The 576716-nt window shown below is 36.3% G+C and overlaps 1 protein-coding gene and 1 pseudogene across 9 annotated transcripts; one reads left to right on the forward strand and one right to left on the reverse strand.

The window, feature by feature from the left end:
- Positions 1 to 37143: 37143 nt before the first annotated feature.
- On the reverse strand, positions 37144 to 450267 carry PCDH7 (protocadherin 7). 9 transcript variants are annotated; one of them, XM_041751750.1, is made up of 4 exons: positions 446913 to 450267; positions 258636 to 258744; positions 191985 to 192011; positions 37144 to 41476 (listed from the first exon to the last, which is right to left on the reverse strand). In XM_041751750.1, the coding sequence occupies exons 1-4, from the start codon at positions 450138 to 450140 to the stop codon at positions 41100 to 41102; spliced, it is 3741 nt and encodes a 1246-aa protein (XP_041607684.1). In that variant the 5' UTR covers positions 450141 to 450267; the 3' UTR covers positions 37144 to 41099. The 9 variants fall into 9 exon arrangements, with proteins under 9 accessions (XP_041607684.1, XP_041607685.1, XP_041607683.1 ...); XM_041751752.1 differs by lacking the exon at positions 191985 to 192011 and adding an exon at positions 230269 to 230364 and having other exon boundaries at positions 41356 to 41476; positions 258528 to 258744; XM_041751755.1 differs by lacking the exons at positions 37144 to 41476; positions 191985 to 192011 and adding exons at positions 224818 to 225513; positions 230269 to 230364 and having other exon boundaries at positions 258552 to 258744.
- Positions 365548 to 366296, forward strand: LOC121489146 (annotated as a pseudogene).
- Positions 450268 to 576716: the final 126449 nt, after the last annotated feature.

Here is a 576716-nt window from a genome sequence, read left to right on the forward strand (position 1 = left end):
TCGTAGCTCTTGGGTATGAGTTGAAAAATTTTAAAAAGCCACTAGACAGTGGAATGTACTAGACTGTTGGCCTGACTATAAAGTCTAGTACTATCTCTTTGTTTCCTTTTCTCTTTGAAAAGTTCTGGCTCAAAGCCACAACCAATTCTTTTGCCTCCTGCCTCCAGACCAGCTGACTAGCTGGCACCACACCCTTAGGAGCAAGGAATTCTTCCCTTTGTAGGGTTTAGCTGTCATTGCTCAGGCATTTCATGCAGTGTGATAACTTCTCTACTTCCCATAAATATAATCTACTTTTAGAAGAATTGTACTTACTATGTTTGAGTTGGTGACAACCGTATGACATTATATGCTGAGATTTCAAAATCCAAGAAATGATTTTTGAAAACACATACCATGTAATCAAGTGGGAACACTAGGATACATTAAAATATATCACAGATGATTTTATTGTAAAATTTCTAAATCTTATAACTCATTTCCTGTCCTATACAAATTCTATTTTATTTTTTTAAGTTTATTTTTATTTTATTTTTTTTCAAATTCAATTTTAATAGCATTTCCAAGGTCTATTTATAATAAAGTACCTCTTCATTAATGTTTGTTTCTAGTAGCTATAAACTAGAGACTTCTGTTTCTTGAGTTTATATTTCAAAGCAATTTTAGAACTGCAGGCTTATTTTGTTTTCTACTTTGTTAATTGGCTGCAAGTTTCAAGTATCGAAGTGAATAAAAAATAGAGTGATGACACTTCTATGCATCTGTTCTTTGACATATATTTAAAGCATGCAAATTAATTTTATTAGGAAGGCATGCATGATAACATTAGCATTTTTCATATAAACTAATTTTTCACAGCTCTGTGAATTTCCTTTTTTTTAATTAAATATTTCTTTATTTTTTTTAGTGAGAAAGTACACATCTGGTGGGGAATGGCAGAGGGAAAAAATCCCAGGTGGACTCCTTGCTGACTGTGGAGCCCAACATAGAGCTCAGTCTCACGGCCCTGAGATCATGACCTGAGCTGAAATCAAGACTTAGATGCTTAACTGACTGAGCACCAGGCATCCCAATTCTATGAAATTTCTATAAAAAATGTCTCTGAAACCAAATTAACTAATATAGAACCAATCAAATTCTACAAATTAAAGGACTCACACACACACACACACATATATATATATATATATATATATTCAAAAATTTGCAAAATTAGTGAAACTTATTTTTCTGAAAAAAAAAAAAAAAAAAAAAAAGGGAAAACAAAGAAGAGGCACAGGGTACCAGCCAGGAAAAGAAAATACTTTAGTAGAAGACAGGATAACTTCCTTGAAATTTTTGAAAAGCTATACTGTGGAGGGATCTTTTATTTTGAAGGCCAAAGAGTAGACCAAGGACTATTAAATAAAAATCAGAGGAAAATTGATTATATTTAATTATGTGGGCTTTCAATAAGAGTTGCTGAGCAATCATTGCCTTGTGAGGTTGTAAGGATCCTATCAGGGCCAATATCCTGAGACTTACTGACAGACTGCCATCGCATTGAGGGTTATAGTGAACAAAGCCAGCTATATGCCAAAAACAACCCAAAAAACACTGGCCACATAAGAAGTTGGATTTGACATTCATCCCAAAATTACATCTGCTGTTTATTAAATTCTTCTCCCATCTAGCCTGGAATCCTCCTTTTTAGTAATCTCTTAAAAAAAAAAAAAAAAGGAATATAAGAGCATTGTTTCCAAAAGTCCTCATGAAAATAAACTTAAGTAACCTAGGTATGCCCTTCTAGGCCTATTCCATTATCATATTAGAATGTGCTAAGTTATCAGAACAACTTGTTAGACATAGATAAAGGTGATTTTTAATGAAGATGCTGCTGAATAATAGCAGCAGCAAACGCTGGGAGTAAGAAGGTAAAACCCCTGGATGAGAATACAAACCTGGAGAGAGATTGTTAACAGAAAGAGTAGAAATTGGCTTAAAGGTATATAAACATTCCCATTTGGCTATTATACCCGGACATCAGAAGAGTCCTAACTCCCACATGAATTCATTTTTTTATCAAAGTATGTTAAGCCCTTAGGTTGTGCCAGATGCTCTTCCAGGCTCTGAGAAAAGTGCAGTGAACATAGTAGGAAAAGATTCAGCCCAAGAGGTGTTTATAGTCTACCAGGAATTCCTAAAAATATAATCTAAAGTGTAACAGTGAGGTGTTATCTGGAAAATCCAAATAAAAACTATCTCATCGAACTCTTGCAAAAGATAAAACCAAAATTATGTAAATACTTGAAGTGTCCCATCTGGCTTTACAAGGGACCTAGGAAGACAGATGATAAATTCTCAATGTTAAACTATATTGATTGATCTTAGAAAATAGTTTTTGGGGACGCCTGGATGGCTTAGTGGTTGAGTATCTGCCTTCGGCTCAGGGTGTGATCCTGGAGTCCAGGGATGGGGTCCCACATCGGGCTCCCTGCAGGGAGCCTGCTTCTCCCTCGGCCTGTGTCTCTGCCTCTCTCTCTCTCTGGGTGTCTCTCATAATGAATAAATAAAAACTTAAAAAAAAAAGAAAAGAAAATAGTTTCTAGAACAACATTCATCAACTTTAATTTTATGACAACTCTTGTTTATATTTCTGTACTATTTGAAGAGATAATTTATTTAAAAAGTTAATAAACCAAAAAAATATGTAAAGTAATAAGTATAGAATGGAAAGTATCTCTCAGTTCTGCCCTGTATCCCATTTACTGGCTCTCCCCCCTAAAAGTACAGTGACCATTATTATTAACCATTCTTGTCTTTATGCAGGTAAATATTAGTATGAGATTCTCTATTTTTATGCAAAAGATACAGTAATATGCATGCTATTCTGTACTTAGTTTTTTTCCCTCCACATAATATCTCTCAACAATCTTTCTATATTGGTACAGAGAGAACTTTCTCATTTATTTGTTATAGCTGCATAGCGTTCCGTTCTGTGGATGAACCATAGTCCCCTCTTGATAGACATCTATTTTATTTTCCATCATTTGTCATGTCAAATTATCTCTAATAAATGACATTTCCATGCATAATTTCTGTACTGCAAAGATATTTGTAGAATGCATTCTCAGAATTGTTTGATTAAAGTGGAAATATACAGGCAGTTTTAATTTTGCTAATATGACCTCCTCAAAGGTTGTAGCATTTATCCTCCTACCCTTAGTGTATGAAAGTTATCTCCTTATTTAGCAGATTATATTGATACACTTTTGGATTTTTGCCAGTATATAGGATAAAAATGTTATCTAGGTATAGATTTAGTTTGGGATCTTACATGGTCAAAACTGTTTTGAGAAGTCTTTATTCTGGAAAGACAGTATGGCTATAGACAATGTCTTGGCTCAAAGTTTTTTCCCTTTGGTTTCATGGAAGCTGCTTCTCTGACTTCAGTGGTTGAACGTTGTTCTAGGGAAATAAGGTTAACTTTCACTTTCTCCCTTTGAAGAGATTCTGCCTTTAAATCCCTTTGTTTTATTCTGAAGCATCTTGATGCTGACCCTTCCTGGTGAATTTTTGTTCACTCTTGACCTAATAATATAGTATTTTATATCTTGACTATATAGTCTTTAGGTTTTATTTAATTTTTCTTGACGTATTGTTTCGCCTTCAAATATACTTTTATACTTTAAATATTCTTTTATTTTTTTTTAAGATTTTATTTATGTGTTTCAGAGAAAGAGAGAATGGTAGGGTGAGGGGCAGAGGCAGAGGGAGAAGCAGACTCCCCACTGAGCAAGGAGTTCAACAGGGGGCTCCATCCCAGGACCCCGGGATCATGGCCTGAGTTGAAGGCAGATGCTTACCCGACTGAGCCACTCAGGCACCCCTTCCATACTCTTTTAATGAAATATTTTTTATGGTTTTCTTCTTTGGGTACCACACACATGCTTATGTTGGACCTTCTATGTGCACCTTCAGTAATTCTTTTTTCTCTCTTACTGCTTTTCCTGTATCTATTATTTTTATCTGTATTTTAATTGTTCTTTATGTTTCAAATCCTTCTGCATTTTCTTTCAGTAATGATGTTATTTATTCCTTCTCCTTCATTTCTATTCCAGCACTTTGGTTTCATCTCATTCTGTTACCTAGCATCACTTTCCTGAGACTTTTCATCTCTGCTGCTTGGTTTTTCCTTCTATAAGAGATGATGAAAGAAGCTACATTCTTTTCTTAAAAATTCTTAGAATAATGTTAGTTTATAATTTTCATCTGCGTTCTTAAAATAATAAATTTTGGCTGTTCTTGTTCTGTCTCTTTAAAAATTCTGCACCTTTTTGTTCTAACTGCTTATTATATCTTTGCTTTGATGCCGTACTTGTTACTTTTCTTATCACCCTTCACCGTATGGGTCGCCTTTCCCTAAGTTTCCTTTTCAGAAGAATTCCATGAAGTGTATGGAAAGTAGGACACCAGGGTCACCTTGCAGGCTTCATAAAACAAAGCTTTTTCTCCCGCCGCCTCCCCCGTTTGTGAAGGAATCAAGTTGCAAATGCAACTTTGTTAAACTTTGTGTAGCTCTGCATCCTCTCTTCCTATTATTTAGCACCCAGAGGTTTTTCCTGTTGGCCCTTCTCACCCCAATTTCCACATCTCTTTTGTCTACAAAAGATCCAGGGTTTTCACTTCATGATGATGCCCTTGCCTTCAGGAAGTGTGTTTTACTGGTCCTGTCTGAGATCTGTCACCAATTGGTCTATTTTCCACTGTATTTTTTTTTTTTAAGTTCACTTTACTTCTAGTTCAGGGTTGTTTTTTTTCCCCCCTTCAGTTCCTTTTTTTTTTTTTTGCCCTATTTTAGGTGTTTTTAGTGGGTATTGCTCTTATTTTACAGCCTGTGAATTATATCTTTCTTCTAGTTTTTCTTAAAATATTTTTTCTGATCTTTTGAGTTCCTGGAAGGAAAGGAAATAGATCATAATTTACGCAGCTACACTGTTTCTGGTGGTTATTTAATTTAAAAAAGAAATAACTCTGGAACATTGGGATGGGGGAAGAAATGGATATCGTCTATTGGGTCTCAATTCTTCAATGGTAGTAAGCACTGATTCAGACTTGAAAAGATTCAAACTTCTTTTTATATCTTTGTTATAACCAAATACAGAGGAAGGTTGTCCTTGTGGAATTAAAAGCTTTTTGACAACGAGACAGTAAATGAAAAACCTATGATTTTCCTCAACAGTATTTCTTTTCTTTACCACCATGAAATAGACATATGCTATGAAAGCCAACGTTAGCAAGTTTAATTGTTGATACTTTTAACTTGATTGCAATGTAGTTTGAAAACTCATGCAACTTGAAATTAAGCTTTCAACAAGATTCCACCATCCTCCTTCTTTTTTCTGTTTCACTAATTGCACCTGCAATCAACCAATTGCTTGCTCAAGAGGTTAATTAGTTACACCTGCATTTTTGCACCTGCAATTTTGGTGACCTTTTGAGGTTAATACTCATGCCTTTATTCACATTTCTAACTTCTAAGCTAACCAATAGTGGATTTTTTGCTTTAACTGTTCAAAGACATTTTTTTTGCTTCCAAGGTAAATTTGGAGACAAGCAATAGATAGCTGACAATGATTTAATCAGAAAAGTTGTGTTCTTTTTATTGCTAAATAAATAAATAATGACATTTTCCAAGGAAAGAGTACTTACAAATAAACAAAAGAAACTTAGAGATCAATTTTTAGGTGTTAGACACAACTATTATGTGAAAAGAATGCTATTTTTCCAAAAAATAGCATAACTCATAAATGTTATAAATTGTCTGTTTTTTTGTCTTCACACGTGTCATGGAAGGTTCAAAAGTTACATTGCAAAGATGCTCTTTATGCAGGCTGAATGGTCACCTCCATAAGAGAAATTAATTATTGGGGCTCCTGGACCCTTGAGATTTTCATCTTTTGCCAAGTGATGTCTAAGTTCAAGTCCTGGTAATTTGAAATGAAGTCAAACAGACAAACCACTTAACCTGAGATGAAAATTAATGGTTGGAAATGAATTACTTCCTTAAATATTTAATTACTTATAGATATAAAAGTCAGTGGTCAGGATCAAAGGTAAACTTTTGACATACTATTGCTCAGCAGGGTCTTTCATGACTAAAATCTTTGATTTATTTTTAGGAAATATTTATAAGAAAGTAAATTTGAAAAAAATAAACAAACGGCACATCTAGTTTGTTCTGAGAATACTTGAATCTTATGGTCTCTGTTCTATCTCAATTGTTTTTTTTCAAATGTGCTATTTAATAGATGCTAAGATGCCATCAGCACAAATCTAAGAAAACTATTAGCTTGTTGAAACCTTGAGAACTTTAGAAATAATAAACCAGCCCAAACCAACCAAATGTGTTGTCAATTGTGAGGCCGGATAGATTTGTTTGCACATTTCCTGTGTCTGTTACTCTCATTTATGAAGATGAATTTGCAAAAGAGACAGGGGAAGATAGATTTATTACATATTCTATTATCCTTCCTCTTTCAGGATTTGCTGGGTCTAAGGCCCTTGACCAAGAATTGTGTTTATTAAATTATACTTGGGTGGTTTACTATTGTTCAAGCTGAAGGAGCTCATAAGAAATCACCCCTGAGAAATGCAGTGATGTGTTTACTGAAAGGATGTTAGTGAAACCATGATTCACTGGGTTATACATTATCCTTTTTACCAGAACCTTGGGGAAATGCCTCTGGACTTTTCCAGAGTAGTTTGGTTTCCTGTGAATCAGAAGTTCATTTCTGTCTCATGGATACTATGAATGTCTTGACTTGATATATTTTCCTTTTCCTGTTCAATGCCAAGAAGCTTAAAGCCAACATAATGATCAACCTTTAAGAGATTAGTATGTTTGACATGTCTTTTATGTATTCATCATCTTCTGCATGTATTTTCTCTTTGCTCTTTATTTTCCTTATTTATTTATGAAAAGTGGAGGGATATAAGTTACCTTAAGAAACCAGATATGTATTCAAAGCTGAATGTACAAAGCCTTTATCTCCAACAAAACCTCACTTTAGAAGAAACTTTGATTAAGGAAGTATTAACTGTAATTTATTAGCACTCTAATATTTTCTCACAGTTTCTAAGATTTTTAGAGCCAAATGAAAAAAATAGGGAAATTTAGGAAATTAGTGTGAAGAGAGATGATATTTCCTCATGCTTCCTCCTGTAGAGTTAAATTGTGTGCTGTGTGTTGTATGTATGTGCATGTGTGTCAGTGCATAGATAGTCCTATATGACAGGCATAATAATTCCTCACACACCACTTCTATGCTAACAGAACCATAACTTTTTGTCAAAGATTTACTTATTTTAGAGAGAGAGAGAGAGGGAGTGTGCAGGGAAGAGGGACAAAGGAAGAGGGAAAAAGAGAGAATCTCAAGTAGACTCCCCATTGAATGTGGAGCCTGCCTTGGGGCTAGATCACAGGCTCATGAGATTATGACCTGAGCCAAAGCCAAGACTCAGAAGTTTAACTGACTGAGCTACCCAGGCACCTCAGAGTCTTGATTTTCTTAAGGTATCAGGAGAAATCCCTTGATCTCAGAGAAAGTGGGCCTGAAACCTCTTGTTAGGGAGTGGTTACTATCCATTCTCATGAAAGGGGTGAAGGAAAAATCTGGTAAGGGTCTTTATACAAAAGTAATTTCACAAAGAGGAAAACAGCATGAGAAGTTGTATTACTGCCCTGACTTGTACTCTTCTTAAGAATTAGGTCTTGGGATCCCTGGGTGGCGCAGCGGTTTGGCGCCTGCCTTTGGCCCAGGGCGCGATCCTGGAGACCCGGGATCGAATCCCACGTCGGGCTCCCGGTGCATGGAGCCTGCTTCTCCCTCTGCCTATGTCTCTGCTTCTCTCTCTCTCACTGTGTGCCTAAAATTAAAAAAAAAAAAAAAAAAAAAAAAAGAATTAGGTCTTGATATCTGGAGCTGCAACATCCTTCTTGTAACCATGAAGGAACAAACTTAGAATTAAGCAACCAAAATTCTAAGGATCATAGAGTAGAAAGAAGGAAAAATCCTAGCTTCTTTTTGTTGTTGTTGTTGTTCTTTTTGATACAACTAAATAGTTGAACCAGAACTATCAACTTTTCACCTCCAAATTTGTTGCATAGAAGAAAAGGATATTTTTAGTGATACTTTACTTTTTGAAAATGTTACTTGCAATTGGATGTGATCCTGATGATATAGTCTTAGAAGACAAAGGTTAGGAAATGTTTTTAAGCCTAGCCATTTCTCCTAGTGATTGATAACAGAAAGAAGGATTATCTCCTCTATGGTCACAGTGCTGAAGTTTATTAAAACTTCCTGTACAGTTTGTAGTCTGACAACTTTCTTTCTACGCTTTTATTGTTATCTGTCACAGAATGTATCTGATTATCAGAAAAGTCAAACCAATAGGTATTTTTACTTTCCTATGTTTACTTTTAATCTTCTGAATTATATATACATATGTTATATATATATATATATATATATATATATATATAAGTTTTAGCAGTTAGTAATGAACCACATTGATTATTTTTCCAAAATTGATTTTTTATTGGAATATAACTGACATACAATATCCTATTAGTTTCAGGTGTGCATCAGAGTGGTTCAATATTTTTATACAATAAGAAATGATCCCCATGATAAGTCTCATTACCCATGTGCCCCCAAATTAATATTTTGGATGTGGATATACTTTGTGTTTTGAGGTAGACTTGCCCAATTTAAATTTGCTTGAAATGTACAATGAGAGGCCATTTTTCATTTAACACACATTACAGTTTAATGCTTCCAAAAGAAAAACTGGCACTTATTACAGTAATTCTGGATTAGAAATGAAATGGTATATACAGAAATAAGAAAAGGAAAATCTATAGAGAATTTCTCTACAGAAATGAAACAAAGTAAATTTATGAAATCCAGGAATAGTACAAACAGTGAAACCTATTAGTGGAAAGAGTATGAAATAAAATGTAGAACTGTGAACAAGAATATGACATTAAGTAATGAAACAAAAAAGAAATCAGAGAAGTGATATCCCATATATAATATTTAGAAAACATTGATCATTTATCTAACATTGTGCAAAAAAACCTTGCATTTAGAATTACATTTAACACTTGAAACCACCCTACTAACTTAGTTATATTTTTATCACCATTTTACAAGCAGGAAAACAGCCCTGGGGCAATACAGTAATTTACAATTACACAGCTACCAATCAAAGTAAGGAATGACTCATGTCTTAACATAATTATAAAGTCTATACATCCAATAATATTGTAGTCCCTTTTAGTAAATGTATTAGTACAGCAAGGTATATTCCCATATAGATCACATCTGCATTTTTATCTAACACACATTTGTATATTCATCTATGCCCCAAAATCTATTCCTCTACTAATGCTTTAGAGATTTTAGGACTAAAGTCAAATGTTATAATTTGACTATTTATGCAATACAAAATTTTACCATTGTACATATCAGCCAAACTGTTTCCAGCAACCATTTTCATTTCTGCTCCTCAATTAATGTTAATCACAGTGATTATGCTAATCTAGGTTGTATACAGTATACAAGAAATAACAAGGAGAACCATTTTAGACTAAACAGCCAAAACAAGATCCACAGTAGACACAAATACTTTAATTGTAAATAATTTGAATTAGGTCATATGCTGAATAAACAGGAAACTTATTTAAATATTGAAGAACAAACAGAATTTTCTATTTAGAATGGTACATCATAGTATTTATCTCTTGATATTTTTGCTTTCACATTATTTCTGTTCTTTATGTACTTTCACATTATTCTGATAAGCAAGCTAAGAAACAGTGATAACAGTTTTGTCTAAGTTGACAATTCAGGTTGATTTCTACCAATGATAATGTCTGGCTCTTCGTTATGTATCATAACACAGGATGATGGTACACACCACACACATAACCTTTGGGGTGCTAAAATGCCCCTCTACCAGTTCTTGGTAGCAAAGGCAGCTGTGAAAAAAACTGGAGTCTGAGGAAAATGTGTTTCCCTATTATATACACACATCAAAATATTCTCTCATGCTTAGAGCCAATTGGAAAAAGTTAATGAAACTTCTCTAACAAAAAATGTCAGTATGTATTACAGCTTATATTATCCAATCTGTTCCCACACCATTGTCAACCTTCATAACCCGTCCAGCTGAAACATAATATGTACAGAGACCAGGAACTTTAGGCTGATTATAAAGGAGAGTTTCCTTGCACAATAATGTAGTGTAGCAAAACAAATGCCATTTTTTTCCTAAAATTTTGATAATTTATACATTATGGACCTTTGCAGTAACATTGACTTAATACTTTGCTTTAAAATAGTATTCTGTTGGGACGCCTGGGTGGCTCAGCAGTTGGGTGTGCCTGCCTTCGGTTCAGGCCGTGATCCCAGGGTCAGGGATCGAGTCCTGCATCAGGCTTCCTGCGGGGAGCCTACTTCTTCCTCAGCCTGTGTCTCTGCCTCTCTCTCTCAGTCTGTGTCTCTCATGAACAAATAAATGAATCTTTAAAAAAATAGTATTCTATTATAAAATATAAATATATAAATTATGTATAATATTATTAAAATATTATATAAATACATTAATATGCAAGTATATATGTATATAAATTAATATATATTTTGTAAATCCAAATTATATAAAATATAAGTATTTTATATTTATAGATTTGTAAAGTATGAAAATTTAATATACACATATACTATAAATGATAAATTGTGGTCATATTTATGTGTTACATATTATATCTGTAATACATAAATGTTATTTTTGTAATTGACAAATATCTTGGGGCTCCTTAAACCTTGTGCCTGAAGTAAGTGTCCCACTCACTTCAACTACTCCCAGTCCTACTATGAATTTGTTCTAATTTTATATGTCAAGATTCATATAAAAGTTCAAGCATGCCCAATGGACATTCTCTATAAAACAGATTTAAGGAGACATTGTGGTCTTTCCTTTGGAGAATTGCAGAAGAAAAAAATCATAACAAGGAATAATCTGTGCTAAGGGTTTTCTTAGAAGGAATAGGAAGGGGGGGGTGAAATTGCCCTATTTTCATGAGTGTAGGAACAGCATGAAGATGAAGACATCAACCTATTTCATACCATACCTCCTTGTTTCTAAAAAGCTAAGATTTTTTTTTAATGTATAAAGTAGGGGAGATTTGGGTACCAGAGAGTGAAGATTTAAGTAAATGTATTAGAACTATTACATCCAAATATGTGGTGTCTTCAAAATGGTCATCATATTTATTGACTAATTCCAGTGAAGTGCCATAAGCATTTTGTAATTTATTCCTGTGACTTGCTCTCAGAAGTGCATTATGAGCCATAGGGATGAAGCAGTCTTGTTAATTTAGAGGCACAACACATTTTGTCTTAAAATAATTTTGCCAATTTAAGTGCCTAACACTTACACGAGATGAATTTCTACTATTACTAGAAACCAAATCTACTTGCTAAGAATGGCCACCTGCCAAGATTAATTGAATTTAAATGATTTGAGCAAGCTTCAAAAGATATTCCAAAAAAAGAAATTAGAAAATATCTTAATATATATGGATTTTAAAATAAGAAAACAAGTGCTAGTTTGCTAGTTCACACTTATTTATAAATAGATTTGCCAAAACTAAGTTGAATTATTTTATCATCATACCTTGTACATTACTTATAGTCGATATCCTTCAACAGACTTTAGATTAGTAGTTATGGTGATTTTCTACGGTAAAATCATTGAGTCAAACAAAGACATATACATATATAAAATCAATAATACCCTTGAAAATATACATTCCCTCTTGTTAAATTCAAATCCGTGTGAAGTTGAAGGTACATCTTCCATCTTATTCCTTAGAAAAAAATGTGGTTTCTTCAAGTTGAACACTAAGTGAAGTAGTTGGATTATATTCAGGGACCATATTTTCAAAAATGCATATATCTAAATACTAGAAACCTACTCAGTATGGTGATTAGTTCACACTGTGAAACATATGTGGGAACCAAGGCCAAATAATGGAAAAGTGACTTTCCATTCTAGCTCTTCATGGTAATTCTGGATTTTTGTTTATTGGGTCACCTGTTGGGGAAAATACCATGCACCTTTTAAAAGTATTTTTTTTTTCTATCTCTTGTGTGTTTTTATGTGTGTGTGTGTGTTCAATATATAGTTTAATTTTCTAAGTAAAATGCAATTATAATTGCATTCAATTAAATATATTTAATTGAAGACTGATGTTTCTTTTAGAGGTACCTGATAATTATACCAGAAATTATTCGTTTTTAAAGAATAGAAATGGTTATTTTGTTTGAATGGTCATTTTTATTTAAAATGTTCTAGATAATCCTAATGGGAGAAAAATAAATTTTAGCTAGAGTTAGTCATTTGTATGTTAGAAAACGTTGATTAAAACACTTGGTGTAGGGCAGCCCAGGTGGCTCAGCGGTTTAGTGCCTGCCTTTAGCCCAGGGTGTGATCCTGGAGACTCGGGATCGAGTCCCACATCAGGATCCCTGCGTGGAGCCTGCTTCTCCCTCTGCCTGTGTCTCTGCCTCTCTCTCTATCTCTCATGAATAAATAAATAAAATCGTAAAACAAACAAACAAAAAAACACTTGATCTACCCACAAATTTGATAACCTACATAAAATGGACAAACTTCTTAAAAAATACAATTTGCAAAAGAAGATATAGACAATTTAAATAGGTCTATACCTATTAAAGAAATTGAATCAACAATTGATAACCTATCAAGACAGAAAGAACAAGGCCAAATGGTTTCACTCCTGAATACCCCCAAACATTAAAGGATGAAATTTAACCAATTCTCTACAATTTATTTCAGAGGATAAAAGCAGAAAGCATACTTCCTAACTTATTCTGGGGCCAACATTACCCTAGTACCAAAACCAGACAAGAAAAGAAAACTATAGACCAATATCTCTCATGAACATAGATGCAAAATCTTCAATAAAATATTAACAAATTGAATCTAATGATGTATAAAAGAGAATTATAAAGTATGGCAGGGTAGAATGTATGCCAGGCAGGTACACAAAGCTTGCCCAGCATTCAAAATCAGTTCATGTTATCTCGCACATCAACAACTTAAAAAGAAAAATTGCATGATCAAAGCATTATAATAGTTAATTTCATTAAAAATAAACATACAATATACTATATATACATATTAAAAAATCCTTAAAAGTCCTTCGTAAATAATTTGCTATAGTACAAGAAAAACACATGTATGTGTGATTTCTAACCCATCAGAAATCTCACTGAATATGTGGAGTGGACCCTCATTGTAGATAGCATATAATCCCAGGTATACTAACACTAAAACACAAAATGAAGTCAGGAGATTCAGCATGCATTTCACCTTACCAAATTATTTTCTCCCTGATATTTTTACTTGTTTTTTTTTTTCTTCCATTCTTCCTTTCCATACACATTTGTCTTGTGCAACATTTTATGAAGCTGAATCCAGAACTGAAGAGCTACAATTTATTAGTAATTGTTGATTATTTTAATGGTAGACAAAGACCTATGTCTTCCAAAAGCTCCTGTTCTGACTATCCACTTTGGCAAGTTTGACACTGTTTACCACTTGTATTTAAAAATAAAGGCAATTATTCAAGGTTCAGGGACTCTGTCAGCTTATCAGTCAATTAAGCACTAGGAAGTTCCTTACTCAGCACACACTCACAGGGCACTGTGAGGACAGAAAAAGGTATTGATGATAGTCTCTATTTTCAGTTGCTTTTAGTATTTCTCATGTAATACAGTCATTTCTGACCTTCGGTTTCCCCAAATTCTAGTACTTATAAATGCTTTTATTTCCAACTCCAAATGCTTAGAATTGCTTGTATAATCTGGCCAAAGTCTGACTCATTGGACTGGTCCCCAGAAATCAAGTCTGTACCTGAGGACTTGCCCTCTGGGGCAGGCAGATGATTCAAGATAAACCAATTAAAAGTCCTTTCTCTGGGATTTAGAATTGAGAATCCAGTCTCAGCTGGAGTTTGTCTCTTGAACAGAAGACACGATGAGCCACAATGTTCCCTATGGACTAAGCAGCAGGAAAAGGCTGATCAACCAGGAGTGTAGGGAAAGAAGGAACCATATGCCTAGGAAGACACAGGAAAAGGAGAGAAGAGAGGTTAAGTGAGGGAGAGACAGGGAGCAGGAGAAAGAATTTCCCAGTTCCAGAAGGCCCTAGTTTTCTTTTGCAGTACCTGCACTGCCTTCCCTTGAGTTCCAAAAAACACACCCATGACCTTAGAAAATTCTCCTTTGTGGCTTGATCTAGCTCAAGTATGTTTTTACTATTTGCAACAAAAATATTCTAACTTATGTAAACAGCCACGCTTGGGTTTCTAGTTCTTATCAAGTAGGTGGATGTGTCCAAAATATAGAAAACTCTTAAGTAAATGATTAAAAACATGTGACTGCCCGTATACCAGCTCTCATCAATATCCAGATATGTCTGGTTTAAGAGACACATTCCAGTTCATAACCCCTGGTGAGCGTGGCACATTCTCCAGCTGATGCTGTGTTAGAGATATCAGGGTCAGCAGGTTTCTTGGGGGCAGTAGATATGCCAAGTGATTTTTATAAGACTCAAGATTATTGGTCTGTTTATATGCATTTCTTGAACTTTTTTGGCCCTCCGGGGTATGTCTAATATAATAAATCAAAAACAATCCCTTGCTCCATGAACAGAATTGGGAGAATGTCTTTTATTAAATTCCAATCCTGGGTGAGCTAAGAAAAAAACTTCAGATCAAAATTAAAAGCTGAATAAGTTTCATAAGCTTTGTTATTAGCTATTTTATCAATTGGAAATCTGAAAAATGCTGCATTCCTGACATACCCCATGCACATCTGGTCTCTTGCAATCAGAGAGATCGACAGTAGTGTTAAGATATTTTGAAGGATGCCTGACAAAAAGGCAAAGTTAAAATGACGTCTCGTTGCTTAACCTAAGTAGCTAAATCTAGAAAGGAAAATAAAATCCCTTTAGGAAATGCCACACAGTTGAAGGCAGAGCACTTCAAAAGTCTTGAGGAAAGGATAGAAGTTTTTAATATAGAGGTTGATTGAAAATGTAAGAACTCATAAGTGTTTCTCAGAAGGGTAAGGATGAAGAAATTTATACAGAAATCATTTCTCATCAGGGTAGAGGCTTAGTGAATTGAGCACTGGCTCACCTTGGAGATTCCAGCCACTGGTTTGAAACTATTGTTTGGCCTGTTTGGCCTGTATGGTGACTTCATCTCAGAAGAAGTATTATCAGGAGAGGAAAGAACATTGTGCTTCACCAACATTAGGAGGAAGGAGATTGGATTCTGAAGCCTAGTGATGGCTTTAACTTACCCCCTGTGAAAGAATCAGGAGCGGTAGGTAAAGAAGCAGTATTCCATGAAGTTTTTAATCTCTGTTAATTTTGTGTTATTACCTACCTTTTCCTCATGTGAAGATCGGTGGCCTCTTCAAAGAAAAACGTCTGCATGGCTGTGTTCACTATGGGTGCTGTGGGTAGAGAGGCTGAATTCCACAATGAGGGAATTCAGCTGAGAAGTCACAAGTCCTTGTGACTAGATGGGAAGAATTAAGCTTTAAGACCAGTGCTGTTTAGTCAAGACTGAGATTGTTCTGGGTTTTGGAGTAAGGCCGTCGTCACTCAGGTCTTCTGCTGGTCACTTTCTGGTTGTGACCAGAAAAAAAATTTTTTTTTTCTCAAGATATCTATTAACATTATTGCTAATACACCCTTTACCTACACTCACACATTTAATGACTGCAAATTTTTGAAGAACAAGAATTACATTGATCTTGTTCATCTTTCTATCTCTTGCATCTAGCGTTGCCTGGGACAATTTTAGTATATGTGCTGCCAAAGCGAGCACTGCCTGGGACATGGTGAAACACAAGAGACACTTGTTATGAGTTAATAATGAAAACATACATTACTTGAAATAGAAAGTCTTAAAATTTTTGGAAAAATGATGGACACATGAGTGTCAACTCAACTCCTCTATACCCCCAAGGGCATTGCGTTCCTCATCAATGATGATTTCTTTAACTCTTCCTCTATTTACCATAACTTCAGATCTCTTGCTTTTCATTCAATATACTCAAAATAATGTACCTTTGCAATAGCCTCCTGGTATTTCCTTTCTCTATATAATATGCTATCAGTCCTTAAGTTGTTTAATATAAGAAAGCTATTTCGGGGGACATGTAATATTCCTTTATGTGAACTAGAAAACCCTACAAAAAGAAGGAAATAAAAAAAATATTATCTACTGACCTTGTAGCCTACTTAAAATTTACTTCAATTTAAGGGACTCCATGAAACATAAAAGCTGTGTTTTTCAGCTCCATGTGGATATACTGCACTACATGAAATATTTGGCTTAGTTCAGTGTCTGAATCCAAAAATATCTCCTTATGTTATGGCTGCTGCTATCTCTTACAAAGTTAGCTGAACCACAGAGATAAGAATGTTCTCATGTTTCACATTAGACGGGCACATCACATATACATACACATGGGGGGATGAAAGGAGAGAAGAGCAGACAAAAACAGAGGCTTTCCTAACATGGAGCACAAAAGCAAGTCTAATCATAAATATTCTGCTGTTGACCTTAGAACAGAGGGACCCAGTCACAGGATCCTACAGAAATTTAACCAGTGCTAATTAAATTGATTTATCCCTGTAAAACCTAAAAAGGAAAAACAAAACAAAACAAAAAGAAAGAAAGAAGGAAATTGTCTCCATCAAATATCCAAGTTGAAACTAAATATATTAATATTTTTGGCCTCTTTAATCATTAAAAGAAATCAGGTATTTCACTTTGTAGAATATCTCCAGTTCTATTAGAAAATACGTTTGGGAAACTCAGTTTTTGAGGGCATCAAGAGATAATATATGAAAGACCCTGTGTAAAAGCAAAATGGCTTAATTTGATCTTATCCTGATTCTATCCAGTTAGAGACCCTTCCTATTGCATCTAATTGCCTCAGCTATTAGGGAGGGCTTGTGTACTCTTAGGAGTAATCCTATAGAACATTAAAAAGCCCCTAAAATCAGATAGGTTTCATTTATTTACAACTCAAGGGGCTGGTAAAAACATGCAACAACCTGTGGTTCTACCTGGGAAAGTAACTCAGGAAAGGGACCAGAGGATATCTGGGAAATTCTCCTCTGTTATCAATAAATCCTTATTCTGTAACTAAGAGAAATTAAGACAACACAATTTAGTTCAAGAATTTGAATTAAATAGCTCTATTTGCATGCATAATATATTGGACGATTTAAGGTGGCAAAAGATTAAGGAAGGGGAAGATATGTAAATACAATGAGCTTACAATTTCATCCTCGTAAAATAATTCTTAAATCCCTAATGCATGCCAATCTATAAAATCCTGCACAAATTCTTACTTGTTGCAAAATGTTCCACAGTGGTTACTTATAGAATTGTACTCTGACAACAGGTTAGGTATCAATTTTAAGAGGAACCAAACACCTACTTCTATCATGCCAACAAGATAAATATTCACAGAGGGGCTATGCACAGGCAGGATGCCCTCCTGGGGCAGGAAGAGAAAAAAAAAAAAAACAAAAAAAACAACCACTTACTTCTAGGAAGGTAAATCTTGTAAGGCAGATACATGTATCCAATCATCAAAATGTGATGTGATAAATATTGTAACGAAAATATGTAGACTATACTATAGGAACTTGATGAAAGAGTAACTGATTCTTCACCATCAAGGCTAGTTTCAGACAGGTGTCTCTTGAAATAGGCCATGAAAAGAAGAAAGATGTCTTCTAAAAGTAGTTTTGTAAAACGCATAATGCTTATTCCCGGAGGATGTCCGGAGATTGTTTAGGCCCACCAAATCATATTCCCCCCATTCCTGGTATCTAGGGAAATTCATTCATTCATTTGATATCATTGACGTATAATAGAGACTGGAGGCTAAGCCAATGGCAATAAAATAAAATAGAAAGAAGACAAAGGGAAAAAAAATGATTGAAGAGCCAAGATGATAAAATGACAATAACTACCATTTTTTAGGAGGGGAGGGGCAGAGGGAGAGAGAGAATCTCAAGCAGGCTCCATGTTGAGCATGGAGCTGGGCGTGGGGTTTGAAGTCACAACACTGAGATCATGACCTGAGCAGAAATCAAGAGTTAGACTCTTACTGACTGAGCCACCCAGATGCCCCAATAATAACTATCATTTAATGAGCACTCATTTGATATCCGATGCCTGTTTCGATTCTTTATAACCCGCACTGCAGCCGCAAAGTGGATATAATCTGTGTTTTGTGCAGATTATAAAAGTGACTTTTCAATGGGTTACATAACTTGTCTCAGGCCTCCCTGCCAGTGAGCAGAAGAGCTGAAGAGCTAAGCTTCAGAACTGTTTCTCACCTCCCATCACTACCCTCATGTAGAAGACAGTGTCTGCTGTGCTGCTGTATCATCCATGCTTTAACTTCCATGTAGGAACACCGAGGATTATGAGCCATATCATAGCAAAATTTAGTAGCTGAGTGCAATGAAAAATATGTGAAAACCCAACAGTTTGGATATGTTAAGGTCTTTTTGAAAAAGGCAGGATCTACAGGGTCTAATTTCTTTTTTTTTTTTTAATTGTTATTTATTTATGATAGTCACAGAGAGAGAGAGAGAGAGAGAGAGAGGCAGAGACACAGGCAGAGGGAGAAGCAGGCTCCATGCACCGGGAGCCTGATGTGGGATTCGATCCCTGGTCTCCAGGATCGCGCCCTGGGCCAAAGGCAAGCGCCAAACCACTGCGCCACCCAGGGATCCCAGGGTCTAATTTCTTATGGTTAAAGATCTTTTCTTCTGTCCCCATGCTCTAATTTTATAGTTAAACATAGCGACAGAAAAGAAAGGATCAGATATATACCAGTGGTATGACAGGATGCAGTTCCTCATTTCATCTCATATAAAACACACGCACACACACACACACACACACACACACACACACACACACACACACACACACACACACAGTTACACTTTTACACTGAGTTTGAAAGGCTAGATAGAGAAGTGGGCTCTAATTCAGGGCATCAGCATAAACCCAGAAACTCTTCCTTTGTCATGTCAGAAAACTGCACTACACTTAACAAGTTGTGGCTTAACTTCATTACTTTCATACACTTCATTAGTTTCGAGAAATTTAAGGGGAAATAATCTGTGCATATGTTATAGTTCTATGGAAAAGATCTCAATCTCTTGAGCTGAAAAATCTATTCATAAGATTTTACTGCCCTTATATTTAATGAAGAAAAAAAATCAAATTACTTTTATTTTCTGAGGGGAAAAATCTCAGATGATGTATTTGGATACCTAATTAAAATGCTTATGTACCTTGCCTAATTAAAACTAGACACTTGTTCAAAATAACAGGACATCTAATGCATCTATTTATAAATAACTCAGATGAAATGACTGGAAGCCAAAAGAAACAGAGTAACTGAACTCTGTTCATGTATTAACCTTCAAGATCCTCCACCCACTGCTTTTTCACAGGAAAACTGTGTAAAACAAGCCCTGTCCTGAGTAAGCCTTTAAAAGGATCTGCACTGGTGGCATAACAAAAAGGAAAACTATCTATAGCTGAGTTTGATTTTTTTTTTCCCCCAGAGTGTTGTGACCACAACCCAGAACTACATCAGTCATGATGGGATTAGAGGATTTTTTTTTTAATACCTGAAAGATCTCATGAATGCAAAATGGACCCAAAGAGCCTGTTTTTTCTCTATTTGCTTAAATATCTTTAATCATAGAAAGAGCCTCTATCTTAGGAGACAGAAACTACTTGTAAAAACCCTGAACAAATCTTGGATGAGCATCTGAGATAGGCTATAACGTTTCTAAATAGTTCAACGAATGGGATAAGATAATGGAATTTTGCCTGGAATATGTAAAAACTCAAACTTGGTTTTATGACTCTTAACAAGAACTTTACTGGAACCTCAGTCAAAATCCATTAAATTGCAATCTGCTGTATTCATTGTCTTTATATACTCTCATGTTTATCTCTTCAGTTTTTTTTTAATATTAGGAGTTATAATTTTATGGCCAGTCTAAAAAGAGATAAATCATTGCATTTAACTGCAATAATTGTGTATGTCTCCCATGGAAAAGATAGATGTCTATAGATGTTTGTCAGAGAAGTGCTTTCTTTACAAGATAATAGGACAAAGTTTAGAGTAGAGAAGTAATTTTGTGATTTGTTCCTTCTAAAACAGGCCAAAATTTCTGAACACATTCACATTGAAAAACTTCAAGACCATTCCTTTGGATGAAGATTATATTAAAGAATAGACTATTAAGAACATTTCCTATAATGCTCTCTGTAAATTAGTTAAAAATCTGTCTACCTTTCTCCTACCTTTCCTCTCTTCCTCCCTCCCTTTCTGTCTGTCTTTCTTCCTTTCTTCAACACGTGTTCTTGGGCATTAACTATATTCCATGAGTTTGGTTAGTTCCTGGTGACATAATACTAAATAATGCATACATACTATCTGTACTCTGGGAACTTAAAATCTATTTGAGGAGACTGTCCATTTTGTTGGTCCTAATGGCCAATTTAATCCATCTTGGAGACTACAAAAATAAAAATCGCACCTTCCCTCTTTAAGTTGCTGAGGGTTTCAGTTAGTAAGTGAGCATCATTTATAATAAACTTTAACTCCATTTATAAATAATGAAATCATCTCTACTTCATCTCAAATGTTGTTTATTCACCAATAGTAAGACCTCAGGTCTCCCTCAAGGTTTTCTTTAGGATTCAGGGGGGGGAAAAAAGCATTGCAACCTCTGAAAGAGCATAGCAGCCATTTAATTAGTTTAACTTTGCTTCAGATTTGCTTATGTATAAGTGAGGTCCTTAGAGTTCCAAAGTTGACCATCTGACACATTTCTGAGATCTGAATACTCATATTGATTGACTTGGGTTTATTTTTGCAAACTCTGTATCTTGAATTTTTATTAATCTCAGCTTTGAAGTTTGAGCTATATCAATTATAAACAAACACATATAGAAGTTATAATTCACAGAAATTCAGTGGTGGTGTTAAGTAGGCCAAGAACGGTGCTCATAGAATCTCCAGAATTATTTAAAACTTCTTGCAAAGATGCAATTCCACAAAGCTGTGCACTCTGTTCCCCTGGGACACCTTCTGAAGTTGGCTTCTCCCTGGCTTCTGAAGTCCTACTAGATTATTCAAGACAGTGGGACATCTCTGATTTATAGAAGACATTTTCTGAAGGAGTTATTCATCCAGAGCATTAGAAAGTCTCTATTCCATTTTCTAGAGGGGTATGTACAAATAGTCAACTCTTCTTCTACATCTGAAGGGCTGGAGTAAATGTGGCTTCATTTGTCAAGGAGGAGGTTGAAACAGTGGTGATAGGTACAGACTCTAGAAGCCATGGCCTTATTTTGAATTCGCAATTCACTGTTGGGTGACCTTGGGCAACTTGCTGAAACTTTCTATATCTTGGTTGCTCACCTGAAAAGATGATAATTAATTTTCTCATAGAGTTGTTTTCAGGATTAAATAAATTAAAATTATTAAAACTCTTGAAATAGAGTCAGACTTACAGTAAGTTATATGTATATGTGTATGCATGTATATGTGTGGACATATGTATACACTAAATTACTTTATGCTAATTTGAAAATTAGCTGTCATCGAACAGAGGGATCCAGGAATAATTAAATGATCACATGTCTAAACTTCAACTTTCTTTTATTACAGACACACCTGCTTAATGAATGGAAGCATTAAGAAAAACCAAGCTGAATATAATAATCAAAGCAATGTGGTAATGGCACAAAAATAGATGCATAGATCAATGGAACAGAATAGAGCCTAGAAATAAACCAAACATAGTTAGTTAATATATACAGAAGAGGGAATAATATAAATAGGGAAAAGAAAGTCTCTTCTGATACTGGAAAAACTGGACAGCTATATGTAAAAGAATAAAACTGGGCCACTTTCTTACACCACACACAAGAAATAAACTCAAAATAAAGACCTAAATGTGAGAGCCGAAACCATAAAACTCCTAGAAGAAAACATAGGTAGTAGCCTTTTGGACACTGGCCTCTGCCACATTTGGGAAACAGAAAAAGATAAACTATTAGGACTACACTAAAGTAAAAAGCTTCTGCACAGTGAAGAAAACAATCAACAAAATGAAAAGGCAATCTATTGAGTGGAATGAGATATTTGTAAAAGACACATCTAATAAGGGATTAATATCCAAAATATGTGAAGAACTTATACAACTCAACACCAAAATAAAACAAATAATTTGATTACAAATAGGCAGAGGGAAAAAAATGGGCAGAGTCCCTGAATAAACATTTTTTCCAAAGAAGCCATATAAAGTGGCCAACAGACACATGAAAAGATGTTCAAAATCAGTAATTAATTATCAGAGAAATGCACATCAAAACTGCAATGACATATCACCTTACACCTGCCAGAATGACTAGAAACAAAAAGACAAGAAATAGCAAGTGTTGATGAAGATGTGGAGAAAAAGGAACCCTCATGAACTGTTGGTGGGAATGTAAATCAGTGCACCTACTGTGGAAAACAGTATGGAGTTTCATCAGAGTGTTAAAAATAGAAGTATCCTATGGTACAGTAATTCCACCACTGGATATTTACCCAGAGAAAACCAAAACACTAATTCAAAAAGATATATGCACCCTTATGTTTTTCTCAGCATTATTTACTTAATAGCCAAGATTTGGAAGCCACCTATGTGTCCATTGTTGGATGAATGGATAAAGGTGTGGTGTAGACATGCAATGGAATATTGCTCAGCCATAAAAAAGAATGAAATCTTGTCATTTGCAACAACATGGATAGACCAAAAGGCAATTTTGCTAAGTGAAAAAGTCAGGCAGAAAATGACAAATACCTTGTGATTTCACTTGCATGTGAAATTTAAAAACTAAAATAAATGAGCAAATAGAAAAGTAGAAACAGACCCATAAATGCAGAGAGCAAAACTGATGGTTGCCAGAGGGAGGAGGGTGAGAGGATGGAGAAAATAGGTGAAGGGAAGTAGGAGATTCAGGCTTCCAGTTACAGAATGAATAGAACAGTGAAAAAGCCATTAAAAACTTTCCTTTGCAGATTATTTATTGTATTGGCAGTAAGAGACAGTATTCACCACTTATCTCTTTCTGGAAAAATATTTTGAGGGTAATAATTATGTCTGTATTTTTTTTCCCCAAAATGCAGATCAGAGGTGTGTTATTCTCTTAGGTATTATCCTAGTTAGCTCTAGGTGGAGGGAATCTCTTCAAGTGTGATCTCTTTACTGACCACTCTTATGACATAGGAGCAGTTGAGCAAAATTCACAAAAAATTCAAGAAGACCACTGGTGGTTTTTGTATAAAATAAGGATTTATCTCTATTTCTGCCCCAGCTCAGAGATATAAGTGAAATTATCATCTCTAAATGTAAATTTATTAAGAGAAAAGAGTAGATTAAAAAAGAGTAGATCTATGTGGTCTTTTTATATGTTTGTGAGCAATATTGGCTTCCCCCACCCTCAATAACTTGCTACAATTTCAAATTATTTCAGGGGATAGTTTTTTACTAGAATCTATTAATGGATTTACTATATATATCAGACAGTCATAGCTATATGATTTTTGTAATACAGTCTGTTGGTGCTAAAGTGATCAAAAGTGAACAAAATATCCTTCTGACTATGGGATGCCTGAGTGGCACAGTTGGTTGTGCCTCCAACTCTTGGTTTCAGCTGGGGTTGTTGGTCCCAGAGTCATGAGATGTGTCTGGATGTGCCTACTTAGGATTCTATCTCCCTTTCCCTTTGCCCCTCCCCTCTGCACTCTCTCTCTCTCAAATAAATGAATAAATCTTAAAAAATAATATCCTTCTGACTTCAAATTGTTACATTTGTTGCCTAGATGTATGGTTGGTTGTCCTTCGATTTACCTGTATTTACTGCACACAGATTCCTTTTATCACCTAAAAACTCTTAGTTTCTTCATCAAATAAGAAAAGATAACAACATGTGAAAGAAAGTACAATTTCTTCTCATTGTAACTCTGTTGGTACACCCACTGACTCGAAGGACTACAGAGAGAAGAAAACAGCTTTTTTTAACGGGTAGTAAAATAGTTCTGAATGTCCTTGATTTACTGTGTTTAACATGTGTCATTTAAATTGTTGGACCTATCACTCTCTACTGAATTTATCTTGATAAATAAATAAATAAATAAATGCATAAATAAACAAACAAATAAATAAATAAGGAAGATGTTATAAAAATATCAGGGATATATTATCTATACAAAATTATCGCCAGTACAGACAGATTTTTAACTTCAAGCATCATTGGTAGCAATTGATTCATTTTAATCTCTATGGCAGTATGAAGTTGCCTATTAAAATATATTTCCAAAACTATTTGAGGAAAAATTTAATATAAATCGTTCTGGAGTCTAAATTTTCACACATACAATCTCTTATTTTTGTTGTTGTTGTTGTCAGTTACTAAGGTTGCCTAGAACATTCAAGGCCAAGTTAAAAGTATGTACTACTGAGAACTGTGTCTTTTTAACCTGCCTTGGGCAAGGGAAGAAGAAAGGAGGAAATGAAGGAAGGGAATAGAGGGTGAGGGGAAACAGGGAAGAGTGGAAGGAAGGGAGGGAGGAGCAAAAGAAGGAAAGAAAGGAGGGAGAGATATCAGAATGGAGGGGAGGAGGGAAGTAGGAAGGCAAGGAAGAAAGACAAAGGATGTAGAGGGGTCAAGAGTGAGTGTGGAGATCCAGGGAGGTACAAGACAGAGAGACAGAGAGAGAGAGAGAGATGGGGCGGGGGATTCCTAGGAATTTTTTTTAAAAATACTCATAGGAAATTGACCCTGTTCAGAACAAGAATAAGCTTCTGCATTCTTTTGCTCTTAAATGGTGTACTGAATTAGGAAAAAGATACCTTTATGTTTACACATAAAAATTTTACATTATCGTGTACCGTGGGAGATACCACAAAACATGTGTTTCTCAATAGTCAACATTCTGGCCTGGAATTTGGTCAGATTAAAGAGCGAATGAACCTCTAGAGCAGAGTTTTCAACCAGGCACAATTTTGACCCCCCCCTACTAGGGTGTGGGGTGGGGACATTTTGCAATGTTTAGAAACATTTTTTATTAAATGACTGAGGAGGAGGTGCCCTTGGTGTCTAGTGAGTGGAAGCCAGGGATCCTCCTAAATACCCCATAATACCCAGCCTCTCACAACACAAATTCATCTGGGCCGAAGTGTAAATAGTGTCACTGTTGAAAAATTTTGCTTAGAAAAAAAACGCTCGCTGTGCCCTCACAGTGAGTGCTCAGTTAAGGAAAATTCTCTGCACAAGACACAATTATTGAAGCAGATCTGAAAGTTCTCATTGGAAGGTGGGGCAGTGGTTAAGCATATAGAAGTGTGGACCTTGGGGTCATCCAGATGTGGTTTGGGAGTCCTACGTCCTTTAGGTCAAATAATTTAACTTGACCAAGACTCAGTCTCCCCATCTGAAAATGGAGATCATAAAAGCTAATTTTTCTATTTGCTTAGATATAATTGCGGGTTGATATTACACTCAGAGTCTAGAACATGCATAGTTGATAAATTACCATGGCTTGTATTATTGTTGTCGTTATTATTCTGAAAGCATGAAATTAAACATACATTAAGAAATTTCTAGGCTTTCCACCAGTAAACTGACCTCCAAGTTAACTAAAATCACATCACTTCATGAAAAGGAAATCTAAGCAAATTCATTTTTCATCACAACACAAGGACTTGCCATTAGCTCACTCCTTTCTAGTTCTTCACATATCTAGAGACTTCTACTGTTCCACTAACACATGTTCTTCTTTATTATAAGCTTCATAGTCATTACCTACATTAAAAAGCATATTATAGCTAAGCATCCAGGGGGCTATTTATCTTGAACAATTGTTCAACACTGCTGTGCCATATTACGTATGTAGACATTGAGATGCATAAACACAGTAAAAGAGCAATCAGAGTGTGGGTGTGTGTTTGCGGTCTTCTAATTGTTATGTGCAAAACTTAGAACATAGGATGTCTGGGTGGCTCAGTGGTTGAGCATCTACCTTTGACTCAGGTTTGTGATCCTGGGTCCTGGAATCAGATCCTGCATCAGGCTCACTGCAAGGAGCCTGCTTTTCCCTCAGCCTATGTCTCTGCCTCTCTCTGTGTGTCTCCCACGGATAAATAAATAAAATATTTAAAAAATAAAAATTAATAGATAAATTAGAACATCTAATTCAGTGCTGATTCTAAGGAAACCTATTATGATCCACTTTTTTTTTTTTTGGCTCTTTGCATTACTACAGATCATAGTACCTTTTCCTGAACAATGAATAAAGATACCTATTAATCAGCAATCAGTCACTCAAAATTAGTGCATTAGTGAATGTTGAGACTGTTGAAATATGCTGAATGATTTAGCAGATGTGCTCTGTTACTTCCAAGAATATGATTCCATAACGACATGTAATGTCAGTCTTGAAAACCGTTAGTATTGGAACATGATTTTTCCTATTAAAGAGAGGCCTCTAAAGCAAAGACAAGACATTAAGGTGTTTTACAAATCTTGGGAGTCTTGGGATTTTATCAATCTGAGTAGTCTTAAGTGGCACTATTCTCTCAGCGTTTGTATAACAGGAAATCCGAGGAAGATGCAGAAAAACCACTAAATTCTCTCTATTTCCATCTTCATTTCTATCCCCATTCCTGTCTCTATACAGCAAGATCCACGGGATGGGGGTGTAAATAAATGCAAGAAGCAAAGATTCCAACAAGGAAGTGAAAAAAAGAAATCCTTGTGGGTTTTTATTTATTAATTATTTCTTTAAAGCTCCTTTGGATTCAAGAAAGAAAATGGGCAAATGTCTCTTATCCATAGATCAATTTGTTCTTCTGCCATGAGGAAGAGTGGGATGTGGGACAAGAAGCCAGGAGTATTTTTATGAAACTCTCTTCTGTAGGAAATGACGAATGAAGAAATGTTCTTTATCTCTCAAATTAGAGTTTCAAGGAACAGGGAGATGATTTTGAGCTGGATAATCAGAAAAAGTGGTAAGGAACCTAAGCTTGATCTACACATTGTACCATGTGCAGGATTTGGACAGGGTTTGGGGTAGAACACCTTTGGGGATTGGGAAAAATGACCTAGAGACTGATATAAGGCAAGTTGGGGAATATTGAATACACCTAACTGGGGCACACAGTGGCTGTGAGGAGTTAGGGGCAGATACAACTGGAAAGGTAGAAAGATAAAACGGCATGAATAGAACACTGAGAACACACATCCATTTTCTGTGTTTTCAAGTATTTGATTTTCTCTTTATGTCATTAAGCACATACTGCAGGGGTTTGAATTAAAATGTTCAATAAAAGGCAGATGGTAGGTAAACTCTTCAGGGCTCTTTAGAAACAACTCCATGGTGCTCTAGGATGCAGACGTGATGGAATAATCCTTAGGGCACCAAAATGGGAATCAATAAATCCAAACCACTTTCTCTCCTTGGGTCCTCCTCTGAATCGGGAAGAGGGTCCAAACTGGCTCCCAAAGGAATCACCTACCCAGTATGTGGCCACAAGAAAATGGGGAACCTTAACTACAGACAACTGGCAAAGGGGAACTGGGGTATTTAAATAAAATTCGATAGAAGGAATGTTTGATTGATGAAAACAGTAGGTAGCTGCCATTGTTGATGTATCAAAATAATGTGAAAGAAAGATTAAATCCTATACAGGATGGGTGTAAAAAAATGGAAGTCAGAAGTAGGGCACTTGCAAGACTGCTGCAGTGTGGGAGTAGGGACTCCTGTTCCTCCCAATTGTGCTCTGGGAATACCGAACGCTTGCAGGTACAATCTCTGATTTCTCGGTTTCCCTCCCTTTAGCCTTTAGCATTGCTATTTCCTATGCTCAGAATATTTATTTTCTTCTTATTGCCTGTTTAACTACTCTCAATATTTCCATGTTAACCTTTATAAACCTTCTTTATCAGCCTCCCCAGGTGCCCCAGCCAGACTTTTTTTTTTTTTTTTTAAATGTCCTAAGAACCATATGCATTATTCTCCTGTGGTATTTGTAATTACATTTAGTATTACCAGTGTTAACAGGTAACATTCTTCTTGAATTCATGGGGCATATCTTATTAGACTCTATATCTTCAGTATCAAGCATAGCGGCAAATATTTCATTTCATATATATATATATGTTGAAATAGATTTATTATATCTGATATGATGCCTGTAGCCTCTTCCTCCCACTAAAAGCAACAGATTTAAAGATTTCTTGTAGTTAGGTTATCACATTTTGTTCCATTTCACCTGGGCTCAACAGATTGCCGCAGGATGACCTTAAAGAAGCCAGTAAGATGACCAGCAGCCTATGAACATAACCATTTTGCCCGATTCAGTCAGACCATAACAGAACTGAGACTGAAGAATGTCAATTGAGGGGCACCTGGGCAGCTCAGTGGCTGAGCACCTCTGCCTTTGGCTCAGGTCATGACCCTGGGTCCTGAAATGGAGTCCTACATCAGGATCCCCCCAGGGCCCTGCTTCTCCCTCTGCCTATGTCTCTGCCTCTCTCTGTGTGTCTGTCATGAATAAATAAAACCTTTTAAAAAAAGAATGTCATTTGAATTCAATTCATGTTTAAATACCCACATGGGGCTAGTGGCTCTCATATTGAACAGACCATGTCTGATAAGTACAACTCTTGGTCGCAACAGCAGGAACGGCAGTGGAGGCAGAGATGGGCCAAGTCACAGCTGTGGCCAGGAAGAGATGAAGAGATTCATGGCAGTTAGGAGGTGAAGAGAGTACTGACACTGGATGGGATAATGAATGACCATTCAGCTCCCTGAGAGGTAGTGCTTCGGCTGCTGAGTTAGATCCAGAACTTTTTTCTCATAATTACTGCAAAAACCTTCAAATGTCTCAGTTCTTTGAAACATAAGGGCAAAATTATTTAATCATTAAATATTCTGTATTTTTATTTTTGTTTTTGTTTTCCAGGAAGGGAGACAAAGAGCAACCTTTGAGGATTCATCCCCTTTTTTTTTTTTTTTTTTTTTTTTTTTTTTTTTTTTTTAGAATTTATATTTTATTTCCAAGGTTCATTATTTAATGACTTATTTTATCCTTGTGTTTACATGAGGAGATGAAACACACCCTAGAGGATCACAGTTTTTAAAAGGCAAACATTGCTTTCCCCAAGGAGATACACACAAGCTTTACTGAGAATAGAATGCTACTTAAAGCACCCAGAAACCTCTTTTTATAAAGGACATTTTCCTCCTGGCAGTTTTACATTCAGGAATAAATTCAAAGTTAGTGGTATATGATCACTACATTTTCATTTTTGAGCTGTCGATCCTTTTCTGTTCAGAAGTCCTAGCCTCTAAGCTGAAAAACTGAAACACAATTATAGCTTCATTAATGAAAAAGTAATAAAATGAAGTCATTTCCAGTGGTGTACAAATTAAAGTTTTAGGCGACAGTAGTTAACTGGGAGAGCATACTATTTGAAGATGTGATATAACAAACACTGGTGTACCATTCTTAATATTATTACTCTCTACCTTTCACTCACCACTCCCAAACACCCACTAAACCACTCCTTTTCTATTTCCCCATTCTGAAATTCTTTCAATTCCTCAAATCTTTATACTCTCTCAGATCTTCTGGCTTGTAGACACAATTATCTTTGCCTGAAAACTTCATCTTCATTCCTAAACTTGGATGCCCCTTTGAGCAGCTATTCTAAGATAGATGCCCCACAAGTTATCCTAAACAACTTCAATTTTCTTATTGTCAAATATACCAAGTACCAAGTTCTGTATGATTCTTATTACCACAATGTATTTTTCCTCTGACTGCCTCCGACCCATATTATATAACTCTATAAGAGAAGAGATCATTCATATCTTGATCACCACTATACCCCAAATATCTGGCATTGTGTTTGATATGCCTCATTTAATTCTAGTAAGTTAATAAATTACATCTGCATTTCCTGGAGGAAATGCATAATGTTTAACAGTATAGGGGAAAAAGATACATGAGTAATTTTTTTGCAAGAATATGATACATTTTCAGAAATCCTGTTCTGAATTAAATTATCATTATGTGTTTGAAAATAAGGAAAAACAACTTTGAGAGTCATAATGGCAATGATTTTTTCTTTTTTTTTTTTGACAATTTATTTATTTATTTTAGAGGGTGAGGGGCAGAGGGAGAGGAAAAGAGAAACTTAAGCAGACTCTACACAGAGCACGAAATCCGATGTGGGGCTCCCATCTCATGACCCTGAGTTCATGACCGGAGCCAAAACCAAGAGTCAGATGCTTAACCAACTGCACCACCCAGGTGCCCCTGCAATGTTCATTTTACTAGATGACTTTTCCATAAGTTTGTTTGCCTGCACAACTAGAAAAGACTGAGAAGTGGTATCACATCTTTGAGAAGCTATGATTGAAATCCACTTGGGACACCCGGGTGGCTCAGCGGTTGAACATCTACCTTCAGCCCAGAACGTGGTCCTGGAGCCTGCTTCTCTCTCTTCCAGTCTCTGTCTCTCTCTCTCTCTCTCTGTCTCTCTCTCTCCCTCTTTGTGTGTGTCTCTCATGAATAAATAAAATAAAATCTTTAAAAAAATGAAATATACTTTCTGATTTGAATCTTAGCCTGGATGTTATACTGTGCCTGAGATGGTTGTAACCAACTTACTGGTTAAAATTGAATCAAATATAGCCAAAAAACAAATAAATAAATTTAAAGCTAATGGGAACATGTAGACATTCCAAGACTGAAGCTGACCATGACATGAGTGAAATAAATGTGTCCCATCTGATTCCTCTGTGCTGGTTTCTTTAAATCTGTGTGGATGGAGTGATACCTCTGGGTGGTTTTTTGTTTGTTTGTTTTTTTGTTTGGTTGGGTTTTTTTTTTTTTTTCCCATGGTGCTGCAGAGATCAAAGTCTTTTATTTATGAGTCTGATGGAAACAAGCAATGCAAATGCCATTTCCAAATTACTTCTAGTAATTTGGCTCCAACTCGCTATCATTTTTTACATATTTGTAACACAGGTTGAAACTACACCTCAGTATATCCTTCTGTTTACGGATCTTCCTGCCTTTCCCAAAGAGTTAAAATATAAATTGGTGCCTTCATCTCCAGTGAAACACCAAAGCGATGTATGATTCTTTGTCAGTATTGGATCTGATTACAATAGAGTGAAGATTATTTTTCCACCTGTGACACTGTCGTTATAATCGTCTGACTTACATTTATAGTCAAGTGGGAGTGTTTCTCTGATGACTTAGAGCCTTTAAACCTGAGGATAACAAAATGCTGGCTGTGAAGTACATATAAATCCTCAGCAGAGAGAAAAATCAAATCATCTGTTTTACTATTTGTTTTCATCTAATAAAAGATGAAGAAAAACAGAAAAAAGTGAGTCTAGAGCATGCCAGGCAATTTAAAGAAAGATGTCAACAGGCAGTGTACTAAACATCTCTCTATGCATCCCAGTAATTGACATAGCAGGAGCATAGCTTAAGTACTACAAAAAAAAAAAAAAAAGACTCGCTGAAGGATGAGTTTCTTTGACTAAGAGCTATATCAGGACTCCTGTTCACCCTCTTTACCAATAACTTCTATAGCCTTGAAACAAATTTTCCAATACAGCAGCATTCTCAACTGCTCTTTTTATTTCTCAAATCATGTATGGACTGATAGATAGTACCTGTCCATTTTGACGGAGAACTTTCTTTTCTCCAGTTGTGTTCCCAGATTATTTTAGTCAGTAAGAATGTCCATTGTTTCTTACAGTAGACATAGACTTTTATAGTAAAGCTTTTTCAATAGCTTCATTTCCAGAGTTTTAACAAAATCAGCTACCCCTGACAACTTTATAGTCAAAATTTGTCAACATTCGCAGTTGGAAGCTTCAGAGACAGTCATATTGGAGAATCCATACTGAAATAATCTAATTTACATACTGAAGAACCCATCCATGTTTTCTATGCTGATTAAACACTAAATTATAGGTTCACCATTGTTGTCTTTTTCTTTTTGCATGGTTATGTATTACTTTCTTCAAAATATATATTTCACATCTAATTTACAGGTTTAGCAGAGTTTATATTTAGTCTTTACATGGAGATTATTCCTTTGCATTAGTTTGGTAAGAACAAATTCTGAAGATATGTAGCATATCGTATATTTTACTGGAATAGGAAATAGCTAATGTCAAATGTTACACTGGAATAGTAATCTAACTTTTTCTTTAAAATACAGTTTTCTTTGGGGGCAGATAAAAAGTGTCCAATCTTTAAATCATTTAAAATTAAATTGTTTCTTTTATTACTCTTAAATTTGCCCACCGCCCATAATTTTAGAATACTTCAAAATGTTCGCTTTTTTAGTATATGTGCTGCCGAAGCGAGCACTCAAAAAGTTCACTTTTTTATATTGTTAAGGTAAGACCTGGTCAAGTATACAATTTGGAAAACATAAAAGAGAACAAAAAGCTACTCCACTTCAAGAATTCCATTACATTTGTCACAGTATTTCTGTTTATTTTAATATAAAACTTTATACTATTTTTTGCTGAACATAATATAGTGAGCTTTTATCTGTGGCACTTAAGTGGAGATATGCTTAAAGCTTTTGATCCAATGGAAAAAAGGCAAATCTCCTACTGAGAACTTCCAGAGTAAGACACACTTTTTAATTTTTTATGAAGTGGATGATGATTATTCCTGAAATGAGAAGATTATGAACTCTTTTCAGGTTGCCTGAGGACTTTATGCACATCCACCTGCATCTCTTACAAAGTCTGCTTTTTGTGATCTCGGGATGAGATTTTTATATTGCTGGTCAATGGACAGAAATGACCCTGAAAATTAGGGTAACCACATAATCTAAAGTGAGGGTGATTATTAGTGACTTTACTGGACAAAGACATGAACGAGTGCTGCCCTGGTCAAACGAGGACATAATTAATTAAGGAATAAGAAGAGAAATTTTGGTGATGGATTCTCAAAAATTAATATCAATTGAAGAGGTTTTTTGTATATATTAGGGTAGGAAAACTATAATTCACTGGTCATATCCAGCCCATCATTTGCTTTTGTATATCTCCTCAGTTAAGGATAATATTTATGCATTTAAATGATTAAACTAAAAAACTGGAAATGTGTTTTCTTTCTCATCATATAAATACATACATGATATCTGATTTTACTTCTTAAATTGCAAAACCTAAAATATTTCTTTTCTCTTAGAAATATTCCCTTTTCTCTTTGGAGAAAAAGTTTGCCAACCTTTGTATAGGTTTATACTTCTAGTCTAACCATTCATGTTGTTTAATACTTTGCTTCCTATCCAAATCTCTGATTTGGCATTTTTCACAACAGAGTAAGATATCAACCACTGTAAAGAAAAAGAAAAAAGATCCCTTTGAACTCCAGAGAATATAATTGTCCCCACAACACATGGATAAATACTGACTTACAAAGTAAACATATTATTAAATTCAGCTTCAGCTAAGAATTATCACTGAAAACTATTTATGCTAAAGATAATTTAGACTCATTTGGTAAAACTCAAATCTTTAAAAATTATCATAGAATACCTGGATCTCTAAAACTCTACCGTCTGTCAGTGAATCACAAACTCCATTTTAAGAAATACTAATCTATCATATTCCAGCGGTACTGTATGGTCTGGAAAAAACATTCAAATAATTGTTTCTCTCTTAAAGGCAGTTGTTAAAACTAAGAAGACCTCGCCGTCTTATTTTATTTTCTTATTTTTTTCTAGGTTTTCCCCCTCTTCTTTTCCATAAAGGTATTATGAAATGGTTTAAATACGCAGTCAAATTTTTATAACAATCCATAAAACTGCAATAAAAATGTCCTTTATAATATTCTATAAAACACACTTAGAAAAAAAAAAACCCTGATATTATCCAATCAAGTTACTACTAATTTTACTAAGTCTGGGATATTGTAATGTACTTTCAATTAAATTACCAAAATAAAACATCTTGTTTTTATATCTATCTTTAGATTGCTTATTCAGGTGCTTCTTTAGTGAACTCTTTTTTTTTTTTTTTTTAATTAGGTGCATTGATTAACATTTTTATTTTTCAAAGCCCGTATTAATCTCTAAGATTATATCTGACATTTATTTGTTGACCTCATGTATCTTTCTTATGACCTTTCTCGTAATGGATCATTTGAATCATAACTTTTAATGGAAAAAATAAAACTGAACGTCACGAGTAAACTATAATTTTTGTTTACCATCATCTGAGAGTTTGGGGGCAAATTTTACATTTATTAACAATTAAGCATCTTCTACATATTCCCACAGGGGTTTCAATAAATAGGCAAAATTATATCAGTGTGGGTCACACATATTAAATTCAACCAACGAATAAAATTTCCATTTAACAACCGCACAACAGGAAAAAATAAAGTTAGTGTTAAAAAAGAACATAAATGTTTAGTATTCCACATTTTATATTCATATCCTTTCCTCACTCCCTGCAGCTTGGAAAATTTATATTATCTTTGTTAATCACCTTCCTCCATGCAGTTTATAAACAAGTATTAGAGTAGGGATAAAGATAAGAGAAAATAAACAAAGGTAAGTTCAGTCCCTATTCACTCTGCCTTCTAAGAGCTCAAGTAGTGTTATTGTAAATTTCCATTAAAATAAAGCTGATTGGGTTTCAAATCCTCTAGTCTTTGGTTGGCTACCTAACATCCTACCACCTCCAGAGAATATTAGGTTTACTTTCAAAAGGGGAAAAACACAGAGCAAATAACTTAAAGTACAGCAAAAAACTTTGAGATGGGGACACACAAAAAAGTTTAAATGTAAAAACAGAAAAAGGACAAGACAAAAACTCAGTAAATGAATTTCTTTGTGAAATCAGCTTGCTAAAATCAACGTAAATTTGGAAATTCTGTAATTATCTAATCAATATTGATAGTGTTGACTGTCAATTGTAGTCATTCAAATTCCCACACCTAAACTGTTTGTCCAGCTAATGCCCAATCAGAACCTCAAGGCCTGATAGATTAGACCAGGGGTTTTCAGCAGGAAGAAATTAGGTTGTTCTGTTTGCAAGATTTACATTTGCTGTCAGAAATCCCATACAAATTACAATTCCTGCCAGGGTATGTTGTGCAATGTCAAGTGAAGATAATTACCTGCCAATCTGCATAATTAGTACCCCCATCCCCCAAATTCCCACTTACGGATGCCTATTTTATTCAGGTAAATGAGGAGAATTCTTTCCCTTGTCACTCTGCTAAATCATGCAAAATGTTTTGATTGGTACATTAGCTAGCAGGGGAAAAGTGTGAATATTGGCAGAACTTTGTGTTCAGTTTTTATTCAATCTGAGAACAATTCAATAAAAGTAAAATCCTTCATACATGGCTCATCTAATAGTTTTTTTCACCTTCTATTGCAAGTATTACGGGAATTTTGTGATGAAACTTATAAAACATTTGTAAACCATAATGTGTGCTATAAATGTAAGGTACTGTTGTGCTAAGTCAAGCTTCTAAGTAACTCGATGAAATTCTTCCAACGAATCAGAATTGGTAGAATAATGAGACCTAAGTCTTGGAAGCAATGCGTGCAACTTTTGTTGGCCTGCTTCCTGTCTACCTTCTTTCTAAATGTATCACTGTGTTTTTACATGTTTGAGGTTTTTAAAAGAATATATTTTTAACCTAAGAATGCAATTTTAGGGTAGAGATAAATATATATTTGTCAAATCTAAATAGAAAATTTAAAACAAGAATACATAGTGACTTCATCTTATGTACTGTTCCACTGACTTAAGTACTGATGTTTGGTTCTCACCATTAGAAATGCAGAAAGCCAAATCAATGCACATATCATTTATTCACCTCATTACAACTTGCAGCAGACTTTCTCACCATAATTCACTCTTAATTCCTTCTTCAGAGAAGGAAGGCTGCCAGCCACAATCAATTTACAAAGATATCTTTAAGAAAGAATATGCCATTCTATATAAAGTATGTTGGATTTTCATCCAAGAGAGAGGAAAAAACAGAGAAACTTCCATGCAAGGATCTTCAGAATGCCTATTTTCCCACATAGGTAGGTGTTAGCAGTGCTGTTGGGAGATGAGGCAAAAATTCCACGGAATCTATTAGTACATGTAGAAAGTATTTTCTTTCTCTTTTAAGTCTCTGAGTTGTATAAAAGAAGATAATTGACCTGTTTGAATAGATAACATTAAATAAATAAAGAAGATGGCCATTACAATTACGGATATAATCTGATAACAAAGAGTAAGCAGATATATATTGGTTGATGGAAAAATATAAAAAGTGAAGAAAGTTTAGCTAATGAAAAATATGAGTATGATAAAAACTCTATTTTTTGTTTCAAACTTTTTCTCTACATCTCACATGATATAAGGCTTTTTTATGTCTCTAATATTTCTGTATTCAGCACTATTTTAGATTAAAAACAAACACTTTCTTAACAGAGATACATTTTGACTTAAATTAGTTTTGCCTGAAATGTGAAATTTCTCTAGATAACACATGAATAAATCAATCTTTATATTAACGATGAGAAGTTCTTCTACTGCCCACTTAACATGTAAAAGTCAGCTAGGTAACTGTCTTAGGAATTATTTTGGTGAAACTGAAGAATCCAAGTTCTATTTTGTTAAAAAGCAAAGCAAGACGACAGCTATGCACGGTGTCCTCTAAATCAACAATTGCTGCAGCATTATCTTCTCTACTCCATCTTAATTTAGCAGAAATCAAAGGATTTTAAATCAAACTGGTACATGCATCCATTCACTTCTCGTCCAATCAAAACTGAATTACCTGTCAACAGAGAAGTACGCTTACAAGTGTGAAACCATTTGACCATGTTATATTTTAATTTGCAGAGACAAAAATGACAAGCAATTTATTTACATAAAACTGTACAAAAGCAAATTAAATTATGTAAAGTATTTCATAAATAGTTGGACGAGTGTTTAATACATTTCGCCATGTTTAGCATAGTTGCGTGCATAGTGACTCATAATAAACGATGATAAATTGTTCTCTGCTTCACTATCAACATCCAAGTAGCAGAACAATAGTCAATGATTAACATTACAAACAGATCGTACCACATTGAATGCAAGTGCTTAAAATGTAGGAAAAGTTGTCTGAAAGTAAACCCTAGGTAGCTAAAAGAATGAGGCCTTCCTCCAGATGTTGTATCTACCTCTGCCTCAATCACAACTGACCAGCTTTAGAATATTCTTGATCATCTCCACTGCCCCCCCCCCCAAGGACACATTGCATATTTATCATGGATACAATAAAACTAAAACTACTTGGGTCTTCAGGTTTCTCAGGCCTGTGTTTAGGATGGCTTGATTCTTGGCGGTTTCTTCTGGTCTGTGTGCTATTTTATTTTCCTATAAGAGAGCTTCCTAGGGTAGCCTTTCAGCCAGACATCTTCAGTACCATCTTAGTTTCTCTTCCCATAAAAATAATGCCTCCCTTGTTTTCTGAAACTCAGGCAGCAGGCCAGTCAGAAACCATACAGAAGTGATATCTGGAGGTTCTGAATGAGCATTAGATTTTAGACTGAAGCTACAGACATACACATAAATTTTAATACACATAAATTTATATAGTTACTCATTAATTTATAAATGTGTCCTAATGTATAATGCATGCAAAGTTCACTTGAGAGTCTTGTGTACAGAAAACAAATATGGTTTATATACTGTACAACCAAAATGAAACAGCAGCTAAAGGAAAAAGAACGAAGAAGAAAGAATAGAAATTCGAAATCAATATTTGACCTTGCAAAATGGACTGATTTCACCCCTGATAATCTCTCTCTGTGCTACTATTACAATAAATGCTTTAGCCTTCTAGTCAGAATTCAACAGCCCATGTTAATGCCTTAGTTTTGTTTTATGAATGAACGATATTTAAGACTGGTCCATTATCTGAGTTTGTCAGAAGGCAAATTTTTAATATATTATTTATTATCTTCAGAAAATAAACATGGATAAATATACAGGATCAAAAAAGTTGGGAATAGCCCATTTTCCCTCATTGTCCAAACCCAACAACCGTTTTTTTTTTACCATAACAACAGGTATAAAAGGCACAGTTGCTTGTTTTGCATTCACTCATTTATTTTTTTTTTTTGTTTCTTTTTATTGATTTTTTTCAAAAGCACTCTATATATGGAGTGGCACCAGATTTAGCCTATTCAAAATAAAAGTCATACAAACACAAAATATATTTCTGTGTCATGCCAGCTCATTATATAATAAACATGTTATGAGAGCTAATTCTACTAGAATTACTGAGAATACTTACAGTACACTGAATTTTATTCTTTCACACCCATTTTAGTTCTAAAGAGAGGCTCACGAGTTAAATGACAATGACATGGCTGTCTTGAATGTGGTGCAAACGTCATTGGGGAATGTGGATCCAATTAATCCGAAGGTCCAGTATGACCCGTATTAGCTTTCTAGACAACGGAAGGGTTTTAAGATAGAGTGAAATGAGCTATCTAATGGTTTCAAGTGTCTCATGAAAGAAAGAAAAAAAATGCATTAAAAAAGTTTGTTGAACACCTGTGTTATGCAATTGAGTATTTGCTTTGTAACGTGCAAGAAAAAATATGTATACATTTCATAAGTATCTTTAGAAGCATTTTGTCTTAATAGGTACTTACAGATTATACAAGGCAGAACTGCTTTAATGCAGTTTCCTAACAAAGTACTAGAATTGCATCTTTCCATCGTGTAAATAACAATCAAACATAACCATGTTCAATTATTGATATTTTAGTCCAATGTTTTCGTTTCAATTACATATCTTCTTTCATCCTAACTATTCTACGTAAACTAACATCAAAATGAAAACTCCATTTAAGAAAGAGCAGAAGGAAATGACCCCGAAAGAGTAGCCCACCAAACAGAGAAGTGGTTTTCAAAGATAAACATTTTGTTGACCTACAGTGAGTTTACAACCTCTGGTCCAGGCTGCTTCACCTTATAGTCTAAGAAACTCTGTAAAGAATAAAACTATCCAAAGCTACATTATTTCTACAGTTTGCTAGAGAGCCATCAGGCTATGTCTTAACCAGGTTGCAAACATTCAGTGTTGGGAACATTTGCTCTTTTCCCCTGTTATCCCCTATTCTGTCCCTGGATTGTCACTTTTGTCTGAATGTCCCAGCTCAGTTTCCAATTATGTAAAATCATCCTGTATAGAACAAATGACCCAAGATCTGCATATTCTGGTTTTTTTTTTACACTGAAAAAACTGCATATTTTCCCACTTTGAGATGTACATACAAGGAGACATATCACTACCCAGAACTCATTTCTTTCATGTTCCATCTGGATTTGTTTTTGACATATTAAATAATGTTCAAAATCACATAGGTGACTGATCAATTAGGATGTCACCTTGTTTCAATGTTGTGAGTCTTGAAGTAGTGCTATATTGCACAGCATTCAGAATTAATGCACTTGTGTTATACAGAAGGGTGCGTTAGACACATAAATACAATTGGTAATTTGAAATGTAAATCATAAGACCAGCAAGCAAAACCTGAATTCTAAGATGATAATAGTGACCGTAACTTAAAAGACGGTATGCCAACATACACTTCTTTCCCTACGTTCCCACAAATATGATTTTTACGAGTAGAATCTTCCCTGATAATATTTTTTTGAAACTAAACTTGAACCTCAACTAATTGCCTACTATAATACCAAAAATACATCACTTTAGTTCTTCATTTTCTGAGCTTTCAAAGAAAATCCATTTTAAAAGAGAATGCAGGTTTTCGGGTATAGATACAATGTAAAATAAGCTAGTGTTTGTGTATTTCTGTGTGTGCGTGGGTTCAGTTGCTTCTGTTACTTAATGGATTTCCACGTCAAGACCAAATTTGCTTCATGATTTCCCTGATCTGCGGTGTGATCTTTGGCCTTTTAATGACACAATTGTTCCAGTTAGTTGGTAACAGCGGTGCTGTTCTGAAAATATATATATATAATTTTTACAAGTTATAATTTGCGTAATTGATACATGTGGTCAAGATTTTGTGTATACTAAGAATATTGGATGAATGTATGGGATTGAAGTTGATACCCCTGACTTGAAAAGAACAATGTATGCCAATTTGGGACAGCAATCTCCAACTGGGTATTGTCCAGCTGGCAGTCTTTGCTAGAATATTAAAGCTGTGAGAGTCTCAATATTCTTCTTATAGAGTCCCCCTTAATAAGAACTGTACCTTTACAGGGACTCTATCATTTTGGGGGGAGATTGCCTTTCATGGTGATTAATCCTATTCTGATGGTATATCTGAAATACATTTACCTGATCTGGCTTTTTTTGGAGGGAGGTTTGTGGGTTTTTTTAACCAGCCGGATGGCATTCGAAAGAAATCAAAGTGACTAAATCATGCTTCAGCTTAGGGATAATGAGAGTGTGTTGTGTTCTGCTAATCAGGCTTGTTACCATGAAAGAAACTTGCAACCATCTTTTTTTTTTTTTTTTTTTTCTCCTTGGAAGGGGATGGGGAAGAGGGATAGCGGGTGTCGGGAATAATCAGTGAGGGGGTTCAACATGCAAGTAACAAGGATGGTTTCTACATTGTACATTACAATCAGGCTAACAGTATCACTAAAGGCCTGATCTGGAGGCAGAAGTGGCAGGCAAAGCTTTGTCTCTTTGGTAGCCCCCTCTTTTGATTAACCGGTTTTTCTTTGTAAGGTTTTTTGCCCCTTATTCTCCTCATACATGAAAAGAACTTTGCTGTTCTTCTTTATAGCCTACAGGTAAACTTCTCTTCTAGTGAGAGTATTGACAGGAGATGGCTTGTATTCCCCCGTTTTGGTAAGGGGAATATCCTCAGGGTTGGCTTCCTCATTTTTGCTGAAACTAGCTGCACTGAAGGTCTCATAGGACGAGGTCAACTTTTTGTTCAGGAGGTTTCTGTTGCGGTCACCCATGATGGCAGCCTCGCCATTGGCCAGCTTTTCCTGGCTTCCTCGTTCATCAACAGGCATGAAAGTGGAGAGTTTGGGCTGGCTCTTCTTCCTCTCTGGAGAAGTGCGGACCGGCATCCAGCAGGAGTCTGAGTGGCCGTATTCATCACACTCACGGGTACACTTCCCAGTCAGGGCTACATCTGGAAGAGGTCTTGAATCTGAAATTCAAGGAGAAGGAGATGTTAAAGTTGGACATTCTGCAACAGGCTGTCCTGATTTCTCTGAAATTGGAAGGAGGGGATACATATACATACATATATAGATATATATGTATAATATAAAATGTATCATATTATTTTCCTTTTATCAACACCCCAAAGTTCATCATGCCCATAGAACTTTTTCTTATTTCATATCCTCTAAAGATAAGGTTTTGCGAAAACATCAAATATTGTGGAAAGAGAGGAATGAACAAATGAATACACTTAAGCATGTAGAAGACAGGTACATATGCATTTGTTACAGGACAGGGACGTGTGTCTAGCCTCAAGTAGAAATAAAGCACATATGTATATTTGTCTGGGTATAAATTTTTCCACATGCATAAGAAAAGTTATTAAATCCAAATAGATAATTTTCTGTATTTATAAATTATCCCAGAAATCGTGTACTTTTGCCAATTGGATTCCTTCCTGCTTATACATTATTCATGGAATGCAAATATGCAAAACCTTATATTTAAAATACATTCTAAAACATCAGGGTGACTCAGAAGTAAAATCTAAATTGACAGCACGTCATTTGGTAAAAAAGTAAAAAAAGCAAAGTACAAATAGGTTATGGGCGTGAACATACTAGCAATATCATCACGTACCCCACCCTAGCCCACACCCACCTCCCACCCACATGTCAAATGACCTAATATGTGCTGTAGAATAATCCCTTAAATGTTCGCATAGAAATATACTTGCCAACATGTTTGCTGAGTAGGAATATTATGTGAAATGCAATGTATTGGGTAAATGCAGTCAAGCTCCTGAAGTTTTGATGAAATAGCATGTAGTCCTAATTAATGTTGGTGCCTAGTGGAATGGGAAATATCTTCTGTTACTATGAAGCTAAGTCATATTTAGAGAGTGCTTAGGAATCAGGATAACAGATGGAAATTAAGAATTACCTGTATATGTAAGTAAAATCGTTAATATGCATCTGTCTTTGGAGAAGAGGTATGTATTTTCTTGCTACTACAATTTTTTTTTAACAGACTTTGTTTTTATTTGAAAAAGAGAGAGAGAGAATAACCTCTGGGGTTTTATTTAATATGTTTTGTAGTTTATTTTATTGCCAAACAGAAGAACATAATATAACTGTGCTCCAATTTACATCGTATGGCATATATATATATATATAAATATATATATTTATAAGGCTTTGGATGTAAAAGACTGACAAATTTTAACCTCTGTAAATAAAGTCACAATGATGTAATCAGTGAGATTTGTCTATACATAATCCTGGGTAGATTTGGATTAAAATACAAGAAGGGGTTATTTAAATTATCCCCCAAATATTTATACACTCTGCTTTTGTCTTAACACACCTTCCTTTGTACTTTAACATAACATTCCTATTTTGGTTATCATTTGTATAGACTATTTCAGGAGTTTTTCTCTACCAAATCTCCTAAATTAAGGCAGTCCAACGCATACCATTTTTTCCTGCCGTGATGGATAACTGAAATATTGATATTTGTCAGCCCATTGATTTTTGAACCACCATGGCCTGAGATTTGTATGCAGTGAGCGGAGAGTACAGTGAGGAAATGCCAGTGTACTTCATAGGAAATCTAGAATGACTTCTTTTTCCCAAAGGTAAAATGCAAAGATAATTATTTATTGTAGTGCACGTGTTGTGCTGCTATCTGACTTCTAAGTGGGAAGACCTTATCTATTTTATCATCAAAAGAAAAAAGACACTTTTTATTCATTTTTTATGCCAAATTCCCTTTGTGTTTTCCAACACATATATTTTAGATGCATTTAAAAAATCAAACTATTGGCAGATTTTATGAATGATTTTTGTAATCTGGTTAGTTTAAACGAGCAGAATGTGAGTTCTTTTGGGAATATTTTCTATCTTGGGATACTCACTTATCTGAAGCTGACCTAAATGCCTTGAATGGGAAAAACCCTTATAGAAATGCAAAGTGCAAGATCAGACCTATCTTACTCCAAATATTCCTTTTTTTCTTTTTTCCATTGCTTTAACAAGTTCAAACTTTTTTTTTTTTTTTTTCTCATGTGATAGTGCCTATCAAAGACACAAAGAAATAATCAGGGCTAAAGGTATCAAAATAGGAAAGATCCCTTTGAATGAGGTTGTCATTCCCTGCAGAAATGATCCAGAATGTTCTCCAATCATCTGAGTTTACTCAAGGCTCACACAATGTGTCAGTTCACTTACACAGTGACTTACAAATTCCCTGATTTTCAGGGATTAATTTGTGTTTCCAGTTTCAAATGTGTAGCATTTTGTCTTTCCTTTGTTTGAGATGCATCTAGAGACAGCTCAGAGAACTATGTGATATGCAAACAACTCTTCTTACCTGTTGTTTTACTTATGTACCTGAACTCTGTGTAGCTCATGAGAAATTATATTTCTTTAGATTGACTCAATTTCTCATCAGCTAGAAGTGAGAGACTCTTCAATTTCTTCCCTCAGCCCTTACTTCATAGTCTAGATTATCTCCTGCTAAAATCGGTTTCCTCTTACTGCTTTTAACAAAAGACAACTTGTCTTCTCTGCCATCAGCTACATGTTGGCTGCCACATCTCTATCCAAGAAGCATGACTTTTAATAAGGATCTCCCATCATATCCAAAGTCAAACACTTGATTGGGGACCACAGTGGAAGTTGACAAGCCTAATTGGCTTAGACATGTTGCAGTGTTTGTCATCAGATTTAGAAAATAATCAAGAAAGGCTATAAGAGATTCATCACGAGCAATCAAAACTTCCAATCTTGATGACTCAAATGAATCCTCAAAAGAAATGCCAATGATTAACAAATGCAATTTGTATTATGATGCAATTTATTAAGGAAAGGCATGAGTGGAATAGTATTTTTCTGTGTTCTAAATTTTCTTATTTTAATTATGCAAGTCTATTTTTTTGAACACAAAAGTTATAAAGGGTCTTAAAGAATCATCAAAGACACTACTTTCTCCCTTTCATAAAAAAACAAACAAACAAACAAAAACAACAACAAAAAAACCCTCTTAATATGTCTTATTTGGTGGAATTATAGAGCTATTCCAGACCCTGGGATCAACTAGTAAACCTTCGTAGTCTTTCAGTCTTTCACTGAAGATATGGTCTTGATATCAAAGAACATTATTTCATGCTTTAGTTTAGTACTATTTCTTTAAATTTGGACCTGAGTGAAGAAGATTTACTCAATGCCTCTTGTCAGCTGGCATTGAGTAAATCAATAAAAAGTAAAATACTCTATATCAAAATATGGTGGTGTTCTCTATCAGCATTGTCCACAATAAAATCAGTTCCTTTGAGCCCTCCTGCACATCTCCCTGCTTAATCACATCACAGCTTGAGAAGACTGGATGTAGAAATGGCATTCATTAGACCCTATGGCTCCTTTAGCATTACCTGGAGAGTTCTAGTTTTGCTATTTACTAGTCCCATTACATCTGTTTGGAGAGTAAAGTCTTTTCTTATACATAGAGTTAATTTCCTTTTGAAAAAACAGTCTTAAGACATCATAATGGCAAACAATTTTAGAACAATTTATATAACGAGAAAGTACTTTCCCACACTCATTGCTTTTACTTATCATCTCAGCCAAAGAGAAAGGAGGATGGCAGCCATGGGGGGTCCAGCCTGTGGGAGAGCTGAGGCCAAAGAGTAAGTGTTTTGACTTTCACTTTAGTGTTTCTCACAACACTACAGTGCTCCTTCTTAAAATGTAACAGCTGAGTGGTTAGAGGTCAATTACTGCTACCCAAGGCCATAAGAAAGAGTAGAATTACCAAAGGAAGAAAAAAAAAAGTGTCTGAGCAGCACAGTGGATAGATGCTGCCAAAATCACAAATTTTTACCACTTAATGCCAGCAATGGTGTAACCTCCTTACATTTTCTAACGCGGAGGAAATGATAACAGATTCAAGAATTCCAGCTCTTTCTCTGAAAAGTGTTATTTGTCCTAACTGGGCTCTGTGGATGAGTTGGTTGCAGAAGATGCTGGTGCAGTAACTTCAACAAGAGGTGACAGACAGACAACATGTGAAATCATCAGAAGTAACAAGGAAAGCTTAGGTTTATGCAGGCATTTCATGTCTCCAGAAGCTGTCCTATACATTTCAGAAACCGTTACAGACATCTTTATTACAGAGGAGAACTGAATGGTTAAGACTTTTGAAACGACAGCTCTGCACCAGGAAGGATTCTCACATGCTGAGTTACCCATTCTGCTGGAATCCTGGACACCCACTCTACTCCAGGCCCGTGCCTGGGGGCTGAAGATGCAAGGTTATTTTCATCCCTTAAGAGAAGGCTTGAAAATGTTGCATTTAGTTTTAAAATATTTCCAATGAGTTTTTTTTAAAGCTCAGATATTTCATGCTATATGCATAGTTTGCATATTTGTTTAACATACGAATTACTTTATTCTCTGGTCATGTGATAAATGAGTAATTGGTCAATGTGTAGATGGTCACACAATTTGTTCTTTACATGCAAGCAATGGGATTTTTTTTTTAAGATTTCATTTATTTATTCATGAGAGACACAGAAAGAGAGAGAAGCAGAGACATAGGGAGAAGCAGGCTCCGTGCAAGGAGCCTGATGTGAGACTCAATCCCAGACCCTGGGATCACACCCTGAGCCAAAGGCAAACACTCAACTGCTGAGCCACCCAGGCATCTCAAGCAATAGGATATTTTTAACATTACTTGAGAAAATTCTACAGTGAAAAATTGTGTTATTCTCTCCTTTTGGAGAGAAAAAAAAAACACATACAGGTACCTTGTGCTTTTCCTTCTTTTTAAAGTGTCTTCTCTTTGCATGTCTGGACTTTCTGTAATATGAAGATTTATTTTCCAAAAGGCAAGCCTAAATTATGGTGTAATTGGTGGACAATGATAAAGGGTTTACAAAAGGATTAACAAGAAAAAAAGAAAGACAATTGGTAATGGTTTTCCAACAAATATCTTAACTTTACCTTTACTTTCTTAATTCAAATGAAAATATCTTTTTTACTCAAGTGATTAAAGTGCTTTATTTTAAAATAGCTGTCAGAAAATGTTTTACTTTTGCTTTATCTAATAGAACTAAGAGCAAATAATTAAATAAACCTTTTACTGGAAAATTGTTACTGAAGCAAATAAAGACTGGTGTAAGGAGATGAAATCCAAAAGGTGTTTTAGACTTTTTTTTTTTTTAATGTAAATAACCTAAAGACCCCTGCCTTTTTGCCTGTTTGGGGAAGTTGGGAAAACTAGAAAGGCAAGCACATAACAGATAATAGAGAAGGTAGGAATCACTGACGCAAACAAGCAGTTTGCAATCCTTTAAGTATTTGATTACTCTTTGGAAGATGGGAAGATTTATAGTTATGTGTCACCCAGGGCTCCAGCAAAGGGCTTAAGATTTCTAAAATCACTTGACCCAACTAAATAGAAGAGGATATAAGAATGGCACATGCACCCAGCCTTAATTTGAGTCTTACCAATGCCACTCCTAAGCAAGTCCTGATGAGACAGTGACTCTGTGAAAAGACAGGAGATTTGAGGTCTCAACGTTGCTGAGTGTGATTCTGGGTACATCTATGACTTTGGATATAATTTCTCTGAGCCTCAAGATCCTCCTATATGAGATAACAATCCCTACTCCCTTATACGTCATACGGAAGTAAGGATTACATTGTAAGGGATAAAAGAATTAATATATAAATAATACTTATTATGATGTGCTATAGATGTTCGGTAAACAGTAGGCCCTAGCCCCTGAAGATATTTAAGGAGGTAGATATACATATTTATTTTACCCCTGAAGTCTTCTATAAGTGAAATGTGTATTATTTGGGAAATAAGCTCAAGAGCTAGGCTTCTTGGTTTCAAACCCTAATTTTGTCACTTTAGTGGGTATGTAATTGTGAATGAGTTACATGATTGATTTAAATTACCTCATCTGTATAAGAGGTATGAGAATAAATTAGCTTCTTAGGATTATTGTAAGGATTAAGTGTGTTAATGCAGGTAAAGTATTTGTAAAGATTCTAGACACACAATAGCCCTCAATAAATATTAGCTACTTCAGGTATGCCATTCCCCACCCACAATTGGGTCATCAAAAAAGCTTTGAAAACCAAAGTGGTTTTTTTTTTTTCCATGAATTTATATCCCTGGCATTCAATACAAAACTGCTCATCATCTTTATCTGATGTAGCGTAAATATTTATGTTTTACTGTAGAAGTAGCGTGTTTAATCAAGGGCACCTCAAAATCTTAGATTTTTAAAACAATGTATGATACATGCATGATATTGCCTTTTTTAACATATGGAGGACTAGGAATTTTGAGACAGATTTGGCTAAAAGGTTTTCAGATAAGTTATTATGGAATTAATACTGAACATCAGCCAAAATGGTGTGAATTCTGAGTTCCTTTTCAGTAGTACTAACAGCTTTATGCCGACAGACTGCAGTATCCCAGAGTTACCATTTACTTAGGAAAATACACAGGTTGTTATATCATGTATATTCAATGCCAGGTACTTATTTATTAATACTTTTTTAGTGAAGATGCACTGAGGGGGGCACTTGACAGGATGAGCACTGGGTGTGATTCTGTATGTTGGCAAATTGAACACCAGTAAAAAATAAATTTATTATTAAAAAAAAAGGGAAGATGTAATAAAAATGCGTCATTATGGTTGTTCAAAACTAAAGAGGAAATGCTCTATTATTTGCAGTTATCTTTACAACCTGAACAGATCAGCCTCACAATGAATTGTTTTCTTTTGAAAGAGATTTACTCCCAAAATACTGGTTGTGAGCTTGCTACCTTGCTTTGCTTCCATGGGTCACAAAATAAGAAAGACCTCCATTTTTAAGATAAGCCAAAAATTAGCAATAAACTAATCTAAGACTAAGAGGTTAAAATCAAGAAAAACAACAAATAATAGGGTAAACATATAAAAGTCAGCATACCCTTCATACATCGGAAATGAAACAAAAAGTCATTCAGCAAATGAGCTCTGCAGATTTCATGATGTATGCACATGATTGTGTCAATTTGTGATTCAAGACCAGAAATTCCTCCAATCTCCTTATCCACACTCCTTTGAAATGTGACATCACTGTTCCTATGTGATGTAGATTCCATCTCTGTTCCTCTTGATGATTAGAATGTGACAGAAGTAATAATGAGCTATTTCCACACCAGGTTTCAAGAAGTCTAGCAACTTTCTTTGCATTTGTCCTTGGAACTTGGCCATCTCTACCCCAAGAGAAACCACAATCTAGCTTCTTTGAAGATGAAATTTGAAAAACAAAACAAAACAAAACAAAAAACTGGCTGTCTCAGCAGAACCTATCCCCAGGTAAGCTCTATTAATTCTCCAGGCAAATGCAGCCTCATGAGCAGGAGAACCTCACAGCCAATCCGCAGAAATGTGAGCCAATCCAAAGAAATAAATCTTTGTTGTTTGAAGCACCAAAATTAGGTTTATTTGTTTGTTTTTGTTTCTCTGTGGGGGGAGAGAGTTCGTCAATGCAATGATGAATCTCTGAGATAATGATCATAGATTTATTATATTATCTGCTGTAAGTAGCATGAAATCTGGGAATAATATACGTTACTTCCTTTATGTTTTCTTATCATGACTAACCAACTGACCAATATTGCTGAAAGTATAACTCTGCCAAAGAACATTTTCAGAGATGTAAGCACATTTAATTAACAAGTTCAAGCTGAGGGCTACCATAGAAAGCTCTGGGAATTTTGGGTCTGCAATTACAGGATTTCACTGCATTTTATACCTAGGAGTGTTCCAGTTTAAGCTGGCATGCCAAGACAATATTAAAATGTTTAAACATGTTTGAAAGCATCAGCAACTTTTCCCCGTATTAGGCTAAACTCAGTTAAACAGCGATTGAATGTAGCTCAAGAAGCATTTACTGCCCTGCGGCTTAGACCACTGTCATTCTGAATGTGGCATTATCATCTACGGTGAAGACTGTGCATGCCATGTTTCAAGCAGTCTTGCTGAATCAACTCAAACATGAATCTGCTGGTTGGCCCATGAAAACCGCACTACAGCAGAAAAATGTATGGTGACTGCTTCGGAGTGATCAATTTATGCACATCAGAGATGTGGTTTCACTTTGATTTCTCTCTTCACACGTGAAAATTGGAGGTGGTGGAGGTTAAGGGAGTGTTAGGGAGCAGAGTGGAAAGACAGGAAGGAAAAGGCTGGAAATGAGATGTCCCAATATTGATCAAAAGAGTTCATAAAACCCAGGAAAAGATTGAGGGCATTTATTTCACAAAGTAGCAATTGATTATTCCACTAAAACCCAATTTTAGTTTTTCAGCCATTTATTGCTTATCTTCCACTGCAAAAATCCTATGTTTCATAATTTTTCTTCTAGTCTCTTGGATTTTCGTATATTAGAAATTATTTACTTTGGGTGTCATAGGCTTCAATAATCAGATGAAAACTAGGAATATTACCTCCTTCCATAAATGTAGAAATGTACCCCCCAGAATTGCATAAAGTTTCAGTGAGGTTCAAGATACTTGAGTTAGAGTCACAGTCTACTGCCAGCCTCCTGGTGGGTGGGAGAGAGAGGATCTATTTTTATACTTGACCTTTTTCCCCCTTTGAGTTCAGCCAAGAGTTGAGATATATTTAATAATGTGACATGCGTCTTCAAAAAATAAAAATTATATACAGTTAATAAATTACCATTCCAACCTGACAGAAACATTTAAAACAAAAACAAATTATGAAACATTTAGAAATAAGGAAAATAATTGAGGTTTGATGATGTTAATACGTTAATATTTTAGGTTGGTTGTGAAAATGTTCAAATCTAAAAGCCCCAATAATTTATAAGGCTTTATATAAAGAGTAATGTTTGGGGCTGGATTTAAGTGATTGCTGATCACCGGTTGGAAAATGTGTCCTTTCCTAAAATCTTTATCCAAAGTCTGCTTCCAATCGGTTTCTTGGATTGCCAGCCACCAGATCCTCATTCACTTACCGGAAGATGGGAAGTGAATTCTTATTATGAAAATTTATACAAAAGCAATAATGATCCAGATGAGTTTTCTTTTTTTTTTTTTAAGTTAATGAAATATGTAGCCACTTTATATTGGTTTTATTGTAAAGTGTGACATGAGTAACATGAGAAAGAGTTGCAAGCATCAACTTAGAGTCATTTTCCATTTTCTGGTCTGAAGTCTTCGGTTTTCATAATTAACCATAAAGTTGTAGAATCTGGTACGTTTGAGTGGCTTAGTGGTTGAGCATCTGCTGTCGACTCAGGGCATGATCCCGGGGTCCTGGGATGGGTCCCACATCAGGCTCCCTGCAGAGAGCCTGCTTCTCCCTCTGCCTATGTCTCTGCCTCTCTGTGTCTCTCATGAATAAATAAATAAAAAATATATATATTTAAGTTGTAGAGGATATTCTACAATAAATATTAATACTGTCTTTAGGAATGTATTTTTATTCTAAAAATAGTACATAAAGCTCTAGTAACTATTCAAATATCACCCTTGGATTGTGTTCTTAAAGGCAGTGTTCATTTTATCTTTGCTTCCCCACATAATTCTATATAAATAAAGAAATTTAAAAAAAAAAAGAAAATCGAAAAAGTCCACTAAGGGATATAATTTTCTCAAACTTTCATCCAACATGAACCACAACAAGCATTTTTTGTAAGTAAGTGAGAAATTAACAAATAATTCCTGTAATAAGGAGCTGGTACTAAATATTTACATACTTAATGCAAGTATGGTATATATTAAAACAAATTAACTCAGTATGTGGTAATGTCTTAAGTTAGAAGAGCATCACGATAGTGGCTATAATGAAATAGAAGATATTTCTGAGTATTTTTTTTGTCTTATTTTTTTGAGAAGTCTAAAATAAACTATATTAAAGCTCAAATCATGTATGAAGTAAAACTATAATGTAATGTGATTACTTTTGGCACAGGGGCAAATTGTAGCAATTTAGATTTACTGAAGCAATATAATTAATTTTTTTAATGTGGCACAAAACCATAGTACCCATGCATTTTTCTTCCTCAATGTAGTAACCTTGAGGAACTATGCAATTATTCTAATGATATGGCCATTTCCAAATATATTCTCAAACTCTGTGCTTAGGATTACCTATTGAAATATTTCACAAGTCAGACAGAAAAGCTCGTCCTATTGGAAGTACTTCTGTAATAACAGCTCTGTTGTAACAGAATCTCATTAGTTACTGTGCTTTGGGACAAAGATCAAAAGGTCCTTCTTTGTGTTCCTTACTAAGGAAGTTTTCACAAAAAAACTTTGTTTCCACGTACTATTGAGAGATGAGGTTCTGAAAGCTTTTAGCAGGAGCTGAAAAACCATTTATGGGGAGAGTTTTAAAACAGCTGGAATGCTGGCTCCTTACTCTCTGGTCAATAAGTTGATCAGTTGAAACTAAATTTGGCAATCACAATTAGGACCAAAAGAGGGTTGAACAGCCTGAAAGTGCAGAGCAGGTAAATAAAAGGCAAGAGGAGGAAGAAAATGTTCTCTGATGATTAGCAAACAGGACTCAAGAGCAGGGAATCAATGGAGTAACACTAGATCAGTTTGCTTCATTGATTTTTGCTGCTCATTGAAATGTTTTCCTTTATTTACTTCCTCTTTCTTGGAGAGTGGCAAAGTCTCACTGTTGAACCTCCCCTGGAGCCTGTGATTGGCAGAAAGGCAAGCCCAGGAGAGCCTCTCCTATCTGCACTATAGCTTTGAATCCACTATGCGCGGATTCAGAGGCACTTCTAATGCTCGGTGTGACACTGAAAGAGCCACCCTGCATAGCTTTCTGTGGTGGCAGAGCAAAGGCTCCCTCCAAAAACTCTACATCATAATCCCCATGTTATCATAATAACGTGAACACATTAGCTTACAGGAGGGTAGGGGAATTAAGGTTTCAGATGGCTTTGAGGTTGCCAATATTTTAAACAGGGGGATTTTAGGATACAAACCAAGGAATGTGAGCAAGCTTTAGAACCTTGAAAAGGCAAGGCAACAGATTCTCCCTCCAGCCTCTAGAAAGAAATGTGACCCTCTTGAGACTGATTTTAGCTCATGAAGACCCACTGTCAAACCTCTGACCTACAGAACTGTAAGAGGATATTTTTTTTGTTTTTCTAAGACACTCAATTTGTAGTACCTGGTTACAGTTTTAAGAAGAACTTAATACACACTCCCACCTATTTTTCTGGCTAGAGTAAGGACAGGGTAGGATTCATGTATTTGACCCTTTCCAGCCGTATCTCACCCACAAAAGGAAATAGAATGGAAGATTTTTGATTTGCAAAGTTTTTGCTGACTCATGTTTACCTAAATTTTGAGCATCTGCTCAACAAAATCCCATTTCTTCTTTGTCCAGGAAAGTACTAACAACTCACTTTTTTTGAATGATCACTTCCTCTTGCTCCATCCCACAGTGCTAGCTGTCTCTGGGATCATTACCTGAGAGACACTTTAAGTCATTCTATATTTGGGTGGTGTGATTCCCAAAAACAGAAAGACAGAAAGGGAGAGACAGAGGGGCGGGGAGAGAGAGAGCACTTGGCATAACATCTAAGAAGGAGAGGCAGGTACTAGGGCACAACCCTAAAAAGGGTTTCGTCAGATTTATGGAGCTTTTGTGACTTCCTGACATTTATTACTTGAGTGTCATTTTTGTGCTTGGTTTTGTGTTTGTGTAGCCTGCTTCACTCCTAGTGGGTCTAATAAACATGTCTAATAAAAAAAAATCTTTACCATTATTTTAAGCACAGTAAGTACAGTAACAAGTCTCTCCCTAGTTGAAAACCCTCTTCTGTAAATTTCAGTATACATTTCCAATTCCACGTTTTTGTGTTGTTGTTGTTGTTATTGTTGTTGTTTTTCCACAGAAGGCCCTTCAGATCTGGATCCTGTCTACCTCTTGTCCTTAATCTCTTTCCATTCTTATTTGCTCCCATTTGCCACTTCAACAGACCTAATGGAGTTGCCAATTCCAGAAAGCCTCTTGCTTCTCCATGTGTTCATGATATTAATGATATTAATGTGTTGTGTCTTCTATTAATCCTTGCCTTGTCACCCATCTACCCTAAACTAAACCATTCAAAATACAGTTCCAATATGTCTCCTTTGAGATTTCTTCTAACTAGCCTAATTGTGATTTCTCTTGATTTCTTCTCAAGGTAATTGGCCAATCAGAAAAGGTGAAGGGATTTTTCTTTATTTGATATTTGCAGATCTGAATAGACTTCTCTACTATTCACTCTCCTTATCCCCTTTTAGGGCCTGTTTCTCCAGCTGAGATTTGTTTTCTAACAGAGCATTGTAGTTAATTGAAATAATCCATGGATATATTTTTATAGAACAAAATGGAGGCTTCATGCTCAATCTGGGGCAGGCTGGTGGGTTCGGTGGTGGCAGTAGTAGGTGCAAAGACTGAGTCTAATGGGAAAATCCTTTTTTTTTTTTTAATGGGAAAATCCTATACTTACTGGTCACAAGGCTCCATATGAAAGAATTTGTTAAGCTTCTTTGCTAATGGATAGTGGCTATTTTAGAGTACTTTAGTGCTGCCAGGACCTCTGGCTGGCAGTTATACAAATCTTTCAATAATAAACTTGGAAAATAAAATTTATGCTTGGCTTATACACAACTTATATCATAAATGACTATTTTCAAAACAAGGAGTCATGACTCCTTGTTTGAATGGTATTCTCCGTGATAGCAAAACTGAAAAGCAGAAGGTTCTCTTCTGTTATTCTTGTAATGTGGGTGTATTTTAATAAGAACAATTGTAGGCAGTGTGCCAACCTATTTTAGTTCAACAAATTTTATTTGCCATTTGGTAGCAGGCTGATGGGTACATTTTAAGAAGGTAAGATCATAGGGAATTAAGACAAGTACTTTTCTAACTGAACACCATGATTCACTAGTTTGTGCTTGAACCCATCCAGGGAGTTATAATCCGTTTACATCATGCTCACATTAGTCTGTGAAGATTTTGTTACAGCTTTTTATATGAGTATAGATATTTATATGTATATACTCAGTCCTATAAAAAGTGGGATTTTTATTTTAGATCACACTGGAAATGATCGTAAGTCTATAATTTAAATCTATCACATGGAAGTGTGTGTATTCTTGCCTATTCCTGAGTAAGCTAGATATTATATGATCTCTAATACAAAATACAATTTTAATGTGCACGCAATGTCATGTGAATTTTAAATTGTGCTTTTAACTGTTGTTTCAAATGATACTTCAGAAAAGTTTTACCCTTATTAAAACGGAATTCAGATGATTCAAAAAATAGGAGTTATTCACATCCTCAATAACCACTTCAAGAAATCTACTGTAAATACAGTTTCTTACCTTGAGACGTTCTGAATTTACAGTTAATTCCCTAGATTCCAATTTTCCAGAATTATGTGTAATTGTGATGAGCTTTCTCATAATTCACTTAAATCCTTTGATAGACTTTGATTTATTTCAATCAGCAAAATGGCAACAGACCCTTTCGAAAAGGAGGACTTAATGTGACTTCTTAAAGTCATATCGACATTAAGATGTAGGACACATTTAAGCTGTCTAATTGTACTGCTGGTCTAATGCCTAAGAATTAATCTGTCACAATGTCAAATTACATACATTTAGGCTTTTTTTTTTTTTTTTTTACTAAAATGTGTCTGCACTTAACAAACTCCTAGTGTAAAAAATTCATGAGTGCAATTAGAATGTCATGTCTTCTGCAGATGACTTAAGAAAAGCATGAATCAGAGCTTAACAGTCCAACATAATTTCATAGTTAATCGTGGTGAAATTATGGTACTGCAACAACTCAAAGGCAATACAGTGAGATTAGCAGACAGTGACGATCAGCTATTTATCCCCACCATCTGCTGTGCATGCTTGTTACTTAAGTCTTTTTCCCCCAATGTTTTCAGTTTTGACTTTGCCAGCAGTGGGCATCACATAGGAAAACAGGTTTCATGGTGCAAACAGATTTTCCCATGTGTTCAATGAATTAGCTTCACTGGCTGTTCTGCAGCTCTCGGGCAGAGAAGGCTGGCTGGAGGGAATTAATTTTAGAAAGCTTTTGTGTACTGGCCAGTGTCTTGTACAACTCAAATGAATATTTCTCTATAAGAAACAAAAAAGATAAAACTACAAGTATTGGAACAATGAAAATCATCACTCTAACATGTGCTTTGGGAGCTTCCTTTAAATGATGTACTTAAAATTTATGTGTACAGTATTAACCATTTCATTATATTCTGTAAGTACTTAAGTGAATCATGTGATGGGAATCTTGCTAATTTGTCAGCCTTCTCTGTTCTGCAAATAAGCCAAGGATTAGTGGAACTAGGGCTTGTTATGGTAGGACAGAGGAACTCAGTGACAATTCTAGGAAGGAGAGAAAATAGGAGATGGACTCTACAGAACAAGGCTGGTGTGAAGGTTACAGGTCCCACTAGTGGGGTTACGTAACGTGCAAAAGTATATTCATTCATGCAAAATATTTTGATATTTTGTGCACTATTCTAAAACCGTCCATCTATTAATTCATCCTCTTCTCACAGCAGCCCTGTGGGAAAGGTTGTATATTACTCTATGTTACAGGTGAGGTAACTGAGGCACGGGGAAGTTAAATGAGTTACCCAAGAGTCTGCATCTAGTGAGTGATAGAATGAGGTTGCAAACCCAGGCAGTCCGACCCCAGAGCTGTGCTCTCACTCACTGTACCATATTATCCCTAAATAATAACACCCAGACACCCATGTCATGTGCTAGGAAAAGAAATCATCTTTGTCGAAGCTGAATTAAAGCAGAAAAGCACTCTCTGTACAGAAGAAAGTTAGAAAAAATAGTGTCCCTGAATGTCAGATATAGCCAGAATCTCAACAGTCTTACCCTGATATAAGGGGGGCATTTTTAGTTTAGACAGGTAGAGAGGTGAAAACTCAAAAAGCATGTGTGGGTGGCAGTTCCAGGGCCAGAATGACATCGGATAGAATGTGTTCCCTTGGGGTTTTCTCTCTCAGTTGATCTTCGAGATGAAGAGTTTTGTGTCCAAGTCAAAATAAGGAGACTAAATTACGGTGTTGGAAAAAGCCTCAAACTTCTATTATTAAAACCATATTCAGCTAAGAAAAAGTTTCATCTTCATAATACAGGTCTATTTTGAATTCTGCATGATAGAAGAACACCTCAATTATGAGGTTTCAGATCATTGTCATTCCAGAGACAGTAAAACCATGTTTGGAAACCACAGTGTGCTGGGATGAACTTCTGAGAACGGGAGATGCAGAACCACTCCTTGGTGAATTGAATGTGAGAAGTCGAAATAAATGCTTTCACAACAGAAAAAAAAGAAGTGTGGACAGTTATTCTGGCAGGCAAAGCACCAAAGAGTTTATGTAGGATGTATTAATCACAATTGGGTTGGTTAAATTGGGAGAGAAATACTGACTGTTGATTTCTTAAGAGAAAATGAACACAAGGTCATACTTGAAGTATACTTATCCAAGTTGATTCCCTGTATTAATCAGGGAATCATAGTGATTAATATCCAAATTTTTAGCTTATTGGGGAATATATAGCTGCAACCCGTGACGCTGAGATTTAATCTCTAGAAATGGGGAAAAGCTGTGTAAATTAGAAGATAATGCAAATGCAGTAAAAAGAGTGGTAACTTATATACCTTGTACTTTTTTATAATTGTATCTTGGAGATTAAAAAACAAGGAATCACGCACTGTGTAAACCTTTATTTTCACTCTTTGAAGACCTTTACTTTCACTTCTCTTCATTGGATATAATCAATGAATCAGACTGATTAACACACTGGGATCTGAGCAAAGGAAGTCTGATTTGAGTCCACATTCTCTCATTTACCCATAGTGTAACCTTGAGCAAGTTACTTAACTCTGAGTCTATTTTATTGGGTTGTTTTGATAATTAAATTTTCTAATGCATGTTAAGTGCTTGGTGTAATGATCTATATATAGAAGCACTTGATATATTTTTCTACCGTTACTGCTACTATTGACCTAACTGCTATTCCAGTTTCTTTTCCACACATACATTTGAATGATAGAATATTGATTCTAAATTATTGAAAATTATTATTTTTACTCAATATCCTCTCTGCTTGGCATAAATTTAAAAAGTCAAAATCTTAAACATTTTTAGAATATTTACCAATTAAGTACAGAAAAACAAGTTTTCACGCATAAATAGTTACAGATTCATGTCTTTGCATCATAGGTTATAGTGCCAAATACATATCTTAAAACAAAGCCCCAATAAATTTAAAATTATTTAAATTAATGAGTATTAAAATGCATACTACAAGAAGCTCAGAAGAAGAAATGCAAAGTAATTTAATTTCAAAGATTAGGTGTACCTAAGTTAATGATTTTTCTGACAGCATTGTATTTTATAATTACTAGCTGTTCAAAGTTAACTGAAACTTAATCTATTGTGACTCGCAGGTATATAATAATAAAGGCTATAAATAATAATTAGTACTCTGTCATTTACTTAACTAGGTATAATCTCTCATTTCCCCTAAAGAAACAATTTTCACATAATAACTGTTTTGTACAAAATCACATTTTTTTTTACTGCTTAAATTCTATTTTTTTCTATGGGGACATAAGAAAATGGTAAAATTGAGAAATTTAAAAAGTGTATACTTTCAACACAGTGTAATATCTAGCCCATTACTTGGGTGGCTTTATAAGCATTAAAAATAATTTAATCTCAAGGATCTTTAAACAGATTAGAAAGTATAAAAGGTGCAGAATTCCAGTTAATGTGCATTAAATTATCTTCAAAAAGAGGGGGAAAAAGTTAAGAAACGGCTTTCTGCTTTGCATGTTAACTAGCCTAAATAATGCAGAGCTTAAGTGCAAAAGCAAGAGAATTTAAAAGGGAAAACAAATATCTTGAGACAACTTGTCTTTTAAAGTAACTGTCAAGGAGAACTTGCCTCTCTGAATAAAAGTGAGCAATGACTTAAGGGATTCATTTATCCTTTAGGGTGTATTAAGGAGTGTCATTTAACTATTAAAAATGTTGTCCAGTCAAAATAAGGACTAATTATCTGCTCATGATATGCCTATATGGCTTCCAAAGGACACACGGGGATTTGGTATGATTAAATGCATTTCAAATTGCAGTCAGGTTGAGGATTCAGAATAAGTTGATCTGAGAAGTATGACTAGTCATACATTATTCATGAATATGGGAAACTAGTAAAATAAAATATTCTGCTTATGGTGTGTCCAGATAGTTAGGGCTAAATATTTCAAAATAGCATCAGACTGGATTTATCTTCTCTGAATTAAAAACAAAACAAAACAAAAACAAAATCTTTTGAGTAATTAGAGAATCAGATGCAATAATGATCATATTGAATATTTAACCCCAGGGCTACCAACCAGGAGAAGTACTATAAACTTTTTCCTGCTGGGAAAGATATAATTAAATCTGCTATCTTGTGGATAACTAAAGAGATCCCCCCCTTTTTTTTTCTTCTACAAAATAGAAGCACGTAGAGGTGAATCACCAAGCAAGCCACTATCACTATGCTAGATTAGATTATTTTAAACTAAGTTGGAGTAACTTAAAACAAAAGAGTTCTTATGAGAGATATGTTTTTATCCCTCCCCTGACATTGTTGCAAAGTATTCAATGGCATTCCTATTTGGAGTTTGGGAGTGTTTTTCTTTCTATATAAAAAACTAATAACAAATACAAATTCTCCATTAGTAATTATATTTCCATGACTGTATTGAAAAGATATAGGGACATAAAAAGTCTATGAGATAAATTATTTCAAATGGCTAAGCATCCACAGAATATTAATTATATTGCTGCTTGTTGCAAACTGAGATATCAGTATTATATAAATTATTCTTAAATCAATTATTTAAAAAAAATAAACAATCTTTAACATGATAGCCCTTCTAATTTGTTCCTTTACAATTAAGGAAACAAATTATAGTCATGGATACTTCTCCTCCACTCTTCCTTCCTTCCTAGTGCTATTCTGTTTAATTTTTTTTTTTTTTTTTTTTTTTTGCCTGCTAGTTCCTATACACTGCCTTCTCTGCTCAAAATTTATCTTTCTGGGACTCCAGGATCATGCTTTGGGCCAAAAGGAGGCGCTCAACCACTGAGCCACCCAGGTGTCCCTCAAAATTTGACTTAAATGAACATTTTATTCAACCTGAATTGAGTTTGGTTAAAGATGCTTTTTTTTTTTTTCCTTATAGCACCTGGATGTGAAAATAAGGACAAAGGACATAACAACCCAAAAGAGGTCTCTTTGCTTTAATACGGTCTTGTGAATAGTGACCATGTGCTGATTATACTTGGCATACCAATGTTCATTAAGATAAATAGCTAAGCTGTTATTATGAATGACAGGCATTTATCCATGCAGTGGCAAGGATAGCTGTGGACGCACAGAAGGCCATATTAAGCGTAAGCTACCAACATAATAGGAATTGATTTATTAGTGCCTGGCATAATTTAGGGCATCTTTCTTACTGAGTGAGAAGAGAAAAGAGCAAGTGTCACTGTGTCCATTTCCCAGATGTTAAAAGTAAGAAACAACTGCTAAGGGATTTGTCAGAAGAAAAAAAAAAAATCTAGAAAGTGAAAGAGGTATAAAGAATTGACTAAGCTAGTAAACATACCTGCTTTCTTATCACTCATTCTATGAGTGTATACAAGCTAATTGACACACTGAAAAAAATAAACATGACTCTGTGCCTCAAATTCTTAGGTAGATGCAATAAGAAGTTTTCAATATATATGTGCTTGAGAAAGGAAAGAAGGTAAGAGTAAGGGAAGAAAGGCTGAGTCCTCATTTTGTCATCTATTTTCTCTATTCCCACCTTTATACCTAACTAGTTTTCAGTGAACATATGGTAACTACAACATAGAGACTGAAAAAATACGAAGAAAGAAAAAAACAAAAAAAGACTGAAAAAAAGAAAAATGGTGGAAAAGTTAGGGAAGAAAAAGCAGAAGTGATAAAAAATGAAGGTACACATGGAACGAGGCGAGAGGGAGGAAGGTGGGAGAGTAAAGGGGAAGGAAAGAAAGGATGGAAAGAAAAGGAGAAAAGAATATGAGGTAAGGAGGAAGGAAATGGAAGGCAAAAAAAACAGGAAAAATAAAAGAGAAACATAATGAGTCTCAGCTTGATGTGTGACTTGTGGAAGAATTTATATTTACATTAACATGATACAGATTTTCAGCTCTGTTTTGAGATTAGGGTGAGGATTCATTATCAATATTGACTCTCACTGGTCATTGATTTATGACAAATTAATCTCGATTAGAGCCACAAGAAGCTCCGTTAGAGCCAGAACTCCCCTTCCTTCCTATGTGCCCGGGCAGGCTGGAACATAAGGCTGAAATACAATTTAAAAAATGACTCTACAGGATATTAGCACATCGGCATGAAAAATAACAGAGAATGAATGAGTTGATCAATCATTTCCTATTATGAACAAAGAAAATGTACAAAAGCCTATGAAATGAATCTAAAGCTGGTACATGGTAGACAAGTTAATAAAAAACTATGGCCCAGCAAGAAACAAAAACACCGTATTATGAGAAAAAAAAAGTGTAGATCAATGATGCAGAACAGTGGAACATTTTGTATTACCTACTCTTACCTTCAAAAAGATTTTAGTATGACTCTAACCTTTCAAAAAAGAAGAGTAAGCTAACGGGAACTGTTAAATATGTAGAGAGATTTGCATTTTTTTTCTTTCATTTCTGTTTGATTCTTAAAGATCCAATCTAGAATTTTCTGGATGTTTTAACTATTTTGTTTTTTTGTTTTGTTTTTACTATGGTATAGAACATACACGTTAAGTTCTGTTTAATTTTAGTGTTTTAAATATTTTAAGTAAATATCACTATTGATAAGAAGGTCCTCACTCTCTTTATCTTTAGTTCTTGTTCATTTGTACCATCAGTACCCAAATTATGGCTTTCATTTAAGGGCAGAACCACCCAAAACAGATTTTAAATTGGACACTACTCAGGTTGATGATATCCTGTTCTTTTTTTTTTTTTTAAACTAACCATTAAACCTGCTTTCAACTAAAATCCTTTTTAAACTAGAAATATGATGGATTAGCTTCCCAGGAAGGAAAAACTTCCAAATGACTTGGCTAGGCAGAGGCATATATTTTAGAACAACATTAAAAAATGTTATTTGAGAATTGTTTAATGTTCCAAAAGAAGTACAACTAATGACCTAAAATTAGTAGAGAATTTAGAATGTTCCCAGTGGCTGATTTCAATTCCCTTTCAAAGTAAATCTGAGTGCTATAATGACAGCAGAGCTCTTATCATAATTTACACAAGCTTTGCTACTTTCTTGCAATGCTGGACATGGATTTAAAAAAGAATGATGGGTTTGTATAAGTTTTTGAGGGGTCATCTGACATAAAGGCAGGATTTTACAGTAATTTATTCAACAAATAGTCAGTTGGTATTCCCTACCAATGGATTGTGGGGTTAATTTAAACATGGATCCTGTCTTTAGGGTACAGAGCATCTAAAAAAGGGAGACAAGTACATAAGCAACTTTAATCTTTTTAGAAAGCCATGACTTCCATAAAAGAAATACAATAAGTTATGTGAAATGTAAAGGAAGAATAAAATTTAGCTTTCGTCATTGAGCCTGTCATTAGAAATGGCAATGCTGGTTCACAAAGTCCCTACGCACTCTTCCCATCAGAGGCTGACCTCTACTTCCACATCCTTCCAAATATCATTACCCAGTATTGGATGAAAGATGAAACCTTTTTTCCATCCCTGAATATGGTGAAAGGGAATTTATTTCTTGTAAATTTCAGCCAATTATCTCCATCTGTCATTCTATTCTATAGAGAAACAGATATAGCTTCATCCAAACTGGAAAATTTGTGTTTTTAGCAATATTATAATGATGCTAATATACTTGCAGGAAAAAAAATACCATATTGGCTTGATAAATAACCTTCCTAGAAAATCACTTGGCACATTTTAGGTACATGATGAACAGTTGTGGGATACGTGAATTACTGGATACTAAAATATTAACTATGTCTCAGCATCATAATACTTATTGCTCTATTAAATGCTTCAAATATGTACAGGAATCTTGAATGTTTTTCATGAAAAGCTCAGAGCCTTTAATGGAGCTAGAGGAAATGGAGCTAGAGCTCAATCCAGCACCAGTTGGTGAACTGAGTTGGAATCTATGGCAGCATGTGAGAGTCTAACCCAGGTTAGTTCATTTACTGAATTTTTACTCAAGACAGACTCCAAAGTACCTTTAACTTTTTTCTAGTTGGCTAAAAATTAAAACACAATTTAGAAAACATGAGATACAATTTACAGATTTTCAGTCAGAATGCGGTATAATTTATGGTGTCATTGATGCTTACACTTACCTCGGTTTACATATTTTACAATTGTATTAAGGCTCACTCTCCCCCCCCCCCCTTTTATCCTACATAGCCTCCTCTCTTCAACTTTCATTTGAAACTTTACTGAGAGAAAAGAGTAGATTTATCTACTCTGGGCAAGATTTATCCAGGGATGACAAAGTCATCAAGAACGGAGTTTCTAAAGCAGCCTCATAAGTGACTTGAGCAAACCATGGTGCCGATGCCATGGACAATGCTACATTAGGGTTTAAGACACAAACTATGTCCACCCCAGTTTTCTCACATGTGGAGTGATGACATCAATACAGCCTAGCTAAAGCTTTCGGTACATTGGCAGGCTTTCATGATAAGTTTCTATGAAAAAAAAAAAAAGAAAGAAACACAAGATGCTCATAAAAGTAGTGTTTTGACGAACAAGGGATAGTGGAAAGGGAGGTGGACGGGGGGTTGGGGTGACTGGGTGATGGTTACTGAGGGGGACACTTGATGGGATGAGCACTGAGTGATATGCTATATGTTGGCAAATTGAACTCCATTAAAAAAAAAAAAAAACAGTAGTGTTTTGGTTACTTCCTATAACAGCCAGGAAAGCCTATAAACAGTGTTTATGGACCTTTCTATAACCAAACCCACTTTTGATAAACCAAAGATGTCTCATGCTTTTCCACAGAATTACTACTATAAGGGTGTCAAATACAATAATGCCTGCAGGGTTTCAAAAAACATGGGAAGATGCAAGAGATTTTGAGCACAAGACGGACTGTCCCAGGGTCTGAGGCACTTACTTACAAGAGGGGTTAGACATCTTAAGATCATTCCAGTTTCCTCCACTGACCAGGCCTGGTCTTATAAAAACCTTTTGAAACTGCATTTAGAGAGGGATTTTTATATATTCTGCTTCCAGGAATAAGAGAATGAAGAGTTGTCACATCATTCTTTTTTTCTAGGTTCTTTGTAAATAAAAGTATTTGGGGGAAGAGAAAGCGAGAGAAGCCATTAAACTATACCTAAGGCATTTGGATACAATGGAGGTATTTCTTATGCATTTTGCAAGAAAAAGAATAAATGTGAATTCAATAGTGATAACAGACTGAATTCTCTGAGCTGGCAAAATGTATATTTTAAACTGATTTTCTGTTGTGTGAGATCCAATTACTTTTGTTAAACTGCTTTAAAATCCAATATCACTTCCTCCTATCCATGATGATTAGAAGGAAGGAAAGCACAGAATATGTATTTTTCAAGAATTCTTCTCCTAGTTATTCAAGTCATAATAAAGAATCCATTATATTATACCGGTGTAATTATTTAGAGTAAAATGTAAGAAAAACAAGAATCCTACAGTTTTTCAGACAGTGAATGAATGTAGCTTATACAACATAAACATTTAAAAACAAAACTCATGAGATGATCACCCTAGCCTTAGAAAATTAAGAAACGAGCAGAAAATAACAAATTCATACTAAAGCCCAGCATGTATTTCAAAAACAAAACTGGGAAGTTATCATGTCAATCATCTTACCAAACTGCTTTTTCTTTCTCAGCTGAATATCTTAAGGGAAATAAAGATTATCCCTAATAATAATAATACAGCAAAAATTCAGAGGATTGATAACACTACTTAGCACACTTTAAAAAATCATTTCCTACCCCCCAAAATCACCAAAATATACTGTTTGTTCATAAGCTTCTTTGAGTTCTTTGTTCAATAGATTCAATTCTGTTAAATTCAAACTAAACATGACAACTTAATTTGTGATGTGCTATTTATTTTGTACTATCTTACGCCGTGTATGGTGTGTCTCCTGTTTGTAGATTTTCAGTAAGTGAAAGTGGAGGAGGGAAAGAAAGGGGTCAGAACGGACAGCAAAACTGAATCAGTGCATCCCATGCCAATGAACTAATGAAAAACCGCACTGTTCTTACAGTGGCAATAATGAATATAAATAGACAAAGGGCGTTGAATAGCTACTGGGAAAAAAAGAATGAAGCATCCATTTCAAGAAAGAACCTTTTTCTGCCATCACAGATAGCTTTGTGGACTGGCTAAATTAGGATGCCATATAACCATTTCATGCTTTAAGAGAAGTCTTTGAAAGACAGCTCTCACATATTTTTTTTATGTAAAGAATCTGATTTAATAATAGGAATTTTGCTTGTTGTCACAGTCGTACATGTTCAAGTCTCTCTTTCTCTCTGTCTCCCCTTCCTTCTGACCCTCCCTCCTTTCTCCCTGTTTCTTCCTTTCTGATTTTAGTAAGGAGTGAGTGTGTGTGGTGTGCATGTGTATGTGCATGTGTGTATGTTTGAGGTGGCTGAGTTAGAGATGAACGCTGCCAAAATAAATCCACTACTTTTATGCTTTCATTGTGAAATTTCATGGGAGGCCTCAAAACAAGCCCAATTTTGTACTATCAGAAGAGTATTTTGAGCCCAGATTGTGGATGATATATAGGCCAATATCTGTATTATGATAATTTTACCTAGAAGGCAGTGTCTCAATAGATTCTGGACACTTTAACTTAGAGCAATAGACTGATTTATTATTTACCCACAGATGCCTCACAAATATGTAATAATTCATCAGTTAAATGTCAACAGTAGTAGTATGTTTGTAATTATATTACGTGATTTCTGTTGACTAGGAATATTTCCAGTTGAAAAATGAAGACAGAATAATATGAAAACCATTTCAATGATAGGTGTATGTACTAAAAAATGTCTAACTTGAAACTTTTTAAATTTTCGATAAGTTAAGTGACAACAAAATAAGAATATGGCAGATCGTGACTAAGAGTTATTTTGTGATTTTGCAAAATGTCTCATAGTCATGTAGTCAAAACTCAATACATAAAATATCCTGTTTTATTTCTGAAGACATATTAAAAATAATTCTTGAAACCATGCAAATGAAAATAAACTTATTAAAAATTTATTAATATGTGACACATTGTACAATTTTGGATTTGCTTCTGCAGTATAATACTATAAATGGATAATTTACAGGATCAGCAATACAAGATGCTAAATGCTTAGCTCCCTCTTGTTAAAAAAAAAAAAAATAAGTTAATTTATGTAGAAGAGGAGGAAAAAATGTGTGACATAGTCCTTGGGATGAGGATTTATTCTGGCTAAGTAAAGTTTTTAAGACATAATATGCAAGCATCACTACAATTAAAATATAACAAAATATATTTAACCTTAATAATACAAATAATCTGATTGTCTTTTAACAGAAAGTCAACTGAAAAGATTCCTTCAGCTTGCCACTTGACTTTGCTGATGTACAATTGATTCACTCTGAAGAAGGAATATATAGAGAGAGTTATCAAATATTCCATATAAAAATAGAACTTCTAGAATTTATTTATATCAGAAATATCAGACAACAGACTTGCTAATGAAATGCCGGACAAAAAAAGCAGTCATAATTTGAAAAAAAGTGATTTATGACAACTCAAAAATTTTCTAAAAAACAATTTCTGAATGCAGACAAAAGAAGGTCAATTTTAATACTAAATAGCATTTTTGCTCACAATGCTAGACCTGTTTGCTTAAAAAAGAAGAAAAAAGGGAGTATAAAGGAAAACCTGAAAAAAAATAAATCCGCTTTCATCTAAACAGGATCTGAGCAATTATACTGAAATTCATGTAGTGTAAAGAATAGCAGTCCTAGACAGTAAATCTGACTATTATCCCAAATAGCATAATTATCTTCTCTCTACTAAATACTCTATGATCTTTTCAAAAGGATGGGCAGAGGGACTAATTCTCTGTAGTTATGCAAATCCCGCCTAGAAAGAACACTATCGATAATAGCCATAGGTCAGTTTATTTCAAGATAATATACCAGGTGCCCACATTGTCAAAATACCTGCATTATAATTCCAATCCAGTTGCTGTTTTTAATTATGAAGCTCTTCTCAACAGGAAACAATCCCACAGAGAACTGAAACAATTTATTTTAAATACTGTAAACAACAGAGAGGCTCTGCTTCATGGATTTGAGATTCCTGTTCACCCTGAGAGCTCACAGCATGTTATACCAACTGAACATACAATATTGATAAAGATAGATTCTCATTTCAAAATGTTTTGCCTCATGAAAGACCTTAAGTAGCGACTGAAATGGCTCTTATTCTTACTAGTAATTACAAATATCATATTTTTCTTTGCTGTCCTAATAATAGTTTTCATGGAAATACAAACCATTGTATCAATCAAATACATCATAATACATACATAACACATCAATCCTACCTCTTTGGTACATGAAGTCCAAGGAAAATATTTGGATAAGAAAGAACGTAGAACACAAGCCTTCAAAACTGTGAATAACTAATTTTTAGAATAACGAAACGTCTCTTAAGTTTCCCATACGACATACAAGCAACAAAACCTTATCTGCTTAAGGAAAGACAGGTAAGGTCATCAAACCTAATCGGTTTAGTCAACTGAGGGAAGTTTTCCATTGTTTCTTGCAGGTTAGTATATGAAAAGGCAGACAAATTGGATTTAAAGAAACTGCAGAAAAATAAAGATCACAGTTAATTAGCATTTATCCCCATTCTGACTTCTAGAATTTACAAGAACAATAGTCATACAATGCTGATTGCCAGTCATGGTTTTAAATGTTTCATTATTAACCCATTTAATTTTTTATCCTCATTTTAGGGATGAGTCCCTACAAGGTTAAGTCACTTGCCCAGATAAGCTGTTCTAGCAAACGCCCAAGCCCACGTTTGTACTCAGTCTATCTTCTGAGTGTATGGTGTACAAAGAATAAAGTTGAAGGCGATAGGGCATAGGAGAAAAATATATAAAAATCCTTGCCCTTTGCAGGAATGACATGATAGTGGCACAATTCTGAACTAATTATAAGGGACATTAAGTTTGGGAAGTGTCTTATCGTCCACTACTTGCTCCCAGAGTGTCTACAACACAGAATTGCTTATTGTTGTTAGAATATATCATGTTTTACATTTCTGTGCCTCCTGGAGGAGTTATTGTGATTCTTGTTTGTTTATTTTATAATAGGTGGAGACCATGTCCACACATGAAAATTTGGAATAAATACCCACATTACTTAAAATAGTAAATTACTAGAAAATATACTGAAAATTACAACGTGTGCATTTGTTCATATCTAAGGTATGTTGAGAATATTTGTTTGTAACTTGTAAGAATAAGTTAATATTTTAGAATAAATATAAACCATATATTTTTGGGATTGAATATGAAATCACAAATATACTAAAACTAAACCTCAACCACAGTAGAGTAGAGCAAAAGAGATTCTATGATATCTGTAATGCAAGTCTCGATATGGAATTCTGTCCATAAATGTAGAGTTAAATTTAACAATGATTTTAAGCATACAATGGCAACATTTCCTATATTAATGTAAAGACCCTTAGATAAAAATTGTTTTTGGTGTTCTAAGCTTTAGGGTTTGTTTTCTCATATCCAAAGACATGAACTACTTAGTCAAAAGAAAAAAAAAATCCTTCAACAATATCTGTTGCGGTATACATGTGGTGAAAAGCTACTTTTAAGTCTTTCAGCTTAATCAGCAAATCTCATTTTATGCCTAATGGAACTTCACATCTTGTAGATTTCATGATTGAACAAATAAAACCTTTGCAGATGCTTTTCAGGAAAAGATGAGAAAGTGTAAGGGTTGCCAACAAGTCATTAACACAATCCAAAACTTGTAAGAAAGTATCAGACATATGATTAGCCTTTTCTTCTCTTTCCACTAAACAACCTAACTTAATAAACACATCTATACTCCATATTTCTCGTTCAAATTTCCAGACATGGTAAACTTCAATGGCAGTAAAGAGTCACTAATTGAAGTTAATCTTGGTCACACATAAATGTCTGGCACCAGTTTTCTTGGCAAGAAAATACTAAATAATTAACAACAAACGACTGGTTTCATAAGTGGTTATTTGCAAGGGGAGGCAGTATATTGTGGATTGTGTGAGTGTTTTCACTTTAGAGCCATGAGTCTGTATTGGAATGTTGGAATCATAGTTCTGTCAATAAGATTTGTGGCCTTGGAATATTTTTAATATTTTGCCTCAGTTTCCTCAGCTGCAAGTTGTACTAAAAATAATACCTAGCTCCCACGGTTGCTGTGAATATTAAACAAAATAAATAATACACAGAACAAAGAGCAAGCCCAGGCAGCCAGGCATGTTTTATATATTCAGAAAACAATGCAATTCTGACACTATCCTCTGATATTATATCTATACTCTTCATTTCTAATTAATAATATTGATCCTTTAGCTGGACATACCTTTCGGCACCAGTAAGGTTATCTTGAAGATAAAAATTTTAGAATGGCTATCAGTGAGTATGAGGTAAGAGTGTAATGGAATCTGTCTGATTTATAGAGAATTGGATTTATGAATCTATCACTTACATTAACAGTATCAGGTAAAGCACTGAATGTTCCTACCAATGGCCATATCTGTGTGAATGGCAAAGTACTCATATCTAAATTTAGTAACACATATTTAAGAAAAAAATACATGTCTTCCATGGTTTAAACTATGGAAATATCAATTTGGTTAGGATTTTCAGAGATAAGTCCCTGAAATTGTTCTACTTGAGAAGCACACAAGAGTAAACATGTATTTTTCCTGCTCTCTGCATTTAAAACAAATAAAATCTGTTCAGGATAAAAACTGCCAATAAAGCTCATATGTGTCAAACCCAAGCTAACATCATACTGAATGGTGAAAAAAATGAACACTTTCCCTCTAACATCAGGAATAATACAAGGGCGTCCACTCTCACCACTTTAATTCAGCACAGTCCTAATGGCCATAGCCATAGCAATCAGACAAGAAAAAGAAATAAAAGACATCCAAACTGGTATGGAGGAAGTAAAACTGTCTCTATTTGCAGTTGATGTAAAATTATATAGAGAAACTGCTAAAGATTCCATCAAAAAACAATTAGAATTAATAAATGAACTCAGTAAAGTTAGAAGATACAAAATCAGTATAGATATCTTTTGCATTTCTTTTTTTAAAAGATTTTATTTATTTATTCATGAGAGACACAGAGAGGTAGACACCGACAGAGGGAAAAGCAGGCTTCCCACAAGGAGCCCAATGCGGGACTCGATCCTGGGACTCTGGGATCACACCCTGAGCTGAAGACAGATGTGCAACCACTGAGACACCAGCCATCCCATCTTTTGCATTTCTATACACTAATAATAAACTAGCAAAAAGAGAAATTAAGAAAACAATCCCATTTATAACTGTACCATAAAGAATAAAATATGTAGGAGTAAACTTAACCGAGGAGGTAAAAGACCTATACTCTGAAAACTATAAAACACTGATGAAAGAATTGAAGACGCCACAAACAAATGAAAAGATATTCCATGCTCATGAGTTGGAAGATTTACTATGGCTAAAATGTGCAATTACCCAAAGCAATCCACAGTCAATGCAATTTCTACCAAAATACCAATGGCATTTTTCAAAGAACTAGAATATATAATCCTAAAATTGGTATGGAATCACAAAAGACGCTGTAATAGCCAAAGCAATATTGGGAAAGAGTAACAAAGCTAGAGGTATCACAATTCCAGATTTTAAAGTGTAATACAAAGCTATAGAAATCAAAACAGCATGGTACTGGCACAAAAATAGACACATAGATCAGTGGAACAGGATAGGGAGCTCAAAATTAAATCCACGCCTATATAGTTAATCTATGACAGCAATGACAAAAAGAGGCAAGAATATCCAATGGGGAATAAAGAGTCTTTTCAATAAATAGTATTGGGAAAATTGGGCAGGTATATGCCAAAAAAAACAAAACTGGACCACTTTCTTACATCATATACAAAAACAAACTCAAAGTAGATTAAAGACTTAAATACGGGACCTGAAACCATAAAATTCCTAAGAGAAAATGGAGGTAGTATCTCTTGGACATTGCCTTAGCAATGTATTTATAGATAAGTATCCCCAGGTAAAGGAAACAGACCATGAGCGACTCCTAACTTTGGGAAACAAACAAAGGGTTGCAGAAGGAGAGGGGGGCGGGGGAGATGGCACAATAACTTGTACACTTTTGGTGGGAATCTAAGTTGGTAGAGGCACTCAGAAACTAAATGGGTGTCATACTACATGTTGGCAAATTGAATTTAAATAAAATGTATATTAAAAACACCCACAGTGGGATATCACCTTATACCTGTCAGAATGTCTAGTATCAAAAAAAGACAAGAACAAGTATGGATGAAGATGTGGAGAAAAGGGAACCCTATACACTGGGAATGCAAACTGGTTCAACCCACTGTGGACAAAAGTATGGAGACTCCTCAAAATATTAAAAAATAGAAGCGTCATATTATCCAGTTATTCTGTTATTGGATATTTACCCAAACAAAACAAAACGAAATGAAACACTAATTCAAAAAGATGCAGGCATCCTTATGTTTACTGCAGCATTATTTACAATAGTCTAGATGTGGAAGCAACCTAAGCATCCACTTATACATGAATGGATAAAGAAGAAGTGATAAATATGTAATTAATATATATGTTAATATATATTAATATTACTCAACTATAAGTAAGAACTAGATTTTACCATTTGTAACAACATGGATGGACCTGAAGGGGATTATGCTAAGTGATAGAAGTCAGATAAGGAAAGACAAATACCACGTGATTTCACTTGTATATGGAATCTAAATACTCACAACAACAAATGAACAAACAAAAAACCAGAAAGAAAGCCATAAATACAGAGATCAAAATGGTGATTGCCAGAGAATAGGGGAGTGGCAAACGGGCAAAAATGGGTGAAGGGTATTACAAATACAGGTTTCTAGTTATGGAATGAACAAGCCATAGCATAAAAGATACAACATGGGAAATATAGTCAATGATATTGTAACAGCATTGTATGGTGACAGATGGTAGCTACTCTTGTGACCACAGTATAATGCACAGAGTTATGGAATCAGGATGCTGTGCACCTAAAGTTAATGTATGTAACACTGTGTGTCAAATATACTTCAATTTAACAAAATGACAAGGGACAACAAGTGCTGGTAGGTATGTGAAGAAAAGAGAACTCTTGTACACTGTTGGTGGGAATCTAAGTTGGTAGAGGCACTCTGAAACTAAGTGGATGTGCCTCAAAAAATTAAAAATATGGTCCGACAATTCCATTTCTGGATATATGTCCAAAGGAAATGAAATCACTAACTCAAAGCCACAACTGCCGCCTATGTTCATCGCAGCCTTATTTTCAGTAGACAAGACATGGAAATAACCTAAGTTTCTATCCACAGATGAATGAGTAAGGTAATTATGATATATATACATGTGGAATGCTCAGCCATTAAAAAAAAGAAGGGAATTACTGCCGTTTGCAACAACATAGATGGAAGTTAAAGGCGTTATACTAAGTGAAATAAATCAGACAGAGAAAGACAAATACTATACAATCTCATTTGTATGTGGAATCTAAAAAAAAAATAATAATGATGAACTCATAAAAACAGAGCAAATTGGTTGTCAGAGAAGAGAGAGTGGGAAGTGGAGGAAATGGGTGAAGATGGTCAAAAGGTACAAACTTCCAGGGAGTGACTGACTTGCTTTCAGCTCAGGTCCTGATCTAAGGATCATAAGATCGAGCCCAGCATCAGGCTCTGTGCTCCACATGGAGTCTCCTTGGAATTCTCTCTCCCTCTCCCTCTGTCCCTATGCCCTGCACACACACACGCACGCACACACACACACACACACACACACACACACTCTCTCTCTCTCAAATAAATAAATAAATCTTTAAAAAATGGTACAAGCTTCTAGTTATAAGGTTAATAAGTTATAGGGATGTAATGTACATCATAGCGACTATAGTTTGTAATACCATATTGTACATTTGAAACTTGTTTAAAAAGTAGATATTAAAAGAAAAATATATATATATATAACTGTGCAAAGTGAGGGATATTAGCTAAACTTACTGCAGTAATAATTTCATATTACATATATATCAAATGATTGTATTATATGCCTTAAACATATTCAATGTTATGTATCAATTATATCTCAATTATATTGGAAAAATGCTAATTATAGAAGTACTATATAGAATTATAGCAATGAAATACATTTAAATCTAGAGGTAGGAAGGAGCTAATAATATTCATTACAGTATTTTTACCTTTAAATAAATAAATAAATTTCCATCTTGTAAAATTTTAACAAATTTGATCTTATGTCCTTGATAAATTTGCCAGTTTTGTGGCCCATTATTTCTTGCTTTTTTTTTGGTTTGTTTGTTTGTTTGTTTGTTTTATGTGGAAAAAAGAATTGAAACTGACAATCCTATATCAATAAAAGTGGTCAAAGAGATTCCTAAAGCAGATTTATCAATGATTCTTTTTGTATGGTCTTCATGTGAAATTGCTAAAGTAGCCATGACTTTCTGCCCTCCTGGGTACCCATCCCTATTTTGCAATGTGCAACTTCTCCCATCACATTGTGGTCTACTTCCCCACACTTTAAATCAGGTCTGACCTTGGAACTTGCTGTAGTCAATGAAACAGGGTGGGAGCAACCCTGCAACATGGCCAATCTTGAGTGTTCCTGCTCTTGTTGTATTTCTGCCATGCCATGAAAATAAGCCTGAGCTAGTCTATTGGGATAGAGTTGCCCTGTTGTCCTAGCAGAGAAAAATGGAAGATTCCAGCCGAGGTCAGCAAAGCAACCCCCAGGCAGCCCACAGTGGACCACAGGAGCAGACTGAGCCCCACCAATGACATCTCACCATGGCCCAACTGCTGATAAATGCTGATTAACTTAAGCTACCCAAGTCTTGGGTTGGTTTGTCATTTAACAACGACAATGACAGACTGTCAGCATCTTCTCTCCACACTTTATTCTTTCTCATTATGTGACTAATGCATAGAATGCTCAGCATGCAATTGTGAGGAAAGTGAATGAATCAATCGATATTTACTAAGACATTCTATCTACAATTTATTGCACAGTTACTTTGTGCCAGAAATATTTCAAACATTTTACATGAATTATCTTAGTTAATTTCCTGCCCAGTAAAAATAGCAATCGTGAGCCCTTTTCTGGCTATGAGGTTGGTGCTTATGCAATCACAAAAATAGGGTTTGTCTCTCGTGAAATTTTTACTGAGGATGGTGGACCTCTATTGGCATAAACACTGAATCACTGAATTAGCAGTTAACTTAGTTAAGAGGATTATTCAATGACTTGGCACCCTTTCCCCCCTCTCTCTTTCATATAATTAGAGAGTGTATTTTTTACTGGATGCCTTATGTTACAGTCTTCTGTGGTAGTAGCTCTATGTTTAGAACATCGGTATATATCCACTTAATTCTACATTTTTCTCATTAGTAACTTTTTTCAGAAGTCTCCAATACCATGGATTTAATATGTAAAAAGAAAAGTTTAGTTTTTAGCAGGATAGAACATAGAAGTAGAGTGAATATTTACTGACTTCATACTATAAATATGACTGTGATCTCTTCTAGGCTTTGAGATTAAGATAATTTTAAAATATGTTTTCCTTTGGCTGACATCAGTAATATAGAAATTTCCCTTTCTGTAGTTTTATTTGGAAATATATATTTATGTTAGACTTTTACCTTAAATGCTGGTTCATTTTGCTAGCATAAAAACTAGTGATTTTTTTTTTGGTTGTCCCATAAGTGAATTTAATAGCAGCTGCTAATATAAATTCTTTGTTAAGCTCTTCCATGCAAAGGCATTTTACATATATTTAATTATAAATACATACAAAATTCCTATGAGAAAGGTAATTTCATGCCCATTTTAAGGAATATAAATTTCTTATTCAAGTTAACATAAGAAAAAAAGCCTAGAAAGTCTTTAATTTTACTGACTTCAAAGACTATATTTTTCCCACTGGATTATAAACTACTTTTAGTTCTCCCCATTAAGAACTGTGAACTTTTAAAAATATATATTGATATGGAATCTATTACCCCAAAGCCCAGAGTAAAACTGAAGCAAAGAAAAAGATTAGAAACTCTAGTCTCAGATGCCTAGCTCAGTGGTACCTGACTCAGAGGAATATTATACTGACATCTCTTATCATTTTGACTGATGTCCTGTTTCTGTCTCAGAAGAAAAGAACATTTTCCTTCCCCTGTCATCTGTGCAAGCTAAAGCAGGCAGGAGATTGCTTTTGACTCATTCTAATTATCAAAACTGCTTTCTCACTCTCATTACATGGCTTTGGTCTCTCTGCTGAACTACATTGCTTCAGCGATTTTGTATGCCAGTTAATGGGCCTTCTATCACATATACTTGTATCGCTCTTCCCCGATTCATTGTGAAATATTAAAAAAAGTGCAAATGCAAAATGCATCTCTACTGCCATTTAGCCTTCAATTTACATTCTATCACCCATGTATTCATGTCATTACTTGTATACTTTAGTGCTTCATTATAAAAAATTGTCTGGGTAATTTTATCAGATATAGATATAGTTATAGATATAGATACTGCTTTGAGAATATATATAGATTATCAGTAGGGTTAAGTTTTACAAAGAGGGATATTATAGAAGAACAATTTGCAAACTAAAAAGAGAAAAGGAATATAGAAAATAAGAAACGATATTAGTTTTCTGTACTATACATAGTTATCTTAAGCGAATAACTATACAAAAGTTATGAGAAATTACAACTACAAGTAGGATGAAGAAGTTGAAGGAGTAAGAAAACCATAATGGATTACTAAGGAGAGGCTGGGATGTTTCATCCTGAATTAAACATCTTAATCTATTGCCTAATGTCAAGGATGAAATCCATACTCTATCATAAATGCCACTGCATGCCACTTCTGAAAAGCAAATACTATTCTAAGCGGGTCCTATTTCTGAATTAGTAGGATAAGTCTGCGTGAGGTCGCTTAAACAAGAATGTGGCCATTCTACCCACTATCTTTTCTTCTTCTATTGCAAATAATTTCATGATAACGGATGTGAAATAAATAGTCACACTCTGGCTTTCTGGGACCAGGAAGTATGGTTAATAATGTTAAATAGGAAGTATTATAGCATTCATATTTTAGCCCAAAGGCAGATCCACTTTTAGCCCAGATCTCAATCAGGAAGTGATTCTTCTGTCTAAAGTAGCAGAGTATAAAACCATTTTTTCATCACCAGAGGACACAGGGAAGTCTCACTTCATCAAACTCAGAAGGCTCCATGCATACAGCAAGAGAAGCTCTCTATTCCATGCGTGATATGTACCTGGTGGCTAGCATACTGCAGAGACTAAAGAAAGACAAGCAGATCCTTCACAGAAGCACTAGAAAGATCCTGTGTTTTCAGGGAATTTTTGCACAGTCACTGATAAAAATGTCGAACATTTCTGCAAATAATGTTAAGGGTTCGACTCCAGAAGGCCACTTCCCAGCACAGAACAAGATCAGAGAAGGTGGGAAGAGGAGGGACATGAGACAACCTCAGGAAAACAAGGATTCCACGCTGGACTGGCACATGGTGGGTTGCCTTAAGCAAATGTGGTGAAGTTTTGTGTTTGTTTGTTTTGACTAGTTTCCATCCTAACATAAAATTAACATAATACTTCCACCACATATCATTAGAAGTACTAAAAATCTACATTCCAGGCTTGGGCTTAAATCCATAGAATGAACTCTGTAATTCTCTATTAATAATCTTTAGAGCACCGAGTTTAATACACACTAACACACACACACACACTAATAGGTAGTGTTATCAAAAGAATTCTGGAATAGCGAACCCCTCCCCTTTTCCTTTTTCATCACAATTAAGGTTGCTGCTCCCCAGAGTGACTAGAGTAAGTTTCTAGAAGAAGCACCTCCAGAGAATATAGTCCTAACAGGAATATTCCTGCCAGGGAGTTTCTCACTCTTTTACTTAACAGTTCTCATGCATATTTGAGTGGTTTCTAGGAAGTTCTCTTGTTATATCTCTGACTTATACCCAGGCAGATTTTAACATAGCCATCCTTGATTTTATGACTCACCCATATGCATTATTTTAAATATAATATTTTATTATAGTCATTCATATGAGCCAGATTTAAAACCTAAGTTGTTGTTGTAAACCTCATAAAGTAATTGTTATAAGACTGGGTTATTAGCTTTATATGAAAAGTGCTATTTATACATAAAGTGATACATGAATTACAATGATTATTCAGTTAGAGCACCTAGTGCAATTCAAAGCTAGGTTTCCCATTGGACTCTGCCCACGAGCAACTTCACTTCCCATCCCACTTTGTATATGAAAGTGGACATTGTTCCTTGGGCCAAAATGAAACTCTTTCCCATTTTATTAAGTACCACAAACTGCTATCTTTGAAATATCTACAAACTGCCCTAGATCTCTCAAGGTACACTGGTTTCTTTATATTAAGGAGCTTGTCTCACCTTCTCACCACCTCCCCCTGCCAAATTTCGCCAACCCAGCTCTGCATACAACTCTGACTTCCCTTTAGGTTGGCGCAATTCTTGTTTGAGCTGGCACTAATCGATCAATACGCTCATACTTCAGCTGTTCAAGCAGCAGCTAACCAGGCAGCCACAACAAACACAATCCTGGCAGCTCCTAATGTGTGTCTCTGCCTGTAATTCAGATGCTGTTTGCAAAGAGTTTACATGTAGACCACGTCGCTCTTAGAAAGCTCAGTGCTAGGATTTTCAACAGAAAGCTTATTAGGCACACAGTCCTGCAAATTAAATCATTATAAGTAGTTGCTCAAAATAGTTTGGGAAGACAGAGTGCATGGTAATGTATTTTTACACATAAAGACTAACATTTTCTCGGACAAGACCAATGCTATAGCAAATGATAACATTCTGGCAAGAAGCATTGAACATTGATTCAATTAAGTAGTATATCATTTACCTATAAGAACAAACTGATTTCTTCCCAATTTAAATCACGGAAGTTGAGGACATAAGAGGTGTGTATGAGACAAATAGATTTTTCCCCCACTTGTTATAAATGTTTTTTGGTGGAAAATATAATTTAGTGCAATTAAAAATGAATGCATCATCTGTAAACCTCATGTACAGTTCATTTTGTAGAATGAGAACGCTCTTTGGGCATATTCAATACACAGTCACTACTCCAGGTCCTGTGGTGGTAGACGTATAAGTAGAATTTGATGTTTGCACTGGAAGAGCTTATAATATACCAGATAACACGAATATTGAGAAACTGTAAAAGCACAAGGCACTATACTATAGGAGCCATATCTGAGGGAGGTTTTTCACCTAAAGAGTTGACATTTAATCTGGATTTCGAAATGATCCGCTTTTACCTACTAAGGAGTGGGTGAGGGGTGATGAAAGCACTCCAGTAAATGGAGCAGCACAAGTTAACGCACGCAGGCATGAAATGATATCTTGTATTTGAGGTCCTTAACGTGGTCCAGATGGATCGTTCAGATTATAGGAAGGAATAAGTTCAGAAGGGAATGTAGTCAAGGTTCTTTAGTTCTATGCTAGTGCTATCCCCAATGCTTCTAAGTCACTAATGTTTCTAAATATGTAGCATGTGGTATGATGAAATAGATTTTGGGAAGAACATTCTTACTTACTTTAGGGAAGAAGAGGTTGGAACAGCTAAGAGGAAACCCTAGTAATTCAGGTAAGAGAGTTTTGGCAGCACAGCTGGAAAGGAACAGGAGATTGGAAAAACATTTTTGATGATAGAAATTGGAAACATAGAGAGTAAAGTAGAATAAAGAGTCAAAGAAGACTTTAAATCAAACAGTTTTTTTGAAAGTAAAGGAATGGTGGGGTGCCACGGTGGCTCAGTGGGTTAAGGGTTAAGTGGCTGACTTTTGATTTCGGCTCAGGTCATGATTTCAGGGTCCTGGGATCAAGCCCTGCGTGGGGCTCTGAGCTCAGCAGGCAGTCTGCTTGAGGCTTCTCTCTCTGTCCCTCTCCCTCTGCCCCTCGCCCCCTCAAATTAATAAATACATCTTTTTTAAAAAGTGAAAGAATGGAAAAAAAAAGTGAAAGAATGGTAATATGTTAATGGTTTAACTGGTACAGAATTGAAAGGACTATACAACATTTTCTCCAAAATAAAAAATAATAATATTTACCATTATCTAAATTTTCTAATTATAGAAACATTACAAAAAATATGAGAAAATAGATGTGTAAAATAACATTATATTTCTCAAGTGATGTAATTATCAAAAGGTAAAGGTCATTGATCTGGCAATTAGTCATATGCCTCATAAGGAAACCTTTATTATAGCTAATATTAAATATCTCACCATGAAGATAGTACTGGGGACTTTTTTTTTCTGTCTGCCACATGATGATACAAATATAAGCATCAAATTAAAAAATAAACTTATCCCCAAACATTAACAAACCTCCAGTGATTATACATTATCCAAATTAAATCAGATTTTTATTAGATAATTCTATGTACTACATAATGGATAAAAAGTCTGTATTATTGAATGTGAATAATCTAGATCTCATGATAACTAAATTATGTCTCTAAAAAGTAGATTGCCATTATTACTTCCAATATTTAAAATCCAATAAAGTCACAGGAAAATGAAAATCATATGCTCAAATTATGTATAAAGATACACACATGTGGCTTTGCGTGTGATACCAGACTATCACTCTAATATCCTTTTCACAAGCCCTTTTCAGTTTGCTTTTGATTACAAAAGCTTTTCCTCATTATTCCACTTTCAGAGTCAATCTTCAACATCCCGAATGCTGATGCTCCCAGGAATGTCGCCTTTTCCTGTTAATCTCCATAGCCCCAGAGAGGCTAGCAAAATAAAGCCTTTCATTTCTACGTTTTGCACTTGACTTGGCTTAGACTGATACCAGGTGACATTATTACTTTGGGTTTCAGATGTTGTTTAGGAAAGAGGAGAGTAAACTAAAGGATAAAATTATCGGGATCCCTGGGTGGCGCAGCGGTTTGGCGCCTGCCTTTGGCCCAGGGCGCGATCCTGGAGACCCGGGATCGAATCCCACGGCGGGCTCCCGGTGCATGGAGCCTGCTTCTCCCTCTGCCTATGTCTCTGCCTCTCTCTCTCTCTGTGACTATCATAAATAAAAATTAAAAAAAAAAAAAAAGGATAAAATTATCATTTCAAAGTGGCTACATTTGGGGGCCACCATACCTACCAGTTTTCATTTAAAGTAACGACTCTTAAGGATGGTGACTATTGCTAGAATTCTCATCGTCTTATTACATTTTTAAATAATTCTCTGTGACTGGCAGATATGAAAACATTAATAGGGCTTGAGAAACGCTCCACAGGGGTAATATTTAAGATATTAGGGTCAGAGCCAAGAGAAGTTTCTCATGCATAAAGAGATGAGTTTGTTACTACAAAGTATTCCTACCATGTCCTTTCATTTGTAATGGAGAATTATGGTTGGTTCATCCATATTTTACTGGGCGAGCGTACAGATGCAATGTGCACACACAGGGACCATCTCATATATCTTTGAATCGTTCAATATGCTTTGCAGTGCCTTGCATTTATAAAAAGTATGCTCGATGCATTTATGTAATATGCTCAGTTTTTAAATATTTCACTTGAAGGAGAGATTTAAAGGTCAATGCTTATTCTGCTAAGATTGGACTTTTCATACTTAGAAATAATACCCCAACATGCAGAAATTTAACACTCACATATCGTTAGGAATCTAAATGATAACAAAGAGTAGTAGGATTTCCAGAACACCTAAACATATAAGGTTTAAGGCACTTGCACTTCAGCAGACTTGACAGTTGTTAACTGCTTTTCCCATGCATGCTTATTACAAAGAGGAAAGAAAAATGGGTTTAGTTGTGCCACACACACATACACACACACACACACACGCTTCCCCCAAATCTTCTCACTAAAATGCATGAATACCTGAATTATACTTACAAGTATAATTTAAAGTGATGCCTAGAATAAGTTCTCTGAAAAATCTTTTTTTATTAAAAATATCATTTTAGATATAGCAGTTCAAAACCCAGTACATAATTAAATACATATGATGGATTTTACTGAGTGCTTAATGCATGTAAAATTTCCTTTGACAATTCAAATTTAAACTCACTTTAGTTCTTATAAATCTTGCAAGAGTATAATTGACTTAACATTTTTTTTTCCAAAACAGCTAATACATTACTTTCATTTCTATCTGGATTTTCATACAAATGAGAAGGAGAAATGGGAAAAAAAAAAAAAAGCTACCTGCTAATAATCAACAGAGAAGCAGCTTGGGAAAACCAAATGCATTTTTTTCTCCTCTCCTGTGCAGTCTTTTGTACAAGGTTTTGGTGATTTTGAATATGATTCATTACAACCAACACAGTAAATAGGGTAAAATTAATTTTAGAGTTGCAAATATTCTGATAGGAATCTGCAGAGAGAACGCTTCAGGCAGAAATTAACAATTTTTCTCTGGAGATTATGAAACCAATTTTCCACATGCCAAAGATATAAGTAAATGCATGTGCAGAACTATCTAGATAAAAGACTGTTTTTCTGTAACTTTAAGTACAAACAATTTATATTAGGCCATGTTCTATTTCCCTGACTCATCCACTCACAACTTGTACTGAAATGGAAAAAGCAGGGAAGAGGGAACCAGAGGATGAGACCCATTTCTGTTGCTTCTCCAGAAACTTGAATTAGCCAGTGTTATTTCTCTACAGCTCGAAGTCTCTCCAACGCATGGATAAAGTAGATTATCCCTAAAGTATCCAGGAGCTCGAAAAGTCTGCTTCTGGCTTCCAGTGCTAACCATATGAGAAAGCACCAGTCTCTTGCCTGATGATAACCTGTTTTCTATCAGGATTTTCCCCAGTAGCTATACTTCAGAAACCAAGAGTGAATGTATCACATACTCAAGTAAAAGAATCATATGATAGCACATTTCATCTGGGATTGATTAGCTCATCTCAGTCCTACTGAAGTTCTTTGCCTACAGAAATGCTTAGCCTTTTATTTACATTTTTGTTTGATAACTGACATAACTCACCTCCCACTCCTGCTCTCCAAACCTGTTTCAGCCCACTCGTCTCCTTACTGCACCCTGTAGATCAGCCGCACCATTCTTCTTTGACAAACTATCCATCAAAACCTACTGTCGACCCTCAGTTACAATTTTTATCTTCTCCTTGGGGCCTTTTTTTGAACTAAAGAAATCTGAGCTATTACTTGATCAAACTTCAAGCTGTAATATGTATGAATTTGTGTGCATTTGTAGGGCAGTTGTGGTGGTATTAGGGTATCTCCACAGCATAGCAGTGAGAACCATAGTCAGCCATCCTCCTTTCTTCCTTTTTTCCTTCCTTCTTTCCTTCCTTCCTTCCTTCTTTCTTTCCTTCCTTCCTTCCTTCCTTCCTTCCTTCCTTCCTTCCTTCCTCTCTCCTTTTCTTCCTTCCTTCCTCTTCTTCCTTCCTATTCTTCCTTCCTTCCTCCCTTTGTTTCGTCCAGCATTTACCTTGGTCTTACCATGATATAGGTACAGGATTAAACACTATTAGTGTAAAGATGAATCCATCACATTCCCTTCCCACAAGAAGGGACAGGTACATGTCGAAATAATTACGATACGTTACTACAAATGCTAACAGAGACATGGGCCAAGTAACCTTTTTATATTTGGGGTTATCAGTCAGTTTGGTGAGTGAAAGCATGAATTTAGGAAGGTAAAAACAAAACAAAACAAAAACCAAAGCAAACACCTGTCTACCCTACTCACTAGCTGTTCAGTGTCAAAGAAGTTTCTTAGCTTCTTAGGTGCTCATCTTCTCCACAGGTGAAATGTGGAAAATAATATTCTCCTCCTCAGCCTTTAGTAAGAGCCAAACAGATCTTGAGGGCAAAGCCTCTTATCCGTTATCATTAATTAACCCTAAGACATATCTTGCATGTACTGGATACCTAATAAATACTTGAACACTTTACTACTTAGGATACATATATGTCTTTGCAAGTTTCCTTGACATTTTTCTGAGTGTGTGATCTGCCCATCTGACCAAGGCAAACAGCGTTAGGCAGATTCCCTCTGCAGACACATGCTGCCTGAATAAAGGAAATCTGCTTCACCCAGAAGGCAGGCTGAGTTCAACTCAGACTCACAATACAGGGAAATAGTAATTTCACCTTTGCCTCTCTCAGGCTGCATAACTAATGTAATATCTATGCCATGTAATGGAGTAGTCCAGCATTATCAAGACAATGCCCACGGCAAATGAAATAGTTACCTCTCTGTCTGGATTAGGGACAGAATTGTGTTCTCCTCTAATTGATATATTGCAGCCCTAACCTCCAACATGACTGCACTTAGAGGTGCTTCCTTTAAGGAGATCATTAAAGTTAAGTGAGTCATAAGAGTAGGGTCTAATCAATCAGGCTGATATCCTTCTAAGAAGAGAAAGAGCCAGCAGGAGTGTAGTGCACATGCCCAGACAGAGGCCGCGTGAGGACGCAGGGATAAGGCAGCCGTCTGCAAGCCAGAGAAAGAGGCCTCAGGAGAAGCCAAATCTTCGTACAGCTTGATCTGGGACTTCCAGCCTCCAGAACTGGGAGAAAACAAATTACTGTTGTAAAAGCCACTCGGTCTGTGGTATTTTGTGATGGTGGCCACAGCCAACTAATACAGTCTGTCTTAAAATACGTACCAGATATGTTTCACGCTAATCTATTCTATTTTAGAGGCAGGTCAGACTGCTAGAACCCAGGTTAACTTTCCTGATAACCAAAGCAAGAAAGAGAACCAACATTTGCATGCCACCTACCTGTGAGGTAAGTTTGCAATAATCATAAAGCTAACGTGACCAAACTGATGTGCACAAGGGAAGCGGTCCGGTATCAGACCTCCCTGCTGTGACCACAGCACCCTTGCTCCTACCAGTTCCTGCAAGGTAAGCTTTGTGGGTCTGGAAAAACTGGTCAACCTCTTTGAGTCCTTGCAGACTAAGAGTAAAAGTGCTTTCACCGTGGAGTTATTAGGAAGATGAGGAATAATGTATATAAGCTGGTAAACACGAGGTGCTCAATATAGGATAATGATTATTATGTGGTGTTTTCTAAATGCTGAGTCAAGTGGTGCTACAAATACGTTTCACAAAAATAGCCTATGATTAAGCCTGACTTTTTCCAATGGTCAGCTATGAGAGCTAGAAACTGAAACACCCCCAGAGATGATAATAGAGTTTAAATGTGGGAACAGGAAAGCTAACTGGTGTCCCTAGCCTGCCCAAGCAGTGGGCAGTGACATCACTGTGTAGGGGAATCAGCAGCTGCTGGAGGATAAATCCAAGATCTTGATTCATTTTTATTTCCCCTGCGTAAATGGGCAAAGAAGCAAGCCTAGGGTTACCTAGAGAGAAGTTTATGAAGAATTTGGGGTTACAGTTCTACTCTCAAATACATCCCTTAAGGATAATCCATGGCCTGGAAGACTTTTCCTAGAAAATCATTCATTTGAATTAAAAATTACATTATCTTAAAATATAAATTTCCTTAGTTGGAGAAAATAATGGTGCCCTATACCTTCAGTAGAGAATTTTGCCCCAGTTTAAAAGAAATCTATTTCATTATTAAGAAAAAAGCAAGTACTTATAGTTAACATTTGAAAAGGGGAAAAATATACATATAAAGGTCACAGGACCTTTGAACAAGGCCAGCAGTTTTCTTCTTATACTTTTATTATACTTCCTGGATTTATCGGGTAGATAACAACTTGAACATAAGTTCATTAAGCCTCACTAGGGAAATTATAGGGAAAAAAAAGACCAGTTACATATTTTTGGAGAAAAAGAAACACTCATAGCCACACAATCAGCTCCTATGCATTACTTGAGAAAATAAGTTTGTTTTTAGTTCTTTAAAGATAGAAATATTTCACTGTGTGATAGTATAAAAACTGGCAGGCACATATCATCCATATGACATAGTTTAGTGGATGGCAGGATAAGAGACTTGGGAAAATTTGCTTTATCTAAAACAAAAGCTACATCATAGTGGTATAAAATTCTTTCCATTCCCTTTTCTCTCTCTAATGGAAAAGCACATTCATAGACACGTTGACCAAAAAACCAACTGATAGAAAAAAATTAATGTATTTAGTTTTTTATTAATATTTTCACAGTGATCAATTGTACACTTGAGAGAAAGAGTATACTTATTTTTCGGGGGGGGGGGATGGGAGTAGAAGTTGTTTATTTCTTCTAGGGCACAATAAACTCAATAACAAAATTTATGACCCAAAGAGAGCAAGAACCATAGAATCTACTCATCTGGATTGCTCATTTCCTCACACTGACAAATGTCTAATGTTTGAGGCAAACAACACGTCTCTGGTTGTGTTTTACATTGAGAAAAGGTTTTCCTTGTCCATATGTCATTTTATGCTTGAAAGCATGAGATTTGATTCCTCCTACACCATCACCTAAACTTTTGCCATGAAATGATCTGTTTTTCAATTCTAGATATAGATTTAACTCACCCTCCTGAGGCTGTAAATCCCACAGGTTGATTATATGCTACAAAAAGAAATTCTAAATCTGCTACCCTTTAATTTAATTGAGTGTGTCTACTATTACCCTGCATTTTGGGACAAGGTGAAAAGGAGGTTCTTCTCTGGGTCCTTTTTATATTTCTCAATTACTTCCTAATTTTTTTTCCTCCAGAGGAAGTGATCCAACTTTCTATTTTCATGTAAGCTTGATCACACTCCCTTCTATATTTGAAAGGTGACTCAAATCTTAGAAAAAGGTAAATGTAAAATATATTTCCTTGAACATTTAAACTAAATACATTCCAAATAGCAGAAATAATTCTATCTGCCTGTCCCAAACTTCTCATAGCAGGAGATCAATTTTATACAATGCAAATAACTGAGAGGACCTAGAGAGCATCTTTTGCATGATTGGCCTTTGTTGCATGCTATGTATATATTATTAGGTAAGTTATGTAATGTAATATTTAAATACTTATTAGGGGCTTGAAATGTTAGGCAGGTTATTTCCATACAATAGTTTTCTATTTATCCTGGGTCACCAGCACCATGTAAAATGGAGCATCCAATGACGGGAGCACCATAGGAAGACTGCTTCAAGCTTAATGAGGTAAGAATGTAAAATATCCTGCTTAAAGCTAACAAAGCAGCAATATATTGATAAATGGTCAAGTATGAGACAATCATTCTATAATAATTATTAGAAAAACTACCAAACAGAGGAAGGTTACAAATTAAGAGAAAATTTCCTAAGCACTACAGTAGTGTACGGAGTTTCTTATTTTTTTTCTACTTTAATGCATATTTTCCCCTTGCACAATTTCTGTGGATGGGTTCACTCCCAAGCCTCAACCCACCAGTACTTGGCTCACTGTCAAGATGAGACTTTTTTTTTTTTTTTACCTTTGGAAGATATTTTGATATTTTTGATATTTGTAGCAAATACTTATTTTTTGATGATTTTAATAAATATTTACACTGAAGTCAACCTTTAAAAAAATCAGAATGAATGATTTCTTATAATGCCCCATCGCAATACAGGCCTAGACAAAAGACACCAACCGAAGTTATTTTGGAAGACAGAACAAATACAGATAGAAGAAGTATAGAACAAGATGAGCTACTCCCATCCTTTTTGGTTCCTATCCTTAATCATCCTCAGATTCAATACTCTAGGGTTAAGGTGAGGGTGGCAGGGAGGGACTCACTAGACCAAAGAAATGTAATTTAAGCTCGGTACAAAATCTACCATGGGACTAATCCTTATAACCATAATTAATAGCCTAAGATAAAAAGAAAGAAAATGGCATCGGGGGATATTTAAAGCTAAAGCTTCAACCATAAAAATACCTGCCTATTAGCTCTATAATTCAGTTCTTTATTATATCTCTGGCTTTCATACAGGTCAAGGTCTTTCTTGTGTCCGAAAATACCTAACTACTGGATTTGATTTTTCACCTCAAAGCTACATCTTCACTTGAAAGTTTACTAGTTTGGCTCTTACTATTTAAGCTCAAGGATCCTGTTTCTTCAAATCATAAAGGAACTATATGGCAAATTGACATTTGATGCTAACTCTGAGTAACTTGTCCCCGAAGCACAATGTTTTTGGTAAAATTGATCATAAAACTTAACTTGAATTTTTGGAGGATTTAAAGGAAAATGTGCATTGGTGGCAGACAATGTTTTGGAGGAGCCGGCCTTCAGCTGAACCATGCATTTGTTGTTGTTGTTTGTGTGTTCCTTATCAGTGGTATTTGGATGAAAGGCAGGAATTTCGCTAATGCTCTCTGCAGTTCCATTTGCCTCTAACAGACTCTGTGAAACTGCTCCCAGTCCCACTGCTGGTTGTGGCTTGCTGATTTGCTTCTGTTTATCAGAAATGCTTTCTGTTATCTCAGTATGACCTGTTTGTGATTCTTCAGTGTAAAGTAAAACATTTCTTACCAAGGAAAATGCACATTTTTCCTCATAATCCGTGGTGAAGATTTTTCAGTCTTTAAGACATGACTTGCCGATTTTGTAGCCTTTCATTGATTTGTTTTAACATGTACTTACATAATAGCTGGCAAAACGATGGTCATGCAGCCATCTCTCTTTTTAATGCAAAATCTAAATGGACTGGTTCAGCTCTGTTTCAGGATGCCTGGGATGTTTCTATGCTACAGATCATTGCAGATATCTGCACAGGTTCAAATATTTGGTACTGCAGATCAAATTAGCTTTGATGACTTTATTTACCAAGAGATTTTCTACAGAGTGGACCTATCCTCTCATTTTCTCTTTGGCAATGGTAATTTACCAATGGTTTTCACGTTCATTATTTCACTCAACCATTCTTAAAGCATTAAAGAGGCAGATATTATTATCACTATTTTGAGAATGCGGAAATTGTGCAGGTGGAAGTTACAGGATGTCCCCCCTCAAGGGGTGGCAAATATAAGCCTCAAATTCACATCTTCTAAAGACACACCCACCACAAGTGGGGGAAAAAAGAATGGAAGTGGGAAATTCATTTACAATCCCAGTTATTAGGTGCAGATAAACCCAAATGACTAATAAAGATTTATAAACACCTTCTATATGGTCTTGAGATCTTTTGTTTACAATAGGATTTTAATGTTAAAATTAAATCCCATTTAATCTTCACAACCTCGGAAGGAGGGAGGGAGGGACTCTTTGGCTCACACTGTGGCCTTTCAGAGTCTCAGAAGTGTAACTCATCCAAAATCACACAGTTATTAACTTGGTTATAGGAGGAACCAGAGATGAATCACAGTGTAGTGGCTGTATCTGCAGTGATGCTTTTAAGAAAAGCTTATGTTTGAAATTTGCAGTTAAATGATTTCTCTTCCAACTAGTATACAGATAGAAATTTCACTACACCTTGCAATTTCATCTTTATAACTTCCAAAGGAATCTGTAGGAGACAAAAAGTTTTGCCATGTGTCTCAGGAAAATCCTAGCTCTGTAGAGTAATGTACCATCTCAAGAGATGAGCTCGGTGATGGATGCTTTTAAGGAACACAAAGAATTAGGACAAGCCTGAAATCATTTTCTCCAGACCAAATTTCACTGAGCATCTGTTTTGTTTTGTGTTTTTAACAAAAGTGATACAAATAGTACTCCATGTCTTTTGACTATTACTCAGAGTAAGAGGGAAGCAAGCAGTGCCACAAGGACACCTTCATAAATGTAATTAAATGAATACAATGAAAATAGATCTTCCTGATTTTTTTGGTTGTCACAAAGCTCTTATTCTAAGAGGTGCAGAATAATTCCTTGATGTTTATAGCAAAAGACCATTCCATCCTGGCTGAAAATCAGGGAAGTAAGAATTCTGTGGGAAGTAAGAATACAGCACCCAAGTGCCTGTCACTGGGCCACAAATTCCCCACTGTACATTATCCCTTGGCAGAATGACACAGAAGAAACCACACTTAAAAGATGGGTGGGACAGCCTACTTCAAAGCTCTGAAATGGAGATGTGTGTCTGCACACACACACACACACACACACACACACACACACATTTGCACAAGAGAAGGACCAAATACTTTTCCCCCTATAAAGACAAAATTAGGCAGTGAAACTGAATGAGCCACTGATGGAAAGTGGAAGTTGCTTCCACACATTTCCATTCCTATTTGGTCACAGAAATAGAAAAAAAAATAGTTTGAGTGGGAATCTGTTTGGGACATCATCTGTGTGGACGTCTGGACTCCTGGAGAGGTATGGAAAGGTCAGTGGAATTGGCATTAAGGAATCTGGTTCCTCTCTTGGTCTCTAGTTTACTCAACTCATTTATAAAATGAACCATGCACAATCAGAGGCTCCTAAATTGTGTCTATGGGTTGCCTGGCTTAATGGAAATTCCTGGAAAGGTATGCAGAATTGTACAAAACCGTGATTCTAGGCAAACATGTACTTTTCCAATGAAAAGGTCTTTACCCAGGGTAATATTCACAGAGTGTCTCATAACTCAAATCAGTTAAGAACCACTAAACTAGATGATCTGTTAGGGCCCTTTTAACAATGTTGTTCTCTGATTTGAATACAACAAATGGTTTCAAAGAAGTGTAACCAAATGTTTCTGGAAAACAGAAATGTTACCACTGCTGATAGATTAGAACCTGATTCAAAACATACCTCGTTTGCAGCTTTTTCTAATCCACTTTTTTCTTTCTTCAATGTCTCTCCCTATGAAATTCTTCTAGTTTCATTTATTATTTCATCTTCCTATCTAACAAAGATGAAGATCTGACATTTGCCTTTTTATATTTATTTGGAAAAGGATAATCTCATTTCTTAGAGATACAGAAATATGTATATTTTAGAGTGTGTATCTACGGAAAATATTTGTACATCACTTTTTTTTTTATTCATAAAGAAACCTTATTGCACATCAACATTGTACCAAGCATTCTAAGAACATGGAATTAGGCAGTTTCTCATAATGTGAAGTATGCAGAAAATTTGAACACGTGCATGGGGAAAGAATAGTAACTCCATCAGGCAAGAGATTACTGAAACGACCACCGGAATGGAAATCATAGTACTTCAGATTGAGCCTGATTATAATTTCACAATTCAACCATTATAAATACTTCTAATTTTTCATTTCCTTTAATCATGCAAGCATTTAGCTACACTCTTTAATTATATACATCCAGAATCTCACTCTCTGTGTTGCTAAATTGTGAAATTCTTCTTGAGTTAAGTGGAAACTTTATTCACAAATGTGTAAGTGGAACTTTATATATATAATATATAATAAATATATATAATATATTATATATATTATATAATTATAATTATATATTATGTTTTTGGTTCAGTAAACCTTCCTCAAAATGATTGTGAGAATAAATGGGAGTTTAACCAGGATATAAAGTTATCTTTTTCATCAAACTCATTGTTATCTTTTCATTTTAGTAATATTTATTTTTTTAATGTTTTTAAAGATTTTATTTATTTATTCATGAGAGACAGAGAGAGAGAGAGAGAGAGACAGAGAGAGAGAGGCAGAGACACAGGCAGAGGGAGAAGCAGGCCCCATGTAGGGAGCCCGACGTGGGACTCAGTCCTGGGTCTTCAGGATCAGGCCCTGGGCTGAAGGTGGCACTAAACCGCTGAGCCACCCAGGCTGCCCTCATTTTAGCAATATTTAACTCTAGGATTCATTCAAAATACAGACCATCAACCAATTACTGATTAATAAAAGCTTGAAAAATCACTGTGAAGCTACATGTTAAATAGAATGACAATAATCTATTTTCATATCCTTAATCTCAATAAGCTGAATTTAAGTTATTTTTAATTTAAAAAACATTTTCTGTAACTATTTTTCTATTTTTTTTTCTGTATAATCCAAAATAGTTGAAATCCATAAACATATATATGAAGGACATTTAGAGATTTGAAATTATTTTCAGGTAAGCAATAAGCTAAATAATGTACATTTTAAATGTACTTTAAATTATGCATTTGATATCTCCATTGGTATTCTTAATATGTTTGATGCAACTATTGGTGAGTGTAGGGATTTAATTATTTCCCACAGGTGGGTCATAACCCATCAGCAAACTCAGAAAGTTGCCTTCAGACTTTGGTGACAGGATATAATAACGGCATGTCCAGATTTTTTTCTAGAAAATAAGAGTTTAAAAAAATGAAAACTAGAAATGAATGTTGAAAATTACCAATCATAATCTCATTGAATATTTTCAATATTCAATTTTGAATTGAATTGATATTAAGTGATAAACTCTAATAATGCTACTTGTCAAGTGTATTTTAAAAGATTTTTTTTAACTGAACGAACTTTGGATTTTTAAACATTTTGATATATCATGAGCTTTGCGGAGGCATAAAAGTAGATCTAGATAACACTTCTCAGAGATAGTCTCAAAAGGAGACATGGAGCTAATTTTGTATTTAAGCATTCATCAATGGATTCAGAACAGAAAATAAGAAAGAATGGATGTGCAAATAGAATGTTTCTCATCAATTTGTCAGCCTCAAAGACTAAAAAATAACCTCATATACCAATGTAGATGTTCTAGAGGGAAAAAAAATCTTATCTTTCTTGGCAGCCTTAGAGTATATATCCACTTTAGGGTAACTGCAAATATTCTTCCTGTTTGAATTACTTTTTTAGAATTTGTTAGCATTTAGATTAAAGACAGCTTTCAGGAATCCTTCCTCGCCCTCCCCCATAAAGGCTTTCAGAACAATGCGTACATTTAATGCTTGCACACATCAAGGACCCTCCTCTTGTTAGGCACATTTGGCATAAGTTCAAGGACGTGAATAAACTGTGAACTGGCAGGTTCCTCCTCAGGGCTGGTTCTTGGCCTGCACTTGGCATTTAGCCACTCAAATCAAAGGAGAGAAAGGGTGATGACTCGTGGTTTGCATATGTACATGACATCTGAGTCAGGTGTTTTTTAATCACATCTTTAGGGGTAATTATTAGGTCAAATTACACTTGACAAGCAGCTCTAAAATCTTACTAAGTTATCTCAGGCCTGCAAAAGAAAATTAGCTCACTTTACTCAACAAAAAAATGCATGAAAGCTAAAATGCTGAGCTCATTAACATAGCCGCTTTTAGGATCTTCCCTTATTGTGAGACCCTGATAGTTAGTTGATGGTTCTCTGAAATATAATGTTACTTCTCCATTAGCTAAAATTACTATTCAAAGAGCATCATTAAGTAGAATTATGGGGAAAAATGAAAATCGTTATAGGGAGCTTCTGTAAATTGCTTTAAAGAGATCCTCAAGTAAGAAAACATATCCAAATATGTCACTATTCTAAATTTAACCTTAATATTTCCATACTGGGAGTTGAAGAATGTGAAAACACAGTTATGATTTAAGCTGTTTTTTGATATTTCATACGCAGCATTCAATACAGCACCTAGCAGTACAGAGATTAATTTGTAATCTTACTCAACTTCACACAACAGTAATGCCAAGAAAGGGAAAAAAAAAAAAGAAAAAAATTTCTTGGCATTTCATATTTTGGTAAAGTAGCCAAAAAATCCTTAAATTGTTTAAATAGCAGGGTGGCCTTTAAAAGACATATATATTTTTTCTGTATTTATTACAAATTATTTTTCTGTTCCTAAGATACATTATATTGTGTTCCATATAAAGTATACCATTCTTACAGTTTAAACTATAAAAATAGTATTTTGAGGACATGGTCCAATTATAATTACTAGCATAATTTTGCCAACTTTTGCCAACAACATGATGTCACTACAGTGTGGTCATTTTCCGTGTAAGAGGTGATGAATGACCAGGAACTCATTTATCTAAAGCAAACAAGTGGTACCCTTAGCTGTTTTCTGGCTGAGTCAGAATTACAAGATAACGTATCTGAAATAGTTCCAAAACGTAGTGCAAATGCACCATATTAGGAAGTAAAGATAGAATACTTAAAGTGTAAGATATTTGGGGGTGTTACACATGATAGTGTATCATGTAACTAAAATAGGTAGTGGAGCAAAAAGCCATATTTTAATATTATCATTGAAAACATTTAGGGTTCTGGAAGCTTTCCCTACACCTTACTTGGTAGGTGAAAAGAATTATGACTACTTATTTTCAAAAGTTGACATTTCATAAGTCGATCACATTGAAAAGATGTCAGACATGGGTACAGAGATTCTAAGGGAGCAGATGTGCTTTTTTGTTACCCTCTTTAACAAATATGCCTTTTAAAGGATTCAGCAATAAGGTTTTAAGTCAAATTGCAATGTAAGATGTTCTTTTCATTGCTAATTTGGGGAATTATCCCTGATAGCCCCGACTCATGTCTTTTTTTTAACTAGCAATGGTTGAAATTATAAAGATCATCAAATAATGACTCCTTCAAGAAACATAAAAAGAGAGAGAAGATATAAATGTTAAACACGAAACAAAATTTATGGCATGTATAATATATAAAGGAAGGCTCGGGGAAAATCAAGAATAAGTCCCTCAATATTCTTTAAGTGGTTGTTTTTTTTAATCTGAATTCACCTAAATAACCCGGCTGATCTGGGGTTGCTTGTGATCCATTAACAGAGAGGCACTAACAGGAATTCTTAAAGTCATAGGCATCTCTCAAAATTATGAAGCGTATGTGCTTTTCTGTTAGATCTCTCTACATAAATAATAACCAGGCACTGCCCCAATAGATATTCTGTCCAAGTATGAAGACAAACAACCTCATTATAAATATATGGTCTGCTATGGACCTAAAAATAATACATTTCATATACACTACACATTATAAGGATACCACGGCTTTTTGATAGGTGGTTAGGAGCACAGCATCTGAAGAAAGAGGGATGGGTTCAAATCAATTTACTAACTGAGCAACTTCGGCATTTTGCCTAGAACTTCTGCCTCAGTTTCCTTACAGAAACAGTTGGGATCCTAACTGTATCCACTTCTTAGAATTGTTATGAGAATTAAATGAGTTTATACATATTAAAGTGCTAAAAGGGGAGTTTTTATTAGATCACCCACCATCCGAGTTCCTCCATCGACTAATCATTGAGCACCTGCTATATGTTAATAATCATTGTCGCTTAATAGCAATCGATGATGCTCCAGGAAACTGAAGGGAAATACAGAAAAAAAAAGCATATAATCGTTTGAATGAAAAAAAAAAAGTGATAAGAAATTCGTAATTAATCAACATTGTAGTCTCTTTCACATTGATTTTTAACTTTTTTTAATAGGTCTAGTTAAAGGAATCAGGGTCCTTTCATTAACATCTGTACATCCACTGTTCTTTCTCCTGCCATGGTTTCTATCTGCTGTTCTCTTCCACTTCTCACTAGCATAGGTCATTCCACATCAACAGTTATCTATCTCTAGATGCCAGGTCACTTCCCTAACAGAGATGGGGGCTCATTCTAGCAAGGGAAAGTTTTATAGATAGGTAGATAGATAGATGATAGATAGATAGATAGATAGATAGATAGATAGATGATAGATAGATAGATGATAGAGAGATAGATATGAGTCTTTTTTCCCTAAGAGTACCAGATTCAAATATAAGGCATAGAATTGTGTCTGAATTTTACCCTAAGGACAACTATCATTCATTGATCTTTTTTTTTAATATAAATCCTCCCATTGAATATTACGCAGCCACCATTCCATTATCTTTATACAGCATAATGAGTGACAGGGAGCACAATGAATTCTGAGTGAATAAAGGTGCAGACACCACATATGGCAAAAAGATTTTGATCTAGCCATGGCTAGTAGTTGACATACTGATTTAGAAATTATTTGAACAGGGTGACTACCTGCCGTACATTTATTTACTACCAGCATCACAAACCCTGCCATATAATTAATCACGCTCTGCACTAGCAGTAAGGAAGTCTGCTCCCCACAATGCAGTGAACAGTTATTTGCTTCTCTCACACTTGGCGTTTCTGCAACCCTATTGTGATTTTGTTTCCAGAAAGACTTCTGTCCCTGCTGTTTGGGGAAATGTATCTATAATGTCTTGATCCAAGAATTTCATATTCAACAGATGGTATTCTTGGCTATATGTTCATTGTGCTTTCTCTGAGCAGAGCTGAGGGCTTAATATTGCTTGTTTTCTGCCAATCATCTCTTAGCCTACAAATGAATTTTGATCAAATCTGTATTATTCCTTGTGCTTTAGCTCTGATCCTTCTGGAATTCTGATCTCTAGCGTGAACTAGGAAGATAGCATTCTTATTATTATAAGAATGTATTATTCTATGGTCCTGTCTTAAAAAATATGCTCAATATTATAGGTTTTATAGGCACAGATAAAAATATATGTTTACTTACAGAGACAGAAACATATACACATAAATATACACATGAATAGTCCTACAAGGACTATTTTTTTCTGAAAGTTAAATGTTCTCAACACTATTTTTCTATATGCAAACAATACTATATATATATATATATATATATATATATATATATCTATATATATATATATCTTCAATCTTGAAAACCAAAGCAAGATGCTTATTACGCATGGCAATGTATTTAGGATTAAGCATCCCTTTTTTAACCTACAAATCCCTGTGAGTATGGACAATATGTCTGTATATATAATGGCAGGAAGTAGAGACCTACACATATACACACTGAAGGAGAAAACAGACTTCTTAAAAATACCTGTGGGAGATCATCATCTGAAAAGTCTTTTGAAATGTTCCAGGTCAAGAATTTTTTTTTTTTTTTTTGCAGCAATTTTAATTTACTTACTTAGAACCAATAAAAGCAATTCTCCTCTGCATTCTTCCTTCATACCTCTGGATGTTAAAAGACGAATGAATGGCAGGAGAAAATGATGGGCACAGTATAGGCTTTGCAGAAAGCAGAAACTCAAACTTCATTCATTTTTCTGCCTCATCTAACAAGCTTCCACAAGGCTACAACAGAAAGATTCTATTTTTCCAAACAAAGCAAAGCCAAGAGTGAACTGGATTAACTGATTCAAAAGCCTTCAGTTTCCTGATGCTTTCCTAGCTGGCAAAATCCACTATTTTTCTTTTCAACTTACTTTTTTTTTTTTTTAAACTTTCTGGCATTCTTTAAAGAATATCTTCCTGTTAGGCATTAAATCTGCTATCAGCAGATTTGACATGGTCATCTGAAGACAAAAGCCTGTGATTTCTTAGTGAAGTGGGAAAGATGAAAAACAGAATCAGACAGGTAGGCTTGTCACAATACATTTTTGATTTTATAATCAATTTCAGCAGTTGCCAAGTCAAGATATTACATTAATGCTCGTAGCCATCAATTGTATAATTAGAAAAGTTGATGAAAATGCCCTACACTTGTTTACAGGAAACCCAATGATTGCGTTCAACCACAATGCTAACTTCTCTATTAACACAGCTCAATGATAATACATTTAACTAATTTCACATCTCAGGCTATTGATGCAGGGAAATTAAATTCCTGTCCCTGTAAATGGATCTATCATATTATTTCTCAACTTTCAAATATTTCCCTGCAATCTGCCTACATATTCATTATTGGAAACCAAATGGAGGCCCTTTTTCTCATTAGTATTTTATGTACCTCTGATATAGGCAGCTCAGCTTCAGTCTACTCATGTCAGAGAGTGTAGTGGTATTTCTTAATAGCCTGAATCAAAACTATGCATGAAACCTTTAGATAAAGTTCCTGGATAATTTTATTCTTTGAGTATAATAAATATAATGAATAGAGTAAATGGCAAAACTATTGGTTCAGAGCACAGTATATGTAATAAATGATTATGGATTTTTCACATGTACTGTTATTTGATTTCCACCTACAATTTTTAAAGAAAAATATTCATGACATTAGATATTTCCTGTTTATTATTTCAGCATCTCTGAATAAGGCTGGGGAAGACAATGCTACAAGCAAAAGATGCCACATCAATTCCCTCTGTATTACTTAATAAATTAAAGGCAGTCACAGTTTGACACAGCTGACTTCTTTGATGAGGTCAAGGACTTAGAGATTGTGCCCCGCCCTGCCCCACTGCTGAGAAATGAGCATATTGAAGACAGGTTGGAGTGCTCTTAGAGACACTGCAGTCTCTCTCCTTAATCCTGCTGGAACATTTACAACATCGCGGGATGTCTCCTTTGAATGTCAAGATTAAGAACGTAATCCTTTAAAATTTGGCTCAGACACACACAAAAGTAAAGTTAGGTCCTTCAATTTTTAAAAAGGCTGGCAAAAAGATACTCTATAGGTAACTTTCAAGGAAAAGAGGATTTTGGAAGCAAAACAATTCAAGTGGTGTGTCAGAAAGGTAAAAATGACTTAATTTAAATCGTCTTTCTGAAAATTGATTATAACAAGTTATATAGATCATATCTACATTGTGCAAAAGATGTCACAAGGTGAAGAATAGTTTCTAAATACCAATCATATGTTCTATCGAAACTAAACTAAAACTAAATTCTGCTACTGCAAGATGTGTTACAAGACTTGTATATTTACTGTTTTAAAGGCTCTCATCAGTATCTACCAAACATTCAGACACTCACACTTTCAGTTCCAGGTTTAATTCCATCTAAAAATTAGTAAATATCTGAATTATGTTAGGTATGGCTGGACAAATCCTTATTTTACCATATTTCACGTATATAATCAGAATAAAACCTATGTTTTATAGTTGGGGAAAAATAATTGTAATGTATAGTGTTTCTTTTTTTTTTATGTATAGTGTTTCATATGCACTTTTAGTATCTGGTTCTCCCCTTAGGCTAGTTTTAATCATGGTTACGACTTAGAGTTTTGATAATATTGATTTGTTAGCACAGGAAATTTGTTCTAAGCTTGGACTTTGTTTAGTCTAGAAATAATGTGAATTATTTAAGACTTGCATCTCAAGTCCAAGACGTTCAAAGATAGTTCAGTTAGTTTTACCTACTACTCTGTATCTATTCTCCCAGTTTCCATAAATTCACTCTTAATTAAAATAAAAGGAAAGTAAAAAGTGAGTTTTTAAGTTTTTTTTTTAAGAGATTTGTTACAAAGCTATCTGATTGTTCTGAACCCCCCTTTTTTTAATAAGAAGTTGGGGAATGGGAAAAATGAACCTTGGTAACATTCTTGAGATAAACTCACATAATCTCAGCTATCTTGGCCAAAAATCATATACGGAAACTCAAAATAATAATGTTGCAATATTGAAAGAGACAGAAATATGAGCCATTGTAGAGGTGTATCACTGGCACTTTTAGTGAGGTTCTAAGCAAAAGAAACCTAAGGGCCATATTAAGAAACTATCGTATTATAATGCTTCCAAATCTTTCACATTTCCACTTATAAAATAGCATATAAAATATCAAAATATGTAAATATACATAAGGGCTTCTTCATATAATTAAGTGATCAAGTGATCAAATAATATGAGTTTTAGTAGTACATTTTCAACTCACTAATGACTTCTCACACTAATTTTCTTTTATTTATAATTAAAATATAATGGGTATTGTCAGTTTTAAGTAATCATGAAATTCTGATAGTTTCATCATATTACCTATATTAGTATTTTTAAAAATCAAATTAATTAGTCAAAGATGGGCCAGAGATGAAATACTCTAGTTAAACACAACTTTCTAAGCACGTTAAAAAATATCTATAGATTTTTGGGAAAGAAAGGGAGAGTCAGGTGACACTTTACAACTTGAACATTTAACAGTATTCTTTAAAGTAAATGGGTCTTTATCCAGTTATATATAAATGTTTCCAAATAATTATAGGATTTTTGGAAGGCACTATAAAGTGCAAGGAAGGACAAGGCACTTCTTACACAATGCTTACTCTTAAAACTTTCTTATAGGATATTTTCTTTGTATTCTATTCTTTTTCCTCATCCTTTTGTATTCCTTTAATAATCATTCCTTTTTCTGGCAACGTGTGACATCCTCTCTTCTATTTCTAGGTTCACTCTTTTTTTAAAGTATTTTATTTTATTTACTTAGAGAGAGCACAGAGTGAGAGAGAGAACACAAGCAGAGGTGAGGGGCAAAGGGACAAACAGACTCCTTGCTGAGCATTGAGCCCAATGTGGGGCTTGATCTCAGGACCCTGAGATCATGACCTAAGCCAAAGGCAGACACTTAAAGGCACCTAGGTGCCCTGGGTTCACTCATTTTAGCTGCAGTAGAATATTACATTGTATGAATCCACCCAAATGCACTAATCTAGATTATTTATTTATTTATTTTAATTTTTTAGAGAGAAGGAGAACACAAGTGAGGTGGAAGGCAGGGGCAGAGGGAGAGGGAGAGGAAGAGATACAATCCCAAGCAGGCTCCCTAGTGAGCATAGAGCCCACCACGGGGCTCAGTCTCAGGGCCCCGAGATCATCACCTGAGCCAAAATCAAGAGTCCCACGCTTAACCGACTGAGCTACCCAGGTGCCCCAAATGTACTGATCTACGTTTCTGATAATGGACATTTGAGTTATTTCCAAAGTTGTAGTTCACATTCCTGGGCATATCTCAATGCGTTAATGCCTCGGAGATTTTCCAAGGTCTATCTAGGATAAGAATTAGTGTGTGGTAGGCTATGGATATCTTGAATTTTACTATCTATTGTCAAGTTTTTCTCTAATGCGATTCTATAAAATTGTACTCCAAACTGTTATTTGTCAAACAAATAGTATTTCTCCACATCTTCATCGTGCTCATGGTATTACCTACATATTAGCCTTCTTTGGATTTTGATCGTTGTGAAATAGTATTTGAATATAGTTTCAATCAGCCTTGACTTGATCACTAGTGAGACAGAGTCTCTTTCCACATTTTTTGGCCATTTAAATATCTTCTCACATCAACTGCTATTTTGTCTAGTTTTAACAGTTGATTTATACATCTCAGTTTTGCACACATATTTTCTCATCCTCTGTGGCATTCTTTTTTCACTCAGCTTATTGAGAAATTTAATTGTATAGAAATTTCTAATATTAATGAAGTCAAATTTATTAGAAACTCTCTTTGCAGTTTGTGCTTTTAGTGTCTTGTTTGAAAATAAAATTGTCATTCTGAGGTCATGTTTTCCATTGTAAGCTATAAGTTTTTCAGGTTTGTCTTTAAATGCAGGTCTTTAATGTACTCAGAATCTATTTTGTGACTTCTCTGAGGTAGAGTTCTATCAAACACTCCCACCCCCAATTTTCCTAGGATCATTTATTAGAGTCAGTAGATCATTATTATCCACTGACATCTAATATAGACATACATCAAAGATCTTGAAGATTCGATTCCAGGACACGGCAATAGAGCGAGTCAAATGCATTTTTTTTGGTTTCTCAGTGCATACAAAAGTTATATTTACACTGCACTGCAATCTATTAACTGTGCAATAGCTTTGTGGCTAAAAAACTCCCCCATATGTATACCTCAGTTAGAAGAAATACTTTATTGCTAAAGAATGGCTAACCATCATTTGAGCTTTCACAGAGTCATCTTCTTGCCTTGATGTTGATGGCTGCTGACTGTTCAGGGGGGTGGCTGCTAAAGGTTGGGGTGGCTGTGGCAAGTTCTTAGAGTAGCACAACTATGAAATCTGTCGTATCAATTGATCCTTCCTTTCATGAAAGCTATCTCTGTAGCATACTGCTTGATGCTGTTTGCTAGCATTTCACCCACAGTGGAACTTTTTTCATAATTGGAGTCAGTCCTCTCTAACCTTATCCCTGCTTTATCAACTAAGTTTATATAATACTTTACATCTTTTTTTGTCATTTCCACAGTCTTCACAACATCTTCGTCAGGTGTAGATTCATTTCAAGAAACTATTTTCTTTGTTCATCCATAAGAAGGAACTCCTCCTCATCCTTTCAAGCTTTATCATGAGATGGCAGCAATTCAGTCACTCCTATCTTCAGGCTCCACTTCTCATTCTAGTTGTTTTGATGTTTCCACAACATCTGTAGTTACTTCCTCCACTGGCATTTTGAGCCCCTCAAAGTCATCCATGAGGGCTGGAATCACCTTCTTCCAAACTCCTGTGAATGTCACTACTTTGGCCTCTTTCCCTGAAACATGAATGTTCTTAATGGCATCTAACATGGTGAATTATTTCCAGAGGTTTTCAATTCACCTTGCCCGGATCCATCTGATGAATCACTATCTATAGCACCCATATGAAACATATTTCTGAAATAAAAAGAGTTGAAAGTTAAAATGACTCCATGATCCATGGGTTTCAGAATGGATATTTTGTTAGCACATGAACATGAAAACAATAATCCTGTTGTACATCTCCATCAGAGCTCTTCGATGACCAGATACACCGTCAGTGAGCAGTCATATTTTGAAAGGAATCTATTTTTTTTTCCTGGGGAGTAGTTTTCAACAGTGAACTTAAAATATTCAGCAAACTATGTTGTAACCATGTGCTGTCATCTAGGCTTACAGAGCATAGGTAGAGTGGGTTTAGCATCATTCTTAAGGGCCTAGGATTTTCATAATAGTAGATGAACACTGGCTTCAGCTGAAGGTCACCAGCTGCATTAGCCCCTGACAAAAGAGCCAGACTGTCCTTTGAAGTTTTGGCTTCTTTCTAACTATGAAAGTCCTAGATGGTATCTTCTTCCAAAGTATGGCTGGTTTGTCTACATTGAGAATCTGTTACCCGTTACAGCCACCTTAATGAATTATCTTAGTGAGGTCTTCTGCAGCTTCTGCATAAACACTTTTTACTTCATCTTGCACTTTTATGTTATGAGATAAAACCTATGTTTTAGGTCTCTTTCCTAAACCCCATGAACCAACTTCTGCTAACTGCAAACTTTTATCTGAGCTTCCTCACCTCTCTCAGCCTTCACAGAACTGAAGAGAGTTAGGGCTTTGCTCTGGATTAGGTTTTGGTTTAAAAGAATGTTGTGGCTAGTTTGATCTTCTATCCAGACTTCTAGAGCTTTCTCTATACAGCAATGTCTGTTTTGCTTTGGTATCATTTGTGTGTTCACTAGAGTAGCGCTTTTAATTTCTTTCAAGAAATTTTCCTTTGCATTTATAATTTGGTGAATTGTTTGACACAGAAGGCCGACCTTTCAGCCTGTCTTGGCTTTTGATGGGCCTTCCTCATGGAGCTTAATCATTTCTAGTTTTTGATTGAAAATGAGTAATTTTTGACTCTTCCTTTCACTTGAACACTTAGAGGCATTATAAGATTATTATTTTTTCTTAAAGATTTTTTTTTTATTTATTCATTTGAGAGAGACAGAGTGAGCAAGAGCATGAGCAGGGGGGAGGGTCAGAGGGAGGAGGAGAAACAGACTCCCCGCTGAGCAGGTGCCCAATGTAGGGCTTAATCCAAGGACCTGAGCTGAAGATAGAGGCTTAAACAACTGAACCACTCATGTGCCCTGAGTCATTGTAAGATTATTAATTGGCCTACTTTCAATACTGTTGTGTCTCAGGGAATAGGGAGGCCTCAGGAGAGGGAAAGGGACTAAGGAATGGCCAGTTGGTGGAGCAGTCTGCTCCACCACACACATCATACATACAATATATACACAAATACACACGTTTATTGATTAAGTTTGCCGTTTTATATCTGAGTGCTTCCTCTGATCACCATATTTGTTTTTAAAATTTATGCTGGCAAGTCTTGGGGACTGGATTGTCAAATTATCTGACACATACATTCAAGTGTTTTATTGCTTTATATTAAAAAAAAAATCCTTCGAGAAGAATTGTCTTGAGCATGGCAGATGTTCAAAGTTGAATCTATTGTAGCATCTTTCATTAATTCCACATTAGCTCTCTTGCTGGGTCCCAGTCTTTCTACAACTACTATGATATAAGTGACACATCCTTTCTTTCCCATTTCTACATCTGGCCTTAGCTACTAGCTTTCCAGGGTAGTACAGATTCTTACTGTAATATTCCATCATTTGGACCCTTGTTGAACAGAAGTAAAAACAGACACAAGCCAGCTCTCTTTTCCTTATACTTCGCATCTAATTCTTGGGATTATTTATGTCTTTAACCTAAAAAACTTTGGGATGCAGGTTGATCCTAAATCAGCCACCTCATTTTAATTCTTCCATCAAAGCAGCTTGTTGGCTCTTCTCTCTTGTTCTGCAAATTTCTGTCTAGGACTCAGCCAGTGGACAACATGCCTTCTACGTATCAGGGTCATAATATCAAATTCTCCAAATAGGATCATTAAAGACTTTCTTTTGGGGCTTCTCAGCATATAGAATGTGCTTTCCTTATCAATTCCACTTTAGAGGGTAGATAAGAAGCCCATATGTTATCAGGTCTCACCAGAGCTAGCTTGTAACAAGTCTGTACCATACCACAATTCTCTTTCAAACCTTTTTCATAAACATGTCATGGCAAAGGATATTCATAGACAGGCAATAAATCATTTTGAATGTTTCCTTTGAAAATTTGTAATTGATTTGTCTACTGCTGTCTTTGGTATCTGATATCTGTTGTCTCTGCAACTCATTCAAATCTTATAATTTAACATTTTTTCCCAAAAGTCTTGCATAATGGCATTACATTTATATGTATGTAAGTGCAATATATATATATATGTCACCAGATTAGTATATATAGATATAGATATAGATATAGATATAGATAGATAACATTTTAATCATTACATTTTCTTTTACTTTTGCACAAATAGTGACCTCTAACAAGATTTATTGAAGCAGTGATAATGAGCATTTTTGCCCACTTTCAAATTTTAAAAGAATTCTTTCAATGTTTCAGCACCAAATATAATATTTCATAAGGATTAAGGAAATTCCTTTTTATTCCTAGTTTGACAAAATTTTGTTTGACATAAATGAGAGATGTTTCATCATGTCTTGATATGATCATTATTTTCTCCTCCTTTAATCTCTTAATGTGACTAATTACATTAATAGACAATCGGTGTAATAATGTTACATACTAGATCACCCTTAATGTTTTAGATCATCATAAAGTAGTATCTCTAGTATTAACTGTGTTGAAATGCTGATAAAGTGCAATTTTGGCTTTTTCCTTTGGCATATAAATAGTTTGAGAAAATAAGAATAAAATGTATCTTATTTGTTTGCATAAAGCATCGGACTCTATATAAATATAAAGATATATAAGCCAATTTAGGTGTGAAAACATTCATGCTAGCAATATATTTTAGGTAGTACCACTGCTTCAAATTAATTTCTTATTTGTGTTCTAAGAAAGTGGAAAGAAACAAGTTTCTATCTTTAAGATTTTCCTTTAGAAAATCTTTCTTTATGAAAGAAGCATTTTTAAAGGTATTTCTTATTTATACTAATAGGCCACAAAAAGCAATTAAATAAAATATGAATTAAAACAGTCCTTTTTGATAAAGGGTGCTACCACCAAAAGTTAACATATTGTATCCTGGATGTAGGATTAATTGACATAATTTATTACATAGTGAGACAGTTGGTAACATGAACTTGTTGATGAGTACGCCAGAGGTGATCCCTCAGACATACTGTGTCACAACAGATACCTTCATTCCACTCCATTCTAAAAGCTTTAAAAACAGCATGGTTTTCAGGCTTCAGCTTACACAGGGACAAGCACAATAACTGCCTTAGTAGACTAAAATATATATGCCAAATATTATTTCCTGCATTTAACCTTATGGAGATTTTAGAGATACAAATATTCCTATGAGGTCAAAACACACATTGGAACACACACACTTAATTTCACACCTGTGCAACTAAGCCAGGGCTTGCTGGAGTATGTGGCAACCCTTTGAGTTTAAACCTCTTTGCATTTTGCTCCTGGGATACATGGAGGTGAATCGAAAAAAAAAAAAAATCATGAAAAAGTGGAGTTGTGAAGCTGAAGCTCATTAAAAGAATAGCTAAAGACAGAAAGAAAAGAAGGAGGGAATGGAGGAAGGAAACTTTGGATATAAAAAGCTATTGACAAGTAATATTCCTCATTGAATTTAATGTAGTTACAGATGCCTCTGCTCCTGAGACACAACAGGGCCCAAATCGAGACAGTCAGACACTGACTTTTGCTCACTGTTGTGAAAGAGCGGCCGTTACCTAAAGAGAAACAGAGTTGGCCACCTGCCCTGAAGTTCTCCAGCCATAATCCAGATCTCCGGTTCACAAGCTCAGAGCCTGGCTCAATTACCTATGAATCTTTAATGCAATATGCATAGCTCAGATATAAAGAATCCAAATCTTCATTTAGGTTATACATGTTTTCCTTTAATTTGTGAGGGAAGATGCTATCAAGGCAGAAATGAAGACTCTGTGAGACTAAGAGACATACACGCCCAGAGTCCAAGCTGGCCAGGTAGCAGAACAAGCTGTGTGATCTCAGCTACTTTCTCCTTTTATTTACTCTTAATCTCTAGCTATTTCTAACCTAGCACACTGCTGATCTATAAACAGCACTATATCATCGCTATAATTAGTATCACCCCATGTAAAAGGAGCATTTCCAGGCAAATGCAAAGGTCTTATGCATGATTATAGAACAGAACTGAGTAAATCAAACTAAAGCAACAAGAATAATAAAAGCTTGTTGATGACAACATATTGTTACAAGGGGATGTACATAACAAATACGATGCCATCACTTTTATCCACATCTGTCTCTGTTTGTGAGAAAGGGCGAGGTCCGAACAGTCATATAATTTCTTTTATGCAGGCTCCCTTTCAAAGTCTTTTTTGGTAGAGCCTTAATAAGTAGTCTGAAGAAGAGAAGGACATGGTTGATTACATGCTAGAGCAGGAGGAGAAGAAGAAAGGCTACTAATGTTTCCTCCTAATTCCTATTAATTTTCGTGGTACAAATGATGAGCAATGTACCGGTAGGAATAAATCTCATATGTAGTAGAGTGGCATGGCTAGGCCGTTCAAATGAAACTTTTTACCAAACAACCTTTGCACACTATATAAAGGACTGAGGTATAAATTGTTATTTTTAGCCAAACCAAAAAACACTGTACTCATTGTCATTAATATCATCTTTGAAAATAGTGATCTAAGTATATGGGAATGCCATATGTCCATTCATTTAACCGAACACCTACTGTCCTAGCCCCTCAGAAAACAGTCATGAGCTAGATGGACAAGTTACTTTTGTCATAGTTTGCAATCTAGAGTGTATGTTGGAGAGGGGACATGGGAGGAGTGGGTGTTAGAATAAATGTAAATAAATGTATAAATAAGGAGATAAATGGAAAGGTTTCGAATAATAGGGGTGATGTCGTTGAGGATGGCTAAGGCTTTGGAGTTGGGGACTGTAGCTAATTTAGAATAGATGGCCAGGGTGGTGGTCTTTGGGCTGGGATCTTAAAGACAAAATAGTCATGTGCATCTTTGGAAAAAGAATTGGGCAGTAGAAATGGCAAGTGCAAAGAGCCTGGGGTGCTGAGCTTGATGTATTAGAGGAATACACAGAAAGGTAAGTTGGCTGGAATACGAAGAGCCCAGGAGAGAGTAAAAGAAAATGAAATCAGTTTGCAGGGTACTTAGTTATCTATAAAACATAGCTAGGTATTTAGATATCTTTCTCAAAGATATAGATTAGAAATTTGGTACAAAGAATTTGAAAATACATTGAAAAGGATTTCAATTTAAATATATTTAAATGTATATATAAATTTATATATAAATATATATTTACATATATATTTACATAAACCAAATACTATATTTTGTTCTATAAGATAATATATGCAAACAGTGAGACAGTCCCTCCACGTAAGCACTGTATTTCATTGATAAGTATTGAGTTTGATATGAAGTGGGACAGAGGTCAGAGAAACTATTATTTTATTATGTATAGCAGATGTGCTTCCTTTTTGATTCCTATATTCAGAGAGCTTATCTTTCATCTGGCCATTGAATTGCTTAGGACTTTTAATGAGTTATTATCTTTTCAGGTACTCTGTTCTTGAAATTAAGAGGCTCATTTCAGACTGAGTAAATAGTGATGAAGCAGTTGGGCTCACAGGATAGCAGATGAATACTTCAATTCTTTCTAATGATTGACACATTATAAACTTGACCTAAGATATCAGTATAATGTAGAAGGTACTAGATGTCAGTGGTCTGGTTCACAGTTACGCTGTGTTTTGTTTGTCTGTGTATGCTATAAATCAGCACTCACTGGTAGTGATAAAATTCAGCTAAGGTCTTACACTTCTCTACTCAAATTCTTGTAAAGACTGTAGGGCTATGGAATAAAGTCCAATCCCTTAAGCACAGCACTCAAGCCTTCCATCTGGACCAATTATGCCCTTCTATACTTGCTTTCATTTACAAATATTTACTCTATCTGCTTTGTCAATTCATCTTACACTCCCTATCCACCCTAATATTTACATACCCTTCAGGATCCAGGCCAAATGTCGGCTTCTCTATCAAATTTTTCCTAATTCTCTCAAGTAGATTTAGTTGATGCATGCGTTTTACTCCTACTATACTCTGTGAAGGTTCCAATTGAAGAATTTATGACATTTTCTTGTAATTGTCTGTTTTTATTTCCATACCTCACAATAAAGAATTATTACCTCTTGGACAGGCATTACATTTTAGTCACTTTTTTCTGCTTTTTAAGTTTTTATTTAAATTCCAGTTAGTTAACATACAGGTTAATATTAGTTTGAGGTGTACAACTTAACGCTTCAACACTTACACACAATACCTGGTGCTCATCACAAGTGCCTTTAATCCCCATCATCCATTGAACCTCTAACCCCACTCCTCCAATCTCATAACCATCAACTTCTCGATAGTTAAGATCTGTTTCTTGGTTTGCCTCTCTTTCGCCCTCCATAATTAAAATAAAAAGCTTTTGCACAGTGAAGGAAACAACCAACAAAACTAAAAGGCAACTTACAGAAGATATTTGTAAATGACATATCTGATAAATGGTTAGTATCCAAAATACATGAAGAAATTATAAAACTCAACACCCAAAAAATAAATAATCCATATAAAAAGTGGCAGATGACATGAACAGATATTTCTCCAAAGACATACACATGGCCAAAGACCCACGATAAAATGCTCAACGTCACTCATCATCAGGGAAATAAATATCAAAACTACAATGAGATACTACATCATACCTGTCAGGATGGCTAAAATCAACAACTCAGGAAACAACAGATGTTGGCAAAGATGTGGAGAAAGAGGAACAAGTAAGAGGTTACACTGTTGGTGGGAATGAAAACTGGTGCCACCACCCTGGAAAACAGTGTGGAGTTTCCTCAAAAAGTTAAAACTAGAACCACCCTACAACCCAGCAATTGCACTACCAGGTATTTATCCAAAGGATGCAAACATAAAGATTCAAAGGAGCGTGTACACCCTGATATTCATAGCAGTATTATCAATAATAACCAAATTATGGAAAGAGCCCAAGTGTCCATCAACTGATGAATGGATAAAGAAGATATGGCATACATATAATGGAATATTACTCAGCCAGCAAAAAAAAAAAATCTTGCCATTTGCAACAACGGGGATGGAGCTAGAGTGTATTATGCTAAGCTAAATAAGTCAGTCACAGAAAGACAAATATCATGATTTCACTCATATGTGAAATTTAAGAAACAAAGCAAATGTTCACTTTTTTTCTGAATTTATTGTTAGTGCTATGCCAGTGACCAACTCATTGTAGAAACTCAATGACTTAAATGGATGACTGAAGGAATGGATGGAATGCTTGTCAGCTTATATTTGATTCAACCCCCTAATGTGTAGCATGATTAAGGTAAAACTACTCCCTTAAATGGCTTCAGATTTCTAGCCTTTGTGGTCTTCACTCAATGCTGTTCCCTTTTTCTTTCTTTTTTTTTTTTTTTTGTTTTTTTTTTTGTTTTTTTGGTTTTGGTTTTGGTTTTCTTTTTAGATTTTATTTATGTATTCATGAGAGACACAGAGAGAGAGAGGCTGAGACATAGGCAGAGGGAGAAGCAGGCTCCCTGAGGGGGATCCTGATGTGGGACTCGATCCCAGGACCCCAGGATCATGACCAGAGCCAAAGGCAGACTCTCAACCATGAGCCACCCAGGTGCCCCATCCTGTTCCCTTTTCTTATAGTTGCCTCCTTCCACTAACAACACTTCCTGTTAAGTCTTACACATTTTCGGGATCCCTGGGTGGTGCAGCGGTTTAGCACCTGTCTTTGGCCCAGGGTGCGATCCTGGAGACCCGGGATTGAATCCCACGTCGGGCTCCTGGGGCATGGAGCCTGCTTCTCCCTCTGCCTATGTCTCTGCCTCTCTCTCTTTCTCTCTGTGTCTGTGTGTGTGTGTGTGTGTGTATGTGTGACTATCATAAATAAATTTAAAAAAATGTCTTACACATTTTCCAAAACCCTTCTGCAATGGTTACTCCTCCACAAAGCCTCTCCTGGCTCCTAATCCAAGTGCCATCCCTCCCTCCTCTGTATTCCTTCACACATTGTGGGCACTTCCTTTGTTTTTTATCTTTTTCTACATTGTTCTGTTTACGTTAGACCCTTGTTCTTTGTGCACAAGTATGTATGCTTGCATGCAATTATAAGCTTTTCAAATGAGCTCATATGTGATGTTCTTTATGCCACGGTCTTGCATGCATAGGAGTACATATCTTAGGCAGTGCAACAGCAAAACTCAGCAAAGAATAACTGATGTAGTAATATATTTTACCGTGTCTGCATTTTTTTCCAAATAGGTTTCACATCTTATTTCTGCCAGCAAAAACCTTCACTGATTTGGGATTTTATTTGTCTAAAGGATTTCCTAGAATTCTATACCAGTTTTTGTTGTTGTTGTTGTTTTTTAATCTAGAGGTGTGCTAATGTGCCTCCATATGTGTGTTTTTGGTTGTTCCAATACTGTCTTCCAAAGAAAAGTAGCTTTGTTACATTTCTAAACTTAGAAGAACCAAGATAGTAAAAGTGAGTCACAGCTCTGACACTAGTTTAGAACGAAAAGTAGTTATTTATATGAGCTAATCTAAAAGTAATAACAACCAAAGAAAGTGTTCTCCCTCTTTTTGGAATACACAGGACTGAAGATATCCTATTATGGGCATCCACTATTAATTACAGAATTTCTTTTACACGCAGGAAACCATCTTTCTACATTCTGTATTATTTTGTGTTTTAAAAGAGCAAAGAGAAAAAAAAAACAGTTCACTTAATATGACAATTCTAAGTGAAAGGTGAGGGATTTATGCCTGGGAAGATAATGGAAGTATGTTCTCACAAAATCAGAGCAAAGACTCTGCAGATGAACCAAGGTGGGTGGGATAAATGCAATGAATTGAGCCCTCGCTGCAGACTTACCCCATTATTTTAGCACTAATGAATTGATTTGTCAAACATCAAAAGCCGAAAGAATAGAACTGAAATTTATCCACATTTGCTAAAACCTTCAAATCTTTTCTGTAATTCCAAAGTGTCATTCTGATAGGGCGCTCTAGGGAAAGATGTATTCAGCACTATGCAGTTCATACACGCTGCCTCCCAGAAAAACACACCATATATCCTACCAGTAATTTTTTTTCCTGGTGAATAACTGATTTTCTTTCATATGCACACAAATAATCTTGTTTGTAAATAAACAGTCACATAGGTACACAGTAAGCACAGAAGAATGTAAAACGTAGCTTCAGAGAGCTGATGAATTTTCAGCTTTGGGGAGAATAATGGCCTCACAGTGAATTAATGCTATGCATTTTCTCTATATATTTTTCCTCCACCACAGACATTTAAAAAAGAATCTGTTAAAGACTATTCTACCTGTGAATGAGTTTTGAATTACCTTTGCTTCTGTCAAAGCCCATTTATCAACCTGACAGTGTGAGTCTCTAAAAGCAAATAAGGGCAAGAAGGGGCCCTGCACTCTTGCCTTGGCAGAATGAAGCTTCTTTTCCACAAGGGAAAGGCATCCTAGAGACAGCTGTAGTATTTTATACAAACTCAGCAAAACAGTACATATGTCTTTTTTGGGGAGCACTCTATATAAATTGTGTCTGATATGATTCTGATATGATTCCAACCTTGCAGTAGTGCATTAACAAATACATGGATTTGTGCATCTCCACGAATCTAGCACACTCAGTTTTAAAATGCAAAGGTCAGAAGAAAAACAAAACTTACTCTGTTTTCTACTTGGTAACTTCTGATTACGATCATCAGAGTATATTTGACATTTTTATGTATGGTCTCATAGTTTTTATAGAGAAACTCAAAATGACGTGATTTGGTATTATTCAAGAAATATTTTTTACAGGCTACAGTGATTTTAAAATTCTGATCAGGTCCATGGAGGCCTACGTTTAACACAATGGTCATTTCGTTAATACAAAATGGTTTGCTTGAGCAAATGCCTACATATAAACATTCAACATCTCCACACAGATGTCTGTATTTTATTAGCCAATGTCCTTGAGAACATATCTATGTAACTCGAGCAACTCCCTTTTCACTAATGGAGTGGAACGTTGTAGAGAGAATTCTATTAAACAAAAAGTCAGTCTTATTATTGGATCTTGCTGGATCAATGATGCTAAAAACATTACCCAACCAGTTTGAAAAGTATTCATCGTCAGATGTCTGCCTAAATAATTATGGCCATTTTGTTTAAATGAAATAACTCAAAAATTATACTGTTAAGTGATTTTGTGTGTTGGCCAATCGATAAATCATACTACAGGTCAAGTGAACTCTGGAGAACCCAGAGGGGGAATTGGTGGTAGATAAAAAGCATTCATTCTCACACATGCGTGCGTATTTCCCACTTTTCTTAGAAGTCACTTTGTATCATTTCGGTCTTCAATGGAAAGGAAAATTCACTTTAGGCTTGGGCTACTTTTACCTTTTTAAATTAAAATCTGACTAGATCAGTTTCAGACGGAAAACCAGATCAGTTACCTTAAGTATTCCAATGATAGAGTCAGAGTATTGGGGCCAGGGAAGACTACTCCGTAATGTTTCAGTTTCAGGTGGCCAAACCTCAGAAATTCAGCTCAGAGCTGATTTGTTGAGAGAACTGCCCACTGAAAATAAACTAAAATCGAGGAAATTTTATATTAATTCATATTCTTAGAAAATACACAAAATGCTTGAAGGGGATCAAAAGTTATAAACCTCTCATTATAAATTAAATAAGGTATAGGAATATAATATGCAGCATGGTAATATAATTAATAACACTGTATTGCATATTTGCAAGATGCTAAGAGAGTAGATCTTAAAAGTTCTCACCACAAGGAAACTAAATGTAACTCTATCTATGTGGTGATGGAGGTTAACTAGCGTCATTGTGGTCATCATTTTGCAATATATACAAACCCCTAATCACTATGTTCTACTCCTGAAACTAATATAATATGTCATTTATACAACAAAAAAACAAAGGAAAGAAAGAAGAAACAATGACAGAAGAACAAATACACCCTCCCAAAAAAATAGCTAATGCTATCTCATTGACAGATATAAAGAGATAACATGAATATAACCTTGACAAAAATATTAGAGGAGCCCCTGGTGGCTCAGTCAGTTGAGTGTCTGACTCTTGATTTCAGCTCAGGTCATGATCTCAGGGTCCTGAGATCAAGACCTGAGTCATACTCCATGCTCAGCAGGGAGTCTGCTTCTCCCTCTACCCCTCTTCTTGCTCTCTCTCCCTTAAACAAATCTTTAAACAAAATTAGAAAACAAAACAAAACAAAACAAAACAAAACAAAACATGTTCACTTGACAGATGGCCCAATAAGAAAAATATCCTTGCCTTTTTATTCACATAAAGTTTTCAAGTTTAAGGAGACTTTAGTATAGATAAGGAGACTTTAGTATAATAACATCTAAATTTTATTGTCACTTGCTTGGCAAACAATGGAAAAACAAGAGGTTATTCTATAAGAATTCAAATCTTTATAGTATCATTTTTAAGGAAATATATTGCAACATTATTTTTGCTTTCCTTAAACATTTTTTTATGATACATATAAATGATGCACATTTCTTCTGAGATTTCTCTGCTAATTTTTTGCTTTAAAAAAAAATCTTTTAAATTATCACTGAGAATGTCCTAAATTCTATGTGAAGGGAAGGTGTTTTCACAAAGAAACCTGAGGCAGGAGGTACCATGGAGACTTGCTTATTTCAGCAAAGTTAATGAATTGGGAGAAGTTTTGAACCTCAGGTTGAACTAAAGGAAGCGAGTCCGCCACCGTTCAGTATTTCTGAATCAGAAGGGCCTCTTCTGCAACAATTGGCAGAGGGCTGCCTTATGGTTAAAGCAAATTCCTTTTTTTTAGAAGTTCCCATTTATCCCTAAAAATAAAGACCGAGGAGGAAATAGTAGAGTATTTTCAAGGCATTTCTGTTGTCTGTGAGTTCAGCCTTCAGTGCAGACATAACAGCTATTTCGATTTGTAAAAATGCACACATACTAAGAAGTTACACGTACTTAAAAGAGGTCATCTTTTCTGTTGCCCCAACATTTCTAGGACTAAGTCAAGGAAGTATCTGGAACCATACTTAAAAACAAATGTTATTCACTGAATTATAGGCCTTATGTCTGTTCTGGAAATAGTAGCATGGCCAGTGTAATTACAGCTTCTATGAGTCATGGAGGCTGCTCTAGGCACTGTTCGTCCTATTTATACTCTAGCCCCAGGACAAATATTCAAAAGTTAAGGAAATGATGACAAAGAACTATGTCAGGTAGAGTTCAATGGCCACAACCTCTTTTCTTGTAGCTCCAACGAAACTTAAGTGTCCCAACAGATAGGTTAGGGAGACATCCTGTCTCCCTGGAAGCCCTCAGTAGTTATGAGGGGACATGCAGATAGGTCACAGATTCGTTTGAGGTATGACCTTGCTGGGCTATTATAGAGAATTGGATCCTACTGAAAAATTTGGCCATAGCAATTTTCTCTACAGCAAAATAATTCACTTCACAAGAGAAGTGTCAGATTATTGAATTCTTTGTGCTGAAATGTGCAGTGTACAAGGGTGTATATATTGGACCCTACAAGCAAAATACAGTTCCTATACATTCTGTCTGCCTTCAGCTTATAAGTCATCTTGCTGTGTGGAAATTTTTATACACCAACAATGTATTAGTTCAATGTCACTTAATATTTTTCTCTTTTCTCTTCAGTTAATAGAATCAAAGGAAAGAAAGAAGACCAAAATTACGAGCCTTGTAGTTTCAAAAATAGGAAAAAAAAAATCAAGTCCCATTTGCCCATAAGACAAAACTAGCAATACATTTGGAATGTCCTGTCTCCATATTCAGTCTCTCTGTACGTAAGTATATGTGGCCTGTATCAAATGTACGCTCATGGAAAGAAAAGACTATTATTAAAACTGTCATGAACAATTAGATCATTAAAGAGTGGATAACAAATACTGAACAGCTTCTTTTGGTATAAGAGAGATTGTGAGGCTTAAAATATTCTTTCTTTCAGAATGGAAGGGTATTTTTGCTGTTCTCATTATTTCATTGTATGTGTTATTTATTTGTAACAATTTAATATCTTTTGCTGTGGACAATCTTCTATTATATCTTAGAATGAACGTATCAAGATTCCCCACAGATCTTAAAAGGAAGAAGCCTGTTTGTTCTATTGAATTTTTCTAAAAAGGCATTGTAAGCCCATCAAAGAATTATTAACCTGGTGAAATAACGAAAGCTTAGCAAACATTATTTTATTCCGCACTCATTTCATATGCTTATATTTCTTTCTGGTTCCCTGATCATATTTCATTAGTGGTCCGGTCATTATTTTTCTCTCACTCTCTACATCCCTTTAGCCAATATTTATGGACACTATGCAAAGTACGGGAATATCTGCAATAAGTCAATGGTGGCACAAACTAACAACTATTCTCAGTTTTCCGAGAAAGAAATTGAGTCTCAACAATCTAAAGTCTTTCCTCACGAGGCAGGTATACAACAGAGCCCAGACTGAAATCCTGGTTCTTCTCATTCCAATTACAGACATTGTATCCCAGGGATGACATTTCTCCAAATTAGACTTTGAGAGTCCAGTCTGTTGAACTGAAATAGAACTTAGAGATCACAGGAAAAATCATTCCCAAATCTTGTTGTGCATCTAAATCGCTGTGCAGTAAGTAAAACCCCACAGGTTCTTGGGCACTGGTCCTAAATTCAGATTCCTCTGGAGTGGGGTGGACCTGTGGTGTTTATGGCATTTTGAACATGCTTCACTGAGGAATCCATGCACAGTGGATTTGCAAAGCATGAATGTCCCCTAGGTCTTTATTTAGAGATGAGATGACTGACACTAGTGACTGTGATGATGAGAGGGAAAAAGCCCAGGCTTCTGACCCTCATATCAATCCTTTTACTCCATCACGGGCAGCAACTAGTTCTTGTGCGTAGTGACTGTCCCTGGGGTTTGCAGAATTGTGATTTTATTTCTCTTGTGTTGCCTTTAGTTATTTTTCTTTAGGAAATTGTGAATGAAGTTAAGGCATTTGTTGGGAGATACCTGCCTAAAATTGTTCATACAACACTGTGCTTTTGCTATCATTATTTTTGTTAAAGGAAATGGACCGATTGAACCTTTGTAAAAAAAAATAAATAATACCACAGATGGTACTCTCCATATGGGAAAGCATATTTGGGTTGTTAAGAAGTGTGTCAGTGGCCTGACCAGAACATATTAAACCCCATTTAAAATCAAATTTCAAGTCAAAGCACCTTGAAAGAACAATTGCAGAGTGAAATTCCAAAGGGGGAGTGCACAAAACAGGCTAATAGAGTCCATTAGAAGGTGTTTGAGACACTGTTACATTTTGAGAGTGTTCCTTTGGTGAGTGAGAATGGCTAATAATGATACCCGAGCTAATTTCCCACTTGAATTCTCAGTTTGTTTATATGCCTGTATTAAATATGAAGAGAAAAATTAAAGGAATGTGAATTTTCTGAATGCTTTTTAGTGTCTGGGCAGAGAAAAATCAGACTGTAACTCTTTGGTGGGGGGGTGATAGTTTATGAGTACATTCATCTCTTCATGGAATAGATCATTAATACTACATTATAGGACTCTTCATATTAAAAAAAAATATTTAAGCCAGACTAGCTCTAAGCCCTTCCTTTAACATGGAAGAAATGGAGCATTTCCTTCTAATTATTTGCAGGTATCATCTCCTAAATTAGATAGTGAATCTTAAGGAAAAATAGCCCCATGTCACATTGCACTGTAGTATCACAGCCCCTCAAGTGGTGAATTACTTGAATGAGATGTGAATATTCACTGAGCGAACAATACGGCTGTTCGGCCCCTGGATATTGGTCAGTAGTTAGCATGGTTTTTCTGAGAATGGAGGAAACACTCACATAGGAGATAGAACTCTCGGGAGCCCTATCTTCCTCACCATATATGGTGAATCTCCCAGTTCCACCTCCTATCATCAGTGGAACTCTGTTCTTAACTCTGATATTGTATCGCACAATCAAAAGTGTCTGACATAAAGTAATTTTTGTTTTTCCAGTTCCAAAAGATTCCACAGCCATAGGAGATTTCTGTTAATAGCATGATGAACCCTAGTGGGTAATAATAACTGTTAATTCCACCTTGATAGAAGACTTTTCCATTTTCTTAAGAGTTCAAAAGCTAAAGAAGCAGAAGCAAAGAAAATAAGGCAAATTGCATGCGATTACAAGGACAGATCTTCAGTGACTTACTACTCTGTATCTGCTGATTCGTTTAATAATCATTTGTCACATCCCTATTGTATGCATGGTCTTGCTTCCAACGCCACATATGTTCTAGAGGCCCAACCAACATCCTGCACGTCACATTGCCTCTCCCGCTGCCCGCGACATGCTTTGTAATTGGAGAAGCATTAATTTTACCCTGAATGTGATCTCTTAGCAACAGGTAAGTGAAGGAAAAGAAAGTTGAAAATTGCAACCCTGACTCCAAACTACAAAGTGAAGACAATTTTCTGTAAAGTCCATTTAATTTAAAATCTCTTTTCTGCCTCTCAGACAGCCTTACCACTAAGCACTGCTATTAAAGTGCTGCTCATTCCACCTCACCAAGAATTGCTCTCCTGGTTGTTACAATGACTCAGAGCCAAGTACACTACACTGAACTGCCACATGGATCTTATATTTATTGGCAATATGCAGGGGGAAGGATGAGACTAAGTCAAATGTCTAGTGTTCTTGCATTGCTAGAGGAAAATAATAACACACCAGGTTTACACAACGTCCCTCAAAGAGGTGTCCTACTTCCTCGCAAAAGCACCCTGGGGTGATAAAATACATTACCGCACTATTTGACAAATGAAATTCTAAATTAAAAATCTTTAACGACCACAGTCAAAATCAAAGTAAGTCAACTTGAGAACTGTAATCAAAAGGTAATTATCTTAATTAATGTCAGTGTGAGTCATTCACAATAGACAAGGAGGAAAAAAAAAAGCTATGAAATAATATGTAAACTGAGCTTCTAATCGTGTTCATATCATTGGTGTCTATGAGACTACAGGGACATGTGCCAATGTTACAAGTTGGTATCTCTGTGTGATTGGAGGGAAGGTGACTTTTTTGTTTTTGTTTTCGTTTTTTTTTAATTTTTTTTTTTGGAAGGTGGCTTTTTGAACATACGTTTCCAAATTGTCCATATTAAATATGTAATTCTATTGTAATAAAGTAAGAAGGAATGAACAATCATAGAAGACGGGCTTGTCTTAGATGTGGAAAAGGGGCAGAAACACAATTTCATCTGATTTTCTTCTATTGATGACTTACATGTCTTGGTACATCACATCCTAACTTTTCATTTTGAAAATAGTACTAATACTTATTACATGGCCCAAAACATACTGTTGGGCCTTTTTTACCAGCTGCTTGATACATAGTATACTGTAGTCATCACATTAAAAACAAAACCAAAGAAAGACACCTTAAACTGTTTTGATCTTTCAATACATTTTTATAGACTTCGTGCCAGAACAACATCAAGCTTGATAGTAATATACACTTTTCAATTGGAACTGGGTTGAATCTCTTCTCCAGTTACTACCAGCTATTTGATTTGGGGCAAATTCCTAAGAGATTCAGTTTCTTCATATATAAAATTTAGACATTTATTTACAAAAGAAACCTATACTCCCTGAGTTGTCATGATGTATAAAAGAGACAACATACGGGAACTGCTTAGTTCACTATCCAACTTATATCCAATGAACTTATATGTTCATGTAGATATCATTATACTCTCTAGAGTGGGACAATCAATTTAAATAATGAACGTAGTACTTTGAATATCTAGTCTTTTGTCATGAAGGAGAAAACATCATTCTTTAAAATCAATTATCCATCATTTGAATATAAGCATTGCCCTTACTTTGTGCTCTTTTAGCAGTTACTTACCCTGAGAATCAGTTTGCTCAACTATGAAGTTGAAAAAAAATACCTATTTCATTTGAATAGTTTTGGAATAATAATAATAATGCTAATAACTACCATTATATATTGAGTCCTAATGATGTGTTAGGCCCTAGATTAAACACTGTACACATAGTAGCATATTCAGTTCTTGAAAAATCTTTGCAAATTATTTTGAGGAATAAATCCCTAGGGGTTAAATATAGAAGAACCACATGAATCTAGTGGAGTAATTGGCTGGTATAAGAAAACAAGAAATATTATGTACCTACTTGAATTATACTATCTTCTAAATATCTAAATGAGCCTTTTGAAAGAAAAGATATACATATATACTTCCTGCCATTACAGTAATCTACAGGGTCCACAGCTGTGATAAATGTTTTGAATAAGTGAATACATTCACAAGTGAGAGAACTAATGAGTGAATAATAATATGTTTAGTGGTATCTGAATTTTCAGTTAGCTTTAAGATTTGTAGGCTCACCAAGGTCTTTCTTTTTAAAATTGCATTTTTTAAAAGATTTTTTTTTATTTATTCATGAGAGACACACACAGAGAGAGGCAGAGACATAGGCAGAAGGAGATGCAGCCTCCACGCAAGGAGCCCAATGCGGGACCCAAGCCCGAGATTTCAGGATCACGCCCTGGTCAGAAGGCAGGTGCCAAACCACTGAGTCACCGAGGTGTCCCTAAAATGGCATTTTAATCTTTGTTCTCTCAGTTTCATGTTAGACATCCATTAAGGATTAACTCAACAAATATACACATATATAATTATACACATACACATACTCTCTATATGAATATACCATACAGGGTATATAAGTTATATGCAGTCTCAAATTTTATGCAAAAATAACAACCACAAAACTTGATGGTTACTTTAATGTTGTATGAAAGCATGATTTTTTTAAAAAAATTTTTGCTTAAAGCCTCCCTGGCACTTCATACTGATCAAAAGTGCTCACACACACAGACACACACACACAAACACACACACATATCAGGTTTCACGGGACATACACATAGAAACACAAAATTACATTTTGTATGGCCCTGTGGCATTTTGACAAAATGGTCCTGAAAAGAATATGAAGAAAGAGCATGAGAAGAGGATCATGAATGTAGAAAGAAATTGTTTTTATTGATTTTCATTGGCAGTACAGTTCATAACATGAGGACTAAATTTATGAAATCAGTTGATTTGTCAGTGAGAAGCAGGCTACCTTTACGACTCAAAAGTTTGGCTCTCATATCCTTGTGATTATTAATTTCTGACTCTCAGGCCTGTTTCTGATGTCCAAGTGATAAGAACCAGGATAAAATAACGGATACTAGGTATTTTAAATGAACAAGAAAACTATTATTTTTTAGAAACATCCTGTACCAAGATCTTAGAATCTATATTGGTTCTTTTATATATTATTTAATTTCTTTCCCATACAATGCTACCCTGTTACAACAATAAAAATTTGACTTGGAAACACAGAGATAAAATGTAATATCCTTAGTGCATTCAGATTTATCCTATTGTTCTAGGATGCACTCCATTTTTTTTAAATGTTGGAAATTATACAGTTATAATAGATGGTTATCACACTGCCATTGGCTTTTGGTTTTCTGATAACTTTACAAAAGCCAAATTTCAGATACCATCTTTAATATAACAAATAAGAGTAACACACAAACTATATGAGAATCTGAAACAATTTGTAAGGATTGTTTCTTTGGATGTTAAACAGTTGCAGAATCCACTGTTACTCTCCCTTGTGTATGGTTCTATTTCCATTTGCTTTCTGACACATTATTAAATGCAATCATAAAGCAGAGTGTTTCCTGGAGCAGAAGAGAAGCAGAGGGAAATTATGTTACTCAGAATATCCTAAATTCAATAAACAAACTCTCTGTGTATATGCACAACCAATTTAACCATGTTGACTCAATTGGTCAATCAATTCTAATTTAAAGCAAAGGTCAGCTCAGTCAAACCAGCAATCAATTCAAAGAAAATCAGTAAAAACTTTCACTTTCAATTTGTGTGCTTTGACTATTACAGGTGATGCAATTACTTACTGTACAAAAGAAGAAAAAAAAAACCACTCTAATTATGTAATACTGAGTTTTAAGGTTAGTGAGTTTTAGATTTGTTTTGTAAAAGATTCTTTTTACTCCTTTTTGTCTCAGGAGATATAGATATATAGATATGTACATATATTTAATATCACTGCAGTATTATATATATATTATTTTACTGCAAAAGAAAAAAATAATTCAAGTGCAAGGAGACATACTGACCTTTGAGAAAAATCTGGATAAGTTTTATAATGAAAGAAAACAAGTATGGTTTTATATTTTCTGATCTCAGATTTTATATTTTCTAATAGTTACAGTCTCAGACAAAGAAAGATAAGATCTATTAGGGAAAAAAATAACCCTCTAACAGAAAATAAAACCTATAATCTTTGGATTTTTGCATCATCATATCACTGTCTGAATACCATTTACATTATATGATTTAAAAAAAACAAATAAGCAAGTAAAAAAATTCATTACATGAAATTTATATGATTTTAAAAAATCATCAAATAAGCAAGTAAAAAAAATTCATATTGGTCAGAGACAAACCTAATGCACCTGTTACCACCAGGTAGCTTCTGCTAAAATAGATTTATAATAAAATCACAAATATGCAATCTATGGGACACAACAAATACATAAAACACAAACTTGCAAGATAACATGAAAACTGTAACTTAATGCCTTCTTGGAAACTATGCATGTTTTAAAAATTTACATTCCATAGAAATCAACCTGACAATAAATGGATGTCAGTGAAGAGCACAGGCATGTTCTTTCAAAGAAGTTTGTACTGTGACATGGTTACTGCCTGGACTTACGTCTGGACAGAAATCAAGATTTCCTCTTTTTTTTTTTTTTTTTTCTAAGTAGGATCCATGTTATGCATGGAGCCCAACATGGAACTTGAACTCACCACCCTAAGATCGACACCTAAGTTGAGATCAAGAGTCAGATGTTTAACTGAGCAACCCAGGTGCCACCCCCTCCCCCAAGATTTCCTCTTTTAAGTGCCATACACTTGAGCGAGGCATTTAACAGCCTGTCTTGTTTTCTTGAGAATATGAAAACTTTCCCTAAATTTGTAGTGATCTTTAAGCAAAAATAATGTGTGCCATGTGCTTATTTCAGAGAATGTTTTAAAATTGTCATTCAATAAAGGATAGCTATTATCGTTAATGGGACATTATGTAAGTTAAATAAATCAACAGTTTATTAACATGAAGGAGAGCTCTTGTTCTTCTAAGAAAACCATAATGAAAAATTACTAATTAAAAAATTATAATCAGATTATAAAACGAAATTACACATTAGCCTTCAAATATGCTGAAATTGAATATTTTTAGGTTTTGGAGATGGTATGAAATGCTTGGCCCTTGGGGAGTTTTTAAAACTTAAGGCATATGGAGAGTATTAAAAATATGCTAAGAATTAGCCTAAGTAGATGGCAAAGACTTGGTAAAACAAGCTCTGGCATATATCCAATAACAAATCATAAAAACTGTCCTCTCAAGGGACTTTAATTAAATGTTTGGCCACTAAGGGCTATCCAAACAATATGGCATTACACAAGACAAAACCATTTAAGAACCTAATGGTACTGAGAGTTCTTTGGAGATTCAAGAAGTAGGGGTTTCTTTGAAAATTAAATGCTAGCAAAAGTATAATTAAGTGACCTTAAATAAATTAACTCTCTGTGGGTGGGCTCTTGGTTATTTAAATGTTAGGGGAAATAATTTATTATCATAGGAAAATATCTAGTCCCATAACCAAGTTTGGAGCCTGTGCATCCACAAAAAAACATCTACATTTTATCTCTAAATCTGAGCAAAGGCAAACTGAACTTGCTAGCAGATAGAGTGGATTTATTCTTGACAGAATTTAGCCTAACCAGTATAAACCCTTAAGGACTCCTTTGAAAAAATAAAAAAAAAAAGATTGTATTTGTTTATTCATGAGAGACACAGAGAAAGAGGCAGAGACACAGGCAGAGGGAGAAGCAGGCTCCCTCAGAGGGGAGGGAGGGCCTGATGCAGGACTCCATTCCAGGATCCTGGGATTACGACATGAGCCCAAGGCAGATGCTCAACTACTGAGCCACCCAGGTGCCCCTTAAGTACTCCTTTTAATGGAAATTAACACAATCCCTACATTTTTTGGTCCCATATGCCTGACCACATGCATGTGCTGTTATGATCACAGAAAGGCAAGCTGATTGTTGCATTCATTATGCCTGAATAATTGTGTAGTTACCTAAGTTTTTTTTGCCTTGCAATTCCTCAATCTCTTCAATTTGTAGAAGAAACCTAGTACAAATGATCTCAAAAGTTATATTCAGCTCAATATATTATACATGTAGGGAAATACTAGCTTACATAGTAAATATGCAGAATGATGTTCATGTAAATCCATGAGGATTATGTTATTTATTGTATATTCAAAACTACTGAACTTGTATCATTTTTGGAACAAATAAAACATGGAAATGACATGGAGCTCAATCCTTAGAAGTAAAAATTTTTAAATAAGTTATAATGGAGATTATAAATAAATATGACAAGTATTTTCCTTTTATACAATTCTACAATCATGTTCTTAATGAGTGTCAAAATAAAGTAGAAGGACTATATCCAAAATGATTTTTAAACAATAATAATTTCACAATGCTGTTAGAAATGTTATTAGGTAAAAAACTGTTCCATTTATATTGTTTTAAGAACAGACTACTTAAGTTTTGAAAGTCATATGGATGCTAATTGTGCTCAAGGACTCATGGGACATTTCTTCTCAGATTGAAGATTTCCATCAAAATTGATTGCCGTTTCAAGTTAATTCAAATATATATATAACTGTAGACTTCTAAAATAAAAATGAAAGCAAGCAAATGCGAAAATGGTCTTAAAGAATAATGGTATGATATGTAAAGTCAAGACAAACATCTCAATTTTCAAGAGTAAATTCTGAGAGAGAAATTTGAAATGTTTCCTAATCATTGCACTCCTCTGTGTAAGAGAAGTTGTTTCACTTTCTATTGATTCTTGTACCAGGGCCTATGTTATTTGCCCAATAAAAATGGAACAAAAGTTCTCAGTCTGCAGCCAGTTACATGTGGCAGTGAGTATCAGGCCACAAATAGCTTCACAATTCTGTGCATCACTGCCTCTGTTGATTCTTCTACTTGGATTTGCTTATTCTATTGTCCCCCCTTGGAATGACTGTATCTAGACTCCTCTACTCAAAGACTCTATCATTATCTGAAGCACATTTGTCTACATGAGAGAGTATTTATTAGGTTTGCCACTAGATTGCCAGCACAGTTGGTGCGAAAGGCTGCCAGGCAATTAACTTCATTCAGTAATTTTCAAAAATATGACCTAGATTATAAGAAGGTCTTTTACCTCCTTAATTAAAGCACTTGTCAGATTATATTTATTGTCCTCAGGAAGGTCATTAAAATAAAAGCAATAACAATTTATAAAATCATCTTTGTAACTAAATGTCATATATCATTTACTTCTCAGGTAAAGGCATTCTGCTTAATGAGACGATGGTTATCCATTTGCATATTGGATTTATAAGTTTTTGGTTAAAATTTGTTTTGAAGGACTGGCACAGGTAAACGAATATCTAGCAAAGAAATTAATATTACTTACACAACCATCAACACTATTTGGGATGAACTCCAAAGAACCTGACTGTGGGGAATATTCTATTAAACAGAATAGATTGAAACAAATACAGTAATAACTCTTTAAGTGAAAATTACATAATTTCTTGCTGCAGGTATATGTCTCTTATGGAATTAATTTGTGGAAGTTTTTCTGTCTTTTTTTTTGTCGTTTTCTTTTTCTGCGTGTGTGTGTGGGGAGGGGTGGGTGGAGGGGATTTCTGCTGTGTCACAGCAAGCTAAAATTTCCTCTAGTGCTCCTATACAAAAATGTTCAGTGCTGCAAATTCTTGTTTCATGACAGATTCTTGTTTGTAATCTTACTGCCTTCTGTTATCAAAATTCATTTATTTAGGTATTTAAATCCTAATAATTTCCTGTGAGTATTTACTAGATTTCTCTCTTCTTTAACTCCTTTCATCCTTTCTATGATTCTTAGGGGTATTTAGAAAATTTAATTTTCGGGGGTGCATCTCACTTCTGAGAGCATAAGGACCCTTCCAATGGTGTTCATAGACTTCACCATTCTGATTGTATTTGTGTTTTCAGTAGGTACTGAGTAGGTACTTCCTAAAAAAAAGAAGAAAAAAAAAAGAATGGATGGAGAAATAACTGGTTGCAGTGTTGGATATATATATATATATATATATATACACACAAGTGAATTTACTAATGTGACTTTTTCGTACAAGAATTCTTCTAAACCAAGCAAAATTTTTAAATGGTGGATTTTTTCTGATTGTTTTAGTTTTCTTTTAGAGTATGTGTTGTTACTTTGGTGGTTGAATTCAGTGACAGCATTGAATTTCCACAGAGCAAACAGGCCTGTGGACTTCACATCAGAGGTGAAGGTGTATCATCAGAGCTGAACTCACAGACTCATCAGCAAAGTTTTATTTGCTGATGTATTTATCACCAATACAGAGGACCTAATATTTGTTTATGAGTAGAAATTCATGCAATTAACCCCTGAATGCCTGGGCGCTCTCTGAAACAGTACTGTTAAAAATGACAACGTTTACTCACATTTGGCTGTGCTTTTATAAATGGGCTTAACCAGACCCAACCTCAATATTAAATAACATTTTTGTAAATACTAAATTTTTCAAAAATAAGCAAATTCTTAATATATAAATAGTTAAATTGGGATATTTTTTGATGAACACTTATTTATAAGGTTCATCTCATTTGGATTTTTGGTTAATGGACAGAAAGTTAAAAAATGTCACGGATATAGAATAGAAACCCTAACGTCTGTAAAGATGAAGATGACATCTAAAATCTGCATGAAATACGTGTCTCCTCTTTCCACTTGAGCTCAGGTATATTCCAAGTGGGTGAATTATCTCCAAATGGAGTCACAGTGATCACTAACATGAAAAATTAAGTGGAAATCTAACTTTGTTTTATAAACAAGACACAACAAAAACATTGGATATCCTCTTCATCTCAAATTCATCTACCTTAAAAATAATGTGAAATTTGCAACTGAGTAAACACATATTTTTGACTCACTATTTCATTAGTTCATTTAGAGGATGCATTCTTATCCTCAAAGAAAAAACACTAGTGACTATAACTTAGTTCTAAAATGTGAAAATTATATTACAATGCTCTGCCAATAATTTGTCTAGTGTTTCCTCTTTAACAAAGGTAAGGAGGTGCCTCTTGTGAGAGTACTTAAAGAAAATTATATTTATATTATATTCTTAACATTGTAAGGCTCAACTCTAGGACTTGATATGAATCCCGATGTTTACTGAGGTGAATGAAATAGTTGCCATTTGAGATTTTTAAGAATGTGCTACTGTTCAAAGCCATTGCAGTCCATAATTAGATCTTTAAAAACCTATCATCAGCCAAAGATTTTTTTTCAGCCTCAAAATATACAGCTCTATAGAAGACATCTTAAAAATAAGTATTTGTAAATTTTGAGTTTAGTATGTCAATTAGAATATACTAATTTCTCTGAAATTAAAAAAAAAAACTTAACAAAGAAAATGCTTTATGCACCTGAAAAATATTGTGTCTAAAAACAAAGCTAACACTCTTTTTTTTTGTGTGTGGGAGGAAGGTATAAAAACAATATTTCACTTGAAGAAGAATCACACAAAGGAAGAAATTTAAAATATCAGTTAAAGAGAAAAGTAGCAAAAATGTGAATTCAAAATTAGTGGGTTGCTATGTCAAATCCATATTTGCTACTATGAAATATGTGTTTTGTTATTCATATGTTTCCATGCATCTAGGGACAAAACATGTAGAGATACTTCCATATTTAATAGTAAGAAAAATAGCCAATATAAGATACTGATAGAAGTAAAATTATGGCAGGTTTATAGAAACATTTGATAAATACCTTACACTCCACATTTTAAAAAATAAGATAAAAATGTTAAATAATAAACATAACAAAATATTCAAATGAATTGCAGATGTAAAGAGAAATCTGCAAATAAATTAGCTTAATTGGATCAACAAAAAGGCACTGAGGGACATATCAGTCCAGATGCACCCATCTGGCACCTTTCACCATTCTGCTTTGCTGATATAATGGCAACTAAATAGAATCTTTAGTCTTGCTGATCTAATGGCATTCAAATTATTTCCTTTATGTCAATCAAGCTTCGTTTTTCTGTTATTTTCTTATCTCCTTACACAGAACAGTGGCACTGAACATTTTAAAAATATATTCGAAGCACTGGACCTCGATATTTATAAAGCAAAGCAGCTCCTTACAAAGTTGATTTAAACTTTGGTTTAAACTAGAAGTCTCTCTCACTTTTTCAAATTTCTACCCATTACAAGAGGTCAGTCTGTATCACCTTGCTTCTTGTAACTTCAGCTGTAAGATTATTAACCATCAACACTTTTTTGGACATATTAACCTGAACATGTTTATCTTCACTCCTCATAGATGTTAAATTGACTCTGGCTATTTTCATTTTGCATGTTGCTCCCAAGAAATTGTGTTTTGATTGTTGGATCAAAAGCTGTTCTAGTGTTCTTTCGGCTCCAGGTGAAGATTTTATTATCAGTACCGCTGAAAGTAATGTCAAATAACGAGTACATTTTAATTGGACAACCTATTATTTTTTAAAATACATTTCATTTAATGGCTCAGAGGGGGACCAACAAAATTATAAAATATATCTACCAACTCTTAGGGAATGAAATTCATTTGTAGGGACGGAACATGCTTACATGGCAGTGGGACAGTCATAGTCGGTAGGTGACAAACAGCAAGTAAGTGTTAACCTACAAAGGGCCATTAAATTAAAATAAAAAGAGAGTGCAGTGGCATGAGGAAAGCAGGGAAATACCTCCAGAAGGTTAAGAAATCAAACTGGGTTTTGACATATACAAAGGATCCAAGTCTGTAGTGTCGAGAGGATGGTGTAGGATGGGGAAACATCAGGAACAAATGCAATTAAGCAAAAGAAGAGTTATGACTGGAGGACAGGTTAGAGTTTGGAAAGATAGGCTGGGAGAGTCCGAAGGACTACATACACGATGGGGATTGCACAGCACCAATGAGTGAAGGACTTCGGTAAGGAGTTGCTCTGTGAAAATGGCAATTGGTATGCTGAATTGGGGAACTGAGAGGAGGGGGTTGTAGGGAGGCTGCCTGGGGGACTCTGAAAGAATACATGTGGTCATCGGGCATTGAAGGGCATGAGATAAAACAGAGTGTGTGGCTTCCTTTTGGCTTTTATCAAACGTATCTAGTTTTTAGAATCTACAAAGAAAACCATAAATTGCCAATAGAAAAAGTTTCTTAACTGTTGCAAAGCAAGGGATCTGACAAATGATTTAAAAAAAAAAAAAAAAGCTATTAAAGCTCTCCTAAAAATGTAACTCAATTCCTGAGGAATAGATAACAATCAAAACATAGTATTTGACTACTTAAAAGGAAAAAAAAAAACTTTGAGGTAGAAGAGGAGAAAAATCATTACATATAAATAATTATGAAATATTTATCTTTATTCTTAAGGGACATGGTTTGATGATATTATTTTCATTTTTTTTCTTTTCCTTTAGAAGAGCCTGAAACTGAGTCTAATACAAGGGATCGCTATGATAAGCCACACAGTCAGTTGCTAGCATCATCAGAAGCTCATCATATTCAACAATGTTTACAGTGTGATGGTAACAAAGGCCCCTTTGTAATTGCATTACATATAGATTTTTCAGAATCACTCCGGGCTTGTTATGGTTTTCTGATTCCTAGTTACCTAATATATATTTTTGTTTCTTGAAGAGCCTTTTATATCTGGCAGGGTGACTTGAGGCAAAGAATAGAATATTGGGACTCTGTCCTTCAGGAAAAAAATATATGTAATATAAGTATTTTATTAACAAAATGGTTTTTAGATTGAATTCATTGCATTATTATCTACTATCTCTCAATAAAGGCAAAAAAAAAAAACCCACAAACAAACAAGAAACTCATCTACATTGCAAACTCCAAGACAAGAGTCTATGAAATTCTTGATGTTCAATAGTACAGTGATTCATTCCTTTGTGTAGTTCTGAAATGTTTAGTGGTGAGGATGATATTGCTACTCAAAGGTCGATGCTACTGAGCGTAGAAGGAATTCTGTATCAGTTTAACAAAAACTCAAAACCTTGGTCCTGGGATCAGGGCAAGGAAAAGACACTGTTGATCAAGCTAAGGTTGATAAGGGACTGGCATGAGGACACTTTCCCTCCTACACCAATTCAACACTTCTCTAGTGTCTTAAACACAAAACTGGCAGTTGTGTTCAGTACCAAGGCACAAAATCCCATTAACCTCCTACTAGTATATAAAACAATAACCTTCACACTTATATACTTGTTGAACTAACAGTCATCTCTTTATAGGAAACCATAGAAAACGGTGTACTAGGATACCACTGATCAGCCAATTAATGTCATAATAGTAAAATACAAGCATCGCAGAACTAGAGGTCATTGGTTTTCTGCTGAAAATATATCAAATGATTGAAATTTCATGGCTCCTGTCCCCCTCATCGCCCCCCCTCACTCCAGACACAGACCAATACTGTAGTTTTATAACAATCAGATCTGCTCCTACTTAGGACAATAAGTAAGATTTTTCTTTAGAGGATTGTGTACACGATGAGGTGTCAACTCAAGGCTGCTATTTTTGTGCAGTGAAGGTTTAAGTTCTGCTGCTATGCAGGAAAAACATGTGATTTAGTGCTGTTTCATTGTACTTGTTAAGAATTAAATTTAAAACAAAGGCCATTATCTCCAGGCTTTAATATCTAGATTAAGAAATAGAATCACATTCTGGTATAATTCTGGGATGGCAACTTAACAATATGAGAAAAAATAGGAAAGAAGACCACATATAAAATTCAGGGATTATTGCATGCTGGCTAAAAATTAGATCACTCATCTCTCACTTCAATATGCTCCAGCAAGGCACTCATATAGCTTTGGGACTCTGTCTTCAATACATATGGTTCATTCATTAATTCATCATATGTTGATTGTTGAACCCTCAAGTGACAAACTCCTGGAGTACAGGAATTGGGGATGCACAGATGCATAAGACACAATCTCTGTCTTCAAGAAACTCACAGCTCAGGTGGAGAGACAGTCATGTAAACAAATCATTATAATAGAGTGAGACGTGCTGACAGATGCTTGTACAATAGGTCTGTGATGATAGACAAGGCACATTTGCTTGGGGACTCAAGAAGCCTGAAACAGAATAGTGGAGAGTGAGCAATATTTTGAAGAAAGAATTAAGAGTTTCCAAGGCCAGGTTCAATAAAAATCAATGAAAGAAAATGATAAATAGTTAGATGAACTAAGTGACCAAGGTTCAGGTGCGAGTCACAAAAAAATATCCAGCCTGAAATATAATAATCGGGTGAATAATAAAGGAAGGGGACGTGAAGGCAAAAGACTTGGCCATAAATGCAGGATGGTGAAGTGGCCCTGGAAAATTTATATAGCCCCATTTTCATTTTCTAACATGTAGATTAAATATTTGGATGCACAGGGTTCCTGAGGAAAGTATATGAATCTGTTCTGTGAGTTCTGAAGCACCTTACATATGTTATTTACCTAATTAGACTCAATTTTGTCTAGTGAGTGTTAGAAGCCATGGTCACTTAATTATGAAGATGTGCTTCTTAGAAACAGCAAGGCCAAGAGGCAAATTTCACAATTCTCTTTTAACATAAGTATTATTTCAGTAAAACATGAGGGTCACAAAGTAACGTCTCTTCATATTATGTTATTGCCATTAATACTTGTGAAGCTAATTAATTCTTGAACAAGAGCAATTCAGGATAAAGCGTGGATCACGTTTAGGAGATATCATTTACAACCAAGTAGCACCTGAACAGATTATCATCCCTGCAATCTAATTTGGTACATATATTTTTCTTTTTCCCGGACTTTTATTTTATTTATGATCTTATGCCTTTGTAAGCACAATTATTATATCATGTGAAAATTATTTTTTTTATGCTTACTCCTACCCATATACAGTCAGTATAACAAATAATAACATTGTAGTCTACCTGACAGAGAGCAAGAGTGACAAAATCAACACCCAATTCCAAAATAGAATATTTCTAGAAGATATTTCTTGAAACTGATGCACAATGAATCTGACACAAACCCAGCATTTGGCAAGAGCCTGCCTGAGGGTCTCCATCTTCCTGAAACATCTCCATCTTCCTGAAACATACTTTTCTCTGTCTCCATCTTCCTGAAACATACTCTTGAAGCCACATCGGAGACTGAACAAGAGAACTTCAAAAGAATATGTTGAGCACCTAGTGTCACAGCCAGAGGTGGTCCCTCACGGTAAGTATGGATTTATCGACCAACGTAGTAGGGATTTGTTGTGTTTTTGCTGCCGGCAACCACTTCCCCTATTTTTAGGATGAATACACTATTGCCTGTCAGATTTTAGCCCATGCTGTTTCTGTGGGGTTAGTTCCATTCCGAGTTCTTAGGTAGACACCGGACTCAGGCCTAAACCACCCAGAAGAATATCACTTTCTGCCATGCATGTGAGGGGTTCAGGTAGGTCCATGCGGCCCTGTTGGGGACAGTGGGACTGTGCTGGAAGGCTACAGTTACTATGTTTGCAGAATGAAATGATTTGTCTGAGGATGGAAACAGAGACCAAGAGATGGACAGTCAAGGAGGGCCCTAGTGACCACATTTGACCATATATATCCAGTTGAGCAAGGTCAAATTCCAAACTTTTCAGATACATAAGATGATGAACTTCCATGCGACTGAAGCTAATTTGGGTCAGTTTTCTGTCACTTACAACTCAATTAACAGGTACACTCAATATTGACAATTTAGGTTCTAACCCTGTTACAAGCAAGAACAACAAAATACATTTTATTTATTTATTTATTTTTCTTGACGGTACCTTCCCTGGCTACCCTGAATTGTCTGAGGCCCTCTTGTGTCTCCACAGCTGGCTCCTCCCAACTCCAAGCCCATTCAAAGGCCATCTCCAAACTGCTTCATCCTGTGCTCACAACGAGTGATGCTTATCCATAACTGAATGGTCTTTCATGTGACCTGACTCAGAGTTACTCATTTTTCCTTTTAGTTTGCTTGCCTTGAAGCCCCTTTCAAGTGGCAATAAAAAAAATATGCTTTTAAATTATACCCACGCCTGCTTTTCCATTTCTAGTTTAAAGATGTATTATAGCATGACCTCATTGTTGTCTCTCCTCTCACTAGTATTTTTGTTCTCAAAGGGTATTTTGTCTTTTTACCTCGTGGAGCTCTGTTAGGACAACATTCCGGTATGGTGTTTTTTACTAGATCTTTTGGAAGAAAAGCTTATAATGAGTTAAGTGCATTTCCTTTGTTGGGTGTCAACAGCAGTCTTACTTAAGGAATTAAGCTTATCCTTGTTTCTCTTTCTCAATGGCACCAGTGGGATGCTTTCTGCTGAAAAACTGAGTCTCTGGCATATGAAAACATCAACTATTTGTAGTAAAAGCTTGAGGCTTCTGACGATGTTTGCGGGCATCCCATATAAGCTCACTGGGTTGGAATTAACAGGTCTTTTCCTTACATAAGTGAACAGAAAGTCTACAAAGTAATTCTCTGCTAATCAGAGAAAATTAGTCTTGGATTCTACTGACATGGAAAGATTCTAACTGGCATCAAGCCTAAGGACTAGTAATAATTGTATTACTATGGATTAGAAAGTCTCACTATGTATATTCCTTCAGAAGATGTAATCTTTATTAAAAATAGAATAACTGAGTTATACCCAATATTGTAATACTTTGATTATCAGCATGCTTTTGGACTTGATAAATATACACTTTCCTAACTGGAGACTCAGCTGTAGTTAAAAAGACCAGAAACATTTTCCATTAATACCCCAATTTTCAAAACTCCTGAGATATTCTTATTCTTTTACCTGTCATTTAATGGTGTTTAGTAATTAGCAATAGTTTTGTTATACAGCTATTTATTTAAAAATGTGTTTATTAAGCACCCATTACTACCACTAATCTTGAACTGAATAGTATAAATATAATTATGTGAAAGGGAAAGATGGGGTCCCATTCCTATGGAACACATATTTCCAGAAATGCTCACACAGATAATTGCCTAAAGTTTAGAGGAGTTCAAATACTATGCAACTATATTTATTATTGTTAAAATACACAAGCAAGTCACAAATCACCTATGCTGATGAAACTTTAAAAATGTTAATTGGAGTAGTTTAAATATTTTACAGTTTTGTCAACAAACTTGGGTGGGAGGAATTCATCTGAATGGTTTTTGACTGAGATAGAGTAAGTGGTGTTTCCCACATCAGGCATGATGGTATAGTCCTAATCAAGCATGAAGTAAAGAACCCAAAGCATCAGAGTAAATCATTAAAGAGGGATGGCTAGAAGCAGGAAAAAGAAACAAAGTCTTATTTACTCTTCCTTCATAGTGCTGACAATCCCTGACTCTAGAAAACCTGGAAAAAACCCACAAAACAAATATGGGGTTGTGGTGCTACTTCTTTGCAAGCAAGATTTGCTTCAAATATAAACTAACATGTACAATATGGGCCAGAATGAAAACCCTATATATTAAAAGATATTCAAGTGAAATAAAATAATACATCAATATGTAATATAGAAATATATAATAAAATAATTAAAATAAGTGAAGAAGTCACTACACATATTAAATTGAACAGACTTGCTATTGAATGGGAACCTATCACTTGTCTAAGAAAGTCTCTGGGGTTAGTTCTGAGTGCAGAAATAAGTACCAGCCTTAAGGAAAAAAATGATCAAAATGAATGAAGTGTAGGTAAAGACATCTGACACATTTGCCTTTACAAATATGAGACATTCAATTAAATACAACTAGTTTAGAACTTGATAAAGCAACGTTGTTTTCCAAATGTAGAAATGATGAACTCATAAAAGAGGCTCTGAAATCAATCAGCCATCCAATCAATCAATACATTAACTGAGCAGTCTCGCTCCTCAATTGTAGGGCACTTCTCTTTCGATATAGATGAGGGCATTTTAAGAAGTGAATTTCCAGAAGGGAGAAATGACAATTGTTTGAACTCCTTTGGAGAAATAGAAATTAGATAATTGGGGAAAGGCAGAGACAGTGTCTTCTATGACAGTGAGCATTTGTCCAAAAGATGCAGCTGTATATGCCCCACGATTTATAATCCCAAAACTAAAAAAAGAAAAAAAGTGTAAGCGATGACCAAGGTTTGAGAGCACTGGTTTGCACTTTGAAGTTTATAAATTGGCAATCATGTTCTAGGATAGTGAACAGATGCAGGGGATTGGCTTATGAATATTTGCCCTCAACAACAGCTGAAGAGAAACTCACATGAAGTTATTCATTAGTTTAACCTTCAAGAACATTTCGAGTCCATTTCATCTGGTTTTTAAAACTGCTGTAATGTAGTATTTGTATAATCAGAGAAAAAAAAGTTTCAACAATTTGAAGATTAAGCATTTTTTTAAATTTTAAGTGTATCAGCTAACTCTAAACCATTAAAATCTGACTATCCACATTCTGTCAAAACCTAATATAAACAAGCATTATTGTGTACAGAAAGTTATAGCAGCAACTGTAATCCTTTCATTCTTTTTTATCTCTTTTTATCAATTATTAAATAAACAATCCATGTCTGTGCTTATAAATGTATGTTGGATTTATAATGTATGAATTTATAGCTATTTCTGTGCAAAACTAAAACTTATGTTAGAATTTTCTCCCTATTATATACCATTTGTAAAGGAAATACTGTATTGTGATGGATAGAATTTAAACATAAATAATTTCAAAATGTTTAATATTTTATGTTTTGGAATACATAATTCCCAAGGGTTTGGTTTGCTTCTTAAATAACTACATCTAAGTCATTTTAGAACAAAATCTCCACAAAACTGTGTGTGTATGTACATATATATGCAGTTATATATACATCATATATATAGTATATACATAGTATACATGTGTATATACTTTTAGAAATGTCTTCAAAACTTGAGAATATTTTAAGTCTATGCCTAAGTAATTAAAAGCAGTGTATAATAGTTTGAAAAAATAATCAGCCATTTCAGTATTGAGACTAACGACACTTTACACAAATCACAAGCTTGATGATTTGAGTCATGGTAAGGGCAATGGAGAACCTTTTAAAATATATGATATTGATGAAATTAGCTTAATAAAGTAAAAATATAACTCATATAATCCTCATAACAACCCAAAGAGGAGTCATTTGACTATATTCACATTCTCTAAATAGTGGTGCTACTATTTAAACACAAGAAGTCTGATTCCAGAATCTAGCATGGCATGTGTACACATGTTACGGAAAGTAAAATCGTTTACAAGCTACATCCTAATAGAAAAGTAGGAAAAAAATCAATGTTAAGTGGGAATGTTTCAAAAGTACCTTATGAAACAGGCCTACACTGGACTGTTTATTCTAGTAAACCCTCAAATTTCATAAACAGAACTTAACTACCTAACTCATAACAATTTCACAAATAAAATAGAAAAGGTACACAGAATATGCTTTTTGATTAGTTGATAGTTAACATTTAAATAGTCTTCACTATCTTGATAGGTTGAACGATCTACAAAATGTCACCAATAAAAAGCCAGTCAAAAGTTTCTAACTTACTGATACACAAGTTTGCCAATGATATGTAATAATGGATAGACTGGGGTGACTATAGGCGGAAGGATCGTGTCTGATGTATAGAATTCAACATTGCATTTTAGATAGAAATAGATTAAAATCACTCTTCAAGTATTGCAAGGGGTCTTATCAATAAAAGATACACATTATAAACTATATAAAACAGGTGATAGTGCCCTCTTGAGGACACTACTGAAATCTGACACCGGCTACCTATTCAAGAAGTCTCCAAGTAAATCGACATTCTTTTCTATATCATGGAATTGCTGCCTTTTGTTCTTTCAATTTTAAGATTATACAGCACAATGAAAGAACTGCTCACACTGGTTCTTCAAACTTTTCATCAAAAGCCAGACTTTGTAACACTCACTATCAAATTTAATGCATGGGTACAGATGGTATAGTTTTCATTTCCATAACTATAGGAAAGGTACATTGGAATAATTGAACATACAGAGAGCAGTATGTCTCAGTACTGAGGATTTCAACCAAAAATGTTTTATCAAATATCCACGCTAAAAATGTTAGCAAATCAGGGACTGTATGCAACTAAAGATTCCAAATATGTTACTTGTATTTGCCTGTGATTCTGTTTATCATGCTATGATTTCTAACAGGAAGAAGGTAACAGCCAGTGTGAATGTTTTGTGAAACTCTTAGTTATTTGGTCTAGATCTTCTATGCTTCCTACATAGGAAGTGAGTGTACCGCGGCTCTCCATATTGTTGCCTGGACACACACACACACACACACACACACACACACACACACAATACAGTTCCTCCCTAAATCTGATATCATAGAAGGTTTACAATCAAAATACAAATACAAATGAAATAACTTTGGAGTAATCTAAAAAAAAAACTGCAAAGAAAAAAGAGAAAACAAAAAATAAAAAGCAGTCTCAGTTGTATCAGAAATACAGGGATTTAGAGATTCCACTGGGGGGGAAAGTATCAGAAATTAAGAAGCAGGGAAAGAAACTCTAAAATTCAAGTGGATCTTCTTTCTTAAAGTCACCGCAATTCCTATGTGTCACCTGTTCTAGAACAATTTCATAAAATGCGTGCAAATTACATGTCATTCATTTGTAAACTGGCTGACTTCCTGAAAAATCTAGATCTTCACCCAGATTTCTTCTAGGCCATGGAAGAGATATGAAAGAGGTGAAAGCTAAAACAATATGCTTGGGAGGAACTCATTCTCCAAACCTCGGTAGTTGGGCATCAAACCTGAGGCAAAGAAGCTAAAGGCCAAAAAGCCACTGTGTTTTCTCTGTTCATTGAATTTCAATGCTGGAAAATTGCTCCAAGCTCATTAAAAAAAGCCAATTTATTATCTTAGAGATTCTTTTTATTATCATGTCTTAAAACAGCAAATTATATTGCTAGGAACACTAACATATTTTTATGGTTTCAACACTTAGTATTAGGAATTACTCAATAGTTCACAAATATGGTAGTACTTAATTATCTTGGGTTTAATAAATGATTATTATATTTTAAAATCCAGATAAAATACATAAAATTGAGAGTCTATGGCCCCCTAGCCTAAGGAAACATAAAAATATCAAACAACAAAATATGAAACAAGTATCTTGTTAGGTTTTTTTTATTTATTTATATGTTTGGGCTGCTACTAATTAAATTAAGAAAACAAATGAGAAGAGAGGAAACATGATATATTTTTGCCACATACTTCCTATTTTTATAGAAATGTGGGATGTGAGATTAATAATATATTGATTTTTAAAAATGCAGTGTTTAAATATTGGTCAGTAGAATTATACCTTTTGGCTTTTCTCTGCACTGCCTTGAACAAAAATTCTGGAATCCTGAGAACACCAGATCTTCTGCACAACCTGCTAATTTCTTGCCACTCCTAAAATATGGAATCTGTTCTAGTCCATGAATCTTCTCATTATTTTGTCTCAATGACAGGCACTACTATTATTATTTACTTACTTACCTATTTATTTCTTTATTTAAGTAGGCAGATATTGTCTATTAACGAACATGCAACTTTCAGGCCTGGGTTTCAATAGAAACTGCATCTTCTTTCCTTCCCCTGATCAGTAGACATCCTGAAAGAAATGTAAACTCCATCCCACAATCTCCATCTTCTCATGTCTCATACAATTTTAAGCTCCTTACCCTTTGACCTTTGCCTTATCATTGCCAGAGTTGTTCCCTTGAAGGTTTACAAGGATCTACTTTATAAATTCAATAGTTGTTCGAGTCTCATCCCCTCTTAATCTCTTGAAAATATTGAAAGAGATGAAAAATCCTTGGCCTTCATGACATCATAGTTTCCTGATTTTCCTTCTTTGAGTGTTCCTCTTGCGCCAGCGCCCATCTCCACCCACCTCACACATGCTCTAAGCTTAATTCTTCTCTGTAATATTTCTTCTGTTCTCTATAACCATCATTTTAGCAATGCTATAGCTTCAAACACTGCTGCCATGAAGAGGGCTTGCATATCTATATTTCTAAGGTATCTTTTGAAATTTTTAAAAAGATTTTTTAAATTAATTAATTAATTAATTAATTAATTTGACACAGAGAGAAAGCATGAGCTGGAGTAGGAGCAGAAAGAGGGAGAAGGAGAGGCACACTTCCCGCTGAGCAGGGAGCCTGACCTGGGGCTCCATCCCAGGACCCTAAGATCACCACCTAAGCCAAAGGCAGATGGCTTAAGAGATGGCTGAACCACCCAGGTGCCCCTCTAAAGGTATCTTTGTCTAAGATTTTAATTCATTATTCCCCATCCTTTCCCTATTCTCCTGATGATCTGTCTCTGCTTACAACATGCACCATACATGTTGTTACATGTTACAACATACCTCAAATATTATATCAAAAATTAAATACATCAAATGCTTCCATAAATCAGCCCTCTATTTCCTGTTCTTGAAATGTTTTAAAGGCCATCAAAACACCAAGAATTTTCTTGGAAATTTCCCTTTAATTTGTCATTCTCAGATGAGCTATCCTATTTTGTCCATGATATGTTTTTTACTACCTATCTCATATGTAATTTCCTCTTACCTTGTTATTGTTTCATAGTCTTCCCGCGTTCTTCCAGAAATATTATAATACTTTCTAAATAGCCTTCCTTCTTTTAAATTTTTTTTTTAATTTTTTATTTATTTATGATAGTCACAGAGAGAGAGAGAGAGAGAGAGAGAGAGGCAGAGACACAGGCGGAGGGAGAAGCAGGCTCCATGCACCGGGAGCCTGATGTGGGATTCGATCCCGGGTCTCCAGGATCGCTCCCTGGGCCAAAGGCAGGCGCCAGACCGCTGCGCCACCCAGGGATCCCAATAGCCTTCCTTCTTATGTTTTTCTTCACTCCACTCTATTTCGTCTATTATGGGTGTCAGATTAGTCTTTCTAAAGCTAAGAAATGTACAACAACCTGCTATTGCATATAAGTTAAAGTCCAGTTGTCTTTAAGCTGACATACAAGATCTTGTATAATCGGCCCCATTTTACATTTTCAATATTTTGTATGTCCTGCGATCATGCAAGATGTAATATCCGTTGACACAAGTTCAGTGTTTTCCTTTCACCTTTGTTCATCTCTCCAAGCTTCCCCTGGCTATTCTAATGCCCTTCTCAATGTTCACCTATCCTAATTCTGTTTTTTGTCTTGTTTTGTTTTTTTTCCTGCAGGTGAATGCCACTCATGCTATGAGAACATGTTTAATTCCTGCCGTAAAAGACAATGCAAGTTACTCACACTACTTTAAGCATTGCACAGTAAGTTTTTTCTGTGCATGTTTTGTTGAAAGCAATCTCATTTTTCTGTTATCCATAACTGCATATTATCCGTGCTTTTCTTATGGCAGTTATTACACTTTGTTGAGCATCACATTTATTTTTCTGTGGTTTTCTCTCCCGATAGAATAAAATCCTTGAACTTAACATCCATATATTCTCTTTCTTCAATGCTTAGTGTAATGCTCCAAAGAAAATAGACTTGGAATTAATTTTACAAGTCTCTACTTATTTGAAACAAACTGCATAAACTACTCATAAATATGATACACACATACATATATGTGTATATATTTGTGCACCTATATTTACATACATATGACGGTTTTCATGAATTACCGCAACACTGTTCATTGAAAAAGTCAAATATGCTTCATGTCAGTGGAATTAACAGTCTTCAATGCAATATACAAAGATTGAAAGGAAATTAGACACTTCTGTTGGAAAAAAGACCTATTACTCTTACTCTAAGAATTTAATGATTACCAGGGAAAGCATTGCTAGGCTTTGCATTCTTCTGTTCCTACTTAAAAACAAAGAGAGAAAATGACAATTACTCAAAAATACATGAGTAGAAAAGAAGCCTTGCAACTCTTACACATATTCAAATGCTATGAAGAACTGAACACTCTACCTTTCTACATTACTGAGAGAAACCTGCACACTTAGCTGGTGGAAACTTCCGAGCCCTAACTCACTAAACAGTCTGTTGATCAGAAATGCTAGTGTCTAGTTGCAGTGAAAATGCTGCCTGGATACGCATGATCACCTTTTGGATTAACTTTCCTATACTCCCCTTGCTACCATTTGTCCCACACAACTCTTGAAGGAAAAAAATAAGGACTTCCACAAACAGAAAGCTTTTATAGTCTTGGTTTATTTTTATGCCCCAGGGATGGCATTTATTTATTCTTTAGAAATATTAAAATATGCATTTATAAAGCAGAATTACCTTTCAAGAAATAGCTCAAATCACTCCTTGGCATTTCTACATCTTCTTCAACATGAAGAACCACATTGCTTGGGTTAAAAAGCTACAGAAGCAAATTGGAACTGCTTGTCGAGGGGAAATTTTCCTGCCCTAGTGAAAATGCGAGTAACTAACAAAGCAATGCCAACTGAAGCAATGGTCCTCTTGGGGGCAATTCTCTTCTTTGCAGGACTGTTCCATGCAAGGGCCTGACTGACTGGACTTTAACTTATATGCTATGCTATATTTCTTCTGGGATATTCCTAGAATCACATGGCTTCCAGTACTCAAGACTCCATGAATTGATTTTCACTAGTGAGGTTAAAAATTGTAGCTGTGATAATTAGCAGTGACTGGATTTCAACATGTTAAACAAGGAGCTTGCTCTCAAAATGCCCTGAGTAAGAGAAAGTGACGTGAAGAAAAATAAAGTACTGGCATCTGAATGCTAAGTCAATGTTCTGCTAGAATATTTTCATCACTCCTAAAGCACACCCAGAAGAATAACCAAACAAACCATAGTAAACTTAGCTAGATAGTCCCACGCACTAAGTAATCCCCTTGTGAAGAAACACATTTCAGAAGCAAATGTTTATTGCATCTTCTTTCAGCAGCATTTGATTTTAGAATTTCATCCTACCAGTCATATAAATGGATGAGCAAACACAAAACAAATTCCCCACAGAGTTGTTGTTCCTAACTTGTTTAGCATTATGGAACTTCAAACGTTTAATCATGGATATTGTAACATTAGCCCTGTTAAATGGAAGTCCATACTACCAAAAATCTCTTGAGGTTTTCCTTTCTCAGAAAAGTTGAGATATTCTTTCCAACCTCACTCCTTATCCCATGTGCTTTTCTGGTCCAGGGATATATTCATATCACACATGTTATCCAAATGATGACTCGGGAAAAATGCTTTTCCTTACTAAGTGGTATATAATTTAGTTTCTCTTCATTTGACTTTTCTTTTTTTTTTAAGATTTTATTCATTTATTCAGGAGAGACACAGAAAGAGAGGCAGAGACATAGGCAGAGGGAAAAGCAGGCTCCCTGCAGGGAGCCTGATGTGAGACTCGATCCCAGGACCAGGGATCACGACCTGAGCCAAAGGCAGACACTCAACCACTGAACCACCCAGGTGCCACTGACTTTTCTTTTCCAAACCAAAAAAAATATATATATACAGGAAGCTATTTATCTGGGCAATTTGTGTTTTTAATGACAGTAGTTTAACCTAAGTGATTCAGATTATGAGAATATTACCAAATTTTGAGGACGATAGAGCATGAGATGATAAAGACCTACCTAATGAATTGCTGAATGGCTACACTTTTGCCTTGTTTTGGTTTGGCCTACTTAACTCAAGAAACATTTCAGTTTTGGATTAAAGGGGTATATGCTCTGTGCACTCAAGGAAAGCACTTGGTCATTTTTTCAATTAATTCAATATACCAAAGTGATTTGAACTAAAGTGATTTAAATAAAGATACAGGTACAAATTTTAAGTGAATATATTTTTATAGCAAAAGGCAATTAAAAAGCATTCTTTCTTTTTATGAATGCCATACACAATTTCTTTAGTGAAAAAAAAAAAAAACAGTTTACATAAGTATGCTTCCATTTACCCAAAGTTCCACAACAGGAGAACAGATACAACTTGTAGATGGTAATAAAACTTACAATAGTGACTGCTAAGATTGGTGAGAGACCTGTGGAGAGGGATGGAGGGGAGACTGCAAAGAGGCCGTAAAAAACTCCCTGAGGTGATAGAAATATTCTATATCTTGATTGACTGGTGGTTATATGGTATATGTATTTGTCAAAACTCACCAAGACATACAATAAAAAAAATTTGTGCATTTCATTGTATGTTATGCAAATTACAACTTAATAAACCTGATATATTTTTAAAAAATCCAACCCTGGCCATTTGCTGTCCTGATACTGAAGGCAAAAACCATATAATACTAGAACCCTTTTGGAAGCTCTGCATATATCTAAGCCAGTAATTTTTAAACTGAGTGCAGATTCTAGGTTAGAGGATCATGACCTTAGTCTGCAACCACTCACAGACCTGTCTGTTGGCTCCTGCATTAATGTATGTACCTATCCTGCTTTGAGGATAATCATCCGACTGTTGCTTCTAATTTACTTTCTTTGCTTAAAAGGAAATGTGGCTGAATTTTCTTTTTCTTTCTTTCTTTCTTTCTTTCTTTCTTTCTTTCTTTCTTTCTTTTTCTTTTTTGTTAGGAAGTATGCTTACATACAAACACACACACACACACACACACACACACACCCCAATCAGCAAAACATGTAGAAAAAAAATAAGCTTTTCAATTACTCTTCTAACAAAGTTAGATTGCACAGAGTCAAGGACTTCTTTTATGTTGTCTCAGAAATAAGACTAAGGATGAGAATGTGGAAGGCAAAGAGGAGGTAAATTTGAATCTGTCGAGAAGAGACATCAGAGCTATAAACTGTGGACAACAGATTATCCTCCTTCAAGACATGTCCCCTCTTCCCACGGGGGAAGAGCCTTCAACTGGCCCTCAGACTTTAAAGGCTATAATGCTCACAACTAGAGAAAGTTGTGACAAACTCTCAAATATCCTCATAGTTTCACAAAATATAGTGACCTCTAAAAAACTGAAGACAAATGCCAAATTGACTTTATGATTTTGCTGCTTCAAACCACACTGAGTACAAGAGCTAGTATCTGCTGATCTTTAGGGTCACTGATCCACAGGGAAATGTTATCAAGGTTTTGAGGTAATACTACTCTTGAAAGTTAATATGTGTTTTGCTCTTATGAGCAGGTGCTGTTCTAAGTACTTGGTATGTAGTATCTAATATTTTTCTTTGCAAAAACTGTACGTAGTAGTTTACTCTGATCATTCGTAAATAACACACAAGGAGTATGCAACTCAGAGACATTAAGTAGTTTATCCCCGGTTTAACAGGAGATCTGTGGTGGAGCTGGGATTTTAAAATGTATGGGCCCTGAATACTGTGTAAGAGTATACACAGGGACATTGTTAGTTATAGCAAAAAAGTGGAATAATTCTAACGTCCGTCAATAGAAAAGTTGATAAATTCTCACATAGGCCTTCAATGATACATGACCTACAACTGAAAATCAGTGAACCACAGCTAGCTACCCTTAACAACATGGATTAATATCATAAAAAAAATTTCTGAAAAAAAAAATTTCTGGTGTGTAAATCAAGTCATAAAAGAATATGTAAAGTATGATAACATCCATATGCAATTCACACTTGGAAAATGTAAAACAACGTTTATGGAGGTAACTTAAAATTATAATGAAAAATATGAAATCTATAAATATAATCTTTTTCCATATTGTAATTTCTTATTCCATCCCAAATAGCCCCTCGGCTAGCTTGTGTTCATTTCGCTTATATGTAAGACTTTCATCACTAAGAAAGAAATGATATTTGTTATTTTCATCTCTTATTTTATGATTCAAAGAGTATATTTTAATGAATGCTTAGGAATGAGTATCATAAGTGATAATTACAGTAAAATTTTAACAAACTATCAGAAATTAAGCATGTGGGACAATGTTTAAAAATGGTATGTGCCAAGTTCCTTTGCTAGTGTCAAAGCCTGAGATAGAATGATTTAGTAGACATCAGTTTGCTCTAAATTTTCCCCCAGGGTCAAGTAGTTTAGTTAAATCCTTGAGAACTCCTTTCTTTTCCATATCTTATAATTTACTCTCTAAAGCTAGATCTCTGCTTTGACCATATTTCCAGAATTGCAGGTCCAAGGCTTGCTCTCAGAAGTCTTGGCCTGGGCCCCAACCATCTGCTGCCAGACATGACTGAATCCATTTACTTGCTTCCGCAAATTCTGAATATTGCTTGTTGCCATCTACTTCTGCGAATGAAATCTGATCATCAGCTAAGAAACACATGTCACCCATCATCTACCTGTTTAAGCCACTGTCTCCTTTTATCAATACACTATCATGATATTATAGTTCATCTGAGTTTCTACCATTGAAAACAAAATCTACACTGCAAATGCGGGGCATATAGCAGAGAAATGGTGGGAAAAGTGACAACTGCCTAAATATTCTCTGAAGAGCACTCTTCAACATTTCTTCTAGAAAAGAAGCAATAAGCAAGAGAAAATTATTGCATTCCATATGAGAAGGTAGAAATATTCCCAACTAATGACAGCTCTAGGTAGTTTTTTAAGAGCATTTCTTCAGTCATTTAATTAACCAGCATTTAGAGACTCTTGAATGTTTTAATCATTAAAAGTTCTGTGATGAGTAACACTAGGCCCATTCTCTCAAGGTGCTCATTAATAATTACATGAGAGGAATAACGTGGAACTTGGGTAGAACTGCCATGAAAGGATGAACACAGCACAGTGAAGACCTGGGGAGATCCCTTCCAGGAGAGTTGCTGATATCTAAGCTGAATCATGAATAATATCAACAGTGGCAATAAAACTTGCAAATAATTGCTAACTAGTATTTGCCAATAATTAAATCAAATAATTTTTAAATATGATTTGATTTAATTCCCAAGTGATTGTTAGGTTGCATTGTTATTCCCAATATGCAGGTGAAGAAAGTGAGTTTCAGAGAGATCAAGTAAGAGTTTTCAGGGATGGAGAACACGGTTTGGGATGGCTCAGAGAAGGAATTTGCAACAAGGAAGAAAATGGCGCCAAGATAATTAAGGACTAACTAAAGTTAATTCAAAATGAGAGGGATGACGTAGGGGATGAGAGGTAAAGATGGCAATGAGTACGGAATTTTAAAAGTCTAATTTTGAGTTGCTACGGCAGGCGAGTGTTTTGCATGTAATTCATTACAGAGAAATATTTTTAATGAAAGAATGAGTATTACATAGTTTGCTTCCTAACTCAATTTTCTTCTTTATAATTTAACAAATTTAATATATATTAAAATGTTAGTTTCAAAGTCTTTTGGAGATGGAATCTACTACTATTGTTACACTTTAAGTACTATGATTTCTTGCTTCTAAGTTAAGTGAAAAAGACCAAATGCTATGGAGGAAAATACTGATTAAGGGGTCATTTCAATTAAAACCATAATATCACACTGCACATATTGATGCCAAAGATACTTGTAATACCTTATAAATAGTCCATCTTAGTACTTCCTAAGGCTTTTGCTCAACTTCAAGGAATGAAAAAAGCATATCAATCCAGATAGCACTTTCCCTCGCAGCAAAAAATTCAAACGCAAAAGTCCACTTAACAACTTTTATGTATGTATGCCAAGGAAACACTTATCACTATCATAAACATTTCACTAAATATGCCAAAAATAATTACACACAAATATTTTAAGATCATCTGTATGCCCCCCCAAAATGCTTCCACACCCTCAAGGAAATTTTAAGAAAATACATCTCAAGATAATAAGCTGCTTCTCATTTTCCTCTATTAAATGATTAGGTGATGTCAGATACTGGTCACTTAGTCCCTTAATTACAAGGCAGCATCACCATTTGGGGAATTCTAGTCTAATGTCATGCTCACCTAAAAGTAATTTGCATGGCAGCTGCTCTTTGGCTCTGTGGATGACATCAGCCACTGCAGAAACGGGGCGGGGGGGGCGTGTCATTATGAAGCATAGATGTTCTCTGAGGTCATAGTGAATTGATGCTACGGAATAAGCTAAGGACAAGCACATCTCTTACTGGAAGGGATGCGATCACCATGTTTTCTGCCACAGGAGACACAGATTCCTAAAGAACCTCATCGATCACTTAAGGAAAAGTGACCTGAATTCTAATTTTCTTCTCCAAGTATCTGCTTTGAAATATCAGAAAAGCTGTTGATTCTCTATGGCCCAGGCTCCCTGTCTGAGTTGAGGATACAATCTCCCACATTGCAAGGGTGTAATTAATTAAGGTGTAAGCATTTTCCAACCTGTGGATGAAGGTAACAGGTGCAAATTACCATTTGAAAGAGTGATTCATGTCACCAAGACTAAATGCTGACTAGGGAGGCTTAAATCAACCCTATTTGAAGTTCTATTATTTTTTAAATGCTGACAGAGAATTCACACTTACATACTGCATTGCACAGATAAGATATGCTCCCTGCCCTCTGGGTCTGCCATTTCAGTGAAACAGATGGCGAGATTACAGGATGAATGTGGAAGCAATGGGCAGGGAAATGACGATAGATTTTTACAACCCTAAAAAAGTTCGGGAATAGCATTACCAGTAGGTAAATGAGACTTAGATAATGGCAATTTCTAAATTCAGATGTTTATCTGCATTTTTGAAAAGGCACTGAGCAGCAAGGCTTCAGTCGCCCTCATTCTAAAATGTATTTTTAAAATAGACATCATCGCTCATGAGGATATTTAGAATAAAATGTGAAAGTCAAATACCTAAATGTTTTAATGCACACAATTGTCGTTTACATCATAACCGCTGTTAACATATATTACTAATGGTGAGTAATTATTTCCCTTCTTAATTAAGTAACTCTGTTTCATCCCTGAGGTTGATTATGAGGGGAGGTAATTTTCTGGGAAGAGATGCATTTTAATGCAGTACCTTTGAAGTCCAGGTGTCCAATCTGGTGTGAAAAAGGGAAGGAGTAGGACGAGAAAGAGAAGGCATGGAGCATTATGGTAAATTGGGACAACTGAAGAAAAAGAAAGGAATTCCCTTAAACTGTAAAGATGTCCTTTACAAAAAAGGAAGGCATATTCAATAGGCTTCTAAGGGGAAGGCTTGAAAACCCAATTGAAGTAGAACAGAGACTTAAAAGTCACACTTTGAGGAGGGAAAAATTGATTAGGATGAGGACTACCAGGGCAATAGAGTGGAGTTGGGTTTTTGCTGGATGAGATAAACCTAGACAGGTTTTAATATAAAAGAAACAGAGCTACAGAAAAGCTAGCAGCTGGATATGAGAGTGGCTATAAAAGAGGAGGTGAGAGCTCTAGGAAGCATAGACTGTGGGAACAAAGGATTGGATAAAAAAAAGTTGCAAAACATAAAGGGCCGAAATTAATGCCTATGATTGTTAAATTGACGATGCACATGAGGGGGGATAGATGAATCAAAGGAACTGTAAAAAGTTTAAGATCTCATATAGAGTTTTTGAAGCAGATGTAGATTCCAGTAGTATAACACGATGAAATTCAAGGGAGCATCCACAGCAAATTCTACAGCAAAAATAATCCACTCTGCTGTGTCTCCCACTCCATGGTCCTTTTTTACTCTATTTCTATTTATTTTTATTATTTTTATTTTTTTTTTAATTTTTATTTACTTATGATAGTCACAGAGAGAGAGAAAGGGGCAGAGACACAGGCAGAGGGAGAAACAGGCTCCATGCACCGGGAGCCCGATGTGGGACTCGATCCCGGGTCTCCAGGATCGCGCCCCGGGCCAAAGGCAGGCGCCAAACCGCTGCGCCACCCAGGGATCCCCTCTTTCTATTTTTTAAATAAAACATGCTGAAACAGGGGCAGCCCAGGTGGCTCAGTGGTTTGGTGCCACCTTCAGCCCAGGGCCTGATCCTGGAGATCTGGGATCGAGTCCCACGTCAGGCTCCCTGCATGGAGCCTGCTTCTCCCTCTGCCTGTGTCTCTGCCTCTCTCTCTCTTTCTCTATCTCTCTCCATTTTTTTCATGAATAAATAAATAAAATCTTTAAAAAAATAAATAAGCATAAACATGCTGAAACATTACTTGTATTAGCAGAGTAAAGAGTCTCCAATCTTAGTATTTTTTTCTCAGCACTGTTGTAAAGGACATAACTATGAGCAATATTTCATAGCTCTATTATTAGGTTGCTTCACATGGTCTGATAGATCTATTAGTGATGCATGTTGTTTGAGTTATCATCATCTGAGGCCCATCACCAATATACTCAGTTACAAACACATTTCTGTTGGCTTTCCACAGCATCAAGTTGAAAAATAACTAAGTGAAAAGGGGACTAATGAAACTTCAATATCATTATTTTGCATTTAATGTTTACACTTTGCATTTTTGGGAAACTGTCTTTTGAAAAAAAAAAAAAAACAGATAACATCACTTTAAATTATTTATTCTGTAAACATTTCTGAATGTCTATGAACACTAGCTATTAAATTAACCATGCTTCCTATCTTCCAGAGAAGACAAGAGAGAGGAATTTCAAAGGAAAATAATAAATACTATTATGCAAATAAATATCTAAAAAGGCACAATCTTGTTGATAGGAAGCATATAATCTATTTGTTATTTATTACTGTCTATTGTTTTATTACTGTCTATTATGTAGAGTCTGAGATAAAACATTTTATCATTTTTTAACATTTTATTATTTTTAACACTTACTAATTTTATGGAAAAATTTAGATCTTTCAATCTCATTTAAAAAGTAGATTGTTTCAACATTTAAATTTTAGTTTTAAAATAATTTATTTTGATTTAATATGTATAAAGATAAATGTTCAAAATGACATGTATTATTTCCTAAATCTCATCATACTTATATATTGATAAAAGTCATTTTGTTTTTTGAGAGAGAATATGGGCCATATGAGAACTTTCTAGATATATGATATTATATATAATATACACATGCATAATTCTATAATTAGAGGCCAAGCCTTTTAAGAAGACTGTACATCTGATAAAAAGTTTCTCTGATCTTCAGAGACTGTTTATCATAATTTGACACATAAAGATAATCATGAACAAATAATTTTACTAAGGCGGATATGGTAAACCTTTTTTTTTTAAGTTAATTGGAAATGAAACAAGTAACTATACATTTTATCTTGTTTCTTTTTGAGATTGAGCAACAAAACTAGTTAGCCCTGTATAGATACTACACACTACTTATGTATAATTAAAATAATCATGAAAATGTCATAAAAAACAATTAAATATTTAAGAGAAGAAAGTCATGCCACAATCATGAAAGTCTTAAGTTAGATTTCTAGTATGTATCTGAGGAAACAATCTCTCCTTCGTAAATAATTTTGAAGGCAACTGGCACATAATATCAGTATTTTTCCAAGGAGGTATTTGACCATGTTTCCAAATGCCTTGTTAATTCTTTACACTAAGAAAGGAAGAAATATTTGAAAATAATGAAGTCTATTGAATATTGGAAATCATATTTTAGAAATAATGACAGATAATCTTGTGCATTCTATCAGGTGTGAAACATTTTCATTAGTGGTGCTGGAAGACCAAGAACTAAGAAATTGAAATGCTTTAATCTGACATCAAGGTTGTTCACATCTGGTAGTAAGGAACCTTCTCGGACTTCACTTACCTTAAACTATACATACAGTCTACACTTCAGGCAAACTAGACCACTTGTGATGTCCCAAAGTTCCTAGTCCTACTACCTGGGATGTTCTTTATCCCAGGTTTCTCAATCTCAGGATATTAAGAATTTGGACCTGGTCATTTTTTCTGGTTGGGGGGCTGTCTCATGAATGATAGGATGTTTAGTAGCGTTCTTGACCTCTACTCATTAAATACCATGTGCAATACTCCCAGTTGTCACACACATAAATGTCTCTAGACCTTGCCAAATATTCCTTATGAGAGGGGAGAATGTGGGTCAAAACTGCCTCCTGGTAGTAATCACTGCTTAATCCCTTGGTACATACTTATTAAATCTTAACCATCCTTCTCCTTCCAGACCAAGATCAAATATGGTTTTCCCATCCTCCTTATACTACCTCCCACTTGTACCTTATTCTAACTATCCCATTCTGCCTTATGTTACAAGTATTTATGTACAAATCTTATCTACATCATTAGAACAAAATCTGGTTGAATGTTGGGATCACACATTTTCTTCCTTGGTACCTCCTAGGAAGCGATTTCAGAATAAGGCCCTATACCTCGTAACTGCTGAAAAATTGTTGAGCATTTATTCTATAGCAGTCAATATTATTATCACCAAAATATTCTGAGCCTCTATGTCACTGTCTGTACCCTAATGTTTTTTAATTTTTTAATTTTCTTTAGCAAAGCAAAGAAGTTTATTAAGCAGAGATACAGAGAAAGCTCTTAGAAGTAAGAGGAGTCCCGACAGGGTTGCATCTGAGGGCTTTTATAGGAAACTGACCAGGGAATGTACGTACCATAGATTTTGAAAAAGCAGAACATTACTAATATTAACCAATCTGAAGAATGGTACAGGGACATTCTATTCCTTTTTTTTTTTCTTAAAACTGGAGAGTAAGTCATTGCTGTTGAATTCAGTAATGGTCTTGTTGTCTTTTCTCTCTGCAGATAAAGTTCATTACTAAACAAATTAGCTTTTCAATTACTGCTGCTAAGCCATAAGTAATTGGAATTCACTGAAACTTTCATAGTCTTTTTTTTCCAGTTGTTCTTTTCTAAGCACCAACAATTTAAAATAAGATGAAATTATGCTGCTCATGATTAAATATATATATATGAATAAAAAATGAAACATGGCTTTTAGCCTGAAGACAAATAATTTGGATAACAAACTTCATTTTCTTTTCTTTCTCTCTTTTTCCTTTTCTTTCTAAGTCTGTGGTTAAGCCTGGTTAGTGCTTGGATAGATTTCTTAAATACAGAACTTTGGCTTATGATAGGTCATAGAGCAGATAACTCATGCCTTGCTCTATTATTTGTGAAGAAACAACATCCTAGGACTAAGATCTAGGTAATTGCTGAAATCAGGTTAAAGGGGGAAGACAGAGAATGAATGAAGTTTTGAATCAAATGGAAATTGAAAGGTTAGGTAAGTCTTTTTTAAAACAAATGAAGGAACCAGAAGAGGGATGTTTTCAGCCCCCTCCCTCTATGGACATTGACACAGGTGAAGGATGAGTGGTTTCCAGGTTCTCCAGCCCCAGGTGAGAGCCCCAAGGAAGACAAAGCAATTTGAGCAAACAATGAAGGATTGCTGGTAAAATACAAGTCTGGGGTTTTACAGAACAAGTGAGTACAATCAGCAATCTTGCCATTAACTACCCACCTCACACATGCCCAAGGAAGACAGTTTATCCTCATAGTCACAGCCACTGATACTAAATTTCAGTTTGCCACTCACATTGGGTCTTTGGGGAAGCTGATTCATTCATGACTAGACAACAAAGCCTTTTTTTTTTTTTTTTCAAGAGTTAGTATAACCTACCCCTGGTATAGTAGTTACCTTTGTATTGTATTGTTTTGTTTCAAAACTACTTTCTTATTAGTCTTTGTTTATCTTTCTTTATTCTCTTAAACTACCTGGATACCAAAATCTGCTTACACCAAGATATGACTCCGAGGCACTAAGTTCTTGTACTTGAATCCAAGCCCAGTTCTTATCTGCTATCAGACCTATCTGCCTTCCTGGGGTTTCCAAGTTTTGCCTAGGTTCCCCATACCAGCATTGTACTGAATTATTGGAATTCTGAACCACGTCATATGGAACATAATAGAAATTAAGAGTGGCAGATCTTATGTGCAAACCCAAATATACCTGAATTCAAAGTTCTCTATAAACTTCCTTGCTATAGCTAGGAACCAAGTCTTGTAATACTAAGAGCCTTGTAATACCCAAGGGCTGCTATGTTCTCCCAATAATGCTGGAGTTGTGTCCCCTCAAGACCCCCAACTATGCTTGCTGATATCAAGACTTCACACAGCACCCGGATCCACCCTAGTCAAAGGAACTTCCTGTAGATTCCATCGGCTCCCATCTGTGGGGATTTCACCAGATGTCTGGGTGTCTAGGACACTGCTGACCCTGTTTTCATATTTAAGACACACAATCTTCAGAAGACTACCATTTTTACTTTATGATCAGTTAATCATATGTTAATTAAAATAGGCATAGCATTTCTACACCAAAAAAACTGACTTGCATGCTTTTACTTTTGGTAAAGTTGTTTTTTCCTGGTCACCAAAACACCAGTGATTAAAAGCAAAATGAATTAGCTAGGCCTTCAAAATCAAAGATATATTTAATATTTGCTACATTTCAGAGGGTAGAAGATAAAATTTTGTAATCATCTATGAAAATTACTGCCACCTGTACCAAATTACAACATTTCTGCAGACTTGCTTAATTAGCTGTTCTGGGCATAGTCAATTATCAAAATAAATCAAAGCCACACAACCAGTTTGGGGTTGCTTCTGATCACCAGTGTAGTTATGTTTTGTGACATAAGGATTTTTTCTATTTTTTCCACACCCATTACACTTCCCAAATCTTCAGATTATTCTTGAATAAGCTGTCTTAGCTTCTTTTTTGCAGGATTAGCGCATTTCTCAATTTTATTTATCTCATGTGTTTTCTATTATGAAGAACTGTAGTTGAAGTAAGGCTAAAATTAAAACATGCCAGTTAGACAACTCTATTATTAATCCTAAATTTGGGGTAATTATGAAATGAAATATTTATCTTCCTCTCTTCTTATTTAAAAGAAATTTTCACATTTAAATAATCAAATTTGAGTGTGATGTACTGCAAGAGCACTGAAACAAAGAAACAAACAGGGTTTTTAAAGACTCTCCTTAAACTCTTTTACTACAAGAATGTCTCTATGTATAACACTACGTATGATATCAAATTTTTATGTGTCCTAATATACTCGCCATGTTAGTGGACATTATGTTAACCTACTCAAAGTCAATATCCTACAATATAAATAATTTGGCTGGACAAAGAATACTATCTAGAGTACTTCTCTTATACTTCAAAAGAAAAAAATTAAATCAATGCTAAAAGGAATAAAAGATATAAAAGATTATGGCCATTAATATATCACCCAAATATAAAAAGAGTCACTATACCTAAAATTCAATTGGATAATTTAATTTCCACAGGAAATTCAAGCATTTCTTCGGTTAAATTGAATCAAGGTAATGAAACACCAATAAAGAATAATCAGGATTGATACAAGCAAGTTTGGTAACAATGCAAAAAGTTGTAATGGAGCTTATAGTCAGAGCCATGGTCACCTTAATAATACATTTTAATGAATGGAAATACATATATATATATTGTGAGAAGGTCCCAAAGATGCTCAACTGGCAATAAAGGATTAATTTAGTTACTTCAAGACTCAGCAGAGAGGCTATGAGCATTGAATCTGGAAAATATAATTGAACCTTAAGGGTCAGCAAAGCTAGGGCTGGGTGTCGTATGGCAAATCATGCAAGTTCTGTGTGACTTGGGTCGAGGATTGCAGCACCATAATCACATTAGCTTCGCCTTTTTAAAAAAGCTTAGAGATTAGCTGCTTACTCTCACTTTTATTTAATATTCAGTAATTTGAAGCTCTTGTGAGAAGGCCATCAGGCAGACTACTTTTATTAATTAACTAAATTGCAAATCAGCCCAAACCAATCAGCTCTGTGGCATCACTGAACACTGAATGTATTTTTTTTTTTTTAACACCGTGGATGTGCAACATCAGGCCAAGAAGCGAGAACACAAATCCACAGGTGAAATAAACACACTTATAGTGAATGTATATACATATGTGTATTTATATATACATATACATTCATATATATTTATATTTATAAATGTAAACCTAGGGGATTTTTCAGAATTTTTAAGAAGAATAATATAGAATACAGTAAAGAATAGTGTAGGATACTATATCAACACCCAAGTAACCAAGGTGTTTGATGGAATTCAAAGCAAAATTTTCTTCACACAGAATATAATGCCTATTTATGAGAAGGTCCCAAAGATGCTCAACTGGCAATAAAGGATTAATTTAGTTACTTCAAGACTCAGCAGAGAGGCTATGAGCATTGAATCTGGAAAATATAATTGAACCTTAAGGGTCAGCAAAGCTAGGGCTGGGTGTCGTATGGCAAATCATGCAAGTTCTGTGTGACTTGGGTCGAGGATTGCAGCACCATAATCACATTAGCTTCGCCTTTTTAAAAAAGCTTAGAGATTAGCTGCTTACTCTCACTTTTATTTAATATTCAGTAATTTGAAGCTCTTGTGAGAAGGCCATCAGGCAGATTACTTTTATTAATTAACTAAATTGCAAATCAGCCCAAACCAATCAGCTCTGTGGCATCACTGAATGTATTTTTTTTTTTAACACCGTGGATGTGCAACATCAGGCCAAGACAAGAAGCGAGAACACAAATCCACAGGTGTGTGTGTGTGTTTGTTATGTGTGCATGTATGTGTTTTTACTTCTCCCCCCCTCCCCGCCCTCAAAAAAGAAGCCAAATAATGCAACATATTTTCCCGGTGGAAATAAGAGGTGTTACGAGTATCAGCAATGTGTAGAGACTTTTTAATTCTGTGGGATGCCAAGGTAGCAGAATGTTGTGTCCCAAAGAAAGAAAATGAGGCAGGCAGCACGGCACGTATGCTAATACATATTTGCTCACAGACACATGCACTTAGAGCTTTAAAGGGAATACATAAAAATTATGCTGCAGACAATGTCTTTATACGAATTTATCATAGCATCTGTCAGTTCCATAATATGTTCATAAAACGAGGAACACGTGTCTTAACAGCATGCTCACTTTGGTGTGCCCACCGCGGTTATCTCGACTTCTCTTGCTGCTAAGCCTGGCTGTTGGCTTTCAGATCATAGCCTGAGGAATTCTTGTTCCTGCACTTTCACATCAAAATGAGAAGTTTAAATTTAAATATATCACGGGTACGACTTGAACAAAGTAGAGGAGGATACAACTGTACTTGGAAAGCAAATTCCAACAAAATGGCTAGGATTAGGAGCAAGAAGACTCTCCCACAGGACCGGGCATAAAGGGAAATAGCAAATATTTTGGTATAGCCAAGTCAATGACACCTCAGTGCTACTTGGATTTTCAATAATGTCAGTGTAAGACACGTCACATAACAGTGCTTGATAGACTACTTCATATATACTATTGCCTTTAACTGTATGAATGTCTAGAAACCTTTATACATTCACAAGAGGTTGTCTAAGAATATTGTAGCTCACCTGTTAAACACCATTATTTTTTTGGAGTGTATGGCGTGAAAACTTTTAGCATGCTTCCCAAAGATTTTAGCAGATGAAAGATTTGGGGAATATTCAGATTTTCAGTGGTGCCACAGAATATATTGTTGTTTTACTTAAAGACTGGACTTCCAAAATCCAACTATAATTAAAATTCACTGGGTTTACAATCTATGAAATTATGGGGAAACTGTATCTTAATTTATCTGGGAAAGAATGACTTAAAAATACATATTTGGGGCTGTATATTATAGCAGGAATAGAGACATTTAGATATTTTCTATTACATAGTAGGCGAATGAAAACATTTCTCCCTCATTCATCTGCTAACGTGCTAATCTAATAATTAGGAAATAAGTCCTCCACTACCAAAACAATCTTATAGATTTGCTTGGTATTAAAGAACAATACAACACTAAATCCTAGCTAAATGGGATCAAAACATTTCAGCTGAATGACAAGCAAACAAAAATTCCTCCAAATCCTTATACTCTTTGCCAGCGTCGAGATTTCTTCCAACTCTTTTTTTTAATAAAAGATTTTATTTATTTATTCATGAGAGACACAGAGGTAGAGAGAGAGAGACAGAGACAGAGACAGAGATAGAGAGGCAGAGACACAGGCAGAGGGAGAAGCAGGCTCCATGCAGGGAGCCCAATGAGGGACTCGATCCTGGGACTCCAGGATCGCAGGACTCCAGGATCATGCCCTGGGTCTAAGGCAGGCGCTAAACCGCTGAGCCACACAGGGATCCCCACTTCTAACTCTTACTAGAACTGCATTGAGAAACAAGTCACCCTCCTAGTGCTGTTTGCACGCTAATAGCCATTTCATTTAGCTTCTCATGGCTGAATGTTAAGGGCAGATGCTATGCAAGATGTTAAATGCAATGTGTCCTGTATGTGAGGCATTTTCTCTGAAAATTCTGTGAAATTTATGTTACACTCTTTCCTTGGATACCTCTTGACAGAAAAATGGTCTCAAATTGTGTATTTCATTAAACTGCCCTCCCCAAAGGACAAGATACTACCAGCATCATAAATAATTTTTTAGCAAAATTATTTATTATATAACAAGATCTATAATCACAGAAAGCCAAAGTACCTACTAGAATTTTCTTAATAATTATTGAGTAAAAGCACATATCCTTCCTCTGAGTAATATTGCTTTGGTGGAAAAAAAATATTACTTTGATGGATAGTTTCAAGGCCTAAATGCTTTAAGAGAGTCCAGAAAGTAAGAAATATATGTGATAAGATGGAAAGAATACAAATATTTTACTCACATAGGTTTGGATTCTGGTACTGACTCTGATATTTACTGGTGTCCTGATCTTGGGTTATAAGGTTCTCCTAAGCCTCAGATTCTGTTTCTTAAACAAGAATAACATGAATAATTATAAAAACTATAATTTATTGAGGAGAACCTAATATGTTTCAGCACTATATTCAGTGCTGTGCACAATAGACTCGAGTTTTTTCAATAAGCCTGTTAAATAGGTATTAGTATCCTATGTTTTTAAACAGATGTTGAAACTGAAGCTAAGAGGGAAAAGGAAACTAAAATATAAACAATATCTACCTAGCAGGTTTTTTCAAATATTAAAGGAAATTATGTTTTTTATTCAATGACTGGTAGTGCCCCCTCCTCCAAAAAAGTACATGCCCTTCAAATATTACTTTCCACAGTTCTCCACACCCCTCCAATTTTCTGCAGTTTATCTCTCCTAAAACATAGAACTTTCCTCTTCAACTGACCACCCATCCACACTGCAGAAATTATCTTTTCAAAGTGGTAATGGTCTTCTTACTGACAAGCATCAATCCATGCTCTGTCCAAATGGACACCAAGGTCTACAAAGCTACTGACAGGGCTTCTCTTAAAGCCATGCCTCATTTCATTCTGTGACCTTGATTTCTAAGACATTATCCTTGCTGGGTTTAGAACTCTCTGCCTTTTATATGTCTCTGAGCATTTCTTCTGTACCCGCCTCCTGCTAAATCCCATGTACGATTCCTAAGAGTTTTGCTTTGGATTCAGTCTTTTGTTACTGTAATCTAAGCCAGAGAAAACCTGTAGCATATATTTCACACATGGCCATTCTTCTGTAATTCCAAAAAAAAAAAAGGAGGGGGGGAGGGCAGGAAGGCAGGAAGGCAGGAAGGCAGGAAGGAAGGATGGAAGGAAGGAAGGAAGGAAAAAAAGAGTCTTGTGAAAGTAGGCAAGCAATAGAATGTGAAATTACTCCAGAACGCCTTTGTCCTTATATTGTTTTGGTTTGTTTCCTGCACACATACATATTATTTCGCTTACTCCAAGCAGCAGACCTGCAAATTAGGAATTCTGCTCAGTTTTATTTAAGAGTAATTTTAGGCTGAGAAAAAGAAATGTCGAAATATACGGTTAATTTATGATAGAGCTGGCATTTGATCCTGATCTGTCCCCTAAACTCTTATTCTTCTTGCCAATTCTCTTAGAAGCGGGAAGGTGAGATGTCAGGATAAGAATAGAGACGATGAAACATACACTATGTGCAGGAGCCTCATCTGAGTTCCATGGTCTGGTTTTACAATGGTCAGAGCATTTTGGACCATGGCCAGCTTCCATGCAATCAGTGACTCTGGCCTTGCGCAATAATCAAGTCTAAACGTGAGAGTCCGAGACTCTACTACTTCTGACTGCAACAGCCTGATCAGTTCATTCTCTCCTGTTAGACATTGATCTCACCACCCAACCCGCTGTCTCCTTAAATTTGTACGTGTTATGCTAACATTTCCTAAATTTTGTTCCAATGTCTGTTGCCAAACTCTCTACTTTCTGATTTGCATTTGCTTTGCCTTACTGACTCAAGCCCTTTGTTCTAAGCAAAGATGTTGGACATTATTTTCCTGATCATCTTACATTCATTTCCTTGTCACTTCAAACTTATATTTTCTCTCAAATGTTTTTTTTTCCCTTTATCTTCCCATCCTTTTATTTCTTTTTAAATCTTTTTAAAACTTAATTAATTGAAACTTAATTAAAACTTTTTAAATCTTAATTGATTCTCTTCATTCTCCTTATCATATTCATCATGTCTACTTTGCACCACACCTTATGGTGCTTATATGTTATTTCTACTACTTTTGAAAGGCAAGGTCCACGTTTGACCCGTATTGTATTTCTCTCAAGGCCTAACGTGATAGCTTATGCCTAAGTTTGCAGGCAATACTCACCAAATATATAGATAAATTAAGTATTTACATGTCACTTTCTGAAAAAAATTAAGCTTATGAATGGAAGAGAATTTAAAAATTCCACTTCTCAAACTGACAAACTATAGATCTATTTAAAGATTAAATATTTGGATTGCGATCACTTTAAACATCCAGGTGGTCTACCTTTGATCCAAGAGTGTGTTTTTATGAAATAAACACATAAGAAACATACAAAATATTCAGTCATGCATTATTCTTAATGTATTCTTCTACTTTCCCACCATGCTTCAGAAAATGTTTTGCTTCATTACCTAAATAGATTTAATTATACAGTAAGCAAAATTATGTACAATAAAACTAAACACTAGGAATTTTAGAGCTTATAGTGTGAATTTTCAAAGTCATTACGTACTCTACCATTAGAAATAATCAGACATCAACTGTGCAAAATCACAAAATCTCTGCAGTGCCAAGAATACCTTTATCAGTAAACCTAGGAGTTATTTTCCACGCAGAACATGTAAGACTTGTAAAAATTATTATTAATACCCAAAATGCACCTGAAACAATCAGTTGTAAGCAGAGTCTGTCACTACAGAAAATCAAAGACTCGTTGCTATTAACTATTAAGAAACCTTCCCAATTTAAACACTGGCTTCATAAAAGGTAATTCAGAGGAAATGTTCTGTAATTCACATCTTTATATAAAAATAATTATCCCCCAAACATCAATCAAACAAAATAAAATGTGCGAGATTCCTAATCCAAGAACCATGCACTTTATAATTTTAAAACAACTAGAGATATACTTCATAAAAATTAAAAATGTTTATTTTGTGTTTATTTCCTTTCAAAAAGTAAATAACTTTCTCAAAGAATTTTCTTTTGTGATAGCAACTAATTAGATGCTCACCCAACCCAACCATTTTTTTTTTCCTCTTCCAGGGCTGCAGACTAGATCATATGTCCCCACTTCCCTTGAAATCAGGCATGGGCATATGGTTGACTGCTTAACGAGATGGGGGGCCTAGAGATGTGTGCCATTTCCAGTTCTGACCCATTTTAAAAAAAAAAGGCAAGGGTGCTGCTTCTCTTCTCTTTCCTTATCTCCTTGAGGAATAAAAAAAAGGACTAAGATCTTCAGGGAGGCTGGAACTACGTGATGGAAAGAGCCTGGGTCTCTAAACCCACTGAAAAGCCACTCCCAGAATATCAGCAATTATTATGTAAACAAAGAATCAATGTCTATTGGGTTAAATCCCTAAATAGTGGGACTGTTTAATACAACAGTTAATCTATGTTGACCACTAAAACTTCAGAAATGCTTTTCAAAGGCATGCAGGTTTGTTATTTGATGAGGATTTTTTCCCTAGTCCATTCTGATTATAGATAATTCCCTGAAGAATGTCTGAAAGGGGAATGGGCAAATTACAGGTTTTTGTTTGAGCTGCAATGGATCTAGTATATGTTAGTCGTGCATTTCCCTAGAGGCTGCATGAGTCCACTTAGGAAAACAATTCAAAGTGTCTTAATGAATTACAAGGAATGACATCTAATTCTCTGGGCCTTGTGCCATTGGACCCCTTGCTCATGCCCAATACTTGTCACACAAAACTGGCAAATTTACATCGAGATTTTGTTTTTCTTTTGCCATGCATGGTTTTATCAGTACAGCTTGATTAAATGTGTGTGAGATGTTTGTTGTTCCCTGCATTTCTCAGAATCATTTTCTATTGAGTTAATTTATTATTAAATGTAGCCTTTCTAGATAAATGTTTTCGAAGAACGCAAATACCATCCTTGAATCCTACCATTCAGAAGGCAAGATAAAGGAAAGGAGGAGGGGGAGGAGGAAAAAACCCAATCAATTTGGATGAGAATATTTGCACACTATCAGTGGGTAAAAATCAATGTGAATCCTAGTCAAACATAGATTTCACAGTGGGAAAATATACAGCCCGCATTGCTCAAACAAATGGTTAGCGCTGCTGTGAACGACTGTAATGAGGCCCAGATTACATCTGTATTTTAAAGCGGACAGAGTCCTACTGTTAATTCACTAAACCAAGACTGCTGGGGTCTTACAGGTGGTGCCACTTTATAGCCGATAGAAAATGTAGCTTCTGATTCCACACCTCCTCTGCAAACCTGAAGTATTTCTCGGCCCTTTCATTGCTTTCTTTGTTCTAAAAGGTAGCCCTGGAAGCTGGAGAGAGAGCTCAAGGGCCATGGCCAGCTGCAGTGCCTCCCAAGTTCACTGTTAAATGATGAGATGGAGCTTGATTTCCCATAGCACCTTTGGAAGCTACTTTAATATCCATAGATAGTGTAGTTCCCGAATGAGAGGATCCGCAAATAAGAGATTTCATTCATTCTGATGTGTGTTTGGACCCTCTGAGGAATGTCACTGTTGATGCTCACATTTGGTCAGTTTTTGCCACGTTGAAATAACGATGTAGATTCAGAATTAACTTACTTCTTGTTTGTGTTTTTGGGATGCACAGAACCAATGAGGCTTTGGGAGCCTACTTATATCGTTTTTACATGTAGACAACATATATCATTCTTTTCATTCTTTTCATTCTTTTTCTTTTCTTTTTCTTTTTTTTTTTTTAAGAGAGAAAGAGAGGTTATGTGGAGGGGCAGACGGAGGGGAACAGAGAATTTTAAGGAGGCTCCATACCTAGTGGAGCCTGATTTGGGGCTTGATCTGAAGACACTGAGATCATTACCTGAACCAAAATCAAAAATTAGACTCTTAACTGACTGAGCCACCCAGGTACCCCAACTTTTACCTTTCTTCTTTTTATGTTTTTTTAAATATTTGTTTATTTTTTAAAGTTTTATTTAAGTAATATTTACACCTCACATGGGTAAATATTTACACCTCACATGACCCTGAGATCAAGAGCCTCCTGCTCTTCCGACCAGGCCAGCCAGACACCCCACCTTTCTTTTTAAGTCAGCACCAAGCTGGAGGTGCCTGGGTGGCTCAGTTGATGAGTATGGACTTTTGATTTCAGCTCAGGTCATGATCTCAGGGTCCTGACACTGGGCCTCACTGGACTCTGGGCTCAGTGGGGAGTCTGCTTGAGATTTTCTCTCTCCCTCTACACCCCCCACACTAAAATAAATAAATAAAGCTTTAAAAAATTAATTATCTCTTATTTTAATAATACGTTATATCATATTGTTTACCAAACTGTCATCAAGATGAACAATACTTTTCTGGTTATAAATACAATCTGTTCTCACTATTGAAATGTCAAACACCACCGAAAGTGTTTTCAAAAGTGAAAATTATCAGAAATCTAACTCCCCATAGAGGTCCTATTAAACTTTAGGTAAATAGCCTTCCAGAACTCCTCCTGCCATTACCTTAGTTTAACTTTTCTCCTGCTGCACATCCACCTTCATTTTTCCTTCTCTGGTCAGGAGCTCAAGCTCCCTGTTCCTAGCATACCATGTGCTATTCTTCTAGGCACTTATCAAAATTTTACTCTTAAGTTAATTTGTGTTGTGTATGTGTGAGAAATATATGTTCTTCTGGTTAACTCTGGGCTCCACAAAAGCAGAAGCCCTCATTTATCTTCTGGTACAGAACACATTGTCCACTTTTTCCCAAATTTTTATTTAAATTCTAGTTAGTTAACACACAGTGTAATATTGTTTTCAGGAGTAAAATTTAGTGATTCATCACTTAGGTGTAAGACCCGGTGCTCATCACAAGTTCCCTCCTTAATTTCCATCACTCATTTAGCCCATCCCGACCCACTTCTCTCCATCAACTCTGTTTTCAAAGCATATTATTTGTTACAAAGTAGAATACAATAAATATTTTAATGATTAAATTAATGAAGTATAATTAGTTGTCCTTTTAAAATTGTTTAAAATTTCTTATGTCAATAAATACAACTCAGCAAAATTTAAGATTGCATATTTCATTTGTGGACATATTGTGATCTATTTAACAATGCTCTCACATAGACATTGATTTCTTTATTTTTTTTTTTTCAGTTACTAACAACTGGAAACCAGTATATATATTCTTGAGCACTTATCTCCTTCTTAAGATAAATGACTCAAACTGGAATGCTGTATTAATATTCATACATACCTACCTGTGATACATATTTTTGAACTATCCCATTAAAGGTTGTGTAGATTTATACATTCTCACCAACTATAAATGAAAGTGCCTATATCTCTTCAGTCCTGATGTAACTGGAAACTATACCTATTTTTGCACCTTTGTTATTTATGTGGGAGAAAAATCCAGATTTACAGATATTCAGTTATATTCCTATACTCTGCAGCATTTTCTGAGTTTGTGTGTGCATGTGTGCACATGCATGTATGTGTGTGTGCTTGCAGATTACTTTAGCTTCAAAATATATCCTGGTCTTTTCACGAACTGGATAGGAGATATAAGAAAATCGTGGAGAAGCAAGTTGCAAAAACAAATTCATAAGGAAACAACTGCCTCAATTTGTGTCAGGTAACATATGTGAGCTACTATAAGTTTCAGTGAATTTAGAGCCATTATGTAAGACTCCTGGCTGGCTGCCGATATTGGGTCAAATTTCTAATTTCACCAAAATACACCTAACTTATCAATACTTTAGCTCAAAGGTTATAGAAATGTAGAGAACAATGGGCACAGTTTCAAGATTTTACTTTGGTATCAGTGAGATTGCAAATGAGTAAAACAACAGAGGAGAAGGCTACATGTCATCTCTAGGTCCTGAAATGAAAGATGCTAGGTCGGGTCATGGTATGGAGACAGGTGCATGACAGTGAAGCTGTTGTTGAAAAGTACTAGAGGAAAAGCTGGTAGTAAGGAAGAAAAAAATGTTGAGAAGAATGAAAAATGTTATCTTGAACAAACTTAGTTCACCTATACTTGTGATTTGCTCTAGGTTCAGTGACCTTTGTTTTCTAATCGGAATATTTTTTTCACAAATTACATTGGTGAGTATTTTCCTTTTATTGATTCAGCTGAACTAAAAATAAACTGAGATGACTGATGATACAAGAAGAAACCCAAGTCAGGCTAAATATATCAGAATTCTGCAGAAGAAAATTTTCATTATCCTGTCAATCACCACATGCTGATAATCTTCTTTTCCAGCCTTTTCACCAAGTTAATTAAGATTTCCAAATATTCATAAATGCCAAAGGTTTAAAAAATAAAGTTCCATGCTTTGATGTTACAAATCTGGGAATTATTAAAACTGTCTAATTTCTAATTAAAACAAGGCTAAAACTGGCTTAACTTACTTAGGTAAATGAAAAGTTGTATTGCTGTAACCTTATTGGGTAGAAACGTCATTGTATTTATTTTGGGTAAGAAATAAAGTCTCTTATAATAGTAATTACACTTTTGAACTGCCACCATTACAAGCTTCTTATATAGAGATCAACATTGTACCTATATTCAAGGACAGAATCAAAGTGAATTCAACGCTAGAAGAATTTTTATTCCCACTTTGATCTAAGTATTATTTTATATCTTTCTGTTTTATATTGTTTTCATCACAGCAACTAAACCAAAAAGCCACACTCCATGTGTTGTACAATTGTTGGATGGTGATGGTGGTGGTGGTGGTGGTGGTGATGATGAATGTGCATACTGTTGCATTTTGATGAAATATTTTTTTTGTGTGTATGTGTGTGTGTGAGTTCATACTTAGGGTGTCAGGTGACATGCATTACATAGACCTCCCTCATGTATAATTGAGTCTATCAATTAACTGATCTATGTGTATCCATATATATTTATTACATATGTGTCATATATTTATTTATATTATATATTTATATATATTTTATAAATAATTATATTTGTTAAATGTATCTGTATACCATAAGCTTCAGGAAACCAAAGATACTCTACTTAATTTCTCCTATTCAGAATACCTTCATTCAGTCAGTAGGTGATTCTAAGTGCCCACAATGCAGCAGGTACTGGTAACGGTTTATATGTTCCCATACATACCTGTGTATAGAGTGAGCACAGCTAATAAAGTCCAGGCCCTCATTGAGCTTACATTATAGCCCTTACAATTCCATGCACAAAACACATTTAAATAATTTAAAAATAATAACAATCACAGTTCAATTTTTCATTAGCCACATAAATAATCTCTCCTGTTAAATATAATTCAAAAGATAGAATTAAAAGTAGAATTTTGGAAGATAGCAACATCTAGAAAATGCCTAGAAGGAGTAGGTGCATAATAATACTTTCCTGGGTAGTTTTTACACTGTGTTCACCAGCCAGCCCTGCTTTCTTACACCTAAGTCCAGATTTCTAATCACTTTTATTAAGTGGACTTTCACATTAAGTAAAAGTGATAAGCCATACACAGTATAGAAGAGCTCAGTGTTGTAAACCAAAGGAAATTAACACACACACATACACACACACACAGTCCCACATATCACAAAATAAGCCTAATACTCAACTATTGCCTTGAAACACTGTACGGAGATAGTATATGTAAGAGTTTTTTTCATCTAAATTATCCCATAGATTGATTCCAAGGTTCTTAAATTTAATTTGACATACGGAGACAACAAAATAATAATTTCCTCAACAAATCCTCCCTATCTTATTATACACTACTCATAAAAGCTGCTCACTTCTCACTGAAGTCACTGCACTGTATGGATCCAAGGGTGCCTCTAGCCTATATAAATAGCATCCCTTGGAGTTGTTTAATGAACAACCTAGAGGTGAACCACAGACTCAAATGATGCCCCTTCTCTTGGGGCCCAGTTCAGTAGTGGTACTCTCTCAGCAGCGGCTGTCTTTTCAGTTACTTGTTTTGCAAGCTCCTATAGTAGATCATATGCTTATAAAAATACCAGCAGTCAATTTATAGAAAGTATTATTTTAAAACACCCAAAAGAATGTTTCAAAACCCACTTATTCGAATCACTCTCTCTATGAAGTGGTTTTAAAAACCCATATTATCTTTGCAGTCTAATATGTGTAGATATAGCATTACCAATTATAGATATACACATACATATATTTTCATTCGGTCATTTGGGAATTTAACATGTTTTGCACATTAACTTGAACTTGTAAGAAAAACTTGAACATTGGCCTCTACTAGGTTTTGCTTTAATATCCTTGGAAATTTAAAAACCACTTCATTACATTTTTGTAATAATTGGTTGGAATTGGCAGGTGGAATGCTAGCCTGGAGTAGTTTAATTGCACAAAATATAATGGATTACGTTACACCCACCATTCCAGGTCCATTCTTTCTGCTGCCATAAGCTTTGTATCTTGGTAACCATAATCACACCACAGAATTAACCTGGAGAAATTAATGACTGCATATATGAACATAATTAATAGATTTTATTGTAAAATAAATGTAAATTATATTTTGACATTTTATTTTATTTTATTTATTTATTTATTTAGATTTTGACATTTTATGTTTTAACTGAAATCTGTTCTTACACATGTGATCCATAATTCAATTAAGTATTTCTAAAGATCTTCCTATGGATAAGAAATTATGTGAGGTAGCTTTAGAAGGGCAAAGATGAAACCATCACAGTCACTACTTTTAAGGATTTATACTACCGTGAAAAGGCCTAGTTTTACAAAAAACTCATATATTAATAGTTTTACTCTACTAGAAAAGAATGTGTTAGGTGATATAAGGCAGACATAGGTGAAGGCTTACGTGGGAGTTGAGAGACAGATTCCAGGCAGTGTAAGATTTTAGAAGAATTAATGGAATAGGTGAAATTTGTACGGGGTCTTAATGGATGCCCACGGATTTTCTATGTCAAGTTTGAAAAATATATTGTCATATGTATATTTTCATGGCAATTCTTGATTGATAAGGACAAAGTATTGCATGGTTTGTGTTGTGCATTTGTGTTTGACAGACATATCATTTATTATGTCAATAAAATCTCCAAAACAGACTGGAAATCATCACCTGGGCATTCAGAGTACACTTCTCTAAGATTGTATTATACAACTGTCATGGATTTGGCATTTCATCATAAAGTGCAGATGTGAATCCAGAATAGCCAGATTGTATTTGTTTGCACAATAAAGCAACTGGTAGTTTGCTGACTTTATGCGTTCTGATTTTCTGGCATTAAAAGATAGGACATGAAGTGGAGCTGTTGCTGTTCTGAGGAAGAACAGATAGGAAACCTAAAAGAACTTTCTCAAGACCCATCTGGAGAGTCAGCCATCAATGTGTATTCAGGTACAAAAATGGTGTCAAGGTACCAGCATCAATGACATGGCAAAATGCATCTTTATTGGAAAGGAACTGAGTCAAATTTTGAAATATATATTTATTTATCTTTTCCATTCATTCAATAAATATTGTTTGTCTTAAATAGGCCATGCAGGACAATTTATCTCCTCTCATTAGCCTACATGCTAGTAGTGGACTCATAAAAAATACATAAATAAACAAATATTTACCAGGTAGTGATATATTCTTTATAGAAAGTTAAAATAGGGTAACAGAATGGAAAATGAATCAGAGCCAGAGAGGCCTTTTTATAGTGATGTTTACTCACCAACTAAATATCTCTGTTTTGTCTATCACGTAACTTACCTGTGAGATCACCTAAGGAAAGTATATGACTATGTTTTTAAGAAATGTTACGCTTCTCAAGTTTTACAAACTTTCTGAGCATCATCAGGAAGTAATAGAACAAAATGTATTCTCATTTAATAATTTGGCCATATATTTTTTTTAGATTTTATTTACTTATTTAGTTTAGAAAGAGAGAGAGTGTGTGCAGGGAGAGAAGCACAGGGAGGGAAAAGAATCCCATGCAGACTCCATGCTGAGCTCAGAGCCCAACGTGGGGCTCCATCCCATCACCCTGAGATCATGCCTGGAGCCAAAACCAAGAGTCAGACCCTTAACCGCCTCGGCCACCCAGGCACCCCTGGCCATAAATTTTTAAAGATAAAATGAATGTAGAATTGCAAAAGAAATGTGTGATTCTTCCGCTAGTTTACTGCTGTTATGTCTTCCTTTCCCTTTCCTCCTCTCTCCGAAGGCCAGCAACTGCCTACCTCTCCCCTCTCCTCCTCACTTCTCTTCTATTGTCTTTTTGTACATTCTTCTTTTTCTTGGTTTTTCCTCTCTAAATATCTCACTAGGCATAATTCAAGCTGCTTATACTAGATTTGATATAAAACCACAAAAATTCAAAATACATTCATATAAGCCTTTTTGGGAATTGGTACAGAGATGATTTCATTTGCCTTCTGAAAAAGAACCAAGTATATATCACTATTAATGTCCCTTTTTATGATACACAAGTTAAATGTCTCTATATGTATTTTACTAATATATAATAGTGGCATCCCAAACATTTTTTAATTATGCTTTTTTATTCCTTTTTTTTTCCTGCTCTTTTCCCCTGGCTAGATTTTTGCTCTAAAATTTAAATAGGCCACTTCCTCTTTTCTACAGCAATGCACATTTTTGCGTCAATCAGGATTTTAAATGAATTTAAACTATATTATGTGGTTTAGTACTGAAAACAAACTTACCATCCCCCATATCATAATTAAAATAACCATTTTTTAGACTTTTTCATACGTTTTCTTTGCTCTATTATTCCTTTGCAAATATTGGCTTAGAATCCTGAGATAATTAGTTGCAAATCATAACCTAAACTGGAAAAATTCAGAAAACAAGCTATTTCGCTTAAAAGAGGTCATAAGTAACATGAGTACAGAAGTAACAATGAAATTTCGTGATAGGGATACTTTTTAAAATCTCATTTATTCTATATGCAAATTATAAAATTCCAGAATTATTCTTTTTCTTCAGGATAGGGTCCTCCCTTAACATATATCCATGGTAATCATAAAACATGTAATAGACATATAAAATGTATGTGACATATTAGTCATAATAGCTTTTTGTGTATATTTTAGTTTATTTTCCCAGTGAAAGATCATGATATATATATATGTGTGTGTGTGTGTGTGTGTGTATCTATATATAAACATATCTCTCACAAAGAACAAAGTCTAACAAGAGACTGTTATCCAGCTCTTAGTCTACTTTTTGAAACTTCAAATGAGAACTTTGAATTTAATACTGTAAACTACAGTTTCTACCAAGACTGTCAGGTGATGGTCAAATGTTGTGAATTCACTTCAGGCATGAATACAGTATAGGCTATTCTTAGTAAATGCTTATATAATTAAAGTATTTAACTAAAGGGCCAGAAAGTTATCATAAAAATGATACTTCCTTTCTTTTAATTCAAATGATATTATCATTGGAAAATGGACCTCAAGAAATCATTATATAGAAGGTATACTTCTCTCAAGAATTTAGGAAACATGTTGTATTTTTTCCAGATATGATTTGCAAATTTCCTTGACTAGCAGAGTCTCAAAGATTAATTTTAAGAAAATGAATCATGTCTATAATTTTGAAATGTGGTAGTTATTTGAAAGCTAATTACTTATAAAGTTGAGAGTTGACTAAAATGTGCTTGATTATTCATTTTTCTAAAATTTCAAATAATCCATTTATGCCCTATTCTCTTCTGTGGTTCTCATTTCATGGTTCCCACCTCCATCTGCTATAGAGTTTCTGATTTAAAATGTAATTCAACATTAGAAAATGCCTTTGTTGAGCAGAAGGGAGAGGAGAGCAAAGAAGAAGAGGAGGAAAAGAAATGGTCTTAAGGCCTAGGACTCTATTAAAAGTGTCAGTTATTAGTTTGTAATTCAAGATACTTTACCAGACACTTTCATTCTTGGAAAGGAGCCAAATATCAGGAATAAAAGATCCCTGTTGAATTTTACAAACAGACCAAGTTCCAAGAATAGTGTCCATACTTCAATTGACGTACTGAATGAAAAAGCAATTTGATACAATTTCTTATAAAAGCCCAGTTCTTTAATACATTCTTATAAAATGGATTAATGCATTTTTTATCTTCCTATTTGATTTCTTTGATGGATAATCTATCAATATATTCCACACCTGCCTCAAAACCATGACCTTATGGTTGCCCTTGTCAATTGAACCTACTACTTGCTCTTTACCTTGACTTATTTTGACCACAATGGTTAACAGAAAGATATGATGTATTTTACAAGAACCCACAAAAAGATAATAGGCTTGGTATTTGTGCAGCTCCAAGAGAGGAAAGAAGTCAGCTGTTTAGATAGAGAGAAAAAAAATTTCCATATATTTAATGGGGAAAGAGAAAGAAATTGGTATTTATTTTCTCTCATGTCTGTGTAATATGTTTATTTCCACATTGCTCTAAAGGTTAGAATTATCATCTTAATCTTTTTATTTATTTAAATATAGTTGAGAAAAATGAGGCTTAAAATTCTCAAATTATTTTCTCCCATTTTTCTTATTTTTCTTGTCAATGAAAGTCTCATTAAACATGCTTCTAAGCTACACTGTTTTGAAACTATTACATCTATTTAAAGCATGTGACAAAAGTTGAAAACGAGATGGTTAGGATACAGACAAATTTTCTTCCAGATTGCTTTACATTTAAAGAAATACAAATATGTTTTTAATGTAAAAGTACAAGCTCTTAGAGCCCTTCTAAAAATGTGCCTTTAACTTCTTACTCACTGTGTCAAACAGTAGAGATAATCAAGTTCAAGTTGATTCTTACTGATGAACCTCCCATAGCCTTACAGATTACAATTTATTTAGACCTGTTGCAATCATTAAGTAAAATGTTGACTTAATTTACTTATTTTAATTTTAAAAAGTAGAGAAGAAAACTGTAAATATGTACAGAAAGCACAAAACATGTAAATAAATTAAAAACTCCATTAGGTCCGGACAAAAGGGAGTTTGCACAAATATGTTCTTTACATTTAAATCTTTGATTTCCTGAAGTTTCTAATGCTTAATACAGTCCCATTGTAGAAATGCCAGTTTGAGAAGTCAGGAAAAATGCTTATAGGGTGCTCATCCAGGCATGAATTTCAAAACCCTCACAGCTTTATAAATGTGAATTTTGCTTTCAATACATTTTTCTCAATACAATAAGGAGGACAATATTCCAAGTTTGAGGTTTATACCACAAGGCATTTTTGAATTTTGCAGGCAAAAAAAGTCTTATGGTTTAGTAGGGAACTCATCTCCCCCCACCCCACCCCCCTTTCTAGCATATAATTCAAAAGTGGCAAAGCTAGCTTTATCTAAGCTCCTAAAAATATTCACCTGTGGCCTTATGTCAATAAAGAAGTTTTACCTCCTAAGAATTGCTCTCTGGAGTTTTACTGGGAAATTCATCTTTACCTCAGCAGTCAATGAATATCAACTATTCAGCTCTGTCTTTACCATCTGCAGCAATACAATTCGGGCAAAACTAAAGGTGGGGTTTGTTTCAGGTCAGAGAAAAATTTTATGGCTAGTTATTAGGGAAGTCAGCCAAATCAAATTATCTGAAAATATCCTAATACATATTTGCTATGTAGACCAGGAGTGGAGATGGTAAATATACATAGATGTAGGAAATGACTTCCTTATAACAATGTAATTAATTCAAATTAATGACTAACCTCCAATTCTCAGGATATATCTAATGTAGTGATAGGAATTTTGCTCAATTAGAAGTTGCTGAACTTACTATCACATTGATAGTGATTTCTGCTATGGCTCAAGTCAGGTCTTGTGCAGAAATTGTTTTCTTTATACTAACAAAGAAACATAATGTGTGTGTGTGTGTGTGTGTGTGTGAGTGTGTGTGTTTGCATGTGTGTGAAACTTTAATCTTCATATGAATCAATTACTTGCTTTCAACAAAAATAAAAATATTTCTCTGACTTTGCACACAGCTGCTTCACTATTTTCACTAATTGAAGTGAGGTTTTCCAATATCAAAAAGTGGAAGCAACTAGAATAAATACCTAAGAGAAATGTTGTCTTGCTAAAATGTGGTATGTTTGACAATTCATTGCTTAAGTTGATCTGCCATTTTAAATCTATAAGATATTAGACATTACCCTACATTTCAATGTTAACACTATTTTGTATTTAATTGCACAGAATCGGTGTTATAGAAAATTGGATTCCTTTTCAATGACTCTCACTTATATGTCAATGATTTTCCGAAATACCTCTTTATTTTGATTATTAAAGCACCAAGATTGAACTGTGTCATTGCTATAGAATGATTTAGTATCTTATTTGATGGAATGTAAAGTGTGGCACAGTAGGTAATGGTCAGGAGACTTAGCTAAAATTATATAACTCTCCAAATTTGAGAATGTGAGTGGAAAGAAGTTAAGTGCTGAAGTTGAAAATAGAAGAAATACAAACTATATTAGCTTAAGGGAAACTTTTTCCTTAAAATTACTTTTGGAAAGGATTTCCCTTAATGAAAACTTCACTGTAGAGCTGTAGAAAATAAAGAGGATGGACAAACTAGCATGGGAAACCATGGATGTAGGACTGAGTAATAAAACACTGTCCATTCAGTCGTAGGAAATAGGACAAATAGGTTAAATTGGATCTTCAAAGGATATTTTATAGTTGTTATTCTTTAAGAGGAAATCCTGTAAATTAACAAGAGAAAGTCCGGAAGGGAAAGAAACACTAGCATTCATTTAAAAACTGTACTACTTTTATTTTCACCATATTGCCCTGGAAATCTAGCTTACGACATAAGAAAATGCACCCTGAGGGTTAATTCATGGATTTATAATATAAACATTTGGACATGATTTGTGAGAATGTGATTTTTAAAAGTAAATCATTTGAGTTAACCAAGTTAAAATCAGGCTACGTTTTATGAAACATGATGTCATTTCCTAAATTAATCACTTGAGTTCCATATTCTTCCCCAAAAGCTAAAATTCAAATTGCTTTCTTTTCATAAGTAACACACTGACCAGAACAAAACAAAAGAACCAACTAATGAATACATCTCAAAGTCTGAAAAAAAACAATAGTGTGAAGAAAATGTTAGCACCTCTCTGGAATTTGATTTCATTTTTTTTTCATAATTCATTTGACTAATGCACCTTTTTCTGCTCTCCAGCTGCTGTGCAGAGTGTCTGCCTTCTGTCTTAATATCTCATCATCTGCCATCTCCCACAGGTAATTTTCTTACTGTTTCTGTTTATTGTCAACTTTTCATGACATTCCCCCTCCCCAGCCCCATAACTCCCACCCCATGTCACACCACAGTGATGAAGCTCTGTGCCAAAGTTGTAACAGGAAAGTTCCTTTTACAACGAGGTTTCAAGGTAAAGCATGTTCAGGCAGTAAAAGAAAAGAAAGCTGATTCTGTAATTCACTTTTCAGAGAAGCTTCAAGGGTAATCATGATGTGGTTGCCTTTGAGTCCTGAGGTCATATACTAAAGCTATTACAAATGATTTAATAAATACATATTTAATTATTGAATCACTTTAAGTGCACTATTTAATTTCCTTACCACAGATGGCATGCAATTACGAGATTTACTCAGGTTTCTCTGAGTAATTTCCATTAGCATACATTTTCACTCTCTTCCTTTTTCCCTGAAGTTGAAAAACTCTTCAGACAATTATCCTAAAGTGTGCCCAAATATTAAAAAGTAGAAACAAGACAACAGCAAAAGCACATAAAACCGTATCCTCTAGAAACTGCATGAAAACACAAGAAATACTGCATCACGTTTCTAGGAAAAATAAGAAAATTAAAACTGGGCTTAAGTTTTTACAGCTGCACACTAAAGTTGTACCATGTATTCTTTTATACTGTGATAATTTTTACAGTGCAGACATTGACAAAAGCCTGCTTCTTCACCAAATTTTCGGGAGGAAAATGAAGGAAGGGCAGAATTAAGAGAAATCTCCAAAATCATAGTCAGCCATGCAATAATCCTTGCTAATATTGAATAATGGCACGTATTGCTTCTGCACTATCAGGCAGTCTGCCTTATTAGCATCAGTTAACTAACTTTCCACAAAAGCTCACAAGAATGTTACATCGATTATCTCCATTTTACAGATAGGAAATTGAGATACAGATAGAGTAAGGAGTCTTCCAAGTTCCTTATCTTGGAACCAAGGAGAATGATTTTGTCCAAGAGGACCCTACACCCAGCTCTGTGAGCACTGGGTTCTACTAGTCCCCACGTCTAAGCTGATATTTCGGATTTCCCCAAGCTAATTTCTGGTAGCTTTCCCCTAGGTGATGAGTAGAACCTATTTATTACATTTGCTTAAAAAAAATCCATGAGCAATAATAGATTATTAAAGTAGTTCTGTGTTATTGGATTTTTTAATAAAGATTTTACTTATTTATTCATGAGAGACACAGAGAGAGAAAGGTAGAGACACAGGCAGAGGGAGAAGCAGGCTCCAAGCAGGGAGCCCAGCCCAATGCGGAGCTCGATCCGGGACTCCAGGATCACACCCTGAGCCGAAGGCAGGTGTTAAACCGCTGAGCCACCCAGGGATCCGCTGGATGTTTCTACCAATTCTTTAAGGTTTTGTTACTGATAAATAAATCAGATTAACATCGTGAAAGTGAATGTAACTTTGAAGCTTTCCTCACCTCTATTTGGATCTTAATCACAATTAAAATAAAAGAAGTTAAACTGAGACTGTGCCTAAACAGAGACATCTTTTGCCCAGAGCTACCAGCAGCCTCAGTAAAGGTTTGTTGTCCAGTTGCCATAGCTTCCTTCAACTGTGGTCTTCCATATGAACCCACCTTCATCATCAATTCTTTTTTCTTTATAAAATTAGGTTACTCAGTTCTTTTGTATTTGTCCTTGAGAGATTTTTTTAGCATCAAATATCTTTAGAAAATGGGCACAAAATACATGAATATATGAAAGCAAAATGTGTTACCACTAAACTTTATAGGGCCTATTATCTTATCAATTTTATTTTATTATTTTATGTATTACATTTTCTAGAGAGGAAGAGAGAGGGGGAGGGAGGGGCACAGTGAGAGGGAGAGTAGAGCCTACACAGGGCTCTATCTCATGACCTTGAAATCACGACCTGAGCCAAAATCAAGAGTTGGTCACTTAAACCACCTGATCCATCCAAGTGCCCCTATCTTATTGATTTCAATCCTAAAATGCACAACTGATCCTTCTCAACCAATTAATGATACATCATGACTCCAAAATACATGATAATCCCTAAAAATAATAGGCAACATGTATTAAATGCTTTGTGCTGCACACTGATACCTAAGTATTACACACGCTATCTCATTTAATCCTCATGACAACTACTTGAGATAGGTTTCACTGTTTTGCAGATGAAGGATGAGGCTCCCAGTGAACTTGACCAAGGTCGCAATGCTAGTAAGTGATGAAGTTTCACTGAAGCCCAGGAAATTAGATTCCAGCTCGATCTGTTAACCTTAACTCTATACAAAGGCCATCCAGTAAGAAGGTTCTGCAGTGATGAATGCTACAAAATTTGTGGCTAGTGTGACTGAGGAAATGAATTTTTAATTGCATTTAATTAATTCATAAATAATAGCAGTATGTGGGCTCGTGTTTACCACATTGAACAGTGCCGTGACACCGTTTGCTGTTTTGTTTTACACAAATACATACATTGGGCCCGTTTTTGCTTCTACTAGTAAAATGGTTAAAGTTCTGCATCTGATTCTCGACAAAACAATGTTAACATAGTGGGGAAAATCTTATGTCCTTGAAATCATGTCATGCTGATAACCTTACAGAGTATGTTCCTAGTGTGGAAATCCTTAAAAATCATTGCTTCCCTAGCTTAACTTTTTTTTTTTTTCCATGTAAAACTTATTTGGAACCTGTTTTTTTCCCTTCCAAAGCTTATCCCTCCTTGAAGAAAGGGCAGTGATGCAGTAGTGGAGGCAGGTCCCTTACGCATTTGCAGAAAGACAGCTACCGCTCCCCTGCAAAAGTGGGAGCCTGTGGCACCTCCATTCCTGTGCATTTCCTTCCTTCCACCTTACTTCCCCTGTTAAACCCTGTGACAAGGGAGAGGTTCATAGCAAAGAAATGCAAAAGAGTGTGGCTTCCAGCTTCCCAAAACTTCTCATTATAAATAGTCCAAGCAACACTTAGTTCCTCATTAGAAAAAAAAAAAAACAAAAAAAAAAACAACAACAACAACTTCAACAACAGATAAAACAACTAAAATCTGCAGAGCAATTTTATCCAGTACTCTTAAAAGACCATCAGAAAGCCAAGAAACCCTGCAAACAGTAGGCCAAATATGATTAACTAAACTCTTCTTTGAGGTGGAAGTCACACTCAGAAATTTGAGTTGCCCAGTTTTCACAGAAATACTTCCACATGGTGAAGTTAGCAATAAAGGTTTAAGAGGGTTTTGTTTAGTCTTGCTTTTTGTTGTTTCACTTTGACCCCTCCTTACACTAGGTCATCCTGTGTGCTCTGAAGCTAGACTATCTGGTTTTTATTATTTCAACCATTTAGCTGAGTGACCTTGACAAAGTAATTAATCACTTGGAGCTTGTTTCTTCTTTAAAATACAAAAGATACAATTCCTAACTCATAAAATTGCTAAGAATATTGAGTTAATAGGAGGTACATCCAACAGAGCCTGACATATAGTAAATGCTCATCAAACATTGGATATTGCTATGGCTTTTATTATTCTTATTAGTCTCACTCCTTGTTTTATACCATCTATACTCCATACTCTAGTAAATAAAGGATACTCTGCCTTGCATTGGGAATTAGCTACCATGGGCAAGTATGATTTCTTGCAGCATTTCTATTTTAGGCCAGAGTTCTGCCATTTATTATTTACTTACATACTGTACAACTTAGTATAATGTAGCACATAGACTATAACCACCAATTATATACAGAGTAAAATTAAATGTGTACAATGTGCCTTTTTTTATAGATGGGAAAGATTTTCCCCAGCCATTAGATAATAGGAAATGTGGTCTTGGTAGTTCTGAAGTAAAGCTTTAAGGCTAAAAAGAAATTCTTCATTCAAAACCTTCGCAAGGTTTTTATATCCACGCTTCTGGGTCTCAAATGAGTTTGAGGAGAATAGTATTTGCCTATACAACCCAAAATTCTAGTGCTGGATCTGAAAGAAAGAAAAAAAGGAAGAAAGAAAGAGAGAGAAGAGGGAGGGAAGACAAGAAGAAAGAAATAAACTATTTCGATGAATGTTACCTTAAAGTGAAGGAACTGGTTTAATATAGTTTATGGACAGTAAAAAAAAAAAAAAGAAAAGAAAAAAGAAATGGTTAGAAGTTGAAATTTCTAAATAAAAACATTTAACATTTTTTGTGGTGAAATGTTTATTTATAGTGTGGAAGCTTCTTTCAGGTGTCATTATCGCCCTAGACAGAAAAGTTTCTTAGTGAGGCAGATAATACTATTTAAGATTCACTTTGTACCTATTCATTGTCCTTAAAAGTAAAATCTTTCAGCTGGAAAGGCTGCAAAGAAAAAGAACCTAAAAGTAACACATTTAAATGAAAGTCTGCTTCTGGCAGGGAGGTTAGGAGGTGATCAAGAGGCTTAATACACATAAATACTCGGGAGGTATTGTTAAAGACATTTTAAACAAGTATGACTTATTTCTTCTTTAGAACTATGACTTTTTAAAAATGCTACATGCAAATGAATAATGTGAAAATAGTTATTACTTTAAAAGGGGTACATTTATTATGAAGGTGTTATAGTCTAAGATAAAGTCTTCTACTCAGAGCTTAAGTTTAAACTAATTAAAATATATAAATTACTTTTCTTGTGACCTCAAGGAGAGAGACAACAGGCTGGCAGCAGCTCGAGCTGTGGTCTCAGCAGGAGAATTATGATTATAAATGGAGCAGAGCTTCACATATTACAGGAATGCACATGTCAAAATATTTGGGGCTACAACTAAAGACAGAATCAATATAACAGACACGAGCATCATTCACCCCCTTGATTTTTCTATTAAGTTGAGCTGAGAATACCTCAAAGAATAATTATTTCATGCCAAAATTGCAGTAAAATTTGCATTAATTAGTAGAACATTGTTTCATTTAAAGAAATATTCTACTTTAATGAAATTTTGTTATTGGCTTAGTATATTTTCCAGTTTTCTTGGATTATATCTCTATTTCTATTCCAGTCATGCATCAGAATTTTTTTTTTTTACCATAATTGCAAATCTTGGCCTCTATCCTCAAGACCCATCTAAATAAAGCTTATAACTCTAGCAAGCTTATTTATACCAATTTACTTTAAAAAACAGGTCTAAGTTAAATATTGGAGTACTTTCAAAGGTGCAGTGAAATCTCTGGGCTTTTCAATGATATTCAATGGTGCACATTGTTTCTAGTAGGTACAATGTGACTGATTTGGAACTGTGTGAATAGGTCCCACAGGTGAAATGTACACTGCCCGAAAGCTTATCATCTTATTGTCTTGAGAGGTTAAATAACCCCAGAATTAAATTTTGACCCAAATCATGTGTATTCTTTTTGCCTGTATAGATCAAGTAAAGACTATCTCATTTATTTTTCAGTTAGCATTTTAAAAATATGTGCATTTATCAGTATGTTGATTATTCTCTATTAGATGAAAAGCCAAATGAACAGAATTTGCAGGGGTGGGGGAGGAGTGGTTTGCTAAGGTTGTTGACAGCAGCAAAGCAGCTTGCTCTACATATTTGAAGAAGTTATATTCTATCATACTGGCTCAGTGTACTTGATTTTTTTTTTTAGAAGTTTATAATTAGTTTAAGTAGTACAATCCAAACAATGCTTTTGTTGTTTTATTGTTGTGTACAGTTGGTTAATTGGATTTCAATATTATACTTGTTAAGAAAATAATTACTCTGTTGACCAGAGAAGCAGGGGTAAATACTTCTGTTCCCAACATCAAATATGAACATATTACTAGATTTTTCCCTTCACTTATGTAACTATTCTCAAGAATAAAAATAACAACAAGAAGAAGTTGTTCCAAATAGCTTCTCTATAATCAGAAGACTCCCTCTTTCTTCACTTCGTAATTTAATTGATGTGGGAGACAAAGGCAAAAGAAAAATTGAATTTCCTTACTACCTTCATTGACAAGTCCTTGAAACAGGCAGAGTGACATTCGTCTAGGGACTCAACTGCCTGGATGTTGACACTTTGCTAAGAGCTAAAGGCAGTCTTAGCCAGACCCCTCCAGGATCCTGAGATCTACTTTAAATATATAGAAATTAAATATATAGAAATTCCTTTGGAAGCTCCCTTTATCTCTACCAGCTTCCACCTCCAAATACTTGTTAGGAATCATCCTCAAAGCAGAAGGCCCACTGATAAACATCTGAAGGGCCTCAGGACTGAGAGTTTACTAAATAAAAATAAATGAACTTTCCTAACAATAGTTAGCCCCCTCAGGGTCCTAGAAACCTTGTTTCCAAAATACCTTGGAGGTTTGTTCTGGCCCTAACCCCCTTCCAACTTGCAAGTATATAACTGGCCACTCCTCCTGACCCCAGGGCAGCTCTTTCTGCTCTTGGGCTCTGTCCCGAGCTTTAATAACACCACCTTTTTGCACCCAAGATGTCTCAAGGACGGGGGTTATGCTATATGTTGGCAAACTGAACTCCAATAAAAAATATACAAAACAAAACAAACAAAAAAACAACCAAAAGCAAACTCTTAAAAAAAAAAAAAAAAAGGAATTCTTTCTTGGCTGTTGGCTTTGAACCCTAGCATCTAGCCTACATCATTAATGAATGTGTTAGTAGGAGTGCTTTTTAACTTCCTTTTAAAATGTAAATCCAGGGGGAATCCCTGGATGGTTCAGCGGTTCAGCACCTGCCTGTGGCCCAGGGCCTGATCCTGGAGACCTGGGATAAAGTCCCACGTTGGGCTCCCTGCATGGAGCCTGCTTCTCCCTCTGCCTGAGTCTCTGCCTTTCTCTATCATGAACGAATAAATAAGTAAAATCTTAAAAAAAAAATTTTTTTTAAATAAAATAAAATGTAAATCCATACTGGTAAATGTGTGTGCCAACTGTGTTTGATTAAATAAAAGTGTATGAATCCCTATATATTTGAAAAGTATATATATGGATGATTGTCAAGCATATCAGTTATGTACCTACATAAAAACATCATAAAATTAACAAAATTTGAGGTCCAATTCAGTGAAAGCACTCCTTAAGTATGAGTGTAATTATACATTGACTATATGTGATGGTGTGTGTGTGTGTGGTGTCTATGGGTATATATGCACACACACACACACACACATATACAAATGCTCTTATTAATCTCATTATGTACATACAAGTGTGTGTTTAATGTTTTATCATGAGAAAATTAAACTAACACTTAAATCAGTTTTAGGGACGACTGGGTGGCTCAGTGGTTGAGCATCTGCCTTTGGCTCAGGGTGTGATCCCGGGGTCCCGGGATGAGTCCCTCATCCGGCTCCTTGCGTGGAGCCTGCTTCTACCTCTGCCTCTCTCGCTGTCTCTCATGAATAAATAAATAAAATCTTTAAAAAAATAAGAAACCCGTTTTAAAATATATTCTAAAGAAAATATCAGAGCTTGTATTTATAAATACACAATATTTATATTATTATTTTGTTTTTATAATCAAAATATATTATCTGGCTTTGTCTAATTTAACATTTTTTAATGAGAGCATATGAGTCAAGCTGTGGGACTTTTTTTTTTAACCCAAGGATTTTTTTTCCCCCCACAGGCCTCTTTTATAAGTGGTTTTATATCTAGCCAACTTGTCTTTACCATAAACCTTGAAAATAGCAGCTTAGGGCAGCCCTGGTGGCTCAGTGGTTTAGCTCTGCCTTCAGCCCAGGGCCTGATCCTGGAGACCTGGGATCGAGTCCAATGTCGGGCTCCCTGCATGGAGCCTGCTTCACCCTCTGCCTGTGTCTCTGCCTCTCTCTCTCTCTCTCTCTCTCTCTCTCTCTCTCTCTTCTGTGTGTGTGTGTGTGTTTGTGTCTTTCATGAATAAATAAATGAAATCTTAAAAGAAAAGAAAATAGTAGCTTATATTGGGTTTACAAAATTATTAGACACATGTTTTAATCATCAATGTGCTTTTGTTCACACTACCACTGTCCACAGTTCTAGCTTCATCTAATTAATATATTTTCTGGTTTCACCATATTCAAGAAAGTGTATATATGTGTATACATAGACTCCACAAAACCTCAAATACACCATCACAATATAAAGATTGGTCAAGACTGAAGACAACATTAGCACCTCCATCTCGTTACCATTTTGCTAGGTAGAAGAAGAATCATCTTTTAAAAATACACCATTTTCTTGTTTCAAATTCAATTTTACTGGATTTTATGTAGATGGACCTTGTGCTGTTTCTTTTTCCTTTATTTTGTGTCACATGTTTTTCTGGGAAGATGGAAAGTGGAAGGCAAAGAGAATGGAAGGACAGAAGGGAATGAAAGTAAGCTGGAAAGTACTAGAAGAAAGCAATGAATGGCTGTATATTGCCATCTCATCGACCGTACACTTATTTTAGCCTTTCCTCTTTCCCAGCAAAAAACAAATCACATAATTAAGTCCCATATAAGGTTAGACAAGTTGAAGTCTTCAGAAAATAGTTTTCCAGGATCCTAGATATTTTAACTGCCTATGTTGGTAAAATATAAAAATCAACTGGTTGTGTTTAAGATAGAAGATGTTAGGGGCATTGTGAGTGAAGGCAAATTCACCTAGATATGAACCAGATACCTATCTATATTTGAGGACCCTCTTAGAGAATACCTTTGTTCCAAATTGAGAACCGTTTTTCAGGATGAAAAATACATTCTTCTAGACTGAATACCTACTAGCGTTTATTTTCTAAATGTTAAAGTTGACATCAAAAGTCTACTGCTGTCTTCTGTAATTCCATAAAATCTTTGCCCACTTCAGCCTTCTCAATTGCAAAGTTAGTCCAGATGGAACCATGAAATTTTTGCAGCAAGTTCTACAGCACATAATTTTGTTCAATAAAGTTATTATGCCACACACAGCTGTATACTGCCATATAAATGAGCACATGTGCAATCGAATTCTTGTATTATAAGTTTTATAAGACTAAAATTGAGATTATACAGCCATACACAATAATTTATTTGAAACATCAACATGTGCGTTGCTCTAGGGTTACACAAATGGTGCCATTCCTTTTCCAAGAGAAAGCGTTTGTCATTTAATATTCAGTATTAACACAAATGTTTTCCTCAGAATTATAATCTAAATTAGGTGCTTTAAAATGCATCAATATATCATTAACTTCTTACTTTAACATATTAGATCTATAGAAGAATCAATTCTCCCTAACAATGGTGAGAGAACCTAATCACTCTCTAAATTTACTTTTAATTAGCATCATCTGCATTAATTGGTGTAGCTGATAGCAAAACATTACAGTGCATTGCTATTTTATATTTGAAATGTAATACATCTTTTGGTCTCATGTCTCTCCAAAAGAACCTTAGCCATTTTTTTCTGCAATCCCTTAGTAAATATTTTCAGATGTATTGCTCAAGAATTTTCTTTAGGAAAATAACTATGTGAGGCTATATTAAGGATGCACTATTCAAATACGTTTCTGAGTAACTATTTGGTGTTGAGTTCCTGTGAATGTTTGAGAATATCCTAAAAAAAAAAAATATTTATCTCGCTCCTCCACCCTTTTCTTTGAAATTCACCGACTCTTGACTAAATTTTGGGGTGATGCAAGGGCATGGTATGTAATTGCCAAGGAAGAAGAAAGGAATCTACCATTTATTAAATGTCTGCTACGCCAGTGACTGAGTTGGTTTTCCACACATTATGTTTTCACAGTATGAAAGACAGTCAATATTTCCTTATTGTTCTGATGGGAGGAAAAATGAAATAAATACATACATACATACATACTTAGAGCTCTGAGAAGTTTAGTGTCTTTCTGAAGGTAACATAGCTAGTGTTCACGTTCACATCCAGCTAGTGTTATAGATGTTCTAGGTCATAACCATAGTTCAGGTCCTCTGACCCCAGGTCCGAGACTCTTTCCTCTACACCATTCTGATGGTGTTCCAGCCTCTATCCAGCCATTCTTTGGAGAGGAAAACTATAAACAATTAATAACAAGCTTTCCTATCCAGTGAAAGACCAAAAATTGGCCTAATCAAGATCAATTCCTGGCATTTGACCAGAGACCCATAATTTTGTGGGGAGAATAACAGCTTCTTTAAAAATTAAATATTTTCTTCTTTTTTTTTAAATTAAATATTTTCAAAACTACTTTTTTTGGCCTAATCTGACTTTCTTTTCGTATATCATTTCTCATTTAATGATACCACTCTCCATCTAGTTGCCTATAAGAAAAATTTTAGCTGTTCCTCATTCCTCCATCTTCCTTATCCTCAAATCCAATCAATTCCTCAATTCTGGGGGTTCAACTCTGGAAATATATATTTAAGGCAGCTCTTTTCAAATATTAATGTGCTTTGGATTCCCTGGGGAACTTGTTAAAACATAAGTTGCTGGAGGTAATAGATATGTTTAGTACCTTGTTTGTGGTGATGGTATCACAGGTATATTCATATGTCCAAACTTAGTAAGATGGATACATTGAACATATACAATTCTTCGCATATCCATTTATGACTAAAAAATAAGTTGCTGGACCCCACATCAGAAGTTAGATTCAATAAGGTCTGGGATGATTCCCCAGGCATTTGGCGTTTTTGGCAAGTTGCCAGGTAATGGCTATTCTGGTCTGAGAGCCACATGTTGAGAACATGCAATGTTCTAGGGCATCCTTTCACTCCTGTCCACAGTATCACATCATACTCTCATCATATCTTGGCCAGACAACCACAAAAAACAATCATCACCTTTCCCATCCCCGTCTCCTATCCATCTTGTACAACTTTACTACATAAAACCACTAATCTGATAAGTCTAGCCAACTAATTTACATCTCTTGAATCTCTCCAATGGTACATCACTGCCCAGAAAGCAAGACGATCACGTTCATTTCATAGTTTTCATCTACCATGCTCTTCTGTTTTTCTAGGATGTTGCCCTTGCGTAAAATGCTCACCTTAATCTCATTCCTACTTACCTTTCATATTCTCTGAGGACTATATCCAGACTCCCTTGGCAAAGTTCATAATGCCCTACACTGATTTCCTACTGTGCTTAGTACTAGTTCAATTGAATCATACTGTGTTTAATGATCACTTTGGTCCCTTTAAGGATTTTTTTTTTATGTACCTCATCTTCCACTAAAAAAAAAAAAATTAAATTTCTTTGGGTACTTTATGATTACTTCTGTCTCCCATTCCCCAATAAAAGTTAGGAGAAAAAACAGATCATTTGTTTGGCCTGCTGACTTTCCTTTATTAAGTGTTCTTTAAAAATGTCTTGATTACAAATATATCATTCAGCATACATTATCACCTCCAACACTCTATGTTAATGCAGAACTGTACTGAGGAAAGAGTTCAACATTATCTGCATGATTTTAGAAAAACAACTTGTGTAGGCATGTGTCTCTGAGGCGCAAATATCTAAATCAATAGACAGTTATTTTTGTGTAATTTAAGTCACTGTCTTTTAATATATACAGATTTTGTCTTGATCAGTGCTTCAAGATTTGGCCTGTCTACACCCTCAGTTTTAAGATTTTTACCTGATATATGAATGTGTCAAATTTACTGCCATCCACATTTATACTTTACACCATATAGGCAAAGTCTGAACTCTCAGTCTATCAAAACACATCTCCTATACTAAATGCATTTTTAACCTAATGAAAGCTTCATCCAACCAGGGCTTGAAATTATTATGGACTAAATTTATAGCAAAAATAATTTCCTTCCATATCACAACTTATTACTAATATTACTTTTATAATTTTAATAATGTTTATAAAATTATAAAAAGAATGGTATAAGTTACAGAAAACTGTAAAATAAATTTATTTTGTCTTCCTCGATCATTTAATTTTATTATATCTATCTTTAGCTGGTACATTTTCCAATAAAAGTTACCTGCATGGAAATAATATAAAGCTTTCAAAAATAAGGTTTCTGAAAAACTGCTCTTTCAATTGCTCTGGTTTGAAGAAAAAAAAAAAAAGGGAAGAAAGAAAATGCCCAGCATGTGTTTATATCATGTTTAAAGTTCACTAGTTTTATTGTTATATGTCTGTGGCAATTAGCAGCCATTTTACCTTTGTCCAATACATAGTGTAAATCAAGGTTTTCTAAGTCCAGTTAAACCATTTTCATCAAAAAAAAAAAAAAAAAAAACACCATTTTCATCATCGAAAAGAGGAAAAAAATTTACGTATTTCAATTCACAGTGTATCTTAAAAGATGGGTTTGATTTAAAACTCCAAATCATTACCTTTGGAAAAGTCTTTGAGTTGTTTCATGTAAATACACAAACAGCCAAATTCTAACTCCTAACCACTACGCTCATCTCTTATCTTAAAATCGAGATGTGTTACTTCCCGATATTACAAAAGCAATGGTGAGAACAATGTCTAATCAATTATATTTACAACTAAGACAGAATCTTTCTGGTTTCTGACAAAGTGAAAAGGTGTTACCAAACCTCTGCTATGTTTTTAGTTTCTGGAGCTGCTCTTCAACTAACAGTGGCATGGCCCAAGATCATCTCAAAAGGTCTGAGCAGGTGTGTTAAGCTAACGAAGTCTCTTGGAGAGGCAGAGAATCGCCTTTCCTCTTTCCTTTATTTGGTTTTGTTTCAGAGCCTTTTCTTTTTCATGAAAGTTATCGTCTTTCTATCCATGCTGGAAAAAAAAAAAAAAAGGACAGGAACTGAATGCCTTTCTTCTCGTATGGCTGCTGTGTTAGTTAGGAACATAGCAAATGATTCCAAATTCTGAGGAGATGTTCCCTAATTATAACCAGCAAATTAAAATGAACAACTCAGTTTTCCTATGTCATTGTACACTGGCCTTTGGCTAAGACTGTTTGGGTGAGGTGACAACTGTATGAAGTTTTTAGGAGACTTAAGTGATAGGAAAATGTAGTACTAAGAGGAAAACAAAGGGGGGGATCTAAGGAAATACATTGATTTGTGCGTGTGTACACACAGGCATGTGTATGTGAAATGGAGAAGACAAAGATAAACAGGAAGGTAGATAGATTTTTGCATATTTATATATTTCTTTAAATACAAATATATGTATACATACACATTGTGGTAGGCAGACTAACCAGGTCTAAGTCTAGGAATCTGTGAGTACTTCAGGTTAATGGCAAGAGGAGGATTAAAATAGCAGATCACTTGACTTTAAGATGGGGAGATTATCCTGGATTATCCAGATGAACCCAATGTAATAATAATAGTGTCTTTTAAAGTGGAAGAAAAATGCAGAGGAAGAATTAAAGGATGACAGCCTTAGAAGTATTTGGCAACATTGCTTTGAAGATGGAGGAAGGGGCCCTTGGCGGAAGAATGTGGGGAGTGGCCTCTAGCAGCTGGAAAAGGCAAGAAAAAGGCTTCTACCTTAGGGTTTCCAAAAGGCATACAACTTTGCTGATACTTTGATTTTAGCCCAGTGAGATCCATTTTGGGCTTCTGAACTCCAGGACTGTAAGATAATACATTTCTTTTGTTTTAAGACATTAAGTTTGTAGTAAAATCTGTTAAAGCAGCAATACTAAATTGGACATACGCATATGTACACTTGCCTCATTGTTTACTCATTCTTTTGTGATTAAGGATAAACACTGAATTGATGTTGACCAACACAGATCACCCATAAAAGCCACAAACATAATTTAAAATTTTCTTGTAGCAAATTAAAAAAAAAATAAGGGGAAATAAGTAAGATTAATACTAATGTGTTTTATTCAACCCAATATATCCAAAATATTATTATATCAATATGTAATCATGATTGGATTATTAATGAGATATTTTACATTCTTTTTATTTCTACTAGGTGTTTTGAATCTGAAATGTGTGTTATATTCATATCACATCTGAATTTGAACTGGCCACATTATCAATTGCTCAGTTGTCAAAATTGGCTAATAGCTGCTGTATTGGACAGCACAGATCTATATAGAGAGATGTTTTAGCTTTCTGAAGCCAATTTTGGTGATGGTTTTGAATATATCAATATAATTAAAACTACAATTTTAATAATGTATCTGTTATTAATAAAAGATAGTGACTTTTTATATGTTTCAAAGTGCATGCACTTTGACTTTTGTCCAAACATTGACAAAATGCTAACAGGACCATCTCAAGCTATGAATTATTTTCAAATAACTAAGTAGGAATTTATGGTATGCATTTAGGTGAGCATGCTGGAAAGCAGATCTTTGAGTTTCATTCAAATTTGTTTTTTTATCACTTATCTTTTCCAATTTGAATTTCTGTTTACCTACTCTAGTTTCACTCTTAAAAGCTAGAAATCACATTTTTGTGGCACAAAATAAACTAAAATAAGATGAACTTGCTTCTTTATATCTACTTCTGAATGGCCGTTTACTCATATCACAGCCTTGCTGCCACAGAGCTGTCATGGGTCATGGTGTCTATTCAGAGAGACGAAGGCAAAATACCCAGAGTACTCCAGGTGAAAACAAAGATACTTCATCCTCTCCCATGGCTGCTAATTCCACAGATTCCGAATCTTATAATGTGGGATAATTTACATAAAGACAAAATGCATAGTTTATTCTTAGTGAGACTTTAGACATTTTACAAAAAAAAATAGTAATTATAGATTATGAGAATTGATAATCCTTCTGAGGAATTTTATTTCAATGGAAGCAGGTATGAGGATTTTCCCCATTTTGCTTGTTTTTCTAAATAGTGCTGATACTTCTACCAGCATTTTATTTTATTTTTTTATTTTATTTTATTTTATTTTATTATTTTATTTTTTAAGATTTTATTTATTTATTCATGAGAGACACACACAGAGAGAGAGAGGTGCAGATACAGGCAGAGGGAGAAGCAGGCTCCCCCGAGGGAACCGGATGTGGGACTCCCGGACCCCAGGATCAGGCCCTGAACTGAAGGTAGTCGCTCAACCCCTGAGCCACTCAGGCGTCCCTCTACCAGCATTTTAAATAATTCTACAAATAAATAAATAAATAAATAAATAAATAAATAAATAATTCTACTAGTATTTGAAAATATCAGCCAGGCAATGCAATCTTTTTCACTGCCTATGTATACATTCTATCCAAATAACTAGCAGCCTAGCATTTTTTTTCACCTTTTCTAGTTTCCGTATTTAAAAATTTGGGGGGATGTTATAAGCTGTGAACATACACCCACACAGACACACCCTCTTCTAAACATTTGGTGGGCAGTACAGCTGGTTTTTTACTTCAAGTTTATCCTAATCTTTTATTTAATTTGCAATGAACTAAATCTTCCAACCTTAGACTTTTTTTTCTAAGCATCATCACTATTTGACAAAACCCTTAAATCGAAGGTGCTCTTCAAAACTCTTAAAATATTTTCTTTTCTGTAAACATATATTAAAATAAACTCCTACATGGGTTTTTGGTTTGGTTTGGTTTAGTTTTCTTGGACCTGGCTTTAATTTGCTTTTCTTATAAAGCTGTAATAATATCTAAGCATGTATCTGATCCCCAAATACGGACATGCTGTTTTTTGACAATCGTCTAATACATGTGTTAGGAACAGGTTTACCCTATAATTAAGAAAGTATTACACTTTATGAATGAGGTCATTCATCATCATTATCAGTCTCCATAGTATTTCGCTATTTTGATGCTTCTCTATATATTTCTCTATATATTTTAATTCAGTCTAGATTATGGATTCATTGGACACTGAGCACCACAACTCACTTTGGAAATGCAAAACATCACAACCTGATTTCGAAGTATATGAACACCTTATTTCTTAGATTTACTTAAAAAAATGTCAAGTAGTTTCTATCCATGGGAAATGTGGAAACTCGGGTCAGAAGAAGCATATGCTGGCCTGTATCTCAGCTCCCCCATCTTTACACACAGAGGAAGTGAGCAGAAGTGAACATCTTAGAAAGCTCTGAATCGCTGTTGGACACCCGGGGATTGTTTGTTCAAAAAGGAGTGAGACAATTGCCCTCACTGGGCATTGACATTAATGACAGTAGTTAGAGGAGTGGGAATGAAGTACATATTATATGTGTTTTAGGGTTAGTCATTTTTTCTTTTTTCTGTTCCAGTGGAAATGGTCACATCCTTTCCTTTCAGCTGATGTGACTTGTAAGATCACAGTTTGAAGCCCTCTCATATCACAAGGACTGTTCCCTAAGTTTGGCTATAATAAAGAAATTGGTCCCATCTGAAAGCCAACGGGGTACATTGCTCAACAATTTTACTACTAAAAGTAAAAACTAGAAGCTCAAGAGGAAGCATCATTGTATTAAATTCATTTCTCCTTCTTCGGGACAATTCTTTAAATACTTGAAAATAGTATCATTTTCCCCAAACCGTACAAGATTGTTATACTGAAGCAGCCTTTAAGATCACCCTGTATCTTTGTGTAGGCTGTGGAGAAGGAAATGCTAAAACCTACTGGCACTGATTTTAGCTGGGTTAGGAATTTTTAGCCACCTAAAAAAATTTTCCTTTTGAGGACATGTTGTACTCATGACCCTTTATATAGCATTCAGAATGAGACCAGCTGACATGCTGACATTTACTAAATAAACACAACACTCCATGCTATTACTAGCTCATTTAATCTCCACCACAATTCTACAACGTATAAAGCATTATTATCTCTAGTGATAAAGAAATGGAGGAATTAAAAAGCATATTCACCCAAAGTCACTCAACTGGTCAGAGAACTAGAACTTGGTCCCATGTCTGACTCCAAAGCCATGGTCTTAATCCTCATACCAGAGAAATGTTAAGGACAGTTTCATGGCTAATATCAAAAAAATCCTTTATAAATTTTTTATCAAAATTCCACTAAGAGAGAAAAGTTGTAGATACATATAATTACACACTTCTACATGTATATAATCCTAATTTGAAAGATGTATTTTAATTATGTTCGCTGAAGGAGGAGATTAAACATGCAGAAACCAATATAAGTCATCTGGAATCAACAGAAGGAGCACTGAATCTCCAAAAGAATTATGACCAGTTTTATTCTTTGGGGTTGATTTCAAATTCACTAAATTTGAAACATTTAATATTTCCCTTTTAAAGTAAGATAAGAGGGATCCCTGGGTGGCGCAGCGGTTTGGCACCTGCCTTTGGCCCAGGGCGCGATCCTGGAGACCCGGGATCGAATCCCACATCGGGCTCCCGGTGCATGGAGCCTGCTTCTCCCTCTGCCTGTGTCTCTGCCTCTCTCTCTCTCTCTGTGACTATCATAAAAAAAAAAAAAAAAAAAAAAAAAAAAAAAAAATTTAAAAAAAAAAGGAAAAAAATAAAGTAAGATAAGAATGTATCTAAATCCATACGAATATGGCATCCGCCGGCCAAATGTGGCTATTTAAATTTAAAGTAAGATAGAATAAAACTTCTATTTATTTTTATTTTTTTAATATTTTATTTATTTATTCATGAGACACAGAGAGAGAGAGGCAGAGACACAGGCAGGCTCCATGCAGGAGCCCGATGTGGGACTTGATCCTGGGACTCCAGGACCACGCCCTGGGCCAAAGGCAGGTACTAAACTGCTGAGCCATCCAGGGATCCCCAGAATAAAACTTTTAAATATTAGTTCTTCAGTCATACAAGTGCTGATCCAATTGGAACAAAGAACTAAGAAAGTAATGCTTTTATCAAGGATGCTCTACCCTATGTCTCTCCCCCATGCACAGTCTCTGTCCTCCTACCCCCTCTCACAGCTACGCCCTTTGGAAGAAGATAAACTGTTTGTCATTTTCACATTATCTTTAACAGGATCCAGTCGACAAGTTGTCTGTTCAAATGAAGATAAAGGCTGGCCAAATAGGAACTGACATTAAGACTTAAGGGTGAGCACTGGGGCTCTTTTAACATCAGCCAATGGCATATTTCAGGAGACATCATTGAGAGCACATATTTCATTGGTGACTTGAGTGCTTCCAGATTACATGGGAAGAGGAAGAGTTTCAAAACAGACAGCTTTTTGAAAAGCATGACATCTGAACTGAAAGAAATACTGTGAGGTAAGAACAAGATGCAGAGATGAACAAAGCAATGAGAATTTACATCTATAAAATCTTTTTGTAAAGTGAGGTAAATAGGATGGCTTCTTTCCTTATTCTACTCAATCCCAATTTTTATTATACATGTAAAGAATTTTAGATAATTATTTTATACCCATTATGAAAACAAGAGGACGGGATTATCATACTTAACAATTTCTATAAATGAGTTATAAAGGAGTTTGCATTTTTAAAATGGGAGGTTGAGCAAGATGGTAATTTAGATTGTGAACCCATTAAGCAGGAGTAGGCTCATGTTATGCTTTGTCCCATTTTTAGGAGTTGAAAGTGGTTTCAGTGATAAAGACTGGTATCAGTGGCATCATTATTTTAAATAGCATTAATGATTTTGATAATCACAATAACATTCATCAACTCTAATAAGGGCTTTGGAGTTTGCAAGTGGTTTGCTTAAGTCTATTTAATATCTACTTAATAAGGCTTTTATGCAAGATGTTTGACTTAAATTCTTTAAAAACATTGTATAGTATATTTAAAAAATTGAAAAATAAATTTCAAAAAAAGATTTTGTGTCTATTTCAAAAGAAAAAGAAAATTGGTTATTTGGAGGTATGGGTTAGAATGTGTGAGAATTCTTTCTTTCTTTCTTTCTTTCTTTCTTTCTTTCTTTCTTTCTTTCTTTCTTTCTCTTTCTTTCTTTCTTCACATGGAAGTTAAGAATATTTATGGCAAAACCACAGCACGCTGGAAGAAATTATCTGCTATTAAGGTTTTTATGTTAAAAACATTTCTACAGTATGTTTGTGTGTGTGTGTGTGTGTGTGTATAAACATTTCCCTACTACTTTGAGGTTATCATTGTATAATTTTTCCTCCCTCATACACAAGTTGTGAATTTCCACAAGTGCGGAATAATGCCTAATGCTTGATATTTTTTAATTGACTACATTTCATGAAAATTCTATTATGATGATAAACAGAAAGAGCCAAACAACATTCAATATTTAATCCTTTATATAATTAACTTTGTTTATGATCTGTTAGCCTATTAACCTCTATCCATCAACATTAATATAATACCTGCATTGTATGTTCATATACTACATACACTATTGAGAAACAAAAAAAATCACATAGCATGTGTATGCATTCTAAAATATTTCTCTAGTCATATCTTGAAGAAAAATTTGTGATGATTACATAAGGTAATGATTGTTCCGTTATCTCTCAATCTCTCTTTTTATATTCAATCTTTTTTGTTTTTATATTGGCAAGTTGATTGGTAGTGTATTGGAAATATACAACATTTGCCTCATTCAATTATTAAGTAGTCCTCTATTTCCTTGGTCACAAATGTCTAACTCAGTGATTGAGTGGCCTCCAAAACATTGCCAGAGGGTAGGCATGAGGAGAGGTTGGAACTGACATATGTGCTGTGCATTGCCTGTATAAGTACTGCCCATTCTTTTAGTACCTGCAGTTCCTTGGAATGGTGCGGCACCTGGAAAAGGTTAATGAGCATAGAGACTTTCAGGCATAATGCAAATTACAGACAGACACTACACAGACATCGATATACAGACAAGCAACATGCACGCTGCAGGCACACTACAGGTGGCAGATATTACTGCAGCTCTAGCATTGGCATATCTTACAGAAAAATATATTATCTATTTTTTTTCCACCTTAGTGAGATACCATTTTCAAGTACTATTTTTAAAAGAGGGAGAAAATTGTTTTTCAACAGTTTTTAGGTATCCTAGTATATATTTAGCTTGCATTGCAACCAGATATTTATATTACCCTTTTTGTTACAAGTCATTAGAAATCTCCTCAACTTTATTAAATAGATAAATAGATCAATCAATCAATCAATCAATCCTAGTTCGTTTTTTCTAAAATAATTCTTTTTAAAGAAAGCCTGATTCATTTCCATCCAAAAAGTATTGAATGCACATTTCAGGCACATTGTCTCCACTATTTTAGATAAACATCTTTACTGCTAAAAATAAATCATGATCTAAATCATCTGCAATAAATATTTTAAATAGATGCAAACTCTCTGAGTTATTAAAAAGTAAATGAGGACTTTTTGATGAAATCAAATTTAAAGAAAAAATCAAGTTGTCAAGTTTTCTAAAAATCCTAAATTACTTGCCTTCAAAATTGCATTCATTGCTCTATGAGAATCATCAAGCATTAATGTACATGCATTAATACTACCATCATTGCAGAGGGCCTGCAGAGAAAGAGTTCTTCCATTCCCAGTTTCATTTTTTAAACAATATCTTGCTATTTTTGTAGCACTCAACACTAATACAGAAGTAATCAAATTAGAATTAGAGATTCATGTTGCAAACTTCAATTTGTATTGCTACAACATCAAAGTAAAAATATTTGCATATCAAAAAGTAAAAGAGGTGGGATTTAAGTTAATTTAGGGTCTTAAACGAAATTAAGTAGGCCTTGATGGTAAATTAAATGATAAATAGTTCACAAATATCAAAATTAAATATATTTATATTTTAAAAAAAATCTCAAGGCCTATGTACTAAATGCTAATGAAAAATGAATATCAGAAAAAGAATGGAATATGACAGTGCATATGGAAAATGTTGGGTTTCTCATATTCTGAGAATTGTTTAAATTTAATTCAGACTATAGTGTTTACAGCTATTTATAACCGAGAGTATGTAGGTGATAACTCAGAGTATGTAGGTGATAATTCTATATCTATCTATCTATTTTCTATCTAGCGCATAGTATTTGGAGCCTAATTATTCTCAATATTTCACCATGTGGGGACATATAATGGCTTTGAAATACTTGTGGGGATAAACATGCCAAATTAATGTGATTTCCAAAAAAAGGATTCCTCCTTTTATCACAGAGATTTTCATGAAATTTCCATCTGCTTGTCACAATGACTAAGGTTTTCATATTCCCTACTTGTGTGGTAATTCATATGGCCAAATTGGGAGAAACACAAAATTTTTATGAATGGATATTTTTGTGCAGTTCATGTCTATGTGCTTTCTAAGGAATAACATGTTTTCAAAGCTGCAAATCTGTCCTTTAAAATAATTCACATTCATGCTTTCTTTTAGCTCAGTCTCATCTTGACAGTGATTTAGTGAATGACCATCACTTGTAATATAATGCCTTCCCTAGAAATTAAATATTCCTTAATGTATCTAGGGGGCATTATGCTCTTTCTTCCCTGGCATACACTCCTAAATTACCCTAATATGTATGAGAAGCATTTTCTAGGTCATTAGTAAATAACTGTGCACTGATATTTTACTTTGTTGTTTCATATTCTAATATTTAAACTAAAACATATTCCTATGGTACTACTTTGAGATATATCTAAAAAATAAAATAACTAGATGTATTCAGATATATTTTATTTTTTAATATTATCTGTGTATTTGGAAAAGAAAGAAAATGCTATTTTATGAGCCATTCTCGTGGTTTTAAACTATGTAACATATAATTTGAGAAATGCTAATGACAAAATTTCCCAGAGATACTATAAATAGTATCCATAACATTTTATAGCTACTAAATGAGGTTCATGGAGCTAATTTGACATCTATAATTGGAAACATTTGAGGTACTAGCCAGGTGTTCTTACAGAAAAGAAATATCAGAAATAAGTAAACAAGAAAAAGAAAGGATTTTCAAGTGGAAACTTGGGACAAAATAGATACAGTTTATCACCTTCTTCTAACTTCCAGTTTTCAAGTGCTCTGTAAGTTATTAAATAATATTCAGATGGATAAGAGGGCAAAATAATGAGTATTACTTTCACTTATTAATGAAATAATATTATCCTTTGATTAAGTTTTGTTACTATTGCTGTTGTTTTTTGTTTGTTTGCTTGCTTTTCCCAGTGAGTTGGAAAAGGGGAAGATATGGGGGTTTGGCAGAACATTAATTAGTTTTCTCCATGACAAAATCAGAAAGGAATGGACTGAAGGAGTCAATCTCTCTAATCTACAACCTATGAGACTAATTTCCATGTAGGTGTGAAATATCACGACGTATTGTGGAATTTTAAGCCCAAAGACAAAGATATTCTCAAATGCATTCTGACTATATTAGAATAATTTTAAATTTTAGATAATAAAAATTAAATTGTTCAAGGATCACCTTTGTCATTGCTCAACCATTTCTTCATAATGATATAAAATTATTTATTTGTTTGTTTTTTGACAGGAGGCAAGTGAGTAAGGATTGTCTATACATTTCTCACAGCTTTTGATTTGATTTTAATATAACAGTGATATTTGTTTGCATGCTTTACCTAAGACCCTCATGGCTACCAGCCATTTTTATGGGAGATAATAATAATTCTATTCTCAGGAATATGAAGACAATTGTTTAAAAAAAGACCAAAATTGACCTTTTGGGAAGACAGGACAGAGATATGCATATTAATGTAATCAGTAGCTGTCACTTAGAAGACAAGGAAAAATCCACTGCAGGCCAAACAAAACTGAAACTTAGATGTCTACAACTCAATAGAAATTATTAATAATAGAAGGGAAATTTCAGCTTTTAAAGAACTCAATATATGAATTAAATTTTCCTTGTTTTTAGAAAGATTAAAAATACCCATCTCAAATCTCTTGACTATTCCAAGCAGAAATTATGAAGTTTTTCAAGATGATTCTCACATAAGACTAAGCTTTGGTTTAAAAGGTTACAATAATTAGTACATTCTTGGATGATGAAGTTTTGCATTGAAAACCATTGTAGTTTATCACAGGATAGAAAAATGGTAGTACATTCATTGGTTATTTAAAAAACTAAATAGACTAGAAGAAATAAAAATAAGATGACAAGGTAATGGACTATTTAAGATTAGATAGCTCAAACTTTCCTTTTGCAAAGGAAATGAAAGCCATAATAGTTAATGCTTTGCTCAGGGCCACACATCCTACAGCAGAGCCAGGAATCAATCACAGTTTTACTAATTCCAAGAATAGGGAATTATGCTTATTTTGATACGAGAATCAGTAAGCTGAAGGAAAATCAACTGAGAATGGGTGATGGTCTATTCTGTGGTAGGAACTATGGTACAATGCATTTCCAAGAAATAGAAGATTCAAGACCAAATCTAGAGTTCCTAATCCAGTACATGTTGTTACAACAGCAGGGGTAGGAAAACACTCCAATGGCAAAGATTCTTAGATGTTTATAGGAGAGAAATGAAGGCCAACCTTTAACCACTTCAGAGATTTTTCTGTTTCAGTGTAGTCTGTAGTTACAACACCAGACTCTACATTAAAACTAACTTCTGCATATTGATCCCTTCCCCTCAGCTCAACTTTACCTCCCTCAGAGTCATGCAGTTCTTTTGTGTATTTTATATACTATTATCAATTAATGTATTTGAACTTAGGGTGTGTTTTACTGATTCCCTTAATCCTCGAGCTCTGTAAACAATGAACATAATTATTTTCTTCAAGTCCAACAATCTCAGCACCATAGATACTAGTGCAAGATCATTACTTGCTACCGTAAGAAGCCTCTGTATAGGCAGTCTCATGAATTTATTACAGAGCAAGTGGAATACTTTTTGTTAAATCCACGCAAAGACTTTCTTCCACTCAGTGGTGTGGGGCACCATGACAGCACTGAATATCAACAGACAAACGGAAATATACTGTTACAATGCTATTATTAGTATTTATAACAGCTCTAGTGCTCTTGATAAATGAAGCCACATTAATTAGTTTCAAGATCTTATTCTCACTTTGGCATATCCACTAGCACTTCTGAACATGCAATTAAAATATTTCAAAATGTCACTTATGTTTCCATTCTACAAGAAATGCATACTGATTATGGCCACTTGATTGGACTAGGTCAGATATATACATTTAGAAGTAAAAATACGTTAACAGTTTAGTGGTTAAGAAATCTCACCTACATTGCTTGCAATAAAAAAAAAAGAAACTGATGAGAAATAAAACTATCGATGATCATCCAAATGTACAATGACAATATTTTTCTGAATAGAAAATGTTTCCTGTTATGCAATTTGTCTAAAGGTTTCATCCTGGTAAGTTTGCTTTCCTTTTATTTTGGAAAATGTAAAATCAGTGAGGAGTTTTGACGACAATCAGTGACAATGGACAGTTTTTGACATTCCATAAGTTAAATTACCTCTTTAGGAGACAAACAGTATAGTTGATTTGAAGGTTTGATGGTAGCCCATGTACTGGCTTTAGAATTATCACTGACCCTTAAATATTTGGAGATTATTTTTCATCTTTGTCCAGTGAATACCAAACATATCTTAGTTCATAGAAAGCATAGTTTAAAATAAAACTGTTACTTTTTTTCCCTTTTCCATTGAAAATAAAACTAAATTATAGATTAGACAGATGAAGAGAGAGATGAAAATATACATGCATGCATACAGATATCTGTGTGTCTATAAGAACTGTTGTAATCTTTTTTTTCTAAGTTATCTGGCCAGTGTAAGTCCAACTTGACTTCTTGGGTAGAAGTAGTCAGAAATGAAAGTAAAGCTACAAAAGGGGCACCTGCAGCTACCTTCCTGATCCTAGCAAGAGGCAAAAGATGTCTGGATTAAGTGTAGAGGCAGGAATGTTCTAGGTGCTTATCAGGATTAGACTCAAGTGTTTGTCCAATCCTGGAGTTGTGAAAGACTGGAGAAGAGGTGACAGTAGGGGAAGAGCAGGTGAGGGGAAGTTACTGTTAAATGTGAGTGAGGTCAGTAAAGTTGCTGGAAAAAAAAACACAACCCAGAAATGCCGACACCCTCCATGGCATCTTACACATTACGTAGAGCATGTCTTACACATTAGGCAAAGGATTAGGAGCCATTTTGCTAATTAATTTGAAGAGGAGAACATTTGAAAAGCAATTCTGGAATTAGAAGTCTGAGTAGTAATGAGAGCTTCCACAGGAAGATCAAATCAAACCTCAGGGTCAGGCCTGAATGGGACCAGGGTTCTGCCTCAGCTGGATGAGAAAGTACCAAACACCCTCCTAACAGGAAACACCAGAGCGTTCGTGGACCCACCAGGAAAAGTGACATGAAGGAGACATATGAGCAGAAATGGGGAGAGAAGTTGGAGGTGGGGAGCTTGCTGGAAAAGCTTGTGAAGATTTCTAAGGAGAGGTGTTCATGAAAGGGAGGAAAGTGGAGAATGACTCGACCTGCCTCTCCAATTTTTCCTCCGCACACTCCCCTTTGCTCTGATGCCCCTGCATTTCTCTGTTTGTGCACCAGCAATAGAAAGAGAACAGAGCCTGGCCCACAAAGGTGAATGCTACTCTAAAGTGCAAAAGATATGAATTCTGACTATCTCTATGCTGGGTATAAAATGAATGAGAGTTAACATTTAAAAAAAAGAAAACCTCAGTGACATAGAGCACAAAGCATTTTCCATATCAGATCGGCATTGGCATCAGAAGTCTTCACAGAAAGGATCAAGGTTAAGAAGGGTGAAGACTGAATCCTTTATTATTCTTGGATGCTGTATTATAATACATAAACTGATATATTCTATTAATTTAAAAGAGGATCTTTGAGGAGCTTGTACTTTATTCAGTGATAGAAGACGGGCTTTTTATTGTCTAAAATTGATTTGATTTCTAATAAAATATTTGCTTCAACCTTGGGCAGCAAGGCAGCAGATAGTTCAATGTGAGACAGTAATATTATGAAAAATTGTGGTACTTTTTCATGCAGCTCAAAGCCTCCCATGTTATCCATCAAATTCATTTCCCTTGTAACTAAATCTGTCATAAATCTAGGCATCCAAAAATGAAATATGTTTCCTAACAATAATCTACTGTCAATAAACTTAATAAAGCCTTCAAATGATACACCACTTTCGGGGGGTTTTAAAATGCTTCTCAAATAAATTATTGATCTTGGAAGTTGAAGATGATAGTAATAATAATCTACAAATAGGAAGATGAGGTACGGGGAGGATTAATTTGTTCTAGCCATTGGAATTCTACTTTTCTTTTAATTTTTCGTAATTATAAACAAACAAAATCATAGGTAAATGCACATTCTCTTAGAATTTTTATTTAGTCTACACAAAATTAACCAAAATTGATTCCATTTTTAAACAAAATTAAGAATTGTTGAAAAACTTGAAGTAAATTTTAGGAATGAAAAAAAAAGCAGTTTTAACTACAATTATGAATTTTTCCCCCTCACTCAACAATGAATGAATCGACTTGTATCTGGGTGACTATGGTACCCCATTCTTTTCTTTACAAGCCTTGTGTTTTTTCTCTTCAGAATCCATTGAAGAAAATACAATATTAATATTGAAATTAGGAATAAATCTTAATGTTCATGTTTGGCTTCTTTTACATCTGTCACTATCTATTGCCTAGACTAAATTTTGTGAGGCATGGAAAGAAATCCCATGTTTGTCCCTAGTAGCTAAATATATTCTTCTCAGGGAAAAAAAAAAAAAGAAGAGTAAAAAACTATGCGTTATATGCATTATAAAATCTCAGTTTTAATAATGATCTTGTGAGTTTCAGATTAGCATGTTTGAATTATTAGTCTGATACTTAGGAAAATATGTATTTTGTTACCATAAGGCTCTAGTGTAAATAGTCATGTTGAATACTTTTAACCTACTGTTATTTTACGTGAGGCTCATAAAGTGTTAAGTGAATATTAACATCCCATATTATCTTAAAGCCAGATGCATCTTTAGCCTCTATATGAGGAAACAAAGAAATCAGAAGGACCCTTATTTTTAAAAACAAGTAACACTATTGATCTAATAGTCCAAACACAGGAGGTACAGTTGTTACAACTGTTAACATCACTGTGGCAACAATTATCTTTTATAGCAATGTTCCAACATGTTCTCAGGGTGGGGGCCATTATGCCATATCAGGGTATAGGAAAATGAACATCATCGGACTGAGGGTTGTGACTAAAAACTTGCTAGAGGGTAACAGGAGAAGCAGTTTGTGTGGAAAGAACATTCACTACTGAAAAGCGTGGTCCAACACGTACTAAAGAACATAATTCATTGTGTGCATGCTTATGATCAGATACTGGGAGAGATACAAAGGTAATAAAATAGTACCTGACTTCGAGGGCCTTTCCATCTAATTGGACACGAAGTGAGGAGGAGGCAAAAATATTAGGCAATGAGACTAAAATCAAGGCTGGAACTCCAGATCATATGATACTGCCTGCCATACGGTATGTGCCAGGAGAGTATTGTTTGAGAGTGAACAAAGTCTATGGTAAGATTTGGAACAGAACACATTTTTCTATTATCTAAATAGAAATTTATATTTTGTATTTTGATTACGTTAAAATACAAAACTCAAACCATTTTTGACCTCTGATTGTGATAGCCAACCAGCACTGAAGTTTGTGACATTGGTCTTCTCATGATCAATTCTCATTTTTAACATTTTCTTATTTGGCAATAGTATTAAACAAATTATCAGTCAAAGATTCAGCTTTCAGGTCAAGCCAACATACTTTTTAAGGGATCCTTCATTCCATCTATTTGATGATGCACTGATCTTTCCTCATCCATAAAAACTAAAGAGTCCCAAATATTAAACATAATTTGTTTTGTGGTTTTGCTTAATAATGAAATCATTTTAATTAATATCTGGAGATATTTTCTCTTGCTATATTTAAGACTGGCTTTTCATCCCTTTATTTAATTTCCATGAAAGCTGAGTCTTTATTATTTACCAAAAAGTGAACAAAATAGCTTGAATTTTTGGCAATCATTCACATGTCATATATTAATTATTGATGTATTTTGTTACAGACATTGCTAAAGCAAAAGAAGTATATGGACATTTACTAAATGCTAGATATTATTGCATAATGTGATTGGTACTTTTAACCCTCACAACTTTGAACATGTTATTATTCCAATTTTTTTGCAGATAATGAAATCAAAGCTCAGAAAGATTAAATAACTTGCCTGCGGTCACATAGCTAAGATTTGAACATAGGTAACTTTGAACCAAATCATTTCTCACTAAATCACAGCACTTTTTTTAAATTTTTTTTTTAATTTTTATTTATTTATGATAGTCACATAGAGAGAGAGAGAGAGAGAGGCAGAGACACAGGCAGGGGGAGAAGCAGGCTCCATGCACCGGGAGCCCGATGTGGGATTCGATCCCGGGTCTCCAGGATCGTGCCCTGGGCCAAAGGCAGGCGCTAAACCACTGCACCACCCAGGGATCCCAATCACAGCACTTTTCAATACAAGAATATTTTATTTTTATTTCAAAAATTGTGTTTGCTTATTTATTTATTTATTTCACAAAGAAAGAGAGAGAGAAAGAACAAGAAGGGGGAGCAGCAGGCAGAGGGAGAAGCAGGGTCCCTGCTGAGCAGAGGGCCAGACCTGACCCAAAGCTTGATCCCAGGACACTGGGATCATGACCTGAGCTGAAGCCAGACACTTAACCAACTGAGCCACCCAGGACCCCTCAATACAAGAATATTGTCATAAATAAAAATGTTTACATTCTTCTGACAGTGCAGTTGTATCAACTGTCAAACCCAGTGCTAAGGTTCTACTATTGAGGCTTGAAATACTTCTTACCATATAATGTGGTATGGAAACAATATTTGGAAAATAATCAGGGATCTATAGACATTCATTTCATTTTACAGATGAGAAAATTCAGGCTCAGAAAGGGGAAGTCTGTTGCTCAAGGTCACAAGTATTCTGGAGGCTGAGCCAGAGTTGAAAACCAGTTCTCCTGGGTACTAATAGCTGTTGATAAATTTAAAATACAGTTTCTTATGCATTCATAGGATAAGAAAGTCAGAACCTGTGAACTCAGATTTTTCAAAGAATATCCCTACTATATATATATATATATATGAATTGGGCCATATATGTAACATTTAGTTCAGTGCAGCATTATAAATGACCTTTGGATGATGCTCATAAAATACAGCCAATCAGCAACAGAAATTCAGAGTATCCAAGAGAAATAATGAGCTAGAAATTTTTGTTTTTACATGAAGATAAGGGGCACGTGCATGTCTCCATCAGTATATGTGCAATGGTCACCACCATATTATTTAAGTACCAAATAATACACATTTCAAAATGGTTAATATGGGTCTTTAAGAGGGAAAAGACAATTGTTCAAAGTTCTTAACACATTGAAAGCATCTGATTGATAACTTGCCAGCAATACTGACAGGATCAGGGAAGGAGGAGAAAACCAGAAGTTAGGCTTCATGATAAAGAGTCACAGGCCTCCGTGAAACCTCCCTGCCTCTCACTGTAATGAGGAAAAGACAGAATGAGTAAGTGGAATCCTGAAGTGGAATTCAGATAGAGACATTCTGAGAACAACACAGTGCTGGCAGTTTTGCATTTGGTGGTATTTCTTATCTCTTATACTACTCCCATATTCCAAAGCTGGCTGAAACTCAAGTCATAATTTCCAAACACACGCACTCCACCCAGATACGGGAGGCAAGGAGAGAGAGGAAGAAGAAAAATGTTGTCTCCAGAAGAAAGTCTTCCTTTGTTAGATGAGACTGGTCCTACCCTGACTTCAAAACACCTAACTGGGGACGCTACAGATGGCAGTGGGCCAGCCAAATGACCTGGGGAACGAGGTAGGGGGACAGGAGAGAATGAGAAGAGGGGCAAAGAAGATTTAGGACAAATACAAAGGTGACAAGGAGAAAGGAACCTAGTGTTAAAGAATCTGGATGCTAGTTCTAACTTCTACAGATACAAAAACTGATCTCAGTATTGCTAGGACTTTTTTTCATATCTGTGTATATTGGAGGCTCTTAAAGGAAAATAGTGGTGCCTGCTTACTTACCAATATCATCTGTTTCATGAGGTGGAGGTCTTTAAACTTAAATTTATCCAGATAAAAGTAAAATAACCACACATTTTCATTGGCAATGAAAACTGACAAACACAGCGTGTATTTAAATAACTTGCTATTACTTATGAAACAAAATTTAATAAATTGACTTAGTTTAGCAGTTACTCAGTTTCCAGGTGAGCTATTAATGATCTTTAATGAAATAAAACAATTCTTGAAGATCAAGCTCTAGAATTGCTTTTCTCTACTTAACAATGGCTTTTGTTGTAATTCTAAGAACAAGATTAGATATTGGCTATAGGACTTTGTCAAAGGCAACCAAACATTTTCCCATGGAGTTGTATTTACTGGCTTTCCCTTAGACATTTTATATTAAAAGTAGATATCAGCCCTCCTGGAGGTGTTACAAATCAGTGTGTGATTTAAGAGATTGATTTTTGGAAATGTTAGATATTAAGCCCAGTGATATTGCTATTGCATTTGTTAACCAGGGAAATCCTAATTGCCAGGAGATGGGCACTTATGAATAAACATATTATGAGGGTCATAATTTTTTTCAAAGTAGGATAAACGCTCACCTGAGCAGGTAGGGATTGACCAAGGGTTTGAAAGACTAATGGAAATGCTGCAGGGGTGGTGGGGGTGTGTGGCCAGAGACCATAGGACTGCCTGGGAAGCACGGAAGTTCCTATCTGATTTAAATACACTCAATGACGTGTAGGATGGGGCAGCTTTAACATTTATAGACAATAAGCATTGATAAATTTTAAAATAATTGCAGTTTCAGGCAGGTCAAAGGGCATTTTTCACGATTGTGACATGAAAAGCAAATCAATTCTAAGGTGCTATCAGAGTATGAAGTGTTCAGTAGCTAAACATGAATGAATGAACGAGACAAATCGGGAAAACTAGGATCATCTTCTTCTGTAAAATACATGTAGCTTAAAAACATAAAACAAAGAAGCACAGGTAATATTATCACCTCCAAGGAATGTCTGCTGCTGATCGCGTGGACAGTTAGTAGACTTCCTGGGCTATAGAAAAACGCTGAGAGTATCAGGCGGGGGTTTGCACGAGTAAAAGTATTCTTAGACCACAATGATTCCCAACCACTACCACTACCTGTAAAGGGAGGGCCTGTATTTTTATTAGTAATCACGGAGAAAAAGGATTTGAGTGATTTTGAATATGCAGTAATTACTCATTTTTTTTTTTAGAGCATGCCAAAGGGATACGTCCTCTCTGGGAATCTTCTTCAGGGCTGTTTTATAAGCCAATCTAGGAGTGGTTTGAGGCAGTCAGTGTTTTAAGTGAACTTTAAGCCTTCTCCAGTTCCTGGTGGGAGGACACACACATACACATACCAGGGGGGAAAAGAGAGAGAAAGAGAGAGAGAGAGAGAGAGAGAGAGAGAGAGAGAGAGAGGCAGGCAGGAGTCAGGTAGGGGAGGGAGGGTGAATGAAAGGGAGAAAAACCAGAATGGATTTGAAAAGTGCTCCTTTGTCTCTCCACTTCTCCGAGGATTGTTCTGCTCCTTGAAATCTCTCTGCTGACAGTCAGGCTGGCTGACAGCTCCAAAATCAGACAGTCACAGGCTGCAGAAGTGGAGTGCAGCTGCCTCCTTGCCCTGGTGATTCTTCCTGGAGAGATAGCATCTCTGTGCTGAACTTAAGCTATTAAGAGCAAGAAAGACTGGGAGAGAAATAGAAGCCGACTAAATACAGGGACTCTTTCTTGTGTAGCTGTTACTAATTCCTTCCAGTTTCCTGTCCTCCACCTGCTTCCCACCCCAACAGCTCTGCCTCCAAAATAGCCCCCATAAAATATCATTAAAAAGGAGTGATACTCCAGCATTTTTTACAGGTTTGCTTACATTAAATGCAGCCCCACTACAGAGACTTCTGAGTGGGCCTCTCCTTTCCAAAGGAGGTTGTAAAATACTAACTCACATGCTTAATTTGCCTTGGCACTCCTGGATATTTTGGTTAATTATCAGAAATTAGCTTGAGGGAAAGATTAATCTTTTTACTTAGCCAACACACAACTGGTCGTTTCTAGTTAGGCCAGCCCCTTGACGGCTTCCACTACTTCCTAGCATGATCAAGGAAAATGGGAAGCTTACGAGGTGAAAGCATCTGTGAGCCAATTTAGTTCATTAGGTATCTAACTTTGGCTGTGAAATAAAGACAGCTCAAATTAAAAAAAAAAATCTTTCATATTTAGTGAGAAAGTATTAAGCTTTAACAGAGAATTTCTGTTTTGTTTTCCTCCCCAGCTGACCCGACGTTATATTTCTGGTGACCAGAAGAGAGGAGGCCACATTTAAAAAACAAAGAAAGAAAGGAAGAGTGCCAGGATCAGATTTCTTCCACAGACACCTGAACTTAGGACTTGGCTGGAGAAACAAGAAGGTATGTAGGAGCATTTTTTCTTCAAAGCGATTGTCCAGGACACTTGGGTTAAGTGACAGGAGTATCTGCCACAGGTTTGGACCTTCCACCCCCATAGATACTCCTTGTCATTGCTGGTAGGCTAGAGATCGAACAAGCCTTGCTTTATCTAAAAGTCAGATGGAAAAAGCAACGTTTTCCAGCAAATTTCAGGTGATATTTATTACTTTTTTTTTTTTTCTTAGAGGGAAAGTAACTCAACCTATTTGGGTAATTTTGCCAAGGCAAAATGGAGAGTTATTTTAATAGAAATTACTAAAATCTCCACCCTCAAGTACAAACTAGATACAAGGGGATATGAACTAAGCTTTAAGAAAAAGAGGGAGAAAAAGAGAGAGAGAGAGAGAAGGGGGAGGAAGAATGGGAGAGCTGACCTCCAGTACCAGAGGGGTCATGGTAAATCTTGTTCGGTGCAGTTTGTTCACACTTACATCCTTTACCCACTACCCTGCTGCCATTACCACCACCAGCCTCCCATTTAGTACATTCAATTTTTTGTCTCCCTCCTCAAGTCTCAATTATGATTTATTTTTCTTGTGGCACGCAACAAAAACAATCTGCCTAAACTTCCAATACGATAGTGTTCTCTTCAAGAACTGCAGGCAGTCCTTCATCAGGCTCAAAAGTAATCCTCTTGCTGTCCTGTGAAGGGGTCTAGGTTTTAATCGAAACACATTTATCCAAACCCATCTCCCCAAATACTACTCTCTCCAAACCAATCTGCCCCCTTGTTCTCCAATATATCAGAGCATTTCCCAAACTCCGCTTAGACTCACTCTTTGAGTCCCTTCCATTTAACCTTTCACCTATCCAACATCCTAGCCAGGCTGTTTCTGGCATTTCCCACCATCTCTCCCTACACTTGCCATCCTTTTTAATTTTTGTCTCTATCATATACTTGGTCACTTAAGAGCAGATTTACTAGGAGTTTCATTTGTGGCCAACAATATGCCCCCATATATTCTAGGGAATTTGTTGCTGGGTGTCTTATTTTCTCAATCGTGTCATCTTTTGAGAGGTCATCAAAGATTTCAACCATTTCCTCACATCTTGTAGTCACACCGAATATTGATTTCTCCTCTAGCATGTGTTCAAGAAATATTTGTAAGAATGAAACTATCTACACTAGGAGGAAATAAACACGATGGCACACAAGGTGGTGAGAGGTACATTTTAGAATTAGTTCATTTGAAGAGGAGTATGAGTTTATGCTGTCAAGTGAGTCCAACTCTGTGGGGTGGGGTGGGGTGGGGTGGAGCACAGATGAGATAGACGAGGCCTGATTGTACCTAAGTAATTATATGTCATGCTAGGTGGTATAAAGCTTTGGGTGTGGGATGATGTGGGTGAGGCCAGTGATTTTATGAGCAAAATAAGATCTGTGAAGTGTAACAGAGTTTTAGAGATAATTTGTGCTGTAGAAGGCAACTACATTAAAAATAGGCTGGGCATTATAATAGTTTGGATTAGCTCATTCTTTGTAAGAGTCATATGCTCATTGGAAGATCTGTTGAATGTGTTCCTGACTTTAAACTTTGGAAAGGACTTGAATAGGTCACACTAAACTTTATTTTCTAGATGACAGGTGGCCTCCCGATGTTTACCTCTTACAGTCACCATCTTAACTGTGGGAGAGACTTAGAATGGAAATAGCCTCGAGGGCTGGGGAAACAAACTTACACACAAAGTATTAAAAAACCAAATAAAACCAATACAAGCGTACCTTGTTTTCCTGGGTTTCTCTTTATTGCATTTCACAGGTACTGTATCTTTTACAAACTGAGGGTTTGTGGCAACTCTGCATTAAGCAAGTTTATTGGAGCCATTTTTTTCCAACAGCATTGCTCACTTCATGTCTCTGGGCACATTTTGGTAATTCTTGCAGTATTTCAAAGTTTTACATTATTATTAAAATTGTTATGGTGATCTGGGATCAATGATCTTTGATGTTACTATGATAATTTTTTGGGCACCATGAACCATGTCCATGTAAGATGGGGAAAGTAGGCAATAGATGGGTATGTTCTGACAGATAGACTGTTTCCCTATCCTCCTCCTTCTCCTCAGGCTGCGCTATTGCCCCAAGATGCAGCAATATGGAAATGAGGCCAGTTAATAAGTCTAGGATTGACTTCTAAGGATTCAAGTGAAAGGAAGATGGTCACACATCTCTCACTTTCAATCAAAAGCTAGAAATGATTAAGCTTACTAAGGGAGACTTGTCAAGGGCCAAAACAGGTTGCAAGCTAGGCCTCTTGCCCCAGTTAACCGAGTTGTGAATGCAAAGGAAGAGCTTTTAAAGGAAATTAAAAGTGCCACTCCAGTGAACACACAAATGATAAGAAAGCAAAACAGCCTTCTTGCTGATACCGAGAAAATCTGAGTGGTCTGGAGGGATCAAACCAGACACAACAGCTCCCTAAACCAAAGCCTAATCCAGAGCAAGGCCCTGACTCTCTGCAATTCTGTGAAGGCCGAGAAAGGTGAAGAAGCTGCGGAAGAAAAGTCTGAAACTAGCAGAGGTCGGTTCATGAGATTTAAGAAAAGAAGCCGTCTCTAGCATAGAAGAGGGCAAAGTGAAACAGCGGGTGCTGATATAGAAACTGCAGAAGATCTAGCCAGGATCATTCACTAAGGCGGCTGCACTAAACAGCAGATTTTCAATGTAGATGAAACAACCATCTACTGGAAGAAGATTTCATCTAGGATTTACATAGCTAGAGCAGAGAAGTTAATGCCTGGCCTCAAGACAGGCTGGCCCTCCTGTTAGGGGCTAATGCAGCCGGTGACTTTATGTTGAAGGCAATGCTCATTTACCATCCTGAAAATCTTTGAGCCCTTGAGAATGATGTTAAATCTACCGGGCCTGTGCTCCATAAATAGAACAACAAAGCCTGCTGACAACACATTTGCTTATTAGCATGGTTTACTGAATATTTTAGGCCCACTATGGAGATGTACTGCTCAGAAAAAAAAAAAAAATTAAAAAAAAGGAAAGAAAGAAAGAAAGAAAGAAAGAAAGAAAGAAAGAAAGAGAAAAGAAAAGAAAAGAAAAGAAAAGAAAAGAAAAGAAAAGAAAAGAAAAGAAAAAAAGAGAAGGAAGGAAGGAAGAAGAAAGAGAAAGAAAGAAAGAAAGAAAAAAAAGAAAAAAAGAAGAAAGAAAGAAAGAAAGAAAGAATATTTCTTTTTATTTTTTAATTTTTATTTATTTATGATAGTCACACAGAGAGAGAGGCAGAGACACAGGCAGAGGGAGAAGCAGGCTCCATGCACCAGGAGCCTGACGTGGGATTCGATCCTGAGTCTCCAGGATCGCGCCCAGGGCCAAAGGCAGGCGCCAAACCGCTGCGCCACCCAGGGATCCCGAAAGAAATAATATTTCTTTGAAAATATTACTACTCCTTGACAATGCATCTGGTCACCTATAAGCTCTAATGGAAATGGATGACATTAACATTGTTTTTGTGCCCACTAACACAAAATCCATTCTATAGCACATGGGTCTAGGAATAAATTTGAGTTCTCAGTCTTATTATTTAAGAAATACATTTTGTAGCTATAGCTGTTGCAGGCAGTGATCCCTCCAATGGATCTGGGCAAGGTAAATTGAAAAGTTTCTGGAAAGGATTCACTGTTTTAGATGCCATTAGTGACAAAACATGAGAGACTCCTAACTCTGGGAAATGAACAAGGGGTAGTAGAAGGGGAGGAAGGCAGGGAGGATGGGGTGATTGGGTGACAGGCACTGAGGGGGGCGCTTGATGGGATGAGCACTGGGTGTTATACTGTATGTTGGCAAATTGAACTCCAATAAAAAATATATATAAAAATATATTTAAAAAAAAGAAGAAAAAAGAATATTCATGATTCATGGGAGGAGATCAAAATATCAACATTAATAGAAGTTTGGGGGAAGGTGATTCCAACCCTCATGGATGACGTTGAGGAGTTCAAGACATCAGGAAGGAGCTGTAGTGGAAACAGCAGGAGAATAGGAGTGAGACGTAGGGCCTGAAGATGGGCCTGGATTGCTGTTGCCTCATGATAAAACTTGAACGGATGAGATGCTGTTGCTTATGGAGGAGCAAAGAAAGTTGCTCTGAGATAGAATCCATTGTCATTTCAGACAACAGAGGATTTAGAACATCACACAAGCTTAGTTGAGAAAGCAGGGACGGGGTTTGAGAGGACTGACTCCAGTTATGAAAAAAAATGCTGCTGGGGGTGAAATGCTATCAGAAGCATCCCGTGCTCCATGGAAATTTTTCCTAAAAGGAAGAGTCGAATGACACGACAGATTTCAGTGTTGTCTTACTTTCAGAACTGGCCACAGCCACCCCAAGCTTCAGCAGCCGCCACCCTCATCAGTCAGCAGCAGCCATCAACATCTAAGAGCCTCCAAGAACCTCCACCAGCAAAAAGGATTATGACTTGCTGAAAGCTCAACAAATGGCTAGTATTTTTTAATGATAAAGAATTTTTTAAATTGAGATATGCACATTGTTTTTAGACATAATGCTATTATGCACCGAAGAGACTATAATAGAGTATAAACATACATTTTTATGTGCCAGGAAACCAAAAAAGTTCATTCAACTTGCTTTATCGCAGGGGTTTAGAACCCCACCCACAATCTCTCAGGCATGCCTGTAAAGTTAAAAGCTATCTGTACCAAGTCAGCGAACTGACTCATATCAAAAGAAACGCTATGTTAAATTGCCTTAATAGCCCACAAGTTTTAGCAACCACAAATGAAATATTGGTATTCAGATAAAGGAAAAATTAGAACACTTTTCATTTCCATAATAAGAATTCTAACAATTACACAGAGAATTATTTTAGTTATAAAGAGATCTTTCTTTTATCCTAAAAAAGTGATATGAGAAACATGCATTATCACAGAGACTAGGGCTTCTTAGATTTTCCATAAACGTTAAGCAAATTATAAGTAAAGTCATTTCAATATTTTACTAGCCAGATGAACTTTGTAGCTTACTATTTTAATCACTATTGACTTTTAATGGGGAACTAATGGGTCATGGGGCTGCTGCCAGGCCATCATTAAAAGGAGATATTGACCTAAAATGTACCACTTACTGGGCATCTTGGTCAAAAATATTTAAAAAAACACTGACAAGGATGCTTGTTTCAGCAAAGAGAAAGAGACAGACGGAGAGAGATGGGGGGCAGGGAGGAAGAGAGAGACAGGGACAGATATTCTGATTCAAAATTCGGGGGGCCCAGGGATCTACAATATTAATGAGGTGATTCTGATGCAGATGGCCTGAGGACTACATTAAAAAAAAAAAACTGATCAAATTTACAGGAGTTACCAATAAAGCTGGAATTACTGAGTCACAATTACCTGGGATATTTTAGAGAAATAATCCTGCCTAAACTTGATTTACATAAACACACAGCAGGTGTTTATTTTCTTATTGCTTTGCTGCCAGAATTTGCAGAGTAATTGGAGCCTTGGTTTCAGTCTACTTGGGATGTTGTTTTGTTTTGTTTCCCAGATTAAGAGACCTGAATATCACCTCTGCTTGTCCTTTCTTAAGGCTTCTCTGACTATATATGCATTTAGTTCATACAAAAAAAGTTAAGAAACTCAGAAGCAAACTTTCTTTAAGAGCTATCACCCTTCAACCCACACAGTTGCACCGTCTAAATCAGCTCTAGCTGGGGATTCTTTTGAGTATTTCGAATAATGTGGATCTGATAACTTAAAAAGTAGATAATTCTATATTTGGATAACCTGAATAATCCTAATGAGGAGCATGTAATATTTCTTCCCAGGACTTCACCTACCAAACTACAGGACCACTGACCTTAGAGCTAGAAATGTCATTTGTGTTTGAACCTACTCTACATTTTACATATGAGGAACCTGAAGCTTAGGGAGATGTGATGACTTTCACTACTTCACAAAACAGTATCTAAAAACCTGGACTCTTAATACTTCATGCTACAATGACACCCTTTTATATAGTGCTCTGTAGCTATAGGAAATATAATAAATCCCTCCTCCACTTGACAAATCTAGTTAATGGTTAGAAATATGTTTTGTAAAGCAGTGCTGAGAGCCTGGGATACATAGAAGTAGTAAAGAAAACAATGCTTTCTCCTCAGCTTCTAAAATGCAAGGGGGGGGATGTCTAGCACTTGGGGTACCTGGGTGGCTCAGCGTTTGAGCGTCTGCCTTCAGCTCAGGTCGTGATCCTGGTGACCCGGGATCGAATCCCGCATCAGGTTCCCCACAGGGAGCCTGCTTCTCCCTCTGCCTGTGTCTCTACCTCTCTCTTGTGTCTCTCATGAATAAATAAATAAAATCTAAAAATAAATAAATAAATAAAAAAGTCTGGTACTTAAAAGGTATCATTCAACTCATGGGAAGTATTATTTGTGCCAGGAAAAAAGCGAAACTACCACTTTGTCACACTTCTGTGCTGCATAATTTACAGTAAAATGCCTGGGGCGTAATAAATCTATTTCCAAATTGTTATTTTTAAAAACCCTATTTATACAACACTTACTATGTGCCAGGTACTGCATGAAAGACATGTGTGCGACTCAGGAGCAGGGAAAGCGCAGACTCTGTGGTCTGACCACCCGGGGTGAAAATATTTGGCAGGTGAAGGAGGCAAAGTGAATAGGCCTACAATAAAACCACATATTTCAGAGTTTTTAGCTACAGGTATTTCTTCTGCCTGTCTCTGTCTCTCCCCTCTCCTACTCTGACCTTCCCACCTCTCCCATCTTTCTTCCCAAGCAGTCTTGACTTCATGAGACTCAACATAAATTCAGCAAATGCTCTTAAAGATGAGGCTTAGGAAATGGCTTGCGAATATGGACGAGCTTCTAGATCCCTGCATTTTTTCAATGTGTCAGTCTTCACTGAAGACTCTAGGTAGAGGAACCCACGCCACTTCCTTGGGGTTTGTCAACATATTTCCTAAATTGCTTTCTCCAAGTTTCCTTTGGATACTGAAGGATTCTCAGTACAGGAATTTACACTCCTCTGGGGAACCTCTGAGGGGAAAAAGTGAAACAAAACTAAACTTTCTTATCTAAGAATTGGGGGAGCTGCAGTACAGCTTCAAGGACAGAAGCACGAATGGCATGTCTGAAAGTGTCCAGGGACTCTTTATGCATTGCATGGGGCGACATTCAAAATATTTAACAAACTGGTAAAGCAAGGGCACGGGGCATTCAGAATGGACACTGGCTGTAAATAACCAGCAAGTCTATGCTCTGCATTCTGACCTAAAACAGCCCTGTCTGTGGGGCTGAAATGACTCTTTGTTTCTGGCACAGTGCTTTAAACAAAACAGGCTCTCAGTAAATATTCCTTGACCGAGATGCATACCAAATGTTATAAAGAGAAGGGGAGATTATCATTTTTATGCAGGATCCTGGAGCTGTTACATAAGTTCCTGGGAAGAGATAATATTTGTGGACATTAATGTATGAATAGGAATTGTCCAGAAAGAACCAGAGAAACACTGTAACAGGGCAAAGGAAACACAGAGGTATGCAGGCACACACAGGCTTGAGAAACTTGGAGTTGTCTTGTGACACCATAGACTATTACGTGCCATTTTTGGTTTTACCACATTTAATGAGAATTATTTTAACCCAGGTGACATACTTGTTCACACAGAGGCATAAATATTAATAATTTTAGGCAATTCTTACGAAAGCTCAATGTAACGTCACTGGTGAGTGAACTTCTAGCCTTTCAAAATCCCTGATTAAAAAAAATAATAATGATTCTTTGTGGAAAAAAAGTATACATAAATATGTGAATAGAATATTCAGGGTGAGAAGTATGGGGCCTAAAGGTTATTTTAGGAGATTAAAATATGAAAGAAGCAAAAAGATGATGCTTATGTGTTTCCTCATCAAAAAGTCTACAAACCCATTGCTTTTTTACTGCCATAATCTCCTTTCTATACATTTATGATCACATCTTTTTCCTAATAACATTTTTTATGTTTTCTTCCCACTGAATCCTGAATTTGCACAGGACAAGGACTCTATAATATTTTGTTTTTGTTTTTGTTTTCCTGGAGGCTAAGTGATTCTTGGAACCCAACGTCCACTCAAAAAATTTTGCAAAACAAAGTCAAAGAGGAACAGTAAAGACTGTAAAGAGAATAATGTTCTTTTTGTCTTATATTTGTTTTTTAAAGTCATATTTTTTAAAAAAAGATATTTATTTAACAGATGGAGAAAGAGAGAATACAAGCAGAGGGTGCAGCAGGCAGAAGGAGAGGGAGAAGGAGGCTTTCCACCATGCAGGGAGCCCAATGCGGGGCTCAATCCCAGGACACTGGGACCATGACCTGAGCCGAAAGCAACTGCCCAAGTGACTGAGCCACCCAGGCACCCCTTTAAAGACATATTTTTTAAAAAGAATCAAGGAAATGCATGTATTCCTCAAGTGTATATTGGGACTTTTTAGGATCTTCTAACTATTAGAAAGTGATGTGAATGAAGGAGACAGGGTATCTTCTCCCAAGGTTTTCAGTCTAATGCAAGAGTCAGACGCACAGACCAAAGCCCATCTGAGGTGTGATCTGGGCTTTGCAGGATGTTTAAAATGCAGCTGTGCGGTTCACTTCATTGGTTCTAGGACAAAAGTCTGCAACAATGGGTTTTCAGTGGGGATACTCCTATAAATTAGACACTGAATGTTTGAACTCAGAGGATACTGATGCCTCATTTATTAAATTCTTTGATTCTTGGGTTTGGGAAATGCTACTCAAAGCATTTGGCTCTGAAGGCTAATATTAATTAATTAATTTATTTATTTTTAATGTATTTATTTTTAATGTCATTGTTAAACGGTTCAGGTTGAGTGTGTGTGTGCGTGTGTGTGTGTGTGGAGAGAGAGAGATAGAAATAGAAGAATATTTAAGAATACTGCTAGGATCTTATGAGCTTCTTTAGGAATAGCTGTTTTCTACAGTTGAAAGTACTTTGGTTTATACAATTGTCTGTATTTTCTGCCAATCACAGCCTGTGTAGTTTTCTTGGTAAAGCATAAACTATAATTTTAAAAACAGAGAAAACAAAGTCAGAAAGACTGTCCATTGAAGAGAATAATATAAACTATAAGAATTGCTAGATTATAAATGTGCAGGAAATTATATTTGGCCCAATTTTTGAAAATATCTATTGCCAGCTATTAGGCTCTTTTATGATTGGTTTTGAAAGTACAGTCTGAAATTACAATTCAAACAAAACCAAAAAAGCAAGAGGATAAAAATCAATTGCGTTTATGGCTTAGACATATTTTTTTTTCTTTTTGTAATGTCAGTCATTGGTTTCTCTTGCAGTTTGACATTCTTCTCACTCACAGCCCTTATGTGGATTTAAAACCACTTTAAAATTATTATAATTTTTTATGATAATTTTTTTTACTTTAAATACGTACACTATTGGCTAATTTAAAAATACACAGCACATAGAAAAATGTCAAATTTGAAACGAGGTGGATTTTACAAGTCTTTAGTCCAATTCTGTAATTTCACAATATGGAGATTGAGGGATAGAGAGGCTGATTTATTGCCTCGTTTATTTCCTAAGAAGGATTAGAATGAAGATTCTTAGTTCCCATTTTGGTGCTCTTCCTACTAAATTACGTTCTTCCACAGGAATAATAGGATTCTGTCCTGAAAGCAATTTTGATAACCTGGACTTTTATTTCAGCTTTAACATGATCTCCAAGTACCCTTTGCTCCCTATTTGCAACAGGGTCAAGTCTCAACATAGGGTACCTCGCCTTCTTTTTCAACTACTAATGACACGAGGCCTTTGGGAGAAGGTTGATGGGGATTCTATGTGTGATTTCTCCTACTTTTCCTTGAGAGTTGGAGGCAAAACAAAACCCAAACCAAAAAACCTGCTTATTCAACCCTATCCCATTCCCCTCAAAAAAAAGAAAAAAAATTAATAAACAAAAGACCGAACCAAACCTTTACTATCCAACTTAAAGAGGTCTTCAAGTTTTCCTGTCCTTTGAGAGTGTTTCCTCTACGTTTGAGGGCTAGCATGAAAACAATCATGGAACTCTTTATGGATATGAAATCCTATCACAAAAACAATGACATTTATCCCCAGTGGGTAACTAGGGAACTCAAAAAAGTTGCATTTTTGTCCTAAACACCATTATAAAATGGAAAGGATGTAACATGCTTGTACTCCAGTAGAGATACTGAAGCACATGTGACTCAAAGTTCAAATGGTATAACTTCCATATAAATTCTGACAGTGTAATTCCGGCTCTGCAATAATATATGCTGATTGAGAACAGTGCTTTACAATTACTTAGCAAGTATCTTCCAAGCTCTGACATCTCGCCAGCAACAGTCAGGGATCTGCAATGAAAATCCTTTGATTAAACCAGCTCCTGCTTTGGAAAGCCTGATGAGTTATAGTGTTGATGGTCAGAAACTGTGTACACGGTTAACACGGCCAGATTATCCACCTAAATCATCTGTGTACACCACAAAATAATTCTTGAAAGACCCCCGGGGGGGAAAAATGCATTTTTACTCCACACTGATACTTTGGGTGAAAATGGTCATCCTGTCTGGATATTGCTTGAAGATTATCCACAATAATTTGGTCGTGGCTGCTTCTGAATTTAGGATAAGATTATTTTTTTTCTCTTTTTAAAAATTTTCTTCTTGAAGTTCCACAAAACTTCAAAGATTATTTTGTTTTTGATGGAAGGATACAGTTGAAAGAACACAAAAGGGCAAAATATTTAACATGACTAGCTCCAACTGGCAAGTTCTGCACTTTCTTCTTTTTAATTTTCTTTCAGGGCTGGTGTAGAATGAGGAAGAAACCTAATATGCATATGAAGATTCACCAGCGTGAGGTAACATTGCTCAGGAGGGAGAAATGCTTAGAATTTTGAAGATCTTTGGTTTTGCATGATTGGTGCAAGGTGATTTGATATCTTATGTGATCTACAGAGGTAATAGCTTCAGGTAAAAGGAGAGGATTGATAAAATACTCTAGTCAAACACATTCAAAATAAAACTATTTTGGTGACAGTCATTTGTCGTACTTCAAAAAGGCTAGAAAAATGAACTTTCATGTTTTTTTTTTCCTCAAAATTAGCCATTGATTTTAAAGATGTCAAATTATGGAACTACGGATTGCTGAATTAATTCCCATATCTGTGTGCTTTGGTGGATCCAAATTACTTATTGTTTTCCACCGTGAGTCAGGATAGTCAAACATAAATTTACATTGCAGAAACTACCTATTGTATTTCATTATTCTACATATACTCATATATAAATAAAATATAAATGTCTGTACCTTACAGACCACCTACTAAATATACCACACAAGGATTGCAAATTATATTAGAATACCAGCCAAGGGAAACTAAGAGTTGTTGAATTTAAAATAGCTGAATATAAAAAAACTAAAAAAAAAAAAAAAAAAATAGCTGAATATAAAAAAACTAAAAAAAAAAAAAAAAAAATAGCTGAATATAAGCTAATTAACATATATTCCTTTCTTATAGATTCTAGAGAATGACTCTAGTCCTTTGTGTGGAAAAGGCATGGCATAAATATGAATATAAAAACAAGCACTTGAGCAAAAGTTAGAGCAGTAACTGAGTATCTCTCAATTTCCCTGAAAGGGAATTTTAGGCAATGGGATGGAAAGGGCCCCTTTACTCTCCATCACTGGGAATCACATTAAGAAACAAACAAAAGAGAAAACAAACCCTTCGCAGCACTTCATTGAAAATGTGGAAAAGGGAAAGGCCTTCCTAGTTACTGCCTAAATTGCTGGAGTTAGTAGACATGGGGGTAGAACAATGACATTTTAGTCTATGATAGTCTGGGGCTCCTAGTACTGCCACGTTTGTTGTGCAAAGCTGAAACTGCCTATCTTCTACTGTTATTTCTGCTTACCCCAGGGGGGTAGGGGAAAGAAAGTACATTTGAGGTTCTTCTATGCAAATTTATGAAAAATGAAATGCAGTAAGTCCCCAAATAAATATAACTACTGCCACTGAAGGAGCTTAATATGCTCTGTCGTTTCTTCTATGGCAAACTAACACTGAATGGGATGTTCCCCAAAGAAAATGAAGTCTGAAGTACAGGGTAGACTGTGCTTTACACCGTTATTGGGAGAAGATAATGTGTAGACAATTTAATGTTAGTTGAAAATGGACTATTTCTTATAAAGCCAGAATACAGGCATTTGCTGAAGATCCACCAAGGGACCAAGATAAGACACATGTGTTTGAGATGGAAAGGTAATATGTTTGTGTCTAATATATTTCTGAAATTGTCCTGCTGTGGTTCATCCATGTAAAAATATGGCCCCTCTGATACTGTCACAATCCATAAGACTCAGAGTGATCTTCTGAATTAAGTTTGGTTTGCAGAGTTGAGAAAGGTTTTCATTCATGTCAAAATTTCCGTAGGCCTAAAAAAATTACTTTGGAAATGTGAAGAAGGGGTACCTTGCTTGGTTGTGCGGTTTCTTTTTTTACTCTTTTCTGGCATTTCAGTCATATTTGGCAAGTATCCTAAATTCTAAAATGCACTATCTATATCATTTTACCATCTATGAACTCTGAAAAATGCAGGAATAACCAGCCAATCCATTTGAAGAAATAGAAAAAAAGGGGGAGGGGGCGGAAGGGAAATAATATAAGCAACAGAGTGAATCCTATGAATTCAATCTAGCACGTAGCACAGATTAGGCAAAAAGAAAGTGTTTTATTCTTGTTAGATGTATTTAATTACCAAAATTTTTGAAAAGGCATATCATTGTAACAATGCAAATGTATTACTTGGTCTTAAACAATCACCAAGAACTGGGAGACCATATTCACAATTTAGGGATCTCAAAGAGTGATAGGTAGCATATATATGAAAAGCGACAAAATTATATTATCCAGGAAAAGAAACTCAGCAAAATTAGAAAGGCATAGGAAATCTCCAATGACTTTTTAGCCTCAAAGCATATGCTTAGTCACATATGGCATGATATTTTATACTCGGAAGGCTTTTTTTTTTGGTTGACCAGATTTAAACCAAAAGCCAGAAGAATCTGTTAGTGAGCCCCTATCAGATCTTCTTGATAATAGCTGCCATTAGCCAAGGTTTGAGTTTCATGTGCTGGTTTCATAGTGGGCCAATGGCTTACCTCCCCTGTGTTTCTCACCCTGCCAACAGCTATAATAACATCCTACTTCCCCACTTCCCATGACTGACAAATACCTGAAATGTAAGTGGTAAGAGGACTTTGTTGATTAGAACACTATTGATGATACAACTTGGTCTGCAAGCTTATGACCTGCGCAGTGGAAGTCCAGCTGAGTGGCTATTCCTTAAGCAGAGACAATGCACAAGTGGAATAGCTACTGAGAGAAATACTAACATGAAGTCAAAACTCTCAATGCAATCTCAAGTCTCTTACTCCCATTTACACAGAATGACTTAACCGAACACCTTCCTACCTCAGTTGGAAACATACATGCATGAGTGCACAAACATGTGCACACACATATACAGCTTGTAGATCTTTAAGAACTCGAAGGCCAATAATTTAAGAAAACAGTGACTTCGGCTGTACAACCTGAACAAGTCTAGCTGATGTCCCTTGTCACACACCTCTGGTGCCGTCATTAACCCAATATCATAAATTTCCCCATCATTTCGCGCACTTTTTCAAATTCTATCAGTTAGAGAGACATCTGTTTACTAAATATTTTTTTTAAACTGCAAATATCTCTATTCCAGTATCCTAAGAGTCTTTCATATACAAGAAGGGATTCAGCTCCAATAATTTGTTTCCTCCAAGAGCAACTCGAGTTGTTCATAAACCAATGTGCATTTGTCCAACTGAATTCTGTTGTTTCTGGCACCACATAAATGTGTGTGCTGACTGAGGAAAGGAAGACGCAAATTACCAACCCTGGAAAACAGATTACGTTGTGGGTACAGAGGTGAGTGAGGGAGATTAGTTAGGTCAGAGAAACCGCTTTAAAGCCATTGAGACAAATTTTGAAACAACACCCTCTGGGCATGTTCTATTTGACCAAAGTAGCAGCAGACATCGTATATACATCCTCTAGGACAGGTGAGTTGGTTTGGTTCTTTTTGCAGTAGAAAGATGACAGTAAAAACAATGAGATAGTAGCAGGTAAGGATACTAAAACATAAGTTTTATAGAAGTGCAATACTTATCAGTATCAGTTGACAAAACTCTTATGTGGCGAGCAATCAACATGATTACATTTTCAAATTAAGAACAAGACATTGGAAAAAAAAAAGAACAAGACATTGGGGGAAACGGGGGTGTTTTTGGTAGACTCAGCTATGTTTCAATCATCATGTAACTATGACTAGTTGTCAATATTTTACATTTAAATTATTTTTGAATAAGAATATGAATGAAAACATCAATTTAAAAGTGTTAAGAATATAGTGAATATTTTATAAAGGATCTCATAAAAGACCTAATATGTGACTATTCATTTGGCAAAAGAAGATCAGTTGAAAGATAAAACAGCCCACCTAGAAGACCTATAAGCCCATATATTTTCATTTTAATGTCAAATCACAGCTACACGTTCTTTTTTCCTGTGGAATCAACTCTAATTTTAAAAATTCTATATTTAAAAGGGGCTCTAATTCAGTTTACTCAGATAAATACATTTTAAACATAAATTTTATTTCCCTTTTCTTCAACTCAGTAGAGACAGTTTTGGTTTTATTTACAGTCCAACTGTGATTTTCTCACTTTATATTGTATAAAATCATGTGACTATATCTGCAGTCGCCTTAGCAGCCAAAGTTGATTTGCATCAATAACATCCAGTAAATCCAAAGACAGAAAATGAGATGAAAGAAAGATAAATGACATTTTAATTAACTGCTATCAGAGAATTAACAGTTCTCACCTAATTTTCAGTCTCACATTTACATTTTTTTCTATTTATCATATTTGCAAATTATTTGTACCCCAACATTTTTCACACTTGATTTATTTTCTTTTATCCAGAAATAAGCAATCACATGTGTAAGGATTGCTCCTGTAACATTTAGCATGAAATTCATCCTGTGGTTTCTTCGCCAGATCTTTTCTGTAACTATTGTGTAAGAATTCTCCAAAAAAAAGGTGGCCACGTGAAAGGGGTTCCACCTATTGTTAGCAGTAGAAGTAATGTTACAGGGCAGCGTTTTGCTGATTCATAAACTGCTGGCTTACAGGTGTGAATAGTGCCTAGTTACGTGACCTGGCCACAGCTAATTCTCATTTTCCAATTCATTCTAAAAGCATTTCTCAAATGCATCAAATAGAGATTCATTTTTTAATTGAAAAATATTCTATTATATGCATTTTCTATGCCCTCTCCACTTGGATGCAACCTCTCCAAATTGCACTGGGGGACTGACTCTTTTATATATCAGTAGGAAATCAGTAGAAATATATCTCTCCTTCCTTCCATCCTTTCTCTTCTCCCTCCCTCCATCCCTCCCTCCCTTCTTTTCTTCCTTCCTTCCTTCATTCCTTTCTTCCTCCTTTCCTCCTTCCTTCCCTCTCTTCCTCTCTTCTTTTCCCTTCTGTCCATCCCTCCCTCTCGTTCCCCTTCTATCCCTCCCTCCTTCCCTCACTCTCTTTCAAGCCATCTATAATGCCCTACATGAGCTATTGGGAACTTAATGTATATCGCTATGTTATCATTTCACAGGTGAGGAAACAGAACATGGAGTAGTTAGACTGTCTATCAAAATTTAATAGATGACAATTCAATGCAAGTGTTTCACTCTGTCAGCCAATTTACTCATAAAGTCTATGTCTCCCTTCACTTAGGATTTATGCTAAATAAAGTGGAAACTCTTAATTATTTAAAGTAAAAGAGATAAATGACCACTTAAAAAATAGATAAAGGTACACATTTTTAGCACCGTAAACTATTTCAGATAAAAAACAACTTCCATTTGTAGCTTCTCCAAGAGTTTCACTGTCAACAAAGTAAATCCTTAGGTGCCAGGGTCCTAAGCATTAGAGTAACCCACAAACACTTGAAAATTGATTTAATGCCACTAGAGTTCTGGAACAGTAAATATATTTTTTCCCTTATAAATACATTATTCATACAACTACAGGACACATGCTTTCATGACAGAGTAAACTCTGTAACACTTAGCAGTAGTAATTTGTGTTTTTTCTTTTCCCAAAAATGCTCTGGCAATGAGTAGTTACAAGGTTTATTCTATTTTTTTAAAAATGTAACTCATACAATAAGACAGAATAATTTATATCTCTGACATTTGGACTGTACGAGAGCCCTGAAAATAGTTCATCATTTTAATTACGAATGGTGCTGTATATATCACATATTTCCTTAGAGAAAACCACTTTGAAATCTCACAGTTATTTATAACAAATCCTTGGTATATAAAAAAAAGAATCCCATATTACAAAAACGCTCACTTTAGTGCCCCTCAATTTATGAGTAAAATTCAAAAAACATAGTCATTCTCATTACTGAATCTCATGAACAAACTGCAATTGGAGGTAAAAGCAGAATGTATATGAAGGCATCATCGCAATGCCCGAATAAATGACATCTTTGGAAAATGTGATATTTATACCACATTGTAGATGATTCATTACTTTCTTATACTTTCTGAACCACCTAATTTTACTAATCTAATGCTTTGAGCTTCACACTCTTGAAACAGTATGCAGGCTTTTTTATCCCCTAAAAAAAAGCAAACAAACGTTTAAATAATTGATATCTTTTTGAAGTAGTGTTCACTCTGAAGGATTACATTAAAATAAAATGGTGAGTATATATAACTTTGTTTGGAAAGATATATTATTACATACCTAGTAAAATACTTTCATGGTTTATCTGTTCATTATACTTTTTCTTTCTTAAAAATGTATTCTTAAATTAGTAATAAAATAATTAATTGCCTTCTTTGGCCAGTCATTATTTTAGAGATAGTGATGATTTATTATACAAAAGTATTGATATACTTTTTCTTGATTAAATGATATAAACATAATTCTCTCTTAAAAAAACAGAGAAAAATGCTATAGTCATTAAAAGTACTATGATAGCTCATAATCATTTATTCAATTGTAAATGATTTCACTTCCAGATGGAACTAGTTTATTTTGTTAAAATATTATTAGAACTTTAAAATGCTTGGCCAAAATTAAATATATTTTTTTTCTCTCATAACTTATAACAAACTCTTCTGAAAACTGAATCAGGCTTGTTAAATGGAATATTACTCAGCCATAAAAAACAAAATGGGATCTTAACCATTTGCAATGACATGGACAGAGCTAGAGAGTATTATGCTAAGCGAAACAGGTCAGTCAGAGACAGACAAATACAATATGATTTCAGTCATCTGTAGAATTGAAGAAACAAAACAACTGAGCCGGGGTGTGGGGGGAAGAGACGCAATCCAAGAAACAGACTCTTAACTACAGAAATCAAGCTGATGGTTACCAGAGGGGAGGTGGGTGGGGGGATGAGTGAAATAGGTGATGAGGATTAAGGAGGGGACGTGTTGTGATGAGCACCAGGTGCAGTAGGGATGTGCTGAATCACTATGTTGCAAGCCTGAAACTAATACTACACTGTATCTTAACTAATTAAAATTTAAATTTTAAAAAAATAAAAGAGGCTTGTTAAAAGGAGGCTTTTGTATATAAAATACATTTCACTTTCTAAATTTTCATTATTTTTAAATCCAAAATAATGAATTGTAGCTTTAAATATCCATGGTTGTATTTCTTTTTTGATATATAGTACCTTGATACCACTATTAAGGCAACGTGGATGGTCATAAATAGAGTCCATGTATTTTATATATATTCGATATGTTGTTATGTTTACATAACACTCACATATCCAAGACATATATTCTGGAAATGTGAAAAAGAACCTTTCTGCCCAGTGAACCATAAAGCCGTTGAAGAAGGATCTGTGGGCAGGTCTGACAGGGTACTAGAAATTTCCTTCCTCCTTCACTTAGGATTTGTTCCACGCACATGTAGTTTGTGCTGCTGAATCTTAATCTACCTCCTCCTCTCCTTACTTTCTTATAAAAATATCTTCTACCTATCACAGTTCAGCATATGTTTTTAGTATCTGAGGCATAACCACAATTTTTTCTAAGTTCAATTGTTGGAAAACATAACCAAATGATTTGATTCTTGCTTCTTTTCTCACTCCTACTGAAGCCAAAAATATTTGGATATTCTCCTCTAACCTAATGCAATCCAGCAGAGTTTGCAGTAAAGCAAATTAGTATGTTATCTGAAAGTTACTTTTCTGTTGATTTCTGTGATAAAATTAGACTTCAGTCTTTCAGAAGAAAATGTCTTCTACATATACTGGAAGATACTATGCAAAACCTTTTAAATTCACATATTTAAAGATTTATAATGTATGCCTTTTTGATAACCAGCTCAGAAATAAGGAGAAAAGTCACTGATAGTATGGTGACTTGTTGGGAAAAACTTTAAAATAAATAATCTAGGGTCTGATCCTGGAGACCCTGGATCGAGTCCCGTGTCGGGCTCCCTGCGTGGAGCCTGCTTCTCCCTCTGCCTATGTCTCTGCATCTCTCTCGCTCTCTCTCTCTCTTCTGTGTGTGTCTCTCATGAATAAATAAATAAAATCTTAAAAAATAAAAATAAAATAAAATATCTAAAACACCTTTGTAAAGCCATCAGACCTCCCAATCTCATTTTCTTGTTCTTGTTATAAATACAGAAATCAGGGATCCCTGGGTGGCTCAGTGGTTTAACGCCTGCCTCTGGCCCAGGGCATGATCCTGGAGTCCCAGTATCGATTCCTACATCAGGCTCCCCACATGGAGCCTGCTTGTCCCTCTGCCTGTGTCTCTGTCTCTCTTTCTCTCTGTCTCAATGTGTCTCTCTTGAATAAATAAATGAAATCTTAAAAAAATACAAAAATAGTAAAACTAGCATAATGATTACATTCTTAATTATCTCACAAGATTGGCATGATTTAAAAATTAGATCTACATTTTTTTGTTGTTTTAAAAATATTCATTCGCATTTTCTGTATTACTTGAACACACTGATTTATCATGGTGCTAGCTATGCTCAACAATGATCACAAAAAATTAAATCCTGTGCAATTTGCATATGGTGTGTAAGAATATCCCCCCGTCCCGTCAATTAGCTAATATCCCATTACAATCAGCTAATGTGGCTGTGTTAACAATTCTCTTTATAATCAGATGTTGTATTTATTTAATTGATGCCTGTTGTCCTGATTAGAGTGGACAGGCAAGCTTAAATAACGATAGTTGAATTTGGTTAATGCTTATGATCGGAAATCTTTGCTAACTTGCTCTGCTTTATTGACTATAAACTCTGGGGATGTTGCATATTGTGGTGTCTCCAGCCACAATATTGTGGTGATAAGATCATATTATGCAGCTCCTGACTTTAAGTTGGAATATATTTTTGACTGGGTTCACTTCTGGCAAAAGTTGTTAGTCGATTACAAAGAATGTTTGTCATGTCAAGCTTTACAAAAGGATGCCAACTTCCATGCCCCTCCAGGAACACAGCAGGCTACACTACCTAGTGTTTTTCTGTTTCTTATAAATAAAATTGTGTGTTTGCTTTCCTATTTCATCCTGCTGATTCAAGATAAGTAGTGCATCTAAGGACACAAAAGAAAGTGTCAACTCACTAAGATCTATACTTTTAAGCAAGCTACTGCAATAAATTTGGTTGCCTCCATACTGGAATTCAGGAAATCTGGATCACAGCTCTCTCACTAACTGAATGACCTTGAAAAGTTACTTAGTTTTGGATTTCAAAATGAGGAATTTTCAGAGTCTCTTCCAGATAAAATAATTTATGATTCTATGTGAATGCTTTATGTTCCACACCTTAATAAATTGAAAACAACAAATCATGAGATTACTTTTGCAAGCTGTCTTTATTACAATTTTTATTATAGCCAGTTACATTGCAATAAGGAAATAGCATCCACAATAACGATAGAAGGTAGAGTCTCTGGATACAAAAGAAGTGATGGTTCCACAAATAAAAATTAGTGACTTTCTCTCCAGAATACTAGCACTGGTAAGATAAAAGCACTTCTCTAGGACACTACGGGCATTGGCTGAAATTACAATGAGTTGTGCTGAAAATTCTCAATCATCAACTCCAGTGAAATCTTTGAGACTTATGTTACTAAGTTCCAGGACAAAGTTATCAGTATTATTACGTCTGATGATTATCATGTAATCACAGACCATTAGCATTGGAATTCATTTTGTCTAACTTGCTATCTTATGAATGAGTTCCTTTAATAATGGTTTTGAGAGGTTAAACATGCGACCTAAGCTTCAACATGCTTAGTGATACGATTTCAGAACATGGACTATTCTATGGAGCGGATTTTATTATTTCATAAGGTAATAAATTTCATCCTTATATGGAAGCAATTTTCTCCCATTGAAGCCTACTGGCATTCTTTCCACCCTCAAAAATCACAAAGGTTGAGTTCAATCCTTTGTCTCTTTTTTGCATTAAAGTCCTTCAATGATCTCAAGTGGTGGTCCTCTCTTCAACCTGTCTTCCTTAGAGCACCAAACATTTTCTTGGATTCATCTATTTTTAAAAACACAATTATCAGAATCCTTCTCAAGAGAAAGCTCCAGAAAGAAAAATGAGTCAGGATATGTTAACCTTAAATATTACATCCCTGATTTAACTTGGTCATTGTATTTTACAGATGAGCAAATTATATCTTTGGGAGGTGATATATAGTTTATTGGCAAATCTAGAACAAAACTCTAATTTCTAAAAATTCCTTGTCTCCCATATTCTGTAGAAAGTTGGAACTTACTTTAAAAACAAGCTAGTCAAATTCCTCATTTTAGTGAAGTACATGAGGTCTTGAGAGGTTAAGTGATTAATTCGAATATCCTGCATTTCACTCTCCTCTTTCTAAAATACTAGAAGACAGAGTGAAAGATATTAAATTGGACATGTTGCACATAGAATACAATCTTCAATAGCAGCGATAGACAAAGCCGATAGAGGTTTTCTGTTCTTGAGAATATTGCTTAAGAATCTTACATATAATCAAATAACCCAAGGATATTGCTTTGGGAATTGAATCTAAGAAAAGCAGAATGAAGGGCATATATTCATACAATTTACAAAGCAACATTTAGTATTAAAGAGAAAGACTTTATATGTAGGCACCGGAGCTTCTGAGAATATAAAGTCAAACATTATAATTACCATATGGAAAATGCTCATTAAGATTATATAGGTTCATAATATATGAAGCACATCTGAAAATGGAAATCTTGGGTAGGGTCAGGGAAAAGCCATGTGGCATAAAAAATATTCTCTGCCAGCAAATTAATTAAATTTCCAGGTTCTAGTAAAGGCCATATATTCTGTGTAGGCACTCACTGAAAGTCAGATGTGCAGGGCCTCTGAGAGACTGCCATAATCTACTCATAAATAGAACTCACCAAGGAACATTGACAGCAGTTTGGCATTAAGGAACACTACATAAATGAAAAATTTACTTTGCAGTAACTTTTATTAGGGAAAGTCCATATCTGACAGGGAGTCCTTTATACATCTTTCAATCTTATTTTGTTCTACTTTGACCTCTGTGTAACCTATTGTTACATGTTAGCACATGTTATTAGTCAATAAAATCAACAATTTTATTGAGAAAATAAAATAGTTTCTGCTTTGTTTTGATTTTGTTTTGTTTGTCTTTTACCTCCACTGATCCACTTATATTATTATCCACTTAGGTATTTTTTCGTGTGTGGGGGCCAAATTTATTAGAATGCTGAACAGGTTTCTCAGGTTTTCTATCTCAGGCATCAACCAATATATATTCAATTAAGAATAAAAAGACTGAAAATTCTTTTACCTTCATCAAATGTTATTTTTCAAATATTAATTCATTTTCCTATCTTTTTTCCAGCCCTCTTTATACATAGTGGTGTTTATTTTATTTTCATACAATACTATACACTATCCAAAACATGCCTTTATTAATGTAAAAATTCAGGTCAAAGCCATATGGTGTTTTAAACTGCACCTCTCTCTCTCTCTCTCTCTCTCTCTCTCTCTCTCTCTCTTTTTTTTTTTACTGAAAGTATTTAGATGGATTTTCTAGGCTCTTCAAATTGACCAAATATGAGAATCTAAACTGTGGATGCCCATCCTGAATTCCTTGTTTTATAAAAAAAAGAAAAAAAGAAAAAGAAGAAGAAGAAAAGTATTTGCACTAAATGAATGCTGAAAGGATTTGCAACCAAACAACGTAGAGCAATTAGACGAACTGGGGCTTTAATTTAGGAAATAATATATAAAGAGACACTATATATGTAGACACTCTGAGGACCTGTCTGAATTTATGTCTTGGAAATACTTTCATTTGGAAAAAGACTATAACTTATTATGTGTTTTCCCAAGGAGGAAATCCAGGATAAATGGATTCAAGTTACAGGAAGACAGACTTTGACTGAAAATAAGAAAAAGCTGAGAAGTTAAAGATGTCCCAAGATAGAGTGAGCTACCTCTGGATTTTGTGTCACTGGAATTATTAAAGCAGAGATGAGTGATCTTTACAATGGTGTTAAGGGATGCATGCACAATCTAAGGCTAGACTGGTTGACCATAATCTCTCTTAAACGCCCATGACTAATTCAGCAAACACTTATTCTATGTTCTAGGCACTCCACATTAAAAGAAAAAAAAAAGATAGGAACAATATTCACAGAACTAATAGATCGATATTAATTCCATGATTATCTTGTTAGAAAGTATGGTGAGGAAGGATATTTTGACTTGTATTCTAATTTTCCATCAATCTTTGACTCAACTGTATTCTCCAGGCACAATCTTTTTAGTTCTAAATACTCCAAGCTAAGGCTGAAACCCTTATCTTGCTCCCAAAAGCACTAGAAAAAAGTGCTATAAATATACAGTGTTCCCAAATCAATGTATCTTAACTTGCTCTTTTTCTTTCCAGCACTTTTACTTCAAAGGATTTTCTAAGGATGAAGGAAATACAAATTCATAAATAAAGGTCATTTTCTCTTCCTGCATTGATTTTGTTTTCCCTCCAGTTTGATTTCATAGTTTTTAAAGTTCTCTCAATGTCTGTGGTTTTCAATGATATGTGTTCTTCAATTTTTTATTGCATTTAAATTTTTTCATTTTTCCAGAATCTTGTGGTTTATTTTTTCTCAAAATTTTTTTCCTTCATGATTAATCCTCTTAATCTCATCTATATTTTAAACTTTACTCTTTTTTTCCTTTACTTTTCTGGTAAACTGATAAGGTGCTTTCATTTCCCTATAATGTAAAATAGAATTTTTCTGGTTACCTTTCCAAAAAATCTTAGAATGTGTTGGTTGATTTTTTTTCTTTCCATATGAGATACAAGTATATCTACACTTCTTACTTCTAGATTTGGTAAATTTTATAACATTTAAATTAGCTTTTTCCTGCCTTTGCAATTGTTTAATATTACTTGGTTTTTAATTATAGGTCCCAAATTTGGAATAAAATAATGAATTACGTCGCATAATATATTTCTTACAATCCATTGTGAGTAATCTGTGAGGCTAACAATGGTCAAGAGGCACATACTAAGGGAAATAAAAACAGAGTTGAGGGGAGTATGGATGAGGGGAAGCATCCATATGCAGGTAAAAAAAGCTGACTTTTATAAACATTCACTCATTTGTCCAATATTTAGTGAGTAACAAACACTGTGGACACAGAAGAGTTTAGAAAAGATAAGATGAAATCATTGCCCTCTAGTAACTCAAGAGTCAAGCGTGAATTAGAGTCGCAGCTTTGCATGGCAGGAATCGGGAGAAATTACAGAAGGTACATCCCACTTCTGTCAATTCTGAGTGATCCTGACCACATTCGACTTCTTCAAGCCTCATTTTTTTTTTCCAATAGATATGGACAATGATAATAACATCTAACTCTATGTTCCTTTGTGTAGATAAATTAAGAAAATGGAGATTAAACTCATTAACATGATGCCTGACACACATTAAACTCTCAGCCCATGTCTGATATTACTGTTGTGAATTTTCCAAACAGACCTGGGAAAAAGGCCCTCCAGATGGAGAGACCCAGTTATGCAAAGGCCTGTGGACGTGAAAGACAACACCATGTATAGAAATAGGATTATGAAGGGCAACCAATGACTTCAGAGCTTTATCCAAAAAGAGACTATACATTCTTGAATGAAGATTAATGGCTCAGCCTTCAGTGGCGAAGGGTCTCATTGGTAAAAAGTGCTCGTAAATAAAAATGGTTTGTTTTGTTTACTGACACAAACAAGTCTTAATTATGCTACCACTTTAAAGAACATCACAAATAATGGTGCCACAAATGCACACCTAGAGACACCCTTACTATCTTAGAGCGTGTGCCAATAATTTTCCTAGCCCAAAGGTAATGTTCTAGTCACATGTCTCAAAAATCTGAGAGAGTCACAAAGGTGTAACGCAGAACCTGACACATCCCCAAAACAAGCCCCTGCAGGAGCTAGAAGGACCAGTTCTTCTAGTGAAAAAGGAAATCAAGAAAGTGGGTGTTTCCCTGTGATGAATAAGTGTTTATGTTTTATAGGTTATGACTCTGCTGGAGTTTGAGCCCTGAGGGACCTAGCTCCTTTCAAACTACAGCAACCTGAACAGAGGTAATTGTGAGACTCCTAGAGGAAACCGTTGCCTTCATCTCCTTCAAATGCCACCAGCTAGGTTGACAATTTTTTTTTTTTTTTCAGAAAGTGATTAGAATACATTTGGCTCTCACATCTGAATGACATGGCTTTGTGGGGCTTTTAGACTTATTTGATCTGGCTTATATCTCATTTTCTATAAGCAAATGAGTAAGCATCATTCATGTGCATGCGATTTTGCGCAATGCCTTCAAAAATCCAAATGTGATAATAATTGAATTCTGAGTTAAAATTCACACAACACTCATTTTGTACTTTTTAAAGGTACGTTATCTAACAATTGTTTGTAGAAGGTTCAAAGTAGCATACACATACCAGTTCCTTTTATTTCCTAGATAATCAGTTGAGGAAACTGCGTAACACCTTTCTCTGAAAACTGTATCATCAATTCTGCTGTAGTCTTTACATTAAAAAAAAAAATTCTAGCTGTGCAGGGAATTCTGAAATGCGTAGTATGCCGAAATGGGTAAAGATATATATACTCAAGTTGAATAAATCCTCCACATCGATAGACCCTGTGTAGTGTATAAATGTGTCTTCTGAATGTCAAAGAGTCAGACTCTTAATGAAGAGTGCAGAAGAGGGGCAGCGGTACTGCTTCATGAGAACCACCATACCTGTTGATTAATGGAGAGGCCTTAACAGCACTCTTCTTCCATGCGTCTTGCCATGAGGAAAGGGGAGGAAGGGAAAGGTAGTGATGGCAGCAACACCTGGGGAAGGGAGACGGGGAAAGATGTGAAGGGAAAATCAGCAGCCCCTACACAATGGTGACCATCCATAGATCTGGCCAATAAAACAATTTCCAAAAACCCTGAGCTCGGTTTCTTTCTTGCCTTTTTAAAAAAATCCAGATGCATTTCAAACATAATTTATGCAAATTAGGTGTTTCCGAAGTTGTCAATACAAACATTCTTACAACAAGAATCATCCAAGTCTAGGGACACAGGGAGCTGCTACACATAATAAGCTACTATCTTGGGGCACCTGAGTGGCTCAGTGGTTGAGCATCTGCCTTTGGCTCAGGCCATGACCCCAGGGTCCTGGAATCGAGTCCTACATCAGGTTCCCTGCAGGGAGCCTGCTTCTCCCTCTTCCTATGTCTCTGCCTCTCTCTCTGTGTCTCTCATGAATATATAAATTTTAAAAAATCATAAAAATGAGCTACTATCTTATTCTCATTGGGATATACAGGTGTACGTATAGATTTTTTTTAACAATATATTTAAGAAAATACTATGTAGGATAAACAATACTAAATATATATGTATTTTGCCCCCCTCCACAACAGGATTATTACCATTTTCTCGTTCTTTCTCTACCTCCTTGCTATATAACTGGCTCACGATACACTATTCCTTTTTATATTCTCTTAAGGGTATGTAGCTCTGATATCAAAACAACTTTCACTTGGTAAGTTAATAAAAAAGAATTAAATGTAATAGATTTATAAAGAGATCAAAGTAATCAAACTTGCAAAAAAGCTCATGTTCTAATTATATGTTCCCAAGACATGATTTAATCTAGATTATATGTAAATTCTGAAGAGTGAATATATAGAAATGTATAAAAAGAAACAGAATGAAAATGTTTAATAGTTGATAACAGTATATGATCTGAATCTTATTAATGATCAACTGCTTTAATAATATCAATATATGAGAGGATAGCACACCTAAATACCAAACACTGCTACCTGATTTTGCTCTTAGTATATATTTTTGAAGAAATTTTTAGCTTTGTATATTTAGATTTAGATATAAATTACATAGGAAAAATGATGGTTTGCACTACCTAGAGAAGCTTATAAAGCTTATAAAAGTGGAAATAAACTTAAAATATATATGTATATTTTATGAGGAAAAGAAGAGGTATTCCACTGTTTGGGGGATGCTGATAACAGGGGAGACTGTGTGTGTAAGGGCAAGGGTATAAGGGGAATCTCTGTATCTTTCTCTCAATTTTGTGAGCCAAACTCCTTTAAAAATTAAGTCTTAATAAAAAATAGTAAATAAAAAAATAAATATTGGAAAATATTTAAAAATAAGTTGGAATTAATTTTTAAAACATCTGACCCCTCATGCAATATGTTTCTCAGTGTATTATTTATGGACAGGCTGGGACATTCTTGAATTTTTGTTTAAAGACAGGGATTTTTGTGAATACATGTTTGCATTCTGAATGTGATTCTACCCTTTAATCCTGATGTTTAGGAATGCAGCTATCACAACGATCTTTGGGGTTAGAAGCATGATAATCCTTTTGGTCTTGTCTTAATCTTGTTTAGACAAGATGTCTCAAATTTTTCCAATTTCTCAATTCCTCTGGTCTTTGACACACTGCTTACTATTATCCATCATCTCTGTTTAAAATAACATGACCCACCTAATGCTTAGGCAACAGTATTAGTCAGCCCTTGAGAAATTTAGAAACTAATTGGTTATCATAAGAGATTAGGATCAAAGAATTCTAAAGGCATATGAAGTCTAGGCCTGTTGAAATAAAAAGAAAGGCAATTCAAAGTAGAAAACTTAATTTTTATCTGATACGATTAAACGTGATATTTTATAGCTTTTTATTTTTTATTTTGTATTTAATATTTAAAATATTATTACACATAATATTTTAAAATTTAAATCCCCCTTTAAAATTAAAACCTACATATTCCAGTAATATCAAAGTAAAAAAAAAATAAACCTAATTATTCCTATATTTAAATATTCCTGAGTATTTTGGGATCAATATTTTGTCTTTGGAAGAATCACATGTGGGAATTTTGCAAGACAGAAGGATAAAGATCTACATGCTCTTAATTTGGGACAAGATTCTTGCATCCAGCATGAAATACAGTATTTTTTTTCTTTTTTGTATATGGCTCCCCAATATCCTAAGGATTTTACATATAGTAAATTATTCCTTTGACCTTAAGAAGGGTAGATTGTTATGATATTTGAATATCATACATATATTTGAAAATACTATATTGTGGGAGAAAAAAAATAACCAAATGTATACTTATGAAAAACTTTGGAAAATAAATACACATGCATAAGACACAGAAAAATACTAATAATACAATTTATCAAGATGTAACAAGTAATATAAAATGATTTTATAAATAGCTGAGTTTGTAAATAACTGAAACAGAATAGTCATCAAAAAGATTAAATTAGAATTTTAAAGAGCCATGAATTCATGGAGTGGAGAACAGAACTTTATGGATTAAGAAATATGAAATTAGGACATATTTTTCCTTCAGATGTGAATGGTAAAGGCCAGGATAATAAAATGGCCCCTGGTACTACAGGGGTATATGGTAGGAATCTGCTTATGGACAATGATGTGAGCTAGATTTTCACCTGGATAAAAAAGGGGGGGATATAATACATGAAAATGAAAAGTGGATAGATTATTGTTGAACAGCATTGACATTAAAGAGTTTGTAATGAATTTGGTTTTCCAAAAGGATAGGAATTCTCTGTCATGTAGATGAAAGGACAATGACATCCTAAAGAAAACTACTGGTCTACCCGTTGTAAAGTCAGACTCTTCTAATTTCTATTTTTGGAAAAATGCATAATCAAGGTAAAGCTGATATGAAGCTACAGATACTAAAGGTTGTGTGATTGAGTGAAGTAAGCACAGACCACCCAACGTTGAACTGTCACACAGAAAAATAAGGCTCAAGGCTTGCTTCATTTCCCAAGAGATTACAATCTTTCGGTGGGGAACCAAAGGAGGGGTCATACACTGTAGTGCTTGGAAGTTACAGGAGAAGAGATGAGGGGAGCAGTCTTTGACAAGACTAAGCTTCTTCTCAACGACTGAGAAGGATATGGGTACAAGAAGAAAAGAAGCAGTTTGCAGAAAGGGAAGCTGATGCAACCTATGCAGGTTGGTGGCAAAGAGGCCATGGAAGGCTGGCAGGTCTGAAGTGAGTCCAACCAGAACAGATTGTGCGGTGGAAGGAACAGTAGAAGACAGCTGGGTGTGTTGAGGAGACACATCAAACAATATAAAGAGAATGATTAGGCCATGATACTGCTGTTCTCTACTTATTTAATGTCTTAAGCCTTTCTCAAATCCCAGTGTGCCTGGTACAAGGACATAGGAGAAAAGGCTATTGCCACATTGCATAAACATTCCTGATAATAGTACTGCTTTCGTTAGCCTATTTGTAAGGTCCATCTTAGAAGCAAATTTTCTCTAACAATTAGAAGACATATTTTAACTCTGAGTCTGGCTCTAAAGCTTCCCAATGTCTCTCACACTCATACCTAGGGCCTTGCTGAAGATGAGCCATCCAGCCTCGTCCTCTGAGGAAGCCTTGCTCCAGGCAATGAGATGGGTCTGATTTTCTTTCATCCTCCTTCTTGCTAAGAGTGGCTAAGCAACGATCAAAAAGGGGCATTTTAATAGTCACGATATTAGCGTCCATAGTGTGGAAGGGAAAGGCTGGAGTGTAGAGAGGTTAACCTGGCTATGCTAAGTCTTGAGTGACAGGATTAAAATCTGCCCTGGTGGCCATGGAAAGAGGTGGAACCTGGGAACTTTTACAGAGAAAGGAAGCCTATGTGTTCTTACAGCACTCGTGAAACTGCACCACTGCAAATATGACATCGCCCAATGCACTTTTTAAGTATACGATAAACAACCATATAAGCCCTGAATGAAGTTATTAGTCAAACTTAACTATTGAGACCACAAGGAAGGAAAAACCAGAAAACATGAAGGGGAAAAATGTTACTGTGTAGGTATCACCTGAAGCTTTTTTTTTTTTTTTAAATCAGTAAAAATAATAAGTGATCTAAGATAAAAGAATAGTTGTTAATCCTTTATTCAGCTCTCATTAGTAAGTGCTAATGATGTGTTTCTAGAATCCTGCATTATATTTTGTACTCCTAAGATTTAAAGGCATAGACTGTATAGCTTCGTGGCAATCAAAATCACCTAAGTAAAAATGTTTACTATTACTAGCATCTAGCTTTGGTAAAATGATTGTACAATGAAAAAATCAGGAAATAGCATAGAAAATTTTAAGTGCAAACCTTAGCTACTAATACTGAAGTACATTTTATTTTATTTTATTTTTCTGAAGTACATTTTAAATGAGTCTGATATATATGCATTTAAAGTAGGGTATATTAATGCTAGCATATGATGTGTAAGTTTTCTTAACGCTAGAGTAAAAAGATGAAATATCCTTTTTTAAATTTTTAAATGAAGATGCTCATCAATTTATTCAATATTACACTCTACTTTCTACAGATTAACTATGACAATTAGAATTTTGCTATATACAGATCTGGAGTTGTGATACACTTTTTGACAATTTTATTAAAATTTCAATATTTAGTTGAATTAAAAACATTTTATAGAGCTTCTAGCAAATCTATAATATTTTGCTTATTTTCAAATTTCTAATGTTTTACAGATCTGCTGTCTCTAAAACTGTATAGTAGCTATAATAGTAGGATACAGTCTGTCCTTTAGACAAGGTAATAGCCTCTGAATACCTGGTTAATTGTTGATTAATGCATTGAATAATGTTCACTTACAATTTTAATTTTAATTAATACATTATTTCATTCCATTGATATAACCAATATTCAGTTTACTTTTTACTTAAAATATATTTTAATGTGGATTCTGTTCATTCTCTTCTTGACTTGTAATTGCTTGGTCAATTTATAAAATTATAGAAAGACTAAGTCCTCATGCAAGACATTTATAGCCTCTTCAACTGAAGGTTATTATATCAATTTGATAATTCAATTTTGCTCATCACATATTTCATGAGTGTTCAATCTGTGCCACTCACTGATTTAGTCAGTGGAACTTAAACATTGAGTTTCAGGACTTCTTTAAACTCTGAAAAACAGAGGACTCAAAGTGTTTTTTGTCTTTATGTGAAGTATATCATCATTGATTCTCATCATATACAAAATCTAAATTAAGATACTTGAAAAATAATTAATTGTAAATATATTGCAAAGTACCCATAAGAAGTTGACATAAATAAAATATTTTTATGAAAAAATATTACATTTTTTAAAACCAAAAAATCCTCCATAAGAATGACACTGCGATATATGTTAATACAGATGTGTGATACAGAATTGAGCTAAGGATGAGAGCATCAGCAAGGCCTCACAGAAGAGGTCATAGTTGCAGTCAACTTTAAAGAAAAAAAATTGGTCCCTAGTTAAGTGATGCAGATGAAAGAGATTAAGACCATTTCAGTGAAAGAAGGGCACGGCTAGACACAGCAGGTTGTAATAGAAAAAACACACTGCTTTTGTTTGACAGATTTTCTTCAAACTCTATCTCAGCTACTTGCTGGCTGTGTGACTTTGAGCAAATCACCTAATATCTGTGATGAATCGAAATTTGCTCTCCTGTGAACTAATAAAATCTATGTATTAGGAATGTTCTAAGAATTAAAAGATGTATTTTCACGTGTGGCAGTTAAGTAGCACACTAAATAATATACCATTTTTTGTTGTGTATTTAAGGATAGTGAATTGGTTACCATGCAGAGAATATAGAATACAGTGAGGTGAGGGAGAGAGGATAGAAGTTTTAAACAAGAGTGAAAGGGGCAGCAATGAAGTAGAACCGTTACACAGGTTCAAGGTGGACATAAATGACTTTTTTAAAAACCCAGAAATACAGTGATACAAATATAATTACCTTGAAAACTTCAAAGAGAACCACTTTTCATGCAGACCTTTTCAAACCCATCAAAAATCTTAATTTCCCCCCAGTCTTCCTAGCCTCTCCTGGGGGTGGGGGTGGAGGGATGAGGGAAGGGGGGAAGTAAAACAAACTGAAATTTTAGAAGAAAAACCCATATTCCAGCATCTTCATAAATATAGAACGAAATATGTAAAGAATAACATAGATGATAGAAAATTTACATAAAACAGAAATTTAACCAGAAATTTTATCTATGGCTTATAGAGGTGTCCTTGACCTGAATTTTATAGTTGTCTTTGACATCAGATTTCAATTATATTTTAGTAATAAATGAATGAATATATAAATAAAAATATAGTTAATCCCATGTGAGAAATGTATTAAGAATTTGAACTAGCAATTGTGATGTTCTCAACTTTCAGATGATAATTAGCAGATTCATAAAGTCCACTAATTAATGTCAATTTATCTAGAAAATACTTTAATTGAGTGTGGTATGTAAAGAATATTACAATTTTTCCCTGTCTTAGGTGTATACTATCCAGATGCTATCTTTGATGTTCAAGATGGCTACAAAAGAACAATTTCTCAACTACAAAATACAGATTTCTGTTGATACACCTTAGTTCTATCAACTAGGACAGAAAGGAGAAAAAATATACTTGGAGAAGTATGGTTTTGAAATAAAGAATATACTCTTCACAAGACGCAGATTTAGGTCTTTTTTTTTTTAAGATTTTATTTATTTATTCATGAGAGACAGAGAGAGAGAGAAAGAGAGAGAATGAGGCAAAGACACAGGCAGAGGGAGAAGCAGGCTCCATGCAGGGAGCCCGATGTGGGACTTGATCCCAGGACTCCAGGATCAGGCCCGGGACAGAAGGCGGTGCTAAACCGCTGAGCTACCGGGCTGCCCAAGGCCCAGGTTTAGAACTTTATGAAAAATAATAAATATCCTATCTCATGTATAAATACTACCTGTAGTACACACCAATGATCAGTAAGAATAATATGAATTTTAGGTGAGGAGTTTTGTAATACTTTACAAAGACTTTATGATTATCCTGTCTCTTTTTAGATATGGTATGCTTTATACTACTCATTTTGGTTGATTTCTTCAGCACCACAGTTCAGTCCAGATCTTTATCAGAAGAACGAGGAAAGAAAAAGCATAGAATCCAAGGTAATAATGGAAATCATGGGTAGACCTTGGCTCAGAAAATATTAATATATTCTTTAATTAATTTGGTGAATGTTTACTGAACATCTACTCTTCCAGGCACTGCACTAGTAGCCTGAGATACAATAAACATGAAAACATGGTCTTTGTCGTCCTGTAGCATAAAGTCTAGATGGTAAGATATTTACTAAATGAATCAGGAAAGAAAGAAAGAAAGAAAGAAAGAAAGAAAGAAAGAAAGAAGAAAGAAAGAAAGAAAGAAAGAAAGAAAGAAAGAAGAAAGAAAAAGAAAGAAAGAAAGAAAGAAGAAAGAAAAAGAAAGAAAGAAAGAAAGTCCTCTATTCTACTCGATGCATATATAAATAATTCTAGAGCTTATTTTCAAGAGAATTTTGTAGCAAAAATCACATATCATAAAAATTAGACAATGTTCCTTATAACCTCTCAAATCCTAACTTTGTAAATATAATAAAGCTCTGTATCCAAATTGGCAGGTACCTAACTCCACCTAGCTCTCATCATCTAAGACCTATAAATGACCGTCCTGATAGCTGAAATTAAATAATAGATGATAATTTTTTACCCTCATTTCCTGGTATCACGTTTGTGTGCCTTATATAAGGGGTTGATATTACAACTTTCAGTGATAACTAGAGTATAAAAATGTCCCTACTTAACCATCCTTCCCTACAGCATGATTTGCTAATAATTTACTCCTTGAAATTTTTTTTTCTTTACAACTCATTTTTGCTATTTCTCCCCTTTTAGTACCAACTACTATATTGTAACCTGGCCAAGTCAAGCAATAGTTGTCAATTCTGAGTGAATTTGGCCACATAAATGTAATAATCTACTAACAATCAGGAAACACGGGATGCCTAAGTGGCTTAGTGGTTGAGCATCTGCCTTTGGCTCAGGTCATGATCCCAGGGTCCCAGGATCAAGTCCCACATCGGGCTCCCTGCATGGAGCCTGCTTCTCCCTCTACCTGTGTCTCTGCCTCATTCTCTGTGTGTTGCTCATGAATAAATAATTAAATCTTAAAAAAAAATCGGGGAACATTTTCTGTCAAAAACCTTTCAGTCTTGAATAAAATTAGCAGAAACTATGCAAAGCCATTTTGAGTTTACTAATATGAACATGAAAAAAACGGATGATTTCCTTTGGAAAGTTGAAATAACTCCACTCTGTAGTGTTATTTATAATTTTGAACCTCAAGGAATGATGATTCATAGATATGTAGAATGGAAGGAAAATAAAACAGTCTGTTCACCCAATCCTTTATTCGAAATACTTGCATACGGTTCCTAATGTATTTTAATTTATTTTTAAAACACAAGTTGTTCTTTGACTATGAAACATCTCAGACGCTTGCAAAAGCCTTCTTTCTTTTTTTGTGGTATTTTCTTTTCAACACATTCATGTACAAAGAGAATTCAGTTAATACATAAGAACACCCTTTTTTTTTTAATACTGTCATTTAAATGACAGGATGTAAAATGTCAACTATGGATAATGCTATTCCCTCAAAGCATATATCTTGTTCCATTATATATGGGTGAATTCATAATGTTTTAGTTCAAACCTATAAAATATGGTATACTCTTGAGAAATCTGACAGATGATAAAACTGCATGAGCAGTACATGTGCACATGTTTTCATACTTCTGCAAATTTATGGATTTCTTTTTATTTCAATCAGCTCTCTGAATTGGTTGACTAGGATCAAATTCAATAAACAGCATATGGGCCTGCTAATTATTGTGAAGAACCTGTTCTTTCTTCCTCACCTCCAACTTATATGCTCTTTTATATGTCAGTTAAGTAATACATTTCCTGGATGGGACGGGGACTTGACGGGGACTTGAAAATAAACCATATACCACATGGATTTTATTGTAAAAAGCATAGCTATGTTTATTTTAAGCATATTGCATAAAAAGAAACAAAATATTTATTGTGGTGTACTGTATTTGTATATAATGCACAAAATATGCTTTTGTATTTTGCTGTTGTATATTTTTTTCTGTTTATAAAAATACAATTTTATAAAATCTTATGTTGTGTGGCTAAATCTTTTTGGGTCTTTCAAATACTCCATTAATATATCAATTAATGGGGGTTCATTTTAAGAATCATGAAATCACTTCTTTGAAAGTTAAAATGTTACTGGCCAAATACACTAAACTTCTCAACAGAGTTTCACTCAAAATCAATTCAGAAAATGTGATGATAAAAACTTTTTAAAAGTTTAAGACGAAACAAAATATAGTCTTAGAAATGTGGACTAAAACTTTTAAAGTAATTCCTAGGAGATGAAGAAAGAAGTTAAAGATATTTCGCTGTGACAAATGTACTTCCAGAGCACTGGTTATAGCCCTGAGTCCCTCTTGGCCTACAGGCCAATATTCTTCATTCTGGGGTAATCATTGGTCTCAAATTCTAGGCTTGTGCTCATCAACCTTCGTCCATTTTTCCTCTCACATAAATCCAATTAACTTCCTACTCTTGGGTGACCCTTCTACTCCTTGCCAATAAAAGAAACAGGTAAGGGAATACAGTACATCAAAAGAGAGGAACATATGAATGTTACATTCTGTGGGAAAGCAAGTATTTCCAAAATAAGTGCATATTCTAAATTTTCCTACATCAAATTTAGATTTGCAAAGTCAGGCCGTGCATGATTAGAAATGCTGAAGGCATACCTCTATAGTGGTTCATGCTTTTGAGATTTCAAATTACAACACCATCCCATTTTTACAAGGCATTACTAGAATATTCTCCGATGTGTATATTAGATTTCTTTATAGAGACAGTCATGTTCCTACAAGCCATAAATTTAATAAATCACCAGATATATAACTTTCATTCTCACATTTACATTACCAAGTATTTTATGGAGCAATTTTCTTAGTCATAGCAGTGAGACTGTTCAATAATATAAATAAATAAATAAATATGATTTCAACATAAAACCCTTAACTCCTAAAGAAAATAACTATGCTGGAATCTCACAAGAATACAATTCACTACTCAAGAGAACTCCATTATCAGTAGGATCTATCTTGGATTGCCTCCATGAAGGTTTATTACGAGTAGTATCAGAAGGACGTTATTTTAACAAGCACTGCAGAAGCCAAGGACAGTTAGGGCTGGCTTCTACTGCAGAGAGAAAGAGCATGAAAAGCCTAATATGCCATAATGCTGAAATTGTTATTATAAATAACTGGTACATTTACATCATATTTCCATACATTTTCAACAGAAACTTGAAATACAAATTCCGTCAGCTCCAGTTAGTCTCAGGCACAGTTTCTTGTTGAGACCTGTTGCTCAGTGTTAGCGGTGCCAGGCCTACGTGCTCTTTTAGGCTTATAAAGAAAACCGGGCCTTTAGGTATAAAGGATAGTTTGAAATGATGAAATATTTGAGCAATCCAGTGAAAAAACCTTGAAGCAACATTTGAGAATACCCTAAATTAGCATACAGCTATTTTAATTCAACCAGTGCAATCCATAAATTCCTATTGTGAAAACATAGATATATACCTTATTCTTGAGAGGAGAAAAGCAGTAGAAGGCATTAGAAAACCATAGGCATAAGTTAACCTTACAGTCTTTTTGTTGGTTATTTTTTTAAATATTTTATCTATTTATTTATGAGAGACAGAGAGAGAGTGAGAGAGAGAAAGAGAGAGAGAGAATGAGAGAGGCAGAGACACAGGCAGAGGGAGAAGCAGGCCCCATGCAGGGAGTCCAATGCGGAACTCGATCCCAGGACTCTAGGATCACGCCCTGGGATGAGGGCAGGCACTAAACCGCTGAGCCACCCAGGGATCCCCTTTTTGTTGGCATATTATTTAAAGAATTATATTATATTCCAGGTTGGCATGTTAAGCAGTGAGAGAAAATGATCCAAACTGTAAAAGAATAAGTACTACACACTTTCTGTTTGCAATTTAATAAAATTTACTTTAATAGAGAAAATATTACTCATTTTAAAATACAAAATCTCAATAGGTTAAGAGTTTACAACTAGTGAAAGCATTGACTTTAAAAGAACATTTCTAAAATAACATCTTCCCAAAGGCATAATTTATTATTTAAATGATCTCCAATATATGCTTTAGCCTTCTCAGCCCCGCATATCAAGGATAATCCGTGCATATGCATGAGTGTGTACGTGTGTCTGTGTATCTGTTTCCCAAGCGAGGAATCCTGAGATTTCCTAAAGTCTGCTTATAAATTTCACAATGAGCATCTAAAATATACAGTAACTGGGAAGTCAAATTCTCCACATGTGGAGCCATTAAGTAAAATATTTGTTCTCAAAATTGTTTAGGAAGGCACATGAGGGAGAAGGTAGTTCATGAAGCTCAATCAATAAGGAGACTAGCTAAATGAAGTGCAAAAAATATTATAATGGATCCTTTTGCTCTTTGAAATCAATGATAGTAACCTGCGTTTAGAAAGAATGTGTGTCTGACCAATAACACGCAGCAATATTTCTTGAGCTGCTCAAATGAAAAAAGCTCAGAGGCAGGCATCTCTCCATGTAGCCATATTACATTTCTGTTCTTTTTTTCCCCTATCGAGGCAAGAGAACTGCCTTAACCACTTCAGAAATGTCACGGCTTCTTCCCCCATAGAAGGAAATGAAGGCCATGGTACTGATGCTAAAACATATATGATCATTAAGATGAGCAGCAGGGGCAGCTGGGGCCTCTCAGTTCCTTAATGACTAGGTCAATTATTAGGGAACTATATATGCCATGACTTCTCAGTGAAAATAGATAATTTTACTTAATCCCACATTGAAATAGGCACCATCTTTTATGCCTAGATATTCCTAAGTTCATGAAGTGACTCCATATGTCAAATTAAGAATTTATACTCTATTTTAGTATAAAAAACAAATTACAATATTGTAAATGCTAGCACCAATGGAGTCCTTAACCTACCTTTGTAAACCATCTCTTCTCGCTACTATTGAGAGATTTAACAAGGTGTAATACTTGAGTAAGAGGAACTTGGAAATTCTTTCTTGCAGATGATATATATGCCCTTTAACTTGATATGCCAGTGATTTCAAAATTCCCTTCCAATTTATCTTAATTTGTTACTGTATCTAAGAAACTTTCTTATTCTTTTTTTTTTTTGAAACTTTCTTATTCTTAAACAAGTTTAATCAAGTTCAATAATTTAGAGCAACAGATAAGCATATTTAAGATTAATACTCCCTATGGAGGCCAGGGGCTTGTGTTGCAGTTAAAAATATGTGTGCCCAGGTCTTGAAAGAGCTAGGATACTTTCTAATTTGATTATATAATATACAAATCATATTTAACACAAACTAATAGTTCAGAAGGTAGCAATATGGGTATGAAAGTATTTTTTCCTGTATTTATTCTGCAAAAAGGACATAAAAAAAAAAAACCTCTGAGAGTTTATGCATTTAGTGTAAGATTTTAGCTTATTTTGAAATTTCCAACATTACTAAGACAATAATAAAAAGTATTAAACTGTTTAAACATCTTTTTTAGTGCTTACTTTATTGAATGGTTTGCATAATTAAAAAGTTAATTGCTTGGGACGCCTGGGTGGCTCAGTGGTTGAGCGTCTGACTTTGGCTCAGGGTGTGATCCCGGGGTCCTGGGATCGAGTCCCATATCGGGCTCCCTGCATAAAGCCTGCTTCTCCCTTTGCCTGTGTCTCTGCCTCTATCTATCTGTGTCTCTCATGAATAAATAAATAAAATCTTTTAAAAAAAAGTTAATTTGCTTGTTTCTACAATCTTTGGAAGTCATGAGATCAACTCCAGAAGCAGGCTGCTGATGCTGTATTTTCGTGTACATATGCAGTAGTCCATCAAATGAAACAACTTTCCTACCTTGGCAGAGGCTGCAATGAAGGTGTGTGTGTGTGTGTGTGTGTGCACATTCATGTGTATGTGTGTGAGTAGAACAAACTACCAATGAGATACAAGCATAAGGAACAAAATTATCAAGTTCAACCAGTGAATAGAGCACCTCACATTAATCCTTACCCTATTTTGAATACTGTATTTCTTTAAGCAGCTCATGTTATTGAGTCTATCATTCTGTTATTCTGAAGAGAAAAAAAACAATCTATTAGCCTTTATCTGACTTTTGTGATATAAAAACTTGACTATTTCACCATTTCACAGGTCTCAATATTTATGTCAAACCATGATTTAGAGTGGGTTTTAATGATATATGATGTTGCTTTGCCAAAATTACAAAAGAAATGCATTGTGTTTTATAAGTCACACAAATAAAGAGAGAGATTCTCTTAATGTCCCTGAAAAATGGGTAAGGAATGGCTTTCTGCCTGCCTTAGATAATAACACATGATCAATGATTTGCTCAACACTACATGATAAATTAATGCTTCTATTAAATATAAAACTAATTTTCTACCTAAAGGTGTTTTTGAAATAGAAATAGTTATCATAGCTGCAACAGGTCTCAGGAACTTTGAATGCCATCATGCAAAGATAGCCCTGTGGAGCTAAGAGCAAAAAGCAAGAATGATAAATAATGCAAGCTCCTATGTATTGAACATCTAATGTTATCAGTTATTAACCATAATTTTACATACCTTTTTCCCAGTCTCATCATCTATAGAATACAGATAATATTACCTTCCTCAGTGATTCTACAAAGCAAATATGTAGAATCCTCAGGTTAGCACTAATGTACCATAAAAGTATTAGTTTATTATTTCAATTTTCCTTACCCTTTTTATCATATTTTAGATACTTAATAAGGATATTGTTAAATCATTCCAATAAGCCTTAATGTAGGTGTAACACCCACTTTATGGTAGATTGTTCTTTTCTGGTGTGTCTCGCTTTGTGTGTTTATGTGCAAGAGGGACTGAATAAGTCTGTAATTCAATTGTCTCTGACATTAGAGATACTTCATGATGACTTCCCTTTAAAATCCTTTCAGCCCTTTATGCCTGAATTGTATTGTAATCGGGGTGTTTTGTACTATACTCTGAAAATGATCTCAAATACTCCATTAAAGTTGATTTCTACATTTATAAATATATTTGGCTTAATTAGCAGCTTAAGTGAAGAAGTGAATAAGTGTTATGAATCGGTGCCTAATTAGCAGAATCTATCCATACTCTGATTGGCGATCATCTTTACAAGGCTTTTCTTCCTGCCATGAATATTTGAGAGTCGTCTGTAATCTCAGAGTTTTGAGAACTGTTCTGCTGCTGGGCACTGAATGATCTTTAATAATTATTTGATGAATATCTCTGTGAGTTACTGGTTTCTGTCATTTACTACCCTTTCACAATAAATCCAGGAAAATATATGCAGGCCTCTTAAAGACAGAAGCCATTTAGCTGCAGAAAATAAATTTGAAACTCTTCCTAAGTTTCCTTTGTCTATGGTTTTCACAGAACCATATTATAAATATTGTCATTTATTGACAGTACATAGAGAACCGTGTGCTCTTAAACTTAAAAACCGATACGGATTTCAAAAAGGGCCAGGAAACAACTTACCTTTGGGGCAAAATATGTGAACATTTTTGTAGGAAGAAAACAATTATGTACTTAGTAAATATTATGAAGATTGCAAGTTTGACATTGAAAAGGAAAAGCTGTAGAACCAGAAAAAAACTGTAGAGTATACATAAACAAGTGAATATAGTAAATCGGTAACTTGATATAACTTTATTAAATTCTAACTACCTAAAAATAAATGTTCATGCGTAACTGTACAATGACCCTTTAAGAAAAGCAGGAGAGTAATTATTATAATTCTTGTTCCCATTTTATCAGTGAGTGAGATATATGTGTATTGATCCAGGTTTCCTCCCTGAAAATGTGGTGGAGCTTGAACAAAGACTCAAATTTCTGGCATCTATCTCTGTAAATATATACATACCTATATTATATACACATATATAAAAATTACATATAATATTGACATATGTATTACTATTTATGATTATTTTTTATTTATGATAGTAACACAGAGAGAGAGAGGCAGAACTATTTATGATTATTATGCATTACATATTATAACATAGAAGAATTAAGTTAGATATAGCAAGGACATTTTAAAATTGAGAAGTGATAAGACAGACTTTTCTTTTTTTTTTTAATTTTTTATTTATTTATGATAGTCACAGAGAGAGAGAGAGAGAGAGAGAGAGGCAGAGACACAGGCAGAGGGAGAAGCAGGCTCCATGCACCGGGAACCCGACGTGGGATTCGATCCCGGGTCTCCAGGATCGTGCCCCGGGCCAAAGGCAGGCGCTAAACCGCTGCGCCACCCAGGGATCCCAAGACAGACTTTTCTAAAAGCTATCCCAAAAGGAATACAAAAACTTGGTAGTCTGAAATGACTCAACTATAATGACTTTCGGTAGAGAAAATGAATCACTTGACCCTCGAAATGTCATGGATGAGGTACTACAATGGAGAAAATGAGCATGGGATGGTGAAGTTGAGAAAGGCAAAAGAAGTAAAGTTATTAGAATGCATAAAATAATAATAATAAAAAAGAAACCTCAGAGTCAATCTGTAGGACAGTACTTTAATCCTCCTTCAGGAGTGAAATGTCAGAGAAACTCAGAACTTTTCATTTGGGTAAAGAAGAGTAATGTATTTTTCCTAATATTTTCAAAAACATAAAAGAAAAAAGCAAAGGCTAAGTAATCAAGTCAAAAGTCCTGTACTTTGTGCTCTGAAATAAAATGTAGTTACTTAAGAAAAACACACATGGGGACCTCTAAACCCATGGACAATTGATAAAACTAATTTAATAGCTACTTGATCCTGGGGACATAGGTAATACTCAGACATGGGCTACAAAAGAAAAGCATGTGGGTTCGATTTCACAAAAGAGGATAAAAACAGTCTGGGGCTGAAATAGGCAGGAATTAGATTTTAGATCTTCATTATTCTGGGAGAAAGAGACGAACCAATGTTGTCCAGGAGACTAGAAGTGCCTCTCAAAATTGAATTCTCAAAGAACTAGTGAAGGCTGAACACAATTGATCACACCGAATAAAAGGGAGGAAGCTTAAGGCAAAGAGCTCTGATAAAATATGGTTCTGTGTGAACATGTTGCTCCCAATCACCTATTTAAAGATGATGTATGGTTAACATTGCTCTGACCAAAGTAAAGGGAAAAAATAAGGATTGGTCCCTAAAACTCAATTTCCGCCAAGTAGCTGTATAATTGAAGATTGAATTTATTGTAGGTGAGAATCATCTGAGAAACTATGAGTATAGAAATAACAATGTTAAATGTTAAAAATTACGTATCAGTCTGGGAAATGTTTTTGTTACACGTTTTTCAGTGTCAAGTATCAGGCATGCAAGAGTAACAGCAAGTAACAGTCCAGGTAAACAATAGACCTGATGACTAATTGATTGAACATTTAGTAATGCAAAGACATCTTATAGAATGGACCAGAAGCCAGGAGGGGAATGGAGTCTAGCTATATAAACATGCTTAAAGTTGATATTGGAAAAACAAGTTACATATTCTAAGAAAAGATATGCAAAATCCTTAAGAGATGACCTTAAAGAGAAGAGAAAACAAGCAACTAAAACAACAAACACAAGTTAGGGGCACAGGATCTTAATTGGTGCCCAGTCTTAAAAGATGCTCTGAATCTAGGGAGCCAAAACAATCTCTTTTTTATATGATCCATCATTCAATGGTGGATGTGTTTCAGCAGACTTCATCTGGCCTCAGTGGATCTGGATGAAGAAGTCCCTCTTCTATCCTCACCAGGTAATCTTTTAAGAGGTATGCTATTTGCCTTGGGTCTTTTTAGGGAGAAGAAGCAGGAATTTTCCTTTTTTTGAATGGGATACTCTCCTGCTCAAAATTTAAGAAACTAATGCTCAAGTTCGAAATGGGTATCCTGCAATATTATTGAGAACGGATCTTGTCTCTGTACAATCAGGTGCACTGATAAATTTTTGATTTTTTTTTTTTTTTGAGGAAAAAAAAAAGTTCCAGGTACCACCTAGAGTCTACCTGGTAACCAGACAGGTAGCCTTCTCTTGGCACATTCTACATCTACATTTCCATATACTCTATGCAAAGCTTCAGGACAATGGAGAGTGCACATGCCAGCCCCCCGCCCAAAAAAAAGGATATTTCTAGAGATATCTGGTAAACCAAATAAATATATTGTGTGATTAAATATTTTTAATATTTTTATTTGGAAATTATTATGCAGCAACTGGTTAGATTATCTTGGGTTGGAAGACAAGTTTTATTAATAAAGTCTTATTTATAATTCCTACGAAGCAACAATGAACACAGAGAAAGGAGAATAAATTTGTCATTGACTGCTGACCTTCTTAGATAAAAACAATGTCAAAAGTGACATCTGCCTGGCAAATCATTATTAGTAAGTCTTCGCACATAATATATTTGGAGACATTTCTTCCCTTGCATGGTGTACCAGCTGTGGTCAGCATCTTTGACATTGAATTTCTGTGGTATTTTTCACATACAAAATAAACTGGATTTAGACAGTCCTTGTACTATGTTGTTTGAATTTATGTGTCAAGCAAATTCTATTTTCATTATTTTCTGTTTTGAAGCATATTTATTTGCACAGTAGTACCAACAATTGATAGCACTCTTACAGTGTCAGGAGTCCTGTAATCACAAAATAAAAATTTTTGATGACCAGGAAAATGTGATCAATTACCAGATCTCAACAAAAGTGACACTAGTCAGATACTTTAAATTTCAAGCCAGTGAGATGGACAAATGATGGCCTTGTACAAAGTAAAATGTAAAAGACTTATTACAGGTCAAAGCTCATTTAAAAGAGTAATTAGGGACGCCTGGGTGGCTCAGTGGTTGAGCGCCTGCCTTCAACCCAGGGCGTGATCCTGGAGAAGTGGGATCGAGTCCCACCTCGGGCTCCCTGCATGGAGCCTGCTTCTCCCTCTGCCTGTGCCTCTACCTCTCTCTGTGTGTGTCTCTCATGAATAAGTAAATACAATCTTAAAAAAAAAGAGTAATTAATAAATCACTCAAGGAGATATAGCAAAAGCTATTACACAAATTTCAGACTTGGCAGGACTTTCAGTAAATTTTCAGTAAATAAAATAATAATTCTGAACAATGGGAGCATAATGATTAGAAATTCATTAAGGGACATCTGTGTGGCTCATTTGGTTGAGCATCTTATTCTTAGCTTCAGCTCAGGTCATGATCTCAGGGTCCTGTAATTGAGCCCCACATTAGGCTCCTTGCTCAGCACAGAGTCTTCTTGAGGGTTCTCTCCCTGTCCTCTCCCTCTACTCTCTTTCACTGTCTCTCAAAAAATAAATAAGTTTTTTAAAAAAATTCATTAAGATTGTTCTCGAGGGATACAACCATGCCCCTCCTTTGATAATGACATTATAAGGGCTTGTTTGATCTGAAAAAGTCTTTTCAAGTGTGTTTTTTTACACTATATTTACTGGTATTCAGCTTTCTCAGTTGCTTACTTCTACTGAATCTCTATCAGAAACATTGGATCCTTAGACCACGAAACTAAATTCAATTTTTTTTTGGATACTTCTGTGTAGGGATTATTCCAGTTATATCATGCTATGGTGAACAAGTCAAAGGCTCTGTCCTCAAACAGCTTACAGCATCATAGGAGAGAAGAATGTAAAAAGCAGTATATCTTTCAGTTGGGTCTTCTGGGTTGTTATTGTCATTTTTTCCCCCTTATCAAGATCTGCATGATCATGTGTCTGCATCACTGGACATTTGATACCCACTACTTTCCTAATTCTAAATTTCCCATCACCCTGCCACATTATGTTTTTGCTTTTAAAAAATATCATTCTCAGGCACCTTCACTGTAATTTAATTCTCTGTGTTCTTTTATTTTTTTTTTTTTTCAGATTCAGTTTTGGGAATCTTCTCTTCTTAGTGGCATAGGCTTCATTGCTAATCTCACTATTCCCAAGATTCCATAATCACTAGGGTGCTAATAGCTTTTAAAGCTGTATTTCCACTATTTGTGTATACTCCCCAGTTTCAGATGTCCATTTTCAATGGCCTGTAGATATTGTCTGAATTTTTCAAAGGTATTTTAAACTCCACATATCTTAATCAGATTCATTTTCCTGGAAATGTGCTATTCTTTCAGTTTTTCCCAAGTTGACAAAATAGTACCATTATTTCCACACCCTCTCAGATTGGTCTCCTTGGCATCACTCACTAGTCTCTATAACTTTATCCGTAGTTCCCTTATCAAATCCTTACTTACCCATCCTTCAAAGCCTGGTTGTGGTTTTTCATATCCCCAATTCATCATCCTGTGGTTCTGGTAGCTTTTAACCTTTCCATAGAGCCTTTACTTTTAAATATCTAAATATCTGTACACATCATTCTTCATCATGATATCCAAATGCTTAAGAGGCAGAAAAGATGTTTCATTCACCTTTGGATCCTTCATGGGAATTTGCACAGAGTAAATGCTCAACAAAAGGTTATTGAACTCAATGAATTCTCATAGTAGTCCGAATTTCCTGTTCATTGTATAAAGTTTTCAGCTATGACTGCTATGACCTTTTGCTACAAATGCTGGGTTGGTGAAATGCAGCCTCATACTGAATAAAAACAATGGGCATAATTCAAGTCTAGGCACTATGGCTCATAGGAATGTAACCTCAGAGAAGCACACCACTCTCAGATCATATGTGGGTCCCCTGATTACCTCATCAGCATAGATGGTAAGCATTGTAGAGCAGAAATACTTTTTTTTAGAAATAAAATTTTAAAAAATATATCTTACAATAGAAATTAATGAGTAGATAGTTTTTAAGCAGCAAGATACTCTTCTACCATCTTTTATTACCAAAACATTTTCTAGCACTCATCACAATTTCGTCTGAACACCCATGATAAGAAATTCAGGTTTTTTTCAAGATTATCATATTTAAGTAGTTGAAAATCTATCTAAAGGAAGCAATTAAATTTGCATGTCTATCAAACATATTCTCATTTTGTAATAAACTTATAATTCTACTTCCCAGAAAGTAATGAGAAGGTAGGCAAAATAATGAGAATAATGTCAAAAAAAACCCACAAAATCAACCTGCATAAATTAAGTAAAAATTTACCAGAAATGAGATTTAAAAACAAAGCAACCTACTGTCTATATTTCAGCTAGGAATGTGAGATAAAGAAAAATATCCATGAACTTAACTTGAATCTTAAAATAGAAATCACAAAAACAATTTGCAACCACAACACAAGGAATGCATTAGTTTTTTCTTTAAAGCATAGGAATGCATTAGTTTTGCAAAAATAAAACTCATCTACTCCAATCTCCTGTAATCTAGTCTAATCATCTACTTAATGTAAGTAATATAATTGGTCTTCTGAAAAGAAATAACAATAACTTCAAAAGATTATTTATAGGCCCATATTAAGTTTGAAAGGCCTTATTTAAAACACACGTATTTTTATTAATTATCCATATTTATAAGCAGAGAGAGAACAGAGACATAAAATTAATCTGTTCTATAGTTTCAGCCTGCATTTAGTGTGCACTGCCAATTTCATCGCTGATAAATTGTAGAGATTTTGAAGTAATTATGTTTAGCAACAACAACCACCAAAGGAAGATAAAAGAAAAAAAAAACAATTAGTTGATAAGAAAATTTAAACAAATAATTTCACTTTATTTAGCTTAACATGAAGCCTGGTCAATTTCATAATTATTTTTAAGCGATGTAGAGAATGTGTCAGTAGAGTAAGAGCATATGATGCAGACGCCATTTCAAGGCCTTCTTTCAGTGCAAGATATTATTTATAATGGAAAAATTTCAGTAAGTGCCTTTAAAATCATTTCATCTGTATAATTTTCCTCTCCCTTTTCTGTACTTCACACTGCTCTAAACTTTTCAAGTGAGTTTTCTCCTTTTCACATTATAATAAATGTGTTGAAATCAAGGTTGTATCTCCTCAACATAAGGACTTGCACCATCAGGGCAGAGGCTCTTCCTCATTCACTTCAACTTCCTCAGAGAGCCTCAATCATATTTTATTTTCAACACATGTTTGTTGAACCAAATGAATAACTGCAGATTTGTCAATATATAATTACCACATTAGACAAGAGCCAGGAATAATATTATTCCACCTTCCTTTACTTAAGATGAAAGAAAGAAGAAAGAAAGAAAGAAAGAAAGAAAGAAAGAAAGAAAGAAAGAAAGAGAGAAGAAAGAAAGAAAGAAAGAAAGAAAGAAAGAAAGAAAGAAAGAAAGAAAGAAAGAAAGAAAGAAAGAAAGAAAAACCCCTGCAGTAGAAGAGGTAACAGTAGAGAGTGTTTTATCCTCGAAGAGGAATATTGCAGTAAAACAGTTTCTCAATAAGTGGACTAACCTCTGACGCTGAGTGCTAACTAAACTTTAAGAGATGAGTTCTAGTGTTTCTTTACCACATAAAAGATGGTTAAGAGTGTTGTCATATTTCAGCAACACTAAATTTTTTAGACATATCTCTAGAAAAACCTCAAGAAGGAGTGGAAGTATCTAGAGTCTATTGGCAAAAAAAGAATGCAAAAAATATGGAGATAATACCCTAACTAAATAAGGAGCTAACCATAGAATGCATTATCTTACAAGTGTGCTGAAATTCAGATAAGCAAATGATTTGAGAGTCTGGAGGCAACAAAGCCACTAACTGACCCCGCAAGTCACTTTGAGATTTGATGAGAGCTCATTCTGTCCTCAAATGTCATAAGGGTTCAGCAAAATGATCTAGTTTTAAAGGACCAAATTAGAATAAAAGGGTAATATGGCCACACATTTTATCAGTGTTAATTATTAATACTGAGATTAAAAAAGAAAGGGCTGAGGGTTCGGTAAGCATACTAATTGGAGACTTTTTCAGCTTGTTTTCCCTGTCAGTGTGAATATTTTACAGTGATTCAAAGGGAAATATATACCTGAAGAGTATGCATTCAACTAGAACCCTGAGTATAAATATAAAAACATTAAAAAAGTGAGAAAAGAATATAGGAAGGTTAATGGTGTCTCCCCACCTTGAATGACAAAGAGCACAAAGTGTAGGGTTGATTTGATGCCAGAGGATAGACTCTTCTTTTCCCTTCAGTTTAGATCCTCGATATATTTAAACATATTTGTTCCTGGGTGCTAACCCATGATGCCACCCAAAAAGGAGAAATTGACTAATTGGTATCCAAAGTGAGAATACAGTTCCTACGGCTAATTTTGGAATGGCTACCTTTCTGAGACTAAACACTTTTATGATGTTTTCATCACTGTTACTAGGTTATGTCAAATCTACCTGGAGTTAAAGACAAAATTACTTATCATTACTAGTTGAGTATAGTAAATAATTCTATCATCAATTAATATGGTGAAATTATTACTACTCGTTCTTTATCTATAAATCGTTAGGTGCTATTATTTCATTTAGTTGCTTCCCCAATGATATGCGTTAGTAAAAGTGGGGCTAAGAGAGGTCAGAAAGTTGTGCTGCTAGTAAGAAGAATAACCAGGAATCAAACCAACGTTGTTTGGATTTCAAAGCCTGCTTTTTAAACCACTATGCTCTGTCCACAATACTGCCTCTTCTGTAGGATAGTATCTTTTTTTTTTTTTTTTTTGGATTCTTTTAGAGTGTTCTGCTCGTGGACTGGAAGACTGCTACAGCTCACATTCTGACTGGAGACAAGCGCTCTAATTACTATCTACCTCTAATCCCCATGAAGAAACAGAAGTGAGGAAAGCCCTCTGGAAGTGGGGACACGTGGCCTTGGGAATGCTTAGGAAGCACAAGGCCATTTCACAGTTGGCTAGAAAAGTAGAAAATGGAGTCCATATGCCATGCTGAAAAGCAGAACCATAGAAATGAATCCTTTTCAGAGTATGTTAGTCTCTTCCGGGAGAAATTTTAAAAAAAAAGGCATTTGCAGGGCACTTGTCCTGAGGTATTACACTTATACCGTGAACAAGTGTTTGAGCATCTTTGGAAAGATGAAAGACACAATCTTGCTGCCTAATTCAATCTAAATGCCAACAGTACAAACCCATAATGACTAATGGCAGGACCTTAAAAGTGACTGTTAGAAATTGGGTAGGTGGGAGGAAAGTAGAGAGAGAGCACCCTCTATCCCACACAAAATTTGAGTTTAGACTCCATTCTCATTACTCTTGGTCATATAAAAATGGTGCTTCATTTCCAATTGATATTTCAATTATATTTTTATTTCTGAAAGCAATGTGAAAAGTCTATGGCAGAGACAAAAATGGGTTCATGATGGACTATACCATGTTTTAACCCTCAAAAAAAAAAGCGTACTCTAAGCACTATTGAATGTAGAATGAGAAAAATGAATAAAATGAATAAAACAATGATCAAGCCTAACACATAATTCTGAAAATGTACGAACTGGGGGCTCAGAAATATGAGTGTATAAAAATCAAAATTATCTTTTAAATGTCTGAGAAAGTCAAGAGACATAAAATTAACTAGGCATTTAGAGTGGCCAATTTTTTTACTTCATTTAACTTTTTAAAATTTGCCTTACAGATCAACTACAGTTTTCCAATTTTAATTTATTTCTATATTATACCATTTGGAAGTTTATGTAGAGGAAAATATAAACTGTTTTCTACCCTTTGTTCATTTTTACTGTGGCCAAAGTTTACTCTGTCAAACAAGAAATTAAATATGCTTATTCTATTGTGAGATCACTTAATTACAATTAATGTTTTTGAAAGGCATTACACCCAGGGCCAGATCAAATCTATAGATTGCTCATGGTGTGACTTGAAGGGGGCTCCAAAACTATCTCCCACATGGCTTGCTGGGTGCTAAACGTTTTCCCCACCTCACCAGAAATCACACAACTTCATTCAGTCCACTTTTTATGTCATACATGCATTATTTACTACTCAAGTGTACATATGTTTTGTGGATTGCAAGGAATGCCTAGAATTAATAATAATGCCTAGAATTAATGTGTGCACATTGACACATATTATCAAATTCATTCGCTATCTCATTAATAGACCCAAAGTTCTCTTTCTGATTTGGAGAGTAGAATATATAGGAAAAATTGGATATAAAGAGAAAATCACTGATTGTTGGATCTGAATAAAAATTTTAGTTAAGAGCATTAACTGCCTTATAGATGATTAGAAGCAGATCCAGAAGGAGTAAGTGACCTATCCAATCCCAAAGGCAAAATTGGGATTGAAGGGCAAGTGGGCTGTTTCTTATATTTGAGTTGTTAAACACTATATATGGTTACATGATACATAGCAAAGCCAAACTGGACTTGCAAAGGTAATTCAGGAGGTGACTGAGAAGAATAAGTAGACTATGGCATGAACTCAAAGGCCAAGATAAACAATGACGATAGAACTAAAGAAACTGTTAAATACCACTCCAAGAAAAAATCTGAAGACAACTGCATGATGTAGACAAGGGCAAGTTCTTGCATAGTCAATTTATGCCCTTAATGTGATGATGGTGTTAAGCTTAATATTTGGTTTTTAACCTGAATTATAAATTCATTGCAGTAGGTTTCAATAATTTTAACATTTTCATTATCAAATATTTTATCATTACTCAACTTCCTACCATGAACAAGTGGTTTAAAATATCTCTTTGGGCCAGGTTATGATCTCAGAGCTGTGAGATTGAGCCCTACATCAGGCTCCATGCATAGCATGGATCCTGCTTAAAATTCTATCTTTCCCTCTCCCTGTGCCCCTCTCTCTATAATAAATAATAAAATAAAATATCTAATCCCATTAGGTGTATCTTATTGAAATAATAAATAACCAATTTCCCCAATCTTATCAAAGAATCAACACAAAATCATAATATTGATAAGAATTAATGAAGAACAAAGAAAAAATATTAGTGATCTTTTTCATGAATAAATGTTTGATTCATAAAAAAATTCTTAAAATATTTTTTTAATGAGATCATTTCCATTACTGCTTTCCAGAGACCCATGGATGTAAGTACCCAGATCTGAAATTATGAAAATGGTGGGACTCATTCCAACAATTAGATTCAAGTTTCATGAAATTATGTTGATTCTTACAATGTATTCTTTTTCCTAAATTAATAAGAGAATAAAACATCATTCATCATCTGGCAGTAAGGTGGGCTGGAATGTAGGATAAGGCTGATTATAAAGCTTATTAATCCACAGGCCCTCGTTATGGACTTGTGTTTATTATGCTCAAGCATAGGAAGCAAATAAAGCTTTTGTAAAACATAAGTGCATTTCACTGCTTATCTACTTAAATTTTCCTTTTAGTTATTTTAGTTATTTTTAGTTACTTCTGTACTACAGAGTCTGTGACAACTTATTTTTATCATTAGCTGTTCTAACGTATACCTAGGTAGCATTGTGACATTGGGATGTTATATTATTGTACTGAAAATTACCTTCTAAACTTTACAATGGAAGTTAATCCAAAAATCAGTTATAACTGCATTGTTTCACACAGGTTAAAATTCAAAGAAAATATTTGAGGTAATAATAATTAGGAACTAGTACAGCATCCAAAATGGTATTTTCATGGAAAATCCAATACAAATCCTGATTAAAACCTAACCAAGCAAAACGCTGCAGATTACCTGGATTCCAATTAAATGTGACAAATGAATACTTGACAAGTTTCAATTCCAATTCTATTTATGTCAGAATGATCCATTAATATTGAAGATGAAATTACCAGAATTCAAGCAATACAATTGTACTTTATGGCTAGATAGTAGTCTGAAAACTTGGACCCAACAAAACTTATTCAAATGTCAATTGCTACATTTGGATCACCCAAAGTGAATCACATCCCCTTCTGTCATTACCTATAGATTAGGGCTAACATGAATCACAGCCAGCAGATGACAAATGATTATATAAAACTGAATTTCAAGTGTCAGTCACATACAAAATCAGAAAAATCAGTTCTATTATAATAGTCTTTGCTGTTGACAAGACTGAAAACATGATTATCAAAAATAACTAAAAGCCTTATTTGGGAAATGTTTCTCAGTAAACTTTCTAATTTCCTAATGAGCTCACCTATTAAGTTTACCATGTATGTTTTCCTAAAAAGTAACCAATATGCATTTGTCATATATAATTATATTTATAACTCATCATTTCTGAGTTATTTTAAAAGTGCTGAATCCCCTCTAACTCAAAAAAAAAACCAAAAAAATAACATTAAAATGTGATTATAATGCCAATGATACAAAGTCCTTTCTGTTAATATAGCTGACAACCAAAAATAAAGCCTTCATTATATTTTACATTGTTTATTGTGAGACAAATACTTTTTAAAAACACAAATAAAATCATATTATATCATCAAAAGGTATAGGAATGTCTTTAAATTAGATCAATCTTGCCTTCCTAGGGGTGTGTGTGTGTATGTGTGTGTGTGTGTGTGTGTGTGTGTGTGTAATATTATTATACTATTTTAACTTTTACTTTGGGGCAAAGAATTTCAAACATATTTGCTTTAGAAATATATTCATGACCAATGCAATTCATTCCAAATTTTTCAATAGATACTAAAAAACTTAATTCTTAAAAACCACATCAAACTCCCATCCACATATGCATACACCACCATACACACAAATAAGCATGCCTTTATAGCCATAGGGCAAAATGCCATTTGAACTCTGGATTATTAATTAATAGGGATTTCAATCATCAGACCCTGATATCACATCCTCTCACCCAGATAACAATGTGGAAAAATAATTATTTAACATGATTTAGTTTAGCCATAATTTCACTTGAGGTCATTTATAATATATTACTCTCTAAGGTTGGATTTTAATATTCATAGGTAAACTTCAAGAAAAAAAATCAAACTTTTCCTGCATTAATATGCTCTATTTGCATACCATCACTAAAGAAACTGTATATAACAGAACGGTAGAATGTCTTATTTCATTTAAGGGACAGGACAGTGAAAGACAAATCCATTTCGAGTTTTCACTAGAGATAAAATGTGTGAAATTCTCCTTCCTATACAACTGAGTCTCTTTTTATACTTGAGAAAATAATGATAAAATTAGTATGAACTTTACCATTCCATTATTTCACACAAACCTACTCCTCAGGCATTTCCTTATAACCTGAAATCCAAAAAACACATCATTTAATTGTTTAGGGGATCATAAACAAATGTGAAAAGATTTATAAATACTGTTTGCAGTCTAACTTTATAACTTAAAAGGAAGTGTACAGGAGGCCAATTGTTGTGGTCCTCATGAGAATCATTTCACAACAGGATAAGAACATAAGTACTAAAATTGGCTTTCTTCTCTTCCCCTTGCACAAAAATGAGGGGGAAAAAATCACAACATATACTTAAATGAGAGGGGAGTTATAATGGTATTTACAATATATTTTTGGAGAGTAAGATAACACTGTTCTCCTCGTTTGACTCCATTTCAGCTATACTCAAAAGGAGAAGTTCGTAATGCTTTGATAAATACCTAGGAAAAGAAAGAGCTGGGTGTGCTTACTGCCATTCCCTTTCACTAAGGCTGGACAATCGCAGTGGAAGAAATAGTTGCATGACAAAAATGAACAGAAGAAACCAATAACACAAGACCTTTCTCAGTTGCTGTTGTTTAGGTATTATGAATTAATTTAGGGTTTTGTTGTTGTTGTTTTGTTTTGTTTTTCATAGCAGGTACTACTCTGATTTATTGGGCAATGTGTTTATTTCTGGTCAGGCTGTTTTAAAATGATGGTGCAAGTTTGGTGAATTTTATCTCTATAGTTATGTTCCTTTAGTTGGCATTTCTGTCCTTTAGCAACTATTTATTTATTTATTTTAGATGAAATTGTTTTAGTGTCAGCTGTTTTATTCGGGTTTTAGACGGACCCTCGCGAGTCTACTCCTGATGGCTTGCTAGCGTGATTCTGTGTGTGGATGCTGTGTTTGCCCCTACCATTTTCCATATGCTCTGCCTCACCAACACTGCCATCCGGCGTGGTCCTCTCATAGTTGTCCTCTGGGAGTGGAAGGGCACCCAGCCTTGGCCCTGATGAGCTCTTACTGCTTGGTGTCTCTGACTCCTCCAGCCCGCTGTCATAGCAACTCTGCAGTGACCCCTGATGTGGGTCCTGAGGCTGACTCACAACAGAAAACGTCACTCTACGAAATGGCTGCAAAAGAAAAGATTCTGAATGTCACTAAAATATAAGACTGTAAACGATCTTATCAAAAAAAACACATCAATTACATACAGTATCAAGGACTACTGACGACTAATACAATACCAAATGCTTAGAGGATGCTGAAAGCGAGGCAGTTAACTGCATTATCTGTGGCAAGGCCTGGAACTGTGATTTCAGTATGGAAAAAACCCAAAAATTCCCCCTCTGAGACAGAGATAAGAAAACAGCAATTTCCACTCAAACACCCATTGAAGCCAATGTTAGTACCATATATTCAACCATTTTCTATCCTGTAGTCTTCGCTTCAAATAGACTCTCTGAAACAAGTGTCACTGATTTCAGGAGGCAGTAAATATGGATGTCATCTTTGTTAAGAATTCATTTTTTAAAGACTTGAGCTTTAAAAACTTTGCATGCGATAATGGTGTTCAAACGAATGTCCTTACAGTTGACTTAAGCTATTAAAGGTACAACTGATAAATAGGAATGTGGATGCAGTGCTAGGAAACAGGAATATATTTCTTACTTTATTCATATGAAAAATATTACCCCTTGACCTTGAAATTGAAAGGGTGGTATTAAAATAACAGATAAAAGTTGCTTTCACCAGGGAGTAGAAAATAAACCAAAAAGCATACTTGTATGCATTTACTATGACTGTTAATATTCAAAAACAAAAAGTTATATAATGTACTGTCTTTAAGTTCTATCTTCAAACTGTTGCCTATTCTTAACCAGTTGGGTTTCACAAATTGCTGTGATACTGAAGTTGGCTGCACTGAAGATTTACTATGTATGGAATTTACAGATTATTGCAGCTACAGAATAAATTAAATAAATTGAAAACTTTAGACTCACTAAGGGAACCAATGTCATGCATTGATCGTGCTACATGCGTAGTTTTTGGGGGGAAAATACAAAAAGATTCTGCAATATTTGTCTGAGACTTTTCTTGGTGATAATTATATCCATTAAAAACACTTGGATGATTCGAAAATGCCATATGTATTTTTTAAATCTATAATTCAGATTGGTTCTTTTAAATATAAGGCATAAAACTAATGTTGCCAGAAAATAGTGAGAAAGCTAAAATAGTGCATTTTTATAACTTGAATACTAATGGTACAAATTACTAGTCGTAACTGGGACCAGTCTGTTTTTTAAAGTGTTAAGGATATTCTACACAGGTAGGCTATTAAAGGGAAAGCTAAGAAGATTTATGGAATCTTCCCCAAATTTATAAACTGGTGTTGCTAGAGAAATACACGCTTCTGCAAATCTTCCTTTTATTTTGTTTCAGAAGACTGGTCAGGGATAATGTCCACTTTTGGGATTTCTACTCAGTACCTTACCCTCCATGTACTTATTTGGCGTGTACAGTCTTTATAAAATCTTATCACTTATTCTAGTTCAAAATCAAACTTCTAAAACCACTGAATCATTGTAAAAGGAAAATATTTAAAGCATATTCTCTTCTTTATAATGTTTCACTGAATTGGAGGTGCAAATAGTATACACATCATGGTCCCAAATTTACTGGAGGTAAATTCTAGAAACGTTACTGTTATTTCACTTATAATTCTCACATTTCTTTACAATAGTATGATGTTTCATACATAGATAAGGAAGTATAGAAATCAGTTTGTGTTTACAATGCTTTATCTTATGTGCATATATTTTTATTTTTTTCCTATTTATCACTCCCAGCATATTATCTGGATTTCTTCAGTTTCACCTCAGAAACAAGGCTGCTGATAGTTTTCCTAAAACCACATTGTTCTGCCCAAAGAAGAGACTCAGTAAATACCTTTGAACAATGAGCTTTAAATAACAATGCTGAATCTAGGAAAGAACTCCAATGGTCATTCAGACATATCACTTCAAGACATAGCAATGGGTTAATATATATATGAACATATTCTTTATATATACATATACAAAGAAAGAGACAGAAAGCAGGGTCACATGCTGTCCTTGATTCTACGTCAATGATTCTCAAATCTTTTAGAATCAGTCTTTATTAACCGAAGAGGAAAGATCAAAAGGAAGACAGAAATACATAATTTGTACTAATAAATTGACAAAGGAAAGTATATAAGAAATTATGAGAAATGTTCTGATATAAAAATAGAAAAGAGGGTGATGTTTAGGTGAAAGTAGTAAACTTAGAATCAATAGTCAAATGCTGGTTCCACCAGAAGTTGTCATAGGACAGCACAGAGGTGATTCATCCATTGGAAGGTCATCGTCGTTAATCTTAGAATCTCTAAAATCTGGAGAATAATTCTATGAGATTCCAGTAAAGAATGTAAAAGATCGATTTGTCAATTTAGGGGGAATTGGAGCAAGTGGGGACAGACTACTATTTTTTTTCAGACTACTAATTTTTAAAGCATGACATAAGAGAGAAGTAGGATTGCAGTTAAAAGAAAGAGATCTGCATAAAGAGTTCTACTTATTTATGCTTATTTGTATCTTTCTTCATTGTTACTGAAAACATTTGCTTTAAGATAAATATTTGAAGACACAAGCAAAAAGCCTCATAACATAAGGTGCAGTGGGAATGAATGAAATCAGAGAAGATAAGTAAGAATTAAGAGAGAAATTAAAAATAAAATTATAAAGGTAAGGTAAACAGTAAAAAGTTGAGTGATTACATGCATGGTGGGTGTGTGTGGGTGTGTGTGTGTGTGTGTGTGTCTGTGTGTAATGAGAAAAAAATGGTATGTTAGAAATAATAGAAAAAGGAAAGGATTTTATTCCAAACCACCCTCTAGATTTCCTCTCGGTTGACCTCAGAGAAGTTAGCTGACCTTTGGTTCTTGTGCCGTAGGCTCAAGGTCTGTAAAATGGAGCTAATAATACTTGCCCCTCACTAACTTAAAGTCTCTGAGAAATAATGAGATAGTTTATAAAAAGAGCCTTAAGCTCCCTCAAAGACATATACTATAAAAGGTATCATACCTCAGGCCACAGCTATATAACTAGAGCGATATGTCCCATTATGTTTTTTTTTTTCTTATGTTTGTGGTTTTTGTTGTCATCATTGTTGTTTTTAATAGAGAGCTGGCTCAGTAATTCACAAAGTTTCTAAATGGAATTTTTAAAATCCGCATGAAATTTCAGATCTAAATCTGTTAATGAGGTGCTTTGATTGTTCTACATGCAAGTTATTTGTAAAGCAAATATGTGCATACAGTGACGTCAATTTTTCAAAAAGCATTTGAATGTAATCATCTGTTGGGCATGACTATCTCTACAGTCACTTATTTTGTAATGTCATTTATCAACAGTGTTTTGTCCCCATTATGAAACAGAGGAGAGTTTCACTTGGAGACACACCCCACTATAGGGACTTCTCAGATATTTTAGAGGTTGTTACAAATATATTCAAAGGTAGCTTCAAATAATATACAATTCCTGGGGCATTAAATGTATCTTCACTGTCATCCTAATCTCCAGCGTACAGAAGTACATTCGAATTGGCTTCTGTATGTTGACAAATTGAACACCAATAAAAAATAAATTTATTAAAATAAATTCCTACAAATAAATAAGTAAATAAATAAATAAATAATAAATTCCTACAGACTTAGGGATGCCTGGGTGGCTCAGTGGTTGAGCACCCGCAGAGCATGATCCTAGAGTCCTGGGATCGAGTCTCACATCGGGCTTCCCTCATGGAGCCTGCTTCTCCCTCTGCCTGTGTCTCTGCCTCTCTCTCTGTGTCTCTCATGAATAAATAAATAAAATCTTAAAAAAAAAAAAGTCCTACAGACTTAGAATAAGCACTCTCCATTCTTGTATAATTGTATTCATCTTATTTTCTGAAAATTTGGAGGTCACATGGGAAATAGGCAGAAGTGTTGATGGGGAGTCTTCTATCTTCTATTTGTCTGCTGAGGAGATCCCAAGATGGGTGCCCCTTTTCTTCTCTCCCCTATTCATTGGAAATGCTCCTGAGCTTCTGTTTTAAGAGATGGATGAGTGCAGTGAACATTTCTACATGAAACTAATCTCACAGACTGGAAAAGACAAACACAGCAAATAAGTGTTTAAGTTGGGTGCTGTGGGGTACACAATGCAGTATATTCAATCAATGCATTTGCTCACTAAGATTTTTGACACTTTTTTTTCCCCCGGAACATGTGAACAGAGGTAAAAACTGATAGATCAGTACATTTAGGATTAGGAGAAAGATAGCCTGGTGGATGAGGAAGGGAGCTAGACTATATCTTAGTTACAGAATAAGGCTTATTATGTAATGACATTATGAGTAAAGGATTCACGAAGGGAAAATGTGGTGAGGGTTTGATTCATTATTCTTTTTTATAAAATTGCATCTCTTTAATTGATAGTGCAAATTACCAAACAGTAAACTTAAATCTAGGCAGTCTAACAGGTTTACAGGTCACACAAGATGTTATCACAATTTCTATTTCAAATATGAACTACCAGCAGATTTCATCCTGCTCATATTCAGAGGGTTCCAAGGAGGTCAAGTCAATACATGTCACATTCATAAGAGAGAGGACTGAAGCAATTTTCTAAAAGAAAAAAAAAATTATCTAGAAAGCATATGTCAAATTTTACCATAAGTATAACTGCCTCATTTTTATTTTATCTTGCAGGATCATTATTTTTTGTTTAATTTTAAAGACCTATAAAATCACATCTTTTTGAAGGTATTGACATAAGAACATGCACTATTTATAACCTGAAACTTGGAGAAAATTAATTTTGAAACTAATGAATATGCCATTCTGTTTTCAGAATATAATCATTGCCAAATATATATGATATCACTAGGTGCAACCTATAAAAAAAAAATCTTCATGAGGAAGTCCATTGATAGTTTCTAAGAAAAACAATAGAGACCACATGCATATTCACAAATATATGGGCAGTAACAAAACTTTTATTTTTATTCATTGTTTTAAAGATTTTATTTACTTATTCATGAGAGACACAGAGAGAGGGATACATGCAGAGGGAGAAGCAGGCTCCGGATGAGAGCCCGGGATCACGACCTGTACCAAAGGCAGATGCTCACACTGAGCCACCCAGGTGCCCTGTTTTTATTCATTCTTGTTAGATTGATTAAAACGGTGACTACCACGCCAGAAAAAAAAGCATATATTACGTCCCACAATCAGGCATATTTGAAACTCTTTGCCTTCTACCTGCAAAATCTTCCAAGTTACAACCCACACAATTAAAACTTACTGTTTTCTTTGATCAGAAGGTGAGCTTCAGGATAATCCCATCATAGACTCTACTTACAGTAAAAGGGAAAACACAGCATTGGGCTAAGAGTGCAGAAAGTTTCCCCTTGCAGTTCATTTCTTATAACCTAGTGACACCACATTTGTGAGGATTTTATTTGCAAGAGGAAAGGACCCTACAGAAAGATGCCAGTGCAAAGAACTTCAGGTTAAATGTCTTTCATTATTGAATACTGCTCTGTGTCTTACAGACAACTTTATTGAGAACTTTGAATCTGCACCTTCCTTTTTAGCTTCAATAGCTTCTTCATAAATCGCCTCCTTATCTGGAACTCACATACAGCTGTCTCCGTCACATCAATTATTTCTGAATGGGCTGAAAAGGCTTTTTTATTTTTTCCAATTCACTTAGTTACGTCCATCAAACAGACTTCTAATGACTCTCTTTGTCAGTCATAAAGCCCTGAAACAGTCATGCAGCAGAACATTGCAGCATTCACGAGAAACACTACATTTTCTTTTTAAAGAGGACCTATCTAAGACTGTGAGCTCTTCTTTTGCACGGGCACAGGTAGTTGATTAATCTGCAAACATTTTCAACTGACGTCAGTGGCTACCGTGCAAACATATCTAGGATTCCAAAGCACTTAAGACGGAGCATGTCTGGCAGGACCTTCAAACAAACTTTAATCGGGTCTTTTAAACTTTTTAGGGCATCTTCTTTTGCTCACATCTCCATATTTTTCCATACTTCAAACAGTTCTCCTTTCTTTCAAGTCAATAGCAGATGAAAGGATATTAAAAAGAAACATGTTGAAACGTTTGGACTGGTTAATTAAGACACTCATTTGGGGAAAGAGAAGGTAACTAACTGTATTTATTTCTTTTGACTGCATGCAATTTCATGTTGGACATTATTGTGTATATTTGTTCCATAGAAAACTAAAAATGCAGATGATACTTGGTAGTTCTTAGTCCAGTAGATTACAGAATATTTAATGTCACACAAAAAAACAATGGTTATCAAACGGTACCCAAACATCAGCCACAATGTACTAGAACAGTGCTATTGATTTTACTTATGCTGTCACTTCTCCTCATGCTATCCTTATGTGGGTCCTATTGTATTGTGATTTGGGGAATGAGAAAAATATTGAATTTCAGTATTTATTGCAAGACCTACTCTAGCCTTAAATATAAATGGGTCTCCTATCCGCCCCCCCCCATAATGAAAAACATCAGCAAACAGAAGAGCCAGAGCCTAAAATTCTTAGTAAATGTATGCAAACCTTCTTTTTTCTAAAACTCTGAAAATAGATATTATGCTCTAAAACACAAATTGTGGGTCCCCCATACTGCAGACACACTTGATTGACCTATCTTTTGTTCTGTTTGCTGCCTTCTATTATACTTAGCCCAGAATTAACAAACTTTTTTTCTGTAAAGGGCCAGAAAGTAAATATTTTAGGCTTTGTAGGTCATAGGTCTCTGCCACAACTACCCAACTCCGCTGTTGTAGTGCAAAAAGAGCCACTGAAGATACATGCATTAATGCGGATGGCCGTGTTCCAATAATACTTTACTTATGGAAACGGAAATTTGAATTTCATATAATTTCCCACTCTGCGAAATGTTCCTTTTAAATTTTTTTTCAACCATCTAAAAATGTAAAACATTAAATGTAAAAAATACAACTTTGCTGTTGTAGAAACATTTTTAAACGTCATTGTAGAGTTTTCAACTAGTGTGTAAAGGCTTCACGAACACTGTTTACCCATTATACCTCTGTTTCAATGACAGTGCCTTGAAAACAGTTTATATTTGATTGTCATTTATGAACACGCTTTGATATTTCTTGTCCTTTTTGGAAATAACTGAACTGGGGAATCAGGAGAACTGGATTCAAGTACTGGCTCTGATAGTAAGTGTGAAATCTTGGGAAAAGACTCATCTTTCAGCTTTTGCATCTTCAACCTTCAAATGAAGAAGTACCACAGATGATATTTAATATCTTTTCTAGTTCTTTAATTCTCGGAAACTGTAAGAAGATAGGTGTATTGGATCAGTGAATTAATGGCTGAAATCAGTGATTTTAAAACAGACTCTGCTCACCCATTAAGGAATTCCTTAGAACACTGCAGGCAAATACTAATGCATATTGGAACGCATTTACTCATCGAATAAAGATCATGAACAAAAATACGCATAATAATCAAACATTTTAGTCAATTACCTTAATGAAAAGCTACAAAGATGGTTTGGTTCCCTCAGGCTTACCATTTTTGTGAAAAGTAGAAACATTCATTTGAAATGTCAGCTCCATGACATATGTTTTGGCCTAATTCTTCCCTATCCTCTGAAACCACCTCTTTTGTGATTCCTTCTTCACTGAACCACATAAAAATGATGAGTTCCAGGGCGCCTCAGTGGCTCAGTCATTTGAGAGTCCAACTCTTGATTGAGGCTCAGGGCATGATCCCAGGGTCCTGAGATTGAGCCCCAGGTGGGGCTCTGGGCTCAGTGAGGAATCTGCTTCTGTCCCTTTACCTCTCCCCCTGCCCCTCCTCTTGTTGGTTGGGCGCACATTCTCTCTCTCACTTCCTCTCTATAAAACAAATAAATAAATCTTTAAAAAAATGTTGCATTCCTACCATGTGCTAAATAAAGGCTGAGAGATCTCGCTCATCTCTCAAAATGTATAATTCAGATGGCAGAGGTTAGCAAGGTTGGTACGAAATAGGATGGTGAAGGCATGCTGGGCCCTGATTGGATTACACCTCCCACTTCATTTGAGACCCTACCTAGACCCTTGTAAGTTCCTATGTTTACACTCACAGAGAAGCAGGAAATCAGAGGGAGTCCTAGTTAGGAAAAGAGAATATTGACAAGCAACTAATGAGAAAAATACTGTCTTCACAATGACATTCAATCCAACAAAGACTTATTAAGCACTTGCTTTGTGCCTACCACTGTGCTGAAAAATCTACATGCTGCAAATTTCAGGCATTAAGCTCAGTTGGGTAAGTGTAGATTAATCACGCAAAAGCACTCAGAATACAAGAAAAAAAGGTTTCTTTTTTTTTCTTTTTCTTTTTCTTTTCCTTTGCTATTGTGATAATCATCAAAAGCTCAGCTCACATGCCGCTCAGTTGCTTTGCATGACTACTCTACACACCCATGGAGTTCCAGAAGCAGCTGAATGAGGTCGATAAACCTATGTCTTAGACTACGCAGCTGGAGTTAGTCTGTAGCAGTTCAAGGGAGCAAGGCTGAAGAACCAAGTGGAACTGCAGGAAAACCGCCCAGGTTTCCACCTACTAAAACACCACAAAATGAACAAATAGACAACAATAACAAAAATGAAAAATAGCCTTTCAAAAGCTACCTCCTAAAATACACAGAAGCTTAGAAGTGCAGATAGAAGCCTGCCTCACATGCACCTGACTCAGTTCTGAGCACCCGGCTTCAGTTTCCTGGGCTGAAGTGAAGGAAAATGAATTGTGCATTTTCTGATGCACTCAAACAGATGCTCCGGATTCTTGTCTCCTTTTTCTTTTCCATCTTAGACATTTCATCCAAACTGCACCTGGCAAATCGGGTTGGGAAACTCTATACATTTAACAACATTTACTTTTTCCTTTTCTACAGAATGAATTTTTGGGTCCTAACGTAGTTTTCCTTGGTCTGGATGGATTAGAAAGTCTGACAGGAAACAAGACAGACAAATGGAGTAAGGCTCTGAAATGTTACTTAAACATTTAATTATTAAACTGAGTTGAGACCTGACGCTTGAGCCAGAATAGTCTGCTCCACAGGTTAACCTTCTGCTACCTGGGTAAACCCATTTTCTCTGCCTTTCCTGCCAGCTTACTTGTTTTATCTTGATTTATCTGCACTTTGTTAAAAAAACAAACCATCTGTGTCCATAAGGAAAAAAAGTATTCAATGGCCAGTACATGGTAAATTTTATTCCTCAGTACAAGTCAAATGATTACAGAAAAATCAGTGGAAGTGGGTGTGGTGGGCAAAAAAATAGACCCTAATGGACCCTAATCCCTGGAACCTGTGAAGAGGTGACCTGATGTGGAAAGGGGTATTTAAAATTGTAGATAGAATTAAGGTTGCTAATCAACTGACTTTAAAATTAGGAGATTATATTGGATTACTTGGTGGGCCCAATGTAATCTCAAGGATTCTTAAAACATAGACAGGAAAGGCCGGAAAGGAGATCAACAATTCAGTGGGGAACTGTCCTCTCCTTTGACAGCTCTGAAAAGAGAGGAAGGGGCTACAGGCCAAGTCATACAGGTGGCCTCTAGAAGCTATTAATAAAGCAAAGAAGGGAAAAGATTGATTTTCAGTGTCTCCAGAATAAACACTACCTACCAACACCCTGATTTCTAGCCCAAGGAGAACCATTTTGGATCTCTGACCTGAAAAGCTATAAGATAACAAATTAGTACAGTTTCAAGCCACTAAATTTTAGGCTATTTGTCACAGCAGCAATAGGAAACTTAGAGAGTTAACCATGACCCTGACATATGGAGAAGTAGAAGTGAAGCATCAGGGCCTCAGGTTTACATTTATGAAAGAGGTTAGACTCATAAGTCAAATGTACATCGGTGTTCTATTCCTGGATCACCCCACCTATAGGACCACTGAGAATTAGCATGTCATTCTAATAATTATACTTATTTTATAAAACACTCAAATACACTATGTTGCATATTTTATGTTGAGAGGGCTCAGTAAGGGTAAACATGATAAAATTATCTTAACCCTATTTTCACATTTATCATTCTTGGATTACAGTGAAAATACCAATACCAATACCAAACCAACAAATCAAAAAATGAAACAGACTAACTCCCTGTCCACTTAGACATTTGGGGGAAAACCACTTCAAAGGATGATCTCTCTATTTTAAAGATGCAATGAAGATCCAATTTCATCTCCTATGTGTAATAGATTTTGTACCATAGAGTGTGCTCATAAAGGATAATGGTGAATGAGCCCAAAATTGTGAATAGACCAAAGATTTAGGAGCAGATAGAGGCACTAAAGAAATCCATGATCTTGGAAGAAATAAATGCTTCCCACCATACTAACATGAGAAAATAAATCTGATAATGGACATCTTGATTTTCAAGAAATCACCTTAATCTACAAGGGAAGAGTTAATAAATCCTAATTGGTGCCAAATTGCAGTTACCATATTTGTAGACGTTGCCTCTTGTCTGCTATCTTCTTTCTTATTTCCTCTTTGTTTTGTGTTTGTATATTAAAGAAACTTTTTTAGGAGGTTGAATTCTTTGTATAACAACTTAAGCTTTTCGGAGGAAAGGAAAGAAATGAATTCACCAGATAAGTAATAAGTTAGCATGTTGGCATTTCATGACTCCTTAGGGGAAATGAAGATACTCACAACCTGACCCTAACAGAAAGCTTCAAAAGTAATTCTTATGTAGTATGACAGGTTTTCAGAGACACTAGCAGGAATTTAATTTTTAGGCATAATTTGAGAATGTAACCTAGATTGTCCAATATTCACCATATATAATTTTAATGTTACCTGCCACAAAAACAACTTATTTCATTTACTGCTTTCTTGAGAAAATATGACTTAATTCTTAATCTTAGGGATAAGGGGCATTTTTAAGTATGAGTGAAAAACCAGCAAGTTCACAAGACAATAATGGTATAGCCCAATCATATTTTATTACTACTACTGTTTGACTTTCTAAGCATTTTTACATTTCATATTTGGGAGGTACTTGTTGAGCTATATCAAAATTAAAATGTTTTTATTGCTTTTTTTTTAACCTTACAATTTTTTCAAATCTCTGGCTCTTTTCCTCTCACAGAGGTTTATATACATTGCCATTTTGTACACATTGCTTCAATGATTTCTTAATTTTCACTTTAGAAGTGCAAAAATGATTGCATTTTGGGCACCCACAGTTTGTAAAATACATTATGGTATATTAAAGTGTTCAACACACCAATGCTTCTGCTCCTTGGATCTCATTATATGCATTCTATGTATTAAGAAATAACAATAATGAGCTATGTAATTAAGTTAACCCATATCCGGGGAGAAGCAATACAGTTTTGGCACCTCTCTTTCTCTCTCTCATTTCAGTTTTTTAATGACCACTACTTATATGAGAAGACTGTGAATTCACTAGGGATGGCATGTGTTATCTTTGCCCAGTTTGACAGAGAACCCTGAAGTAAAACACAACTGAGCAAGAGACTTACACATTGCAACAATTGATCAATAGAAAGAGAAACCCTTCTAGGGGGTAATCAGTAAGTAGTAGCAGTCATTTTCTTCAATAAATTGAAAGAAGGCAAAGCCTCCTTAATGATTTAGTTGATAAAGTAAGTGTACTTAAAATGCATAGTGATTGGAACTGAGGCACCTGGGTGGCCTCAGTCAGTTGAGCATCTGATTCATAGTTTCAGCTAAGGTCATGATCTCATGCATCATGGGATCAAGCCCTGTGTCAGGCTCCATACTCAGTGGGGGAGTCTGCTTGAAGATTCTCTCTCTTCCTTGCCCCCTACCCCTCCTCAACCTGCTCTCTCAAGTGAACACACACATACACACTGTCTGTCTCTCTAAAATAAACAAATCTTTAAAAAGATGCATAGTGATATTCTCTAACACTCATTAATTGCTTACTATGTGCCCATTAAAAGCTTACTTAATTGTCACAATAGCACTGTGGATTAAATGAGGAAACCAATGCCCCTGGAAGTAATTTGCTCCTAGTCGCACAGGTGCTAAGTGATCCACAGATTGTTTCTTACTCACCAAGCAATAGTTTGGCCTTGATGGAATCCGGAGAAGTTAATAAACAGACAATGAGACTTCTGCATATATTGACCAGAGCACTGGTATAACTAAACATAATCTAGCGCAGATAAGCTAATTTTTTTTAAAGATTTTATTTACTTATTCATGAGAGACACAGAGAGAGAGAGAGGCAGAGACACAGGCAGAGGGAGAAGCAGGCTCCATGCAGGGAGCCTGACGTGGGACTCGATTCCAGGACTGTGGGATTACTCCCTGAGCTGAGAGCAGATGCTCAACCGCTGAGTCACCCAGGTGTCCCCAGATGAGCTAATTTAAAAGTAAACCTGGACTACACAAAAAATAAATCCTCAACAGAATAAAATCAATTATTTCAGCCACTTCTGATCTTGGTTTTTCACAGGTTCCTTAGGCTCAATAATTAGACATTCAGATTTGAACCCCATTGGACATCCTCTGTAGTTCATCACTGCTTTTAAGCCACTTCTAAAGCAAAAGATACATACTTCACCTTTCACCATGTCGGATTAAGTCTATTTTTTTTTTAAGTAAAATAAACTCCTTCCTTGCCCTACACAGGTCAACTGTCCCCTTCTCTTGCTGCATATTTGAATTCTCTGGGAAATTTAAAGAATTTATGCTTGAACTACATCCCAAAATTATTTTGTGATAGAGCTCGGTATCTATGTCAGCAGGGTTGACAATTCACTCTGATCCTAAAATATAATGGGAAATCATCCTACTTTCCATCTGCTTTGGCTGCCAGGAATCTCAGTACTCAGTTACCATATATTTATAAGTTTAAGTAGGATAGGTATATTTTCTTATTCACTCTATGTGGTTTCTGAGGTGCTCATTCTATTTTAATAATCTCATTACATGTTTTATCATAAAATATCTCAACCTACATTTTGCAAATGATTATAGAAAAACTTAAAATGAGTTATTTATCATTCACTTTGGCAGCTTTGGAGAAAAATGGCTTGGGTGTTATTTTCTTTAGCACTATATTATATTTTAGAGAAAGTAATTTGTAATTAAAATCAGCCATACTTGTGGTTTTATGCAGAAAAAAATTGACTAATAGAGTTTTATTTATTAGTTAGTATGGGAATGACCAATATGCCATTAGAGACACAGGAAAATTCATCTTTATGAAGTTTTCTAACACTTATCATGAGATATATAAGACTTATTTTGCTCCTCAATTACCAATTAGTCTTGTATGACTGGTGATAGCTCTATTTTTCATCATCATGTTCAAATGTATATTGCTATCCATGACTTTATTTCCATATGATTATATATTAATTCTTTCTTTAGCACTAGGAAATCCTGAGACATGATGCCATCACTAGGCAGCATTATGAAGTCTTCCTAAAACCATGTCTTCACGGCTTTTTCCTTTTTTAAGCATTTCTTATGCCATTTTTTTCACTTTCTTTTTCTCCCATGTAGCTTAAGTCATTCTGCTGATATACTGCATCAATAATCTAGGACAAATCTCTGTTCTGTGATTTCCAAGATTTCCATGCACTAATTTGTGAATATCTATGGAAATAATAACTAGAATATTTATATTGCCTTATAGATAGTATGTTGTTCCCCTCAGATAACACAATGTCTTAATCTAATTTAAATACTTGATGCCTGAAGAAAAATCTTTCATTAGTGGTATATATTTCAAGAATTGTGTAGATTAGGGTTGGGAGAATTTGAGGAGGTAGATGGAACTCCTCAAATCATAATTATTTCACCTATTCTTTGTTCAACTGAAAATAGCACTGGAACGGGAGTTGATACCTAAACCTTCTTATTTCAATAGCAATTCGGAAGTGTTTCTTAGATCTCTACTTTGCTCACACTGGCTTTACCATTCATAAGCTCTATGATATAAAGCAAGATCCTTAATTCCCCTGAGTCTGGTTCCTAATTCCCAGTGTGGGAGAAACCTGGGAATACTTATACCAGAGGATACCCAAGAGATTTAAGTTAGGCAATCTAGTGAGTTCTACTCTTTGTGTGCATGGCAATCTCTTAGGAAACTGTTCAGTACTCAAAACCTGCTGCCCCACAACCAGAGAATCTGGTCATTTGGGTAAACAACCAAACAAACAAAAACCTAGATAATTGTGACACACACCAAGTTTTGAGAATCACTGCTATAAATCATGTAAAACACTCATCCCATTATTTGTCTTATCAGTATTACAGTTGCTATCAACATCATCATTATTACAGCTAACACCGAGATGCTCCTAACAGCGAGCAAAAGAGGCAGTCAGGGCCACCCATTACCAGGAAATTTAGTTATGGCAAAAACCGATACCAAGAACTGCAGTCATTGACTGCTCCCTCATCCCCCTCCCCACCAACACACATACATACAAATGTATGTGGTGAGGAGCTGATGAAAGACAGCAGGGTACAGTGGCATAGCCAAATGGGTTTTAGTCTAGAAAGATTCTGGAGAAAGTTAGAGAGACAGATGTCAAAGGATGTAGTCAACAGCAGAGGCAAGTCCAAAACAGAACCTCTTGGAAATGACCTGATGACTGAGCCTTGTCCTGGAGGACACACTATTGCTTCCTACAGGCTGAAAGGCCTAACTGAAAGCAATGGCAGATGAGAGAGATCCTACCTCACATAGGGCAGGATCAGATGGGATTTGCTTTACAAGAAGGACCTACATATTGTCATCTAAGGAACTGAGGATCATAAAGGCATGGGGAATTAAGCAAGGAGTGATTACTTTTTTAAATTTTTTTATTATTTATGATAGTCACACACACACACAGAGAGAGAGAGGCAGAGACAGAAGCAGGCTGCATGCACCGGGAGCCTGACATGGGATTCGATTCCAGGTCTCCAGGATCGCGCCCTGGGCCAAAGGCAGGTGCTAAACCGCTGCGCCACCCAGGGATCCCAAGGAGTGATTATTTAAACAAAAACAATAAAAAAAAATTACATCTGTACAAAATACACATGCCAGGAAAGTCAAAGTAAAAATACTTTTTATACTGTAAAACCTGACATGCTGTAATGTCTCAAAGACTTCTCTTTAATAAAGTGAATTTGGCTATATTCAAAGTGGGTAAGGCAGGAATGTCTGAGAATTTGCATGGTTTTAGATAGCCATTTTCAAAATCTATAGTGTAAGAAAACCCTGGAGTAGTGGCTTTCAAAGTTTTTGTTTTTGTTTTTGTTTTTTGATCATTACCAATAGTAAGAAATACATTTCACATTCTTATCCTGTACACACACACACACACACACACACAAAGAGAAGTATCATATGATATTTTCCTTTACTTCATGCAGTGCACTTTGACATATATATATAATATATGTACATAAGTATATATATATGTGTATGTATATAGCCATATTCCAGCTCATTCCATTCTCTAATTTAAAAATACTGGTTAAGATCCACTAAATTAACTCTATGACCCATTTCTGGGTCTTTTTTTTTAAGATTTTATTTATTTACTCATGAGAGACAGAGAGGGAGAGAGAGAGAGAGAGGCACAGGCACAGGAAGAAGCAGGCTCCACACAGGGAGCCTGACTTAGGACTCGATCCCAGGTCTCCAGGATCAGGCTCCAGGCTGAAGGCGGCGCTAAACCGCTGAGCCACCGGGGCTTCCCCCATTTCTGGGTCTTTACTACAGTGTAAGAAAAAGTGGAATTTGTTAAAAATGGAGATTTCAGCCCCAGCTCCGTCTCAAATTAGACATTTAACAGTCCTGGGGTAGGAGTCAGGAATGTGCATTTTATAAGCGTCTCAGGTGATTCTGATTTCTAGAAATACTGTGACCTATAGAGTCGAAAACTGCATTCAGTTTAAGCTGATTTCAAAGGTGATTTCACCTTTGCCTGAAGACTTCCATCTTCCTGTTCCTATACGCTTCTCCTCTACCATAAAACAGAACTGGAGCCAACCTTAGACCTAACTGAACCCCATACCTCGCACCATCTTTAACAGATGAATAAACTGAGCCCCAGAGAGAAGTCTTGGATATAATGTACAACCCTTTTCAGAATCCACTAGTTTTTAAATTCTTTCAGAGATCTCGATAATACACTAAACAAAACAAAAGCAAAACCAAAATCTTCTCAACTGCAATTTATGATCTACATCATGCAGAGTTTCCCTGGAGGCTACTTCTATGGGTAGCAAATAAAAACATGTTAAACCAATTTGACCAAACTGTACTTTTAATGTATATTTATCTCACCACAAATTGGGAAACTTAACTTCTCCATTTTCTTATTAAAGTTCAACTACAAATGTACCTTTGGGGGAAAGAAAGAGCATTTCCAGTGTACTCTGGAGTAGTATCAAGTAAAGGAAAGGATTATAGGGCTGGAGAGGTGATTGTACCACAAGTTGTAAAGACATTTCCTATTACTGCCAAAGAAGCACATATATTGAACTAATTGGCTAAAATTTGAAACAATTTCTCAAATAAAACTACAAGCAATTTTGCTACCATTCACATATCACTACAGAAAAGTAAATACAATCCATTTTATTTGTGTACAATGTTGATATTTATGACTTTAGAGGGACAAACAGCTAATATGTGTTTTAATCAGTTTAGCTTGCCTGATTATATATACTCTCTATCATCAAGAACAAAATTATGAACTCACATAGCTTCTGTTAAGGAATTTAGGAAAATAGGGGTTTATCCGTCTATTGAAAGTCTGTAATTGATAGAAATATACCCAACTAATATCTAAATCAAATAACTTTGAATGGTCTTATTAAAACATTCAGATTAAGCAGTTATTTTATATGAATAATTAAAGGAGATCATTATGTAGCTGAAGAAACATTTTACACTGGGAGTTCTTTAGAATCCCTTAAAATTGCCACAAAATTTGGCATAGAGAAAATATTTATTAAATCATGGTCATGATTTAGTACGCTGCACCACAAAATATTTTTGAATGAAGTAACAAGTGAGAAAAATGATTTTTCAACCTCATATCTTCTAGCACTTTAAATATTTGAAATATCTATTAAAAAGGAGTTTGTAAGGCAACTTAGTGGCGCAAACAAAAGGACTGGTAGAGAGCAGAAGTGGGAAGTGTTTGCCTACTGTTCAAAAGCATGCCGCTGTCCATGTAGGGTCAAAGATATGTGTAAACTGCAATAATTCACGTTTGCTTTAAAAGGTAGGATCCAAATTCAGTATAATGACACCTAATTATCTATTACTACAAGATCTAGTAAATATTTTGAAGAAATAAAACTTTATTTAAAACTTCTTTATCAAATTCTTCACTTCTTCATTAAAATTTTCCACACAATTAGTCTGAATTAGTGTGATTTTGCTATACCTAATTTGTTAAATTGCTATCTAAATCATTCATCTGTAAGACTTGAAAAAATATCATTCTTTGTTCCAGTGATAACATTTGTACTACACATTCAAAGTACAAGATAATTCATAACATTTATAAAAATGGAATTTTGTTATTTTTATTATCATGGTGTGTTTTAAAGCCCAAGAGGAAAAAAAAAAAAAACATTTATAGAAATAAGCACACTGAGAGGTCAGCATTGGAAGAGCTGTCCAGATCAACAAACACAATTAAGCTGCATTGGAATAAATAAAAATTTCAACAAACAGTATTTTATTTTTTGTTTAGTTTCCAATTTCACAGTAGGAATTTAGTGCTTGTTCAAACCCATATAACTTAATTGTAAATTAAATGCTCTCTAGACATATCAAATTTGCAGTCTAAAATGCAAATATAATCGGATTTAGCCAGAAACTTTTTATGATATAGTGAAAGGAGAAAAATGTCATTAGGATATTTAGAGTTATGTCATGGAGTTCGGAAAGAAATAATAACCCTTGAAATTCCTTATCACTTATGGATTATAAAGCATTCTTGTTTACAAGATTGGATGGGACCCTTTGAATATCTTTCACACTGAGCCAGAGTTCCATGTCGGATCCCTTATGGCAAAAATAAAGCCTTATAGGGTTTTGAATTCATGATATATTCATTGCACAAAGCAGGCATCTTCATTGCCCATCTCCCTTCATGTGCTCAGTTTCACTCTGTCATTTAGATGTGTTTGTCATATAAACTCAATCTGAGGAAAGTGACATCTAATAAGGTGCCAAAGCCAGTCCTTAGGGCGACTAGTATCAGTTTTCTTACATCTTTCTTTCTTTCTTTTTTTCCTTCCTTCCTTCCTTCCTTCCTTCCTTCCTTCCTTCCTTCCTTTTTCTTTCTTTCTTTCTTTCTTTCTTTCTTTCTTTCTTTCTTTCTTTCTTTTTTTTTTTGTGAGTGGAGTGGGGATTGTATTTTCCAAGGTAGTCTGGGGTGGTCTGCAAGGTAGCAGGACAGAAAATGACTTCCTCAAATTTTTGCCAGTGGCTATTTAAAAAAGAAGTGCGGGATCCCTGGGTGGCGCAGCGGTTTGGCGCCTGCCTTTGGCCCAGGGCGCGATCCTGGAGACCCGGGATCGAATCCCACATCAGGCTCCCGGTGCATGGAGCCTGCTTCTCCCTCTGCCTGTGTCTCTGCCTCTCTCTCTTTCTCTCTGTATGACTATCATAAATAAATAAAATTAAAAAAAAAAGAAGAAGTGCTGTTTGCCTCCTCTTGGAAGCATAATAACCAGGGAAGGATCACATTCGCAATGTGAAAGTAGGTGGGAAACTGGTTGAGATGGACACTATTGTGAAATCCAGATATACTATACCACACCTTGGAAATGCATCCTGTGTTCTTATAGCCAAACTATTTCAAAGCACTATACTGATATTTAAAATAACACTTGCATTTTCTGATTACTTTACAGAGGGTGCATAAGTATTTCTATTGCTCTCCATAGCTGAGATCATGTTATGGATACTACAAATCAATGCGAAAGAAGGTACAGTAAAATACTGAAACATACACCTGATTATGTAATATATGTCCTCCTGAATAGACTAAAAGATTCTCCAGAAAAGATTTGTCTTCTTTTGTATCCTCTACCACCATTGGCACAGTTAATACTCATTGTTTTTGCTGAAATGTTCATGTTCATATTGAAAATCTGTTTAAACTTAAAAATATATATTGATTTAAAAAAAAATATATATATATATATTGATTTAAAATTCAGTAGAGAGGATATATATCACCCCTTAGTATAAGAAGACAAAATTGATGCATGACATAATACTATGATAAAAATAAAATAACAATATAATAAAAATAAGTATAATTTATTTAGCACCTAAAAACTTGCTAAGTATAATGCTAGAAGTTAAAAAAAATGCTAGAAGTTTTACATATGTCACTTCGTTTATTTCTCACAAGAACCATATGGCATATGAATTATTACCTCCATTTTAGAGGATGAATCTGAGTTTCAGAGAGGTTGGATAATCTTCTAAAACTGAAGCTGAAAGGGGCAGGGTCAAAATGCAAGGATAGGTTCTGGATCATTCCACCTTTGGAGCTAGTCTCTAATCTGGCAGTAGTTATGTGTCCATATAAAAAAAAATCTGTACTTTTTTATCAAATATTGCTAGTGACCAATGCCCACATTAGCAGATCGTATACCTGGATTAAATAATAAGATTATACCCTCAAAACACAGGATCTTCTTTTCCCAAAGGCAACTGGTCTCTAGGTCATGGCCTTGACCTCACTAATATCACATTCTAATCAATTAAGTTTCTCTGGGAAGTTGAAATTTCAGGGAGTCTGATAATATTATTCACTGGTGCCTACTTTGCCGCAGACATTGCAAAGATTTTCTCCTGACAACTCCGCACCTGATAAGACTTTAATCTAGCAGAATTTTTCTTCGAGGTAAGAGTTACTCCAGGGTGCTGTTTTCTGCTTTGAGGGCATTCCAAAGCCTGGCTAAACTGGCTGCAAAGTAAACTTCAAACATCCTGCACTTCTGCTGGAATGATACTTTAGAATGTTGAGGCTCATTTTCCTGAAGGAATAATTTCTTTAAAACAAAATAAAATAGCCCAGGCAGTTAATAATTCATTATCAAGACTCAAAGACTCTAGGATCCAATTCTCCCAGGGAGCTTACAGATGTCTGCTCAGTACCTTTCACTGTCACATAGAGGAATATGACTGGCTCTAGCCATCAGTGGCCCTCTTCTACCATATTTATTACCCAAATCTTTAGTTACAATGACCTAAAATTTACCACTTCCTGGACACTTAATCTAGTACAATCAGCCATGGTGACACAAGCAGGTATATGTAAGCAGTAGAGTCCATTTTTCATACGGAAGTTAATTTTGCCTCTTTCTCTGCAATGAGGAATAATACATGGAGGACCAATTAGTGGAATAAATAGTACATTTTATTGCAAATGAAATTCATCTATGGTTTTAATCCACAAATGGGATTATCATTTCTGGAAGCATGGTGGCATTTCTTTGCTAGATATTCATACTCAGCTAAATGAGCCTTATCTCCAGGAGATGAACCTTCCAGATCACACATACAGCAAATCACATTTCTGCAGGGTATTAGCTCACATATCTGCAAACCTGATATGTGCTAAACTGCTAACTTTAAAACCAAAAATGGAAGTAGCCCTAAGTGAGTCAAGAATTTGGAAGATAAATACTGCTGCCTCCATTGCAATCTCCTGAACGCTAATACTTGATAGTACTTTGAAATTTAATAGTGACTCAAGTAACTTTAATATATGTGTGTATATATATAAATATCACTCCAAATATATACATACACACACACACACACACACACACACACACACACACCCATCAGGACAAATAAATGCCAATTCCTACATGCTTAATTTAGGTTAGATTTTTTTTTGGGGGGGGTGGGAACATATTTATTAAATTATCACATACTTTGGAAAACAGCAACAATAGCAGCTAGGAAAATATAAAATTATTTTTTAGACAAAAGTATTGTCTATTCCTTTTGTCATGGAAAACAATCTAGCTGAAACTTTCAATTTTAGGACTATATAGGATGTAACATAGAACATACAGAATGTGGAGTGCTGTGTGGCTCAGTTGATAAGTGTCTGACCCTGGATTTGGGCTCAGGTCATAATCTCAGGGTCATGAGATCAAACCCAGCTTCAGGCTCCATGCTGAGCACAGAGTCTGCTTGAAATTCTCTCTCTCTCTCTTCCCCCCACTTGCACATGCTCTTTCTCTTTCTCATAAATAAATAAATAAATAAATAAATAAATAAATAAATAATAAATAAAAAATAAATAAATAGATCTTTTTAAAAACAACATCCAGAACGTAATAAAATATAATTTTGTATAAGGAACATATAAAATGTATTCAGAAAAAATGACTCTACAGTACACATATAACATTTTATTTTATTTTTTATGTTTTATTTATGATAGTCACAGAGAGAGAGAGAGAGAGAGGCAGAGACACAGGCAGAGGGAGAAGCAGGCTCCATGCACCGGGAGCCCGACGTGGGATTCGATCCCGGGTCTCCAGGATCGCGCCCCCGGCCAAAGGCAGGCGCCAAACCGCTGCGCCACCCAGGGATCCCCCACATATAACATTTTAAACAATGATAATCACACTTCAATAGAATAGTCAGATTTGATGAGTAGGAAGCAACCAAATGGCACAGAGTGATTATATGTGGGAAGAAATGTGTGTTGTTGTTTTTTTTAAATCGTGGCAAAAAGAAATGGCTGAGGTAAAAAAAAAATAGCAAATCGATGGGAGAGGTCAGTAATACTGTTTAACTGACATTTGTTCTGTGTCCTAATCTATGAAAGGGCCTATCAGATATGTTTCCTCCATTTTGGGAAACAGGATACAATCATTAAATAAACAAACAAACAGACAAGTTCTGTGTTATTTCATTTCCTACACGCATATTCAATATGAAGAAAAAAAAACATCTGAATAACATACTAGGATGTGATTATTCATCTCACAAAATAGATTCTTCATTTACCACTGATTCACTGTTTAAATTCATCAGAAAAAAATTACTGATGAATATATACTTCAATATATAATTTCTTAAAATATTTAATTCCCCACAAATCTATGCAGTACAATTTATTGCATAAAAAAAGCTCCACTTCAGAATTCTGCTTAGAGTGACTATTTTTCTCTGTTAGCATTATTTGATTTGGTTTCTAATTCACTGTGAAACATTCCAATAAGTTTTAATACCTTCTCAATTAATTGGGGAATAGCTGGATATGGGATCACTCTTTTGAATTTTCTTCTCTTTTCAGGTACACTGCATCAATATGCAGTTCAGGGAGCCTGTCCTTCCACATAGTCCATTTTACAACCAACAGTTAATAATTTCTGTATTTTGCCTAATAAGATGTTTTAGGTTAATACCAAATAAAAAGCCATTAACTTCTTCAACATTCACACTTGTTTAACAGAACCTCTCTCTTTTCCCTATGTAATTCCATGTTAAGGGCAAGTCAGTCCATGTAAATTCTTGGGAAAATTTTCCCCTGAACAAATCGACTGAAGGTCTGAGAGTTCACATAGGTACAAAATAATAAAATCACCCCCAGAGTTTTTCTGAAGTAATTTATGTGCAGGAAACTGGAAAGTGCAGTTTAATTCTTAATAAAAATTTGCCACTATAAACTGGAAGTGGGGGGGAGGCAGGTACGCAGTCCACCAGCTGGTTACATGTAAGTAGTTAAGAGTTTCATATTAATCAGTAAGTGACCTTTGGTCATCTTTCCTCCTTTGTAAAGTTTGTTGCTGCTGCAGTTATTTTAATCAGTTAAAGTTTAAAAAACAGTGGATTTGGATCAGACACTCTGGTGCTTTCACTCACAGGGAGTCATCATTTCTTCATTATGGAGGAGAGAAAGTCTACAGATGCCAAGGGCCTAACCAATCATTCACTTAATCCACATGTAACTCGGTGTTCTAATTATATAAATTATTCCACATATTTATCTGCAGTAAATGGCTCTCTGACTTAGGTCAAAAGCAGGCTTAATATTTCTACACCACAATGCATATTGAAAAATGAAAGACTGAAATTACAGCACCAGAATCCAGATCCTTTCAGAGAAAAGCAAGCAACACTCTCAGTCCATTTAGTAAAGAGCCTGCTCCTGTTTCCTGAGTGGCTCAAAACGGTCATCATGCGTCCAAAATGTAATCAATGTGTTCTCCTAGCCCTGGTAAGATGGAGATAATTGTTTACTATATCATGAGATTAAACTAACTTAGCAACCCAATTAACGATTGTAATAACTAGAGAGGGGTTAATAGAGGATCCAAAATGACAGTTGGAAAAAAAAAAAAAATGACAGTTGGTAATTATAGGCCTCTCTCTCATTTAAACAGAACTAGAGAAAGTGATTAAAAAAAAAATGCAGGCAGAGGATGTACCAAGTATGGACACAAAGAGAGCTTTCATTTTTCATCAAGCATTTGTGGAGCAGCCACTGTGAGCCTATGCCTAATCTTGAGGAACTTTCTATCTATGTTGCCTCAGTGTGATGAGTAACATGGAGGCTTCCACCTAACTGGCTTGCTACAATAATTGTAAAAAAAAATGTTGCCTCTTTTAGGGGCATTAGTGACTTCACTTGGCTATTACTAACACAATATTGATAGTCATTTATTAAATAAGGTAAATATAAGGTTTTAAATCTATCCTTAGAAATGATATGATTTTGAAAAGAGTGTTTGTACCATGCACTTCTACATAAACATGTTGCGCATGCCATTTTTCCAAGAAATCTATCAGATTATTGATTCCTTTTTCCCTCTGACCTTGAAAAACCATTAAGATAAACTAGTGACTTGAACTCCATTAATGTGCATCAAAACAGATTATCTCTTTTAGAAGATTCTCAAATGTACAGGAATAGAGTTGATCATGTATTTAGGGCTAAGTGTTCAAAATATTTGATTTTCAGCAGTCAGTATTGACTACACAATGATTAAGAAAAATAACAAATGGTGAAATCTAATGCAATTCTATGTTTTAGCAGACACATAAAACAAAGTGCATTATAAATCATGTGGTAGTCTGAGTATTTATGTTGAGCATGCAATTAAAATGAAAGTATGTTAAGTGTGTAGGACATTTTTTTCTATCACCTCAGCTTCAGAATTCTTCAAATTAAATGAGTATGAATTGCATTAAATGAAAATCAGACACATTTGGCATATAAATTATAGCTCTCTTTGACAGTGATTTTTATTTTGTGTGTTTTAAAGGATATCCCTATAAATACTGGTCAGTGGCAAATTTTACTCTAAAGTTTTTATTTCTAAAAGTCTGCCAACAATGTCTCCTTAGTTTATGGTTTAAATCACCACGAGCAAATGCTGCACATATAATATAGCAAAAACATGTAATATTTTCTTTGATGTCTATATTAATACTCAAGCTGCCTTAATCATTCTTCTATATTCTATACACAGCTCCATTACTGTACTTATTCATTGTCTTGCAATTATTTATTCATCATTTATCTGCCCACTATGACTTTTCATTTAGTAAAATTAGGGCCGTTTTTTTTTTTTTCTGCTGCTGAACAAGCACAAAACAGATATTCCATTTTCTTTGTAGTATAACATTATGAAGTTTATTAAAATGTCTTTAAGTCTCTTCTATTGAGCATCGTTAAGAAAGTTCTCTTAGTATTTTTAGTATTTTAGATTCCAAAAATTTTGTAACTTGGTCTAAAATCAACTTGCCATAGTTTATTCACGGTATTTTTCCTTTGTAAAGAAACCAGTAGTGAAATATATTGCCTTTATTTTTCCCAAACCAACTTTACTTTATTTTATCAAATACCTGGCTACTTTCAAACTACCCTGTGTTTCATTAAAGTGTTGTCCCTTTTAAATTTATTAAGTCAAGTCAATTTAAGATGAAACTAAAACCCTAATATTCTCAAACTTGTTTTACTATGGATAATTTCAAACATTGTAAAACTATTATACAATTTACAACAAAATTGTATAATATGTTCCCATGCATACACTGGCCAGTCCCTACAAGTGTCATCTCAAGAGCACGCCTGCCCTAATCTCTCTTCTGTACACTTCTCTCACTCGCAACGACTGGAAGCAACTCTCAGATATTTCATTTCATCCATATTTTACTACTAGTATCTATAAAATATGCACTATTTTAACCAAACCACAACACCATTATCACTCTTTAATAATTAACAATAATTTCTTAATATCATCAAATTTCCAGTCCGTGTTCACATGTCCAATTGTGTCATATATGTAATAATTTGTTCTATGTTTTTTAAGTAGAACCTAAATAAATTCCATATGTGATAACATGAGAATTGATTGCTATTTCTCTTTCAATTATAGGTTTTCTATCTCTATTTTTCATCCCGCCACCTATTTTTTGAAGAGAAACATATCTATCTATTATCTATCTATCTATTTATCATCTATTTATCTATCTATTGGTTAGTTGTTGTATTACCTCATAGTCCAGATTTTGCTAATTGCTTCTCATGGTCAAGTACAACATTTACCTCTACTCTATGGATATATAGGCTTATCAGATCATGTGCATGTTTTATAACATTACTTAAGAGGAAGTATCTACAAAATTTCCAATGTTTGAATTTTTAAATTGTGGAGAATCCATTACATAAGTCCATTTAGAAACATTCCTTTTTGCTTCTATTATGAAAATAAGATGAGTGCTACACGAATGTAGATTTATAAATTTTATTGAATGCAAGTTAATTTTTCTACACATTCTGGCATACCAAAACGTTCATATGCAAGACTGAATCTGCACCCAAAGTGTTGAAAATGAAATTAACAAAATTATTTAGACCAAATCATAGTAACATTTAAAAATTTTTATGGTGATAAAAAAGTTCCTAAAAATGGACGGAACGTCTCTTATGTATTTCAAGAAGTACTACGGCAAGACGTGGTGTACTTTAGATAATGAATATGTATCTCACTTTTTCTATAGCCTTCAACTACATTTGGCACTTGACAATGTGGTTCATTATGTGAGGGGCAGGACAATAGCCATTTATTGAAAGCCTACTGTATTCTACTGTTCTGGACTCTGAGAATATAAAGATGAACTTGAGAAGTATTCAGTATAGTATGAAAAGAAATATAAACACTATGAATGATTGCTGCAGACCTACTTCGAAGTACCTCAGCTTCGAAGATTCAGGTTGAAGAGAAACGATGGTTATTTCAAGAAACCTGATATTCTTGCTATCAATAGAGGATTATTATTTAATCATAACTACCTTATCATATTACTGCCTTATATGCCAAGAATAAGATTTTAAACTATTCATGGCTCTTAAATCTGATACACACATATACACACACACACCTCAAAAGAGGATAAAATTCCTTGAAAGAGACAAGAGACAGAGGAAATAATAACACTTACATATGGCTTATTGTGATCTATGTGTTATTACAAGTGTTTTGCCCCTATTAACTCATCTAATTTACTGAACACAATACATATCATGATACAAATTACTGTATATAAGAAAACTCAGTTTCAGCAGCTTGTCTGACGTCTCACACTGATAAGAGACACATTTTGGCAATGTGACTGCAGAGTCTGTGTTTCAACCACTATGGCACACTGCCCCTTAATCACACCACGTAAGTGAGAAACAAAAAAGAAACAACTAAACGTGTCATCTGGACTGGAGTCAGGTTGGCTGGATTCTGGCTCTGTGACCTTGTGCAATATACTTCATGTCTCCTTCTGTCTGTAAAATGTGAATGTTGACAGTACTTGCCTCACACAAATTCTGTAAGGATTTACAAAAATGGTGTGTATAGTATTTGGCAAGTAGTGAGGTGTTCAAAAATGCTAGCTATCATATTTATCATTTTATGCCCAAACATAGGTTATGGTATTTAGAATTTGTTTCGAAAGAAAGCAGCCACCGTATGTCTCATATAATTTTAAAATAAATAGAAAATGAAGTATGCACAGGGAAATATTTCTTCTCCTTCCTTCCATAGGAATAAAAAGTTATAAAAGGAGAGAGGAAATGGTAAAGAAAACCAATTTGTCAAGAGAGAACAAAGTGGGGCTTTTGAGTGGCTCAGTCTGTTAAGTGTCTAATTCCTGATCTCAGCTCAGGTCTTGATCTCAGGGTTGTGAGTTCCAGCCCTATGTTGGGCTCCACCCTAGGTGTGGAGACTACTTTAAAAAATTATTAAAAAAAAAAGGACAGTGTATAGAATATTGGTGCCTTTCACTTTAAACTTACAACAAAAGTGTTCTCGCTCCCACATTGTACTCAGGAAAACGGAGTCTTGTTGATTATTCAAAATCACCAGTCAGTAAATGGCAAAACCAGGCAGATCTGAAACTATATCCCTGATATCACAGCTTTTATTCTCTCACTACACCAGTACTTTTCATACTATAGGTCACAAGTTAGAGAATCATAAAATCATTTTAACAGATTGCAGCCAGGATTTAAAAAAAAAAAAAAAAGAAGACAGGAGAAAACATTAGTGCGCATCACATGAAGTAAAAGCAAATGCTATTTGATGGAAGTGTTGAACTCATGTGCATGTGTATATCCATGGGTCGACTGAGTTGCCATGGAAATTGCATTTCTCAATGTCTGCAGCATTCAAAAAATTTAGAAACACATAGTATCATGTCCCATTCCTCATGTTGATAACAGTCAAACAGATATTGGTTGGTGCCCAAACTTCTGAGGTCACGATCCTATAATTGCTTAAACCTGTACAATTTCTGAAAGTATCTCAAGAAAAAGAAGAAAAAAAATCAAAATATGTACAGATAGGTGCACATGCAGGCGTATAGATAGTGCATAGCTTTCTGCTCTGCCTCCCATTCTCAGGAAGTATGAGGAAAATTTGGCTTGATGGGTTATACAGTCACTAACAAGCTGAGTGGGTTGATACATCTATTAAATTTTATGTTCCTTGAGTTTTTCCTCTATAAAAAAGAAGGTAACAATTCCTTCTTTCTAATTACCTCCGTGGGACTCTGAGCTATTTAGGCAAAAGTCAGCGCAGTGATTTAGAGAAACAGTCAAGGGAGAGGTATGAGTGTATGCGTGTGTGCATGTGTGTGTGTCTGCGCGCACACACAGGCTTAATAGGAAGACACCAATGCTGACAAGAAGAATGGCAAAGTGTATGATAACAAGCCAAAGTTTCTGTCACACTGAAGGGAGAAATCACAGCTTCTTGAGATCGTGAGATATCCCTTCATCTGGCTAGACTTGTGGACAGCAAGAGTCACTGGTAATAAACTGGAAAATCTGTATGTTGGTAAATTGAACACCAATAAAAAATAAATTTAATAAAAAAAAGAAAATACGAACTGCTTGTGAAATGAGGTGGTCCCCACAGGTGTGGAAAAATATTGGTTGCCAGCTGAGAGCATTGCCTGCTAACCTCTGGCATGGGTTCACTCCTCAGTAATTGCAGCTCTTGGAAGGCAGTGACTTCCGTAAGCAAAAGTTTTGCTTCGTCTTTATCTTCTTTCAACTCTTCAAAGACTAAGCATGCAATGAAAGATTGATTTCCCCACATGACTAAAGCTCAGAGAGGGTAGATTCACCAAGTGCATATTTTATTTATTTTACCAACTGCTACAAAGAAAAATGGTTTCTAGCTAAAATCCTCTAAAGCAATGGAGAATAAGCATTCCCAGCATTGTTGGCCTCAAATTTCAGCCTCCAGAGTAACTAAGGTCTCCATTTGGTGGCCTCTAAGTCTATCCTTCTGCTTTTTGGCCAGTTATGTTCCTAGTGTTAAAAAGTTTTTATCAGGGGAACCTGAGTAGGTATAGTTAAGTGTCTGACTTTTGCTCAGACCATGATCCTGGGGTCCTGGGAAAGAGCCTGGTGTCAGGCTTCCTGCTCTCTTTCTGCTCATTCCTCTCCCTCTCCCCGCTCCTGCCCTTTGTGCTCACTCTCTCTCAAATAAATAAAAAAATATATTTTTTAAAAAAATTATGTTACTTTATACATGATCCATATTTATATCTCAGCCTTGTTAAAATAAAAAAAAGTAAAAAAAAGATGAGGGAAAACCACAATAACTTTAGATTCAAGAAAATGTGCAAAAACCCAATCCCATCAATTAAGGACTATTTCTAAAGAGTTTCAAACACACTGCTAAAAAAAAAAAAAAAATGTGAAGGTGAAAAGTACAAGTCACATAAATGAAGATTCAATTTTAGCCAGTTTTAACTTAATATGAGAACAGCAGATGGTGTGACTTATTGAAAGTACTTTTCAATTTTCTGGGCAAAGCAATTTCTTAAATGAAAGGGCTCCTTTAGGCACACAAAAATCTCTTTCCAAAGCTGTTAAGAGACCTAACTGCAGTCACAAAGCTAGAAATGGTGGCAAAAGACAACTAGAACTCAGAGAAATTGCCTCCTAATTTGGGTGAGGGTTAACACAAATCCTTCAATGATCTGTGGTTGTTGTAAAACGTGTATGTTTATTTCCACCCATGGGTGGAAAGTTGTTCTTTTGACTTGCCCCACAGCCATCCTTTTTGTTCTGGTACAAGACCTCGACCACTCCTTTCCTACTCTCTGGGCCTGCGGTAATGCTGCCCTGATCCCCGTAGCCCCCCCCCCAGGATGTACAGCAGCACCTGTCCATCTTTCCTTCCCATCCCCTTTGCCACAGTGATTAGTCTAGTTTGAGGAAACGTCCTGCTAATCCATACTGATCTTGCTCAAATAAATTGATCCAGAGAAGGTATGTGATCTGCGTTGGTTCAATGAAAGCTAATCTGATGGTCTAGGAGTTGAGAAGATATAAACCTGGGTTTATGGAAACCACCACGGAAGAGAGATGGAGAGGCCAACACGGAGAAGAGGAGGAGAACAGAGAAAGGTGCCACGTCTTATGGGTATTGTCTGTGTCCCCACATCCAGCCAACCTGTGGCAAGACGGCCTCCAGACTTTCATTTAGGTTTGCCAGTCAATTCAACGAGGTACCCTCTGTGTTTGCTTCATACTATTCTGCTTCTCCCTCTTCGGACTGTTGTTATTCTGTCTTTCCCTTTGTTACTCAAAGATTAAACTATTTGCTTGCATCTTTGCTAAAAAGGATTGGTTAGCCTATGAGGCTTCAGGGAACTTAAGGAAATAAGTAGGGCAATAAAGGAAAAATACAGAAACAAACTTCTCATGAGATAAAAGAACTCCTGCTCTTGTGTTTGTTTTGTTTTGTTTGCTTCAAGTTGTATGACACAAAGCAAATGATACCTCAGTGGATACAGAACTTTATTAGGAATTCAATGTAGAGGTGTTTATATTGAACTATGCTAATACCGATTTCACTGTTTTTCCATGAATCACAGCTATGATACCTCTGTGTCTCATAACAGTTACACAAATTCCACATATGGCTTTAAAACTCTACATGAAGATTTGGTTAGTTAGACTATTTTAATTAAGCTGTTTGTATGAAAAGTCCTTTGCAATATTAACTTTCTATAGAGCACTGAAAAGCTGTTTTTTTTTTCCTACATAGTTGTCTTTTTCTGTACTATGGATGACAACAATTTACACATTAGACACCCTTATAGTGAACCACGTATAGACCATCTTTTTTTCACTGACTCTTTTAGCATAGTTAGTTGAAACCTCAGCTTTTTTTAACTAGTCCTAGGTATTACATTTTGCCAAGAGTTTAAAATTAATCCTAAAGGGCATTTGAATATTCCATCAGTCAATTTAATATATTAAGAGTGGGGGTTCCCAACTTTAGGTTTTGAAATGGAAATTATTAATCAGGCTTCTGGAATATGTTAACCACTGAAGTCGTATGAAAAATATTTCAGAACTGTATGCCTGGTCATCCCTCCTCCTCCCTGCCCCAACGCCAACACCCCACCCCCCCACCCCGCATGCCGGCCTAGGGAAAGATCCTAGCATTTTTTAAACTCTCAAGGTCTATAATAAAAAAAAAAAGAAAGAAAGAAAGAAAAGAAAGAAAGAAAGAAAGGTTATTAAATAGGAATAAGCAGAGGAATTTTGATCTTTAAAGAGAAAATCAAGGGGAAAAGTAGGCTACAGTTTTCAAGATTTCCATTTTCTAGTTATCTTGTGGAAAACCAGCTTTAGTATAATGTCAGTATCTGCAGGTGGCAGGGTTATGAATATGTAAAATTCACCATGACATAATCTGCTCAATATTGCATATCATCATGGCAATAATTGCTTTATTGTTCAGTGGTCAGGGTCCCTGCCAGGAAGCATAATCCAAATGAGAATTAAATGCAAGAAGCATATCTCCATGATATCACAATTAAGCTCAGTATAGATAGACCCGAAACTTCGAGACCAATTTATAAACTTTCAAGGATATTGGCACATAAATGGTAAGAATCCAGTACTTGAGGATGAAATTTTGCAAAAATACACTAGTATGACTTATGTGATTATAGTTCTAAACTTTAAAATTAGCTTATATAAAGATTTTCTTCTTCATGGGCATTCATGTATGCTAATCCTGGAAAATAATCCCTCTTGGTGTTTTTATGTCTTGAAATCAGGGTCAGATCACTGATTCAAGTCATTTATTGAAGAACAAAAGGAAAAAAAAAAACAGGATGGGAGGAAAGAAGGAAGGAAGGGAGAGACGGACAGAGGAAGGGAGAAAGGAAGAGAGGGTGGGGAGGGACAGGGAGGAAGAAGGAGTTGTGGAGACAAGGAGGAATAATGGAAGAGAGTGTATTTTATATTAACCACAAATTTTCAGAGAAACTCCCATCTCTTCTAAGCTTAGCTGTTTTACTTTTGCTCCCTTCTCTAATTGTCTTATAATATTTAATATACTTTACTGATTATTGTTAAAGGATATACGTTTGCTAATTTTGCCCACCTAGCTATGGTGAGTTAGGACCCTGGTGACAAGGCCACTGAAACCAAAACCAAAACCAAACCAAACCAAAACAAAAAAGTCGCTTAAAATAGACAAAAAATCTATTTGTTTTATATCAAATTCTAGAGGTAAGTGATCCAAGCTGGTAGCTTAACTCTGGTTCAGCTGGTCACTGGGTGCCCAGATTCTCCTACCACACCGTCCAAAAGCTTGATTTGTGCCAGGGCCACTGGCTGTCCTTCAATATCCATTCTAGTCTCTTCTTCGACACAGGAATACAGTGAAAGGTCAGAAAGACCTCATTTCCCAACCTCCCTTGCAGGTATGTAAAATCATTTGATTAATTTATGGGCAATGGCACATTTGTAGATGGGATACAAGATCATCAGATCATGCTTCTAAAGGACCAGAGGTACCCTCCCTTGCCTTTTACTCTCTTACCCCTGGCTGAGATAAAAACATCATAAAGAGCCATGAGATCCACAGCAACCCAATATAGGCGAGGAAGCATCAAAACAGGAGCCCACTGCCTACCACCATAGAATCAAGCAATCGTACCAGTATATTGTGTTTTTCTGTGAGAGAGAAAGAACATTCTACTTTGATTTAAGCAGACATTATTTGGGCATGTGCCACAACAAATAAGCCTATATCCTGTTGCATCAATATAGTATTTGCTGCCCTTCCTCACACTGTCTTCCTTCTAATGCGAGAGCGTACTTCGGAGCTCCAGTGATCCCTTTTATTCATGTTAGATTGTCTCTGCTATCAGTAAAATAAATTAAAGCACCTTAGACATTTAGAATTTCCATTTCCAAATAAATAATTGTCTCCAAAATTTTACTTATCTAATCAACCGAATTTCTGTATCCAGGCAAGAATTAGCAGTGACGTATTTCCATCCCCATGTATTGATTCCAGGGTAAATTGTCTTGAAGAGAGAAATTTTGCCTAAAGCTGTACGTACTGAATTTTCTACCAAATTCCACGTAGCAACCAGCATAAAAATAAGAAGAATGAAATCTTTAAAAAATGGATTATGAGAAAGGGAATAGGATACCAATATTAAAGCAATATTCCTGAGCGCTAGTGTCCAAGATTTACATTATGTGTGTGGAGCTACAATAGTGGACAGAGGGCAGGGCCTGAAGAGACAGAGACCACTGATCTGTCTTCATCATTGGCTTGAGGCCTAGTTTCTTTCAGGTCAAGCCTTATTTTATTTTATTCTAGTTTAGTTTTATTAAGCACAAGCATTGTTGCCTTAGGCATATTTTTCTTTGATACCTACAACTTCCTCTTCTTACCACTCATTTCTCACTAATCAATACACAATGAGGTGCCAGAGTAATTTCCTTTTTATAAGACTCTTACCACTTCCTGACACTTTTCACATTTCTTCCCTAATTATTTTCTGATTTTGACACAAGATAGAGAGTTCTTGTCCTCGCTAACAGGCATTTGCTCTCCACACATTGGTCCAACCTCTTCTGCTCAGCACTGGCCTGTCAAGCTTTTCTTTTCTTCTTTTTTTTTTTTCTTTTTTCCTCTTGCTTTTATTCCTGTCCCCCTCCTAAAACTATATGCTATAGTCTGTGTCCTCACAAAACACTTCTTAGACCTTTCAAATATCCCTCAATCATTACTAAGGAGACTTTATGAAGGAAAGAAACTGAAAACAAGAAAACATTTATATCTGTCAGGGGTGGTGCAGAATATATTACAAAATATGCATCACGTGTAAATGACGTACATCTACCTTACGTTTTGCAAGTAAATATCTGTTCTCTGGGGTCTGAAGTATTTTTAAACTAAAGGTCTTAACAAATGTACCTTAAAATTTGCATGTAATATTATAATGCAAATGTATAGTATTATAACAAATTATCCTTCCAAGTGTGTTAAGCATAATGGGCACGTCTACACTATTATCAGCTACACAGTCTGTAATATATTTTGGATCTTAAATATCAAAAAAGTAATAATAAGAACAGTTGTTTTGACTCCTCACATCCTATGTACATTAAGCACCAAATAAGTATACATTTAATATACTACACACTTGGCATATGTTTACTGCAAATTTGCCTATAAATCATTTCCATTTTATTTTATTTTTTAAAGATTTTACTTATTTATTCACGAGAGACACACACAGAGAGAGAGGCAGAGACACAGGCAGAGGGAGAAGCAGGCCCCATGCAGGGAGCCCGATGTGGGACTCGATCCCGGGTCTCCAGGATAAGGCCCTGGGCCGAAGGCAGTGCTAAACCGCTGAGCCACCAGGGATCCCCAATCATTTCCATTTTAATGCGCTTTCCTAGTATTCCCTAGATGATAAAAAATAAGGGTGTTAATAGAATAAGTCGATGTTAATGCATATTGCACTCTGTTACCTTCTCTGGTTGATAAATATGTGAATGGCCAAGGATGAGGTGGTTTGAATTTCAGATGACTGGCATGTTTCACAGACGTCACAGAAGCACCGTCAGTACTTAGGAATGTTACCTAGGTTCTTGGTTAGAAGTCACACATGCTCTTTGGAGAACAATTACAAGCTCAGAAACTACTTACATAACTGCTCAATAGCATGCTACTTAAAACCAGTGAAACTAATTTTCACCCTATTTACAGAGAAGAACATATGACAGAGGAGAACATTCACAGGCCCTGTTGAAATTAAAAGCCTAATGTCTAGCCAGCACCAGGACTACTGGCTTCTTAATAAATCTCTGCTGAATGAATAAAGGGTAACTTTGCTGAGAAGATACACAGGGAATTGGATTAATGAATTCTTTAAGTAAGAATCTTAAGCTAAGAACCCACAAAGCAAATGTAGATCCAAATGACCCTCAACCACTTTTATATAAATTCAAAGTTACCTGAGTGAGTCTTGTGCTGAGAAGCCCTCAGTTTTGAGTAGAATACACTGATACATTAATCTGTGAGAAGGGCAACAGAATGTTCTGGAAAGTGTAAAAATATTGGAGATTCTTATTCTGATTCACCCACAAACAGAATGTGTAAGCTTCAAGAAGTCAGTTAGCTTCTCTCATCTCATCTTTAACATTGAAGAAGTAGATATGGAGTTAATTAAAAAGGGAAAAAATTAAAAAGGGAAATTTAGGGACACCTGGGGGGCTCAGTCGGTTAAGCATATGCCTTCAGTTCAGGTCATGATCCCAGGGTCCTGGGATCGAGCCCTATGTCGGGCTCCCTGCTTAGCAGGAATCTGCTTCTCCCTCTTCTCTGCCCCCCATGCTCTCTCTCTCTCTCTCTCAAATAAATAAAGTCTTTTTAAAAATGGGAAATGTGAGCGCTGAGAGATATATATCCATAGATGAATGGGAAGATGGCCTTACAAATCAAGGAGAGAAACCCAGAACAGCCCTTGCCCCAAAACCTTCAGAAGGAACCAGCCCTCTATTTCAGATGTCCAGTCTCCAGAACTGTGAGAGAATAAATCTTTGTTATTTAAAACACACAGTCTGTGGGCACCTGACTGGCTCAGTTGGTGGAGTGTGCAATTCTCGATCTCGGCATTGTATGTTCTTGCCCCACATTAGGTGTAGATATTTCTTAAAAATAAAATATATTTTTTTTAAATTTAGAATGCCCAGTCTGTAGTAGTTTGTTATAGGAGCCCTAGCAAATTAATGAATTCTCTAAATCTAAAATACTATGGTTCAGGAGGAATTGAGATTTCAACAAATGGAAAGAAAAGAAAACAAGAAACAATTGACTGCAGACTAGAAAAAAAAATAATGGGTGAGGATGGGGGATGTGTATGATATACTAAGTCTGAGAGCTAACACAAGCAATAATATATATTCAAGAGCCACGGTCAACAAACAAATGAACAAATAATATAAATGAATTAATACAAAGCTCCAATGACCATAAATGAAGAGCAAATGCTAAATGCTCTTAATGAGGCCAGAATAGCCAAAAATGGTGTCTGCTGTGATAGAAATGGGGAGATGCCTTAAAAAATCAACATAAGAAGATAGCTAAAGAGTCACAAATTCTCCAAACAAAGTAAACAATAGGTTTAATATTTAATTATTTTCCAGGTTCATATTTTAAAATTTACTTACTACAACTAAAACAACTAGGGACTTTCTGAGACCTTAATTTATAGAGAGCTTTCAAGTACTATTAGGATGAATCAAACTTGTATTCCTTTTTTTTTTTAATTTTATTTATTTATTCATGAGAGACACATAGAGAGGCAGAGAGAGGGGGCAAAGACAGGAGAAGCAGGCTCCACGCAAGGAGCCAATATGGGACTGGATCCCAGGACTCCGGGATCATGCCCTGAGCCGAAGGCAAATGCTCAACCACTGAGCCACCCAGGCATCCCTCAAACTTTTATTCCTTAATTTTTTTTGTAAAATCCCCAAATATAAATAAGTAGCAAGAACACAAAACTGCATATCTATGGATTTAAATTTATCTAAACCAGTGCCAGGTGGATCTATATTATAAACATGGGTATTTACATGTCATATTCAACAAATAGAAACAGAAATATTTTATTTTAACCTGAACCTCCGATTGAACAATAGGAAATATGTCCAACATTTCCTCTCACTTTAAGGAAAGTGAGAAACTAGCTAAATGATCATCATAATTAGTTCTCTGTAGGTAGTTCTCATTATTTAGAAATATATTTAGAAAACACTATGGAGATAGCTCAGAAAATTAAAAATAGAAATATCATGTGATTCAATAATTCCACTACTGATTATTTACCCAAAGAAAACAAAAATACTAATTCAAAGAGATATATGCACCCCTAAATTAATTGCAGCATTATTTACAATAATCAAGATATGGAAATAATCTGTGTCCATCAATAGATGAATGGATAAAGAAGATATGGAATATATATTATATTATATTATCATATTAGACAGAGAAAGACAAATATCATATGATTTCACTTATTGGTGGAATCTAAAAAATAAACCAAATTAACAGACAAAACCAGAAACTGACTCATAAATAGAGAGAACAAACTCATGGCTTTTAGAAGGAAGGCAGCTGGGGTATGGGGAAATAGGTGAAGAGAATTAAGAGGTACAAAATTCCAGTTTATAAAATAAATAAGTCACGGGGATGAAAAGTACGACATAGAGAGTAACGTCAATAGTATTGGAATAATGTTATATGGCGATGGATGGTAACTACACTTGCCTTGATGAGCAGTGTGTAATCTAAAGAATTGTCAAATCACTGTGCTGTGCACCTGAAATTAATATAACACTGTATGTCAACTATTTTTCACTAATAAAATTTTAATTAGATGAAATCAAATTTTAAAGGAAATACATATCTCTATATTAGATTTATATTTTTATTTTATTAATAACAAATTTTACATTTTTAATCAGCAGTTCTCTGATTTACTACTCTCATTCTAATTCTAAATTATACCCTAATTCTTCTGATAAATCTTTATCCCCATTTGTTTCCAATAGAAGAAGGCAAGCTTCTGAAGATCATTAAGTCAACATAACCAAGGAAAATATAGTAGCTGAAAGGTTTATCTCTGTCATATATTCACGAAGACTTCTCAAGTATGCATTAGCAAAATTTTATCCAACTTCATACATTTGTTTTAATTGAAAGGACTTTAAAATGGCATCAAAATCCTCAGATAATAATAGATAAATACTGTTTTAAAAATTTTCGTGAAAGGAAACTTCATTTCATTGAGTTCCATTTTCCTTTAAATCCTTATTGTAACACAAGGGAAACACTTCAGGCATCATGTAGCTGGAACTCAAAGTGGTTGCCTTAACAGTCTAATGCCTTTATCCTCCCTTGTACAGAAGTAGCATAGAGAATAAAAGAGAAACTATTATTTCATTGTTATATATAACAATATATTATATACAATAATATATTATACAATAATATACAATATATTATATATATAATATAACTAATAAATCAGAAAAACAAAATTACTTAAGCCCCAACAATCATCATATAACCAGTGAGTTCACTCTTTGACATAAATTCAACAAAAATAAAATTCAATAATGCATCCTATTGCTGAGTGACAAGGGATGCCAATTATAACAATGATGGCCAATATGAGCAGGTAACATTTACTGAGTGCTTATTAAGTGCCAGGCACTGATCTAATTGCTTTACATGTATTAACACACTGAATTCTCACAAGCAAGATAAAAGGTAGGCTCTATCATTATCGCTATTTTAATAAATGAGCACTGTGGTATAAAAGAACCTGCCCAAGATTAAACACCAGAAAGGGTCATTCTGGCTTCACAGTTCTTGCTTTGTATTCATTTTGATATGCTGCCTTCTTTGCAGAGGAAGATCTATGTAGATGGCTACAGGTGAATGCCTCCAATGAGTTAGGCAATATGTAGATGATTTATGCGAATTGTCCTCATTTTATTGATGAAGGATGGGCTGACCAAGGTTAAGCCTTTCAACTATTCAATGATGGCCGGAATCTGAATGTATGTGTGTCTGAATTCAAAGCTGGGGTTCATTTCACAGTGTTCACAGCAGATTATAATTGACCAGAGTCTGGTTCAGGGGTTTGAGAACTACTGCACACCTGCCAAATCCAACCTACCACCAGTTTTTGTAAATAAAGTTTTATTGAACCATATATAAACCATTCTCACTTTGTTAGCAGTCTATGGTTGCTTTACATAGAAGAGTGAAGTAATTGTGACAGAGAATATATGGCTCACAAAGCCTGTTTGGATTTGCTATTTGGATCTTTACCAAAAAAAATTTGCTGACCCTTCGTCTAGGATGTCACTGCTTTAGATCCTGGCATAAATGAAAAGAACTGTGTTATGATTATCGTCACCATCTTTTATATGTAGTTTATTAGTAGGCAAAAATTGCTAAATAAATGTTTATTTTTATATTTTTAAAGATTTATTTATTCATGACAGACACAGACTAAGTCAATCGGGGAAGGACAAACATTATATGGTCTCATTCATTTGGGGAATACAAAAAATAGTGAAAGGGAATAAAGGGGAAAGAAGAAAAAATGAGTGGGAAATATCAGAAAGGGAGACAGAACATGAGAGACTCCTAACTCTGGGAAATGAACTAGGGGTGGTAGAAGGGGAGGTGGGAGGGGGGTGGGGGTGACTGGGTGAGGGACACTGAGGGAGGCACTTGATAGGATGAGCACTGGGTGTTATTCTATATGTTGGCAAATTGAACAGCAATAAAAAAATAAATAAATAAATAAAAAGAAAAAAAGACAAAAAAAAGAGAGAGAGAGGCAGAGACATAGGCAGAGGGGAGGGAGAAGCAGTTTCCCCACAGGGAGCCCGATGCCGGACCCGCTCCTGGATCCCGGGATGACGACCTGAGCCGAAGGCAGGCACCCAACTGCTGAGCCACCCAGCCATCCCAACTAAATAAATGTTTAGAAGAGGAAACAAAAGAGCCAAATATGCCTATTATGGGTTGAATTATGTCCCCCTAAAAGAGATGCTTAAGTCCTACACTCCCATACCTATAAATGTAACATTATCTGGAAAATAGGGCCTGTGCAAATGTAATCAAGTTAAGATGAGGCCATTAAAATGAAGGAATCTAATCCAACACGGTGCCCTTATAGGAAGAAAACACCATGTAAAGACAGAGACACAGAGAGGGAATGTCATGAAATTGTGGAGGGAAAGATTGGACTAATGTAGCTACAAGCCAAGGAACTCCAAGGATTGACACTACCAGAAGCTAGTAAGAGGCAAGGAAGGATGCTATCTAGAGTCTCAGAGGGATTATGATCTTGAGACACCTTGATTTCAGACTTTTAGCCTCAAGAACTGCTCTATGAAAATAAATTTCTGCTGCTTTGAGGTACTATTTTTGTGGTGGGTCATTATGGTAGCCCTAAGAAACTAACATAAATGCCCTCTAGGAAAGGTAGAGACAGAAATAGCACTACCTTACTTGTTTTAAACCCTTTATCAAAGGGTTGTCAGCTACCCATCAATAATTTGTATTTTTCAGTAGACTCATAATAAAGAGGTGGCTTCCCAGCCAGAGATTATCTGTGTCTACCGCCATTGACTTTAGCCAAGGCCATGTAACTCACACCCGTCAACAGAGGATTAATGGGAACAAAATGGCCAAAGCAACAAAGAAAGCAGTCTACTTTCTTCAAATTGGATGCAGAAGATCTAGCTGATGGCTCACCAGCTCTAGGAGTAGTGGAGTCACAAGGCAAAGGAGCCTGGACCCTGAAAATATTAATAAAATAAAACTCTACTCTCTGCCAACGGGTCCCTATGCAGGAGAAAAGTAAACTTCTATTAGTTTAAGCCCCTGAAATGTTTTTACGTTATATCAGCTAACGTTACTTCAACTATATTAACTATGAAACAGAAAACTCAGCTTCTCATCATCTCAACTTGAACTCTTCATAGGGATTATATTATGATTGCCCTACAAATATTTTTAAAACCAAATGAGGAAGAACATGGCCAGTGTAAGTTCACGAGCATAATAACCCAAGTTCAAGCAACAGTTGCCATCAATAGAAACCCCGTAGTGGAGCCAAATAAAATACATGACAGGTGAACTGCTCTATGGTGAACAAAAACTGAGAACTCAGAATTTTGACCATCGGAGATGTTGACCGATACCATGAAACTCAAAAGCCAGCAATGTGACTTAGCTGTGGACAACTGAAAAAGAAAGGCAGCCCAAAGATCAATGTGATGCACAGCCAAGACTGCTTGAAACCAGTGCTAGACAAGAGGTGAGGATAAATGAGTCACAGACAGCTTCCTCTTCCGCAAACAATGGCTTCCAAGTGATGCCACCAAAATGTGATCTTCCCATGGGTGTAATGAGGAAACGAATGGATGCTATTTTTGCACTTCCTAGACGGAATAACACACTTAGAGAGCAGTGTCTGTCAAGGATGGGTCTTTAACCTGCAACTCCACAGAAGCTACTTAAGATTAGAAGGAACATTTATCTGCCTTGAACAAAGGAAGATGAGATGCCAAATGCAAACATTTCCAAACGAGATATTCTAAGTTTTGATCTTTTTTTAGAGTAAGTCAACTTGATTATTTTCTGAATTTGCATAGGCTAAACTACAATTTATCAGTTGATTTTTTGATAAGATTCCCCTTGCCCTTGATGACAGATTTTATTTTTTAGAATAAGTCCTAAAGAGATGACAGATTTATATATTCCTGGGGAGGCATGCCGCTGCAGAATCAGCGGTTATACTACCACCCTGGAACTGGCACAATATCTTATAATATTTCCGTGCTATCTGACAGAAGGAATCCAAGATTATCATGTTGTTCTCCATGACTAGCTGGAGAAAAAAAAAAAAAGTTGCTTAACATCCTTGGCTTTCTTCTGATTTAGTATATTTTTAATTCAGTGTTTTTCTTTTTTACTAATTCTTTTTCATATGGGTGAACTATTTTTGCAGATAAAACCTGAAAAAGTAAAGGAAAAAAAATCTTTGAGTGGAGTCACACTATACATCGGGAAGCTAGAGCTCCAGACAAAAACATCTGTCAACATATGGCTATGCAGATGCATTGCAACACTTTTGGGTTTGACAGCTTTACATTGGATGTGCTCTTGAGTAAAAGAACAAATTGCTTTTGTTTTCTTGATTCTAAGACAACAGGCCTATGCTAGGAATCAAGAATTTTCAATATTAGATACTGGCATTCATCAGCCTCACTTACATAAGCATAGATTTCTCTTCTTTCCATCAGAGGGTTTATCATTCAATTTATGGTTTAAATACACACAGGGCACAAAAGGATAGGGGAAAAATTAACCACAAGGAATTGTCATTACATGAACAGAGGTATTTGACTAAGCATCATAAAATAGAAGGCACCAAAGGTAACTCCTCTAAGTAGTTAAATCAGAAAATAGACAATTCCTGCCCCTATGTTCTCAGGAAAAGGCCGACAATTCTGCAAGGAACTTAAGTCAACAGTACAGTGTTTAAAATTGGGGTTTTGCAAGCTGTACCATTTTGTAGGATCCTAACATGCAAATGAACCTAAACCACCATTTCTTCATCTTTAAAATAGCATTATAATAGAGATTAAACGAGGTGATGTATGTAAAACACTTAGCACCATGCCTGGCATATAGAATTTCGCCAGAAATGGTAGCTTTAAAAAGTGAATATTCATAACAGTTGGTATCATTAACTGAAGTCTTAGTTAGTAGCGCATGAATTTTTATTTCTGTCAGAGTACATTTCTGACAGCACTAACTGAAAAGTAGTGAAAATGATGGATTTTACAAGACATGTAATGATGGATAATAACTATTAATAATAACTAATGTGGCTTCAAATTTGAGCCTCCTTTTGAGAAAGGTTTTGTGACATCCTCTTATAGAAACACCAGCATGACTGACAGCCCTAAATTTTAACATATATTAAGAATACCATGCAATTTTTAAACCGTGTCCTAATCTGGGACTATATGTTACTTCCTCAAAATGTGAATTCCATCCCCAATAAAATTCAAACGGCCTTTCTCAATAACCCTACAATCGGACTAGAAAATGAATGTTATTTTTCCCGCAGGTGATCCACATGGGTGATGGGGGAAAATGGGCATATTCCACATCCACCCCGTGCATTTTGTCTTTTCCTTTCCCACAAGGAAAGTGGCAATACCAATGAATCACCAAACCTTCTTGGGCTCCCACCAAGCGGAAGGCACTGTGCCAGTCTCTCAGATGGATACACGGATGTATAAAATGTGCCTTTCCTACCCCCACGGAGCTTAGGTGATGAAACCCAGGAGAAAAACATGAAAAGTATTAATGCAAAAGCTATCGAATATATCATGCACCATATCAACAGAGGCTCTACCATTGCTCTTGTTAAAACAACTGTCTTACTGTTAGGTGCCCTGGATCGTGTGACAAATGTTCTAGATAATCACAAAGCTTATCACAAACCTTATATATACATTTTTTCTTCTCTCCCTGCTTTGGAAGATATTCTTTGAAAATAAAACAATTTCCTGGAGGGGGGCCTTTGGGAAAAATTAAATTGGCCCCTCGCCTCCAGCCCCACCTTTTCCTACCTGAACACAAAGAGGCTAATTCTACTTGGGATAAACGAATCAAATCAGAACTGAAAGTTCAAACCGGCAATAATTCTCAATCTATGGTTTGTGTTTCTGGAAAGCCACAGAGCTCTGATCTAGGACCTGCACAGACAGCCTGGGTTGACATATCAATTTGATCTCATCACCCTAGGCAAACAGAATCTCCAGTTCCATCTAAATAGTAGCAAGGAAAGGTGCTGAAAAGAAATTTCCCGTTTCTACCCCATGGATCTTAGTTTTAACTTATACTTAAGGGCAGGGCTGTATTTCTTCCTTGTTTCTCTTTTTCTCTAGCTCTCTGTTCTGGTGGGGGAGGAGGGACAACAACCAGTTCCCTTCCTATCACATGAAGGCCACATGCAGAAACTTCTTTATTGGCCACTGATAAGGGCTTTATTGGCCCTTTTCAAGCCCTCTTTCTCTGGAAGCTATTGTCTTATTCCAATTTACCATGTAAGGATTGCAGAGAAAGGAGTTAAAACAAATGAAAAGGAACAATACTTTTTTTTTTCTTTCTTTTTTCTTTTTTCTTTCTTCCCCCCCCCACCCCCCCCCCCCCAAGATTCTATTTGTGGAAAGCATTTTCCTTTTATGGTCATGGCTAGGAAGCAAATTATTGCTTCGCCAAGCAAAATACCCATTCACTTCATTTCACAAAAATGCAACCTGAAAAAATTGAACAGAAACGTTAGAAACTGCAGCAAATTTGCTCTAACATTATACCAATCAGCCTAAAAATGTGTCTATTAAAAATGCCTAAGTCTAATAAGGAAGGCAGCAGTGTGTAATGGAAAGCACATGGACTTTGGGATAAAACAAATCTCAGTTTTTCTGGTTCAGACTTAGCTCCACAAACTAGCTAAGCATCTATTACCTTAAATTTACAATGTTAGTAATAATAATACTTCTTTCTTGGGGAAGTTTGAGAAGTTAATGAAATTATTTAGATTTGTTAGGTAGTAAGTAAACCTGTTATGTAATAAGTGAAATTAAATTTCTCAACCAACCCCTCATTACCAGCATATAAATAAAGTTAAGCTTCCTGATATAGTCCTTCAGCATAGAAATAGCAGCATCATTCATTGTACCAAGTAAAGCAACGAGGGAAATGGAAGGACCGGGAAGGAGACATGTGATAATGGGCAGAAATAGTTCAAGAGTACCTGCTAATAAGAGAACTTTATTTCTTTTAAAGATTTTATTTATTTATTCATGAGAGACAGGGAGAGAGGAGACATACAGAGGGAGAAGCAAGCTCCCTGCAGGGGAGCTCAATGTGGGACTCGATCCCGGGACTCCAGGATCATGCCCTGAGCCAAAGGCAGATGCTCAACCACTGAGCCACCCAGGTGTCCCAATAAGAGAACTTTAAGAAGACAAGAGTAGATATTACTTAGCAAACGGAAATTTAGATATATGAGGTCAGAAAAAAAAGAGAAAGATTGGACTGTGTACAAGATTTTGTCCAATATTCCACTGTGTGAATATATATCGCCCACATGAGTGAGATGATAGAAACGAATCTGGTCTTCCTTCAGTCACCTTGCTTCTATCCTTTGCCCAGCACGAGAGACTCTCTCCATGCCAAGTGTGATTCAATTGTCAAAAAACACATAGTTTCATGAACTGTATTTTACATGTATGCCAACTACTTCAGCTGGTCCCTAACTGCAGTTATTTATTCATTACTACAGAAAATAATTGGCTATGTTGGAAAGATAGATGACGTGTACATTTCTAACAGTTCTTCTTCCATGAGGTGTTTTGTTTGTAAGATTTTATTTATTAATTCATGAGAGATAGAGAGAAAGGCAGAGACATAGGCAGAGACAGAAGCAGGCTCCATGTAGGGAGCCCGATGAGGGACTTGATCCCAGGATCCCAGGATCACGCCCTGAACTAAAGGCAGACGCTCAATCACTGAGCCACCCACGGGTCCCCTATGAAGTTTTCTAAGGTAATTTTCCTCAAACTATGATGCCATTGTAAATCATTAAGAATATTTATAAAGTACCATTTGCCTTCAACTATTGTTTCATGGCCTAATTTTTTTCTAAAGATTTACTTATTTCAGAGGGAGTGCATGAGCATGAGGAAGGGCAGAGGGAGAGGGAGACAGAATCTCAAGCAGACTCCTCTCTGAACGCCTAGCCATACGTGGGACTCAACCCCATGACCCCGAGACCATGACCCAAATCAAAATCAAGAGTTGGATGCCCAGTCAACGGAGCCACCCTGTCACCCCTCATGGCCTAAATTTCATGAGCTCTTAGGGTTCTACAAGATTACAAGTTGATGTTTAATATCACTAAAGCAACTGTTGCTCAGATGCTCAAGCCCTCTCTGAGACTCTTTGAACCTCAGTGGTAGGCCAAATGATAGTCCAGCCTCTGTTCAAAATCCCTAAGGGATGGGCACTCACTACTTACCAGGATTCCCATTTCATTTTTAGATACATCAGATTTAAATGCTCTAATACTGATCAGATGATACTCTTCTTATAACTTTCTATTAGTACCCTGTGTACTAGGAAATAATTCCTCCTGAACATGACAAATCTTCAAATATTTGAAATTCAAACAAATGATGCCTTATAAACATCCCAAGTTGTATATTCTCCAAGTCAAACATTAATATCTTTAATGTTTCTTTGCATGGCCCTTTCACCACTTTGATTTCCTACCTCTTGAAAATAATTCCAATTTTTGAGTGTATTATATAACTTGCTACCTGAGATCCTTAAAAATAAGCACCGTTGTTAGATTGATAGCTCAGAAGTTTTCCAGGTGAAGTTTGTAAACTGGCCCCCATACATGGAGGGCAGACAGAGTTGAAAGAAAGACGCAGATCACTCCAGATTGGTGGGCGATGGGTTTAATGAGTAAGGGAACCTACATATGAGGCCTGTCTTGGGTTGACACAAGACAAGTAGATCTCTGCCCAGAACACCAGAATCTTAAAAGTTTATGCAGAGGCCTTGCCTGGGTTCAATCCCATATTCCTCTTGATAGTCTCAACTATACATGGTTCTCTCAAAGCTATATCCATGAAAATGGCTTCTACTATGGAAACAGCACATCATGCATTCCAAGGACAGGAGAGGGGGTGACAAGTCTCATTTTCTGGGCCTAGCTTGTGAATCAAGCAGTGGTCATGTGCTCTCTATGACCTCTAATAAAAATACATCTAGTAGGGTGTGACCAGTATGGGACCACCTATCAGCGTCTAATTCTCATGCGCTATCATCTCAATCAAGCAGTCTAAAATCACATGAGCTCATTTTGTGGCAAAAGCTACACTCAGTGCTAATTTGTGTTACACTTATGGTCCTATGAAGTTCTGAAGTTTTTTCATACATGTTGCCTTTAAAGTTTATCTCCCTCATTCTGCATTTAAACATTGCCTCTAATTTTTTTTCCTATTATCCATATTAAAAAGCATCTTGCAAGACTCCACCCCCATCCAGCCTGTAAGAACTTTTGTACTTGTTCATTTTGAGATGTTTTGGACCAAGCCACAGTTACTAGGTACCCTGGAATGTGGAGCATCAGGAGTTTCCTCAGCTGAACTTGGAAAATGCAAACTTTTCCATTAACAGTGAAAGACGGCTGTTTGAAGAGAAGAATACAAAAGCACCTGATTTGTACGGACTGATTGTATTGTGCAATAAATAGCCTGTCGTCTGTTTAAGTTTAGTATACAGTAGATAGCCCACAGATTCAAGAATATAAGAAAAAATTAAATCTCACTATTTTCTCCAGCAAACTAAGCTGCTGCCTTGGCAACGATGTGATGTCACGTGTGTGTGTGTGTGTGTGTGTGTGCGTTTTCCAATAATTTGTCTTTCTAATACAGAATTAAAGGATTTCCTCAGCGTAACTGTTTATTAACTTTGAGCCTACAACTTCCTCTTTTTTTTTTCAAGGAAGGAAGAAAGGGAATTAAGACTGCACTTATGGATTTATTTACGTGTCTGTCTCTCATTATGAGCCTGGAAGTACTGTGAGGTGAGGGGACATGTTTTATTGGTTTTTGTTTCCAGTGTGATTAATATGCTCCTAATGTAATTAACACATGCCACTGAATGAATAAATATATAAATAAATGAATGAAAAGGTCATATAATTCAAAATCAATATGGGAACAAAGAAATGGTCTTGGAATAATTAACCAACTTCCTCTCTGGTTGCAGAATTCCTCTGCCAGTCTTTTGTGCACTGTGTTGAGCCGATTACAGATTAAAGTAATTACAGTGAATTCTTGATTACTGGCACGCGGTCCAGCTATTTTGTGGATTACCTATCACAACTAATTCCAAACTTATCTGCTGCCACCCAGCCTAATGTCTGAGTTTCAGTCAGCCTCAGTGATAGCAGCTGCCTGCTTCAGGAAAGCACATTCATGTTGATATTTCTGTACAGAATATGTAATTAAGAAATTCATTCTGGTGGGGGTGGAAGAGAACCCCCAAGCATTCCAAAATAAACTGCAGAGTTGGTTTTCCTAATTCCCAAAGAATATGAGATGACTGGGATAGAAAGTTTCAAACAATTGAATTTAATGTAGCATAATGAGCAAGAGCACGCAGCTTCTTTCCCACCCTGAGACCTGCCTCTAGTGCCATTGATAACTGATAACACGTATACTTTATTAATTCAGTCTTTCATCCAACAAGTAGCTTTGAGGTGCTTCACTCTGCTGGGCCATGGGCTAGGTGTCAGACATCTAGCATGGGCAAGACAAGTATGGTTCCGGCCCTAAGGGAGCTTAAAATTTACTACTGAGGTAGATCCTGGACAGGCAGACGGGTCCCCCAAAGATGTCCCTTGTCTTTGATACTTTTGATCATGTGATGTACATGTCAGGGGGGAAGTGAGTTGCAGATGGAATTAAAGTTCCTAAACAGCTGACCTTACTGACCCTACTATAGGCTGATGATCCTGGATTATGTGAGGGGCCCTATGTAATCTTATAGGTATTTAAAAGAGGTAGACAGTCGCATAAGTGTCAGAACCAGAGAGTTGGCATCAGAAGGAAGACTTGATTGGTCGTTGCGGCTTCTGAAGATGGAAGGGGCCATGGCACAGAATACTGGAAGCCTCTAGAACTTGGAGAGACAAGCACTGGATTCTCTCCTATAGCCTCCAGAAAGAAACACGGTGGTGCCAACCTCTTGATTTCAGTCCTGTAAGGCACATTTAGGCTCTCTGACCTACAGGGCTGGGAAATAATAAATCTGTATTGTTTTAAGCCACCATGACACTTGTAGCATTTTTTTACAGCAGCAATAGGAGACTAATACAAACCTTAAATAGGGGCACCTGGGTGGCTCAGTGGTTGAGCATCTGCCTCTGGCTCAGGTCATGATCCTGGGGTCCAGAGATGGAGTCCATCAGGCACCATGCAGGGAGCCTGCTTCTCCCTCTGCCCCTCTCTCTCTCTCTCTCTCCATGTGTCTCTCATGAATAAATAAATAAAATCTTTAAAAATTAAAAAAAAAACCTTAAATCATCAATCAGATTAGACATTCATCACAATTGTATAAAGTAGAATAAAGACTGCAAGAAAATGTTATGTGTGTGTACTTAGGAACACTTTTACTGAAGTGGCAGTGTTCTGGAAAAGTTTCCCTGACATTTTAAACTGAGATTTGAAAGAGAAGAAAGAGATTTCACACTAAATGAAATGAATGTGGAAGAGATTTGCAGAGAGAGAGAAGAGCATGCGTGAATGATCTGAGGAGAGAAGAAAGCTGGTATTACTCACAACCTGAACAGCCAGTAGGGATGATGCAAAGTGCAAAGTGGAGAGGAGGCCTAAGGCAATGATAGGGAAGTAGCTGGAGATCAGACTAAATAAGGCCTTATAGGCGATATTACAGATTTTCACCTTTATCCTCTGGTCAGTGGCACACTTCAGAGGGCTTTATACAGGACACAGATAGAACCAGATTTGCATTTTAAGATCATCTGGGTTCATTTCTGGTTTATTAATTGAATTGAGAAAGAGCATGTAAATATGGGAAGATCGTGATGGACACTCTCCCAGTGGTACAGATGGGAGGAGGTATTGGAGGCTGGTACTAAGGTGGATGTAGAAAAAAAAAAAATGTAGAGAAAGGGATGGATTCAGGATCATTTGGAGAGAAGAGTTCTCTAGGAGCTGGTGATTATTTCAAGGTGGGATGAGAAAAGGGCTGGCAGGAATGACTCCTAGTTTCTGGTATGAAGAAGGACATGGACAGTGGTTTCACACATGTATGGAGATGGAAAACATGTTGGTGAAGCAGCCAAGAGAAAGATCAGAGGTTCCTTTTTGGATCTGTTCAGTTTGAGATGCCCATGAGAAATTCATATAGACACAGTCAGAACAAAACTGAAACACTAGCCTTTTAGTCTCCAGCAAGATGGCACATACTTAGCGTGTCTGCTGCCACTCCTTCCTAATAAATTTGCAGTTGGCCTCAGAAATCTTTTCAAAATAGCATGCCCTGTGACAATTGCAAAGTGAAGGAAGTTGGCATTGGAAAATAAGCCTACTTTCTATCTGTGTTCTAGACTATAAGCAGTGGCAAATATTAAATTGTTGAGTGGAACTGCTAGTCAAAGGGAAAATGCTAGTATGGGAAATTGTAAAACCCTTTAGGGCCTCTTCCTATTTTTCTATTTGAATTTGATTTTAATGGTCCTCATCAAAGACCCCATCATAATGGGGGAATTAATTTATTTAAATAGATCTGTGCAAGCATCACTCATTTAAAAATAACAACAACAAACCCTCAGAATGTAATCCAGGTCACTTTACTATCACCACTACCATCCCCCTACATACAGGCACACATACTTGATAAAATAGAAAAAAAAATCAATTTCATTTCTCTTTTGGAAATTCTTCTTCCGGCATCAGTAACTTAATTGTGCGTGTGTGTGTGTTATTTAAATCTGATGATATTCTGTACCTATAGTTGTGCAAAGCTATTAAAAATGTCTGTTTATATGTTTCTGTGGAAAAAGACATATTTCCTTCCACAATTATTTTTTTCTGGCTACTAGATTATGGCCTTTTAAGTAAGAAATTGAATAATTCCTTTACGCCATTTCTATCTCTTTTTATTTATCATGTGATTCTCTAAGAAATTAAATAATTCCTTTATGCCATTCCATCACATTTTATTTATCTGTAATTCTCATGTAATTGGAAGGAGCCTGTGGTGAAAAGCCCAAATTCCAGAGTCCTGGTTCCAGTCCCCCTACTAAGTAGCCATTTCCTTTTTGGCAAGCCACTTTTAATTTTCCCCTGGGTTTCCACAATAAAATTAGAGTATTGTGCTAATTTACTCATAGGTCTTTTTTATAAAGACTTAAAATGCTATGATCGTATTATATGATAAAATTATAATGTTCTAGGTAGTCATTATGAAATTAAACACTACATATTAAATGATTCCTCTCCCGATGCATACATAGATACTACATATTATTAATCTATGGCTGTAGAAGTACAGTATTGAATTGTGAAAAAAAAGAACTAATGACCCTGAGGAGATGAAAAAAAGATGATCTGAATAAGGAAAATAAGAAAAAAAAGCAATGGTCTACACATGTGGTCAGAAGGTTCCAAATAGGTCAGTAAGTTGAGCACAGTGGAGATTTATGGGGGGGGGGATTGATTGACATAAATCAAGTTATAAGTGCCCCTTGTTTAACATTAGCTGTTGTGACACCAAGTCACAGTGACTAAGCCAGTGTTATCACAGCAGAATCAGAAAGGCTTAAAACAACGGAAGCCTGTGAAGATAATAAAACACAAGCCTCTTTTGCAGTTAAATTTCTATCTAAGTCACTGACATTAGAGTTGGTTGGTTTGTTTTTTTTAGTTCACCAGTAGCAATGCATTCCTTGTTATACCTAAGCTGAGTAGGAAAAGGGACTGTTTTGCTCATCTTGCACTATGATCATGTTTATATGTAAAGTCTAAAGCAATGAAAATGGACAATATACAGCTGAGCTATACATAAGTTGGATGGATCTCAGACATGCTATGATTTTGAAGCAGAAAACAATTTTTAAGACAGGAACATTAGTATTGGAAATCAAGATGGCAATTACCAGTGGAGAGGAGGTAAGATGTGGTATTTGGGAAACATTATTTATGGGAGGCTGACCTCATTTATATGTTGGTCTATGAAGTAGCTCAATTGATGTGCTCATTTTCTGATGCCTTAATGACCTGTATACTTAAGGTCTGTGCAACTTTTTGTGTGCAAATGTCCAAATAAAAGTATGACAAACCTCACCAATGAGTATGCGGAGAAAAAATATAAACACAAAACAGTGAGTCAGACTTATATCTGAGAGTCATTCAACATTCAATATTCACGGAATGCCTATCACAACGAGAATACTTCCAGAAGCTGAAGACTACTCCTTGACCAGTAAAACTCTTACAAGCCAGTTGAAGTGACACACATATAAACAAATTGTCGTGATACATTACGATAAACATCAGATCAGGCTTCTCAGCCTCCACACCACCAGCATTTGGGGCTGGATAATTCTTTGTTGTAGTAGTTTGGCTTGTGCATTGTAGGGTGTCTAACAGTATAGCACTCACACAATGACAATAGCACCACCCTTGGCTGTGACAACCAGAAACGACTCCAGAGATTGCCAAATGTTCCCATAGGGGTACAATCACCCCTGGTTGAGAACCACTGCCTTAGAGCCACATATAACAATCTGGGGTTACCAAATAAAATAGCTAAGTGTATAATGAGAGAATAAGGCATCATTTTCCGGGCAGGAAACCAATACAATATCTTCTTCATTCCATAATATTTTGGTGCAAGGGAAAGTTATTCCAAAACTAACAGGCAAAAGTCCAATTTCTCTTAGTGGCACTCTGATCCCAGAATACATATAAACCAGAAAAAAGCTTTGAAGCTGCAAAAGGGAGATATGTATTGATAACGTTAAAGCTTTCAAGCCAAAAAAAAAATCTCCTCAAATTGGTTTTAATAAATATGAAAGAATTTCTTTTACTTTAGTATTTTCCTCTTGTATAAGATCAGAAAATTATTTTTTTTTCTTCATTCCCTTAACTCACTTTAGGCAGTAAATTCTTATGATCAGAGAATTATGTACCCACAATCATGTGGTTCAGAGCTACATTAAATCACCCTCATGGTACTATATTAAACCTTTACAAATGTAGTGCCACAAACATCAGGATGTCAGGAGAACAAGTATTTTCATTTCAAATAAGAAAGACTAAATCAAGTGATGCACCACCTGGTATCACTTATGACCCTTCTGCTGTTTAGCTGAGAGAAACTACTGAGGAAAGAGAGCAAAAGGCAAGATTTTTCCCACTGTTTTTATTTAAAACCTGCAGTAACTAAAAATTCAGTGGAAGCAGCAAACCCTAAAAAGATATTTGCAACTGGCAGTAAGTTGTTATCTTGGTGAAAACACTGGACAAAATACACTCTTAATTCTGACATATAATTCTGTGATATCTCAGTATACACACACTCAAAAAGGACTATTAAAAAAAAAAAGGACTATTTCAGAAACGAATTTTCACATTTCACAAATGGCCAAGCCATTGGGACATAACCCTCTGCCTACATGAAAAGGGGACCCTGGGCACCATTTTATACATTGTGAGGGGTAGGTTGTAAATGACAAGGACGTTATAAGTGGGGAGAATAACATGCTTCTGAGAATTCTGGATCCTATAAGGGAAATATGTTAAGCTACAGAGAATTTCACACTGTTGGCATTTCTCTCTGAAATTCTTGGAGAGCACAGAGCAATTTTTGGCTTGCATCACTGCTAGGCATTTCCACGGGGTTTGTACGCTAATCATCATGAACACCTAATTATTAATTATTTCCCAGTTTAAGGAAATGTATCCTGGATAAACTGAAAGACTAAAGATTAGAATTCAGAAGACTCAGGAAGCCAACTAGCAGTACATTAATCCTGACCTCAGTTTCTTTGTTCATAAAGTGAGGAGTTAAAAGCTATCTATCATTTCCATGAACTTTTTCAGCCTTACTAGCAGATAGAAGACCACACTCCTTCAAGCGCCCTTAATAAGATTATATGTTTCCACGCTCAGAATTATACATTGCTTATCATTTAAACTAATATAAGCCAAAGTGAATCGGAAGTTTAACTTTGAAAAAAGAAAAACGATATCAAGTAAAACCCAAACAAAACACTCCACTTCCATGTTACTTAAACATGACCTCTGGCTACAATGTGATTCTTTTCTACCATTTAAAATATACCAACTACAAATGATTCAGGAAATGTTATTTTGACATGTCCATCTATCCAAAGGAAATGCTAGCATTATTTTCTTAAGTAGAACAGAAACGGATACATGAGTTTCTAAAAATATTAAATAATATAGGGCTTCATGAGAAAACAATGAGTGGAAATTAATCTATTAATTAAACTACATCGAATAATTTTTTTTAGAGTTTGAGAATAGTAAAAAGTTATCTAATTTGAATCCCTCAGCTGCTGGGTATGACACAAGAGCTACACAGCAGAAAATAGGGATTTTTTTTTTTAGTCTTTTTCTTTCGACATTCTGTCGCTTTTTCAACATCACACATATACATGGCTATTTTGCCAAAGAGGTGATTATAACATAATGTGAAGACAAAAAGCATGCATGCATTAATTGCTCAGATGCACTGTCAAGAGAATCTAACCATCACCCGGCCAGTGATGTTATACTGCTTGCAGTATATCACTAGGGAATCAGAACCAAGAGAGTGGGGATGAATCAGAGGAAAAGTAATTACCTCTACCGGAAAAACAACTCAAGATCGTGTAATGCTGATGTTGAATCATTAGAGGCATCATCCTCACATTCAAAGAACAGCACTTTAAGTGTATAAGGTGAGGCTGTCATGTAATACAACTGATTCAGTAGACCACCCATGAATGTCTCTTGTCTCTCTTGCCACTTTGCAGTCACCTTTTCTAAATCATCACGAAGCAAGATCTTTTAGCCACAACCTCCAAAGGTCTATCTAAATCCGGTGCATTTAATATACTGTATAATATATAGATCACGAGAGGTTTTACATTAATGATTGTGATTCCGAAAACTGTTCTATTTAAACAGCATCAAAACAATTCAATTCAAAAGCAGATGGCAACATATTGGGTGCTAGAGATTCAAACGAGTATAAAATGTTTACTTTCTTCCATGAGCCTAGAACCTAATAATCAACACTGCATTTAGCCTGCATCCCGAACTGTGAGTCACATGTTAAATTTTGAAAGATTTAAAAAAAAAAGCTAATACATTCATATTTATTGTCACATAAAAATTTTAATACAGATTTTTATCACCTCAAAATTTGAATATTAAAAAAAAAAGAGCAGATGATACTGCTCTAGGGCCTGAGATCGATTGAACAAGAAGGCAATCATTTGGGAAGAGAAGATTCTGGACAGATAAGCAGAATATCATAACATTTGGTGCTTGTTCACGTGGACTCCCAAAATATGTGAGGAACGATACATAATCTGAAAATTTCCATGAATAGACACACCGTATTTGGGGAATGTAACCTGAAACTTTCCAGTTTGAAATATAGGTGATACTAAAACAAGGAAACAAGTAAGAAAAAACTAAGTGATCATTCATTTACACTTATCAATGCCCCCTCTTAGTATCTTAAAGAGATTTTTTTTTCCCCTCCTCAGGAGTACACACTTTAACAATCAGAGAATTTACCAAACCTGTTTGTTCCCTGGGAAATTTTGTTCTTTCTAAGACTTTCGGTGGAGACAAAAAGGTCATGCTTTTGAAATCAGAGAGGCCTGGTACTCCACTACTAACCAAACACATTGCAAAGTATTTGACCTCTTTGACCTCGGCTTTGACCTCGGATTTCCCCATCTGCAAAATGGAATTAGTGAGAGCCACCATTTAGAGTTCTAAGAATCCAGTGTCTTATTCATATTTGTGCTTGAGAAGAATCTAACACACGCTAGATGCTCCAACGAATGCTAGCTCTCGTTTACTAATTTTAGTATTTACCATCTAGAAAACATAAAAGATTCCCAGCTTCAGTCACATCTTCATAAAAAGCTTACTTTTTGTTTTTTCTTCTGAACTAGCAAAGTACCAACTCATCGCGAGACTTCTTTCTCTTCTCACTGAGCTTTACTCAGCCTTTACACTTTCCTGTATCAGGTGGAAACAAAATCCTGCTGGCTTTTAGCTTCCTGTCAATGATCTAAAGCCTTTGTTTTTCTAACCAGGAATGAATTTGCCTTCTAAAGAATCAGAGCCTTCTTCATTGCATAGACAGAGGAACAAAATTAATAGTATTGTTTTTATTTTTAAAAACATATATTTTTATTTATTTATGCATGAAAGGCACACAGAGAAAAAGGCAGAGACATAGGCAGAGGGAGAAGCAGGCTCCATGGAGGGAGCCCAATGTGGGACTCCATCTGGGACTCCGGGATCAAAAGCTCAACCACTGAGCCACCCAGGTGTCCCAATAGCTATTGTTTTTAAATATCACATGCTGAAAGGGCAGTCTGCAAGTACTAAACCAGATTTATTGGCATCATCTGATGTCAATGTGATCTACTAATTGTAACCAAAAAGTTGATAAAATTTTTAAATGCTGAACCATTATTACACATTAACCCTTCATGTTTTTGTTACTAGCATTCAACTTTATATCACTGGTGTTGGAAGGAGCCAAGGATGAAAACAACAAAGTTTTGGATAGGCAAAAAGAAAGTCCTAAAAAAAAAAGGAATAATAAAAATAAAGTAACTTCACTACAACAGAAGTAACAATAGTAAAGAATGAAAGAGAAAAGGATAAATAGGAAAATTATTGGTAGGAAGCATCAAGACCTATAAGATGTAGGGTTCAGCATGAAAGACACAGAGCACTCGCACTGGCCAAACATACCTGTGGCAACTGTCCTTTGGACAAAGCACAATTCCTCTAGGCAAATGATGCTATTTCCACTATTCGATAATAAAATTGCTTATGGTAAGTTGAAAGAACTCAAAACAAGTTGAGTTTATATTCAACTCAGAAACTACTCTCACACAGGGCTCACTTAAAAAAAAATATTCATGTGGAGTATTAGCACAATAACAAGATAAAGAACTAAATGCCCAAGGGATACTAACCCAGTTGTAGGAAATCAGTAAACAGCTAATTAGCCTGGTTACCTATACTTGGACATTTGCCATTCTTACTTAATAAAAGACCCTCTCCGTCTAACAGAGATATTAGCAATATTACTTACTCACGCAGATATTTTTTAAATAATTTATGGTATTATTTACTATTAACCTGCTCATCCATAGGCCTACCTTTGAATACAATTTCAGGAATTAATTACCTGCATGATTTACAATACTAAACTTTGTCTTCACTGCAAAGGAAAACTTACAATAGATAGCAACAAAACAAAACAACAAACACAGAAGACCAAAAACAAACAAACAAACAAAAAACCATAACCAGCTGGAATGTTTTTTTTAAAACTGAGAAAAATATTTAGAAAATATCACATATATAAAGTAAATAGCGTAATAAATGAGAGATATTCCAAGTCAATAAGGACTAAAAGAAAAACAGGGTTGTGCCAATAGAAATAAGAGCAAAAAGGCATGGAAAGGTGATTGTAAAGGCTTCTGTTGAGATACAATTAAAAAAAAGAAAGAAGAAGAAGAAGAAGAAGAAGAAGAAGAAGAAGAAGAAGAAAATAAAGATTTTTTTCCCTTCCTGTAGGTCAGAATGGTCAAAATTTTAAATATTAACAATATGAGACATGTTAAAAGAAATGGCTCCCTCAGGCCTTGGTGCTGTATCAGGGTATGAACCAGTGCAGACAAAATTTCCTATGTACATAACTAAGTAAATCTTTGCTTAGTAAAGATATGACTGACTGTGTTGGCCAAAACATTACCCTCTGGTTGGAGTGACTGGTGTAAATTTCTATTCATTTTTAGAATTTTCTTCATTGAAATTTGTAACATTTTTTTAAAAAGATTTTATTTATTCATGAGAGACAGAAAGAGAGAGTCAGAGACATAGGCTAAGGGAGAAGCAGGCTCCCTGTCTGGAGCCTGATGCGGGACTCTATCCCAGGACCCCAAGATCACAACCTGAGCCAAAGACTCAACCACTGAGCCACCCAGACACCCCTGAAGTTTGTAAGATTTTAAATCTATACTCAAATATGTATCATTTTCACAAAAGCAATAATGCTACTTGTATAATGAACTGCAACTGTTCTTGTTAGAGTTCAACCTAAATGAACCATGGCACAAAGCAGAAGACTGAGCAGAAGGCTGTGATTCAACATAAGCAAAAAAGCAACGGTCCAAGAACCCAAGAACAAAAGGGCTAATAGAAATTACCTGGTTTTCAGGGTCTCAAACTAAAGTTCTAACAAAGCTAAGACTAGTGCACAGGTGCAAGATGTGGAAGAGGTGAAGCGCTCTATGAAATATTGGCATACTCACTACCGATGTCATGATGATGCTATCCAGCAGGACAACCTGGGATTCAGTTCCCTTATCTCTGAAATGAGGTGTCTGGGCTCCATTCTGTTGCATAAGGAGCTAAGACCCCCAAAACACTTATTCATAACCCAGCCAGGCTTTACTGACACGAAAAAACCCTTGTAAGTTTTGCAGGAAGCACGGCAGACAGAAATAAACTGAAATTATAGTGGAAAACAGCTCCACATAAAAAGTTAACTTGGTGAAACCACATCCTTTATAAAGGTTAAGAGGTTGTGGTCTTTAACAAATAAGACGCTCTAAGTGAGGGGAGATAACTTCCCAGTGTCACCCTCAATAATAATGTTAATGACTTGATGAAAACAGCATCCAGACAGTCTAAAATGGTTAGGTTTCCACAGCATCCCTGAACTGAAGCAGACAGTGAAATTAGATTTCTAAAATATGCCTATTAAATGAAAGGCATTCAGAAAACACATCCCAGAAGAGAAGTCACTGTAAAAGGTAACAAGGTTGCCATGAGATTCAAACAAAAGGGGAAAAGAAGTTATGTTTTGACAGTGGGTTTGAAAAGGTTTCATTCAAACATCACCATTAAACTTGTTTTCTAATTTCAGAAAGTATTTCATTACCTCTTGATTTCAACCTTCCCGTTGACTCACCACCATCACCACCGCTGTTCTTTGGCAATTGAAATACCTGACAAAGTGGAGTCACTTGAAAATTCAAAAAAAAAAAAAAAAAAAGCTCCTAAAATTATTGTAAGAGTCAGATATACAGTTGTACAGTCAAATATCGCAAGATTTTGTGTTTAGAATTTAAATCGAATTATTTTTTCTTCCTAGCATTAAAAATTTGAGTTTTGAGAGTCATTAGGCTCATGTTTTCAGCAAGTCATATATATATATATATAGTCCTGGTTTACACCGGTTTAAAACATATAGATCAGAATATAGCAAGTACCTGTAAAACGACCTAAAATTCACCTCAGTTATACTTTCTCGAGCATTAACAGAATGCATATACACATATGCATCAAATTGCTATTTCGCATTTTTTAAAAACAAAAACGTGTTACCAATCTTATATTGGTAGATGACAACTGCAGAATATGGGTTTTGTCTTCAATATCTGACTTCTAAGCTTTGGGAACATCTCATAATCTTGAATTATTTAAGAAGCTCCAAATTTAATCTATAGTTTCTTCTTAACCTGCCTGAATTCTCAGCCTAAAAAAGAAAGAGAATAAAGCTGCTTCGAGCAATATCCAGGATTAATAAAACTCCTCTGTATCCATGGCAGGGGAAGAACTCCACTCTGTTCAAAAATAAAATGTAAATATTCCAAAAGATCACGACAAGAAATAGTGATTTTAGCCCAAAATAGAAAGAGAGTGCTTTGAACCTTGTAAAATTACTTTCTTCTTCTTCTTTTTTTTTTTTTTTTTTTGTAATCTGTTAATTTTTCTTGGCATGACCTCTCAGAGGGACTAAATTTAGGTGTAAGAGTGAGAAACATTTTGTTTAACTCAAACAAAGAACTCACTGTATTTACTAAAAATGTCCTCATTCCGTCAAGAGCAAGAAAATGGGTTCAAGGGAAAAAAAAAAAAACCCAAGAGGGTGAAGTTCTCACTTGGTCCTTCAATAAAATTACTTGTCACCGCATTCCGCTGATGATTACCCAGACAGTGCCCCTTACATTAACAATGCCGACAGATTGGACATTTTACTGATGGCAATGGCCATCCAGCAGATTAAAGCAGAATGTAGATTTAATCTCCCCAATGACTTGATAGCCTCCAATGAAGGATTCTCAAATTTCATGGTTCTGACCTATTCAGGGTGAATAAGTGTATAATAAATTACCTGTCCCCTAGCTCTGTAACAAGAAAAAGAGCCAGATTGGACTATCCCTGTGCTAACTCTCATGTATTACCAAGTTTACCAACATAATCTGCATGCCACGGAGCAAAAGATCATGCTATTTAACAGATTTCAAGAAATTAACTTGCACTGATATATGACCCTATCCGATGCCAATACAGTAAGGTGGTACCAGCAGGTTACAGAGAGGCCAGATTTCAGGAGAGGCTCATTTGACTGGTGATTAAGGAGAACCTGCAGTAAAAGTGATTTCTCATCAGGGAGGCAGAGTGTGTTTGCTGCAAAAAGCAAAAGTGCCCACCGGCCAGCCAGACTGTGAGTGACAGCCACACCAAATGTGCGGGTCACAGTCATGCTGGAGCGTCTGGCTAAAGAGACGATGGGTAACGGATGTCTTAGGAAAGGACAAGGGTTGAGAAACAGACACAAAGCCCAACTGTAAATGAAGAAGCAGCAGGTCTACCTTGATGTTTTGTTCTGAGCATGACAAATTAAACATCTTTAGAAAGCTTTCCCTAACTCAGGCTGATTAAATTAGAATCTCCATTATCCAGCAAGAGTGCTGCCTATGCACAGGCACCTCACCGACGTGCAGCTTCCTGTCCTTGTCAGCAGACCCAGAAATAACACAACAGCAGATTTTGTGGACGTTGAAAATCAGCAATGAGCCTTCCGCTTCAGAAGGCCAATGCTCGACCTCCACTGCTTGAGCAGGAGAAAAGAGGCTTGACCCAGGTAATGGCTAGATCATGATTTTAGGTGAGTCCCCTACCTCCCAACCACAGAGATCCTAATCAGGAAGGTATAGGTGATAGTACTTGTTTTGTCTGCAAACAGGTATAAGAACTACAAACGTTACATAAAAGGCAATTCTTTATTTCTCGAATGTTCCTACAAGTTTATTATCTTCCTCCCACCCACTTACACCCTCCCACCCTCCCCTTCTACTTCTCTGGATTTCTTCAAACACATTTCCATGGTAAATAAGACCTATAAAAACCCAGACTCCTGGGTGACATTCATAAAAAACCTGCAGGGCTCCAGTAGTTTTGCTTTTGCTGCACCAATTTTACCTGTTTCTTCACAGACCTTTCTGTGTCACCCCCAGGACTATCCCCAAGGACTTTCTGACTCTGGAACGTTGTTTTATCTTTTAAGAGAGCGATAGGAAGATCGAACCACGGAATTTTAGAAGTGGATGAGACTATCCCTCACTTATTTAAGTTGAAATCTGGCCCAGAGAGAATAGGTAACCACAAAAAAATTATACAGTTAGTGGGTGTTAAAGCCAATGAACGGTAATGTAGTTCTCTTAATTTCCAAATCAGTGCTTGCTATCTGGAGACATTTTTGGTTTTCACAACTGCTAATGGTAGGAAGGAACAAATTGTTCCTGGTATATTTAGTGCGTGGAGTCCAGGGATGCTGTGAAATATCCTATATGCCCCAAAAGAAAAAAAAATACACAGATTTGTGAATAGTGCCAAGACTGAGAAACTCTTATCTAGACTATCAGATGGGGAAATTGAGATTTTTTTTAATAGAAGTTGTAATCAAGTTTAAATTACATCTTGAAATGTCAAAGCTAGTGTGTTAACAATGGTTTTCCTTTCAAATTTCCATTCTCTGCCCAAATACACCATGAAACAGAATATGTTTCCAATTCTGAATAGAACTGGTATTTACTATCATCACATTTCATTTACCTTGAAATGTTAATTGCAGTACAGCAGGGCTCCATGGTTGATTTAAATTTACATTTGCTTTTAAATTTGATTAATCTAGTCTCTTAGGAGTCCATTCTTCCATAGCTCCTCAGAGGGAAAATAGGCTTTTGAGTACACAATGATTTAGAAAAAAAAAAAAAATATTGGCTGATTTGGTAGTTACACTTTTACATCTAAAGTGACTTTTAACTTTAAGTCAGGAAAAAAAAAAAGAATGCTAATAGAAGAATAAAATGTAACATCATTTACACTGGATATCTGTCCTGAATATCTTAGGCGTTCTGTGACACGGAAGAAAATGTAGCTTCAACTTATTGTCCATATTTCAGAAAATATGCCTCTTATGAGTATCGATGTTGGATTAAAAAACAAATATAAATGTATAAAACGTGTACTAGTCCTCTTAGAAGCCAGTATGGTGGCTGACATGGCACCATGTTATGTGTCTAATTTCTGGCTCAATTTCCAACTAAGCCTTCTGGGACGCTCAGATTGGACACTACTGATACCTACTGTAAGAAGGGTCTTGTGGTTATACCTAGAAGAGGTGGTCAACGATAAATAGAAGAGAAATAACATGTCTCAAATACCTAATATTCACCAAGCACTCTCCTAGACATTTTATTGCTAACCCAGAAATGGCAAATACTGGCAGGCATCCACCCCCTCCCATTTCAAGGCACATCTCTATAACCACTAAGGTCAATTTCCCAATAATAAGGATCCATCATGAAGTCCTTCTCAGTGTAGCCACTTGAGAGGCCATTATGAATCAATCCTTATGAAGCAACAGGTTGAATGAAACCTATTTGCCATCCCTGAAAAACATTAGAGCATAAACGAGGAACACTTTGCTGTTCAGTAAGGCTGAATCAACATTCTTAAATAGATTTTTTTTTTCCTTGAGATCACTAGACCTGAGTTTAATCTCTGGTTCTGACTGTTCCATATTAATTTCTCTGAATTGCTTCCCCTTAGCCTCCCACTGAGTAGCCTCTAGTCTACTCAGGCTAGAGTAACTGGAATTCTGTGAGGAAGTTATACGAATTTGGAGGGCACTTTATTAAATGTGTTTCATGGGCAAAGTTTCAAAATCCTTCCTCCTTTGGGGATTTTTTCAGAAGGACTATTACGATTCAATAAAGATCATCAAGTAGTGCTGTTTGATTTGATCACCAAGAGGTTTTTCTACTCTACCACTGTTTTGGTTAACATACTAATAACTTGCAACTCCTTCAAGGAGTCTCAAGGGATTAGGATTCCGGCTGATTAGATGAAGTAATATTACTGAAGGAGAGATTCTCCTCTGACGTATCCGAAGCCCTCAGAAGCTTGGGCTACTGCCTCAGGTCTGGGAATAATTATTTTCCCATCCTCTACCCACCCCAGCCTCTCCCCCACACCCAGCCAGCTTCCTTGACTTTGACACAATTGCTAAAATTGCATAGTACATGAATCTGCATATATCTACGTATAAACAAATAGCTGTAATTGCATCTGACAGGACTCTAAAACTTGCTAATTCATGTATTTTGTCATAGCCTCTTAACATAAAACATTAAAGACACCCAGCTCCTTGGCCATAAATCGAGATGCTTACATACAATCTTTTTTAGATAGGCAAACACTATTCTTAGGTGTTCTGTTGAAGTAAACAACATAAAATAGCAGAGCAGAAATGGCAGTTTCTACATATTTCATCTACTTTCCTTATCTCATTTATTTTCCATCACGAATCTCTTTTCCTAGGTTATAACTTAGGTTTTCTTTGAGGGAAAAACACTAAATTTCATTATGTCTAGGTAATAACGGGTAACTGCATACCATGTAAGCTGATTTTAGGTATATCTGAGTGTGAGTTTTCAGGAGTAAACCATTGTAATTTACCATCCCCATCTAAATATCTCTCAGTAGTGATGTATTTGACGTCAGTGGCCTCAGATTGATCACCTCAACGATCCAAAATTAATGTTACACCCTGCTATGATCTGAATGTTTGTTTCTCCCTCAAAATTCACATGGTGGAATCCTAATGCCCACGGTGATGGCGTTAAGAAGTAGGGCCTTTGGGAAGTAATCAGGTCACAGGAGTGGCACTTTCATGAATGGAATTCATGGTCTTACAAAAGAGACCCCACAGAGCGTCCTCACCCCTTCTACCACGGTAGGGTACAGTGAACAATCTGTGACCCAGAAGAAAGTCCCCATCCCACCATGCTGGCACCATGATCTCAGACTTCCAGCCTCCAGAACTGCAAGAAATAGATCTCTGCTGTTTATAAGCTACTCATTCTGGTATCTTGTTACATAGCAGCCTGAACAGACTATGACATCATCATTACTTATAGAAAACTCTACCCTACTCAGGTTCCTAAGATGGAGAAAAGGTAGAATGATAGTGCTACTACTGCTATTTCTAAAATGTATCTTTCACATGCATGATCTTATTTTAGCCATACAACTATCTTTACCTCAGTGGTACAGCTGAGGCAACTGGAGCTTAGAGACATTAAATCATTTGACCGGGTGCCTGAGTGGCTCAGCCCCTTAAGTGTCTGCTTTGGCTGGGGTCATGATCCCAGGGTCCTGGGATTGAGAATTACATTGGGCTCCCTGCCCCAGAGAGAGTCTGCTTCTCTCTCTCCCTCTGCCCCTCTCCTCTGCACATGCTCTCTCTTTCACATAAATAAAAAAAATCTTTAAAAAATAACATAATTTGACTATTCAGCCTTTAATCATTGACCTTCAGGCAAGATAAAATCCATTTGCCCTTCCTGCTAAAGACAGAAAAACAGGAACATTCCCCTTGTCAGTTATGTTGAATGAACATTCTGAAGCAGAGAATGTGTTATGCATGGTGAATAAAAAACAAATTTTAGAGCTTGGTAAACCTGTGTTTTAATTCTCACTCTGGGATTTAATATACAACTTTTTTCAGGGTCAGATATTTAGTAATTAGAAGAACTCATTTCCAAATGAGGTGAATCTGATCCCAGGCCCAAACTTATTCCATCATACCATAATGCCTTCAAAGGAATTCCTCCAATGACATAAGTTTTTCTTTAGTCACTTTTGTGGTATTTGAACATAAGTGTGTGTGCGAGCACACACACACACACACACACACACACACATACTTTCTCAGTCTCAGAAGAACTGAAGGAGAGTTGCAAGATCATGAAAAACACGTTCTTCATCCGGAACACGACTGCACGTTCCAAAAGCAATCTCAAAGTCCCTTTACAAAAAGAATTTCCAGGGAAGTCCCTTGGTTTCCTTCTGTTTCTTCATCAGTTAGAACAAGAGATAAATCAAAAGTAGAGACCGGAAATACATAATATTTCTCTTGAGCAGGCAGTTGGAGAGAATTCAGAATTCAGGAGAGGAAGCATGGTATCTAAGGTACTGTGGCAGGTGATTCTGGGATAAAACCAAGAAGGCCTCATGGAGCCCACATAGAATTACCAGGAAGGGAATGTCCACATACTAGAAGTAAGGAGGCAGTGGGCATGAGGTATAGTGCCTGGTGGTGAGTCCGCAACCATGGGGTAGAGTCCTGCTATAGGCTCCCTATTCCTCTGAAGCTCAGAAAGAGAAAAATCATGCATCAAAAATACATATCAAAGGTAGCAGCCTGGTTAAACAACTAGATACAGCACGAGGATACAGAGCTAGAGAGGATAAGCAGTTAGAAATGCTAGTAATAAAATCAAACCAAAAAAACCTGATTTCTTGACTTGACTGAATGGGTTCAGGACAAATCATTTAGGCTCTCTGAATCTCAGTTTTCTCATATATATGAGATAAGAGCAAATTATCCCAAAAGCTATTTCTAGCATTAGACTATGACTTGATCAGAGGAATGAGGAGAAGAATAGTTATTAAAATTGAAGGTAGAGCGAAGGTATCAAAGCAGACTCAATGCTTAGCCATCAAGTTGAAGTTTAAAAGCCCGTTCCCATTTTTTTCCCTGAAGACCGAACACAGACATCAAGATACAGTAAAACCATGCCCTCCAACCACAAATAATATGTACATGCATCTTGAATACCTTCTCAGTTGAAGTCTTCACACTCAAAAAAAGTGTAACTTAATTTTACTTATAATAATCCAGGATTATATAAGAGTTGATGATAGTGTCTATGAAGAAAGACAGTTGGAAACTGTATGAAAACAAGGTAAGGAGAAAATAAAGGACCCGGAAGAGAAGAACTAGCCAAAGGAACCAGAGGAAAATTGTTCTTTCACACAGTAAAGAACACTATGCTATGGGCAGAGTAATACTGTGGACGTGACTAAGAACTCTATAGGATTTTAGCTTTCAAGACAATGATTCTAAATTGAAGCTGCAAAGTACAGATCTAGGTCCCAAACTAACACAGACACATCTGTGCTCACAGAGAGCGGAGACCTACTCTGCTTAGGGTTCAGGAATGAGACATCAACAAAGGAATAACTGGAAAGAACAGTGACCTCAAGTGGTTTGGGGCTTGAGGAGGAGGAACCTCACATGGAAGGGTATGGTTAGTGGAAGAAAATTATCAATGCTTTGAGTTTAGTAAATTAGATCTCTCAGTACATTCGGCAGGTTATATTTTACACACACAGGAAATGAAACCAAAAAGGTGAAATAAGGTAACAAAATTATGGAGCCAGTTTATTTTGAGTAAGCAGGAGTTATACACCTAGAACTAATCTAATTCGTATCACTGCGCACCTGGGTGCCTGCACAGACACACACACACATTATAGTCTAAGTCTGTGTCTACCATTAATAAAATAGAATCCTTTAAATTGCTGAAAATCTGTCCTATGATACCTATGGCAGTCAGAGGGAAGGCGGGAAGTAACAGGAAATGGAAAAAGATAAAGCCCTGAAGCACCAGAGGTTGTATTGAGAATCAGGAAACTCATGTTATGATTTGACAGCTCCTATACCATTATCTGCGTGATCTGAAGGAAATCGCCTCAATGTTAAAATGAGGAAGTTGAACTAACACGATTTTTCATTATAAGAGCCCATGATTTCCCCAAGCATGGTGTTTGGAAGGTCAGTCCTCTCTGGTACACATGCACGTGACTGCCAAAAGGCCAAGTGCCATCTAAGGCGCACTCTCCAGGATGGCAGTTTTACATGTGCCCCCTTGAGTTACGAGAGCATAGACATCCCCATGCCATCTTTTGCCACCCACGAACTACAAATAAATGAATGATTTTCAGTTTAAAGGGTATATCCAGGGCCAGTAAGTCTTATCAACAATGCAAAAAAACGTTTCAACAGCTTCATTTTTAAATCTGTAAAGACCCTTTAATGTGATTTCTCGAGAGGATTCAGCCCCAGTAGTGTGCTTTTCCATTTTATAAATAGTAAAAAGAAGAGGTCTTGAGGAAAGAAAATAGTATTTCCAAAGCCCACAGTGAGGGCCAGTTTATCACCTAGCAAGGCTACTGCAATTTTAATTGCATATTTAGGTCATTGGCTCTAACTGCCGATGAGCTGTTACCATGAAACATCCTACAATCATTAAAGAAAATGTTAGAGGGAGAGGGAAGTTGTAAATGGAAATGTTAAGAGATTCTTAACTATGCTGTCTTAAATGCTACTGTTGGAATACAAACTGAACTTTAAGCATGATTTAACAGAACTATGAAAAGAAAGACCTCTAAACCCCCACGCTTATTTTCAATTGTACTGAAAGCTAGCAGTGTTGTGTTTATGCCAGACTAATTTAGTAAAAGTGTTCATTTAGGCACACAGCCCTCACTGCATCTGTCCTCATCTGAAAAGAAGAAAAACTAAATAAAAAAAAGGAAGGAACGCTCTTTGTTACAGAAATCTTTAAAAATGCTCAAAAATCACCATTTAGTATGCCGGCACCGTGATAAATACACATTAAAAACATAATTATCCAGAGAATTACCTGATGATATATCACCTTAACCATTTCTTCTGTTTTCCAATCGGGTCGCATCGTTGTTTCTACCGAATACCTCAAATTTTAAAATGTTTTTAAAGTTGCTACCTAGTCTAAGGTTTAGCTCCCTGCAATGTTTTATGCTCTACTAAAGATTTCAGATTGGTGCTGCTACACACCCTGAAACTATTTCAGAAGGCAGCTGATGTGAAGAAGGTAATGTGAAGGCACAGTTGTGTAAGTTTGTGTGTAAAGCATATGTAAATTAATCATTTATATACAATTGATTGGATGTATATTTTATGGGACTGAAATTAGTATTGTTCATTAAAGACAAAGCAGGCATATGTCAAGGTAATTCATTAAATATATATTAACAGTAGCAACATGGAAACAGGTTTGCATTTCTACCTTGAAATTACTTTAAAGTAATACATACACAAGCTTTTTTGGGTCAGCTCCAAATTTCAAGTTCGTATTGATATATCACTACCTTTAAAGATTCAATGGTAGAAATAGGAGCAAAGCAATAAATGAAAGATGGGAGACAGGAAAGACTAAGAAGATAGGAGAAAAATTAGAAAACTCTCTGTAGAATGCATAATGTAGTTCCAAAAGAGAAATAAAAATCATATGGTAGTTTATTTATAAAATTCCTTTGCATTATTAAAATCCACTATAAGATTAATTTAGAATTATAATTTTTAGCAAATGTTAGTTAATAATTTCCATCATTCTTTTAAAAAATGGTTTAGTAAACTATCTTATATATGGAAAACTTCCAAGTTCACTTGGTTGGCTCAAGAAGTGATAATTTAACAGTATACTCTTCACATTTGCATTGTGCCTTTGTCTATGTGAAGGCAAACAAACATTTTGGCAAGTCATACATTAATGCATGTGAGTGTGGGCAACAGTTCTTTCACAGGACAGCTGGATGAGTCCTATAAAGACTTTTCAGCCAAATGTTTATTCTAAAGCCTTCTGGTGTGAAGCACAAGGGGAGGTCTGCTGCGAACGTAGCTTGAATCAGCCCCTAATGCAGGAAGCTAAAACTACTAATGAGGAGTGCTCAGTTGTGTATATTGTTTGAGCAAGAGGGTACAAATGTGTCCCCATTCTTTGTTAATTTACAAAGAGAGGTTAAAAGCACATAATCTGAACAGGAGCATTATAAGCAGTACTGTTTTTCTTTTCTTTTCTTTTCTTTTTTTTTTTTTTTTTTTTTTTTTAAGGTAAGCTCTATGCCCAACATGGTGGAGCTTGAACGCATGACCCCAAGGTCAAGAAGTCACATGCTCGACTAACTGAGCCAGCACCCTTGAGTAGTAGCATTATGAATTATGAACAAAGTAAAGGAATTTCCTTTTTATGTCTGCACTCTTGTTTTTGCAAAACCTGATTTATACACTAAGAACTGTGAAGCCAAATATACATACACATATGTACACACTACATATTTTGAACAACAATAAAATAAGAGTTGTGTACATTTACCTTACAAACAATGGTTCTTGACAGAAGGCAATTTCCCCTCAAGTGACATGGGCAATGTCAGGAGACAGTTTTGGTTTTCCCAACTTGGGTGGCACTATTGACATCTCATAAATAGATACCAAAGGATGCCACTAAACATCGTATGATACACAGGTCAGCCACTTACAAGCAATAGATTTATAATAGTAAACAATAATTTATAACTATGAAACTACAGTAAACATTCAGACCTGTGGTGTCACTACATCTGCAGTCAAATGCTCTGCCCCTGAGCTATACCCCCAAGTACTGTAGTGTCACTACATAAGTAAAAATTTAGTGTATTGATAAATGTTATGTCTGCCAACTCAATTATCATTTAAAAGATAATTTCAAGGGACACCTGGGTGGCTCAGCAGGTGAGCGTCTGCCTTGGGCTCAGGTCATGATCCCGGGGTCCTGGGATTGAGTTCCACATCGGGCTCCCTGCAAGGAACCTGCTTCTCCCTCTGCCTGTGTCTCTGCCTCTCTCTCTCTCTGTGTCTCTCCTGAATAAATAAAATCTTAAAAAATAAATAAATAAAAGATATTTTCAAGATGAAAGTAAAATTTTAAAAATACAGCATTTTTTAAAGCATAGCTTTGAGTCAATCAATTTCAGGGTTGAGTCAGTTTCTAATTTTCTAGTATTCAGATAAGAAGAGATGGGAAATCTCTCCTTCCATTTTAACTTTATGTAGACCTGTTTTTTTTCCTTTAAAAAGATAAGATTTTATTTTTTAGAATGGTATTAGGTTTACTGAAAAATTGAGCAGAAAGTATGAGATTTCCATGTATCTCCTGCCCCCCAACACACAACATGCCCCATTATCAACAACCTCCACCAGAGTGGTCTATCTATTACAGATTATGATCCTACATCAATGCATCATTATCACCTAATGTCCATAGTTTATCTTAGGACTTGGTGTCATACATTCTATGGGTTTTGACAAATTTATAATGGCACATATCCACCATTAAAATATCACACAGAATAGGTAAACTGCTTTAAAAATCCTCTCTGCTCTGTTTACACATAATTTCCTTTTGAATAAATAGACTTGTGCTTTTAAGTTTTAAACACACTACAACCTAAGTGGCATAATTTCATAATAAATTCATATATTAATTAGATGTACCATGAGGTTGGAATAGTTTTGTCAAAAGAACGATAACTTTGACTCCACAGATGATAACAAATTAATAAATATTAAACAAGTAAGCTGCAAATTTCCCAAGTTACAGTTCTGCGTCAATAAAAACATCTCACACTAACATTCACAGTAAATGGGAGAGACAATATTTCCATCAAATGCAGCATCTGAAAAGGCTTAACCTCCTGTTAGAAGAACCAATATGCTTTTAATGTGTTTCACCTTTTGAGACCAATGTGTAATAAAACCCTCAAATTAAGTAGATTGCATTTTAGCTTAGATAAACTAATAGCACAATTAGAGCACCACATAATTCACCATTACTGCTCCAAGGGAAATCACTTAAGTATTTAAGCTCTTTAGAAGGACTTCTCTGATAAAGTAATGACTATCTACAAAATTCTCCCGAAGATTAGTAGTATTGGTGCCCGTGGTAGGTGAAAAGAAGGAGAAGGGGGTAGTTCACATTCTAAGATGCACTTTTAGTGGCCAAGTCATACACAGATTTTGTAAGGACATCTGCTGTGCTTCTAACTTCCATGCAGAGGTGGCATGGATTTTAACCCGCTGGAACACAGCTGGAATGACTAAATCTTAGTTATATTAGTTATAATCATTTTCACTCTTTTCCAATATTTCCCATCATTACTCCCAAAAAAGTTTTCCTATTTCATGATATGCAAATTTAAGTATGCTCAAATTATTTTTGAAACAAAGGATATTTTGGATAGATAGACACACACATGCAGATAATGTGAATCATATGAATACTTGATTTGAGGAAAAAAAAACTTTTTTTTTCCTCAAGTGCGAAATAAACAGTAGCCAATGAAAATCATGAAATTCAATATATACCTACAATCCAGAGTTCACAGATAATGGATTAAAATGTAACTATTTGAAAGCTTATTTTTCTGATAATTATAGACAACTATATAGAAAAAATTAATTTGTTTATTATACTCTGATTACTCCCACAGTGGAAATTTTGCAAAAATATGTTTTTTATTTGTGTCTCTTGGTAATGCTGCAAGACTCAGGAAGCCACACAAATTATTAGTTTTTTGGGGTGCCTGGCTGGCTCAGTAGATGGAGCATGTGACTCCTAATCTCAGGGTTGAAAGTTCAAGCCCCATGTTGGGCGTGGAATACTTAAAGACATATATTGGTTTTTCAGATCATATTGCCCATATTTAGTTTATATGTATTTATCTGGTAAGAGCTAACAAATATGTCTGCATACTACATGTAAGAATCCAGTATTGGGAACCATCCACAATGTAGACTCATCCACAAAATGAGCCACATTTGTAAAGAAACTGATTTTCCCAACTTTCCAGCTAAAAAATTCCTAGACATTGAAGAAAATAGAACCACACAGTGCAGTAATTTTTATTTAAAGATTTTATTTATTCATTAACGAGACACAGAGAGGAAGAGACATAGGCAGAGGGAGAAGCAGGCTTTCCTCTGGGAGCCTGATGTGGGACTCGATCCTACGACCCTGAGTCAAAGGCAGATGCTCAACCACTGAGCCACCCAGGCATCCCATGCAGTGATTTTTAATAGGAAATAGAATTTGGTTGTCAAGATCATTTATTTGCTTCTGGACACCATGACTCCTTTTACCACAGAGACCTGCAAGAAAATCACCATTGTGAATTGCTTCCTGAGGTTTTAAAAGAATTTTAAGTGTCTAAGCACAGAGAAGTATTTTTGCCACCAGAAGGAAGTTCAGTTTACGCAAACTTCTATAAACAGATTTTTGTACTGGTAAGAAGAAGCTATTCTAATCTTGATGAAAGGGTAAATTGGAATCTCAGCCCAAATGTACCACAAATCTCTAAAGAAAAACATTCAGGGGGCTACAGGAGCAAGCTTGTTCTTTAGATTATATGTTAAAATTAGCTCAGATAGCTAATTTGTTTGTTTGCTTCATGTTTAACAGAACACAAAGAAACATGAAGACAGAAATCAGAAACTGTGACAGTCTTTGAAAATAATTGCTATGTCCTCAACTGAAAAAAATTATGCCTATTTTATTTAAAGTGCCAGAGCATAAATAAATAAATAAATAAATAAACCAACAAAGTGCCAGAGCTCCTCACCCCACATCAAAAAAATGGAAAGTAGATTAAAAAGGTGAATATTCAAGGGCCACCTGGGTGGCTCAGTGGTTGAGCATCTGTCTTGGATTCAGGTCATGATCATGGGCCTGGGATCGAGTCCCACATCAGGCTCCCTGCAAGGAGCCTGCTTCTCCCTCTGCCTCTCTCTCTGTGTCTCTCTCTCGAATAAATAAATAAAATCTTAAAAAAAAAAAGAAAAAAAGGTGAATGCTTAAGAAAAGGATAGGCAGAAATAAGATATATAGCTCAGCTGACATTTAAAAACTGTTCACTATGTTCCAGTTTTAAAAAAAAAAAAGTATTCACTTTTTCAATAAACATTAATTGAGGCACTACCTTATGCCAGTAGCCAACTGCTGGGGCTACAGCATTGTTTTAAAAAAAATTTATTTATTTTACTTGACAGGGAGAGAGGGGGAAAGAATACAAGCAGGAGGAGTAGCAGGCTGAGAGAGGAGAAGTAGGCTCCCTGCTGAGCAGAGAGCCCTGGGGCTCCATCTCAGGACCCCCAGAACCCCCGGACCAGGACCCCTAAACCAAAGGCAGATGCTCAAGCAACCGACTGAGCCACTCAGGAGACCCTGGGGCTATCGCATCTAATGAGACAGAGACACTATCTCTTCTCTGATAGGAGGATAAGCAGGAGTTGGGAGATAATAAGGGTATAAATAAGCAAATACCAGGGAGTAGAAAGTACTAAGAAAAAAGTAATCACTGCAGGTACACTGTCAATGTGCTTCACGCTGCCATCATTCTCACAACTTTTTCTCCTCATAACCTTCAAGGTGGGCGCTAAATCATCAATCTCATTGGGTCACATTCCTGCTAAAATTATTCTATTGCCTCCTACAGAACACAAACTAATACCTAGAGTATCCCAGATGCTTCATAAACTGACTTTCCTACCTGGTCCCCTTCCAACTTCATCTTCCATACGAAGTGTACTGTGTCACATAGTATAGAACTTTCATTCACTCATTCATTCATTCCTTCATTCATTCATATATTCACCTATTCAGAAAGATTTTTATTGGGATGTCTGTATGTGCTTCATGTTGAGTATAAATATTCATGGTCCTTTCCATCACAAAAACCTACAATCAGGTACAGAAAACAGACATTAATCAAATCCCAAAGAAACTACCAATTGTTGATGTGAAAAGTCTTTCAAAAGGGAAAAAATGGTATCATCAAAATGAATAAAAGGGGATACGACCCTGGAAGAAGTGACAACTGGGCATCTGCTTGCATGTATCTTAATATAACCTAACAATGTGTTTCTATGTGTTCAATGTTCAATAAATTTCTGCACTCAAAGGCAGGTTGTTTCTGGTTCCACAATGTAGTACATACCACACTATATAAAATATTACAAATGATAAGGAAATAATTTCCAATGGCTTTATATCATCCCTAGTATATTATAGGTAGCTGAGATTGCTGCTAAAAGCAAAGGCAAAAAAATAAAAAAAGAAATAAAGAAAGAAAAAGCAAAGCCTAGCTTTTACTATTGTCATGTTTGTTTTCCATATCACAGCCAACTCATGTGACCAATGGTCTTTATGTCTTCCTTCCAATGTTCCATGAAACTCTTCCTCAGACTCCGCATTCCTAAAGGATGTATATCTACCTGTTGACACCTCCTCTAGGGGTAAAAGTCTTAGATGTATAGATAGGAAGACTTTCTGTCTGGCAATAGAAAACTCTGGAGACTATTAAACTCACTTCACCCCCTTTTGTGGGAAGTGACATCTTTGTATGTATTCATCCCTAGATGGTGGCCAAGATCCACTGGAAATTATAGGGAGACAAAGAGAATTTGGTTTCAGATTACGAGTTAGATAATCTGGACCTGGCCTGATACGACAGTTGTTTATATTCTGATATTCCTGGGTATATGTATCACTTTACATTTTCACATCTTCAGAGGGGTAATTCCAAACCCACATTTAGAGGTCAAACACTCAAGCTATCACCTACTTCCATCTATTTGTGTTTAATGCTTAAGGCTGAGAATGTTTCAAAGAGATCATAAAATCACATCATGTCAGAGAAACAACTTTCTTAGAATGTCTGGAGGGTAATGTTTTGGATGGATTAAACTAAAACATCATATCAAGGAAGTTGCTGGCCTGCAAAACATAATGTTCTTTTTAACTAGAAAGAGCACAGAATTGCTGAACGAGAATGGCAGAGACATTTAATTTTTTAATGTATAAACAATTTAGCTCCATGAACTCATTATACCATGATGAAATTTGAGAAATCATTTTTCCCTATAAAAACCTCTGGAAAAATCTTACTAGGAAACAGATTGTGAAATCTTAAAGTAAAATATATAGCTTCTTTCATTGTCTTCCTTTGTGCCTGTCTTAATCGAAGATTGTTATCTTGAAAAGAACCAAATTATAGCAGAAAATTAATGTTTCTATCTTCAATTTAATTCTGTTTCTTTTCAGGAGTACATTAGAGCAAGTCTAAAGTATTCTTGGCAGGTGCAGTACTTCAGTGTGTACATACCAAGATCAGTTGCATTAATTTGAATTCTATGTTCGTGTTTTAAATACATAAAATGCTTATTTTTATTTGTCATTTTAAATGTTTTAGGAAAGAAATTCTAATTCCCCAAAACCAGGTCCTTATGCATGGCAGTGCTTTCCTACATGTGAGAAAGCAAACTCTTGATTTTGCAGAAAAAAAAAAAAGGCCAAAGAAATTATATGAGAGCAACTGTATGTCCTTTTACAGCTAGAAGTTGGCTTTACACATTCCACGACTCATAAATAAACAGAAGAGTTCTGTGAACTATATGCAGATGGCTGGGTCTACACTGGGAGCCTTTTGTGATGACTTTGGTTTGCTTCCCTGTTTTGCCATCTCTTAAAATATCTGCAAAAAAATTTTTTTGCTCTGCTCCTCAGAAATAGGACAAGTAAAATCCTGTAACTTGAGAATGTGCCCTTTGCCTCATTGGGCCTTTATAAACCTTGGAGAAATCCATTTTTCCCCTCCTCATTTTTGTTCATATAAAAATATCTGCCCCACAACTGAAACTAAAAAGGCTTTACGTTTTAAATATTTATTGTTTTATTTTTAAAAGACAACACAATAATGGAAATACAATGAGAGAGGTGAATCTACAAGGGGGTAGAAGGAAGTAATAAGCCCAAATGGGGGGGGAATCCCACAAACCACATAAAGGAAGAGATGAGATCAGCCACTTAAGTAAGCGGGTTTAAGCTTCCCACACTGGCACCGAGCAAAAGTGTTCCTGCCAAGCCCAAAGGAGGAAAGGAGTGGGACGAATGAGGGCATCTGAGAGAGCGAGGCAGGGAGACAAGGCACCAAAGTCAAGTGGAAATGCTAAGACAGCATTTTGTGCCTTTTTTTTTTCCCTTCACCTGATTATGGCACAGAAATTTTAGCACACTGGTAAGAACACCGCATATAAAAAAAGAACCGAAATAATATGCATGACCGTATTTATAATCATTTAAATGTTCCCGATATTTTATTCAATCATCCCCACACCTCCACACACAGACACACTAGCACACACCCAAATACACCCCCTGCCCTATCCCCATCGCCGCCGTATCAACGATGATTTGCTTGGCTAATCATAAAGCTGCTTTCTGAACAGCAAAAGCCTAAGGGCTTTGGCAATGTAAAAAGTATTGACATCTCTCTGATGTATATTCAAAAATCTATATTACAATCCTTTATTCAGCATGCATGAGTCAGCAGAAGATATACTGTATCTTTAAAAAGGCATGAAGGTTTCCAGTCAAGCCTTTTAAGACCTTACAAATAACATTTCAAGAGGGTTGAGAATGCGGACGAAGATAGCAGATGGCTTTTAGTACAATACTGCTCCAGGATCCTTTGATTTTATTACTTTTGCTTTTTGATGGTGCTCTTTTCTGGTTTGTTTTGATGACTTTGTGGCCTAATGGACTGAAATTAGACAGGGAAGCTGAAAACCCTTAAGTCCTAATGACAGAGAGTGACTTACTGGGTGACCTTGAGTAAGTGTTACATTTCCCTCATCGCAGTTTCTATGGCAAAAAATAAAGATTACCCCGACCCACACCCCTAAGGATGCACTGAGGAGACTAGTAATTATCACTCAATTTGCATAATATGAAATAGTAATATTATCTACCATTTATTAGGCATTTCCATGAGCCAGACGCTATGTCAGGTCCTTAGCCTGTTTTGTGGCTTTTAATCCTCACCACAAGCCATACAAACTCTGAATAGTTAACTTCATCTTCTAGATGAAGAAATGAGGCTCAAGAAGTTTGAGGACCTGGGGCACCTGGGTGGCTCAGTGGTTGAGCATCTGATTCAGTTCTTGGGGTCAAGTCCCCCATCGGGCTCCCTGCAGGGAACCTGCTTCTCCCTCTGCCTCTGTCTCTGCCTCTGTGTCTCTCATGAATAACTAAATAAAATCTTAAAAAAAAAAAAAAAAAAAAGAAGAAGAAGCTTGAGGACTTGAACTGGGATGGGCCTGACCACAAACCACAAGTCCCTTTTTCTTTCCTTGATGCAACTGGTATCTGCTAGTAAATAATTAAGATCTAATAATTAAGATCAAGATGTTTATAATTCTTCGGTTATATTATATGTAGTAACTATGTACACTATATAATATACAGCGATTACTACATATATAGTAAATTATATAATCCTACATGTAACATATACATATAAATTATTAATTGGTGATACAATGTTGTAAATCCAGGCTGGTCCTACAGCACTAGTTTCCACTGCCACTTGGTTTTATTTGGTCTATGCCTATTGCTGTATCACTTGAAAACAAATACCCAGAAGAAGAAAGAAAGGGAGGCTGCTTTGCTCCCACAGTCTGTAAGTTACTGTTAGATCTCTAAAGGCCTCGATGACCAATTCATTTGCCAGAAAAGTTGGCCCCTGATTTGAGAGTACACTCCTGGATGCTAGACATTATTTGATGGTCCTTTGTTGAATTTTCCCCATAAGTCACTGTTCTGCAACAAAAAATAAGATCCACGGTGCGTTACATTTCCAGGGAGCATATAAAGAGAAGGAATCTGAATCTTTGCTAAAGACAGAAAAGAACGGAGGAGGGGAGGGAGGGAGGAGAGAGGGGGAGACGGAGGGTTAGAAGGAGGAAGAGAGAGATGGAGGGAGGGAGGAAGGACAGAGGGAGGGCAGGAGGGAGGGAAGGGAGAACAGAAAGGATTCTTGGACTTCTCGGGCTGCTTTACTCAAGCCAGGGACTAGCTTGTTAAATAAGTGTAGGTTTTTTCCCCCCAAATGAGCCTTCTGATGGATCCTCTCCATGCAGCTAAATGCATTTTTTTTCTGTTTTTATTTAAGACTGCAAAGAAAAAAAAATACCTTTCAAATGTGTTTAAAAAATGGTGATAACTTAAGAATGAGGCAAGGAGTCTGGGATGATCACAGCACTTCTGAAAGTGAAAGTATCAAGAAACTGCATTATTTCTATCCATCTCCCAAGAGTTAATTCCAGAAAAGGAAGGATCTAGTTCTTGAGTCTCTTCAAACTCCCTAATTCCGATGCCTGGGGAGAACCACATGCCTATGGTTTCTTTAAAAAATATGTTTTTCGTTTTCTTTCCTTTTGCCTGCCATTCATCCAGCAAGAGCCTCAAAGCACATTAGAGCATTAATTTATAATACTTATGCATATGTAGTGGAATCCCCTAAGATTTTAAGGACTCACTTGCCAATGGAAAATAGGCCATATGGAGCGCCCAGGCATTCAGAACACAACTGAAGTCGATTATCTCCCCTAGCCCCCAGCCCCAGCGTGATGAAGAGGATATTTGGCTACAATATTTTGGAACCTAAGATGCTCTCATGGATTGCGGATGCCAAATTGGAACCGAATTAGTCTCATCTAAGACAGTAATAGATCCGAACACAATAATGTTATACATTCTTCTTCTAATCAATTACCTTTAAAGTCTGCACTTCGTTTTAGTGTCTTGCATTCCAGCTTCATTCATAGAGACATTAACAATAGAGTGAGAAATAATTCGTAGAATTTTGAGATAAGAAGTTGTCTCCTGGCAAGCATACTGGATTCACCTTATATAACGGCACCTCTTCAGAGAACTCAGGCAAGTTTGCCAGGCTGTCAAGGGCAAACTGCACAACACCTCCGAGCTTATCAATCTGAAAAACCGATGGACATTGGTGAAATGAACTCTGCCCACCCTCAAAGAGTCTACAGACTCACGTATGTCCTTTTTTTACACCCCTCCCCCTGTTCCATTTTATTTCTGATTTCCTGCCTTGTGTAACACTAAGGTCTCGAGTGTCACAGTGTGCCATATATATTTTTTTTTAATGACTTAACATTTTCCTGGATAAAATGGTGGGCAATTATCTCTGGAATGCTGCAGGAAAGAATTCCTTAAGCCTCTGGCTAGTTCCAGAAGGGCTTACATTAATCACTCTACCCACATGCTTGTCTCCTCGTGGTAATGTCCAATGTCAAGTCAGACAGTCCATGCAGGGCTCCTGATAGAACGTTAAAAGGGCATTACCACACACTGCAGGTGGCCAGCAAGAACAAAGCCCTTGGCCCCGAGTCATTTTAATAATTTCTGTACAGGTCTAATCCGCTGCTTTGGGGAGTATTTGTTGCTGAAATCCTTGTTTGACTACTTGCCATACAATTGCTGATTCATCACTTAAAAAAATGATAAAAAGTTGAAGTTCTTATATCCCCAACTATTCTAGACTTTATGTGTCTGTCACTTGGTTGTCTCTTTTCGAAAATGCTGACAACCAAAAAGGCTAGTTTCTCGGTGTTAAATGTGTTGTGTGTCCAAGAGGAGCCTAGCATGCCCTACCGTGCTAGCCAGCACGGCTGGGAGGGAGTCTGCTACCATGAACGCCGAGGCACTCGGGGCAGCTCCTGCAGTTAACCTGCGAAGAAATGTGACATGTATTCAAGGTCACAATAATGTAAATGGGTGTATTCTTCTGCGATTTTCTCTCTGGTGCTTGAGACCTGCAAGTATTGTAATACCATCTTGAAATGATCTGAACCAGCAAGAGCTAAATATTTTTTTGTCCATTATCATAACCTCCAGGCCATGGGTTTTTATCATAATATTATTTTATTCCTGGATCTACTGATCACGTTTTCAGAACTATTACTCTTCACTATAAAACTTTCAGGAGAGAAATTTAAATTCTTACAAACCACAGAAAATGTTGCTACGAAAGAATTCACTAATACATATAATCTCCTGGGCAGCATTGGTTATTCCTTATAAAATAATAGGAGTTTTCAATCACATGATAGTACCTTCCCCTACACTTTCTGCTTCTTCTACACTACTTGATTTTAAGCTGCTTTTTCTTACCACAAGTACATATATATATATAATCCAGATTGTTGGTTATATACATTTCTAGTTCATATGCTCACTTCATCCTGTGAATCTCTGTAGCTTTTCCATAGCACTTAATACGGTAAGTTGTGTACGCATGCATTTTGTCTCTGTTATCACCAAGTAGTCCGTGTTCTTTGTCAAAGCATAGACTACATCTTATTCATCTCTGCTTTACCTGCAGTACTTTATAAAAAATAAATACTCAAGAAAGTGATGAAATAAATCAAATAAGTTGGCTTCATGTTTTGGCTTCTCTATTATCTGAGTCAAGCAAATGTGGATCACATAAAACAGTAAATCAAGGATTAAAATAAATTAGCACGCTAACATCTTCAATCTTTTTGTTTTGCTCCAATAACTATCTGAGTCAACCAAATATAGATTACATAAGGTAGCAAAGTAGGGATTAAAATAATGTAGCTGTGCTTCATGTGAAATAAGGCTTCTCTTTTTTTTTCATATTTTGTGATGTTATTGCCCGTGTCTTATTCAAAACTATACCTAGCAAAAGAAAAAAAATGCCTCAATTTAACATCTACTTCCTCCTCCCTTAAAAAAAAAAAAAATATTCAAGATGCCTTCATATTCATGGGTCCATTTAGTACATACATCACCCCGTGAAATAGGTAGAACAGATATTAGCCCCACTTTATAGATGGTGAAACAGAGATAAAGAATGGCTATGAGCTGCCCAAGTTGACCTGTGTTATCAATGAGTAGAATAAACATTAAAAAGTCCAAGTCCTGGCCCAGGGCTCTTACCATATCCTCTCTTCCAGCACTTGCATAGACTCTGTGATGAGACCTCTGTTTGATTGAATCTCTTCGCCCCTGGGAGTCTATGCTCCCTGAGGATGACTTTTTATTGTTATTACTAATAAAATGATCACTAAATTTCCCTCACACAACCTAGCATGTGGCACATAACAGACCCCGGAAGATGCATATTAAATTTATTGGAAGCCTAACAACCAACAAACTCTCTCAACTGTACCTCCCACCTACTGGTTTATTATTATATATGTCTTTTCTGTGTCTCACCCTAATAAATGTACATGTAATTACACTTCTCAAAGTAATTTTATTAATGGATTTATATAAAACCACTGTTTCTAAGGTCTAAATATTTCCCCCCGAAGGTCTAAATATTTCAAGGATAAGTTAGGACAGCGGTGAAATGCTGCTTTTTGCAGTTTTATCAGATTTCTCCAGAATATCTTGCCATAAAAATCTGATAAATAATAAATAATGGACCTTGAACAAGGGAATATCCTTAGATGATTATGCAAAGGGAAAAAGCCGATTTGGGTCTGTTTGAACAAATGCCTTGGAAGAATTTCAGGATTTTTTTTTTAACTTTCATCTCTATTGAAAATGAAACGAATATTTTTACCAAAGCCCATCAAATATAATTCAATTCAACAGGCACTTAGTGAAAGCTAACCATGTAGCAGACACTGGGTCACAGTTGGGAAGGAGACATACTTCCAAAGACATTATCTCTGCCTTCAAAGCAGCAGGAAATTGGGAGTGGTTCAGAGCTCATCCTCCTTGGGGTTCAAATCTTGGCTCTCCTGCAGACTAACAGGCTAACTTTGGCAAGGTAGTCCTTCTGTGCCTCAATTTCTCTTCTACAGAATGTTGATAATAATTTTATCAACTGCATTGCTTTGGTGCAATGAGCAGAAGCAACTACATCATTTATGGGGCCTAGTGCCAAATGCGAATAAAGGATGCCTTGTTCAAAAATGATCAAGAATTTCAAGATGATGAAAACAGAGAATTAAACTAGGTAGAGACCCATCTCAGTATGGGGCCCTGTGTGACTACCCAGCTGATGCCCAAGCAGCCAGCCACCTGGTGATAAGTAAATGATTAATATACATAAAGCAGTTAGAAGAGTGCCTGGCAGGGGTGCCTGGGTGGCTCAGTCGGTTAAGCCTCTGCCTTGGGTTCAGATCATGATCCCAGGGTCCTGTGATCAAGTCTGACATTGGGCTCCTTGCTCAGCAGGAAAACTGTTTCTCCTTCTCCCTCTTATGTGCGCTTGACTGCTTGCCACTCCCCCTGCTTATGTTCTCTCTCTCTCTCTGTCAATAAATAAAATCTTAAAAAAAAAATGCTTGGCACATGGTGAGTGCTATAATGTAGTGTTAGTTTATTAATATTGAAGAGTTTCACTGAACATGTACAAAATATAAAGAAAAATATTTTTTTTAATGCAGGATAGATCTCAATTTTGAATGAGCTCTAAAATTTTTAACAATGTTCTCATCTGCCCTGGATTTGAGGTCCCATCACCAAAAGGGACCACTTCATATTTACTTCCCAGAGGTCATTCTGTGTCTGTCCTTCACATCAAATGCACAGAAGGTGAGTTCCATCCTTTTTCTATGAGATTTATATGACACTCTCCATGTTTATCTGCATGATTTTTGTCTCAACATACATAGCACACGGTATATGTAACAGGGAAGTTTCTTAACAAGAGATTCAAGTCCTGGTCTCTCTACTGTGCAGATGGGAAGTACTCTCAGTTCATTGCTTATTATTTTTTATTTTATGCTTTCTCCCTAATATCCAATCCAGAAGTGTACAAAAAATACACTTCTGTGGTATCAAAATAGAAGCCCACTCAAAGATGTCCACACCATAAGCCTGAAATCCATGAATATGTCATGTAGCATTATCTGGAAGTTGGGGGTAAGGTAATATTAAGGTTGCAGGCAGAATTATGGTTGCCAAGCAGCTGACCGTAAGAGGGGAAATTACCCTGCATTACCCAAGTAGGTTACTGTAGCCACACGGTCTCCTCCATATGGAAAAGGAGGCCCAAGACATCAGTGCCATGGCCATGCATTGTCCATTGCTGATTTCAAAGATAGGGAAGGGGTTCTGAGCCCAGAAAGGTGGCCAGGAGCTAGAAGCTAGAAAGGCAAGAACAGATCCTCTCCTAAGCCTTCAGAGGGGAATCCAAACCTTCTTGAGTCTTGATTTTAGCCCACTGAGACACATTTCAGACTTCTGACCTCCAGAATTCTAAGATAATATATTTGGGATGTTTTAAGATGCTCAATTTGTGGTAACTGTTACAGCAGCAATAGGAAAGCAACAAAACATCTATCCATGTATATCTGCGCATACACGCATGCACACACAGCCACACACACACACTCCAGACGTACTTCTGAGCATTGAGAAAGGCAGTTCTGAAGGTCCAGTAAATACCCTCATAAATGCAGACTGCCCTCGCTTCAATCAGTGAGGAATCATCCTCCTCACTAGATGCCAACAAGCTTCTACCTTTAGGCTACAGATACATTGTGGTAGAAAATGCAAACAGTCTGCTTTTCTTGACCTAGACTGAAAATGTTGACCCTGTACACAGGTTCTACTGCACTGAATCTACTTCTCCATTACTGTGTTGATCACATTAGGTGATGGTCAATATCCTTATCTGTTTTACGAGACAGGGATAGGCTGCAGGAAAGGAACTGCATCCTTATTCATATCTTCATATTCATGGCATGACAATGCCTGGCATACAGCAGACTCATCAATATTTCTTGATTTAGATTAATGAATGGATGGCTAGAAATTTCTTTAAGCAGGCACATGTGTGCCCACATATACATCAGGGCAAATTTATACTTTGATTTTATTTATTCCTAACAACAATGTTATGAGATAAGCACTATGTTAGTCAGTAATGGTGGCAGTGGGTAGTAAAGTTAGATTCAGAAATATTAGGCTTGTGACCAGGAATCATTAGAGCTTTCTAATCACAGTTTGAACTGATCAATAAAAGAGCAACAGGCTTCACTGCTCTTAGTTAATGTAACATCACATTAACCAAAAATCAGCCAATGCTCACAAGATACCTAATTTCAGGGTATGCAGGACATACCTGATCATGTAAAAGAAAGGAAGAAAAGAAATATTTTCAGGAGCCTAAAAGTTAGACACTGTTCCATCTGCATGTGGATGGATAAGTGAGATAAAATTCTCCAACAGTAGAGTTGCAGGATCTATTTTTATGTTATAGGTTGTATCATTTTTAGCCAAAACCCAGTTTCATTCAGCCACAGCAAAAACAAAAGCTCACAATTCTGCCTAACTTGTGATGCTGAGCTCACTTCTAGGTGTGAATAAATTTGTATTTTCTCCAAAAGAAATTTAACAAGTCCCATTGAGTCATGTGTCAGTTACTGTGTTTTTTTGAAGTGCCACTTTTGAGTGTTTACTAAAATGACAAATCCCTTAAGTACTGATTCACATGTGGCTAGATCTCAATGAGGGAGCATACATTAAAAATTTTTTTTAAACCTGAACATTACAAGACATCTGAAATAGGAACCAGCTATACGACTTTCATTTTAGGTACAGAATTCATTAGCAGAAAGAACACTTCCTAGCAGAGCATGACAAAGACGTATTTTATTGATGGCCGTATCGGTAATAACCCTATGGATAGGTGTTTCATGGCCTTTTTACACAGATGAGACTTGTTCCCACATGCAGGAAGGAAAATGGGCCTTCCAACAGGCTACTATTTACTGGCTAAACTGTCGCTGAGTCTGACTCCAATTCATTTCTTCTTGGTTCAGAGTCAGCCTGAGGGAAGGTGTTCACCATGAGTGGAGGCCCTTATGTTTTTATACTTGTTTTTGTTTTCATCAATCAATTCGGAATAATCTTATCAAATGCTGAAATGATGGAAGAAAATTTGTCTTTAAAATCGATTGGCATACTCATATCCATGACCCTATTGTCACACCAGGAACTTGAGCCCAGAATTTTACAAAAGTTATTTACCTCATTCAGTTTAAAACTTATGTTACTCCACACAAAACTGTTACACACATTTCACAGAAGAGACTTTAATCCCATAGCTCCTAAATGTCAGGATCAAAATTTGGACTCAGTTCTTTGAACTAATCAGGCCCATACTCTTCTTTCTTTCTAGAGTAGTTCTTAAGATGGCAGCATAGAGCAGAAGCATATCTCATATGACTAAATTCCAATTATGGTTCTCTTTGTTTTTTTTTTTTAATTGCTTAGGCACAAATGGAGGAAGCTTATGAGGGATAAAATCTGGTCAGTTGGAGAGGAAATTGAAACATCACAGATAACAGGATGGATGAACAAGAGATCCAGCCGTGCAAATGAGAGCAAAGAAAAGTGCAGTCACTAACATAAGGCTGCTTGTGGGAAAATGTGAGATAATGGGATGCCTGAACATACATACACTTTCAGAAAGATGATTTGATGACATGTTCCCACTTTGCTAATAACGATGACACTTTTACTAAATACAACGAAGTTCAACAATCTAGTAAATACAGAGAAAAATTGAAATGAGTTGAAGCAGAAGAAAGTAGTGACATTTTGGAGGCATTATGAGGAAATAAGAATTAGAGTGGAATATATTAGCTAGAAGAAAGTTATGTTGGAATACATAAAACATTTAGAAAAATAAGAACAAACAATTTTTGAGAAATACAAGAAATTCATAGGGATGTTGAAAAGAGCATAAATAATTTTCATTCTGAAATGGCTAGAAAGCTAACTAAAAGCAGAGAAATAACCTCAGTGACCTCTGAAATCCCCCCAGATCTGGGCCCAAGATTTCTATTGTTATTATTTAGTATTAGTGCTGCAGAGCAGGAAATAGTAAAGAGAAGAAATGAAGAAGAATAAGTCCTACCTAAACTGAGGAAATGAGAGCCAGAAATGGAAGGAAAGCAAAAAAAGCATGAAGGATGATTTTAAAAAGGAACTAAAATAAAGAAAACATGTTATTTTATTTTTATCTTTTTTTTAGCCCAAAATAATGAAATAGAAAATGTGCAAAATGTGGTACCTAAATCCATCAACAGCAGGATGTACAAAATTATAATGTCTCTATTACATCACCATATGTAGTACTTTTGATTGCTAATTACACTATCAGATGTATAGACGTATGTGATATGAATAATTTATTTTCTGGGTTTTTTTAAACCTAACTTTGGGTCTTGAATGCATTGACAAGATTCAAGTCTACAACATACATAATGTGGAAATGTAGTTTCAGGCAATTATGATATAAGTATACACTTTTCAAAGCATTCATATTTAATTTAAATAACGTGCATTTAGGTATCTTAGTTGAATTGGATTTGACATGCAGTGCATTTTAAAATGTCTCAGGATGAGAGTCTATTAAAGAAAAGATTGCTATAAAACAGAGACTGATAAAGAGAAAAATGAAAGGAAGCAGAATAAATAAGTTTAAAAAAAAATTAGCGTGCCACGAAACCAGGGCAGATTCTGATTGGCTAGACATGCAATCATGATTTACTAGCCTATTTGCTCTGCTAGCCAATAAATAACCTGGTGTCAATGGAGCAACTGTCATATCATAAAGAATGCAGGCCATAAAGTGGCCCACATGACAATATATCTTCAACATGTTTCCATCCCCCTTCTATTTTAGAGCAAACTGTGTGCAATAAGATGATAAAGGTCGACATTTTAGTAGCCATATTTCTAAAAACTGGACCATGCAAATTATTTGGTTCTTTTTTTCCTCTCAGTTTATTAAAAACTAAGGTTGGCAGTATTGTAATATTCTTACCTATTTAAAATTATGACACGTGGTAAGATTTCAATCTAGACACCTGGATGTAGAAGAATTACTCTTTATGGCTGTTGAGAGTTCTGAGCATGTTTCTTAATGGTTGGCATTTGAAGAATTACTTTGCGGAAATCCGTTAGTTTACTGTTTCCAATTGCTTCATGAAATAAAGCTGTATCTGTGGGCTCAGGTTGTTGCTTCCTAATATGGATATGCTGATACTCTATCCACCAACCACTTTACTTCTGAAGAGCAAAATCTGATTTATTCATCGAAATTTTACCCTCCAGATTTGCTTACAATTTGGAAAATGTGAAAACCACCCCTGAGCTTCCTCTCTGCCCATCCGTACCATTTACTTTCTCAATCTATTGTATACAATGGGGTTTTACTTTTGGTGCTAGGAAAAACAAAGGCGCTATTTTCCATATTCATAAATTGATATATATATTTAATTTACATCAGATATTTAACTAATGCTTGTGGGATGACATGTGGAATTATACATTCATTCTTCCTGTCTATAATGGGGTTCCCTGGGTAGAGTCCACTCTGCTTCATCACGTGCAAATCCTACTATCAGTTCCTCCCAACCCCCTTTCCCTCCAGAACTAAATAGAACAGAATGGTGGCTGGACAGATTACTCCACTTTGAAAAGATGAAGTAACAAAACAAAGAGCAGATACACGCGCATCTGCACACATATGTGGGTTAGATCAGGATTAAACTCAGGCATCAAGTTCCGTGTCCAAGCTAGTTAACCAACGCCCCCCCCCAAAAAAAGTCATAATGGCAATATTCAAAAAGTTCTCACAAGGCCATTGTGAATGTTTATAAAACATAGACAGATGACTATTACAAATGAATAAGAAAGCTATTGATATCTATGGTATAAAAAAATGCACAAAGACTCTAGAGTTAAGGGGTACTTGTGTGGCTCAATTGGTTAAACATCTGCTGTCAGCTCAGGTCATGGTCCCAGAGTCCGGAGACTGAGCGCCATGTGGGGCTCAGCAGAGAGTCTGCTTCTTCCTCTGCCCCTCACCCTGCTAGTGCTCTCTCTCTCTCTCTCTCTCTCTCTCTCTCTCACACACACACACACACACACACATTCTCTCTTCTCAAATAAATAAATAAAATACTTTAAAAAAATTCAGGGTCAAAGTAAAGGGACCTCTAGAGCCCTGTGAATGCTCGGCAAAGTGGGAAATATCTTGGGTACCCACAATTTTACCTGATAGCAAATGTGTGTATTGTGCATCAAGGAAAGTGAACAATCACTTTAAAAGAGCCACTCTACTAGAAATCCATGCTCTTAGAACTTTAGTCAGCAATATTAGTCACTTATTTTTTCCCTCCATGAGTTAATTCAGAGAAACACACATCTATGAGCCACATCTTTTTCATTGTTTTCTTTCACATCGCTATAACACTTCATGATGAATACACGTATTTTCACAATGTAGATTAGCTACTTAACCAAAAAGAAATATATAAATGAGATAATTGGCATTGCTTTCGAGCCACTAAAATGTGAATAACTGGGCATATCTCAAATATTGACAATGGAAATTAAGGTCATTGAGCCACATTCCACTTGAGAGTTTCTCTTTATTGTTCACCAAAAGCAAATTCATGATTGTGGCTTCAGCAAGGATATGTTCTGTATTTACTCTCGTCTCTGTAGCTTATGCACATGACATTTCCTCTGCTTCCAATATCTTTTCCTGCTTCTTTGCTTCAGATAATATTTATTGAGGTGATGTTTACTGAGTACTTACTATGTGCCCGGCATTGCTCTGAATACTTTATACACATCAACTCCTTTCATTCTCTCAATACTAGCAATAATCATATCTACCTAGTACTTTTGAGAATTCAATAGCTCACAATTTGGAGAGTGCTCAGGACACTACACAGAACATAGAGATTGCTATCTATGTACGTGTTTGCCAAATAATCATATAAAATAGGTTGTATTTGTTATTCGCATTTTACAGTTGAGGCAATGGTAGCAGAGCTAGATTAAGGAACTCATGAGCTAACACGTGCTGGAATTAGACTTAAAACACCAGCAGTTTAATTCCAAAGCCTACCTTCTTAACCATGCAAACATGCTTTGCCATTTCACAAAGATTTGCATGGATTTTCCTCCAACAACTTGATCCTAAACACCTCTTCCAGAACTTTCCAGAATTTATATCTATATACATACTAGACCAGAGGCTTCTTGAGTACACAGACCATATTCTGTTACATGGTCTTCTCTTCTCGGGTACTTCTACACTGATCCGCACACAGCAGACTCACGGTAGACACACAAATGCCCATATAGATTGACGGTCTTGTGAGTATAGTGTAAAATGATAATGTTCTTTAAAAAGAAAAAGATTTTATTTGTTTATTCGAGTGAGAGAAAGAGAGAGCATGAGCAGGAGAGAGGGGAAAGGAAGAAGGAAACTCCCCACTGAGCAGGGAGCCCCATGCAGGATTCGATCCCAGGACCCTGGGACCATGACCTGAGCCAAAGGCAGCTGCTTACCCAACTGAGCCACCAGGCACCCAAAAAGATAATGTTTTAACTTTAAAACTTTAACATACATCGAATATTTTATGTTTAACCATATAAATATCCAGTTTAATTATCCTCTTATTTATTTATATTTCTGAGTAGATAACAGCTAGATACCAATGACCACTCTTTCTGCACTTACTATTCCCAAAACTACTCTTTAAAAAGTGCCCTGATGATCCTATATTCATATTTTTGTACTTTTTGAAAAATAAATACTGCCACCTTTACTGACTTGGTTTGTGCTGCAATTCTAGTAATGTGAGTGGTACTAGCTGTGTGTTCTGGAAAAGCCACTTAACCTCTATGAGTTTCAGTTGCCCTAGCTTTTTTTTTTTTTTTTAAGATTTTATTTATTGATTCACGAGAGACACAGAGAGAGAGAGAAGCAGAGAGACAGGCAGAGGGACTCGATCCCAGGACCCCGGGATCATGACCTGAGCCAAAGGCAGACACTCAACCGCTGATCCACCCACGTGCCCCTGCCTTAGCTTTCAAACAGAAATTCCAAAAGCTACTTATAAAGTGGTGGGGAGGAGTAAATAAAACAAAATAATAGTGGGCAGAAAGTAAGCATCATATAGTAAGCGTGTTAATTGCTTCACAGGCTTTTATAAGGAAGTGAGATATAAATTTAAAACCATTAAACGTGTAAACAAAGTTTAGCTATAACTTTTTTTGGGCTGGCTATGTGAATTTTCTCTGTATTTTTATCTTTGTAATACTAAAGTGGAAATGTATTTGTGCTGCTTATATACACATTGACTGTTAGAGGTGGGACACATAAGAGAAAAATCTAGAGTAGTACCGGGGCATCAAGTTGAAAATTAAAATTTCCTGAGAATAACCACTAATCAGATAACAGGACCCCTAAGATTTCTCTAATGACGTCCTCTTCTAAGTGGCATGGTCTGCAGCGTTTGGGGATTCGCAAATCTCTAGATGTTCTTAGATGGGATGGATCCACTTCTGGGTACAGGTCCAAAAAAAGAAACTTTCTGATTCTCATTTTCAAGAGTGATGCTACAAGTCAATATTGCCTAAAGAGGAGCATGCCAGGAATAAGCTCCGGAATGGCTTTTAATATACTAGATATGCTAGAGTCTCAATTGCACTAATGATGGATTATTGACAAAATGTATTACTGTGATGCATTTTTAAAAGCGTACGTTTACTCCTATAAGGTGCTGTTCCAATTTGTCTCAATGTCGGTGCATTTGTTTTATTTGCGTATATGATCCCTGTCCCCGAGACTCCTGACCACAAAATGACACGATGTGCTGACTTACTATGAGTCCTGCTTCCCTTCCAAAAACTCCACAATGAATATTTATGATTCGAAAACTCAATATAGGTCCTCAAAATAAATAAATAAATACATGATAGTGCTTCCATGCCTTTAATGAGGTTATCAAATGGAGTAGAACTTAAGATTTGCCATTAGGTTTTAAAGAATGGTCAGCCCAGAGCGAGGCCCTCTATGGGGCATGAATAATGAGAAGGATATAAGAATAATGCTTGAAGGGAAAGAAAGAAGAAAGAAGGGAGGGAGAGGCAGAGGGGAGAAAAGAAGCAGGATGGAAGATAGTAGAAAATAAGAGCTTCTCTAGTCAGATACAAACCAGAAGCCAAATTAGAAGAAAATTCTATCTTTGCCCAAGCCATGTGCCCTATTATTTTAAGGTGCTGGCAGCCACTTCATCTTATTAAACATTAATTCAAAAAGCCAGTCAATGCTTGGCTTAGTCTGACCTGCCATTTTAGAATTAAAAAAAAAGAGAGAGAAAAAATAGCCACACAAAAGCACATTAATATTGTTTGATATGTTTGAAATGATCCAAGGGCTTAAGCGCTTAAACCACTGTCGCCCTTTCTCAAAACTCCCAACAAAGTTTTGACATTTTCCTCATTGCTGCATGTGTTCTTTGGGCTTCTGTAGAGGAGCAGCTACTCAGAGCCACCCCATGGCAAAGCAGCAGTTCAAGAAGAAGCACCAGCCACAGCAAAACAGATCTGACATGTTTTCTTTTCCCTGGTTTGCTGACAATCCTCAGGAAATGAAACGTGGTTTTTGATGAAGCAGTTCCTCAAATTTTAATACAGCATTGGACTATCTTCGGGTTCCTAAAGGTTCCTGGGTGATGCACTAGGAGAGAACTCATAGCTGGGAAGGAAAAGCCAAAGGAGGGCCTAGTATCCAACTAAAGGCTCACTTATAAACATTCTGTAAAGTGCAAATTAGAAATTGGGCTACTCTGCATGGAAATACAACATGGTTGAATAGTCGTTTGGTTCTTATTGCAGATGCTCCAAGTCACCATTAAAAAATGAATCCCATGAATAATATGCCTTGCCCATAGGCCCAGACATGGTTCAACCAGGTCAAATAAGGAGATGGAGAAAGAAATGTACTGGTAATATGACCTAGTGTCTGACGTGGTCCTCTTCAACTCGGTTATTGGCATCACCATCTGCTCCATCATCCAAGATAGGAACCACAGAATGACCTTCATGAATCTGCCTTCATGGACACCACATATCCCCATCCACTGCCCAAACTCCATCCAGTCATCTTTACATGTGCCTGTGTGTGTCCCCCTTCACCTGTCCCTCCTTCACCATTGCCACTAGATCTGTTACGTCACTCATCGCCGGTCTCCTGTAGCCTACTCTAGTCTCTGCCACTAATCTTAGTCCTCCTAACCCAACTGCTGCCAGAATTATCTTCCTAGAACACACACGTCAAATATTTACTCTTTCTAAACTGTTGATGACTTCCTGTTTCCTGCAGGATAAAGTCAAAACACCTTTTCATGGTACTCAGATGGTTCCCAGTTACCTCTTGGTCTCGTCCCCAGTACTGTGACCTACACTTCAGGTTCTTCAGCACCACAGAACATTCAGAGTTCAAAACCATTTCCCTGCTCCTAAACCGTGTTTCTATCATTTCCTCCGACTCTGTCTTACAAAATTTCACTCATGGTCATGGTCAAGTACCCTCTCTTCCTCTCATCTCTGGAGCAGACCTCTCCCCCAAGGCAAGCCAATAGCTCATGACTCTGTCCTTCAGTAACTTGGCATGTATCTCTAGTAACAGGGTGTGGTAGGTTTGGGGAGATTCATCTCTGACTTGCCAAAGGAAGGTACACCACCCTTACACAGAGGGGGTGCACAATTTTGTTTATTCATTTTTTTAAGGAAAAAAAAAAATGTCTCTGAATTGCCTTCACTGTATGTCTGAAGAATACCGCAACCACAAATCTGAGGCTTTCCAGAAGAACGGTAGGTTAGATCTCAGAGCATGTAGTGTCATACTGTCCACTCTTCGGAATGGACAGAGAACACACATAGCCTTGGTGGGCAAATGACCCAGAGAACACTTGGCGGGCAATGACCCTGAGAAACGATAACGAAGGCTTCTAATGCTGTCGCAGAGAAGAGCTAAATGAGAAACATTTCCCAGATGGTGAAGGAGGAAACATGTCTATGGGGGAACTAAAAAAAAAAAAAAAAGAAAAGAAACCTCATTTTAATCACACAGGATCAGACAGGCAGCCATCAAGAGAGGTGTTGCCTTTGCTGTGATTATTGAGCTTTCTCAAGAAGTCTCCTGACTTATGGGCCATTCCAGATTCTAGGTTCTTTACTCCAAATTTGCTGAAGAATAAAAAGGAATCCGCTGCTGCTGCTGCTGCTGCTGCTGAGCAAAACAAGAAGAAAAGTGAGATCGCTTGTGGAGAGAGATGGAGATGATAACCCTAAAATTAGAGAAACTGAAAGTTCTCATTTTTATTTGGGTGCTCCGGGCATCCTGCAGAGGGAGCACTCTCAGACCTGTTCTGAGTTAGCCTGTCCCGTTCTGGGATCATTGGGGGTATGTTAGGTTTTCAACTACTCTACACACCAAGATCCTGGCTCCTGATATTTTCAAGTTAATAGAAAACAGGAGTTTCCATAATACGATTTCCAGGAGGCTCCATCACATTCTGTTCTCTGAGTGTCATTTCTTCAAATGGTTCCTGTTATCAAAGACCCCCATCCACCCAGGTGGCATCATATTTAAATTTGCAGGGACTTTATTGTAATCTCAGCAGTATCTGGCTGTCAGCAAGAAGGTGGTATAATGGACTCTAATCATTTTGCACAGAGTAAGGACAGGTCTAGCAGAAAATGTTTAATTCTAGGTGATGGCTCCTGCAGAGTCAGTAAAGGGCACGTACTAATAAGGAACTGCAAAAAAGGTACCGGTGACGCCATGCTCGTTGGAAAAGGCAAGCTCAGCAGATTCACTGCAGCTAATAGAACCATTACTGCTGCATGTCAAGCTATGAAAAATACCAAAGGACAGGAGCATCAGAGTGGAAGGGAGAAGAAGAGAGCAAGCACACAATAAAAAGAGATAAATCAGAGCACCCGAATCACGCCTCCACATTTTTATTGGCTGAAAGTTAAGTTACCCATGTCATCAAATCTAGCACAGTTAACTCTGTTAACCATCTATCAAACCTATCACACACAGAAGTGTGCCCAAACGCTTGCTCAGGACAATCACCACATTTAATTTGCTACAAACGTCACACCGTGCAACCAAATTCTTCACGATGTGACTAGCGGGCCAAGGCTCATTTCTAGGCACGCCTGCTTTGTCATCTGCTCTGAGGCTCCGATCTTTGTTTTTTTTTTTTTTTTTTTTTTCCGATCTTTGTTATGCAATGCTTACTTTTCTTGCTTCTTCTTGCTCACGTAGAACACGTAAAGCCAGGCAAGTGAAGGGAAGGATAATGCATGAGAAAGATTCTGTTGCTTTCAAAGGGGAGCTCACTCTTCACGTTCTTTCTAAGGGCTCCCACTGCTACCACTGGAAGGAGGAGGATCACACGGGTTCTCTGCAAAACTGGGAGCCAGACCAGGAGTAATGCCAGGATCCTAAAACCTCGGGTTATCTTCACGTAGGTGCTCATCAGCGCTCCCAGAGTTGCACTCTGTAATAAAGCACGGTCCCTGGGCAATGACCACAAGAAGCACCGATGCCTAAAAGCCACGTACTTGAAATGTCTCGCTGAAAATATAAATTTTTAATATAAAGAAGTAGAAGCACAAAACAAGTAAACCGAGATGGATTCATAAAAATGCACACGGTATCCCCACAGGAATGCAAAATAGCTATTTAAGGCTTACAGTACCATTTATCAGCCAGGAAAATAATAACACAAACAAAAGATGAAAACACAACACCTGACCTTTTACACAGCTCACTGTTAGTCTGGGCCAGGCTGAGGCTGTTCAATGCAACACAACAATGAGAAAATGTTTCTGGATGTGGCGGGTGACATTCCAAGCCTACCGTTCCCTGGCCTGCACCGTAAAACATTTATAGCATCCAACCCCCCGTTAGGCACAGCTTCCAATTTACTCATCATTGTGAGCAAAAAAATGAAATTAAATAATAGAAGATTCCTGCGAATAAATGTAGAAAAAAAAAGGGGGATGCTCTTTGAAAATGGGTTTGCTTAGGTTGGGAGTGGGGGTGGAGGGCACTCCCATGACCTCACTACCAAAGAGTTTAATTAATCATGCCTGGGAGAGGGAGGACACTCTCGGGTTACTGGCTCGCCCTTTAAGAACTTACTCTGTGTTATCACCCGATATCTGAGATACTGATCCTTCGCCTTCATCAGTTACTATGCTGCTATGTGATGGGGCTTAACTCGATTTCTCTAACTCTTAATTTAACTGTTAATAAAAGCTGAGCATCAAGGAACATAGCTCACGAGGTTCGGAATAGTGCCTCTGGGATACACATTTTATCCTTCCCACTGTTTCTATTCTGGTTACATCAGTATGCAGAAGCCATTTCAACTGAATATTCCTAGACACAATAACACTGTACATAGAAAGATAGGTTTGGGTTTAAATCAGGAGTTGCACATTCTGGCAATTCATACATGCGTATAGCACCAGCACAGGGGAAACCGTGGGCATCCACGAACACAGGTCATTTGTCACCAGAGATTATGAAGGAAATCCTGGAGGAAACACAGGTGTCTCTTTGTTTAAGTTTAAGAAGACAAGTGTATTTGCAGCAGAGGACTGTTCCCTTATATGTATTTCAGGCGAACCTAAGTGGTGGAAATCTTCAGTGGACGGGGTTATCTATGCCCAGCCACAGTCTTTTGCTTTATCTCAAAACCAGATTAGCCACATTCACATTTTCTGGACATCGGGCCAAGCTAGAGACACACTAAACACCATGAGTCAATTGCACAAGTGGAACTGCACGTCCCCCTCTCTGGTACCTAACCTGGGCTGACCCCTTTCCTCTGCATGGTATCACCCCTTCTGGAAGCCCGGAACTACAAAGAAAGGGATGAAAGTCTGATTTTTGGACCAGGGCTTGGCTGAGAATGCAGAGAAATCCCTTCTGGTGATTTCCCAGTATCTGCAGATGTCTTCACCATCAGACAGACCTGAGTTTGAACCCACCACTGCAACTGACTAGTTCCAGGCTGTAGGACAAGTTACTTAATGTCATCTGTAAAGTGGGCCAAAAGGTGCCTATGTCACACTGTGACAATTCAGGGGTCCTAGCACAAATGCCTGCTCAAGGAATCTGCACTGTCACGAGGATACTGTAATATCAAAATAAGCATTGGTCCACTCATCTTTTTTTTTTTTTTTAATGAGGCCTAGAAATACATCGAGTTGTGAGGAGAATGATGATGGGACCACGTGCTTAAAATACGCTGCAAAACTCTGTAATGACCTCCTGACTTTTCTCCACTGTTGTTCCTTTTTATAAATATTGCATTTCCCTCAAGTGTCATCTCCAGTAAATCCCCGTAGTCTGTTGTGTTTTTGCAAATGTGCCAAATAATCAGCAGATCGCATTTCAAACACAATTTTCACATTCACATTACAATGTGTCCCTCCCTCCCCACAACCCCATTTGCTCTGAAATGAACTGTATATTTGATATTCTTATGCCATTTTTACATAAGATGTGTTGGTTGTGTTGGCTCTAACCTATATAATCACAAAACTTCTTTATTCCTTAAAAAAAAAGAAAACAAAAACTAGTGCTGTTTACTTAGCATAAGTTTTTTTTTTCACAGTAATATGCTCAGTTTCTCATCAGAATAATATTACTATTTTTAAATCAATTTGAATATGATCTATCATGTTTCACATGTTGTTGCCCATATGTTATTCATAGGCAAGTGCTGGTCAAATACAGGACTCCTTATAGAACAGACTCTTTTTTCAGGGTCAGACTTAAATAAATATGAGAAATCACTGGGTTAATATGTCACTTTTTAGATATTCCTCAGGGATGCAAAAAGAACTGTTTTCATTTTTTAAAAAAGTACCTGAGTCAAAAGTATGAAAACAAAGATAAACTAGGAACTTGCATTTTTTCTGGGACATTTTATACATGGAGACATTCTCTCTACAGAAATGTATTGCATTTTATTATATCTTTTGCAACTGTTTTGAAAGTGCTCGTTATTATTTTATATTTTTCTCTATTTTGTGCTATTTTATTTGTTATTATGCTATTGCTGCTGCGGTTTTAAAGATTTATTTATTCATTTTAGAGAGAGAGAGAGAGAGAATTGGGGGAGACAGAGGAAGAGAGAATCTCAACCAGGCTGCTCACTAAGTACAGAGCCCAAAGTGGGGCTTGATCCCATAACCCTGAGATCATGACCTGAGCCAAAATCAAGAGTCAGACACTTAACTAACGGAGCCACACAGACACCCCATGTCACCTTTGTTTTAACAGAAAGATTTTCCTATTATCAAGCTACCTAAAATTGCTAAATGAAATAAATCCAAGAGTATTACTTTATATATTAAATATTAACCCTTTAGAACGCTTGCTATCCTAATTGTTCTGGTCAATGTTTTTAGAAGTCAAGATGCTATGAACGCATTTGGAACACCTTTAAAAGACAGGGCATGTCACGTTATGGATCCTGTGCCTCCCAGGCCCTATTCAGAAGGGCGATAAACTATCGATAAACTATCTCTGGTAAGCTCACTGCAAGGCAGAAAAGGCCCGATTACCCATTTTCAGTCCCAACCCCTTCCAGAAATCTTCCAAATAATTTTCTGGAGGATTTATTTTCCAAAAAGAGATGAGCTCTTTGGTCAAGCTCAGTTATAGGAATTTATTCACCATACCTTGCTTGAGAAAAGTTTTATATACTGAAAATTATTTAAGCAAAATTCACCAAATAAATGATCCCATAACCAAGTTTAACTTCATTAGTCAAGGAATTATCATAACATAACACCCCCATCAAATTAATGGCAGGGATAGACAATCCGAAGATGAATCACTTAACATATCCTTAGCCAAATAGTAATGGAGTCTATTTTTACTTTATCTATTCAATTTCCCCCTAACAATGTGAAATTCCTGTACAAGCACAAAGCCATCTGCACTTAATCAATCACACAATCCACCCAAACATCATCAGATCCCAGGAGATGAAACAGTGTGTGTGTGTGTGTGTGTGTGTGTGTGTGTGTGTATGTAATACATATACACACACACTTAAATAAAGTCTTCATGCAACACATTCAAATCAGGGCATATCTAAATGATGTAGAAAAAGAAGCACAGCCCTGCCAACCAGTTAAATCTCTAATTTCAAGGCAGCAGCACAGCCAGCCAGACATAGACTCCCCATCATTCCTTTTATACTCTTGATACTGATTTTGCTCCCTAGAAAACAGTTTACATTGAAGGCGTTGGTACGAGTATGATGGGAAATTTCTAAAAGAGCTCATGCATGATGAGGCATGGCTCCTCCATCTTCATAAAGAACAAGAAACACATCACCTTCAGAAAAAAAAAAGAAAGAAAAAGAAGAAAGAAAGAAAGAAAGAAAGAAAGAGAAGAAGAAAGAAAGAAAGAAAGAAAGAAAGAAAGAAAGAAAGAAAGAAAGAAAGAAAGAAAGAAGGAAGGAAGGAAGAGCCACTCATTAGTGTTCTGTGTTCTGTGGGCCATCACTCAACCACCTCTGTCTCATCCTGTGACAACAGGAATGATGGACACTGAAAAGTATCCTTCCTTTTCCAGTCAGCATATAGAAACCCAAAATGGTTAGGAATAGAAATAATTACAGTAAAAATCAATAAGAGTAAGTTTTACGACTATAGGCAGAGGGGAAAAAGAAGAGGTTATAAATCTTGCTGTTGGGCTCTATTTTGCAATCTTTCCTGAAGTAATTTTTTGGTTTCCAGGTGTTGGCATCTTTCCTTATTAGTCATGCTATTCCTTCAGGGTTCCTTGGTTCCCTGGGATCATTAAGCTACGAATATTGAAAAGAACATTGCCCTGGGAACCTGGTGTTCTAGACTCTAATTTCAACTCCCCCAGAAGAGTGGGTATGTTTGAGACGGGGGCCTTAGACATATACTTCCTTAAGCTTTTATTTACCGGTAAGGAAATCCTGACTTGGCCAGGTCTGTGGGGTCAATTGATAGCTTACACCGGCTATCTGGTGACATATACTTATATATGAAATTAATGATGACAAATGCAATTGTTGGGTTCTCCTCAAAGGGAAAGGGCTGCTCTCTCATTGCAGAAAGAAATCATCTGGTGTTGGGGAATTAACAAGGGCCATACTTCATGCTATGGAAAAATAAAAAAATAAATAAATAAATAAAATATAAAAGCTCACTTTGTGAGTTCCAAAGCATTCCTTAAGTTGATATAAAAATGGTGATATGGAGACTTCAAAACATTAAATAATTTTCCTTTTCAACACAATACTTACTAATCAGCTCTTACTCTCAACTAGGTACTGCCATGTATATGAAGGATACAGCAGTGAAAAATAATACAAAAAACCTTAAACTGCTTAAACTTTCATTCCAATGAGGGAGAGAGAAATAAGCCAAACTTATTTTGTAAATATTCTACACGCACACACAGTACATAGACACATACTCGCATGCATGCGTACATACATTCATATCCCAAGGGGGATTGAAGGGAAGAGGAGAAAGGTGGGGTGTCTGGGACCAGGAGGAAAGTGCTATTTAAATAGGGTGGTGAGGGGATCCCTGGGGGGCTCAGCGATTTAGCGCCTGCCTTTGGCCCAGAGCATGATCCTGGAGTCCGGAGAGGGGATGGAGTCCCACGTTGGGCTCCCTGCATGGAGCCTGCTTCTCCCTCTGCCTGTGTCTCTGCCTCTCTCTCTCTCTCTCTCTCTATCTCTCTCTGTCTCTCACGAATAAATAAATAAAATCTATAAGAAAAAATAAAATAAAATAAAATAAAATAAAATAAAATAGGTGAGGAAGTCCTCACTTCTCACTTGACCAGAAGAAGAAAAAAGGCTGAGATATGTGGGAATTTGGAAGAAACACCCCAGGAAGCAGGGCAGATTTAAGGATTCAGAGCAGCAGGTGAACCTCGCCTTGCTGCAAGAAGAGGGAAGAGGTACGTGTAGTTGAAACTGAATGAGAGGAATGTGGTCAGAGATGTCTTTAGAGATGTGAGTCAGATCATGCACGGTCTTGAAGTTTTTGGCTTTAACTTGAAGTAAGATGGGGAGTCGCTGGAGGCTTCTGAACAGAGGAGCAATTTGAATCATATTTTGCAAGAATTACTCTGACTACAGTTTTAAAAATAGATTGCAGCAGGGGTCAGGGTTAGAAGCAGGGAGACTAATTAAGAGTCTTTAGACACTTTTTGCCATGCAGAAGAGATAGCAGAAAATTAAACAAAACAATGCAATAGCATGTATGCCCCTGTATAAAAACAAAACAAAACAAAATAACAACAAAAGCTGTTTAACAAAAATCCCCAGCATCCTGAAAAATTGGAATCACTGACCAGTTAATGTTCTCATGGTATGAATACTCATATTGAAAGGGAAAAGGCAATGCGGATTTAAAAATGCAAGTTCTTTAACAGATGATCTAAGTCCCTAATCCTTGATTTGCTTTATAGCATCCCTACGTATATTTTTCTATACCTACATAATGAAATTTATAAAACAGATACATGCAGACAAAGGGAAAATTGAAATCCAAATGCTTTTTTATGTATAATGTAGCCTCTCGGGTCTCAGGATACACTAATAATTAAAGTAAGGCCTAAAACCTAAATTTAAAATATGAAAATCGTATGTAACAACTCAGTGTACTGGAACATAAAGAAAGGATGTAAAAGTATTAAGCACTGCGAGTAAGAGTCTCAGGATCCATACTCCATTGAGCCCTTGCAAAATCCTAGAAGACAAACAGAGATGAGAAACCCAAAGCTTCAAGATGTTAAATAACAGAGCAAGTAAATATCAGACATTGATTCAGATCCAGGTGTCTAATTCTAGATCTTGTTTTCTGCTCTTATATCACAGCTGCATGGTCTTTCTTAAGGCATTTTTTTTTCTATAAGTTTCCTCAAAGTAGGGATTGCACAGCCAAACAACCTAATATCTAAGAATGGTCAGTACTGTCCATAACTGGCTTTAATCTGGCCAATCTGTATTCTATTAGTTTGTTCATTGTATTTCAGGCAATGTGATGCAGGAACAGAGGTTCTTCTAATTCGTGATGAAGTGGGCTGATGAGGTTCTTCTATATTTAAATGCAAACAAAAGGCCATTAATAAAAACATTGAAGAGAAACTCCCAAAATGTCCCCTTCTCCAGTTTTTCTGAAGAATGTCCTATCCGTTAGTATCTTTTTTTCTCTTCTAGCTCTTTATAGTAAAATCCTGATTTAAATTCACTTAATTGAAACTTATCTTGAAAGGCAGGTATACACTTTTGTAAATTTCCATGGTTTGGAGAACAAATGTTTTGTCTTCCACTACCTAAATGAAGAGATTAAAAAAAAAATTTCAAAAATAATGCTGAGGGCAGTGGGTAGCTCAGCGGTTTAGCACCACCTTCAGCCCGGGGCATGATCCTGGAGACCCAGGATGGAGTCCCAGGTCGGGCTCCCTGCATGGAGCCTGCTTCTCCCTCTGCCTGTATCTCTCTCTCTCTCTCTCTCTCTCTCTCTCTCTCTCTCTCATAAATAAATAAAATCTTTAAAAATAATGATAATAATGCTGAATTCCCATGATAGACATAGGCTCTTCCCACTCCCCCCCCCCCAAATCTTAGAGTGGTAAAATAAATATCATTCTAAAATTTTACTTTATTTTGTAAAAGAATTGCAATAGAGATTTAATTTAAAAGAAGCGACGTAATTAAAGAGGAAAGTCCCTGCTTATGTGTTTTAAAAGGTCAGTGTCAAAACTTGACACAAGAAAATGTGTTTCAAATTGCACCTTTTAAATTTAAATTCCTCTTTAACCATTCTCTACAAAGTCAGTCACTGCAGGAGAGGAGTACTTCAGGGATTTTAGAACTGAAAATATATCTTAAAGCAAAATAGGCTACTAGCAGCATTATACAAAAACTCAAGAGAGAACCTGACATCATTTGAATTTCTTTAAATGTGTACAATATATTTTAAAATACATTTGAAGACCAATTGGCAAAATTAAACTGGAAGTATTTTTTCTGAGTTTACTATAAAGAAAGACAATATTAAGGGATAAAACAACTGATTCACCTACAAAACATTGCAAATTAATAATTAATACTTAATCAGGACACTGCCCCTATATAATTTAGAGATCTGCTTAGTAATACATTTAATGAATCCATTTGCATTGCTTTAATACCTTTTCTCAAAGTTCAATCTGTAATGAGATCCTGCATCGATTTCCCTAACTTTTTCATTGTATTTTATATATACATGCACACACACACACACACACACACACACACACACACATGCATTTTTATGGTCTTCATATAACTTGCAAGTTAGGTTTATTCTCTTTATTACTGTAGTGCTATTTATTTCATACTTGTTAATCTGTCTCAAAGCTGTACTCTCTAAAGCCCACCTAGTACAGAGATAGAGTCTTGCACTATTTTTTACATTCCCATCACGCCAAACATAATACAGGAAAGCAGATGCTAAATTCATGAGTCTTAATTAACACATTTGTTTTAATAAAAATTATGGAAAAAATAGACTCTAATCTACTCTTATACCCTTGCATTGGGAATTAAATTGGGAATTAAATGTGAAGAGCTAGTAACTTATTCCAAAACCTAAAGAATATATTTAGCTAATAAATTCACATAAAGTTTATATCATATTTTAAGCCTCAGATATCTTTCACAAGGAGTTAGGATCCACGTGATTTGCTTCCATATGTCTTTGTACCAGCTATTAAGCACAGTGCAATGAATACGAAACAAGAGTCAACAGAGATTTCTAATACAAAGGGGCTTCTTCATGTAAAAAGAATTAAGTAGGTAAAGGAAATAATTTTTGTATGCCAGAACAAAGCAAAAATACCACCAACAATTATGTTCAGAGAAGAAAGAATAGGGAAAACTGAATTGTTGATGCATTTCACACCGTTTTAAAACAATTCACTGAATAATGAAACTAAAGGAAATCATAACTAAATGAGTCAACAATAGAAAGTCATATGATGAGTGAAATTTTTACTGTGGATCTTGTATGAAATTAAATCTCACAGAAAAATTTGGAAAACCATAATGAAAAAATGTTCAAAGTGTAGTTCAAAAGTCATTTGCTTTCTTCATATATATATATATGTGCATATATATGCATTACACACTTAATATATGTATATACCCATAAGACCTAAATATGTAAAACTATATTGGTAATATAGATGTAAATATAGATATTTACATACAAATGTAAACAGCAGCCGTATGTAGTATAAGTAAGTTTACCTACGTGAAAAAACAGGTAATAAGAAACTATGGCATTAAAGTACATCTAACTTATCCAAATATGAAAAATAATATATAGCAGAGGTTAAAATTTTATGCTAAGTTCGGACCTAGATAAATCTAGTTATGTGACTTCGAAAAATTTACCCAAGTCTTTAAAAAAAAATGTAGACAGAGTGAAATTTACTTCCTTGCTCTATACACCTCAGTTCAGTGTCTCTTCTGGACACTCTAGGAAGCAGTACTAGTGGTATTCTCCTAGCGACGTCCACAATGTTTCCGTTGTGCTCTGTTTCCCCTACTGAGGTTATGAACTTCTTGAAGGCAGGGATAGTGCCTTACACAGCCCTACACTCCTTATCTCTAGTGTAATGTTTTACTATGTCCATACTTTTTTGGAGTAAACAAATGACATTACTTAGAGGGAACCAGAGACTGATAGAATTCTTGCAAACTTACTCAGTGAGTGGCATCCCAAAATGAATAGTTCAATTTTTTACGAATGCCTTGGTCTGCCTCCCTTTTAAAAATTTCAGAGTTGCAAATAAATATGCAACCAATGAAAAGTAATGTTTTAAAAAAAAACAGATTTTTCTCCATGTTTAAAAACATCAATTTCAATAACCAACAGTCCAATTACTTTTTCATAGGAGGGGCCGTATCCTTTAGGTCTGAAGATGATGCTACCACCTACCATAAAAATGGCACAGCCTTTGGCTCCCCTATACACTCAGTATGACAGATCTGTAGAAGTTCTATTCAGAGTAGAACTAGAATACAAGATTCTGACTGAGTTGCCTCATCTTAGATGTGTTCACCACCAGTAGCCCAATATATCTTCATAATGCTTAGAATTATGTTACCTTCATTTTCTAATTAAGAGCCTGATTATATTTATGACAGAGAATTTAATATGTGCATGTGTACTTAGTCGAAAAATGAAATTCATCAGCTCACATACTATTCACTACCACTTTTATAATAATAAGAAAAATGTAGGTAGCCTTAATGTTATTCTCTCAAAATAAATGAGAGGAATAATGTTTTCCCTTCATTACATGAGAGGGGAAAGAAAAGAGAGCACAGAGAATAGGGTTTAGAGAATGAGGGGAGAACATACCTTTCAAGGAACTAAGTAAAACTGGAATGGAATAAAAACAATAGTTTACAGCTTGATTGAAATTTTACTTTACGCTCTAAAAGTTGGAAAATAGCTTAACAGAATTTACCAGTATGAATTATGATAGGACTCACTTGTCGAATTTGGGTTTTGAATTTGCCCTGGAAAGTTCATTGACTTATTAGCAAACACTGTACACAATATACATAAGAATTCATATTTTGACTAGAGCGTTGAGGTAATTCTGATTGAATTTCTGGGGCAAAAATGATTTCATTACCTTAAATGTAATTTTGAGACACCATATTGTTGGAAATATTTCCAAAATGTATATGGAGAGTGATAAATAGTGGCAAACTTATAGTTACTGATATGTAAAGACTTTGGGCCTTGAAGACAGTCTGTAAGCCATACTATACCACCCACCCTACTCCCAAACAGATGTCACAGAGGAGACAATTGAGAATTTTCCAATGGTAGACGTTTAAACAGTTGCATTTGCTTTAACCATCTAGTTCTAAAGCTTTAATTTTCAGGAATCTTAAAGATTTAGAAGCAGGTGTTTTATTCCCCATTCTTGGAATAGGCAATGTCTTCTCTTATGTAAGTTGTCCTTTGCATATACTTGCCTCTGTCCACTGAACTGAAAACATTAATTAGGGGACATGATTTGTGCACCTCTTAATTACCTCACTCTACTCTTTTGCAAGTCTGGGCCTTGGCTTTGTCTAATCTTCCTCCTGTCCTCTTCCTAGTGAAATAGTCCTATTATTTTAAGGTCCCCTGCAGGTGCTCTGAATCTTTTCCTGACCCCTTTCTGACTTCCACTTGTCTCCAAAGAGAGCCATAGTGGGACTTTCACAGACCCTCAGCTCTTTTGCCTTTGTGAAATACTTTCATCTTTAGAAAATCTTACAAATTACATATTATGACTCCGTGGATATAAAGATGAATATGCTAATATTGCATATTAAAACATTTTATTTGACCTAAGAAGTTCTTGTTTTCTTATGATTTTAAAAGAAATTAAATTGGGACACCTGGGTGGCTCAGCAGTTGAGCATCTGCCTTCAGCCGAGGGCGTGATCCTGGAGTCCTGGGATCAAGTCCCACATCCGGCTCCCTGCATGGAGCCTGCTTCTCTCTCTGCCTGTGTCTCTGCCTCTCTCTCTCTCTGTGTGTGTCTCATGAATAAATAAATAAATTCTTTAAAAAAATAAATTAAATCATCGTCATGGGTTTTTAAAAGTACTGTGGGTCCAAATATTGTACCTACCACGCCCAAGGAAAGACACCTCAGTACATCCCTCCTGATGCCAGAGTTAAAGATTCTACACGACGTTATCCCCAAAGCACTTTATCAGTACTCAGAACAGTGCCAAGCCAAGAGTAGCCCCTAAGAAATGTTTGTTGAATGTTGATCAATATTTCACCCTTTCTTAATAGGTAATGATTATGTCTTACCTCCCTAAAACTTCTAAGTTCCGCAAAGAAAGGGCCAAGGCCTTATGCACTTTTGTATATCTACAGACTCATAAATTATTTGGTATACACTAAATATCTGTTGATTCAAATTGAATGAAATTGTGCTTATCTCTGCCAACTCCTACCAGATGCCACTGACTGCCACTCTGAAAGAAATATTCTTTCAAGTAGAGGGTACAGCATCCTTCCCATTGAGAGGAATGTGTGAAGTTTCTGGTTGTCATTCAGATGTATTCAGTTGTCCCAACCCCAGATTTGACTTGAAATGGCCGAACAGCAAGAAATTATTCCTAGCTGCGATCCATTACAGAGTCATCACTGGATTTTATGAGTCACGTCCTTATATCGCCACAGTGCCTTTACCTTGACTGCTAAGGGTTAGCCATAAGTCTCAAAACGAAAATAAAAAAAAGAAATGACAGAATGAGAAACTGTCTTACGACTTCTAATTTACAAGAGCTTGCATCGATTATTTATTATATATTCATGTATTCATTATAATAATAAATGTATTTTTATCATTTATTTCCAATGAGTATAAAAGCACAAAAAATATCTAAGAACTTGTATATGGGATATAATAGTAACTGCAGATCTAATTAACTAGGAGCTATTTAACATTGCCCTATATCAACTTCCTACTTTAAAATAAACTACACAGGTTCCTGGGTGGCTCAGGCGGTTGGGCGTCTGACTCTTGGTTTGGCTCAGGTCATGATCTCAGGGTCATGAGATTGATCCCCCTCATGGGCTCTGTGCTCAGCAGGCGGTCTACTTGAGATTCTTTCCCTCTCCTTCTGTCCCTCCTGCCACCCATGTACTCTCTCTCTCTCTCTCCCTCTTAAATAAATAAATAAATAAATAAATAAATCTTTAAAAATAAAATAAACTACATACATAACCTACTTGTATACTCATTCATTTAACTGACATGTAATAAATGCCTGTTACAGGTATCACAGCAGGTATGAAGAATTACATGTTACAGCAGATCTCAATCCAGTGAGACAAGCAGTCCCTTGCATTACATTTTGATCATTATTAGGAGAGGTGAACATTTGTGCCGGAGAAACATGAGGAGCTCCTAACTCTGGTTCAAGTTGCAAGTGAGGAACTTCAGGTGTTTTTTGCTGTTGTTTTTTTCTTCCAAAACCATCAGGTTTGTTTTTTTTAAACCATCAAATGACATTTCTGACTACAAAAGTCATGAAGAAAGAGCTAAAAAAGCAAAGTATAAAGAAGAAATAACTTGTCACCTAATCCCACCATACAGACTTGAGCTACATACTGAAGAACAATGAAAAAGAGATATGCATTCCAGGCATGTACAAAGGCAAATAGGCAAGGGATGGCATCACGAAGCCAGAAAAGGTGCTAGAACATTAGAGCCAAGGGCACAGTCGGCCTCATATATAATGTAAACCAGATCCACCCACTCAGCCTCTGTGGAGCAGGTCATTCTGGGATCAAAGCAGAAGGCAAGCAGGAGAATTGGTTTCTCCCTGTGGGTCTGCACAAAAGCCCCCCGTGCAGCAGGAGGGGTGAAGTTAGTGAATATTCACAAACTTCCAAGGGACCAAAGCTCAGAATAAAGCAGAGCTGGAGCAACTCTACATCTTCTTCCTCCTCGGTGAGAAGATATTTCAGGCGAGGCGGACGATGAAGATTGTCCTATTTCAGCAGGCCACGTGTGATAACTCTCTCTGCCTTCCGCAAGGGACTTTTACAAAATACGTTCACACTTTTCATTTCCTTAATTCTTCATGTCAGCACTAAAGACCAACAGAGAGGTCATTTCCGGGCAGCAGGTGGGGGGTGGGGAGTGGGGGCGAGGGGCCAGCGGCCTGCAGAGCAATATGCCTAAATTTTATTGTGACTACTGCATCACATACCTCACCGTGAACCTCCATCTGTGAGAAAGACACACTGCAATGGTAGGAAACACAAAGAAACTGAAAGACTACGGTCAGGAATGGATGGAGGAGCAGGTGCAGAGCCTCATCAACAAAACCACTGCATTGCAGCAGGAGAAGCTATCTCCCAACTCCATTGCTGCTCCTCCTCCTGCAGGGGCAATGATCCCACCTCCTCCCAGTCTCCTGGGTCCTCTTCACCCTGGTATGATGCCAGCACCCTATATAGGGGGACTTCCCATGATGCCAATGAAGGGCCCTCCTCCCCCTCCGATGATGCCGGTGGGACCTGCCCCTGGAATGAGGCTGCCTATGGGAGGCCATATGCCAATGACGCTGGAGCTCCCAATGATGAGACCACTCCCCTGTCCCATGATGGTGCCCACCTGGCCAGGAATGGCTCAACCAGACAGACAGAGATGGAACCTCTTTATATCCATTTTTTAAAAGATTTTATTTATTTATTTATTTGAGGGAGAGACCAAGGCAGAGCACCAGCTGAGGAAGAGAGAGAGGGAGATGGAGAAGTAGACTTCCTGATAAGCAAGGACGCCCACCCCCAGCTCAATCCCAGGACCCCGGGTTCAAGACCTGAGCCGAAGGCAGACACTTAACCAGCTGAACCACCTACACACCCCTACACCTACTTTATATTATTTGTTCTACTTTACCAGGAGATCATGGTGTTATAGCCTTGGGTGTTTTCTAACAGCATGACAAGGAAGACTTGTTCCCCCTTCTTATCAAAGAGAGAAGAATTTTTCAGGAAAGTTGGCAGGATCAAAAAAAAAAAAAAGCAATTTTCATTTGTATTATGAAATGTGAAGATAAAATAAAATGGTCAACTGCTCTAGTTTAAAAAAGTAAAAGTTTAAACTAATGAAGACTAGCAGAGAGATTCATCCCACTTGACCATCACAGAAATGAAGTCTCAGAGAAATGCAGAACTTGGCTCCAGGTCAGAGTTTCAAACTACCAGAATCAGAACTAGCATTTCCTTTTCCCTCTTTTCAGTGCAGAGACCTTAATATTCAAGGCCTAAGAGTCCTACAGTGGAAAACTCAGAGAATTTGGAGGCCAGGGGGGAGCTGATACTGCTCCCTAAATTATTAATTTTGAACATTCTTTTTTTGTCTTAATTTATTTAGATAATTCCTTTAATTTTCCATTTTGTTGAGTATATGTAGCTACATCATTAATCCAATTTGATTTTTTAAAAGGTTAGAGGCTTAATAGGGAATGAGAAAAGAAATGATAAACTCTATTTTTCCAGATACATTTGTAAGCTTTTCAATAGTGAGTCAAATATGAATATTTCATAATTGCATATTTTCTTTTGGGGGGCCAGTAGCCATTTAATATAGAAACCATTAATAGAATTACCAGATGGGTGCTTTATTTGCTTTTAAAGTGGTTACAAATAGTAGCAATTAGTCATTGATGAAGACCTCTAAGTTGAGAGGTTTTTCATAATTCAGCACTATGATAATTTTTGGTATCATCTGCAAAACAATAAATACAAAAACGTTTGTAAAAAGCAACATATGTCTTGACAATTTTCTAATTATCTGTGTGTAAAACACTCAATTTCTTCTGCAGAGACGGAACTTCTCACATGACACATTTGTACTCCAAAGCCTACAAAAGATTACTAGAAATTACTGAGGCCATATTTCTACAATTTGTTTTTATCTCATTCTACCCAGTTAGAGTCCAGAGTTGTGTTTATTTTTCCCACAAAAATAGGTAACTGCTTTTATGAAAAACAGGCGGAGGATGGGTGTTGAACTGAGAGCCTGAGTTTAGTCAGAAATAGCATTAAAAACTCGATTCCACACTTTTCAGCGAAAATAAGAGGGGAAGGATGCCAGATGGAAATCGTCCAAATGGTGTTCTTTTAGGAATTGTGCCTAAGTTATCCTGAAGGGGAAAAAAAAAATAAGAAGAAAGAGAGGGAGACTCCAACAGGATGCCCTGAAAAAGTTTTCTGCTTTACTTGTCAATAAAGAAGCAGAAAACAGTTCTAATTCAAACATCTTAACAAATCTATAAAAGGAAAGAAAAAAAGAAAAGAAAGAAAAGAAAGAAAAGAAAAGAAAAAAAAGAAAAGAAAAGAAAAGAGGAGAAGAGAAAAGAAAAGAAAAAAGAAAAGAAAAGAAGACAACTACTGAATATTTTAGACCAGGAAATACAACTTAGAGTGACTTTTTTGTGATATTTGAAATCTATCAATTATTCTCTCTCTCTCTCTCTCTCTCTTTCCAATCAATGATAATTGCATTTAACCTCTTCTTGATATGCTTATTTATTTCTTCAGTGCTGGCATCTCTTCTACCCAACCCACAGCCCTTGTACATGTTTGGCGCTCACTCATCTTCTGCAGACACCAACACAGAGACGTGCCTCCATGTCTGCCCACCTCTCTCTCCCACAGCAGCTGAGAAAAGAAACCACCCCTGTCACTCTAGGCTCCCCAGGGGCCCACTGTCACTGCACATGTTTTTGTCCTTTTGGGGAAAAAAAAAAAAAAAAAAGACCTAGGTTGAGACCTCCCTTGCTTGTAAGTCTCCAAAAACTTAGGCTCTAATTAGGCATCTCACTCTGGAATTTACAAAATATTTCAGATCAGGAAGCTTCTCTCAACTGGAATTTTGAAAACGTTCCAGGAATCACCAAATTTCCTTTTTCACAAATAGATTGGAGATTGTGACAATATGTGCTGGGTAAGGCCTAGGAATGCAATATTTAGTCAGAATGCTTTGCTTCATCAGATTTTTAAATAAACAACCAGGATCCAGATATATAGTATTTGTGGTTTCAGATTCCATTTTGAAAGTCTAATTCCACATTCAAAGGCTTTGACAGGGGAAATCTTTTGGCCTGTTCGAGTGACAGGAGAAAGAGTCGGAGTGGTTCTGCTGACAGTGGAAGACTTGGGGTCTCAGAGGCACACTGCGTCTCAACCAGGGCATGCTTGCAGAACACTTTGGGAGATTGGATTTTATTCTCCTTGCAATGGAAAACCACTGGAGAATTTTAAATAGTGGAAAGATAAATTTACATTGACACATTAGAAGGATCACTCCACAGGAGACTGTATTGTGGCCATTACAGTAGAATCGGAGACACAACAGATGTTGGTGACTTGAGCTACAGTTTAGAAGCTGAGGTGGTGAAAAGTGATGAGATTTCATATAGGTTTTTGAGGTGAAGGTAAGAGAAACTACTGATCGGTTGGGGTGGCATTATAGAGGGAAAAGAACAAAAGATGATCTCTGTGTTTGTTTGTTTGTTGCCCTAAACAAAGCAAGAGGATGTCAGTACTATTCACTCAGGAAGATAGATGAAGAGAACAAATTAAGGTATGTGAGGGGAAAATGAATGGTTCTGCCTTTGATCTGTTGTGTTGGTGATGACATTAATAACTAACATTGGGGACACCTGGGTGGCTCAGGGTTGGGCACCTGCCTTTGGCTCAGGGCATGATCCCGGAATCCAGGGATCGAGTCCCACATCGGGCTTCCTGCATGGAGCCTGCTTCTCCCTCTGCCTGTGTCTCTGCCTCTCTCTCTCTTTCTCTATGTTTATCATGAATAAATAAATAAATAAATAAATAAATAAATAAATAAATAAATCTTTAAAAAAATAAAAAATAAAAAAACTAGCATTGGTTGAGCACTTAATATTCTAAGTCAAGTGGTTTTATTTATAAATATATATTACTTTGTTATATTATAAATATATATGTGTATATATATATATATATCACTTTATGTTGCTTATTTATTTAATCCTCCCAAGGACCCTGGGAAGTAGTTATTGTTATTCTCATTTTAGACATAAGGAAGGAGGGACCCCTGGGTGGCGCAGCGGTTTGGCGCCTGCCTTTGGCCCAGGGCACGATCCTGTTGACCCGGGATCGAATCCCACGTCGGGCTCCCGGTGCATGGAGCCTGCTTCTCCCTCTGCCTATGTCTCTGCCTCTCTCTCTCTCTCTCTCTCTCTCTCTCTCTCTGTGTGTGTGTGTGTGACTATCATAAATAAAAAAAATTTAAAAAAAATGTTTAGACATAAGAAAAGGAAAGTATGGAGAAACGTGCCCTACTCAGCCAAGCAGAATCTGGTGCCAGGACCTACTCTAGAACCACCACCTAGAACTATTGTAGAAACTACTGCCTTTACCAGTGGAAAATCCAAGTAGGTAGCTGTGCTGAGTATGGATCCCAGAGAGAAGTCTGGGATGGTGATATATGTGAACAGGATCCTGGAGTAATGCACGACTGATACATCTCATCGAAGCAGCATAGGGCACTAAGCAGCCATAGTCCGCAATGGAAGAGGAAAACCAAGTGAATACGGTGATATGACTTAATCAAGGGAGAGGGAGTGAACAATGGGTTCAAATGCCAAGATTTAGACCGGGAGACTGAACTGACCACCGGATTCAGTACAACAAATTCTGATGAACCTGACAGAGCCCAGTCAGTGGAATGGAAAGACCGGACACCCATATCATGGATTTCAAAACTTTCCTATGTGAGCAAGTGGGGAATGACCATGTGGGCACCACTCTGACAAGTTTGGGTGAAGGAAATCAGAAACCGTAACTGGAGGGGGCACCTAAGCGAGAGATTGGTGTGCACGTGTGTATGGTTACTTGGCTTCTTTGTGTTTAAGATAGGTTACAGCCACATGTTTAAGTAAAAATCAGCATGACCTAACAGAGGAGAAGAAATGTATCTACTAGAACCTATCTTAGGGTGAATGCAAATTAAGTTTCCGATGCATGGGAATTCCATGTATAGGAGTGTTAAGTTTTATTCACGTAGATTTCGCTACATGCTAGAACACTGTTGAAACCAGTGATCATCTTCCTATCTCAGGCCATAAAAGAAAGAGGGGCATTCCCTTGAACTTCCCCTTCTGTTCTGGGACTTTGTTCTATTATCTTAATTCAGTAAGCCCTATATCTACAAAGCCCCAACAATCAAACTGTCTAACTCTCTTCAAAATCTTGTTATCTACAAGTATTTCATCAATTCACTTGATTAATTTGGGGACTGGCTTGTTTATGTTTTTTTTTCCCCCTTCTATCACTTGTCACTTTGCTAGATAATTTGGATGACTCACTCATCTATTTAGCTTCAAAATTCTTTTTCCCCTATATTCTAGTGACAATCATTTCTGCTCAGCTTTGACAATCCACACCCATAGATACAAAATGGAGTGTTTCTACACAAAAAGTGTTCCACTATTATATGCATAATTGTGAAATTCTCTCCTCTAATCCCCTATCCCACTTGCTCACACCCACAAAAGCTCTTCATAGGCTTCAGAAGCTTTGCCTCTCCATTTTCTGGCAATCTCCAATTCTTCCTAGCTTGAGTGCCCCAAACACCATACTTTCATGGGTGCAATTGATTCTTCCCTTCTTTGACCTCCTCTCACAGCTGCCTTGCCAATCCCATTACCAAATCATACCACCATCTGTTTGCTCTCCTCCTCCTCCCAGACTGCCAAGAGTTAGTGAGAAAATTGAATAACCACGCTGATCGACTCTGCTACAGATTTATGATTTCCACTGTCAGCTGAACTCTCGGTGCTCAGCAGCCCTGTTACTCACTCCTACTTGGCTGGCCTCCCCATTCCACAGAGCAGCTGTTCCCACCACACCCTCATCAGATGCTCCCCTTTCACCCTCACTCCCCTCAACATCAACACACTATTTCACCTCCTACTGCTGAGAAGATTGTGGCCATTAGGCGTGAACCCCCTCCACTTCCGTCCTCTACTTCTCCAAATTTGCCTGCATCTTTATTCATGGGAACTTCATTTTGCAACTCAGAAGAATCCTCCTTATTTTATCCATTTGACCTTTTGATTCCACTCCTTACTGCCTCTGACAGGATCTTATTTCATCACTGGGCTCTCTTTTCTGTTCAACCTATAAACCTCTTTCTTTCAACCTATAAACCTATCTACATTTCTCTACTTTGTAAAAAAAAAAAAAAAAAAATCTTCCTCATTTCTTCCACCACCAAATTGCAGTTTCCTTTTCCCTCCTGCAAATTTCTTGGCAAAATAACTTGCATTAAATGGTTCTGCTTACTTAAAACTGTCTCCATGAAACCCGATGTACTCTTACCTGGCTGCCATACTGGTCCATCTATTAGAAATGCTGTATTAGGAGTGTTTTCTCACTCTTCAATTTTGTCGTTCTGAATGCTGGGAGTTTGGTTTTAATATCAATTCATTCACGTAGTAATTGCTTAAAGTTGGGCAAGGTATTGAACTTCTCTAAGATTTACCTCCCTCATTTTTAAATTAGAGATGCATGGGTCACTTTTAAAGATAGCCAGGTTTCCTTTGAGCAAATTACTTTTTACCCACTGAATTCAGGCTAGTAAGACTGTTATTCAAAGTGTGTTGCCCTTCCTTAACCAAAGGGTTGATAAGCCACTCCAAAAGGACATTTGGGCATTCCCTCTTTGGAGCCTGAAAAGTAAACATAGTGATGAAATACATTAGCATAATTGGCTTTAGGCCATTCCAGGAGTAGTATCTGAAAGAGAGAGTTTACCAATTCCTACTAAACCCTGAATTTATCTCCACCCTCATTTTCCAGAGCATGTTCCTTCTTCCTCCATTAGTACCATTAGAGGTCCATCTCATTGTTCCCAAAGCTATCTTTGGTTTAAAACATTAAGTTCGAAATTTGGTTTCTATTGCAAATTGTGTTATTAGTACTAGACCAGCTGATCTGTGCAATATTTTTAGTGTAAAATCTAGTGCCTAATAACAGGTAAGTCATTTTTAACTAGTATTATTGTTTTTGATATTGTTATTAATAGTATGTCTACTCCACTCATACTGAAACACTTTCCACCTTGGCTTCTCATCACACAGTTTCTCCAGATTCCACATTTACTTTGGTTCTCCTTTATGTGATCCTCTCTATGGCTCATCAAGATTGGCCCTTTGCCTCCTTCTGTTTTCACTCTCTGCCTATATTCCCAGGGCCCTCATATACTTGTACGGAGTCACCTGTCCCTAAATGTACAAAAGCTCTTCAACTTTTTCCCTTCCCAATCTTACCTTCCTACATTTCAAATTCCACCTTTTTTTTTTTCTCTCCAAATTCCACTTTTTAATTAAAACGTTCAAAATGAAAATCTGAAACGAACTTCTTCTCCATCTTATTTTTCTCTCTCCTTTCTTCTCCAACCTCCAATCACATACCAAATACTGTGTATCCTTCCGTCCATACACATCTTGAGCTATGTCCACAGTGCAACAGAATCACATGAGAGGCTTTATCCAACTGTACTAGTCCCTCAACAAGTCTCTTTTCTCTATCACTTTTATTATAAACTGCCCTCCATTCCACCAACAGTGCCATCATTCTAAAACACTTACTGTGTTATACCTTGGCTCGAAAACTTTCGGTGACTTTCAAATACTTATAGTAGAAACCCACACCGCTAGACATAAAATTCAAGGCTGTTCTTCAGCTGAATCTATTTGCTCTTTCCAGTTCATATTGAGTCATGCATCCCATGTCTCCTACACTCCAACCACACTGGGTTATGTAACTTTACCAAATATACAAAGAATTTTGATGTTTTCATTATTTTGCTCCTGATATCTTCTCCAGTTGAAATGAATTTCTTTCCTGTTTAGTGTAAGTGAACTATTAACTATTGAGGGTTCAACTAAATAGTTTCTTTTTTTATTTTTTTTTTTAATTTATTTCTTTGAGAGAGAGAGAGAGAGAGAGAGAGAGAGAGCCACCAAGAGAGAAAGAGAGAACACAAATGAGGGGGAGGGGCAGAGGGAAAGGAAGAAGCAGACTCCACGCTGTGCATGGAGCCAGAGGCAGGGCTCGATCCCACTAGCCTGGGATGGGTCATGGCCTGAGCCAAAGGTAGATGCTTAATCGACTGAGCCACCCAGACATGAAATATGTCCCAAATGTCTTCACTTTCCCTCTTAAACTTTGTCGTCCTATATGTATGACACATCTGCCTCTCTTGGTTTGTTGAAAGCATAGATAGTATCTTTCCCATATTTATATTTCCACCCTCAAGCACAGTTTCTGGGCTAAATCATGTATTAAATAACTACTATCAAGTCTGGTGATCTTCAGAATAGAAAAATACATTCTGAAATATATATAATGCATATTCAAATATACATTTGAATATATGGAAGGTATATGTGAAGGAAATATATGTTTCAAAATATTTTATATAGATAGATATCTAAATAGATAATGTGTGTGCATCCAAAATAATCTAACACTTTTATACCTTTATATTCCATTGGTTAATGCTTCTGCTAGTCAATAAGTGACTAAACACAGACATTAGTATTCCTGATAGACATTACTGATGATACCAATAAAGGTTATATTCTGAATTTGCAAACCAAGCATTAAGGAAATCCTAAATTGTACCCAATGATAAGATATTCTGACAATATGTTATATCAGAGGTTGTACCCTTTCATACTGATATTAGCTAGAAAATTTTAAATTGTCACACCATAGGTGACAGCAACATTAAAGGCATGATGGCATTCCTCCTGAAACCCATCAAAAACAATAAACATTTCAAACAAAAATACCATCTCTTGTAAAAAATTATATGATAAAGTATACTGAATATGATTTATACAGGATTTTACATAAATTTCATGATAAAGCATAAAACAGGTATTTTGAATATTGTATATGACAAATGTGGACATTTATGTATAGAATCACGGGTTAAACACTTTGCATACATACATTATGTGCAACCTCTGCAATACGTGGAATATTAATAATGGCTTCAGCAACACAGAATGACTTTACAAGACACTTTTCTTGAAAGATTTAACAATATAAGTACCACACATTAATCATTATTCATAGAGCAGGGTTTACTAAATTCTTGAAACACTAGATAGCCCCTGGCAGGCTTTGGGCCCTTTCAGCTCTAACAGGAGGCAGCTGACTTTCCTTGACTGCAAGTCAAAGACCAGAAAGAAAACATCCAGGCAAAAAGCATCTAATCTAATAGAATATCTTCTAATTGGAATTAAAGGTGAAAAGAGAGAAATAGAGGAACAAGAAGAGGAACTCCACAGCCTGTGCCCTTCAATATTGATGATCCTTAAAATTTCACTGTCATGGAACTGCCAGAACTGTCTTACTACAAATGAAATCTTATGATTTTTTTTTCAAAGAAAACAGCAAATCCCATAAACTACAGGACTGTGAAAATCATATCTGCACTATTTGTGGCATAAATTCTTTTTTTGTAATGCTATGAAGCACAAAAGGCAAACAGAAATCATTGAAAATACTTTAATAATACGCTGCAAAATAAAAAACAAATAAAAATACTTCTGGATAAGGTGTGAAATAAATCCAGCTTATAACTTGGGCAGTGAGTTCGGCAATGATAGAGGTAAACACAAATTCCATCGATTTGATGAGTGATGATTCTTTTGCCTTCCGCCTCAAGATAGCCTCCATGGCATGACTTCATTTGAGATCACAGCTTGACATCAAGGAAAGTCTCTTTTGACAGTATTAGAGAAAAAGAATTTATGGTAAAATCATGCTTTATGTCTATCCTGAAATATCATAGAGACTTGGCATATTGTCACACATAAACCGTTCAAGTTGAACTGAACTCCATGTGCAAAGAATGGTTCTGTGTATATTGATTTTAGAAACCATGCATTAAAATGTATTTTGTGGGCTCCCGGATAGCTCAGTCGGTTAGGCGGTTGCCTTCAGCTCAGGTCATGATCCCGGGGTCCTGGGATGGAGCCCCACAGCGGAATCCTTTCTCAGTGGGGAGACTGCTCCTCTCTATCTCTCTGCCTGTTGCACCCCCTGCTTGTGTTTTCTCTCTCTCTCCATCAAATAAATAAATAAAATATTTAAATAAATAAAATGCATTTATTTTGATATTAATTCTACTAATCCCTCTACTACAGAAATAAGTCTCTAGGGTAGAGCACTATACTGGTGCTAAGAAAGGCTCAAAGAGAGCAGTAGTCTCCACAACTTCATATTCCACATAAAGTATGGCAACTAATGGCACAGCGTTCCAAGTCCAACGCTAAAGTGCAACCCAAGTCCCTTTAGGTTTATTTGTTTCTTCTCTCTCTCTGGGGCTCCTTCACACTGCTTTGAAAGTAATTTCCCTAACAAATCAGGATCTCCGCTCCCCTGTCTTTATAGAACTCAGCTGTTGGACTCCATTTCTCCTCACATCAAGTTGTATCTCCATAACATGAATCTAATGCCTTATACATTTTGATCTATTTTCCAGCCTCCTTGTATACCATCCTGCCTTGGCACCCACTCGTTGTCCACCAGAGGACATGCCTTCCTTTCAGCACCATGTAGTTCTCACATCTGGGAAACACAAATTTATCTTGCTAGCAACAGAGTTCCTGCAATAAAGTAGATCCTGGGTGACGCAGAGGATTGCAAGTTCTAACAGTGTTCATGTGATTTGGGATATATGTAGGTACATATAAATATGTGCATATTACCTCACCTGGGTTATGCAGCATTTAATATTTTGTAGTAAGGCAATATCCCCACTACCTAATCTAGTGTAGGAACTCAATAAATATTTATTGAATGACTAATAGTTATACACTTTATTGAATGCCTTAGAATCACATAAAATTCCCATTTATAGTATCAAATGAATTCAATCAAGCATCTGCTAATCTACTATAAGCAAGGCACTTTGCTAAAAACTGGAAGGAGACAGTAAATATGAATCAGACTTGAACCTTCCCAGGGAGGAGATTATAGTGTAGGAAAGAAATATGCATAAGCACAAAATATTCCATCATTAAAGACAGGAAGAGTCAGGTAGTGTAAAATCACAGAGGAAAGTGGCTTAAAATTATCACTAACAACTTGCTCACCAGGAAAAGAGGGAAGGTAGGATTCATGCATGTAAAGTTAGAAAGCCAGAGAATTGCTGTAGGAGTAGTAGTAGAGGTTAAGATAAACTAGCAGGAAAAAAAAAAAAAAAAAGATAAACTAGCAGGAAAGCATAAAGCGGGTAAAGTCACTTGAAAGTCACCAGGCTTAGCTGAAAAATAGGGTTCAGGGAAAGGATGAATGGAAAGTAAGAATGGGAGAGGAGAATTAGAGTCGGAGGAATATAATTCTAAATTAAGGGATTTGAAATTTAGTTACTAGAAATTGATAGGCACTTAGTGTTCCTGAGCATGGCCTAAGAAGCAGTAGTTGTCCTGTCCTTGCACTTTGGGCAGCAGTGTACTCAATACTTCGCCTTCACTGTAATATCTCAATCCGCTGTGTGTAATTTGTACACAAACATGAATAAGACTTCAACTATACTTTCCATGCCTATCCATGATCTCTTTTATTTTATAGCCTTGAACAATTACTAGTAGCACACACACACACACACACACAGAGAGAGAGAGAGAGAGAGAGAGAGAGCTTTTTCTTTTTAAATACATATTGTTATGATCCAATATTGCAAGATGGCACAGTGAATGGGATAATTTCTAATAACAGTCATTAAGGTGTATCAATTTCAAATTCAACTAAACAATGAGTAATGGCAACTACTGGAGGACAGTGGTAGACCTTACAGCTACCTACATGAAAAGTAATCAATTTTAAAGATCCAACGGTAATATATCTTTTAAAACAAGTTGAAAGAAAAAAAAATTGCAGGAAAATATTTGAGGAAAACTGAAATAAAGCATTCCCAAACCTCACAGTCAAACAAACCGAATGGCAACACAACTGACGTTGCAATAACCTAAAAGAGCATATCACTGTGCTAAAGGTGCTCCCCAATGCAGCCTGACACCGTGGAGTAGTGGAATTCCAAACATTCAAAGACAGTGGACGTGGAGGTGGGATTATGAGTTTACCGAAAGACTCCACTGCAGTTTACTAGAAAATAAATAAACCTGTTGCATATTTCCCAGTGTTTGTTTTAATGAATCCTCTCTAAATCCAAAGAGATACTTAAAGAACAGCTCAGAGTATTCATTGATAATAGATCCTATTTTAAATTATATTCTCATATGTTATAAACTGTCTGCATTTTCTAAATAATTCCAAAAACATCTTTTCAAAGCCACACTAAACAGAAAGCTTGTTCATAAAAGTTGTAAAGTCTCTACCGACAAATAGTCCTAAAATCAAGTTTAGATTCCTGCAACGTTTTAAGGAAATCAGGGTTTAAAATCAGACACATCTGCAATTTGGCTCCTTAGTCTAACTTGTGACTAGTATAAGACATCTGGAAAAACCTATTTGTCTGTTTTTAATAGCAGATAACCTTAAAGACAGCCACTATGTGGCAGGCACCATCCTGTATTGCATTAAGACCACTTCTAGGATCTTAGTTCACTAGTGAAAAGCTATGTGACCTGTGTCTCATTTCTGAACCTTTCTTTAATAGTCCTGTCATTTACACTGGCTCACTTTATGCCAGGTAGTTGCAGCAAATGGTATACATTTTTTAAATAAATGGTATATCTTATTATATGACATATAACTTCCTTAGCATATTAATGCATCCTCATTGCCCAATAATGTTATGAGACTATTATCTTCATTTAAATGCAGGAAAGGTTAAGTAAGTTATTCAAAGTCTCAAAGACTAGTACATAATTGGTGTCCTTTTAATTTATAAATGATATATACCTTTAAATTGTGTATTTTCATAGGAAATCCAAGAAGGGACAAAATGGAACAAATCAAATTCTTAATAAATACATACAAACTAAAAGATCACTCAGATCAGATTATTACCAGGTAACTCTCAGAGCAAAAATTAAATTGTAATATTCTGATCGCCTGAAGACATACTACTACTACTACAAAAAAAAAAAAAAAAGAAATAGAAAAGTTTAGGAACATCTTAGGAACACGATTGCTGAATTATGTTGCACCACAACTACAAATTTGTCCTTATTTTAGAAAGTAGAAGCTACCAGTGATTTTATATTATCAATTAAAACTCCATCATTTATATATGCTTTCTATTCCATTTGCCAACAATTTCTACTAAATGAAAAAGGAGCAATTTGAACTGATGTGTTAGACGAGAGAATGAGTCAGGGTTTCGAAAAAAAATAAAACTTAAACAGCTTTCTCTTTATAAGGTTTTGCATAACAGAGACTTTAGACTTCCATAAATACTCAGTTCTGTGTACAATAAAATATTTGTGAGCAACATAATAACCAGCAATGTTCCAAATGGCATCCATACATTAACTGCCAAAAGAGGCTACGGAACAATTTTTGAAAGGGAAAAAAGAGCCCTCTGGACCTAGTGTAGTACGCAAGCTCAAAGGAAACGAATAGCCTAATTATATAGCCATGAAAGAAGCCAACAGATTTCAGTGATTGGGAAAAGGAGCTTGACAAAATCTAGGGATATTAGTCAGATCCTTAAATTATTTTATTTCTCTGTATGTTCTGAATTGTCAGCAGTATAAAATGAAGAGAAAAGCACCTCCAGAAGGTTTGTTGTGCTTTATAGCCCCATATTCATAACAACTGTGCCCATTCTTCATGGTGTTGTTAAAAGGCAGAACCAATCTGCTGCCGGATGACTGTCTTTGGCCCCGCAGAAACTTTCATTTTATGCGATAAAGACAAACACACACAATCTGAATGTGTTCTCACTGGGGAGGGAAGAAAGGATGAGAGACCCCTTTCATGTCATGCACTTGATAAATTATTCCTAAGATGCATATTTTTTTTTCTGCTCGGGCCTGTCCAAAGGCAGAGTTCCATTGTGGCTTTCCAAAATGCAATCCTTTGTAAGTAATTTCAATGGCCCTTAATAGAATCCTCTGAATCACATTATATATTCAAAAATATGATCACCCTAATACATATCTTTTATGTTTGCTCTCAAAATTGTGAGAGGTACTTCTGTTTTATCCAAGTGAAGCCTTTAGGCAGTTATTTGTGGTCACTTGCTGCTTAAAATGTAGTTCATTTAATGCTATTGCACATTTAGTTACTTGATACGCTTTTAATTCATATATTTCATACCATCGAAATGCTTTTAAAAAATATGTTCTGAGTAGAGGGGAAAAAAGTATATGCATATTCTTTTATTTTAAAATGAGGAATTTTTTTAAGCATTAAAAAAATAGTGGGGCTCCAAGTCAAGACTCCAAGATCAAGAGTTGCATGCTTTACAGACTGAGCCAGCCAGGCATCCCTAAATGAAGAATTATTTTTAATTCTGGTGCCATGTGACATAGCCATCAACAATTCTGAAGCTTTCTTCTTTCCTTCATTGTCTCCATTAGACCCACGGGGAGTACAATGGCTTAGGTCACAACATGAAACATCATGCTAATTAAACTGCTAATTAATTGGTATAAGCAATATATCACATGAAATAGATTGCTGTATTACACCGTTTTAACTTTTGTGCCATTTCAACTTGGTAACCACTAATTTAGCATCCTTTAATCATGTTCTTTAATCCAAATGTTAATCTCAGATGACAAGAGCACGTGATTATTAGGGAGGTCTTGGTACAAGATATGTGTTGCATTTCTTCCTGGTATTGAAAATGGTTTCTTGAAAGGTAAAAAGATCTTATGTTTACAGATCCTTGATATGCATTTGAATATAACCTCTCTAAAAGTAGGACTAATTGGAAGTCATCCTCATAAACATTTTCACAAACTTCTCCATGTGAATAGTAAGGCATTTATGTGACGAGCCATCATAGAATTCTGATTTAAAAGGCTCATGGGAAAAATTGTTTCCTTAACGCTATTGGTGTCTTTCTTAACACGGATTTTTTGTTTTTCAATTACATGACTTTAACAATCAAGTTTCAATTTGGGATTCAAGACAGGGCAGATTTTTGCGTAATAAATATGCAGGGACTTTAAAAAGTCAACCAGCATAAAGTTAAAATGCACTATATCCGCTTGAAATGTATTATCAGGAGGCAGCCAGTTTCTGATCTTTCTAGAATGCATATAGGAAATATCTGCTGCTTTCATGAGCCTGACACATAAGAGGGGAAAAAAGAATCCTTCCAGACCAGCCTTTTAACAGCTAGACACAGAGAGAGGAAGAAAGATGAGAGACCTGGGTCCCCCTCATGAGCTACTGAGACAGCAGAATTTCCACTGACACTGTTGGGCAGTAGCAATTAGAAAACGGGCTGAGCTGGACCTGCTCTCAAAACTCCAGTCTCTTAAAACAGGACATGTTCATTTCCCACCCAACATCTAGGGATACAATCCAGGAAGGTATTTATTTGTAATTACATTAATCTTAACTCCTCCTTACAAATGCACAGAAAGAAGCATGAGGTAGGTTACTATGGCGGTATTAACATCCATAAAACTATAGAGTAGCCCGCCCTTTCATGAAAAAGGTAAAATCATTGAAGTATATACCCTAGGAAAAATCTGTAGTTGGCTTTGTCTCTTTTCAGTTGCTCAGTTCCTAAGTTGTGAAATAAAAATACAACTTCCTCATGTTTTCACAAGCAACGCTGTGTGTGCCCAAGAACCCAGAGCTGTCTCTGAGGTCTAGATTTTTCCTGTCACAATTGGTATTCGATGCATTTTATCCAAAATGCAGTTTCAGATGGGCAAAACAGCATTTCCAATGGTAGTTTATTTGTTTTATCCTCTCCCGTATGCTTAGTTACCCAATTACAATGTTTAAAATGAAAGCCACTGACTTTCCAAGTGTTAAATATTATCCAGTTCAAAGTAGCCAGTGTTTATTTGGTTTATATTCCACACATTCGAATCCCATCTTTATTATTTATTACAAAGCACATTTTCTGCTTAACAGAGGACTTTGAAAATAAAGCTCTCATCATATTTAATAGATACTTATTAAACATTTGCAAAGAATAACAGCCACTTATTTATGGATTGGGTATCAAAATCAACATCATTCTTAGTTCTTAGGATAATCTGACAAATACTTTATCATTCTTAAGTTTCATAATTTTTAAGCTACTAATAATTGGGGAAAATTATACTCCCTTATGATTATAGATAAAGTGATCCTTCAAAAATTGTTCTTTGACCTTTTAGCAACTTTCAACATTCGATTGTGACAGGTTTGATTTCAGTTTTCACAGCTTCCTTTCACTTGTCTATGCTTGAAAAAAAAAAAAAATTACAGCTCAGAGAGCTCTAAGATTTGAATTGTAGCAGACCAGTAACTGATGAACGCCCCTGGAGAACCCATAGCTGCACAATTTTGCTGAGCTTCACGCCATAGTATATGAAGTATGTCGAGGGCTTGGCGCTGCTTTTCTGTGAGGTGCCTTTTCTTTCATTAGTGACAGTGATATTCAGTTTATTTTAGCCCCTGAACATCTCAGTCAGGAACAACTACACTCTATTCGTATGTTAATTATAGGGCAACAACAAGGAAATTAACAATTGCCAGCATTTATTGAGTTCTTGTCATGCCATAGTCACATTACCTGGCTAATTCTCATTTAATAATCACAATCAATGTATGATGTAGATACTGTTATTCCCTTTATATTACATCTGAAGAAATGGAGGCAGAGAGGAGTAATTTGTTCAAAGGCCACTCAGTTTGCAAAGTGTCTGAATCATGGTTCAAATCCAGGCAACCTGGATTGCAGACACTGCACTCTTAGCCACTATCATAGTCCTTCACGTAGCACATGGCATTGTAATAATTAGCCTGTGTGGCTGGAATTCCCATTAGACCGTGAGCTCCTCTTGTTCAAAGAATGCAGTTGTTATTGGCCTCGGTCCACGGCAGGCTTCCTTTTCAAATAATGTTTGATGCAAATAGGTAGTAACATATTTTAAGCCTGCAAAGCAAGTGAGTTAGAAAAGAATTTCTTCTTCCCTGAAACCAGTATTTGAAACCAACTTTCTATCACAGATTCCATCCCGTGTGCAGTACTTCTATGTGCTAGAACTTCGGAATGCCTTTCACATCCAAGCCATGCATGGTTAACAGGGGCGTGATCTAAAGAACCAAAAAATCCACCTCTGTACCGTGAAATAATTCCAGAGCCTAACTTGTACCCCCATCTTTTACGGTGTCTGGCCTGAAAGCTCCGTGATGCACCTGCCAAGTGGAGCCTCTGCAACCAGAGTGGCAGGCCTGGGAGCCCAGTTCTACCTCCTGCTGATTCTGTATCTTTGCAAATCTACCCAAACTCCCTGTGCCTAATTTCCCTCATCTGTGAAATGGATGGTATGACAATAACGATACCTGCTTCATGAGGCTGATATGAATATTAAGTAGAGCAATTAATATATTATCTGCATAGAGTCAACACTTGGTAACATAAATCGGGTGAAACAGGTGAAGGGAATTAAGAGTTCACTTATCTTGATGAGCACCGACTAATATATGGAACTGTCGAAGCGTTATTTTGTACACTTGAAATGAATATAACTGGTTTTTTTTAACTCCATTAGAATTAAAACCAAACATTAAAAAATAATTTAAAACTACGTCATCAAAGCAATATTAACATCGGTTCAACCAATTAATATTTATCAAAACCAGGAAGTGGAATAGTAGCATACCAAAAAAATAATAGCCAGAACAAAACAAAAAGCGAGCCTTTTAATCCTCAATAATATTTTTGAAAGCTTTTGTTATGTTTCAGTGAAATTTTTATTTATGTGAGTCCAATCTGATGATGGATTCTGAACATAACTTTCAGATGGCAGTCATTCACAGTTGCTCCACGCGTCTCTTGAGAACCACTTTCTTTCTTTATGCCTTTTTTTGTCTCTTTGATGGGAACAGTCAAAGGCAAGAGTAAACGTTTTATTTAAAGAGAGTGGGTCATGGGAGATGCTTGGTAGGTAGTCTCCCATCTAAATTTCTAATCTCGTATAACAAAGAATAAACTGGCAAAGTTAGATTTTATTACCTAAATCTGTTCCAAAAAGACCAGAAGGTTCATCAAAATGAAAAAAAAAAAAAAATGTTCAGTGTGACCAGTTCTTTACATAAGGATTCCTGAAGTTCATCCATGCCACCTTTGTGATTTTGAAAGTGACACCATCTTGCAAGTACGGATGTGCCCTCCTCCCCAAAACTGACATAGTGTATATGCTCTCATTTTGCTTCATACTGTTCCTCTGACCTTTCCCAGTTGGAGTAGCAGTGGGAAACTGAAATAAAAGCACTGTTTTTCTGCGTGAGGCACTTTGTGACTAAACATTAATCCTGAAATTATAACAGTTGCAAGACTCCTCTGCCTGTTGCTTCCCCCAAGCAGAGGACTATAGGATGAAAGGGCCCACAGCAGTAAATATCAGGGGCTAGGGTTTCCTTCTCTCCTGAACCCAACCAGGCAGATCCAAGTCCAGAATGCCTTTGAAGTCAAAGAGAGCTTCATGTGCTGATCAATCCTTGGGGGGTAAAGAGCAAGAAAAACTGGTTCTGGCACTTTAACAATCTGCCAGGGAAGGCATTCAACTCAGTGCAGAACAAAAAAGGATTTTCTCTGTTACAAATTGAGTGATTTTGTACTTGGGTGCCTCTTGGTTCAATTAGCTTAGAGATACCTATTGATCCCAGTACATGATTATTTATACTTCAGTACATATTTCCATTAAGTCAAACTAAGGATGAACAGTAACAACTGTAAATTAGTATCCTCCCTTGCTCTAAAGGCACACGTTCAGCTTTAGGTCACTTGGAGTGGAAAACAGCATGCCATTCCCTTAATACTAATGATCACTATTGAGTATTAATATGATCCGTATTAAGTGTCGCCCTGTAATGTTTCCAAGCGATCAAAACCTTAGGAGTTTAGAATGAAAATGATCTAAAAATTGACAGCACAGTCCAAATCCATCCTCTATAGATAAGAAATCCGAGCAACCAAAAAAAAAATAATAATAATAAAATAAAATTAAAATAAAAAAATAAAAAAAAATTCTTCATCAGATCTGGTTGTTTAGTGGTAGAGCAAAATTTGACATCAAAACTCGTGAGTCAGTCAATTCAGGGTACTTTTCTTCTCACACCCTTGAAATCATCTCGGTCAAACCTTTTAATCTAAAGTGGCTAAACTCTTCACTCTCAATATTGAAGATGAGGCGACTCTATGCCAAAACCCAGCAACATGAGCCTATTTTATGTCACACTATGTTTTAAGAGAGTATTAAAACAGGAAATATAGTCATCTTATAAAGCAGGATTTTTTTATTATTTTGGTCACAGAAAAATATTCAATACCATAGAATTATACAGTTTATAGACTTATATTTTATTATAATAGCATAAATAAAGACAAAAATCCCTGTAACAGTATAGATAGGGTATCAACTTCAGGTGATTGTCACATAGAAAGAAGAGGTAAAAATTTCTACTATAAAGTTAATCAGCAAGATAAAGAAAAATGAATACAAATACCGGGGAACAATAGTTCCAAAATTATTATGGCACATGGTGACTACAAAAAAATATGTAAATCTGTTTTAAATATTTACTGTCTTACCTATGTTAATATATGATTACTTGTTATTAATTTAGATTGAGGAAAAGTGAAAAAACTATAACCTATAGGTAGGTTAAAAAGTTAGAGTTAAAAAACAAATATTTCCCAAATCTCTTCTGTAAGAGCATCCATGATGCACATCCACTGTCACTGAGGGAAGCAGCCCAAAGGAGTATCACGGACTTTCCAACTGTCTTCAAGCTGATTTCACAGGACCCTACTCTCATTATTTTCAGACATTGGAACTGTATTAATTTAAATGGCTCGGTGGTCATAAATATTATACTTAATTGGAGAGCCTTTGCAGTAGCCATTCTAGGTCAGAATGGCTTCATTTGTGAATAACTATCTTTAATAATGATACCACATATGAAATGGCTTAAGACAGTTTACTCTACCTCTTTACATTCTAGGTAACAAACCAAAGTGCAAGTGTCAACCGTTAAATTTTACCTCCTTCCACTGACATATGCATACACACAAATGCATCCACATACATTCACACTCATACAAAAATTAGACTTTCTACAGTATCTTCAGTTGAGCAAGTAGCTACAATGCAAAGAGGTACTTCCTGCATGCAATTCATCCTTAACAAAACACAAAAGCCCTTCCCTGCATACGGGAATGCATAGGACCGCGGATTTTAAAGGCCAGTTTCCTATTGATATCATGGCCATACATTCCTTGAACGTGTACGTGGTTTACCCTAAATTCAAGCAGAAATTGTGTAAAATGTCTGTGAGATATATTGTGATCTATCCTCTGCATTTACACCATAATAAATTATATTTCAGCAAGTATCAGAACGACCTAAATTTTATCTTCTTTCCTGTCCACTAGTTTCTACTTTCCCTGACTGGCAGTAGTATTTTTCCTTAACGCCTTATTAAATAGCATTGAACAGTCTAATTTTCCCGGAATTCAGTCCTGAGGTATACATTTCCATTTTCTTTGTTGATCTAGCACAGGCTCAGGTGATTTCTACATAATGCATCCAATTAGTTCAAGCAAGGCAAATGAAATCACATCTATACTAATCTCCACATTATTAACTATAAACAGTAACAGGATACGTCTCCACTCTTAGCTTGAGTCCATTCAAGTGCAAACTGAAGGAAGAGGATTTCCTGTTCTTCTTTTCACACTCCTGAGTATGATGATATTTGATTCTGCTTCTCCACAGTAATTGATAAGATTGCAAAACCTCTCTCACATCCCTCCTTTATTCCATATTGAGAGCTTGTTTTTTTTTTCAGTTTGTTTGCCAAGTATAGTTTGATTCCTTTGTGCAGAGATTTTAAGTCCATTTTTGTTTCCTTCAAAATCAGAGCTTCATTTTAATCAGATAGTGGTCCTGCCCCTTGGGAATCGATTTGTTTTTACACAAGACAATTCAGGTCTATTAGGATCCAACACACTGAGTTGGAACATTACATGTATTTCACTTACGAGCATATACATTCATTTTACACGATTCCTCAATGTGGCCAGGGGGGGTTCGTGGTCTGCACTGTATCCACCTATAAAAAATACAAAAATATATGTCTGCTTTACAGGGATGTGAGTAGGGTTTTGCGAGCCTAGTTCCAAAGCTTGGGTGCACATCTTGGCTGACAGTATTCACTCCTTCTTTAAGATGTATCTGCAATGGCCATCACCTCTGAGACGTCATAGAGACAGAACAGTTCCCTAGAATTAACCACCCTGGGGCATCTAAATCAACACTGCTGGCTAATCTCAGGGATGCTATCTCTGACAAGAGATATTTGCATGGTAAAAGAAACATTGAATTAATTGTGTTTTCAGGTTTCAAGCCTTTCAAGGCTATGAAAATGTCACCAGAAGAGGGGTGGAGGGCTAGTGAGGGTTGCTGGCTTTGTTTACACTACAAATAAAAGAAAAATGAAATGGTAATATCGTTGTCACAGCTTTTACAATTTGCAAGTCCTTAAGATCTCTGGGATGTGCTCTTGATCTGAGTGTTCACGCTCTTCAAAGTAGCTCTCTTGTCTCCAAACACAATCTTTAGATAGCTCAGGGTCTCTTTACAGAGATCTGAGCAATTTGCATGCTATCAACAAATGGTCTGCTGATATCCGGGCAAGGATGGGTTAGTCTCCCCTTCAAAGTCCTGACCCTAAAAGGACAATGTTTTCCAACTTTGTATCTAGCTGCACAAATAAAAGTGATGGCAACATTCTTTCAAAATATTTTGGTGCTTGTGTGAGTTTTAAATAGTGTTAAATATTTCTCTGAATTTGACCGTTAGGCTGATTTCTGCTCTCAGCTCCAAAAGGTACACAGAGTATTGTCTTCTAGTTTGATGGTACATTTCATGTTAGTAAAATCTCTACTAAGTTTGAATATTGCCTAAATTGATAATAAATCACTTACATAGAATAAAAATGCTACTGTCCACTACTAAAAGTATATACCTTTAAGAATTAAAATCAGTAAAGAGAAATATTCCACCTAATTTCCAATGTAATAATGCATCAGGACACAGGAATCAAAGTTAGAAAAGAAGTAAATGATCTATTTCAATAATAATGGACCAATTCACTTTTGAAAAAAAAATGGTGTAAAAAAAGCCAAACAGGTGATGTCTAATCTTGAAATAAATTGTTCAGATACAATTCAATAAATTGTATCAGAAAATATTTAAACATTGCTCTAATTGCTGATTATCAATATTAGCTGTATAAATTTAAGCAGCTTTAAAATGTGTTAATTTTTAAAATTAATTTTTATCTTTTCCTAGAAATGAAAAAAAATGTTTTTTTCTTTCTGTAGCAGCTCTAAAAGCTAACATCACTTGGGATGCTCTGGCCAACTACACAAGCAGCACATGTTTACCAAGGCACACTGATAAGTGAATCTTCATAATTTAAGTTATAAGTTTAAGATAAACATAGTTTATCTTATTTTACACAAGCGATATGATTGCATGTTTCATTTCAGAACTGCCTATAAAAAGTGAAAGTTTAATATCTGAAAGTTTCAGATATTGTTTTTTATTCCCAAACCAACCACAATGATGTAGCCATAATGCATGCCAAGACTACATTAGACCTTCTTGTGATGTACTTTTACTGTTTGTGATGTTTTGGGATAGCATTTATCAAATATTTCACTACTTTCATGAAGTCCCTCATTTAATTCTCGCATCCTATTCAAGGCTACGATGGGCTCCCTGAAGGCAAATGTCATGTCCATTCTGTTTATCGCTACATTCTCAGTGTTGGCACATGGTTGGCCCTCAGTGAAAATTGATTTAATGAATGAATGCATGTTTGAGAATAGCTAATTAAGGAAATCATATTGTCACATCGTAGTATCGCATTATCTAATTTTAATATTTTGAAGTCATGTGGTTATCATTGCCTTTCTATTATTTGTCATATGATTATGGAACAGATCTTTCTTGAATTGCAGCCAATGCTCTTTATTTTACTAGCATATTAATTTTCCCATTTTTTCTTCTATAATTCTGTCTTAAACTGTTTATCCACCTAAAATTTCTAAAATTTCACTACCTTCTCTTTTCAGTCTTTCCCATATTCTTTTCTTTTCTCCAAGGAAATATACTACATAAAATTGCTCACAAGGTTTTTAGTAAGTGAATATACGAGTAAAACAATTAAGACAGACACTGGAAATCAGAAGTATCAAAGTGTTTTGTTTTCTGTTTTCAAGACCTGACACACTTTTAACTTAAAAGCACACCCAAGAAATAGAATGCACTGAAGTAATAAAGTCACCATAGAGCCGTGCAGCCTAATGAAATTCTTATATTAATATGTCATTGAGGAATAATATTTCATAAGTTTCATTTCATAAATTAACTATGTAGGGGCAGGTTTCGTGTTCTTGTCGTTTTAAGCTTTGATGCACTGAACAAATGCATCGGTGCACTAATATTCACCTGTCACTGAAGCCAAGAAAAATGGATTCTTTCCTTACCATTAAAGATTAATGTTTAAAAGCAAAGGTGCATACTTCAGATCACTTATTGAGTTCGTGGAGAACTACTTAAGAATCAGCATTCTGAAAACTGTCAATGGTGAGGGTCAGAGTAGAAATGGATGTTACCTGGATGTATTTGTTTTGATTTGAATCAGCTAATTAAAATGGCCCTGGAAGCGATTTTCAGATCCCTGCCACTGAGGAGAGAGGCTCTAGTAAATCCGACCAAACCAACCTTTCAGTCAGGTCCAATTCAGATGAAGTTGCATAGACATAGCCTGTGTCTCTGCTTCTCAGCCTTGCTCCTCAATTTGTTCTATTACCCAGGCAACAAGTCTGCAAGTCTGTCTGTCTCTCTCTCTCTCTCTCAAACACACACACACACACACACACACACACACACACACACACACAGAGCAAGATGAAATCAAGTCATTCCGGAATATGTTCTACAAGGCCATCCTTATATCTCGCTCAGTTTCCATTTCCCGACCAAAAAACACTGAAATAAGCTGGGAATTTAATTAATGAAATTTATCGGTAAAAAGGCAACTTATCAAAGCTATGTTCTTCTTTTTCACACTTCCCAACAAGGGGTGACTAGTGTGCTAGGAAAAGGAAACTGAATTATGCAGAGAATAAGAATAAGGTTCAGATTTAGGTTCAAGAGTACTCTCAACCCTCATATATAGGAACAGACAGACATGCCCTTATTATTAAAAAAAAACAAGCATTTCAAAACCATAAGGAAATACATATTTTGAAAGGAATATATGTCAAATCTGGAGAAAAGAGAAAGGTATCATATGAAGAGCAGAGTCTATACCATGGCATAGAAAGCCGACTGATGGTAGTTTCTGTAATCCAGGAATAGGAAGTTGATACTCATATTTCAGGGCATCAATGTATATCATAGTAGTTGAATTGGGGCACAGCCACTTAACAGCACTGAAAGTTTTTCTTCTACTTTTTTAAAATATTAGAAAATAATTTGATACAGAAAATGGGACATAACAGAAACATGGGTTTTGATGAGTGTGGAGGACTATGGGAAGGAAAATTCTGGACAGTATTTTTGCCTTTTACTTCCTTTTGATTTTTATAAGTGATATACCTAAACCATAAGTTATAATAATTATTAGTTACTGCAACACCTATAGGGACGTTTATTTCCAGATTGCACTTAACTAATTTTACTTCGCAAAGTACATGTGAAGTAGAAATTGTAATTTTGTACATAGGAGGGAATTGAAGTTCAGAGAGCTTAATCTTCTTACAGAAAATCACACAGATAAGAATCAGGGCTCTAAACCAAGACTTTTGGTGCCTAATCAAATATTTTTTTCCGTATATTATGTTTTCTCATAATTATTTTTTATCCGACTTTGAATCTTTTAACAATACACAAGCTAAGTTACAAGTGCAAATGTCTCCAGTTTCGCCATGGTGTAAGGAATGATAAGCAAACTTATGTAAGCTTCCTAAACTATGTATTTATCATACTCAGGATTCTATCATAATTGTTTAAATTTATGAACACGCAAGAAACCACTTAAACATACGCAAGAGTTATCTAAATTGCCAAAAAAAAAAATTGAAAAAGACAAACAAGACAAATTCTATCCAACCAAAGGAAAGCCTATCCCCATTTACATGTGAGAACACACACACACACACACACACAGGCCATTCACTAGCCCTGTTGGAACAACATGCTTAAGAACAGAAGCCTCTTCTACTGTGAGTCCACCACTGAACTGGCCATGGAAGGAAAGGGGATAGTTACTTTCGTATCAATTCTTCATCTATGCACTTTGCCCTGACTTCAGAAAATGGATGATTTGGGTCCTAACAAAAGAATGCCTTAGGTTGGACAGCCAAGAAATCAATATTTATTGACTGACTGCCTGTGAGAATCCTAGAATCTCAGAGTTAGGAAGAATGCCAGGGGTTACAGAGCCCAATCATGTAAGAGGCAGTATGGAAGATGTGGAAAGAAATCCAAAGCAACAACCAGCACAGTCTTGATTCTGAGGCATTTTTTTTTAATTGAAGAGACATACAAACACATACATAAAAAGATTACTAGCAGTGGGAGGAAGAGAGAAGAGCCAAGGAGGTAAAACTGTGAGAGCTCCGAAGAGTGAGAGGGGACAGTGGTGAGGGCAGTAGGCAGAGTGCTCATTGACTGACTGAACCTAAACTTGGCCTGTCAGGAAGGGTTAGCTTAATGCCTACACAAGTGAGGGAAACTGGTCAAGAAGAGGTGGAGCTGTGAGGCAGATACCCGTGAAGTCAGGAGAGAGTGAGCAGATTCCTCTGCCTCAACCCTGGAGATTTCCAGAATTCCACCCAACTCCATTGTAAGGTATTTTCTCTACTTTCTTAAGTCTTCATGTAATGAAGAACCAGTTTGGTAACTACAAAAACAAATGACAAAACTCTCTAACAACCTAAATTAGAAACACACAAACAACCTAAATTAGAAACACACAAACAAAAAAAAATCATAAGGAAGAGAAAACACATTTGCAGTGCTGTACGGCAAAAACATGAATGTAAGTGGACCCACACAGTTTAAACCTATGCTGTTCAAGGGTCACCTGTATTAACATCGAAAAAAAAAATAGAACATACACCTGTTTTATATATATACATTAATTGTCTTTTGGGGGTGGAGTTGATAACAGATTTCTACATTCTAAGATACACATTTCTCTACTTAAATTGTTTTAACAACTGCGTATTACTTCAGTATTCAGGAAAAAAAAAAGTTAAAAAAATAAAAATAAACAAAAAATAAGTAAATAGGTAAGTAAATAGAAATTCAGATCCCTGCTATGAGTTGTAAAGAATCTTGGAGAGGAAAAGTAAATGTATATTGTCTGCAAAGAGGTCTTCTTTATAAAAGCCTCCTGCTGGCATTTTAGAAATAGTTATGTCATCTGAGAAAAGGATGAAGACTATGCTTGACTTTACCCACTAAAGAAAAAGATAATTCGGGTAGTTTTTAAAAACTTTTATTTATCTATTTTAGGGAGTGACAGAGAGTGTGTAAGAGAGGGGAGGGAGGAGCAGGGGGGCAGGGACAGGGAGGGGGAAATAATCTCAAACCGACTCCCCACTGAGCACAGACCTCCCAATGCAGGACTCAATCTCATGACCCTGAGATAATAACCTGAGCCAAAACCAAGAGGTGGATGCTTAACCAACTGAGCCACGCAGGCGCCCCTAAAGCAGTAAGTTTTACCAGAATAATTAAATGTCTGACTGTAAATGCAAATTAACTGTATTAAAATATAAATAATTTACATATTCCAAACTTTAGATGAAAGGTCCACTCACAGAAGCAAATGTAAAAAGGAAATAAAATCCTTAAGTTCATTGAAAAAAAGAGAGAAACACACAAACTAAGTTAACTGTCAAAAGCCAGAGTACGCCATTAAAACAACTATGTGTTAAAACTAGTTACGTATTTGAGGATCCCTGCTCTAGAATAGCCTATTCTTAAATGTTAAATCCTGTGTGTCTTAATTTGTTATTTTATTTTTTCTTGTTTTTCTTTTAAATAAATATTTTAAAGAAACACGTTTCCTAAACCAGGGAGCAATAGAGCTCAACACAAAAAAGACTACTAGAGAAGCAAAAACACTAAAATGGAACCCAGCTTCACAGTTCCAATTACATCTGGCCAAAATTGAGCATTAATGCATTTCCATTCTTAAAGCTCATAATAAAAATGTAAAATGATGCAAACTTAAGCCATCATCATTATCCTCTTCAGACCATAATATTGGCCACCTCTGGAAACAAGAGCAGTACTGGCTAGTGTTCATGTGCCAAAGCAATAAGCTCCCTGGACAGGGACTAGATGTTAATGAGAAGATGAAGTGAATAGCAAACTCGGCTGTTCTTAAATGCTCCTGAAATTGCAATCGTGCGCCTGAAAAATTGAGAGCTGCTTGGGGAGCCTTAAACACCCACAGAAAGGAGCAGAAAGTAGTCAAAATGTTACCAGGTGATGGATAAACTCACTAAGAGTTTGATCCACTAACAAGGAAATGAAGTAAAATGTCCAAGGAGTTAATTGAGTCTTGAAAGAGTAAATGTGAGATAGGACAAAATTACAAAATCCAGCCATCCAGTTTCCTGCTTATGGAACTTACATTGAAAGCTTAAGAATTGGCACAGTGATTATGTGGTCCTTTGGTTAATAATTGATGAATTTCTAAGTTGAATATAATTCTCTTTTAATATTGTTTGTGGTTGACCAGGTTCAAAATTTTATGCTTTCTGGTAATTAGAAATTTCTAAAAATGTTTTCATAAATACTTTTGTAAATACTAAGTAGCACTGATTTAAAAATTGATATGAGCATATAAATGTTGACTTTTAGTACACAGAAAGACATTTCATTAATAGCTAATGTACAAATATAATTGCAGAGAGAAAGAAGTCACCTGGAATCGCCTTCTACCAACTGCATTTTACCAATAATAATCCTGAGGCCCAGAAGGGTGACAAGACACATTCAGGATTATGCTGCAGGCCTAGGATTAAAAGTAAATGCCCTCACTCCCAATTCAGCAATTTATTTCCAATTAAATTATGAAAATGACAACTTAAAAAAAGGTTTTGGAATGAGATTATTTAAAGATGAAGTATCTCTAATTCCACTACATTTCAGGTGTGAAATGCAGGGAAGATGTATAAATTGCATAGACATCTTTGTAATTCTCACTACATTTGACATTAAGAATGGCAGTGGGTTCATCAAAAAGAACAAATGGCAATGAAGAGAAAGCCAACAAAATACATTAAATACCTAAACTAAATTCTTTTAATAAAAACATATCTGCATGTGCTAAATTTGCAGAATCTCTTTTTATTTTTTTAGACTCTCTTTTTATTTTGAAGGATTTGAAAATGCTTAAGAAATTAATAAAAAATTAAGCCAAACTTTTTTATGGTTTCATTTCAGATTTTGGGGGGTGTGGTCCCAATTCCCATTATACAGAACTTTTTTAATATGCCTTGTATGAAAAGGACAGTAAATCTTACCCTTTAAAATAGGTCACACGTCTTAAAGCACTTAATCAAAAAGCAATATGGTGTTTCCTAACCGAATAAAAAAAAAAAAGATTATTTGCTTCTCTTTTGCTCCTTTGTCTTATAAGTGCAGTGTGATGTATTAGTTTAATTAAAGTCTACCAAATTATCATAAGGATTTTATGTGCTGCAAATAATTGGCTTTTTGTTCCCTGCTCACTTTTTGTTAATGGAAGGAGAACACTTTTTTTTTTTTTTTATGATACTTAGTATAAGATACCAGAAAACTACAGAGAGTAAAGGCAAATGAGGTGCCTAATGAAGTGACCTTTGTCATCTTGGACATGAAATAAAATTAAGCCTGCACTAATGCAATGAAAATATGTCAATGTTTCCAAAGAGTTAAGAGGATAGGTAATATTATGGCACAGAGCCAAACCATACTAAGAATCCTACGATATATAAAAATGACAATCCCATTAATATCAAAAGCTGATAGGCCCTAAAATGAAGTAAAATGTATAAATAGATCATGTTACAAGTTTTTTTAGTATAAAGCATAACGAATCAATCTTTTTTATGGGACAGATTTAGGTGATAATCCAGATAAAGTATACTACTAAGTATCTCTTTGATAAGAGACAAATTAAGGACACAATGAAAAGAGAATTAATAAATGTATCATATTAAATGGAAGTTGTTTCAGGAAGTAACAGATTAACATAACCCTTCTTGCCAAAAGTGAGCTGGAACAAATAATAATTAAAATATGCATTCATTTGCAAGACATAACCACCTCCAACATAGTATAACAAAAACAGAATAACCTGTGAACATGAAATCAATTAACTAATTTTAGAATCTAAAGATGGAAATTACCAGGATTTTCTTACAGTATAATTCCTAAAGTATATTATAGAATATGTATAGGACATAGGTGATAATGAGCAGTGCTTCTTTTGCTAAAAATAATTTAAAAATGTGATCATTATTAATTATGACTATCCTAAAATGAATATAATCTATATATTACAAACTTCTGGAAAATTGAACTTAAGTTACTGAATTGCATTGTTTTAAAAATTTCTGCTTCTATTCTTGGACTCACAACATTAAAAGTTTTTAATTACTAATAATAACTAACATTCTATTGCATGTTTATGAGATCTCAGGCTAACTGACACGGTCCTAGGAAGTAGATACCATCATTAACCCCATTTAACAATGAAGGGATTCAGGAACTGAGAAATTAACTTGTTCCAAATTACAGATCTAAAAAAAAATGGCAGCATTGAAATTTTGAGCCAAGAAGTTTCAACCTGGTATCTTGCTCTTAACTAGACTGCACTCCATTGTCTCTCCAATTAGTGATGACTTTGTTCTTAAAGCAGGCTTTGTCAAACTTGCTTTACTTTTTCAAATACTCCGAACAGCATTTTTTTTTTAGGTAGAGAATATTGTCAAATTTTTACTATATCCATAAAAAGTTCAGTATCTAATCTCAGGTTTATTAAAACTCCCTCTCACTTGCTCTCTCTCTTAATCACACACACACACACACACCACAACAAAATAATAATTAGATTATTACATTTCTGAAGAGCCCCCAATATGTGTAATGCTATACTCAGTGTTGAGACTATGTTTTGCTCTCTTATTAAAGGCAGATCTTATGAAATCTCATTGATCGTCAAAGGTGCCAAACTAATCATTAGGCCGAGAAAATGATAGTCTTCCCAACCCATGATACATTCTTTTGAAGAGAATTCTCATTGGCTCCCTCTAAAGAAACACTCCTAGGAAGTGCTTCCTCTGTGAGTGCACATGTATGTTGTGAACAGATACACTTGATTTACTCCATTTGTTTTAAGCCAAAGAGTGAAAGGGAATCTTTGACAAAACTGTCATCTTTAAAACACGGTGATATTTCATTTTCCCCTCTGCACTATTTAGATTGCCTGGAACTGAAATGCTTCCAGCAGCTCCTATGTCCAATTTTTCAAAGCTGTCACTTCCTAGCAAATCTGCTTAAGCAAAATACTTATGTTGTTAGAAAACAGAACAAACATACATTATAAAATACATTCTATTCTTTTTTGCAGGTCAAAGTCTCATTCAAGAATGGGAACTTGGAAGAACATGTGGAAATAAATTAAAAGATGACTATGATGGATTGGCTTAAGTCAATGAATCTGGTGCACTTCCTATTAGTTTCCAGAGATACACTTGGACTTAGCTCAGTCGAGTTTTCCACACAATAATCTTATAATCAAAATGTTATTTTCATTGCATTCACTAAAGGTCATTAAATTGAAAAAGAACAAATTCAGAGGAAAATGGGACATTGAAAGATGACCATGGATACTCTTCCTCAATTCATGTCTGTAGCAGCTATTATAATATACTTGCCAACATTCTCTGTCCCAGGGGGTAACAGAAAATCACCAAGCATTGCACTTGGAGACCTCTAGCTTTTCTGAGTTGTGAGCATGAACCCTACAATACCTAAGTGAAAACACAGCATAGACAAAATGCAAAATAATGATTCCAAAAATGGTTTAAAAGACAAGAAAACTTCAGTTATTACTAAGCAACTTCCAATATGTGAGAAGAAACATGTGTTTAAAAGATTCAGTCATATTGACCTCAAATACGACTCAATATTCTTAACACAGAGTATATTTTCTGGATGCACACATACATTTTCTCAGTTGTGTATATTTAGATATGTAGCATATATATTTATCACAGGTGAACCTTTTTCCATGTGTGTATGATTACACAATTCTGGCTTAAATTTCTCTCTCCAAGTTTATGCAGTAAAAATTACCTAAGACTTTCAATTCCTTCCATTACTTTAAAAAGCTAGTCATGTCTCAGCAAAAGCCAAGACTGCTTATGGTCTACAATCTGAAACCGGTTCTCTCTTGGCACTTTAACACTAGATCTGTCACCCTTTAACACCACAAAATCAATACCCTGGAATGTCATGGTCCTCTGATGGCCCACAAAGTCAAGGCATGATCAATTTCAACTTCCTTACTAGACAGAAATAGACTTAGACAAATAAAAAAAGATTTCATTCAAGTTAAATTCAATAAAACAAAGGAATAAAGGTAGAGAGAGGCAAAGTTGTTAGAATTCAGTCCAATGCATTTACACCGAAATCTGGATCCATTTGTAAATCCAACTAAACTTCACACTCAGTCAAAAGGTACGTACCAGAAATTAAAAACAAGCTTAGAACTTGCCCTAATCCCCAGATTAAGAAACGCTATTAATTAATTTTACGTGCGTACGTGTGTCTCTGTTTCCTTCATTGCATTAGTTAATCACCAGCAGGGAAAGGATGGTTTCTGACTTCTTTATTGTGTATCCCTAGAAAATAGGATAACTGTTGGCTTCACAGCCCAGAATGAGCAGGAACCTTGTCTTTCTTGTTCTAAACTATGTATCATGTACCTGGAATGGACTATTTAGGGCTTACATAGAGTAAGCCCTTAGTATGTATTTCATTAGCATATGAAAATCAATGAATGTGTTACATGTAATCTGGTACCTAAACTCTATTGAAGGCAAAGGCTTCTTCTTTCTTGTTCACAGCTGTATCGTGGCTTCCACGGTGCCTCACACATAGCAGGTACTCAATAAGCGTTTGTTTTGAATGAATAGAGAATGCCTCTTTTACTAGTCACTTTCTAGTACTCTGTGGAATTGCAAGTATAGAATGATGATTTTGAAAGGGTTTTTTTTTTTCCGTAATATATACTTTATATATCAGTGGTTTTATCTTGCTCCTAAATTCTGACATATATAAGCACAAAGACTTATTATTTTGTAAAGCTTAGAAGAGCCAGGCCTGAGTCAGGAGACATGGAGTGTAGTTCAGGTTCACTAAGTTGCTATGGAATTTTGCCTCTCCAGACCTCCCTAGTCACATCTATAAAATGTAAAGGAGGGATATCGAGAGAACAGGATGGTCCTTGGGTACACTCTTGGGAATATGTATGTATATACCCTCTTGGGTATGTGCAGAGATACAGACTCCAAAGAAATCAATGAAAGGGGCTCCACAGGTCAGAGAAAAGCTAGAAAGCAATCTTATTAAAAAGAGTTAAAGGAAATTGGAGTTCTTCAATTGAACAAAGAAAACACTGAAAATGCCCAAGTGAAGCAAACTAGGGATGGGGGTCTTAGAGGCATGTGGTACCGAGACCCGAGTTACTATTTCCAGTCCCACTAATGCAGACAGTACAAGTTGGCTCACTCCCTTGTCTTCCTATGGTACTAAAAAGAGAAACACACTCCCATCCAGCTTTCCCTTAGAGGAAGCTGTGTGACAAAATTCTGACCAATTAAGATACAGAAAAAAGTCCATATAAAGGAAATCTCTCAGGTGATCAAGGAAAGTTTCTCCTTTTCCTTATTGTACTTCCTCCTTCTCCCCGCCTGAAACAGGGACAGAGTGGCTAGAGAGGCAGCAACCAATTTGGGAATTCAGGAGGGAAAACCAAAACCCAAGGATAGTGGGACAGGAGGACAGCAGTATCATGACTGCTCAGTAGAACTTTCTGGCTGATGACTTCCGGAATCTTATTATAAGGGAAAAGTAAGCCCCTCATTTGATTATGCTGAATGTATTACTTGCAGCTAAGTGCATTATTAAATGATATATTTGCTTAAGAAAAAAGAAAAGGATTAGAAAAGAATAAGAAAAAATTATGAAAAATATGATTGTAAGGCCCTTGATATTACTCTTAGATACCAAATACAAAGCTGTAGGTGACTTTGGTCTGATCAACTACCATGTTTCACAAAATTTTATATCACTCACGCTCTGCAGAAAGGAGGCAGCTTTTCAGCGTAAGAAGCTTTAAACCAAGAATCAGAATATATGGATTTTAATTCTGGCTATGTCACTTAATAACTCACTTAACTTTTAGCAGGAGTTCCTGCAATATGAAATGGAAGTCATAGCATTTAGTTGATAAGGAGATTGTTAGGATTAACAATACAAAGTGTGCAGAGACAACTAAGTGCTTTGCCAGTAGCCGTTTATATGAAATGACATAAGTAAAAATACTTAAGTCTGAAACACAGTAGATGCTTATATATTATTATTATCACTCTTGTTAGGATTTCACAGTGTCTGTGTATATTATCTTCTTTTCTAGAATATCTTGCCACAGAAGCAGACCCTCAGCATACCCCTTCTGCCTCATGTCTCTGGCTCATGGTCGATTGAAGTAAGAGTCAATTCTTAAACTCGGCAGAGCCAGAGTTTCTCTCTCTGGCATTTGGAATTGGTACCCAGAAAAAGTACTAGTCTTATTAGTAGATGAGGCGGGAGCATGCACATTCAGGAAGTATGGAGTTGTCAGCCATAGTTTACAATCAAGAGTAGAAAAAAATAAAACAGATATCTCCAATGCAGGGAGAGAAAGTGAATGCAGAGACATAAGAGATGCGGGGTCAGGGAAAATTTTGGAAAGCGGTGCTGGTGGAATTGAACCTCCAATTCGCTTCTGAAGATTGGGTCCCATGTATTCTTCATGGCACCATAATATATCTTGAGCTAACTTCTCCTACTGGCAATCAAGGAGTTGCTAACTAAGTCAATACATTTGTTTTGGCTTTTGGCATTGAAATGCGTTGCCAAGTCAGTTACAACAAATCTTAATCTATGAAAGCTTTATAAGGTCACACATAATTCCTTTCTGTTTCTACAATTTTATGTGAGCTCTATGATTTTGATTTCATAAAGAATTTTACTAAAAAAGACATATACGATATGAAACGGAAAGTACTTTCTGATTTACTTGTCATTCCTAATGGCTGCAATCATTAAAGAAAATATGAGATTAGTTAAAATCCTGAAGGTGCAAAGTATTGCCTTGAAATTTCTAATCCGAGTGTCTTCTTGAAAAATAAATCAAACAAAACCACACTGATATATACAATTTTCCACTTTCCTCTCCTGTGAAGAGCAAGCAGCCTGAGAAAGAAAATAGAGATTTTAGGTACCAGAAAAATGGAGCTGACCAATTTCAAAGCCCTCCTTGACTATTTCTTAAATGGTAGGATCCTCTGAGTACACCTTGGTATCCAAACTCTAGAATCAAAGTATGGGTTTTCTGAAGGTGAGCACAGCCAAACTGTTAAATGCTTTTGGATGGAGTCCCAGAATGTGAGGGCTTATGTGTATGGCCTTGTTTTGTTTTGTTGACAGTGAAGAAAAACTCTTGGGTTTCACCATAATCCTACTTTAACAATAGTCATTTTTCAGATGTAGTATTGGTCAAATATGGACAGTTTTATGTCACCAGAACAAAATCATAAATTTGTTCAAAATGAGAAGTACATATTAAATACAAAAAATGTGGGGGGGATATTTCCATCTGGTGACAATAAACAGATCAAAGAACACATATGTCCTGTTCAAGATATTTGGGTAACTTATTCTGTCAAAGAAATATTAGCTTCCGGTGGAGAGAAGTTTTATGACACGACCTTCTTGAAACAGAGAAGACCCATATTTAGTGTGTTTACACTCACTTTCAATTGTCACAGCTTAGATCTAAGCCACCTGCTCACTTTTGGGATTCAGTGGCAAAAAAGTCTAGTGATATAACAGAAATCTTGAAGCTTATACCTTGCATAGCTTCTGTAATAATCACTCTTGACGTGTATACCGATTGTTTCTCAAAGACGAATGAAAGACAAACTATCTTTGGTTTTTTTTTCCCCCTCAAATTTGGTTCGTTGCATAATTTCAGCAATATCCGATGGCATCTTGTGCTAATTATTCAATAAACCTTTTGTTCAATTTTCCGATTGTGTTCTTATGTATTTAATAGCAATTTTGACAGTCTTCTAATTTATAATGATCTGAAGCACAGATTACAGCTGTAATTATAACTTCTATGGTAGAGAAGTAGTTAGCAGGATACAGACACTCAATTAGTATTCATGGGGTGGATGACTCCATAAAGAGAGAAGAGTAGGACCCGCTGTCACTGAGCACTATATTCCCACCTGAGTTTCATATTTCTCCTCCGATTTACTTCACCCCAAACAGTTTCCATAACAAACACATTGGGTAACGAGGCTAAGACAAACAGTGCTAGGTCCTACTGTGAAGAAGCACAAAGTCATAAACCAGTCTCAAACCACAGCCCATAACTAAGGAAATCTGCCCAAATAGGTGAAAACAGTAATGATTCATTTCTTGAAAGAAAAGAGAAGCTAATGGACTATTTCAAGCAAAGACAAGTGGAACTTCGTGCATTAGCAGTATCTGTGGGATCTACTTTTAGAACAGATATTCCTTGTTTGAAAACAGCGTGAAATGGTGTTAATCTGCAAGTGGAGGAAGCCGTTTGTAGCCGTCTAATCAGAACATGGAGTAATCATATCACCCATCCTTTCATTTTTCAACTCAGATTATCTACTAAACCTGCTCCAGTGACCATTATAAGTGCACCACGCTTCATAAATTCAGTGGGTGTTTTGCAGGAACAAAACCTTCAGGAATGGACCTTTCAGGCTATATTTGCCATGCATAATCAGGAATATCGCTGCAAATGCCAATTAATAGTACAAAGCACAAATAATAAAACTTCAGCTATCAGAAAAGCCCTTTACGGACTAAAAATATCACCTAGGTAATCCACCCCTGACTCTGCAAGATGACACACCAGAATATTAACAATCAAAGCTATCCAAATAAATTCTTGCTGAAAAGTAAATGCTGCATGAGAAGTGACCTCTTGGCTGCAGAGAAATATGCAAGATCAAGGTGGAGTGGGGAAAAAAAATTGCCATTATATATTTAAGTCCTCTCATTTTGCGATGACTACGCTTCAGAAAAGCACACACGCCTTGCAACATGGTAGATTGTCACGGGTTGAGATCCTCAAAATGGGACAGCCAACATACAAAAGGACCCGAGAGGACATGAGACCGTGCATCCCAAAACTAAGAATCCAGAAATAATAATGAACAGGACGAAAGGGAAAACACACCCAATGGGGAAATTTCATTTTGAGTTGAGACCTGGGAAGGCAAGTCGGAAAGCCAAACTGAGGCTTAAGAGACAAATAGATGCGTGCCAGGCAGGCGGTGGGAAAAAAAGCCTTGAAAGAATAACAACACAGATGGGAAGGAGAGAGCTGACTTGCAGGAAACCATGCGGAGTGACAGCTCGGCGGTGTCTCCACACCTGACCTGGCAGCAGGGCCTACGGGGCCACGCCGCAGCCAAGTCAGCGGGGTCCTTGGGCAGATGTGTCAGGCCCGGAGGCCTGCGCGGGAAGTCCTGGGCCCGCAGGCCTGCAGCTCTGCAAGTGGGGCTGCGGAACCCCGTAAACATCAAAACCTGCTACTGGACTCCTCGACACTTCACTGGATGCAAATTATATTCCTATTTTGGGGGGAACGTAACAGAAAGGCAACGTCTGCCAATAGTTCCTATGAAAACATGTATTTGACCCGGATCCACGTTGCTCACGAGATCCAATTCCTTTAAATAATATCTGAGGGTGGAAATAAGCTCATTGCCAATATTAGATTCGTTTGGCTGCAAAAAAAGAAAAAAAGAAAAAAAAAGAAACCTGCATTTTTTAACACCACCTGAAACTGTCATCACCTCCTAAACATGATTTTTTTATAAATTTATTTTTTATTGGTGTTCGATTTGTCAACATATAGAATAACACCCAGTGCTCATGCCATCAAGTGCCACCTCAGTGCCCGTCACCCAGTCACCCCCACCTCCCGCCCTCCTCTCCTTCCACCACCCCTAGTTCGTTTCCCAGAGTTAGGAGTCTCTCATGTTCTGTCTCCCTTTCTGATATTTCCCACTCGTTTCTTCTCCTTTCCCCTTTATTCCCTTTCACTATTTTTTATATTCTCCAAATGAATGAGACCATATAATGTTTGTCCTTCTCCGACTGACTTATTTCACTCAGCATAATACCCTCCAGTTCCACCCACGTCGAAGCAAATGGTGGGTATTTGTCTCCTAAACATGATTTGCTCCCCTAATACTTGATTTTAGAAATTTTCGTTTAAAATGATGTTTTATTTCAATTTGTTTTCACAGCAAGTATCACGGCCCCATTGGTCCAAACTTGTGTGGCTAAACACAAGTCCCTCGAAGAGAGGTCTCTAGATGCTTTTAAAGATACATGGGAAGGAGCAGAATAACAGAAATTGAAAATCAAGTCATGGGTAGGATGGAAAAAATATATATAACCCACCAGCATCTGGCTAAATATATTCATTGGCATCGTAAAAAGCAAAATAGTGTCTGTAAAACACTTTTCTCTTACTTGAAAACTTCCTACTCTGAAACTTTCACTTAGTTACGGTATTTATTGAGCCCAATTTCCTGCTTTAGGATGACTGAATTGCAGGGAGTTAATCTCAGATTCAGGCTGAGTGGAGTCTTCTGTTCATATCTCCTCTGCAAATGGAGCTTCCCGGGGAAGCTGAAAAAGAACCAAATGTTTCACAGCTGAGGCTGTTCACCTGACCTTCTTTCGGTGACAAATTGTATTTGCTTTTCTTCAAAGGTTCCCATATTTCCGCATTTTCAGGGTTAAGCAAATAAAAGATGCAGATGTAAACATACAACTTGTGATAGCCAGTAAATTTAGTAAATGCATATCCAATTGGGGCATGAAACAATAAATTCAGAAATCAAATGAGTCAATTGCCGGCTCTTTAACCGCTCATCAGTTGATTGGTGCATGTCATGAGACTTATTATAATGGCAGCCACATATGTGCATCTACTAAGACTGACCTATCCAAAAATAAGGTAAAAATGTACTATATTTTTTTTCCATTATTCTGTTTAGTCTTTCTGACTCTATCACATTGCCAGGGTACTATTATTAGACAACCATCTCCAACATAAAGCGGAAGTAAATATCAATTTCGACTGATGAACCTAAGAAGAATGAAGGATTTGGAGATGAGTTACCCAAATTGGAAATTTGCCAGCTCCCTTAACGGTTTTAGAGTCTTCCAGCTTTAATTTTCCTTTCCGATGATGTGTCTCTCAGTAGATGGGCGATGAGAAGATTTTTCTAAGAAGTTTAATTTTCTCGAGTTTCCAGTTCAGTGTTCTAAGTTGCACGATAAATAATGAATCCTGTCTTGCTGGTAAGCTCTGATTTTGCTGTTTTACTTACATTCCAAAACCCCTTTTCACTGAGTGCCTCTGGGAGAGTAAGGGTTTCCTGGCTGTTGGCAGAGCGACTAAAGATCTGTAGCTCCAATGAAAGGAAGATTTTCATCAGAGTCTGACTTTTTACCAACAAACCTTCACAGCTCATGTTACCATCCCTTTCCCTTTTAAAAATGTACCTTGGACTTCTGCTATCAAAGGATTTCAGATGGGCTGGAATATCCAATAGACACTACCCTGTGCTGTGAAGTTACCCGTTCAGTATTTTCTCAGAGGCAAGTGTGCCACTTGATAAATCATTAGCATCACTTCCTGTAGCACTGAAGTTGTCCCTAGGGGTTCCTACCAACTAAGGGCTAATCACCCGTGTTTTTATTTAGCTCTTGAGTTCCGATTAGATCATAGTTTAAAGTGGATAACTGCAGTCTGCTAATTTTTACCTGACAACATAGTGAACAAAGACTACATATTCAGAAGTATGTTTTATCTTCCCTTTGAACAAATCTATACCTTGCTATTGTATCATTAAATGTGAAACCATGCTGAGTTTAGCTGTTCAGGGGAAAGATACTAAAAAGATTTCAGGGGCCATCTGTGATTACTATGGGAATTCCTACTGGCTAGGCTATTAACAGCCCACTACTAATTTTAAAACTTGATGTGGCCTTATAAAAATGTACCAGCAGCAGGTTTATGTCAATAACAATGTATTATGGGCCAAACGCACCCAACAAAGATTTTAAAATAATTTATCGAATATTTGAGAGTATTAAACACCATCAAAAATATTAATTTCCCTCCCTCTCTCTCTCTGTGTGTTTCTCATGAAGAAATAAATAAAATATTTTTAAAAAGGTCGGGGGGGGGGCAGCCCGGGTGGCTCAGTGGTTTAGCGTCGCCTTCAGTCCAGGGCCTGATCTTGGAGACCTGGGATCGAGTCCCGCATAGGGATCCCTGCATGGAACCTGCTTCTCCCTCTGCCTGTCTCTCTCTCACTCTCTCTCCTTCTTTCTCTCTCTCTCTCTCTCTCTGTGTGTGTGTGTGTGTGTGTTTCTCATGAATAAGTAAATAAAATATTTTAAAAAATATTTCTTTCCCACTTGTAAATCCATCCTTTAAAGTCTTTTTGACAGTACATTTTTATACATATTTGTAAACTGAAATAGAATTCTACTGGTTGATTCCAAACTATTGTAATGTGAAGAGAATGTGATAAAAATGGCAATAACTGCAATACAAGTAAATCAGACGTAACATTCTAGAAAATGCCTTTTTTGCATATTTTTAAACGAATATTTATACAAAAATATGGAAGACAATTTTCTGCTTGCTCTTTCACGTGTAAATGGGTCACTGTTTTACTAGTTTACCTATATATGCATATATGTATATATATATATGTCATCTATATATATCAAATGTGTCCTCTGAGATTTTAGAGAATACAGTAATTTTACAAAAAAGACATTATTATATGATATTTATAAAAACAAGTATCTCAGTTGGGTGGATTTCAAAACATGTGTTTGCCCTCCACACACTAATGCAGTTATCATATAATTAAAATTCCAAATCATGTATTGTCATTTAGCACATCACAACTCCTGTTAGATCAAATCGTTTTGCAAGTCAATTTTTACAAAAGAAAAAGAAAATAGTAGCCAAAATTTGAATTTTAGTTGCCTATTTTAAAATTGTATAGAAATACTCTCTCAAATTTGATAGTTGTAGTATGAGATCGAACCTATAACACAGGAACATTTTATAATTAAAGGGGGTCATGAAAATTAGATTCATTTATTTTCCTACATGTAAAGGGAAAGATCCCATTGGTATGGAGTCCCCAGCTACTCTTTCTGGTGACGTCTTTTCCAAGCCCACTAGTGTCTTTTATCAGGCGTCATTTGTTTCTCTTCTCTGTCTCAAAGGAGTTGGGCTCCTCCCCATTCCCTCCCAATTATAAATATGCAGGTTAGATAATTGATCTACCCCCTTGACTCACGTACTGACTAAATGAAACAGACTATCTTCTAGTAAGCCACAAACAACAGGTGGGAGAGGAAGTGCTAATTAATCAACCTCAATATGTGAGTTCATTATTGACTCAAATCCTTGGGTACCTTTTTCAACTCTCTCACCTATTAAAACAGCCCCACCCTCTTGCCCACCTGCACACCCCATACTCTCATCAGAGAGCATGGTGCAGGGTTTTAAAATTGCATAGATTTTTCAGATAAAATACATGTGCATACACACATATATAACCGACTTTTTTTTTCCCCTTGGCAGCCTAGATTTTACCATTGGGCCCTCTGTTTTAAACAATTGTAAAGTCTAGAAAATACAATTGTGATCATAAACAAAAGCGTGCTCCTTTGGTTCATGGAGTATCTGTTCATTCCAAAGTCTCTGCTAGAACAACAGAAGCCCCTTAAAACACGTAATCAGAAAGAACAGAACCATGTACCAGACGTTCTGAAGAATACCTAAAGGTGCCAGAGGTTATGAGAACCTAAAGATAACTATCAAAATGCAAATAAATAAATAAATAAATAAATAAATAAATAAATAAATATTTCAGAGTGCTAAAAATAATAGAGAAAAATTTCCATGAGACAACTGATAGCCTCTATTTCACCCAGAAGGCTATGATTTTACATATAAAACCATCAGATGCCATTGACAAGAGGCCATTTGCTCTTCAACTTAAAATGGAAAAATGGGATTTGAATATCAAGATTGGAGGCCTTTTCAAGTTGATTATCCAATACCTCGACTTTAAGGTTATCATTCCAGATAGTCTGCAGAAATAAGATGCAGGAAAGGAGACACCTTGACTCATAAACACCACTTTACTATGCTTCTTACTTGGACTCAGGTACTTGAATCCAGTGTATCTGCAGACCACTCTTCTTTTCCTTAAGCCACCTCTTCTTAATTGCAAAAGAAATTCCCTGAGCTGATCATACATGCAAAAATACAGATGAAATAAAAAGACCAACATTAAATCTGGTCGACTGTGGCCATTTAAGTAGAATTAGGACTGCGGTCTTTGTCTCGCAAGACAATAAAAATGTGGTGAAACCTAAGGCCAGTATCTTAAGGCTGACACGTTTCACTCACACACTTCATTTCTTTCAGTTTCATATAAAGATTTAATGGTGACATTTACTTTTACATCTTTGAAAAATCTTCAGTCACCAAGTGGTTGGGAATTGTTGCATAGATACATATGTTAGAGTAAATTATAAGCTATAAACATTTTATGATACTAAATTCTTGAATAATTACTTAAAATTAGATATAAGGATAGACCATTGATGCTCATGAAAATTAAGTCTATATAGTAACATAGCCACTGAACACACATTTAACTATTTTGGGTGAAATTTTTCCAAAAGCTGTTCCATACTGACCTAAATTCTTATAGGATACACGAAGACCCCATGATCATTGTAAATCCTAACTAAACTACCTGAGTTAACTTTATCACACATCAATGATAATATGTGTGACTTTACTTTCTGGATCAGATAAAGATTCTCTCTTGGATACCATTTATTTTCTTTACATTTGAGTGTCATTTACTACTGATGTCATGATACATGTATGCATTATGAATGTCTCTTCATTTGGATTATAACTGGCTACTTTAACCAAGTTAGGAGTGGGAAAATAAGTAAGCATATTTGGTACAAGCCTGGATTCAGTAAGTAGTTTCCAAGTGAGGACTTAGAAGTGAATTACGAGATGTTTCCCAAGTACATTTGGTAGCACCTATTTTTAATTACTCGGTGCTCCTTCTTTTTTTCTTTTTTTCCGAAGATTCATTCGTATTCCAAATAGTAAAGGGTTATGTATAGTGAATTCATGTTAAAAATGTGTAAATTCACCAGAATGCAAGTAAGTATTTGTAGCAAAGCATGAAGAAACTTCGATTGCATGCAGCTAGGATGTGAACAGCATAATCTTTCTTTTTCTCTTTCCAAATGGCAGCTTAGGATATTGAGACCCTATTTCATCATTAATGAAAAGGGATTTGAGAAATACCAGGATAAAAAAACAAAACTGATCCTGAAATCCCAGGCTAACAGAGCACTCTGGGATTATACTTCCTACTTCTGACTAGACAGCTATACCCATGAGGTAACAGGGGCACTTGATGTAACACTGTGATTTACTGACTCAGTAACAAATGCAGCCTCAACATGAAGAAAGGTTTCGAAGCCTCCACATTCATGTTATAGATGGGTAGATGATTTTATATGAACAATTTAAGAAAGCCATTGATATTCGCCATTGAATTGTCTACGTAGGAGCGATCCCCATTATGAATCACATGAAAAAAAAAAAAAAGACGTGGAAGTCGAGTTTGACTTCCTCTATATTGGTATGTTTCTAAGAAATCTTACTCATCTGCCCGATGACTCTACAATCAGGATTAGAAAATGAAAACTGAAAAATGATATGCCCATTTTAGGCCCAATATAATATATTTAAATTGCTATTTGCCAATTACGTACGCCCTTATTATTAGGGAGAATAACGAAGTTTGGGATGTTATAATTGTAGGTAGGTTCATTCTAATGATAGATAAGTACAGATCCAGAAGGTTGATTCTGCCTAAAATGACAGCGAGAAATAACAAGCTTGTTAGATTGTGTGTTTACTTTAATTTCACATTTTACAACTGGTTTTAAATTTTCAAAGTACTTGCTGCCTTAATCTGAAGATCTAATGCAATCCAGTCCAAGACAGTAATAATAGAAGACTAATGTTTTCCATTTAAGATAATATTTTCTTTGGTCTTTGAAAGTCCTCGAGGGGTAAACTATTTTAATTTAATAGCTGCAATTGATCTTCAAATATTCAGCAATATTAAAAGCAAAGAGAGCCTTTTTTTTTAATCAACCAAGTTAGAACTAAAATAAATGAAGATATTCATAACATGAGTTCAGGAAGCAAGGGAAAAGAAGAGTAAATAACTTCTGACAAATAAACTTCTTTGAACAAACGATGATAGCATGCTGCCCTTTAAAAGCTGTAGCTCTAATAGTTTTATTACACATTGGCCCCATCTAGTTATTTATTTGTTCATTCATACATGTAAGATAATGAATAATTGTCAGTAAGTGGCCTTTGATTGTAATGTCCATTGATCATAATGTTTCCTATTGCCCCCAAATGAAAAAGCCCTAATCTTAAAAAAATCAAAATTCTTAAGAAAAAGCCACTCATGTAAAGTTTTGGCATTTTTGTAATACATGGTTTTTATGTCCTGTTAAGTTTCTCTCTTTTCATGTTTTGTAAGTTCTCCTTACCATCCCATGCCAAGGATGCTTATTCCAATTCTGGGAGGTTAAGTGACATGAAAGATGAATATATAAGTATAATCCAGTTACCTCTGAAATCTATTTTATGATATACGTATAGTGCACAATACCTTGAACACGTATATCAAAGACTTTACTATTAGAAAGAAGCCTGTATTTCATTTAATTGTGTAAGAAATCAGCATAGTGTGAAAGGGCATGCTCGGGGGGTTAGCAAGTGTGCCCTGAGATGTGTCAAACTGATTCTGTTTCGCACCTCATTCACAGTTTTGGATGGACATATCAACCTCTGAAACTTGAGTATGTTCTCTTACTAGATACGTAAAATAGCATACCCAACTCACATTTCTGTTGCATGAATTTTATAATATGATGCATTTTACGAACTTAGCTTAGAGCCAACCACATGATAAGCACAAAATAAAGCATACGCTTATTTAGTATCACAAGCTTATTTACTAGATTTGAAAGCAATTCTCTAAAGCTGTGTTGTCCGATATGGCAGTCATTAGCTCCATGTGGTTATTGAGCATTTGCAATGAGTCTGAGATGAGATGAGGCACTGTCATTGTAAAATACACACCAGATTGTTAAGACTTTATTTTTACAAAAGAATGGAAAATATCTCATTAATAATTTTGTGTGGATTAAATATTGAATGATAATATTTGATATATGGGGCTAAATCAAACATAAAGTTAATTTCGCTTCTTTTTTTAATTGTATTAATGTGGCTAGTAGAAAATATAAAATTACATGTTTAGTTTGCATTCTATTCATAGTGGACAATGTTGCTCTAAAGTATTTTCCATAACAATGACCCAAGATACTTTTTTTTTTTTTAATGTAGGTGCATTATCTGAGGTCCACAAAAATGGAACTGCATTTCCTAAAAACTCCCCTGTGAAGCTTTTGCAGACAAAAATTTGAAAACCATTTCTTGAGGTTTTCACACGTTGGATGTTGCCAAGATTCCAGCCTCACCTAAGACCTACCTAAGAGTCCTGAAAGATTTGACTATTCCTACTTAATGTCTAATGAGTTTAGAGTAAGATTCAAGTCAGAGATGTCTATTGAATCCTCTAGGCAGTTCCTCTAGGCAAGCACCCAATCAAATAGTCAACCTCAAAGTTAAGGGGAACTTGAAGATATCTCATTTTACAAGTTAAGTTGAAATATGTGGATCTTTCTTAAGATGGGCACAAACAGAACTGTAAAGAGGATGAGGGATCCGTGGGTGGCTCAGCAGTTTAGCGCCTGCCTTTGGCCCAGGGTGCAATCCTGGAGTCCCGGGATCGAGTCCCGCATCGGGCTCCCGGTATGGAGCCTGCCTCTCCCTCTGCCTGTGACTCTGCCTCTCTCTCTCTCTCCCTATGTCTATCATAAATAAATTTAAAAATCTTAAAAAAAAAGAAAAAGAACTATAAGGAGGATGATAGGGAGGGGGCAATCTGTATGATCCCACGTGATACATTCCTGGATATGTTTCCGCATAAGACACATGGTTGAGCTGTAAAAGGAGGCGAGAAGAGTCAAAACAAATAGATGCTGTAGGAGTTGTGATTCTTACGTGTGCTTGGTTGGGAGGGTTCGTCCGTGTCACTGTCCTTTGAGGAATATCCTAGTATAGTGAAGTCTTTCAGAAGTTAATCTAATTAAGTATAAAAAACAATTTACAGGTAAAAAACTAATATATTAAACTTGTTCAATTTAAAATTGTATGACAAGCATTATGTGACTTGAGAAAAGGTCTCAGTTTTTCCAAGCAAAATACAAGTTTGCCCACTGTTTATTCAATTTGTGTATTTTATTCTCTCGTGTGTCAGAACCAGCAAAGAAGTGATAACAGGCAGCAGAAGCCTAAGCAGAATGTATAGAAGAAAAATAAAAATTAAAAAATATATATTCATTATTGTTCCGGTAAATTGAAAAGTAGTATTTTTTAGACATAGAACAGCTCAGTCTAATTCCAGATACTATCAGAACCACCTGCCATCAACATGAAGAGACACAGTCACTGATCAAGAGAGAAGCCAGCACATTCTCCACATTCTCTCCAAGATAGTCTAATGGTAGCCAACAAGTTCTCAGATTCTTGGAAAGTGGAGAGAAGACTGGAGACAAGGAAATAAGAATCCTGGGAGAAAAGAAGAGTCACAACTCTCAGGAGGTTGTGCTAGCAGAGTGGGGTGATGACGCAGGGATGCTAATGTTGACACGTGTTTTGTGAGTGGAAAACTCCTTTCCCAATTTCTCTGTTCCTCCTCTTAAATGTCCCACCCTTTCAGTAAGAGCTGTAAGATAGACATCATGGGAGGAATTCTGGCAAAGGGAGAACCACAAATATGTAGAAATGCTGGGGAATGCTGACCTTGAGAAGGAAACAATGGACCTTGAGGCTTAACTGATCTACTTCTTGAGTTTGTTTGTCTTTTCTTTTCAGTGACCATCTATTTCTCCTGAAGAGAGGGGATGCCAATGTTTTCAAGGAAGATTTTAATGAAAAGATAGGCCTAGGTTTCATTATGGGGGATTCGGAGAGTGGGGATTAAATCAAGGGAAATATAACCCTAACCTTTTGAGCCACTTTATGATCCAAAAAAAACATGTAGGATAGATCTGTTCTTATTTTTTTTTAAATCTGTTCTTAGAATGTAGACGTAGGGGTGCCTGGATGGCTCAGTTGGTAGAACGTGCAACTCTTGATCTCGAAGTTGTAGGTTTGAGCCCCATGTTGGGTGTAGAGATTACTTAAAAATAAAAATCTTAAAAACAATGCAGATTCATATATCACAGATACAATGATGGTACTTTTTTAAATAATCGAGCATTTACTCATTACCTCATATAAAAACGTTTCATCTAAACTAGATTATACCTTTTCAGAAAATCATCTGAAATCTATTCTTTCTAGGTGTATGTATTGAACATATGTACATGCAACTATATTTTAATGCATTTAGTTATATTTCAATAAAGCTATAGTTAAGACAACAAAAAAATTACAGTTCATTTTTTCTCTTCACATAAAGATAAACCTCTAGTACCTAATAATTTCACATTCAAGTTCTATCTTTTGACTCTTCCTAGAAAACAGGAGCTTTATCTTTCTCAATAGAACACAGATTAGCATAAAGTTGGCTGTTTGATTAGGTATCTTTTGTCTTTCAAAGAACCTTTACTTTCAGAATTTCCTAAAAGCTGATCCATCCAATTCTAGGAAACTCAATATCCTCTGTTTTATCATAAAAATGTATGACCTCAAAGTAACTATAAAATTGCAACAAGGAATCAGGATAGAGAATAAATGGAATGATTTCTGTACCTATCCATAAAGAAGAATGCTGACATCCTTGATATGATCACCTCAAAAGCCCCTGCCAAAGAAATAAAACAAAGGAAAGCAACACAGATACAAAAAATTTATCTGAATGTGCTAGAGTTTCTAAGATATACATCTATTAAATTAATTAGAATAACTGCATCTATAACTTCTCAGATAGCATGCTCTCTTCCCTGCAAGTTAAACAGCATATGAAAGAGCAGGAACCAATCCACAGCTGCTAAGTCACGCCAGTGCAATCCCACACACTCCCAGCCATGCTTTTCTCCCTTCCTGTGTCCGCAGAAGCAGACAGGTGCATTTATCCTATCTGCCCTTAACTACGCACACAGCTGTCATGCTCTTGCAGATGGAGATGTGGTTTTTATCTTTGTGAATATTGGCTTTCTTCAAATATATATGTGTGAGGATAATAACTGCAATATCAAGAGCCTTCAAGGCAATTTTCACAACCAATGTTGCAAATTTACCCGCGGTAACAGCTCATAATGGCACTGTAAGATAAATGTTTTAAATTCTTTTAAGGTATCCCACTTGTCTACCAGTCGTCCAGTGGCTTCCTATATACTCAGAGTAAAACCATCTAGCCTCTGGTTCTCTCTGACCTGATCTGTAATACAGCTTCTGCACCCCCTCTGCCCCCACCACTCCCCCTTTCCTAACTATCACGGTCTCTGGTGCTATGCCTCAAGTATCCTATGCATGTTTCTAAACTACCCTTGATATTCCCTCTGCCTGGAGAGACCTTCAACTCTTTTTTTTTTTTTTTTAGATTTTTAAAAATTTTTTTTTTATTTATTTATGATAGTCACAGAGAGAGAGAGAGAGAGGCAGAGACATAGGCAGAGGGAGAAGCAGGCTCCATGCACCGGGAGCCCGACGTGGGATTCGATCCCAGGTCTCCAGGATCGCGCCCTGGGCCAAAGGCAGGCGCCAAACCGCTGCGCCACCCAGGGATCCCGAGACCTTCAACTCTTAAATAGTGTCCTCTCTTTTCTTCTTTAGGTCTTTCTCGAGTATGACTTTCTTTTTTAAGGCCTTCATTGACCATCATATTGAAAATGACAGCCTTCCCTCACTGTCCCTTGGCATTTCTCATCTCTTGCTTCTGCATTATTTTTTAACACAGTACTTGCACCATCTAATTTTACACTTTATTTATGCACATCTTAATCATTGTCTGCATCCCTCCAGTAGAATGTAAGCTGCAGGTGATAGCAGCGATTTTTATCAGTGCTTGATTTGCCATATCTCTGTGCCTTCGGTGCTGCCTGGCACAGAGCATGTTAATATGTATTAAACGAAAATGTATTGCTTGCATACACACAGAAGGTCACACAAACCATTCTACAAGCTTTCACTCAGAGCCTACTATGTAGAGGGCTTTGTGTAGTCAATAATAAATTAGACATAATTCCTTTTTCCTGCAAAGGTCACGTTATTGTGGGAATAGGAGTATAAAAAATTAATTGCAAAGCAAAGTGATTAGTGTATGTTGAATAAAGACCAAAAGTAGAACAACTCATGAAGTGTGGGAGGCAGGGCAAGCATCGCATAGGAAGTGACATTTGAGCTGAGTCACTGAGTCATGAATATAAGTGTTTCTGAAGAATAAAGAAGGATCAAAGGACATTGTAGTCAGAGAAAAAGGAATGTACCAAGGCTCGGAGCTGATTAAAGGAATGGAGGATGGGGGCACCTAGGTGGTACAGTCAGTTAAGCAACCGGCTCTTGGTTTAGGTTCAGGTCATGATCTCAGAATCATGAGATCCAGTCCCTCATCAGGCTCTGTCATGCTCAGCACAGAGTCTGCTTCAGATTCTCTCTCCCTCTCCCCCTGTCCCTCCTGCTCATGCTGTCTCTCTGTCTCTCAAATCAATCAATCAATCTTTTTTTTCTTAAGATTTTATTTATTCATGAGAGACAGAGAGAGAGAGAGAGAGAGAGAGAGAGAGAAAGAGAGAGGCAGGGACACAGGCAGAGGGAGAAGCAGGCTCCATGCAGGGAGCCCGACATGGGATTAGATCCCGGGACTCCAGGATCATGCCCTGGGCCCAAGGCAGGATCTAAACTGTGGAGCTACCCAGGGATCCCACCCTCCCCCCTTTTTTTAAAAGGAAAGTAGGACAAGTAGCAAATAGCTTAGTGTGACTAGAGCAAAGAATACTTGGGAAATAAGAAACATAGATGGATTACTTCATTTGCTAAAAATCTTTTTGCTCTGCTCATCAGTGTTCACTTTATTCAATAGATGTTCCTGGAGGATTATACACAGAGATGCTACCTGAGTGATCCAGAAGGCAAGATCTCTTTTTTGGAATGATCACTGCGAGGGCAGCATGAAAGATGGACGGTCTGTGGATGGACGCCAGAAAGAGAAGCAGAGGTGATGTTCTGGTAAAGGAAGATAATGAGTTCAATTTTGCACATTTTACATTGAGACCTGAGGGACAGAAATATAGAAACCAATTGTCATTTGAAAACAGCTCTTCTGGTAGGCAGTGACTTCTAAAATAAAGCATGTAACCCTTGATAGAAGCTTTGGCGACAAAACATGAAAGGGATGAGAAAGATGAGGAAACGTCCAGGGACGTCTGGGTACACCTAGTATGTAGTGACAGCTCTTACTGTATGCTCTCGGGGTAGAACTTGATAAAAACTGTGGTCCAGCAAAGTTGAAAGGCACAAACTTCTCAGGTAGAGGAGGCTTAATAAGAAGAGTTGTAGGAGCGGGGGTTAGGGCATAAACCAGAGAGCAGTGAGCTGACAGGTGACCGCTGAAAGGAAAAAGAAGAAAGGAATATTATATGTTAAAGATTCCATTTTATGAACAGAGGGATATTAAGAAGTTGATATTATTTAAGATGTTAGACATCTGGTCACATTTACAAGTAGAGGAAAGAGAACTAATGCGGAGAGAAAGAGTGAATATAACTCAGGCAGAGAATGATTAATGAAGCGGTATTGGAGAACAAATATAGAGGGTGGCATGACATACATGGAAGAAGACTTTAGCTTTAGCAATTTCTTTTTGGGACCTGATATGGGAATATACAAGGTAAGAAGAGGTTGCAATCATTGAGGTTGTCTGCATCGCGTAATGGTTAAGATCCAAGTCTCCGGCATCAGATGCTGTAGGTTCAAGTTCCATCTTTACCACCTCCTGGCTACTTAGGCATTGGCAAGTTACTGAACTCCCTGTGCCTTAGTCTCCTCATCTGCTCCGTGGGGATGCCAAGGACTCCTTACCCATTGGGCTGTTATGAAGAACCCGAGAGTCAGCCCCCTCCCTGTAAAGTTCTTAAGACAGTGTCTGGCACTACTTCATCACTATCTAAGTATCTATTGAGAAAATAACTTAGGAGGGCGAAGGTATTTTAAAGGTTCAGGCCTAGAAGCCTCTCTTTTTCCTGTGAGGAACAGTGAGGCAGGAATGTGGGAAGGTGAAAGCAGCATTCAGGGTCTAAGAGGAAGCTTATATGTAACAGGCTTTCATGTCTAAATTTCTCTCCCTATAAACAATCATAGAGCGAACCCAAATGGTGCCATCACCTCCAGCCACCAGTAACAGATGGGGAGAATAGTAGCTTGGTGTAAAATTAATAAAAATAAATTCTGCTTTACACACAGACACACAGAGCCTTCAGATTCTTACCAGTTTAAAAATAGAGACGCATTTGTAATTGTAAACACTTGGGTTGTTTAGACTTCTCAGATCAAGTACATTTGAGCTTTACTACCCCCATTGTTGTTACGGATGAGTACAAATACTGTCAAGTGCCATGTGAGGCCAGGCACTAATTTTAAACCGAGGGAAGCTCTGAAGTCAGAGCCCTGGGCCTCCAGTTGGGTTCTCTTCCTTACTAACTACATGACCTTACCAAGTTAGTAAACGCTGAGCTTCAGTTTTTTTCACCTGAGAAGATGGCACAAAAGTAATATCCTTCAGCACTAAAAATGAGATGACCTGCTCAGCCTCAACACACGTGGCGTAGTGTCTGGTACATAATAGATCCTCTGTCAATGTGGATTTCCCTAAACGATCATTGTAAATAAAATTGTTGAAGCCATCTGAACACCACCAAACAATTAAGGACACCATCCAAAATCCTGACCACCCATCTACTTGTTAAACCACACAATTAGATAATGTAAAAAAAAAAAATAAATAAATAAATATGGGTTCCTAAAAGGGTTGACTTAAAATATTTAAATACCAAATCAAATCAGAGATAAAATATTGAAATCTTTTAAAAGGGTATCTGTATGTCATATGAAAAATGATGAATCTCTTTAAATGTCTTACATACTTCCCTGAATAGTATTATCTTGTGACCTTCATTTTTTTTTTTACAGTAATAAAAGTACCTCGATCCTGACAAGATTTATTGTTTCCAACTAATATCTCCTGCGTCGGGTGTGAATTTCATTCCCATTAACACCTCACAATGTAGGGCTTTTAACACGTAATTTTTGCAAGCATAAAACACCTTAGACCCTAAACAATCTAAAGTAAATCAATATATCATGTTTTCTGCAGAAGAAAGGGAAAATAATAAAGCGATACCCTTCTGCTACATTGCTAGGGCTGCTTGGATATGACAACCTTCTTCCTTTTCACTTGATAAACGACTAGGGAATGCTCAGTCGCTTGCCTGATAGGGAGCTAAACTTATTTCGGGACATGTTCTAATGAGTCATGGTAGAGGCTAATAGTAACCCTTTCTGCTACTGCCTCTTCTCTCTGCCCAGTATTTGCATCAGATCTTGATGGTTTTGAGGAATTCAGAAGGGTTAGCAGCTTGAGGAGATTTAAATTTAAGTTAACACTGACTGCCCAACCTGACTGATTTGACAAGCCTGTAGATAGAAAGGCGGTCAATGTAGCTTACGGAAATGTTTTTCTGAAACAGAGGGCTGTTAAGTTTAGTAGTTTCTATTATCAGAAACACTTTCAGAAAAAAAAATCAAGGTTTCTATCTCTAAATTTCCTAGCAGTCAAATTTAATTCAGACCTTATTTTGAATTCTAGATATCATGATTTGTCTTTTCCAATACAACTCCTTATTTACAGGTTCAATGAAGTCAGCACGTACTAGTAATTACTCCTTTGGGAAGAATACTTGGAAGAGGCTCCTTCACAATCTTTTTTTTTTTTTTTTAATGCATCACATATGTGATATTTTTTATGTCTTCATTCTAAATTAGAATATAAGGGATGGGCCCCAAAGAGTGTGTTTAATAAATATTTGTTGAATGATAGAAGAATCCATTTGTCTTTTTTTTTCTAAGATTTTATTTTTATTTATCCATAAGAGACACAGAGAGAAGGGCAGAGACATAGGTAGAGGGAGAAGCAGGCTCCCTGTAGGGAGCCTGATGTGGGACTCAATCCCAGGACCCTGGGATCATGATCTGAGCCAAAGGTAGATGCTCAACCACCGAGCCACCCAGGTTCCCCATTTGTCTTCTAACAGAGCCTAGAAAGGTCATTGTCATGGAAGCCCATCTCAAACTGAGCCTGAGCCCTGTGTTAAAAAGCCAGAGGTCGCATGGCACATGGGATGCAACCTTGGCTAGTGTCCTGCTGTTTGTCTCCCCTGTATTAACTGCCTGCCTGAAAAAATGTCCCTGTTTGCCTACAATGCACTTACATACATTAACTTAGCAAAATTTATAATTTATGTGAACACATACTTCTTATATGATTCTCATTCACGTAACCATATTACTGCTCAGGAAAATATGCTGTTCACAGATTACAGCAACTGTGTATAAACTGAAGGACTTTCCTTCTGCTGCCTTATCAATAAAAGAGGGAGTTAGAAAGGTTATCTCTCTCTTTACAGTTAAAGATACTTGAAAGGAAATGAGATATGTACCAGAAATAAAAAGAATCTGTATGGAAGAGTTAAGAGAAATGCTCTGACCTTGTCTTTTATGGTGCCCATTATTGTTTATAATGACTTAAAGAGTTGCTCATGCATGAAGCTGACATTTATGGTATTTTATCTTCCATACCAACCAGCTGAGAAATCTTCCACTTTCATTAATATATTTTAATCAGAGATTCCTGGAATCTAAACACTTCTTATTCCTTTCAGAACTTCCCAAAATCCATGACACCAAGTTCAAATGCTCCCATTCTGAAGCCCCAATATTTTCAATTGACTTACAGTAAGATGCCATTTACTTCACCCCATGCAAAATAAATTACCATTGATTTAAATAACAACAGAGTGTGTGGGGCTAAACATCTTCATTCACAAAATTTGTCTCATTGATTTCCAAGTATTTTCAGCCCCAAACAAGAAAGCAAAATGTAAGAGGAAACAAGAGACTAGTTTTAGAAGCATCTGGGTCAAATTTCTGCAGCCACCAAGGATCATCAACATTCTGATTTTCACTGACAGACAAGTAAGAAAGATTTGCAAAAAGTGTCAACAGCAAAGGAGGAGCCCACATCTTCTAATATTTATTTGCATTTTTAACATCCCTCACTTTCAGATCAAAAGATGGGTTTGAACATTTATTATTTTGAGAAGTGGACATACTGAGGCTAATTACTCAATTGCAAGGATTTTTTTTTTCAAGTTTCAAGTTCCAAAATAAAGAAGAGAAAGCAGATAATTGCTGCTACCCTCTCACTCCTGGGGTCAACCCTTGGTTTAGAGACATTTGAAAAAATCAGTGGCTCTGCTCTATTAGGCCAAGAAAACCAACCAACACAGAAAACAAGGTAAAGAAGGTAGCTGGAGAGGAGTGGAAGAGTAGGAACTAACTAAACATACTCTTCATCTTTAAAGAGAATCATGTTATTTATTTCAGTTATTTCAGTGTCCTCTCTAGATTACCTACAGAACAAACCATATTCTACCCTCAAAAATCCTTATGGCCACAGGTTCACCATTTTAAAACAATGAAAAATTGCATTTTAAAAATGGTAGTGGGAAGGAAGAAAACAACATGACAGAAACATATTCCTCAATTTGCCCCCCCTCCCCATATTTGCTTGGGCAAATGGGAGATATACAAATAGATATCCTATGGGAAAAAAAATGTAGAGTGCTATCTAAAGATACTTTCTAAATGGAAGCTCCTTCACTATCTACATGTTTCCTGAAAGTGGTCTACAATGTTAACTCAAAAGCATTTTTTTTTTTAGAGATTTGATTTATTTATGAGAGAGAGAGAGGGAGCATTCACGGGCGGAAGGGCAGAGGTGGGGCGGGGAGAGAATCTTAAGCAGATTCCATGCTGAGCACAGAGCACGACATGGGGCTTGAACTCATGACCCTGAGATCATGACCTAAGCCAACATCAAGAGCCAGATGCTTAACCCAGTGAGCCACCCGGGCACCCCAGGCAAAATCATCATTTAGTAGCAACAAAGTATCTTCATTCACAAAATGAAGTGCTTAGTTCCGTGAGGTACACAATGCTTAACAAATTTTATACAGACCAAACAAAATAGATATGTACTCCTATGTAAATACCATCAAATTTAGGAGCATCCACATAATATAAAATAGGGTTCTAATTCTATATCTTATAAACTTTCTCTAAATCTAATATTGATTATTAGATTTATGATTATTTCACCATGATTATTTCACTATGATTATTTCACAACTTTCTAAAAGACAACGATGTAAGAAATATTCCCCAGCGCGTATGTGAGGATTGAAGGGATGTTAATAGTTGAGAAACAGAAGAGGGACTCTTATGCTCAACATATTTCTGAGATCTTTGATCCTCTAACACTCTAATCAGAATAGTCCAGCAAAGGACATTTGTTAAGTGCTCTCACTTTTGAACATCAAAATGCCTCAGTAAAATCTCCACTAAATTAAGCTTACCCAGAAGTAATTGAATCTGTACAGCATCAATTTTAGGATATTATTTTAAAAGATTTTAATTTAAAGACAAAATTCTGAATGGCTTATATCACACAAGGGTATAGAAGTTGGAATTTTTTTTTAATTAAGTCAGTTTGCACAAGCATGGCTCGTATAGCCAATGATTCTCGACTACTTTGAAGTTACCGCTCCAATATCTTAGCATGGCATATGAGGTCCTTAGAAATAGAAACTCCACCTCATTTAATTGCTCAGTGTTTCCACTCCATCACAAAGGACACCTCTAAGTCGTATACTAACTGTTCCATTTCCCTGTCCGGAAAGCACCTTCTTAGCCTTGAAGACTCTGTCAAGGTCACTTCTCTGCAAGGTCTATCTACGTTCCAGGAAAAATTAGTAGCTCCCTTCTCTCCCCTGCTACTTTCTACATAAATGTCCCAAGAGTTGCACCCATTTGTTTATAGGATGGTGTCTTCTGCTGCATTCAAAGCAGCTTCTGTAGTGGGCACATTTCATACCTATTTGTTGTACTTTCTGTATTAGAAGCAATACCTGGCTGCGGCATATTCTCAACTCGGTAAATGAATGAATGGACATAAATAGATAAAGGCATATCACAGAAAAAGGCAAAACCAGATGCTTACTGTGTTTTTAATATGATGGACAAACACAAAATATCTCTGGGGCAGCACGTAATTGCAGATGTATTTCTGAATTTCCCTTCTCTCCAAATTTGTACCCATGGCTGACTTGTCCGTCTGCATACAGATGAACCTACTCACAGACATCGTTTCCTCACGGACTCACAGATGTGAATACTAATTTGAGACAGCAATTTATGGTTGGGGTTACATATTTTCTATTTTTTGCCCCTTACCCACACACCTGTTCCTGTCCAGTCTCGTCCTTATTCATTACGATCACGCTCCATACCTAGGAGGTTGAGCAATGCTGCTTGCATTCACAGAACAAATTTTTCTCTGGTTTATAGCTACGTTTGACCAATGGGAATTCCTGGTCCAGACTAAAGAAGGGAGAACGAAGTCAGAGTATTCATTCTCCCAGCCTACAGGACCACTTAGGGTGGGAGCTCTCTACTTTGACATTATTGCCAAATTGGGCACCATATTTCAATACCGTGAGAAGCAATCTTGTGCCCTATAGGATGTCTAGTGGCATCCCTGGAATCAACCCAATAGATAGAAATAATCTTTGTATAGCAATTTACAACTCATAGATTACTTTCACCTATTCAATATCACTTGAGCTTAATAATTCTTTAAAATATTATTAGAATGTTTATTTTGGGGGGCACCTGAGTGGCACAGTCAGTTGAGCATCTGACTCTTGGTTTTGGCTCAGGTCATGATCTTAGGATCCTAAGATGTAGGATCTGCATTTACCGTAGAGACTGCTTGAGATTTTGTCTCTCCCTCTCCCTCTGCTCCTCCCCTGACCACAATTCTTTCTCTCTCTAAAATAAACACATCTTTTTTTTAAAAAAAGGATTTTTTTTTTACCAATGAGAAAACCCATATCTACAGTAACAAACGTATACCTAAAAATCCTATAAAGCAATAATAATATGTACAGAATTTCTTTTATCCAAGTCATAATCTCATTTCATACTCGCTTTGAACTAAACATTCTTATTACTACTTGCCTAAATTCCAGGCATCACTAGGGCCATTAAGTTTCATATGAAATGCAAAAGTCATAATGGAGTTCTCTAGGCACTATATTAAATGTGAGTCATATAGTTAGCCATCTATTATCCCTTTTTCTTCTGCTTAGATGGATAATGTTGCAGTCATGTTGTATTGACAATTGGAATCTTCTTCAAAGGTAATGTATTCTGAACCTCTTCTACAAAAATGCCCACCAGGATTACAATAGAAAAATAACTCCAGGCATGCTCACATATTTGATCATTTTATGTTAAATCAAGAAAGATGCTAAATGCATTTTCGAGTTTCAGAGACTGCTTCTATCTTTCCTGTCTTCTGCCCACTACTACTGCTATTGTAGAAAACTTGGACCCATTGAAATTTGCTCATTCAGAGACAACATCTGCTATTGGACTTTAAGAAACTAAGTGATGTTAGCACATATGTGCCTTGAGAAGTTTAGACATCAAAGGAAGAGGAGGTAATGTTTCCATTAGGATCTCAGGTAGTACTGATTTTTTTTTAAGATTTATTTATTTATTTATGATAGACATAGAGAGAGAGAGAGAGAGGCAGAGACACAGGAGGAGGGAGAAGTAGGCTCCATGACAGGAGCCCGACACGGGACTCGATCCTGAGACTCCAGGATCGCACCCTGGGCCAAAGGCAGGCGCTAAATCGCCGAGCCACCCAGGGATCCCCAATCGCTGAGCCACCCAGGGATCCCCTCAGGGAGTACTGATTGATGAGACTGGGTGAAACCAAATCTTTACTCCAGAATCAACTTTTCTTTTTCTTCTTTTTCCTTTTTCTTTCTTTCTTTTTTTTCTTTCTTTCTTTCTTTCTTTTTTTCTTTTTCTTTCTTTCTTTCTTTCTTTCTTTCTTTCTTTCTTTCTTTTCTTTTGGAGTGGGACACTATTTTGGATTCACAATCTCCAAAGAAAAATACATATAGAGCAAACTGAATGCATGTAAGCTGTGACTGAATGGTCTTTTTTAAGTCAAAACTTATCATTTCCTCTGTCGATAACTACTACTCCAGTCATAGTTAGTATGGGCTCTGCAGTCCAACAGATCATAAGCCAGGGTAGTTAGAGAGAGAGAAATTATGACCAGTGCCAGATATAATTACATCTTCCTGCCCTCAAGATAGCCCTGCTTTCATGTTGTCCCTCTGGTGGCATCACTGACTGTCAGGTCAGATCCTAGAAAGTAAAATCACTCTCCTTTGTTGAGTTCCTGTATGTCCCAGAATCTGTGTAGCCATCATCTCATTTAACCCTCACAACGTCCTTACAAAGCAGACATTGGTATCCTCCAATTACAGATTAGGATATTGAAGTCGAAAGAAGAATCAGGTCTACTCTACCTCAAGACTAGTCTCACCCCTTCACTGCCTCTGATTGAGTAAGTCAGACCCTACCTATCAACAACCGTATTATTTGTACATAATAGACACTTAATATGTTGAGTAAATAAACAGTTTGAAAAATTGCCCCAGTCTTATGATCCTATTACAGTTAAGAGCGAAATCACGAAATTGAGTATCATATTTTTGGCCACATCTGAAAAACATGATGGCTCTACTTATGAAAGTAAGCTTTTCATCTTACTGAAATAAGAAAACCGATCATTTCAGCTTTTTCTATTATGAAACATTTTCAAATGCAGACAAATTGTTTTGGGGGAAAATTAAGATATAGTAGAGGTGATAATAAAATATCTGTTGGGTAATAAATAAAATGGTTGAGATTACACAAAGAAAAAAAAGTCGAACTAGAGACTGCCCAAATAATATTTTGTGGTTTATAAAATATGGTTATCAAATTTTTGAAATGTTCGCCAATCATTCCTTCAGTGAGCAGAATGATTCCTGCTGTCCACTGCATCCCCTCCCCACGGTGAAGGTGTCCACATCCTATCCTGTGAATGTAGGAATAGGTTGCCTTACATGGCGAAGGGGAATTAAAACTGTAGATGGAATTAAAGTTTTAAACAACTGACCTTAAAATAAGGAGATTTTCCTGGATTATCCAAGTAGCCCAATGCAATCACAGTGCCCTTAAATATGAAACAAAGGCAGCACAGTGTCAGAATGGTACGGACATGACAAAGACTACCAGCTATTGCCGGCTATGAAGATGGAAGATGGTCAAGAGCCAAAGCATGCAGGCCGCATCTGGAAGCTAGAAAAGAAAAATAAAACAGCTTCTCCCCTCCACATTCCAAAGAAGAAACAGAGCCCCGCCAACACACTGATTACAGCCTAGTGAGATCCATTTCAGACTTCTGACCATCAGAGCCGCAAGAAATAAATATTTGTTGTTTAAACCACATGTTCACCATAATTTGTCACAAGGACAGTGGGAAACTAATGTTACACTACAGTAAGGCCTGGAAGACACCTGGAAAATTATGATTAGATACATCAGCCAACATCCCAGGGGACAGAGTTTCCTGGTTAAATTGTACCCCAATGCCTCTGTTTTCTTCGACACAGTTTAAAGTTAACTATATAAAATATATTGCACCATTTTATCTTTATGCAGATGGTTTTAGCCAACACTTTCTTAAAAACCATAATATAGATTGCCATAATGGAGAAACACTAAAAAATGCATTGAAATACTTAAAGTATTAAGACACATCATATATCTTGTTCAAATGATTAATTATACTGCTCTATTATGATTCATGAAAGAATCCACCATGATAGCAACAGTATAAATGACCCAGTGATAAAAATAACCTGGATTATTAAATCTTCAAAAGTCTACTGCAACAAACATCTATGTATGGTTTGCTAGATTCTACCCAATTAAAAACTTGGAAAAAAAGGAGAAAAAGAAAGGGAAAAAAGAATGAAGGAAAGGAAGGAAGGAAAAGAAAAAAAAAAAAAAAGATGCTTCTTCCTTCAGCCAGACTTAGTTGAAGTAGCCATTGTTAGCTGGACTGTTTTTGCAAGTGAATTAATTTCCAATGCCTACAAATAGTTGCTATTAATATTAGCATATTAAACCACAAATCCACCAGTGTAAATGTACTCTTAATAGAATATGATTCTGCAAGGTTTTGTAGAAAGTAAATGAGGTAGATTTCAGCAACAGTTACTGAAAATAAAGCCTCAGGAGACTGGAGAAGTGGGTATCATAGAATTTTAAAACACTATGGAACAGAGATGCCAAAATGTTGTTGTTGTTGTTTTTTAAGATTATTTATTCATTCATGAGAGACACAGAGAGAGAGGCAGAGACATAGGCAGAGGGAGAAGCAAGCTCCCTGTGGGGAACCTGAGGCAGGACTCGATCCCAGGACCCTGGGATCACAACCTGAACCAAAGGCAGATGCTGAACCACTGACCCACCCAGGCGTCCCAGAGATGTCAAAATATTAAAGGAAGGATTACAACCAAGGCTAACTCCTACTATACCCCTCAACCATACTACAGTATAATTATTCCTTGGCAAGTCTGTCTCCTTTACAAGACTGAGTCCCCGCCTTTTTCTCAAATATAATGGGACATCAATAATCGGGTATTTTTTTCTCCTGTGTTGCCCATTCCAGAAGATTTACTCCTGTTTTCTCTTTTCATGCCGCAGGCCTCACAACTGAAGCTAATTCCCCCAAAATCAATCTGGTTGTTCTTCCAATAAGTAACTTCCTTTTTTGGGTCTTTTACTATGAGGCTGAATGAGGACATTTTACAAATTTAGTCCTGCTGCTCCTTCTTTCTCATATTATTTAGAAATGATAGAAATATATTTAGAATTTTTAAATTATCATCTAAGTGAGGGTTATCAGCTTCTCTTACCTCCTAGAGGTATGGTGCTTCCAGACCAAAATTTACCCTAGGATTTTAAAAAAGCACTATTATTTCTTTAAAGGAGAATAATTATCTATGTGTATATATTTATGTCTATATTATATTTATTTTTATGTAAACTAGTATATATACGTATATACATGAGTGTGTAACTTGACCCTGAGTATCTAAGTGCCATCAGCACTAAACAAGGACTATTTTTCTGTCACCTGGACACAAAACCAGAGGTCTATTGTAAAGTGACATCTTTAAGAGATCAGAGGACCAAGAATGATAGAAGAAAATTCAACCAGGGTTGTTTAGTCTTCCAGTGTTTTCCTCTGTATTCTGGATAGTGTCTCATACGAATCTTTTCATTAGAAAGCCTCACATCACGCTTTTTGTTCATGCAGAATCCACCACGATTAGAAATATAACTTGGAAAGCCAACATCTTAAAAGCTGTCATCAACCAGTCACTTAACCATGACTATCTGAAAGCCAGTTGATAAAGTACCAGTGCTAATAGAAGGCATGATAGGTGCTCATGGAAGAAGGAGACCATGAGAAGAAATAAAAAGGACCTAAAAATAATGAGAAATTGTAATAAAAAAAATCATCATGATTTTTCTTGGGAAATCCCAGGGCTATGACACTCTGATAATCAATGCATAAAATAAATACAAGGTATAAAAATACAAGCTTACATGACTATTTTTAGGAAAATGTGACTCAGATGAGTGGCTGTATTTTTCAAAGTTGCCTGGAGAGGGTGTAAATATTCCAGTAATGTTGCCGTGATTAAAAGCATCTATATAACTCTTCTTTTGGAAATCACTTGGCAGCCTGTGTCTCTTTTCTTTCAATCTCCTCAATGATAGTAATAGTTCCCATTTGAAGGTGATTTGACATGAGCAAATTACTAAAAGTCATTCAGAGCCAAGTGTGAAGAATTCAGAGTGAACAGTACAGTGAATAAGTTCGTTTTTTGGTCAAAGTCGCAGAATGACTAAAAAAGCAGCGAGGCTAACTGAATTGCTCATTAAGTGGTTCTAATTTTAACAATCAAGGGAAAAAAAATCCATTAGAGATGCATCAAAAGCAAAAACCTGTTGAAATGTAAAGGAGGATGGGGTGTGGAGAAAATGCATTCCAATTCAGCTCCAAGGGGAATAGTTAAGGCCTTATGGCCAAGGTTGCAAGACTTGACGCAGGAGAAATAAATTAAAGCGACATTATAACCTCCTTGTGGGGTCCTGGTCAATTGCCAACATCCCCAGGAGTCGCTACATCCTTCCCAGGGTACCTGTAGCTCCTACTATAACCCTCAACCATACTACAGTATAAGTATTCCTTTGCAAGTCTGTCTCCTCTGAGTCCCTGCCTTTGTCCCAAATATAATGGGACAACAATAATCGGGCATTAAATAAATGAATGAACAAGATTCATTAGGACATGTAACCTCTGCTGGTCTTACTCAACGTCCTTCATGATTTAGGATCATAGACGTTGGTGGGAATACATCTTAGGTAAACTTTGAGCTCTCTCTTTGCTTTTCAAAATTTTTTATTTATGCCATCAAGGAATATTGCAAATCCCAAATGTGTTAGTCCTTTGTAGCTTTCTCAGTGCAGATGAGATACAAAAACTTAAAAAAAAAAAAAAAACCACTCCGTTTTTAAAATATTCTTATCACTTCTCTGCCTGGTACTTACTGACATCTGACTTCCTCTGAGACAGTGAGAAAACTCAGCCTGCTTGGCGGGGAAAATGAAGAAAGTGTAAAGGCTCAGGATGCCACTGAGGAAAGAAAAGAGCAACATCTCAGATATCGTAAACTGATTCTGCTGTAGAGGATGCTAAAGGATGGAGGGAGACACAGATTGCCTGCAGTCTAGTGTCTTCTAGGAGACTGCTGAGTACAGGAAGTCCACTTCCCTATCATTATTCTAGCAATCTCCCTCCACAACTTGAAACCTAGTGAGATGGCTAATAACTTTTCTTTAAAAGCATCTTTCTAAAACTCAGTATGCCCTCAAAATTTCAATGGTCACTGAACTATTATTATCATTATTATTTTTATTTTTATTTTGAGTTTGCAAAGATAAATGTGTGACTAATTTAAAACAAAATAGCTTGACTTAGTGAGGGTATGCACTTGTGCACTTCTGAGTGTGTTTTGGGTGGGGGGTGAAGAAGCACAGAATGTTATCTTTTACTCTCTAGCACTTTCCTCAAAGCTTGGTATTTTTTTTTCTAGAGCTTTTCAAGTATAAATTTAAAGAGGCATTGTAGACAATCATGGAAGTACAAAAAGATACAACTTCCTATCTCTAGTGCATTCATACTTTTATTTTTTACTATCCTTTGATGAAAAACTTCCTCCCCACCCATTTTTTTTTTTCAATCAGTCAATAAACAGGACCAATAAGAAACCAGTTTAAATAAGAAATCAGCCAAATATTTTTTGGCCCCCTGAACAAAACCCTCCTTTTATTTTTCTTTTTGTACCTTGAGGCTTTCCTCTCCAGTTCTGAAGTATGTTTTTCCTCCCGGCCTCAATAGGACATTTCTACTTTTACTAAACCAGATAAAATAATATGTCTTCAATTCTCCTGCAGTTGAGTGCTAGGAATAAAATGACAACATAACACTTATTTTGATAACAAAATAGTCTTTAAGGAAAAAAAAAACCCTAAATTTTCTAAGAAAATAGGTTGGCTACAGCTTTTAGCACCATCACTTCATTTTTGCTTAATCTCCCTCCAACCTCCTCAAAAACAGTTTGGTTGCTGTAATAGGTAATAAAAATTACGTTCACCCAATAGCCAATGATTCGCTGCTTGATTTTTCCAGTGTCTTACATTTCCCATGGAGTGATAAAGAAGTTAGAAACACAACATAAAGTTGAGTGATCGGCTCAAACTCAGAGATCAAGACCAAAATAAATCTTATAAAATCTGCATCTGCCTCTCAGCCAGACTGCAGCCACCAATGCGGAGGCATATTGTATGGTGAGGCATGCTTTCAGATGTGAGGATCTTTCTGCATTTCAATGTCTCTTTATAGGAAGCAGAATGTGATGAATAGTTTCTTTCTTTCTGACCCTTAACAAAAGCAAAACTAAATTCACAGCTCAAATGGCAGCACTCTTACTAATGCTACAAATCCGAAAAGCACCACGCAGGTCAACTGTGAACACAAGGTAAGTTGCACAAGCATGCAGGACACAATGATTGAGGGCTAGAAATGTGGCTAGATTTCCTTTGTTTAGGTTTCACACAAATCTCTCCTTTTCTTTGCATGGCATCTCTGTACCTGAAATATAGAACTGAGCATTGCTGATGTTGAGGAGAGAAAGGTATACAGACATATTTATGTAGATTATAAAGGTACTATGTACGAGTGAATTTATTCTATAAGCCATAGCCGTTCTTCCTCCACACTGAGTATCTCTATGAACTGCAATGTGACACAGTGGGGACATAAGATACTTTACATTCCTCAAGGATGTAACATCGTCTAAGGATTAGAAAACAATAGTATATGTAATATTTGAAAGTAGAAACATACAGGAAAACAAAGTTCTACATGAAACCACTTCTCTGGCTGTTTAGAGCAGTTGCATGATTATAAATGCTTCTTTGCCATTGGAAGTCCCTGCTTCGTGCTGTAGCAACAATTGCTCTTGTTTTATAATAATATTAATAATAATAATAATAATAGTAAAATTAAAAAGTTAAAAATTAATGGCAGTGAATTCTCAAGGACACATAAACACACATTACTATTACTTGCTTACTGTTTAAAGTAAATATTCATACTATTTAATCCTGGACACTCAACACAATCCTCATTTGTCTATGTGAATAGAAAAGAAAATCACAACTCACAAAGTGTACCCAGGAAACATTTTTTAGAGTGATGGCATCATATATAGAATTTCTCCACATTCTTGTAATGTGGTTATGCTCTTTTGTGTTTTCTTCTATTTTTCCCTCCCTGAAAGTGTACCAATATCTGCATTGATGTTTATAGATTTCATAGCTGATTGTCTATTTTCAGACACTAAATTTGAAACAGCTTTCTAGCTCAAGTTTGGTTGGCTATTGATGTAGTACTTTTAGAATGTACTAATGATGCGGGCATTCAGTAAGCCACTAACAAGCAGCGACTAATTTCCAGAATAGTTTGGCTTTAAGTTGGTTGTTTCCAAAGGAAGAGTGAAGCTTTTAAGAGAATGTTAAAGAGGTGGTCTGTTGGGTTCCATAAGAATTCAAGTGTGGCCCAGAAAAGAGGAGGTGGATTCCTTCCCATTGCATCCTACTTTCTTTCCCAAATATATTTAGCAATAACTGTAATGTTGGCAATATTTTTAATACCTATTGTCGATGAAACAAAGTCCTACAAATTTTTAAGTTAGACTATGGAAACAAGCACCTCAACAATTTGCTTCAATAGTTTTTGAAGCTTAAAAAGTTTAAATCATTCCAGTAGTATGCAAAGATCATTTCAGAGCATAAGATACAGAATTACTATATAACAGAACCCAGAATTATAGTACAAAGATACATGTTCAGAGACATTTATTCAGTTGAATAAATATCCTATAATAAAAGTGTAATCAACACATTAAGAAAACACTGTCATAGCAAAAAGTTAACACATAATTATTTTCATAAAGAATGTATTTCAAATGGGCTTTGGTGGTACTCACTCACATTTTAGGGGACTGAAATCATATTTCATAAGGAAATAGGATAATAATATATTTTAAAAGGAAAACTATGACATGATATAGGTCATATTTTAAATGAATGTTTAATAATGAGCAACTAAGTGGAGGAAAACCGGAAAAAATTACCCAAAAAAAATTTTAAGGAATTCACTTCTACTTTGCTGTCTTTCAAGTGTTGTGAATATTTAGAAAACACAAACCAAAGACTCAAAATAAAAACATATACTTTCTTTCTGGTAAAACAGAAATAAAAAATGAATATCTAACAAATCCTCTAAGGTACAATTTTTTTCTCTATAAAAAGACATTTCCTATCCTAAATAAAATGGCAATTTATAAAAATAATGAGTTTATGTTTCCTGCTTGTGTTAATAATATACAAAACAGACTACGTGAATACTGAGTGAAGTGAAGAATACTAAATAACAAAAAAGGAAAACATATTTGTGAGGTGTTCCCAAAAGCAGAGAGTGGGTAGAAGGAAGAAGCACCTACTAGTATAAAACCTACCTTCCCATATTTTGATTTTAACTTTGACTAAGGCATAAGATGGTACTGATAAAAACACTGGACTGAGTGACCTAATTTCACAAACATAGTATAAAAGGTATTAAAATAAGAAGGTTGAAATATCACTGAGGACTTTATGAGAAATAGGTGAATCCAATTTCCTTCTCCGAGAACTAGTTGACTCTAAATTAGACGTGTTCACATATACGCAGTGGTTGAGCGTATGGCCCTGTGGTCACACTGTCTGTATTTGACCCTCTGCTTGGCCACTGTACAAACTGTTGATCACTCAACCCTGCTGTGTGTCCCTTTGCACATCTACAAAATAAAAATAATTAGCTCTATCACCTATTTAACCAGTTAATATGTGTAAAATATGCTGACCCGTCCGTGCATAGGATATGGCATGCAATGTAAGTTTAGCTATTATTATTTATGTAGTATCCCACTGAAATTGAATCACAATGGGGGATGATTTTTGCCTGTTTTCATTACTGTTGCTTCTCCAGTGTTCAGAACAAGGCTTTGCACATAATTACATGATCGGCATACAGTAATCACTCATTCAGTGTTTGCTCTGAAATGGTAACCGCATTACCTCTGTGTACGCACATGTATAAATGCATATACATAGGATATGCACGTGTACATGCACAGAGATGCTAATTTCTTATTAAAGGTAAAACATTAGAGAAAAAGGCAAGAAGTTTTTGTAATAAAATAAATTAAATGTCGCTGACCTAATAGTGTGTGCACTGGTGTGGAAAAAATAGGTATTACCATCTTTCATTCCTAATGCCGTATAGAAATGCCATCTCTATCTAAAATTGAACCTTGTGTTCAACAGTTAAATTCAATCAAAAGTAGATTCAGATGCAATAAAAAAAACAACCTTTAAGTTCATGCCATAATTATTGTCATTTTCCTGAAAAAAGGGACTGATTAATCTGACCTTTTTAATATAGGAGGTCAAATGTAAAATTAGCTCTAGAAGCTTAGAAGGGTAATTCTTAGAAAAAGTCTATTCGGCTGTTATGGTCCACTGCCTAGAAATTCTGACCAAAGGGCAGAAAAGAAGGAGTTCCTTTTCCCAACTTTTGATGAGTTTACCCTGTATTACCCTAACAAAATCACCACTTCCTATATCTCACTGGACAGTTCCTAGCCTGCTCATTACAGATTTTATCACATGAATTTTTAATTTTATTAGGTAAATAAAAAAGCACAATCAAAAAAAAATCCTCAGTGTGTCCATGGATTGTGTAATGATGCAATGTTTTGGATGCCTACATATCAATAGTTGGTGAAGAGTCACTCAGAGTGTGGTGCCAGCCTTAGTACCTGTTTGGCAGTTTCCACAGGCCATGAGAAATCAGACCCACTGGGTCTTTGTCAGACCAATTATGCCACTGTGCATGAAAATCCACTGAGACTGTTCTTAGAAAAGAAAGATTATTAAACCTACATTATTATAGTTTCAACTGACTCCTTCTCCTCTTAACTCCTACTGCTTTTCACTTGGATTTTGATGCTGAAAATACACTAGAAATTTAAGACTACATATTACGATCATCATTTAAAAAGACCTCCTACATTTGTGGAAAAAATCTTGGACTTTTCAATATAAATATTATCTTACCTCAATTAATACACCTAGATGCACTTATCGGTTGGCAAAATTAAAATAACTAAGATGTTACTTAATAGCTCAAATCCCTGTGAAAGCTGAAAATTGCAGAAAGCATTCAAAGATACGCATACAAAGTTAAAGGTTATAAGCTAAAAAATGAACTTCAATTGTGTCCTCCCAAAATTCATATGCTGAGGCTTTAAACCCCAACGTGACTCATTTGGAGTTATGACCTTTCTGGAGGTGATTATGGTCGCATGAAGTTGGAAGGTGAGGCTCTCATCTGATAGAACTGGTGTCCTTAGAAAGAGGAAGGGAGGAAAGAAGGTCGTTTGAGGACACAGTGAGCACATAGCGGCCTACAACCGGGAAGAGAGTCCTCATCAGCAGTGGAACTTGCCAGTACGTTGATCTGAGACTTCTGGTGTTCAGAATTGTGAGAAAATCAACTTCTGCCATTTAAGCCATCCAGTCTACAGTATTTTGAATGGCAGTGCTAGCAAGCTGGAACGGACTCTCTTTCCAACCTGCTAAGAATGCATAGGAGGCATTGTGGGCTAGACTACACTGCAAACCACAGCCTAAATATGTACATTAAAATCCCTCAGGGATATTATCCTAATAAAAATCCTCAGATTTGGAGAGAGCAGTATGTTGGAGGGGAAACGACTAAGTAGTTAGCGAACCTTGTTGTATGTAGAGTGGATGGGATCTAGGAGAAGTTCTGTTTTGCTTTTCCCCAGTTACATATGTCGCATGGAGACAATAATAGGACCCGCCTCTCAGAGTTATTAGAAAGGGGTAAATAATATAATGTAGTATACCCCTTAGCAGAGTGATTGCCACAGAATAAAAGCTCAGTAACTCGTGGCTCTTAGACACTGGGTGTGATGTGTGAACTAAAAATTCCCAGGAAAGATTGCACGGAAGAAGAAATAACTGAAAAAAAAAATGATGGAATCTTTTTTAAGTGTCAAAATGGATAATGTCAGATAATATCAAACTGTTACAAGCCATTCCTAAACCACTTGCTTTACAGCCATGAGCTATTTCTGTTCCCCCTTCACCATCAAGACCTCAGCAGGCACCGAAAGCCTTTCTGATTATCTACAGGGCCTATTGCCATATGTTGCACCTTGATCGGGGATCAGTATAACTTGGAAGAAATGAATCAGAGCAAGAGAATATGAGATGCCTCAAACAAGCAGTAGGACAAATTAAAACAAACAGCATCCCCCCCCCCAAAAATGAAGAAACTTTTTAATATAATGGTACTAAAAATACTCCAAAAGTGTAAAGGCATCCTCAGAAGGTGTAGAGAAATTCATGGATGACTAGAAATATTATCTTAAATTGTGGTAATGCTTTACAAAGCCCCAACTGTTTTCTGTGACTCCCCCCCACCCCCCAAACCCTGTCATGTAATCAGAGCAGGGGTTGTTATGTAAAATAACAAGAGGACAGTTTCAACAGGTTTCCGGACTCCAAAGGCCTTACACAAGGTCACACTGGCCAATAAGGGACAGAACCAGGACAAGAAGGCAGATGTTCAGATTGCCTTATCCAGTTCATTTTCTATTTTGCCAGAGGCCTTCGAGAAGTGTACTATGAAACAGAAGTTAGGAATTTCGGGGGCTCTAACCCAAAATTGTTGTAGCTTGACCTATCATCTGTAATGAGAATTTAGGACTGGTAAGTGTTAAAAATTCAGGTTTCTGTACAGACCTACTAGGATTTCAATTTCTGAGAATTGAATGAAATTATTATTATTTTTTAAAGATTTTATTTATTCATGAGAGAGAGAGAGAGAGAGGCAGAGACACAGGCGGAGGGAGAAGCAGGCTCCACTCAGGGAGCCCGACACAGGACTCGATCCCCGGTCTCCAGGATCAGGCCCTGGGCTGAAGGCAGCGCTAAACCGCTGAGCCACCCGGGCTGCCCGAATTGAATGAAATTAGAATAAGAATCAACTACACGTCAATAATGTGGCCACTTTTTATTATTATTATTATTATTATTATTATTATTATTATTATTATATTATTACAGTAGTCTAATAATACTAGGGAGAAGGAGAGTATGTTGCTATGCAGTGGTTGTGGGTTTTCTTTTCCTTTTTTCCCCCTTCTGTGTTCTTATCTTTCTCTCAAAAGTAGGGAGCAGCAAAGGAATGGAAACAGAGGAGTTGGACATGATGATATCCCTGACTAAAACCAAAATCCAAACCAAACCAAAACACCTGGTCTAAATGGAAGGAAGTAGATGTTTACTCCTTTTTGACACTAATCTTGCAATCATATTGAGCCATGTACCACTCTTACAGTTACCAAGGCCTTGGGCCAGAATTCAAGGCCTCAAACATTTGCTTTGTCAAACTTGAAATTCCTTTTTCTGATATAATCTCATTATTTCCTGGAAGCCTAGCTAGGGTTGGAGACACTTGGTGCCTTAACAGAGCTCTGGGCTTTGAAACTACTGAAGGCTACTCATCCTTCTCCAAGGCCCTCAGTGCAGAATCTGCATTTCTTTAGGACTGGTGATCTTTGTGAGGTGCTGACCTAGTTACCTGCTTAAGCAATTTACACCAGGGTGTGACAAAGACTAAACCCAGCTCCTTCAGAAGATTGCAATTTGCATTTGCAATTTAAAAGAGTGGTCCTTCAAATATGGGCTCCTAAGGTGTTGTGGGGTTTTTTTCTTTCTTCTTTCTGTCCTCCTCCCCACCCCCTTCTGTTTTGTTTGCTTGTTTGAGAAGAGTTGACACACAATGTTATAGTAGCCTCATGTGTACAACATAGTGATTCAACAAGGAGTTGTAAGACATTCCTCAGCTCCCACCTCAGTGCCTGCCACTCCCAAGAGCAAGCATATTCTCTCTTCTAGATCTCTTTCCCTAGTAAACTAAGTGCGTGTTTCTCTGATATTCTAGGCTCTCACCTTTAAAAGTGATGCTCACCATGGGCTTTCAGAATAAAAATGGAAATGTGAAAATGCTCACCCTTTATTGGTGAGCATGGGTTGGTTCAGTGAATGGACAATATCTGCAAGAACATATAAACTGACAGATACTTGCACCTGTGCTTGGGCATAAATGTACCTATTTTTTTTTTTCCCATAAGGAAAGAGATAAGGATAAGGATAACAATCTGGGGGCACCTGGGTGGCTCAGGTCATGATCCCAGAGTCCTGGGATAGTCCCATGGTGGGTTCCCTGCTCAGCGGGGAGCCTGTGTCTCCCTCTTCCTCTGCCTCTCCCCCTGGCTTGTGCGCTCTCTCTCTCTCTCTCTCTCGCTCTGTCTCTCAAATTAATAAATACAATCTTAAAAACAGATAACAATCTGTAGAAGATTAGAATGAGGATCCCAAGAAAAAATACTGAAAACCAGTATGTTTGCCTGTTTCTTCATACCCCTTCAAAATATATCAGAACCCTACTCAGTGGCCAGTACCTCCCTTACTTGCCTGGCATATTTGCTTAGTAGTTTAATTTTATCTTTTTTTAAGGGTTTGGTGTTAACAACACCACCGAGGAGGAAGGAGAGGAAATGAGCACTGCTCATTTGCTACTGAAATGAGAGTCATACCCACACAGAGAGGGCAGGGACTCTAGCCAGCACCGCAGGTAGCCTTTTATTGTGGAGACATCCACCCAGCAGGGAAAGAGAATAACAATTAGGACGCCCAGAGTCTGATATAACAGTGGAGGTACCACAGTCCAGTGTTTCAATATGAAGGGATCTTCAGGATATTTAGCACCAAAGCTCAGGCCTCTTGTTTGTCATTCAACAAATATTTATGAGTATCTCCCATGGGCTCCTAGGAGCATCTCTCCTGAGCACTGAGAATACCATTGATGGACAAGACAGACTCGGAGGCAGGCCCCGTGGGTTTCATGTACGTATTTTGCCTACTTTGCCTATTTTTGCACTGGCCTATCTATAAAGAGACTTGTTCTAGCCATCGTTTTAATTACACCCCAAAGCCTTGCACTGTGTATTAAAAGATAGAGCAAATGAACACAATCTCTATAAAAGGAATGGAAAAAAACCTCACAGACATCCAAGAAACGTGTTTTGCAAAGTTATAGATTGAAAATCATTCCCAGAGACATATTTCAAACTGCGGAATTACTTCGTAAGGGTCTTGAGCTTTTCCAGAGGCTATATATTTCCAGCCTCAAAAATATAGTTAGGGTTAAAGTGACTTACTCAATTCTTAAGGGATTTGTTTGTTTTTAAATCGCATATGGGGTTATGTACAAATCCAGTTAATTAATTAGATCTGCATCTTATACCCACAGCTTTTTGTTTGCTTTGCTTTGGTTTTGGTAGTATTAAATTGCAGTTTATGACTGCAAAAAAGTTGGAAAAACCTGAGGCATATTCTAAGGAGTTCTTCTGAGGTGATTTTACCCAGATAAATCAGAAAACAAGACTGCATTCAAAAGCACAGATTTCACAACTTTCCCCAAGTGCTTGCAGTACACTTGAAATTCGACCTGATATTTATTCAAAGACTTTATAAAGTTCTGAAGCTAATTCCATCAGTCATAAATAAGTTGGTTCCTTACTTCAGTTTCCTCACCTCAGAAATAACAATGGTGCTTTTCCTCACAGATGGCTCTGAGGAGCAAATGAGCAAACATGCAATCAACGTTTTGAAACTTAAGAAGCATGATGCGAATATAATCTATCATTTTCTGCTCCCTAATCTTTTATATAATATATTAATTCCATGAGGACAAAGACTGTATCTTATTACTTTTGGAATATTCAGTACCAGTGCTGATAGTAGATGTGTTGAAAGTTACTGAGCCAACCTCTAACATTCTCGTATTTTTTTCTTTCGATTCTGTGATGGAAAATAAATTATTATCTTATCATTTAAAACAAAATGTCCAAACGCTGAATTTATAGGGTAATAGATGGTTTGTTCTGAGTCTCACTCCATCTATCCACAGGCACATCCCTACGCGGTGAATTCCAGGAATTACAAAGGAGACTTATCAAGAGACCTGAGGTGGATGCCAATTGGGAGCAAGAAGGTGGAGAAAGAAGGGAAGTCTGTGCAAAATAGGAACATGGTGACATGTTCAAAGAATAAAACACACAGAGAGAAATGATAATAGCTTTTTGCTGTTGACGAATCCTGCTGTAATAGTTGCTGTTGATTATTCGGAGTCAGCTAAATAGTACATCAAAATGTTTGGGAATGTTATTTTTTTTTTGTTTTGATTTATTATGTTTCTCCAATAATAGCCATAGTTTCCCACCCCAAACAAACTGCAGTGGTGGTTCTGAACCCTTTTCAATTGCTTCCACAACAAAACACATTTTTTCCATGGCAACCAAGAACAGGAACACACACACACACACAACTGAAATAGGGATTGCACAGGACAGCATTTACCTTACGGTACGGGTGATGTACTTGGAATGGTTCTGTTTCATTTCATATTTTTCTTATTGTGGTGGAGATGCTCTAAATTGATTCAAGCCTCAATAATGTGTTGCAACCTAAGTTTTCAAAATGCTGCCTTAGAATGTTCTTCTTTCCGAAAGTATTTATGTCTCTCCTCTCTATGTGGTTGCACTTAGACTATCTTCAAAATTCCGGACTTTTTCCCTCTATAATTTTGAATTGATATGATTTGTTACACGATTCACACTTTAAGCACACGTAAGGAAGTTTACTACTTTTGATAAGGAAACATGACATCTTCAAGAAGCAAAGAGTGGTAAGGCTTCGTTTGCCAGCTTCTTACACTGGTACTTGTGCTCAAAACAAATTGAGAAGTTGAGGATAATTAGCTTTTATTCAGGAATTTCACTACAGTTTCAATACTTCTGAAAATTTCATTTTTGCAAAATTAAACGGCTAATAGAATAAAAATCTTGAAATATATACATTAGAGATTTGCATGGGTTAGAGTACATGTCTTATCACTCTATGTTTTAGTATTCTTCCAATATGTATTTATTTATTATTTTTGAGAGAGACGGAAAGAGAGAGAGAGCGTGTGCATGTGTGCGTGTGGTGGAGGGTAGGGGAAGACAGGGCGGGGAGAGAATCTTAAGCAGGGTCCACGCCCAGTGTGGAGCCCCACATGAGGCTCTATCTCATGACCCTGAGATCATGACCTGAACTGAAAACAAGATTTGCACGCTTAACCCACTGAGCCACCCAGGCGCCCCAGTATTCTTCAAGTATTTATTTATTTTTATTAAAGGGCTCTTCTATTGACAATAATTCACCAAAAGAAATCCCAAGAATCTGGTATACTTAGTATTTCAAAAATTGTGGAAAACTTAGTAGGGCAGATGATGTGGTAAGTGTATTATAAATTTATCAAACTTTACACACGGAACACTTATTTTTAGGTGCAAAAACACATACAATAAATAGAGACATAAATATATAAACATAGAGAATTGGAGGGACCACCCAAAGGATTGCCTGACTTACCTAGAATATTACTTACATAACTAAAATTCAGCCACTCTCTCTCTCTCTCTCTCAACAATATCTAAATTCTGAGTTCTTGGAAGTAGCTTGAATTTATGTTATCTGACATCAAATAGAATAGCCTTCAGATAAATGTACCACAGAAACAGAAAGCCACAAATTCCTTCTGAATGTGACTACAGTGACTTCAGTAAATCTAACTGAAAGATTCCAAATTTTCTTAAGGGATTCAACAACAACAAAAACATAAAAATTCTATAGATAGTACAGAATCTTTGGTCAATATCTCAAGATTAAGGAAAAACCAGTCCATTGGCAATAAGTGCTTAATACAAAATTAATCTGTCAAATTTGTTTTATAGACAATAGTTTTTATAAATATTGTTCAAAGTCCTTGCATATAGATGTGTAGGAACACACACGAATACACACAGTGACATTTAGAAATATACACACAGAATGAGCAAGAGACACTGTCTTTTCCTCTAACACACTATCTTACTGGCTTGGAAAGATTGTGGTTCCACAGTCCTTAATAATGTTGTTCAATTTAAGGTTTTAGCAAAAGTCAGTATTTAATGTACTACAGACAAACACTCAATAGACTTAATTTTCCTGGGTCCACACAAAGCTAGAATCTCAAAATAGTTGTTGAAATGTGCCTTGGGATATATATATATATATATATTTTTTTTTTAAATTTCTGCTAACCACTTCTTTGAGAATGGAATTAGTGGTGACTTAGACATCCATTAGTAGCACATTTCTTTATTAATACTGTTTCTTTTATAAGTTTATTTATTTCAATAGTATTTTTCCTTATATGAGGAGAGAAAAAAAAACCTTGAAAATCAAATGTACAACAAGTGAAACAAGCAGTGATTGGCTGACACCCCACGGCCAAGGGCAGGCTCCAGCAGGTTTCGTAGTAGCAAGGTCATCAGAGTATGGTGCATAATGGAGCATCATATTAGAGTGGAATTCAGCCAAACACAGTAATGTATGGATGTAGATGCATCTGAAAGAAGGAAAATAAAGATTTATGTAGGTAAAAAAAAAAAGTGCGATGAAAAATTTCTCCCCAATGTCTTATACCCAATCAGAATGCTGTAGTAGAAGTTTTGGTGCAGAGAAATTTTATTTACAAATTATGCGTTTGTAAATAATAAATATGCTCAGGGAGGAAAAAAAGTTAACTTGTCAGATGAATCCTACTCGGAAGCTTTAACAGTTTTTTTTGTTTGTACACAGCATCAGAGTTCAATACAAACATCACCAAATTCCTGAAAATAAACCTTTATTCCGCCTTTAAAACATTAATTCACCAGAAGTGATAATTAAGATTAGTTTTAGTGGTTTCAGCTCAATTCTTCTTGGAATGTGATTTCTCCCACAACACTAATGCTAAATAAAGCACTGTGTAATGTTCCGAAACAGAGTCCCTACTTTAGAAAAGATTCTAAGGGCTTTTAAAATAAATAAGAGAGAAAAGTAAAGCTGACTCAAGATCTATATGAACAGATCTTACTATTTCTATAGAGTCATAGTAAATAAATGGATGGGGAACCTTGCTATAGCCTCGGAATTGCTTACATACAGCTTAAATATAAAGCTCTAAACAATTATTATATCAAATTTCCAACATAACCTCCACCACCATCCTCTCCCAGGAAAAGAAATGAGGGTAAAATATCTAATAGCATTGGTGGCTATGGTGAAGCAATGGTTTCATCACGTTATATTGTTTTTAAAATTGTTCAAATTTGATTCTTGAAATTAATAAACTCAATCATTAGCATTTTTATTTTTATCACTATTTAAATTTAAAATATAATACACTAGGAGGCAATCGAACTGAAAAAAATTAAAAATGTCACATTCTTTAAAAAATTTGCTAGAAAACAAATTTAGAGGAAAAATTAGTTCACGATTGTGTGGTAAGGATGCTGTGAAGGTAGAGTGCGCCTGCAAAGCTGGCAAAATGCAAAGGAGCATAGAAGCCAAAAAGAATCATCCACATTAATGAAAAAAGTAAAAAAATTATCCCAATTAGAATGCATATAAACTTTCCTACACATTTTATAGAAAACTTCTATTAATTTCCATTCAAATTATGTTTTTATTGAGGATATACTAATCCCAGATAGGAGCTTACATTTGTTATCATGATTCCGCTAAACTAAAAATCTTGTCAATTAACTTGTTGCATACATGTTCTAAACAATGTTAAGTTACTTCAGTGTGTCATCAATTGCTATTTTACATAGGGGAAAAGAACCATCAATTTCTTTTGAAAATCTGTAAAATTTGAATTATAATATTATTTGAGTTATATAAATTATAATAAATTATAATTTGCTGGGGAGCAATCTACAGATAAAAGCTAGAGCCCAAAGCAGAATTATAATCTCTTACAAAAACTTCAGTCTTCATAGCCAAATATATAGTTATACTTACAAAGGTAAATCTCAACAGATTTTTGTCTCTATTGAAATACGTACAAAGTTACATAAATTCAATTTTATTCCTAGAGGTAGTATGATCAAAACCAAAATCAGTGGCTTCTGCATTCCAGGACTTGGATCCACGTTGTATCCTCGATAATCTTGTGATCTCAACCAAATTACTTTTTCATAAAGGCCTCAACTTCTTAAATTTCCTTGCATCAGTCAAGGTACCAGCAGACAACCATATTTACACCCCAAAGGTTCAGACAGAGAAAGGCCTCAGTCTCTCTTCATATAAAATGAGGAAACTGGTTTGAATGCTATCTTTTAATTCTAAAATGTGATGACTCCAGTGATTTTAGATACAAACACTGATGACATTTAATTTGTTTTGAATGTGTTTAAAGTTTCAAATATGTTCCATATGTTAATGTATGAATATCACAATGAAATAAAAGTCTAAAGGCCCCATCGTTGGTTTATAAGAACATATCTGTATGTGTTTGTGTGTGTGTAGGATGAGAAAAAGAGATACCAGGTGTATACTTTTCCACAAATAAGATATGTAATTACTCAAAAATAGAAAAGATGACACGAGAGAATGATTTTGCTATATTTATCCAACCTGACTTGGATGATTGACTTAAAATATATAAATTGACTTTGTGGTCTCATGTCTAAGTTATTAATCGACGTGGGATAAATTTGGGATAAGTTTCAAGCTGTTATACCTGGACTTCCATAAAAAATGTCTATATTCAAAGTAGATCAAATCAGCGGAAGACCCCTTCCTTATTCATAGACATCGGGAGATCCAGGTAATGTTGCTTTAGTAGATCTCTCCTGACTAAAGACATAACCCTTCATCGGTTTTTAGCCTCTTGTCTATTATCAGGCCGAACGTGACAGAAATTCCACCATATGCAGACTGACTGTACCTCTTGAGAGTGTTTTTGGTTATACACAGAAGGATCATATTGTAGAAATTATGCTTATCAAATTGAAACTAGAAGCTGGAGCTGGCATCACTCTGCAGATGCACTTCCACTAGAGTATGTATGGTGTAATGTATGTACACCAACAAACTGATACTTTGTGTTCTCACTGCTGAAAGCTCTAATATTTGATGGCAAGTCATCCATTTGTTTCCAGACTACAAGTAATTTAAAAAATAACTTCTGCCATATTTTGTGCCCTATATTGGGCACAATTTGATCAATTAAAGAGAACATTATTCAGGCTACATTCCACAGTTCCAAAGAAGCAAGGGAAACTATCACTGGACTTAATATGAATTTTTCTTGAGTATTTCTGCATGAGCTACAAATGGATTTTTAAATTAATGTTTATTCAAGCTGTATCTTCCCTACTCTTGCCAAAAATAAAGTACTTTACTTTCCATTTACTAAATACAATGAAATTTTTACTTGCCAGTGCATTACCTAAATAATAGCATGGCATGAATAAACTCAGCAGGACCTGAAAACGATAAAGTAGTAACTATACTTTTATATGTTTATCAATCTTTTAGAATTACATCGTTCTTCAGGAAAATTGAAAAAATATTTAACACACAGTGAAAGTTTGAAGATTTAAAAATAAATAGAAATATAGAATGCCTCTGTCTTTATTTTACGAGTCAAATGCACTATGGTACTTTCAAGTCACAAAACTTGAGCAACCACTAAGACCAGGCAAAGGAAAGGTGGACACTTAATCTCAGTAATGCTGTCAATGATCCACATTCTGCTCAACTAGACACATTACTTAGTTGAGAGCAAAGACTTTTGTTTGAACTGCAAAGGTCTGAACTATGGAAACCTGGGTTATATCATCACTTTTGCTCAGGTGTGAATTTCAGAAAAAAAAAGAAAATATAGCAACTCTGCAACATACATCTAGATTCTGCCAAGGACTAAGTACAGAAGCTTGATTTGAAAATTTCTAGATCCTGTGAAAACAAACCAAAAAGGGGGGAAGGGGCAGTTTTTACAAACTTATTTCCCCAAAGCTGTTTAATTTATTACAATATAACCATTAACAGGATTTAGGAGCAATACTTTGAAATGTCTAATTCTCCTAAGGATAAGAACACTGTAAACAGACGCCACTTCCATTACATCACAAGCAGAGAACTATGATAAGACAATTCAAGAAAATTATAAATAAAATGAAGTCTTTATGTCAGATGAAATCTCTGATTTTTAATTAATCCCTACCATAAGGAATTAAAAGATGGCATCCCTCAGGGTTTTCCCTAGATAAATTCAGTATCAAAGGGGTGAATTATAACAAAACCTCGTGTTCTTTATTTTATCTTATATCAAATTTAATCACAGAAAAAAACATTCTGGTAGCTTTAAAACACTTTATTTTTAAAATAAAAATAGAAAATCATCTACTAATGGTACAAACAAAAATCAGAACAACAACAACAACAACAAAAAAGATCCTGTTTATTATGTCAGATGTCTAAACAGAATGTAACTTTGTAAATGGATCCCTTGTCCCCTGACAGCAATATTGGAAGAGATGAAGAGTATCAATTACTATTACTAATCACATTAAGGGGAATGTGTTTCATTCTCCTTTATTTTATTTTGGTTCAGCTATTTATTATGGTTAAAACTCTGCACATCTTTTGAATACCTAATGACGACACGTAAGTTGTCCAGTTACTTTTGGCAAACTGCATGATGTCTAATGATGGCTTTGCAGGTTTTCTATCCTGGTATATGAACTTCTTTGCTCTGTGAAGAGCCTAACACCATACATTAGTTTATTTATAAGCATATCACTTTGCCTTTTAAACAGCATGCCACAACAGTCTTGATACTGGCTGTCTCAAATATTCAGAATATAGAGCCAACCTCCTTTGATGAGCCAAATAAAGCTTAAGTGACAGCACAGAACATATGAGGTGGTTGTATAGAATATCTATAAATCTGCCACTTGATACGTCCGCTCCCAAGTTTAAGATTACACAATTTAGAATGCAAATGTCATTCAGCCACGGGACAAAACATCCCATTAGGCTGACTGCGAAAAAGTAAACATTCTGCAGAAAGATCTCTTCACACACTTTTGCGCTACAGAATTTTCCAAGGACATTTCTATAGACCCAAATTTATTTGTCTGTGTTTATAAGTCATCTTGGGAAAGTAATATTATTGTAACTAGAAGGGTCCTTGTTTACCAAACCAATAAAAAGTACCAAAACCAAAACAAAAATCTCCTTCTAACTTCAGGTAAAGCAATAACACAACAGATATAAACCCTCCAGGTGGTAAATTTCAGGTTAAAAGAAATAAGTAACTCCGGCTCAAGGGCATCACATATTTTCCAAAGCCGTTTAATGAAGTTCAAGCCTGTATTTTCTTGGATTGCTTTGATTATTGGGTATAAAATCATGTTAGGTCTCTTTCTCCTTATCCAAATAGCTAGAGTAGAGTACTATAAGTACCAAATATTTCTTTAGGAAATTGATGTTTAAAAAGTCTGAGAGCAGTAAGGATTTAATATCTCTTTCCTATACCATCTTTAATGAGCCCATCAATAACATCTTTAATGATGCCATAAAACACGTTTTTCTTCCGCTTTAAGTCTTCTCAGATTGCACACGTCCACACGCAAAGCATACTTAATAGAATAACTATTATTGGATATTATTTGACAGTCATACTAGTGTTTTTCTGAGATGAGTTCTCTTGATAAGATATATGTGGTATCTTATTAATGGGGTTGCTACAGCATCAGACACAGCAGTTTCCGAAGGATTTTACTTGCTCAGGGTCAGACCTTGGTGGGTGTGAAAAGTGAACTCTGTGAGCATTACATATATCACACAAGCAAAACTTCTGAGAATAAATTTTCTGTTTTCTGAAGTTCATCTCAAAGTTCATATGCCTTTTTTAAACCGTTTCCACATTTCACTGAGAGACAACTGTATCAAACACTCCATATCACCTTCATAGCGTCAGGATATCACAACGCAGACCAAAATTTTCTTGCACACAGTGCATCAAACAAGGACACCTCTGTTGCTTGGCTTAAATAACAAATGGGTCGCGCCCTTTACTTTTGCTTACAGACTTTTAATACCAAACCCGAAGAATGCAAGTGCTAACTGTATCTCCTCACAGAAGTCTAATTGTTACAGATAGCGAAGTATTAAAAATGTAGTTTTGCATGGTATTTGCATATCATCAAATGTCTTTAACCCAACATTTTTTTGTCAAAGTAGTATTGAAGTATCTCAGACTTGGCACTGTATTTGCATGAACCAGCCTCCATGATCCGTAAAATCCCACATAACACATAGCATAGCTAAAACTTTTTAGAGCGTCCAATTTGCACAGGCACCTGTAGTAACCCGGGAAGTCTCCTCTCTGGATGTAATTACCCACTTAGCAGCCACAGAACACCATAATTTCGGGTTAAAGCTCACCATCCAAACAACATATACACGTTTATCCTGAAAACAGAAAACTAGGATGAATTAGTACTGGCAAGCACAAAGAGATGTGCAAAGACACTGCCTGGCTTTGAATACCCTTGGTAGCTTCCACCGGTCTGGGAACCTGCAAAATACAGAGGTGCACCTCGCCATAGATGGCTCTTACCCAACTGATGACCTACGAATTAACGTTAAATTACCCCTACTAAATTTGTAAATGATGCCTTTAGGAGAGAGGAAACAAAACTTCACAGAAGATGCTCTGTCTCAGAGTTATTAGCCCTTTTCTGGGATATTTAAATATATCTGGAATACATCTTACCTGTTTGCTGTACTTGTTATTGGTTTGACAGCTGTATTCAGAGCAGTGATCTGATCCAATTGAGATGTTGTCTCCTGCTCCCACAAACGTGTTGGCTGGTGGTAGATCTTGTACGGCCTGGTGTTTTTTTCCTGCAGTTGGTGACTGGGGGTGAAGCTGGACAGTGGGCAATGGAGAACTAGACTTGTAATGCCTGGCCAGGTCAGGACTGCCAGGCCCACCATTAACGGATCGGTATCGCCCCATGCTTGGGCTGTCTGACAGCTTCTCGTTCACACTGTCATACCTCTGTCCATTTGGTTTAGAAGCTTCCACAGTGACGATGCTGCTGTAGAGAGGCTGCTTAGATTTTTTGTTTTTCTTGTCCTTTTTAGGCTTTTTAGATTTGTCGTGCTGCTGGGGTGTAAAAAAGTCCTCGTGGTCCTTTTTGCCAGCTTCGTACCCATTTTTATTTTTGGACCGGCAGTACCTTGCCATCACTACAATTAGGATGATCAGAATCACTGTCATAATCCCAGCGACCACCCCAATGACGATACTGAGTCTCTGTTTGCTGATTTCATAACTTGGGTCACCGGCTATATCCTGGGTGAGCGGGGTGTGCAAACTTCTGGCTATCTGGGAGTCAATCACAGTCGCGTTGGAAACACTTTCATTGACAAACACATGCACCAGAGTCGTGGTGGACTGGGAGGGCTGCCCGCTGTCATTCACTTGCACCACCAACCTGTGCAAGCCGTAGTGCTTTTGGGTGAGCTTCCCCACCAAGGAAACCACACCGCTGGTGGAGTCAATCTCAAACAGCTTGAAGGGATTCCCTCCCACAATGCTGTAGTTGAGGTCTGCGTTGATGCCATCGTCGCTGTCCGTTGCCAGCACGGTGGCCACCACTGTCCTGACATTACTCGAAGGTGGCAGTAAAGTGTAGGAAACGTTTCTGGGAAGGGTGACCGTGGGAGCGTTGTCGTTCTCGTCCATCACAAAGAGAGAGACGGTGGCCGTGGCCGACCTGGGAGGATCTCCCCCATCCACGGCCTTGACCCTGAACGTGTATGTGGTCTGGTGTTCCCGGTCGAAGGACATGGTGGAGTAAATGGTCCCCGTGTCGTTTTCGATGGAAAAAATGTTGCTGTTTTCCTCTATGTAGAGGCTCATCTCTGCATTGCGCCCCTTGTCAGCATCCATCACCGTGACCATCCCCACGGGGCTGTTGGGCTGCAAGTTTTCTTTCACATAAAAGGTGAAGACGTCCTGCATAAACTTGGGGTCATTGTCATTCCTGTCAGCCACCTGCACGATCACCGTGGTGCTGCCCTGCAGCACCGGGATGCCTTTGTCTTTGGCATTGACTTTAAACTCGTACCTGTCCGTCTGCTCGCGGTCCAGCACGGTGTTGACCAGGATGTCCCCGGAATCGGGGTCGATGGCAAAGGTCCCCACCACGGCGGAATCCAGAGAATAGGCAAGCTCTGCGTTCTTCCCGCTGTCGGCGTCGGTCGCCAGCACCGTGGCCACCCTCTCCCCAGGGACGTTGTTCTCGGGGAAGTAGACCTCCACCACCGACTGGCCGAAGACGGGCGGGTTGTCATTGGTGTCCCCGACCTTGACGACCAGGGAGTTGTTGCTGGAGAGGCTCGGGCTGCCCGAGTCCACCGCCACTATGACCACGTTGAACTCCCGGGTGGTCTCGTAGTCCAGGGGGGCCGAGGTGTGCAGGAAGTACTTTTTCTTGTTCTGGTCGCCCTCCGTGTCGCTGGCCGGCTTGAGCTGGAAGGGCACGTCCCCCACCACGGTGCAGGTGACCACCCCGTTCTCGCCCTGGTCGCGGTCGGACACCTGCACCAGGGCGATGGGGGTGTCGACCAGCACATCCTCGGCCACGCTGGCCACCCCGTCCTTGAGCGGGATGCGCCCGATCTTGCGGATCTCGATGGACGGCACGTTGTCGTTCTCGTCCTTGATGTTGAGCACCACCGTGGCCTTGTCGGTCTTGGGGGGCTGCCCGCGGTCGCGGGCCATGACGGTGAAGCGCAGCTGGTTCACCTCCTCGCGGTCGATGCGGTGCAGGACGCTGAGCCAGCCCGACGTCTCGTCCAGGCGCAGCAGCCGCCGCACCGACTCGGTGGCGGCCCCGAACACGTACTCGATCTGCCCGTTGACCCCCACGTCCAGGTCGGCGGCTCGCAGCTGCAGGATGGGGGTGCCGGGGGCGCTGTTCTCCGCCAGGTCGGCTTCGTACACGCTCTTCTCGAAGCGGGGGCTGTTGTCGTTCACGTCGGTGATGAGCACCCGCAGGATGGCCTGGGAGGAGCGCGGCGGGTCGCCGCCGTCCCGCACCCGCAGGGTCAGCTCGTAGGAGTCGCGCTGCTCGCGGTCCAGCGCCCCCTTCACGATCAGCTGCGGCTGCTTCTCGCCATCCGGGGTGTCGGCCACCTGCAGCTCGAACACGCTGCTGCGGCCGCCGGCGCCGGCGCTGGGGCTGGCGTTGGGGCTGGCGTTGGGGCTGGCGTTGGGGCTGGCGTTGGGGCCGCCGCCCTCCGGGGCGTCCGCGCGCCTCCTGGAGCCCCCGGGGCCGCCGCCGCCGCCGCCGCCGCTCGCGCCGTTCCCGCCGCCCCCGGGGTAGGGGGCGCTGTCGGCAGCCCCGGCTCGCCGGCCCTCGCCGCCGCCCCCGGGCTCCTGGAGCAGCTCGTAGCGCTCGATGCCGTTGCGGCCGAAGTCGCGGTCGGTGGCGGTGGGGAGCAGGTAGAGCGTGCCCACCGGCCGGTTCTCCTCCACCGTGAGCGTGAGCACGGGCGACGGGAAGGTGGGCGTGTTGTCGTTGATGTCCAGCACGATGACCCGGCCCTCGAACAGGTCCACCCAGCTCTGCGAGGGCCCGATCACCGACACCTCGAAGTCCAGGAAGCACTCGTTCTCGTCGAAGATCATCTGACACTGGGGCAGCTTCTCGCGGTCGATGCGCCGCTCGCTGGTGCTCAGCTCGCCCGTGAGGTTGTCGATCTTCAGGTACTCGGAGCCCGACTCGAGGCTGAAAGTCACCTCGCCCGAGCCCGTCACGATGCCCAGGTCCGAGGCGACGTTGCCGATGCGGACGTCCGCCGGGCCCTCCTCGGCCAGGCGGTACCGGAGGAGTTGCTTGGCGGCCGCCAGGCTGAGCGACAGCGGCACGAGGAGGCAGCAACCCAGGCACCAGCCGCGCGCCCACCCCGCGGTCCGCATCCTCAGCATCTTCTCCTGCTGCTGCTGCTACTGCTCCTTCTAGGCACGGCCCCCGCGGCGCCCCCCTCCTCCGGGGCCGGCCGCCCGCCCCCCGCCCCCCGCCCGGCCCTCTTCGGGCTCCGGGGAAGGAGGAAGGGAGAGGAGGGAGGGGGCGAGAGCAGCGTGCGGAGTCGGCCGGGCGCGCGGGGCGGGGGGGGCCGGCGCCAGATCCCGCTTCCTCCTCTTCCTCTTCTTTTTCTTCTTCCGCCTCCTTCTGCTTCTTCCGAAAGTTATTGTTCCATAATTCATGCAATGGGTGCTAATCGCCCGCTCGCCGGCCGCCGTTCAGTCGCAGTCCTCACAGTTCACGGGACACTGCGCGCCGCGGGCTCGGCGCCCCCCCCGCCCCCCTCCAGAGTCATCCCCGCGGCGGGCGGAGGATCCCGGGCTCCCGAGCCCCCGCTCGGCCGGATGGGGCCGGAGCCGCTCCGGCAGGCGGGCGCTGGAGCCGGGAAGCGGCGGGGAGCAAGCAAGCTTGCAGCCTCCTCCCCCGCCTGCCAACCCCGTTCGTCTCTGCTGCTACTCGAGTTGAGTCCAATTCACGTTGCAGCCACTCACTCCAGACCCAGCTCCTGCTCCGGCCGCCCAGGCAAACGTGAGTTGCTTCCTGCACGAGGCGCTGGGGCCAGCAACAAGCCGGTCTGAACTCTGACTCCGCTCTGGCAGCGGGGGAGCCGGGCAACAGATCGAGAATGAAACGGTGGGGGGGAAAAAAAAAGAAAAAAAGCAAAAAAGAAAAAAGAAGAAAAAAAAGAAAGAAAGAAAAAGAAAGAAAAAAAAAATCCCTGGCAGGTCGGTCGGTCGCTCCGGGCACCGTGCAGCGGAGACCACTCGCGTCACACGGCGGTCCGCGTCCGGGTCCCCCCCGCGCGCCGAAGAGCAGCCCGAGCCATCTTCAGAGACGCCCGGAGAGTCGGTCCCTTCTCGCCCCCGAGAGCTCGGGTTTCTCTTTTTTTCTTAACAACTCTGCGCAAGGTCATTAGTCACGAAGCCGCCGCCTGAAACCGCAGCAGCCGTGCGCCCGCGGGGGCGAGGGCTGAGCCGTGCGCACCGCGCGGTGCCCAAGTTTGGGTTCGCAGCCGCAGAGTCCGCGCCGTTCCTCACCTGCATTCGGCCCGCAATTCGGAGCACTGGGATCTGCAGCGCTGTGCGCGATTCAGGGAGGAGATTGCAGCCTCTCTCTCTCCCCGCTCTCTCTCGATCCCTCCCCTCCCTCCCTCTCTCTCCTCCCTCCTCCTCCTCCTCCTCCTCTCTCTCCTCCCTCCTCTCCTTTCCCCTTTCCCCTTCTCCCACTCTCTCTCTCTCCTGCACGCTCCCTCTCCTTCCTCCCAGTCCCAGTGCTGGCAACTCGAGCTGAACTTGATCCCTTTGCAGTTCAAAGGTGAGCGAAGCAGGCTCGGTGCTCAGGCGACGCTGGCCTGGCGACAAGCCCCCCGGGGCCGGCCGGGCTCCCCCAACGGCAATTAAAACAAAGATGCCCAACGCTGTCCGGATTTCCGAAGAAAAGCCCAAAGGCACTGGGGAGGGGGGGAGGGAGGGAGGGAGGGAGGGGGGGCGGGTTGAGCGGGAGGTGGAGTCAGAGACAGCTGCCAAGTAGCTTTAAAAAAAAAAAAAAATCCAGTTTGCCAAGGGGAGAAAAAGTGCCAGTCGGCTGTTGCCTCGGAAGTGCCCTGGCACGGCGGGTGAATTCCGCAGTTGTCTCGTCCCCCTTCGCGTCCGGGGGAGTCTGGTGCGGGCGCGCTCGCCGCCCCTCGGGCTGCCCGGGCTGCGAGCCCCCGAGCGGCGAGTGGGGAGCTCCCGTTCGCTGGCCGCGAGCCGGAAACCCGCAAGTTTGCCCAAAGTGGCGGTTGCTGCCGGGAGCTCGCTGGCTGGCTCGCGGCTCGAGCCGGTCCCTTAAGCGGCGGCGGCGGCCTGGCCGCGGAAACTACACGCTCGCGGGGGCGGGGGGGGGGCAGGCTTGCGGGGAGGCCGGCGGGAGGGGGGGACTGGCCCGAAAGCCCAGCGTCACCCCCGGGGGCCAGTCCTCGCGGGCGCAACCCCAGCCGGCCCCGGCCCCCTTGCACCCCAAGCCCTTCCCCGTCTCCCCGGCGAGCGCAGCCGCCGCCTTCCCGGGGGACTCGCCTTCCCTCCCCGGGGCTGGTAAATGTCCTCGTCTCCCTGACGGATGCCGAGTGCGCGCCCGGGAGCGCAGAAGCGGGAGCCGGGAAAGGTTTCTGTTTCCCCTCTCCCTTCGCAGACGACAGTCCCCACCCCCTATCCCTGCCCCCCTCCACCCCGTGTCTGCGTTTGGCGATTTAGCGTCTCGGTTAGGGCAAGGTTCACGCCGGCTTGGGGGATCCCGCGTGCGCCCGGGGAGCCGCGCTGCCGTTCGGAGACACCATGATGGGCTGCAGTGGTTAAGGGAGAACCTCAAACTCCGGAGAGCGAGCGACAGAGGGATCCTTTTCTGGGAGTGCGGACTCCGGGGGCTGGGTTGGGGGGCTGGGGTGGTGCCCGTCTTTGTTGAAATGCTCGGCGCTCCCGGCTCCGCGCCTGCCTTGGGGGTGGACCGGGCGTGCGCGCGCCTGGGGAGCAGACACAGGTTGGAAGCGTCGGCGATATTTCCCGAGCAGAAACCCGCAGCCTGTAGTAACTGGCAAAGTGTAGCGTCACCTATCTGGGTAAAAGGGGAATAAACTTTAATGGCAACTTTGTGTACCCAAGTGTCCCCAGTTCCGCGTCTCTCCTTCTTTTGACTTTGTGCCACTCGGTCGTACACGGTATCCCCCCCCCCCCCACGCGAGGCTTCCCCGGTTTTCAGTCGCTGCCGCCGCAGCCGGCCTCAGCAGATCTCAGTTGTGGTTGTGTGTGTGTGTGTGTGTGTGTGTGTGTGTGTGTGTGTGGTTTTTAAACTGTAGCCATTCGCTCATCCTTTTATTTCAGTGGCCAAGGGGGCCCGCCACGGTGCAGGGGGCTGAGGCAGGCAGGAGATGTTCGGGGACACTCTGAGCATCTCTAAAGAGAAACCCGCTGCCGCTGCGGTTTGCAACCGGTCCTCAGCTCGTCTGCCCAATCCATAGGCATCCAAGGGCCTCCCCTTAAAGGAAAATTTAAGACGAAAAGAAGAAAAGAGAAAGGAATCCGTCCAGAGTGGGTACTCCGCCTTTACGAGACCGGTGCGAGGAGGCGAAATGATTTAAACAAGACAAACACCAATAAAGTCTACGAGCAGCTGTAGCGCGCGGTTGTTTGGGCGGGCGCAGCCGGGGGGGGGGGGGGGAGGCGGCTGAGATTCCCAAGGTCTCCCCGTAGGGGATGGTGGAGGCGCGGGGGATGAAAGTGCCAGCGAGCGGGTATTCTCCAGTCCGCTAAAGCAGCTGCGCTCAGGGCGTAGCGGCCTCTCCTCGGGGCCGGGCCACCCCCACATCCCCCAGGCCGGCCGCCTCCCGAGCCTCCCGAGCCTCCCGGCTCCAGATCTGCAGCATCAGCGAGAAAAGCCCCGCGCGCAGACTCAGTGCGCACCGCCGCAGTCTGGAGCCGGGGGCGGGGGCGGGCGCCGCAGCGTTCTCTTGGCCCGCGAGCGGCGGTAGCGCTAGATCCCCTTCTATTTGGAAAACTCTGGTTTATCAGCATCCTTGCCTCCCACGACACCCGGCCGCCCCCCACCTTCTTCTTCTTCTTCTTCTTCTTTTTTAATTTTTTTCTTTCCACGGTGCAAGGCGAACGAGGGAAGCCGGTTCTCCTCCGCGGCCTTGCGCCCGTGCATTCCGATGCGCGGCAACATGCTGCAGTGCGCTCCCTCCCCTGCGCGCCCGGACTGAGATCCTGCAAAACTTCTGGCTGCCGCGTGGGCAGGAGCGTCGTCCGCTCCCCCTTCCCTCGCCAGACCGCAACTTGAGCAAGCCCCGGGGCTCGGGGAACGCTCGCCCCCCCCCCCCCCGCTGCGGCGCGCAGCCCTCGGGCGCACCCCCGCGAGGGCGCAGGAGTGGGAGGCTTTGCCCCGAGCGCCGCGGATTTCTTCCCAGGGGGTGGGGGCGGGGGTGGGGGCGGGGGGGGTGCAGCGCGTCCTTCACACTGGAGCGGTTTCCCCCTCGCGAGCCGGAGGCGGTCTCCAGCCCGCCCTCCCTACTCATCCCTACCAGCTCCGCCGCCGAGCCAAGCCGGCGTGGGAAATGGGTCCGACGTGTGCTGCATGGCGAGCAGCGCGCACGGCCGCCGGGGCCCGGACCCCCCGGCTCTGCCCCTCCCCCCCGCCCCCGCCCGCTGCTCGGCCCGGGGAGCGATCCCCGGGCAGGGGGTGGGGGCGGGGCCGGGGCGCCCGGAGCCCTCGGGGCGCCCCGGCCGCGCTCGCAGCCCCCGGGCCTCTTCCGCCCCCTGTCTGGGGACTGATGCTCGGCTGCAGCCTCCCTCCCGCGGGCGCGGGGGATGAATGGAGGCGAGAAGCTGTCGCCCCCGCGCCCGCCCCATTTCCGCAGCCTTAACAGCCAGAGTGTCACGGGCGCTCAGCAGTTTCATTAAATGCGACTTGGGGGGGGGGACCCCCGCCCCCCGGTGCCAGACCTCACCGCGGGAATGTGATCTCCGGATTCGCTCCCGCCCGCAAAGCCCGCCCGGCTTTTCAGACTCGAGGCGGCATTTATCTTGTCCACCTGGGAGGAAAGGAAGGGCTCCGAGGGAATCGGGATCGAAAGTGTGACCGGCTGCAGTACGCTCGGGAGCCCGCGGCGGCGGCGGCGGCGGCGGCGGCCGAGCCCGGGAGGGGAATCGAGACCACAGTGTCCTAAAGCCGGAGCTGCTCCGAGTGCGAGCTCCTCGCCGCTTGCACCGAGCCAAGTATATGAGAGAAGGTTGAAATGTTGGGCGTGTGTGTGTGTGTGTGTGTATTTTCTCCTTGTTGTTGCTTTTTTCTTTTTTTTTTAAGAAATGCAAAGGGAAACGACCCCCTGCAACCAAGATATGAAAATTGAAATTGATTAAAATAGCAACGCTGTCTATCCCCCGTCCTAAGAGACAGTTGATCAAAGCTTGGCCAACGATCCCTTTTTTATTTTATTTTATTTTATTTTATTTTATTTTATTATTTTATTTTATTTTTTTCTCTGCCAAATATCCTGCCCTATACTCACCGTATTCGGTAGTTTTCCTGTTGTTGTTTTAAAGCTCCCTACTAACCCTGCCATCTTAAAACTGCTTTGCAGTTGAGAGATTTCGGTGAGTGAGCTGGAAAACAGCATTCAGGGTCCGGGAGGGTGGTTTAAGCCTCAAGAAGACAGGAAGGGAAGGAGGGACGATCACAAAAGTTTATGGGTAAGGATATCAAGAAGTAAGTGCCGGAGATATTATCTCGGGGGGGGGGGCTTTCATTTATTATGGGCGCTGTATTCACAATAGTACAAGAAAAAGGTTAAATACAGTAAACAGGATAGCCAGTTCTGGAAAGAAATATAAAGCAGGTTGACGGGAAGGGAGAAAGTGACTCGAGAACTCCACCAAGGGACAAACAGAGGAAATGACACTCCTAGATCTGCAAATCCATTGACCTTTAGTCTTTTTAAAAAAGGGTCCTCTGTATCCACTTGCACGTGCATATACGTTTTTGAGGCCTTTGTGATCAATCGTTTCTCCACTACTTTTGATAAAGTTGATACTGTAGTCTCCCTTTTCCAAGTAATTATTAGGAATTTTTGTACCTTACACATATTTGAAGCAGTAAACTATAACTGCAAGGCTCTTGTCTTACAGCAAGTTTGGTTCTGATTCTTGGGGCTCTGAGAAACTTTGGGCAGATTTTGCAGCCTTAAATCCATTCCTGTAGTATTAAAATGAGTAGCAGACTGAAAAAGCTAAATTATTCATTGCAATAACAGACTTTTTGATGGACATTAAAACTCAGCAGTTTAAATAAGGAAACCACAGATTTCCTTTTAAGCAGGTAATAACTGCTTGCCTCAGTGGTTATTTAATTGGTCTCCAGCCAAGAAAGAGAATCAGTTGTGCTGTTTAAATCATGCAATCATGTTATGCGAAGCCATATACAGTATTACAACGTATTGATAAGAGACAACACGAGAAGTAAACTAAGTTGATTTATACCATCGATTGGATGACAATAAAACATTCCTAAAAGGACAGTATAAAAAAAAAAAAACTTCGCGGAGAATAAAAAAACTCAAGAAAGTAATGTTTTAAGTGTTTAAGTACTAATTCATAGGCTCTATGATTTGCCTATTGAAGAGAATGCCTTAGTTTTTAAAATGCCACTTAATAGAAATGATTTTCACTTTTTAAGCACAGATTAATGGTTGATTTTTATGATTTAAGTTTTAAAATGCCAAAACATAAGCAGCATAGCTTTGTAGTTTATTATGTAAATAAAAATCTAGTCAGTTACGATAGCTGGCAGACACATTGTCTTTTACAAGATGATTTGTGATTTTTATCCCAAATTTACACTAATTTTTATGTAGTCACAAAAATCCAAGTTTGGGAGGAAAATACAGTGTTTTGCAAAATCTGGGTGAGTTCTGGGAAAAAGACCCTGGGTGGGTCAGGACCGTGCATCTTATTATTTGTGGTCATCTGAAGCTCTTCTGTCACCATCTACGGTAAAATTGAACATTCCAATGCCCTTTGCAGCATGAACTTGAGACATTTGGCATTTCTTTACTACCGTGGCAGGATATATCAAATGCTGCTGTGAATAATGACCTCTAAGCTAGATAATGTATTGAGGATTTGGGGGGAAAATCTCATTATAATGACTTGTATGAATATAATACTCAAATAAATGGCCTTGCTTGTAGGAAGAATGGTTGAAAATTATGAATTAGCTTTGTAAGTTTTAGCCCCTGACTGCATTGACCTATGCTAACAGATCACGTCTTATGTTAATTACCAATACCAGGTGGCACAAAACGTTCATTAGTCAATCAAATTGAACCCATTGCGTTTAGAAAATTCAAAACATGAAATGTATCTAGAGTAGGTAATTTCGTGAATTTGACTAACAGCAATGGAATTTTCCAATGATAGATGTTGATCCGTGCATGGTGATCATTGGACCTTTCCCCAGATACTTCCAACTTCTAGACCTAGAGTGGGATTGTGCTTCCTGGCCTGCTTGTGCCTTGGTGAGGCCATTGACTAGGTCTGGGCAACCGGGAGTAGAAGCCTAGGTTCGCTTCCAAAGGGAACATGGATGCCTGAAATGAACCATTGTTCAACTTCATCAGTCCAACTGATTATTAACCTGACCTAGGACCAATACCTGGAACCCGTCAAAAAAACTTCAGACTAATACTCACTTTTGAAGCTAGTGGTGTTTTCAATGCCATTTAAGTACTTACTTGTTGTGTTATTCAAGTAAATCTGATTGAAAGGCTTACAAAGTAGACAATATGTGTTTCAACTGTAAACCCTACAAATCACCAGTTGTGCTATTTAGCCAGGTGAAAATACAGTTCCATCAGCAAGGCAAGCTCTTCATAAAGCTGTATAAATTTGTATCTGGTGATTCTTAATATTAAAAAAAAACATACTTTGTTTTTGTTTTTGTTTTTTTCCCCTAGTAACTGGTGTAGCGTTATTTAATGCTTTGAACAAGACTTTTGATAAAGTACTGTTGACTTGCAGTGAGATGGAAAGATAATAACTCTTCTGTGTATTTATGGTTATTACATCCTGTTTGGCTACATAAAGAGATTATCATCATTGTCTCCAAAATGACCAGATAAAACAACCCTCTATAAGGATGTAAATATAAGCTTTTAACTCAGCTAACTTAGGTATAAAATATTAAGTGTTTTGATGCATTATGAAGCTAACAGCCATGATTAGTAACAGTACATATCATCAATAGTGTATATCTGAACTCCACACTGGGAGGTTTACTAGATTTTTCTGTTTCTGAGTGTTTCCTTGTTTCTCTCCAGATTTTAGCTACAGCCTGATCATGTCGGCCTATTTGGAAGGCAGAGATAGTATCTACCCCTACCTTTTTGGTGACATCTGATATAAAGTTTCCCTTTTCAACTAACAAAAAGGAAGCATTGCTTCTATCTTGCTGGTCAAACAGATTTATTTAAAACATAAGAGAGAAGGTGAGAGAAAAACACAATAAACTTAAAAAAAAAAAAGTAGGGCCAAACTCAAGACATGCCCCAGTTTCTGTTTTGTTTTGCCATGTAAAATAGTACTTGCCAAAGATCTATAAACCAATATCACCTTCAAAGACCCAAAGTTCCTCTCTATTGGTGTCCTGATCAGTGCTCTTTAGTTTCTGAATTACTTTCCCAGGCAGGCTTAATGTGATGCTGATGAAGCTTAAGCTTTCAGGGTCTCTTTCCTTTGATCAACCACTTCCAAGACCTTGGGGTGAGGAGGAAGCAGTACTGTGTTTGCACAGCCTCGTGGTTTTGAAATTTGCAACAGTCAGAATTGTAAGTGCAATATGTTCAGAACACTGCCCCATCCACTCCAATTTCCTTGATCACACTTCTCCTTTAAATGGTGTCCGGGTATCCCAAGCACGTTGGAGATCTAGTTATGGGGAAATTCAGATGGGGATACAGAGTAGTTAAGGGGAAGTTAAGCTGGGGCTGCATCTAATTTGGGTGTGTTAAGGTGTATTTTTGTGGATTCAATCTCTCAGTCATAGCTGAGTCATTGCTGACAACCAAGGCTTCCAAGAATTTGCTCAACATCCACTGTATTGGCACAAAGATGTGATGCCAGAGGTTCTAGAGTGATAGAAGATTCCCCCAGCGTGGGTTCCTGGAGGTATAAGGGTGGTGAGGTGAACTGGCATCGAGGCTTGCTTACGTGTGTGCAGCCAGAAACAAGTCTGGAGAAGAAGATCTTCCAATTACAGTTATCCGCAGTTTTTCAAAGTTCCAGTTACACCACTTGGCTTTTATGAAAGACCTCCGTTAGCCCTTCTTTTCACTAACTAAAAGAAATCCAAAGAGCATCTTTGCCTTATAAAAGAAAGCAAAAAGAGTTGAGCATTTGTTTTTCAGCAAGCCATTCTAGAGGCAGATGTGAGAGTGGCACCACCAGCGTCCTTCCCCAGGAACTACACTCTCAGCCTCAAGCTGCCATAGCTTTGAACTGTGTCGGTGAGCATCTGTGCTTTATTGCAATTTATTTTGTGCATCCATTAGTGAGATATGTCCTAATGTATCAGAAAAGCCTAAGAGAGTTTATTTTTTGAGGCTAGGAACATTCAAAATTCTTTCCAAAGAAATTAATGGTAATTGTTTCTTCACTTTCTGCCTTTCCAGGTTCCAAAAGCTTTCATAGGAACACGCTACTATTGGATAGCAGGGAAAACCTGCATTGAACATGTTAAATCCCAAGCGAAGAATATGCTTCTCACTCAAGTCTCATCAAAACGAAAATACTCTCTTGTGAGGAATTAGTTGATAAACCACAAGACACACTTGAAAAATATTATGCTTTTGAGTCATGTGCGTGCAATTTCTAAACAGAAATTGTGTAAATACAGAATTTATCAGCATACCTGCGTTTGAGGGCACAAATATATAGTAGTACTGCAAAGTGTGTGTGTGTGTGTGTGTGTGTGTGTAGTGGGTGACTTACATCCTTGTATATTGGAGTTAGCACATAGATATCTTTTTCTGACAGTCTGGCACTTTGCTATAAAATGACACCCTATATCCACCAATGCAGTAAAGATATCCTAAAAAAAAACCAAAAAAACAAAAAACAGTGTTTCAGTGGCACCCTTACAACTATTCATAAATAAGTCAAATTATGCTGTATTTACACAATTAGGAACCTGGCTATGGTGCAATGCTTTAAAAGCTAATTCCAATTGCTCTTCTATACATCTTAGTTTCAGATTGAGTCTATATATCTTTTTTAAGAAGTGTTTTTCACACCAAAGTTCAAAAAAAGGAGAACTATAGAGATGTGTCAGTATATTAATTAGGAAATTATGACTTGGGAAAGACATTTGATGCTTGTTTTGTAATTGGATTTTTTGTTTTTAGTTTTTTAAAAAGATTTATTTACTCATGAGAGACAGAGAGAGAGGCAGAGACACAGGCAGAGGGAGATGCAGACTCCATGCAGGGACTCGATCCTGGATCCTAGGATTAGGCCCTGAGCCGAAGCAGACACTCAACCTCTGAGCCACCCAGGCGTCCCTAATTGGATTTTTTAAATGTGATTTCTTGTAACATTTTTATGATTTTTAAGTAGGTATTTATTTTGTAGTTATTTTTCTATCATGTTTCATATTCTTTTTCTTTAAAAAGGTCGATCAGATTATATAAACTTCAGGCCCTACAAAACCTGAACAATTCTCTCCTTGTGTGCAACAATTAAGAGGTTATAATGAGTAAAACGTGGATATCAAAGATTCCCCAAAACCACAAATTAAATTCCGCAAAATTAAATAAATGTTAAGACTTTACACACCAAAATTTATAAACAAATACTGCTGAATGATATTTTCCTAAGGATAATAAACATATTGCCAAAACGAATAATTATTGAACCACACTGTTGGTGCTAGATCTCGCGGAAATGGCAGTGGGTTGTAAAAAGATGGGTGCAGAATTGGGAATTGAAGAAACTGGCTTCGAATTCCAAGATCTTCATTTTGGACCTCTATGATTTTGATAAATCTCCCTAAGACACCATGTTTTATCCTTTAATTCAATTCCTCTAGCATGTATTTAAATTCTATTTTATATCAGACCCTGTGTTAGATTTTGTAAAATCCAAATCCTTGTCCTTAAATAACTAGTTCATATTTTAATTCTATGTATATAATGGGAATAATAGGTCACTTTTAAAGTTGTTGTGGGTAGTAAATATGATATATATATTTTTAAGATTTTATTTATTCATTCATTAGATACACAGAGAGAGAGAGAGGCAGAGGGAGAAGCAGGCTCCATGCCTTATGTGGGACTGGATCCTGGGTCTCCAGGATCAGGCCCTGGGCTGAAGGTGGCGCTAAACTGCTGAGCCACCTGGGGTGCCCTAAATATAATAATTTTATAAGAGAACCTAACACTGCCAGAAACAGATTAAATTCTTAATGAAAGTTATTTATTCTCTACTCCTCCCAATGGTCTTCTACAGACTTAGGGTCAAATGTCCTAGATTTTGTAGGATTTTCCTATTTTGTGTGCATTTTTATAGCTTAGAATTCCACTTATTTACATTTACACTGCTCTTCATTTGTTCAGGGTAAACAAACTACAGCCTAGAGGCCAAATCTAGCCCGTGGCTTATTTTTGTATGGCCTCCTAAACCATGAAGGTTTGGCGTGTGTTGGGTTGTTTATTTTTAATTTTTTGAACACATTTAAAACGTCGTTAAAAAAACAAATAATATAGAACTAGGGTCAGGATATGGTCTGCAAAGCCTAAAATGTTTATTATCTGGCCCTTAACAGGAGAAGTTTTCTGACACCTGCTTTGGAATATCAACTTCATGAGTATTGTGACAATACTGAAAAATGCAGTAGTTCATGTTACCTGTGAGGAAGGAACTACTATGACATGCGAATGGACAGATGAAATATATGTTGTTAAGCTCCGATGTACAGCTCCAGCTCCACTAAGCTCTAACTCAAGTATACCCCACATTACATTATGTAACCCGTATATAGTGATATGCTGCCTTCATTACGACACAAAGAACCTATTGTGTGCCTTGTAATGCATTAAAGATACTAATTCTTCCCACAGACAGGTTGATTCTCTCTCCCTTTGAATGTGGACAGATTCTGTGACTGATTTTATCAATTGGACACAATGGGAGTAACACTCAGCCAGTCCCTGTCTGATGAAACATTCTCACAGAAGCAGTAAACTGTCATATGAAAAGTCCAATTACACTGTGACCGTCATGCTAGAGAGGAGAGGTCCCATGGCCTATATGCATAGTAGGTGACACTCTCAGCTGAGCCTGCCCTTCTAGTCATCCCCTCTAAGGCACTAGACATGTGAGTCAAGCCATCTTAGACCTTCTGGACCAGTCCACCTGGCAACTGAATACCACTGAGTGTGGATACTACAGTGAACATCATAGAGAGCCAGTGATCACCTAAGCCCTGGCCAAATTCTGACCCACCAGATACGGGTAAGGTATAATAGGTTATCATTATTGTAGGCCCCTCTATTTCAAGGTTGTTTGTTACCCCACAATAGATAGCTGGAACATGAGTTTCTGTTTGAAAATTTAATGGAGGCTGAATGTCAGTTCTAGATTTAATAATGATAATTGCTATTGCATTGTGGCTCCTCTATGTACCAGATACCATTCTCAACACATTTCATAAGGTTATCATTTAATCTTTGAAGATTATCATTTAATAACCCTATGAAGTTATTACATTATGGAGATTATTTTGTACGTGGCACAGAAGAGGAGATGGAGACTTAAGGAGGTTAAGTTCCTAATAACCTTATGAAGTTATTAGATTACAAGGATTATTTTATCCATAGTAAGATGAGGACACTGAGGTGTAAGGAGGTTGAAAAGGTTAAGGAATAAAGAGATATCACAGTTACTAAGTGCCTGAGGCTGGGGGATCCAATTCAATTCATTCATAATGAAAACCCTGGCTCTGATCTATTATAAATAATACCTAACATTATAATGGGGAACTGATCTAATTAGTTTATGCAGTTTTACCCGTAAGCACATGCACCAAACGTCTTTCTTGTTTATATTACTTTATTTAATTAATCTTATGCGTTTGTCTTATAAAAATCTGTCTTCAGTGTAGCTGACTTTAAACTGACAATCTGCTCAGAGTTCTGTGGGCTGAAACCCAGAGGAGGGCTGTATTTAAATGCACCTATCTCCTTTATGTCAGATCAAAGAAAATGTGCCATTTGTCCCTAACTTTCAAGGGCACTGTACTTAATTCAAAATGTTTTAAAGGAAATACTCAATCCAAGGAGCTTTATTTCCAAAGATGACACACAATCAATGTTTATGGAAAAATGTCATTCATTGGTGTTTCATTTCAGCCTTACTGTAATGTTTTCTTTATCTTTGTGATGATCCATGCCACACAAATAGTGTTATAGTGAGTTCTCCTGGGATTTTCCAAAAGAGCCTTTCTTTAAGAGGGTTACTGATAATCTAATTTTTGTCTATAGAGCACCATTTTGTATCAATGATAAGAGCAATTGGCAATATTGATTGGACACATAATATACTAGGGAAAATTCTAAGTTTCTTGTTTTTTTAAAAAATAAGTTTTGGGTTCTTTTTTTTTTAAGATTTTATTTATTTATTTGAGAGAGAGAGCATGAGCTGAGGGAGAGGAAGCAGCTGACTCCCCACTGAGCAGAGAGCCCTACATGGGGTTTGATCCTAGCACCCTGGGACCATGACCTGAGCTGAAGGCAGACATTTAACCAACTGAACCACCTAGGTGCCCCTTAGTTATTTACATATATTAAAATATTTAATAAAGATACTAGTGAATTAATATTCATAAGCCTTTAATTTGTATGTACCTTTCTACTTTTTGGCCTCCTTTTGAGTCCACATCTTCTGTTATGGCTTTGACCTTCATTATATGCCTGAAGGATAGACAAGTAATGTGACAGGAACAGTTGTCTACTGCAAACCAGGAGTGTCTTATACGTAAGTGGCCTAAATTTCCGTGCTAGTCATTATTCATTATACTCCAAAGTGCATTCCTGACTATATTCAAGCATAAGAAGAAATAGAGTTCCATGATATCTAGAAGTCAGTGGCCATGTGAATTGCTCTGGTCAAAGCTAATCTGAACAGAAATGATGTGGATCTCTTCCCAGCAGAGATATTTAAGAGCCAGTACAACCCCGCCCCCCCACTTGCCTCACCACCTCAGCGGCTGACGTAGGGTCATATACTTACATGCACACTTCTTGTGCTGCAGTAGAAGGACTCTGACCCTTCCTCTGTGGCATCAGAAGTACTAAAATGAGGACACCTGCCTGAAAGCCACTGATATACGTGCTTAAGCAGAACAAAAGAACTCTTGGGGCCCCTGAGTGGCTCAGTTGGTTAAGTGTCTGTCTTTGGCTCAGGTCACAAGCACAGGGTGCTAGGATTGGACTCCAGCCCTTCATCAGGCTCCCTGCTGAGCAGGGAGCCTACTTCTCCCTCTCTTCCTTCTCCTGCTTGTTCTCTCTCTAAAAACTAAATAAATAAAATTAAAAAAAAAAGGAACTCTTCTTGAGGCAGAAACAGACATGTATTCTCACACATGGCGATACGTCTGGCACGGGCTGTGTGAGCTCTTTATCTCTTTGTAAGAAGTGTTTCAGGCCCCAAGGCCCATTTCTGTGTGGCTGAGCAAGTATAGAGACACTGCACACATGAAACTGCCTTTCCGAATAAGTAATATGATAACACCAGTGGATTTCTTGAGCATGTACCCACTGCCATACTTCACTTGCTATGAAGTGAGTCCCAGATCAAAAGCATTGCTGGTGGATCATATGATGGTGGGTAAGCATTCTGTACGATGATGGATCATAGTTTTGGCAGAAGCACTGTGTGCAAGGAAAGCAAATCTGTATCCAGAGTAACTGTTCAGGTAAGAACAAAACAGCAGCCCTTCCATGACGGAAGCAGTCCAATGTAATCCTGCTGGTAGCCACAGAACAGGTCATCTTACCCACTTGATTGTCAAAATCATCCTCCAATGATGTCACTTTTTGGTGAGAATTCATATGGGACGCAAACATTTTCTTCATTTTCTTCCTCTTCTCTTCTTCTTCCTCTTTGCTGATTCAGAGATATCTATCCACACACCTCTTCCTCAGATTTTCTTATTATAGTTTTCTAGTCATGTTCCTTCCAAGTCTGTGACCATTCAGCTAACCCTTTGGCCATAGCTCATGAATCAATATAATCATGCACTGGGCCATTTCTTCTTCTGTATCAAGTGAAAAACAAGTGTTCTCCTTAACATTCTGACCACTGGTTAGATTTCCCTTCACCCTTCTCCCTTAGGAATGTCCCATAAGGGGTTGTAGTTCTATAACCACGCACTCTCAGGTGGTGCCTGAATTTATGCAGAACCGTTTATAAATACCCAAGTTTTCTCTTCCTCCGTCATCTGATTGTAGGGAACCCCCTATAAGGCTAGAGATGCAGACTGGGAGAGAGAAGGTAAGGTGACAAGAGTGAGGATCATGGGCATTTGGGCTACTTCTTTATGTAATTTGCCATCAGGGCCTGCTTGGACTTGATTACATATTCCATTTCATTTGATGATAGAGTGTTGCTGTATGCACCCAGCTTTATGGCTTAGTGGGTCAGGTAACACTTAGTTCAATCTGGCAGCTCAGGTTACATGGTAACCTGGTGGCCCATGGTCAATTGTTCAATTTCTACTAAAGCCCAATAGCAGGCCAAGAGTTGTTTCTAAAAAGGATAGTAGCTACCTGGAGATAATGGCAGGGCTTTGCTCCAATATCCAGAGGGTCTGTGCTGTGATTCACCTATAGAGGTCTGCTAAGGATCCAAACAGTATTCCTATCTGCCACAGATACCAGATACTTCAGTTACCACTGGATTACATGGCCCAAATAGCAGAACAACTTGTACAGCAGCCAGGATCTGTTGCAGAGCTTTCTTTTACTCTGGGTTCTACTTAAAACTAGCAGCTTGTTGGGTCACTCAGTCAATAAGCAGGAGTAACACACCCCAATTAGGAAGTTGTTGCCTCAAAAATCCAAAGATGTCTGCTAGGTGTTGTGACTTTCTTGGTTGTAGTAGAAGCGGGTGCAACAACTTATCCTTCATCTTAAAAGGGATATCGTAACATGCTCCAAACCACTGGACCCCTAGAAATCTTACTGAGGTAGAAGACCCATGATTTTTGTCAGGTGTATTTCCCACTCTCTGATGCACAAATGTCTTAATAATAAGTCCAGAGTATTTTCTACTTTTGGCCATTAGTCCAATCAGCATAAGAACATCAATGTAATGTACCAGTATGATACTACATGGAAGGGAAAGATGATCGAAATCTCTGAACTAATTTGTGGCATAGAACGAGAGTTGTTATAGCTCTGAGGTAGGAGAATAAAGGTATAATGTCCACCTTCCCATTCTTGCCAGCTCCGTTGATCACCTAACCTTTTAAGCCTCTATTCTGACTGTGAACTGCAGTGATGTTTTGGGTCTCTTGAAATGTATGCCAATTCAGAGCCAGTGCCCAGTAGTTCCCCAAAGTTCCAATTATTTCCTTTTTCCCAGTGAAGAACTGCCCTGGTAAAGTTCATAGGTCCCTTTGGAGAAGACTGGAAGAAAAATCAACAGCACATATTTTTAAAAAATATTTATTTATTTTTGTTTGTTTATTTATTTAGGGTGCAAATGGGGGTAGGGACACAGGGCAAGAGTCCCAAGCAGACTCCCTGCTGAGTGGGAAACCTGGCTTGGGGCTCCATCTCACCACCCATGAGATGGTGACCTCAGCCAAAACCAAGAGCTGGATGCTTTAACCAACTGAGCCCTCCAGGTGCTCCAACAGTACACATTTTGGGTGGTGTAGTGGGTCCTTCTGCAAGGGGACCCAGCTGTCTGCCATATAATTCAAATGGCTCTGGGTTTATTTTTTTTTTTTTTAAGATTTTATTTATTTATTTATTCATGAGAGGGAGAAGCAGGCTCCATGCAGGGAGCTCTACGTGGGACTTGATTCCGGGTCTCCAGAATCAGGCCCTGGGCTGAAGGTGGCGCTAAACCACTGAGCTACCCGGGCTGCCTTGGTTCTAGGTTTATAAACTGGTTTATGTCTGGGGATTGATTGAGGGGCAGTTACTCCCTGTTTTTGTGATTCGTGTTTGGCTTTTCCTCACTTAGAACTTTTCTGCTTATACAAAATAAGTAAGAATTTAGTAAGCTTCTTATTTCATTTCTAGGAATCCCAAAATCAACTAGTCAATACCTTAGGTCTGAGTGAGTCTGACTATTCTGATTGCTGTTTTGATTCCCCTGTCTATTACCGTTATTACTCCCACCTTGCCTTTGACAGTTGAGCACCGCCACTTGGCCCCTGTCACTGGAAGATCCAATTCTGATATTTGCATTTAGGATTCCCAATCCAGTGACCACAGTTCCAACTGTAAGGTCTGGCCTGCAGAGAAGAGTAATGATAGAGCTCTATAATGATAGTCCCCTCACCTTACTCCAAATATTAATGAAAAGGGTGTCTTTTGGACCTTTCCATTGTGGATGAGTAGGTCTTAAATGACAAATCCACTCAAATAGCCCAGTCTCCCTAAGTCTTACATTTTTTCCATTATATCAACTGATCATGGAATTTAGAGATGAAAGACTGAAAAAAAAACCCCACATGCATGGGGTTTTTAGTAGTACCTAATTAATTATAGCCTTAGTAAGTTATCTAATATGGGTGTCTTGGATAGTCAGGCAAACTTGAAATATTTTTTGTAGAAATGGGAAATAAACCCTTGCTGTTTTACATTCTTGAGATTTAGGGTATATTTGTTTCAGGGGCATGATCTAACAAATTCTGATGGCTGTAATCTTTTAATCTATACGATGTGGGATTTTAACTACATGTTTCTAAGGTCACTTACAAAATTTGCATTCGATGATTTTCAGTTTCCCAAATTCAAAAACAGAAACTCAATCATGTGAGAGCAAAACAACTATACCCAAGGCCACTCAGCTCATTAGATGAAATACTGGGGCCAGAACCACGGTTTTCTAATTATCTACCTAGTAATCTTTTCCATTACACTGACTCATGCTCTTCTAAACTCAGCCATGCTTCAAAACAAACGTTAAAATATAAAGCTTATTTGGGAGTGATTTTGATTTTGAAATTAATTGATTGTTACGGCAACGTTTAGGGCGTATCATTTGAAAATGCCCGAGTAGCTGGTCAATAGTTTCACACATAAAATTCAATCTAAATTCATGTTATTTACCTACTTCGCACCTAGAATTTAGCAAAGAACTATAGGACATATGGAAGTATATCATGTGACTTAGGTAATTTCATTAATTTTAACTTAACTAGCATGGGATATAGTCACACAGAAATCACACATTTAATTTGGTTAATATCAACATAATCATACTTTGTCTTCTTATTGGAGAATAGCACTCCTCTAGGATAGGGCTAACTAAGACATCGATTATTAAAGACTGCTTCTTAAGAACTAGCAAATTGGGATCCATCATCTCTTAAGTCAACGATTCAAATTTGTCATTTGAGAAGTTGTGCAATTACTCCTATGACACTGCAAGTGCTCTGAGCATTCTTGGATTTCCTCTTCAGAGTACTTGAGGCCTTTTTGTGACTATTGCTTTCATCCTTTGAAGGTGCTATTGATTACTAGAAATGGCCATTCAGAGTCTTTTTATGTGAATTAAAAATGTAATAGAACTGGACAAAAAGAAAGAGAACTGGACAATATTGCATTTACTCAAGTGATAAGTTGAAATGTCTTATTTGGGGTCTTTCATGGTTTATAAAAGTGGTCTTGAAGGTAATCATTAAAAGAGTATCCCTTAGGAATGTCAAATCATATCAGAATCATTGGAATCACCTATAGTATCCAACAGACTATTTATGGTTAATCATCTAAAGATTGATTTAACTGTATGTGTGCATCTGAGTATATATAGGATGAATGTTGTGTGCGAGTATATGTGTATATGAGAGAGAGATTCATTATTTCATACTTTATGAAAGGTGTTATCTCTATTCTCAAAGCATTTTGACTTGACTTGAGAAACCAAGAGATAAATATATACAAAGCAAAATATAGGGAAGCCTGAGCCACTATACTGCTGGTATTGAACCAATGTGGTATGGCATCAAACAAGAAGGTTTCTTTCTTTAGATATTTTGTCGTATTTTTTAAAGGATTTTTTAATGTATTTATTTGAGAGAGAGAGAGAGAGAGAGAGAGAGAGAGAGAGAGAAATCATGACTGGGAGAAGGGGCAGAAGGAAGGTAGAAACAACTCCTCACTGAGCAGGGAGCCCAAAGTGGGGTTCAATCCCAGGACCCTGAGATCATGACCCAAACCAAAGGCAGATGCTTAACCAGCTAAGCCACCTAGATCCCCACCCTCCTAGAGATTTTAAAGAAAACAACAGATGGATATTTATTGGTTGATTTGTTTTCCTCTTATTCCTCTTCTTTCTTTCTTTCTTTCTTTCTTTCTTTCTTTCTTTCTTTCTTTCTATAGTATTGCCTGGAGATTAAAAAATTAACAAGATTAATATGAGGTCTTTTCTACACCTCTAAAACTTTCTAAATGGGACAAATGAAAGATAGTGTTATGGACTTGCCTTGGAGAGCAAGTGAAGGGGAAAATAGAAGGATTCCATGTGATCATTGACTTTACTCCGTTAAGAACCAGCGTCCTGGAGAAGGAATAGAGGGGCTACTCCCTAAGAGTGTAATTACAAGGATTTAATGAAATCATCTATATAAAATGTCCAGCACAGAAATCAACATATGACTTATGCTCCATAAATATTAGTTTTATTTCCTCTGGCCATTTCACACGTTTGCTGATTATTTGCATAGCTGTGGATATAAGATGAAAATGAATAATTTAGCATTGATGTGCAGTATAATGAGGAAAGAAATAGAGAAGAGATATGATCTAATCAAAATGAGTTAGTCATAATCCCTTGTCTTTGAAAAATAATAATATAGTAAAGTCATATTTATATCAAGCTCTTAACTTTTCATATCTATGATTTTTCTTTTATCCCTTGAATAGCCCCAAGACTTTGGTCAGGCAAGTTATTATCATCAAGTACTTGATGAGAAAATTAGTGGCTGTGACTTACTGAAGTCATAAAACTATTTTGTACCAGAGTCTAAATCAAAATAAAAATCCCATGATTGGTGGACTGCCTGAAAGAAACACCCAATTATCCTTGCCTCTTGGTATTTATGTCCTCCTATAGTATCTTCTTGTGTGGGCTGGACCTAGTGACTCACTTTTAATAAGCAGATTATGGTGAAAGTAATCAATATCACTTCCAACATTAGGTTAAAAAGAGACTGTGCCTTTCATCTTAGACTCTCTCTTGTTCTTTCCTTTGCTTTTTCTGAGGAAAGCCTCTGCCATGTTTTGAGTAACCTTGTGGAGAGGCCCATATGAACGTGAACTATTACATCTAGCCAACATCTAGCAAGAACCTTAAGACTGCCAACAGTCCCATAGCTGAGTTTGGATCCTCTGAGCCTGACATATGTCATGTGAGTGAGCTTGGAAGAAGATTGTTTCCCAGTCACACCTTCCATTGAGACTAAGCAGAGTCTTGATTGTACTATTGTGATAGATCCTGAGCTAGAGGCAGCAGCTAAGCCACTGCAACATTCCTGACTTGGGGAAACTGTGAGATGAAAAAAATTTATTGATCTAAGCCACTAAGTTTTGGGGGATCATGTTATAACAGAATGAGACATCTAATATATAGGACTGCAAATTCTTATACTTTAGGCATCTAATTCAAATAGTAGATCTTAGTTATTTTTTAAAAAATATTTATTTATTTATTCATGAGAGACACAGATCAAGAGAGAAGCAGAGACACAGGCAGAGGGAGAAGCAGGCTCCTCACAGGGAGTTCGATGTGGGACTCCATCCCCAATCCCAGGATCATGACCTGAGCGGAAGGCAGGCGCCCAACCCCTGAGCCATCCAGGAGCCCCTAGATCTCAGTTATTAACCAGTTGTTGAAGATCTGGAGTAGAGTCTTCTGATAGTTAACTTTGTGACTTTAGCCAATTTTCTCAACTTCTCTGTGACTCAGATTTCTTATCTATAAATGGAAATAATACATATAGAAACTAGCCACAGGACAAACAAAAAATAAAATCTATATAAAGTGTGTAGACTTGTGCTGGCCCATTGACAGTGCTCAATTCATTTTGTTATTATCATTCTATCACTAGCATAGGAAGCACAACTGTTATTGGAAATAAACGAAGATAGAAAATGAATTAAAAATGCAGCTGTGAATATGAATTAGTGATACTAACAATATACACCGACAGAAGAACAAATATACGGGATCATGTGGCAAGTAAAAGGACTGATTGTGAACTAGAAGTTATAAACCAGAAAGGTTCTGGCATATTTTAGTGTGTTTTGATTTCTTTTTAGAAGACAGTATTATTCTTTTGAATTGTACTGTTTGCCAGCTATCTCTTTTTTTTTTAGATTATTTATTTATTATTCATGAGAGGGAGAAGCAGGCTCCATGCAGGGAGCCCGACGTGGGACTTGATCCCGGGTCTCCAGGATCACACCCTGGGCTGAAGGTGGCGCTAAACTGCTGAGCCACCCAGGTGTCCCTGCCAGCTATCTTAAATTAGAAATTTCCTTCTGTGTCAGTTTATGGGCAATTTGTCACCTAATTATAGAAATGTTAATATTTTTTAAATATTTTTATAAAGATATTTTGTTGAATTTGTAGTACTTAGATTCACCTAAATATATATATACATATATTTATTTGTGAATATATTTAAGTGGGGAAGTCTCAAAAGTATTAAATACTTACATTTGAAGGAAATTATGTCTAGAAGCAACTGTGATTTATGTTATCCCAAGCAAGGAATGGAGTAAAAGAGTCAATGATACTTTTGAACATCCTATAAGAGACATTACTAAGAATAGAAGGAACCCTTAGTCACAATATCAACACTCTGACAAGGACAAACCGGGAGAATCATAAGTAAATATTGAGATACAAGATAGGACTTAAAATATGTTGGAAGCATAATTTGATTTAGAAGCTAAATCACATTTTAAAAAATTAGTGGAACACTAATTACTCCTGTTGCTGTTTTCATTTTTTAGAGCATTTAAAAAAGTGAATATAAGTAATAAATACATTTGTGGAAATATATAAAGTAAAAAATATGAAGAACTATACTAAAATAAACATAACACTTACCACTAGAATTGTTTCTCAGCATTTTCTAGCCTGCATCAGAACTCTTGATTCCAAAAGATCTATAAGAACCACATGTGTTTGTACTAAGGAAAAACTCCTAAGGACTTTTCTTGGAAAAGATGAAAATAAAAATTACTTGTATCAAATTTATTAAATAATACTGTATGTTAATATTTGTAAAAGATGGTATTTATATTTGTGCTAAAGAAAAGATATTCTTTTTTTTTCATATAGTATCTAAAATCACTTTCCAGATAAAGACTTTTCTACACCTTAACATTATAATGAAAAAAAAAAAACATTTAATGACACTGTTTGGTTAATGCTTCAAATCTGCAAAAGCATACTTCTAGCTTATTTTTTTGAAGATAGTGTGTGTGTCTGTGTGTGTGTATTGCTTTGATAAATAATAAGCCAATTGTTATTGTAGGGATGCTTGAGAGAAAATGAATGCATATTAAGCCCGTCCCTTGTTTCTTTTCTTTACTGCCTTTGCCATTTTTAAGTGCAAAAGACAGACTAATATTTCATGATTTTTAAATATCATCTAGGGATGAACAGATCTAATGGGGTTGAGATTTATGACCAGCTACCAATTAGCTTCCATGATGGTCCCCTCTTATGGAAACCTATTGATTGATTTAAAAACCAAGTGCTCATGTGTTTAATTTCCAGAAGGAATCTTGATTGGAATTTGATGTCTCTGATGCCATGAGTGTCTTTCTTCAAGGACAGTGAAATGCAGAACAACACTTGCCACAAAAAGCAGAAGTACTGTTTGACAAGATCAGAGTAAAAAATGCAAGATTATAGGTATGGTGAGGTGTCCACAGTAGCTGAAGCAAATCTTCCCAAAGTGAAGAACACTACTAGATGTTCCTCTTTCCTCCCTGACAGTCCTAAGTAGCTCAAAGTGCGTGATCTAGCGCTGAGTTTTTCAGACTTCACTGCCATTCTATTTTAGGCCTATCTTGTGATATTTCTCTTATCATCTTCTGCTGTTCTTTATTCCTTTGCCCTCATCTCTTTTTCTTCTCTTCCTCTTGTTTTTTTTTTTTAACAAATATATTGGTTTTTTAAGTTATAATACTTTCTTATTGTCAAAGTCCAATAATACAAATGTATAAAATAAAAATAAATAAGTAATATTCGTTTCTCTTCTAGTGTCATCCTCTGAGCGAACAAATGCTAACACATTGGAGGTGTAGCTTTCCTCCATTTTATTCTAATTTCATACAAACATACAAGTTGTATATATATATATATATATATATATATATATATATACACACATTCTTGTTCTTTAAAAAAATAAATTGTATCAAACACTGTGCTCAATAAAATTCCTTATTTGCTTACAAATGAAACTTCCTCCAAGTCAATATGAGCTGCATAACTTATTTTATTATAGTGTAATATGTGTAATATTCTATAGTCTGGATGTGTTATATTTTATTCATTCTACATACAAAAAGAATTCAATATATTGGTAGGATTTTAATGCCAGAAAAGATGCTTACTTCCATACCAATATATTGCTAGTGCTTTTACTTCTGTAGGATGGGTTCCAAAAGTGGGAGTGACTAAAATATAGTAACAATTTAAATTTTAATAGGTATGTCAGATTAATTTTCAAATTGACTTAAACAATGCACATTTCCTCTGTAAAAATCTAAGAATTCCCATTTCCCTATGTTCTGTTTTGTATATTCTTTATATCTTTAATTGTTTGCTAGTATATTATTGCATGAATATATTTTATTTTAAAAACTAGGATTTTTTTCATGATATCATTGCATTTTTCCTTCTCTGAAATCCCTGCTTTATTTTCTCCAGTTTTTATTTTTAGTCATTTGCATTTTGTTTTTGATTCTAAGATGTTTGAGGAAATACGCTGATAATCATATGTTTCCCAGAAATTGTCTTTTAATTTTACTTATTCTACTCTTTGTCACAGATTAATATATATCTGATCAAATCTCAATGTATTCTTCAATTGATTTTTCTATCTTGCTTATATCACTTTATTTTCTTTTAATTTGAAGTAAATTTAAAGAAATTAGAGTGATTAGCCCAGATAAGAAGAAATGTCAAGGACACTAATAGTTTATGAATTATGATATTCAAATTACTTTGATAAATTATGAATCTTACATATATTATTTCATGTGGCTCTCATAGGAACTTTAAGAAGGATAATTTTTTCTTCTGTGTTATACATGAGGGAATGAAGATATCACTACATAAAGGAATGGAATGAGCATCCAAGCCTTTGATTCTAAAGCATTTTCATTCAACTGCAACCAATTGTTTCCCAAGAACATTAAGTGATGTCAGATATTTTGGTTCTCACCAAATGGCTTGGAGTCAGAGAAAAAGTAGGAGCTATATAAATAATTAGCACAGCAGTAGGTAACCTATTTTCCTTTCTAGGTGCCAAACACTATGCAAGTAACAATCTCTATCACAGAATATTAAATTGGAATGTTAAGATGAAATGTACCAAAGCACCATATGTCAAAATGTAGTTTCAGACCATGGAGTACATTTTCAAAGGAGGTATTCAAAGATTTATAGATGGGATAATCCATCAAGAAGATATAAATCTTTTTTAAAAGATTTTATTTATTTATTTATGAGAGACACAGAGAGAGAGAGAGATGCAGAGATACAGGCAGAGGGAGAAGTAGACTCCATGCAGGGAGCACGATGTGGGACTCGATTCCGGGTCTCCAGGATCACACCTTGGGCCAAAGGCAGTGCTAAACCACTGAGCCATCAGGGCTGCCCAAGAAGATTTAAAACACATAGGCATGTAGCTAAGTCCCCAAAGAGAGTGAAATGATAGGATTGAAGAAAGAAAGAAACAATGTACTAATAATAGTTGGAGATGTCAATATCTCATTTTTTTAATATCTCATTTTTAATAAGGAATTTAACTACTACTATGGAGAATATCAATAAGCCAATAGAAGACTCCAACAAGACTAGAAAGCAACTACACCTGATAGATATCGGTAGAATATGTATAGAACACTACACCTCAAAACAGCAAAACACTTTTTCTCGAAAGTGCACATGCACATGGAACATTCTCCAGCATAGAACCTGGAGGATGTTTTTATGTCAAAGCCATAGGAAAAAGCTTTAATAAATTTAAAAGGAATAAAATCATATAATGTATGTTAGAAATCAATAAGAGAAAAATTGGGAAAATCACAAATACATGGGAATTATATAACACAATCCTAAATGACCAATGAATCAAAGAAGGAATCACCAAGGAAATCAGATAATACTCTGAGACACAAGAAAATTAAAACACAATCCAAACTTAGGAAATGCAATGAATGGAGTTCTTTGAGAGAAATTTAAATCTGCAAGTATCCATATTAAAAAGGAGTATCTCAAATAATAATTCTACCATTAGACACTGGGAAAAAGAAGAAAAAAAATGAAATCTAAAGCAAATGGAAGAAAGAAAATAATATGGATTGAAGTGAAAATGAAGAAAATAGAATTTAGAAAAGTGACAGAAAAAATCAATGAAAATGAAATTTGTCTCTTTATGAAGATCAAAAAAATTGACAAAACTTTAGGTAGACAGACTAAGAACAAAGAAAACACTCAAACTACTAAAATCAGAAATTAGAGTGACATTACTACCCACCTTACAGAAATAAAAATCAATGTTAGAGAATCTTAAAAGGAACTGTATGCCAAAAGAATGAGATAGCCTAGAAGAGATGGACAAATGCCTAGAAAAGTACAAACTACTGTTCTGAAGAAAAGATTCCCAGCAGCCTTACTCTCAGTTTCAAAGGGGAAAAAAGATTTTATTGATATTATAAAGTAAAAACCTAGTGGAAATAGAAAGAAGAAGAGAAAAATCTACACATAGATGAGGGCAACAGTGAGCAGTGAAGGAGAATGAGACAAAGTTACATCAGATGGGGTTCTTACCACCTCCAACCTCATCATCTGGGGAAGCCCTGAAGAGACTGCCAGGCTGAGGTCCCTATGTAGAGGCCTTTGGGGCTTCCTACTGACCATCCCCATCAAGGCCGTACTTATAGAGCAAATGATGGAGTCCGAAGTTAATCATGTATTTGCCTACGTGCAGTTTCGAGCGAGCTACATTCCTATATTATCATGTCTTTATATCTTCAGGGAGTCTGAGCCAGATGTGTTTGCCTTCCCCCCTTCCCACCCTCTGCCAGGATTCCACTGGGGGTGGAGGGGTGGGAGGGCAGCCCAGCCTGGAGCTAGAGGAGATGCAAAGCAAATTTTATAACTCTTGGCATCCAGATCAGAAGGGGCAGTTCTGACCTGGCAGCCCGCTAATATCAACTAGCCAGGCTCCTGATGTCACTTATGTGGCCTGTCTCACAAACAGCATGCTTTAGCCTTCCTGCCTTCGTGCAGGTTGGGGTGCTGGGTTATGTAGGATAAGTCACAGAAGTCCCCATGCAGACATTACAACTACAAAAATCAATTTATGAAGAAATAGAAAATGTGAATAGACCTGTAACAAGTAAGGAGATTGGTAATTTTTTTAAGAAACCATTTTTTTTAAAGATTTTATTTATTTGAGAGAGAAAGAGCAAGCACGGGGTGGGGTGAGAAGAAGAGGGAGAGGCAGATGCCCCACTGAGCAGGGAGCCCAACAATTGGGTCCTTCATCCTGGAACCCCTAGATCATGATCTGAGCCAAAGGCAGATGCTTAACAGACTAAGTCACCCAGGCACACCAGGAGACTGGTAATTTTTAAGACTTTTCATAAAATATTCCAGGCCCAGATGGTTTCATTGGTGAATTCTACCAAATTTTTAAAGAACAATTACTATGAACTCAACAAACTTTCAAAATATAAAGAAGAGACTACTTCTAAAATCATTCCATAAGATCAATATTATTCCAATATCAAAACCAGACCGAAAAAATTACAAAAAAGGAAATTACTGACAAATATCCTTATTAACATATATGCAGAAATCCTAAGCAAAATACCAGCAAATCAAATTCAGCAACATGTAAAAACGATTATACTCTGTACCAAAGTGAGGTTTATCCCAAGAATGCAAGAGTATTTATCATCTGAAAATCGATTAATGCAACACATTATATAACAGAATAAAGCAAAAATAACATATGATCATTTCAAAAGAAACAGAAAAAGCACTTGACAAAATCTGATGCTGTTTATGATTAAAACACACAACAGAATTGGAATAAAAGGATACTTTCTCAACCAGATAAAAGGCATATATTAAAACACACACACACACACACACCCAGTAAGCATTATACAAACTGATGAAAGTCTTTGTGCTTTCCCCCAAGGAAACAAGGCAAGGTACTTTGCTCTTACAACTTTTCTTTAACATTGTGCTAAGGTTCCAGCAGGGTAATTCAGATAAATTAATGAATTAATGAATCAATCTATCCACCCATTCATCCATTTAGGATGAAAGGACGAAGGAAAACTATTTCTATTGGCAAATGACATGATCTTGAATATAAAAAAAAAATCCTTAAGAATGCACAAAAAACTATTTGAAATAATAAAGGAGTTCTGAAAGACTGAAGAATGCAAGATCAGTATGCAAAAATCATTTGTTTTTTTGTACACTAGAAAAAAACAACCAAAACATGAAATAAGAAATAGTCTCTTATAAAATAACATCAAAAAATAAAATGCTTGGGAAAAAATTCAACAAAAAATAAATATAAAATGTGTATTCTGAAAACTACAAAACATTGTTTAAAAAAAATAAAAGAAAACCTAAATAGATGGAAAGACTTTCCATATTCCTGGATCGAAGAACCAGTATTATTAAGATAGTAGTATTTTTCTAAATAATCTACAGATTCAATGTATCTCTATCAATATTCCAATTTCCTTTTCTGTAGAAATTGACAAGCCATTCCTAAAATTCACATGGAAATGAATAGTCAATGTAATCTTTAAAAAGAAGAACAAAGTAGGAGAACTCACACTTCCTGATTTCAAAACTTCTTACAGAGTTACAGCAATTAAGACAGTATGGTACTGGCATAAGTACAGACATATAGATCAATGAAACACGATTGAGGGGCCAGAAATAAACTTATATTTATGGTCAAATGATTTTCAACAAGGGTGCTATGACAATTCAATATGGTAAAGAAAATAGTCTTTTCAACACATGGTAGTGGGACAACTGGATATCCATATGTAGGAGAGTGAAGTTGGACCCCTTCTTTAAATCAGATACAAAAATACCTCAAGATGGATCAAAGACCTAAATATAAGAGCTAAAAATATAAGACTTAAAAAAATTATGAGTTTATCTTTGTGACCTGGGGTTAGGCAAACCTTATATATGACACCAAAAGCATAAGCAACCAAAGAAAAAGTAGATAGATTGGACTTTGCCACAACCAAAACTTTGTGCTACAAACAACATCATCAAGAGTAGAAAGACAACACACATCATAGGATAAAATATTTGCAAATCGTGTATCTGATAAAGGATTTATATCCAGAATATATAAATAAAACTTTAATACATTTTAAGAAGATAGATAAGTAAATTTTAAAAAAATGGCTAAAGGTTCTGGATAGACATTGCTTCAAAGAAGATATGCAAATGTCCAATAAGCAAATGAAAAGATACTCAACATCACTAGCTAAAAGGGAAATGCAAATCAAAACCACATGGGGTACTACTTCACATTCACTAGGGTGACTATAATAAAGACAGATCATAAGTGCTGACAAGGATATAGAGAAATAAAAATTTTCATACGTGGCTGATCAGAATGTAAAACAACATAGATCCTTTAAGAAGCACTTGGGCAACTCCTCAAAATATTAAACATAGAGTTATCATATGACTCCACAACTCTACTTCTATGTATATTCCCAGGAGAAGTGAAAACATATGTCTTCACAAAAACTTTTACACCAATGTTCATAGCAGCACCATTTATTATAGGCAAAATGTGGAAACAACCTAAATGTCCTTGATAACGGGTAACAAAAATGTGCGTCCATACAATGCAATGTTACTTGACAATGAAAAAGAATGGGGTATTTAAACATCCTATCATATGGATAAACCTTGAAAACCCGATTAAATGAAAGAAGCCAGTTACCAATGACAATATATTGTATGTTTTATTTAAATGAAATATCCAGAATAGGGAAATCTGGAGAGGCAAAAGTAGGTAAGTTGTTGCCTAGAGCTGGGGCAATGAGGAGGAATGGAGAACGAATACCAATGTATGCAGTATTTCTTTTGGGGTATGAAATGTCATAGAATTTAATACGGTGATGGTTGCACAAGTCTCTGACTACATTAAAAATTATTGAAGTGTATACTTAAAAAAAGAGGATCTACTCAAAACCCCTGTTAAATGGCTTATTAACTATTCCGAAGACTTATTAACATGTGTCTCCAGGATTTTGGAGGACACAGTGGGCTGGGTATCTGCAACAAGTTTGTTTAATCTAAAGGATGAAAAACTGGCTGGCTAGCCACTCTGATGGTAAAAATAGAGGAGAGCTTGCTGCTTTATTTAGTAATTGAAATCGCCGGAGTTTATTCAGGGAAAAGGATGTGTGAATGTCTCCCAGTCTCCTAATGATCAGAGGTTAATCATGAGCATGAAGAATATGATATAGAATAATCGCTGGCCTTGTCCTAGTGAAACTACCTTATCTGGAGGGGCAAACAGACCTCCACAGAGGAAATGGGGCCCTAGTCACACTCCTAGGAACAAAAATGAAAGAGTTATATCCCGTCCCCTCAACTCATGGCATAGATATGTATTGGACCTTCCTTGACAAAGGAGATGTAGAAATGTCCTGAACTATGGGGAAATCACTAGAACACCTATAGAAATGTCAAAGAAAGTACTCTTAGTTCAGTCTGCTAAGACAAAAATATCATTAACCGGGTGGCTAATAAACAACAAACATATATTTCTCACAGTTTTGGAGGCTGGGAAGTCCAAGATCATGGTAGCATCCAATGAGAGCTCACTTCCTGGTTCATAGCCGGTGCCAACCGTAACCTCACACAGTGGAAGAGTGGAAGAGGGGAAGAGGGGAGGGAGCTTTCCTCGGCTGCTTTTATTAAGACACCAATCTCATTTGTGAGGGCTCCACCCCATGATCTAATCAACCTTCCAAAAATTCCACCTTCTAATACAGTCATATTGAACATAGCTTTCGACGTATGAATTTTGGGGAACACAGACATTGAGATGTAGTAGACATGTTAACTCTTTTATATTCAACCAGCTGTTTTATTCAAGTTGAAAGAGGAGGAAAAGCTGTGCTAAGCAGAGGAAAAGGAGAAGCCAACCAAACTCCCCTTATCACATAACGTCTTTCTGCCAACTATGGGCCTAAACCCCAACAGGGGAGAAGCCTCAACTTTATTTATTTATTTATTTATCTATTTATTTATTTATTTAATAATAAATTTATTTTTTTATTGGTGTTCAATTTGCCAACATACAGAATAACAACCAGTGCTCATCCCGTCAAGTGCCCTGCTCAGTGCCCGTCACCCATTCACCCCACCCCGCTTCCACCACCCCTAGTTCGTTTCCCAGAGTTAGGAGTCTTTATGTTCTGTCTCCCTTTCTGATATTTCCTACCCATTTCTTCTCCCTTCCCTTCTATTCCCTTTCACTATTATTTATATTCTCCAAATGAATGAGAACATATAATGTTTGTCCTTCTCCGATTGACTTACTTCACTCAGCATAATACCCTCCAGTTCCATTCACGTTGAAGTAAATGGTGGGTATTTGTCATTTCCAATGGCTGAGTAATATTCCATTGTATACATAAACCACATCTTCTTTATCCAGTCATCTTCTGATGGACACCGAGGCTCCTTAAATCAACATCAGAGCTTTGGTAATTACTTGGGATCAGAAATTCTAGTTATTGAATTGATACTGTGTTTTGTGAATTAAGGTCATTGTCCAATTTTCTTAGAGTGACCAGAAAACTAGTCTCAGCTTTCACATGGGAGATGAGAAAAATAAGAACAGCCTCACTGAGTGTATTTAGAAGATAATGGGAGATAAAATTTAAATTGTTCAGAATTATGTCCCACTAGTCATGGGTCTCCAAATTCTGAAATGGGAATAATAATGGCATCCCATCCGCAGAATTGCTGTAGTAAGTTTCTCAACTGCCTAACAAATAATGAGTACTTTTAATTAATGTTATTACTATCACTTTGCTTTTACAGTTGTTCACGTATCTTCTAGAACGATATTGTTGAACCTAAGTTCTGTAGATAAGAATGTTTTCTCTTTCTTTTTCTTTCTTTCTTTCTTTCTTTTCTTTCTTTCTTTCTTTCTTTCTTTCTTTCTTTCTTTCTTTCTTTCTTTCTTTCTTTCTTTCTCTATCTTTTCTTTTCTTTCTTTTTTGATAGGAATGTTTTCTGTACTGTCCAATGAAGTTAGCCACCACCAGCCTCATTCAGCTTGGTGAGCACTTGAACTGTGGTTAGTGCAACTGAGGCACTTCATGTTTTATTTCATTTTAATTAATTTAAATCTAAACACAAATAGCTACATATGACTAGTGGCTACTGTATTGGGGAGCTCAGATCTAGATTCATAACAAAGGAGAAAGATACGGGTCAGAAAAGTGGATTGTAAATTCAAGCCTAACTTCAACCAACAAGGAAGACTGTTCCAAACCAAATTATTTCCTTAGTGTAAATGGTGATGCTGGGAAAATCCTCACAGTGAAACAGAAGCAAGTTGGGTTATAATTTATACACAGATTAATTAGGCTTGTGGGCAACAAGAATAACAAGTATATATACACCAAAATTTGCCAATTGCTAAATATATTCGGGCTAACTTTCTTGACATCTAGCCTGGTTCATTAGTATGGATAATCACTGGCTGGTGGAATTTAAACCAGCTGTTTTCTAACAATGCAAATTGTTAAACATAGCATCTTACTAAGAGAAGCCACATCATCTTATTCTTTACGAATCTTGCATAACGAAGATGTGTGTCCATCTGATCAGAACATGCCAGCAGCCCAAACCTCTGAAAGGTTGGCTGCTGTTCCTCTGTACTATTAGGGAAGGTTACAGCCTGGTAAAGAGGACATTTACCTGCCTTTGGTAAACGTCCTGACCTACTCTGATCTACTCTTTTCTATAGCCAAGAGGAAAGTTCACTTTAGTAAGCAAGGTAAAAAGCCCTAGAATGAGAAGGCCAACTCAGCAGGGCTCTGCATTGAAGTCTGCAGACTGGAAGAAAAGACAGAGCACATGTAACCTCATACTCAAGTCATGTCGGATGCAGAGGGAAGTCTTACCTAAATTAGGCAATTATGGCCTTATTCTAACTCAATACAGAGCCAAACATCTGTGTACAGTGGTATTGACTATTGTTGTCACATTAAAGATTGGTGCCCCACTGTGGCATCTTCGGAACAATGGGTTGGGTTTAAGACCCCAAGAGCTTAAATTTCATTTTTTTTTATGAGTAATGTTTGAAATTGCTTTTGCCCTCCCCCCACCCCACTTAACCCCATTCCACCCCCATGTGCCTACTGTTCCTTGTACAGAGCTGTCAGGGCAACCTCTGCCGGGGAACAGGGCAACTGTGGAGAATTTACAATATTTTAGATGTATTCTAAGCGAGAGACTGCCTGCTACATGTAGCCTGAACTTGGCCAGATGCTGTGGTAGCAGATCAGAGAGGCAGGCGTATTCTCAAAACAACGTTAAATTAGAACTGCTTAAGAAGGTAAATGGCTGTTATAAATATATATTTGTACAGCACATCCAGCATTTGTAAAGTGCTTACTATATATGTGGCACTTTATATGAATTGTTTCTCATAAATATCTTTATGAGATAAGTGATATTTTAGTCCCAATTTACAAGGAAAGAAACCAAGGCTTGCAAAAGACTAAGTAATAACACGCTCAAGGGGACATAATTAATTATTGATAGAGGTCCTGAGCCATTTGTTAAGCACAATGCAATGTGTTCCCTCCGATATAGAATAGAACTCTCCCTATCAATCAAAGTGAAAGGCGGTGCCATCCTCTCCCTGGGGTGGTAGTGACCTCTGATATATGGAAACAGTGTGCTGCTCTCTATAAATATAACTCATATCTAACCTAAATGCTCTTCTCATCTCCTCTTTTTATTATAATGAACGTAGAAGCAACTGGAGGAGACAAGATGAACTTGCTAATGCTGTAACTCTGTGAGGTCCTTATTGGAACCCGATCAAGGGAGGAGGAAGGAATATCCATGAGCATTTGAATCAAGCCCTCCGACTTTCTGTGCCATGGGCACGTGGACCCCAGGAATGGGATATTCTGCAGTTGAAAGAGCAGAGAGGTGTTTCTTTCTTTTTTCTATGGACACAGGTAACTCTGTGGCACCCAATACCTGGGTCCCAGCATCCTAGGTAATATCTCTTCTCCAATGCCCCATCTGATAGGAGCTGGTACCAATCTTCAGATACAACCACACACATTCTGACAAGGGGCTGTGATGAACAAAATGACACACCCAAACATCTTTAATTTATATAGATTTGAGTCTCCATAGAGAGCTCAGGAACTTACCTTGTACTTTAAGAAAAAAAAAAAAAAAGAAACAAACAAAAAACAACTCGTTTCCTCATTACCCACATTTTTTGGTCTTCCCTTTGAATGTCTTTCTACTCAGTTATTGTTCAATCACAGAAAGCCGTCAAGTAATTTGGGATCAATAGTGGAAACCAGGCAGTTTTCTCTGGAGCCCTAGTTGCTCCATATTGAGCTCACCTCAATGAAAGAACTTGAAGACGTGATTCTTATTCAGCCTTGAACTCGAGCAAAGTAGAGGACCCATGGGCAGCAGAAAGAAGAATGTCAACCACGAGTCACAGAACTGGCTTTTGGTTCCTGCTCTGTGTGAAGTCCGTGGAAGTGCTTCTGGCCAAGTCATTGGATCTCTTTGATTTGTGGTACTTTTAGTCCATAGAACAAGAGTCTAAAAACTAGGCCAATCACTTAAATCTTTTAAGACCCCAACTTCCATGAGTTTAAAATCTTAAGACAGAATGTTTCCTGAATATTATGTCCAGAAATCATGTTTTTCACTAACCAGTATCCGCCTTTGTTCCATTAGTGGTTCAAAAGCTAGGTCGACAGCACCTCTTTTATGAGGCTGTGTCTGAAAGTCGGTCAGGGTTCTTTGCTATAAACAGTAGACTCTCTGCTGGCTATATCAAGCAGACAAATATATTAGGTTTAAGCAGATATATCTATCAGGTTAGAATTTCCTGGAGGGCTAGAGCCAGACTAGGAAGTTACTCCTCTATGGCAGATGCCAAACCATGAAAGGAGAGGGCATCGGTGGAAATGGGTAGAAGTAAGGTGAATGGGAGTGCAGACTTCTGTAGTCCAAAAATCGGCTGCCACTGTGTCTCTGCACCGAGGATATGGGGACTGGTCCCCAGAGTGCCGACACCCCCACCCCTGCCACTGCCATTGCAGGAGATGGAGTCTGTGTGGAATGTGTGGTACTTTTCTGTTGCTCTCCTCCAAATCCATGTCTCTATGGGGGCTTCTAATTGTCAGCAGCTTGGTCATGTGCCTGCACCCAGCTACAGAGGAGCCTAAGACTTAGATTCTGACTTGAGCTTTGGAACATCAAGGGTTTGTTATATGAGATAAAGGACCAAGAGTAAATGAGGTATGTTATTCAGCTACAGTGGAGGACTGTTCTCTATAGCTGTGGGGAAAAAAAAAAGTCACCCCTGACTTCCTTCTCCAGACTGAAGTTTGTTTTTAAAAGTGTCAATATTAAGTAAACATAATAAACATGGAAAACTTCCTTAGGTACGTTAGATGAAACTCTTTCTTTTGAAAGAGAAGGTGGCTACACAAAGTACAAACTTTGCCTGGTGACATGAGATTTTTAATATAAATTCAGATATTATGAACATGATTACATAGTATAAGGGAGCTGATTCCTCATTATCTGTACCCTTAAAGGGACCAGTCACAAAAGAATTGATCATTCTTAAATGATCATTAGTGGACCTTCTTCCACTTCTAATTATTGTGGGGGTTATGAAATATCCTGGAATCAGATATATCTAGGTTCAAACCCCAGCAGAGGAGCCTTGGGCATTCTAATAACATTTCTGATGGTTGTAAGAGACGATGAACGTTAACGTGGTTCATGGAGCCTGATGCATTGTAAGTACTTGTTGAATGAGAGCTGGTGGTGTGATACCTGCTTTCTTCTCCCTGACTCTTCATCAGCCTAACGTTACTTTTTCTAATCATGTCTGCCTCTCAACTCTGTTAGATTAAACTCTTCCTCTTTGCTGCTTCTGCTCCATTATGAGATCTCCTTTTGAAGAACATTAGGTTGAAGCTCTTTAGTTTATTGATTACTCAGTTCCAGATTCCATACCAGTCCTGTGTGTCAGGGGAATGCTGTATGGGGAATGCTCTAAAGGAATCCTATACCTTACCAATCAACCTGCATTGTGCTTGACTTCTTGATTTCAAACCTTAATTTTTCATCACTTCTGTTTGGGATTTCTGGAAAGGCTAGCCTGCCTTGAAATGCTTTGGAGATAGACTGTAATGTATAACTAAGCATCTTACTAAGCAAAAGGACAATAATGAACAATTTTTCTCTCCTCATTAGCACATAAGAAGGGATTTGGAGCCAGAGGAATTTTTCATTCCTAGCCAATGCATTCATGACTCAAGATCCTTAGGCAAGATGACTTCTTTGAAAGATTTTCTTGATCTGTAAAATGGGGGTTCAATTGCTGACTTGCAGGGTTGCTGTGAGGATGAGAAATGTGGCTTTCCTAGGGCAGCACCTAGCATGGAGTAATGTCGCATGAACGCTCGCTGTCCCAGTCATTGCAGTTCTAGCAAGCCAAGGGACAGCAGTAGACTCCTGAGAAGTGGATGCTGATTAGAATGAGGTGGGAAAGACACCCCAGAGAAAATATCGCCTGCTCCTGCTCAAGGTCAGCCCTGTCAGCCTGCCAGGAGGCAAAGACCTTTAATTTCATGGTGTCATTTCCCCTTCCTGAAAGTACAGTCTGACATATATTTGCTTTTTAAATTGAAGGGAACTAAAATTAATCTCATTATGGGAATCTGATAGTCCTTAAGGTACTTGGAGACTCCTGAGTGTCACAAAACTAGGATCAAAAACCCTGGTAAAATGCCAGCAGGAAAGGCAAAGGCAGCTAAGTGGATGGATGCCTGTGGGGCCGGGGGTGAGGGGGCAGGGGATGCTTATGTATAATTTGACTCCTTTTGACACTTTGTCAAAATATTGTGGCTCAAACAGACGTTTAAAGCCTGATTATTTTTGAGAAATCCTTAAAGACCTTCCTTGTTGTTTCTTAGTGGACAGCTTATATTTTTGAGAGCCATTTAAATGTTATTTAAATTTTATTTAAATATTCAGTAGAGGGCCATTATTAAGCACTAATTTGCACACATACCTTGGGCAACCATGGACTCTGGAGCTGTTCCTGGAGCTTGATGTATACCTGCAAAACATTAAAGGGCAAGAGATATGAATAAAGTATGACCTGGGCTTGTTGTGCTCTCCAGATGAAAAAAGTCTTTGCTTTTTCATAAGAATAGGGGTTGAGGTGTAGCTGCCTGTAATATCGAATCCTGGAAATCTACTTTTCTTTCTGTTAAGACCTTCCCTGTGTGATAGTTTCCCCGGGTCAGACTATCTGCCCCCTGGTTTCCTGGCTTTTTGATTTTCAGTGGATGGTCTGCGGTCTGCTCTGATGTCCTAAATCTCTGTACCCTAAATCTGTGAATGTGGGACACTCTCTTCCTCATGTTTTGAGGGGTCTAGAGCTTCCTGGAGAGGAAGCTTTTAAGAATGACACTTATCACATACTTTAAAATATTTATGCAACAATTTTGCTTAAACATGTCTGTAACTGTTGCTCTGAATTGAAGCCTTCTGTCTTAAATTTTGTCATTTTCATTTCCTTGACTTTGAGAACCACTGCCACATCTTGACCCCACAGATACAGCTCTTCCCAAAGATGGAAACTAGGTTCTTCTTTTCTGTACTGACCCTGAAGATTCTTTGTGTGTCTTGTCTCTCTTGCTCGTGACATTCTGTGGTACAAGGGTTCCAGACATCACTTACTCATTCGACACAGCATAATTCACCATATGTATCCATTCCTTCTACTGGAAGACAAAAAGAACGTGGCTCCTCAGGGTAGATTCCTGAGGTGTGTTCCTTGTGATCCCTGTGTGGTGTGATCCTTGACAAACCACTCTAAGCCTTGATATGGTCATCTGTAAAAATTATGATCTCAATAACGCCCACCCTAGAGATTGTGATGATTGAATGGCAGTAATCCATACAAAGCAGATACAACCAAGAGGGAACCTAATTTGGCCTGAGTATATGGAGAATAGGGTAGAAGCATCAGGAGATAAAGATCTGCACTGAGTCTTCCCTATTTGAAGATTTCCCTCCCTTGACATGATTACTTAGTGCTCAGTGTATGCCAGACACCAAGAAAAGTGCTTTAAAGACTTGCATCTGGGTCTGACATCACATATTGTTGACTCCTATATTAATCACCTGCGTCCGGGGTAGATCTATAGATAGAGATTTAGAAGTGTTTACCAATAATATTTATTCTACTTACTGTTGGCTGTTCTCATAGGCTGTCTGTGCCCTGCCCCATGGCCTGGAGCTCTTTAATTACATGGGGCCTGCCGACCACCAGAGAGTTTTCTTTGACTTGGAATTCTTCTGTTTGTCCAGGGCAAGCTAGAGGTGCTAAAGAATTGATAAATGACCTGCCACATCCTTGGAGTCTTCCCTTTGTGGCTGACTAGAGTTGGTGTACAAACACCCTAGTTCTCCTGCTGCCTGTATGAGTTGTGTAGGATAACCCTGAAGTACAATCCCCACTGACTCAGAATGGCTCAGTGGGATTACACTCCAGTTACCCATTATGGTAACACACACTGTATTTCTTGTATTATCTTATCTCTCCAACCCACTCCACTGTTGGTTTTCCCTGAGACCACCTTCCAAAGGAACGACTTGCACACAAATCCCTTGTTTCAGGGTCTGCTTCTGGGGGAAACTGAACTAACAACGATGCTATGAGAACACAACTTATTGTGAAAAGGTCACAGAGAGTCAGCTCCTGGCACATGGTACATATTTGTACATTTCTTTCTCTTTTTTTTTCATTCATTGATTCATTTTTTTGAAGTTAGTAGGTCAGTATATCAATTCACAGATCCACAGGGTTTCAGACAGCAGTCCAGCAGGCTGGCTAAGAGCAGCACAGCCCTGAGAGCTGCAACTGTTGATGAGAAAGGAAGCTTTATGGTGGCCTCCCTGTCTCTGGCTACCCACTGCCACAGCACAGGCAGTGCCAATGTTTTTATATTTTCTTTTTAAAGATTTATTTATTTATTTGAGAGAACATGAGCAGGAGGGGCGGAGGGAGAGAGAATCTCTGAGTGGGGAGCCTGATGCAAGGCTTGATCCTATGACTCTGAGATCATGACCTGAGCCTACACCAAGAGTTGGCTGCTTAACTGACTGAGTCACCCAGGTACCTCTGATTTCTTCTTCTCCTTCTCCTCCTCCTCCCCCTTCTACTTCTACTTCTTCTTCTTCTTCTTATAATAATAATAATAATAATAGCAGCCTTTCTCTTCCTCCTCCTCCTCCTCCTTCTAATAAAGGCCTTTCTCCTCAGAGTGTACTGAACTTGCTTCCTTCTTCATAGTGACAGCATGAAGTGGATTTCTTTCTTTTCTTTTTTTCTTAAAGATTTTATTTATTTATTTATGAGAGAGAGAGAGAGAGGCAGACACAGGCAGAGAGAGAAGCAGGCTCCATGCAGGGAGCCTGACGTGGGACTTGATCCCGTGTCTCCAGGATTATAACCTGGGCCAAAGGCTAAGCCCCTGAGCCACCCGGGCTGCCCCTGAAGTGGATTTCAACTAGGAATGACTTTGGTCCTAGAAGATATTTGACAGTCTCTGATGATATTTTTGACTGTCCAATTAGGAGGGGATGCTACTGGCATCTAGTGATGGAGACCAGGGATGCTGCTATTAAATATCCTACAATGCACAGGACAGCCTCTCATAACAAAGCACGATTCAGCCCCAAATGTCAATAGTGTTGAGATTGAGAAGCCCTGAATAGGGAAAGAGAATATGTCATTCTGAACTGTAACCTTTTGGAGAAGGATGGGAGTTATTTGTTTTTGAAATAAGCCCTATTCCATCAGGTAGGAGACTAGTAGTTTCTGACCAAGCAATTCAGTCTATTGCAGCACTGATGCAGGGGATTTATGTAAAGACAGAAGTCTATACCTAGACTGTCCAATACAGGAGTCACTAAACCCATTGGGCTATTGAACATTTGAAAATGAGGAACTGAATTTGTAATTTTATTGACTTTTAATTAGTTTAAATATAAATTGCCACACATGGCTAGTGAGTGTTTACAGTGTAGGAGTCAGAGAGACCTGAGTTCAAATTATGACTCTGCCATTTACTTAGTAGCTATATGACCTCGAGCAAGATATTTGACTTCTTCAAGCTTCTGTTTCATTATCTGTACAGTGGAGATGAAATTGGTACATCCCTTGCAATACTATTGTTAAAGATTAAGGATAAACTATATAGCACAGTATTTGCATATATATGTGTTCAAAGAATTATTATTAATTTTATATGAACTGTTAATATTCACCTATGAGGCTTCTTTCTACACGTCAGCCAGCCTTAGCAACAGGAATTGGAAACCAGCTAAAATAGCACACTTCCTTCCCGGAGTCCTGAATTCTCAACCCTATTTATGTCTGTTTTTTGGATATAATTCCAAGTCTATTAGTCTACGTATGTATGAATGTATTCATCTACCTATTCATCTGTCTATCTAATCTATCATCTATCATATTTTAATTGCAAATGATCTATTCCTAACGCCCCCACACACAACAGTCCCTTCTATTTTAGTTTGACTTTATGTTTGAACCACACTGCTAATTTGCACTCCACTTTAATATATGATTCTGACTCCTCCAACACTGAGAACCTGGCATGCATTTTGAGACCTTTGGGTAAATCTCTTCCTTTTTACCTCCTCCTGACACCTGCCTCCCATGGAACAAAGCCATTTGTAAATGTTTTCACACAACTGACCATGACATTTACGGATAAGGTTTTAGAAAGGCTGTTGGAGAGTTGCATTTAGAAAGAGTAATTAAAACAAAACTTTGTCTAGAGTTTCTTAACAATTCTTGATGCTACTTGAGAAAAAAAAGGGTCATCCTTGTTAATTTGAAATATATCTATTTCATGTGGGTTTTATGTAGCTCATATAGTGTTCCCATTATTCAGAAAGCAAAGGGAATGAATGATCATTCAGAAGACACCATAAAACAGTATTTAAATGTATGTAATACTTTAGCTTTACGTGCACATTTATTAGCTTGCGTGTGAATGAATATGTGAGGGAGAAAGAAATCAAGATGGAGAGAATGTTTTACTTTTGGGAGTAGGGGGAGGGTATAAACCAATATATTGAGTAACAGTACATCAGTAACAGACATCAATAACACCATGACTTCAGAAGAATAAGGCATCTTATAAGAATGATGCCTTGAATATCTGAGTCACAATAAAATTGGCTGCCTCCATGATGCACACTCAGACAGATACACACACAGAGATACACAAACACACACACACACACACACACACACACATACAAATACACTGACCCACATATCATACAGGCACCTGCAAGTATATTTGAATAAACAGTAAAAGAGAAAAAGAATATAGGGTTCAAAGCACAGATATTCTTAAAAGTCAGCACTAGATATGTTTCCACCATCTCTTCTCACAAATTTCCATTAGGATTGCTTTAGTTTTAATATTTAACTTAAGTTATAATTATATACTGTTTTTTTTAAGTGAACACTTAAAATTGTGTTCTTCTTACTAAAGATATCCCAGGGGATGCCTGGGATGCTAGGACATTGTGGGTGTCAGTATGCTTAATAGTTGCTATAGGAAAAAGAAAATGTTTAGCATATAATGCACAAAATCAAAGCTATTGAGTAAAAGGCAACACTTGCTATTCTTTGGGGGAAATTGGCAACATCAAAAATACACACTGTGCACAATTAAAACCAAGGAAATAGGGATCCTTGGGTGGTACAGTGGTTTGGCGCCTGCCTTTGGCCCAGGGCATGATCCTGGAGACCCTGGATCGAATCCCACGTCAGGCTCCCAGTGCATGGAGCCTGCTTCTCCCTCTGCCTGTGTCTCTGCCTCTCTCTCTCTCTCTGTGACTATCATAAATAAATAAAAATTAAAAAAAAATAAAACCAAGGAAATATGTTATTGGTTCCATTAAATTTATTCAAGAACCAGAAGAACAAGTATGAGATTAACTGCATGTCTAAACACTATTTCATAATGAACATGGCAATTTAGACAGACAGTCCTTTAGCCAATTTTTACTTTTGAATCATTGCCATTGTTAATCAATTTTCCAAATTATGATCGAAACAAAACATTTTTATTCAATTTATGTAATAATGTGGGCATACTACTGAATATATATTCTTTAAGTTTGGATATTTCTAGTTTTTCTTTCTATCTTCTCTTTCCTATAGTAATAATTTAACAAGAAATATTGATTGAGTACTTATGGTCTACCAGTGCTATTCTAGGCACTTGAAAAAACCAAAAATATATATACTAAAGACTATGTGTGTGTGTGTTGAATAGATTTTTAGAGGACTGAATTGAGTTTATTTTCATTCAGACATCATGAGTGGTTAGGTGGGATATGATTTCTTTGGAGACCATTGTTAATGTTTTATATACATTTCTATTTACTGTTTCGTATCTGATGAATTACCAACCATATTTTTATTGCAATGAAATTTCACTACTATGGAAAGTTCCTGAAGTAGAATGGAGGCATAAGTAAATAGATGAATAAAATTAATAAATAACACAATAGTATATATTATTTAAGAAGTATAAACCAAAATGTGTTTTCAGATAAAATTTCATTTGGCATAACGACAAGAACAGAGACATTAGAACTTTAAATATAAATGAAAGTGATATTTATTTAAATATCTTTATCAATTCTTAACAAATCTTTAATGTAACATCAAATATATTTAGTCGAATTTTTATTGATGGCATAAATTTTTATTGATGTCTCCTTAAGTGACGTGACTAGAGGACAAGAAAATCTTGGCACATTAAATTTTCATGGAAAATAAGTATTTTCACATTTTTATAAGGAAACAGTCTAGACCAAGAGTGTTACATGGTTTGGTTAAGATGTGTTCCTCTCAACTCTCTCATACCTGTGAGATTTTTGGCATTGTAAACATATCATCTACTACAACATAAACTCTTCAAACATCTATCATATACTTCCATTGATAGCACGATGCTTGAACAAGGACTGGTCATAACTCCTTATTAAAAAAACTAGGAGGTAGGACAAAATACATGTAACTGCTATTTTCAGGCTGTCCTTGAAAGAGAGAACACATAAGGTGTGTTCTAGTATACATTGGCTTTCTACTTAATAGCTTTTTGAAATGTAGGATGAGGGAGAGTAATCTGAAAGTTCAGTGAATTTAATTGAGAAGACGGGCATCTGAGCACAGGGAGGCTGAGGTCACTGTACAAGCTGCAAGCCAGAGTTTTGGAAAAGAGACCACACAGCACATTGGTGGTCACTTAGGGCAAGGCAGGGGGTGTTGATTGCTTGTTTGGTAAGGAGCAAGGGAATATTTTAGGAATGATGATATCTTTCTAATCTTTTTTTTTTTTTTTTTATCTTTCTAATCTTGATGGTGATTGTGTGGGTGTATATTTTTCAAAACCCAGCAAAATACACAATTGAAAATGACACAGTTCATTGTATATACATTATACTTCAATAAATTTGATTTTTAAAAACACTAATAAAATTGGCAAGAAACAATTGGAAGAGTAAAAATATTCAATTTTAGACTCTGGAAAGATTTAATTCATTTTAAAAAAATAACTAATATCCAAATTGTATAGGATAATAATCTTAATAAAAACCTTACATTTACTGACTGCTTACCATCATAGATACTTTGATTTAAATATTCGGTATGCAGGAGCTCATTTAACCTTCAGAGGAAACCCATAAAGTAAGGAATAGAATGATTCCCATTTCATCAAAAGGAAAATGAGCATAGGAAGTAAGCACAGGAACTAACCCAAGACTTCACTGACTTTAAGTGATGGAGTCAACATTCATTCCCAGGTATTTTGGCTGTTTTCTTAACACCGTATAAGTACATAAAATGTGCTGCCTTATTGGGTTCTGGGGAGACAATGCTGAGCAGAAGCAGATGTAAAATTGTGAAGAAGGCAGCGATTAATTGATGAGTGAAAAAATATATGGGGAAATGTCACCTAGGTAGTAAAAAATCCATTTTAAAAAAAAATTAAGAAACTATTGGAAACATATTTATGGAAATATGGAAACATAATTAATGATAAAAACACAATTTTGGTCAAAATTACTGTGTTAATCACTGCCCGTGACATTACTAATTAGTAGAAGTGTTTTTTTTTTTTTTCCAGAAAGCATTTTTTGCAACACATATTGAAATCTTAAGTTTTAAATTAATCTATACCCAGTTATTCCATTGTAGGGAACTTAGCCTAAGAACATATCAACTGGGAAAGAAAGAAACTTTAAGGATAAAGTGTTCATTGTGGTTTTTCCATGACAGTGAACAATTATAAGTATTGTTTTACTCTGCCCAGAAGTCTAAAACATTGTATATCAATTAAAATCATAGTTAAAAAGATTATATAGAGAAATGAGAACAGACATGATTTACTCACTAATGCAAGAAAGATATTGCATGTGCCAGAGACATCATTTCACATACTGAACGTAATTATATGCTTGAATTATGTGCCCCGGCCCCCAAAATTATATATTGAGGTCCTAACACCCACTACCTCAAAATGTGACCTTATTTGAAGATAGGGTCTTTACAGAGGTCACCAAGTTAAAATGAGATTAAAATGGATTAATGTGGGCTCTAATCCAATAGGACTGATGTCCTTATAAAAAGGACAATAAAGTTCAGTTTAAACAATGCAGTCTGTGGTTCTATCATGGCTGTTTTAGCAAATTAATAACACGTGCTTGGTATTAACAGCTACTGATTGTAGCTCTTGATTGTCATGAGTACTGTTCACCAAAGATTTATAGCTACCCCCTTCTGCCACATAAAGGATTTGACTTCCTTTCCTCTTGAGGATAGTCATGGCTATGTGGTTTCTCTGGCATTGAAAGTGGAACAGAGATAACATGTGTGTCACTTCAGGGAGATGTTTTATGAGTCCTATATTTTACAATGGCATCTCTTTTCCTCTGCCATGACAGCTGGTGACCTTAATGACGATGGTGACTCTGCCACTAAAAGGTGCATGAAACAAGGCCTCCAGCTGACCTATGATGCACAGATAGTGTGAAGAGGAAATAAACCTATGTTGTCTTAGCTCACCGATATTTGGGAATTGTTGGTTAATTGCAGCCAGACCTGGCTCATCCCAAGTAAACACAACTAGCAGGGCAGAGGCTTTTCTTCCAAGAATTTTAGTCTGTGTGAGAGCTGTAGAAATAATTAGATGATTATGACTGAATATTTAAAAAAATGCTTCGATAAAAGTATGCAGAGAATTTTAAGGGTGCACATAAGAGAGGCACTTAACCCGGACTAGGAAAATTTCCTGAAAGAAAGTGACACATTAGCTTAGTCTTGAAAGGCAAATAGGAGCCAGTCAGCAGAAGAAAATGAAGCCAGAGAGACGACATGTGTACAAAGGTGAGAATTGCAAATTTCTCATTATGTTGGAATGTAATATATGAGGGTCAAATGAGTAGAAGTGACGTTTGGGGAGGATAAGTTGACAGGACCCTCGTCCCAGGAATTCTTTATACCATGCTTTGAAGGTTGTAAATTCCTTTCTCAGATACCTTCCTTCGTCACTGGAAAGTTCACAAAAGAGTGAAATAATCAGTTTCAAATTACACTTTGAAATTGAAAAAAAAAAAGAGAAAGCATTGCATACACAGTGACTGCAGTTATGTAAAATATAAACATGGAGAATTGCAAAGTAATATGCAAAAATAGTTATATGAGAAAAGCAAGAACATAGGTAAATCTGTTGCCGATTTAAAATGTGACTATATAGTTTGTTCAATTAAGAGAAAATGTGATATAATGGTCTGACTAGGTAAGCAAAATAAGCTAAAAATATTTCCCCCTAAATCTTAAAAACCTATGGGAAATGAAAATATATGTTTATGAAATACAGTTAAAAATCGGATGGGAAAGGACTTATTAAGATAAGCAGCCCAAATGCAGATGAAATGAGTTTTCTGCAGCTCACCTGCTAGGAAAATTAACTTATATGAAAGGCAGCATAAATATTTTAAAAGGCTGTATTTCCGGATTGGACACTCAGAGAGGGAAAGTAAAGAGAAACGAAAAAGAAAGTCAGGTAAACAGAATTCTAATATGTGTTCTCAAGTTTCCTGTTTTCTTGTTATTTAATCAAACATAATTCAAGTACTTCTGTGAAGGGAGTTTTCAGATGGAATTAAAGTCCCTCAACAGCTAAAATATTCAGATTAGTCTAGGTTATCCAGGGGGAGCCAATGTAGTCACAAGAGCTCTCAAAAGTAGAAGAGGAAGCCAGAAAAGAGAGAGAGAGATGGAGTGGAAGGGAAGCAGAGGAGAGATCTGAAGTGTGAGAAAGACTCAACTCTTCGTTGGTAGCCCTTGAAGATGGAGAGGGAAAGGCCAGGGCTGGTGGGCAGCCTCTAGAACCTGAGCAGAACCACCAGCTGGCAGCCCACAAGGAATAGGACCCTTTAGTCCTGTACCTAGATGGAATTCTGCTAACAACTTGATTGAACTTCGTAGATTTATCCTAGAGCCTCCGGGAAGGTAGGCAACCTCGTCATATCTTGATACCAGCTTTTTAAGACTCAAAGAAGATGGCCCAGCAGAACTCACCAGATTTCTGAATTAAAGGAATGTGAGATAGTAAATTGGCATTGTTTTAAGCTGCTAGATTGTGGCAATTTATTACAGTAGCAAGACAACACTAATCACTTGTTAACAAAAAGTGTCAAATAATATGGTAAGGAGATAGTAAAACACATGCTTCAGTCTTTAATCAATTAGTGCTAATATACTATAGTGATCAAAGCTGAAGATTCTGGAGCTGGAGGGCTTGGGATCAAATTCCAAACTCATCACTAAATTGTGTGACTTTGGGCTAGCCTCTGTTCCTCAGTTTTTTTTAACTTGTATAAGTGGAATAATGATAGTTCTTACCATCAGTTATTAATAAATTATGTATACACGTTTCTTAGAACAGTGTTTAGTGTATGGAAATGTCAATGGAAGTGTAGCCACCGCTGTTTAATTTGTATCGGCTAAACTTTAACCCACATGTGCGCAAGTCCCTAACCTACTTTGTATAGGTTAAGAGCTAGGAATGTTTTTTGTAAAAAAATATTTTCAGACTCATGGGTTAAGTTCACCTATTAATACAGACACTTTCAAAAGATTTTTAAAAAATGAAAAAATTAAAAAAGACACTTTCAGATTGGATAAACAAGAACAAAAATTTAACCTTACAGGGGAACCCCGGGTGGCTCAGCGGTTTAGTTCCTGCCTTCGGCCCAGGGCCTGACCCTGGAGACCCGGGATCGAGTCCCATGTCGGGCTCCCTGCATGGAGCCTGCTTCCTCCTCTGCCTGTGTCTGTGTCTCTCATGAATAAATAAATAAAATCTTAAAAAAAAAATTAACCTTACAAAAAACATGTCTAAAAAAAAAGTGACAAGGTGTTGGAAATAAAGGATGACAGAAGAATTAACAGGGCGCCTGACTGGCTCAGTCAGAAGCGCTTGGGACTCTTGATCTTGGGGTTGCGAGTTTGGGCACCAGGTTGGGTGTAGAGGGTGCTAAAAAGATATATAAACTTAAAAAAAAGACAAGTAAAAAAAGAAATCAACTGAAGCAATAATATTAGAAATAAAAGATAATGTTAACACTATTTTAATGGATAAAGAATGACTTAAAATATTTTTTAAAAATATGATTGTGGTTATCAAATACAATTTTACCTGCTAGATTGCTATAATTTGCTTATGTTTCTATTATTGAACATTTAGTTTCTCTTCTTTTCTTTTTTCTATTTCAGATAAAGCTACATAGGACATTTTTGTGCATAAAGCATTCACCATTTCACTGGATTGGATTCTTTCTTGAGGAAACATTCCCAGAAGTGTAGTTACTAGGTCTGAGAGCAACTGTTTTAGATTCCCGAGACTATTACCAAGTCAAAAGGGTTGTACCAATTAGTACTCCAACCTCATAAATTAGTCTTAAACTTTATTTTTTTTTTCTGAAATGCTCGTTACTGGTGCATTCTCTGTGAGAAGTTAGATATATTTTAACTTCCTCTTAATGTTTGAGAAGAGTGCTCTCAAATGGCAATGTGCATAAAAATTAGCCTGGATTTGTGAAAACCTAGAGCCTGATGCAGTACATCGGGATGGAGCCGAAGACCCTGTCTGTGTTCTAACAACCTCCCAAATTGTTATGCTGCTGATTTATTTAATCCTGCTGTGAGGAGACTTAAGCTGTGGTAGAGAAGGGTGTAGCAAAGCCTTTCCTGAGTTTTAAACATGAAGTAAGTTAAAAAAAAAAATCTCACTTTAAACCAATGTTTCAAACAGTGTAATCTCCCAATATTGTCTAATCAGGAAAAGAGGGTAGCAGTCAGGGAAACAAAGGCTTATTCAGCCTTGCAACAGAATTTTATTCATCTGAAGTCTTGCACTGGCTCCAGTCTGACTCTAGCTCCAACTCTAGCCAGTCTCTAGATCTAGTGTGGATCAAGAAATGCTGAAAATCTGAAAGTTCATAATGAAAAAGCCATGGAACTAGGGTCCAGGATCTGAGAGGGACTTACCCACCACCTCCAGAAGCAGTGAGATAGCAGAGAGATCAAGAGGCTCAGCAGATCCCTAGACCTGGTTGCTCGTTACTCCTGGGGATCGTCGGGGTCTCCTTATGTTACCTCTTCTGATACCAGAACTGTTAAAAGATCAACCAAAGCACATTACAATTTAAGTTTATTTGAGCAAAAATGGACTCCAATCAGGCAATGCCAAACCAGAAGTCGATGGGAGTACTCCCAGTTGTGACTTTATTCTGTCCTTCATTTACTTTTGTAAGGTTGTATATTATCACTACTGATGAGCCATTGATAACACCAATCGGTTAATCATCTATCTTGTTTTGGAATATTTTCATCTTAAATTTTCTGCTTTTCCTTATTGATTTATGAAAACTTACTTTATAGTAATAGTGTTAGGTCTCTGCCCAGAAACTTGCCAACTTATCTTTTCATGGTTGAGGATTGTCTTTTTTTACTCTGTTTCTGATAGTATTTGATCTAGAATGTTTCACATTTCCTATATATTAAAAATCTATTCATCTTTTATACCATAGCTTCTTCCTTTTTTTTTTTTACCTTCCTTTTCATCCAAGCAAACAAATAAAACATCTATTCTTTCAAGGAGGTAATGATTTTCATTCTTAGCATTTCACGTTTTATATAATTGAGGTGATGCATTTACCTTTAAAAAGTTGCCAGTTGTCTAAGTACCTTTTGCATTTGAAAATTCAGCCTATCCCTATTGATTTCAAAATTTTCTATTTATCTTGTTTAAAATAAAACATTGGATTTTGAAGTACTTTATGTAATTCAACAAAATATATGTATAATTAATTTTTAGTTAAAGGGTATAGATTGAGGTTTCTTAATCTCTCCAAAATATGACTTTTGAATTAAAAACAGCTTCTCCATCAGCTTAAAAATTGAATAAGATCTTGAATATTGAATGATTTTTGCAAGTGGTTATAAGAGAAAATCTCACTTTTTGAGTTATATTTCATATCGTAGCTATTGTTCTTGCATGAATTTTTGTGGCCTTACAAATGTACATTTTTAGTTTTAAGATACACTATTTTGATTAAGGGCCAAATATATGAAGTTCATGTGCAAGTTTGAGAGAACTTTTTTGTTTTGTTTCCTATAATAAAATTCACTCTTTTTCCTTCTCAAAGGATTTAAATATAGCAGTTTTCTCCTGAAGCCAAAAGGTCTACTTAATTTGCACAGCAAAAGATATTTCAATTAAAATACAATAAGATATTTAGCAAATATTGCAATAACTAAAACGTTATTTTTAGTTATAGAAAAATAATTCATCTATTAAAATTAAGTTTTACAGATTAAAGAGATATATATTTAACACCCATTTTCTAATAAAAACAAACAAGTTTTCCTCTTTTACTGGTACCCTCATCATCCCAAAGAAATACATCTGAATTTGATACATTGATTGGTTCATTGAAATTGAGCTCTTCAGTAGATGATGTTTAAATATCAATCACCTTATGAATATTTAAATTCAAGAAATGTCAAATTAAAGGTTTGCTCATCTTATTTACTTTTAAGAGTTCTTCAAAAATATCAGATAAAATGAGATCATAGTTGGTAACAGTTTAAAACCTTTAAAAGGCTGATCTTTGCATAGTAATACTCCCAAATATTCAGGAGGAAAATATTCAAATATAATATAACCTTTAGATATTTTTAAAAGCTTCTTGGATCACAGCAAAACCTGTTCTATTTAACTTCAACATTTTCCACTTAACTCTTGATTTGATACAGTGGACTTAATTCTAAGATGATGCACTGGAACGAAAAATCAATTAAGCAGTTTTATTGTGTTGTTAAAGTAAGGAACAAAATAGTGGTTAGTTTTGTCACATTGTTTCTCATTGATTACATTTAACTTTCTGAAGAACCCAAACACACTTTTATTATTTTTTTTTGCTTCTTTTCAGAAAAATATTTAATACTTTGAATTTTGAACTACATTATATCTTCAAATTAAATAATACCCACATATAGAAAATATAACTTAATGGGTAAATTTTTGTTTTATAAGTGTATATTCTCCTAAGAAGGGATTCCATAGAGTCCTCAGAAAAGCAATTTCTCCTTTTGCATTTAAGTGCAATTTAATTCACCACGATGTTATATACATGCCTAAAGTCATTTGTTTACAAAGTTTATCCACTGACTGACTATACAAACATTGGTGTTCACTAGTTTATACCGAACCCCTTCTACCTTTGAGTTTAGATTAAGGGGGGGCAGGGTGAGTACATGTACAAACAGCGTAATTGCTTCAAAGGGGCTTATTGAAAATCCATGTTTGTAACTTGTTCTTTATAGATAAATAAACCTACTTGAAAATTGCCAGAAGCACTCTGATTAAATTCAAAGAAATACTTAGGGTCATAAAACTTCCCAGAGGCAATTTGGTTTTGTGTATGAAGTAGGGCTAGAGGGTGAACTTATTTAGGGTCATGTTGGTTGTCTAGGACAGTTCATCTGTCCAATGTTAACATCTCCTACATCCTCCCTCCTCCTCCTCCTTCCTCCTCCCATACTGTCTGGAATTACCTTCAACTTTTGACTCAGTTAATCTGTTTGACTCTCCTTTTGATTTCTAACATTATATCTTCCTGATGCTCGCAGATCATTTATTTCATCACAGGTCTTCAATCCTAGACTTCATAAAAGATATGCATGTCATCTATCTTGCTTGGTTTCTTTCTACCTCTCACCTTTACAAATCGCAATCCATCCTTCAACTTGTCCCAGGACTTGGGTTCCCACCATATCTGTAATTAGTCTCTACAGATTTTTGACAAAGAAAGAGGTAATCATCATGTCAGTCTTTGCCAAATTAAAATATTTTTCCTCTCTTTATATGATTATCTAAGCAGTCATCAAATTCCTAAAGTTTGAATTTAAGTCTTTTCTAAAAGGACTCATTGTCTTTGTTTTACCTTTTTTTCTTTTAAATACAAAGTATAAAGCATACTATAAAATACCTATGTGTCATTTTCCTGAAATTAACAAATGTTAGAACATTGTTCTCAGTGTTTAAAAAAGAATAAAGCATTTTACATGAAGTTGAAATCCGCTATGAAACTTATCCCAGGCCCCTTCCATTCTCTCCTAGACCTATTATCTATATTTGATGTTCATTCTTTTATTCTTCTTCAAACTGCTCCTGTTAGGTTTCAACCCCCCATCATACACACAGCTCCTTTCCAAGGTCACAATAACTTCTAAATCACTAAAGCCAGTAAGCAAATCTCATTTTTTTTTCCTAAAGTAATCTAGCAGCATCATTTCATACATTTGATCACACCTGCCACCTTGAACACATTAATTACTTAGCTTTCAGCATATCACACACTATTTGCTTTTCTCCTGTAAGCTAAATCTTGCTTCCTTGTTCATTTTCTTCTCCTGAATGCCTCAAAATTGGCATGGCTTTGTCATCTTTTCTAATTAATCGCCCAAGTTAGTGATTTCATTCAGTCTTATGTTTTAAATAAAATTATAGGTTGTAAACTCTTACATTTTAACATTTTCCTTCTTTCCTCCAAACTTCTACCCATGGATCTCTAATTTGCCATCTCAAACTTGCATGTTAGCGGAACTCCTAATCTTCTCCCCAAACCTGCTGTGCCCACGATCTTTCCCATCTCAGTTAATGACAACTTCTTTCCATTTGCAAGTTAGAAGCTAGATCTTGGACCTAACTTTGAATTTTCTTTCTCTCACATCTCGTATCAAGCCCACTCAGAGACCTCATGACTCCTCTTGAAAACATCTGACCATATCTCAGTACCTCCGTGTCTGGTACCATGGTCTAACACATCACTTTATCACTTTGATAGAATATCCTTCTACTTCATCTCCCTACTAAGGCCTTTTGTCCATTTCCATCTCGTCATAGCAGCTATAGTGATTCTTTTAAAATAAAAGGTCATGTCACTTCTTTGCTCAAAACTCTTCCTTCACTCTAAAAGCCAAAGTCATTACAAAGCCCACAAAGCCCTACAAAACCCTGCTCCTTCTTTTCTCTGAGTTTTACTACTTTTCAGCTTGTTCACTCTTCTCCATTCACACTGACCTCCCTGCTATTCCTTGGGTACGACAGGCTTATTCCCACATTTTGTGCTGTTCATTTTTTCTGAAATTCTCTTGCCCCAGACGTCTGCATTGCTCTCTCCCCGTGGCAGACTGTTAGAGTTGCCAAATATTTTCTGCTTTAATAAGAAGGTATTTTGCTACTGCATTTGGATATGTGACTTGCTTTGGTTAATGAGATGAACAGAGTCTTATATGCCTCTCCCAAACTCAAGCTTGAAGAGCTGTTGTATAATTTATCTTGGATATTTTCCCTCCACTCTGAGATCAGCATGATCCAGACAAGGGCTGCTCCTTCCATCTAAGGCCTGGTATGAAACAACAGGGAGCAGAAGAAACAGATGACCCATCAGATACTTGTCACACAACAGAGAAATATTTGTTGTTTGTTGTTGAAAACCCTTGAAATTGGGATTTTTGCTACTGTATTATACTTAATAAAAGTTAACATAAAAAGTATTACCAAGCATTGGGGTGCTGATTAAACAAACACAATAATGCTTCACATTGACTTTCCCTGTTACTACTGGATGCCCAGGAGACTATTATAGGAGTCTCAACAAGTAATTACAGTGTTATGCAGTGGTGAAGCATTTGGTAAGAAACAGAGTATTGCTAGGAGTGCCTTGGTTGACATTGGCTGCTTTTATCTGGCAATGTTAGCAAAATATGAAATCAGAAAATAATTGGCTACCTTGCCAATAAAAATGAATGGGGATATATAAAACTCAGAAATTCCCAAAGCGTCCAGGTTTGGAAGCTGGCACTGTTTCTCATTTCCATCAGATAAGGAAGAAAAATAAAACTGGGAGAGCCTTTGAAAACAAAGGCTAATGTCAACTCCTTCTCTTCTGCAAGAACTAAATTAGAATCATTGTCCTTAAACACTTTGTTAAAATCTCCAAAATGATTAGAGTAGTGCTTAATAAAAATTTTTACGTTGGACAGAATGGCTCAAGGGAAAAAAAAACGATTAAGACATGGCTTTCCCATCAAAACTTGGTAAGTTCAAGGTACCTACAATTAAGTCTGGATAAGAATAATTGTGGCTACGTGGCTGACATAGAAAGCTGAGTAATAGGAGAAAAGCTAACTAAACTTTTCAAAGAGTTGTCCTGCCAAAGGAGTCATTAGTCTGGATTTAAAGTACATTGTGACTTCTTGAGACATAAAATAAACTTCACAGACAGAAAAAAAAAAAAAAAGATGAGAAAACTGTGTGGTCCTCAGGGAGAACATACTCTCCAATATCCTCTTCAGAGGAGACTGAGAGGGAAAATAGAAAAGAAAAGATCTCCCAGAGGGAGATCGGCTACCAATAGAACAAGGGACTGAGGATCTACTCCAGGGGAATAGAAACAGCCTAATTGATAAACATTCTCTTCCTTCAGGATAAAGGTCCTTGGCAGTTTCTCTCTGGGGAGATTTCAGGGTCACTACAGATCAGTGAGGACTGTGTGTTTCTCCTTCTCACCCTTTTTCAAGGGAATATTTATCAGTTAGCCTGCATGTGGTATTTTTTGGACAAAAAACCTGACTCTTCAGTTCTTAGATCTCTGGATCAAGAAAACCTCATATGGCCCTGATCTAGACTATCACGATGAGGTTGTTTTCTTTTGTGTGGGTGGGGCAAGTGTATTTTATGTGAGGAAGGGAGGGAAAAAAGATAATATTATTTCCAAACACACCCTGATACTCCTCTTGAGATAAGTACTCTTAGAGCATTGCTATTGGGTTTGATCAAATCACGTGCTTTCGCCAATGCAAAATGAATTTCCGGAAATGACACATGTCATTCCAGGAAGAAGGACATTTAAGGGCATTTTGTGATTCCATTTTTTTGTTTTGTTTTGTTTTTCTCTGTGACATGGGAATGACATGCCCGGATAGAGGTGGCTGCTTCAATCTGTTTCCTGGATTGATTGATTGTTTTATAAAATTTTATTTATTTATTCATGGGAGACACACACACACACACACACACACACACACACACACAGAGAGAGAGAGAGAGAGAGGCAGAGGGAGAAGCAGGCTCCATGCAAGGACCCTGATGTGGACTCGATCCCAGACTCCAGGATCATACCCTGAGTGAAAGGCAGACGCTCAACAACTGAGCCACCCAGGTGTCCCTGTTTCCTAGATTTAAAACCACTTAAAGTGGTTTCAGAGCTGGTCCATGACCAGGGTTGTTAATACAACAAAGCTCAGTGAAAGCTGAATAATAAACCATGATATTCTTTGAAGCCTTTGCTCAAATGTCACCTCAGTGATGTCTATTATGTCCATGTAGGACATTTCAAATACCATTCCATTACATTGACGCTCCCTTATCTCACTCTATTTTTTCTATACCACCTATCCTCTACAACACTAACACATTATTTTTTTATGGTCTGCCTCCAACTATGGATTCCATGAGGCCAGGGATTTTTGTCTGTTTAGTCAGTGATGTTCCTGGCATGTAGCAGCCCCTTAAAATACATTTGTTGAATAAACGAATGTTGAGTTATTTTTTATCCAATATAATTTATATAGCCTTTATTATAGTCTAAGTGATGGTGAATTTTATATGTTAATTTGGCTAGCCTATCATGCTCAGTTGTTGGTTGACAGTAGTCCAGACATTTCTGTGAAGATATTTTGTGGATGTGGTTAACACAATCAGTTGGGTTTAAAAGGAGATTACCCTTAATAATGTGGGTGGATCTCTAATCATTTATAGACCTTAAGAACAAAAACAAGTTTCCTGGAGATGAAGAAATTATTCCTCAAGACTATAAAATAAGAACACACCCGGCCAACCAGGGGTACAATTTTAGACTTAAGACTGTAATATCAGCTTGCCTGAATTTCTGGGCTGCCATCCTGCCCTACCAAGTCCCATCATCACATGAACTAATTCATTAAAATAAATCCATTTGGAGAATATATCTATATCTCTTATTGGTTCTATTTCTTGTGCATATAACTTTATATAACTGTGTGTAATTTCTATATATAATTATAAATTCCACTTATTATTTTCAATATTTATTCAAAATCCAGATCTAATTCATTCATTAGAATGAATCCTCTTTGCTGTGTATCTCCTCTTTGCTGTGGTAAGAATATATTGTAATTTATTTATTCATTCTCTTCCTGATAGACATTGTGTTGCTTGCAGTTTTATTAGGATAATGCATTGTGCAATGGTCAATTTTGCATGTTTCCCTGTATACATTAGAATAATTCCTTTAGGATATTTATCTACAAATTGAATTGCTTATATAGTGTTTATCCTTTATTAACACAAATGAGAGCTATAACATTTAGTTTACTATTTATAATTTCACAAAACTCATTTTGAAAAATGTTTTATCAATAAACATTTTATATACAATAAAATTAGTAAAAGTTATTAAAAATATTAAAACAGATATTTTTTTGTAAAAAATAATTCTTATTTTTTCATCACCTAATTGAATCATAATAAACATTTTGGTGTATTGCTTTCCATTACATTTTAATGTAGTTAAAAAAATTTTTTTTAAGATTTTATTTATTTATTCATGAGAGACACACAGAAAGAGGCAGAGACACAAGCAGAGGGAAAAGCAGACTCCCTGCAAGGACCCTGATGTGGGACTTGATCCCAGGACCGCAGGATCATGACCTGAGCGAAAGGCAGAAGCTCAGCACCAGGTGCCCCTGTAGTTTTTAAAATTTATTTTTGTTTACATCATTGATGACATATATACTTCTTCAGCCAAATTTCAATTGATAGAAATATTTTCGATGTAATGAATTTTTTTCTAAACTTAACTTTCTGTAGTGTGGTTTTTGATGAATTAGAGAAACTAAAATTCACCTGGTACTTCACTATTTTTATATACTTAACTTTTTAACTTTTTTTCAATTTCAGTAAGAGTGCTATCTTTAAACCCTCTGTGTAGAGTACTTTTCTGTAGTTAGGTATATTTCTTTTGGGCTAAAATGTGTGGATATTTTAATGTTCTTCAATACACTCAGTCTGGTTGCTTTCCAAAAGTGTTATTTATAAATTCACCCTCCCACAAACAATGTACTTTGTACAATTGGCATTGTTCATCTCTCTTTAAATGTAGATTGGTCTGAATAGATGTTTTTTATATCAGGTCTTGCTATGAGATGTATTGTGTTCCCCCTAAAAATGATACATTTAAGTTTTCATTCTAAGGACCTCAGAATGGGAACTTAATTTGCAAATAAGGTCTTTGCAGAAATAATTAGGATAAGTTCCTACTGGAGGACAGTGGCCCCTAATGCAACATGATTGCCCTTAGAAGATGGTCTTATGAAGACAGAAACATAGAGAATCCCAATTGGTGACAATGACAGAGATCGAGAGTTAGATAAGAGCAAACCAAGAAACACCAAGGGTTTCTGGCAAACGAGCAGAAGCTAAGATGACAGAAAGGATCCCCCCTGAGTTTCAGAGGACCTGTGGAAAAATAGCTCAAGCTCTACCTTTACTTAAATTTTCTCCCCTTTCGCTTTCTACTCACCTGAATGAAACTGTTTTGGTTCTCTACACATAGACATGGTTTTCCTCACTCCTGCCCATTCACAATACCATCAGTTATGCCTCTATCTTTACTGTATAATCTCCTGATATTGTTAGGGGTTTTGTTTTGCTTTGTTGTTGTTTTCATCACAATGCTATTGTTTTCGCTAGTTTGCAAGACTTGGGAAGACAGAGACCATTTTACTTTGTATTCTTTTTTTTTTTTAATTTTTATATATTTATGATAGCCACACAGAGAGACAGAGAGAGGCAGAGACACAGGCAGAGGGAGAAGCAGGCTCCATGCACCGGGAGCCCGATGTGGGATTCGATCCCGAATCTCCAGGATCACGTCCTGGGCCAAAGGCAGGCGCTAAACTGCTGTGCCACCCAGGGATCCCTTACTTTGTATTCTTAAAGTGCCTGTTAGAGTGCAAAGCACATAGTAACAGCTTAATATATTTATTGAATTAAGTTGGTTAAATATTTTTAAAGGAATAGAAACAGCATTAATGTCAATAACATTTCTTAATAATGAAAAGGATACGATGTCCTCGGTGACTCTTCTATGGACTCTGCAGTTGCCTTTGTCAGATTCACTGTGATACCCTCAATACCTACCATAGTGTCTGCCACCTAATTAGTACTTTAAGAATATGGGTTGAATGAAAGAAGAAATATCAAAATAAAAGTGAACTGTCCTTGTCTCATAAACCATGTTATATTTTTCTTAGCTAATTTATATGCTTTTATTGACTTTATTTCTATACTTTAAAGGAAGTCACTTAAAAAAATAAAGGAAGTCACTTAGCTAAATTTGTCTATTCAAGTAAAAACACTTAGTACAAAAATTTTGCATCAATTTTATTTTGGGAAACAACATATTACATTATTCTTATCATAATTAAACCTTTTTAATATAGACTCCATCACCATGGAGTCTGTAATAATTTTAGTAGTTGCAATTTGGTTTGCTATTGTTTATATAAATCTTTTTTTCTTTCTTGTGAATTTGTGTAATGTTAATACTCCACTATTTTGTAAAGAATCTCAGTCTTATAGAAAATCTCTAAAATGAGAAGTCACTGAATATCCCTTAATGATGACAAAAATAATTCATACATTTGTAAGATGAACCACTAATATTTTTTTACTAATAATTTTATCTATGAGGAAGTTTTAATATTTGTAAATAAAATATTTAATAGTTACTGAATAATACATAATAGCATTAGTAGTATTGCTTCTAATTTTAAATGGGGATAGCTGTTACATTTTTAAAAAGAATGTTATAATTCAGATTTTGTAAATTTAGGTTAATCTGTACCAGCCAACATGAATGAGGTAATGTAATAATGTAACTCTACTGGGTTTCTTAGACTAAGATCAGAATCTTAGAATAAAACAAGATGTTGGAATTATGAATAGTGAATTTCCATCTTTGTCTCTAAGCACATACACGTGTGTTATACAAAAACATTCACGCATATATGTACATGTACGTATGTGCATGGGTATGTACACATTTACTTGGAAGGTGAAAACCCAACAATAAAAGAGTAGTTCACATAGATTTTTAAATAAAAACTGAGTATGTATAATAGGTATATGTCTATAAAGTATATACAAAATATATTAAAATGTATTAGCCTAAATGCAATTTCTACTGCTGCTGGTATCAAGTACTACTGCAAGTGCTATTAGGCCCAGCTAATACTTAGTGGGCACTTTTCTGTCTATCTGGCGCAGTGCTAAGCACATTACATATGTCCTCACAACAACACTGTGAGGTAGCTCTCATTATATTCCCCACTGTACAGATGAAAAAACTGAGACACTGAGCATTCAAGTGGCCAAGTTCCTACAACTACTAAGTGGTTATGTTTAGATTTGGACTTCTCCTGTCTGATGTCATTGGTCCACGTCTTCCCTTCTGGAGATACAGGATGTCAAAATGTCTTAGAAGTCCATTTGATCTCCCATGTGATTAGCATCTCTAATGCCTTCCTTCAGATTATGAGGCAAATGCTCTTGAAAATCCAAAGAGAGACTGGCATATGGTAGCCTTTCAAATTTTATTTAGTAAATGAACAAATGGGGTTATGAACCACTTGTATTAGTCTGAGGAAAGTAGAATTTAATAATTTTGAAAGTCAAATTTGATTAGAAAACTGTACTTTCATATCTTAAGAAATTAATTCAAAATGTTTATTAAATGTGCCCTTCAACTTATTGTTGTCAGTTCATATGTTCAACTACTCCTAAGTGTTTTAGGAGCTTGTGAGTTTTGTTTTCAGCAGCTTCCTCAAGGAAGTAGAGCTCATATTAAAAATAAACCTTTGGAAAGTGCAACCTGATGCAGGGAGAATGTTCATTTTATAGAGAACAACCTGACAAGTTAGAGGTCTCTTTCTCTAGACATTGGGCTTCATTAAATCAAGGGTAATAGCACAGTCTAATGCTTGACAATTTGCATCTTTCATATTTAATTTGAATTTTTCTGCACCATCTATTCCTACTGGTGTATAGTTATTCGATTTTCTATTAAATGAAAAGTGTGAGCTTTTAGTCTCAAGTTCCAAAGATCAGGCATTATGTTCTTTTCTAACACAAATCTTGAGGTGTCAACATTTTTCAGGCTGATTAAACCCCTTGTCACATAACTAAGTAGTAAAACATAGCCTGGTCGTATGACTTGAGTTACTGTATAGCATGTTTTCAGTGAAGTACCTCTGAGGGAGGAAAAAAAATGTACATTTTTACATGGTGCAGCCTTAATTTGTATTCCTCCAGACTACATTTAAAGTTAAAAGTTTATAAAAATTTAAAGTTTTACAGGCATTGCTTCCTACAGGCTTAAAAGCCTAGCTGACATTTATGAACAAATAAATTTATCATAGAGCGAATATATTTTCTAAACACTTATGGGTGTTCTCCAACCTCACAACATCTGCTGACCATGAATGACAAGAACGCTTTTAGTTTTAAAGAAAATATGTAGTTAAGTATACTAAAAAAGGTGAACAAACTGGTAGGTGGGGGTCACTTAAAGGTTTGCATTTATTTCATCAGTAAATGCAGCTTTAGTTTGGGAACTTCATGTAAAAGTAGGAGCATATTGTCACTTTCTACAAGTAAAGAAGTGCTCAAATATGTAAGTAGGGCTAAAGTCATACCATAAAAATATTTTTCTGAATTTCCTAACCTGTTGGACAACTGTTCTTATGTTGAACATCGAGACAGACAACTCCTTTGCCTCTGGGTTCTATGAAGAAAAGACCAACTAAGCTTCCCCCAAAGGGAAATTCTTAGCCTAAATATTTGGAAGATTCAAGGCCCATATGGTTAGAAAAAAAGGGTGGTTTGTCAACAAACCTGTGACCAAGCTTGGCCTTCTCCTCCACTTTCCCACATCTCCTTTTTTCATTGGTCAGTACTTCTAATACCAGTTTACTTTTGTCATTTCTTCAAACCTGTAAAACTCTTAGAATCTCGGGCTTGGATGGAGATTTTATTTTTTTATTTTGAATTTCCCTGGAATGCTAAGAAATGGACATTTTGTGAGCACACGGGGAGGAAAGTAATAAGTTTGTTCAGGAATCTGGAGTCGGAAGGGACTTTGAGAGGACCAGTGAAATCACAAAGACATAAGGCTGTTAATGGGGCTCCTATGGCCAGAAAGAGTTAATCCTTCCCTCCACACACCACAGATTTGCAACCCTATGGGGAAGAGAGCAAGGAATGGAGGAGGGACAGAGATTAACATTCAAGAGGGAAAACACTTCTCTTTCCCTTACCTGATACATCATGTGCTTAACATGTTGTGTTTCTCCAATAACAGTTGGTATCATTTGCATACATTGTACAGAATGCAGATGGTTTTCTGCCGAGAATGCAGTAAACCCAGAGGTCACACTGGGAATAACTAGTCTTAAACTATACCCTCGTGAATGCTATATATATATATATATATATATATATATATATATATATATAAATAATATATATATTTATATTAAAATCAAGGCCTTATTACTTAGCACCCCACATATTTTTTCCTGTGTTTAAAACATATGTGCTCTTGACCCACTTAGGAAAAAATGGGGAAACAACAAAAAAAAAAAGAACCACAACTCAACATCCACTAGTAAAGCAAAGGCTAGTAGCATAAATGATTGAAGTGTCTTTAAAAACACCTTCCCAGGAGAACAGTCTGCTATTGAAGTTCAGATCAGCAAATATACTTGCCTCATTATTTTTGCATGCCTCACATACCTGCTGCTTTTCCAAACTTCCACATGTTACTTTCTCTCTTTACAAGTGTTATGCTCTCATCTAGTATTTTAAGAAATAAAAGAATCTGAAAACCCTTGAAGAGATGGAATATTTTAAAGTGTATTACTGGGCTAAATAGTGAACCATAGTGTAAAGATTTGCAAAAATTGGCCCGCTTCATATTCAAGTAAAATATTCACTTTCTTTTTAAAACAGTGGTATCAACTAATAAGAATGGATGTACTTGTATAATGGCATTTTGGTTACTAGTCACTTGATTGAACTTGAACCGGAGACAAGTACTTAATGACACTGAGAATTAGGGAAGACAATTATGTCTAACTTATATGAATTCTTAAGTTTCCTGAAATAATGTACTGCTATCAAGTATAGGTGGGTAATCTGAATTTGTCAGACCAGAGAGAAAAAGTTGATTTCAAATGAGAGTCATTTCTTTGATATTTTAAAAATGTATTTAAAAACACTTTCATGTGTTCATTTATAAAGCATGTCTTTTTAAAATATCTATGATAGAAATGGCGCTGTGTGGGCATTTTGCATAGATATAAGGATTGCTGTATATATGATTTTTCCTGTATGTTGACCTCTTCCAAGAATGTATTCATAGATAGAAAACGTGTTTTAAGTAAGTGTGAAGTCATTTCAAAATATAGATATCAAGATTGTAAAGAAAGCAATATGCTAACATATTGATTTCACACAATTAAACACTAAACAAATATAGTTTAATAATTCCCGGCAGTGATGAGTGTTATACAGCTATATAGAGGGAAGGATAGGGAAGGAGTGGAGAGAGGAAAAACCTCAGAGGGAAGGTTGTTTTAGGCAAGCTTGCTACCTATCATCAGTTGAGCAGAGGGAATGAGCCATAGAAAGATCTGGAAGACTAGGAGGAAACCAGATCGTCATAGAGGGAAAAGCCCTCAGATGGACATCAGCTTGGTGTTGTTTGAACAACAATGAAGATTGAGGGGAGAATGGTAGCAATGAGCTGGAAATGGAGACAGAGCAAATTTATGCAAAATGATGGCCAAAGTTATGATAAGCAGTATAGATTTTAATATCTTGTCAAAAATACAAAAAATAGCAAAATTAAAACCACCAGAACAATAAAATAGTATTTAGTGAGACTTTATTATGTGTATAAGAATGTTCATGAACTGGGAGCTTTAAATTCAAGATTGATGTGAAGCTCAGAGGCATGGTGTTATAAGGGGGCTTACAAAGTGAAAATAAATGGTGCAGGGAAAATTGTACAGCCACGTGCAGAAGAATGAAACTAGACCATTCTCTTACACCAGACACAAAGATAAACTCAAAATGGATGAAAGATCTAAATGTGAGATAAGAATCCATCAAAATCCTAGAGGAGAACACAGGTAACACCCGTTTTGAACTTAGCCACAGCAACTTCTTACAAGATATATCCATGAAGGCAAGGGAAAAAAAAGCAAAAATGAATCATTGGGACTTAATCAAGATAAAAAGCTTCTGCACAGCAAAAGAAACAGTTAACAATACTAAAAGACAACCTACAGAATGGAAGAAGATATTTGCAAATGATCTATCAGATGAAGGGCTAGTATCCAAGATCTATAAAGAACTTATGAAACTCAACAGCAAAGAAACAGTCGAAGCATGAAATGGGCAAAAGACATGAAGAGAAATTTCACAGAGGAAGACCTAGACATGGCCAACAAGCACATGAGAAAATGCTCTGCATCACTGGCCATCAGGGAAATACAAATCAAAACCACAATGAGATCCCACCTCACACCAGTGAGAATGGGGAAAATTAACAAGGCAGGAAACCACAAATGTTGGAGAGGATGTGGAGAAAGGGGAACCCTCCTGCGCTGTTGGTGGGAATGTGAACTGGTGCAGTCACTCTGGAAAACTGTGTGGAGGTTCCTCAAAGAGTGAAAATGAAGTTTTTTTAACCTCTATAGTGATTGGTTATTACCATGGGGTTTCTAGACAGTGGGGATTAGATAAAAATGATTATCTTATATCATTTTTAAAGAAGACTTAAGTTTCTTTGAGTATCAGGGACATTTATAAGAAATAACCCAGGGGAGCCTAATGGTCCACTCTCTTAAGCAATGACTCCCAGTTTTTTTTTTTTTTTTAATTTATTTATGATAGGCACACAGTGAGAGAGAGAGAGAGAGGCAGAGACATAGGCAGAGGGAGAAGCAGGCTCCATGCACCGGGAGCCTGATGTGGGATTTGATCCCGAGTCTCCAGGATCGCGCCCTGGGCCAAAGGCAGGCGCCAAACCGCTGCGCCACCCAGGGATCCCTGTTTTGTTTTTTGACTCCCAGTTTTGACTCAGGTCATGATCTCAGGTCATGAAATTGAGCCCACATTGGGCTCTGAGCTCAGCACAAGTCTGCTTGAGATTCTCTCTCCTTCTCCCTCTGCTTCTCCCCCTTCTCTCACACACTCTCTCTAAATAAATAAAATTAAGGGGAAAAAGAGAAATAACCTAACTTTTGCTTATGTTTATGAAATAAAAACTAGATTTAACGCTGCTTACATGGCTTACATTGTTTTGCCTGCTCAGGGAATTTTCAAGTCTAGTCTCCATTTTGCCTTTTATTTTAATACTACAGATGATTAAAAAGCCATATAGGTATGAATGTGTAACTGTGAGTTAAGAAAGCAAGTGACCTGAGTTTCAAACCCAGTGTCTCAGTTACCAGTTATGATCTGGGGGCAACTTACTCATTTTCATCACAGGAAATGGAAAGTAAATGTAACCCTCTTATTGGGTTGTGAGAAATAAAGGACCTAATACATGAAAAGGATTAATTGTTCATATTTAACAGTGATCACTCTTGCTACTCATCACAACTAGACCACAGGAAGCCAGATAGGAAACAAGAAGGCATTTAGGAGGCTGCAACATATGGAAGTCCATGCCAGAGACATAGGACCTCCGGGCCAGTGGTTAGTGTTTGAAGTGTTGAGACATGATCAGATTTAACATACAATATGACAGAGCATGTGAGAGGACTGCCATAGATCAGATGTGAATTATAAAAGAGAAGAAGCAGAGGTCACACCTGAACAACTGGTTCAAGAGATGTGACAATTGCTGAAATGGGGAAGATTATTGGAGGAAATGAGTTGGGTGGGATGGGGAGGAATCAGTAGCCTTGCTGGGATCTTTTAGGGTCATGATCTCTATCAGGCATTTATATGGAAGCTACCCAAAACTAGTAAAGCTGTTGATGACTAGAGGAGTAAATTTCAGTTACAGATTAATATTTAAAATCCTGGGAATGAGCAAGTGGATACAGGCAGAGAAAAGAATAATGTCAAGGATGAAGACAGGGACATTACAATACGTGGACTGAATAGAAAAAAGAAAAAAAAAAGAGTGACTAGGGAGTTGAAGAGAATCAAGGAGACTGCAGTTTATGGGAAACAAGTGAAGAAAATACTTGAAGGAGCAGGATGAGAAATGACAACTGCTCGGTTTGGCATAATGTAGATCAATGGCCACTTGATAAGAACAGTAACCATGATCAAAGTAGTTTGAGAGGAATTAATATGTAAGTTCCAGGGTGAGTCAAGAAGAGCTGGGAGATCAAGATGTAGAAATGCATTAATGAATTAAAACAAATCTCAGAAAGGAGCTAGAAGAAAATAAAACTGAATATTTTTATTTCAGTGGTAACTTCCAAAGCTTTGAAATGTTAATAGGAAATACATTGAAAAACATTAAAATGTTTGAATATGTACATAATAAAACCTCTGTAGAAAGTAACGAAATTTAAAAAATACAACAAAGGAAAAATTGGAACATGACAAAGCATCTAAGAAAAAGACAATTACTTGTAAGTAAAAACATTAAGCTAAAAATGCATAAATACTAATGAATGGGAAGAGGTCTTCATACCAGACAAAGTACAGGTGAGCTTGACAAGTGAATTTTAAGTTAAAAGTATTAGTAACCATTTTTGAAAGATAACAACAAATAATAAATAATACATTTAACATTAGTACATTATACATTAGTTTAATCATTGTAGTTGGAGCAAATCTTTTTGAGTGTATTTTAAAAATGTATATTTAAAGCCATACAACTGTTCCATTAGTTTTACCTATTCTGCTCAAAGAAATATATTTCCATGAACTAATTTAATAGATTAAAAAAACCCTATATAACAAAGACAACAACTGTCATTGCTTAAACACTTAATATGGTATATCTATTATTGATAATCTACAAATACTTGAAATTTAATTCATAAAAGTACTTTGAACAGTATCTTGCCCAGAATAGTCATAGACATGAACAAGGAATGGAAAGGAAGCTGTCAAAATGAATGTCTGTGGTTGTCTTGTTAGATTTTCTTTAATATTGGTATTTTGTGTAAATAGGAAGGGGGGGAGAGGAATGAAGAAGAAGAATCAGTGACTCAATCTTCCTCAGTTTTACTTCCACATTTCCACCAATACTTTTCTTTACCTCACATCTATTTAAATCATTTTTTTTTTTAACAAATGACAGTCTTCCATCTTCATGTGGCATTCTCCCTGTGAATCTCTGTCTACACATGGCTGTCTTCTTATAACATCAGTCATAGTGGATTCAGTGCTCGCCCTACTGCGACGTGACCTCATTTTAACTCGTTATATCTACAACAACCCTATTTCCAAAATGGTCACATTCTGGGGTGCTGGGGGATAGGACTTCAACATATGTTTTCTTGGCCCAATATTAACCCCCCCAAAATAAAATAAGCCCAAAATAATGACTTAGGAAAAGGCACAGAGAGACAAATCATGATAAGTAAGTCTTATATGGAATGCTAAGTAATTTGAGTTTTATTCTAAAGGCAATGGAAAGATTTTAAAGTACATGAGTGGAATTGACATTTTTATAAAGATATTTTAATTCTAGTAGCTCTATGGAAAATAGATTTATGAGGGCAGAAAAAATAGGGTGAGTGTTAGAGAATTAACATGAAGGCAGGGCATAAATTAGTTACTATTACAGTAATTCAGGAAAAAAAAAAAAAAAAGAAAGGATGAGTACCTGAATTTGAAAAAGGACAAAACAAAACAAAATAAAACATTAGTCTTCTCCACTACCACTATCACCTTTTCCAGAATCTTGTCACCTTCTTAGACTCAAGCATCTTTATATCTCATTAGGATAATTAGCCTCTTAACTGGTCTCCCAACTTCATGGGGCTTTCCATTCTAATCTTACCTACATTATTACTAAAACAGCTAAATACAATCCTTTAACGACTAACCTTTGGCTGTAGAACATATTACTCCACTCAGCCTAGCATTTGTTCCAGTTGCTTTTGGCTACAAGGAACACTAAACTCCATTTGTCCCAATCAATGAGAAAATTTACTATCCCAAAAGGAAGTCAGAGATAGAACAGAAACCACGGTTGGTTGATTCAGTGGGTCAGTTACATCATCATCTTGCTGTGTTTTGCCAGTAATTCTTTCATCCTCAGGCTGTAATAAATAATAAGCTATCTCGTATGGCCCCAGACAAGGCAACCTAAGAAGTAAGAAGTGACTATCTCTGCATCTGTTCTCTTCTCTCATCCATAGGGAAACTTTCCCCACAAGCACCCCTACTACCTCAGGTCTCATTAACCAAAAATAATTTAGGATTGCTTATCCATGAATTCATCACTGGCAAGCAAAAGGTATCTAATTACCATAATTGGTTAAGATTAATCATACAAAGTAGAATGTAGGTTGAGTTGTCAAGACAATGTCCTGTGTTTTATATGGATTAATTCAATTAACCCATTTATATTATTAGCTCTAACCTATATGTCCAGCTTTGTCTTGCGCTACTTAGCTTATATGATGCATTATTGAACAAGGTAATTATATTACATTTTAGGGTTGACATAAGAAAACACTGGGTGGTTTAAACACAGTAAGTTTATTTTCTCACAGTTCCAGAGCCTAGGAGTCCAAGATCAGGAGTTGGAAGAGATGATTTCTCTAGAACCCTCTCTCGCTGGCTTGTAGATGGCCACCTCCTCACTGTGTCCTTGTGTATCGTTTTTTTCTGGGGGTGTGTATCCTCAAGTGTTTCTCTGGATGTCCACGTTTCTTGTTATAAGACACCAGTCAGATTGGATTAGGATCATTTCAACAGCCTCCCTTTAACTTAATTGCTTAATTTTTAAAGGCTCCATCTCTAAATACAGTCACTTTTTAAGTTACTGGAGGTTAGGACTTCAACATAAGAATTTGGAGAGGAAAAGATTCAGCCTGTAACAGTATCCATGAACATACTCTGAGCATTTTCATCTCCATACCTTGGTTCATAGTTATTTCACTGGAAATATTCTCTACCTTATCACCGACTGCCAAAATTATTTCATTTTGTTCAGAATCTACTTCAGTTGTCATCACAACTAAAGCTTTTCTCAGCAGTAGCTTTTAATATCCTCCCAGAATTTTTCATGTACTTTTCTTCGGGAAGCTTCTTCATTTTCTTTAATATTACAGTAATTTGTACAATTACTTTCTATCTCCACTGGATTGTAATATTCTTGAGAGCGAGGACTATATCTTTTTTTTTTTTTTGACCATAGTATCCCTCATATTGTCTAATAGTCTCTTGGCCATAGTTGCTATGCAGTATAAATGTGTTAAGAAAATGTCTACAGAAATATAATTCATTTATAGCTTCATGATAGGAATTGATTGGAAGATGAAATTATGATTTCTTAGGTGATAAAGGGAAGATTGGTAGATGAGTTGAAATTTGAAACAGAGCTTGAAGTATCAGTAGGATTTTGATAGATGGAGATCTGACAAAAAGAAAATCAGAGATTAAGTTAAAACTCCATTCAAATCAGAGTAAAGGAATAGCACAAGCTGAACTCAGAATCTAAAAAGTATATTTCTGTGCAATAACATGTAGTCAGTTTGACTACACCATAGAGTTTTGTCTTATAGTTGTGAGAGCTAAATCTGGAAAGACAGTTTGAGACTAAGTTATAAATGATGCAAATGGCATTTTAAAAAGATGTTGGAATTTCTTTGATAAGTGATGGTTACTCACTGAAGGATGTCACATATGGGAATCACATTTACCAAAGAATCGGTTAAGTAAAAAATATGTAGACTCTAGAAGTATCAAATTTTATTAATAAAGATAATATGAGGATGAAAAGAAGATTTGAGGATGGAGAGATGATGATGAATTTGAAAATATGGAAGGAAATCAAATGAAAATGCCCAAAGGCCAGTGTCTAAATAAGAAGATTCCAAAACAATTTGTCTTACTTTCCAGAATGAGATAAATATTAGAAAGTAGAAGGTATTTCAGATATTTCAATATATTTACTCACTTATGTAATAGTGATTAGCTACACATTAATGCTCATGTTTGGGATCTGTGCTAATTATGTATTCTATATCAGGGTTATTAATCTTTAAGACTTTTTAAATAGCATTTTAGGGAATTCCTGGGTGGCTCAGTGGTTTAGTGCCTGCCTTCGGCCCAGGGCATGATCCCCAGACCCGGGATTGAGAGTCCCAGGCATGGAGCCTGTTTCTCCCTCTGCCTGTGTCTCTGCCTCTCTCTTTCTGTGTCTTTATCGAATAAATAAATAAAATCCTAAAAAAGCAAACATTTTAGCTTGCTTTGTCAGATATTTAAAAACATATCAATGTGAACAAACATATAACATATGATACATATATGTCTTTTTAAATATCTATCTTATTAGGTAATTCCTTTGTAATTATAGCATGTATATCAAACAAAATGCTTCAGATATCGCTTCATTAATAAATATAAATATTAAATCAGCTTAACTAAATTTTATTGTGCTCTGTTTTTCTAGCTGGTGAAATTAGGTAACAGTTATACTGGATTTTCAATTTTTAATTAAAACCCAGACTAATTCATTGCTCCAATTACTTTTCATTTGAAAGATACTATTTTTCTTTGACAAAGTATTTTTAATGAGATACTATCAATTAGTTCACATTTACCTTTTGGCTATTTGTTTCCTATAACTAATTATAATGACCAGCAATAAACTGGTGTAACTATTAATTTACATGACCAAGTTATTGGCAGTATTTGCCCTATGTTTGTTAAATTGTCAGTATATCTAACTTACAACAATTTTAAAAATAAAAGTTTACATTTATCAAAATTATTGTTATAGTGGAAGGTGTATAATTTATTGCGAAAAATATATGGTTAGGGCTGCCCTGGTGGCCCAGGGTTTAGCACCGCCTTCAGCCCAGGGTGTGATCCTGGGGACCCGGGATCGAGTCTCACATTGGGTTTCCTGCATGGAGCCTGCTTCTCCCTCTGCTTGTGTCTCTGCCCCTCTCTATCTCTGTGTCTCTGATGAATAAATAAATAAAAATCTTTAAAAAAAATCTACCATTAAAAAAAAGAAAAACATATGGTTAGCATTTAGAAAATAATATATATGTATATATGTAAATATACATACACTATCATAAATAAATAAAAATTAAAAAAAATAAAAAAAATAAAGTAGACTATGTATTTGTAAACACAAAGTAGAAAAAGATGCAATAAATCAGAAACCTAAGTTAAAATAATGTAAATAGAACAATGTTTTAAAATTGTGCTGAGGAGACACTCTTCAAATAGCCTGAAGAAAAAAATTAAAATTGTACTCTCCTTGACCACCCAGCTTTATGGTGCAAAGTGTGATTTTGTTTTTATTTTCTTGTGTTCCTCAGTGATATTTTAATTATTAGTACATTGGTTTTCTTCACCTCTTTTTTGTGAATAGTGAGTATAGCATGAGTAGAATACACATGATGTATTTTTTCCCTTTTTCCCCCCATACCCCATTTCTCTATTTAAAATAAAGTTTTTATATAGTGTTTACACTATCTGGGGTCAGGGACTACAGTAGTCTGATTCCCTTCAACTTATCCCATCCCAGGAATTTGGAAATGGATGATAGATTAATTTCAGAACATTACTCTGAAAATGTAATCACTATATACAGAAATGAAAAATACCAGAAAGAAATATAAGGTCTCTTAAATCAACTACGGTGGGCTACTAATAGAAAGAAAAAGTGCTATAAGAAAGAAAGAAAAGAAGTGGAAGATGAACAATCATGGAGTCAAGAAATAGAGTCACAGGGAGAATAGTTTAATGCCCATTTGAGTATGTTGGAGAGACAAATATGAGCAAGGTCTCATTCTAGTCTTATCATATGCTTCATAGTGAAAGAGAAGGAAAAAATCAACTGAAAATAATAATGTAAAGCATTAACTACATGGTAGAGAAATGCACAGAGTCCAAAAGCAAAATGAAGGTTGTAACATTGTCACAGCCTAGGGTAGGTTCAATAATGCCTAAATGAAGATGAGTTCTTAAGTGAAGAGAAAAAGGATATTTGTGGCTAGTGAGCCAGCATAAACAAAGATGCAAGAATGACAAAATGTAATCTACGGGGGAAAAAAGTAGTTTGGTGTGAAACATTAAAATTTAGGGGTGAGATTAAAGGGTAAGTAGGGGTCAGCCTATGGGGTGTTTTGTGAGTGGTGCTTTACCCTACCATGTGTTTCCTATTCCCCTTTCCTTGATTTCTATTTTTCTCTACAGCCCTTATCATCTTCTAGCATATTTACATATTTTGTTTATTTTTGTCTCCTCTACTAGACAGTTTGAAGAGGCAGATTTGAGGAGCTCAAGCCTAGAGGTAAATGAAGACTTTAGTGGCCTTCTGAGAGAGAAGCAAGAATCAAAATGGAGAGTTCTATGATTGGAGTAAAGAAGGATGAGAGTCAGGTGGGTGGGGGGCCAAGGGCAGGCACTCCTGGTGATGAGTGGGACTGGAGGGTGAGAGATAATGACCTCTTGATCACTTAGTTTAGTAGGCGGTTGGGTACATGGCTTTTAGATCCACAGCAAGTTTTGTGGTGGAGATACAGATCTAGGAGTGATTGACATGGTTTGTACGGAAACCTTAAGATGGATGAGATCCTCTAGGAAGTGCTTAATAGAGGAAGAACAAAAGAGTTTTAACAACAAAACCCTGAAATGGATGGAGGGCCAGGAGGCTATATAGGAATAGGGAAAGGTAACAACATGTAAGATCCCTCAAGAGGGATGCCTGAGTAGCTCAGCTGGTTCAGCATCCCACTCTGGATTTCAGCTTAGTCATGATCTCAGGGTTGTGAGAACAAGTCCCATGTTGAGCTCCATGTAGAGCTCCAGGTTCAGCTTAGACTCTGCTAGAGATTCCCTCTCCCACTCATGCTATCTTTCTCCCAAATAAATAAATAAATAAATCTTAAAAAAATCCATCAAAGGATTATGTGGATAGATTAAGAAGTAAGTAAATTTCAATAATAGTGAAACGATTAACAAACTTAAAAACAGCAGAAAATTTTGGTAAGCTAAGCAATAAAATGTGCTGTTTTAATTTGGCAACATATCCTGTCCCTATGATCCTTTTCTGTTTCCTGATTTATTGGTCATTGACTAATAGATCTGATTATCTGTCATTTTACTCCAAAGTGCTTTGATTTTAAAAAGGAAGTTTCTGGGGAGCAATAACTTGAAAGACAAAACATCTCACAATAAGCAATCGGGTCACATATAGTATAATACCTGTGAACACAAGCTGAAATACCACTGACACATATCAACCACGGCTTCCTGAACTTTCCGGCCCCTTTCCCTCGCAACACACCACTCCCTTCCCTGGGTCCTCCTCACCACTTTCCCAAGCCAGTCTAATTCACAAAGATAGCAGTGATTTAGGTACTCAGCCAAGCTTAGCAAAGGATTTTGCTTCTTAGCTTTTAGGCCATGTCTCTGTAGCATGACTAAGTTGGTTCTGGATTGCTTGATTTATTCTTCATTTTTGCCTTGGATGTATTAATAGAACAATCAATCAGATCTTGGCAGGGATCAGAACTGGGCTTTAGAGAGCCCAGTACAATGAATCGTGCATAGATTTGCCTCTTTTTTGGGTAAACAAATAGACCTGACCTTGGTTGTGCAAATGTTACAAATAAATGCACTGTATGGCTTTTTATTACGCTTACACTACTACTTACACTATCTACTTTTCCAAAGCATTACATGAGAATCTTTCTGCTTTATAATCCTTCTGAAAAAAATGGTGCAAAAAAGCTGTTAAATATGCAGTGTAAAATACGCTTCCTCAGGTGGTTCTATACCCCAGGTGCTTCAGGCATTTATTTGGGCTGACAATCATTTAGGCAGCAGCTGGAAAAAGAAGTGATCAGAAATGTCATATTTGTTGTAGTTTTTTAAGACTATGTTTGCTTTTGAACAGATTTTTCTGACTTTTTATTTATTTATTTTAAAAGATTTCTGTATTTATTTGAGAAACAGAGCATAAGCAGGCGGAGCGGCAGAGGGAAAGGGAGAAGTAGACTCCCCGCTGAGCAGGGTTGCAGAATTCCATTCCAGGACCCTGGGCTCATGAGACGAAAGCAGACACTTGACTGACTGAGCCATCCAGGTGCTCCAACATTTCTGACTTTTTAAAATGAAAGTTATATTGTTTTACAGTTGGGAAAGGTAAGGTGTATATTACGTAAACTAAGAAAACAGGATGATTTGCAAGGAAAAAGAAATGTTTTAAGTAAGAGTTATTTATTAATTTATGTGGGGACTTAAGACATGAGGTGTTTTAGGGGTGCCTTGGTGGCTCAGTCTGTTAAACCTCTGACTCTTGATTTTGGCTCAGATCATGATCTCAGAGTCATGGGATTGAGCCCCGCATGGGGCTCTGCTCTCAGGGAGATTCTGCTTGGGATTCTCTTTCCCTGTCTCCCTCTGCTCCTCTCCTAGCTTTCTCTCTCGAATCAATCAATCGATCGATCAATCAATCTTTTAAAGAGAGAGAGAGAGATGTTTTACAAATGTACCTATGCATCTGCAAAAAGGAGTGAGGCAATATAAGCCATGCAGAAGAGAAAGGAAATAGCTTTTTTTTTTTAAGATTTTATTTATTTATTCTTGAGAGACAGAGAGAGAGAGAGAGAGACAGGCAGAGGGAGAAGCAGGCTCCATGCAGGGAGCCCAACGTGGGACTCCATCCCGGGTCTCCAGGATCACACCTTGGACTGAAGGCGGCGCTAAACCACTGAGCCACCTGGGCTGCCCAGGAAATAGCTTTTTGTTTCAAAGTATATTTGGATCACAATTTTAAGAAAAGTTATGTATATGCTGTAGGATCAATAAGAACTGAAAATTTTTTTCCAGTCCTATGTTTATCACCATGGATTCATTTCACATATATGCAAATACATCCCTAAGGAACCAATGAATATGGTTTATTATCTTGTTTTTTTTTTCACTTTGGGCATATCTTGTACTCCCACTAAATGATGGCTTTGAAAGGCACGAAGTTTTGAGGGCATTTGTTGAGAGGGAGAAATTCTTTAGATAATGATAATATATACCTAGAATGTTCCATTAATTTTGTCTTCAAGGATAACCTTGTTGATCATATTTAACCAAATCTTCTTATGTTTAACCAGTTCTTCACAGTATAAAAAATAATGGTGTGAATGAGATATATCTTATGTGTTTTTCTGATCCGGATCCCTTTATATCAGGACCCTACTGCTTATTGGGATTTCCAAGGACATTTATCTAGTTTAAAAAATAATGTAAATCTCTTCTGGCACCATTCTTACAACCAGAGCATCTGCTTAAAGCTTGTGGTTTCTGCTCAAGGTTCAAGTTACCTTAGTTTCTTTGGAGCTACAATTGGATATAATAAGAAGGAAGTGTTGTCTAAAAATAAAATTGGTGAAGGGTAAGGGGAATACTATTAAAAATATTCTTTATCCAAGGTATTTGTAAAATGTTACTCATCCCTTAAAATTGTTGAGTTTTGTATTATATAACTGGGTATAAAAGACATATATGAGTGACTTTGAAATTATAATGTATGAATTAAAAGTTTTTATGATGTGTTGGCAAAAAAGCTTGCTACAATTTTTAGCATTATTTTACTTGCATTTATTTTTCCCTTTTCCAATTCTTCTGCTTACTTCATATCTACCAAAATTTTCTCTCTCCTTTTGTTTTTTTACCATTTGTTTCTCATGCAAATTTATTAGCAGATTTCCTATTATAAATGTCAAAAAGGACTCTGGTGAGTTTAGAACTTGTGACCCCGCGGTGTTAAAAGAGCATTAAACACTTAGAAAAGATCAACCCTAATATCAGAATGGGTAAATGGCCTGGTCTCTGGGAACTTTCTGTTTGTTTGGTTTCTTGAAACAGGTGAACTAATAATACATTCTTCAAAATTACCCTGAGGTATAAAGCTTTACATATGTAAGATGCTTTACAAATGTTAATTAATGTTAATACCGGCCATATGGCAAAACTAATTTATGTTTGGATTCAGACTTGCAAAAGTTCCTAATAGCTATTTCCAAAATATGACCATCTAATTTTGGAACCTCCTCTGGGCTGTGTAGGCCAGCTCACAGGATGAGGTGGAACAAGAGTGTGCAAAGATGATTGTGGTAGTGCCTAAACTTATTAGCTATGTGAACTTATACAAGTTATTTGGCTTCTTTGTGTCATAGTTTGCCTATTTGTTTTGTTTTGGTTCTCTCTCTCTCTATTTTTTTTTAAGATTTATTTATTTATCCATGAGAGACACAAAGAGAGAGAGACAGAGGCAGAGACACAGGGAGAGGGAGAAGCAGGCGCCTCGGTGGGAACCCGATGCAGGACTGACTCGATCCCAGATCCCAGGATCATGCCCTGAGCTTAAGGCAGATGCTCAACTGCTGAGCCGCCCAGACATCCCAGTTTTGGTTTCCATTTGTAAAATTTACTACTTCATAGGGTTGTTATGAGGATTGAAATAATTCCTATATGTAAAGCCCTTAGCATAGTGCCTGGAACATAGTAAGGGCTCATTGCCTATTAGCTAATGTCTCACTATCGAGCATTTTAAAATTCCAACTGCATTTAGTGGGCACTTCATAAGTTTAAGAACCTGTAGCAATATCATAGGAATCTTTTAATTAAGACTTTCTGGTTAATACCTGGATATTACAATTCAGCTATTGTTTAAAGCACATAATTGTTGCTTTGTCTTCTGGCAATAACATTTTGTCCTCATTCAATTAAATCTAGAGTTCAAAGTGTTCAGTTGTTAGGTTGGCTAATTTAATCTTAAGATTTAGTGCCAAGACAATTACTCCTTTCTGCATTTCTGATTAACTGTAGTTTAGATCCACTTATTTTGAAATATATTAACAATTATTTTAGGGAAAAACAACATGAATCCTCCATCAAAGAAGAGGAAACAAATAGCTGGTTTTTCGCCAAGTAATAAATGAAGTTGACATAGAATCTTCCAGTACCTAAATTGATCCAAATGTTCTAAAAATTATATTTAGGGTTCAGAGATATCTACTTAATTTCAGAATAACAGAAAGTTAGTATTGAATGAGGCCTGATGCAGTGGCTAGCACAGCTGCCGACACCTAGAAGTTTCTGGCTTTCTTAAGACCACACATTCGGTAATGGAAGTGAGGTCAGTAATGGAAGGGGAGTCAGAAAGCACCTCTCTTGATTGTCGGGACAAAAGGATTACTGCCCTGAGTGCCACCTGTTTTTCAGGCATGACACAGAGATGTTTAATAAGAATTTATGGACTTAGGTTCAGGACTATTTCCATTATTTCTTGGTATCTATAACTTTAATATCAATCTAGGCTCTGATATTAATATAAATTAGGATCCAGGCCTGAACTATATAAACTACTCTGGGTTAGTGATCCTTAGGGGAGAATTCTGGCTTGGATTCTGAGTGTCTTTGTCCTCACCACTTGGTCATTTGTGTCCTGTTTACATGTGATATGTCCTTCTTGGGATAACTCAAATGACCAGCCCCTGGGTAACTTCCATGTACCCATCAGTCCCGGGAGCTGCAGTTCCATCTTGTTCCTTTTACCCTTCCTGTTACTTGACACCCTGCCAAGTCTCTTCAGTAATGCAATTTTCTGGGCACTTTTCTCCCAGTGATGGGATTAACTATTTATTTTTATTTTTATTTTTTATTATTTTTTAATTTATTTTTTGGGGGGGATTCACTATTGATAGTTTTGCTGGGTGCACCTTCTTGTCTATTCTGGTCCTTTTCTATTATTCTCTGACTTGGCTCTTCTCTGATCGCCTTCCTCCCTTTTTGAAAGATAATCTGCATTTTTTTTTTTTTTTTACTTGATTGGGAACATTTGCTGACAGTCCTCTGCCTATGCCTTTACCAGATTCTTTAGCTGCTTTCTAAGTCCTTATCACTCTAGAGCATCTTAATCTAAGACCTCTTTCACAGAAGTAATTTTAAAATAATTATCTATGAGCTGAGAAAAAAGTGAGGCTAAAGAATCATCCAAGAAATGGAGATTGAGTTTGAGTAAACCTGTTAAAAGTACAGTTTACGCCATAAAGGGAACATTTCATCCTTTCTAGACTTGAGGAACAATAACTATATGTGGATAAGGAATAGTGAGGTGGTGGTCATCATCTCATTCCAGCTGCTCTAGCTGGTATTGTCTATACTGTGTCCAGCTCTGAAAAACACGAACCTCTACTGGTAGGGCTGACTACACATGAGTCCACCTCCAAGCCTTTTCATGGATGAGACTCATTTTTTTACCTATCACAACCACTTGATTCAGAGAGTAAGTGGTCAATCACAACATTGGGAACTCTCTGGAACTTTGAACAGTGCCTCTTCTGTAGTATGTGGCTAATGCACTGTCTGATTTGTAAGGTTATTGTGATGGTTCATTGAATGAATACATGTAAAGCCGTTAGATCTAGGCCTAGTGATTAATAAATATTAATTATGATAAATATTAATTAATGGGACAAAAATACCTAGTTGAAATTAATTTTTTTCAGTTATTGGTTTAAGAAGCATTTTTTTCCACGGAATCAACTTTAACAGTCAATAGAGAACATGTATACACTACAGCATTTTTTTTTGTACTTTGTCCAAGGACTTGCCCCCATTTCATAAACAGAATAAAGTGATCATGTAATCATGTGCCTGGGAGTGTGTGGGGAGACAGGGCCCAATGTGTTATGACTTTAGATGTTGCAGATTCAAGTAGCAATGTTGGTTGCAGAAGTTGCTCCGTTGAATCATTCCTAGCTCGTCTCATCGTGTACTTTGTCAAACAGCAGTTGAAGCAAGAAAATTCTGGCCAAAGAGAAGGGGGCTAGTGAAAGGCTAGGTGGACAGTCAGGGGAGAAACAAAAGGAGAAAACCCCAAGGATTATCAAAAACTTGCCAGATAAAAGGGGAGTAAATGATAATATAATAGAGGATTCTTGACTAACAAATGGAAGAGTCAAAGGAAAAATTATTAGTTCTCAAACAAGTGAAATCTCTTAGATGTCTGTAGAAAAGGTAAATTATCATTGCACTCATACATTCTGTCCTTTTGGGAAGTCATCAAGGTAGCATCAGGCAGCAGTGGATCTTCCCCCTTAAGCCCTTATGGCCAGTCAGCTTTTTCTAGAAGTCTGTGATGGTTACTTTCATGTGCAAACTTGACTGGACTAAGGGATGCTCAGATAGCTGGTAAAATATTATTTCTGGGTGTGTCTGTGAGGGTATCTCCGGAAGAGATTAATTAGCACTTGATTCAGTAGACTGAGTAAAGATCACCTTCGCTGATGCAAGTAGGCATTGTCTAATCTGTTGAGAGCCAAATAGAAAAAAAAAAAAAAAAAGGCAGAGAGAGGACAAATTCATTCTCTCTGCGTATGCTGAGACACCTATCTTTTACTGCCTTTGGACATCAGGCTTTCAGATTCAACCATGACCTATACCACTGGCCCCAAGATATTTAGTCCTTGGACTCAGACTGAAGACCTAGTCCTTTGGACTCTTGGCCTTCATAACTGTGTAAGCAAACTCCTATGATAAATCTCCTCCTATATCTATGTATATCCTATGAGTTCTGTTTTTTTTCTGGAGAGCCCGGGTAAAGGTGTGCAAGGTGGATTACAATGGGAGAAATGTTCAAAGCCACTTTTACGGCTGTACAATGGTCATTATAGCAAGAATAGAGAGGAGGTCAGTGCTTAAATTTTTCTGGAAAAGAACCAGTACATTTGGAGGTTGATTGTGTTTGTGAATGAAGGAGAGGAAGAAATTAATTATTACATGAAAGGTTGCGTAATGAAAATGATGTGATGTGAAAAGACTGGATGGATTCAAAGTCTAGAGAAATGCGACCTGATTCACAAAGACTCCTAAAGACAGTTGCGACCTCTTTCACTACTAGCAGCCCCACGGAGGAGGAGGATAAGCCAAGGCCATGCAAAATTTATAGCGTATGATGTTTGTACAGGGGATGTAACACCTAAGAGAAAGTTCCCCTTCAAGCGTACTTTGTTGCAGAACTTTTTTCTCATAGCAGTGAACTCATTTTTCTCTATTTCATTTATAGCATATATAAGCAAGTATGGATCTTTGGACAGTAGTCTTTAAAGTACTCATGTCTTCTCCTATCACATTTTGTATTATAAGCAAATGGTTATTGAGTTGCAGGGAACATAAATAACAACTTTGAGAGGATTCGGGAAGTTAGTGAATAGTCCTGGAAGCCTATATGAAGTAACTAGAATTATGGAATAAGAACCCATATTTCCCGTACAATAAGAGGCCACAAAATAATACTTCACACTTCTCAGGGATGAACATTTTGCCTAGGGCTTGTTCTAGAACTGCCAAAAAAAAAAAAAAAGGCATTAAAATCTTTGCATAGGTAAGTGGAATACCTATATAATCGATCAATAACAATTATTGACTGTCCATTCTATGCTCACCACTAGGCAAAGATTGTTGCATTATCCTCTACCTCCCACATTTTTATTCAGAGGAAAAGGCGAAGTTCTTACATAAGCCTAGGAAAGGCCTACATGATCTCAACGGTTTTTTTACTTCTCTGGCTCTCTCCCTGCCCTGCTCCCACCTAATATGCCCTGATACTGCTGTTGGCCTCCTTGCTTTTTCTAACATGTCTCGTGATAGTCTAATGCAGGGATTTTGTGCTGGCTATTCCCTCTCTCTGAGATGCACTTTCCCCAGATATCGAGAAGGCTAATTTTTTACCCTTTGATAAGCCTTTGCTTAAATGTCATCTTACCCACAAGAGCCACTCTGCTCTATTTCTTTGTCTGTCTCCTTAAAGTTTTTATTTATTTATTCATGAGAGACACATAGAGAGAGGCAGAGACATAGGCAGAGAGAGAAACAAGCTCCCTGCGGGGGAGCCTGATACAGGACTTGATCCCAGGACCCCGGGATCACAACCTGAGCCAAAGGCAGATGCTCAGCCACTGAGCCACCCAGGTGGCCCATCTCTCTCTCTTTCTTCAAACCACTTTACTGATGTATGATTGTCATTCATTGAAGAGATGATCCTTTCCTCATTGTGTATCTTGGCACCTTGTCAAGGATTATTTGACCATATATGCATCGGTTTATTTCTGTTCCATCAGTCTGTCCGCTTTTATGCCAACACCGCACAATTTGGTGTTTACTATAACTTTGTAATACAGCTTGAAATCAAGAAGTGGGATACCTCCAGCTTGGTTCCTCTTGCTCAAAATTGCTTCGGCTATTCAGGTTCTATATATATTTTAGAATTTTTTTTCTACTTATGTGAAAAATGCCATTGTGATTTTGACAAGAATTGCATTAAATCTATAGATGGCTTTGGGTGGGTGGGACGTTTTAACAACATATACCTTTTATCAAACTCTTGAACATGGAATGTCTTTCCACTTATTTGTCTCTGCTTTAAATCTTTCTTCAGTGCTTTATGGTTTTCAGTGTACAAGTCATTTACTTCCTTGGTTAAGTTTGTTCCTAAGTATTTTATTCTTTTTGATGATATTGTAAATGGAATTGTTTCCTTACTGTCTTTTTTAGGTATTAGTTTGTTGGTATATAAAAGTACAACTTATTTGTGTTTTTGTTTGTTTTTTTTTATAAATTTATTTTTTATTGGCATTCAATTTACAACTTATTTTTGAATGTTGATTTTCACAGCCTACAACTTCATCAAATTTATTTATTACTATTGCTTCTTTGTGGAGTCCTATTAGAAGGTGGAGGAGGGATAGTAATGTATCTTCTAACCTGACAAGACATTTTGAGACCAAAAAGCAAAGCAATCCACTGCATACTGTTTACACAGAGTTTTATTCAGAGTAACTTCTTGATGAGGGGTGGGGATGGGGGTTGGGTGGATGATGATCCAGGCACTGGTCAGCAATTTTCTGCCAAGTCTGGATCTCAATCCACAGATTTTATAGAGTGAGGGGAAGTGCATAGGTCACTGTGATGAGGAAAAGGGTTTAACAGTTAACAAACATCATGGGTCCATCTGTTCATCAGATAGGAAGGAGGGGAAGAAACTGTTATCTCTACTCATTATCTAAAAAAAATTTAGAGAGAATCAGAACAAGCCCTCCCACAGAATTATGTTGAATTCAGTTTGCTAAGACTTTGTTTAGAATTTTTGTATCCATGTTCATCGGGGATATTTGCCTATGGTTTTCTTGTGTCATCTTTGGCTTTGGTATAAGGATAATGCTGGCTTTATGAAATGAGTTTGGGACGGTTTCCTCCTCTATTTCTGGAAGAGTATAAAAAAGATTGGTTTTTAAAAAATATTTGTTTGAATTTACTTATGAAGTCATAAATGGTCCTGGACTTTTCTTTGTTGGGAGATTTTTGCTTACTGATTCCTTATTTATTATTGCTCTGTTCAGGCTTTCTGTTTCTTCTTCATTCAGTCTTGCTATGTTGTATATTTCTAGGAATTTATCCACTTCATAAGTTGTCTAATATTTTGGTATATAATTGTTAATAATATTTCCTTATGATCTTTTTTATTTTTGTAGCATTCATTGTAATATGTCTTCTTTCATTTCTAATTTTATTTGAGTCTTCTCTCTCTCTCTCTCTCTCTCTAACCGAGAATTTTCTTGGTTAGTATGATTAAGAGTTTGTTGATTTTGTTTATTGAAAAAAAGTCTCTTAGTTTTTTTTTTTCAATTTTTTCTAATGTTTTTATATACTAATTTATGTATTTCTGCTCTAATCTTATTTTTTTTCTCCTGCTAAATTTAAGGTTAGTCCTTTTTATAGTTCTTTGAGTTATAAAGTTAAGTAATATATTTGAGATTTTTCTTTTTTTTTTAAGATTTTATTTATTTATTCATGAGAAACAGAGAGAGAATGAGTCAGAGACACAGGCAGAGGGAGAAGCAGGCTCCTTGCAGGGAGCCTGATGTGGGACTTGATCCTGGAACTTCAAGATCATACCCTGGGCCGAAGGCAGAGGCTCAACTGCTGAGCCACTCAGGCGTCCCGAGATTTTTCTTTTTAATATACATGCTTGTTGTCATAAATTACCCTCTTAGTACTGATTTTACTGTATTCCATAAGTTTTGGTATGTTGTGTTTTAATTTTCTTTTTTTTAAATTTTTATTTATTTATGATAGTCACACACAGAGAGAGAGAGAGAGAGAGAGAGAGAGGCAGAGACACAGGAAGGGGGAGAAGCAGGCTCCATGCACTGGGAGCCCGACGTGGGATTCGATCCCGGGTCTCCAGGATCACCCCTGGGCCGAAGGCAGGCACCAAACCACTGCGCCACCCAGGGATTGTGTTTTAATTTTCTTAAGTAATTTCTAATCTTCCTTTTGATTTCTTTTTCAAAGCAATGGTTGTCCAAGAGTGTATTGTTGAATTTGTGGATATTTGTGAAGTTTTTCATTTTTCATTGTTGTTGTTTTTGTTTTTAATACATGTGGGTAGAAAAGATGCTGAGAATAACTTCAAATATTCTTAATGATTTAAGATTTTTTTTTGCTAAACTGACATATGAGTTATCCTGGAGAATGTTCCATTTGCACTAGAGAAGAATGTATTTCCTGCAGCTTTGGGGTGAAATGTTCTATATATGACTTTTAAGGTTAGTTTGTCTATAATGCTGTTCAAGTGTTTTTTTTTTTTTATTGATTTTCTGTCTGGATGATCTGTTCATTATTGACACTGGGGTATTGAAGTCTCCTACTATTATTGTATTATCTATTTCTCCCTCAGATCTGTCAATAATTTGCTTATATATTTAGGAGCTCTGGTTTTGGATATATACAGATATATAATTATTATATCTTCTTGTCGAATTTATTCCTTTTTTTAAAAGATTTTATTTATTTATTTATTCATGAGAGACACACAAGAGAGGCAAAGACACAGGCAGAGGGAGAACCAGGCTCCCTGCGGGGAGCCCCATGCAGGACTCCATCCCAGGACTCTAGGAATCAAGACCCCAGCCAAAGGCAGACACTCAACCATTGAGCCACCCAAGCATCCCTGAATTTATTCTTTAATGATTTTGTAGTTATATCCTTTGTCTCTTATGACAGGTTGTGACTTAAGCCCTATTTTTTTCTCATATAAATATAGAAATCCTTGGGGATCCCTGGGTGGCTCAGTGGTTTAGCACCTGCCTTTGGCCCAGGGCATGATCCTGGAGTCTGGGGATCCAGTCCTACATCAGGCTCCCTGCATGAAGCCTGCTTCTCCCTTTGCCTGTGTCTCTGCCTCTCTCTTTCTCTGTGTCTCTCATGAATAAGTAAATAAAAAAAATTTAAAGGAATCCTTGGGGTTTGGGGATACTATTTCCAAGGATGAACTTTATCCCCACCCTTCACTTGAAGACTGTGTGCTCTTAAATCTAAAGTGACTCTCTTGGGGATCCCTGGGTGGCGCAGTGGTTTGGCGCTTGCCTTTGGCCCAGGGCGCGATCCTGGAGACCCGGGATCGAATCCCACATCAGGCTCCCGGTGCATGGAGCCTGCTTCTCTTTCTGCCTGTGTCTCTGCCTCTCTCTCTCTCTCTGTGTGACTATCATAAATTAAAAAAAAAAAAATTTAAAGTGACTCTCTTGTAGACAACATACAGTTGGATATGATCAACTTTAATCCATTCCATCATGCTATTCTCTTTTGATTGTTGAATTTAGTGTATATACATGTAAAGTAATTATTGGTAGGTAAGGACTTACTATTGCCATTTCACTAATTGTGTTCTGTCTTATAGATTTTTGTTTTTCTCTTCCTCTCTTGCTGTTTTCCTTTGTGATTTGATACTTATTTTTAGGGATACACATTAATTATCCTTTATCTTTTTTCTCTACTATAGGCTTTTTCTTTGTACTTAGAATAGGACATGCATACAAATTTTTGTAGCTATAACTATCTTAAATGGATAACATCTTAACTTCGAGCACATATAAAACCCTACACTTTTTTTACTATGTTAATTTGCCTAAAATAAAGGCAGCTTTGTCATCTATAATACCAGTCTCTCCTAGCTCACATTTTATATTCAATTTTCCAACTAATCCGCTTATTTTACATTCGTAATAACTCTCACTTTCCCACTCTTTCAATTTCCATTGCTACTTTCTGAATTGTCTGCCCCCCTTCATGATCATGAATTATATAAAATAGAAATCTGTATTATTCTGCTCCAGGTTTCATATTTATTTACTTTTAACCTATAGAATAAAGTACAAACTCCTTGTTATTAAATTCAATACTTTGAAATCTGTTTCTATCCTATCTTTCAATAGTAATCTTTTTAATCTAACCCACATTTTCATGTACTCTGAACATTCACACGGCTATACATTTTTGCCCATGCATGCCATGAATTTTCCTTCAATATTGCCTTTTCAAGCATTATTGTAAAGCTTCTATTTATTTACATTAACCAGGATATACAGGTTATGCTGCAGTAACATGCAACCTCTAAACTCATGGCTTAATATAATGAAACAATGATACTCAAAGTATAGTCTATGGACACCTAGGATTACCTGAGATCTTTTCAGTGTATTGGTAAGGGCCAAACTGGTTCCAAAATAAAGATAAAATGATATTGCCTTTTAACCTTATCGACATTTGCACTGATGATGCAACATTGTGGATAAAGACATTTAGCATCAAACTGAGTTACTCGTAAACATTATATTTTTCACTACTCTTTGCTGGTAAGAGGGGGAAAAATGGACAGTTTCACTTAAAAATGTCCTTGATTTAGCAGTAAAATGATCAATTGATTAAATTTTGACCATTAAGTACATGTCTTTTTAATATACTGTATGACACAATGGAAAGGATGCATGAAACATTTCCACTGCACACAGAAGTATGACAGTTGTTTCCAGGAAAAGCACTTGTGCAATTGTTTGAGTTGTAAGCTGAATTAAGCACATTTTTCATGTAGCACCATTTTTTACTTGAGTGAATTACTGGCAGAAAAAAAATATGCTTGCTTAAAATTGAGTATTAGGAAGACATTTTCTAAAATAAATTAATGAAGTGAGACTTTCAATGCATGGGAAAAAACTTACAGCTTTTATGACCAATGATATAGTTCAAGATTTTAAATGAAAGAATTCTGGAAATCATACCTTCCATAGTGAGCTTGAAAGCTCCCCAATACCTAATGATTTTGCAGGTAAGGTTAGTGGTGATATTAACAATTGTTATTTTTAAAATATTGAATAAAAAAGTCACAAACTGAAAGACCTGAATAACTCAGTAAACCCATTTTTTCAGGTGACCAATGCATGATATTATAAAATTATGTCTCAATAAATGATTCATTCAAGTGCAAGACAGATAAAAAATTTTAACATAATTAATATGGCTTTAGATTTCCTACTGCAACTAACCTTTGAGAAATTATAACTCATTGAGTATTTTGGTCTAATATCAAATAATAAGATTAATACTTATCTGAAAAGCCTTGGAACACCGCTCTCTTTTCCAACTACATGTACAAGGGTAGATTTCCTTTTTACACTTCTATTAAAACAGCTTGGGCAGCCTGGGTGGCTCAGCGGTTTAGCGCCGCCTTCAGCCCAGGGCCTGATCCTGGAGACCCTGGATCAAGTCCCACCTCAGGCTCCATACAGGGAGCCTGCTTCTGCCTCTGCCTATGTCTCTGGTTCTCTCTGTCTCTCTGTCTCTCATGAATAAATAAATAAAATCTTAAAAAAAAAAAAAAACAGCATAGCTGAACTGATTGAATCTAGAAACTGATAAGAAAAATCAGTTTTGTTCTATATCTTCAATTATAAAGAAGTTGTAAAAATGTAAACAGATGCAACTCTTCTCATTAATTTTATTTTTGAAACATTTATTTTACATAAAGTATGTTATTTTAAGTGCATTACAAATTAAATGTTTAAAATTTAATACATCTCTGTTTTAACTTGAAATATAATAATTATTGATAGGTAAAACATACATAAACAAATTTCTTGGAGTTCTCCTCAGTTTTTAAAAGAACAAAGGAGTTCTGAGAGCAACATGATCAAAAACTACTTCCATTTCTTCCTCATTCATACTACATATCTGATGCAAGAAGATAAAAGACTATACTTCAAATTGACGTTCAGTGACCCAGGATGACAAAGTCTCTACTACCTTGAATTTGTTAATTGTAAATCCTATTAACAACACCAAGAGGGACGCCTGGGTGGCTCCACAGTTGAGCATCTGCCTTCTGCCCAGGGCATGATCCTGGAGTTCCAGGATCCAGTCCCACATCAGGCTCCCTGCAGGGAGCCTGCTTCTCCCTTTGCCTGTGTCTCTGCCTCTCTCTCTCCGTGTGTCTCTTGAATAAATAAATAAAATCTAAAGAAAAAAAAAACACAGCAAGAAAGCAGACATATGACACACACAGCAACATCCTAAATTTTCTGCAGTGGTTAAAAATATCTAGAGAAAGCCAGTGAGGGAAGATGACATTAAGGAGTTTTAAGCAGGAAACGGCACTTGAATTGGATGCACAGTAAGCGACTGCGTATGGACAGGTTGATGGCACAGGAAGAGTATTCAGAGACAAACAACATTAAATAGGCCATGCCAGATTTGTCACAAATTGCCTTCTTGGTCATGAGGAACTGATCTCAACTTTAATGGAAAGTCTATATTGGCTTATAGAAGGAGAAATATATTTGGAAACCCATGTAAGATTTGATTGCAATGGATTTTTTAAATGAAGCCAAACAGTTTAGACTTGATTTACTAAATGCAAGGGTGTGATTTGGGGGAGGGGTGTGATGATTGTAGCATTTGAGAAAATATAGATTGGTGTTAAATGGTTCATAGGATGGTTAATTGAATGTAGCTGAGGCTAAAATCAGAAAAACCAGCTAAGGATTTTTTAACTGATTGTAAGCATTAACAGCATGGATTTGGAATTGGGGGACAAGGGAGGGAGAATAGAAAAGACTAGGAGAGGACACATACAAGGTACAATTCGAGGGAAAAATAAATTGGTTTTATTGACTGAATATTGGGAATGAGATATCTGCCTGTTACTAGGTATCCTTTAATATGTATTCTTCTGTAGGCCTTTTCTTGACTCTTCAGCCATTCCTCTACTGACAAAGCATTCCTGCTAGCACCGTATGCCCACTCCTTATTTTTTCCTTACATGCAGATTTTGATGGGCAAATTTAAAAAGTCATTAAGAAAATTTCCATGTACCAGCCTGACACGATGATTGTCACATGACTAGTGTTTAATTGATATTTGTTGAGTTCATGGTAGTATTGTATGATTAGTGTTTCAACTCAAGGAGAATCATTTATTGATTCATCTAATATTCAGAAATATGTGGATGAATGACATTAAATAAAGGATAGGAAAGTATGTTGGTCAATTTTTTCATTTTCAATGTGGACCTACTAAATTTTAAAGGCAGAGCTGGAGTATACATAGTGTATGATACATAGTATAACATTCTTCTTCCCTCTCTATGTTATGTAATATCATGACATATGTTCCTTGAAAATATCATACTGTAAGTCTACGTGAGGAACTCAGACAAAATGATGGTGAAAAAAATGTAAAGCAAGATATAAACCTACACTTAGCACCAGACATTTGCTAGATATTTTTCTGACTGCTTTCTACATATTCATCAATTTAATCCTCAAAATAGCCCTATTATTTCTGCTTTCTACATAAAGAAACTGAAACAGAGGATAGCTAAATAACTCAATGTCACATATATGTATCACATATGGATGTGGAACAGACAGTATTTGAGGCAGTCTGTGCTCCTAACTTCTGTCTTTGGAACTGAGATTTTCTTAGTAGGACATTATAGAGTTACAAAAATCTCATAAAAATGTTATTAAATCCTGGGGCACCTGGGTGACTTAGTTAATTGTCAAACTCTCAATTTTGGCTTAGGTCATGATCTCAGGGTCCTGAGATCAAGCCCTGTGTCTGTCTCTGTGCTGAGTGGGGAGCCTGCTTAAGATTTTCTTTCTTTCTCCTTCTAGCCCTCCCCCAGCTTGCTCTCCCTCTCTGCTTCTCTCTCCAAAATAAATAAATATTTTTTTAAAAAAAGTCATTAAATCCCGTGTTTTACTGTTGTAAAGGGTGTGTTTTTTGTCTTTCAAGAAAGAGCAGATTGGCTTTTCTCAAATAGAGATTATCTGAATAATTCACAATTGCTTAGAAAACCCTATGTATTTGTGATATAAAATAATCAAATGCTTATTTTACAATAACATCTTAAGGATAAGAATTTAAAATAGGGGAATAATAATGCAAAATTCTACTATATAGATTTAGAAACTGGAGTTTGGAATACAAATGCAGAATTGGGTATGTAGATGATCCAAAGCCTATGTGAATCTTGGAAATAGCAAAAGCCTCTTATTAAAAGAAAAAGCAACACATTATATGCTAAGAATTTCTCAAAAATGTGCATGAAGGAGAGACTAAAATCATGAACACATCATCATTATTATCATTATCATCATCATTTTCATCAGTTGCTATTTTTTAAATATACAGGGTTCATGATTCTGAATTAAATGCTGCAAATCCATAATTTTCTTTTAATTGCAAAGGAGCTTAAATAATAAAACCACTGTGGTGTTACTAGAAACATTAAATACTGGCTTGTTTATTGATAAAAGATTAACACTTTCCAACAACCAAAAATGTGACATTTATTATTTTTCAAATAATTTATATAAGAAGGAAATCTGCGTGAAGGAGTTAACAGAGACTTAAAATTATCTGCAATCAGACTCTGCTGAATGTTGGAGAATCTGACTCAATATTTGCAACCAATTAAGTTTTCCTATATATAGAGTTGACATTTTTTGCTTAAAAAAATCAAAGTGCCTTTTCTCTTTATTGTTTTGCTGTGGGTAGATTTATGATTTTTAGATGGAAACTTCTTTTTTTTTTTTTCACAAAAGAGTTGAGATTTGAGTTGGCGACTTGAAGTCAAAATGACAGCCTTAATATACATAAATATACAATCAAATTCAGTGACATATTTGTTTATTTGAAAATAGAATGAAAATGTGCTCTTTAAAAATAAGTATTCAGTTCACATTTTACAAACTAAAATTAAAACTAACAAAAGAAATCAAAACACAGTTGTTCTGATCTTAGTATGTAGAGCAATAAATTAGAATTAAAATAATTATTCTGATTTTTTTCTTAAGAATCAGTAGAAAATAATAGGTCAGTCCTCAGTAAACTTTAAGAAATATGATGCACAAATATCCTTTCTCTTAATTATAAAAAGGATATGCTTGAAAGTTTGGCAGGTATTTAGTTAAAATTTTTGAAATTGAATTAAATTTCAATTGGTTAGATGAGATTATAATTAAAACAGCCCTGGTCTGGGCAGCCTGGGTGGTTCAGTGGTTTAGCGTTGACTTCAGTCCAGGGCCTGATCCTGGGGACCCGGAATCGAGTCCACATCGGGCTCCCTACATGGAGCCTGCTTCTCCCTCTGCCTTTCTGTGTGTGTGTGTGTGTGTGTGTGTGTGTGTGTGTGTGTGTGTCTAGTGAATAAATAAATGAAATCTTTTTTTTAGAAAAATGTCCCTGGTCTGAACAAGTGTTTTTAATTTTTGTATATTGAGAATAATCACTTTATATATTTGCTTAACATAGTGTAGCTGTGTGTGTGTGTGTGTGTGTGTGTGTGTGTGTGTGTGTGTGTGTGTGTGTGGTGGATAAAATTAGACTTGAGCATATACTACTCATTTTAGTATTCATTTGAATTATCTTTTTTTTTTAAGAACTAAAAATATTGCTTAAACATTTGAAAAAAATAGACATCTTATGTGAAGGTGTCCCTTTCTTTAAAAAATAGAAATCTGTTCTCTTCAAACATTCAAGAGGTAATGATTTACATGTATAAACCACCTTGAGTATTATTAAAGTTGGTGATTTTTCCTGATAAGTGTCAGAATCACCTAATTCAGTTATTTGAGATTCAAGCAAGGTCCCCAAGGGATGCTTATGCATATACTCACCAAAAATTCTTTGTTTCATTGCATTTCAAATGACCCTGATTTACAAAAATTGTGTAATAATATTTTATGGACATTTTTGGATTCCCCTGGCGTTGCTTCTAGAACTATTAGACACTGGCTTGCTGAGTAAGTGACTCTGCTCCAGTCCATGGGTTCCACTAGCTAGCCTGGCTAGCCTCATACGGAGAATTTTTCTAAAAACAGAACTACTACACTGTTTTAATTACTATCACTTTGTAATATAACTTGAAGTTCAGAATTATGATACCTCCAGATACATTTTTCTTTTTCAAGATGACTTTGGCTAATCACGGTCTTCTGCGATTCCATACAAATTTTAAGATCATTCTAGTTCTATAAAAAATACTGTTAGTATTTTGATAGGGATTGCATTAAATCTGTAGATTGCTTTGAGTGGTATTGACATTTTAACAATATTTATTGTTTCAACCCATGAGCATAGTGTGTCTTTCCATTTCTTTGCATCATCTTGAATTTCTTTCAGCAGTGTTTTAACATTTTCAGAGTACAGGTCTTTCCCTTCTTTGGTTAAGTTTATTGCCAGATATTTTATTTTTTTTTAAGATTTTATTAATTTATTCATGAGAGACACAGTGAGAGAGAGAGAGAGAGAGAGAGAGGCAGAGAGAGAAGCAGGCTCCATGCAAGGAGCCTGACATGGGACTCGATCCCAGGTCTCCAGGATCACGGCCTGGGCTGAAGGCAGCATAAACCTCTGAGCCACCCGGGCTGCCCAATATTTTACTATTTTTGCTGCAATTGTAAATGGTATTGTTTTCTTAATTTCACTTCCTGATGCTTCGTTATTAGTGTATATGAATTCAGTGGGTTTCTATACATTGATTTTGTATCCTGTGACTTGACTTTATCAGTTCTAATAATTTTTTGGTGAAGTCTTTATGGTTTTCTATATATATCATGTCCTCTACAAAGAGTGAGTTTTATTTCTTCCTTACCAATCTGGATGCCTTTTATTTTTCCCTTTTTTTTTTTTTTTTTGGTCTAATTCTTGTGATTAGGATTTCTAGTACTATGTTGAATGAAAGTGGTGAGAGTGGACATCCTTGTCTTTTTCATGACCTTAGGGGAAAAACCTCTCATTTTTTTCCCCATTGATGATGATGTTAGCGGTGGGTTTTTCATATATGGCCTTTATTATGTTGAGATTTGTTCTCTCCACACTTACTTGTTTAGGGTTTTTATCATGAATGGATGTTGTACTTTGTCAAATGCTTTTTCCTGCATCTATTGATGATCATATGGTTTTTATCCTTTTATTGACGTATCATGTTGACGGATTTGCAAATATTGAATCAGCCTTGCATCCTGGGAATAAATCCCACTTGATTGTGGTGAATGATCTTTTTCAATGTATTGTTGGATTCAGTTTGCTAATATTTTGTTGAGGATTTTTGCATCTATATTCATCAGAGATACGGGTCTGTAATTCTCTTTTTTATTGTGGTGCCTTTATCTGGATTTGGTACCAGGATGATACTGGACTCATACAGTGAATTTAGAAGTTTTCTTTCCTCTTGTATTTTTTTAATAGTTTGAGAGGAATAGATATTAACTCTTCTCTAAATGTTTGGTAGAATTCACCTATGAAAACTTCTGGTTTTATATTTTTGCTTTGGGGAATTTTTTGATTATTGATTCAATTTCATTGCTGATAATTGATTTATGTTCATATTTTCTATTTCTTCCTGCTTTTGTTTTGGTAGATTATGTTTCTAGGAATACTCCTAGGTTTTTATTCAAGGGAGATTATAATGTATATCTGTAAAAGCAATTGTGTAAATATTTTTTAGCAGATTTATATGTAGTATCTGAATACTGCCAACAACACAAGTGCTGTTACTTATTTATTCATGAGAGAGAGAGAGAGAGAGGCAGAGACACAGGCAGAGGGAGAAGCAGGCTCCCTGCAGGGAGCCCAATGCAGGACTGGATCCTGGGTCTCCAGGATCAGGCCCTGAGCCAAAGGCAGGTGGTAAACCGCTGAGCCACCCAGGGATCCCACCTATCAACTTTTGAATAGAGAAATAGATTATGCTTTATCTATGCAATGTAATACTATTCAGCAGTAAAAAGTAATGATATCTTAATGCAGATAATAACTTGAATCTCTGAATAACTATACCGAGTAAAGAGACAAGATTATAAAATAGAACATACTATGTGGTTCCATTTTTATAAAATTTTTTAAAATTAAAACTAATCTATAGTGACAAAGCAATCAGTGGTTGTCTGTGGATAGGCAGGGGGTGGCAGGACGGGATGTGGGGATTATGAAAGTACACAAGGAAATTTTTGGAATTTATTATGTTCAGTTATTTTGATTTTGGTGAAGATTTTAGAGATATACACATATAACAAAATTTGTCAAACTGGATATTTTATATATGCAGTTTACCATATCCAATTATACCTCAAAAAAGCTATAAAGTATTACAAATGGATCAAATGCTGCTATTTTTATCCACTAATCACCTATTGGTATGTAACAATACCAGAAACTTAGAGGCCTATACTGCAGTTTCTTTGGGTCTTCTGATCAGGAAAACTCGGGTTCTCTGCCTCAAAGTATCTCACAGGCTGTAAATCAAGGGGTTGGCTGGGCAGTAGTCATTTCAAGGGTCGGCTAAGAAAATATATACTTCCACACTCATTCACAAATGGGAGATGCTAAGATTCAGTACACAGTCAACTGTTGGATGATGGTCTCAATTCTTTGCTGTCCGTTGTTGATAGGTTGCCCTTAGTTCCTTGTCATTTAGATGTTTCCATAGGGTGCCTCAAAATATGGCAGCTTGCTTCTTGAAAGAAAGCTAGCAAGTGAGAAAAATGAAACACTAAAGGATACACACACACACACACACACACACACACACACAGAAAGAGAGAACAGGACAGAAGCCACAGTTCTTCTTAACCCAATTTCTGAGATGACATTCCACTTCTTTTGTCATATTCTATTAATTAGAACCAAGCCAAGAGAAGAGGATTACACAAGAGCATTAATATCAGGAGGGAGAAAAATCACTGGGAACCATTTCAGAAGATGCCTAACATAATTTCGGAGAATTTAATAAAGAATATGGGAATAGAATATATATTAATTTATTGTATAATGGGACTCCTGGCTCAGTGGTTTAGCACCTGTCTTTGGCCCAGGGCGTGATCCTGGAGTCCTAGGATTGAGACCCTCATTGGGCTACCTGCATGGAGCCTGCTTCTCCTTCGGCATGTGTCTCTGCCTTTCTATCTCTCTTGTCTCTCATGAATAAATAAATATTTTTTTAATTTTTTTATTATTTATTTATGATAGTCATACAGAGAGAGAGAGAGAGGCAGAGACAAGGCAGAGACACAGGCAGAGGGAGAAGCAGGCTCCATGCACCGGGAGCCCGACGTGGGATTTGATCCCGGGTCTCCAGGATCGCGCCCTGGGCCAAAGGCAGGCACCAAACTGCTGCGCCACCCAGGGATCCCCAAATAAATATTTTTAAAAATGTTGTATACTTAGTGTCTTGCATGTAAATAGTAATCATTGTAAAGGACTTTTTTTAGGGAATTTTCCTTAAGTATTTTGCTGTAATAGTATCATTTAAAACCATTTTCTTTGGATATTGTCTCATTGATGTCTTGGATGATGATATTCATTTGGGCCCAATTTTTTTATATGTATATATTTTTTATTGGAGTTCGATTTGCCAACATATAGTATAACACCCAGTGCCCAGTGCTCATCTCGTCAAGTGTCCCCCTTAGTGCTCATCACCCAGTCACCCCATCCCCCACTCACCTCCCCTTCCACTACCCCTTGTTGTTTCCCAGAGTTAGGAGAGAGGGTGGGCCCAATTTTGATCCAGTCATCAATCAGCCTACTATCTGTGTTGGTGTATGAGGTACGTTGTGATTAAATATTAAAAAAAATTAAAACGGGTACTTTGTCCTCAAGGAACTAATGATGTTGAAAAGCAAACCTATAAATTGTCAAAAAAAAATGTAAGAGGGACTTAATACATGTAGATGGTAAACTGAATGATACTGACTCAAAGAACCCGAGGTTAGTTGTAAGAGGAAGAATATAAGTTGAAACATTTAGGAAAGATTTTAGATAGGAGTTGAGGCTTAAGCTGGGTCTTGAAAATGTGAGTGCATTTGTCATTCTTTTGACCACAAATATTCAACCTTTATTCTTAATGTTCGGGGAATTTTTAATTGTGTGTTTTCTGGCAAGAAGAAACATCCTAATTCCCAAAGCGCAGATTATTTCCATGCCAACTGGAGTGCCTCTGTCTATCAGATGTTCTTATCTAGAATTTTTCATATGCTCAAATTAGACAAAGATGAAGTAAATTCCTTTGTGGTGGTGATGGTGGTGGTGTGGTCTCGGTCTCGTTTTACAGTCTCCCAGTGTCTCTGAACTAATAATCAATTCTTCTTTGGCTTAAAACAGCATCTGTTGAACCTGCTTACATTCGATGACTTAGTTGACACAGCCAAATGTCATGTGTGTTTAAAACCATGCTGAGTTTATTTTAGATTAGGGAAACAGTGTGAACAAAGGACTGTGGACTTACAATATATTACTGGTATCTTAAAACAATTTAGCACTTTTCAGGATAATTAATAACTTCGATGTGAGTGTCTGATTTAATAAGCATATCTGCGACAAGAACAATGAAGTAAACAGAGAATGCTAATTAGACAACACCTGTCTCTGATAAAGATGAATGTGTATATTTTCAGTCTTAAATTTTGAAAAGCCTTTGTACGACTTCATGGAATTAGGGACTGGAAGAAAGTTGTATTGTCAAGCTTGCAACGATAACAGAATTTCTACCTATTATACAGGCAGTCTTACGGGCAGTAGCTTCTGTACTGGAAAATGAGAGTTATGATAGGGAAAATATCAGCAAGAAGAATCAGCTTTCTGTGATTTTGGAGTGTAGGGTTAGAAAGCGGGCGGATGCAACTGGAAATTTAATTCAACACTCCGACCAATTTTCTTCTTGTTCGATTTGCTTTTCATAGGAGAGGCATGAATCTGCACAATATTTGAGGATGGAAAACCCCTTGACTTTCCAAAAGTTGTCCTGCGTCTAGATGGGTACTGGCACATGAGAAATGTAACTATTTGATTTCTAAATTTGCTAACTGCCAAGAAGTTTACTCTGGGAAGATAGGTTGCTTGCTACTACTGTATTGCAGCAACAACTAAGATCTTAAATATTTTTTAAAATATGCTTTTCAGTTAATAACCCAATCTTTAAAAATATTGGAACTAGATGGCTTCATGATGGACTATAAAACCAATAAAGCATTCAGCATAGCATCATATGAAAGTCAAGGTAATACTATCTTAATAAACATTTAAGTCCATCTAAACCCATCTGTATTTTTAATTAATTTTACCTCTTTTTCAGACCTTGCTGACCTGAAAGGGAAACTCCTAGAGTGATATTAATTTTCAGGCTATTATTGACCAGTCAGCTTCTGAAATTTGTGGAATGCATTTCCAAAGTGAAAGCTGAAGTTTTAATGTGCCTCTCTTAGCATTCCGCTTCTGCTAGGCCCATAAGTACTAGAAGTGCAGAGTTAACAGTGCATTTCACTCTGACTTCATCATTTACTAGTAAACCTAAATAGCATTTTCAGAAGGGTACATAATAAATGCATTCAGACACTGCAGCTGTTTTTTTGTCTGTTTTCCAAACACATAATGTGCTAATTTGGAAAAAAATCAACAACAGCTGCAAATACATGTCAACAGCAAGGTCTTCAAGGGAAGGCCTTAATAGGTTTTGTTAATCAGTGGTGAACCAGGTGTGAATAAATAATTAACACACTTGATAACAGAGCCCTGTTGCCACTAGTGCTGTAGCTAAAGTTCTGATAGCCTTTCCTTTAAGTTCAGGATTTACCAGCAATATTTAGAGAAAAATACTTAATGGCAACTAATTCAGGAAAGCTAAAGTAAGATTTTTCTCTTTAAAAAAAAAAGAGAAAATTGAATATGGGTATCAGGAAAAAACCTCACATAATCTAGAATGCGTTTTAACCCTATAAATAAAAGCAGATGTCTAATAATCCATTTAATTAGCATACTTTTTAAGCAAAGTGTTGCCTGTTGGTCTAGAAATAATTAAGCAAAATTGACCTAATACAGAACATGTCAAGGTATTTCCTAACATTCGGATTGTTATATTTCCCCTGTGAAGATGGGGCATGCTATAATATAAAAGATACAGTTTTAACAGCGAGTGGCATGAAATGCATGCCAGAACTTTTGTAGTTATAGTCTTAAATCCTGTGTTGTGTCAGTAAACCTACATGTATTTTTAAACACCTACTGTGTAAGGGAATAGAAAGAAAGTATAAGAGACATTAATTTCATGGAGTATAAAATATAATCGATTAAATCTTAACTTTTGTGGATATTAATAAACAAACATGACAGAAAAGTCATCATTTTATAGGAGAATGTACTGTGCACTGGGTTTGGAATATGCTGGTGGTTCTCGAACAGTGGTCCCAGGATCACTGACAGCAGCATTGCCTAGGAAACTGTTAAAAAGGCAAATTCTCAGGGTTTACCTCAAGCCTACCCAATCAGAAAGGTCAGAGTAGGGACCAAATTTCTGTGGATTAAGAAGCCCATCCAGGTGATTTTGATGCTTGCTGACACATAAGGCCAGTTGTGCGTGCTTGTCACTAATTCCTATTACAGAGTAGTGTTAATTGCCAAGTGCATGGTTTAAGGCCCACATCTGGGGACAAAAGCTGTTTAGTATCCCACACACTCTGTCAGATGAACCACCAGCTGTTGGTGTCATGTCTCTGTTAGGCTTGCTGAGAGAGCAAAAGAGTCACTTGCCACTTAATTATTTTTCTCTTGATATAAGAGGACTGTATGGAAGAAAGGTCATCTGTGCAGTGCTCCCAAAGGAAGATTGTTTCCTCCTTTCCACACTCATGGGTGGTGAGGAGATAAGGGGTATTTTGCTGTTCAAAGTTAAAAGTGGGAACCTCAATTCACATACGAAGTTACCATTGCCCAAACGCTCACTTCTCTACCAATAGAGGGATTGCTGTCGACCGGCCAACTGATTTGCAAGCAGCAGAGTCCGTAAGGAGATAGGGGCAGATGCTGCTGCTTTACCAAGCCTTGAAGCCAGATGAAATGAACACATCAGAAAAGGCTCAGATTTGAGCCATCTTCCCTTTTCTCACACCAGTGGTATTTTTCTAGAATTTCACAAGGGGGCCATTCATTAACGAGGTGGATAACTAGTAGTGGAAGATGAGGAGGGGAGGAAGAAGCCAAATGAAACCATCAAGAGAGGTTCAGTCCCTGCCCAATAAAGGCTCCCACTCCCCCAAACTAGCTGCTAAGAATTCAATGTCTGTGTTCTCACAAGATTAGTAGGTTGACGTCTAACTCCCAGTGTGAGGGTCCTTGGAAATGGGGCCTCTGGGAAGTAATTAGGGTTAGACGATGTCATAAGTGTGGCACCCTCATAGGATTAGTGTCCTTATAAGAACAGACACCAGAGCTTGCTCTTTTGTTTCCATGTGCATGCTATGATGAAGGGCCATGTGAGCACACCATGGAACAGCTGCCATCAGCAAGCCAGGGAGAGAGCCCTCATCTGAACCCAACCAGCCTCTCACTTTGATCTTGAACTTCTAGCCTCCAGAACTGCGAGAAAATAAATTGCTGTTGTTTGAGCCACCCAGTCTCTTTATTTTTGAGGCCCGAGAATATTAAAACATTAATCCATCCTTGTCCCTTATTCATAAGGATCCTTTTGGCTTTGGGGACAGACGGTATCCCCCCCTTTCCTTCCATCTTCAGGAACATTTAATTCTTTTAAAAGGCAAACTTTTTTTCCCTTCTGGAGCCTCATGTTATATCAAAAAGGGTGAGGATGTAGTTGTGGGAAGAGCACTTGCTTCTAAGCCAGCTTTATGGGGAAGTGGCTGGTTGGTGGTTCTTTCAACTTATTCCCAGCTGGGCAGCTTTGTCCCCCAGTTCAACATTTGATACTGAAGGGCATGCTGTTATATTCATTATTGGATCTTAGTTTGTGAATGTAGGCCAGTCAAATAACTGTTCTGTTTCTTCACTTTTAAATATAAGTTGTTTGAGTAGGTGAATGATAGTCTGATATATAATAGACACTCAATAAGTATCCTTTAATGAATCTGAAAGAAATTAATCGACAGACTTTGTTAAAAGATGTGCTCAGTCATAAAGAGGAAAATGTGGTCCAAAAGGCTATAATTCTTTTTTTTTTTTTCAAAAGGCTATAATTCTTAAGGAAGTTGTCTCTAAGTTAATGGATACAAGCTAAGTTTTGGAAGGCAGTAAAGGCAAATAAACATTATTTTATTACTTTTCTAATCTTTGTGACAAGAGGAGTTTTTGTCTCAAAATAGGAGAATCAAAATTAATTAATGAAATTATAATTCCATGTTTACTGAGAGAGCACCATGTGAGAGGCCAGGGATTAAGCTCTAACATATTTGTAACCCTTCCAACCACCCTGAAGATGGGTAGGTACTATTAATGTTAGGAGCTAAATTGTATTCCGCAAAATTCTTTCATAAAAGTCTTAATGCCCAGTACCTCAGAATGTGACTTATTTGGAGATAGCATCTTTATAGAGAAAATCAATTTAAAATGAAGTCATTAGGGTGGGTCTTAGTCCAATATAATGGTGTCATAATTAAAAAGTTAAATTTGGACAGACAGGTACACAAAGAAGTCCCTAAGTGAAGATGAAGGTAGTGATTGGGGTGATGTTCTTAGAAGCTAAGGGATGCCAGAGATTGCCAGCAACCCATCAGAAGCTAAGGGAGATGCGTGAAACAGGTCCTTACAACCCTCAAAAGGGGATAACCCTGCCAGCATCTTGATGTTGGGTTTCTGCCGCCAGACCAATCCAGTTCTGTTATTTAACAATTTATTTAACAGACAATCCAGTTCTGTTATTTAAGCCACCTAGTTTATGAAGTTTTGTTAATAAAGCCCTGGGAACTAATATAATTAATATCCATATTTTATGAAAGGAAACTAGGTCTAAGAACTCATTAGCATGGAGTATGACAGACTTGCTCCAAGGTGGTTCCCAAGATCCCTACCTCTTCAAGTTTATTCTCTTATGATACCTACCCCTTGAGTATGGGTGACACCTGCAATTTATTTCTAACCAATAGAATATGACAAGGATGATGGCACTTCCATTATTGATTATCCATACTGGATTATGTTACATAGATTGTAAGAACCATTTTACTAAGTGACCCTCTGTCTTTTGCTAGTTTTGAAAAAGCAAGAGGAAGACCCAACTCAGCCATGCCTTCACCTTTGAGTACTGAAATTGGGGTAAAAAATGTGTGTTGTTTCAAGTCACTTTTAAGTTTATCACTTTTGAGTTTGTGTTTTTTTTTTTTTTCAGCACTAGATGACTAATACAGGTGGTATTACCTCCTTAAAACTGTTGGAAGGCAGATTCCTACCCAAGTTTTTATTTTTATTTTATTTTATTTTATTTTATTATTTTATTTTATTTTATTTTATTTTATTATTTTATTTTATTTTATTTGCAGAGAGACTGAAGGGAAATTCTAGAGATTTTTTTTGAGATTTTTTTTGAAACAAGTACTTTGATGTGAAGACAAAATGAGGATTCTAGATTTATAATCAGAAAACTTGATTTTAAGCCCCATTACTGCTACTGTGACAATGGGACTTTCAGTAAGTTTCTTATAATTTTGTCTCCTTTACTATAAAACTGGGTTAATATTGTACGTTAGAGAATTCAGTACAAGGTACAGCTTATAATAGGTATTAATAAATGCTTCTTCTTTTCTACTTTTCTACTTCTTTTCACTCGCTCACTGAGCTAAATAGGCTATGAACATTAGCAAGAAGCTCTACATAACTCAAGGCAAATGGGTCAATGATCTTTGGGTGATTTGAGGTGGTGGTTAAACTTCCAGTACCTACATGAGATTCAAGGTGAAAGATATTTGGGGATTCACACCAGAAGATGGGTCATGAAGATCTCTTTGAAGTTATGTAAAGGGAGGCATGCTGATTTTCTCTGTAGTTCAGGAAAGATTTATTGCAGTTGAGTTTCAGAAGAACTAAATAAAGACTTATTGTTCATTTGTGAGAGTGTGCAATTGGTCAAGCAATCATTAGGTTTGGAGTGTTCTCTTTTCTCCCTTCGTTTCTTTCACAAACAAACACAGCCTATGGTTTGGGAGAAGAGAGCAGGGAAGTTCAGGCCTTGCATAAGTTGGACCATAAGTGAGCTAAATTAATTAACAAGTGACACAAGGTATTGAACCTTGTCTTAGTGACATTACAAATTGCAGCACTTTATCATATATCTCATATAGCTTCATGGCATTATTTTGAGCCTGTTCAAATCTCTGACTGTAAAGTATGTGTTTACAGCTGACTCTCAGCTGGCACTTTGTCTTTTGTACATATTTATAATATATAATATATATTTATATATATTATATATTATGTATAATACATATTTATAATATATTATATTATATATTATATATTATATATTACTTATAATACATATTTATAATATAATATATAATATTATAATATATAATATATTATATATAAATAATATATATCACATATAATTTTAATATGCATATATAAATAATATATATGTTACACATGTATTCACTACATATTATTTATATATATTATTTTTTCACAAATAATACTTTCAATTTCCTGGTCTACCTCAAAGCTATACATTCTGTAATGAGCTTGATGTCATTTTGACTATATAGCCATAATGAAGTGAAACTGATAATTTTGGGATCAGGGTTGGTAGACAGTAGAGCAATTCTTGTGCCAGATACTGAAAACTTAGACGGGTTAATTCCCTGGGCGGGCTGAAGTTATAAGGAAGTAAGGAAGTCTTTATAAGTCTGAACTAGGAGGTAAGTTAAAGAGACAAGAAAGGCTCCCCAGTCTCAGTGAAGAAGAGCCCCAGCATTTCTTTATAGGAGGGGGTTAAGATTCTGGCAGTGGGGCAAAAGTCATAGGCAGAGGACTTGTTTTTGAAGCTGTGTTGGCAAGGAGATTTATATTAGGTTGAAAAGAATCACTTGTCTACACTAAAAAGTGGTGGTTGGCAGGGAATGGAGAACTAGTGTCTAGAAAATTCCTCTCTTGTTAGCATTCTTTTACAGGCTTTGTAACCTTTAGTAAATCTCAATTCACTCCTTTGCACAATGAAGACAATAATAGTATATGCCTTATAGGATTGTTATAAATTAAAGCAATGCAGATTAGATGCTCAGTATGATACACTGTATATAGTAATTGCTCAATAAATTGTACTTTTAAAATATGTTATTGATTAAGAATCTAAAAAGTGGTAGTTTATCAAATGAGCCACCACTACATGTAGACTGAACATAATATTTAAGAACTTAGCATTTTCTCCCTGAAGAGTTTTATATTTTTTTATGGATAAAGTGGGCTTCTATGCCCAGTTATGTTCTAGAAATAATTGCTAGTAGCTGGCAATATACAGGTATCTTTTGTTTCAACAAAAGCATGTGTTTTGGAAGATGACAGGGATGTCTATATTTATTTTAGCCAGTCTAGAGATATTCTTTTTTCTGATTTTGTGAGTGGAATCTGATTGCTTTGTTGGTTTCCCATCAAAATGAGACAGATTTCAAAAAAAAAAAAAATGAGGCAAATTTCAAGTTCCCATTTATTTTTAAAGGCCCACTTACATATCTTGTCTTTTTTTTATACATCTACAAAATCTAGTTTTTGAAAAGTGCACATGTGCATAATATTGAGCTAAAACCATCCATCACATAAGTGATACTTAGCAGATAAACAAAACACATTAACATTTAAACAAAAATGAGTTTTGCCCCATCACGTTACCTACTTCTGATATAAGAGCAATGAGAAAGAGGCACTGAACAAAAATACCTATCGGGAAACATGATTGAACCTGCAGTAAAACTGGATTCCTGTGATGGGGAAATGTTTTATAATGAGGTGTGACTGAATTAAACACCTGGTGGTTGCAATATCAAATTAAATCACCCCTTTTGAACTCAGTTTCACTTATGAAGTAACTGTATTTTTTTTTAAACACACAGCGAAAATAAACTCATCAACCATAATGGCGCTAAAGTGGTGCTAAAGTAAGGGGAAGTTGGTTTCAGAAAGGCCACATTATCATCTCTTCCTAATTAATAAGGCCACATTCCATCTTCATGTTTATTAATCTCCATAAATTAATTTTTGTAAACTATTTCATAATATCTGTCTTTACTCATATACTTCTAAGTGAGAGTTACCAATTTATATGGTATTTCTTCTTCCACTCAGTTTCTTTTAATGGATAGGTGTCTTAGTCCATTTGAGCTGCAGTAACAGAATACCAAAGACTGGGTGGCTTATACACAACAGAAGTGATTTATTATAGACCTGGAGGCTGGAGAGTCCACGATCAAAGCATTAGCAGATTCATGTCTGGTGGGTGAGACGCTGCCTGCTTCCTGGGTCATAGATGGCCATCCTCACTCTGTGCCTTCACGTGGCAGAAAGGGTGAGGGAGTTCTCTGGGGTCTCTTTTTATAAGGCACTAATCCCATTCATGAGGGTTCCACTCTCTAGACCTAATCCCCTCCCTTACTGCCTCATACCATTATATTGGGGGGTTAAGGTATCAATGTATGAATTTATAGGATGTGGCGTAACCATTCAGTACATAATAGTAGATGATCAAGATTACAATAATCATCGTAAGCAGTACTACTATAAATAATTATAACTAACATCTATTAAATGCTTTCTTCATAGCAGGTATCATCGTAGCTCTGTACAAACATGAATTCTTTTCATAAGGAAGACTCCATATGTTGCTTACCTTTTTCAATGTTGATAAAAACTCCCACTAAACCCGCCCTCAACTCCTCAGCATAATGGAAAATCATCTGGCTGCCAAGAATAATAGCATTCCCTGAGATGACTGTGTTCTCTTCCACCTCTGAGCTTTGACCTTTGCTGGGAACTCTCTTTATCCTCTTACTTCAGTTTTAATAATTTCTTGGAACTAGTTTTAGATATCACTCTCTTTAGGGAGACTTCTTTAATCCTCTAAAACTATAATGCAACCTCCTTCTTTGAACCCACATAGTGAATACTTGACCTCATCACACCACTTACCAGGATGGAAACCTCCTGGCATATGTTATGCTCTTTGATAATCAGGACTACATCTTTTTTATCATTTGTAGCAAAGTGCCAGGGCACAGTGGAAAGCCAATACATATTGGCCTAAACAGTGTATAATTAGATTTATGAGTTTTGTAATCCCATTTGGATTATTTTCCAAACAATTCCTGGCTTATAAAACAACACATATAGGAAAGGGAAAGAGTATAATAGGGCAGGAATATTCAGACAGTCACGAGACAATGATTTGCTTCTTGTGAAAATCCTAGGTAAGTTCAAGAAAGGATGAGGAACTAGATCCCAGAGAATCAGACAGTTAATTCTAAGGATATTGACTTTAAAATGTCCTTAGTCAGGGTTTTATTTTGCCCTTTAGTTATTGAGGGATTTTTAAGTTCATTTAAAAAGAATTGCCAAAAACATATCAGTATGAGTGGTTTAAAGCTAATGGTAAAAAACAGGATGAACAAAAGCCAGAAACAAAGAACAACTTCAAAATGGAATAAAAATGCAAAATGATAATCTGAGCTGCATGGGTCTGTTGAGTGAGCAGTCGAACTGCTTACATTTCTGCAAGATATATTTATCAGTTTTGTAAGAGTGAAGTAATATTAAAACTAACTTTAAACTTCCTTGTTTTTAATGGGTTTTTGATTATTAATAATACCTCTTGTTTGAATGCTTTGAAGACTGATATTTAAATAGGAATCAAGTTGTGTTTAAATAGCAAACAAATTCTGTGAATATTTAATCTATGCTTTTAGAAATCAAATATAGAAATAACCATATATATTTTTTTCAAATAAATATTGAACACAAATCAAAATGATGTGTGCTGTAAATGGCATGCATTATTTATAGGATCGATTACAATCAGAAGTATTACATATGCACGTATATCAATTATGTTAAATAGATTTCAGATATTTAATGACTCAAGACTTTCATAGCAACCTCGGAACTAATTACAAAATGAACAAGCTATTATCCATCTTTCTAGATGTTTCTGAAATATCTTTGAATATTTAGCATTGTTTTGAGCAAGATGTTATATATTAGCTTTATACATTTGACAGCAAATTAAATTTATTAATCAAATAGATTTGCATTCATTTTGTCACTAAATCATATCTAGAATGATTCAACTGTAGAATTATAGAAAGGAATTCCCTCAAGATGACTGAGCCTCTGGTTCTGTTGAAATACTAATGCTTTGAAAGTCTTAGAGCAGCAGTTATTCCACATGTATATTGTGTTCATATTTCAGATGATTGATACTGGGACTATGATAAATAATGAATAAGACAAAGTAAAGTTTGTTTTTTTTTTAAGTATCAGGGAAAGAAAACAAATACAAGATTATTCTTTTGAAATTTGAAATTGGTGCTTCTGTTTACCTTCTCAATATAAAGTTGTTGCCTTTTTAAAAATTAGTATTGAAATGTAAGTTCTTCATCTTTCTTCCCTCTTTGTATTCTGTGATTGGTGTTAGGAGGTTATTATGGTGGTGATTAAAAATGTGAGCTTCATTAATGGTGTCTGACATATGCATGTGCTTAAGAAATATTTGTTGAACGGATAGTCAGGTATCTCCCACTTATCTGTGTCAAGTTGGGAAAATACTTTGGCTCTCTAAACTCCAGTTTCTTCTGGAAAATGAGGACAATAGTTGTGATGTTTGATGATCTATTATATTTGGGATGTGCTTATATTTTTAATTTTTTTTTCTTGTTGCCACTTCCCTGTGGTCCCAGGTCCTTGGCTTAATATGTGTGCTGAAAGCAGGGAGTTTTTCTATGGAGAAGAAACTGCATCATAGCACAGTTTGCTGGTGGTAAAGCATCTTAATAGCAACTGGCTATAAACCATCCTTATATGAATGTGCCTCTCTTCAAAGAGTGAATTGCTCTTGACACTCCATGAAATCAAGCATATTCTGATGATAAACTTTCTCTCCAAAGCTTACTGTGAGAAACTGCTCAAGATTTCCAGAGAACTGAGCCTCTGGGGGTGCTTTGGGAAGGGATGGAAAACTTAGCTAATCGGTTTATTTAAACACAAAAGTTATATAAAATTGGGGTAAAAATATTAGTCATGTCAAAAGATATCCACGCGCTATGCCAAAATGTTGCCTAACCTACATACATAATGATAAGAAACATTTTATTGTTAAACATAGACATATATTAATCTGAATATCAGATAATAAAGTAAATCTAGGGATGCCTAAGTGGCTCAGTGGTTGAGCGCCTCCCTTCCGCCCAGGGCGTGATCCTGGAGTCCCAGAATCGAGTCCTGCATTGGGCTCCCTGCATGGAGCCTCCTTCTCTTTCTGCCTGTGTCTCTGCCTCTCTTTCTCTGCCTCTTACAAATAAATAAATAAATAAAATATTTTAAAAAAATAAAGTAAATCTAAGGATCCCACAGCAAATGATAAACTAAGGTCAGATTCAGATAGTTTTTAGTTCTCTTTTTTTTTCAATATCATTTATATTAAATTTTTCATGCAAGCATGAGGAATCACATATTAAGGTAGTTAAAATATTTCTGTATTTAGGTTTCAGTAGTTCATTTTAAAACAACTATTTAAAAAAAACAAAAAAAAACTATTTAAAAAATAAAAAAAATAAAACAACTATTAATCTGTCAATTTTTTTTTTCTGGAAGTACCAGCATTTTGCATTTTTTTAATGAGGCAGATCCTTACTCATTGCTACTAAAAGGCAGAAGTTCCTTCCACTCACTATATTTATTATCAAACTGTTTTATAAGCAAGTTCATTTTTGCAAAATTTCTTAACTTCTCTGCTTTTCATCATCTGTAATCTGTTATAAAAAAACTATAAACAATTTAAAACATGTTAAATGTAGTACCAGTCCCATTGGAAATGCCTGAGAAATAGATGTTTGTATATGACCTTGATAAGACAACTGGCCCTGGTTAAGAATTTAATTGGATGGTATGAACAGAATATGTTTTCATAGGCAATTAATCCATCAAGGTGGAAATAAATACTAAAATACTTAAATGAAAATAAATCATCTGGAAAAAAAAAAAAAAAGAAGAAGAACCCATCTGATTTTCTTGGCATTGCATGGATTCTGCGTGGTTTTGGAAGTCACTCCAAATTTTCTGATTTAGTTTTATCTTTGCTAGTAATGGAGAAACTGACTTCTGATGAGGTGAAAATACCTACACAAAATGAAGGCCTTATTCCGAAATGTGGTTTCCCACATTTCCCACATACCTTTAAGATTAAAGGTATGTCTTTCCTGTATAGAGAGATGACCTAGCAACTACTGAGCTGCCATTTATTGTGGCAATAATTTTATGTACTTGATATTATCTAATTCACAATTCATTTTTAAATAAATAGATGCCTTTGTATATGAGGGTCATAAATCTCTGAGAGGAAATAACTATCCCAAAGTCACACTGATGATGAGAGATACAGTTAAGCACTGAGCCAAGGTGTATTCACTCCAAGCCTCTGTGTAGTAATGATGGTGCTATCCATCACGTCTAATTCACAAGTGTTTCTTAGAATATATACTCGCATTCCCTTTTGCCGACTCATTGCAGAATGCCTCTGATTAATGAAATTCTCCATATAGGTCTTACAAATGAATGTTTCAATGCCACATAATTACTGTGTGAAAAGGGCATGGAGCTCTTTTCCTTTCCTTTCCTTTCCTTTCCTTTCCTTTCTTTTTTTTCTTTTTTTTCTTTTTTTTTCTTTTCTTTTCTTTTCTTTTCTTTTCTTTTCTTTTCTTTTCTTTTTTTTCTTTCTTTCTTTTCTTGTCTTTTCTTTTTTTCTTTCTTTTTTCTTTTCTTTTCTTCTCTTTCTTCTTTTCTTTTTTCTTTTCTTTTCTTTTCTTTTTTTTCTTTTTTCTTCTTTTCTGTTCCCTCAATAGAATAAACCACAAAAAAAAAAAAAGAGGGTTAAATGTCTTGGATTAGGGGTGCCTGGGTCGCTCAGTCTGTAAAGCATCTGCCTTCAGTTTAGGTCATGACTCAAGAGTCCAGGATCGAGTCCCTTGTCTGGCTCCCTGAAGGGCAGGGAAGCCCACTTCTCCCTATGTGTCTGTTTCCCTCTGTCTTTTTGTCTCTCATGAATAAATAAATAAAATCTTTTAAAAAATTCTTGACTTAAATACCTCTTCTTTCAGCAGAAAGCTAGTATCTTAAAAATTGAGAAAAATGTTAAGTAATTATCCCACCCATATTTATGCTACAATTTTCAAGCTTGCTGGCTTTGTTTTGTTTTGCTCTGCTTTGTCCTGTTTTGTTTAAAGTCCTCAAGGTCTCCTAGCACCTTGTTGCTCTCTAATAGGCTGAGGACCAGCATCAAGGGCATTTTCTCAGTGCATTTTAGAAATGCAAACCATTAGGTCCCATCTAGACATACTGAATCAGCACCTGCCTTTTATCAAGATTCTCAGGTGATTCATAGGCACATTAAAGTTTGAGATACACTGCCCAAGTATGTCATCAGAATGCTTTTAAAGAGTTTTAAGAACGAGGGAGGAGATACATGGGTTATAATCTCTCAAGGATCAACAACTCAACTCTATTTCCATATGCCTCTGCTTCCAAATGGGAACAGAAGCAATTTCATAAATAATTGGCCATCAGTCCCACTGTGGTTCACCCAGCCTCAGCAATTCCTCTTTCCCTGTAGTTGAAGTCACTTGGTTTTCAACTGTATACCTTCTCGGCTTGCTATCTGGGGTCAACGCTTATCTAAGAAAGGAATGGCTTAGCAAGTCCAATTTTGTACTCTGCAGCTGAATCTTAAGTCACCTCCAAGTGCTTCTGGTTCCTGCAGTTTATGAAAATTAGCTTCAGCCTTGTTCATGGAGCCTCTACCTTCTGGCTGGTAGTGACTTGTATCGGCGTCTTTCTCTCTCAAGATCTCTCATTCCCTTTCTTCTTTCCATCCTTTCTGGTGCCTGGTACCTGTTCACCTATGGTCCTGCCAAGAATTAACCTCTTGGCTCTTGCCTGCTCACACATTCTGTCGTCTGGCTTTGATCTTCCAATTTTGATAAATTATGCAGGCATGGATTTAGTGCTACACTTCTCCCCAAACAGAATAACAAACACAGATAGTGATTAGTACAGTAATAGTTATGATTGATATCATTTTTAAAATGTACAGATTGAGTATGAACTTGCAAAAATTACATGGCTCACTTCCCTGTAACTCTATACTCGGTCAGTTTTTTATGATCCAGAGTTTGATTTTCCAAACAGCAGAACTTAGAAAAATGTGGCAACTTTGTGTATTATAGACATTTTATTCAGAATCCACTAAGAGCAGAAGATATTATTAATTCATTACGTGAAATGGAAGTTTTGGCAAAAGCAAAATATATGAAACTTCAGAAAACAAATGATAAAAGTCACTCAGAAAATTTATCATTTATACTTAAAAGATAAAGATTTAGTGTTAGGCCTGTTATGTGAATGGCTAGGAAGTAAAAATCAACCTTAAATCTATGCTGCCTGGTCTTTTTCCAAGTCCAGGGATGTTACCATCTTCAGAACACCCAGATTTTGATGTATGTGTCTATCTCAAACTGTCTGCTCCAGGTTTTCCTAGAAACCTACTTCTGTGCCTGACCTTTTCTCTACTCTATGCTTTAGGACTACCTGAATGCTGCCTGAGGCCTAACACCACAGGACGAAAATGCATCCATTTCTCTCCGTCATGTTCCTTCTATTGTCAATTACTTCTATTGCCAGTATGGCCTCTAGGATTCACAAAATCCTCTCCTTTTCTACCAAAAACCAAACAAGACAAAATGCCCCCAAAACAAACAATAACAATAAAAAACCCATCCTCTGCTTTGATTGGTACAAAACTATATTGCTGTCATCTGCATCTAACTGGTTTCTCAGTGTTGATTTGTCCTGTCTCCAAATAGTTCTGTGATTGGCTTTTAGATAATCTAGAATGGTTCCTGCTCCAAGTGTGCCTGTTTCTTCAGTGAAGTTATCAACTTTCACAAAACAGAAAATCACTTCAAACTTCTCCACTTTATTAATAAAAAAATAAGTTTAGAATTGAAGATGTTATGTATGTACACGTGTTGGTGTGTGTGTAGGTTTATGATCCATCTGTCTGTATATATCTGTACACACATGTATAGGGAAGTACCTGTTATTATACAGATCAATGCATTCTCATAAACTGAACACAATCATATAACTAGTTCCCAGATTGAAAGAGAGAACATTTTTGCACACTCCTTATAACCACTTTGTATTAAGGCTACAGCTTTCTTCAGAATTTCCCTTTTGATTGTGCTCAACACCCCTATCAGTCATGATGGGTGGATTAAAAGATTGATTTTTTTTTATCATTCTACTGCCACATACAAATCCATGTGGCCATTGCAGGTCTACTAAACTTTACCTTTATTCATTATTTGCATTTTTTTTCATGGTAAGAGGAATGAATTATGGGGAATTACATTCAGGTACCTGAAAGCTTACATTGTTCATTTGCTTTTAACCATTTTCTCTTTTCTCTGTCTTCTACCCAACCCATGTATTTCCTTAGAATTGGCCCAATTTTCTAGTTTACAGCTATTGACATTATTATCCTCAACTTAGTGCTATTGATTGCATGCCTACTATGTATCCAATACTGTGTGTAGCCCTATAGAATAAATAGTGCAAACAGGAAATATGGATTTCACCCAAGCGGCATAAAATCACATTGGAAGATATTGTGGGGTTTTTGCTTTAGGCTACTTTTCCCTATTTATTTGAACTATACTTTAAAAATTGCATTCAGGGCTTGTACAGAGGTTTTTTTTACCCACTCTTGAAGTTTCTCTCTCTCTCTCTCTCTCTCTCTTTTTTTTTTATAGAATTTTAAGGTAGCCAGAAATATTTCTCAGGTCTTCAATTTTTTTATGTGTCGTATCTAAGACATTTTGCCTAATCCCCATTTGCAAATATTTTCTCCTATATGTTCTTAAAATTTTATAGTTCAGGTTTTACATTTAGGTCTATGATCATTCTGAGTTGCCTTTTGTATATGAGATATGAATATGAATATGAGATATTAATAAAAATTCTGATAATTATTTGCATATGGATATCTAATTGTACTACATCAATTTGTAGAAAAAGCTATAATTTTCTACTTAATTGACTTTTGTAGTTTTGTCAAAAATCAATTGTCCGTATACATGTGGGTCTACTTCTGAACTTGATTAATTTTGTTTTTTGTTTTTTCATCCTTCTATCTTTATGTCCAAACTGCAACTTCTTAGTTACTGTTGTATTATAATAAGCATTAAAATCACATAATGTCAATGTTTCAAATTTTTCTTCTTTTTCAGTTTTTAAGCTATTGTAAGTTCTTTGCACTTCTGTGTGCATATTAGAATCAGTTTGTCAATTTCTACAAAAAAAGCCTACAGTGATTTTGACTGAGATAACATTGAATGTATGTATGTATCACTGGGGAAAACTTATATCTTAACAATATTAAATATTTTTTATACTATTTTTTAGAGGAGTTGAGAGAAAGAGAGAGAGAGAGAAACTTAGGCAGGCTTCATGCTCAGCGTGGAACCTGACATGGGGCCTCCATCTCACCACCCTGTGATATTGAGCCAATATCAAGAGTTAGACACTTAAATGACTGAGTCACCCAGGCAACTTTATTAAATTAAATCTTTGGAATGATACTTCTTTCATTTGGGTCTTTAGTTGATCTCTACAATATTTTCTTCCTTTCAGTTTAATAGCTTTGCATATCTTTAGTCAGATTTAGACCTACATATTTCATAATTTTTGACATTAATGTAAATAGTGTTTTTTTTTTAAGATTTTATTTATTCATTTGACAAAGAGAGAGGGAGAGAGTACACACATATGCAAGTAGCAAGGAGGGGCAGAGGGAGAATGAGAAAGAGACTTCTCACTGAGCAGGGAGCCAGTCACTGGGCTTGATCCCAGGACCCTGAGATCAGCAGCCAAAGTTAGATAGCTAAACGACTGAGCCACCGAGGTGGCCCTGTAAATAGGTTTTGTTTTTTTTTTTTCCAATTTCAAATAACAATTTGGTATTGTTTATATATTTTTTAATTTTTTTGGTATTGTTATATTTATTTAAGTAGTAACTTTAAGGATTCTAGTATATAACTTTATCACAGTCTACCAAGTGATATTATGCTACTTCTCAAATAGTATATGAATCTTAAAAAAGTATATTTCCGTTTCTATCTCCTTCCAGCCCTCATTTGTTCCCCCAATCCCAAGAGGAAAACAACAAAACAAAACCCTGGTCACTTTGGTACTTTGTCTTGAGAACTCTATTGGTCTTTTTGGTCTCCAGCTTTGTCTTCTCAATTCAATATCACAAGGCTCCACTTGGCTTTCCCTTCTTCTATTCTTTTAGGGAAATCTCTTAATAAACATGGAGCCTAACCTCATTTGTTTTCTGACGTAGGCTTAATAATTAGTCCACCAAGATGTCTACATCTGAATCTCCAGAACCTGTGGGTGTTACCTGATGTAACAAAAGGAACTTTACAGGTTTAATTAATATAGGAATCAATCTTGCAATGAGGAAATTAGCCTGCTTTATCCAGGAGGGCATAATGTAATCACAGTGCTCTGTGTAAGAGGAATTGAAAGAACCTTCAGAGTCAGAGTAAAAGGCAATGAAATGTTGAAAGCAGAGAAGATGGTGAAAAATTCTGAAGATAAAGTCAGGAACCACAGCCAAGAAATGCTGAAGACCACCAGAAGCTGAAAGAAGCAAAGAAATGCATTCTCACGCAACCTCCGTAACAGCAAGCCCTGCTGGCCCCTTCACTTTAGTTTGGTGAAATCAATGTCAGACTTCTGATCTCCAAAACCATAAGAGAATGCATTTTTATTGTTTTAAGCTCCTAAATTGGTGGTAGTTTATTACGGCAGTGATGGGAGGTTAATGCATTTCACATCTTTCAAGGATCACTGTCTTTTGATGGCCAATGTCCAGTGCCTCAAACACCATCATTTTATGTACTGTGTTTGTCTGCTTTTGGCTATTCCAGGTTGGAAGGTAAATATGGTTTCTGTTAGGCCATCTGTACTGAAAGTGGAAATTCAAATACGTTTTGCAATTTTCAGGGAATAATGCCGGAGCAATTCTTCAATTCATTGAAGATCCATACATAGAATTTCTTGTTTTATTATTTTTTATTTATTTATTTTTCTTGTTTAGGGATAAAAGTTACTTTAGTATTCTAAGGTGTATGAATTTTGTGGAGTTGATAAATTGACAGTAGGTAAGATGAGTAGCATAAAGATGGTATCTTCATCAAATTGAAAAAGAGAAGAATTCACACTGTTATTTAGTGGAAGTAGCTTCCTATGGTGGAAAGGCGAAGAGTTTTGGAGTTAGACCTCGGCTTAATTTCCTGATCTTATTCCTCTGTGAGTGAGGCAAGACATTAACTACTCTGAGGCTTGATTTTTTCTGTCTATAAAATAGGGATAATGTTCTGTGTTACAAATTGTGAATTTAAAGGACTTAGTCTGGTGCCCAGCACATAGTAAGAGTTTAATATAATGTAAATTTCCTGATTCATGATTTCTTCTAATAATAAAGTTGAAGTGTTAGGCAACAGAGGGATTCTCGGAGCTGGCTATCAGCTGCTCTTAAAAAGTGAGCAGGGTCTGTTTTATGGTTTGCCTCTCTCTCTCTCTCTCTTTTGATCCCTTTGCTCATTAGTATTGCTTCTTAAATTCCAAATATGAGTAAAATCATGTGGTATTTGTGTTTCTCTGCCTGGCTTATTTCACTCAGTATCATAGTCTCTAGTCCCATCCAGGTCATTGCAAATGCCAAGATTTTTTACTTTTTTATGGCTTAGTAATATTCCATTATCACATCTACCTTTTTTTTTTTTTTTTTTTCTTTTTTCCCCTCACATGTAGGGATGGGTTAAATAGGTGATGGGATTAAGGAGTGCACTTTTGTATTAAGTACTAGGTGTTGTATAGAAGTGTTACATCACTATATTGTACAAATGAAACTAACATAGCTCTGTATGATAACTGAAATAAAAGTAAAACCTTTAAAAAAAGTGACCAGGGAGGGGGAAAGTGTAATTACATGCACTGGGAGTCTTGCAAGGGGATCTTCAATGAACACGATAGTGTTAAGGAAGAGATTGTAAATTTCTATATGCGAAGTGATATTCTGTAGTTAAAGTTGAGACTTGAGCTATTCATAAGAGTTTTTCGAATTGGAGCTATCCTTTAGTTTCAAGACTGGGCTAGAACTGAGCCAAAACTGAGAGCCAAAAGTCTTTTGTTCCAAATAAAATACTTAGAATGATTTGGTTAATTAACTTCAAAGAAATCCAAAACGGTTTGACCTGATCCAGGCCCCTGATGGAGCCACCTTCTCCCTAGTGAGCGCTGGGCCTCACATAAAAGGAAAACAATGTGTACTGAACTCAACGCCCGGCATTGATAATTTTAGCTCTTGAGCCACAGAACTTCACAAAACTATACCTTTCATCCTGAGTTTCCTTCTCCTATCCTCTGACCTCAGCTCTGCCCATCTGCCACTGAGCCATTGCTTTTTATCTTCTGCTTGCCTCTGTCATTCTACACGTTGATCCCGTTGGTAATTTTCTGCCTATGTCTGTCCAGGGACTTCTCCTGTCCTTTAGAACTTTCCTGAAATCAAAGGAGGAACTCACACAAAGGTTAACTTACAGAATTAGATAAAATTGAAATTTCATGTCCTATAACTTTCCTAAGATCTAAAAATTTTAGGTTGTACTGGCTTAGCGATAAGCTATCTGGTTTGAATCCTTGCCCGTTAGTTTTTTGCTTTGGGAAAGTCGTTTAATGTTTCTTAGCATTAGCTCTCTTATGTGGAAAACAGATAATTATGGTATCTCCTTCATCAGATACCTGTAAGAATTAAATGGCTAAAATATGTAAAAGCACTTATAACTGTGTCTGGTGCATAATAAGTGCTAGACAAATTTATAATTATTAGTATTTCAAAATGTATGCAAATATATTTTGATACTTAAAAACTACATTCTGCATGTATTACAGTGCAAATTTACATTTAAAGTATTAAAACACAGAAAACAAAAAAAAATACTGAATTTTGGGGCTTTTTTCTCATGAAAACCTAGATATTTTACCCATATAATACTTTTTTAAAAAGTTATTATTCATTTATTTTTAAGAGAGAGAGAGAGAGAGAAAGTGAGCATGAGTTGGGAGAGAGGCCGAGTAGAAGGAAGAGGGAGAGAGAAAGAATCTAAAGCAACTCCAAGCTGAGCCAGCAGCCTGATGTGGGGGTTTGGGCCTGTGTCCTGAGATCACGACCTGAGCCGAAACCAAGAATTGGATGCTTAACCAACTGAACCAGTGAGTACCTCTTCCCTTTTTTTTTTTTTAAAAAAGATTTTATTTCTTTTAGAGAGGGGAGGACGGAGATTACCCATATAATAAACCCCTTTTGATGCCATCATCAGAGACCTCGGAATCATAGACTTAGTGGCCATTACTGAACTGCATTTTAGACTCAATACACCAGAATACAAACAGGTATGGGTCAAATAGTTCATGACTTTTGAAGCACTGGTTTATATTATTTAATTCATTAGGATAAAAGTAAGTGCCCATAGGAATAGGCTATGTAAAAAGTATGTGCTGTTTATTTATAAATTAAGATTCCAGAAAAACTCTAGCACTGTTCAAAATGTAATATGCCTGCAAACCTCTCAGGAACCTTGTGAAAAATGCAGATTCTGAATCAAAAAGCTTTTTTATTTTATTTTTTATTTTTTTTATTTTTAGATGGGGAGAGGCAGAGGGAGAGAGAATCTTAGGCAGGCCCCATGCCCAATGTGGAGCCTGATGCAGGGCTGAATCTCAGGACCTTGAGATCACGACCTGAGCTGAAATCAAAAGTTGGATGATTAACCAACTGAGCCACTCAGGCACATGAATTGAAAAGTCTAGAGCAGGGCCTGAACTTCTGCAGTTAAAGCCAGCTCCCAGGTGGTGTGTCTATGCTGCTGGTTCTTGAACCATGCTGTGAGTAGCAAGGTTATCAGATGTGGGGAATTAGAGGTGTGAGAAGCTAATAATTGAAGCTCATTAGGTATTTTGAAGTCCATTATTGGTCACCAGGTATATCTCTTACACACATGTGAGATGAATATATTCTGTTCTTTGAAGTTCTTTATAAATTGTTTCAGTAAAATACATCTCTTGGATGTCCTGCTTCTCTTAATGTTGATTTCATCCCATTGATCATTTCACTTATATAGCTATATGCTAAGTTAGAGGTAAGCTACTGAATGTATATCCATTAGGATTTAAAGATAAAGTTGGCAATATTCTGTTGATTTTTTTTTTGTATGATCATTACATGAAACTACTGAGTGAAATTTTGGTAATTTTAAAAATTATTAAAATAATCACCTATAAAATAATCAAGTTTATGTCCTCTTTTTCCTATAATCCCCAAAGTTGTAATCAACAGATCAGATCTGTTAACACAGTTGATAATACATTCAAATATATGTTCTCTAAAACACAACAAAAACAGTATTGGCTGAGGAAATATCTGAGCCCCCCAAATCTCTGAAAATGTAATAACTATAATTAGAGTAAATCACTAATATTGGAGTTTCTGTATTTTTAGGCAAAAGATTTTGAGGAATAACAATCTTCCAGTTAAGTCTCATTTTTAATTGAAAAATATGTATCAAAATATTTCTCCTATAGAAGAGAATCAAATGTCCCTTAGCAGTAAAATTCCAAGAATAATTACTTTTGAAAAATTCACTTTTCATCTTTTTAATTAATAATTTATTTACCTCACATGGGCAGGCATTCGACTTCCAAGAGATCTTGTTTTTATCCAGCTCACATTGGTGTTGAATCTGTTTATATTACTGTTCTTCAGATTCTCTATTCTGCTTAAAGTCAAGATTTAAGATACTCTGTTCTAATGAAACACTGACTAAGGTTTTCAATGTTACATGCTAATAGAAATTTATTTTCAATAAGGGGTTTTAAACTAAAATAAAATGATACACTTGTTTCTTTAAAAAAAGTATTTTGCTTTTTACAGAATTGAACTTCGTTGTCTGTTATTTCTAATTACCAGAGAACTTTGCATTTGGGTCTGACTACCTTTATATACTGTACGCTCTTGCAGTGTTTATGTATGACAAGGTTGAAAGTTACCATGGAAATCACTCTGCTACCACAAATTTTACATTTTAATTTTGATGTAATATTAAGGTGATTATGGATTATAGTTCAAAATCTAAAAGATTTAGTAATAAGATGACAAGGAATAAAATTTTAAACACTCAAAGGTTAACAGATTTATGTTACAATGTGAATGTTTCCAAGGTTCTTTTCTCTGTTATGAATATATTCATTAGAAGGAATAATATAGTTTAATAACCTTTAAATATATGAAGTTGTCATTTTATTACCAATTAAGCTCAAAAATGATTTCTTCAATGGGAAGAGATTGGGTTTACTATCTTTATAAATGGAATCAATTAGGTCAAATAAGTATAAAGTCACTTGCCATCTTTATAAGATTTATAAAATCCATATTCTTGATTGTATCAAATTGGTGACTTTCCAATACCTCTAATTCATTTAATGTGAATTCATTTAGCTTCTAACAAGTGCCTGAAGGATGCAAGTGGCTACAATAGATGTAATTTGTCTGTATTTTAATTATGTGAAGGACAGTGATCTGGTTACAGTGATACAGGGTAGGAGTTGCCCATTGCCCTGCTAATTTCAGGAATTCATTAAAATGACATATTTTGGCTTCAAAAAGAAAGACCCTTTTAATATCAGAATAGCAGAAACCTTAGTGAGCTAGTCAAATGCTAGCTCTTGGATAGTAGATTGTTTTCCCATATGTTATTTTTGGAGAAAGGAGGGAATCTCTAAATAACTCTTTATGGAACGATCATTTTGACTTCATCATTTTATTCAGCTCTCTGCTAAACCTTCACATCCTCCCCGAACACGCCATGTAAAATAGCAATTCCCAACTGCTAGTATTTGCACAACTTTTTTTCTTCATAACTCTGATTAACACTTAGGATTGAATACCTTTTGTTTTTGTTTTTATTTTTATTTTATTTTAGTTTTTTTTTAGCTTTTGTTTTTAAAAAATAACATGCTAGAACATAGTTTCAGGATTCTAATAATCCACTGGAATATGATTTTCATGAGGACAGAGGCCTGATATTTTGCTCATTGCTGATTTAACATGTGGAGTAATATCCGGTAAATAGTAGGTGCTCAATAAATATTTTCTTGAATGAATAAATATATTACTGTGGGCATTGCTTGGCAGTAAAGTATCCAACTTACATAGTTGACACCACTCTTAGAGTTATGGGGAGAAACATAACTGATTTTTTAAAAAATATATTTATTTATTCGTGAGAGACACACAGAGAGAGGCAGAGACAAGGCAGAGGAAGAAGCAGGCTCCCCGCAGGGAGACCAATATGGGATTCGATCCCTGGACTCCAGGATCACACCCTGAGCTGGAGGCAGACCCTCCACCACTGAACCACCCAGGCGTCCCCAGAACTGATTTTTAAAGGATGACAAAGTAGGGAAGGGACAAGTCCGTTGCATAAAATAGGAAATGTATGCACCTTTTTCTCAGGAGTCTGTTTTTAATTTTATCTCTTGATTTCTAATTTTTTTTGTCTTACATATTTTCTCCCACACTAGTCTTTTGTTTGCAATTCAAAATAGATTGATAAAAAGTGAAAGTGGGTACAACCAAAATAAATGAATCTTTATTGTATAACTGCTAAGGTTTCACAAATGGTTAACAACAAGAAATGAGGGAAACAGATAAAAGAACATAAGCGAGGTAGTTCTAAGAACATTTAATTCTCTTTTCTTTACCCAATATGTAACATTTGGGAAACACATTTAGTAGACTGTCTTGTTGTTTATATTCAAATCACTGTTGCCAGAAAAAAAAGATGAACTTTTCAGAGTGCTGTATTTTTTTTAATTAAAACTACCTAGTTTCAAAATATTTCACAAGAGTTATTTAATACAAGGGTCCTTGCTGCCCAAATGGAAGTTTGTAGCCATTGCATTAGGACAAAGGGTAAATTCTAATAGAAAAAAAAAAAACAAATTTTAGTAGAGAACGATCTTCCGGGATTTGTTTTCCTTTATTTATGTTTCTGTCCATATATGGCGTCATTGCTCATATGCCTCTGGGTACTGTTAGAAATGATCAAGACAATATTAACAATTGATCTTCCACATCTAACTCAGGATAAAAGCCAAACTAAATCAATAGTTTTACCATTGTACAACACTTTGCCGTAATTTACTTCTAGGGTAATTTACTGTGTATATGCATGAATGAGTGAGAACTTTATCCCCCAGAGTGTGTTCAACTCAGCCTTAGAGCACAGTAACGAAAATGTCATTTTACTCATTCCCATATTTTACCTGCCCTGGACAGTTATTATTCTGGATCTACTAACTACAATTAATTTCTACACCTTTCAAAGAAGAGAATGTGGTCTACAGGTGTCATTTGTATTCTTAGACTAACTCATAAACTTAGGGCTCTGTATTGGATTTACAGAAAACCCAGCATGAGAAAATCACTTTATAATCAGCTGGAGATTCCCAGGGGGTAGATTATTCCCTGGGAATAAATGTGTGACTGTGTGAAAGAGATAGATTCGGGGCTGAAAATTCACTTGTCCGTTTCACTACAGCTTGGCTAAATGACTAAGCGATGTGGTGAGAATATGAAAAGAAGTTTCCATTAAGAGAATCTCCAGGGGGTTTCAAAATGAATCTGGTGGTTACATGATGGGCTCCTCTCTGCCCTGCAGTTCTAACTGGAGTTGGCTATTTGGGGACAAGTCTTAGTTTTTCTTGGTCATTCAAGTAATGATAATGAGTCCTGATCTCCATCCAAAACAAAACAAAGCAAAACAAAAAAACCTACTAAAAGAAAAATAGAAACTCCACAAACCCTGACTACCTAGAAGTAAATCATTTCTTGGGTGAAACCAAGTTCTAAGTAAGGCTGAATAAGAAACATGAGTGTTATTTGTGGATGGGGCAGGAGACTCCAAGCAATTATTCTGATTCTGCCTCAGGCTAATTAAGTTACATTAAACAAGTCATTTGACTTTTCCAGTACTTTCTGGGTTTCCTTATGAGTAAAATGGAGAAGGTGATTCTTGTCTTAAAGTATTGTTAAAGCAATAAAATGATATTCTGGATATGGAGGTACTTAGAAAGACTATGAAAATGCTTTGTGAAAAAAACTATAAATAAAATGTTTATGAGGATATAGGCTTGTGAACGTGCTCATACGCATATAAATTGGTGTTTTTACATCAGGTGTCTATATAAATTTTTCATTATTATCCAGCTAATTAAGCAATTTTGAAAAGTTAAGACTTGCATAAATATTTGTGGACGGATAGGTCACGAGAATTACCGTAAACTTGACCAAGTTCATTTGGTCATTTGTAATTATGGAGTGGTTTTTGGTAATAGGTTTCCCATAGTTAAAATGGGTGGAAATTTAGGTTCTTCTTCACGAACTTACTACCAAATGGAAATGAAGGTAAATCTCAATTTCGTTCTACTTCATATGACAAAGGTACAGTTAGCTAGAACACACCTAGTTTTATAAAGCCTCAACTTTCGCATCTTTTGGGCATTTTTGATAGTATCTTTATTTAAAGCCTCATAAAGCTACATGCAATAGTATTCTAGCTAAATTTCATGAGTGAATGTTGCTGTAACTTTCTGGATAGTTTCTATCAGACTGCTAAATTTTGAATGCTGTCTTAGAGTCTAGCCTCTGTAACATGTTCGATTTTTATAGCTTTTTTGTGCAAGGAAGTATCTATTGTATTTCTTGCTATTTTACATGTCTTCTACATAGTCTACCAACATATATAATCTCTAATACCTATTATGTCAGTTGACAAAGGCTCAGTAGGGATTTTGATCAGTGATAAAGGTAATTGAAGCAATAGTATCTCTGAATATGGGTTTAGACTTCGAGTATTTCAAATCAAAACCAACCATCTTTGAAGAGCTCTCCCTGATTGAGATTCTTCAGATTAGTGACTACCAACTGACTGTAGATGAAAACAAATTTACACATGCTTGTCACTTTGCCTATGTTGAAGGATTGTAAAGTAAATTACTGGCAGTATGAGAGCTCTATGTGCAGATTTATTGGTATATTTCTCAGTCCTAATCAGTATGGGTCAGTTGATCAATTCAAAATACTGTCATTTCTTCTTTAACAGTTGTTTTGAAAATGCAAATGTATTCTGACATGGCTGATATATTAAGGAACAATTTGGGTGAAGCATTAATTTCACATTTACTTATGGACAATTTGGTCCCCTAGAAATACTAAATGATGCAGGATACTGTCCACAGATGAAGTGAGCCTGGTGGGATATACAAACCACACATATGCACATACCTCAGACATCTGTTACACCAGGTCATAGGGTGAGAGATGATCCATACCCATGAACTCCTGGTGTTACAACTCTCCACCTGATTTCAGATAACCCTTCTAGCTTCTTTTACGATTTTATGATCAACACTCTTTTCCAATAAACTATTTTGTGGTATTATAGTATTGATACAATTCTTAATCATTTAATGTATAGCATTTTACTTTTCTGGGTTATTTTGGTTTTTAAATGTATCACTGATGACATTTTGTATGCAGTGCCATAACCAAATTTTCCCAATAAATTCCATGGTTGACTTATTTTTTAGGGCTGGATTTTAGATAGCCCAGTGATTTCTAGGAACACAGATGAGGCTTTACTGCAGAACTGACTATGTTCACAATGAAGCTTCCAACATAGTATTTTCAGATGTCTGTAGTGCTGGCCAGAAGTGCAAACATTATATTAGCTACCTACATGTGTCGAATCTATATTCAATTCTATAGCTACCTTTTTTTTTTTTTTTTTGGATTTGGAGAAGTAGTTGGTGATCTAGGAATACCTGGGTAGAAGGTAGAAGTGTGATTCTAGATAAGCCATGGGACTATTTGGGGGGGAGGGGGAGAACTCATCCTGTTTTCTTTTGTTTTTTTGGTTTTTTTTTCTTTTTCTATCATTTAAGTTGGAATTTGCTCTGATTGTTAGTTTTAGTTTCTCCAGTCCTCATATCACATATCTTACATGTATCAAATTCTTAATATTGAGTGAATAAATAGATGAACTGTATAAATACCTTCAAAAGATCAGCTAAGGGGAAAAAAAAGAACAACTAGAATTTTAAACCTAAAAATACTAGGGACAGAGCTAGCATTATCAATGGGTAATGGTGACATTTGCCAGGGAAGAATGGATATGAATTTGCCAACGTCATGGCCAGTTCATAGAAACACCAGCTACTTTTTTGCTGAAAACAGAATATAGGATCTGCTTTTCAGTTATTCAATTGGTACAGTAATAATTGTATCATTGTATTATTTAAATTGAAGGGAAACAATTTAAAATACTTTTCTATCTTGTATATATACAGAACCAGAAAAAATAACAATGTTAAAAATATAGTCTGAACTAACAGTTGAATCCCTTGTGATTTGCAACAAGTTCCAATTTACCAAATAGTACCCCCATGAATGCCTTTAAGTTCTATGCTCATTGATATCAGCTCAGCGTGTATTCCACATCCACTGGTTCTTAGTATCACTGGGTACTAGTAGAAATAACAGGTGGGGAATTTTAAATATTTTCCAGTCAAGGAGTTGCATTGTTTCAATGACCTTTCTTCTTTGGACAATGAGTCATTGCCTAAAAGCTTTGTATAAGTAGCCATAGAGCTTTTGTAGTGTTCAAAATGAGGTTTGTAGTTATACTATTTCTAGGTAAAGCAGATTTCCATTAAATAGAATTCACACAATTAGAAAGCTTTGTCAGAATTTTCTTACATGTATATATGCACCTTAATTATTTTGTTTAAGTAGATGAACCTGAGATTCCATAAAATCCTAAATTGCCTACTGAAATATCAGTATGTATTTGAAATAATCAGTATATTCATATTCTACTGAATGCAAATAATTTGAAAATGTGTGATACATGGATTATTTATATCAATGCTGAAATAAATCATTCAGTGAAGCAGAGCTCTTTGGAATGGAAACCTCCACAGCTTTGAACCATTCAGAGTTGAAATAGGGTTTGCCAATTACCTATAAGTTTTGTCCTTTTATTTAAATATTACAACCCTCAGGATATTCATATATAAAATTGATATTATTATGCCTACCTTACATGGTGGTTATAAGAAGGAGATAATATTACTATTAAATACAGGCATATGCATCTCTGTACAAAAATATTGGTTCTCAATATTCTCTTTAATTCTGATTCTAGTTTTAAATGGTATTTTATGACCATTCAATAATTGATGCCAATTGATAGGCTATCTTTGATTTCTAAAAACATTTTTATTAAAAGAATTGATACTATCTTCTAAGCTATAATATAAGTTGGATATAGAGCAGTAACACAATACTGCTGCACAATAACTTGATAATATTAGTAATAGAGAATCTAGGCTTTGTTAAATCTTGTAACAGAAGCATAGCCATAAAACTCCCACCAAAGCTTCTTCTTGATATCACAGTGGCTAGCAGCCCCAAATTTTCCACAAGATCAGCAGAATTGTAAAGTCTCCTTCAATAGAAAGAGGTTTACATGGTTGGCCAAACATAGTAATTGGCCAATGAAATGTGTAAATTAATGAAATGTTCTAGAGAAGTTGAGCCACTATCCTTATTTGGATCTGATAACCAGCTTTTTTTCTTCCTAAGTACACAGTGAGAACAGTGTCTTGGGAAATAAGACAACATTGTGATTGTTTACATGATGTCACTTGAGGGATGCCTTAGTATCTTATTGGGGAACAGGGGTTTGCTTTCAAATTTGACAGATAGGGTTGTGTATGGAACACATGAGAATAAATTATCTTATGATCACGTAGTACCTGTATCAATGACGTGACAAGAGATTGTGGTTAATATCAAAATAATCAAATCTACAAAAGCCTTCTTAAATCACTGAATGTCTTATATGTAACTTCCTTACAACAGTGTTGTCTTGAGATTTTATTGAGGCACTAGAATAAGTAAGACTCCTTATTTTTTTAATTCTTATTTTTTATACTGAAGATGTCACATATTTGAAATTATTTTGTCACTGGTTAACAAAGTCAACAGAATGAATCCAATGTCATTAGTTCATTAATCTTCTTATTTTACCAAAAATCTGTATTCTGCTGACTTTCCACAGAGATATTTAAGACTACCCCTCCCCCCAAATAAATCTTTAAAGAACCGTGGGTAGCCACCTGGGTGGCTCAGTCAGTTAAGCATATGACTTTTGGTTTCAGCTTACATCATGATCTCAGGGTTGTGAGACTGAGCACTACATCGGGTTCTATGCTCAGCAAGGAGCCTGCTTGGGATATTCTCTCTCCATCTCCCTCTTCCCTGCCCTCTTTCTCTCTCTTTCATTCTCTCTCTCAAATGAATAAATCTCAAAAAAAATATGAAAATAAGTGTACCATGTTATAGAGAATTTAGGATTCTTTTCCTGAACAGATCAAGGAAAATGCTTTTATTTTGTTTCAGGCTAATTGTTCAGATCTGAGATATCCAGAATATTTCCTTCAATTTACCTGGCAAACACAAGGGGCTTCCTAAACTACAACTCTGGATTTGAAAGATTTCCAAGGAAGGGTGGCCTTGGTAAATTGCCCAGCCTTTGGATTGAATTACCAATAGGCTAAACCTTTGAAGTGAGGATAACCTGGAAATAGGCTTTCACAGGGACTGTTTTAGGTTTGAATGATCTCAAACTACTTGAATTAAGGTATTCTGGGATTGCTAGTTTGCTTAGCACAGTCATTTATCATAGGTAGGTGTTAAGTCCTCTCTTACAAAATAAAATATTAGAGAGTTAAGTTATCTTTAGAATAGTTTAGAAACAATTTCTAATATTCAACTAAAAATAACAAAACCTCCCAGGAGTCAATTTTACATGACTGAAAAGCAAGAGAAACAATAGGCAATAAAAAAGAGACCTATAGAAAATCAAAATAATGGAGAAAACCAGAGAAAATACAGGAAAGATCACTGAGATTGGTATTAAACTATAAAATATTTTTAGAAATATAAATACTTGTGAATATCAGTGAAATAATGTAACTGATTTAAGAACTCAGTGGGTAAACAATAGGTGCAGTTAAAGAGAGAAAGTCTAATCAGAAAGATGGGTCTGAAGAAAACATGAAGACCAAGTTTGAAGAAACAGAGAAAAAAACAAAAGGTCAAAATATGCATGAGTAAGTTGAAAATTCTAAACTGGAAGAGTTTTGAGAGTAAAAGTTGAATCACTCAGTTAATAGATATTGATCTCCACTGGTATACACTTAAACTGATTGGTCAAACTACAACACATGATCACTCTACACAGATACCATTAAAAAGCCAAACATTCTGGAAAGCCCAATTCAAGTCACTGAAAGGGATAATTGGGGAAATGGGGACAATAAATATTTATAGAGATAACATTAGAAGAATTTTCCAAAATCTAAAGAATCAAGCTAATGAAAGCCCTTCAAGATTATGATGTTCTTCAAACTGTCCAAACTTAAGTCCACTTTTAATAAGTATTAGACTTCTAATAAATCATTCAAATAATTATTCATTCTAAGATACAAAATGACTGTCTGATCTAATGCAGGCAGATCTTGCTGTGAGTGACTATCATAGGGTGGATTTCACATTTTTGGTGACTAACTCTGAAAGGAAAGCCTGTCCTGTTTCTGGCTAGAAACACAAAGAAAGAAACTCCAGGCATGGACCATAGAGAAAAGCCCAGAATAGAGAGGACCAGAGAGAATAGTTGGGAATCAAACTTAATGTATGATCTCTGCCATTATGTCTACCTAACTTATTACTACTAACAGGCACGGTATACAAGACTTTCTAAACTGAGATCCAAAAAGTTACACCTTTCAGACATAACGAAATTTGTACTTTGATCTTTCCCAGTTAATGTCAGATAAAATGAAAACGCCCTTTAAAGCTATATAGCAGAACCCAGAGAAATATGAGGCCAAGGTCAAAGAGAGTAAATGGTAGCCAGAATGATAGTGGAGCCTCTGTCCTAACAGAAGCCTAAGATGCCTCAGTGATCACACCTGCTCTTATATCTATCAGTCTATCAGCTTTTCGGCTAAAAAAGGCTGATGTTGCATCAATGATACAGTATCTCGAACAAAATCTCAAATGGTTCAACATGAAAAGCCAGAATAAAAAGTAAAAGTGAAAATGATCATTTTAATATGTGCAGATAAATTGAAAAGAAGGTCTTGTGCATTGAGAAAAATTTTGAAAAATAATAGCAGAGAACTTTACCAACTTAATGAATGGCAAGCATGGTAAAACTTTCAGATAATATTAAAGCAAGCAAACTTTCCCGCTAAGAATTAAAAAAAAAAAAAAAAGGTAAGGATATTTTTTTTCTCAACCATTCTAGTTTTCTAATCTCCACCATTGTACTGGAAGTGATAAATATTGCAATTTTAAAAATTAAATGAATATACTTTATTCCAAAATATACAATAGATTGATGTTTTTTAAAAAAATTTCTAGCAGTCACCAATATCTGTAAGATGCTATGAAAGAACAATGAATCTTTCATAAAATCTAGGCAAATTATGATAAGACTGCTAGAAAATAAAGAAAAAAGAAACTCTTAAATCCAGACTAAGAAAAATAATGGGATTAATTTATGTCCTGTATTGTCCTGCAAGTGGTATGATTAGAATGAGTCAAGGAGGGATGCCTGGGTGGCTCAGCCATTGGGCATCTGCCTTCAGCCCAGGGCGTGATCCTGGAGACCCGAGATCAAGTCCCACGTCGGGCTCCCTACATGGAGCCTGCTTCTCCTTCTGCCTGTGTCTGCCTCTCTCTCTCTCTCTCTGTGTCTCTCATGAATAAATACATAAAATCTTAAAAAAAAAAAGAATGAGTCAAGGATATCTGTTGCAATCTATAGAGAAACCACTGTAATTAAGAGTACTGCAAGATTGTATATATATATATTATAAAAAAAAACGAGGTGAAAATTTGAAGTAAAAGCATTGAAAGTTGCCAAGTAATAAAAGAGGTCTACACTGAGACAAATTAAATGTTAATAGTAAATTAGCATATTTAAATCCAAATGTATCCATTATTATACTAAATATAATGATTAAATGGCAAAAACAGAATATTTTTAATTTAAGTATAGCTGACATACAGTGTTATATCAGTTTTGGGTGTAAACTTAGTGGTTTGACATTTGTATACATTCTGAAATTCTCACCACAGTAGGTGTACCTAGCTAAAATATACAAAGTGGTTACATTATTATTGACTATAATCCTATGTTACACTTTTGATCCCTGTGACTTATTTATTGTATAACCCGGAGATTGTACTTCTAAATACTCTTCACCTATTTCACCCTTTACCTCCCCCCCACCACATCCAGATAACCATAAATTTGCATGTATATTTATGTCTATTTCTGATTTTTTCACTATTGATTTTTTTGTATGTTTGTATTTTAGATTCCATATATAAATGAAATCTTACATGTCTTTCTCTGACTCATTTTACTTAGCATAATACACTCTAGGTCTATCCATGTTGCCACAAACAAAAAAAAAA

The sequence above is a fragment of the Vulpes lagopus genome, chromosome 4 (assembly GCF_018345385.1).
Source record: "Vulpes lagopus strain Blue_001 chromosome 4, ASM1834538v1, whole genome shotgun sequence".
In the NCBI taxonomy this organism is placed as follows: Eukaryota; Metazoa; Chordata; class Mammalia; order Carnivora; family Canidae; genus Vulpes; species Vulpes lagopus.

Coding starts and splice junctions, on each gene's coding strand:
- PCDH7 (XM_041751748.1), bottom strand. CDS start 450,140: ATGCTGAGGATGCGGACCGCGGGGTGGGCGCGCGGCTGGTGCCTGGGT. Junction 258,745..446,912: donor ATAACAAGTACAGCAAACAG/GTAAGATGTATT, acceptor TTTCTTTTGCAG/CCATTTCGTAGAGTGACGTT. Junction 41,477..258,527: donor GGCAGAGCATATGGAAAATG/GTAGGGGCAAAC, acceptor CTTGAATTTCAG/ATTCAAGACCTCTTCCAGAT.